The sequence below is a fragment of the Thalassophryne amazonica genome, chromosome 18 (assembly GCF_902500255.1).
Source record: "Thalassophryne amazonica chromosome 18, fThaAma1.1, whole genome shotgun sequence".
Lineage (NCBI taxonomy): Eukaryota > Metazoa > Chordata > Actinopteri > Batrachoidiformes > Batrachoididae > Thalassophryne > Thalassophryne amazonica.
The window spans coordinates 53,936,958-54,496,085 of NC_047120.1; the positions used below are offsets into that span (position 1 = coordinate 53,936,958).

General features: G+C 42.6%; 4 protein-coding genes and 1 long non-coding RNA gene across 8 annotated transcripts in view; 2 read left to right on the forward strand and 3 right to left on the reverse strand.

Annotated features, from left to right (window-relative positions):
• LOC117530933 (putative protein MSS51 homolog, mitochondrial) overlaps nt 1–483 on the reverse strand; it is a 35,762-nt gene extending 35,279 nt beyond the window's left edge. The window contains exon 1 of one of the 2 annotated variants that reach the window (XM_034193898.1): nt 398–483. The gene's annotated coding sequence lies outside the window, so the exon portion shown is untranslated. Of the gene's footprint in view, nt 1–285 lie in introns of both variants that reach the window. The other variant, XM_034193897.1, reaches the window with a different exon arrangement.
• A 2,998-nt stretch (nt 484–3,481) lies between these two features.
• On the reverse strand, nt 3,482–124,399 carry capn15 (calpain 15). 3 transcript variants are annotated; one of them, XR_004566484.1, is made up of 13 exons: nt 106,670–107,287; nt 60,044–61,712; nt 37,430–37,638; nt 34,001–34,184; nt 27,146–27,369; nt 26,449–26,574; nt 24,036–24,188; nt 17,756–17,917; nt 13,194–13,429; nt 12,929–13,098; nt 10,410–10,588; nt 7,508–8,279; nt 3,482–7,326 (listed from the first exon to the last, which is right to left on the reverse strand). XR_004566484.1 is itself a non-coding variant. In XM_034193894.1 (12 exons), exons 1-12 carry the CDS (start codon nt 106,846–106,848, stop codon nt 8,102–8,104), a joined length of 3,669 nt encoding a protein of 1,222 aa, XP_034049785.1. In that variant the 5' UTR covers nt 106,849–107,287; the 3' UTR covers nt 3,482–8,101. The 3 variants fall into 3 exon arrangements, 2 of the variants coding, with proteins under 2 accessions (XP_034049785.1, XP_034049786.1); XM_034193894.1 differs by having other exon boundaries at nt 3,482–8,279; XM_034193895.1 differs by lacking the exons at nt 3,482–7,326; nt 106,670–107,287 and adding an exon at nt 124,138–124,399 and having other exon boundaries at nt 8,102–8,279.
• A 34,447-nt stretch (nt 124,400–158,846) lies between these two features.
• LOC117530936 (ankyrin repeat and fibronectin type-III domain-containing protein 1) lies at nt 158,847–481,341 on the forward strand. The gene is made up of 24 exons (XM_034193900.1): nt 158,847–158,963; nt 165,556–165,656; nt 238,342–238,523; nt 264,072–264,307; nt 379,471–379,511; nt 415,290–415,412; nt 439,105–439,342; nt 439,580–439,787; nt 457,681–457,878; nt 458,552–458,665; nt 458,772–458,869; nt 460,950–461,040; nt 466,773–466,880; nt 470,318–470,417; nt 472,282–472,414; nt 472,706–472,825; nt 475,292–475,501; nt 476,499–476,665; nt 476,855–477,005; nt 478,614–478,782; nt 478,971–479,137; nt 479,845–480,052; nt 480,173–480,888; nt 481,000–481,341. The coding sequence occupies exons 1-24, from the start codon at nt 158,895–158,897 to the stop codon at nt 481,297–481,299; spliced, it is 4,248 nt and encodes a 1,415-aa protein (XP_034049791.1). The 5' UTR covers nt 158,847–158,894; the 3' UTR covers nt 481,300–481,341.
• On the reverse strand, nt 249,357–343,489 carry LOC117530937. The gene is made up of 3 exons (XR_004566485.1): nt 343,430–343,489; nt 269,945–269,952; nt 249,357–249,393 (listed from the first exon to the last, which is right to left on the reverse strand). It is a non-coding gene; the product is annotated as an uncharacterized LOC117530937 (long non-coding RNA).
• Nucleotides 481,342–535,235: 53,894 nt separating the features above from the next.
• On the forward strand, nt 535,236–536,821 carry nog2 (noggin 2). Its single transcript, XM_034194396.1, has one exon. It carries the CDS (start codon nt 535,496–535,498, stop codon nt 536,129–536,131), a length of 636 nt encoding a protein of 211 aa, XP_034050287.1. The 5' UTR covers nt 535,236–535,495; the 3' UTR covers nt 536,132–536,821.
• Nucleotides 536,822–559,128: the final 22,307 nt, after the last annotated feature.

The following is a 559,128-nucleotide window of genomic DNA, read 5'->3' on the forward strand; positions in this document are numbered from 1 at the left end:
TTCATACCAATTGTTGCTGAGGAATTATTCTACGTTATCATGTCTTCAGAAAAAAAATGAAAAGCTTGTGTCTAATTAATTAGTGTGTGTACAGGACACCCAGCGGGAATTTCCCTGGAGACTTTTGTTTCTCCCTTTCTCACATATCTGACCGTGACAGTGCTAACTTCACAGCAAGCAAAGGTCATTCCACCGAATACAATCACATTTCCTCACCCCCCTCAGCTGTCAGAGTAAAGATGACAACTCAAATTTGTCACAAGATAAATAATTCAGTGGTCATACCTTCAGGTCCAGAAGCAGAGAGAGAGAGAGCAGGGGAATTTTGTTTTAAAGATGTGTTTCAGGGTTTTGTAGGAGAAAGTGAGTGACAGTTCCTTATGCTGGATGTTATCACCTTATCCAGCCTGGAGAGCATCTGTGCCGGTGTCGGGAAAACTCCCACAAAGCCAAACTGGGAGGAGGGAGGTTGGGGAGGTACGGAGTGTTCCTGTCATGTGAGGTTTAAGGGGGAACTAGTGATGGGGGGCCAGGGGGTCAGAGAGGGTGCAGGATGGGGTTGGAGAGAGAGAAGCTGAAATTTGACAGCAGAGGGGAAGAAAGTGGAACACAAACAGGGAGGAGCAATAAACGTTTGGGCACAAGGAGGAGGCGTCACATGGGGGTTATCTTTCTATTTGCCCGATGTGCTCAGCCTACTTGTGCACAGATAAGGCAAGAAAATTCAGGGCGGCACAGTGGATTAGTGGTTAGCACTAGTGCCTCACAGCTAGAAGGTCGTGGGATTGATTCCCGCCCTTTCTGTGTGGAGTTTGCATGTTCTCCCTGTGTCTGCGTGGGTTTCCTCCAGGCACTCCGGTTTCCTCCCATAATCAAAAACATGCTTATTTAGGGTCTGCTTCTTTCTCCGCCCCTGACCAGGTCAGCATCTACACCTGGAGTTTGTCCCTGGGCGCTGGACTGTGGCTGCAGAGGACAACTTTTGTTGTATGTATGCATACATGTGCAATGACAATAAAGTTTCTATTCTATTCTAATAATTTATTCGGTACACAGACTCAAAATAACAAAGAAAACAATATAAGAACATACCCATGTGCCCAAAAGGGTGTAGGTAGAAGCAAAAGCTTATTCTTGAATATTGTTTTGCATTAGACATCACGTGTGTAGTATAGAAACTAAATATTTTGACAACATCCCTAGCCACACATTCTATCTGTTGTTTAATACTGGTTTTAGTTTCCAGTTCTGTTGCATATTCTTTGTAGTATTCAGTTATGCCTATCCCCATGTTTTTCCCCATCATTACTAGCCTGTTAACTGTTTGGAGCAGTGCAACGAGGACACAGAGTATCCAGTGTTCAGATGGCACAGTTCGGCCACAGCTGTTCCTAATTTACAGTCAGTTATCCAGCATCCACTAACCAACCATAACTTGTTAACTGACACTCACAGTTAATGGCAGGTGCTTCCACTAACTGTCCAGCTGGCAGCAGATGCATCTCTGGAATATTACGTAGGCAAAACAGACTTGGTATTTTGATCGATGTGGCGCATTATAAGTTCACCAAACAACCAAGCAAAAGACAGCTTGACGGTGATCTTAAAAACATTTAAACAGGAGTAATTTGAGGATCAGTGTTTGAGTTTTCAGATGACAGAGTATGTAAACTATTCTGTAACTGATATGACCTCATTAAAAAGGCACCTGAGGACTGAATATGCTGACTTAACATAAAGCAAGGCTGTATCAAAACCGCTGCTACCATGGTAACAGTGAATGAAGACAGATGAAGGCAATAATCCCACGGTTACTCAAGGATCAGATCTGGACCCCGCTAGACAAACCTTTTAACATTGAAGTAACTATACAACTAACTAACACATGCTTTTAGAAGAGCATGTTGTCATTGGATTTAGAAAAGGTTGAGGCAACTGGCAGGTTGTGTAATAGCAGTGTCATGTAGGCTAAATAGGTTCCGCCTATGGGACACAATCCTATATTTTAGCTCCGTAACTGTCAAATATTGGACAAATTCACAGGACTGGTTATCAGAAATTAAATAAATAAACCTCACCCAATTCAAGTCTTATACTGCATATTCGAGTCATGTTGTTGCCTATGTATGATTCCCTTTAGGGGAGTGCAATATTTCTTTCAGTTTGAGTTGTTGATTTGTTAAATGGCTAGGCTAGCAACGCACATCCAGGCAAATATATTTACTAAGAGATTAACTGTTTTAAAACTGTGAAAAAGGTATTGGAATGGTATCACTATCTGGAGAGAACGCTTAACTTGGGGTCGTGTGTCATACATCACACTGACAAAGTGCACCAACCTTGGGATGATCCCATGTTGTCCTTTGACCTACACATTAGAGATATTACTTTCTTCCACCTGCAAAACATAGCAAAGATTTGACCCATCCTGTCTATGGCTGTTGCACAAACTCTGATTCATGATTTCTTGCTTCTAGATTGGACTACTGCAATGCTCTATTCTCTGGTTTGCCGCAGTCCAGCATTAGGGGTCTCCAGTTGGTTCAAAATGCTGCTGCCAGAGTTTTGACAGGGAGCAGAAAGTTTGACATTACACCCATTTTGGTGTCTCTTCACTTCCTGTCCCTGTGAAGTCAAGATTTTAAGGTTCTGTTAATAACCTATTAAATTATTCATGGACTAGCACCTCCCTACTTTGCTGTACTCAAACCCTAGGTACCGGCCGGGGCTCTGCTTCTTCAGAGTGCAGGACTACTTTGTGTCCCTAGGGTAAATAAAAAGTCTGCATGCCACAGAGCTTTCTCTTAATGTGCACCTGTTTTATGTTATGTGGAGACAAAACAGTCAGATACCATAGAGACATTCAAGTCCAGACTTCAGATACATTTATTCTCCCAGTCGTATGGCTACTATACTGGCATAGTATGAAACTATGCTTCCTGTCCTTTAAAATTCATTTTTATTAGTAAAGGAACAGGTCTCGACCTCAACTTTATCTAAAGTCTGGGTCTTTTAGTGAAGCTTGGGGTTAGAGGCCAGGGATCACCTTAGTATTTTCTCTGCCTTCCTGTCGATTTACTGCTGATTAATTATATCTTAGGTGTGGTTTTTCGAGCTGACTGATTCCGCTATTTTTCTCTGTTCAAGGTACGGATGCCATCGCACAGGATTGGCGGCAGACCATGGGATGCTGGACTGACCGCGAGATGACATCCCTGAAGCTGATGCAGCAGATGTTTTGATTTCCTGTTTTCTGTTTCTTCAACTTTGTAAAAACCTTGTGACTATTAGAATGGCCTAAGCAGTGGTCACCCCTTTGAGCCTGGTCTGCTTGAGGTTTCTTCATCAATATCATCATCAGGAGTTTTTCTTTACCACTGTGTTGCCTGTGTGCTTGCTCTAGCGATTGGTAAGGTTAGCCCTTACTTATTTGGCACTATATAAATGAAAATAAATTGAAATGATAACAATGACATGTTCCACCTTTTAATTAAAAAAAATTTTATTTGGTCCATCAGAACCTGAGATTGAAAATTTAACATACACGTTTGTACATATTTGATCATACACTGTCAGAAAAGATCAATAAAATATATCATCAAATATATCATCATCCCATTCTTGTCAAGTCCTGTATAGTCTCAGCTTCAGATTTCAATTTTTAATGTTCATATTTTGATCCCTCTTTAAAAGACAAAACAAAACACGGGTCATTTGATTATTTTTTTCTGCATGTCTAAGATTTTACAGTCTGTACAATTTACAAGGAAGGACCCGGACAAAGGAAGAGAGAGAGAAAAGGCATCGTGTTGTTAGTCTGCTCCACTGAGAACGCTGAAGGCTCCTCAGCAGCAGGGGGCGCTCTGAAGCACCACCACGATTAATAACATGAGTGGGATCATCACTCACCAGCTGGAGCCAAAATGACAGTTATGACAAACAAACAAAAAGGAACATCAGACAAAACCCAATCTGGAGTAAATACGAAGTGATCCAGCAGAAATGCCGACTATCGAGGTGGCTTCACTTTGCAGGCGTTTCAGTGCAGGGTCATTTTAAGATAATCTCTTCAAATACAGGCATAAATGAGCGCGATTCTGTCTGTCTGTTAAGTATTTACACAAATACTCCAGTATACATGTACTACCATCTGGTTCACACAGGTTTGTGATACTAGCTACCATTAAACAACAGACTAGCGAATCATAAATAAGTTAAACACTAAAATCACAGCTAACCAGCTGTGACCACGCCCACACAGGGTGGAATGAAAAAGTGGTCATTTCCCAGCAAGTATCTTTGGATAACATACACACACTTAATACAGCTGTACTACACAAGTTCCGCAGTTTTATGACAAAGTGTCCTGAAGGTATCTTGAAATACAGTCTAGTAGGGAACGTAGACTAGAAGAGGTTGTGCTGAGTAAGGAAACAAGGCTGCGGGCAACGGAGGACATGTGTACCATCAATGCTGATGAGAGTCATGAGACACTGGCTGTAAGCTGACGCATGTGAAGGATCTCGCACTCACTCAGCTCGAGGTCTACAAACTTTAAAAACTGGACTGACTCATCCCACATGGAAAAAAAAGTCTGATAAAGCCCCTTAGGCCAATTGGTGCCGGTGCTTCCCAGGATATCACTGTGTGTGGCATAAGAGTCTACAGCTCCCCCTGGATGCATCACAGGTTCCTTCCCCAGCAATGGTTGATACTGGCACAAAGCAGATGAAGTGTCCCACCCAGGTCTACGTATTGGTAGCCCACCTTCCACTGAGCTACCTGCATTATTCATTGTATGAGTGCAAAGATTTTGCCGCTCAGGGTTCAAGTTTTTACCACATTTCATTACATACATACAGTGACACGTCAAGTAACTTTGGGGGGGGGGGGGGGGGGGTGTCCCCACTTTATCCTGTTGCTATAGTACCACAGTGTTTCCCCCTCTCTGTGATAAAAGGCAGATGCCGCCATGGTGAAAGATACTTAAGAAAATACCAGTAAAGGCTTTGACAATCAAGACATCCAGCACAGGACAAAGAGGAAGGAAACAAAAGTACTTTCTATGTCACGACATATCTCAGGGGTCTCTTCTAGCGCTTATGTGCACACACATAATCTGACAAAATGGTAATATATTCCATCACAAAGACTCGTGGTGTTGCCAACATGGCATCTGTGTGTTCTCACAGGGGAGGAAGGCTCAGATGCTCCCGCTGCACCTAGGAGAACAAAAACCAGTCCCTGGCCTCCCAGAGTAAACATGACAGCTCCCCTGTAGAAGATTCACTGTTCAAACAGTTTGTACCATCCCGCAGGACGCTCTGCAACTCCAGCTGACGCACTAGCAAACACATGTAGCACGCGAGAAACGGGTAAATACACACTAATTACACAGTCATAAAGAAAGATGACAGACAAACTGAAGTGATGCAGGCAGAGGAGCATTACTTTTCACAGCCTTGTGAGATGCTGCTTTTTAAAAGTGCATTCCTTCATAGTCCAGTTCCCAATAAGGAGCGACGTATGTCCTAGTTCAAGAACAAACCCTCCGCCAACTGTAGCTTCTAAATATGAGATTTAAAAAAGTGCAATGCTAGTTCACTGGCTTGCGTTTTAATAGGTTTAATCTCAGAGAGGGACAATCAGTCGGAAAATTTTGAAGCATTTGTTCAGAATCGAAGCCCCATTTACTAACGCTAATGATGTTTTCCTTGTAATAGAGACTCTGGAACAATATCTGAAACAGGTTTTGAAACCTGGTGCAATATTATGAGATAGAGTCACTAATCTGTAGTGCAGAAGAAAAGTATTGGTACCATCCCCAGCCATATGTTCTATATAGTATCTATTCTATGATTCCTGTCTCTACTTTCCAGTTCTGTTGTAATATTTCTGAATTTCCACATAGTGGGACTCATGCTTCTCCTCAGGGTTGCTAGCTTGTTAGATGAGCGGAACAGTGTGACGACCACGAGATAGACAAGCTACATGAGCTTAACCATAGCTCTACATACTTTGAGAATTTATCCAGCATCCTCAAACTATCCAGCAGGTGGCAGACACATCTCTGGGATATAACACAGGAAAAACAAAGCTACAGTTTGGTGCCTCAACGTTCACCAGATGCAATACGGGTGATGCTCGTTATATGTTCTTTTAATTTGATTCGCCATAGACGCTGGCTGGGATGGACTAACTCACTTCTCACCCACTCATCTCCTTTTTTTCTTCTTTTTGCTGTCTAAACTCTACGCCGTTACCAGTTTGGAGATGAAATATTTTCAGGCCTCACCGCAATGTTTCAGTTTTGCAACATAAAGGTGGAAACGACTGTTGGGTCAGGAATCTGAAGCGAACAGGTCTGCTGTAAACGTAACTGTGCACTTTATCTTCTGAATGAGGCCTATCAAGTGAGAGAAGAAAAATGATGGGTTTATGACCCAGGTGAGGCATGATTTCTGCACAGCTTACCTCAGACTGGAGCAAAAGCAGAATGGCTTCAGAAATGAGAAAAGACTGGCACCATTACTTTTGATGAAAGGCAAGTAGCACTTTTCTCCGTAGTTATAGCTGTAAAACATTTTGCCCTCTCTGGTTCTTCGCTGGAAACAAATCCAGGTCATAGACTTCCCCGATGAACGGTTGCTGTGCATGAACAATGATTTTATTTCTCCACTTGAGAGAAACAAAGATAACACAGAAGCCATCTGAACTATCCAGGCTGGTGGTAACCTTGAGATTTTCACAGACGTGTTGCACGTCGATAGAAGGCAGGATGGATGTGCATCCCTGAACCACCAAACCATAAACAAAAAAATGTTTCTGGATTTCTGGCCTTAGAGCTGAAGGAGTGCGCCTTTATGTGTGAATTGGTGTGCTGAGCTATGACGTGACTGTTGGACTGAACGAGAAAAGCGGGCACGCCTGGAGGTAAAACTACAAAGCTTGTCAAGCAGAGACTCACCTCCACCGCTGAGACTGTAAACAGGAACGGAATGAAAAATGACTGAGAGTAACGGAAAGGAAAAGAGGAAGTATACAAGAACAAAGTCCTACACACACCCTGAGGCTCATCAGGCTGGCGCTTATCCCCGGATACTGGAGCATTATGCGGATGAGAGTTTAAGACTCCCCCTAGATGGTACTATTGCAACGGGCAGCCAAAGCCTGCAGCTTCTACACCACATCCAGGCAGGTGTGCCATTACACAAAAGGGTTAGAAGGACTCTACCACACCACTCTCCGGAAAGTGTGTACTGTACAACTTCCAACAAACACACAAGAGGTTTACCTGGATTCTGTCTGTTGTACAAATCCACGATCCTGAGCGAGAAAGAAGGATGGGGTCAGAACAGCACGGTGTGGATGATGGCTGACGTGGTGACAAATAGAGTTGCACATAACAGAAGTAAGAGTACTCACACTTGTATTGTCTCAAAATAAAAAAAAGAAAAGAAAATGTGACTGAGTACAAGTTGTATTTGGGTTTTGGCTCTTGACGTACCATACTGGGGCTGGGTGAGGTCAACTGTGGGCCTCTGGGAGGCAGCCAGGAAGTGGGATCAGGCCATATGATTGGCTCAGAGGTTACGGACTCAGTAGTTACCTCACTGCATCCCCGACATGTGACAAACTCATGGAAAGCAGGGTTGACTCCAAGCCCACGATGGAGAGATACACGGCGTGGACATCTGTTCCACGTACAGCGCTTTTATGGAGGGAAAAAAAGTGGGTTGCTTCAACCAGTTCCTGTTTAGCTAACAGGCCAAAAAAAGAGAGAACCCATCGCCTGTAAGCACCTGATGACTCCACATGGTTCACTTCCCTCATTTTATCCCGACGTGGCACAGCCGCTTGGCGTGGAACCGAGCGCGTGTGAGCTGGATGACAACGTCGGCATTTGTAGGGGAGCATGTGAACGCTATACATTCAGGCGTGTTCATCCAAACAGACTCGTGCACACGTATCTCCGCCCACATTTTGGGATCGCACGCGCCTCACGCATGTCTCCTGGTTTTCCAGTGCACCGACAGTTCATTAGGTAAGAGTCTGTATGTGTGTGTGTGTGTGTGTGTGTGTGTGTCTTGGCGGGCGGTGGTCATAGCGGCCGGGGCCGGTGCAGGCCGTCGATGTCCGGTGTGAGCTGGGGGCTGTGGGTGGCTTTGGTGGGGGTCCAATCCCCCAGAGATGCTTGGACTGCCTTGCGGTGAGCCAGGCGGTGCGTAATGGAGAAGCCGGCGTTTCCCTCCAGCTGCGAAAGCACCACCAGCACCTGCCTGCAGGGGGAGACAGACAATTTAAATACAAAACATGGGAGCTTTATAGAAGTAGAGTTTTCAGCCTGAGCCAGAGGAGATCAGGCTTTTTTATTGATCAGTGCGAGGAGAAATAAGAGGCATCTCAGTAACTCGGACCAGATTACAGAGACTCAGAACCAAAGCAGTGAGCAGCACACTAATAATGTTTAAAACTAAATGGAATGATTCTCTCTAACATGGAGGAAAACAGCAGAGACATTTCTCACCATATCTTGATATAAAAACACAATTTTTCAATAAAGAATCCTTAAAAATGCACTACTGTCCTCATTTGTGCACTGATGTACAAAATTCAGAACAAACACAATGAGCCGTGTGAACAATATGTGTTAAAGAGAACTGCGCAGAACAGACTGTAATCCTGCAGCAGGATCCTAAAAAAAAAAAGAATATTCATGAAGCTAAATGAGCTAACTGAACTTCCTGATACTCCATGGGTTGTTGAATCTTTCTGGTGTAACATTGATGCTGCCTTTAGGGAATGATTCCTTGGATTAAGGTTTGAATCCTTGATTTTTTTTTTTTTTCTCTTTAGACAAGTCAGGTGATGGATACAGAATCACGTCAATGTCACTGACTGGAAAATCTCATTTGCTGTCCTCAAAAATTAAGGGACTGTACACAAAAGTGAGGGAAGCCAACAAGTGATCCAAGGAGTTCCAGACTCATTGTGGCTGTGACTGGAGAAACTGCACAGTGCAACTTTTGTCTGTTGTAGCACCAGTTATACAGTTTCATGGCAGAACAGAACATGGAAGTATTTTCTGAAAACAGGATGTGACTTTCAGGTAAAGTTTTCAAAAAGGTACATTGGAGACTTGACCTTCAATCTAGATCTATATTCTATGAAAATCACAATCTGTTCCATTCCAAAATAAAGCTGTGACTGGTGGCACAACAGACAGAAGTTGCACTGTGGACAGTTTATCCAGTCATGGCCACAGAACAGGGATTTTGATGGCTACCCTCACTTGAGCCATTCAGTCACTCAGTTTTTAAGAATTGCCAACTCCAGACAGATTTACCATACTGTTCGTATTTCTTAATTATTCATGCGAGTGGAGTCCAAGACAGACTCAGTGACTTGGAAATGCCCACTGTCCATCCGCTGACTTGTCGAATGAAACCTGGCTGTAAAAGTGAAGACTTGTGCTGACAAGAAATCTTATATTCAGTTTGCCCAATTCCTTATGGCCATATAGGGACTATACAAAAAAATACAATAATTCCTGTCATTTCTTAGAGATTAGTTTTCACAATGTGATTAAATGGCATAATTTTAGAAATTTTAACATAAAGAAGCCCACCTTCTTTTTTTTTTAAATATCATGATGTGTAAAAGCTCAAGTTCACAGCAGTGTCACTGCACATCAGCAGCAAAATTACCTCCAACTGTCCTTGATTGAGCCTGAACCACAAACATCTACTCAGGTCTCACGCAGTCTGGTTCCAGCTTCAGTTCTCTCTTATTCACCATTTTAACAACTCGAGGTTGTGAAAAGAACATCATAAAAGTAATGGCATATTCTTGAATATTTGACCACTCCCCAGCGAAAATATTAAGTCTTTTGTGCGATCATGATGTTGCCAGGAGTGCAGACCACAGAGATAAAAATACAACAGACAATGTGGATCATGTGTCTTGTCCAAGGACAAAGATGGGAAGCATGAACGGGATTCAAACCCAGGTCTTATTCAAAGAAGTCCAGTAAACTTTGACAACAGGTGAATCCATTACTGTTTATTCAGCTGCACCTGTTTTGCTCGAGTGCGCATGCGCACACCTGTGCGCCCCTGCATGGGTCTCTCTGCTTGTAATAACATTTTTGCAATGCAACGTTATGATGCATTTTCATCTCATAAAGACATAAACTGGTAACACTGGCACTCTCTATATAATACAATACAGCATGCGTTTCTGTATAATCCTGGCAAAATGCAGAATCGTGCTGCATCATCATGTAGCAAGTGGCTGCCATCAATGGAAGTGCATTTGCTGCACCGGGTTAAAGTCGAAAAAAGGACTCTTGGTACAGGATGATATCTCTTTCTCCTTAATGTGTCTGTGTGCAAGAAACAGAATATTACCGGTGCAATGGGGGCACGCTGTCGATGGTCTTCAGGCTGCCGCGCGTCGACACCACATTGAAGCTGTCCGTGCAGTCACAGGACACGTGGAGGTAGTACTTGGGGTGGCGGTTCTCCACCACCACTATAAGCCCCGCCCAGCCATGGGTCAGATAATAGCAGGTCATGCCCTCACGGCCCTAACAGCAAAAAGACATGTATCATAACAGACACATTTAGATTATTTTATGAGTCCTGCAGCCCGTCTTATGAAATGCAAAGTCACCAGTTTGCTACATGAAAAATAACCTTAATGAAAAGGATGGAAGGTGAGAAAACAAGCGTAATCTCTCAGGAAAAAAAAGTGCATGAAGAACAAATTTCAGCAGGAGCTTGACATTGAAAAACTGTAATCGAAGAAACAGTTCCCCTGCTGTTAGACGAGTGTTCTCCCTGTATGATTGTTGAATGTCAATTTTAAAAAGGACCGTTTATTTTAATCGCATTAAAAGTGCAAGGTGGATGTATTTCCTTGGAGGATCACAGCATACACTGACAATAACAGCGCTCTCTGCAGGTGAGACAACCTTCATTCACACTGCAGTGGTTTCCGATCTCTCTTATGGGGCCTGTAATTGTATTAAAATGAACATCTCTGCATTACTGCTGCTAAATGACTTTAGGTGCCGTAAAACCTCCAGTGGCCCAGTAACATCTTCCACTATATCCAATGCAATGGAAAAATAGAAAGTGTACTTGTATTAATATATTGTAAGATCCACCATAAAAAGGATTATGCTGTAATACAGAGCTGTAAATTCTACACCGTTCATCCAATTTGCATGTGCAGTCGGGTCCATAAGTACCTGGACAGTGACCGTTTTTTACAGTCCTGCCTAACTACATCATCACAATAAATTGAAATTATAACATTCAGATGTGCTTGTAGTGTGGGCATCAATATACAACCCCTCTTCTGCATCATTACATCTGGAGTAACAGATCAAGTAGAGAATTGCCTGTTAAAGTGAAATATGGTGCGCACCATGGCCAGTAAGGTAACCATGAAGACCCAACAGGAACCCTGAACACAAGAAGGCCTGGGATTTCCCAGCCATCGGACCAGGCTAAGGATCTGTCATGCAATGACATTCCCGTGTTAAACAAACCCATGCACAGGCGTCTCTAGAATGAGCCCGGATGTAGGTATCCCATCCGTGAAACAGTCAAGAGACAATCTCCCTCGCCACAGACGGATTGCCATGACATCTTGTCGTGCAGACATTAGATTAGATTAGACAGAACTTTTTTAAACCCTTGGGAAGACTCGCTCAGAGAGTTCCAGCAGCATTGCATAGCAGCATACATGGAAAGAAGCACACAGTATCAAAAGTGCAAGTAAAAACAATTTGCAAATATAAATATACAAATATAAATACCAGAAATATTGCTCGCTACTGGTTTACTGACTACTACTGTTCCTCTCCTTCCCATCCTCTGTCTTCCTGTTGCTCCTCCTCCCCCCGAGTGAGGAGTTGTACAGTCTGATGGCCTGAGGGACAATGGATTTTTTTTTTTTTTTTTTTACAGGAGTTTCCTGCAGATGTTAAATGACCGCAACCTTCTCAGGAAGTATAGCCTGCTCTGTCCCTTCCTGTACAGGTGGTTGGTGTGGGTTGTCTAGTCCAGTTTGCTGTCCAGCCACAGCCTGAGGTACCTGGAGGAATCCACAGCTTCGACCTCAACTCCCTCAATCAGAACTGGTCGCGATCTTGGTCTGATCTTCCTAAAGTCAATGACCAATCCCTTTGTCTTCATCTGTCAGCTTTAATTCAGTTTTAATTCAAGGGAGCATTTCTTGATGACCACAGCAGGTGGAGAAGACCACGGCAACACCTGCCCACAGCAGACAGATGGTTACTTCTGACGCAGAGATGGACTGGATGTCTGCCGGCGTGACTGCCATTCAGGCCCTGAGCATGCTCCCAGACCTGACGTGACTGAAACTTTTGACTGTTACATCACCAGTCACAGCTTCATGGTGAAGTGCAACAAAGAAGGATTTTCACAATCACAACCACAGAAGCCCATAATTTGCCTTGGTGCCTTTGTGGCTTCCCTCACAAGTCGACCTGTCAATCAATGTTTGAGAACCGCCTTTACCATACAGGACCACACTGTTTGGATTTCTTTATGACTGATGTAAATGATATCCAAGACATATTCAGTGACATGGAAATGTTCATGTATTCATCACCTTAATTTTACAAAGAAGGCGACTATAACAGTGATGACTTGTTTGGACTCTGTATATAAATGGCCATAATTCATAAATGGTCTACACTAAAAAGTCTACACTACAGGCACATCTTAAGTGTCTGAAGTCAACAACATTTTGGTGGTGTAAAGCGGCAAAATGATAACATTCGTGTCACTGTCCAAATACGTCTGGACCGGACTGTAAATTATGACTTAAAACTGAAAGTCTGTATTTATTCCTTTATGTTCTTTTAATATTTTTGGATCTGATGTTATCTCACCTCATGCCTTTCTCCTTTGTTTTCGGTCAGAAGGATGATGGCGTCGGCCATTGTAGTGGCAGTCGCCTCCACCTGTTCCACCATTACCTGTCGCGAGCTGTAAATAGCCAGGATGTACCCTGGGAAGTCCTGGCTCGGCCGCCATGCCACTCCGCTAGTGGGGCTCGAGACTGTGATGAGATGGAAATGCATTTAAAACCAAAGTAATGCGTTGCCTCGAGTGGCGTGACATAAGACCTCGCGTTTGTGGCGTCTGTCCACATACTGGGTGTGGGAGGTCCTCCTGTCCCGCTGACATTCAGCTGCCAGTGGTTGAAGGCGCAGGAGACGACAGCGTACTCTCCCGGCTCCAGCATCACGTCACAGCCGACGAACTTCTTCACCGCTCGCTTACTGTGCGCCAACAAGCGACCCAGAGTCAGTTTGTTGCCGCTGCCAAAAGACGCCCGAAACACCATGATACACAAATCCAACAAGTGGCTGTCGGCCGTGTCTGAACGTCTGCAGAGGAAGGGCAGAAATGGAGAGAAAGAAAGCAGATTTTTAAAGAGGCCAACAGAAAACGAGAAATAAAGAAAAGGAGGAGAAAGACAAACAAGGACAAAGTAAAGGAAAGTGGGGAGAGACGAAAAACAGAAGATATTTAATATAAAACCGGCTGACATTTCAATACTAAACTCATTTCTTCCAAACAGCCACAACAACCTTCAAAGTTCAAGGTTGAGCTCTGTTCTCACTTTCACTGTTGGGCATCCTGGAAGCTCACAATGTCCAAACCTCGAAAAAACTTAAGCTGGGCAGACACTGTATGATATTTTCAATCGTACTCAGCTCCAGCTCAAACTGTGCGACAAAAGTTCAGAGCGCACAATTTATGTTCTCACACTACATGGCCCGATGCTCTGATGCGATGTGACTACTCACATTGTACATTGTTGTTTCCGGAAGCAAAACGTAAACAGAAGCTTAGAAGCTTTTTTTTTTTCTTTCTTTTTTTCAAACTTTATTTATGTTTCTTATTTTTACAAAAACTCTCGATGGGAGACATCAAAGTTTTGACAACAACAACAACAAAAAATACAAGACTTTAAATGAGTTGAAGAATAATGGGGAAAAAGAAACAGAAGCTGCTCTCCCAAAGAGATGATCACTGTTTATGCTCTCTCCGGGGTTTGCACAGGCACAGTGCGAGAGACGCTTGTAGCGCTGCTTCAGCAGCGCGGAACCCTCACGATGGCCGACCAGAATATCAAACATGTTTGATTTTCATAGGACTGCGGATCGGGAGGTGGTCATGAGAGGATAAACACAGCTCGTTACTCCATGTATACTACACAATACGTGATTAAGCTGAAACTCGGCGCGATCCAAAAAATTCTCGCATGAGTGAAAAATCGGCTGAAAAAGGGCCAAAACTCGCACAGTGTAAGCCCAGCTTTAGGCGGTCCAGTAGTGTGTTAACTGGGATATCCTGCTAACACATCGTGGCCTTCTTATAACTGTGGCAGGATTTGTACAATATTCAAATATTCCTTTTACCCATCACACACACTGATACACTTTGGTGACTTTTGGTGAACTTCACACACCAGTTTGTCACTGTTATAGACCGTGACCGTTGGGGATGTATATCCATCAAAGTGAGAACGGGGCTTTACTGAATTGTGTAAAGGACAATCACGGAAGTGCCGATAGATGGACTAAGAGACCCCCTAGAGTAACACAGGCTAAACCAACATCATCATCTCTCCATTATGTCCCAGGGTAGAAATAAAGGAAACTTACACTGAGGTGTCAACAATCAAACTTACTCAAATGCCGCATTCACAGCGTGGTAGTAGAAGAACCATCATACCTTTTGTTATAGCAGGGTCAGCGTATGTAGATGATGATACAAGATGTGGCAATTTTTTTAAACACAGAAAAGAAAATACAATAGAAAGAAAAGACAATAATATACTAATTGTAAAGATACCCCATTTGACACAGTTAAAGTAAAACAGAAAGGTGCTTGTTGCTTAAAAGCTCATTTTATTGTGTGATGTCACAACTTAATTTCATACTTAAAAATACTTTTTTCCTGTTTGCCTGACAAAGCTGGGTGTCTCTGCACTCAATTATTCAAGCACAGTCTGGAAAAAGCTGAAAACGGTAAAGTTTGATGGCCCGTACTGCCACAGTGTGCAGCTTCTCCTCTCACAGGCAGCAGTAGTTGAATTTTCTGTCATCATCTCATCAAAAACAATCAAACATCCGATCTGTGACTGGCTCCTAGACTTTTTGACTGGCAGGTCCAAGGGTGTGAAGATTGGTAATATGACTTCAGCCAGCATTATCACCAATATTGGCACCCCTCAGGGATGTGTCCTCAGCACCATCCTCTACACCCTGTTCAACCACGACTCCCAGAACGACATCATCCTGAAGTTTGCGGATGACACTGCAGTGACCGGTTGCATCACTGGAGGTGACGAAGCCAACTATAGGAGGGAGGTGGCCGGTCTACTGTTATGGTGTGACGACACCAACCTCACCCTCAATGCAGACAAGACAAAGGAGATGATAGTGGACATGAGGAAGGAGACCTCATCAACTACTGTTTATCTGGGAGCTTGAAGTGGAGAGGGTGAGCAGCTTTAAATACCTGGATGCCCACATCAGCGAGGACCTCATCTGGACACGCAACACCTCACAGCTGGTTAAGAAAGCCCAACAACAGCTGTTTTTCCTGAGGAGGTTGAGGAAGTTTGGCATGTCGCCCAAGATCATCAGCAACTTCTATAGCTACTTTATTGACAGCATGTTAACCAACTGCATTACAGCATGGTACGGACCGCAGTCACCTGCAGAGGGTGGTTCAGACTGCTGAGAGGATCACCGGGACTCCACTGCACTCTCTGCAGAGCATCCACCACTGTAGAGTCCTGAGAAGAGCTACCTCCATGCTCAAAGGCCCCACCCACCCACAACACCACTGTTTACACTTCTAACCTCAGGCTGGAGGTAGAGAAGTGTGAAATGAGGAACATCAAGACTAAAAAAAACTCTGCCATCAGACTCCTGAACAGTTGACCGAGTCACATCTAGGGATGGGTATTGATAATATTTTATCGATATGGATGCCATTATCGATTCCACTTATCAATCCAATTCCTTATCGATACCTCTTGTGAATTTTCTGTGTACTAAAAGTAGGCTTTTCAGGTTTTCTATGTCAACAACATTTTATTGAGTCTTAAAGTAAATAAATATCAAATTGGTCACTCGATCCTTGATCTCTGGACATAAATAAAAATAAACAAAACCTGTAGTTTTTGTCAAAAGCATTTCCTTTCAGACATTTTGGCATGAATATCACTCCATAACTCTGAGCTGAGCTCAGCTGGCTGCTGCACGTCAGCACAGGATGTCTCATTTTGGGAAGAAAAAAACACTTTGATCGACTGCATTTTATTGTTTGTATTACAACATTTGGAACGAGGTGTCATTTGATGTAAACGGCGATTCGCTTTGAAGTTATGAATTCCGACTGGACTCTATCTTTCTAACTTGACTCAGCAGAGAGCCGCGGAGTGTTTGGAGCTGTGTGAACAGAACAGAGGACGATTCTTCTTTCTTTCTTGCAACAAGACAGGAGTCCCAGTTAATGACTTTAATCCACACAAAAGTGACTCACGATTGACATATTTTAATGGCTTTGAGAGGGGTTAAGAGGCGGAGTTGCCGCTTCGGAAAAGCATCAATGCAAAGAACCAACAAAGCAATGGGTCGGAGCACTGTTTCATTGCTTCAAAGCAGAGCCGTGCTGCAGAAACGGTTGATTACAGAGCCACTGCAGGGTCTGTAATCGACGTAGAGAAATGATAAGTTTCCAGACAAACACCCCCAAAAACAATAGCTGCTCTGAAGGACCGATAAGGGAATTGTTAAGCAAAAAAGGCTATTGGTGTCAGTGGATCGAATAATTTCTTAACGATACCCGAAAAGAACCTGTTCCTGATACCCAATCCTAGTCACAACTATGGACTACCTTGTTAAAGGTAAATTTTGTACACATTTGCATTTTGCACAAATGTGTTGCACGTCCCATTGTAGGTATCAGACACTTCGTATACATCAGATATGTTTGCTGCTTATTGTATCTTTTTTTTCATTCTATCTTTTCTATTTATGTATAACTCAGCACCAGTGTGGACAGCAAAGTAAGGATTTCATTGCACAGAGGAACTTGGTTCTTCTTGCTGTATGTGACAATAAACACTCTGAATCTTGACTCTTTACTGTCTGCTGCACACCGTCAACATGTGAATGCAGCACAACAGATTTATGGAGTAAAATGATAGAGCACATCATGGATGAAGATTTAGATTCCCTTCTTTTCCATCTCCAACAAGGATGTTGATTTTTATTTATTGTTGCTGCTGTTTGTCAGCGGAACAACAAAAAAAGGAACAAATTCAGCTTTTAAGAACTTTAGTATTTTTTTAAATTGAAGTCAATTCATTTGTTTGTTGAAAGTTCTGTTAAAACCTGGTTCAGTCATCTTGCTGATAATCCTAAAAACAGATGCAGACAAAAGGGGTTGCATGACTTCAGATGTGTCTACAGTTGTGCCATGAAAGTTTGCAAAAGCTCAGAGCAGACAAAAGCAAAACATTTTTGGCAGAGGTTAAAATAGTCAGCAAAAACAACCATTAATCTGTGATGTGAAGGCAACCTGCTTAAAGTGTACCTTGTACTTTCCACAGCGCATATTGGGATAATCTCCAGCACCATTGTGACCTTCAAACAGGATAACCAGGTATGGATAAAGGACCTGCTGCTTACCTGCTTCCTTCTTGGAAAAGAGCAAACTCCAGCGCTGTCCTCTCCAGAACGGTGAGCGCTGTGACCGTCACCGGGCCGCTGGCCTTGGTAGGGAAGCAGCCCTGCAGCCTCACCTCCTGCCAGTCCGAGTGGATCTTGCAGATATCCACGGAGTCAAAATACCTTGAAGAGAGAGCAGGAATCAGTGTCCTATTGACTGTATCCAACATCATTTCTTTCACTTTGTACACTACAATGTCACAGTTTGATGAAATGAGTCAAACGTGTCAGCAAAACTGACAAATCTGAACTAACCTGAAGAACTGGTGTAACCACAAACTGGAGATCCAATCTAAACAGCTCTTCAACTTACCCAAAACCTACTGTACATGTGCACAAAGACATCACTTGGCGCTGACACAGATTATGCCATATTTTTCCAGTTCAGCATTCAGTATTTTTAACAAATCTGACTTCTTGAATGAAATCAGAGATTTGTGCCTGTTCTTCAGCGTGTGACGTGCCAACAGCATGGGCAGTCATCCAGGTAGCAGCTCTCTATAGGTGAAGATTATTTTTCACACCCACAGATCGCACTATATGTAAAATTAGTGTCGCGGTCCAAAGGAGCCAATAAACGTTTGGCCCCGTGCCCTGTGGTCCAGGCTTTTCAGTATCAGGGGATCGTTATAACTGCAATTCCTGTTCCAGACGTGCATTTACGGGCCTGAGAGATGAGCGGTTTGACCGGCTGGTCTCATCCTGCCATGAGACGAGTCGATCTGCATTCATCACAGGATCTCTTTAACATCAGTGCTGCTGCAGAAATTCAGTTTCGCTTGCCAAAATATCAGTCCACCTCCTTCAAAGACGGCGCATGGACAGAAACACTGTCTGGTTCTTATTGTTTCCTCACTTCCTATCCTTGCTGACAACCGTCTCACATCTTGTTTTTGTCTACGTGACAATCAGGAAGAAAACTTAAGAGTAAATCGAGTGCAGACATGCTGAGACTTTTGACTGCCCCCCCCCCCCCAGACCAGCTCCAGCTTCATGTACTAATGGTGCATGTGTTTGAAATAATTGTGCAAAGCGTAACGACCCCAACATGCAACGCCTGTGCTCGTGCACATTCAGACGTCTGCTGACTGTAGCCTGTAAATTTCTAATTCATAATTTGATATGGTTGCAGATTCCTTTGTGATCCAGCAGGTGCCAGTGTTTACCAGATTGCAACTCAGTAGATCTTTCGTGGAGTCCAGAACAATGTTCACAATATAGGTGTTTCAAAGGTTTCAAAATGCTTTGAAGCAGTGTTTCGAGTTAGACTTCATTAATTTGTAGTCCAGACAAAAAGTGTGGGTAACATCCCCAGTCACCCGTAAATGTATTTATTTTTTTTAAATTCTGGTTTAACTTGACCGTTCTGCTGAATATTTTGGCCTGTATTTGCCTACGTAATGGGCATCATCATCTCAACACTGTTACTAGCTATGAGGTTAGTTGGGTGGAGTACAGCAATGAGCACACGACACGTCCAGCGTTCAGGAGGCAGACAAGTTACATGAGAGATCAACCACCGCTGCTTGGAATTTTCCAAAAATGCTATCCAACAAATGGCAGACTATGGAAAATTACATTAAAAAAACCTACATGCAAGTTCAGCCACAGCTGTTCATTATTTTTTAGAATTAATCCAGCATTCATTAAAGCAACTGTAACTTCTTAAGCCGCAGTCACACGACACTAACGAAGGACACTGAAGCCAAAACGAAACAAGAAATCTCGACATAGGTTGACTTTTGGAGACGTCATTTAACCGTCCTCCAGCTTTGTTCCTGTTATAAAATGTGAACAATTCCCGACGGCAACTTCAAATCATCCGTATTCCGTTTTGCTTTCTGTCTTGACCGTTCCTCACTGTTCGTGTAGTTCCCGTACCGTCAGCGTTCCATTTGATTGTTGTCCAACTTCATCCAACCTCTCAAGTCCGACATCATGCATAAACGTTGACGCTATCTAAACAGATCAATTAAAGATCCAACGAGCTAAACATGACTCATCCATATGTGGGATGAAAAGCAATGTTTTCATACAGAAATTCATACAGCCACAGATGGCTGGAGCGGCTCTGCGCACATTTGCATGTTTCGTTTTGATTTTGTTTAAAGTGTCAAGGTTGGCGTTCGCTTCATTTTTCTTTTGTTAGGTTTGGTTTCATTACATTCCCTTATGTGCTATTGATTTGCAGGTTTTCGGTGATGGGAGACGTGCAGACTCATTTGTCCAACTTTTCTTGACAATTTGTAACTTTTTTCCCTTCATTCAGCTATCATCGTGTGCCGTGCGACTGGGCCCTTAAATGACACTTATATGTAGGCCCGCTCCTCCACTAACCGTTCAGTAGGTGGTAGATACATGCATGGGATATTACACTGGCAAAACAAAGTTACTCTTTTGATTAATCTGGTGCATCAAAGTTCACCATATGCAGTAGGGTTCATCCTCATTATATGTTGTTTTAATATGGTGAGTGACAAGATGATAGCTTTTACTGTTTTTGAGTTATTGTCTACACAAGCTGGTGGGATGCACTAACTCACTCAGTCATCCACTCATCTTTGCTTTCTCAGCTTGGCACTGTTACCACTGCAGGAACATTAGTCAAACTCAACACCTCTTGGTTACTTTGGTAACTACAACTACAAATAAGAACCTTATAAAAATGGCCAATGAGACGGTTGCTTTTTTCTTTCTACATTAAAACAAACCCAGCAGTCATGGAACGGAAATACAAAACTCACAAAATGATTTTACAATCAGAGAAAACAATAAACCCTGAAGAGAGACAGACAAACATTCTTTCATGGTTTGTGTCAGCAATCACTGGACTTACTGCTCGTTATGTTGCTCGAAAGCAGGGGCATAAATAATAGACATGCACACATAATTAATCTTTGGTTGAACCTCGGTGGATTTTGTAACTTTAGCTACTGTGCAGTAGATAGTTTGCTGGCAGCAAATGTAAAGTAAAATGTCACACAGCTCATAAGCCAATTTTAGATGGACACTGCAGCTACATTATTATTTTTATTGTAACACGGCCCCGCATCAGCATCTTTAACATCTGTGATGTGACATATTTCTTTTTCACACTCAACTGCCTTTCAGTTAAAGCCAGCTTTATTGTAATTCAGGTACTGATAGCATAACTGAGCCCAAGCACTGAACTCAGTCGGCACAGTAATCTACCCACTAACTGAAGGGTTGTGAGTTTCAGCCCCTAGTGTGTATGAATTTCAATGTGCAGAACAACTGTTTGACCTTTGAGCCACATTGTCTCAACAGACCTGCCCAAATATGGGAAAAGGATCCAGAGAAAAGGGAAGAAGCTGTAACGGTGACATTTTTATAGAAATAAAATTTTTTGCCAACATTCACTTGTAACTGCCGGCTACTGTTGAGGACAACAAGGTGACTGAGACGTACAGTTGTTTGTATGACTGGAGGGATTATCAGATCTCAGAAACTGGATCCGATTCATTAATGTGCACAGCCTAGGCATGTAACAAACAAAATGCAGTGAGTGAATGAACAGACTCCTCCAGACTGTTAACATAACTCTAAAACAGTAAATTGTATCACCTTGTAGGTTAACAAAGTTAAAAAAGGCATGAAATGAGGATGAACTAAATCAAATTTGGGTAAGTTTGATGTGCCAGGCTGACAGCATTTTTTTCTCCATTTCTAACAATACGATAGCAGCAGATTTTTTAAAATTATATTCAGAAATATTTTATTTTAAATCAAACCCAATTCTTTTACACAACAAACTAAATGTGATTGCGCAACGTATGGTTTTGTGACGTCATGCTGTTTTGAGCAGCAAATGCTGCACAATACTCCGTGACTTCCAAAAGGTCAAAGGACTGGCTGAATAAACCCTGACCGTGCAAGACAGCTGGACGGTCAGAAAGACGGTGTTCAGTGCTTCATGCTGAGTTTAACTGAATGACAAGATTAATGTAATATGACAAAACACAATGTGTGTCATGACCGTTCTAAGCTTCTGGCAGCCAAATCCTCCACAACTAGATCAACGGCAGAAAAAAAAAAAAAAAAAGCAATCACCACCACAGACACACTATGGTTCCATCGCACAGCAGCGGGAGGAGCAGCATATGCAGCACTTGTTAACAAACAATACACCAAAAATAGTCATTTAGCTTAGTGTCAACACCAGATGGTCAGCAAATTGCACTGACACACGAGATTATGAAATTATCCATCGCTTTCAGCAAACAGTCACATCGCGACACACATTTTCTTCTCCTGTCCTCTTTGTGGTTTGTTACATTGTGCAACAAAATGAATTCCTCCTGTTTTGCCATTTACATCATCAAATATCTTTCACATAAAACAGCCTTCATTCTTCCTGTACATCTAGAATTGCACCAGGAGGGGCAGATCAGAAAAAAAAAAAAGGCAAAAGCCAAATAAATTACTATTCAACTAAAAACTCCACGAATATGCATCCAGGAAGACCAAGGTTGATAACCGTGACACATTGGTTTCTGAAGATGTCACGCCGCAGTGTGATGACATAATGTGCCACGCATACATCATGTGACGTGTGCAACAATAACCATAACACGTCCGAAGTAGGACTTCAGTGCTACCTGGGAAGTGCTTCTTGAAAAACCCCCAGGTGATGTCACACTTTGCTGTCTGCCTGGATGGTTGCCATCCAGGACCCAAGGTGGTTCCATTGTGTGGTGAATGCGGTGATGCAAGACACCCGTGCAAGTTCCAAAACCTGACGTCTGTATAACGCGAGGCATCACCAAAGTGTGTCAAAGTTTCAAGCCAAAAAATGAATTTTCGAACATCTTGAAAATCTGCCATTGGTTAAAACAAAATCACAGCACAATAACGGAATAATTAGGACATGGACTCTGTAAGGTTTTCAAAGGTATGGACAAGATTTCAAACTGTGACCTTGCAGGATGCGTAATTGTGAAAAGGAGAACGGGACTTCAGTTTTTACGTTTGGTTTTCTAAATGTGTCAAGAATTTCACATTTCAAACTCCTCAACAGAGGTATCATTGGAATTAACAAATACTGGGAAACAGCAGCATGAATATCGACAGCGACTGTGGATCAACTTCAGTTCCAATTCAATTACATTTGTTCTGCAAATCTGACTGGTTAATCATGTGAGATTTCAGACCATAAAATATCGAGTAGATGGTGGCAAAATATTTGACTGTTTCACATTTGAAACGCAGGTGTTAATAATGCTGCTGTCAGCTGAGAGCAACAGAAACTAGTGCAGTGACAATGATGCCGAAATGTGTGGATTTAATGGATTTAACTCAATGCAGCTGACGAGATGGAGAACTCTGTTGGTCTGCTCACAGAAATTCCACTTTGGCATGAAGATGCTGTTGGTACGGTAACCGACCACACCCTATCACAGTGATTCGCCGACCACATTACTTACAGAAAAATAAACTGTGCAAACGATGGAATTGGATGAGAATGGGAATAACCCTGTTGTGTCTGATGATTTGCAGACATTCATGCTGGAATTTACGGGGGAAGTCCCCTCTAATTATCAAAATGCTGGTTGCTGACAAAGACTGAATAAAAAATGTAATGTACAAACATCTCAGCAATAATCATCACTAAAGATGTCACTGTATGCAAGCTCAGTGTTAAATCTGACATTTTAATGCCTCATGATGACCACTAGAGGGCGAATAGGCTGTGTGTGAAATTAATTGTGGAGAGAGAAAAAGATTTAACAATCTGGAGTTCTTATTTTGTATTTGCAAATCATGAACTTCATTGTATTAGATAACAGCTTAATGTATGTTCATCCAAAAATATGGATTGAAGATGTATGCATGTCAAACCGTGCTGTATAAAGGTTTACACAGATGCACAGGTTAAGGTGACAAAAAATGTGTTTGAAAAATAGTTGATATCCTGTGCATAATTTAGACGTCTTTGAGAATTGAAGAATTTAGGATCAAATCAATAACAGGCATGGAACCACAAATTTAAAAGGAAAACTGACCAAAAATAAATAGTGCTGACCCAAAAAAATAAGTGACCAAAGAGTCAAAAAAAAAAAAAAAAAAAATCACGCCTGGACCAGACTGAACACAAAATTTAGACATGACCAGGTGGATCCTCACTATTCTGAATAAAGTGATGACCTCTAGCGGAAATACCATAAAAAAAAAAGAGACATGCAAACTCACTGCAGTCGCGTCTGAAAAATGCACTTCTTACTTTATAAAGTCAGTGTACTCCATCCAGAAGACGCCTTCACTGCTGCCGTGAGCCATCAGCTCGTGACGAAGATGCTGTGGCCAGTCTGCCCACTCGTCCGACCAACTGCCGTTCCACGAGAAACGACCCCACGGGTTTCGCAGCTGCAACAACCTGGGCATGGAGCGACAGGTAGGGAGGGAAATGACAGGCAGAAAGGAGGAAAGAGAAATTCCATTTAAAAGTGAAAAAAGCTTTCATCGCCGACTCCGCAGACTTACTGCTCCTCTTACAGATGACTGCGTGCTTCTGAAGAACCCATTTCGTTTTATGGCCGACTCCCTACCGTGGAAAACTCAGGAGGTGTAACAGAAAACTATATTGGAGAGTCGCACTTGCTAAAAAAAGTGCAGGTGAATCACTGTTTCTAAGCTACGTTTTGTTTTTATCTCCTCTGGCTCCAAACAGGAGGACTCCAAGTCATTCTAGATCAAGTGCTGTGGCCCAGTCTTCCACTCTGACTGCTTTATGGCAGTAAATTAAAGTGGTTCTTGGGAAAATTACATATGGCATTTATAACAACTTGCATCTCTCCTCTCACAGGTAGGAGAACAGGAGGCACCAACGTGTGGACTCGCAGTGATCTCCTGATCAATGTGATCTGATGTGCACCTGTTCACTGATGACACCAGACTGGAGAAACTAACAGGCTAATCCTTCTGTAAATACTATCATAAAAGTATGCACCTGTTTCCTCTGAGTTAAGACTGTTGATACAAAAACCTTTATGATCACTCTACAGAATCTTTACAACAGTATTCCTTGAAATAAAATAAAATGATATGACCAGTGTCTATGCTTGCTTTCAACTACTAACTCTGAGTAACATACAGCTGAAAGCAAAAATGAAAGATGTTTAGCCTGGAGATAAACGATATCTGGGGCTGCACTGTTAAATGAAGGGAGCGCTGACTGTTTGTGGGTGTTGGATCGTCTTGGTTACTGCTTGATCTCTGTCCTCAGTGCCCTGTCTGTGGTTTTGGTCACTGTGTAGGAAGAGAACAGCCTCTTTTCTGGAAACTGAAATGTGATCATTTATTCTCTGCTATAGATTCATTGCTGGAAACTGAAATCTAAGAGTTGTGGAGAGTTCCCAATTCTTGGAAATAAGTCTTCACTGTTCCACTCAGCGGCATTGTAAATCAATGGTACTGCGTCAGTAACGTGAACACTGAAGCCATAAACATATGTAATTATTTGACAAGGTATTAGGTTATTTTTGTTAATGATTTACCTTTAAATTGTAGGAAAATCCTGCTGTGAATATTCGACTGGTTGGGTAATAGGTAATCATAGTCCACTTTTATAATGTTGTTTCAACTGTATTTATTTTATTTTCTCCATTCTAAATAAACCAAGAGCAGCTCAAAAGAAAAATTAGGTGACTGGAAAGAAACAAAGCGAAGACAGATTACTCCAATTAGTGCAGCAGCTAAGAGAATATTTAGAGCAAAATCCTGCAAATGGTGATACAAGCATCAAATTTGGCATAAATACTCCTTAGACATTACTCTTTTGAAAAATTGACTAGCCACTTGAATTTTTCAATAGGTGGCCACGTATGGGTCAACTGAAGAATTACACAGGGGTCAAAACGAAAAATGCTCCAATCAAATTGAAAGCTACACCACATTATTGTCTGATCATAATGATTCCAAAAAAGTATAGTTTGAACTATCTATGACTGAATGTTCAGGAGTTATGGGGTAAAGAACAGGAAAAATCGTGACAAAGGTCAGTTTCAGTTTGTACAGGGGTCAAAAGTTAAAATTGCTCAAATTTTGATAAAAAAAAAATTATGCAAATTATTAGTTGAGTTAACAGGGTTTTAAAAAGGAATACTTTGAACCATGTATCACGCTTAGTTATCATGTTACAGGGTAACATATGTTACATGCCATAGAATCCAAAGGACGCTGACCTTGTTTGACCTTTACTTTGGTCAAATCTATTCCATTTATTAATCCTATTAGCTCAACCAATAATTTGCATCACGTTTTACCAAAATTGAAAGAACATTAACTTTTGACTCCTGTACAAACTGAAACTGACCTTTGTCACCATTCTTGCTGTTTTTACCCCATAACTCCTGAACATGCAGTCATAGACAGTCCAAACTATACCTTTTTGGAATCGTTATGATCAGACAAATAATGTAGTATAGTGTTTTCAATTTGATTGGAGCATTTTTCATTTTGACCCCTGTGTAATTTTTCAATTGACCCCTACCTGGCCACCTATTGAAAATTCAAGTGGCTAGTCGGTTTTTCAAAAGAGTAATGTCAAAGGAGTATTTGTGCTGACTTTGGTGCTTGTATCACCATTTGCAGGAATGTCTCAGTTATTTGCTGCATTAAATTTACTATCGCCATACCTGTAACCTTGGACATCTCGTACATCCAGGATAGAGTAGGCGTGGCGAGGACGCAGACCCAGAGACTCATAAACGACATCGTCTACCTTCATGTTGCCTCCTCCACAAGACGCACCCATTAAAAACCTAAAAAGGCACAAACAATGCAAAGTGAAAGCAATTGCAAAACAAGTCATGAACATAAGCAAAATATCATTCAGTAGCTCCCTTATACATGCTTTTACAGCCCCAGTTAACTTGAATTTGGAATCACTGGTTTGGTTTCTGCAGCACATGTATGACCAGCAGAGTCTGCACTGCCATAATTTTCCAAGCAGCTGCCGTTCATAAACTAATGTTGCAGGCTTCTGACACATTGCCCAGTTTGGTTAGAATTGGGCTTTCTAGAGCTCTGGTAGGTGCTGCATATTGCTTTTATAGCCCACATATCAAAGTGCTGATGACCAAACTCCTTTTACTGCAAATACATGATGCAAAAAATATCTCAAAACTCTGTTGCTTTAGAACATTTGTGTGTGTAACTGTGACTGTACTAACGTACATGTTTGCGCTGACAAACCCCAGTAGAATATTTACCATACTGAAAAGGTAGAATCTATGTTCATATTAGCAGCAAAACCAGCAAAGAGAATATAACAGTGAAACCAGGAGAAGCTCATTTCCACATCTTTCTATAATTCAGTGGTCCTGCTCTCACCCAGCCTCCTTGGAGCTAAGCATCTTGGCCCAGATGAGGTCCGTATCGATGGGCTCCTCTCGAGGATTGGTGGAGCTGACTTGCAGCATAAGTGAGTCGCAGGGAGCCCCAGTAAGCGTGGCCAGGCCCTCAATGGCGCGCCCTGCCTGCAGGGCAAAGTAGGAGCCGTGGAGTTTTGCCAGGGCCTTCTCAATCAGAGCCACCCACAACTGCTTCCTTTGAGCCTGAGATTTAAGACAGAAAACAAGAAAAATGATACATGTGGCTTTTTGAAACTGGTACATGTGACATGGGGTGCTGTGTCTGACCAGGAGGGGTTTTTTTTGATCACTTGTTGCATATGATCCAAAGGTTTACTGTGGGGTTGCTGAATTTGATTCATTATTGTTGCTTCATATTATCATCAGTGTTGCCACAGTTACTTTGAAAAAGTAATCCAATTACTGATTACTCCTTGAAAAAGTAACTTAGTTACTTTACTGATTACTCAATTGTAAAAGTAACTAAGTTAGATTACTAGTTACTTTTTTAGTTACTTTTCCCAGCTGCCGACAACAACCCTCTGCCACCTCAACATGACAATGATACCCGTTTTGCTAAAACTTACTTTATAGTCACCCTTTCTTGACTTCAATGAAAATAAATACTTGTTTTATAAAAAGTAATAAAAAGTACCTCTTTCTTGACCTCATATTTAACTGTTGACAGCACTGTAACAGTAAAACTTGCAATTTCGAACCTACATTGTTTATAAATGTAACTATTAAATTCATTCTAGCATTTTTCTAACATTTAAATTCTCTCTAAATATTTTACTTGTCGAAATTAATATTATTTTAAGTAGTATTAGTAGTTGTAGTAAAAAAAGGCTTCAAAACTGGACCTTTAATCTAGGGGTGTTGTGAGGGGGGCACATCCCTCCCCCACGCCCCCATTCCATCTGGATTCGCCCCTACTTTGGCGTTTGAGCACAAAGAATGGATAACATTTATTTATGGAGAAAACGTGACCAGATTTACAGGTAAGAAAGTTTTATTGTGTTTTCACATCATGTGGTCCTCAGAAAGAGAGTTTAGGTGCATTTAAGTGGAAAATAGTGTTAGTTGTTGACGCGTCGCGGAGGATCAGCTGTTTTAACGTGCAGATACGGAGCGGCTCAGCTCAGCTCTAAATAAAGGAGGAAAAAACGTATAAAAATGTCTTTGTAAAGCTCAGTGCAGGTGTCCTGATCACCGTGCTTTAAGAGGAGACGACGAGTCGAGCAGCTGCAAAAAACCGTGGATGAAAAGCTCACAGCTCACTTAAAGTGGGCAGTTCAGTCGAACCCCGACCTCCTGCCCACAGACCAAGTTTAATGCTGCTATCGACCCACAATGAAAAATAATAGTAACGCACAGTGACATGGAGAAGTAACTTTAATCTGATCACTGATTTGGAAAGATTAACGCGTTAGATTGCTCGTTACTAAAAAAAGTGGTCAGATTAGAGTAACGCGTTACTAAGTAACGCGTTACCGGCATCACTGATTATCATGCGCTGTTATCACTTAATTTTATAGATTTGTCCAAGAAAATGTTATGCACTCACCAACCCGGTAAAAATAAGTAATTTAATATGATTAGGCCACCATTTTTACCCGAGGCTATCAAAATATGGCCATTGGGTATTGCGAAGGCTTTGCGTTCTGTCCATCTGTCTGTCTGTGCTCAGCATAAGTCCACTCCTATTACTGGTCTTCAAATTCACATGGAACATTCTTGGAACACAGACCACAGGTCAAAGATGGTAAACCTGGATGTATTTTAAGAGGGTAAAAGTCACATTCTGTTTTGTAATTGTATGCTATGAATCATGCAAATCAGATTTTTTTTTTTTGGGGGGGGGGGTGACAGCCAATCAGAATAGAGTGCCACTGTGATGTCACTGGCATGTCTCTCTGGCTCTCCAAAACTGCTTTATGTGGAAATGTAACACGTTTCTCATATATTATGTAAAAGTTAGCAAGAAGTAACTGAAACCCCTGTTTTTGGAACCTGAAAACATGTCTAGAGCGATTTACAAGACATCTCGTGGACATTAGCATGATGATGTCATTGGCTGGTCTAGCTAGCTGCTAACTCTGCTTCGTTTATATTTGTGAACAGGTGGTTGCTGAGCACAAAGTGGTTGCATTAATTGTGGTCATTATCAAGGCATTGTATTCTGAACATGATATTAAGTAATCTGAGCGGCATCTGTTCTTCCCTTTAAACTGGAGTAAGCTATGCCCACAGTGCTGTGGTACGAAGGAACTGGACAAGTGAAAATGTTTCTGGTGAATTAACTACAACAACCTCCCAGAGCACACAGTGAAGAGTGGCCACCAAAGCTCCCTGAGGTGAAATTCTCCAACAGAATGGTGTTTTTTTTTTTTTTTTGCATTCCCTTAGAGTGTTCACTCTTATTTTGTTTATTGGCTGTTTCAATTCACTTTCACAATTCGTCTGTTTCATGCATAAAATATTACAGTTTATAATGTTTAATTTTCAATGCTGGATTTTAGAACTGGTTTTTGTTGGTATAAAGTGCAAACACTTCCTGTCAACAGATGATATCAATGTGCCGTTAGGTCAGGGTGCCCAAGTTCTGTCCTCGAGAGCTACCTTCCTGACACTCTTAGTTGTCTCCCTGTTCCAACACACCTGAATCCAATGAAAGACTCGTTAGCAGGCTTTTAATGAGCCTTTCATTGGATTCAGGTGTGTTGGAGCAGAGAGACAATTAAGAGTGTCAGGAAGGTAGATCTTGAGGACCGAACTTGGCCAACCCTGCAATAGGTCAACACAAATCACATGAGTGCAAGAAGAATTGTTACTTTGAAGAATTGGGTGCAAACTGCATTATGAAACTAGCAAAGACACTTTGTACCAGGTGTAAGATCAGAACTAAAATGTTTCATTTGGAGTCCCCCCCCCCCCCAACATCATTTTTAATGAGGCTCTCTGAAGTTTACTGTACAGATGGTATTTAGACTTTTAAAAGCATGATGCTATGCATACTTCATGTGGTCCTGATAACTAATCAGGCCTCTTGATATATAAAACTGTACTCTTCCATCTGTGCCTCAATGTCTCCACATCTGTTCATCCTTCCTGTTCTTTGCTTTCACCATTTCATCTCATTTTCCACTCCATTACTCCTTCCCTTCCTACCTCCAGCATTCCCCACATCAATCAATCAATTTCAATCAATCAATTTTTTTATATAGCGCCAAATCACAACAAACAGTTGCCCCAAGGCGCTTTATATTGTAAGGCAAGGCCATACAATAATTATGTAAAACCCCAACGGTCAAAACGACCCCCTGTGAGCAAGCACTTGGCTACAGTGGGAAGGAAAAACTCCCTTTTAACAGGAAGAAACCTCCAGCAGAACCAGGCTCAGGGAGGGGCAGTCTTCTGCTGGACTGGTTGGGGCTGAGGGAGAGAACCAAGAAAAAGACATGCTGTGGAGGGAGCAGAGATCGATCACTAATGATTAAATGCAGAGTGGTGCATACAGAGCAAAAAGAGAAAGAAACAGTGCATCATGGGAACCCCCCAGCAGTCTACATCTATAGCAGCATAACTAAGGGATGGTTCAGGGTCACCTGATCCAGCCCTAACTATAAGCTTTAGCAAAAAGGAAAGTTTTAAGCCTAATCTTAAAAGTAGAGAGGGTGTCTGTCTCCCTGATCTGAATTGGGAGCTGGTTCCACAGGAGAGGAGCCTGAAAGCTGAAGGCTCTGCCTCCCATTCTACTCTTACAAACCCTAGGAACTACAAGTAAGCCTGCAGTCTGAGAGCGAAGCGCTCTATTGGGGTGATATGGTACTACGAGGTCCCTAAGATAAGATGGGACCTGATTATTCAAAACCTTATAAGTAAGAAGAAGAATTTTAAATTCTATTCTAGAATTAACAGGAAGCCAATGAAGAGAGGCCAATATGGGTGAGATATGCTCTCTCCTTCTAGTCCCCGTCAGTACTCTAGCTGCAGCATTTTGAATTAACTGAAGGCTTTTTAGGGAACTTTTAGGACAACCTGATAATAATGAATTACAATAGTCCAGCCTAGAGGAAATAAATGCATGAATTAGTTTTTCAGCATCACTCTGAGACAAGACCTTTCTGATTTTAGAGATATTGCGTAAATGCAAAAAAGCAGTCCTACATATTTGTTTAATATGCGCTTTGAATGACATATCCTGATCAAAAATGACTCCAAGATTTCTCACAGTATTACTAGAGGTCAGGGTAATGCCATCCAGAGTAAGGATCTGGTTAGACACCATGTTTCTAAGATTTGTGGGGCCAAGTACAATAACTTCAGTTTTATCTGAGTTTAAAAGCAGGAAATTAGAGGTCATCCATGTCTTTATGTCTGTAAGACAATCCTGCAGTTTAGCTAATTGGTGTGTGTCCTCTGGCTTCATGGATAGATAAAGCTGGGTATCATCTGCGTAACAATGAAAATTTAAGCAATACCGTCTAATAATACTGCCTAAGGGAAGCATGTATAAAGTAAATAAAATTGGTCCTAGCACAGAACCTTGTGGAACTCCATAATTAACTTTAGTCTGTGAAGAAGATTCCCCATTTACATGAACAAATTGTAATCTATTAGACAAATATGATTCAAACCACCGCAGCGCAGTGCCTTTAATACCTATGGCATGCTCTAATCTCTGTAATAAAATTTTATGGTCAACAGTATCAAAAGCAGCACTGAGGTCTAACAGAACAAGCACAGAGATGAGTCCACTGTCCGAGGCCATAAGAAGATCATTTGTAACCTTCACTAATGCTGTTTCTGTACTATGATGAATTCTAAAACCTGACTGAAACTCTTCAAATAGACCATTCCTCTGCAGATGATCAGTTAGCTGTTTACAACTACCCTTTCAAGAATTTTTGAGAGAAAAGGAAGGTTGGAGATTGGCCTATAATTAACTAAGATAGCTGGGTCAAGTGATGGCTTTTTAAGTAATGGTTTAATTACTGCCACCTTAAAAGCCTGTGGTACATAGCCAACTAACAAAGATAGATTGATCATATTTAAGATCGAAGCATTAAATAATGGTAGGGCTTCCTTGAGCAGCCTGGTAGGAATGGGGTCTAATAAACATGTTGATGGTTTGGATGAAGTAACTAATGAGAATAACTCAGACAGAACAATCGGAGAGAAGAGTCTAACCAAATACCGGCATCACTGAAAGCAGCCAAGATAACGATACGTCTTTGGGATGGTTATGAGTAATTTTTTCTCTAATAGTTAAAATTTTGTTAGCAAAGAAAGTCATGAAGTCATTACTAGTTAAAGTTAATGGAATACTCAGCTCAATAGAGCTCTGACTCTTTGTCAGCCTGGCTACAGTGCTGAAAAGAAACCTGGGGTTGTTCTTATTTTCTTCAATTAGTGATGAGTAGAAAGATGTCCTAGCTTTACGGAGGGCTTTTTTATAGAGCAACAGACTCTTTTTCCAGGCTAAGTGAAGATCTTCTAAATTAGTGAGACGCCATTTCCTCTCCAACTTACGGGTTATCTGCTTTAAGCTACGAGTTTGTGAGTTATACCACGGAGTCAGACACTTCTGATTTAAAGCTCTCTTTTTCAGAGGAGCTACAGCATCCAAAGTTGTCTTCAATGAGGATGTAAAACTATTGACGAGATACTCTATCTCCCTTACAGAGTTTAGGTAGCTACTCTGCACTGTGTTGGTATATGGCATTAGAGAACATAAAGAAGGAATCATATCCTTAACCTAGTTACAGCGCTTTCTGAAAGACTTCTAGTGTAATGAAACTTATTCCCCACTGCTGGGTAGTCCATCAGAGTAAATGTAAATGTTATTAAGAAATGATCAGACAGAAGGGAGTTTTCAGGGAATACTGTTAAGTCTTCTATTTCCATACCATAAGTCAGAACAAGATCTAAGATATGATTAAAGTGGTGGGTGGACTCATTTACTTTTGAGCAAAGCCAATAGAGTCTAATAATAGATTAAATGCAGTGTTGAGGCTGTCATTCTCAGCATCTGTGTGGATGTTAAAATCGCCCACTATAATTATCTTATCTGAGCTAAGCACTAAGTCAGACAAAAGGTCTGAAAATTCACAGAGAAACTCACAGTAACGACCAGGTGGACGATAGATAATAACAAATTAAAACTGGTTTTTGGGACTTCCAATTTGGATGGACAAGACTAAGAGACAAGCTTTCAAATGAATTAAAGCTCTGTCTGGGTTTTGGATTAATTAATAAGCTGGAATGGAAGATTGATGCTAATCCTCCACCCCGGCCCGTGCTACGAGCATTCTGACAGTTAGTGTGACTCGGGGGTGTTGACTCATTTAAACTAACATATTCATCCTGCTGTAACCAGGTTTCTGTTAGGCAGAATAAATCAATATGTTGATCAATTATTATATCATTTACCAACAGGGACTTAGAAGAGAGAGACCTAATGTTTAATAGACCACATTTAACTGTTTTAGTCTGTGGTGCAGTTGAAGGTGCTATATTATTTTTTCTTTTTGAATTTTTATGCTTAAATAGATTTTTGCTGGTTATTGGTAGTCTGGGAGCAGGCACCGTCTCTACGGGGATGGGGTAATGAGGGGATGGCAGGGGGAGAGAAGCTGCAGAGAGGTGTGTAAGACTACAACTCTGCTTCCTGGTCCCAACCCTGGATAGTCACGGTTTGGAGGATTTAAGAAAATTGGCCAGATTTCTAGAAATGAGAGCTGCTCCATCCAAAGTGGGATGGATGCCGTCTCTCCTAACAAGACCAGGTTTTCCCCAGAAGCTTTGCCACATCATTCCCTCATGTCCTGACCTGGGAGAAGAGGAGGTAGCCGTAGTCATCGCAGGGCAGCATGTCGTCCACTAGCACTGTGGTCCACGTCCCATCTTTACACAACCGAATCTGATAGGCCCCCTCTGGGCAAATAGTCCTGGTGATCATCACCCTCTCCACCAGTTCTGGACGTTCTGCCAGTACCGCCAGTGCACTCAGAAACCTAGAGAGAGATGAAACCCAATGAAGCAGATAATGAATCATTGATTAGGATGCACAGATGGATGAACAGAAGAACGTAGGAGAAACAAAAGCTAAAAAAAAAAGGCAACACGCATAAAAACACACAAAATCAGCCAAGTGTGATGGACAAGTAGACAACTGCCCACTGCAGTCAGAAAGACGAGGCTGATAAATGAAACGGAGGCAAGTATGAGAAATGGTGACTGACAAGAACAGGAACAAAAACTCAGCGAAACAGCCTGACGCCACCTTAATTAATTAGCATGATAGAAAAGCCTGATAATCAAAATGGGAAAATGTAAATTATCTACAAAGTGGCTGGGGACACATGGATGTAAAAGAGACACTTTTGAAAATGAACTGTACTTCATCTGAGCCACAGAGAGTAAGACAAATTAAACTACACAATACTAAATGTTTCTAATGTCCTTGTACCTTAGTCATTGAGGAAAGAAAATGAAAATGGCATCACTGACAAGGTGTTTCTGCCACTCGGTGCGTGACACTGTTTTCATCTACAGTTGAAGTCCACCTGTCACGTGTGTGTCACTGCAGCAGCGATCTAAAAAGCTGAAACTCTTTCATGAAGGGCTGGAAAGTGTGAATGATTAAAGCGACTCTGTTCCATCTGTTCAAGTGGCAGCCGAGTGAAACTGATCTGGCCATTCAGATGAAAAACAAATCAGCTAGAAAGAAATAAAAGAAACCAATTAGCTGTGTCAGAATGTGACTAATGTCTGCTTATATTTCAGCTAAAGTCAAGGACTAAGGTGACGAGCACTTCTTTCTTCTGTTTTCGTTGGCCGGCTGGCAGCAGATGAGTTGCTCGCTTGTTTATTAGGACGAGCCTGTTTGTGAGTGAGCGATGCAGGCAGAGAGGCAGAATTTGGGTTAGATGCTGGTGAGAGTTTAGCTCTGGGGAGGGTTATTTTGATAAGCTGTATGCGCTGTTGATGAAATCAAAGTTGTGCAGGGACTACTTTGTGACTGGTTTTCTTGTGCAAGTAATCTATGTGGGAAGAAAGACGGTAGATCACAGCATGCACGTACACACACACACACACACACACACACACACACACACACACACACACACACACACACACACACACATCCAGAGGACACACAGAACAAGGGCACTAAGATAAAGCATCTGTCCAGACCCACATTCCCGTGAATAATCTGCCTGTCAGGTTCATCCATACGTCTCATTTTCTCTCTCACTCTCTGGTCGTCTTTTTCGACCTCCCCCTTTTTTCACCCCTGCTCCCTCTTACTGTTTTATTGCCCCGTTGTTTTTCTGCCACCGTCTTCATCTCCCATTTGTCAGTGGCTTCAGGCTTCAGAGTTCATCTCGCTGCAGCGACCGCAGAGACCTTATAATATTATTTCTTGACCACTTTCTATCCAACTCACTTTCACACAGAATATTACCACAGTGATCTTCAGCTAGTTTTATGACTGGACTTGAATCTAGAGTTCCATTAAGAATTGTTGAAAGCTCTGGGCTTTTGTGTCAAGGTCACAAAAGCAGACAGGAACACTGCTTTTCAATGTGGCCAGGTAAAATAACACAGGCTAGTTGGACTTATACAAAAAAAGACAAAAATTCCTTTGAATTGTGGCCAGTGACTAACAGCAAGCTGGTTTGATTGACTGCTGACCGCTGAGGTGACAGAAGTATGTTGTCTATCATCAAAACAGCTATCATCTTAGCTATTCAATAGCCAATTTTCCTGTTCTAAAAACTGATCCCTTTAGTTCAGTCAATTGTAAGTCAAGAGCCAATAAACAGATATTCACTTCAGCTGTTTACCCTCATAAGACCCAGAAAAATAAGTGTTGCAATTTGTGCAATACAGACAAGACAGTCGTCTTGTGTGAAAACAACATAATCTGTCAAACATTTTAGATATATATTTTTATGGAATGTCTTTTGCAGTGAACAACGGGCTCTATAATGCTTGTCCCTTAAAGAACACAAAAAAATACACTGCTAGGTCTCAAGAGGATATACAATAATCCTTGATGTCCATTGGTTATCCCTGCATTCCACAGAATGAAGCAGATAAGTGTCCCCAGTCCAAAGCAGGATACTTCCCCAACCAAGGCTGGTACTCATGTAAAACTGGGTGGACTGGAACAGTGCAGATTTAGTGTCTTGTCCAATTACACATACAGGTCGCGTGACCAGGTATCGAACTCCAGTGTACATGTAATCCAATGTTTTATCTCACTGATCTACCTGCTCTGGAGTTTGTCAACTTGGTTGCAAGCAAAAGTAAAATTACTTTACTATAGATCCAGTTACTGGCTATTTTATGAGGTATACTTTGCTTGTACTGCGCTGGGCCCCTTTTGCCTTCAGAACTGGCTTAATTCTTCATGACATGAATTCAACAAGGTGTTGAAGACAGTCCTCAGAGATATTGGTCCATACTGACATGATGACATCATGCAGTCGCCCATTCAACTAGTCTGTTCATTCTCCTCTGACATTAACAAGGCATTTTCATCCACACAACTGTCACTCACTGGATATCTTCTCCTTTTTGGACCACTCCCTGTAAACCCTAGAGATGGTTGGATGTGAAAATCCCAATAGATCAGCAGTTTCTGAAATACTTAGACCAGCAGTTTGGCACCAACAACCATGCCACTTAAATCCCCTTTCTTCTCCATTCTGATGCTCAGTTTGAACTTCATCTTCACCATATCTAGATGCCTACATGCACAGAGTTGCTGCCATGTGATTGGCTGAGAAGCCATTTGTGTTAACAAGCAATAGAACAGGTGTAAATATTTGTATGTGTATTCTGTTTTAATTGTTTTTCTGTCATGATTACTTTATTTTGGTATGTTGTGTGGTCTTAGTCTGTTTCTATGTTACTGGGACTACGGATGGAAATTAGCACATGTAACTCTGTTCATTAATATGCATTTTCATTTTCACTCACAGAAATGCATCAAGGAATCTCACAAATCAACATGCAGAGATCACAGTTGCTCATGAATGTGCTCTGGCACGGTCTGAGGCACTGGTTTAGTAAGCGCTGTGATGACATAACACACAGGTACTGCTGACTACTACCTTGTTTTTGTCTATTTTGACAAAAAGTGATAAATTAAATTGAAAAACTGTTGTTCTTAGTTACTTAGATTAGCTGGTATCCATAATGAACTGAAGCTACACTACGTGTCTTTGGTGCAGTTATGACAACTCACCAGCAGTTTCCAAGCAGGCCTTGCAGGATGTCAGACGGACGTGGTGTTCGGAAGACAGACCACTTGACACCTCGGTCTTTGAAGTTACTGCAGTTGATCTCATGAGGGCGGAGCCACTTTTTGATTCGCTGCTGGACGCTGTCGCCCTCGGGGAAGCCCACGGACCGTGGCCCTGGGGGAAAACTGTCATCCACAAAGTTCACAGTGTTCTGTTGGAAATTTGACAAAGACAGCGCAGGATGAAGAGGAAATGTGAAAAGAAGTAAAGTGGGCAACATGTTTAAGCTAACAGTTCAAACACGAGAGACATAATATGGTCATTAATGTGCTATCCAAAATAGATTAAAAATCAAGGCACAAATAAAAAAACTAAGTCTTGACTGTTAAGAGAAAAGACATGAATGACGGTATTTTAAACCCTGGGAAATACATTCAAATAACATTACTGAACAGGCAGAAAAGAAAGTTGCTGACTAACACCACCAACCTGCCAAACTTCACAACTCTATACCCCCCCATAGGTCAGGATTTATAAACACTGTAATTCATGTAGTCTATAGATATATATCTATATATATATAGATATATATATATATATATATATGTATATACACACACACACATACAGTAGTGTTCAGAATAATAGTAGTGCTATGTGACTAAAAAGATTAATCCAGGTTTTGAGTATATTTCTTATTGTTACATGGGAAACAAGGTACCAGTAGCTCCAGTAGATTCAGTAGATTCTCACAAATCCAACAAGAGCAAGCAGTCATGATATGCACACTCTTAAGGCTATGAAATTGGGCTATTAGTAAAAAAGTAGAAAAGGGGGTGTTCACAATAATAGTAGCATGTGCTCTTGACGCTACAAACTCAAAACTATTATGTTCAAACTGCATTTTTAGCAATCCTATGAATCACTAAACTAGTATTAGTTGTATAACCACAGTTTTTCATGATTTCTTCACATCTGTGAGGCATTAATTTTGTTGGTTTGGAACCAAGGTTTTGCTCATTTACTTGTGTGCTTGGGCATGTCCTCTTCAGCATAAGGCAACATGACCTCTTCAAGTATTTTGACATATCCAAACTGATCCATGATACCTGGTATGCGATATATAGGCCCAACACCATAGTAGGAGAAACATGCCCATATCATGATGCTTGCACCACCATGCTTCACTGTCTTCAGTTTGGGGGTGGTCTCACAAACTGTCTGCGGCCCTCAGACCCAAAAAGAACAATTTTACTCTTATCAGTCCACAAAATATTCCTCCATTTCTCTTTAGGCCAGTTGATGTGTTTGTTGGCAAATTGTAACCTCTTCTGCACGTCTTTTATTTAACAGAGGGACTTTGCGGGGGATTCTTGCAAATAAATTAGCTTCACACAGGCGTCTTCTAACTGTCACAGTACTTACAGGTAACTCCAGACTGTCTTTGATCATCCTGGAGCTGATCAATGGGTGAGCCTTTGCCATTCTGGTTATTCTTCTATCCATGATATATCCAAGATGGTGGCACGCGCAGACGCAGTGGCTTACAGCTCTCCCTATTTGTGCACCTTTTTGTGTCTTTTGTGTGTTGTTTTGGAATCTTGTACGTCGGTTACGGACTTTTACAAACAGTACGACCGGGTGGACTTAATAAACATCGGTTTTCAACAGAAAACTACCATCCGCAGCGACTTTCAGCGAACTCACAACATCCCAGACGAGATAGCGAGACCAGCGGGATCTCCGTGGATTGTTATTGGGGCCGGCAAGCGACGCAGGCGGCGTCGCGAGAGAAAGCAAAAACGGGGCTGCAGGGCTGGACTGCTGCATAACCTAAGGAAACAGCCACTCAAACCACCGCTGCCAAGCCTTTATCTCTCAAACGCCAGATCCTTGGTACACAAAACGGACGATTTGGAACTACAGCTAGCTGGGAATCGCTACATTCAAGAGTGCTGCGCACTTATAATCACAGAGACATGGCTACATGCACAAATCCCCGATGCTTTGGCGCAGCTAGCAGGCCGCACGCTACACAGATGGGACAGGAACAGCGACTCAGGGAAAAACAGAGGTGGGGGCCTCTGCATCTACATACATGAAGGTTGGTGCAATAATAGTACTGTTCTGGTCAGACACTGTTCTCCTGACTTAGAGTTTATGTCAGTAAGATGCAGACCATTCTACCTGCCTAGAGAGCTAGCTGCTGTGGTCAATACGGCAGTCTACATACCACCGGATGCTAATGTAAACATAGCTCTCTCCCTGCTGCTAAACGCCATAAACAAACAACAGAATGCCTATGCAAACGGCGTTCACATCATTGCGGGTGACTTTAATAAGGCAAATCTTAAACTGTTTTACCAAAATTTCACCAACACGTGAAATGTCCTACAAGAGGGGAAACACTCTGACCATGTTTATACTCAAAATCAAGAGAGCATACAGAGCCATACCCCTCCCCCACCTGGGCCAGTCAGATCACCTCTCCCTGTTTCTCACCCCCGCTTACACCCCCCTCAACCGACAAACAAAGCCTCAAACGGCTGACCATTAACCACCTGGCCTGATGCTGCCCTCACCCGTCTGCAGGACTGCTTTGACCAGACACAGTGGGTAGCCTTTTACCATGAAGACTTGGCTACATTCACAATAACAGTACTGTCCTACATCAAGTACTGCATTGAAATGGTTACTGTGGAAAAGAACATTCTGGTGTTTCCAAACCAAAAACCATGGATGACTAGCCAGGTCCGCACGCTCCTCCGGGACCAGGACGCAGCCTTCAGATCGGGAGACAGAGCACTATACAACACCACCCGTGCTGACCTGAGGAGAGGCATCAAGACCGCCAAAGCGGAGCATAAGAGCAGGATAGAGGACCAGCTTAACAACCCCCGACAGGTGTGGCAGGGCATGCAGTCGATCACCAATTACAGAGGTTGTGCTGCAACACCAGGGAACTCAGATCTGGCACTAGCAGAGGAACTGAACAGTTTCTATGCCCGTTTTGAGTCTCAGGCACGGCACTCAACCACAACACCCGCACGAAATCCTCCGCACGTCTTTCATTACAAAATCTCCTGTAACAGTGGAATGTGCCGCAAAAGTGCCCCACCTGCTCCTGGATCAAAGACTTCCTAGTCAACCGACCACAGCAGGTGAAGCTTGGTCCTCACTTCTCCTTCCGTACTCTCAGTACCGGCTCCCCCCAGGGCTGTGTGCTGAGCCCACTTCTCTACTCGCTCTACACATCTGACTGCACCCCCACCCAATCGGAGAACATCATCGTTAAATTTGCTGATGACACAACAGTGGTGGGGCTGATAACAGGGGGAAACAAAGCGGCCTACAGGGATGAGGTCCAAAAACTGGTCAAGTGGAGTGCAGCCAACAACTTGGCACTAAACATCACAAAGACTAAGGAACTCAACCTGGACTTCCATTGAAAGAAAACTGCCCCTGCCCCACTGTACATCAATGGCGAATGCGTGGAGCGAGTGGAGTCCTTCAAGTTCCTAGGGGTTCACATCTCTGCTGACCTCTCCTGGTCAGTCAACACCGCAGCACTGGTCAAGAAGGCCCAGCTGCGACTACACTTCTTGAGGGTGCTTAGGAAAGAGCAATTAAGCACACCCCTGCTGGTGACCTTCTATCGCTCCACTATAGAGAGCCTGCTGACCTACGCAGTGTCAGTGTGGCACTCCAGCTGCACTGAAGCTGACAGGAAGAGACTGCAGAGGGTAGCAAACACTGCCCAAAAAATCATTGGCTGTCCTCTGCCCCCATTTCCACCCATCTACAACCTCCCGCTGTCTTAGTAGGGCCAAGAACATTCTCAAGGACAATACACACCCCAGCTTTCACCTCTTCAACCTGTTGCCCTCTGGCAGGCGCTACAGGTCCATACAGGCCAGGACAAATAGACTCAGAGACAGTTTCTTCCCCAAAACCATCACCATGTTGAACAATAATCTGCTCTAAAAACGGACTATATTAGGTACTGAGTCGCACCATATCTATCTCATTTGTAGCACAGGACTTTTGCACATTGTTCAGTTGTTCCATTGTTTATTATATCGCCTATAGTTGTCATACAGTTTTACATTTCCTTTTGCACTCTCTCAATTGCTACACTGTTTACATTGTCCACATGTTACACAATTTTACTTTTCAGCAAAGGACTTCACGTTTTTCCTTATGTGATATTGTTGTTTATCAATCAATCAATCAATTAATCAATTTTTTTATATAGCGCCAAATCACAACAAACAGTTGCCCCAAGGCGCTTTATATTGTAAGGCAAGGCCATACAATAATTATGTAAAACCCCAACGGTCAAAACGACCCCCTGTGAGCAAGCACTTGGCTACAGTGGGAAGGAAAAACTCCCTTTTAACAGGAAGAAACCTCCAGCAGAACCAGGCTCAGGGAGGGGGCAGTCTTCTGCTGGGACTGGTTGGGGCTGAGGGAGAGAACCAAGAAAAAGACATGCTGTGGAGGGGAGCAGAGATCGATTCACTAATGATTAAATGCAGAGTGGTGCATACAGAGCAAAAAGAGAAAGAAACAGTGCATCATGGGAACCCCCAGCAGTCTACGTCTATAGCAGCATAAACTAAGGGATGTTCAGGGTCACCTGATCCAGCCCTAACTATAAGCTTTAGCAAAAAGGAAAGTTTTAAGCCTAATCTTAAAAGTAGAGAGGGTGTGTGTCTCCCTGATCTGAATTGGGAGCTGGTCCACAGGAGAGGAGCCTGAAAGCTGAAGGCTCTGCCTCCCATTCTACTCTTACAACCCTAGGAACTACAAGTAAGCCTGCAGTCTGAGAGCGAAGCGCTCTATTGGGGTGATATGTACTACGAGGTCCCTAAGATAAGATGGGACCTGATTATTCAAACCTTATAAGTAAGAAGAAGAATTTTAAATTCTATTCTAGAATTAACAGGAAGCCAATGAAGAGAGGCCAATATGGGTGAGATATGCTCTCTCCTTCTAGTCCCCGTCAGTACTCTAGCTGCAGCATTTTGAATTAACTGAAGGCTTTTTAGGGAACTTTTAGGACAACCTGATAATAATGAATTACAATAGTCCAGCCTAGAGGAAATAAATGCATGAATTAGTTTTCAGCATCACTCTGAGACAAGACCTTTCTGATTTTAGAGATATTGCGTAAATGCAAAAAAGCAGTCCTACATATTTGTTTAATATGCGCTTTGAATGACATATCCTGATCAAAAATGACTCCAAGATTTCTCACAGTATTACTAGAGGTCAGGGTAATGCCATCCAGAGTAAGGATCTGGTTAGACACCATGTTTCTAAGATTTGTGGGGCCAAGTACAATAACTTCAGTTTTATCTGAGTTTAAAAGCAGGAAATTAGAGGTCATCCATGTCTTTATGTCTGTAAGACAATCCTGCAGTTTAGCTAATTGGTGTGTGTCCTCTGGCTTCATGGATAGATAAAGCTGGGTATCATCTGCGTAACAATGAAAATTTAAGCAATACCGTCTAATAATACTGCCTAAGGGAAGCATGTATAAAGTAAATAAAATTGGTCCTAGCACAGAACCTTGTGGAACTCCATAATTAACTTTAGTCTGTGAAGAAGATTCCCCATTTACATGAACAAATTGTAATCTATTAGACAAATATGATTCAAACCACCGCAGCGCAGTGCCTTTATACCTATGGCATGCTCTAATCTCTGTAATAAAATTTTATGGTCAACAGTATCAAAAGCAGCACTGAGGTCTAACAGAACAAGCACAGAGATGAGTCCACTGTCCGAGGCCATAAGAAGATCATTTGTAACCTTCACTAATGCTGTTTCTGTACTATGATGAATTCTAAAACCTGACTGAAACTCTTCAAATAGACCATTCCTCTGCAGATGATCAGTTAGCTGTTTTACAACTACCCTTTCAAGAATTCTTGAGAGAAAAGGAAGGTTGGAGATTGGCCTATAATTAGCTAAGATAGCTGGGTCAAGTGATGGCTTTTTAAGTAATGGTTTAATTACTGCCACCTTAAAAGCCTGTGGTACATAGCCAACTAACAAAGATAGATTGATCATATTTAAGATCGAAGCATTAAATAATGGTAGGGCTTCCTTGAGCAGCCTGGTAGGAATGGGGTCTAATAAACATGTTGATGGTTTGGATGAAGTAACTAATGAGAATAACTCAGACAGAACAATCGGAGAGAAAGAGTCTAACCAAATACCGGCATCACTGAAAGCAGCCAAAGATAACGATACGTCTTTGGGATGGTTATGAGTAATTTTTTCTCTAATAGTTAAAAGTTTGTTAGCAAAGAAAGTCATGAAGTCATTACTAGTTAAAGTTAATGGAATACTCAGCTCAATAGAGCTCTGACTCTTTGTCAGCCTGGCTACAGTGCTGAAAAGAAACCTGGGGTTGTTCTTATTTTCTTCAATTAGTGATGAGTAGAAAGATGTCCTAGCTTTACGGAGGGCTTTTTTATAGAGCAACAGACTCTTTTTCCAGGCTAAGTGAAGATCTTCTAAATTAGTGAGACGCCATTTCCTCTCCAACTTACGGGTTATCTGCTTTAAGCTACGAGTTTGTGAGTTATACCACGGAGTCAGACACTTCTGATTTAAAGCTCTCTTTTCAGAGGAGCTACAGCATCCAAAGTTGTCTTCAATGAGGATGTAAAACTATTGATGAGATACTCTATCTCCTTACAGAGTTTAGGTAGCTACTCTGCACTGTGTTGGTATATGGCATTAGAGAACATAAAGAAGGGAATCATATCCTTAAACCTAGTTACAGCGCTTTCTGAAAGACTTCTAGTGTAATGAACTTATTCCCCACTGCTGGGTAGTCCATCAGAGTAAATGTAAATGTTATTAAGAAATGATCAGACAGAAGGGAGTTTTCAGGGAATACTGTTAAGTCTTCTATTTCCATACCATAAGTCAGAACAAGATCTAAGATATGATTAAAGTGGTGGGTGGACTCATTTACTTTTTGAGCAAAGCCAATAGAGTCTAATATAGATTAAATGCAGTGTTGAGGCTGTCATTCTCAGCATCTGTGTGGATGTTAAAATCGCCCACTATAATTATCTTATCTGAGCTAAGCACTAAGTCAGACAAAAGGTCTGAAAATTCACAGAGAAACTCACAGTAACGACCAGGTGGACGATAGATAATAACAAATAAAACTGGTTTTTGGGACTTCCAATTTGGATGGACAAGACTAAGAGACAAGCTTTCAAATGAATTAAAGCTCTGTCTGGGTTTTGGATTAATTAATAAGCTGGAATGGAGATTGCTGCTAATCCTCCACCCCGGCCCGTGCTACGAGCATTCTGACAGTTAGTGTGACTCGGGGGTGTTGACTCATTTAAACTAACATATTCATCCTGCTGTAACCAGGTTTCTGTTAGGCAGAATAAATCAATATGTTGATCAATTATTATATCATTTACCAACAGGGACTTAGAAGAGAGAGACCTAATGTTTAATAGACCACATTTACTGTTTTAGTCTGTGGTGCAGTTGAAGGTGCTATATTATTTTTTCTTTTTGAATTTTATTGCTTAAATAGATTTTTGCTGGTTATTGGAGTCTGGGAGCAGGCACCGTCTCTACGGGGATGGGGTAATGAGGGGATGGCAGGGGGAGAGAAGCTGCAGAGAGGTGTGTAAGACTACAACTCTGCTTCCTGGTCCCAACCCCTGGATAGTCACGGTTTGGAGGATTTAAGAAAATTGGCCAGATTTCTAGAAATGAGAGCTGCTCCATCCAAAGTGGGATGGATGCCGTCTCTCCTAACAAGACCAGGTTTTCCCCAGAAGCTTTGCCAATTATCTATGAAGCCCACCTCATTTGGGCTTTATTCATGTTATTCATGTTATATTGTCTGGTATTGCACTGCGTGCACTTTTTAAGGAGCAGCCCCCCTAATCTCGTTGTACTATGCAGACTGTTTGCTGTGTATAATGACAATAAAGGCTTTCTATTCTATTCTATTCTATTTTGATGGTTGTTTTCCGTTTTCTTCCACGCGTCTCGGTTTTTTGTCCATTTTAAAGCATTGGAGATCACTGTAGATTCTTCTTCTTTGTCTTTCGGCTGTTCCCATTAGGGGTCACCACAGCAGATCAATCGTTTCCATCTCACCCTGTCCTCTGTATCTTCCTCTGTCACACCAACCACCTGCATGTCCTCTCTCAGCACATCCATGAACCTCCTCTTTGGTCTCCCTCTTCTCCTCCTGCCTGGTGGCTCCATCCTCAGCATCCTTCTCCCTATATACACTGGGTCCCTCCTCTGCACATGTCCAAACCATCTCAATCTCGCCTCTCTGACTTTGTCTCCAAACCGTCCCACCTGAGCTGTCCCTCTGATATGTTCATTCCTAATCTTGTCAATTCTTGTCACTCCCAAAGAGAATCTCAAATCTTCAGCTTCTGCCACCTCCAGCTCTGCCTCCTGTCTTTTTGTTAGTGCCACTGTCTCTAAACCATACAACATAGCTGGTCTCACTACTGTTTTGTAAACTTTCCCCTTCACCCTTGCTGATATTCTTCGGTCACAATCACTCCTGCCACCTTTCTCCACCCACTCCACCCTGCTGCACTCTGTTCTTCACCTCTTTACCACACTCTCCATTACTTTGAACGTTGACCCCAAATATTTAAACTCATCTACTTTCACCACTTCTACTCCTTGTAAACTGCACTATTCCACTGGGCTCCCTCTCCTTCACACACAGTACTCAGTCTTGCTTCTACTGACTTTCATTCCCCTTCTCTCCAAAGCATATCTCCACTTCTCCAGACTAGACTCAACTTGCTCTCTACTCTCACTATAGATCACAATGTCATCTGCAAACATCATAGTCCATGGGGACTCCTGTCTGATCTCATCTGTAAACCTGTCCATCACCACTGCAAACAAGAAAGGACTCAGAGCTGATCCTTGGTGTAATCCCACCTCCACCTTGAATGAGTCTGTCATTCCGACTGCGCATCTCACCGCTGTCACACTATTCTTGTACATGTCCTGCACTACCCTAGCATACTTCTCTGCCGCTCCAGACTTCCTCATACAATACCACAACTCTTCTCTTGGCACCCTATCATAAGCTTTTTCTAAGTCCACAAACACACAATGTAACTCTTTCTGTCCTTCTCTGTACTTTTCCAACAGTATTCTCAGAGCAAACATTGCATCTGTAGTGCTCTTTCTTGGCATGAAACCATATTGCTGCTCACAGATCTTCACCTGTTTTCTAAGCCTAGCTTCTACTACTCCTTCCCATAACTTCATGCTGTGGCTGATCAGCTTTATGCCTCTGTAGTTACTGCAGCTCTGCACATCACCCTTGTTCTTGAAAATAGGAACCAGCACACTTCATCTCCACTCCTCAGGCATGCTCTCACTTTCCAAGATTTTATTAAACAATCTGGTTAGAAACTCTGCCATCTCTCCTAGACATTTCCATGCCTCCACTGGAATGTCATCTGGACCGACTGCCTTTCCACTCTTCATCCTCTTCATAGCAGCCCTCACTTCTTCCTTGCTAATCTCTTGTACTTCCTGATTTACTCTCACCACATCATCCAGCCTTTTCTCTCGCTCATTTTCTTATTCATCAACTCTGGAAAATATTCCCTCCACCTTCTAGCACACACTCCTCACTTGTCAGCACATTACCATGTGCATCTTTTACCCCTAACCTGCTGCACATCCTTTCCAGCTCTGTCCCTTTGTCTGGCCAATCGGTACAAGTCCTTTTCTCCTTCCTTACTATTACAACTTCTTGTACAGCTCGCAATATGCCTTTTCCTTTGTTTTGCCACTTCTCTTTTTGCCTTACGCCGCATCTCCTTGTACTCCTGTCTACTTTCTTCATCTCTCCGACTATCCTAAAACATTTTCGCCAACCTCTTTCTCCTTATACTTTCCTGGACCTCTTCATTCCACCACCAAGTCTCCTTGTCTTCCTTCCACTGTCCAGATGTCATAGCCAGTACTGTCCTAGCTGTCTCCCTCACCACATCTGCAGTACTTTTCCAGTTGTCCAAAATTGCTTCCCCTCCAACCAGTGCTTCTCTCACCTGCACGCTAAATTTCACACAACAGTCTTCCTCCTTCAGCTTCCACCATCTGATCCTTTGTTGAGCTCTCACTCTCTTCTTCTTCTTTACCTCTAAAGTCATCCTACAAACAACCATCCTGTGCTGTCTAGTGACACTCTCTCCTGCTACCACCTTACAGTCTGTGATTTCTTTTAGCTTGCATCTCCTATAAAGAATGTAGTCCACCTGTGTGCACCTTCCTCCACTCTTATATGTTACCCTGTGCTCCTCTTTTCTTAAAGTAGGTATTCACCACAGCCATTTCCATCCTTTTTGCAAAATCAACTACCATCTGTCCTTCCCCATTCCTATCCTTGATACCATATCTACCCATTACTTCCTCATCACCTCTGTTCCCTTCACCAACATGCCCATTGAAGTCTGTTCCTATCACCACTCTTTCATGCTTGGGCACACTCTCCACCACCTCATCTAACACACTCCAGAAATCTTCTTTCTCCATCTCACAACCAACCTGTGGGGCATATGCACTGATGATATTCATCATCACCCTTTCAATTTCCAACTTCACACTCATCACCCTGTCAGACACTAGCTTAACCTCCAACACACTTTTACCATACTCTTCCTTTAAAATGACCCCAACACCATTTCTCTTCCTGTCCTCACCATGGTACAACAACTTGTACCCACCGCCGATGCTCCTGCTCTTACTTCCCTTCCACTTGGTCTCTTGCACACACAATATGTCTACCTTTCTCCTCTCCATCATATCAGCCAGCTCTCTCCCTTTACCAGTCATACTACCACTGTAGATGAACAGCCTATAATTTTTTGCACCTGCGTATAAGTTTTCCCCTCTCCAATCAACTTTTTAATCAAACTACGTGTTATATGGCTGGGGGGCCTGGCTGCCGGTTTGTTTCTGTCTTTTGGTTTTCCTCCCAGGTGGCGTGCGTTTGGGACTGAGTGGCTGTGTTGCTGAGGCTGTCAGGACCTCACCCTGATCACCTGCGACTCGTCAGGACTCACAGCTGTGGTGCATCTGGATGGATTGGAACATGTTGGCATTTAAGACTGGAGTGCACAGTGTGTGTTGGCCAGACTCGACCTTGTGACCAGACGGGTGAGATCGTCGTCTTGGGAGCCATCTCATCAGCAGCGGATGCTGAGAACGTCCAGGTTTGATGCACAGTCTGTGAAAGAGGAGGGGGTGAGGGTCTCACGCTCGTCAGCACACTTCCTGAGGTACGTTAGATTTTGTGACTAACAGTTATACAGTCAGTAAATGTGGTGTCCCTCACACCTTATTGTATTGAGCTGTATGTTAGTCATGTATCAGCTTTCACTGCGGTGGAGTTTTGTGAACTGGATGTTCCATGCCTGCAGGTTGGGAAGCTGATCAGTAATCAAGCCAGGAAGTGTTTGCTGTTTGTACACCTTTAAGTGTTCTGTGTGTAGAGTGTGGACTCACATAATGGTTCCTTCTTTCACAGACTCGGTTGTTGCGGCCACCTGGGGGGTGTCGGCGGGGTCCTTGGGTCCGAAACAACTTCTGGCTCCGGACCGTTAGCGCTGCTGGGAGCGCACCACGCCAGGCCGCACCTTTTGTTGTTATATTATCACTGTTATGTATTAAATTCAGTTAGCCTTTGTACCGTGCTCTGCTTATTTCATACTGGGTCCTTCAAACGCTGGTCGGTTCTCCGAGCTGCGTCCGACACATAACACTACGCTGTTCTTCTGAACAATGTCTTGAACGTTCCATTTTCCTCAGGCTTTCAAAGAGAAAAGCACGTTCAACAGGTGCTGGCTTCATCCTTAAATAGGGGACATCATGAAAAACTGTGATTATACAACTAAATACTAGTTTAGTGATTCACAGGATTGCTAAAAAAGCAGTTTGAATATAATAGTTTTGAGTTTGTAGCGTCAACAGCAGATGCTACTATTATTGTGAACACCCCCTTTTCTACTTTTTTTTTTACTAATAGCCCAATTTCATAGCCTTAAGAGTGTGCATATCATGAATGCTTGGTCTTGTTGGATTTGTGACAATCTACTGAATCTACTGGTACCTTGTTTCCCATGCAACAATAAGAAATAGACTCAAAACCTGGATTAATCTTTTTAGTCACATAGCACTACTATTATTCTGAACACTACTGTATCATCAATGGAGAAATGTTCTTGGACACAGTACAGTCAGTAAAGGTCTTCAGTCATTCTGCTATCCCCCCACCCCTTCATTTGGCATTTGTCTCCATGGAAGTTCAACACACTACATTATGGATATTTGTTGGCAACACAATGGAAATTTGCAATGCACCTCTCCTAATGGTATACATTATGAGCTTAACTTGAAATCTCTTTAAAGAGTCTTTGTAAATTCATCCAGACAAATTTACAGTAATACTCAAAAAACTCATAAAGCTACAGCAAGTAGGGAGAATTACAAAACAAAAAACAAACAAACAAAAAAAACTTGCTAACCTTGGGATCTGTTCCTAAATGTTTCAAACCTGCAGTGATTAAACCATTATTTAAGAAACCTAACATTGACCCGAGTCTACTGAAAAATTATAGGCCAATATCAAATCTATCACTTTGTTCTAAAATCCTTGAAAAAAGTGGTTTCATAGCAGCTCGTGGACCACCTTACTGTGAATAATCTGTCTGAGCCACTGTTATCTGTATTTAGAACACACAATTCCAAAGAGACAGCCCTCATTAAAGTGGTAAATGATCTACTGCTTGCAGTGGATTCAGACACCACTACAGTTCTGTTGCTGTTAGATCTTACTGCTGCATTTGATACGGTGGATCACTGTAGTCTACTTGGTAGGGTGGAGACCATTTTGGGATTACTATAAGTGTCCTTGTATGATTCACATCCAACCTAACCAGCCACTCTTACTGTGTCCTATACAACAACATTACCTCTAACCTTGTTGACATGAAATATGGGTTTCCACAGGGGTCCGTCTTAGGACCCTTGCTTTTCTCCCTTCACATAGCACCCCTTTGGGCACATACTGTGGTGTTATGGGACTACTTTTCATTGCTATGCTGATACCCTCAGCTGGACATGTCGATAACTGGTGGCAATCTCATACACATAAAGACTGAAGAGGATTGCGTTGGGTCAGTGAAAAGCTGGACGTCCAGCACTTTCTTACTTTTAAACTCAGACAACACTGAAATGATGATCCTTGGTCCAGCGAGACATCAACATCAGTTTGACCAGCTAACGCTGAACCTAGGCTCGTGCCACAGTGGAACCATAGTGAGGAACCTTGGGGTGATCTTTATCCCATGCTGTCCTTTGAGCTACACATCAGAGATATCATGAGGACTGCTTTCTTTCACCTTCAAAACATTGCAAAGATTCATCCCATCCTGTCTATACCTGATACTGAGACCCTGATTCATGCTTTTGCCTCTTCCAGATTGGACTACTGAAATGTTCTACTCTATGGTTTGCCGCAGACCAGCATTGGGGACCAACAATTGGTTCAAGATGCTGCCGCCAGAGTTTTGACAAGAAGCAGGAAGTTTGGCCGCATTACAATGATTCTGCCATCTCTTCACTGGCTTCCTGTCTCTGTGAGGTTAGATTTCAAGGTTCTGTTACGAACCTATAAAATTATTCACGAACTAGCACCTCCCTACTTAGATGACCTAATTAAATCCTACATACCGGCATGGGCTCTGTGTTCACAGGACTACTTTGTGTGCCCTGGTGAATAAAAAGTCTGTGGGCCACAGAACCTTCTCTTATTGTGCCCCTGTGGAATGAACTCCCTGCAGAGATAAAACAGATTTCGTACAGACATTCAAGTCCAGACTTAAGATGCATCTATTTTCCCTCTCCTATGGCTGGCATAGTGGCATAATATGGAACGATGCTTCCTATCCTTTTAAATTCCTTTTATTAGTAATAGAACCGGTCTCAGCCTCACTTCATCTAAATTCTGGGTATGTTAATGAAGCTCAGGCGTAGCTGCCAGCGATCACCTTAGTATTCTCTCTGCTTCCCTGTCAATTTATTACTGGTGAACTCATACCTTAGCTGCATTTATTTCTGGATGACCGATTCTGCTCTTTTTCTCTCTGTCCGAGGCACTGAAGACATCACGCAAGGCTGATGGCTGCACACCACAGAGCTCTGGAGAGACCACAAAATGCCCTGGCTGAAGCTGACACAGCACAGTGCAGCCTGCTTTTAGAATGTAGTCTTCCATGGGGACAGCTTGTGCTGTAGCCCACTGACAATGTGATGGATACTGGTCCTGCACCCCAGGCCGGTGGACTCACGACGCTCTGCCTGTGGCACCAATGACTGCGTGCTCATCTCAATAATGCACTTTGATTTTGATGCTATTCTGGTTTTTCCGTTTCCTGTTTTTGTTTTCAGCTTGGTAAAACTTTGAAAAACCTTGTAACTGTTAGAATGGCTAAAGCAGTGGGTCCCCCCAAGTCTGGTCTGCTTGAGGTTTCTTCCTCAACATCATCAGAGGGAGATTTTCCTTACCACCTGTGTGCTTGCTCAAGGAGTCTGGTAAGGTTAGACCTTACTCATGTGAAGCACCTTGAGGCAGCATTGATGTGATTTGGAGTTGTATCAGTGAAATAAGGTGAAAATAAATTGAACAGGAAGACTGAAGAAAAATCACCTGTCTACTGCTTGTGATTTCATGCTAACTACTTTGAGAACCCTCATTTTCATTTCTGCCAAGAGAAACAAGACAGGATTAATCCTAGTCACCACAGGAACACACACACACACACACACACACACACACACACACACACACACACACACACACACACACACACACACACACACACACACACACACACACACACACACACACTGGCAATGACATAATGCAATCTGCAACCTCACCACTCAATGACATTAAATCCTACACACTGTAGCATTAAGCTTAAAATATGAAAAAAGTGGACAGAAAAGAATTAAAAATTCATAAAATGACACAAAACTTCGCACTGCAGCTCTCCAAGTGACACAGACTGTATGAGCCTTGTATAAAAAAATGACTCCTTAATTAGTTTTTGTAATACTGTATGGACAAAAAACAAAACAAACGTGTCTGTACATTATTGTCGTATAGAACAAATTATCTACCTCCATCCTTTTTAGTCAGGGGTGTCAGAATAATACTCTCCAAATATTCAAAGGCAACCATGAAGGACAAATGAAGCTTTAAAGACTATCCAGTAGGTTTTCAAAGATGCAGAATTCATCAGGCTACATGAGCCCTGACTAAACCCTTCTTCAGAGCCAAATTTATTCATGTGGAAGGATGAACTGCTTCCCACTGTTAATGTGGCTTCATGTGCACATCTCGAGCCATGCGCTGGCTTCTGTACTGGCTTAGGGGCCAATTTGGATTTACAACAGTGATGAAAGCTTTATCACTGCACATGTACTGGGACAGTATGACTGTTTTTAAAAGTAAATTAACAGAAGACTAGGAATAGGAAGGAAAGAATAGGAGGGAGAAGTAAGGGATTAGTGTTAGGCAGGAATCGGCCTCATTACGCGCAAATCGTATCCTGGCCATCAGTTGTTTGCAGTAATGCGTCTTGTCAGGCAGCTGTTTCTCCAGGAAGTGTTCATTTTGAATACTAAAACATGGGTAAGTGACTTACAACTTCCTCTTCATGATCTGCTACTGAAGAATAAACTCAACAAGCTGTCTTTTAATTCATTAATTCCATAGTTTTTCCTCAAGGCAGGGATGAAAACTGAAAACACGAGTGCAATTGAAAAGCATTTCAGACTGGTTTTTGTGGATTCAGAACAAGCCCAAAATTTATTTATCTAGTTTCCTTGTGGCGAATGACCACCTTTTCTATTTTAATTTGTTAAAGGTATGTGACTCTACACAGTCATATGAAATGCAGAAAGACAGTGACAAAACTATGCCCGACTGTATGAGACTATGCATAAAAGGGAATAAAACAGATGATCCAATTCAACCTTTCCTTGGATAAAGAAAATAAATTGTGCTAGCAATGTTGACAGTGAATTAAATCACACAAGGGAACATTAATAATAAAAGTAATTAATCATAAATCACGTTCCAATGCAAAAATCCATTATAATCAGGAAACCCTGTGCCCCGTGTCATACTGAAATGATTCCGGAGTGTTTTTGCCAAGTTTTCGGTCCGGGAGATGGAACACATTGGGAAGTAAGGCAGTGAGTTCTCTTGATGCATGATGTGTATTCCTTGTTGTGACTGGGGAATTATGTGCTACTATAGATTTGGGGACTTTCTCTTGATTTTATTAGCTCTGATGGTTCGATAGAGGTGTCAATCATCCAAACAGACCAATGGGTTCCCGAGATAATGCCATGCGCAACATTCATTGTGTGTTCAGAGGTATGCTGAGCATTACGCATGGGGGCGCAGAGGAGTTCTGTGTGCTGGATTTTTTTTCAAACCCCCTCCCATAAAAAAAAAACAGTTATAAATAGAATGAATAGCTTTTGTGACAGAAATGAAACAAAATGAGTAGTGTAGTTTGGTACCTGAGAAATACCAAATGGCACACATTGTGCCAAAATGGCCAATTGGGAGAGTCCTTCTAAATATTGCTCAACTCTCCAGAACTTCTCTGCTTCAGTTTTTGGCATCGGTTTTGGTGTGCCAGTAGTGGTCAGAAGTTGTAATATGATTTTCTACAGGTTTTGGGTTGCAAATGCATCATTTCAAAGCACAATTCACAAGTGTACTTTTTAAAGGCGCAAATGAAACTCTTTTTTTTTTTTTTGTTATGTGCCATCTTCATTTATTCTGACCCAGAAATACTGATTCTTACACCTCTGCAGTACTCTCATGGGTGTTACCTTGATTAAAATACCAAGCTACTACAAATAATCCTCGTAGTTTCTGAGATATACTCAATTTATTTTGGACATGTCATTTTTGAGCAGGAGTCTGGAAACAGGCATACGGTACAAAAGGTTAAAAGAAAAAAGCATTGGCAGTGATGTAGCCAGAGGTGGTCTGTGTGATACCAGCTTGCACAATTTTCCACCATTGTTAAACGTTTTAGTTGTGTTCCGTCTCATTTCAATGATTGGCTAAACTCCCCTACAATTTCCACTGGTGTCACTTTGTATTGCACACTTTCATAAATGTTGCACAATATAGTCTTGTTAAAAAAAAATCACTAACAAGAAACCAATGTACTTCAAAACAGAAAAGGGTTGAATGGTGTCCTTTCAGATGGTGGGAAATCTGGCTTGAAATAACTCACTCATGACCATAGTTATTAAATATTTTTTCTGTCAATCTAGTTGTTGTGTTCAGGAATAGATTCCTACAATGTGGGCAAACCCTCTGCCACTTTTACAGTTATACTTTATCCTAAACACTATCGGCTGTGAGCCAACAACTCGAAAAAAGATAACACTGGACAACATGCAAAGGGTCCATCTCCACCCACATAATTTTAGTGCAGCAGATAACAGAATATTTACAGAGGAATCCTTCAAATGGTGATACAAGCACCAAATTTGTCAAAAGTACACCTTAGTTATTACTCTTTTGAAAAAACCGATGAGCCACTTGAATTTTCTATAGGCAGCTACGTAGGGGTCAATTGAAGAAGTACATAGGGCACAAAATCTAAAAATGCTCCAGTCATACTGAAAATTATACCACATTATTTGTCTGATTGTAAAGATTCCAAAAAGGGTATAATTTGGACTATCTATGACTGAATTCTATAGAGTTTTGGGGTAAAAACAAGAATGGTGACAAAGTTCAGTTTCAGTTTGTACAGGGGTTAAAACAGAGTTGCTCCAATTTTGTTCAAAGGTGATGCATATTATTGGTTGAGTTAAAAGGGTTTCAAAAAGGAATACTTTGCACCATGTATTATGCTTAGTTATCACATTATGGGGTAACATATGTCACATGTCACAGAATTCAATGGACGTCAACATTATTTGACGTTTTACTTTAGAGACCAAGCGTTGAACACAGTCAATGGTGCAATGCATTTATTAATCCAAGTAGCTCAATCAATAATTTGCACCATTTTTTACTAAAACTGGAGCATCTTTAACTTTTGACCCCTGTACAAACTGAAATTAGGTTTTTACCCCATAACTCCATAACATTCAGTCATAGATAGTCCAAACTATACCTTTTTGGAGTCTTTATGTTGGGAAGGTGTCGTAGCACGGACCCACAACAGGGGGCGCAAATGAACGGACAATGAATAAGCCAAAAAGGTAACAATTTAATGTTGTGATAATACACAACGAAACGTACAGTAATTTGCACAGTCAATTTAACACCAGGTGACGTGTGGGCAGGCTCGAAGATAGAAGACCCCCGACAAGAGAGAAGCCGCGTCCCACACGGCTTCCACCACCAACGGCCTGAAGAACACCGGAGCCGCCAAGTCCCGAGTCCCCAGGTGGCCTCTGTCTTCGGCTGTACCGTGGGCCGCTGAAGAGCATTACCTCCTCTTCAGCGGCCCACACAACACTTTATAATCAGACAAATAATGCGGCATAGTTTTCAATATGACTGGAGCATTTTTACATTTTAACCCCTGTGTAATTCTTCAATTGACACCTACGTGCCGCCCATTGAAAATTCAAGTGGCCCGTCATTTTTTTCAAAAGAGCAATGTCTAAGGAGAATTTGTGCTGGATCTGGTGCTTGTATCACCATGTGAAGTATTGTTTCAGTTATTTGCTGCACTATTTGTAAAAGGGTATGCCAATAGCTGTTATTATTCTATTCAATTTGACCATCAGCGTTTTGGTGTGGCAGTGCTCAAAGTGATTGTGGTGCATCTTGTACCTTGTAAACCCCCCAGTATTCCATCAGGCTGACCTTAAATCCAGGCTGCTAGTGTTGAAAGGGTTAGTGATTAGCTCCCTATGGGGAAGTGGATTGTTCCTGCTTCTGTCCTCTCTAACTCTAAACCTAAAAATGGAACAGCCCTGTGTCCACCTTAGCAAGTGGCACACATACATGCACTCACAGGCAACCACACCTACACCGCTAGAGAACAGAGTGTGGCTTCGTCGAGAGAAGGTGGCATATCTTGAGGTATTAGCTGAAAACACGAGTGTGGGAATAGATGCGGTTGAGGGAAATCGGATAAAAAGCAGACGATGAGAAAATAAAATAAAAAATTGACAGGAGTATCTGAAAGGTGATAAATAATAAGCAAGACGCTGATGTTAAATTAGGAAATGAAGAAAGGAAGGTGTGGGTGGTAAATCTCTAATACCCTTCTTTACTACCAGACCAACTTCCCTCCCACACTCTCGGCATTGCGCCCTGCTTCTTTCAAAGAAGCCATTAATAATGCATTCCAGAGCTCACTTCACGCTATTGTAAACATGACATGATAGGCGCCGTGGCAGTGTAGTAAATGGGCACACATCACACAACCAAAAACTTCTAAGACAGGAGACTCCCTCGTAAATTACCAGATTCTAAACAGGTCTGGATTCAGCAATGCCCATGTTCCTCCTGGGGTGCAAATTAGTTCAAGAATGTCTTAATTGGCATAGGTTGTTAGCAGTCTTACATAAACCCTTCTGACAGTTCCAAGTAGCATATTAATCATGACACAATAATAAAGGCTGATCAAAAGCCTTTCAACATCACTGAGGCTCACTGAGAGTGAAGTGGTGCGATACAAACAGAGGCAACACAAAGAGGGCTTACGTCTGAAGTACAGTTGCTAGGGAAGACGCTGGTGTGTCACCAAACAGATGCAACAACGTAAATCAGACCACACCGCTTGAACTTTGGACATTATATGCTGTTGCAATGAGGTGGGTAAGTACATATTATAATATTAGGGACATGACAACAGATCAGCCAGTAATTACAAAAGTATATTCAGGATAATCTGCACAAATAAACAAATAAATCAAAATTAACATGCCTCCATCTGACATTTATAATGCTTAATGAAAACGTAATGGTTATGGAAAAAGATAACAGCACTTCGGTTTGCTATTAAAAACCACAATTCAGATGTTCATCATCGTATTAAAAAGGCAATGATTTCCCATTCAATCAGGGCTGTGAAATGAAAATTGTGAAATTTGAGGAAAATTTGTGGGGGGTCTTGGGGAGCACAGCTCCCCAGCAGCCGGGGTGTAGGGCCCGCGGGCCCCAGAAACCAAATTAATTCTGTATCTAATGATACATTTTCAGCATGTCTTGGAAGAAAAAAAAATCTCAAAAGAACTGCATATTTAAATGATCCTAGATTCAACCTTTCATTTGAACTGTCAATGGTAATGTTGAAATAACAGAATATGACATGGACGTATGACCTGTAGTGATTTTCCTTTTAATTGTAAACCAAATTATGCATTAACTCAGAACAATTAAACTACATGATATTTATGAAGACTGAAAAGAAAAGCATTTCAAAAACCATAGCTAATGCTTGTAGAATATTTTGAAAATCATCCTCTACCAGCCATTGTTAGCGTTCTGTGCTAACTGGACTGTCAATATGGCTTGCTAGCAGACACGAGCTGTCACTCAAAGCGACTAAGTCACTAATTATTAATAAGTTTATAAAATAGCTTAAAACCGATGACCTCAAATCCTCCACCCAATGTGGCTGCCATGAATGGGGGAAACTAGCTATAGGAATCAAACCCTTTTATTTATTCATTTACTTTTTACCATGTTGTACACGTTTATGTTTGTTGGGCAATTTAGCGTGGGTGTCTCCAAACTCAAGGAGCCATTCAAGGACATTTGGCACTTCTGTGCTGGCTTCATGACTCAGCAAAGGAGGTTGGGGCTTAATTTTGACGAACGAGCCACAAACAAAATTAAGAATAAACAGGGTTGAGACTCCTAACAGAAAGAAAAGACACATTGCATCCATCCAACAGAGCCGGATGCAGAATTTAATTTACCGAGTTCTATTGTAGTTTTCATATGGAAAGGAGACACTCGGTATGCGCAGCTGATTCAGTTGGATGAGATTCACCCTCTGGTTGTTTAAAAGCTCTGCTAACGAAGCGAGTGCAAACAGAGGCAGTGACAAAGCGTATTAGCATTTCTCTGAAATTAGGGAGATCGAGGGAGTTGGAATAATGCCAAAGCCATAACAGAAAGAAATTACAATGACAGAAATGTGCTTTGAAACGCTATGGGCGCTCTATGTTGCATTATGCAGTGAAATAAGAAAAGAGTGCAACAAAATGAAAAATAAATTGAGAAACATGACAGCGCATAATAAACTGTTAGATGCTGCTAAACAAACTACTTAAATCGGCTGACTGTAGATGAAAACCTTCCACATGGACAAGGCTTCCACTTGATCCACCTTCACAAGTGATGATACTCAAAAAGCATTAAAATCAAGGGTGAATTCAAACATCTCATCACAGAGATCAGGGATTTTGAAACAAAGCTATAAAAAGTGACTTTTAACGTTAAAGGCCTTGTCACAGCTTGACGATTTAGCCAGCGTAAGCTGACACTTCCGTTTCCACCGAGTGGTTCGGGTCGGAACGGTTAAGTCTGGCTTGGTTTGCGTTTCTACTGCCGGCACTTAAATATTGCAGAGCACGTTATCCAACGCGTGTACGCTGTCAGCAGTGTCTCTGCTCCACATGGAGGCAAAAGTGTGTAATTTAACATTGTTTTATTTTACTTTTGTCTTGTTGGATCACAGGATTTATTTTCATCGCGTGCAGACTGCTGATGAGTCGACTGATGGCTGTGATGAAGTCTGTGATGAATGAATGAAGCGCTGTGACTCTTTAAACTTTTAAGCCCTGGTCGCGGTCTGTTCGGCCCCCCTGTGCGGCCTGATTGGTCCGCTGTCTGACAGTCAAATGGGTGGACCGATCAGAACACATGGGGGTTCCGGTCAGACTGCAACACCGGCATCCTCAGGCTGAGAAACACACCTGGAGCAGAAAAATGCTGAGGGATTTGCTTTAAAATGCTACGTTTCCAGCCACGACAAGGAACTAAAGTATTTTCAGATGTCATTTTCCAAAATCAGAACGCTTTATGTGGATAAGATTTCATCAGGATGTGATGATGAATCCAACTGAAACAAACAGGTTTATAAGACCTTATATTTATTCCGTGTGTGAATAGTTTTACTATTTGAAACAGTCTGTTTGCATGAAGACTGCAGCTTTCAGCCAATCAATGGACAGCATTAATGGACGCATTTCGATTTATGAGTAAATCACAAGAAATGTGTGTCAACAATTGCATAACTTACCTACAACTTATGTCTTGCACGTGCGAGTCATACGCTGCCATATAATGGTAATTTTAAGCATGCCCAAAATTTTTTGAGGTGCTCGACGTACATCACGTGCTTTAACGTGCTCTTAACTTATAAAAAAAATCTTATTAGACGTACACCCGTATACCCAGCGTTTTTAATACGTTGGCTAAATCATCATTGTGTGACAGGGGTGTAAGACATGATGTGACAGTGACTGTTAGACCGTTCTGTGTTTACTCTTACCTCTCTGCAGAAGCTCACAATGTTCTCCCAAAGCTCCTTTGCTTCGCCCTCATCATTTCGTCGACGGGCTTCAACATGCATGCTCTCTCGTCTCTTCAGAGGCTTAACCACCTTGCGAAGTGTGAGGTACTGCTGAGGTGTATGGCATGCTGCACAGTTTTTGGCCTTGATGTCATTAAGCAGCGTACATGCTGGGCAGGCCCACTGTCCAACCTTCTCCTGAAGGTTCGTTGAGGTGGTGGAGGAAGAGGAACTCGAAGAAGCAGTAGCTGAAGAAGAGGAGGGAAAGCCTCGGGCCTGTTTTCGTATTTTATGGCCCGAGGATGATGAGGAAGAGGAGGACGTGCAAGAGCATGATATGGTACTAGGCCCCAAGGGAAGGCTGCAGTGTGGACAGCAATGAGGCAGGGATCCCTGTTGTTCCTGAAATCCATGCAGCTTGGATGAGCCACAAGCAGAACACTTTGGTGCGCCTGTAGGATTGCGTAGAGTACACTTAGAGCAAGCCCAAGTGCTGAAGTCTGGACTTGAGGGGCTGGCTGGTGTAAAGCGCACGGTTTCACATCCTACCAGATCAATGAGGTCAGCACCTGCACGTGATGATCGGCAAGCCTCGCACTTGGACGAGCTACCTTGATTGGGCATGGAACAGCTCGGACATTTCCAGCTGGAAACAGCTGAGGCGACAATAGAGAGATGAGGGGTTAGTGGGTGATGCTGAGAGTCTTCCTCTTCTAAGATGCTGAGGCGCTTGCTGGGGTATGAAGGTTCCTGGGGTTGTGCGTGTTTGGGTTTGGGTGGCCGCTGTGGGGCAGGTTGGGGTGGCACAATAGCCGTTGAAGGGGAAGTGGGGCTAGGAGTGTTGGTGCCTGTGCTTGGTGGTCGCCCTGGAGGAGGAACTTCTCTCCTGCTTCGTGGCACAGGGTTGTTCTGAAGGGAGGAAAAAGCTGAACACTGAGAGGTGAGAGGCTGTGTCAAACTGTGGGAAGACTCTGGAGGATCACAAGGAGGAGCTGTTGGAGAGTCATCTGTCAAATCGATAAGTATCGGGGCAGTCCCTGCTGTGTGCACAGGAAACCCTAGCACAGGTGTGCGTACCTCAGGCACCACCAATGCCTCAGGGGGGATTTTAGGCAAAGACAGTTTCCTGGGCCCACCACAAGCTGAGCAAGACAGGGCTACAGGTGTGTTGTGGAGTGTACAGCGAGGACAAGCCCATCCAGACTGCTGTTCCTCTAAAGTGCCCACCTCTCCGTTGCTCTCTGACCGTCGCACTGTGTCCTCCTTGGCCAAATATTGTCCATGAGGCTCCAACAGCACTGTGGAGTTGATAATGGGTGTTACAGGCTCAGTAGGTGGTGGAGGAAGGCCGTTGGCAGTAACGGCTATTGTGGTAGTTGGAGGTGTGTGCGTGGCAGGTGAGGGTCCGAAGCCGCAGACTGTGCAAGTCCCCGAGCCCTGAGGGTTGTTGAGGGTACAGCGGGGGCACGTCCAGCGATGTTCGTCAGTGCTGCTCAACCGCAGAATCTGGTTGAGGTCGGGTTTCTGACGTGGTGCCTCACAGATGGAACAGCGAGGTGCTGCACCAGCATTTAAGAAGGTGCAGCGTCCACAGGACCACTCATTGCCTCGCACCGCTGTAGCCATGGAGCCAGGGGAGTGAGAGTGGCTAAAAAACAGTAAAAAAAAAAAAAAAAAAAAAAGAATCAAAACAAATACATCAGTTGTACTTACAGGACATATCACACCAGCATATATTCAGCATAAAAATGTGGTTTCCAAGCAATACGACATGAAAATTCTGTAAGGTATATCTTCTATTCCACATCCCAAATCTATGGTGGAACTCTATTAGTGTATACTAAGGTACACCTAAATATCTTTATAAAAAAAAAAAGAGAAAAGAAGAGCAGAGCCACTTAGGTGCCTGGTCTTGAGAACCAGGGATGGTAGGTTTAAAAACTTTTTATCCCATGGGAACTCTCCCTACCCACCTAAGTAGCTCAAGAATATGGATAGCATGTATATAAGTGACATTTACATAAACAGGACAGTAAACAACATAAACAAGAAATGCAGCTACTACATAATATTATAGGAGTTGGCTCCTGAATCCTACGTGTTCATACAGGAGAAGATTGTAGTATACATCTACCTAGTCTGTAGACTTGATGTGAAACTAAATTATAGCTAGTAGGCTAAGGTTAGGCTAAGGCTAAGATATAAATCTGGTTATTTTATTATAGAAACAGAAGCTATGTACATCCAGGACATTGCAGTGACATGGAGAAGACGGAGCGCTAGCGCCTTCAGTCCGATCCCGCATTGAAATTGATTTTATCTGTTAGTAATGTTACTGTTATACACATCCTGGTTTCAACATCCAAAAGTAAGCTGCAATGAATGTGAGATACATCTCTGCATGCTCAGATCAGCGGCAACATCGACAGCGGGCGACGTTCTTCCTTGCTCTCACTGCCTCCGATGCGCTTACCGAGTCTGCGGGCTCTGTAATTGGGGCAGCGCCACTCACACCGCCCCTGTGTCTGCTGTGCAGCCGGCACCACCTCCCTGTCTACTGAATGGCGGTGCGGCCAACTTGGCAACAAGTCCAGAGACTACGCTCACTGCTGCCGGTGACACCTGTTGCCTGCAAGGACAGACTTCTTGCAGCAAAATCCGCAGCGCCACACGGTCTCAGTAATCAGAGCCGGAGAGCTCCGTGGCCACTGAGAGAGGTTTGTATCTTTTTAATGACTTGAATTCTTTGCAGGTCCCACATCCGTACCCCGCAACGGTAACACCGGAAGCTAAAGACATTAGATTTTCAATGCGACACCACTCAATCAAACGGGTGCATTAAAAAGTCCCCAAAAATCATTTTCAAGCAAAAATAAAATAAATGTATACTCACCAAACGTACCGCAAGACAATATGAAGTTTTAAAAAAGCTGATCCTTCCGTATAAAGGGCCTTTCACACTGCAAGCTTCAGCGTGACGCTTTAACGCCCCCTAGCGCGTCAGGCCGATGCGTTCCAATGTGTCGTGACGTCAGACGCGTCGCTTCGGAAGCGGCAAGGGGACGGAGTTTGCGGCTACGTCACACTCTGGCTGTTTCACACCCTGAAAAAAGTTCAGCGATCGCCATCTTGAATTTGGGTCACCTGAACCACAAAAAAGCTTTAAAAAAACAGCAGTAGATCGATTCTCCCATCACCCTGCTGGGAGAAGCTTTTTTTCAGCTACTTTTCAGAGTGACACCGACCGAGGGAGGACTGACGACTTGGTGGGATATTGATCGAACCGCGACAGCGGGCCGATCCGCACGGAGAAGCCGGCCTTCAGGCATCATTCCAGGGCAGACCAAGGCAGGCAGCCGGGGGGATGGAGCAGACCCGCTCAGTCCGAAATCTTCCACTTTTTGGATATACGAGGTCTGTCAATAAAGTAACGGTCCTTTGTATTTTTTTTTAAAAACTATATGGATTTCATTCATATGTTTTTACGTCAGACATGCTTGAACCGTCGTGCGCATGCGTGAGCTTTTCCACGCCTGTCGGTGACGTCATTCGCCTGTGAGCACGCCTTGGGAAGGAGTGGTCCCGCCCCCTCGTCGGATTTTCATTGTCTGGAAATGGCGGAATGATTTGGACTTTTTTTCCATCAGAATTTTTTCAGAAGCTGTTAGAGACTGGCAGCTGGAAACCATTCGAAAAATTTATCTGGCTTTCGGTGAAAATTTTACGGGCTTCACAGAGAATAAGGTCTGTTAGCACAGCTTTAAGGGCCCCTTTAAGGACGCTTTGGAAATGAGACAAAGGAACATCTCCGTTTCGGCGTGTTAGAGGACAAGTTTGGACATGTCTATCTCGGCTTTCAATGCTTACCAGTCCAGTAAGTGTCAGTGAAATTGTGGAGAGCTGGACATGTCCAAACTTGTCCTCTGACACGCCGAAACGGAGGTGTTCCTTTGTCTCACTTCCAAAGCGAATTGGTCTTTACGCGCGAAGCCTCCGTGCGGCTTTCCATTACAAAATCTCTTGTTAAAAGTGAAATCTGCCGGAAAATGGCTGATGTCCAGTTCTTGTGATAACCAGAGAAAGAGCACACGACTCGTCTCGTATGTCTCGTATCCACAGAGCCATCCGTTTAGAAATGGTCCGGCGGCTTGTGCCGCATCGTCACAGCTCGGAGCGCGGCGCGCCGAGCGTCCTTAAAGGGGTCCTTAAAGCTGTACTAACAGACCTTATTCTCTGTGAAGCCCGTAAAATTTTCACCGAAAGCCAGATAAATTTTTCGAATGGTTTCCAGGTGCCAGTCTCTAACAGCTTCTGAAAAAAGTCGGATGGAAAAAAAGTCCAAATCATTCCGCCATTTCCAGACAATGAAAATCCGACGAGGGGGCGGGACCACTCCTTCCCAAGGCGTGCTCACAGGCGAATGACGTCACCGACAGGCGTGGAAAAACTCACGCATGTACACGAGGGTTCAAGCATGTCTGACGTAAAAACATATGAATGAAATCCATATAATCTTTGAAAAAATAAAAAGGACCGTTACTTTATTGAGAGACCTCGTATGCAAAGTCCCAGTCTGCCCAACGGAGGTTAGTACTGCAGCTTTATCGAGGTGAGGATAAAATAAAAGTAAAACGTGACATTTCTGCACTGCTGTGAAGGTTTAATGATCGGCTAATATTAGCTTAGCTTTTTAGCACAGTTGATCTGAGTGAACGCTTTCATTTCTAAATGGTTCAGTCTTTTTTATTTTTACCAAATAAAGCTACATTTTTTTCAGACACCACAAAAGCTGAACTTTAAATAACATTTTTTCGGGCGTTTTTTTTTTCATCGTTTTTTTGCCGTTTTTTTTCCTTTTTTATATATAAACTGTTTACTGTTTCTTTATATTAAAAAAAATATTTTTATTTGTCCCAATCAGGAACATTTGCTGTGCAGACAACCAAACTTCCATTGATGAGTTGAACACCACGAAGTCCAGTCAAAAGAAAATATCTCTGCTCTTCAAAATAGGACAAAACTGTCTTCAGAAACACCACCAGAGTTCAAAGTTGCAGAAGAGACCTTCATCTGGTCCCAAGAATCCAGCATAACATCACCTGCTTCTAAATAAAAAGCTCTTTCAACAGCAACTATTTTATTATTTTTTAAAAAGCTGTTTCATTTTATATTTTAACAATAAATGAACAGATCATTAAAAATGTCCACAAATCAAAGTCCAAAGACATTTGCACAGGTGCTCTCCACTTATTGTGCTTAAATTCATATTTTAGAAATGACTCTGTCCTGATAACATTAAATTCAATTACATATTTTGATGAAATTACAAGTTTAAATGACTATATAAAAAAAATTCATCACGAGGTTTATGTCACAGAAATCTTACTTTACAATCACACTGCAGTCACTGTTAAATTATTTCCTGTTGCATTTATAATACACATTTGTATTTATTTACTATCTTTTTCTGGTTGAAATGAGATATACGAGGTCTGTGAGAAAATTATACCTTTTTATTTTTTTCAAAAACTATATGGATTTGATTCATGTTTTTACGTCAGCCAAGCTTGAACCTTCGTGCGCATGCGTGAGTTTTTCCACGCCTGTCGGTTGTGTCATTCGCCTGTGAGCAGACTTTGAGTAAGCACTGGTCCACTCCTCTCGTCGTCGTTTCATTGCGAGGAAATGGCGGAATGATTTGGGCTTTTTTTCCATCAGAATTTTTTCAGAAACTGTTAGAGATAGGCAGCTGGAAACCATTCGAAAAATTTATCTGGCTTTCGGTGAAAAGTTTACGGGCTTCACAGAGAATAAGGAGTGTTACTACAGCTTTAAGGACGGCCCACAATGGCACACGGCGCGCTGCGCTCTGAGCTGCCATCGAGAGACAGAAACCACCACATCATTTCTAAATGGATCTCTGTGTGAAGCCGGGACCGTCGTGTGCAATTTCTCTGGTTATCACAAGAGCTGGACATCAGCCATTTTCCGGCAGATTTCACTTTTAACAAGAGATTTTGTCATGGAAAGCCGTGCGGAGGCTTCGCGCGTCACGACCGATTCGCTGATGAAGCGAGACAAAGGAACACCTCCGTTTCGTAGTGCCAGAGGACAAGTTGGGACAAGCCCAGCTCTCCACAATTTCTCTTATACTCATTCGACTGGTAAGCACTGAAAGCCGAGATAACAGGTGGTTTTAATTTACAGATGAAAGGTTTCTAAAGAACCATTTATTGATTTATTTAGCTATTTTAATTACAAGTGTTCTAAACTTTTTTTTAACAGTAATCAGAAATTTTGAGGTAACAAACAACAAAAAAACGTTTCCAATGATTTTTCTTCAGAAAACTGCTCTATAAATGAGTAGTCCTGTGACACATTTCTGTTTTGTACAGATCAGTGGTTTCTACACCGATCCATTTTGTAGAGATCAGTGGTTACTGCCACTCGTCTTCCGTGTTCTGGCCCAACGCATCGTTCCTATTGGACAATGCGAAGGTACGTCACAGCTCAGAGTGTCGAAAGTTGGGTTGGACTGAACTTTGACCGCATCAGCCTGCCGACAAGCGGCAATGCGCGCTCCCGTCAGAAGTGTCGGTTTAGCTTGGCTTTTGACGCAACGCTTCTGACGCGTCGAAAAAGCAATGCGTCTCATTGAAAATAATGCTTTTTAGACTGATTTTTGACGCTTCTGACGCGTCTGACGTGTTCAGTGTGAAAGGCCCTTAAGACAATAAAAAGGTGCTTTTGTAAGAGATGCAAACTAACATAAATCCACAAATTACAGCTGGCGCTCGCAATGCATGCTGGGATAGGGTCTTCTCTTTGACGTCTCGGCAACGTCCCGATGTGATGACAGTTTTGCGGAGGGCTAAATTTTAGCTGTAAATTTGTCATTTTAAAAGGAAGATTTCTCCGTTGAATGACAGATCTGGGCTTGCAGATTTACTTTACTACATTCAGAAGAATCTTATGTGTAAATATAAGTCATTTTTGGTCCAAAGATCTGACTGCATTTATTTCAATGCAGGTCTACTTTAAACTTAAAAAGAAAACAGAAGGACAGCAATGGACACAACTAATAAACATAGACCACGGACAACATCTGGACAGAAATATTTCACACAAATGTTTTGCTGGATAGCCGCTAGACAGTGTTATGACCATTGTCACACAGGTTTGCTGTGTCAGTACTAATTTAACTACACTTGCATTTTTACTTGGTTTGCCAAAATGAGTCAGTGGGGAGACTAATCATAGCTAAGTATTTTTTTGGAGTTGCATGTGGGAAATTTTGAGTTGCCAAGTTCAATCAAAAGCAACATGAACTTTGAATCTTGTGCATGTGCTTTCTGTAGTCTGTAAACGCTGGCAAAATCGAATGGAGACAACTGACTATATTTGCCATGGAATTCCCCCCAAAATCAATACTTTACCAGGAAAAAAAAGTAGCTGTAATTGAGTGATATACCCCAGAACTAAATGTGTTTTAGAATTAAGGCAATACTGGTGAAAGCTAAAATTACCCCCAAACCACCACTGGGTGCACAGAGGGCAGTAAATCTGCACACAATGTCACAAGATTAGAGCAGGAGTAAAGTATAGAAAGTGGAGTCTAAAGAATGGAGAGAAGGGGAGGCTGAGACTGTTTCAGAATACTGAGTGAAACTTTCTTTGAAAGTTTCAACACTTATCGAGCAAGACCCCCCTCCAGCACACACACACACACACACACACACACACACACACACACACACACACACACACACACACACACACACACACACACACACACACACACACACACACACACACACACACACACACACACACACACACACACACACACACACACACACACACACACACACACACACACACTTCCACTTGATATCAGCACCTTGCTTTGCTGTTAGCTCGTGAATGCTAATGCTGGGTCGATGTGGGCCACTTCAGGTCACGCCAATCTCACGACCAAAACGAATTTTAAATGTGTGGCTCAATTAATTCAAGAAGCACTTATGACTTTCGCAACGTTTTAATGAAAAGGTCTGATTTTTAAGCAATTAAAAACCCCCAAGCAATCATCAACACTCATTTAACAGTTTTAAGTGTTACTGCACACGAGAGAGAGGGAAGAAGAAATACATTTTCGGAGGTTTTCATTTATCTTGCAATCTAGTCAGACCAATTACTGAACGGCTGACTCCCACACACAACAACCTAAAGTGCTCTTTTGGGTTTTATTATGTTGTATGTATCATCCACGCTGTGGGCTTCTGTCAAAATTTGTTGTCGATACTGGGTGGATGGCACAGTTGGACACCTCGAGAATAGAAGTGGGGGATGGAGTGTTTGCCCCAAGGGACAGACACTGTGACTGTCCACACAAGTCCAGAAAAGTCAGTGCCACTCAGGCTGATCGGGTGTGAACAGCAGTACCGAGGGGCAATGTGGGAATTACAAGGTGGAAAATTCTGCACTCGTCCTTACAAGGATCACCGACTCTATTTGTGGTTGTAGAACTGCATGTGCCCACTGCTCCTCTACAGCAACCTCCATTCATTTTTATTCCCTCCGCAGACATAAAGTTAATTGGGATACAGGAATCCTTCTGTACCACTTGGTTAATTCAGGCATTTCATCTGTAAAGATTTACTACAAAAGAATTATCTTTATTCTGTATTTTCCAAACTGCAAGTCACGGCTTTTTTTGTAAACTTGCTTGGCTGGGCCTGCCACTTATATTTCAAAAGAGATTGCATTATCGACGACCACAGGCTGGCACAGTTAGCTTGCCTGACAAGCTGCTACTGCAAACTGATCTGAAATGGTACCGTCTGATCCACACACTGTAGCAGAAGGTGGGGTAATGTACCATTAAGCCGGATGCCAACCAGCAGTAGTCGTAGCACATCTGAATGAAGATGTGCTTGGTCTAACACAATGAATGAAATTAATAAATCCTGTTCTGAAGCTGAAAGACCATGTGCTTTGGGGAAAAAAAACTTGGAAAAATGCACACATTTAGCTCATTCTTGTCTTTTTCATCTGTTCAGTGGTGACAAGAAACAATTTACCGGTACTCTTGAGTTATTTGTGCCTCATACAATAACATAAATTAGCTTGGTAGCTTCTGCCTACTCATGCAGTGTTTGCATTATAAATAATGCACATAAATTGATTTTGCTTATTGGTGCATAAAACAGTAACATTTCAAAAATAAGTGCTACTTATAGACAGATGGAACTTGTATATTTTTCCCTCTTCGTGACACATTCTTAGACAGACAAGACTAATATGCCTGTGCGACATATACTCCAGATACTACAGGTTGTCTGTCTATCCATCCATCAATTTTATGAACCTGCTTATTCCAGTTCAGGCTCACGGGAGGTTGGAGCTTATAGCTATACATACAGATGGACATGCAAGCAACGAGCATGGTAGAGCCATTGGGATAGGTGGGTATTGGGGTATTTGTAAAATGTTTGTGTGGGCACAGCTTTTCGTCATACCAAATGAACCTCACACTCCATGGGACTTTTCTTTTGCCAGCAATGGAGAGTACAAAAGAGTGAATGGGTGTTTGCTGGTTGGCTCGCCTAGGCACTGCAGCACCATGTGTCCTGGTTAGCTAACTGCCCTTATTTCAACTCCATTAAACCCTTTCAAATGATTGGAGTCCAGGGACCCCTAGGGAAACTCATAGGATCTCTCACTCCTAACACACTACCCTTCCAATTCTGCTCTCTCTCTTAAAGGAGAGAAGAATTACAACAGGAGAGCACTTGTGTGGATCCCTATCCCCGTGTGTGGATGCAGAAAAGTTATGAAGCCACATTCATTCGTATATACGATATACTTGACTGTTTTTTTTGTACGTGTGCATCATACGGTCTTGGTTTGTGTGTGTTGTTGGCTGCAGTGAGTTATGTAGATGTTTTTGTGCTTTATGTTATGAGCTGTTATCACCACATTCATTCTTTTGGGCTACAGTCAGCACTGCTCACTCAGAGCCTTCACTGAGGAAGAAACGAGAAAATATACGAAGTGTTTTTGTGTTGAGATGCATAAGCACTAAATCAGCACCTCCTCCACCCGCAGTTTTTGCTGAGACGTTCATCTTGCGTTATCTGCCAGGTTTGTCTGGTAGTTTTCATAAAACGTGTCCCTGATATTCAAAAAAAAAAAAAAAAAAAAAAAAAGACTTACTGGTCTTATCCCAAAACTTTCACGTAGGTTTGGAGATTAGTGTATCTTGTGGTAAAGTGGTGGATTTGAGACCAGAGGATTCTTGGCTAAAATCACTGTGAGACTGGAAAAATCAATAAGGCCATGGTTCTTAAGCCCCAAGTGGTTCCTGGTGTGCACCTGAGCATTTTATTGCAAATACCTGGCATAATATACTTTGCTGTGTGGTTAATTGTGTGTGTGGATACTACCACACAATCTAAGAAGTGGGTGCTCGGGTATTTCCGCTGAGTGAAATTTTAGCAACATTTAAATTGTATGATTGTACCGGTAGCAATTGTGAGCAGGTATCAATAGCTTAATGACGTTAGCTACACTGATGGTGCCACGGTTATTGAGGTTGTCAAGATGCTTAATAGGAGATCGTAGTCTTGTTTAAACCCTCCGTGACATTGCGGGATTTAACCACTTATGGGGACCTCCATTTAATATATACACAACATAACTTCACATGGATAAATAGTGTACGGTTTTGTTTTCGGCTGCAATCACTGAAGCAGTCGCAAAAAGTTTTTTTTTTTTTCCCGGTTTCCGGTGGAGAAGAAAAGGTGAGGAGAAAGAAGACATTGTGTCAGTAAGTGTTAGCCTACACAGCTAACCAGAGTAGCTCCGTTCTCTCGCCTGCAAAACCGCCTCGACACGTTTGTGCTCCGGATCATAAACAAAGGTGACATGTCCACTTTCCCACCACATCGTCACTTTTCTTTGCATTTTCACTTTGTTTGCACATAATTTGCCCAAAACCCCATTGAAAATGCTGTGGTTTGTATCCTGGAAGTAGAGAAATTATGTCATATTTTACCCCTTTAGCGAACACCTCAAACGAGACTGCGCTGCCCTATTGCTTCACTCAAGAACCATCACCCAGTCCACAAAAGTACGCATTAATCAAACACCCCAACCTGTATTATCTTTATTACTTAAACTGTTAGCCTTTGCTAGCTTGGTAACTTCAAGATAGTTGGGTGTGTTTGGGCTTCGTTCGTCCCATGCAAACCACAGTGGTCGAGTCCACACTTCAGTCATTTATAGGCTTGCCAGATATTAGGCAGAGTAGACACTGGCAATAAGATGACACCTGGAGCCGCCTCACTTAAGCTGCAAACCTGCTCCCCAGAAAACCTAAAGGTGACATCAAGGAGGATTTGTCCATTATAGTGTAGATACAGTCTATGGCCTCCTCCCAAAGTGTTCACATAAAAAATACCATATTTGCAGAAGGCAGTGACACTAAAACTATCCCCAACCACAAAACTGAAATACTTTAAGTGACAGACTGTTCAGGTTATCAAAATGAGATGGATGCAATTGTTTTCAGACCAATATGCAAAGAGGGCGTGCTTGACAAATCCTGCAATGTTCCATATCCGAGGTTTGACAGTTTTGATATTCCTGTGTATTTGTTTTCAATGTGTGCAGGAGACTGGGCATATTTTTGCCCTTCCAGGTACGTCTTGAACTCTATTCACACATTATAAGTGGCACAGCGGAGGAGGTAATTAGGATGGGTTAAATACAGAGGACAGGTTTCCTGGATCAATGGCATACTTTACTGTAAATCTTTGGTAAATGCACACGAGACAACTAAAAACTGATCGCACCAACAACAACATTGTTGAACCTCTCCACCCTTATCAAATATTACGATCCCACCCATGATGACTCATTCCACCCCCAAGTGTGGGAGACAGACGTACGGTGATAGATGCTTCTCCTGTCTTGTAAAATGGTTCTTGTATGAGTTGGCTCAGATGAAGCAGAGAGCTGCACGTCTCACCTCAACTGTTACTTTAGATGATTCACAGATTTCTGAAAGCCCATGATGCTCTATGCTTACAAAAACGTTACAAATCAAGTCAATAAATATTTGGACACTGACAATTTTTGTAATTTGGCTCTGAAACAATATGATCAAGATGTATTTAGTGTGGGTTTGCAGCTTTACATCAAATGGTTTACATCAAAAATATCACTGACATTTTAAGATTAAGACATTTGTATTTTAATAATGTGAGCAGGAAATGCACGAGAATAAAGAGTTGGGCTAACAATGTGAAGACCTGGGTTCCACCTCAGTCATGCTACCTTCAACAAGACACTTCAACTGCATCATCTCAGTCCAGCTCGTTGTAAATGGATACCAGCACGGTCTGGGAAAGGATCTTGTGTTGGATAGGTGGACTCATTTCATGCTACGGAATCTGCGGATAAGCACCGGCACTAATGGGCCCCAGACCAGCCAGTACAGGACGTATACATCATTCCTCCATGTTCAGAAGCCATATAGAAGTGGAAGAACTAAATACGAGGTCTATTAGAAAAGTATCCTACCTTTTTATTTAAAAAAAAAAACTATATGGATTTGATTCATATGTTTTTGCGTCAGCCAAGCTTGAACCTTCGTGCGCATGCGTGAGTTTTTCCACCCGTCGGTGACGTTATTCGCCTGTGAGCACGCCTTGTGGGAGGAGTGGTCCAGTCCCCTCGTCGGATTTTCATTGTCTGAGAAGTTGCTGAGAGACTGGCGCTGTGCTTCATCAAAATTTTTTCCAAAACTGTGAGGCACATCCGAGTGGATACCATTCGACAAATTAAGATGGTTTTCGGTGAAAATTTTAACGGCTGATGAGAGATTTTGGATTGTTTCTATCGCTGTAAGGACTTCCCACGGAGCGGGACGTCGCGCAGTGCTCCGAGGCGACGTCGTCATCCTGTTTCAAGCTGAAAACCTCCAAATTTAAGCCTCTGTTGACCCAGGACATCGTGAGAGAACAGAGAACTTTCAGAAGAGGTCGGAATCAGCAGTTTATCCGGACATTCCACTGTTAAAGCAGATTTTTTTAATGAAAGACGTGCAGACGGATTGGCGCGTCGGCTCGCAGCCGGCGCAGCGCGCCCGCCACAGGAAAAACACCTCCGTGTTGATAACCATTTGTAAAATCCAGGCGGCTTTTGGTGGCTTTCAGTTGAGTGAGTATCTGGGAAATTGTTTAACAGCAGGGCATGTTCCAACTTGTCCTTAAGGCTTCCAACGGAGGTGTTTTTCCTGTGGCGGGCGTGCTGCGCCGGCTGCGAGCCCATGGGCCAATCCATCCGCACGTCTTTCATTAAAAAAATCTCCTTTAACAGTGGAATGTCCGGATAAACTGCTGATTCCAACCTCTTCTGAAAGTTCTCTGTTCTCTCACAACGTCCTGGGTCAACAGAGGCTTAAATTTGGAGGTTTTCAGCTCGAAACAGGATGACAACGTCGCCTCGGAGCGCTGCGCGACGTCCCGCTCCGTGGGAAGTCCTTACAGCGATAGAAACAATCCAAAATCTCTCATCAGCCGTTAAAATTTTCACCGAAAACCAGCTTAATTTGTCGAATGGTGTCCACTCGAATGTGCCTCACAGTTTTGGAAAAAATTTTGATGAAGCACAGCACCAGTGTCTCAGCAACTTCTCAGACAAAGGAATTCCGATGAGGGGGCTGGACCACTCCTCCCACAAGGCGTGCTCACAGGCGAATGACATCACCGACAGGCATGAAAAAACTCTCGCATGCCCACGAGGGTTCAAGCTTGGCTGATGTAATCACACGTGATTCAAATCCATATGGTTTAAAAAAAAAAAAAAAAGGTCGGATACTTTTCTAATAGACCTCATATATGGAATACTGTTCACACAAATCATCACTTTTACAACCCATCTTCTGTAGACCAGTTAGGGAATAGATACACAAACATTTCCAAGTCACTGAGTAGATCTTGGACTTCATCTAAATAGTACATGGACTGCATCTATATAGCGCTTTTCCATCTGCATCAGATGCTCAAATCGCTTTACAGCATTGCCTCACATTCACCCCGATGTCAGGGTGCTGCCATACAAGGCACTTGCTACACACCGGGAGCAACTAGAGAATTAAGGACCTTGCCCAAGGGCCCTTAGTGATTTTCCAGTCAGGCTGGGATTTGAACCAAGGATCCTCTGGTCTCAAGCCCAATGCTTAACCACTAGAGCACCACATCAATCTACAGCAATCATTAATACAAGACAGTATGGTACATCTGTCTGGACCATGTAAGAAGGAGACTAGTGAGGGAGGCCAATAAGACACCCATGACAACTATGAATGAGTTACAGACATCTGTGGCTGTGATTGGAGAAATTATGCATTGTCCAACCTGTGCCTGTACTGTTTATACAGCTTTCTGGTACAGTAGAAGAGAAGATGTAAAATTTGAGCTGCAGTTTGCCAGAAGGTAGATGGGAGACTCGAGGGCCTCGAGCGTCCATCTTTGTTGAAATAATAAAATTACGCATACTTTGTAAAAACAACTGATTTGATACCATCCTGAGAAAAAACACTGAAAATTTCTTGTTATCAATTGTGGCAGTGTCATAAGGGTTTGCTATTAAACAGAATGCCGTGTGCAAGAATACAAAGCTACATAATACCATTAGCATACTGAGCATACTTCCCACACAGAAAGTCCTTGGTTCAAGGCCACCCATGTCCCATACTCCATGTACTTCTGGAGTTGTGTCAGGAGGAGATCCAGCAGAAAACGTATGCCAAATCAACATGCAGATCAATACTGGATCAGCTGTGGTGACCCTGAGCAACAATTGGAGCAGCCAAACGTGAACACGGATATCATGAGCATCTGTTACTGACACATCGCTGGTGTCAGTAAGGAATTCCATCAAATATATAATAATGGTACTTATGCAAATTTTACACACAACTGCACCTTTTTTGCTTACACTGCAAGCCTGCTGCAGAATAAAAACCACTACAGAGTTTTGATGCTACTTAAAAGGACACTTAATGTACGTGCTTCAATCGCTGAGATGCACAAACACACACGTACGCTGACACGATCATACCTTTTGTCCTTGGTCCTGTGTTCAGCGGAGCTGTTCTAAAAGTGCTCACTTCAGCTCGTCTGTGTCGCAGACCTGGGCAGGCAGCCAAAAGATTACAGTTGGGGCGGGGGGGCAACAAGAGAGAGCGCTCACTCATACAAAACCCATCTTCTGCAATGAGGTCCTCAGTGCAGCCGTGCTGCCCATAAAGTACCTTGTCCTCATCTAAATTCACTTTAGAAAGAGCACCAATGACTCCAAGGCCAATTTTTTCCAACGCGTCACTGAGTGTAAGACAATTATAGAACCCTTCAGCAAATGTTTACGAACACCGCCAGCTCTGACAAAGCTAACCATCAGCTAACAGCAAAAATCAGGAAGGAGGAGGTCATCAGTAGACGTAACCAGCAAATCTAACAGCTGCACATTCCAGGCCAAGGAGGACGACAAGAAGTAGATTTACTCATTTATTTTTTTTTAAATGCAATGGCTAAAGGTAAGCCCCCTGCTGTGAATATATACGCAACTTACAGCAGGTTGCTTGGATGCACTCCACATACTAAACTGCAGCATGATATGGAGTGATTCAGGCCTCGCCAGTTTCTCCCTGCATTGCCGTGAGACATTTGGCCTTTGTGTCAATCATTTGCGCCGCCTTTCCAAGGCTGGCACTGCGCCTGGGGCCTGAGGGGAAAAATGTGGTACCCTTGTTGGCCATCAGAGGCAACATGTTTTTTTTAAATCTCATTTCATGTGATAGAAATAAGATTTACAATAGAACTGTGTGTCATCACATCCACGCGGTTCATAGCTCTTTAATTTGTGACATAAATCTGCCTTGTTTAAACACTATGAACCATTTTGAAGTCAACTGCACTTTACTGGGTTACTGGAAATAATTTCTGCAAGACCAGTTATCATTTACTGTATCTTAATGCAAAGACTTGTCTTCAAAGCCACTATAATCCACCAACAAATTCATTTAATAAAGATGAATAATTAATTACAAACATGTCCTTCTTTAAAGCATTCAGGAGATCAAATGCTGTCAGATCGCACAGTTACCACAGAGAGCTTTAATGTGAAAGAGACTCAGCATCAATTACTGAAGAAAGGGCAACACACACAGACGCATCTGAGCGCAACCAACACTTCTGATGAGATAAGTAAACAAACCAAAGCAAATTACCTCCAAGCTAAACCACAAGTAAAATGGTTATGTATTTGTGCTGTATTTCCAGACTAATCTAACCTACTGTACACTAACCAACAGAGCAGCCGGTGAATGTGAAGTGGATTTTCCTCCTGGTGGGGTGCGCACATGGTTAATAATGTAGCCGGTCCATACTATCCTGGGCCAAGCCTGTCGCAGACCCTTTCATGTTTCTCTAACGGGGTATTATGTATAACGTCCGTTTGGTTTCTTGTGCAGCCGGTCAACAGCAGGGAAACAAGAAAATGTGTTTTCACAAAGACTTGAGAGGTACATGCAGGCAGCTACACCAAACAGAAAACTTAAAACGCTGGGCCTTTGATACTCGATCACAACTAAATCTAAGAAAACATAAAATTTAAGTGAGTTGCCATCATTATGATTAACTAATCGCTTCTAATTTTACAGCCGTGCAATCATTTTCTGTACTCCAATACAAATCAAAGCCTACCTATAGTTCACCCAACCCAAGGCTGTACGAGGGCTGTCAATAAAGTATAGGTCCTTTTTATTTTTTCAAAAACTATATGGGTTTCATTCATATGTTTTTACGTCAGACATGCTTGAACCCTCGTGCGCATGCGTGAGTTTTTCCACGCCTGTCGGTGACGTCATTCGCCTGTGAGCACTCCTTATGGGAGGAGTCGTCCAGCCCTCGTCGGAATTCCTTTGTCTGAGAAGTTGCTGAGAGACTGGCGCTTTGTTTGATGAAAATTTTTTCTAAACCTGTGAGGCACATCGAAGTGGACATGGTTCGAAAAATTAAGCTGGTTTTCGGTGAAAATTTTAACGGCTGATGAGAGATTTTGAGGTGATACTGTCGCTTTAAGGACTTCCCACGGAGCGGGATGTCGCGCAGCGCTCCCAGGCGCCGTCGTCAGCCTGTTTCAAGCTGAAAACCTCCACATTTCAGGCTCTATTGATCCAGGACGTCGTGAGAGAACAGAGAGGTTTCAGAAGAAGTCGGTTTCAGCATTTTATCCGGATATTCCACTGTTAAAGGAGATTTTTTTTAATGAAAGACGTGCGGACGGGTCCGCGCGTCGGGACGCAGCCGGCGCGGTGCGGCGGCACAGGAAAAACACCTCCGTGTTGATAACCATTTGTAAAATCCAGGCGGCTTTTGATGGCTTTCAGTGGAGTGAGTATCTGAGAAATTGTTTAACAGCTGGGCATGTTCCAACTTGTCCTTAAGGCTTCCAACAGAGGTGTTTTTCCTGTGGCGGAGCGTCACGGCGGCTGTGAGCCGACGCTGCAATCCGTCCGCACGTCTTTCATTAAAAAAAACTCCTTTAACAGTGGAATATCCGGATAAAATGCTGAAACCGACTTCTTCTGAAACATCTCTGTTCTCTCACGATGTCCTGGATCAATAGAGCCTGAAATGTGGAGGTTTTCAGCTTGAAACAGGCTGACGACGGCCCCTCGGAGTGCTGCGCGACGTCCCGCTCCGTGGGAAGTCCTTAAAGCGACAGTATCACCTCAAAATCTCTCATCAGCCATTAAAATTTTCACCGAAAACCAGCTTAATTTTTCGAACCGTGTCCACTTTGATGTGCCTCACAGGTTTAGAAAAAATTTTGATCAAACAAAGCGCCAGTCTCTCAGCAACTTCTCAGACAAAGGAATTCCAACGAGGGGCTGGACGACTCCTCCCACAAGGAGTGCTCACAGGCGAATGACATCACCGACAGGCGTGGAAAAACTCACACATGCGCACGAGGTTTCAAGCATGTCTGACGTAAAAACATATGAATAAAATCCATATAGTTTTTGAAAAAAAATAAAAAGGACCTATACTTTATTGACAGACCTCGTATAAACACAATATCTGCCACTTATCTGTTTTTTTTAAACATTGTATTTAGTGGTGTAATCATCAATAATTAAATAATCACAGCTCCTCTATCCTGAGTCTTCTTATTGGTGCTGCAAACAAACTTATTTCTAAGAAGAAGGCTTGAATAACAAGAACATACATCTTACAGAAAACATTTCGCAGGAAATGAGTGATTTTATTTTTCATTTATTTTCATTGAAATACAATTTCCTTCATCTATTACACTACTTTTGTGAGCAACTGACTTTGATAAACCATTTGTAGCACCAAAACAGTTCATCTACCTTTACATGAATGAAAGTATGTTTTGAATAAAGCTTTGGAGAACAATGATTGATATTTTTTACCATTTTGGACCACACCTAACTGGCTGAGGAAATAATCAACATTCATTCATTCGTTTTCCAAACCTGCTTATTCCAATCAAGGGTAATAACATCTCAATTGAATATGAAAATAATAATCATCTCCAACACGGCAATTCCACAAAGCGCCGTTCTTTCTTATTTACTAGCTAATCGGGGCATGTTTTGAAGAATTGTTGCAACTTCTTGATCCCATCTTTGTCAATCTTAAGGAAACTTGGCATACGTAGTAGTTATGGCCATCATCGGCATCAAATTTCACAAATTTCATCCCAATTCTTGAAATTGTTGATGGTATGTAGTAACATCCGGGTATTCGCAGTCTTAACAGCTTCAATCAGGCTTGAACTTCCTTAAACGGGGTATTCATAGTAACAACAGCTTGAAACTTCTTTGATCTTGCTCCATCTGAGTAAAAATTTAAAACTGAAGCAGTGCTTGTCGCTGTTTTGGCTGCGGGTGTAACTCCTTTCTTTCGTTATTGGGCAGGTTGCCAGGTCTGCACTTTACAAGCCAGCCTGTTAGGAGACAAGCCGGATTAAGCCTCTTTATCCCATTTTTGCACTTTTTTTGGATCATGTGTGATTGTAGTAGAATGGCACCCTGTGAAATAGCGCTGTAACAACATAACATTCTTGGTGTTTTTGTGAAACTGGCAACCATTATGGCAGAAATCCTACAACATGTCACATGCGTACAGGCAAAACCGGTCCACAGCTGATGCCATCTCCACCGTGGTGCATCAGGCCCTCTCTCACACAGAGAACAAGGACTCCTACGCAAGGCTGCTGTTCCTGGACTTCACTTCTACTTCCAAGCTGGCTGAACTACGAGCCCCCTCAGCACTGTGCAACTGGATCCTGGACTTCCTGACTGGGAGGCCACAGAGTGTCAGGATCAACACCACCTCATCCTCCACCATCATCCCGAACACTGGCTCACACCAGGGTTGTGTGCTTAGTCCACTGCTGTACACATTGATGACCTTCAACTGCAGAGCCCAGCACAAGAATAATCTTGTTGTTAAGTTTGCAGACGATACAGCAGTGATTGGGCTCATTAGCTAAGGGGATGAGACAGCGTACAAACGAGAAGTAGAGAACCTGACACGGTGGTGCGGAGACAACAACCTCATCCTCAACACCCAGAAGACCAAGGAGACAGTTGTTGACTTCCGCAGGTAAGCCCCCCCCTACATCAACGGAGCTGCGGTGGAGATCGTCTCCTCCATCAGGTATCTTGGAGTCTACCTCTCCAACACTCTCACCTGGCACACCAACACCACGGCTGTCATCAAGAAAGCCCACCAACGTCTCTATTTTTTGAGGAAATTGGGAAGGTCCGGACTGAACACCGAGGTCCTCATGACCTTCTACAGCTGTGCAGTGGAAAGGGTCCTGTCCTGCTGCCTCCCTGTGTGGTATGGTGGCTGCACGGTGGCAGAGAAGAAATCGCTGCAGCAGGTGGTGAAGTCTGCACAGAGGAGCATCGGATGCAGCTTACCACCCATCAGGGACATCTACATCTCCAGATGTAGAGAGAAAGCCACCTGCATCCTCTGAGACTCCACCCACCCTGTGCACAGTCTATACACACCCCTTCCCTCTGGAAGGAGGCTGTGCAGCATCCGGGCAAAAATGTCCAGACTGTAAAACAGCTTCTCCCCGAATGCTGTCAGACTGTTGAACAGTTCAACATCCACCACCAAACTGTGAACATTGCACTAAATGCACATCGTCACCTTCTTCATACTTTGACACTGCTGCTGCCGACCCTGTGCCTTGTATATATATATTCTATGTCCACAGGGGTGTGCATATTGTACATTGCAAAAGTTTATACTGCAAAAGTTTATACAATAGGTTAGGTTAAAAAAAATTGTCCCAGTTAACTACACAAAGACCTGGAGAAACTGTATTTCATTCTGCCTGTAAGGGTCAAGTGACAATAAAAGTGAGTCTGAGTCTGAGTTTGATGTCAGTTACAGAATGTAAAATCACTGATATGACATGGATAATCATTGCATGGTGCTACTGGGTTAGCAAGGTAATTGTAGTAGTACTGCAATACATTGTTAATACTGCTAGGTTCTACCATCTGTTGTGGAATTTCTGTGATGATGCCAGCATAAAATGAGACAGACAACGCAAGGATTCAGACAGACATACAATGCAGAGAGAGATAAAATTTTTGGTTGAAGCAGGCTTATGACAAATGTGGGTGTGGAATCCATTAGCTTGGCGGGGAATTTAGTGCAGAAAATCCACTATGGTGATAGTGCAGTTTATTTGCCAGGGAGGGAATTTCAACAAGTTGAGACTGTGGCCTGCTTCCGTAGTCGTGTCCTTAAAAATCATAGAGGGATATGCTTTCCAAACTTAATACCCATTACTGTAATGGATGATGTTGAAATTGAGGAAGGCCCAGTGGTTGTTCCAGCAATAGCAAAGATTTCATGTCTGCTACCTACAACGCACATGGAATGTCTCAAACCTAAACCTACTTCTAGGCATCTTATATATGCAACTCTGGAAACACCCCTAAACCCAAACACTTCAACTGTCAACCCCACTGAGGTCCTCAGACTGGGTCTCATTAACATAAGATCACTGTCTTCAAAATCATTGTTGATCAATGATCTAATTATTGATCATCACTTAGATATGATTGGGCTATGTGAAACCTGGCTTAAACCTACAGCTGTCCTCCCCTTAAATGAGGCCTGCCCACCAGCATATACACTTAGTCACGTCCCTCGTGATGCGAAGCAAGGCGGGGGTGTTGCTCTTATTTATAAATCTAGGTTTAACTTATTAGATGTTTGGGGTTACAAATATAACTCGTTTGAGCATCTGATTCTCCGCTCTGCTCAGGATATTACACATTGCCAAGGTCAGAAAAATAAAAATTAGTCGTATTACTTTGTCACTGTATATAGGCCTCCTGGCTCATATTCTGAATTCTTAGGTGAATTTGGTGCGTTCATCTCTAATTTGTCAACTAGTGCAGATAACATTCTGATCATTGGTGACTTTAACATTCATATAAATAAGCCTTCTGATCCCCTCTGCAAATAATTTATGGAAATTGTGGTTGCATTAGGATTTCGGCAATGCATTCTGGGTTCGACGCACATTAGTGGAAATACCCTGGATCTGGTTCTCGCACGTGGTATTGCTGTCACGAATATTGATATCATGCCTCTTACATCAGTGGTGTCTGATAACTCACTTATTAAGTTTACAGTTTCGCTGCCGTGTTTAGTGGAACAACAACCTTATATATCATTACGGCGATGCATCAACTCCTCAACTAAGACTGAACTTGAAGCTAGACTGCCTCATGTCTTAGCTTCACATTTGACAAATACCCAGTCAGTAGACAGACTTGTGGATAGTTTAAACTCGGTGCTCAAAACTACACTTGACATGATTTCACCACCTGTGTTAAAACTGCGCTCCCCCAAATCACAGTCACCTTGGTTCAATGATTATCTGCGTGACCTCAAGCATAAAGCAAGAGGTCTAGAACGGAAATGGCGTCGTTCAAAATTAGAAGTATTTCACCTTGCGTGGCGTGATGCTATCTTAGACTATAAGCATGCATTATTGGCTACAAAGCAGACCTACTACTATGATTTGATCAACAAAAACAAGCATAACTCAAAGTTCTTGTTCGACACGGTGGCAACACTTATGCATGGACAACCACCTGTAGTTCGCTCTCTTTTTACAGCACAAGATTTCCTGGATTACTTTGGGAAGAAAATAGAAGACATCAGGTTAAACATATCCCAGCATGCCTTAACCCAGCCACTACACCCTGCTATTGAGGTGGGTGCCACTACTGAGGTATTACCGAGATTTACAGAATTTGAGAGTATCTCTCTCGGCATGCTGACGAAACTCGTAACATCAACAAAAAGCACAACCTGTTTATTTGATCCTGTACCAACAAAACTGTTTAAGGACTTGTGGAGCACTCTTGGGCCAACTGTGCTGGAAATTATTAATCTTTCTTTAACTTCTGGATCTCTTCCTAAATTTTTCAAATCTGCAGTGATTTAAACCATTACTTAAGAAACCTAATCTTGACCCTAGTGTATTGAAAAACTATTGGCCAATATCAAATCTATAATTTTTCTCTAAAATTCTGGAAAAAGTGGTGTCAAGGCAGCTCGTAGACTATCTTACTGAGAATAATGTCTTTGAGCCACTGCAGTCTGCTTTTAGAAAATATCATTCCACAGAGATGGCTCTCACTAACATGGTGAATGATCTTCTGCTTACAATGGATACGGACACTACTACGGTTCTGTTGCTGTTAGATTTCAGTGCTGCATTTGATACAGTGGATCATCATATTCTACGTACTTGATAGGCTGGAAAATAATTTTGGGATTACTGGGAGTGCCCTTGCATGGCTGACGTCATACTTGACCAGTTGTTCTCACTGTGTTTTGTACAGTAACACTACCTCTAATCTTGGTGACATGAAATTTGGGGTTCCACAGGGGTCTGTCTTAGGCCCCCTGCTTTTCTGCCTTTATATAGCACCCCTTGGGCACATATTGCGGCATTTTGGGATTACCTTTCACTGCTATGCAGATGATACTCAGTTATACATGCAGATAACTGCTAGTAATCTCGTTCACATAAAATCCTTAAGCCCCGTTTACACATAGACGGTAAGAGCTCCCGGAAGCGTCCCAGAAGAGTTTTTGGCCGTCTTAAGGATCACACGCCGTTGTTAACGCTGGCACTAGGGGGCGTGGCTTAGTTCCGGCTTTACCGGGAATCGTCGAAAAAATTATTTAACATGTAGAATAATTCCGGGAGCGCTCCCAGAGAATTCGCGTGACGACGGAGACAACGCGAACAATGGCGTTTGATACTTTTTAATCGCCGTTTCATCCCGCCCCTTCCTGTAGTGCCGCAGTTTACACCACCGTAATTGGCAGCCAGCGTTGTATCCCTAACCAATGGCGTGTAAAACGGCGATAGAGCCCACATCGGCATCCTCAAAGGCGTTTTAACCGGCGAGAGAGGAAGACAAAACGGCGGCGCTAGCGGACAGTACGCCGTTCTAAATGCCACCTCCCGGTTAACGGTGTTCCAAACGGCCGACAGGCAGTGGTCAGTATAAAAACGCTAGCGCGCTGCATGCAGGCCTCTCACTCGCGGCCAGCTCCAGATATTTTTGCAGAGAAGTTCCAGTATGCCTCCTAAAAGAAAATTGGCAGCGGCAAGGACTTACCAAGAGGTCTGGTTCAGAAGCAGAGGATAGCCCTGTGGTGGAGACGAGCAACACGTTGAGGAGGGGAAAAGGAGAGGAAAAGAAAAGGCTGAGTATGATCTCCCTCCCCCCGCAGTGACAGCTGCTTCAGCCTATTATACTCTGGGGGCGGTGCCTATATGCAAAAGTTCCTGGAGTAACACAGGATTTGCCTGGATAAATCCAGTGGTACACAGGGCATTATCGGCGGAGGCAGAACACCGCCGTTCTCATGCGCGTCTTAACCTGCGATTGTAAAGGATAGAACTGGGTATTAACCCCCGTTGCCTGACTTGTGCCGGATGCTACGGCATCAAAACGCCGCTTTATTTGGCAGATTTAGCGGCGTTTTATCTGCGTATTTGTGGCTAGTACGGCGCTCAAAACACCGGCGAAATGCTCGGCCCCTTTCCACCGCGAGAACAGCCGGAACTACCGCGAACTTCGGTCTACGTACTGCCCGCCGACAAAACCGTCTATGTGTAACCTGGGCTTTAGAAGATTGCCTTGCAGCAGTGAGAAGTTGGATGTCTAGAAACTTCCTACTTTTAAACTCTGATAAGACTGAAATGATGGTTCTTGGTCTAGTGAGACATCGGCATCAATTTGACCAGTTAACGCTCAGCCTCGGCTCGTGTGTCATACATCACACTGACAAAGTGAGGAACCTTGGGGTAATTTTTGATCCTTCGTTGTCCTTTGGCCTCCACATTAGAAATATTACTAGGACTGCTTTCTTCCACCTGCGAACTATAGCGAAGATTAGTCCCATCCTGTCTATGGCTGATGCTGAGACCCTGATCCAAGCATTTATCTCTTCTAGATTGGACTACTGCAATGTTCTATTTTCTGGTTTACCGCAGTCTAGCATTAGAAGTCTCCAATTGGTTCAAAATGCTGCAGCCAGACTTTTAACATGAAGCAGAAAGTACAACCACATTACACCCATTTCTGCTACTAACCTATAAAATTATTCATGGACTGGCACCTCCCTACCTAGCTGACCTAATTAAACCTTACGTACCGGCCCGGGCTTTACGTTCTCAGGGTGCAGGACTACTTAGTGTCCATAAAAGGGAATAAGAAGTCTGTGGGTCACAGAGCTTTCTCTTATCATGCCCCTGTTCTGTGGAATTATCTCCCTGCGTCAATAAAACTGTCAGATTCTGTGGAGATTTTCAAGTCCAGACTTAAGACGCACTTATTTTCCCTTTCATATGGCTAGCATACTGGTACAGTTTTGTTTTACGCTTTGTACTCTTTTAATTCATTTATTAGCAATTGGAGCGGGCTGCGGCCTCAACTTTACCTAAATTCTGGGTCTTTTAGTGAAGTTTAGGGCTAGTGGCCGGTGATCACCTTGGTATTTCTCTGTTTTTCTTGTTGTTTAATTCTGGCAAATTATACAGTATTTTTTGTCTTTCTGATGCCTGATTCTGTTTTTTCTCTCTGTTTAAGGTGCAGCTCCATCCAGAGATGGGAGTTGTATTCGTGTTGGCGATCCTCCTGTCCTGTGTGCCAATAGCATTTCTTGTATATTCATCCATGAATTGTTCTGTAATTTATGTTTGTAGCATGGCCCAAGCAGAGGGTCACCCCTTTGAGTCTGGTCTGCTTGAGGTTTCTTCCTCAGAGGGAGTTTTTCCTTACCACTGTTGCTCTGGGGGTTGGTAAGGTTAGACCTTACCTGTGTGAAGCGCTTTGAGGCAACTCTGTTGTGATTTGGTGCTATATAAATGAAAATAAATTGAAATTGAAATTGAAGCAGAAAACAGGTGTACCTGGAGAAGTTCAAAAGGTACCGCATGCAAAGGTACCCATGGAGCCTTCTGGCTTTACACACTCAGAGAGCCATGTTAAGGCCCTCTGCCATAATGAAAACAAACTCATAATGCAAACACTGCCTTTGGCTACTGTGGGTCATGATCAGATGTTTGGTCATGAAATTAGAGAAACACAACGTGCTATATCAGCAAAGACAGGCAAGCAAGGGATGACCCTAGCCCGGTATGCTCTGCTCCTGCAGACATGAGGAAAACAGTCATTTTTCCTCCACAACATCAAGTGATGGAGCTCCACTGTGCAGAAATATCTTGTATGTGTAGCCATACCACATTGGATAAGCGTGTCATACATGTAGCCACAGGCCTACTTGAATTATCTAACATCTGTACCCCGCCCACCCCAGATCAGGATTCAAACCAGGCACGCTGCAGACCAAAAGGTCTGGTCTTGAAGACCATAACTTGTGATATACTACATGAGCTCCATATCCATCTGTAAAAGCCTGGGCTCTCTAAACGCCAATATGTTTTGTGAAACTGGATCACTCCCGGTATGTTGACTGTGCTGAACTTGAATTAGCACAAGATGTGGCGCCCACATAAGCACAGTCCAATAGTGAGTCATCTCGCAATAAATATTTACAGCGGAGAGATGAGAGAACTGTAAACATAGATACTGTATCTTATAAATGATTTTTGTTCAACAGTGTCTTAGTCGGTGTGCAACTGGACCTCCCTAAGAGAGATAGAGATGCAGGAAGTGAACATCAGAACCACCCTATAGTGCTGGCATTATCAGGTGTGCTTTCAACACATTTCTAACACTCAAATGTCGCGTGCAGACAGCGGGATGAACGCCAAACAAGTAATCATGTTTGTTTAATGCAGCAGGTTCCTCCCCTAAATCAAAAACTGAAAAATATCAGAGGCCAACATATTGTTGGATCACACAATTTACAAAAACTGGTTGAATACCTGAACACGAGGATTAACTCAGCACTTTTATGCATTCTTAACCACTGCTGAGAGCACAGATTGAGGATTTATGAATGCACAGTGCAACAGTAACACAAACAAAACATTTTTCCTGCTTGGAAGACGAGTGTAACCTTGTTGTTTAAAAGTCATTTCCATCAAGCGAGCACTCCTCTCTGTCCATCAGATAAATTCAGGTTCCAAGGCGTGAGGAGGAACTGAAAGGGCCTTGTTTCTCTGTGCCAGGTCTTATGCTGTGCCATGAACATGACTCATTATTACTCATCCCCAACACATGTTCAGAAGTTGTTTGTTTCTACTGAGGCTACGGAGCTGAACTACCACGCAGTTATCTGAGGCAGATTTCTAAATCTCACCCTTTGGTGGAAGATAAAGAATTTCCACTCTGACAAGTTGAGACTCTGTCACGAAAGTTAAGCTCAACAGGACACCTTTCAGTTGAAATGGCAGTTTAGAAAACAAAAGCAGACTCTCTTGGTGGCTTAGAGCTTTCAACATTGGTGCAACATAGAGTAGTAGATGAATAAATATTAGAGGTTGTTGCCTGAAACTAATATAAGTCAAAAACTAACTTTACTCACTGCAAAAACTGATATCTATGAAAGTAAAAAAAAAAAATTGTTTAAAGAAACTTTGACTTAATTTTTTGTCTAAATAGAAAAATAATTTGTAAAGCATTTTTACATAAGAAAAAACATCTTATTTTGGGAAAATGTATCTCACTTTTTCTTAATAAGTTTTTTCCAGCTAATATCAAGCTGTATTTAACCGGTAACAAGGAAATACAATGGATTTAAAATCATCCAAGCAAAGGAACAAGACCATTTTCCTTATTTTAAGACAGAGGCTAATCTTAAAATAAGAATTCTGTCTAGTTTTAAGGCACATTTTGATTATTCAGTGCCTAGACATTTTGGTAGTTTTGAGAATTCTAACAAAATAAACTTTTCTTACCCCATTGGCAGATTTTTTTTTTTTTGCTTAATACAAGACAGTTTGGCTCAATTTCAAATTATATGGCTTATTTTGAGAGGGACGGTTTTTGCAGTGTTGAATTACTGTGAAAATGGAAAAACCAGAAAGATTGTGCATAAGAACATGTGGGAAGTTTGAAATAATTCACTCCTGTTATTTTATGATGGACCTGATCCAAAAGGTAAAATGTCTCCCATTGCACCTGCCTGCATATCTATGAATATCAATAAACATACTGGCACCTGAGGTGGCCCCATGTGAAATATTTAATCCATCCCAAAAAAAAAGAAAAAGAAAAGAAAAGAAAATATGTTAGCGATTACATTTATTTGTCATTTGCCCCAGGTAGAAGACCATTTCTGTGCTGGCAGGTCAGGTCCGGTCTGGAAACCTGCTCTGGTGCCACCACATACACCAAACTGTGGGACTGCCTTGGAACCTGGATGTCCAGGTCAGACAACCGAATCATCCCAATCTCTGGAACCTGGCCATCTATCTGCTGCAGGCAGGTGAAACATCAGCGTTCCTTTGAGCATGATCCAGCAGTTGAGGATCCCAGCAACCAGAAAAAGCCAGAGTGCCACACGGCCAAACTGCTGCAACCGACGTCCCCTCATCATGCAAGTGATGCTCCTCATCTGAGTTCCTCTAAGTCACCATTCATTTATAGGGATGGGTATTGATAAGATTTTAGCAATATCAATACCATTATCGATTCCGCTTATCGAGCCGATTCCTTATCGATTCCCTTATCGATACCTCGTGTGAATTTTCTGTGTACTAAAAGTAGGCTTTACAGGTTTTCTATGTCAACAACATTTTATTGAGTCTTAAAGAAAATAAATATGAAACTGGTCACTGGATCCTTAAACTCTACATGGTGGATCCTTGATCTCTGGACATAAATAGAAATAAACAAAATCTGTAGTTACTGTCAAAAGCATTTCCTTTCAGACATTATTGGCATGAATGTCTTTCCCATACATCTGAGCTGAGCGCTTACAGCTGTGCTGCATGTCAGGATGTAATTCATAAAGAACGCAGGGTGTCTCATTTTGGGAGGAAAAATGTTTTCGTCAATTGCAGTTTATTGTCTGTATTACAGCGTTTGGAAAGAAGTGTAATTTTATTTAAAGCGGCAAATCGTTTTGAAGTTATTAATTCTGACCGGCCACACAGTGTTTGGAGCTGTGGCAACGGAATGGATGCCGATTCTCATTTCTTGGCTGCAACAAGAGTCCCAGTTAGTGACTTTAATCCCCACAAAAGTGACTCACAATTGTCATATTTTAATGGCTTTGAGAGGGGTTAAGAAGCGGATTTGAAGCAATGCTTCATTGGAGTCACGCTGCAGAAGTGGTTGATTACAGAGCCACTGCAGGGTCAGTAATCAACACAGAGAAACGATAATTTTCCCGACAAACACCCTCAAAAACAATGGCTGCTCTGAAGGACCGATAAGGGAATCATTAAGCAAAAAGGCTATTGATAATGGTGGATCGAATAATTTCTTAACGATACCCAAAAATAACCGGTTCTCGATACCCAACCCTATTCGTTTGATAGAAAGTCATTCCAGCAGCAACCAAGAATCCTCTAAAGGTACCTGGTACCAAAAAAGTATCTAAGTCTCACATCCATGCAGTAAGACAGGAAGCAGGGTGTTGTCTCAAACACAAGAAAAGGGTGTTGTATAACCAACCAATCAGCACAAATGTCACAATTCACTGGAAAAAAGTCAGAGATTCTGCCCCCAATCTGCAAAGCACTGAGAAAGCCTGTGCAGAGACTAGCTATGACACCCAGCAACTTGTTGGGACAACAAGGAAATGTTGTTTGACCATTAATATTTATCCTGAATAAGAAACAACAAACAGAAGTTGAAGAAGAATCACAAAATAAAAAGAATATATATATATATATATATATATATATATATATATATATATGAATATGAATCTTTAAATAGGGGAAACTGACTGACTGGGTTTCAGTAGATGGGCACAGCGGCGAGCAAAACAGTGAGTGAGCAGGAACCTGGCAGGAAACTTCTAAAACAGAGAGGAAGAGGTGGCAGGGGTATGAACGAAGCTGCTGCCGCTGCGTTAATCTGATGTTCCTGTAGGCGCCCAAAAACATGGAGGGCTGGAGAGCTGCTGACACAGCAACACCTTCAACCAGACAGGAACTTCTCAAACAGCACAGTGTTACCACGTGAGCAGACAAAAATCATTTGTGATGCAGTTGGGTGACTGCACTAGCTTCTATGGCATTTACAAAAACAAAGAAACAATAATAATAATAAAATAAAAAAATCTGGATATTTCTCCAGTGGTGCAATTTTCCAGCACCGTTGTTTCTTTGTGCTTGAGACAGCCACAGTGCCATGTTTGGTCTTATCCAGGCCCCAACAGAATTAGGTTACTGAACATATGCTACAGATTTCCATGGCAACAAGACTGGGGGAATCTGGAATAATGTGTTACAATGCCAATCATCGTTTTTTTTTTTTGTCTTACTGCATCAATGCAACGCTGTCCAAAAGAAAGCGACGCAGACACAAAGTGTTTGTGCCAAATGTGTTCTGTTTGATTAAAGCTTGCCCTAAAATGATGCAGGTTTCAGCAACAAAGACTGTGTTGGGGGAAAATAACACAAATAAATAAATAAACACAGCCAGCGAATGTGCCAATCAAATCCAAGTGGACCGCTTTTAATCCAATTACAGGCAGGAGAGCTGGTGGAATGGAGATGCAATCATTCATCATGCTGGGACAGTAGGAGGTAAGGATCGGCACACAGACATGCATATTCCACCACTACACACACACACACACACACACACACACACACACACACACACACACACACACACACACACACACACACACACACACACACACACACACAACTAAAATTTTTTGCAGACTGCAGACCAAGATCATATATACATTTTGTTGAAGTTCTTGTTCATATACTTTAACATCTGTTTATTTCTTTTGACTGTTTTTGCCATTTTTGCTTGGGGAACTCCACAGCAGATCCATACTGGATCTGCATGATGATTTAGCACAGGTTTTATGCCAGATGCGCTTTCTGACGTGACTCCAGATGTACAAAGAGAATGGGACAGAAGTGGCCTTGAAATAACAACCCTCTGTTTGAGAAGCGAGCACACTGCTTACGCCATACATTCAGATAAACTTGCTGCATCTATAACAGATGTTCTAAACAGGTCCTGAAGCCCATCAGGCTGGTGATTACCCCTTGATACTGTAGCATGAAGTAGATTAGTCTACATTTCCCTCTGGGTGGAGCCCAGTCCACTGGAAGTTACTTTACACCAATACAGGTAGCCCAAATAAAGTACACACTTTGAGTCGAACTCTCATCTATCCATTGGTAGTCCAACTCCTATCCCACAAAGCTACCCAGTCTGCAATGTTATCTGCTGCAGAAGGAGGCCTATATAGGCTTGAACGCCAGCTGATGCCCGTGCTTACCAATAGATACCCCTGAATTGTGAAGTGAATGAGGGCCTATGACTCCCCCTAGACAAGACACCAGTTTGACACAGGTTACCCACTGACAACTGGGTGGACTTAGACAATGCAGATGAGGTGTAAATTCAAACACAAAGACAGGTCGTATGACGAAGTATCAAACCCAAGCCCACATATTGTTACACCAAATCTTTATCCCAATGCGTAACTGCTCTACAAGAAGAAATGTCATACACAAGCCCTGAGGTCCATAGGTATTTATCCACAAATACGGTAGCATGAAGCGGATGAGAGTCTGTAACTCCTCCTGGGTAGGATGTTAGTCCACTGGAGGTTACTGCACAGCTGTGGCCATTTAACAGCTGGGTTGACTGGGACAAAGCAGAGGAAATGTCTTGTCCAAGGTCACAGTTTCTATTATTAGAACAAGACTGTAAAGCTCTATGTAAAATTCAAGGACTGCTCAACCATTATGGAGCTGTTGTTTTCTTGAGAGAGGCTTTACAGTGAAGCTACTGATTCAGGGTGCAGAAGCACTTCCCAAAGTCAACAGGTTGCTGCTGAACGAAAGCAAATTGAAATTATGCAAGAACTTGATGGTTCACACAGTGTCTAAGGGTCCCCTGACACTTGCACAACTTTGATCCATGCACTTGCATGCACATCATCGTGACAATCCCATCCACTATGTTCCCAGCTGGATGCAGCGCTTTGTTTCACTGCTGCCATGCATTGTGCGCTGGACGCTGAGTCTATAAAATAATTATTTCCTAGCGGATTAATCATTTTTTCTTCAAATTGACTGTGGAAAATGGCTCGAATCGCTTCCTGAATCACAGAGGACTGCTGCAGCGCAGCTTTTCTCACGTGCATGCTCGCTGAACGAGGGGGAGAACGCATTTGGAGATGTCTAAAAACGTAATTACTTGTCTTGTTTTGTAAGGGCTGGTAAAACAGTTGCATGTTCTTTCCTTCTTGTGTGCAGCTGTAAAAGTATGTTTATAACAGATTTAACATCTCGTTATAATCGTTCAGATGAGCTGCGCTGTGATGCGGTGCGCTGACGTAACCACTCACACTGTTCACTTCTTTTTTACTCGACTTGACGAGCTGCACGTTGTGTTGGCGAGTGGATTGCGCAACGTTAACAACCACTTCACGTTTTTTGGAAAACATTTATGCGTGAAAGATTTTTTGGAACATTTCAAAATTCTCTTAGCGCAACTGCACACGCCGGCCCCCCTCTCGCGTTCAGTCTACACCCGTTATTGACGAGTTTACTCTCCTGGATGACACAGTGCACGCATCAAAGTTGTGCAAGTGTGAGGTGACCTTAAGCTAAGAAAAACAAGGGGGGAGAAAAAGGTGTTTTATACAACAATATATCAGAGAGTACATGGCATAAGAGCGACTAAACTTTCACTGGGCTCCAAGTGTTGTGTTGTTTCTATATTTCATGCTCTGTCACAGTTCAGCAAAGCTTACCTCATGTCTGTAGGTTCACATGGCCCAGCATATGGAGTGCGTGTATGTGTCACAGGGTGTTGGGGTAGAAATGGGAACATACAAAATACCACTGCACACCATTTTAAAAACACTGAGTGTCAAAATGTTTGTCCCCCCACTGCCTTCCAGCTGTGGACCAAAATAAGTCTGTATGTGCTCAGCTGATTGATGCTGAAGTCTGACTGGTGATGGAAGCAGAGGGTTGTTGCTACAGAGATACACGTCACGCACACTGATAGTCAGAACGACACTAAGTTAGATTGATGCACGGAGCTCTGGTTGATGGAATGATGTTTAATTGCAGGCTATAACCAGCTCTTCCTACGTTTTAAAGGTCTTACATGGGTAAGCGGTGGCAGCCATGATAGCAGTTAAGTGTTAAATGTGGAGCAACTGTAAGGGAAGCACTGCGATAGCAACACGCAGGGATGAAGAAAGATGAAAACCCGACTGAAGACCGATGCTGAATAAATAATGGCATCCATTGTGGGGAAATGTGATCAGGCCTTCTGAAAAATCAATAACTAACAATCGGACCGCGATGCTCTGAGTGACTCAGCAACAACTTGAATACACTACAGGCGATCGATAACCACTGCCTGTTTTTACTCTGGGAGAAATGACCCCCTACCCCACCCCTCCAAAAAAAAAAAAAAAGCTGGGGGAAAAAAAACAAAAAAAAAAAAACTGGAAACACACTGAAACCGATTTCTCCGAGGTTGATTAAGAGGATCATCTTTCAGAAGAAAATCCCTCAATCTTTAAAGCTGCTGGACAAACTGTGCATGTAAGAAGCTCACGCTGAACGAGACCACTGACAGGCCTTTCACTTTGTTGACAGTTTGCAACAGGAGACAACAGGGGGGAATGGATTATTGCAACAGCTGTATTTGAACACGAAAAGAGCTACACTGGAGACCTCTGAACAAGCTCACAAAATATTGAGGACACCAGTGGCTGGACAAGGCCAAGCTGAGGCAGATAGATGGTTATTTTAGAGACATGAGGATGGACTTGCTCTCTGCTTGGGCAGTTGCCATTCAGAAGCCAAGACTCCCAGACTGGATGCACATCTTCATGCTTTGTGAAATTTTGGCAAAAATCTACAATTTGGAAGGACAACAACCTATGCTTGTAATAAAATACTCCAAAACAACAGAGACAACCTCCAAAAGATCTAACAGCTGCATCAAGCAGACTCTGAGCGACAGTCACAGTGAGCTGGAGAAGGTGGGCTCAGCCACCGTCACTCAACAACCCCAATTATACAGACATTTATGGCTGAAAACATCTTAAACTAAGTTAGAACATGTTGCACAACTAGTCACATAAAAAATAAAAACGCACTGCAGAATAAATTCATCCAATGCTAATGACAAGAGCTCTAATCCAATTCAAAACAGTTTCATGAAAACAGAAAGTTTACATTTACACTCTGTTTCATGGTGCTAACGTGCCTGATGCAACTCTCTGCTGCTCAGATTAAAGCTACTGTATGTATGTTTTTGAACAAGGCAGCAAATACTATATCCATTCAATTTTTTTTTTTACATTTTCAACATTATTTATGACTGACATATTTCATTATTTTGTGTTATATTTCATGTCATTTGATGTTATATAATTTGCATCATACAGTTGTATGCAAAAGTTTGGGCACCCCTGATAATTTTCATGATTTTCCTTTATAAATCATTGGTTTTCTGGATCAGAATTCAGTAAATATATCATATAGCAGATGAACACACTGATATTTGAGAAATGAAATGAAGTTTCTAGTATTTACAGAATGTGTGCAATAATTATTTAAACACAATTGGGCAGGTGCATAAATTTGGGCACCCTTGTCATTTTATTGATTTGAATACATTTAGTACTAATTACTGGAACACAAAATTGGTTTGGTAAGCTCAGTGACCCTTGACCTCCTTACACAAGTGAATCCAAATCATGAGAAAGGGTATTTAAGTTGGCCATTTGCAAATGTTTCCCGTCTTTGCATCTCTTCTAATGAGTGGCAACATGGGAGGTTCTAAACAACTCTCAAATGACCTGAAAACAAAGACTGTTCAACATTATGGTTTAGGGGAAGGATACAAAAAGCCATCTCAGAGATTTCAGCTGTCAGTTTCCACTGTGAGGAACATAGTGAGGAAATGGAAGACCACAGGCACAGTACTAGTTAAGGCCAGAAGTGGCAGGCCAAGAAAAATCTCAGATAAGCTGAAGCGAAGGATGGTGAGAACAGTCATAGTCAACGCACAGACCTGCTCCAAAGACCTACAACATGATCTTGCTGCAGATAGTGTCTCTGTATCGTTCAACTATACACCGCACTTTGCACAAATATATGCTGTATGATGCTGTAATGCAGAGGAAGCCTTTTCTGCGTACACGCCACAAACAGAGTCGCTTGAGATATGCTAAAGCACATTTGGACAAGCCAGCTTCATTTTGGAATAAGGTGCTGTGGACTGGTTAAACAAAAAATTGAGTTATTTTGACATAACAAAGGCAGTCTGCATGGCTGAAAAAGCACACAGCATTCCAAGAAAAACACTTGCTACCTACAGTAAAATGTGGAGGTGGTTCCATCATGCTGTGGGGCTGTGCGGCCAGTGCAGGTACTGGGAATCTTGTTAAAGTTGAGGGTCACATGGATTCTAGTCAATATCAGCAGATTCTTGAGAACAATTATCATGAATCAGTGACCAAGTTGAAGTTGTGCCAGGGCTAGATCTTTCAACAAGACAAAAACCCTAAACACTGCTCAAAATCTACTAACGCATTCATGCAGAGGAACAAGTACAATGTTCTGGAATGGCCATCTCAGTCCCCAGAACTGAATATTACTGAAAATCTGTGGTGTGATTTTAAGCAGGCTGTTCATGCTCAGAAACCAACAAACCTGAGATGTTTTATAAAGAAGAATTGTCCAAAATACCTTCAACCAGAATCCAGACTCTCACTGGAAGCTATAGGAAGCGTTTAGAGACTGTTATTTCTGCAAAAGGAGGATCTACTAAATATTGATGTATTTTTTCTGTTGAGGTGCCCAAATTTATGCACCTGCCTAATTTTGTTTAAAGAATTAGTGCACACTTTCGGTAAATCCTATAAACTTCATTTCACTTCATGTCACTGTGTTTCTCTGCTATATGATATATTTAACTGAAACTGCTGATCCAAACAACCAATAAAGGAAAATCATGGGGTGCCCAAACGCTTACATACAACTGTATTTAATTTGAATTTAAGGCCCAGTCACACGGCTCTTAATGAAGGGTGATGAAGCCCTGACGAAACAAGAAATCTGGACTTTTGTTGACTGTCGTTGGCAACGTTTAACCTTCACGCAGCTTCGTTCCTGCAGCTGGCGCTACGTCAGTATTTTTAAACTGTTGAAAAATTTGAACGAAGGGCAACGAAAACCTCAATTCGCCTGTGTCTCGTTTTGCTGTCGTTCTTGATGTTTTTTAATCATTTGTGTAGTTTTTGTAATGTTATTGTTTAATTTGACTTCGTTGGAGCAGCTGAGTGTTTTTACACAGTGCAGAAGCCGGTTTCTGAGCGCTGAGGCTGCTGCTGCTTCATGTACCGTTGAAACTTACAGGACAAACTCAGCCTGCTTGCTTGGATTTTTTTATATGTGTGTGGGGGGGCAGCTTCAATGGGCTCAGGCACCTTACATAGGCCAGAATTAATCTTTTGTGTGGATATAATTAATTATTTTGCCACAAGCAACTGTTGAATTTGAAACAACAAAAAAGTTGTGTAATTTCCAACGGTACTTGAATACAGCATCAGCGGCAGCAGGAGCTGCTGCGTTCGCTACTACGCTTATTATTTTGTATTAAATATAACAATCTGAGTGTAGGAATGACAATCCAGTCCTTCAATACACGTGGCAACGTGTAGATGAATCAAAATGATTATATAAAGAGCTGTCCTGGAAGGAAGAATTCACATTGTGGATCAGTGATCAGCTGGTGGAATAACCGCACATGTGAGTCAATGAGCGCGTTCACACGCACTGATTAATTTACTGCTCTGATATATTCAATCATCTTTACACTTTTTATATATTTATATTTATTCTCCCTTTTGACAGTTATAAACAATTATATATGGCTTAGAACATAATACTGTGATACAGCAGTGACCATGGTGATTTTTTTTTTTTTTTTTTTTTTTTTTTAAATTGGAGGAAGACAGAGCACGCAGTGTATTGACAGACAGTGAGGATTCCGATGATGATGGAGATGATGATCATCATCATCATCAATTCATCAATTTTATTTATATAGCGCCAAATCACAACAAACAGTTGCCCTAAGGCGCCTTATATTGTAAGGCAAGGCCATACAATAATTACGTAAAAACCCCAACGGTCAAAACGACCCCCTGTGAGCAAGCACTTGGCGACAGTGGGAAGGAAAATCTCCCTTTTAACAGGAAGAAACCTCCAGCAGAACCAGGCTCAGGGAGGGGCAGTCCTCTACTGGGACTGGTTGGGGCTGAGGGAGAGAACCAAGAAAAAGACATGCTGTGGAGGGGAGCAGAGATCAATCACTAATGATTAAATGCAGAGTGGTGCATACAGAGCAAAAAGAGAAAGAAACACTCAGTGCATCATGGGAACCCCCCAGCAGTCTAAGTCTATAGCAGCATAACTAAGGGATGGTTCAGGGTCACCTGATCCAGCCCTAACTATAAGCTTTAACAAAAAGGAAAGTTTTAAGCCTAATCTTAAAAGTAGAGAGGGTGTCTGTCTCCCTGATCCGAATTGGGAGCTGGTTCCACAGGAGAGGAGCCTGAAAGCTGAAGGCTCTGCCTCCCATTCTACTCTTACAAACCCTAGGAACTACAAGTAAGCCTGCAGTCTGAGAGTGAAGCGCTCTATTGGGGTGATATGGTACTATGAGGTCCCTAAGATAAGATGGGACCTGATTATTCAAACCTTATAAGTAAGAAGAAGAATTTTAAATTCTATTCTAGAATTAACAGGAAGCCAATGAAGAGAGGCCAATATGGGTGAGATATGCTCTCTCCTTCTAGTCCCCGTTAGTACTCTAGCTGCAGCATTTTGAATTAACTGAAGGCTTTTCAGGGAACTCTTAGGACAACCTGATAATAATGAATTACAATAGCCCAGCCTAGAGGAAATAAATGCATGAATTAGTTTTTCAGCATCACTCTGAGACAAGACCTTTCTAATTTTAGAGATATTGCGTAAATGCAAAAAAGCAGTCCTACATATTTGTTTAATATGCGCTTTGAATGACATATCCTGATCAAAAATGACTCCAAGATTGCTCACAGTATTACTAGAGGTCAGGGTAATGCCATCCAGAGTAAGGATCTGGTTAGACACCATGTTTCTAAGATTTGTGGGGCCAAGTACAATAACTTCAGTTTTATCTGAGTTTAAAAGCAGGAAATTAGAGGTCATCCATGTCTTTATGTCTGTAAGACAATCCTGCAGTTTAGCTAATTGGTGTGTGTCCTCTGGCTTCATGGATAGATAAAGCTGGGTATCATCTGCGTAAAAATGAAAATGTAAGCAATGCCGTCTAATAATACTGCCTAAGGGAAGCATGTATAAAGTGAATAAAATTGGTCCTAGCACAGAACCTTGTGGAACTCCATAATTAACCTTAGTCTGTGAAGAAGATTCCCCACTTACATGAACAAATTGTAATCTATTAGATAAATATGATTCAAACCACCGCAGCGCAGTGCCTTTAATACCTATGGCATGCTCTAATCTCTGTAATAAAATTTTATGGTCAACAGTATCAAAAGCAGCACTGAGGTCTAACAGAACAAGCACAGAGATGAGTCCACTGTCTGAGGCCATAAGAAGATCATTTGTAACCTTCACTAATGCTGTTTCTGTACTATGATGAATTCTAAAACCTGACTGAAACTCTTCAAATAGACCATTCCTCTGCAGATGATCAGTTAGCTGTTTTACAACTACCCTTTCAAGAATTTTTGAGAGAAAAGGAAGGTTGGAGATTGGCCTATAATTAGCTAAGATAGCTGGGTCAAGTGATGGCTTTTTAAGTAATGGTTTAATTACTGCCACCTTAAAAGCCTGTGGTACATAACCAACTAATAAAGATAGATTGATCATATTTAAGATCGAATCATTAAATAATGGTAGGGCTTCCTTGAGCAGCCTGGTAGGAATGGGGTCTAATAGACATGTTGATGGTTTGGATGAAGTAACTAATGAAAATAACTCAGACAGAACAATCAGAGAAAGAGTCTAACCAAATACCGGCATCACTGAAAGCAGCCAAAGATAACGATACGTCTTTGGGATGGTTATGAGTAATTTTTTCTCTAATAGTTAAAATTTTATTAGCAAAGAAAGTCCTGAAGTCATTACTAGTTAAAGTTAAAGGAATACTCGGCTCAATAGAGCTCTGACTCTTTGTCAGCCTGGCTACAGTGCTGAAAAGAAACCTGGGGTTGTTCTTATTTTCTTCAATTAGTGATGAGTAGTAAGATGTCCTAGCTTTACGGAGGGCTTTTTTATAGAGCAACAGACTCTTTTTCCAGGCTAAGTGAAGATCTTCTAAATTAGTGAGACGCCATTTCCTCTCCAACTTACGGGTTATCTGCTTTAAGCTGCGAGTTTGTGAGTTATACCACGGAGTCAGGCACTTCTGATTTAAAGCTCTCTTTTTCAGAGGAGCTACAGCATCCAAAGTTGTCTTCAATGAGGATGTAAAACTACTGACGAGAGTGTTGGCACTGTGTTGGTATATGGCATTAGAGAACATAAAGAAGGAATCATATCCTTAAACCTAGTTACAGCGCTTTCTGAAAGACTTCTAGTGTAATGAAACTTATCCCCCACTGCTGGGTAGTCCATCAGAGTAAATGTAAATGTTATTAAGAAATGATCAGACAGAAGGGAGTTTTCAGGGAATACTGTTAAGTCTTCAATTTCCATACCATAAGTCAGAACAAGATCTAAGATATGATTAAAGTGGTGGGTGGACTCATTTACATTTTGAGCAAAGCCAATTGAATCTATTAATAGATTAAATGCAGTGTTGAGGCTGTCATTCTCAGCATCTGTGTGGATGTTAAAATCGCCCACTATAATTATCTTATCTGAGCTAAGCACTAAGTCAGACAAAAGTTCTGAAAATTCACAGAGAAACTCACAGTAACGACCAGGAGGATGATAGATAACAACAAATAAAACTGGTTTTTGGGACTTCCAATTTGGATGGACAAGACTAAGAGTCAAGCTTTCAAATGAATTAAAGCTCTGTCTGGGTTTTTGATTAATTAATAAGCTGGAATGGAAGATTGCTGCTAATCCTCCGCCTCGGCCCGTGCTATGAGCGTTCTGGCAGTTAGTGTGACACGGGGGTGTTGACTCATTTAAACTAACATATTCATCCTGCTGTAACCAGGTTTCTGTAAGGCAGAATAAATCAATATGTTGATCAATTATTATATCATTTACTAACAGGGACTTAGAAGAGAGAGACCTAATGTTTAATAGACCACATTTAACTGTTTTAGTCTGTGGTGCAGTTGAAGGTGCTATATTATTTTTTCTTTTTGAATTTTTATGCTTAAATAGATTTTTGCTGGTTACTGGTGGTCTGGGAGCAGGCACCGTCTCTACGGGGATGGGGTAATGAGGGGATGGCAGGGGGAGAGAAGCAGCAGAGAGGTGTGTAAGGCTACAACTCTGCTTGATGATCCCTCTTTTGTTCTGGACGAGGAGCAGGTGGTCCACCGATGTGTGCACAGATCTCCACAGATTCTGTTTGCAGTTTCTCTCCAGGACTCAGGTGCTATGAGCTCCGTGCCAGCACCGAGTCCTGGAACTCAGAGATGCAGACACACACTGCTCCAGCTGTGGCTCCAGGCGCATTGCGTTTAAGCGTCGAGATCGTGAGCTTCAGTTTTGCTAAGTTCCTCTTTCGTCCCTTTTGCGCTCTTGCTTCGCAGACTGTTCGGTGATAAAAGCTCTTTCGTCCACCTTTTCTCATCAAATTGTGACGTTTTTTACTTTTTCCCTTCGTTCAGGAATCATGTGCCGTATGACTGGGCCATTAAATTGGTGCAAATTGTGGTTCGTACAATAGATTAAAACACAAACAAACCAAAAAAACATTACAAAGCACAAGATATTTATTTTATTTTGCTTCACTTTTGCAAATTTCCAACCAATTCTGAATGTGCAAAAAGAATAACTAGTTCCAACACCTGTTTCGTTTCCTGCGCCCCTATAGCATCATGGAAAACGAATACCTTCAGTCATAGATTTGCTTTTGTCTACATTGCCTTTTTCAAATATAAAACTACATAATCTTAGAAACACTTTGCTTTCATGGCATCATTTGCCACACCACCTTTCTTAGGACACTGGAGCACACTTTAGTTCCTGAAATTAGAAGCTCTATGTACTGAATTTAGAATCAAAGTCTGTTTTTAAGTCAAATCGTGACCCCATGAATCAAAATCAAAATGAGCCATGAGATACTGAAAGATTTACACCCGTTTATCAGAATGGCATAAATCAACAAATGTAGACTGTGTTGTATGAACTAGATTAACAAATCTTTGCCAAACTGAAGTCATGGTCAAGCAAATAGTTTGGAGAAAGATACACACATTCTGTCCTGACCTTTCACAGTAAAAGCCCTCAATATGATCTGCTCCCACTGTTGTAATTGTAGTAACAATAACAATTTTGAGAGTAATTAAGTTTTTGTGCAATTTTGGGCAACAAAAGACTGGAAAAGTTGATGAATGCTCAAAGAACACCTAACTGTAAACAGGTGAGTCATGATTGGGTATAAAAGGAGCATTCCCAAAAGGCTCAGCCGTTTACAAGCAACAATGGGGCAAAGATCACCACTTTGTGAACTCCTGCATAAAAAAAATAGTCCAACAGTATAAGAACAATGTTTCTCAATGTTCAATTGCAAGGAATTTAGGGATTCCATCATCTACAGCCCATAATATAATCAGAAGATTCAGAGAATCTGGAGAACTTTCTACACATAAGCAGCAAAGCCAAAAAACAACACTGAATGCCTGTGACCTTCGATCCCTCATCCCTAATGCGGCACTGCATTAAAAACGGACATCATTATGTAAAGGATCTTACCACGTGGGCTCAGGAACACTTCAGAAAACCATTGTCAGTTAACACAGTTCGTCGCTACATCTACAAGTGCAAGTTAAAACTCTACCATGCAAAGCGAAAACCATACATCAACAACATCCAGAAACACCGCCGCCTTCTCTGGGCCTGAGCTCATTTGAAATGGACAGACACAAAGTGGAAAAGTGTGCTGTTGTCTGATGAATCTACATTTTAAATTGCTTTTGGAAATCATGGACGTTGTGTCCTCCAGACAAAAGAGGAAAAAGACAATCCAGATTGTTACCAGCGCAAAGTTCAAAAGCCAGCATCTGTGATGGTATGGGGTGTGTTGGTGCCCATGGCATGGGCAACTTACACATCTGTGATGGCACCATCAATGCTGAAAGGTACATCCAGGTTTTGGAGCAACACATGCTGTCATCCAAGCAACGTCTTTTTCAGGGACGTCCCTGCTTATTTCAGCAAGGCAATGCCAAGCCACATTCTGTATATGTTACAACAGCGTGGCTTCATAGTAAAAGAGTGAGAGTACTAGACTGGCCTGCCTGCAGTCCAGACCTGTCGCCCATTGAAAATGTGTGACACATTATGAAGCGCAAAATATGACAACTGTTGAAAACTTAAGTCGTACATCAAGCAAGAATGGGAAAGAATTCCACCTACAAAGCTTCAACAATTAGTGTCCTCAGTTCCCAAACACTTAGAGTGTTGTTAGAAGGAAAGGTGATGTAACACAGTGGTAAACATACCACTGTCCCAGTTTTTTTGAAACGTGTTGCAGGCATCCATTTCAAAATGAGCAAATATTTGTACAAAAACAATAAACTTTATCAGTTTGTACATTAAATATCTTGTCTTTGTCGTGTATTCAATTGAATATAGGTTGAAGAGGATTTGCAAATCATTGTATTCTGTTTTATTTACATTTTACACAACATCCCAACTTCATTGGAATTGGGGTTGTATTATAAAAAGTACATTAATGACAACATTTGTTATCTTATGCATACTGCAAGTGATAATCAAACAAAAATATCTTATTGCCTCCCTGGTTTGTTTTCCTGACATAGGAAGACAAAAATAAATAAATAAAAATAAAAATGAAATAGGCATTCTCGTCTTTTTCCTCTAACCACTGCCATCTAAACTTGTTCTTCACGCCATCATCACAAGGCAGACTGTTCCCGCTTTTCAAAAATTGCGAATTATGTTTCTGATTTTTTCACCCTAAAGCTTGAGAAAGCATGTGTCCAGAAGAACCATAAAATGCCGATTTAGCAGGCTAAAGTTTGCATGGAGACAGTTTGAAGTAAATTCTTCCCAGAACGATATTCAAACATAAGATCAAAGAAGTGTTAGCTTTCCTGTATAAATGATAATTAAAAAAAAAAAAAAAAGTCGGGTCACTGTACTGGTCCTTTTGCCGGACCCAGACCCATTTTCTGATGAACTTTAAATAGTCTCGCACAGCAGAACAACATTTTATCAATTTGTTTTGTAGTTTCAGCATGGGGCGTAGTTCATGGTAAAATCTGTAACATTGTCTCTCTTTGGCTGCTGTGTAGACATGCGGTGGCACATAACATTAATCCTTCGGTCTCGGTTTCACCGCACAACAAGCCAGACTATTCCAGGTGTACTCCAAAATACTCCAAACTAGAGCACCGCGCTTGTAGAGCGCAAACGTCCTAACGGATCAGACTCCTCTGTTGTAGTAGGCATGCTGAGTGAATCTCTCGTTGGATTTAATGTCGTAATGTCGGATTTAACTTTTAGCAGCTGTCAGTAGCGTCACCCATTTGCTCCACTTAATGTATTACTGGAAAAAAAATATGCGGCTCATAACGTTTAATGTGCACAACGAAGTAAACAGCTAGGGGAACCACTGCACAGTCCACAAAAATATGATTAAATAAACACCCGAACACAGGTTAGGTGTTTCGGACTTCATAGAGAGGCGTGTTCAGGCATCTTTCGTCCCACACAGAGCCACACACGCTCCACCCCTTTATGCATTAATAAGTTCTGACTTTCTGATTGCTTGAGAAATGTACATAATGGCAGAAGTACCCACACTGCCCACAGCTTCTGACTGACTGTGCTGTGTAGTCATTGCTGCAAGATGGGCTTCTGGGAAGGCTGTCAGACTACTTTTGAAGTTTCCCGGATGTAAACAAGAAGACATCCAACATTACGCGAAGCCACACGCATGCATCAGTGAAAGGGTAAGTAATCATGATTTAGTTGAAATTTTTGCCATTCGTGTGACTTAAAACATTGTCAAATTAATACATCAGCAAGTCTTGCGTTGTTTTGCAGTGCATTTATTCGTTTGTTGTGGGACTACTTTAGGTGTAGTGATCTCTTCTTGGTGATGCGTCTAGAGCACGGATGAGCACAGAATATTAAAAATATTAACAGTGGTTCAGCCCAACCGAGAGAGACCACTGCAGCCTAAGCAGTGGCGAGCGGTAGAGGATCCAGAAGTACCCTACGAAAAAATCTTGCGGCCAGCAAAACAGAAATAACCCTTCTTCTTCTTTCGAGTTTATTGGTAACTTGCAAACCAACAGGGTGCATTACTGCCACCAACTGTTTGACGCAGAACATGAGTGGATTTTGAAGTATGTTATCAAAAATAACCCCGGAATTTCCGGAAAGCTTTCATCACTGCAATCAACATTTTAATACACCAAAGGAGCAGTGAATACCATAAATCTTAGTCTTCTGCTTTTGAATCTGGATTTGAAAGAGTATTTCTGGATTAACATGATAACATCAAACTTTATTCATCAAAAGTTACTCGTAATATGACTGGTGTACAAGTAAGGTTAGGTAAAGCTTCGGTGTCACTTGATAAAACTGTGGCGCCACGAGAAATGTGTAAGCTGTATAGTAATTTTAAAATTATATTTCAGGGTCTTTCTCATCTGAAGAACTTTCATTCACCAATTCATCTTCATTTTGAGCTTCTGTTACATCGCAAGTGAATAGACATTGTCTATCACCATCTGCAGAATGTACCACAACCAGTATTGCTGTTGTGACAAGAGCAACGCTTCAACTCATCTGAATCACAACTGCAACAAGAATTTTTAGAAGGTCATCAGGTGCAATTGGTGTGTTTGGAAGGAGCTGAATTGCAACTAACATCCTGTAGTTTAGCTCCTTCTCCCATCCATATTCAGATGGGTCAATGTCTGGAAGATCTGGAGAAACAGAAATGAGATGAACAGCCTGAACTAATGAAATTAGCCAACAAGACAGGTAGCTTGCGATGCCATTCACGCACTTGCTCACCGGCAATCCAGGATATGGTCCACAACAATAGCTACTCCATCAATGATGACAACATCTGTCTTGGGAATTGTTCTGTAAGATTTACAGCTAGCAAGCTGTTGAAGTTTAGACTTGTCTGAAGCTGATCTTCTCTCTCAGTTGGCTGTAAATAGTGAAGTAACGGTCTCTGAGAGTTCATTGGCAAACATAAGAGGGAGATCAATGTCCTGACAGCTTAACATAGGCAGTGTTCTCTTGATGGTGGCATTGAGGTTGGTGACCAGTTTTGATGAAGATTTTGAGTGAGATCCAATGTATGCCATTGTTTTGATACCTGCATTGATTGTCATGAAAGCCTGCAGGGAGATTCTTTTCATAAACCTCATGAAAACACACTTGAATAAGTAAATTTTGCCAATAAATTACTAATACAGGGACTGTTTCACAGGATATTCATGCAAAAATGTAAAAATAACCATAATTGGACTCTGCATACTCACAAACCTAGAAAGAAGGCATTACAATATTATTAATGATATTTTATTGCAAAGTCACAATATGAGAACTAATACAGCTGCCATATTGGACACCATCTTGAATACAGAGTTTTGGCCAACAGTACTCCACCGGTACTCATCAGCTTCTGAAAGTACACCATGAAAGGAGTCAAAAACAATCAAAACCTCACATAGGTCATTCACTGCAAGGTTAGGCTGATTTTTCCTACTTTGCCTCCAAACTAAAAGGTTATCAAGCCCAGTGACCACTAGTTTGGTTTTTCTACCTTCTTTAAATCTTACTGAAAGGGCTAGGTTTCTGGGCTGACAAAGGTCCGGCATGGAGAAAGCATTAACCGCAGCTCTTATGTTGTTGGGAAACCAACTACTTCAGAGCAACAAACTGTGAAATCTCATCTTGCACAGAGGTCATTCATAGGTGAAGGGTTGTTTCAAAGCTTTATGATAGGAAAACTCATATTCTAATTACCTGGGGGCTAGTTTTCATTGGAATCATGGACATCAGGTTAATCTATGTGCACAGGCAAACCCACTAAGCTCTGTCTAAAATGTAGCACATACTGTACAGCTGTGCTCAGTGGAACCAAGGGGGAGGGATTTTTGGGTTTACAAATCCAGCTTAGCCAGATTTTGGGTGCATCATAGAAAAACATGAAAAATTCTGGCTTTGATTAGATAAGCTTTCGTGAAACAGTGGATTTGATTCATTGCTCTAAGGTTATTGAATCTTCAGTCAGCTTTTCAGAAGGACTGAAACATTCAGAGCATATGTGGGGAAAATGGCACGTTTTGCCAAACAAGCAGCGCAGATGAATAGTTGACATTTTCACTTTGAATCACACATAATCTGAATGACTGAAGAAAAAGACACCTTGAGATAAAGAAAAAGCTCTAGAATGATATTCCTGACACAATTTATGCACTTGCAGCTCCAAATTAATGCATTATCATGTAATACTGACAATGAAACAATGAAACACAGCCTGTTCCCGGCCCATTCCTGCCTCTGGTTCCAGTAAGCAGGCCAAATCCTGCTCTGCCTCGTTTCCTAAGATGTGTAGGCACCTGGCAGTTTGGACAGTTTGGGTCTTACCTGCGCTCTCGGTGAGGCAGCGGGAGCTGCTGCTGGCGTGAGATGAAGGTGGTGCCCCACACAGGGCTACTGTGGCTATTCCTGAGCCAGCCCACAGGGGGTGACGAGTATGGCGTGCTGCGGAAGCCATGGTCCGACTCCGTTTCCGCTGTGAGAGACGAGGCTGAGCTCCCCATCATCACAGCCAGAGGAAAAAACACTTGCACCTTGGTGATGGAGTGGAATCTGTCCAGTTTTGTCTCTAGTTGTATTCAGTCAGATATAGTGAAATCCACAGTTCGAGATTTGAGGTAAGGGGTGGACTGAACCTCAATGGAAACCTCGATGGGTTTTTGTTAACAGGAACATCTCATTGACAGTTTTCTACTTTAAAAACGACATGATTCCCTCGTGCAGAAGATCTCTGAAGATGGCAAGGAAAAAAAAATCTGTTTATGAATGCATGCGTCCATTGAGGCAGATCAAGTTGAATTTCCCACAGTCTGCAGTGAAAGGAGGGAGGAGGTACTCAGAGCATACTGTAATGTGAAGCGTAAAGTTGTCCTAGCTAAGAAAAATCCAATCTTCTCACTGCAAAGACTCACACTGTAATCACTCTTCCGTAATGCTACTCACAGTTCCTCCTAGGTTCTTATATTTCTGCAGCATTTCCAGTCTCATGCATGGGCCCCCTTTCCTTTTGCACATGCTCAGAAGATCCCCAAAAGCAGAACCATGTCGGAACCGGATGTGTTCACGGGCAACCTGCATCTGAGCGAACAGTAGAGCTTTGGGAAACTTGAATACTCAAGACATCACACTGCTGTGAGGTCCACAAAGACAGCTGATACGGGCTGGATCTTATATCCACATGGCTATTTCCAACCTGGGCACATGAGGAAATCAATGTGGTGAGTTTCTTGAGAAGGGTGTTGGCAAATTACTATCCCAGTCTCAGCTTTCAGGCATCCAGTCTGCAGCTGTTGTGAAGAAGCAGGTTTTTCAGTCCAACACCCCAGCTGGAGTTCTCCTGCTGGATAGAACATGTTTTAAACCCTTGGGATGGGCTTTTTGAGGGATTAGACCAAGCCTGATGTTTACAGAATTTTAGATGGGGGTGGGTGGGGAGAAGAGTAAATGTAACCTGAGATTAGTTCTAATTTCAGACGCTTTAGAGACGTTTCAAAAAGAGGAGCTCTGGAATGAAAAACATGTTTCCAGCTCGTAACATCCCGCGAATGATTTGCCATGAATGCTGCATTTCAGGTTCGATCCGGGGGCCTGATCCCCAGCAGAGAAACCGGCTCCGAGAGTTCACCAAGTTGAATTTTATGCGCACACGCCGGCCTGTCACAGCAAGTCACTGCAGGCATCAGCAGCAGCAGCCATCGTTCCGGTGAAGTTGTCAAACCTCGTGTGGGTGCGCTATTTATTACCTTGTGGTTTGATTTAGACTTAAAGAAAAAAAAAATCAAGAAAGAAATTGAACAGATTAAAAATTATTGCTGAGTTGACGGCGTGCGACCGCATGGACGTATAATTCCACAGCGCGGATCACGCGTTAAGACGCATGCATGCGGATGGAGCTGCTCGGATAAAGAAGTGGGTTTTCCCCCACCCCGTGCACGCTCACGGCGGTGCGTGAGGACACAAACTCGATCGCAAACCTCAATGCACCGTGCAGTCACCTCCGTCCAGCTGTAGATGCCGAGCCTTGTCCTACAGTCGGAGACATCCCTGCTCCGCTCCCGTTCCTGCCTCGGATGGATCACCGCGCAAATGGTAAAACTGCTCCGTCCCAGAATCCCAGAATGCACCGGTTTGATTAGTTATGAATCATTTTGTCCTGTTAAACGTTTCCCCCTTCCAACCATGAGCCTGAGCGCAATAGCAGGATGAAATCTCCTCCTAACAGCGAATTAGTGGAGTGTCAGCAGAGCGCAGGCGCACTGGCCCCGACGGCCGGAGGAAAGCTGGAAGGCTGCGTTCAAGACATTTAAATATTAAACCTGAAGAGAACGAATCAACCACCGCCGACTAACGGGGGCTCAATCAACGAGGATGGATGTCAGAAACAGCTCAGCGTGTTCACAAAACGCCTGGCAACAACAGCGCGTCACTCAGTGATGAAAACAGTCATTTAATTCATTTATTTAACTACACAACATTAATATCCATAGGCGGCAGAAACGGCGGGGGAGGGGGCGCTGCCTGACCCCCCCACGTTATTTTTGAATTTCCATGAGATAACCACAAGAAGACACATATTTATGTATCACACACCACCATAATTGTTTTGTGCAGTATTTGTCCTCACTGTGCTGCATCATTTTTGGTACAATATACTGTGCACGCAGAAAGTATTCACAACACTTCACTTCCACATTATTTTTATGTTACAGCCTTATTAAAAAAATTTTTTTTTTTGTTTCCTTAAAATTCTACACACAATACCCCATAATGATAATGCAAATTTTTTCTGCATTTTTTTTTAGATTTTTGCAAATTCATACATTATATATATATATATGAAATAACATATGTACATAAGTATTCCCAGCCTTTGCCATGAAGCCCAAAGTTGAGCTCAGGTGCATCTTGTTTGCACTGATCTTCCTTGAGATGTTTGTACAGCTTAACTGGAGTCCACCTGGGGTAAATTCAGCTGATTGGATATGATTTAGAAAAGCACACACCTGTCTACATATAAGGTCCCAAAGTTGACAGTGCATGTCAGAGCACAAACCAAGCATGAATTTGTCTGTAGACCTCCGAGACAGGATTTTCTCAAGGCACAATTCTGGGGAAGGGTACAGAAACATTTCTGTTGCGTTGAAGGTCCCAATGAGCACAGTGACCTCCATCATTCCTAAATGGAAGAAGTTCGGATCCAGCAGGACTCTTCCAAGAGCTGGCCGCCTGTCTAAACTGAACAATCGAGAGAGAAGGACCTTAGTCATGGAGGTGACCAACGCACCAACGCTCCCCATCCAACCTGATGGAGCGTGAGAGGTGCTGCAAAGAGGAATGGGAAAACTGCCCAAAGATAGGTGCACCAAGCTTGTGGCATCATATTCAAGAAGCCTTGAGACTGTAATTGCTGCCAAAGGTACTGAGCAAAGGGTATGAATACTTACGTACATTGATTTTTTTTTATTTTGAATAAATTTGCAAAAAAAAAAAAAAAAAAAAAAATCTTTTTTCATGTTGTCATTAAGGGGTGTTATGAGTAGAATTTTGAGGGGAAAAATTAATTTTGTAAAATTTGTAAAATTAATTAAATGTAGAAAAAGTGAAGCCCTGTGAATACTTTCTGGATGCACTGTAAGTGGTATGGAATATTGATGTTTAGTTAGCTTTGCTTTTTATATATGCTACTCTGGAACCACCCCTAAATCCAAACTGTGCAACTATCAACCCCACTGAGGTCCTTAGTCTGGGTCTTATTAACATAAGATCACTGTCCTCAAAATCAATAATCTAATTATGGATCACCACTTAGATATGATTGAGTTATGTGATACCTGGCTTCAATCTACAGCTGTCCTCCTCTTAAATGAGGCCTGCCCACCAGCGTACACATTTAGTCACATCCCTCGTGATGCGAAGCAAGGTGGGGGTGTTGCTCTTATTTATAATTCTAGGTTTAGTTTATGAGCTGTTGGGTGTCATAAATATAATTCGTTTGAACATCTGACTCTCCGCTCTGCCCACAATGCTACGTATTGCCAAGATCACAAGAATAAAAATCAGCCGTATAACTTTGTCACTGTATATAGGCCCCCTGACCCATACTTTGAATTCTTAGATGATTTTGGTGAGTTTATCTCCAACTTGTCAACTAGTGCAGATAACATTCTGATTATTGGTAATTTTCAACATTCATATAAATAAGCCTTCTGATCCCCTCTGCAAATCATTTATGGAAATTATGGAGGTATTAGGATTCTAGCAATACATTCAGGATTCGATGCACATTAGTGGAAATACCCTGGATTTGGTTCTCGCACGTGGTATTGCTGTCACAAATATTGACATCATGCCTCTTGCATCAGTGGTTTCTGATCACTCATTAGATTTACAGTTTCGCTGCCGTGTTTACTGGAACAACAACCTTATTTATCAATGCAGCGACACATCAACTCCTCAACTACAACTGAACTCAAAGCTGGACTGCCTGATATCTTAGCTTCACATTTGGAAAATGCCCAGTCGTAGACAGTCTTGTGGACAGTTTAAACTCAGTGCTCAAAACTACACTCGACATGATTGCGCCACCTAAATTAAAACCACTCCCCCCCAAACACGGTCACGGTCTAGAACAAAAATGGCATAGTTCAAAATGAGAAGAATTCCATGTCGCATGGCACAATGCTATCTTAGACTATAAGCATGCACTACTGGCTACAAAGTGGACCAATTACTCTGATTTGATAAACAAGAACAAGCATAACTCAAAGTTCTTGTTTGACACGGTGGCAACACTTACTGATGGACAACCACCTATACGTTGCTCTCCTTTTACAGCACAAGATTTCTCGGATTACTTCGAGAAGAAAATAGATGACATCAGGTTAAACATATCCCAGCATGCCTTAACGCAGCCACTACAACCTGTTATTGGTGAAGAAACTTGTAACATCAACAAAAAGCACAACCTGCTTACTTGATTCTATACCAACAAAACTGTTTAAGGACCTGTGACCCACTCTTGGGCCGACCTCTGGATCTGTTCCTAAAATCTGCAGTGATTAAGCCATTATTTAAGAAATCTAATTTTGACCCTAGTATATTGAAAAACTATAGGTTGATATTAAAGCTATCATTTTGCTCTACAATTCTGGAAAAGGTGGTTTCACAGCAGCTTGTGGACTACCTTACCGAGAATAATCTTTTTGAGTCACTGCAGTCTGCTTTTACGAAATATACTTTCACAGAGACAGCTCTCACTAAAGTAGTGAATGATCTTCTACTTGCAATGGATTCAGACACCACTACCGTTCTGGTGCTGTTTGATCTTAGTGCTGCATTTGATACTGTGGATCATCATATTCTACTCGATAGGTTGGAGAATCATTTCAGGATTACTGGGAGTGCCCTTGCAAGGCTGACATCATACCTGACCAGCCATTCTCACTGTGTTTTGTACAGTAACACTACCTCTAACCTTAGTGACATGAAATTTGGGGTTCCACAGGGGTTTGTCTTAGTTTGTCCTACTTTTCTCCCTTTATATAGCACCCCTTGGGCACATATTGCATCATTTTGGGATTACCTTTCATTGCTATGCTGATGATACTCCGTTATACATGCTGATAACTGCTGGTAATCTCATCCACATAAAACCCTTAGAAGATTGCCTTGCATTAGTGAAAAACTGGATGTCTAGAAACGTCCTATTTTAAACTCTGACAAGACTGCAATGATGGCTCTTGGTCGAGTGAGACATCTGCATCAATTTGACCAGCTAACGCTTAGCCTAGGCTCGTGTGTCATACATCACACTGACAAAGTGAGAAACCTTGGGGAAATTTTTTGATCCTATGTTGTCCTTTGACCTCCACATTAGAGACATTATGAGGACTGCTTTCTTCCACCTGCAAAATATAGGAAGACTCGTCCCATTCTGTCTATGGCTGATGCTGAGACCCTGATTCATGCATTTGTTTCTTCTAGATTGGACTACTACTGCAATGTTCTATTTTCCAGTTTACCACAGTCCAGCATTAGGGGCCACCAATTGGTTCAAAATGCTGCTGCCAGACTTTTTACAGGAAGCAGAAGGTTTGACCACATTACACCCATTTTAGCATTTCTTCACTGGCTTCCTGTCCCTGTGAAATCAGATTTTAAGTTTCTGTTACTAATCCATAAAATTAGTCATGGACTAGCCCCTCCCTACTTAGGTGACCTACTTAAACCCTACGTACCGGCCCGGGCTCTGCATTCCCAAGGTGCAGGACTACTTTGTGTACCTAGGGTGAATAAAAAGTCTGTATTGTTGTTTTTCTGATACCTGATTCTGTTTTTCTTTCAGTTTGAGATGTGGCTCCATCCAGGGTGTGTTTTTCTGCAAGCCTCCCGTCCTGTGCACCGGCATGGATAACCAAAATTTCCTGTACATTCATTTTTGTCAACTGTGTCGGTAGCATGGCCAAAGAAGACGGTCACCCCTTTCAGTCTGGTCTGCTTGAGGTTTCTTCCTCAAATCATCAGAGGGAGTTTTTCCTTATCACTGTCGCCTGTGTGCTTGTTCTAGGGGTTGGCAGGCTTAGACCCTACTTGTGTGAAGCGCCTTGAGGCAACTTTGTTGTGATTTGGTGCTATATAAATGAAAATAAATAAATTGAAAATTAAATGTGTTTAATATAAGGCCTTTGTCAGTTTCACTGATATTCATCCAGAAGGTCATGGTTTGAAACTGTGACCTTGGAAAACCTCAGAGTCTGGAATAAAATGTCAGTGTGCCCTAGACTTACTTTAGTCATGGGCAAATTTTTAAAATGTCTTTTTGTCCCTGTTGTGACTTGGTGCAAGCTTGGTTTGTTATGTCATCAAACATGCATGCTAAACCAGTGGGTTACGTCATCAAATTATGCGCAAGATCACATTTGTGGGAAACTGTGACTGTTGCATGCCAATTTATGGGCTGAGATTTTCCAGGAGGCATATCTGTGAAAGTGAATGACTGTGAACAAAAATGGACACATTCTGATTTGTACATTTTCCCAAGGTCATGGTGTAATGTTGACTCCTCCCAGACCTGTTCCACATTGCTGATGAATTGGAAATATTCTGGCATTGGCCATGAACCATATCAAAATTCTGGTACAAAGCAAGACTGGAATTGCACAAAGCTGTGGTCCAAAAGCAGAAGTATTTTTCAAATTTCAAAATTCTTTATGTATTTCAGAAAAATTAAAACCTAAACCTGTAATCTAATCCTAACCCTAAACTATTTAAAATAAAATAATTTGGCATCTGAGACATAAAATAATAAAGACACTTTTATTCTAATAGCAATTAATCTTCCATTTCTGCTTCTCAAATGTTAAGATAAACTGCTTTTCTCTGACATAAATCGAACTAACTTGACTGTCTTTGGATTTTGGAGAACACCTTGACCTCTGGGGAATTCTTCCACCATTAAATCACATATTAATAAGGACTTAATTGATTAGCCGGCAAAATAATTGCCAGATTAAATAAATGGTTAAAGGAAATGCCACTCCTGATAAGTGGGTGTGCTAACCTAAATTTCTCACATTAATCATTTGGGTCCAAGATAAATGAGGCCAAACGAGCCTTAATGTGAAGAGCATTCAATATAACGACATTTGAGTTGGAAGTGATCACAATCTCAAGGAAGATTTTATATAAATATATATATGTTTTAAAGTTTAAATTGTTTGTGATTCCTTCATTTGACAGTCAAAGCGATCTGAGAACAGGAAGTTGTAATCAAAGCGACTATGCAAATCTCTGTGGAGCCCATGTTCCCCGAAGGGGTTGGAGCTTATCTCCAGTTTCTGTAGTGTGAACCAGATGGCAGTCCAAGACAACTCCTGGATGAGACTATGTCCTTCACAAGTGACAACCAACTGAGTGACAAGAAAATGTGTCTTGCTCAAGGGCTAAGACAAGCATCGCTGAGTGGTCACATGCCAGCAGATGAACCAGCAACCTTTTGAATCAGCAAGCCATTATCACAGATCCACCTGCTCTACAAAATCATACTAAAGGAAGCACAAAAAAAAGCAAGAAGTTGTGAAAAAGAGAGAGTTGAAATGAACTCACTGCAATTATGCCACATTTAATTTGGTCAGGAAGGAGCAACAAACAGGCTGACCTGGCAAAGAAAAGCAAAAGAGTGAAGAATATTTCATGTTGATGGGGCCAAAACAAAACAATAGCTCCGTAAATGAATAATTCAGCGGAAGCATTATCTTAGCTATAATGCCACCCTCTGGTGGCAGCACACTGGCACCTCAAAACATGAAGGTCCCCGGTTCAAAGCCACAAGAGCCCCACCCTCCTTGTACATTTAGAGTTGCACCAGGAAGAGCATCCAGTGTGGCAATCAATTGATTACTTTCTCAATGAGTTGTTAGAGCCATAAAATGGTGAAAAATGTCAATCAGTGTTACCCAAAGCCCAAAATGACACCTTCAAATGGCTTGTTTTGTCCACAGTCTAAAAATATTTAGTTTACTGCTAGGTCGGAATAAAGCACTTAGTAAAATAAACTACAAAATACTGACATTTATGAAGCTGAAATCAAACAATTTGAATTTTTAAAAAAGAGAGAGACTCAAAACGATGATTCGCTTATCAAACTTTTGTCAATGAATTTAATAGTAGATTAATAATTGCAACTCTAGCAGGTACGCACAGACAGGGCCAGTCACACAATTCACATGTTGGGTATGGACAGTAAGAATATTAACTATAGTAAAATATCTGTCAAAGCTGCTCATTTAACATTAAATACTGTTTTGTAACAAATGCCACCATAAACTTGAGTGTTTCCACTAGTTCCCAGTTTTGCAATCCATTAGGCAAAAATATTTATCATTTTTAATCCTATTACACATGAAAATGATGGAAGAGATTTCAAAATAATTTCAGTTCAATTAAAGAAAAAAAAACCCTCAATGGATTGGATTAGTACTCCATGTTGGCCGATACTGTAAATGTAAGTATCCATAGTGGGAAATGAAAATCAGATGAGTGCATCTCTTGTCTTGATGGATATTGTAAACAGAGGTAATGAAGGGGGAACCAGAGGACAGTCAGTGACTGCAACACACATCCTCGCTCAACTGTCCCTGCACATTACTGAGATAAGCCTTCAAACCTTCCTCTGTCAGCTCTATTCCACTTCATATTACTTTCTTGACCTCATTCTCCTGTTTTCAGCTCAAAGTTCACCAAAAAAACAATGTTATGCAAAGAGTCGAGTTTATCAAACCTACAGTCATACTGATAATCACACAGACACCACCAGTTTAACCACTGGTCATCAATGGGCAATGCTGTTCCACTGAAGTGCTTGTGTGAGTAGTTGTTTGTTTGAAACTCTGCTTCACCATGTTTTGGTAAGTTCACAGTACCTGGAAGGGTGTATCCTCTGTAGCACGTTTCTGTTTGGCTTTAATTTAGAGTGAAACTGGTCTTTCGAGTAAACACTGATACTGATAAAACTACCTGTAGTTCACTCTCCTTTTACAGCACAAGATTACCTGGATTACTTTGAGAAGAAAATAGAAGACATTAGGTTAAACATATCCCAGCATGCCTTAACCCAGCCACTATACCCTGCTGTTGAGGTGGGCACCATTACTGAGGTATTACCAAGATTTACAGAATTTGAGAGTATCTCTCTCGGCATGCTGATGAAACTCGTAACATCAACAAAAAGCACAACCTGTTTATTTGATCCTATACCAACCAAACTGTTTAAGGACCTGTGGCCCACTCTTGGTCTGACTGTGGTGGAAATTATTAATCTTTCTTTAACTTCTGGATCTGTTCCTAAATGTTTCAAATCTGCAGTGACTAAACCATTACTTAAGAAACCTAATCTTGACCCTAGTGTATTGAAAAACTATTGGCTGATATCAAATCTATCATTTTGCTGTAAAATTCTTGAAAAAGTGGTGTCACGGCAGCTCGTAGACTATCTTACTGAGAATAATCTCTTTGAGCCACTGCAGTCTGCTTTTAGAAAATATCATTCCACTCTCACTAAAGTGGTGAATGATCTGCTTGCAATGAATTCTGACACCACTATGGTTCGATTGCTGTTAGATCTGCTGCATTTGATACCGTGGATCATCATATTCTACTTGATAAGCTGGAAAATCATTTTGGGATTACTGGGAGTGCCCTTGCATGGTTGACGTCATACTTGACCAGTCGTTCTTACTGTGTTTTGTACAGTAACACTACCTTTAACCTTAGTGACATGAAATATGGGGTTCCACATGGGTTTGTCTTAGGCCCCCTGCTTTTCTCCCTTTATATAGCACCCCTTGGGCACATATTGCATCATTTTGGGATTACCTTTCATTGCTGTGCTGATGATACTCCGTTATACATGCTGATAACTGCTGGTAATCTCATCCACATAAAACCCTTAGAAGATTGCCTTGCATCAGTGAGAAGTGAGAAGTTGGATGTCTAGAAACGTCTTACTTTTAAACTCTGATTAAGACTGAAATGATGGTTCTTGGGATAATTTTTGATCTTACATTGTCCTTTGACATCCACTTTGGAAATATTACAAGGACTGCTTTCTTCCACCTGATGCTGAGACCTTGATCCATGCGTTTATCTCTCATTGCAGTAGATTGGACTACTGCAATGTTCTATTTTCTGGTTTACCGCAGTCCAGCATTAGGGCTCTCCAACTGGTTCAAAATGCTGCAGCCAGACTTTTGACACAAAGCAGAAAGTTCGACCACATTACACCCATTTTGGCATCCCTTCACTGGTTTCCTGTCCCAGTGAGATCAGATTTTAAGGTTCTGCTACTAGTCTATAAAATTGTTCATGGACTGGCACCTCCCTACCTAGCTTACCTAATTAAACCTTACGTACCGGCCCGGGGTTTGCATTTTCAGGGTGCAGGGCTACTTTATGTCCCTAGGGTGAATAAAAAGTCTGTGGGTCATCGAGCTTTCTCTTATCATGCCCCTGTCAATAAAACAGTCAGATTCTGTGGAGATTTTCAAGTCCAGACTTAAGATGCAGTTATTTTCCCTTTTGTATGGCTAGCATACTGGCATAGTATAGTTTTACACTTTTTACTCTTTTAATTCATTTTATTAGGAAACGGTGTGTGCCGCGGCCTCAACTTCACCTAAATTCTGGGTCTTTTAGTGAAGCTGAGGGCTAGTGGCCGGCGATCACCTTAGTATTTCCTGTTTTTCTTGTTGTTTAATGCTGGCAAATTATACTGTATTTTTGTCTTTCTGATGCCTGATTCTGTTTTTTTTTTCTCTCTGTTTAAGGTGCAGCTCCATCCAGAGATGGGTGTGGTATTTGTGCTGGAGGCCTTCCTGTCCTGTGCACAAACAGCATTTCCTGTATATTCATTTTGTGAATTGTTCTGTAATTTGTGTCTGTAGCATGGCCCAAGCTGAGGGCCACCCCTTTGAGTCTGGTCTGCTTGAGGTTTCTTCCTCAGAGCGAGCTTTTCCTTACTACTGCTGCTCTGGGGGTTAGTAAGGTTAGACCTTACTTGTGTGACGTGCCTTGAGGCAACTCTGTTGTGATTTGGTGCTATATAAATGAAAATAAATTGAAACTGAAAAAACTGAAACATGGCCTTCAATGAATTTCATGAAAACAGTAAATCTTGCAGTGTGCAGCTGTCATACTTGATACCGATCAAGCGTTAAGTTAAATGTAATATTGAGAGTTGTTCCTGGTGTGGCCAATTAGGAAGAGAGCCGATGCTTGATCCGGAAGATGCTGGAGTGATTATATATGTCATCTGGCTTGGGAAGACCCTTGGATGCTCACACAATCAACTGGAAAATGTGGCTTGCTAACACCATGAAGAGACCATTCGCTGGTGCTGTGCATTTCCCACATCCACCACACTATGGATCCATTTCAGGTCTTGGATGGCAATAACCCAGGCATACAGCAATCCAGTCCCACCTCTCAAAAGTAAGCATCAATCTCTGTCAAACAGGTGAAATGTAGGTGTCCCCTTGGCCTTCTCCAGTTGCTGTGGTCCTCAACATGCTGCATCATGCTCAGAGAAACTTGCCACCACATGCCCAAGATGTTGTTACTGACTTTCCCTCACAATGCAAGTGATACTCCTTATCAGAGTATCCCTAAGTAAACTGCTCATGTGACACAAAGTTATTCCAGTGGTAACCAAGGATCCTCTGAAGAGTTCTAGTGCCAAAGACCTCCAGCCACTGCCTTGGATATTGTCAAAAATGGAGCTGCAAGAATAGTGTCGCTACATTTAGAAAATAATTAGCTGGTCCGACACCGCTGTATGGTTTTACGCAAATGTAAGTCTGTATATGTGTGTGGGACTTCATTGTAAATCTCCTATCTAGAAATTAAAATGTGACTACAAATGATTTTTCAACTGCATTCTTTTAAATTATTCATCAAGTGTAAGTAATGACACCATTCTTATACAAGTGTTAAGAAATTTTAACAGCTCTAAATCCTAATTAACTGATTAATTTTCAGAAAATAACTGACAACCAATTTAATAATAAATTAAATTACTTTGTGAAAAAAAAATCCCATGTATTTCTTGTTCAAACTTTCAAACCTGTGTGGACTGTCAATTTCTGTTTTATTTGACAAACTAGTTCTATACCACTGTACACTAAAAACAAATGGGATTAAATTGGTTTTATATCTATTTAAATATACTGAAATGGTTTCAACCAGACCATTTCTGATTTTATACACCTATAAGCCACTGACAGCATCATATTTTAAAATTAAGTAAATTTAATTTAGAGATAAATGCTTTATCCAGTTTAACTGGTTCATCAAGGATGGGCAGGTTTAAAATGCTTCTAAATCAATTTAACCTAGCTTTTTTTGAAATAGTGTTTTAACCTTTACATCAATAAGCGAAGTGCGCATCTCGGGCCGCGCAGTGCATTATGGGTATGCTAAATTTTTTGGCTACCAATCCACATTCAAAATGGCGGAACGCAGCGAGGAGTGCTATGATTTGGACCATTTCAACCGCTGGAAAGTTGACAATTTAAAGTGTGTTTGTAAGCTCCACGGATTGTTTGTTACAACCAGGACTGCGTATGGCAGTAGAGAGAAATGGAAAGAAGAGCTGGCTGCTGTTGCGTGTGCTGCATCGGTACAGAAACTACCTCTGGTGCTGACAAAGGAGGAAGAGTGAGCTGCTGTCGAAAATGACCAGTCCTTGTTGATAGTTGGGGACAAACAAATTTCTGAGCCCTTGAAGGCAACTGACAGATGGTTAGACGAAATCCAGGATCTGAAACTGTGGATATTGCAGAATATTTGCTAAGCAGGGATGAGAAATCGCGAATCCGCCGGCTTCATAATGACTACAATGAAGGTGGGTCTCACATATAACCTCTTTGGTGTCATGTTTATTTTGATAAGTTGACAGACATACAATATGTGTATGCATGCAGTTTGTTTATAGAACATGTCAATATTACAATATTACGCGCCACGTCATTCATGGCGTGACATCAGTCATAAGCTAATGCATGAAAATGGCGCCATCAACCACATAATTCTGCATGGTTTCAGGATATTGACAAAATAAAGATGTGCAAGAAACTTACAATTTTTGTCCGTCTTTTACGTCCGTCTGGATCTTTCTTTTCTGTGGGGAAATTGTGTAGAATGAACAGAGGTTTACAACCACATTTCTTCTTCTTTCCGTCTTTGGGTAGACTCGGTGGAGCCTTGCAATTGTGTTTTTTCAGCCACCTTTCAAGCCTATAAATTCCGTTCGAGCATTTGAAAACAGCACAGTGCACACCTGTCATTATTGTATGCATCACTTAAGCCTTAAAGCGTTTGAAACAATCCCTGTAAGCCTTAACTTTCACAGTCCTCAAACGCTACCATATACTAAATTTAATGGTAGCGGTGTGTTTGGTAGCTGGAATTTTTGACCCGTTTGACCCATGCATGCGCAGATGCATTGCGCACTTCGCTTATTAAGCCAGTTAAATTTGAGATCATGTTATTTTACTGGTGGTCACAATATTTTTGGAATGATGCAGTTTGTTGATTTCTCTTTGAATTCTGAGAAAATGTGATGACCCTAAATTTCATATACTCATAGACTGCTCAATTTAGTTTAAAAATTGTTGACAGATTACTTAACAAAATGTCAGTTCCAGACGTGGAAATTATAACGTCTCACCAACTTCAGTTATAACTGTGTGACGCTGCCTGAAGGAAAACTGGGGACAGTAACAAAGCAAGAGCTCTTGTGAGGATGAGTCAATAACTCCAGTACTGATGACAACAAAGATCCACTGTATCAACTCCATGTGTTCTCAATTCACTAAATAAATAAATAAACAAGATACAACTCACTCACTCAAAAAGGGTCAGAGTTAGGGGCACAGCTGTTTCAGGGACCACCTATCCCTCTGCAAAGCAGAACCAAGAGAAACAGGAGCTGATACAAGTCAGTGTCAGAGAGAAAGCGAGAGAGAGAGCGAGAGAGATTTGATTATATTTCTATTCATCAGGGAGGCAGAGTAGAACACAGGAAAGGAGGATGAGAGGCAATTTCACACTACATTGTAAGATAGTACTTGTACACCTCTTAAAATGTTCTGCTTTTTTCCTCTCAGAAGGCAGGTAAAAAAAAAAACGTAAGTTCACTCCCAATCAACAAACATGTATCCCCACACTGAAATTTGATATTTATTTTGTAAAGTTCCTGTACAGGTGTGAATGTGTTCGTCTATATGTGGCCATGCGATAGACTGGCGTCCTGTTCAGGTTGTACCCCACCTCACGCCCTATGACTGCTGAAATAGGCTCCAGCGCCACCATGACTCTTGATTGGAGTAAATGGGCATAGAAAATGGCTGGATGGATGAAGTTCCTGTACATCCAGGACTGTAAAGTCTCCCATCAACCATATGTCAAGACTATGACAACTTTAAACTGACTGTTGGTGTAACTGAGTTTGCCTGTGTGTCAGCCCTACGACAGACTGGCAGCGTGTCCAAGGTGTACCCCATCTCCTCTCACCTATTGACTGGTGGGATTGGCTACACCCACTTAATTGCTTAATTGGAATAAGCACATTTAGAAAATGCGTGAATGTTCAGTAACCATCTACACAGATAACAGTTTCCTTGTGCATCTCTGTTCTAGGTTAAAGTTAGGATTATGGTGTCACCAACCTTCCTCTTAGGGATCACCTATCACATTTTCCATCTGTCATTGCTGTACCTACATCTGGGGTGCCTTTCCTGTACAATGACAGAAGATAGCATTGAACTTACATGGTACAATGCATCATTAAACTAAGCATTTCCCAAACTGTTGTACTTTATTCGTACCACAACACGTCCAGATGTGTTGTCATGACATTGACATAAAGTATTAATTTGTTATTTTGGCTACTCATATTGTAATCAAGTAATGTATGGTTCAAATTTTGATATGCCAAACCATCTGAAATTGCACATGGCCCCTTCCAGACTCAGAAAATGACTTTGTACACTTTTGGAAGTCATACACAGTATCAGAATTTTGACAGAGCCTTGATACTCCAGCCCCTTTTTCCTAACTCAGTCTACTAAAAAGTTGTTCTCGATCCCTTCGTGTTTCTTCTTTGTCTTTTGGCTGCTCCCGTTAGGGGTCGCCACAGCAGATCAATCGTTTCCATCTCACCCTGTCCTCTGTATCTTCCTCTGTCACACCAACCACCTGCATGTCCTCCTTCAACACATCCATAAACCTCCTCTTTGGCCTTCCTCTTCTCCTCCTGCCTGGTGGCTCCATCCTCAGCATCCTTCTCCCTATATACCCTGGGTCCCTCCTCTGCACATGTCCAAACTATCTCAATCCCAAACCGTCCCACCTGAGCTGTCCCTCTGATATGTTCATTCCTAATCTTGTCCATTCTTGTTACTCCCAAAGAGAATCTCAACATCTTCAGCTCTGCCACCTCCACCTCTGCCTCCTGTCTTTTTGTTAGTGCCACCGTCTCTAAGCCGTACAACATAGCTGGTCTCACTACTGTCTTGTAAACTTTCCCCTTCGCTCTTGCTGATATTCTTCGGTCGCAAATCACTCCTGCCACCTTTCTCCACCCACTCCACCCTGCCTGCACTCTTTTCTTCACCTCTTTACCACACTCTCCATTACTTTGAACAGTTGACCCCAAATATTTAAACTCATCTACTTTCACCACTTCTACTCCTTGTAACTGCACTATTCCACTGGGCTCCCTCCCAGTTACACACATGTACTCAGTTTGCTTCTACTGACTTTCATTCCCCCTCTCTCCAAAGCATATCTCCACCTCTCCAGACTAGACTCAACTTGCTCTCTACTCTCACTACAGATCACAATGTCATCTGCAAACATCATAGTCCATGGGGACTCCTGTCTGATCTCATCTGTCAACCTGTCCATAACCACTGCAAACAATCGATCCCTTCGTGTTTCTCAACCTAAATACAGGGCACTGATGGGCTGAGAGCTCCTACATAAATAATCATTGCAACCTAGTTGTCGTACAAGCAGGGTGATGGATGAGAAAGTAATTTTGGCCATTCATAAAGCAAGACTCTATCACAAAGGAATCATCCAATTTACAACAAAAATAACTCAAATGAATATAGCTTTTGTCAAACAACTGTGCCACATGGTACGCAAATCAAAAATATTACAGAATTGAACCTAGATCAAATTGGAATTCTTCTACTATGCAATACTTCCAGTAGTGCTAAGTCTTAGTGACAAAATTTTGTTCAAATTTTAAAACTTTTTAAAATACAATTCAGAAAAAAAAGATACCCAAGCCTTTTGGGTCCACTTCCAATATTGTGCTGAGCATATGCACCTTATTTCACCACCCACTGTGCCACTCAATGCCAGTACAATAGCACTGTGTAATATGTCTGTACCCGTTAGTGCCAGAAGAACAGCCAGTATGCATCAGCTCTGGGTCCAGACTTCTAGCAAACAGTCTTATTAACCTGTGCATCTGCGAAGTGGCAACAGGGCACTGTGTGCAATGACGTGTGTGTGTGTGGGCAAGATAAACTAAAAACAGCTGGATGGATTTCATTCAAACATGTTGGGAGTATTACTTTGATGGATATCTAGAGGTGATAAGATTTTGGAAAAGTCTGGTCAAAGGTCAAGGTGAAAAATGGTCTGAAAAAGTGTTAGTACTTGATGAGCTGCACAACTGAATGAGGTAATCATCTTGTAGCAATACAGGAAGAGATGGAAAATGTGTAGGTTAGGTGATACTTGAGGACTGGGTTGAGAACCACTGATCTAAAGCACATATTGATGAGCAAACTATTTGTGATTGATTGGTACGAATGACTTCATAATGAACTCACCAAAAGTCATATATAGTAAAAAAAAAAAAAAAAACCACCATTACGGATATGTATATTTACATTTATATTGTGGTGTGTTGAGAACACAGGGTATGAATCAGCCCTTTGATACCTTTTCATTATGTCAGTACTTTCAATTCAGTCAAGAAGATGAAAAGAAAATCATGTAAATATTGTATATATCTAGCTGAGCTTGCCCTTCGACCCACAAACTGTACAAATCCCACGTCGTTGTGTGCTGTTTGTGTAGTAAAGGTGGGACCAAAGGTAAGGTGTTCAACACAACCAGTCTGAGAACAAAATACACCCGCGTCACTGACTTTAATGTAGCCAACAGCAGGAGCACAGGACACACCGAGTAAACAAACCCACTCCAACACTGTTTCTTCTCACCTCAGACCGGCTGATGTGGAATTCCTCCCGGTTTTCAGTGATCTTCCCGTTAACTTTTCACAGCCATCGGGGGGATAAGTTGTTCCCGGGTTGTGCTTCACTCGCCTCCCCGGGCGTTCATTCAGTCTTGCGTTCTTCGCGGCATGTTTCGCGCATTAATGACAAACCCGTGTGCGTACGTGTCGTTTATTTTCCACTGTTTTCACTCGACAGTGACGCGAAAGCGTAGGTTTTACCTTAAACAGCCCAGGAAGGAAAGGGGCTCTCCAAAGAGCAAACAGAAAACGGACGTACGTCGCCGACGTACCAACGTATAGCCTCGCGCGTGCGAACGCAGGAAAACATTCGTAACGTCGGTTGAAGAATGCGACGGTACAAAACTACACTTCCCAAGTTACAGGCGGATATTTTCAAGTAGGATATCCGGGTATTAACGTCACCCTTAGTGACAACCGTTTCAATATTATTGCTGTATTGGATATGGAGAATATATATTTTTAAAATATTCATTTTCAGTTTCCCTTTCAAATCAATTAAATATAGAGTTTATTGAAATCTATGATTATTTTAACAAACATTCCCAAGTCCGGAGCGTCCAGTCAGGTCACATAATGGGACTTTACTGCCATCTACTGGACCACTTTGTGTTTCTGAACCACGGATTGCTCTGAAGCGACATCAAAATAATGTGAATTTTAAAGCACCCAAAAGTTGAAAAAGTCGTTTTTCCACTGTCATTCTATTATTAATTATTTTGTTTTATTTATGTTAATTTTTGCCATTCATTGGACCTTCTTTATCAATTAGAATTTGGATTGTGCAGCAATAAAAAGTAAACAAAATATTCAATACAATTGTAAGTATACAGTACTGTACAAAATATCAGACATCCTACAACTGGGTCCTTTTTTGTCTTCATAAGTTGCTTTCAAGAAATTCAATTTAGAAATGTCTAGGAATTCATAATTGAACAAATTAACTTTCTTTTTCAAATTTGGATTAGATCAGATAGATAGATAGATACCCGAGCCTTTTTGTGGTTGTCAGTTGCTGATAAAACTGCAATTGTATGGCGAATCCAACAGATTACAAACTATTCTAAAATATATTCATACTGTATATACAACACCTAGAAGCTTTTTCCAAATAAAGGGCTTTATGCAAACTGTTTTGATAGTAAAATGTGTTCCACATGTTCCAACTATTATGGATACCTTTTAACCAGGAGAGGAGGTAATTTTTTATTGGGAATATGTGAAATACACAGCCAGTCTGTATAATCTGGGTTAATGCCAGTGGGACCTGGTTTGTTTGAACCAGTTAACTTCAAAGAACCAAATGATTCTCAGTAATGACATCACTGGTCAAAGTCTAGAAACTCATTAAGAAGTTATTAATGTCATATGTGCAATCAGTCACAAAAACTAAGGTGGACTGTGTCTGAATCACACAGATGTGAAAAAAATCACAAGTTTTGACCGGTGAAATGTACAAATAACACACCATGTGTATAATAATAATAATAATAATAATAATAATATATATATATATATATATATATATATATATATATATATATATATATATATATAGTAGTGTTCAGAATAATAGTAGTGCTATGTGACTAAAAAGATTAATCCAGGTTTTGAGTATATTTCTTATTGTTACATGGGATACAAGGTACCAGTAGATTCAGTAGATTCTCACAAATCCAACAAGACTAAGCATTCATGATATGCACACTCTTAAGGCTATGAAATTGGGCTATTAGTAAAAAAAAAAGGTAGAAAAGGGGGTGTTCACAATAACAGTAGTGTGGCATTCAGTCAGTGAGTTCCTCAATTTTGTCGAACAAACAGGTGTGAATCAGGTGTCCCCTATGTAATGATGAAGCCAGTACCTGTTGAACATGCTTTTCTCTTTGAAAGCCTGAGGAAAATGGGACGTTCAAGAAATTGTTCAGAAGAACAGCGTAGTTTGATTAAAAAGTTGATTGGAGAGGGGAAAACTTATATGCAGGTGCAAAAAATTATAGGCTGTTCATCTACAATGATCTCCGATGCTTTAAAATGGACAAAAAACCAGAGACGCATGGAAGAAAACGGAAAACAACCATCAAAATGGATAGAAGAATAACCAGAATGGCAAAGGCTCACCCACTGATCAGCTCCAGGATGATCAAAGACAGTCTGGAGTTACCTGTAAGTGCTGTGACAGAAGACGCCTGTGTGAAACTAATTTATTTGCAAGAATCCCCTGCAAAGTCCCTCTGTTAAATAAAAGATGTGCAGAAGAGGTTACAATTTGCCAACGAACACATCAACTGGCCTAAAGAGAAATGGAGGAATATTTTGTGGACTGATGAGAGTAAAATTGTTCTTTTTGGGTCCAAGGGCCGCAAACAGTTTGTGAGACGACCCCCAAACTCTGAATTCAAGTCACAGTTCACAGTGAAGACAGTGAAGCATGGTGGTGCAAGCATCATGATATGGGCATGTTTCTCCTACTATGGTGTTGGGCCTATATATCGCATACCAGGTATCATGGATCAGTTTGGATATGTCAAAATACTTGAAGAGGTCATGTTGCCTTATGCTGAAGAGGACATGCCCTTGAAATGGCTGTTTCAACAAGACAATGACCCCAAGCACACTAGTAAATGAGCAAAGTCTTGGTTCCAAACCAACAAAATTTATGCCTCGCAGATGTGAAAAAATCATGAAAAACTGTGGTTATACAACTAAATACTAGTTTAGTGATTCACAGGATTGCTAAAAAAGCAGTTTGAACATAATAGTTTTGAGTTTGTAGCGTCAACAGCAGATGCTACTACGAACACCCCCTTTTCTACTTTTTTTACTAATAGCCCAATTTCATAGCCTTAAGAGTGTGCATATCATGAATGCTTGGTCTTGTTGGATTTGTGAGAATCTACTGAATCTACTGGTACCTTGTTTCCCATGTAACAATAAGAAATATACTCAAAACCTTGATTAAGCTTTTTAGTCACATAGCACTACTATTATTCTGAACACTACTGTATATAAACAAAAATAAATATTAATATAGCATTACTACTGATGATTAAAGTAACTATTCTAAAGTCTTTAGGTTGTATAGCATGTTGCATATAAGAATAGAAACTTAAAGTGCATTACAGACAAATGTATTTTGAACCTCTCCAATACCCCCAAAATTTTACATTTCTTATAATGTAGATTAATATCTCAAGAACTGGAATCCAATTTAATTTAATATGATCCGATTTTCTCCTTGATCTTTCTTCCTAAAATCCTCCAAAGAAAGGAAGTTGTAACTCTATAAAAGTCTCTACATTTCTGTTGTGACATCCCTACCCAGCTGCTTTAGATCACCAGAATGAGACACTTGCTCTCTGTTTAGCCAACTCGATTGGATATCTTCCTCCTGGTGCTAAGGGTGAATCAAGTACTAGGACTCCTAGTACTCGGTGCAGCCTTGGCACCAGGAACCAATGCCCTTGTCAATGTACTTACTCAAATTTAGACCTCGCTCCAGTTGAAAAATGGGCAGAACATGTAACTTGAGTCAAAACCTTGCTAGTTCAAATGAGAAAACAGTTTACAAAATAAAGAAAACAATAAGCACTGTAGTGGTGGTCTAGCGTTTAAAGTATGCTTGGTTCCAGTGCAGCAGGGTCCCCAAGGTTGCCCCTACCCATTCTCCACTTAATGTGGAGTTGTGTGAGGAAGGGCAACCAGCATAAAATTTGTGCCAAATCAATATGCAGATCCACTTCAGATCTGCTGTGGTGACCCTGAGTGAAGCAAAGGAGAAGCCGAAGGGACTTACTAGTAACATCTGTAATCTCATAATCAAGACCCAGATGCTCCATTTGAGAAACTAGGAAAACTGGAATCACATGGTGAAAACCCAGCTCCTCCACTTGAGAAACTGACATGACCTGGACTCTCATGGTCAAAACCTGGCTCTCCCAGTTAAGAAACTGACAGGACCTGTAATCTCATGGTCAAAACTTGGCTCCTCTAGTAGATAAAACAGTATGACCTGTCATTCCATGGTCAAAACTTGGGTCCCACAGTTGAGAAACTGACAGGACCTGAACATAATGGACAAAACCTGCCTTCTCCAGTTGAGAAACTGACAGGACCTGTAATCTTACAGATAAAACCTGGGCCCTTCAATTGAAAATCTGACAGGACATGCTATCTTATGGTCAGCCCCAAAGTACTGACCAATAGCTGATGCTTTTTAAACCATTAAAATAATTCTGGAATAAATACAGACTATAGGGTTTTTATTTTAGAATGATTTTTTTTATGTTTTAATGTTTTTTTTCCTCCATAATAATCAATTAATTCAACACATAGTTGCTCACTTCATTCCACAGGGTACTTGGGCTTTCAGAACTGATTTAGGGTAGTTTTGGGGTGCTAAATATGAATTTGCGCCCAGATTTCTTCCATCACATCACATTTTTTTTTTGCAATCTGCACATTCCCTATTGATAGATTGATGGACTACGCAAAAGTTGCTCATTCACTCATGAGTTTGACGCCAGTAATCATGCACAATAGCAGCTTCAAAAGCATAGTTTTTAAACCAGGTTCGTGAAATGTGATCAAGATCCGTAATATCATTTATGGTGCCGAAGAGGAGTGCGAGAAATATGAGCTAATATGGGGAGAAAAGTGAGCTAGCTTATAAACTATGGACAAAGTTAGGAACAGACAACAGGCTAACATTCCAGAACTTTCCATCAGACCCACCTTGCCTATGAAAGAACTGGGTGATATACTGTTGACCCTTTGCTTCTTTGTCCTGTCTGAGCTTTTTTTTTTTCCTTTTTTTTTGCTTCTTGAGCTCTGAGGTATCCTGACATCTGCTCCTCCACTTGCAGTCTGTGAAAAGTTTCTGCAGCTGTTGGAGGTGGTAGACTGAACCATTTTATGTCAATTCAGGGGAAGGGGTAATCGTTGAGAAATGTTTCCAAAACAAAAACTTTGTGTTACCAATACAATGTAAATAAAATACATGTGAGATTGTAAGTATATTACTGAGTGTCACATTATTTTGTCAGTATTATAGATGCATTAGGGGCATCTCGGGGACCCTGTCAATCATTCTCCTTATTCTCCCTTGTGTCACGTTCAAAACCTGGGTCCCCCAATTGAGAAACAGACAGGACATGTAATCTCATGGTCAAAACCTGCCTCATCCATCTGAGACCTGGACCTGTCATCTCATGTGCAAAATCTGGCTCATCTAGCAGAGAAAACAGTATGATCTGTAATCTCATTATCAAAACCCAGATCCTCCAAATGGGAAATGGAGAGGATATGTAATCTCATTGGCAAAATATTGCTAATCCACTTGAGAAAACTGTACACCCTTTTATCTCATGATCAAAAATTCAAAACCCAAATGCTCCATCTGAGAAACTAGCAAAAGCCGAAATCTCTACATTCTAGAGGTGGGCGATACCGGGAATTTTGGTATTGATCCGATACCAAGTAAATACAGGCACAGTATCGCAGATATCGATACTTTTTCATATTTAAGCTTCATAGACCCAAAGGATCCAAAAGACCTAGGATAGAATTTCGCCAAACATTGTATGTGACAACAAAATACTTTATTATCACAGTCAACATTTTTGTTTAAAAAATATCACTCAACACAACTTAAAACAAAATCTCCTGAGGTAGAGGGCTGACAAACCACAATACAAGGGTGCGCTGCTCCGTTATGTGTGACACAGCGCAGCGCTGCTCTTACAGAGTAGACTTTGATGAACCTGCATGCGCAGCAGTCAGTGCGTGCGGGACAGAAAAAAAGCTTGAGTATCTATCTTTTTACATGAGGATCGTTCAATAGCAATACCAGCGGTGCTATCAATATTATCGATATTAGGATCGATCCGCCCACCTCTACTACATTGAAAACCTGAAAACTTCGCGTTCAAAATCTTGGTCCTGGAGATAAGAAATTGCCAGGACCAATAATCTCGTGGTCAAAATCTGCCTCAATTAATAGGAAAGAATAAAACCACAACTTTAAGACAAGAACAATAAAACAAATGATGAGATCGGTTTGATATTTACACACTTGTAAACCGTGAGAATAGTTACCATGTGCTGCAGGCGGAGTGGATTTATCGCTGTGTGAGGCGGGGCATCCTTTGATGGACGAATCCAATCTGGGCGGAGAGAAAACAAAAAAAAAGAAAAATCCTCTGGACGATTCTCACATGTGGTTTAGTGCTGCTGTTTGTGCGCACCGTGTCCAGTCCATATGTTGAGAAAATCTTAATGACGGTGAAACAAACATAACTTCCGGAAACAGCGCAACGGACGATAACTTGGAGCTAACCAAAGTGCGACCCGAACGGGGGAGAAAAAAAAAAAAGATTTCGTTGTCGAGAAGGTACGAGAGTGTGCATCGTTTTTGTTTTTTTGTCGTCTTCAACTTTTTTTAATTAACCGGTATTTAAAAATAGAAGTAACGCTCCCCAGCCGAGAAAAGTTAACTAGCTAGCTTGGTGTAGTGAACATTTTGGTGTCCACACTGTTGTCATGACAATGCCAGGGAAACTCGGCGCGAGGCACTTTGGAGACACAAAAGACAGCAGCCGCTGGAGTTTTTTTTTTTTTTACCCCCCCCCCAAAAAAAAAAAACTCTACATAACCTCACGTAAAGTATAACGTTATCTTACTATAAATATTTTTTTGTATTTATTTTTTAATTCTTGGGGACTTGCTTGGTGTCAGTGGGAAGAGGAGCACTTTGTTGAGGTGAGCGGGTGATAACATAACTGTGAGCACAAGGTGTGTCCTGTGTTTATATGAGACACATTGTGACCCTCGCTACTCAGGAAAGGGATGCTTTTAGGCGTCTCTGCTGTTTTATGATCACCACAAATGTGGAAATGACTTTACAATAGAGTGAGTGACTTGGTGATTACTTGTGTTGAGGGGAAAAGGAAAAACGTGTGTGGTTTGTTGCATGAACAGCGGCGGAGGGAGAATTATTTGACATAGGGCGGCTGGGGGAGGTATTGTTACTTTGTAATAAATAGAGAATAAATTCTGAAGTGTAAGGACCAATAGAATTGGATTTATGTATTCAAGCATTTTAAAGTAACACAATCAAACTCACTTGCAAATGAGACCTGAGCCGGTGTCACTGACTGAACGGTCCCCCCTAAAAATCTGTCCGCCCTGCCTTCACTGTGCATGCGTCATTAGCCGCGGTTATCCGATTATCACCTTGTTTCTGCTTCAAACTGCACTCCAGTCGTCATCGATCTCAGTGACAGATATCTGAAGCTTATGTACAACAATCATTTCCACAAAAATTCAGCGATGTGACACGGCAACTACCAGTAAAAAGGCAGTGTGACGTCAGCTGGCTGCTCGCTGTAACAAAATAAACCAAGATGGTGGAAAACACTCCAAAACAGCTTACAGCTGTACAAATGTAATGTGTTTCTCACATACAGTGGTCCCTCGCTATAATGCGGTTCACCTTTCGCGGCCTCACAGTCGCCCAGAAGAAAAAAGAGCGCCAACAACTACCCATAACTGTGTTCTTCACTCAGAAAAAGACACCTGCACCGAGGTGTCACTCAGTGGACAAAGACGCGACAGCGGAGCGGCACCAGGATGAAGAGGCGCGATCAGAGGAACTGTGAAATACTGGTCAGTCACTATTAATAATTTCTTATGTGTCCAACCTCGTAGGTTGATCATTAAAATTAAATTTGTTAGTTCTAAAAGCCATCATACTTGTTTATAGGAAAACGTTCTATTTTTATTTCTCAAACAAATGTTTGGGCCTGAAAACAGGTTGGTCTTATTTTTCTACTAAGGTTTGAACTTGAGAGTGTTTACACATGAGAGAAAAGTGAGAAAATGTTAATGCCTGTTTGAGAAAAGTGTATAAAGTCTGTAGTGAGGGGTTTTACAGCCTTAAAACATCTATAACAATTGTAAAAATAACGCTGACTACTTCGCGGATTTCACCTATCGCGGGTTATTTTTAGAACGTAACTCCCGTGATAAACGAGGGAGCACTGTATTTTGTAAAAGTTAGTGAGAAATAAATGCTTCTGAATATACAACTGCTGTTTTTGCAACCACATAACACCTCTGAAGTGATTTAAAAGATCTTACAGCGATATTAGCATGCACACTAAGGGAACACCCATCAAGCAACAAAGCCAGCTGCTTGTTGCCCTCATCTGTGGGCAGTTTGATTGTTAAAAAAATATATACTGGCATCTGTGGTTGCTACAATAATTCTGTAAAAAATACAGTAAAATATGTGAATTTTTTTCAGAACAAGATGTAAGTTTTACAATATAAAGCCATTGTAAGAGACAAAAAACATTTTAAAAATACCAAATCCAACAGCACTGGCTTCCAAAACTCTGGTTATCATGCAGTTATTAAAGTAATTATTTTTGTAGTATTTAAATGCACCTTTTTACTGCACCCCATTTAATGAGATTTTGTTGCACTGCTCTTACTTTGCTCAAGACCAACACAGGAGGTCTTCCATGAAATTCACATTTTGATCTGGTTTTTCAAAGACAGCTCCAGCTGTAGAAGGCAAATGAACTTCAGGCAGCATTAAATCTGGAATACTTCACTTGAGAAACAAGCACACTTACTATTTGTGCCACTGTGCTGTGGTATAACAGGAACTACTCTGACAATATAATGAATTGTATATCACATTAACATATTCTTACTGTATTTGTACAAAGTATGTTCATATGAGGGCTTCTGAAAAAAATCATTTAAATGGTCTACATTTATATAGCACTTTTCCATCTGCATCAGAAACTCAAAGCACTTTACAATTATGCCTCACATTCACCCAATCACACATACACACTGATGTCAGGGTGCTGCCATGCAAGGCCAAGTTTTCTATCTCTTCATGGGGGATCCCCAGGCTTTCCCAGGTCAGCTGCGAAATATAGTCCCTCCTGCGTGTCCTGGGTCTCCTCTCAGTTGGACCTACCTGGACGATGGAACAAACTATCAAACAGAATTGAAAAGTAAAACCAGAATTAAAGAATCATTACAATGTATAGCTCAAGATGATACCAAAACATTTCATCTGTACTGAAGGAATTTTGTTTGAATGAATTTATTTATTCGGCACACACAGATTCAAAAATAGCCAAAAAAAGAGCTCATTGTTGGGGAAAGTGTAGTGACACGGACCCACAACAGGGGGCGCAAATGAACGGTCAATAGATGAGCCAAAAGGTAACAATTTAATGTTGTGAATGTGCACAACGATGATACAGACAATCACAGAATCTGACAGCAGTCAATACACCAAGGTGACGTGTGGGCAGGCTCGAGGATAGAAGACGTCTGTCCTGATAAGAGCCGGAACCACACGATTTCCACTGCCACAGAACCCGGAGAATACTGGAGCCACCAAGTCCCGAATTCCCAGGTGATCACCGTCCCCGACTGTCGGATCTGGTACTGCTGGCGAGGAGCACAAACAGTGAGATGTGGGTGTGTGCACACCCAGTAACAAAAACAGTCAGAAGGTGGAAAGTCACCTCCACCTCTAATCACACACACGTGCAGCTCCTGTTAACCACTTATCTGGTTGGGGGGTGAAGCGAAGCTGTCGCTGATCACACCAAACGCCAATCCCACAGATAAGGAAACACTTACAGGAAAACGGCTGCAAAGAAGTTCAGACTGTTACTCAATGTTTTCAGTTTAGCAGAGAATTTTACCTTCACAGGTAGATGATATCTCGGCAGCGAGGTGGAGATGACATCCGGCTTTTATGGAGTGATGAAATGATGGGTGACAGCTGTCATGAGTTGATGTGTGACAGCTGTCACTCCCGGTTGTGTCCGTGGCGGCAGCGCCCTCTCGTGCCTGAAGCCCGCACTTCAGGCAGGGCGCCCTCTGGTGGTGGGCCAGCAGTACCTCCTCTTCTGGCGGCCCACACAACACTCATATTGAAAATAAATTAACAACATACCCATGTGCCCGAAAGGGTGTAGGCAGAAGCAAAAGCTTAAACTGCACATGAGTTATGACAAACACAAAACAATGTGCTGCAGCATTTCAAAAGATTTGCATCACTTGTTCTGAAGTTTGTATGTGAACGTCATTGAGCAAGTTAAACAAAAGAAAACATGCCAACTTCATCCAGTCCAATACACTTTATTTATATAGCACATTTCAAAAAACATAAAAGTTTATCAAAGTGCTGCACAGTGATATACACGCACGAACAGAGGTGACACAAAAAACCCAAACAAAAAACAGAGATCACACAAGAACAGAGGTCACACACTCTGACTTCATGACCAAATAGGGTACAAAACATACAACAAAAAGTAAAAGTAAAGCTGGAATTAAAAAGAATTGAGAGGAAGGGTAGCTGGGAATTATATTCAAACTTTTTGTCAGACCTGCAAGTTAGTGATGACAAACTTGAAACACTGTTTCACAGCATATATAGAGACATTATTCCAGATTCTGCATTAAAAGAAAAATATGGTGAACGTGGGTACCTGTTGGACGGTTCATGAATGTGCATTTATAGCAACTTATTAATTTCACATTTAAAGGTTACAGTCAGCCACAGGCCTGTATGTGCATAAGTCCATATTTTGCTTATTTTAGTTTTGGAGACAAGGGTAAATGTAGCAGTAAGCTTCATCCAAATGACTATGTATGTGCAGTGCTCGGAAAAGCTTTATTGTTTACTTATTTCGGGGGGAGGATGAAACAGTCTGTCCCTGCAGCATGGGCATAAGAAGTGGCAAAAACAAGGAGGACATTTTTGTAAAAGTTTTGTTCCTGATAACATATTTTCAGAACACCTCTGCTACTGCAGCATAGACAGGAAAAATGGAACCATGCAGAGCAACAGGAAGAGCTTCTTTTGACATATTAATATAGCACATCTGATTGTACTGAGCAATGCGTACAATTGCTTGTATCTATCTGATCATTTTTATTGTGGCCATACTGTATAAGTTGTATGTGTAGATTCACTGTTTGGAATGATTCCATTCAGAATGGAACCTGTCGTGTATACAGCTACATGTGAGAATAAATCTGGGACCTATACTGAAAGATGAGTGGCATTACTTAGTAACGCATTACCGGCATCGTTGTTACCGGCTAACCATGTAACGCGTTACCGGCATGGTTAGATTAGAGTAACGCGTTACTCTAACCACTTTTTTAGTAACGAGTAATCTAACATGTTAATCTTTCCAAATCAGTAATCACATTAAAGTTACTTCTCCAAGTCACTGTGCGTTACTATTATTTTTGCATTGTGGGTCGATAGTCCGGGTTCGACTGAACTGCCCACTTTAAGCGAACTGTGAGCTATTCATCAGCGGTTTTCTGCAGCAGCTACGACTCGTCCTCACCTCTTAAAGCGTGGTGACAACAGCACACCTGCACTGAGCTTTACAACGACATTTTTCTGCTTTTTTCTCCTTTATTTAGAATTCTGAGCTGAGCTGCTCCGTATCTGCTCATTAAAAACAGCTGATCCTCCACGACGTGTCAACAACTAACACTATTTTCCACTCAAATGCACCTAAACTCTCTTTCTGAGGACCTCATGATGTGAAAACGCAATAAAACTTTCTTACCTGTAAATCTGGTTGTGTTTTTTACATAAAAAAATATTATCCATTCTTTGTGCTCAACCGCCAAAGCAGGGGCGAATCCAGTTGGAATGGGGGCGTGGGGCAAGGATGTGCTCCCCCCACGACACCCCTAGATTAAAGGCGTAGTTTTGACGCCTTTTTTTGCTACAACCTCTAATACTACTTATAATAGTAATAATTTTGACAAGTAAAATGTTTAGAGAGAATTTAAATGTTAGAAAAATGTTACAAAGAATTTAATAATTACATTTATAAACAATGTAGGTTAGAAATTGCAAGTTTTACTGTTACAGTGCTGTCAACAGTTAAATATGAGGTCAAGAAAGAGGTCTTTATTTTACTTTTTAATAAAACAAGTATTTCTTTTCATTGAAGTCAAGAAAGGGTGACTATAAAGTGAGTTTTGGCAAAACAAGTTTCATTGTCATGTTGAGGTGGCAGAGGGTTGTTGTCGGCAACTGGGGAAAGTAACTAAAAAAGTAACTAGTAATCTAATTTAGTTACTTTTACAATTGAGTAATCAGTAAGGTAACTAAGTTACTTTTTCAAGGCGTAATCAGTAATCAGTAATTGGATTACTTTTTCAAAGTAACTGTGGCAACACTGGTGGCTAATGACAAACAATGATTCATGTTTAGAGGAATCATAACAGAGTTGCCTCAAGATGCTTCACACAAGTGAGGTCTAACCTTACTAACCCCCAGAGCAGCAGTGGTAAGGAAAAAATCCCTCTGAGGAAGAAACCTCAAGCAGACCAGACTCAAAGGGGTGACCCTCTGCTTGGGCCATGCTACGGACATAAATTATAAAATGAAAATACAGGAAATGCACAGGACAGGAGGGGTCTCCAGCACAAATACCACACCCATCTCTGGATGAAGCTGCACCTTAAACAGAGAGAAAAAACAATCAGGCATCAGAAAGACAAGAAATACAGTATAATTTACTAGCATTAAACAACAAGAAAAACAGGAAATACTAAGGTGATTGCTGGCCACTAGCCCTAAGCTTCACTAAAAGACCCAGAATTTAGGTAAAGTTGAGGCCGCGGCACGCTCCGTTTCCTAATAAAATGAATTAAAAGAGTAAAAAGTGTAAAACTATACTATGCTAGTATGCTAGCCATACAAAAGGGAAAATAAGTGCGTCTTAAGTCTGGACTTGAAAGTCTTCACAGAATCTGACTGTTTTATTGATGCAGGGAGATCATTCCACAGAACAGGGGCACAATAAGAGAAAGCTCTGTGACCTACAGACTTTTTATTCACCCTAGGGACACAAAGTAGTCCTGCACCCTGAGAACACAAAGCTCGGGCCAGTACGTGGGGTTTAATTAGGTCAGCTAAGTAGGGAAGTGCCAGTTTGTGAACTATTTTATAGACTAGTAGCAGAACCTTAAAATCTGATCTCACTGGGACAGGAAGCCAGTGAAGGGATGCCAAAATGGGTGTAATGTGGTTGAACTTTCTGCTTGTGTCAAAAGTCTGGCTGCAGCATTTTGAACCATTTGGAGACCCCTAATGCTAGACTGCGGTAAACCAGAAAATAGAACATTACAGTAGTCCAATCTAGAAGAGATAAACACATGGATCAGGGTCTCAGCATCAGCCATAGACAGGATGGGACAAATCTTCGCTATATTTTGCATATGGAAGAAAGCAGTCCTCGTAATATTTCTAATGTGGAGGTCAAAGGACAGTGTAGGATCAAAAATTACCCCAAGGTTCCTCACTTTGTCAGTGTGATGTATAGGGAAGGGTATTGAGAACTGGTTCTTTTCGGGTATCGTTAAGAAATGATTTGATCCACCGACATCAATAACCTTTTTACTTAATGATTCCCTTATCGGTCCTTCAGAGTGGCTGTTGTTTTTGGGGGTGTTTGTCAGGAAAATTATAATTTTTCTACATTAATTACTGACCCTGCAGCGGGTCTGTAAACTTTTCTGCAGCGCGGCTTTGCTATGAACCTTGAACCAATCGAAGCAGTGATTCACAGATCGAAGCAGTGCTTCGGTCATTGCTTCATTGATTAATTTTTTTCTTTCGCTTTCCCCCGCTAAAACCCTAAAGAGCATATGGCTGTGAGTATTATTTAACTTTTATATGTTAAACCGACCTGTTATGGTCTTCTGAAACAGTTGATAGATGTATTTTATTATATAAAACAGGACCGATGCTAACATGTTAGCATGTCTATGGCGTTTTCAATGTTAAAGTTAGCGTTAAGCAGTTGCAGCTGTCAAGCGTTTGTTGTCGTAAGAGTCAAATGTATTACACGTGGTAACATTTTTTAAAATTTATTTTTGTTTATATATTAATAATAATAACAAGCACAACAATAATAGTAATAATAACTCATCTAATGATTATATACAATTTTAGAGAAAGAGACAAAAAGAACCTGAATAAAACACAACAGAAAATATAAAACCACTAACAATGAACATACATAAATTAAATACATACATACATACATACATACAGAACTAAATAAGTGTTTCCTGTGAACACCTAGTGACTCTTACACCTCCATTTCATCCCTGTCTTATTTAAGTTTAATGACAGTTTGTTTCGGTCAAACCATATTTTCAATGTGTTAATTTCTTCAGTGATTTCCTCCAGAACTATCTGCCAAGCTAGAAAACTGCTGTATCCTAGTAAGAGCAGAATACGCGTACTACTGGAATGAATTTGAATAAGGAAAGTTTGTTTTTTTTCTCACTAAATGGATGCTGCACTCACTCCAGTTTATTGTCTGTAATAGCCCCAGATTTCATTTCAGAGCTTCTAGAATTCAAACATTTTCGTGCACGTGGTGTTGTGGGGTAATTTTGGGTTTCAGCTTTTTTTGCTTTTCACCACTTTCATCCCTGAATATGTGAAATCGTGAGTCACTTTTGTGCAGATTAAAGTCACTAACTGTCTTGTTGCGAGAAAGAAACGAGAATCGTCCTCCATTCTTTTCACACAGCTCCAAACGTTGCGCGGCTCTCTGCAGAGTCAAGTTAGAACGATAGAATCCAGTTGGAATTAATAACTTCAAAGCGAAACACCATTTTGTTTATTTTTATTTATGTCCAGAGATCAAGGATACAGTGACCAATTTCATATTTATTTACTTTAAGACTCAATGAAATACATAGAAAACCTGTAAAGCCTACTTTTAGTACAAAATTCACAAGAGATATCGATAAGGGAATCGATAAGGAATCGGATCGATAATGGCATCGATATCGATAAAGTCTTATCAATACCCATCCCTAGTGATGTATGACACACGAACCTAGTTTAAGCGTTAACTGCTCTAATTGATGCGATGTCTCACTGGACTAAGAACCATCATTTCAGTCTTATCAGAGTTTAAAAGTACGAAGTTTCTAGACATCCAACTTATCACTGATGTAAGACAATCTTCTAAGGATTTCATGTGAATGAGATTACCAGCAGTTGTCGGCATGTACAACTGAGTATCATCAGCATAGCAGTGAAAGGTAATCCCAAAACGCCGCAATATGTGCCCAAGGGGTGCTATATAAAGGGAGAAAAGCAGGGGGCCTAAGACGAACCCCTGTGGAACCCCAAATTTCATGTCACTAAGGTTAAAGGTAGTGTTACTGTACAAAATACGGTGAGAACGACTGGTCGAGTATGACGTCAACCATGTAAGGGCACTCCCAGTAATCCCAAAATGATTTTCCAGCCTATCAAGTAGAATACGATGATCCACAGTAGCAAATGCAGCACTACCGTCTCTGTGGAATGATAATTTTGTAAAGGCAGACTGTAGTGGCTCAAAGAGATTATCCTCAGTAAGATAGTCCACAAGCTGCCGTGACACCACTTTCTACAGAATTTTAGAGCAAAATGATAGATTTGATATCGGCTGATAGTTTTTCAATACACTAGGGTCCAGATTAGGTTTCTTAAGTAATGGTTTAATCACTACAGATTTAAAACATTTAGGAACAGATCCAGAAGTTAAAGAAAGACATGGCCAAATGACATTATAAATGTCTTATAAATTACTCCAGAGGTGTTATTAAGTTCCAAAAACAGCATTTTCAGTTTTAGAAATGTTTATTTCTTGCTAGCTTTGACATAATATATGACAAAGAGGTTATATTTACACACAAACAAACAGAGTTTCCACCTAGCTAGCAATCTGTGACATCACCACGCTAACATCCGCTAAATGGTAATCCTTCCAGAGGTGTTATCAGATTACAAAAACAGTGTTTTCAGTTTTTCACTAGCTTTTACATAATATGTGAGAAACGTATATAGACACACAAAACGAAGCAGTTTTGAAGAGACCAGCGACTGATGTCACGGTGTAGCTGTACCCTGATTGGCTGTCACCCGCATCACTCCAACACAAAACGGATCAGATTGAAACAGAATGTGACTTTTTAACCTCTTAAAATACATCAAGGTTAACCGTCTTTGAACTTGTCCAAGGTCTGTGTTCCAAGAATTTTTCCTGTGAATTTCAAGAGTCTGGCAGTAATAGGACTGGACTTAATGCTGAGTATGGACAGATGGACGAAAAGCCTTCGCAATGCCCGATGGTCATATTTGATGGCCTCGGGTAAAAATGTTTAGGGGATCTAAGCCATAGATGTTATGTAGTTCAATGCTAGCAAATTTCCTTTTGTCAAGCACCCACATTTCAGTCACAGAGTGCTCGGTAATCATAATGCTCAACAAACATAATAGACCCAAGCAGTTTCCATTTTTTTCACCACATTCATTCTGTATGTGTGTGTGTGTGATTTTACATCTCATAAAGTTTTTCTAATGACTACAGTAAGTCCTCTAATTGTTCCCAAAACATATTGCGGAATTGCATTAAATGGGAACTTGCTCTCATCTGCTGCTTCAGAGGCGAGTTGCGCTGAGCTCTAAAATATCAATCAGAATATCAGAGTTCAGCAGTTGTAGAAACAATATATAATAAAAATACACAAATAAATTCTTCATATTAGGTGGAGTGGGGGGGAGAGGAAACACAAAAATACCAAATTGCAGCAAATATTTGTTTGATGCATTTTAATTTTGTAATCCATGCTTTAAGAAAAACATAGCCACATATAGGGGTATGAGGTATCATATTCATCACCGGTGTGATAATGCGTCATGACATGGATGGTGCAGTACCATTAACACAAACAGAAATCAGTTTTTAGTGGCGCTAGACTAGCCAGAATGCCCGTCAGGCCAGAAATATTTATTTTAGTGACGCCAGTGTAAAATAACTGTTGAAATAATGAAAAATAATGCCAAATATCCATTACTTTGGGAATCAATCATTTTGGGCATGCACAGTGCTCTGATCAGACCAGCATCACTGAGCCTGTGATGACTGCAGGTTTGTTTTTTCTTCTTCTTCTTCTTCTTGTTCTGCTGAGCTCCACGAGTCACAAAGCTTGATAAATACTTTTCTCACAGATGTAACTGACTAGAATGTTTTCACATGAACACATAAGTTAACAGTGATGAAATTATATAATGTTAAACTGTGGTTGTGTTGTGTGAACCAGCGGACTTTTGCACTGCTTGCTTGTTTCATCCATTTGCTGCGTTTTCAGACAAACAGGACACGTTACGAGTGTCGTTTTTCTGTCATTCATGGCACATTCCTGACATTCTTAACGTGACTTAATGCATCTGAATAAGGTTCTTAACAGTGCGTGTCAATGCGTGATATTCGCGGAGCATGTTTTTGGTTGTCAAAAAATCTTCCACGAATGTCACGCACCACCCTCATTTCGCCTCATACCGTGGAGTTTGCAACTGAAAGTGTTGATAAGTGGTGCGTGACAGCATTCGTAGTGGTTCCTGTGATGGTTCTTGGAGGCCAAACTGTCACCCGTTTTTACGATATTGACACAAAACTGTCAATGTTCTGACATGAATTGTAGCGTCCATCCATCCATTCATCCATCCATTTTCTTCCGCTTTATCCGGAGTCGGGTCGTGGGGACAGCAGCTCAAGTAAAGCCGCCCAGACCTCCCGATCCACACACACCTCCCCCAGCTCCTCCGGGGGAACCCCAAGACATTCCCAGGCCAGCCGAGAGATGTAGTCCCTCCAGCGTGTCCTGGGTCTTCCCCGGGGCCTCCTCCCAATGGGACGTGCCTGGAACACCTCTCCAGCGAGGCGTCCAGGGGGCATCCGGAAAAGATACCCGAGCCACCTCAACTGACTCCTTTCGATGTGGAGGAGCAGCGGCTCAACTCCGAGCTCCTCCCGAGTGACCGAGCTCCTCACCCTATCTCTAAGGGAGCGCCCAGCCACCCTGCGGAGGAAACTCATCTCGGCCGCTTGTACACATGATCTCGTTTTTTCGGGCATGAGCCAAATCTCATGACCATAGGTGAGGATCGGAACGTAGATCGATTGGTAAATCGAGAGCCTTGCCCCCCTACTCAGCTCTCTCTTCACCACGATGGTCCGATACAGCAACCGCATCACTGCAGATGCTGCACCGATCCGTCTATCGATCTCACGCTCCATCCGTCCCTCACTCGTGAACAAGACCCCGAGATACTTAAACTCCTCCACTTGAGGCAAGGACACTCCACCAACCTGAAGAGGGCAAAGCACCTTTTTCCGGTCGAGAACCATGGCCTCGGATTTGGAGGTGCTGATTTTCATCACGGACGCTTCACACTCGGCTGCAGACTGCCCCAGTGCACGCTGAAGGTCCTGATCTGGCGAAGCCAACAGAACCACATCGTCCGCAAACAGCAGAGACGAGATTCTGTGGTTCCCAAACCAGACCCCCTCTACACCCTGGCTGCGCCTAGAAATTCTGTTCATAAAAATAATGAACAGAACCGGTGACAAAGGGCAGCCCTGGCGGAGGCCAACGTGCACTGGAAACAGGTTTGACTTACTACGGGCAATGTGAACCAAGCTCCTGCTGCGGTCGTACAGGGACCGGATAGCCCTTAGCAAAGGACCCCGGACCCCGTACTCCCGGAGCACCCCCCACAGGGTGCCCAGAGGGACACGGTCGAACGCCTTCTCCAGATCCACAAAACACATATGGACTGGTTGGGCGAACTCCCATGAACCCTCAAGCACCCGATGGAGCGTGCAGAGCTGGTCCAGTGTGCCGCGACCAGGACGAAAACCACACTGCTCCTCCTGAATCCGAGATTCGACCATCGGTCGAATTCTCCTCTCCAGTACTCTGGAATAGACCTTATTGGGGAGGCTGAGGAGTGTGATCCCCCTATAGTTGGAACACACCCTCCGGTCCCCCTTCTTAAACAGAGGGGCCACCACCCCGGTCTGCCAATCCAGAGGCACTGTCCCCGATTGCCACGCGATGTTGCAGAGGCGTGTCAACCAAGACAGTCCCACAACATCCAGAGACTTAAGGTACTCAGGACGGATTTCATCCACCCCAGGAGCCTTGCCACCGAGGAGCTTTCTAACCACCTCGGTGACTTCGGCCTGGGTAATGGATGAGTCCGCCTCTGAGTCCCCAGTCTCTTCTTCCTCTTCAGAAGACGTGATGATGGGATTGAGGAGATACTCGAAGTATTCCTTCCACCGCCCAACAACATCCCCAGTCAGGGTCAACAGCTCCCCACCCGCACCGTAAACAGTGCTGGTGGAGAGCTGCTTCCGCCTCCTGAGGCGCCGGACGGTTTGCCAGAATCTCTTCGAGGCCGACCAATAGTTCTCCTCCATGGCCTCCCCGAACTCCTCCCAGACCCGAGTTTTTGCCTCTGCAACTGCACGGGCTGCGGCACGCTTGGCCTGCCGGTACCTGTCAGCTGCCTCCGGGGTCCCACCTACCAGCAAAGATAAGTAGGACTCCTTCTTCAGCTTGAAGGCATCCCTTACTTACGGCGTCCACCACCGGGTTCGGGGATTGCCGCCGCGACAGACACAAGAGACCTTGTGACCACAGCTACGAGCGGCCGCATAAACAATGGAGGTGGAGAATATGGTCCACTCGGACTCCATGTCTCCAACCTCCCCCGGGATCTGGGAGAAGCTCTCCCGGAGGTGGGACTTGAAGACCTCACTGACAGAGGGTTCCGCCAGTCGTTCCCAGCAGAATGACTGGCGGAATTGTGAATTGTAACGTGGCGTCACATTTCACTGTGCGCCACTACGAATCACTTCTATCACATGCGCAAAGTTAAACCATGCTGCACCGTGTTCAATGTCTTTGCTGCAATATGCCAAAGAAGGACAGTGACCCCAAGTCGGCAAAGTTTTGTTCCAATGCTCCTCAGCGCTCTTGTGCAGGTGTTCCACCTGCTGTTGTGCTTGATGTTCGGGAGAATGAGTCTTAGCCAGAGGAGAGCCATGTGCATCCAGATGTCTGGCTCTCTCCGTCTCCTCCTCTGCCTTTCTGCGCCACTCCATGGCATAGAGCCCAACTAAGCATGCAATCACAAAGTTCTTCTGCTGTGGATTCATCTGGATTTTGAGGAACAATCTGGAGCGAACTGTTCAGCAGCTGACGGTAGGAAGAATATGGGTGTGTGTGGAGACATTTCTGTTGGGAAAGTGTAGGTACACGGACCCACAACAGGGGGCGCAAATGAACGGACAATGGAGGAAGTCAAATAACAACACTTTACTGTTGTGAATGGGCACAACAACACAACAGATTACAACAATAGACAAAAAGCCAAATCACAAAAGGTGTCGTGTGGGCAGGCTCGAAGATAGAAGACGTCTGTCCAAAGCAGAAACGGAACCACACGATTTCCTCCGCCACCAGACCCCGGGAATACTGGAGCCGCCAAGTCCCGAACTCCCAGGTGGCCACTGCCTCCGCGTGTCGGACCTGGTACTGCTGGCGAGGAACAAAAAAACAATTAAATGTGGGCGCGTTTGCACCCAGCAATCCACACGGCAGAAAAACTACCTCCACCTCTCGTTGGAAAAGAGTCTGCTATATAATGCACAAAAGTCACAAAAGGTTACTGTCGAAAGATCTCACGGTCAGCTGAGAACGTTACCTTCCAGAGGTGGAGACGTCGTCCTGCTGATGTACCCCTGCTGATCAGGTGATTGGTAACAGCTGCTGCAGGTGATGCGTGACAGCTGTCACCCTGGCTGCTCCTGTGAGGCGGCTGCGCCCTCTGGTGCCTGGAGCCCGCACTCCAGACAGGGCGCCCTCTGGTGGTGGGCCAGCAGTACCTCCTCTTCTGGCGGCCCACACAACAGGACCCCCCTCAACGGGCGCCTCCTGGCGCCCGACCAGGCTTGTCCGGGTGGCGGCGGTAGAAATCGGCCAGGAGGGCCGGGTCCAGGATGAAGCGCCTCTTCACCCAGGAGCTTTCTTCGGGACCGTACCCCTCCCAGTCCACCAAATACCGGAAGCCCCGGCCCATCCTACGGACATCCAAGAGCCGGCATACAGTCCAAGCCGGCTCGCCATCGATGATCCGGGCAGGAGGCGGTGCCGGACCCGGAGTACAGAGGGGTGAGGTGTGATGCGGTTTAACACGGGACACATGAAACACAGGATGGATCCGCAGTGAGGCCGGAAGCTGAAGCCTCACTGCGGCTGGACTGATGACCTTAAGGATCTTGAATGGGCCGATATAAGGGTCCTGTAGCTTGGGGGAGTCCACTTTGAGGGGAATGTCCTTTGTGGATAACCACACCTCCTGCCCTGGCCGATACGCAGGGGCCGGGGTCCGCCGACAGTCTGCATGGGCTTTTGCCCTCGTCCGGGCCTTTAGCAAAGCAGAACGGGCGGCACGCCACACCCGACGGCACTTCCATAGGTGGGCCTGGACCGAGGGCACACCGACCTCTCCCTCAACCACCGGAAACAACGGGGGCTGATACCCCAGACACACCTCAAAAGGGGAGAGGCCGGTGGCTGAAGACACCTGGCTGTTATGGGCATACTCGATCCAGGCCAAATGGGTACTCCAGGCCGCCGGGTGCGCGGCAGTCACGCAGCGCAAGGCCTGTTCCACCTCCTGGTTTACCCGTTCTGCTTGCCCGTTGGTCTGAGGGTGGTACCCGGACGAGAGACTCACCGTGGCCCCCAGTTCCCGGCAGAAGCTCCTCCAGACTTGCGAGGAGAACTGGGGACCACGATCGGAGACGATGTCTGTTGGAATCCCATGCAGCCGGACGACGTGGTGGACCAGGAGGTCCGCTGTCTCCTGGGCTGTTGGGAGCTTCGGGAGGGCCACGAAGTGGGCCGCCATGGAGAATCAGTCCACTATCGTGAGGATGGTGGTGTTACCCTGGGACGGCGGGAGGCCCGTGACAAAATCCAGGCCGATGTGGGACCAGGGGCGATGAGGCACAGGCAGCGGCTGGAGTAGTCCTGATGCCCTGCGATGGTCAGCCTTGCCCCTGGCGCAGGTGATGCAGGCCTGGATATAATCCCGGACGTCGGCCTCTAGGGACGCCCACCAGAAGCGCTGCCGGACAACTGCCACGGTTCTTCGCACCCCTGGATGACAGGAGAGCTTGGAGCCGTGACAGAAGTCCAGGACTGCAGCCCTAGCTTCTGGTGGGACGTATAGATTGTTCTTTGGCCCAGTTCCGGGGTCCGGGCTTCGTGCCAGGGCCTCCCGGACGGTGGCCACGATAGTGGACTCCGGGATGATGGGTTCCGGTGGATCCGACAACTCCGCTTTGACTTCATCTTCATGTACCCGGGACAAGGCATCCGATCTCTGGTTTTTGGTCCCGGGACGGTAGGTGATCCGGAAGTCAAAACGGCTGAAGAACAGTGACCAGCGGGCTTGCCTGGGGTTCAGCCGCTTGGCGGTCCTGATATACTCCAGGTTCCGGTGGTCAGTGAAAACCGTGAATGGCACAGACGTTCCCTCCAACAGATGTCTCCACTCTTCAAGAGCCTCTTTCACCGCAAGGAGTTCTCGATTGCCGACGTCATAGTTCCGTTCGGCCGGGGTCAACCTGCGGGAAAAATAGGCACACGGGTGAAGGACCTTATCGGTCTTCCCGCTCTGGGAAAGCACAGCTCCTATCCCTGAGTCCGAGGCGTCCACTTCAACCACTAACTGCCGACTAGGATCGGGCTGCACCAGAACGGGTGCAGACGAGAAGCGCCGTTTCAACTCCTTGAACGCGGCATCGCAACGATCCGACCAGGTGAAGGGGACTTTTGGTGAGGTCAGGGCTGTCAGGGGGCTAACTACCTGATTGTAGCCCTTAATGAACCTCCTGTAGAAATTTGCAAAGCCGAGGAACTGTTGCAGCTTCCTACGGCTAGTGGGTTGGGGCCAGTCTCTCACCGCGGCAACCTTGGGCGGATCAGGAGCGACGGAGTTGGGGGAGATGATAAACCCCAGGAAGGACAAAGATGTGCGGTGAAACTCACACTTCTCGCCCTTCACAAACAGCCGGTTCTCCAACAACCGCTGCAGGACCTGACGTACATGCCGGACATGAGTCTCAGGATCCGGAGAAAAGATGAGTATATCGTCTAGATATACGAAGACGAATCGGTGCAGGAAATCCCGCAAGACATCATTAACTAATGCTTGGAACGTCGCGGGGGCGTTTGTGAGGCCGAACGGCATGACCAGGTACTCAAAGTGACCTAAGGGGGTGTTAAATGCCGTCTTCCACTCGTCTCCCTTCCGGATCCGAACCAGGTGATACGCATTTCTAAGATCTAGCTTAGTGAATATTTGGGCTCCATGCAGGGGCGTGAACAATGAATCCAACAGGGGCAACGGGTATCGATTACGAACCGTGATTTCGTTCAGCCCCCTATAATCAATGCATGTACGAAGTCCACCGTCTTTTTTACCCTCAAAAAAGAAACCTGCACCCATCGGGGAGGTGGAATTCCGGATCAACCCGGCGGCTAAAGAGTCCCGGATGTAGGTCTCCATCGATTCGCGCTCAGGTCGTGAGAGGTTGTACAGCCTGCTGGACGGGAACTCAACGCCTGGAACCAAATCAATGGCACAATCGTATGGACGGTGGGGGGGAAGGGTGAGCGCCAGATCCTTAATGAACACATCCACAAGGTCATGGTACTCCACCGGCACCGTCCCTAGATTGGGCGGGACTCTGACCTCCTCCTTAGCCTGGGAACCGGGAGGAACCGAGGAACCTAAACATACCCGATGGCAGGTCTCGCTCCACTGAACCACTACCCTGGACGGCCAATCGATCCGGGGATTGTGTTTTAACATCCAGGGGAACCCTAGAATCACACGGGAGGTGGCAGGAGTCACAAAAAACTCGATCTCCTCCCGGTGATTTCCTGACACCACCAGAGTTACTGGTGGTGTCTTATGTGTGATTAGAGGGAGTAGGGAGCCATCTAGTGCCCGCACCTGCACAGGCGAGGTAAGCGCCACCAGAGGGAGCCCTATCTCCCTGGCCCATCTGCTGTCTAACAGATTCCCTTCAGAGCCCGTGTCCACCAGTGCTGGGGCCTTCAGGGTTAAATCCTCATAAAGGATTGTCACTGGGAGTCGTGTGGCAATATGGGTATGTCCCACGTGAATGTTTTGGCCCACCCCTAACCCAGTGTTTAGGGGCGGGCGTTGGTGTTTTAACCGCTCGGGGCAGTCCCTCACTTGATGCTCTATTGAGCCACAAACAAAGCACGCTCCGCGGGCCAGCCTCCTCTGTCTATCTGGTGCCCTAAATGTGGCCCTGCTCGTGTCCATAGCTTCGTCAGCAGGGGGAGCTGTCACCACACGGAGCGTAGAGGCCGTGGAGCGTGGGGAGGGCGGAACTCGGTCGGAACCGGAAGGGAGAGGGACGGCGCGTGCCCGGCCACGCCCTTCGTCTCGTTCCTGACGGCGTTCTTCTAACCGATTGTCTAATCGTATAACGAGATCAATAAGCCCGTCTAAATCCTGCGGTTCGTCTTTAGCCACCAGGTGCTCCTTCAGGACCAACGATAGTCCGTTTACGAAGGCGGCGCGGAGGGCAGTGCTATTCCAGCTGGACCTCGCAGCCGCGATGCGGAAGTCGACTGCATAAGCAGCTGCGCTCCGGCGCCCCTGTCTCATTGACAGCAGCACGGCTGAAGCGGTCTCTCCTCTATTTGGGTGATCGAACACTGTTCTGAACTCCCTCACAAACCCATCATATGTCAGAAGGAGCCGTGAATTTTGCTCCCAGAGTGCTGTAGCCCAAGCGCGTGCCTCGCCGCGAAGCAGATTAATCACATAAGCTATCTTACTAGCATCAGTCGCGTACATGACGGGATGTTGTGCGAAGACGAGCGAACACTGCATAAGAAAGTCCGCGCATGTCTCCACACAACCCCTGTACGGTTCTGGAGGGCTTATGTATGCTTCAGGGGAAGGTGGGAGGGGTCGTTGAACGACCTGTGGAACGTCACTATTGCGCACAGGATCGACAGGAGGGGGAGCCGCAGCAGCGCCCTGAGGGCGCGCTTCCACCTGCGCGGCGAGAGCCTCCACCCTGCGGTTAAGGAGGACGTTCTGCTCGGTCATCAGATCCAGCCGAGCCGTAAAGCGGTGAGGATTCGCTGCAACTCACCGATCATTCCTCCTGCAGACGCCTGTGCGCCCTGCTCTTCCATTGGCCGTTCAACGGCCGGTTGACGCCCCTCGGGGTCCATGACGTTGGCCGAGATATCCTGTTGGGAAAGTGTAGGTACACAGACCCACAACAGGGGGCGCAAATGAACGGACAATGGAGGAAGTCAAATAACAACACTTTACTGTTGTGAATGGGCACAACAACACAACAGATTACAACAATAGACAAAAAGCCAAATCACAAAAGGTGTCGTGTGGGCAGGCTCGAAGATAGAAGACGTCTGTCCAAAGCAGAACCGGAACCACACGATTTCCTCCACCACCAGACCCCGGGAATACTGGAGCCGTCAAGTCCCGAACTCCCAGGTGGCCACTGCCTCCGTGTGTCGGACCTGGTACTGCTGGCGAGGAACAAAAAAACAATTAAATGTGGGCGCGTTTGCACCCAGCAATCCACACGGCAGAAAAACTACCTCCACCTCTCGTTGGAAAAGAGTCTGCTATATAATGCACAAAAGTCACAAAAGGTTACTGTCGAAAGATCTCACGGTCAGCTGAGAACGTTACCTTCCAGGTAGAACGATATCTCGGCAAAGAGGTGGAGACGTCGTCCTGCTGATGTACCCCTGCTGATCAGGTGATTGGTAACAGCTGCTGCAGGTGATGCGTGACAGCTGTCACCCTGGCTGCTCCTGTGAGGCGGCTGCGCCCTCTGGTGCCTGGAGCCTGCACTCCAGACAGGGCGCCCTCTGGTGGTGGGCCAGCAGTACCTCCTCTTCTGGCGGCCCACACAACAATTTCACCTGATTCATAATGTGACAGATGCGCAACAGCGTGCAACATTATTATTGACCGTGCGTAACGCATTCATCGTAACAGGTTGCAACAGTTCCCTAGGATGCCTAACATCTCTGCCCTGAATCAAGTTTGTGATCAGCGCCCAAGAATGTATACTTTTTGGCATTCATGACTTGTCGTCGTTATGTGTAAACGCAGCATTAATGATTGCTAGTTAAACACAGCCACAGATTTGTTAAAACTGTAAAAATCTTTGATTCATAAAGTGTTTCATCCAGCTTTTAACTTTGAAGGAGCAGATTTGAGAATGAGCATAGCCAAGGTTAAACTCTTGCTCAATAAATAAATTATTAAAGAGGTAATATAGTGCAAAATGAATTTTTATCTACCTTTTACATTTTCATGTGTTTGAGGTTGTTAAACATCTCCAAAGTTCCACAGTGTTTTCGAATACGTTCTCTTGCTATGAACATCATCTCTGGGTTTCAGTGACAGAATTGCGCAAAAGGTAAATAATTTTTTCAGAATGTCGACAAAGCACAATAGTGAAATGACAGCATTTCCATTTAATGTTGGAGTGTGACTGCTGGGCTTTGTCTTCTTGTGTTAACTGTCATTCAGATGAGGCTCTCGTGAGTATAATTAGTCTTGGTGACGGATGGATCAGTCCCACTAAATATTGCTGTGTCCTTGTTAAATTTTTTGTACCCGAGGCCAAAATATGGCCATCAGGTATTGCGAAGGCCTTGTGTCCTTCTGCACTCAGCATAAGTCCATTCCTATTACTGCCAGGGTCTTCAAGTTCACAGGAAGTATTCTTGGAACACACACCTTGGACAAGTTGCTGACCTTGACCTATTTTAAGAGGTCAAAGGTGTTGTGTGGGCCGCTGAAGAGGAGGTACTGCTGGCCCACCACCACCAGAGGGCGCCCTGCCTGGAGTGCGGGCTCCAGGCACCAGAGGGCGCTGCCGCATCATGGGAGTAATCTGGGTGACAGCTGTCACCCATCACCAAACACAGCTGTTTCCACTCAGCACCGAGGTATATCAGGAGGACGGCGTCTCCACCTCAGTGCCGAGATATCACCTAAGACCAAGGTAGTATTCTCTGCAGGTATACTTTGCATTATTAACTAAGACTGTCAAAACCGTTTTTCAGGACTGGTGACTACTAAGAACCTTATTCCTTGGATAAGTACTCACCTTCCTGCTGAACTTTGTCAAGAGGTGGAGGCGGCTTCTCCCCTCTCTGTAACTGGGTGCGTTCATCCACTCCTGTGTGTTGTTGCTCTCTCCTGCCAGCAGTACCGGATCCGACGAGCGGAGGCAGTGGCCACCTGGGAAGTCGGGACTTGGTGGTTCCAGTATTTCCAGGGTTTGGTGGCAGAGGAGATCTGGGTGGTTCCGGTTCGACTGAGACGGACGTCTCCTACCTTCGAGCCTGCCCACACGACACCAGCGGATTCGACCCTAAATTGTGTTTGTTGTATTACTCTTGCTTGTTCAGTAGTAAATCTTGTTATTTACTTTCTCCATTGTCCGTTCATTGCGCCCCCTGTTGTGGGTCCGTGTTCCAACACTTTCACAACAGGATATCTCGGCCAGCGTCATGGACCCCGAGGGGCGTCAACCGGCTGTTGAACGGCCAATGGAAGACCAAGACGCGGCGGAGGCTTCGGGAGGGGTAATCGGCGAGTTGCAGCGGATCCTCACCGCTTTCACCTCTCGGATCGATTCAATGACCGAGCAATACGTTCTCCTAAACCGCAGGGTGGAGGCTCTCGCCGCACAAGTGGAGGCGCGCCCTTCGGGCGCCGCTGCGGCTCTCCCTCCCGAGGACCCTGCGCGTGAAAGTGACGTTCCACTGGTCGTTCAACGGTCCCTTCCTTCGTCCCCAGAAGCATACATAAGCCCTCCAGAACCGTACGGAGGCTGTGTGGAGACGTGCGCGGATTTTCTGATGCAGTGTTCGCTCGTCTTCGCACAGCGTCCCGTAATGTACGCGACTGATGCTAGCAAAGTAGCTTATGTAATAAATCTGCTTCGCGGGGAGGCACGCGCTTGGGCTACAGCGCTCTGGGAGCAGAACTCACGGCTCCTTCATACGTACGTTGGGTTTGTACGGGAGCTCAGAACGGTGTTCGACCATCCCAACAGAGGAGAGTCCGCTTCAACCGCGCTACTGTCAATGAGACAGGGGCGTCGGAGCGCAGCTGCCTATGCAGTCGCCTTCCGCATCGCGGCGGCGAGATCCGGCTGGAATAGCACTGCCCTCCGTGCCGCCTTTGTAAACGGACTGTCACTGGTCCTAAAAGAGCATCTGGTGGCGAAGGACGAACCGCGGGACTTAGACGGGCTCATCGATCTAGTCATACGACTCGACAACCGGTTAGAAGAACGCCGTCGGGAACGAGGCGAAGGGCGTGGCCAGGCACGCGTCGTCCCTCTCCCTTCCGGTTCCGATCGAGCACCGCCTTCCCCACGCTCCACAGCCCCTGCGCTCCGTGGGGTCACAGCTCCCCCTACTGACGAAGCTAGGGACACGAGTAGGGCAACATTTAGGGCACCAGATGCACAGAGGAGATGGACCCACGGAGCGTGTCTTGTTTGTGGTTCAATAGAGCACCATGTGAGAGACTGCCCCGAGCGGTCAAACGCCAAATGCCCGCCCCTAGAGACTGGGCCAGGGGTGGGTCAAAACATTCACGTGGGACACACCCACATTGCTACACGACTCCCAGTCACGATCCTGTTTGAGGATTCAACCCTGAAGGCCCCAGCACTGGTGGACACGGGCTCTGAGGGGAATCTGCTTGACAGTAGATGGGCCAGGGAGATAGGGCTCCCTCTGGTGGCTCTTACCTCGCCTGTGCAGGTTCGGGCACTAGATGGCTCCCTACTCCCACCAATTACGCACAAGACACCTCCAGTAACTCTGGTGGTGTCAGGTAACCACCGGGAGGTGATCGAGTTCTTCGTGACTAAGGCCACCTCCCGTGTGGTTTTAGGGTTTCCATGGATGCTTAAACACAATCCCCGGATTGATTGGCCGTCCGGGGTAGTGGTTCAGTGGAGCGAAACCTGCCATCGGGAGTGTCTCGGTTCCTCGGTTCCTCCCGGCTCCCAAGCTAAAGAGGAGGTCCGAGTCCCGCCCAATCTGAAGGCGGTGCCAGCGGAGTACCATGACCTCGCTGACGTGTTCAGCAAGGATCTGGCTCTCACGCTTCCTCCCCACCGCCCGTATGATTGTGCCATCGATTTGGTTCCAGGCAGTGAGTTCCCGTCCAGTAGGCTGTACAACCTCTCACGGCCGGAACGCGAATCAATGGAGACCTACATCCGGGACTCATTAGCTGCCGGATTGATCCGGAATTCCACCTCACCGATGGGCGCAGGTTTCTTTTTTGTGGGTAAAAAAGATGGCGGGCTTCGTCCATGCATTGATTACAGGGGGTTGAACGAGATCACGGTTCGCAACCGATACCCGTTGCCCTTGTTGGATTCAGTGTTCACTCCCTTGCATGGAGCCAAAATGTTCACCAAGCTGGATCTTAGGAATGCGTATCATTTGGTTCGGATTCGGAAGGGAGACGAATGGAAGACGGCATTTAACACCCCCTTAGGTCATTTTGAGTACCTGGTCATGCCGTTCGGTCTCACTAACGCTCCCGCGACTTTCCAAGCGTTGGTAAACGATGTCTTGCGGGACTTCCTGCACCGGTTCGTCTTCGTATATCTGGACGATATACTCATCTTTTCCCCGGATCCTGAGACTCATGTCCGGCATGTCCGTCAGGTTCTGCAGCGGTTGTTGGAGAACCGGCTGTTTGTGAAGGGCGAGAAGTGTGAGTTCCACCGCACTTCTTTGTCCTTCCTGGGGTTTATCATCTCCTCTAACTCCGTCGCCCCGGACCCGGCCAAGGTTGCGGCGGTGAGAGATTGGCCCCAACCTACAAGCCGTAGGAAGCTGCAACAGTTCCTCGGCTTTGCAAATTTCTACAGGAGGTTCATTAAGGGCTACAGTCAGGTAGTTAGCCCCCTGACAGCCCTGACCTCTCCAAAAGTTCCCTTCACCTGGTCGGACTGGTGCGAGGCCGCGTTCAAGGAGTTGAAACGGCGCTTCTCGTCTGCACCAGTTCTGGTGCAGCCCGATCCTAGCCGCCAGTTGGTGGTTGAAGTGGATGCCTCGGACTCAGGGATAGGAGCGGTGCTCTCCCAGAGCGGGAAGACCGATAAGGTCCTTCACCCGTGTGCCTATTTTTCTCGCAGGTTGACCCCCGCTGAGCGGAATTATGACGTCGGCAATCGGGAACTCCTTGCTGTGAAAGAGGCCCTCGAAGAGTGGAGACATCTGTTGGAGGGAACAGCCGTGCCATTCACGGTTTTCACTGACCATCGGAACCTGGAGTACATCAGAACCGCCAAGCGTCTGAACCCCAGGCAAGCCCGCTGGTCACTGTTCTTTGGCCGTTTTGACTTCCGGATTACCTACCGCCCCGGGACCAAGAATCAGAGATCGGATGCATTGTCCCGGGTGCACGAAGATGAGGTCAAAACGGAACCGTCGGATCCCCCGGATCCCATCATCCCGGAGTCCGCTATCGTGGCCTCCCTCACCTGGGACGTGGAGAAGACCGTCCGGGAGGCCCTGACCCGTGTCCCGGACCCCGGAAACGGACCAAAAAACAGACTATACGTCCCACCAGAAGCTAGGGCTGCAGTCCTGGACTTCTGTCACGGTTCTAAGCTCTCCTGTCACCCAGGGGTGCGAAGGACCGTGGCAGTCGTCCGGCAACGCTTCTGGTGGGCATCCCTGGAGACCGACGTCCGGGACTACATCCAGGCCTGTACCACCTGTGCCAGGGGCAAGGCAGATCATAGAAAAACCTCAGGGCAACTACAGCCATTGCCCGTGCCTCATCGCCCCTGGTCCCACATTGGCCTGGACTTCGTCACGGGTCTCCCGCCGTCCCAGGGAAACACTGTCATCTTCACGATAGTGGACCGTTTCTCCAAGGCGGCCCACTTCGTGGCCCTCCCGAAGCTCCCTACGGCCCAGGAGACAGCGGACCTCCTGGTCCACCACGTCGTCCGTCTGCATGGCATACCATCAGACATCGTCTCCGATCGCGGTCCCCAGTTCACCTCACATGTCTGGAGGAGTTTCTGCCGGGAACTGGGGGCCACGGTCAGCCTCTCGTCTGGGTACCACCCCCAGACCAACGGGCAGGCAGAGCGGGCGAATCAAGAACTGGAGCAGACACTTCGCTGTGTGACAGCCGCGCACCCGACGGCCTGGAGTACCCATCTGGCCTGGATCGAGTACGCCCACAACAGCCAAGTGTCATCAGCCACCGGCCTCTCCCCGTTTGAGGCGTGCTTGGGGTATCAGCCCCCCTTGTTTCCGGTGGTTGAGGGAGAGGTCGGTGTGCCCTCGGTCCAGGCCCACCTACGGAAGTGCCGTCGGGTGTGGCGGGCCGCCCGCTCTGCTTTGTTGCAGGCCCAGACGAGGGCGAAGAAACATGCAGACCGGCGACGGGCCCCGGCTCCCAAGTATCGTCCTGGGCAGGAGGTCTGGTTATCCACCAAGGACATTCCCCTACAGGTTACCTCTCCTAAACTGCAAGAACGATACATCGGACCATATAAAATCCTCAAAGTCATCAACCCCGCCGCACTGAGGCTCCAGCTTCCGGCCTCACTGCGGATCCATCCAGTTTTCCATGTTTCCCGGATCAAGCCTCTTCGCACCTCACCCCTCTGCACCCCGGGTCCGGCACCGCCTCCTGCCCGGATCATCGACGGAGCACCGGCTTGGACTGTCCGCCGGCTCCTTGACGTCCGTCGGATGGGCCGGGGTTTTCAGTATCTGGTGGACTGGGAGGGGTACGGCCCCGAGGAGCGCTCCTGGGTGAAGAAGGGCTTCATCCTGGACCCGGCCCTCCTGGCCGACTTCTACCGTCGCCATCCGGATAAGCCCGGTTGTGCGCCAGGAGGCGCCCGTTGAGGGGGGGGTCCTGTTGTGTGGGCCGCTGAAGAGGAGGTACTGCTGGCCCACCACCACCAGAGGGCGCCCTGCCTGGAGTGCGGGCTCCAGGCACCAGAGGGCGCTGCCGCATCATGGGAGTAATCTGGGTGACAGCTGTCACCCATCACCAAACACAGCTGTTTCCACTCAGCACCGAGGTATATCAGGAGGACGGCGTCTCCGCCTCAGTGCCGAGATATCACCTAAGACCAAGGTAGTATTCTCTGCAGGTATACTTTGCATTATTAACTAAGACTGTCAAAACCGTTTTCAGGACTGGTGACTACTAAGAACCTTATTCCTTGGATAAGTACTCACCTTCCTGCTGAACTTTGTCAAGAGGTGGAGGCGGCTTCTCCCCTCTCTGTAACTGGGTGCGTTCATCCACTCCTGTGTGTTGTTGCTCTCTCCTGCCAGCAGTACCGGATCCGACGAGCGGAGGCAGTGGCCACCTGGGAAGTCGGGACTTGGCGGTTCCAGTATTTCCAGGGTTCGGTGGCAGAGGAGATCTGGGTGGTTCCGGTTCGACTGAGACGGACGTCTCCTACCTTCGAGCCTGCCCACACGACACCAGCGGATTCGACCCTAAATTGTGTTTGTTGTATTACTCTTGCTTGTTCAGTAGTAAATCTTGTTATTTACTTTCTCCATTGTCCGTTCATTGCGCCCCCTGTTGTGGGTCCGTGTTCCAACACTTTCACAACAAAAGGTTCACAATCTGTTTTCTATTTTTATGCACATACAGCCGCGGGTATTTTAGCATTGCGTTATATTTTTTTAATCTAGTGTTGCCATGGTGTAATGTCTTTAAGGTTTAACAAGTTTTTTGTTTCTTTCTCCGTCTACACATACAACATCATGTATTTTAGAATGTCATTTGACACTTTCTATATGTCGTGAGCTGGAATAACAACAAAAATATTTCCATTCCACCTTGGTGATATTTGGCTTTTTATACTCACCTGAAAAAACACCTCATTCGAGCATGAAATGTTTTTGCGATATTTGAGGTATTTTTAAAAAATATGTGTTTCCATTAAGGGCATTTTCAATTTGTTAATTTAAATTCTGCAATTTGAAGGAATCTGCCTATTTAGGCCTGACACTACTTGCTTGAAACTTCTGCATGTATGTTAAAGAATTACACCTCAAATGTTTTAATTTTACCTCAGATTTTGAAAAGACACCCCCCCCACCACGAGAGCACAACACTCTTCCCTGTCTCCAAATTGACATCCGTGTACTTAATATATTGTCAAAAAGTTTGATTCTAATTTACATAAAGGAACAAGACATGCTATTCATTCAAAACTGTGATATAATACTGTCACCATCATGTTGCCCACTAATAGACATAAGTACATTTAAAAAAACATGCCGGGACGGGCTCCATCACCATTGTATTTGTCAGAAGTTTCAATGTAAAAAAAAAATTTAAAAATTAATGGATGGCTGGATTTCAAATATGTAATTGGTTCCAGTGTGTAAATCCTGCACTGTAAAAAAAAAAAGTGTGTTGCAACATATTGTTGCATTGATTATTTGTCCTGCCAATCAGCTGTATTGGTTCTCCCTTGCGGTGTGTTGGGACTTGTAGCTGTATCTCTCTCATCTTACTTGCACCTGTGGGGGCCGGGAACACACCGACAAAGACATACGGACATGCAAACACACATACACGAGGAAAAGGAATAAGCTGACATCAAAGATACATCTGTTTCTTATGCATGTTTGATGGCAAAGGCAGGCAGTGGCTGGCCGCCGCTTCATCTTCCAGCACAGATTAGTATGCATGACTCGGTGGAAGCAAAGCAGTAAATGTGGATGACTTCAGTGAATGAGAGATGGTAATAACAAGGCTGAACATGAATGGATGAAAAAAGCCCGAGTGCCGTTTCATAATTAATCAGGGTTTTTTAAAAATAATAATAATTTATCATACGCTATTTTGGTTACACATAAAATAAAGTGTTTGTAGAAGTGTTTGTCTTTAATCAAATAGCCCTTGAAAAGTGTCACGTCATTCATTCATTTTCTCCTGCTTGGTTCGGGTTGCAGTTGCAGCAGACCAAGCAGCTCATCCCACACTTTGTTATCCTCGGTCAATAGGAGACCGCAGTCTCATTTGAACCCTCTGTGATATTGTGGGATTTAACCACTTATGGGGCCCTCCATTTAATATATACACAGCATTACTCCACACTGATAAATGGTGTAGTGTTTTGTTTTCCGCTGCAATCATCGAAGCAATCGCAAAAATATTTTATATTTTTTCGGTTCCCAATGGAGAAGAAAAGACGAAGCGAGTGGGAGACGTTGTGTCGGTAAGTGTTAGCCTACACAGCTGACCAGAGTAGCTCCGTTCTCTTCCCTGCAACACTGCCTCAACATCTTTGAGCTCCAGATCATGAACAAACCGCAACACGTCCACTTCACTTTGTTTGTGTGTAATTTGACCAAAAACCCACTGAAAAATGTCGTGGTTAGTACCCCGGAAGGAGAGAAATTACGTCATATTTTACCCCTTTAGCGCCCACCCCCAAACGAGACTACGGTCTCCTATTCCTCTAACTTTTCCTGGGTTATCCTGAGGTGTTCCCTCACCAACTTTGAACTATAATCCCTCCAATGTGTCCTGAGTCTGCTCCATGGCCTCTTTCCAGTTGGATGTGCCTGGAAGACCTCTCTTGGGAGACGACCAGAGGCATTCTTACCAGATGCCACCTCCGCTGGCTCCTTTCGATGCGACGAAGCACCAGCTCTGCTCTGAGTACCTCCCGGACATTCGAGCCACTCACCCTGTTCCTGAGTGTAAACCCAGATACTCGACGGAGGAATCTCATTTCTTTAGTCTCTCTTTAAAATTCCTCATTTATCTACTGCCAGTGAATCTTTATCTCACATTTGTGTGGGTTTGCTCAAGGACACCTTGACACACACACACCAAACATATGGTTAATGGACCAGTCACTCCTCAAACTGAATTATAATTGCTCCTCACCACTTTGGTTCAAAAGCAAACAAATCCTTAAAAAAAAAAAAAGTGTAAGTGGCAAAATAATAGTAATTTTATTTGACAAATGAGAAATTGGTTTTAAAAATTCTCAGTGGTTTGACAATTTATGCTACAAATATAAAATACACATGCTAGGGTTAATGAGCATCAGAGATTAGCAAATCTAAATTTCTCCCAGTGGTGTTAACAGCTATGGCAAGATCAGACCAAACAGTTTTATGCCTGATTGCTTGCAGATGGGTTTGTGAGCTTGCCAATAAAAGCAGTTTGCCACAAGAGAAAACTGATGTGTGTAATCTAATCAGAAATGCTGTCCAAGAGAGCCAGTATGTCACTTGCATGTCTTTTGTAGCATGTTTGAAGCTGTTGGTGATGTTGCCCAAGCAGCTCAGTGGCTCCAAAAAAAAAAAAAAATCTCTTTTGCTTTCTCCTGTTTTACTTGTGGTTGCCATAGCAGATATTTTATGGATCCTCTTATTGATTTGTTGAAAGTTTACACTGGATACCCTTTTGTGGGAGCTCACTCAGTGCTTTTCCACCAGAAAAAAAAAGTTATATGGATGTGGGGTCTAAGAAAGCCTAGAAAATCTATGCGTACTTCTTTTGGTCTTCTTCTTTCGACTGCTCCTGTTAGGGGTCAGATCATCTAGCTCCATCTTCATCTATCACACCAACCATCTGCATATCCTCTTTCACCATGTACCATCGACATCCTCTTTGTCTTCTCCTCCTGCCTGCTGGTTCCATCCTCAGCATCCTTCTACTTGTTACAATAGTTTGAAATTTTAAGGACTTCAACAATGATAAACATAAGTGCTGACTGCTTTTCTATCCGTTGATCAATAATTTCATCACTACCATCAACAGCCATTGTCTGCTTTGACAGGATTTTGCTCTGAAATCAAAGGCCTCTTGGGTAGGCTGCGTGCTCATTATTCCAAACCTTCAGCACCGTGGATCACTGGAATGTCTCCTAGGTTCACCTCAACAGTATGTTTCCTTTTTCACCAGATGTTCTCACTAATTATTATGCAGTCTCCAATCATCCACACAGTCTGCATATTTTCTTCCCATTAACACAAGTAATGGAAATTATGAATTAGATTGGTGTTGTAATTTGTCATGTCAGAGCACTTTTTTTAGTGAAACAAACAACACGGCAACACCCTAGTTTGTTGTTGACAAACTAGGGTGTTGAAGGTGGAGGTGGGTGGTATAAAGGGTATATGAAGTACGTGAGTATGAATTTGCTCTACGGTATGGAATTTGATGATACCGTGCTAAACGGTAGGACACACATTTCTGTTCAGAGACTTCTTGAGAGAAATGAAATGTTATTTTGTGATTGTTTCACTGCAGTTATGTAGAAACAAACAGACACACCACAGTACAGGGGCCTGTACTACGAAGTGGGGTTAACTTACTCAGATGTAACCCAGGGTTAACTTCTTAAACTGGGGTTGACAAAACCTGGTGTTCTCAAGTGGTGTTAATCGGTACTACGACGCTGATTAAGATGTTGATTTGTTGAACCTGTGTTAACCTAATTGGAGTTTGTGCGCGTTCACATAAAAGGGGCAGGTTGCAGCGCACGTCACCATTTTTCACTGATGGCGCGGTCACCTTACTTTACCGAAGAAGAATGCACAATTATTATGCGGAGCTACGAGGAATTGAAATTAACGTTAAGGGGGAAATCGAACTGCCAATAAAGCAAGACATGCTTGTTGGCAACGTATTGCTGATTGGGTAAGTGCGTAAGTACAATTCAATTGTTCTCCAAATCTGTTACAGATGATTAACCTGTGGAATGTCTGATATGTGTAAAATAATGACCTTCTTTCATTAATTACGCCCAGATGCAACATGATTCAGAAGTGGGCATGGGCCTACTAATAGATGTTAGGTTAATTTAATGTTTCCTAAATAGGCTACCTATCTAAGGATTTAAAGCCATTAATGGTCATTCTGTTAACATAGTTACATATATATCACTTTGGCATGAAGGTTATCCAACAGGACAGCCCCATGTGGGGAGAAAAAGAATGTGAAATAGGTCATTATAGTAACTGTATATTAGAATATTTAGAAAAATCACCCAAACCAAAGCAACCCTTATGTGGCTGAAACAAGTGAAAAGAAGGTGAGCTTAGAGTGGACTACACGATAATGGGTATATGACATTGGCCGAATAGAAAGGCTATACCTGCACGTTGATACTGTGAAAAGATTTGCGATTGACATAATCACCCTCATGCTCTCCCAGGGGTGCACTGATTGGGATTTGCGTGCAATCAATGGCTCCTAATACTCTTGGGAAACCTAGGAGAAATTGTCATTGATAAGCCCCACTTCGCCTAATTAATGGACATGCATTAGACCTATTTTGATATTAGTAATTACCCGCGATTGCATAAAACCCTTCTTTGATTTGCATTGCGCATAAATGGCCAGGGAAAACGACAAATGCATCCAACAGTTTAGATAGAGCAAGTACTACCTTGCGAATCATACGACATACAGTATTCTTGCTCAGATGTTCAGCATCACCGATGGAATACATAAAATTGTCCACTGGCAAAATATCTAAGTGCAAGGCACATTATCTGCTCGATCGTCAGGGCATTGCTACGATGGGTGATGTTACAGACGTCTGGCCCGATCAGCTGACAAAGATAACGAATTCACTCGGCTGAGAATCTATATCTTTCATGGAGAATATCGTTCGGGTATGTCAGCGGATTCTGGCGGTCTTTAAAAACCCTCACCCTGCGACGAGAGCCCCTCACAATTTATGCCGCATTATCAAACGGATCATCCAGGTAGGCGGCATTGTCTTCGGAGTGATTGACGGTGGATGGGCGGTACTTATAAAGGGAGTGGTTGAGCGAAAACCTCAAGCTAACCTAGAACATAACCTGCTCGGAGCAGGTTTGGCACGCAGCGTAAATTGCCATGGCAGCATACCTCGATCAAAACCTATCCACCTTTCGTAGTACGGGTTAACCGGGAAGTTACTCCACACGTCATCAACTTACTCCCGAAGTTACCCTGATAAGCCAGTAACCCCGCTTCATAGTACAGGCCCCAGGTCTCTGCCTCCCATCTTTCTGTGGCCACACAGATGTGTTTAAGCAGTGCTACCCAGTGTCTACTCACAGGCCACATTTGGACCACTGTAGCAAAACCTCTGTGGAAAAATAAATTACTGCTAAACAAATACAATAGTTTATTTTTTACTGTATGGAATTTGGAATGGCGATTTTCTATAAAATATACTACACTTAATTGCATTTTAATGGGGGATTTTCAAGTTGCGCCGCCATCTTGAAACAGAGACAACCGATCAGATGTTATGAGGTCTCACGGAGAGGCTAACCGATTAGGTGTTATGACGCCTCATGGAGAGGCTGACCGATTGAATGTTATGACGCCTCACTGAGCGGCTGACTGACCGGATGTTATGAGGCCTCATGGAGCGGCTAACCCATCAGATGTTATGAGACCTCAGAGAGCGGCTAACCGATTAGGTGTTATGACGCCTCACGGAGAGGCTGACCGATTGGATGTTATGACACCTCACTGAGCAGCTAACTGACCGGATGTTATGAGGCCTCATGGAGCGGCTAACCCATCAGATGTTATGAGGCCTCGGAGAGCAGCTAACCGATTAGGTGTTATGACGCCTCATGGAGAGGCTGACCGATTGGATGTTATGACGCCTCACTGAGCGGCTAACATAACAATTGTTATGAGGCCTCATGGAGCGGCTAACTGATCGGATGTTATGATGCCTCACGGAGCGGCTAACCGATTAGATCAGGGGTGGGCAATCATGTGCCATGAAGGGCCGAGACACTGCAGGTTTTCCTTTCAACCAATCACCTCAGCAGGTGATTTCATTCATGATCAGCAGCTCTGCAGCTGATCATGTCTCAGCAGCTGATTTCATTGACGATCAGGTGTTTGTGTTCAAGGGAGAAGCTCATCAGCAACCCCCCCCTGAGGTTATTGGTCACAAGGAAAACCTGCAGTGTCTCGGCCCTCATTGCCCACCCCTGGATTAGATGTTATTATACCTCAGGGAGCGGCTAACCAGTCGGGTGTTATGAGGCCTCACGGAGCGGCTAACCGATCGGATGTTATGAGGCCTCACGGAGCGGCTAACCGATCGGATGTTATGAGGCCTCACGGAGCGGCTAACTGATCGGATGTTATGAGGCCTCGGGGAGCGGCAAACTGATCGGATGTTATGACACCTCAGGGGTGGCTAACCGATTAGATGTTATGAGGCCTCACGGAGAGGTTGAATGATCCGATGTTATGAGGCCTCACGGAGAGGCTAACCAATCGGATGTTTTGACGCCTCACGGAGCGGCTAACTGACCGGATGTTATGAGGCCTCATGGAGCGGCTAACCCATCAGATATTATGAGGCCTCGGGGAGCGGCAAACTGATCGGATGTTATGATGCCTCAGGGAGTGGCTAACCGATTAGATGTTATGAGGCCTCACGGAGAGGCTGACCGATCGGATGTTATGAGGCCTCATGGAGAGGCTAACCAATCAGATGTTATGACGCCTTACAGAGCGGCTAACTGACCGGATGTTATGAGGCCTCACGGAGAGGCTCAGATATTATGAGGCCTCGGGGAGCGGCAAACTGATCGGATGTTATGACGCCTCAGGGAGCGGCAAACTGATCGGATGTTATGATGCCTCATGGAGCGGCTAACCGATTAGATGTTTTGACGCCTCATGGAGCGGCTAACCGATTAGATGTTATGAGGCCTCACGGAGAGGCTGACCGATCGGATGTTATGAGGCCTCATGGAGAGGCTAACTGACCGGATGTTATGACGCCTCACAGAGAGGCTCAGATATTATGAGGCCTCGGGGAGCGGCAAACTGATTGGATGTTATGACGCCTCAGGGAGTGGCTAACTGATCGGATGTTATGAGACCTCATGGAGCTGCTAACCGATCGGATGTTATGAGGCCTCACGGAGTGGCTAAACAGTCGGATGTTATGAGGCCTCATGGAGCTGCTAACCGATCGGATGTTATGAGGCCTCATGGAGCGGCTAACCGATTAGATGTTTTGACGCCTCATAGAGCGGCTAACCGATTAGATGTTATGAGGCCTCATGGAGCGGCTAACCGATTAGATGTTTTTACGCCTCATGGAGTGGCTAACCGATTAGATGTTATGAGGCCTCACGGAGAGGCTGACCGTTCAGTTGTTATGACGCCTCACGGAGAGGCTGACCAATTGGATGTTATGAGGCCTTACGGAACGGCTAACCGATTGGATGTTATGAGGCCTCACGGAGAGGCAAACTGATCGGATGTTATGAGGCTTCATGGAGCGGCTAACCGATTAGATGTTTTGACGCCTCATGGAGCGGCTAACCGATTAGATGTTATGAGGCCTCATGGAGCGGCTAACCGATTAGATGTTATGAGGCCTCACGGAGAGGCTAACTGTTCAGTTATGACGCCTCACGGAGAGGCTGACCAATTGGATGTTATGAGGCCTTACGGAACGGCTAACCGATCGGATGTTATGAGGCCTCACGGAGCGGCAAACTGATCGGATGTTATGATGCCTCATGGAGAGGCTGACCAATCGAAGCTGGACGCTGGTTAAATGATGTCTCCGGAAGTCAACTTAAGTTCAAATTTCTTGTTTCAACGACCAATATACCAACATTCTGGGCGCAATGATCATGTTTTCATTATTATTTGATTTCTTTGTGTGACTGACATCATTATTCAAGCATTCAAATGGCTATTCCCACCTCCACACAACTCCAAACAGTGATGAGAAAGTTTCTTGACAGTTCTTGAACAAAACCGCGTCTCAATAAACGCACAGAGTTGTGATGTCATCACGCATGCGCGTTGGCACTACTTTATCGCAACTTGAAAATCCCTCATTACGTGTCTAATTCACATCCAGATTAATTTATGGCCCTAGAAACAAATACATTCCAGTTCATAAGTGGGGAAAAAGGCGTACACATGGTTTTTGTGCACAGTTTTCTATTCACTGAAGCTTTTGGGGATCAAGGATGTTCTCTCATGTGTCAGTCACAGTCACAGTTCCTGGGTTGATACTTTAAATACACATTGCTGGCTGAATCGACCTTCAGCAGACCTTTGAGGCCTCTGCAGTGCTTTGACTTACGTGTGTATGTATGCCCGTGAGACAGCATGCAAATAAGTTTTCTCCTGTGTGTTTCCAGGGAAGTCACTGGCTTCTCATATGTAAAGATAGGAGGAATAGGATCACACACACATTCCTCTGCTTAGTCAGCAATGTCCTCCACCTTGCTTGGCTACGTAAACTGCCGCTTGGCTAACGTATATACTGTATGTCTCCAGGTTAAAAAAACAGGCAGCATACAGTGTAACAGAGGGGACTTCCAGCACAATCCTGGGGAGCCACCAGAACCCCGAGGAGCTGGAATGGAGCAACTCATAGGGTAAGAGAAATGGTGGTGTGGCATGTGTTTTATTGTGTTTACTAAATGGACTTCCTGCCTCTATTTTTGGTGTTTCCTGGAGCTGTTGTTGCCACATGCTTCAGTGGAGTGGTACTGGGTTTGGAGAAGCCTTTCAACTGTTGTGTGTGCGGCACCTCCAGGCAAAGCCATTTACAAAGCCTTTTAAGATGTGTTTAAACCACATTGGTTGGAGCATTTGCAATTAGTTAAATTCAGTTGGAGTGAAGCTGTTTTAGATGGAGCTTGAATATCCTAACAAACGACTGCTCTGTCTGTTGGAAAAAAAACTAAACATCTTGACAGGAATTGAAGTCAAGCCTGGTGTCACATTGTTCTTTATGGACACGTCATCATTTTTTTGGCAGCTGGTGATCGCAAAACAGATGCTGTGTGTTCTCCAACTTGTCTGTCTGTCACTGTTTTAGCGAGATAGGTTGATTGGTTGCACTTGAAGGTTTACAGCGCAGCATGTCTGGGCATATGGAAAGCTTGTTATTTTCTATTTTTAGCCAAACAGCATTCATATCATATGTAGTTTGATGTGATGAAAGGGTTTTTCTGTATTTAACAGGCAGATGCACAGTCTTAGAAAAATTCAGGGGAAGAAAAATCCCGTAAGTAGCAGAGCTCTCCCCAAACAATGGAACAATGGTGCTGTGCAGTTCAATTCAGTTTATTTGTATAGTGCCAGATCACAACATCAGTTGCGCCAAGGCGCTTCACATAGGTAAGGTCTAACCTCACCTCTGACTAGGGATGGGTATTGATAAGATTTTATTGATATCGATACCATTATCAATTCCACTTATCGATCCGATTCCTTATCGATTCCCTTATCAATACCCCTTGTGAATTTTCTGTGTACTAAAAGTAGACTTTACAGGTTTTCTATGGCAGCAACATTTTACTGAGTCTTAAAGTAAATAAATATAAACTTGGCTACTGGATCCTTGAACTCTGGACATAATAAACTCTACATGGTGGATCCTTGATCTCTGGACATTTAATAGTAATAAACAAAATCTGTAGTTTTTGTCTAAAGCATTTCCTTTCAGACATTATTGGCATGAATATTTTTCCATACATCTGAGTTAAGCTCTTGCAGCTGCTGTGCTGCACGTCAGGATGTAATTCTTAAAGAATGCAGGATGTTTCATTTTGGGAGGGAAAAAACATTTTTTTTTTCCAGTATTTTATTAAATTTTCTTGCAAAGATATAACAATATGAATAATTGACAATATGAACATGTCAATATACAAGAAGAACAGTACATTTCACACACACACACACATACACATCCATACTTGTGCACATATAAACCTTACATTGCGCAATTTATCACAATCCACTCAAATATCACTATTCAGCAGTAACAAAAAGGAAAATGCATAATAATAATAATGTAGAGATGAGTTCTGTATTTCCTATTTCATAGATATAATATTCAAATATGGTTCCCACAATTTAACAAAATCTTTTCGTTTACCCTTGACTATATATGTCAGTCTTTCAAGACCTATACATTCTGAAAGTTCCTTAATCCACTGTCTTAGGGAAGGGGCTTCAATATTCTTCCAATTCAGAGCAATAACTCTTCTAGCTTGTAAAAGTCCAAAATCCAATAGTTTCACTTGGTTTTTTTCAATAGGCCATCAGGATATATTCCCAATATACATAATTTTGCACAAAGTGGAATGTTTATATTAAATATTTCCATTAAGCATTGAATTACATTTTTCCAAAAAAGTTGAATTGTCGCGCATTCCCAAAGACAGTGTACAAGAGTTCCTTTAAAGTTACCACATTTATTACAAGTGTCGGGAATATTATTAGAGATATGGTGAAGTATTTCAGGAGTTATATATGTCCTTGTTAGCCATTTGTATTGAAGTAGTTTAAGTCTTGTATTTATTGTTTGTTTCTGTGCTCTTAAACATGCTTCGTTCCATTCAGTTTCACTTATATCTTCATGCAAGTCATTCCTCCAAGCATTCAATTTATCTAGTGTTGAATCTTTAGAATGGACCATGAGCAGGTTGTAAAATTTTGATAATAGACCTTTCCCTTTCTGGTGTTTTATAGTAATTTCTTCAATTGTTGATAGACAGGGGATATTTGTACTTTCTCTATATTTTGATGATATGAAATTTCTTATTTGTAAATATTTTAAAAAGTTCTTTTTGGGGATTTGAAATTTTTCACACAATTCATTGAATGTAAGCAGTTTTCCATCTACATATAGGTCCTTGATTGTCTGAATGCCTTTGTCTTTCCATAATTTGAATCCTCCATCCATCCTACCTGGTATGAACTGGTTATTGTTATATATCCATATAGGTGAGAAACGAGATATTGTTATAGGGTTTTTGACAAGTTTATGGGCATTGTACCATACAGTTATTGTGTTTTTTAGAAATGGATTTTTTGTTTGATTTTTAAGTAGTTTTATATCAGATGAATATAGATAGTTGTTTATTGGTAAATTTGGGATTGATTGTTGCTCGATGGATACCCAAGCTGGAGGAGTGCCTGTACTGAAATAGTGCAATGCTGATGTTAATTGTGCTGCCATATAATACCACTGAAGGTTTGGAAATTGAAGGCCCCCTCTTTCATAAGGTAAATAAAGTAGCTTGAACCGAAGTCTTGCTTTCCTCTTGTTCCATATGAATTCACTGAATATTTTGTTCAATTTATCAAAAAATGATCGAGGTAGTGGCAAAGGAAGTGTTTGAAAATAATATAAAAATTTTGGTAAAATTGACGTCTTTATTATATTAATGCGTCCTATCATAGAAATAGGTAAACTTGACCAGCGACCAAGTGTTTCTGTGACCTCATCTACCAAGGGATCGTAATTTATAGTGACAATTTTATCTATATCTGGGGTGATTTGGACTCCCAGATACTTGAACCCATCTGTAGTGATAGTGAATTTGGTTTTTATTGGAGGGGATTTCCTGTCCTCATCATTAAGAAACAGTAGTACTGATTTACTATTATTGATTTTATATCCGGAAAATTCGCCAAATTTCTCAAGCAGGTTCATCAGGTTAGGAATAGTGTTCTTTAAGTCTGTTAAAAAGAATATGTCATCTGCAAATAAGGATATCAAATGATTTCTACCACCAATGTTGACTCCCGAGAGTCCTACCTGAGCTCTCACCGCTATAGCCAGGGGTTCCATAGCTAGTATGAAAAGAATTGGTGACAGGGGGCACCCTTGTCTAGTGGAACGTTGTAAATGAAATGGTCTGGAAAGGTTATTGTTAGTTAAAACTTGGGCAGTGGGGTTTGTATATAACAATTTAATCCATTTGATGAAGTTTTCCCCCATTCCATATCTTTGGAGTAGTTTCAACAGATAGTGCCATTCTATCCTATCAAACGCTTGACGTGCATCTACTGACAATATTGCTGTATCACGAGCATTATGTTTCTCATATAATACATTTAACCACACGTCTGATATTATGATAGCCTTGTCTCGTTGAACGAATCCTTGTTGATCATCCAATATCAATTTGGGTACACACCTTTCTAGTCTTTTGGAGAGCACTTTGCACAATATTTTCAAATCGCATCCCATGAGACTTATTCCCCTATATGATGCACAGTCTGTTTGTGGTTTGTTAGGTTTTAAAATGAGGATGATAGTTGCTAATCTTAGGGTGTCTGGGAGGGTCCCAATTTTGTATGATTCTTTAAACATGTCTAAGAGTGGCTGGGCTACTTTATCTTTGAACATCTTATAGAATTCTACCGGTAGTCCATCTGGCCCCGGTGCTCTGCCGCTGTTCAAACTTCCTATTACTTCTTTTATATCAGTAATTGTCAATGTCCTGTCCAATATTTCATTATCTTCCTCTGACAGTTTTGGAAATTGTAATTTATCCAGGAAGTTGTTTTGGATTTCTTCGTTCACGTTACATTCTGATTTATACAAATGTTCATAAAATGTCCTAAAGCTATCGTTTATTTCTAGAGGGTCACAAGTTAGATCATCCAAGTTTGTTTTTATACTAAGAATTGCTCTGTCTGATTGCATTTTTTTTTATCCTCCAGGCTAACAGTTTACTTGCTTTTTCTCCCTGGTCGTAATATGCTTGCTTCGTCCACATTAAACTTTTTGCTACTTTTTCAGTTGTTAGTTTATCATATTTAGTTCTCATAATTCTTAAATTTTGCAGTTTGTCTAGGTCATTAGTGTTATAAAATTCATTTTCTAAAGTTTTAATTTGTTGTTCCATTAATTTAATCTCCATGTTATATTTTTTATTTCTAGTCCCTATGAAACTTATTATTTCACCTCGTATATAGGCTTTAAAAGCTTCCCATCTAATACTAGCGGATGTTTCTTGTTTATTACAGTCAAAATAATTATCTATACATTTTTCTACAAATTTTACGAATACTTCATCTTGTAACAAGAAGGTCTGTAATCTCCATCTTTTTGGACTATACACTATTTTACCCAATTGTATCTTAACAGAAACCGGCGCGTGATCACTCAGTACAATGCTATTATACCAACACTCTTTCACTTGTGGCTCCAAATCTACAGATGTTAAAAAATAATCAATGCGCGAGTGGCTTTTACAGCTGCCTGAAAAACAGGAATATTGAATACTATTTGGATTTCTAATCCTCCATATATCATGTAGTTTTAGATCTTTCATATAGTTATGAAGTATCTTCCTGGTTTTCATATGTGTGCTATCACTTTGGGATGAACGGTCTAAGACTGGGTTGAGAGTGCAATTAAAGTCTCCCCCCATGATACACATTCCATCTGAAGTGGAAATATTAAGAAAAAGATTTTCAAAAAAGGATGGGGAGTCATAGTTGGGGCCATAAATATTTATAACGTTCATCTTTTGAGAGAATATATATAGTACCTTGTAATATAATATATCTTCCTCCTGGATCAATAATGACCTTGGATTTCTGAAATGGTATTGATTTATGGATCAAAATTAAAACCCCTCTGGCATGACTAGTGAAGCACGCATGAAACACTTGGCCAGGCCATCTTTTGGTTAGTATTTTGATATCTTGCATAGTCAGGTGTGATTCTTGTAGGTAAATAATTTTAGATTTTAACAACTTTATTCTATTCAATATTTTTTTCACTTTAATTAATTTTCTCATTCCCCTGACATTCCAGCTTGTAATAAGAGCATCAATATATTATTTTTTTACTTTCCATTTAGTGATTTATGATAAACAAGATTAGGACCAAAAATCACCATACCTCTTTCCTTGATAAAGTGCACATTTACACAGTCATACTCATTCATGCACATATATACACACACATTGAACCCAGAACATATTTTAAACTTCCCCTTACCCACCCCTGGTATTCCATCCAGTGGAATGAGAACCCCACCCCTTTCAATCAATCAGTCAATCAATTTTTTTTATATAGCGCCAAATCACAACAGTTGCCCCAAGGCGCTTTATATTGTAAGGCAAGGCCATACAATAATTATGTAAAACCCCAACGGTCAAAACGACCCCCTGTGAGCAAGCACTTGGCTACAGTGGGAAGGAAAAACTCCCTTTTAACAGGAAGAAACCTCCAGCAGAACCAGGCTCAGGGAGGGGCAGTCTTCTGCTGGGACTGGTTGGGGCTGAGGGAGAGAACCAGGAAAAAGACATGCTGTGGAGGGGAGCAGAGATCGATCACTAATGATTAAATGCAGAGTGGTGCATACAGAGCAAAAAGAGAAAGAAACAGTGCATCATGGGAACCCCCCAGCAGTCTACGTCTATAGCAGCATAACTAAGGGATGGTTCAGGGTCACCTGATCCAGCCCTAACTATAAGCTTTAGCAAAAAGGAAAGTTTTAAGCCTAATCTTAAAAGTAGAGAGGGTGTCTGTCTCCCTGATCTGAATTGGGAGCTGGTTCACAGGAGAGGAGCCTGAAAGCTGAAGGCTCTGCCTCCCATTCTACTCTTAAACCCTAGGAACTACAAGTAAGCCTGCAGTCTGAGAGCGAAGCGCTCTATTGGGGTGATATGGTACTACGAGGTCCCTAAGATAAGATGGGACCTGATTATTCAAAACCTTATAAGTAAGAAGAAGAATTTTAAATTCTATTCTAGAATTAACAGGAAGCCAATGAAGACGAGGCCAATATGGGGGAGATATGCTCTCTCCTTCTAGTCCCCGTCAGTACTCTAGCTGCAGCATTTTGAATTAACTGAAGGCTTTTTAGGGAACTTTTAGGACAACCTGATAATAATGAATTACAATAGTCCAGCCTAGAGGAAATAAATGCATGAATTAGTTTTTCAGCATCACTCTGAGACAAGACCTTTCTGATTTTAGAGATATTGCGTAAATGCAAAAAAAGCAGTCCTACATATTTGTTTAATATGCACTTTGAATGACAATATCCTGATCAAAAATGACTCCAAGATTTCTCACAGTATTACTAGAGGTCAGGGTAATGCCATTCCACCCCTTTGAACACTGAAGTTCCCCAGGATGCCGATCCACAATACTGGGGAGAAGCTAACCAACATGACCTTTCTCCCTTGTTCCAACATCGGACACCCCAACACCATGTTAGTTCTAATGTCTCTTAACCCCCTTGAAATAAGTATAACAATGGAAGACGTAAAAATAACAGTATACTGTATATATTGCTATTGATATCCAAATTATAACTGCCAACTATAACCTTGAGTTACTGAAGCTTAGCTTAGTAAATAAACAAAAATATTTTAAATGAAATATAGACATAAGAAAAACAAAACAAAAACACACCCTGTATTTATCAGGTATCACCTGCTTAGAAATGTTTGTTTTATATCAGGAAATTCTTGATCCACATATTACCACGTTTCAGTTCAAACGCCACCGGTGATCTCCGTGGAACCTTGAAGTCGCCTGTAGAATTCCTCTGCTTCCTTAGGTGTGGAAAAAAGGTGGATCTTACTGTCATGGAGAATTCTAATCCTGCATGGATTGTATTGAAACCCACGGAAAGCGTTAATGTCGATGAAGTTCTTGATGACGGGTTGAAAGTTCTTTCTTGTCCGGGCTGTTCGGCCGAGAAGTCTTGTGCAAACGTGATCCTCTGGCCATCGTGCAGATTTGTTGTTTTCTTGCTTCTCAGTAAACAAACTCTCTCTCTTGTAAGTTTAGAAACCGGATCAGAACGGCTCTGTTCTGGCCTGGTCTGGCTGTTGCTGGTGTGCGGTGGGCTCGTTCCAATGTAAATGAACGGTGCGTCAGGCCCAGCCATTTCGGTAGCATCTCAGTAATATAGTCGATAAGTCTACTATTCCCCTCGACTCCATTCACGTATTCCAAACACACAGAGATTTTTACGTCTTCCACGATTTTCCACGTCCTCCAATTTAGCCTCCAGGGAAGCAATGCGCTTAAGAGCAGTTTGTAGAGTTGTGTCGGCTTCCTCCTGTTTAGTTTCGGATGTGGCTATGCGGGCTTCGGCCTGTTCAATGCGAGTCGTGTTTGCAGAGACGTCTTGTGTTGTCTGTGTTAGGTTACTGTCTAATGTTGTGAGGGCGGATGACATATTGCTCAATTTTTGTCAATACCACCGAGTCTTCTTCCAAAGTCTGAGCGCATTGACTTTAGTTCTGACAGTACATCTTCGATGCTAGCCATATTAGCACACTCCGTGTTAGTAGTAGCATTAGCATCCGTGCTATCCAGCAGATTTGTCGGGGTTGTTCTGGTACTCGTTTTGCATCCGCGGGTGAAAAGATCGCACTATTTCATGGACGTTGTCTTTGACATGACCCCCACGCAGCGTGTAAAGTGAAAGTTGGCAGTTAAGGGTTTTGTTCATAAAAACAAGAACACGGTGTCGGAGCCACAGCGCTAAGTCGCCATCTTGGTCATGTGGTTCCCGGGTAAAAAAAAACATTTTAGTTGATTGTAGTTTATTGTCTGTATTACAGCTTTGGAAAGAGGTGTCATTTCATTTAAAGCGGCAGTTTCCTTTTGAAGTTATTAATTCCAACCGGACTCTGTCTCGGCAGAGAGCTGCGCAACATTTGGAGCTGTGCCAACGGAACGGAGGACGATTCTCGTTTCTTGACTGCAACAAAATAAGAGTCCCAGTTAGTGACTTTAATCCACACAACAGTGACTCATGATTGACATATTTTAATGGCTTTGAGAGGGGTTAAGAAGCGGACTTGCCTCTTCTGAAGAGCAGCAAATCAAAGAACCAACAAGCCAGCGGATCGAAGCATTGCTTCATTGGTTCATGTTTCAAAGTGGAGTCACGCTACAGAAACGTAGAGAAATGATCATTTTCATGACAAACACCCTCAAAAACAACGGCCGCTCTGAAGGACCGATAAGGGAATCGTTAAACAAAAAGACTATTAATAATGGTGGATCGAATCATTTCTTAACGATACCCGAAAAGAACCGGTTCTCGATACCCAACCCTACCCCTGATGGTGGAAAGGAAAACCTCCCACTGGTGAATTTTTGTTGTTTTTTTTTTTTTTTTTTGAGGAAGAAACCTTAACGAGACCAGACTTAGAAGGGTCACCCACTGCTTAGGTCATTGTAACAATAACAGGGATCAGATAAAATACAACAAAGTTCACAACCATATAAAACACAATACAGTTCCCCATCAACCCTAATGTCCATTTTGGCAAGAGTCATTGGTGAGTATTATATCCTGTCCTTCAGCCAGAGGTCTAGCAGGCAGTGTTGGACTTTGTAATAGTAGTAGTTGTAGTCACAGCACCTCAAACAGAGAGAAGGAGAACATAATCAATTGGCCGTTACTAACAGTATATAAGGCATTAAATCCCATTAGTGACCCAATAGAGTAGCACAGGGATTACTAATGTGGTTACCAGCAGCTAGCCCTTTGCGTCACTAAACAGACCCAGAATTTAAATATAATTAGCTTGAGACATGATCCATTGTTAATGACAACAATTTATAAGAAGAGGAAACTGTATTATCATCATATCATTAGCGCCATCATGCTGGTTTTCAAAATTAGTTTCTTTCTTCCCTGTTTTCACTTGTGGCCTGGGGTTAGTTGGGTGTGGTGGTGTGGATTTTGTGCCAGGGGGCTTCTGACCATTGAACTGGGGATTGTGTGTTATATGTCAGTCTTGTGCTACACATTCCCATTCCCAGCTTGGTCATTCCCCCTTTGCATCACTATATGATGAATTAGGTAGCCCCTTTGTGGGTGACATGCTTTTTTTGTTACAGTAGCATCAATTTTCTTTGATAACAGACAAGAACTATATGCTTGACTTCCGCATCATCAGAGAACATCCATCTATGTTTGGCTTATGGTTCTGACATAGTTAAGCTTAGGGTTAGGGATAACGTCTCCCCGTGTGTCACATCGTGATGCAAAGGGGCTACCTAACTTGTGATGTATTTGCGTTCAGTCAAAACAAATCTTTTGTGTCAAAATTTCATGAGTTAGCAGTGAGAATGTTATTTTTTTGTACAGTCTCACTCTTGGTTGCTGACTGGTTGGGTGGCTAGTCTGTGATGCATGTATCACATGTACCAGCTGGTACCACATGTACCGTGAGCTTGCAGCTATAAGAACAAACCACCCCCCCCATCTTCAACCGCTTAGTCCAATTAAGGGTTGCGGGGGGCTGGAGCCTATCCCAGCAGTCATAGAGACGCGAGGCAGGGTACACACAGACAGGACACCAGTCTGTCACAGGGCCACAAACAAACACATCCACACCCACTCGCACACCTACAGACAATTTAAAGGATTCCAGTCCACCTAACCCACATGTCTTTGGACGTGGGAGGAAACCGGAGCACCCGGAGGAAACCCACGCAAACATGGGGAGAACATGCAAACGCCACACAGAAAGGCCACAGGAATTGAACCTATGACCTTCTAGCTGTGAGGCAACAGTGCTTCCCACTAAGCCACCATGCTGCCAAGAACAAACCAATGAAGGTTTTTTCTTACATGTTCATCGTCATGGCAGAGCTTGCAAAAAAAGAAAAAAAGAAATAAAACCCGCTGTCTGAAGAGAAAAAGAGCACGTGACAGAGCAAGAGGTCACACGGGGGTCAACCTGGTGTTGGCTTTCTTGGAATAGCAAGCGTTAAAAGATAAAGACGCATGCAAAAACGGATGCAGACCTGGCATTCTTGCTGCTAGCACTTGTATTGAGATAAACTGTCTGTTCTCAATGTAATTCTGTGTATTGTTGCCCACAGATTGCGTTCGTTGGCTCCATTGAAGACAAATGCACATGGAGAGCAGGGGAATGGGGAGGTGGTGTCCGTGTGTTTTTAATCACAGTTTTGTGACATATGTACTCTCGAGTTGTGGGATGAGCTTCGTAGAGAAGAATGCAAAAAAAAAAAAAAAGAATAGAGGAAACGGCAAAAAAACTAACCAGAGTTGCATAGTTCCTCTTTAAGTTATCTGAAACATGGCATATTTTTTATGAATACTGCAGCTATCCCCATGAGGACCTCATTTATTAAGCATGGTTTATGTTTTGTTTAGCTTATTTCCCCTCTCACCATCTTTGTTACTGTCATTGTCGACACAGACACTGTTTCTCTGTTTTGTTGTTATTTATTTGTCATTGTCATGTCTGTTTAATGTATTTTTGTGTTACTTCTTTAATTCATAAAATAATAAGATGACACGCACATCACAATCCGTATTGGCGTGCAGGATCAAAAAATAGCACAAAAAACAAGAGAGAGATCCGCACAGCCAGTTAGCTCCCAAACAAACCTTTAATGAGCACCAAAGTGACGTTTTGGGCCTTGCCCTTCATCAGACAGGTGGATGTCTGATCTGCGGATCTCTCGTTTGTTTTTGTACTTCTTTAATTCATAAAAAAAGGGGGGCCGCTAATTATTGCTTCAGTATTATAATCGTATGTATCCATGGTGTGAGTCAGCGAAAAAAATAATAATTTCATTAAAATGAGCTGGACATTATAGTTACCTTTTGATGTTGTTCAGTTCGAATCTTTTAATAATGCTTGTTTTTATTGGTGTTTTTGTTATTGTTGTTCTAGCGGTCACTGTTTTTGTCATTAATCCTTTATGATTTATTCACTGGTTTGTTATTATGTTATGTATGTTATGTATCTATGTAACTTCATCACAACTCTAAAGTATCCCACACTAACATCGAACTGTGCCAGCGTTATACCTTCTCTGGACCTGTGTTTTGGCTCTTTGGTGCACGGTTGGACCTGGGATCAACAGGCCTGTTACAGTAAAACTATTTTTATTGGACACCATTTTAGCATACAATTCATTTTGATAAACAATATGCAGTTGTATGGAACTGCTAATGCAAGCATGCCACAACTCAGTTGCATTTAAATAACAAAGTGGCTTTAAACTGTCATCATACCAGCTCATTCATGTTAATGAGTGGCGTTTTCTCATTCGCTTAGTCAAAAAATGTTCCGCAGCAGTGGAGGTGTGGTGTGTGTCTCTGAGACCAGGTTTCTTGGACGTACTCTTTGAATTTTTTTGGTTGCAATTATGCAGTCATCGAGGAAAAACACCTGTTAGCATGGAGTAACAAGTTATCTTCACTGCACCTGCTTCACTGTGGCTCTGTATGTGTGTGAACTGTTGGGACCTCCAGCACCAGCTGTGTCTTGTCCAAGGACACACACAGGTAGCATGATCAAGAACCCATAGAACCCAGGTCTACAATTTGGTAGCCCAACTCCCACTAAGGACTAGATGCTATGAAAAAAATGATCAGGCCACGCCATGGTAGTCAAAACCATTCTTTTTTTGTGGTATCATGTTAATGACATTCTTATGTAAACAGACGTGTGTAAACATAAAGGACAATATCGAGGTTAGAAAAATGGTTGAGGTCATGTTCACATGCTGTGCAATAAATCAGTATAGTTATTTTTGTGTGATAGGCTGAGCAATCATTGCAGTGCTGGAGGCCAGTTCCTGTTTGTTATGGGTGGGTCAGGGGTGTGGTGTCGTGGGCTGACATAGATTTAAAGCTCTCACAACGTACACACACATAAACACTTGAATGCACATACACTCACGTATACTCATTGTATTTTGTAATTGTAAAAACTGCAAACTGCATAATCCTGTGGCTATCATCATGATCACCTTTCTTCAATAAGTACTGGTGTACTATCTATCTATCTATCTATCTATCTATCTATCTATCTATCTATCTATGCTATCTATCTATCTATCGATCTATCTATCTATCTATCTATCTATCTATCTATCTATCTAGCTATCTATCTATCTATCTATCTATCATGCTCAGCTTTATTACTGTGTTTCTTCCCTGTTGAGTGCTGCCTAACGCCTCGCTTCCTTCCTTTAACACATCATAGTTCCTTTGCAAATATTCTTTCCCGTCTTTGTCAGCACTGCTGCTGTGAGATAAGAGCCATGCCAGATTTGTATCTTCTTGGTTTTCTTCCCTTCTCCTCCACGCCTTCTCGCATTCTGTAGATAACACACTGACACTGTGTCTCTGAGGGAGTGTGTGTGTGTTATCTACAGTCTATCAGGGATAGCCAAATTGTTTTCCTAACAGGTCCTCATATGAATATTTTTTTTGTCAGGTCAGAGGCCCATAACAATACCAGCAAAATGCCCCGTTTTATCCAAATCAGAGTTGCTTAGCTGTTTGTGATGACTCAGAAGTGATCAGCAGACACTTAGTGTAATTAAGGCCAATTATAGGCCAATCTCCAACCTTCCTTTTCTCTCAAAAATTCTTGAAAGGGTAGTTGTAAAACAGCTAACTGATCATCTGCAGAGGAATGGTCTATTTGAAGAGTTTCAGTCAGATTTTAGAATTCATCATAGTACAGAAACAGCATTAGTGAAGGTTACAAATGATCTTCTTATGGCCTCAGACATTGGACTCATCTCTGTGCTTGTTCTGTTAGACCTCAGTGCTGCTTTTGATACTGTTGACCATAAAATTTTATTACAGAGATTAGAGCATGCCATAGGTATTAAAGGCACTGCGCTGCAGTGGTTTGAATCATATTTATCTAATAGATTACAATTTGTTCATGTAAATGGGGAATCTTCTTCACAGACTAAGGTTAATTATGGAGTTCCACAAGGTTCTGTGCTAGGACCAATCTTACTCACTTTATACATGTTTCTAGGCAGTATTATTAGACGGCATTGCTTAAATTTTCATTGTTACGCAGATGATACCCAGCTTTATCTATCCATGAAGCCAGAGGACACACACCAATTAGCTAAACTGCAGGATTGTCTTACAGACATAAAGACATGGATGACCTCTAATTTCCTGCTTTTAAACTCAGATAAAACTGAAGTTATTGTACTTGGCCCCACAAATCTTAGAAACATGGTGTCTAACCAGATCCTTACTCTGGATGGCATTACCCTGACCTCTAGTAATACTGTGAGAAATCTTGGAGTCATTTTTGATCAGGATATGTCATTCAATGCGCATATTAAACAAATATGTAGGACTGCTTTTTTGCATTTACGCAATATCTCTAAAATTAGAAAGGTCTTGTCTCAGAGTGATGCTGAAAAACGAATTCATGCATTTATTTCCTCTAGGCTGGACTATTGTAATTCATTATTATCAGGTTGTCCTAAAAGTTCCCTGAAAAGCCCTCAGTTAATTCAAAATGCTGCAGCTAGAGTACTGACAGGGACTAGAAGGAGAGAGCATATCTCACCCATATTGGCCTCTCTTCATTGGCTTCCTGTTAATTCTAGAATAGAATTTAAAATTCTTCTAACTAAGGGATGGTTCAGGGTCACCTGAACCATCCCTTAGTTATGCTGCTATAGACTTAGACTGCTGGGGGGTTCCCATGATACACTGAGTGTTTCTTTCTCTTTTTGCTCTGTATGCACCACTCTGCATTTAATCATTAGTGATTGATCTCTGCTCCCCTCCACAGCATGTCTTTTTCCTGGTTCTCTCCCTCAGCCCCAACCAGTCCCAGCAGAAGACTGCCCCTCCCTGAGCCTGGTTCTGCTGGAGGTTTCTTCCTGTTAAAAGGGAGTTTTTCCTTCCCACTGTTGCCAAGTGCTTGCTCACAGGGGGTCGTTTTGACCGTTGGGGGTTTTCCGTAATTATTGTATGGCCTTGCCTTACAATATAAAGCGCCTTGGGGCAACTGTTTGTTGTGATTTGGCGCTATATAAATAAAATTGATTTGATTTGATTTGATTAACAGTTACAAACAAGTGGCTTGACTGAGAGGGAAATGCTGTGTCTCTGTATTGACACTCAAACAGCCTCACCGACCTTGTCCATAAACACTCCTTAAAGCATTCTGCATTAGAGAGAAAGCTTTCAATGCTCACACTCTGAGGCTTCAAGCTACTTGCCCAAGTGTATGATGTGTCATAGCAGAAAAGTCTTTTTAATCTTCTCCTTTGCCCTTATAACCTGAAGTCTGGACCTACATGTGTGCAGTTTCCCCGCTTGTCCTTTAGGATGTGAAATAGCTTTGTGGAGAAGAATAAAAAAACAAACAAACAAAAAAACAAGCTAAACTGATAAAATCCATAAACAACCACAAAGTTTTCAACTGATTAAGCTCTAGAGCTCTGATGCTTTGATTAGCCTCCTACTGGTACAGTATATGTATGTTTCAAGGATTCACCATGAAGAGTTGTTGTCATTTGTAACAGGCGTCTCACCATGTCGGAGCTGTTAACAACGTGTACAAATTAGTCATAACCCTGATACTGATCCTGTCAACTTGCAAGTACTTAAATGCATGATCAAATGTTGTAACAGTTGTTATGATGACTTGAGTTTTTCTGTAAGCCTCTTTAGATCCTTGTCATTTGACTGGTGGTTTGTATGTCACGTGACATGGATTTTTCGTACTGTTTGCCATTGTGTTCCATTTACCATGCAATAGTGCTGCTCCTCCACATCGAAAGGAGCCAGCTGAGGTGGCTCGGGCATCTTTTCCGGATCTAAGCACGATGGAAAATTCCAATTCCACTGACTGTGAGCACAGTAACCGCACATCACGACTGCATTTGCCATGAAATTTAAACATTTTCAACTTTTAAAACTGTCCTTAGCGAGTAGGACAAGGAGAGATGGACTATTTAAGTAGAGAGACACTCTGCAGCATCAATGTCCTCTGGACGTTGCTGTTCTAAATCACATTGTTGTGTCCACCGTGTCAGTGCAAACCAGATCGATGAAGTCACATTTTATGCTGAATTTCAGGGGAACGAATGTGCGTGGTCAGCTTTTTTGTCTTTGCTACCTATGAGAGTGATATCTCATTGTCAGAATTAGCATATCATGTCATATACCGTCCATACTCATTTTTGCGTGAAGGTCGTTGCACTTTTTGCAGTCTCACTATCTCCTCTGCACATCATGTACTGTTCACATGTGTGCACTAATGAATATATGGGCTGCTTGATTCACATGTTATTTCAAAACAGAGAATAAAACTATGGAGTCTGACTTATTTGCAGTTTTGGAAGTTTACAAAGCCCCGAGGTGTATACTGAGTTTATTTGCCTATGATTCAGACTCCTCGTCATTTCACTGTGCCTATTTCTTATCCCGAGTAAATGCTGCATGTATAATTCATAGCCGTGACTAGGAAGGGACGCGCACCTACATGTATATCTACCTACCTGCTACACCTCAACCTGTCACGTGAAACCATTCATTTACAGTACAGTGAAGCCAGCTCCTCCCCCCCCCCACCTTATTTCTCATATTGACAGTGACACATCCATAATTGTTGACTCACTCTCCTCATTATCCAACATCCTTCTGGCTCTCCTGACGTCATCATGATTAGATTACGCCACCTGCCTGCCGCTGCACACCAGCGGTTTCATGACATGCGCAAGCCTGCATGCCGCTGTTACTCACGGCTGAGTCACATCATCAGCAAAAGGGGCTGTGAATACCCCCGTACGTGTATACTGATCCACACACACAAACACACATCTTTATCCTCCCTCTGGTCCTCATGCACACACCCCATCATTCATAATAATTATACATTATTGAGTTTGCTTCTTTTAAATACAGACCAGAGAACAAAACCGGTTATTGTTTGACACTTGGTGTATTGGAATTTACTGTTTTATTGACTCAGCTTTAATAACTAACAGTCCTACAGCCGTTGATTCTGCTAGGGTACTCGGCCACTAGAGGGAGACAAAAGCATTCATTTCTGAGGTCAGAGTGGATCATATGAACATCACAACAGAATGCCAGTTCACCGTGGAGGTGATGTTTTTTCAAAGCTGAAAGTTTGCCTCTTCAGAAATTAATTCATAGGAATTTGATCATAGCAAAAACAAAACGAAACACTGCAACCTTCTGATGTAACATTTCCATTTTAATAATGACTAGATGGTTTGATTACAGATGTTTATTCCTTCAGTTTGTGTTAGCAACATCAAAAGTAATGTGGCTAACAATTAGACTAAACTTTTTAATATCCTCTGGCCCAGCCTGTTACGGTGGTGAGTGAGGAAGGTTGTCTTTTGTTCAGTTCCCAGATGGGATAGTGGATGTTAAGAAAATCTGCATCCAGGGTACATCCAGAGATGCCTGTGCGTGGGTTTGTTTAATGTGGGAATGGCAAAACCTAGACAGTCAGGGTATGAGGACCTGCAGCAGCCTTCATAGCTTTTGGGTTACAAGCCATCACCTCCTCCGCCTGATCTGCCATTGAGGACTTGTCTTTTAACCAGAGCCCCATCGGCTGTCTCGTATTCAAGGTTCCTGTTGGGTCTTCATGGTTTCTGTATCGACCACGGGGCACATAAGGTCATTCCCGTGTATCACCCCAACAGGCAATACCTACTTGAGCCATTATCCAGGGGTGTCATGACTTGGATGAGAAGTTGGATTTTGATACTGTTCCAGGATCACAGTGCAGTTAAAACTATGATGTATCATGAGGTCAAGTATCAAAACTGACATGTTTGAGGGGGAAATAACACTCACTCCTTAAGAATATTTAAATTGCAATATTAACAAGCCTCGAATGAAGATACCCTGTAAGTTGTGGGGGTTTTGGGGGGTGGGGGAGGGGATTTGCTAGTTTGGCAGGTCCTATAATTTATACACCAGTGTGACTTACTGGTATATGTTAAAAATACACAATGCACTCGTCTTTTTCTTGCTGTGTTCCCACACAAGAGACTTCGATGTCCAGGAGGCTGAGCATATCATCTGTCTCCATCTGACCCTGTCCTCTGTCCAGATGAGCCCAAAACACACCTAATCTGTTGTCATTATTTTTAGTATATGATGAACCATAGTGTTTCTTGTAAAATATGTTTTTATACTCTGGTACGCCATAAACTCTAGAAAACCTCCAGAGAAACTGTTTTGGCTTGTTACTGTACTGTTGTATCACAATCCAGTACAGGGCTGTCGACACATCTGTGAATATTCGTAGTTTGCACATCAGCAACCAGGTATATTTGTGAGGCAGCCATTGTGAGGTACTAACAGTATACTGCACAACAGCTGTGTTGTGATGCCATGTCAGCATTATGATAAACTCCCACCACGTCAGGGCCAGATATGTCCAGCAACATGATATTTGCAATTTTGATAAATGACTGCAATCCCATCTGCACATTACCCCGGCTTTATAGCACACTTTGTGCACTGTTATTTATGTACCTTGAAATGACAACGCTCTCTGTTCACACTATACACTCTATGGGTAACACTATAGATTACCCGCGGCGGGCACATCAGCATGATATGAGCGTAGAAATCTTTGTACTGCTGGAGCATCACAACAGGTGTTGGAAGAGAAAATCCAGCAGTTTGTGTAACTTCTCACTATTTAGTGATTGTTCCTTGTATAATGTTCTGGGCAACACAATAATTGTTTAAATGCAGTGGACAAGCTGAATAAAAGATTTGTTCCTGATGAGGCAATACTAATGTATACTAATCCAGTTACATTTCAGACTGTATAATATCGGGGTAACGGTGGCAAAATATTCGACACGCTTCACATTTGGATGTATTACTCCGCGCCCTGACCGGTGTTCAGCCAAATGTCATTCCTGTCCGCCACGCAGCTGCACATGTATGCGCAATATAGTTGGGACATGGAACTATTGATTATCCGACGAGAGGCACAATTCAACAGAACCCGGCTACGCATGCTGCTAGCTGTTAGCGCTGTTAGCTGAGAGCGAGAGAAAGTCGCGTACCAACGCAGCCGCTGAAATGGGTGAAGTTAAGCTACCATAACGAAAGTATTGATGTGGATTCTGACACAGATTACTGTTTCACATTTGATGGATTTTCGCGTTTGATGGATTACTTCCGCGCGCTGCTCAACTGTAAGCCTCGCTGACCGAATTACCCACAGAAAACTAAACCTGCATACTATGGGATTGAATAAGAATGGGAATAACCCCTTTGTGTCTGATGATTTGTGGACGTTCATGCTGTTATACGGTCGCAAATGGTAAAGCTCTGTTTGTGACCGTATAACCAGCATGAACAACCACAATCAGACACAACAGGGTTATTCCCTAAATATACAAATTTTTAGCAGTACTGTTTCCGTTTTGCTGAACACATGCTTGACAGATTCTGTAGAGGCCTACAGCTGGACTCTTCAGCCACTGAGTGAAAGATTTGCTTTCATCCAATCAGTGGTGGCTCAGCAACTATTGATAAACACTTAAAAAAGTCTAAACACATGGCTTAATGTCCTCAAGCGTACAGGGGCCACATCTATTCATTAGAAATGCAATGCACACAAACACACATCACACACACCAGGACACATTTAGCCAGAGTGCTGATCTGTGCTGCTATGAAATCAACTAACGACTGGAATAATTGACGAGTGAGCACGATTGAGTTCCAACATAAATAACCTACAAATAGAATGCCACTGAATGAAATAATGACACCTCTCAGCAGTGTTGCTGACGTTGTTTTAATGAGCAAAAGTTTTCAGCTGCAGACATGGAGTTTCGTTGATTGTCCACTTACACTCAAGAGCTCTGACTATGTCACAGGCCAAAGAAGTCCCGCCCAGTCAATAGAAATAGCAACGGTTAATTGTTCTTTTTCACGTGTTGTGCTTGTGACCTGAATCAAATATTCTGGTTGCTTTGCGTTGGCTTAAGCCCCACAGCAGCAGCGGCCTTTCTTTGAGAGCGCGGCTGTTCTTTACAGCGCCAGCCTAATCAATCTCCACAGAATGATGACATGACGAATGAGACAGGGCAGGATTAAATTCATCAGATCTGCTGCAAATGAATCATGGACCGGAGGCGGTTGGACATCACACATAAGCAAAAACACAAACATTGGTCAGCTTCATCAAAACAAGGTGTGGGTTTAAGGTCACCGGGGGGATGTAAATTTATCCTCAGAGATGCGAATGTGAGAGAAAAACAAAGACAGCAGTGAGTAAATTTAGTGCCTGCGGTACGTGCCAGTGTCTTGATTGAAGGAGAGAGACTCTTGCACAGAAAGGGAGAGAGGAAGACTGAGGGTGCTTACACATGGATAAGCAGTGGGGCTGAGCCGAATCCACCGTTATTGTTTATTGGGAACAGAGCGATGGATCCTCAAATCATGCAGCATCACTTAACAGCTCAGATTCAGCTGTTGCCGTCTTCCATGTGTGCAATCAAAGATGGAACCACGAGTTTAAAAAAAATGAACACCACCCAGACAGGGATTGAGGTTTTACATATGAATATATGATGTGATTATCAAAGAATGACTTTGGTTTGCATCACATGGCTGTTCTCCATGTGGTGATCAGGCATCAAAAAAAAAAAGAGAAAAAAGAAGTTATTTATGACTAAGCCTGGTTCACACAGCAGGATATTAGGCCGATATCGACCCCGATCTTCCCCTTCCGCAATCTTAAGGACGCCCTGATAATCGCGATGATGCTAAAGATAATCGTATCAGATATTCCTGCCATGTGTGGTGTGTTAAGAGCGCTCTGAGCTGCTCGGAAGGACGTCAGGGGCGCTCCTATCGCAAAACCGGGGATATTCAACATGTTGGATTGTCTTGGCCCATATCGCATACTTATATCTGTGTGGTGTCCTCCGACCACAAACGAGCATGCAGCGTGCTGATGTTGACATGCAACCAATCAGAAAGCGATGTGACGGACGGACGGAGCGGGAAATAAAGTCAAAACAGCTGTTCTGACTTACCAGAAAGTCCGGTGGTCGCGCTGTCTCCACTCCTTTAAAGAACATCTTTTCTTTTTCTTTTTGTATCTTTTTTTCCCCTCTGTTGTAAATAGTCCACAAAGTATCTCCGTTTGTTTACTCTGAAGTCACGTTTAATCTCAAGAGATTTTGCGAGATTTCCTGTCTGAGCTGGGAATGTTCGTGTGTAAAATCTGTTGGTGTGTGGTGTTGTTGTCCTTACCGTGTGGCTGAACACCACACACTGTACGACCAACACTGTTAGATCTATGATTTTTTTATCTTCACGTGTGTGGTCTCTCCAGTTTTGGAAACCTAAAGATAATTCTAAAATCCTGTCGTGTGAACCAGGCTTAAGTAGCCTGAGAGAGGTGTATGTTCCATTGAATCCGTGGTAGATCAGAGGAAATTTTATTGGCAGTTTCAGCGTGAAGGTAGTTCACCAAATACACAATGACAGTGTGATAAATGATCTGCACATACAGAAGAGAATGTGCAATAATATAACAGGGGGTGCTTTTCTGTGGTGCACAATAACATCATGCATAGGCAGCACTGTTGATATTTCCTGGCAGTGAAATGTTCTTTGCACATCTGTTTGGGAGTTTCAAACTAACACAAGGATGCGTTATCACAGTGCCGAATTTTGGTCATCTGTCATTTGGAAAAGTTCCAATTTTCATCAGGCTGGGGTAGAGAGATGCTACTCTCAAGAGGTGGGGATAGACCTGTTGTCCTGCCTGTATTTTTGCCATCCATGACCCAAGGCGGTTCCGTAGCGTGGTGGATGAGGCAATGCGCAGGGATCAGCACATGTTTTAATACATTGCCTAAAAAAAATTGAAAGCCATGTCTGGAGATGAGCAAAGCAAGTTATTTGTATTTTGGCCAAATTAGGATGAAGATGTTTCATTGAACCTAAAACTCCCACTTCTTTAACAAAGTCACACTCTTGATAAAGTATGGATTTTTTGACTAAGTACTGACCTGATATTGGAACCAATATTGTGATAGGTTGGGTCATCATGATGTGGGTAGTGGGCTTTGTTAGCTTTGTTAGCATGCATGCAGCAGCTTTACAAAAGAATGCAGACTCACAGAGTATCACTCACCTGTAATTTGTTCCAAGGTATTCAGCTGGCTTAGTGTTGGTTTGGATCACTTTGGTAGATAAATTAGGAAATATCCTTTGAAAAAGGTTTGTATTTGGAAATAAAAATTGCTGCACTAGTCACGGTACCACAATGAGATTTGTATAAATGTTATATTGATAGCTCTGCTTTCAAAATTTAAATTTGGATCAGTTATAATTTATGTAGACTAACTATTTGTTTATATGTGTGTGGGTGTAACCACAGAAAGTGTTTTAGATCATGACTTCAAAAGGTAATTTTGGCCCTACGTACACATAGAAAACAAGTAAAGGTGCATACATCATCATGATGGGACTTACATTGACCAATCAGAAGCATTACGTATGATAGAATTTTGTATATTTAATATGGCTATGTATTGTTAGTCACTGCCAATAAATGACAGTAATCGATATACTGTTCAGTAAAGTAGGTGATCCTTAGAGGGTGTTGCTGAAATGTAATCATGCTCAAATTAAAGCTATTCCGAGATGCACTCATTTGGGACATCCAGTTTAAATTTGGTGCAAATCTGATACATTTTTTTGAAGTTATCAGGAGCACAAAAACATTGAATGTGTTCAGTAAAGTGGGCAGTCCTTAGAGCATTGGTGTCAAACTGATTCCAGAAAAGGCCAAGAGGGTGCAGGTTTTCTTTGTAACCACCAACTTCAGCAGGTGATTTCACTGATGAACTCTTCCATCTGCTCAAAGTGATGTTCGTCAGTGTGACTGATGTATTGATGGAATGCATTTCTAGTTCCCCTTCCTGGTTTTATGTCCAACAGGAGATAAAAATGTCATCACATCCAACAGGAGAATTCTCAGCATTTTGAACAGTTGATCTTCACAATAGAGGTCAGCAGGATGACCGTGTTATCTTCTTTACATTGTGCCGCTTGTAGCTATTTTGTCTGCTAATTGTATGTTTCTTTCATAACCAGGAACTTGTGTCTGTTCTGTGTTCACTACAGCATAGAGAAGCACACAGACCTCAGTTTATATGGAATGTACACTGAACTCTGTACTTTATGAAATATCTTACGAGCTGTGTTCGAGGGCATTTTTTATTGGTCTGGTTGCCTTGTATGAATCATGATGAGCCATTTAGCTTTCTGGATTTAGGGGCTTTCTGGGTTTAGTTTCTGGAATAAAATCTGAAAAAGACAGCTGGTGAGAAAAGACTTCCAGCTTTCAGTGAGAAGATGGAGCATGAAAAAGAGCATTTTCAAGCACATATACCAGATGCTACCCAAAATACCAAAATGGTGGGCTGAGCCTGATAAAGGATACTGTGTCCTATTTATTGCACCATTTTGTGGCCATGATGCGTGTGTGTTGTGTGTGGTGTGTGGTGTGTGGGTGTGTGTGTGTGTGTGTGTGTGTGTGTGTGTGTGTGTGTGTGTGTGTGTGGTTTGTGTGTGTGTGTACGTGTGCGTAAGTGTTTACACCTAAAGGGCTCCCTAAGGACAACAATTAGTTCTGTAATCACTGGGGATTAATGCAAAAAAAAAAAAAAGACCACAGAAACCTTCCAGGGCGTGATGGGAAAAGTTAATTGAAAAATGGATCCTTGGGAATAAGCTACATGCATATTTGTGCTTGCATTGACACATAGCTATAATTAACAAAACAGAATAATCTTCTTTTTTTAGAGCTTGAAGAAAACCCCTTTCCATTCACTCCTCTGTTTTCAGGTACAGGGGATAGTGCAGCAGATAAGAGAATATTTACAGAGGAATCCTTCAAATGGTGAGGCAGCAGCAAATTTGGCACAAATACTCCTCAAACATTACTTTTTTGGAAAAAGCAGTGTCCCCTTGGTTTTCAAAAGGTGGCCAGGTAGGGGACATTTGAAGATTTACACAGGGGGGTCAAAATTTAAAAATGCGGATGTGAAATTTAAAATTTGTCTGATCTTAAGGTATCAAAAATGTATAGATTTGGACTATCTATGACTGAATTCTATGGACTTATGGGGTAAACAAAGGGCAAAAATGGTGAGAACATCCAATTTTAGTTTGTCCAGGGGGTCAGAAGTTAAAGTTGCTCCAACTTTGGTAAAATGTGATGCAAATTATTAGTTGAGCTAATAGGATTAATAAATGGAATGATTTTGACTGTGTTGAGAGCTTGGTCTGCAAAGTAAAGGTTAAACAATGTCAACGTCCATTGGATTCTATGACATGCAACATAGTTACCTCTCTAACATGATACTAAGTATGACACATGATGCGACTATTCCTTTAAAAACCCTGTTAACCAATAATTTGCATATTTTTTTCCAAAATTAGAGCAACTTTAACTTTTGACTCCTGTACAAACTGAGATTGACCTTTGTCACCATTCTTGCTGTTTTTACCTCATAACTCCATAACATTCAGTCACAGATAGTCCAAAATATCTCTGTGATCAGACAAATAATGTGGTATAGTTTTCAATATGATTGGAGCATCTTTAATTTTGACCCCAGTGTAATTCTTCAATTGACGCCTACCTGACTGCCTATTGAATATTCAAGTGGACACGCTGCCTTTCAAATGAGTAATATCTAAGGTGTATTTGTGCCAAATTTAGTACTTGCATCACCATTTGAAAGATTTCTTTCAGTTATCTGCTGCACTGTGACTGCAATCTGATTTTAAGTTGGACCGAAATATGACATTACACCTGTTTTTGATTTTCCCCCTAGAATGATGACCAATAAGTAATTGAACAAACAAAATATGGTTGTTTATTTAATTCAAACCATCACTTTTGTAGCCAGCTGTCTGTCATTTTGTGAAGAAATACAAGCATTGCTTGTATTTGGGTTACTGTATACTATGTACACTGTACTACTATACTACACTGTACTACTGTATACTATGTGTACTGTATGCTATGTACACGTACATAGCACATGGCAGCGCGTGCACACGCAGCGGCTCTAGCTCCCGGCTATTATGTTTGTTTCAAGTGTTTTTCGCATTTTTGTTTGTGTTTTCAACCCCACCTCGAGGCCTTGATACAGTACGGAAGGTCTGAATTGTCGGAATTGGGGAAAAATTACGGACTTTTTGCATCTCCAAAACTTTATTCCATTCCACCTGAACTGCAGCGGACCACGGAGGCTCTCACCATCCCTCCTCTGTGGCCTAGGAGACGGAGGAGACACCGTAAACAAAAGCGGGGCAAGCGGAGTGGGCTGCGTGCTAGGCTACGCGCTAACCCACACAGACCGGCTTTGCCCAGTCTCCTCCTCGCCAACATCAGGCCACTCGTCAACAAACTGGATGAAATTAGACTGAGGATCGTCTCACGTAAGACCGACAGCTGTGTGACGATCTTCACGGAGACCTGGTTGGATAACAACATCCCCGACGCAGCGGTGGAATTAGCGGGGCGCTCCTTGTTCCGGGCCGACAGGACTGCAGCCTCAGACAAGACCAGAGGTGGAGGTTTGGCACTGTACATCCACAACTCGTGTTGTACAGCTGCTAACCTAATTGGAACCTTCTGCTCCCCCGACCTGGAATATTTGGCAGTGAAGTGCCGACCGTTCAAACTGGTTAGAGAACTCAGCTCTGTCATGATCATAGCAGTCTATACCACCGTGAGCTAACGCTAAGTTAGCGCTGGAGGAGCTGTACGGCCTGATCAGCGGCCAAATGAACGCGAATCCAGAGGCGGCTGTGATCATGGCTGGGGACTTTAACCACGTGGAACTGAAAGCTGTTCTCCTCAGATTCCACAAATCCATAAACTTCCGACCAGAGACAACAACACACTGGACCAGGTATACTGTAACATACCAGGAACATACAAGACTGCAGCAGCTCCTCACCTTGGTATGTCAGACCATATATCTGTGAAACTGTTACCCGCCTACAGACCTCTGATCTGCCGTACCAAACCCACCACTAGAACCGTTCAGGTTTGGACCGAGGAGACTTCCTCAGCCCTTCAGGACTGCTTTGAGTACACAGACTGGGGAGTATTCAAAGAGGACGCAGACCTGGAGGAATACACGTCAGCTGTGTTGTCCTACATCCACTTCTGCACTGATGCTGTCCTCCCTACAAAAACAATCATGGTTTTTCCTAATCAGAAGCCATGGGTGGACGGCACAGTGCGGGCCCTGCTAAAAGCCAGAGATGCAGTCTACAGAGCCGGAGACAAACTGGACTATAGCAGGGCCCGCAAAGAACTAAAAAAGGGCATCCAGCTGGCGAAGCACAGATACAAGCAACGCATCGAGGACCACTTCAAGGACAATAACACACGCAACATGTGGAAAGGCATCCAGACCATCACGGACTACAAGCGCCGTGACCAGCAGGTCAGCCATGACCCCACTCTGCCTGACACCTTAAACAACTTCTTTGCATGCTTTGACTCTCCAAGCAGCAGAGGGGCTGTGCACCTTCCTCAGCCAGAGGTGCAGCATCAGCCTCTCACCCTGCAGCTGCACCAGGTGACCTCCACCCTGAGGAGAATTAACATCAACAAGGCTGCAGGCCCAGATAAGGTGTCAGTTCGGACCCTGAAGTCGTATGCGGACCAACTGGCAGAGGTTTTCCTGGACATCTTCAACCTGTCGCTGCAGCTTTCCATGGTCCCTGTCTGTCTGAAGTCCTCCATCATCGTGCCTGTGCCCAAAACAACAACCATCACCTGCCTCAATGACTACCGTCCTGTTGCCCTGACCCCAGTCATCATGAAGTGCTTCGAGTGGATCCTCCTGAAATACATCAAGGACGCTATCCCTGCAGGCCTGGACAGCCTGCAGTTCGCCTACAGGGAGAACCGTTCGACGGAGGATGCTGTCTCGTTAGCACTTCACACAGCCCTGACTCACCTGCAGCATCGGAACACCTACGTCAGGATGCTGTTTGTGGACTTCAGTTCTGCTTTCAACACTGTTCTTCCAGATGTGTTGGCCCTGAAGCTCCACAACCTGGGTCTGTCACCATCGCTCTGCTACTGGATCAGTGACCTTCCTCACCAACAGGCCCCAGGTGGTGAGGATAGGGAAGTCCACCTCTGCACCACTGATCCTCAACACCGGAATGCCACAGGGTTGTGTGCTCAGCCCTGCCCTCTTCACCCAGGACTGCTCTGCCACTCACCCTTCAAACATGGTCGTGAAGTTCGCAGATGACACCACTGTGGTGGGTCTCATAATCTAACAACGATGAGACCCCTACAGAGAAGAGGTCCAGAACATCACACAATGGTGTTCCTGGAATAACCTCATCCTGAACACCAGCAAGACAAAGGAGGTCATCGTGGACTACAGGAGGTCCAGGAAGACTGAGCACGCTCCTCTCTGCATACACGGAGAGGCAGTGGAGCGTGTAGACAGCACTAAGTTCCTGGGCATCCACATCTCCTCTGACCTCACGTGGACTGTGAACACTTCACACCTGGTAAAGAAGGCCCAACAACGGCTCTTCTTCCTCAGGAAGCTGAAGCGGTCTGGACTCTCCTCTCAGGTGTTAGTGAACTTTTACAGAGCCACCATTGAGAGCATCCTGTGTCTCAGTGTGACGGTGTGGTATGGTAGCTGCAGGTCACAAAACAAAAAGGACTTAGCCCTGGTGGTGAGAACAGCACAGGGGATTGTGGGCCGCCGTCTACCAGATCTAGACTCCGTTTACATCGCCCGAGTCCAGAAGAGGGCCAGACGTATGGCTGCCGATCCCACCCACCCGGGCAATGCACTGTTTGTACCACTTCCATCAGGGAAGCGGTACAGGAACATCAAAGCCACCACGAAAAGACTCAAGCCTCAGTCCCACCGAGTGAAGAAGGAGTGAAGAAGGAGCCCAACCACCCTGTTTTTTTGTTTCGTGAGCTATCGTGGCATTATAGTGGCTCTTAGAGGCATTATTTTCAGTTAACGAGGCTCCTCTCTGAGCGTGGCGCTAATTTCAAGATGTTCAAAATTTAGCAACAACAGCTTAGAGGCATTTGCGTGGTGCTTACGAGTCTGCAAAAAGTCCATTATCCATGCGGCTGGGCACCTTCACAGACCTGAGAGGCTATTTTTGGAGCGGCTCCTCCTCTTGCGCACACAATTGCACCTGCTCTGTGCGCTGGACTCTATATATTTTGTAGTGGATTAATCATTTTCTGCCAAACCTTGGATGTTGAAAACACTTCTAATCACTTCTAGCATCACAGAGGACTGTTTCATCTGGACACTTTTTTTCCCTCTCTTTCCTGCTCCATGTGGGATGTATTTGAACAGCTTACGGTAATTATTTTAATGTTTTTTACAGCTTGATAAAACAGTTCCTTGCTATAAAAGTATGTCTGTATGTTGATGTCTGTTGTATGTAAAAGTATGTTGATTTAATATCTTGTTAATGGATCACTGTGTGTGCGCACTGAGGCAAGACCTGAGAGGCTATTTATTGGAGCAGGGTCTCCTCTTGCGCACCAAAATTCCACCTGCTCTGTGCACTGGACTCTATATAAAATAATTATTTGTAGCGGATTAATCATTTTCTGTCAAACCTTGGATGCCGAAAATACCTGTAATCACTTCTGAAATTAATGTATCACATGAGCTCCGCTGTGTGTGCACACTGAGGCAGTAGTGACTCCTCATCACGCTTCAACGAGCATTTAGGCAGAGTGCCAGCTCACAAAAAAGAGTGATATGTTCAGTCAATATTGGACGAACACAAAGTTAAAATTTGAGTGACTGCGTGAAAGTGGATGTGTATTTAAAGAGCCATGGAAGATAATAACCAGTGGAGCATACTAAGAGCAGGGAGCTGTGCGGCAAACACAGGTGGAGAGCGTGCAAAAGACCGATTTTGGAGACACAACACAAAGTTAAAGTTGTATCATGATAACTTGTAAGCTGCGGAAGAAATAAGAAATATATATATATTGAAAATGATCCACAGGTGTATATATAAAACGGCCACCTCATTCTGTATGCAGAACTGCACCGCGCAAAAGAGGCGCTTTCAGAAATAAACAGACGAACACAAGTCAAAAGTGGAATCACATGTAAAAATGATTGTGCTTAAAGCCAGGGAAAATAAAGCCAGTAGCCACGGATGGAAAGGAAGCCAGAAGAGAAGAGAGGTGGCATTCCATGAAAGGACAACAGCGCGCGCAGCGCAAAAGAGCGATTTTGCAGAAATAAACCGACAAACATAAAGTTTTGTGTGTTTAAAGCCGCAAAAAAAAAAAAAAAAAAAAAAAAGCCAGAGAGCCGCGTAGCCAGCGAGGAGCACAGAGGGCGCTCTCCAGGAACCCGTGTTCGGGTCTAGCTGGTCTGGTGTGGACAGGTGGACTTCAGCCTGGCGCACAGCCCACAACTGCGGAACTGTGATGGAGTGTCTATTTTTGGACTGCGCTTAAAAAAAAAAGAAGGGACATCTTTAAATGCTGCTGTGATCTGTGAATTGAAAACCCACACTTTAAAAGGGACCAGGTGTGGGAGGGCTTGAGGTTTGGACCAAACTCATGCCTAAACGTGTGCCAACATGGCGTTATCATGGCAACTATCAATGGCGCTATCATGGCACTACGTGGCTTAGTGTGGCTGATGCGAGCCATTCAAGGCTGTAATGACAGGTCGGGTCGTGGCTCACTCGAGGCTGCTACGCGGCACATGCGGGGTACAGAGAGGCACATAGTGGCACCTTCATAGTGGATACGTGTTAAGATGAAAACGTGGGTCATTCTTCAAATAATCACCCCACACCCATGCGTGGCTCCTTCTTCAGCCTTCATTATTCGGTGGGACCGAGGCTTCAGGGACAGCTTCTTCCCTAGGGCTGTGAAAGTCATAGCCCCCCTGCAGTGAACCACTGCATCCCACCCCCCTACAGAACTGTCAACATGAACCCTCCCCCCTTAAACACCACACCTACCCCTATCACACACAGACTTACACCTCCATGTCTACCACGAACACACACACACCACACACACACACACACACACACACACACACACACCACACACACCACACACACACACACATAACAATCAAACTCAATCAAGGACTCGCACTAAGCTGCACTTTATCTTTTTATCTTTTCATCTCCTCATTGTCACCTCCTCTCTCCCCTGTACACTCATTCTCATGTAGATACATACACACACCACCTGTAAATATTTTCTTTATTTAAGTGTGTTTCTTTACCTTTATTTTTTTTTCTTTACCGTTATTATTTAGTGTTTATTTATGTGTTGTGCTGATTTATTTATTATGTGCCTTGCCGGGAGTGTGCAAAATTTCTTTATGCCTGCATAATGACAATAAAGATCTTGATTGATTGATTGAAACTGCAAAGTGCAACATTTGTCTGTAGTATCACTTTTTATACAGCATTTCCCTGCTGTAACATGGTTAAATGTCTGTCGTGAAAAAAGGCGGATGTGAAATTGTTAATGTCCAAAGCACAATATTTACAATTTGATTCCATGTGGTAAATGATTGACTTTCCCCTAGCTTCCCCCAAACAGTAGGCAACATGAATTATGTAGTACTTAGCTCTTGTTTGTTCCTCTCAATTACCTTTGAGCTGAATGCATAGTAGTGTATACACATTGAAAGACATGCACACCTGTTTGTTTGTATATTGTAACTCTTTTTTTTCTTCAAATACTGATTTACATTCACAGCTGAATGCAAACAAGTAGCCCCAAAACAAGTCATCAGATTGGACCTATAATAAAATATGATGGTAAAATATGCGTAAAGGTGTGTGAGAAGAAGCACGAGAAAGTGCCTCGAAGAAATTATGTTCTACTCTGTGTGCTTGTACCATGCAGTCATTGTCATATGTGGTGATATCACTGTGTTTGAACTGTGTCAAAAAACTCAGATTAGGTTTTTCAGAAGGAAAGATTTGGTAGCAAGTGGCAGCTCTCTTTGGTTTCTTTGTTTTTTGCACGATCATAAAATAATAAAAGCTCAGCGAGTCTCTTGTAATGACGTCTTGTCAAACTGTAGATTAGACTTTAATATAAGCTTTGAGAACATTCATGTCAAATATGTGCATCAAACCAAAAAATTTGTTAGACCTTTTTATTTGTTTGTTACTAGCTTTTGTTCGTGACATGAGCGTTGTGTGTCAGATGCCAACTGGTGATGATCAAAGAAAGCCTTTTCAAAGAGAGGAGGAATGCATCTTGTAATCATTCCTTGATTCACTTTGCTTCTTCCAGTCATACCCGGAAAGTGACATGATTAAAAAGACTGCGCAGAACCTAAAAAAAACAACAATGCAACCATTATTAATGTTCTTCATGACCTTTTTCTTACATGACATTTCAATATATTGGCTTCAATCTGTGAAAAAGCTTTTGCTGATGTTCTTAAAGGCTCTGCATATCCATTGTACACCCTGGGTGCTTTTTGAAGCTCTTGCTCCGTCATTCTTTCCATCCCGTTCCTCATGTGTCATGGAAATCAATCAGGTCCTCTATAATGAAGAACATTTCTTTTATCTTCATTGCGCTCAAAGGATTGAGATGTAAGGAGGGAAAAGATTTCCCTGTGGAGACGTAACTGAGGAAACACATTTTCGACAGAAATCTTATAATTGACCAGCATTCTCATTTACGGGGAATCTGCTGATCAAGTTGCGCTGCCGTCATGTTGTGTCAGATAATGTCTGTGAGGAAAGGATGTCTCATTTTCCACCATTGTTCCCTTCAACCATTCCTTCCTTCCTTCTTTCCCTTGTCTTTTGTGAGCAATTTAAATCATAAGGAAAATAAGTAAGTGTGGGAAGCATGGCTGTGAGTCAGAATAGAAATGACACAACATCACAACACACTTAATTTTTTTTAGATTTTTGGCAAATTTATTAAAATTAAAAAAAACAAAGACATCACATCTACATAAGTATTGGCAGCTTTTGCCATGAAGCTCAAAATTGCTCAAAAGCTCTATGTATAAGGTCCCATAGTTTGACAGTGTAATATCAGAGCACAAACCCAGCATGAAGTCAAGGAATTGTCTGTAGACCTCTGGAACAGGATTGTGTCCGAGGCACAAATCTGGGGAAGGGTACAATTCAATTAACTAAATTCCATTCAAACTTATATTCCAGACGGCGTAGTCCATTTTAAAAAGACAGACAAAACAGAGAAGAAACAATAATTATTCACAGTTTCAAAAGACAGCCATACCAGTGTTTCCACATGCTTGACTGATCGTATGGAGCTGAATTGCATATTTGTGAGTGCCACTATGATTTCATTGCCTGACTTGTTGAGTCTACAAATAAAACTGTACATCAAAGTCCTTAGTACAGCCTGTAAGGTGTTCACTCGTGTAGAGACAAACATCTCTGTAACACTAGTCCATCGTGGCTTGCACACGCAAGGCATCATTGTAGGCCACCTGCAACCTTTGCAGACTGGCTTTTCTATAGTTAGTCCAGAGGTGAGCCGTATACAGTACGATTTAAACAATGTCAGCTTTACCTCATCAGTACAGGAGCCAAACTTACGCATGAGTGTACGTATTTGCCTGAACATACAAGAAACAGAAACATTTCTGCTGCTTTGAAGGTCCCAATGAGCACAGTGGCCTCCATCATTTGTAAAGGGAAGATGTTCTGGTCCACCAGGACTCTTCCTAGAGCTGGCTGCCCATCTAAACTGAGTATAGTAAAAGGCACATGGCAGCCCACCTGGAGTTTGCCAAAAGGCACCTGAAGGACTCTCAAACCATGAGAAACAAAATTCTCTCGATTCTCTCTCTCTCTGATGAGATAAAGATTGAACTCTGGTGTGAATGCCAGGCATGACATGTCTTGTAAATAAGTTCAGAGGCGTGATTAGGTTCCAAAAACAGCATTTTACATGTAGAAGTGTTTGTTTCTCACTAAGGTTTACATAATATATGAGAAACATGCATATAAACACACAGAACAAAGTGATTTTAGAGAGACCAGCCACAGACGTCACAGTGTAGCTCTACTCTGATTGGCTGTCACCTCCGCCACTCAAAACAAAAATGGAACAGATTGAAACAGAATGTGACATTTTAACATCTTAAAATACCTCATAAAATAGGTCAAGGTTAGCCATCTTTGAACTTGTCCAAGGTCTGTGTCACAAGAATGTTCCCTGTGAATTTGAAGACTCTGGAAGTAATAGGACGGGACTTATGCTGAGCATGGACAGATGGACGGGTGCAAAGCCTTCGCAATACCCGAGCAGACACGTCACCTGTCAAAAGTCAAATATAGTTGTCTTTTTCCAGAGGTCAGTGGACTTTCAGTCACTCCCAGTCCTCAGCACAGGATGGCATGAAGAAGATGGCGCGTGATGTCTGATCTGAATATTATCAGAGCACACATTCCTTCCTCTGCTACTGATATTTTAAAGAGATTCTTTCCTTGCTTGGACCCTGGTGTGCATAGAGTCCCAGGCTTCCTTGAGCAGAGCACAAGGTGTCCTCCGCACGTCTGTTTCAATGTGCGGAAAAAGTGCTGATGTCCATGTCTTTTCACAATTCCTGTGCTAGTCAGACGACGTCCCGGATAAAACACAGCGTCCAGTTTGGAAATGAACGGCACATTCCACTGTTACAGGAGTTTTTGTCATGGAAAGAGGAGCGGAGGCTTCGCGTGTCGCGGCGGTGCCGCATGGCGCATGGCAACGCCGTGATGAAGCCTCACGGGACATGTTCTTCCATGTCCAGGCACATCCACAATTTCTCGGATAATCACTCAATGGAAAAACCACCGACAGCTGTCTGAATGCCATCTCAAAGCCATCCTGTGAGACCAAAATGGAGGTGGTTTTGTCTCGCTCCAGTAGCGAATCCATCGTGACGCGCGAAGCCTCCGCTCGGCTTTCCATGACAAAATCTCTTGTTAAAAGTGAAATCTGCTGGAAAATGGTTGATGTCCAGCTCTTGTGATAACCAGAGAAATGGCACATGATGGTCACGGATCCAGACAGCCATCCGTTTAGAAATGAAATGGTCGTTCAGCCTGTCGATGGCGGCTTCGGAGCACGGCGCGCCCCACAGCCGCTGGGGGCCGTCCTTAAAGCGACAGTAACACTCCTTATTCTCTACCAAGCCCGTAACATTTTCACTGAAAGCCAGATAAATTTTTATAATGGTTTCCAGCTGCCAGTCTCTAACAGTTTCTGAAAAAATTCTGATGGAAAAAAAGCCCAAATCATTCCGCCATTTCCTGACAGTGAAAATCCGCCGAGGGGGTGGACCACTCCTCACTCAAAGCCTGCTCACAGGCGAATGACGCAACCGACAGGCGTGGAAAAACTCACGCATGCGCACGAGGGTTCAAGCTTGTCTGACGCAATCACACGTGATTCAAATCCATATGGTTTTTGAAAAAAATAATAAGGTCGGATACTTTTGTAATAGACCTCGTACTTTTCGGAGTGACGCCGACCGAGGGAGGACTGACGATTTGGTGGGATATCGATCGAACCGCGACAGCGGGCTGACTTGCACGGAGAAGCTGGCCTTCAGGCCTCATCACTGGGCAGAGCGAGGCAGGCAGCCGGGGTTATGGAGCAAACCCACTCAGTCTGAAATCTCCCACTTTTTGGATATATGCGAAGTCCCAGTTTGCCCAACGGAGTTTAGTTCTGCAGCTTTATCGAGGTGAGAATAATGTAAAAAAAAATAAAACATGACGTTTACTGAACTGTGAAGGTTTAATGATTGGCTAACGTTAGCTTAGCCTTTTAGCACAGTTGATCTGAGTGAACACTTTAATTTCTAAATGGTTCAGTCTTTTTTATTTTTACCAAATAAAGCTACAGCTTTTTTCAGACACCACAAAAGCTCAACTTTAAATAATTTATTTTTTTGGGCGTTTTTTCCATCATTTTTTCCCCCTTTTTTATATATAAAAAGTTTAGTGTTTCTTTATATTTAAAGAAATATTTTTATTTGTCCCAATCAGGAACATTTGCTGTGCAGACAACCAAACTTCCATTGATGAGCTGAACACCACGAAGTCCAGTTGAAAGAAAACATCTCTGCTTTTCAGCAAAACCACCACAGTTCAAAGCTGCAGAAGAGACCTTCATCTGGTCCTGAGAATCCAGCAGAACATCACCTGCTTCTAAATAAAAGGCTCTTTAAACAGCAACTATTTTATTATTTTTAAAAAAGCTGTTCGATTTGATATTTTAACAATAAATGAACAGATCATTAAAAATTGTTGCAGTCATTGTTAAATTATTTCCTGTTGCATTTATAATAAACATTTGTATTTATTTAGTGTCTGTTTTCTGGTTGAAATGAGATATAAATAATCTACCAGACTTAAAAAATGTACAAATTTCCATGTTATTTTGTCTAAAAATAAATGTCAGAGGTTCCTTATGTTAAACAAGAAATTAATCTGAAATAACAGGTGGTTTTAATTTACAGATGAAAGGTTTCTAAAAAAAACTATTTATTGATTTATTTAGCTATTTTAATTACAAGTGTTCTAAACTTTTTTTAACAGTAATCAGAAATTCTGAGGTAACAACAACAAAAAAACATTTTGAAGGATTTTTCTTCAGAAAACTGCTCCACAAATGAGCAGTCCTGTGACATGTATGTTTTGCACAGATCAGTGGTTTCCATGGATCCATTTTCTAGAGATCATTGGTTTCTGCCACCCGTCTTCCGTGTTTTGGCCCGACGCGTCGTTCCTATTGGACAACGCAAAGGTACGTCGCAGCTCAGCAGGTCGGAAGTTGGATTGGACTGAACTTTGACTCCGTCAGCCTGCTGACAAGCGGCAATGTGCGCTCCTGTCAGATGCGTCGGTTTAGCTCGGCTTTTGACGCGACGCATCTGACGCATCTAAAACGCAACGCATCTCATTGAAAATAATGCTTTTTAGACCGATTTTTGACGCAATTGACGCATCTGACGGATTCAGTGTGAAAGGCCCATGACACCTCCCCTCAGATCAGATCAGATCATAATGGTATTTATCCACGTGCACTGAGGGGTGTGTCCACACCTGAACGGATGTAGCAGCTCCTGTAGGAAGAGTTGCAGGAACAAGGCGCTTAACTGCTTTATGTCGGGGAGCGATTGTGACTGCTCCTGTAGATGATCGGCTGAATAGAACATGTCTTCCACTTGAGCTGTTCATCTAAATATCAGTGGCATTTCCAAGCGCACACCGCTCGACCATGCAGTGAGAGATGAGAATCTGATTGGGTTAATTCCTGTTACATCCAAAGCACACCCATGGTTAATTGGGCAGCACAGTAAATGGGTAAAATATGATGCATGACATAATTTCTCTGTTTCCGGGGACAGAAACACGGCACTTTCCCTGAGTTTTTGGGCAAATTACACACAAAGTGAAAATACAAAGTAAAAGTGATGATGCTGTGGGAAAGTGGACATGTTATGACCCGGAGCTCAAACGTGTCGAGGCGGTTGTGCAGGTGAGAGAACGCAGCTACTCTGGCTAGCTGTGTAGGCTAACACAACCTCTCCCATTTGCGTTGTTTTCCCTTCTCCATTTCTTTTTCTTTGTCTTTTGGCTGTTCCCGTTAGGGGTCGCCACAGCACATCAGTCGTTTCCATCTCACCCTGTCCTCTGTATCTTCCTCTGTCACACCAACCACCTGCATGTCCTCCTTCAGCACATTCATAAACCTCCTCTTTGGCCTCCCTCTTCTCCTCCTGCCTGGTGGCTCCATCCTCAGCATCCTTCACCCTATATACCCTGGATCCTTCCTCTGCACATGTCCAAACCATCTCAATCGCGCCTCTCTGACTTTGTCTCCAAACTGTCCCACCTGAGCTGTCTCTCTGATATGTTCATTCCTAATCTTGTCCATTCTTGTTACTCCCAAAGAGAATCTCAACATCTTTAGCTCTGCCACCTCCAGCTCTGCCTCCTGTCTTTTTGTTAGTGCCACCGTCTCTAACCTGTACAACATAGCTGGTCTCACTACTGTCTTGTAAACTTTCCCCTTCACTCTTGCTGATATTCTTCGGTCGCAAATCCCTCCTGCCACCTTTCTCCACCCACTCCACCCTGCCTGCACTCTCTTCTTCACCTCTTTACCACACTCTCCATTACTTTGAACAGTTGACCCCAAATATTTAAACTCATCTACTTTCACCACTTCTACTCCTTGTAACTGCACTATTCCGCTGGGCTCCCTCCCATTCACACACATGTACTCAGTCTTGCTTCTACTGACTTTCATTCCCCTTCTCTCCAAAGCATATCTCCACCTCTCCAGACTAGACTCAACTTGCTCTCTACCCTCACTACAGATCACAATGTCATCTGCAAACATCATAGTCCATGGGGACTCCTGTCTGATCTCATCTGTCAACCTGTCCATAACCACTGCAAACAAGAAAGGACTCAGAGCTGATCCTTGGTGTAATCCCACCTCCACCTTGAATGAGTCTGTCATTCCGACTGAGCAGCTCACCGCTGTCACACTATTCTTGTACATGTCCTGCACTACCCTAACACACTTCTCTGCCACTCCAGACGTCCTCATACAATACCACAGCTCTTCTCTTGGCACCCTGTCATAAGCTTTTTCTAAGTCCACAAACACACAATGTAACTCTTTCTGGCCTTCTCTGTACTTCTCCAACAGTATTCTCAGAGCAAACATTGCATCTGTAGTGCTCTTTCTCGGCATGAAACCATATTGCTACTCACAGATCTTCACCTGTTTTCTAAGCCTAGCTTCTACTACTCTTTCCCATAACTTCATGCTGTGGCTGATCAACTTTATGCCTGTGTAGTTACTGCAGCTCTGCACATCACCCTTGTTCTTGAAAATAGGAACCAGCACACTTTGTCTCCACTCCTCAGGCATCCTCTCACTTTCCAAGATTTTATTGAACAATCTGGTTAGAAACTCTTCTGCCATCTCTCCTGGACATTTCCATGCCTCCACTGGAATGTCATCTGGACCAACTGCCTTTCCACTCTTCATCCTCTACTGGTGGTTGGCTCTCACTGCGGTATTGTATCACTTCCTGTTCCGGAGCACAGCGGTGTTTTGCTGTATCTGTTAGCTGTTTAATCTGCACAGTTAGATTGATATAGTTACCTAGATAACGATTTGTTTCACAGTGTAATCTTCACGTGCCTTAACTAAAGCACTCCCTCTGCTGAATCACCTCTAAATTATTTACACGTTATTCACTTTGCGTGTTTTTAGGAATCCGCTAGCTTAGCGCAGCTACTAGCTCTTAGCCGGTTTAGCATGGCGGCTTCTCCTGTCTCTCCCGCACTTTTCTGCTCTGGGTGTGAAATGTTTAGTTATTCCTCGGTCTCCTTTAGTAGTAATGGTACTTGTAATAAGTGTAGCTTATTCGTAGCTTTGGAGGCCAGGCTGGGCGAATTGGAGACTCGGCTCCACACCTTGGAAAATTCTACAGCTAGCCAGGCCCCTGTAGTCGGTGCGGACCAAGGTAGCTTAGCCGCCGTTAGTTTCCCTCTGGCAGATCCCGAACAGCCGGGAAAGCAGGCCGACTGGGTTACTGTGAGGAGGAAGCGTAGCCCTAAACAGAAGCCCCGTGTACACCGCCAACCTGTTCACATTTCTAACCGTTTTTCTCCACTCGGCGACACACCCGCCGAGGATCAAACTCTGGTTATTGGTGACTCTGTTTTGAGAAATGTGAAGTTAGCGACACCAGCAACCATAGTCAGTTGTCTTCCGGGGGCCAGAGCAGGCGACATTGAAGGAAATTTGAAACTGCTGGCTAAGGCTAAGCGTAAATTTGGTAAGATTGTAATTCACGTCTGCAGTAATGACACCCGGTTACGCCAATCGGAGGTCACTAAAATTAACATTGAATCGGTGTGTAACTTTGCAAAAACAATGTCGGACTCTGTAGTTTTCTCTGGGCCCCTCCCCAATCGGACCGGGAGTGACATGTTTAGCCGCATGTTCTCCTTGAATTGCTGGCTGTCTGAGTGGTGTCCAAAAAATGAGGTGGGCTTCATAGATAATTGGCAAAGCTTCTGGGGAAAACCTGGTCTTGTTAGGAGAGACGGCATCCATTCCACTTTGGATGGAGCAGCTCTCATTTCTAGAAATCTGGCTAATTTTCTTAAATCCTCCAAACCGTGACTATCCAGGGTTGGGACCACGAAGCAGAGTTGTAGTCTTACACACCTCTCTGCAGCTTCTCTCCCCTGCCATCTCCTCATTACCCCATCCCCGTAGAGACGGTGCCTGCTCCCAGACCACCAATAACCAGCAAAAATCTATTTAAGCATAAAATTCAAAAAGAAAAAATAATATAGCACCTTCAACTGCACCGCAGACTAAAACAGTTAAATGTGGTCTATTAAACATTAGGTCTCTCTCTTCTAAGTCCCTGTTAGTAAATGATATAATAATTGATCAACATATTGATTTATTCTGCCTTACAGAAACCTGGTTACAGCAGGATGAATATGTTAGTTTAAATGAGTCAACACCCCCGAGTCACACTAACTGCCAGAACGCTCGTAGCACGGGCCGAGGCGGAGGATTAGCAGCAATCTTCCATTCCAGCTTATTAATTAATCAAAAACCCAGACAGAGCTTTAATTCATTTGAAAGCTTGACTCTTAGTCTTGTCCATCCAAATTGGAAGTCCCAAAAACCAGTTTTATTTGTTGTTATCTATCGTCCTCCTGGTCATTACTGTGAGTTTCTCTGTGAATTTTCAGAACTTTTGTCTGACTTAGTGCTTAGCTCAGATAAGATAATTATAGTGGGCGATTTTAACATCCACACAGATTCTGAGAATGACAGCCTCAACACTGCATTTAATCTATTATTAGACTCAATTGGCTTTGCTCAAAATGTAAATGAGTCCACCTACCACTTTAATCATATCTTAGATCTTGTTCTGACTTATGGTATGGAAATTGAAGACTTAACAGTATTCCCTGAAAACTCCCTTCTGTCTGATCATTTCTTAATAACATTTACATTTACTCTGATGGACTACCCAGCAGTGGGGAATAAGTTTCATTACACTAGAAGTCTTTCAGAAAGCGCTGTAACTAGGTTTAAGGATATGTTTCCTTCTTTATGTTCCCTAATGCCATATACCAACACAGTGCAGAGTAGCTACCTAAACTCTGTAAGTGAGATAGAGTATCTCGTCAATAGTTTTACATCCTCATTGAAGACAACTTTGGATGCTGTAGCTCCTCTGAAAAAGAGAGCTTTAAATCAGAAGTGCCTGACTCCGTGGTATAATTCACAAACTCGCAGCTTAAAGCAGATAACCCGTAAGTTGGAGAGGAAATGGCGTCTCACTAATTTAGAAGATCTTCACTTAGCCTGGAAAAAGAGTCTGTTGCTCTATAAAAAAGCCCTCCGTAAAGCTAGGACATCTTACTACTCATCACTAATTGAAGAAATAAGAACAACCCCAGGTTTCTTTTCAGCACTGTAGCCAGGCTGACAAAGAGTCAGAGCTCTATTGAGCCGAGTATTCCTTTAACTTTAACTAGTAATGACTTCATGACTTTCTTTGCTAATAAAATTTTAACTATTAGAGAAAAAATTACTCATAACCATCCCAAAGACGTATCATTATCTTTGGCTGCTTTCAGTGATGCCGGTATTTGGTTAGACTCTTTCTCTCAGATTGTTCTGTCTGAGTTATTTCATTAGTTACTTCATCCAAACCATCAACATGTCTATTGGACCCCATTCCTACCAGGCTGCTCAAGGAAGCCCTACCATTATTTAATGCTTCGATCTTAAATATGATCAATCTATCTTTATTAGTTGGCTGTGTACCACAGGCTTTTAAGGTGGCAGTAATTAAACCATTACTTAAAAAGCCATCACTTGACCCAGCTATCTTAGCTAATTATAGGCCAATCTCCAACCTTCCTTTTCTCTAAAAATTCTTGAAAGGGTTGTTGTAAAACAGCTAACTGATCATCTGTAGAGGAATGGTCTATTTGAAGAGTTTCAGTCAGGTTTTAGAATTCATCATAGTACAGAAACAGCATTAGTGAAGGTTACAAATGATCTTCTTATGGCCTCAGACAGTGAACTCATCTCTGTGCTTGTTCTGTTAGACCTCAGTGCTGCTTTTGATACTGTTGACCATAAAATTTTATTACAGAGATTAGAGCGTGCCATAGGTATTAAAGGCACTGCGCTGCGGTGGTTTGAATCATATTTATCTAATAGATTACAATTTGTTCATGTAAATGGGGAATCTTCTTCACAGACTAGGTTAATATGGAGTTTCCACAAGGTTCTGTGCTAGGACCAATTTTATTCACTTTATACATGCTTCCCTTAGGCAGTATTATTAGATGGCATTGCTTAAATTTTCATTGTTACGCAGATGATACCCAGCTTTATCTATCCATGAAGCCAGAGGACACACACCAATTAGCTAAACTGCAGGATTGTCTTACAGACATAAGGACATGGATGACCTCTAATTTCCTGCTTTTAAACTCAGATAAAACTGAAGTTATTGTACTTGACCCCACAAATCTTAGAAACATGGTGTCTAACCAGATCCTTACTCTGGATGGCATTACCCTGACCTCTAGTAATACTGTGAGAAATCTTGGAGTAATTTTTTATCAGGATATGTCATTCAAAGCGCATATTAAACAAATATGTAAGACTGCTTTTTTGCATTTACGCAATATCTCTAAAATTAGAAAGGTCTTGTCTCAGAGTGATGCTGAAAAACTAATTCATGCATTTATTTCCTCTAGGCTGGACTATTGTAATTCATTATTATCAGGTTGTCCTAAAAGTTCCCTGAAAAGCCTTCAGTTAATTCAAAATGCTGCAGCTAGAGTACTGACGGGGACTAGAAGGAGAGAACATATCTCACCCATATTGGCCTCTCTTCATTGGCTTCCTGTTAATTCTAGAATAGAATTTAGACTGCAGGCTTACTTGTAGTTCCTAGGGTTTGTAAGAGTAGAATGGGAGGCAGAGCCTTCAGCTTTCAGGCTCCTCTCCTGTGGAACGAGCTCCCAATTCGGATCAGGGAGACAGACACCATCTCTACTTTTAAGATTAGGCTTAAAACTTTCCTTTTTGCTAAAGCTTATAGTTAGGGCTGGATCAGGTGACCCTGAACCATCCCTTAGTTATGCTGCTATAGACTTAGACTGCTGGGGGGTTCCCATAATGCACTGAGTGTTTCTTTCTCTTTTTGCTCTGTATGCACCACTCTGCATTTAATCATTAATGATTGATCTCTGCTCCCCTCCACAGCATGTCTTTTTCCTGGTTCTCTCCCTCAGCCCCAACCAGTCCAGCAGAAGACTGCCCCTCCCTGAGCCTGGTTCTGCTGGAGGTTTCTTCCTGTTAAAAGGGAGTTTTTCCTTCCCACTGTCGCCAAGTGCTTGCTCACAGGGGGTCATTTTGACCTTTGGGGTTTTTACTTAATTATTGTATGGCCTTGCCTTACAATATAAAGCGCCTTGGGGCAACTGTTTGTTGTGATTTTGCGCTATATAAATAAAATTGAATTGAACTGAATTGAATCCTCTTCATAGCAGCCCTCACTTCTTCCTTACTAATGTCTTGTACTTCCTGATTTACTCTCACCACATCATCCAGCCTTTTCGCTCATTTTCTTCATTCATCTATGCAGACTAAGAATCGAATTTCCTTCTCCACTACGAACCCCCCCCCCCAAAAAAAAACACTTATCGCTTCGGTGATTGCAGCCGAAAATTACTTTCCTGTTAGAATTGACGCTGTTTGTGGGAAGAAATCCCCAGGAGGAGTGTGGGCGTGTCAGCACAAACCATTTGGAGGATGGGGGTTTCAGCGGAAACCATCTTAAACTGGCAGGTCAGCTAGGTGACAGCGAGTATGCCTTGAAGTTTACTGAGCCGGGCTGAATAGTTTGTGCTGAAACTCCCACACTCTGCCCAGGGATTCTCTGCTGTGTTCGTGCTGGCTGTCCCCAGATGTGGTGAAATCCTGCGATATCACATAGGGGTTCAAACTAGACTGCGCTGCCCTATTGACTCAACACAGCCCACTTTGTGCCTCAGCCCTTACATTGTGCTCAGATTACACACTGTGTAAATGGCACAGTGGAGCTGACCCCATCCCATATGTGCATAGGCCCTAAGTGTATTTGCTCAGTGGCCTAAGAGTCAGTCATTTCTAAATTTACTTGGCCAGATCAGAATTACTGGCCTTACCGTTGACGTTCATGAACGCAGTGTGAATATGCATATGCATCCATACAATTGAATTTAAGGAGACCATAATCCTGTAACTGGAGGTTTGAGAAATATAATCGACATGGTTATAACTTGGGAAATGACTGCCCCCTTCGCTGTTGTTGACAGCCTGATGTTTCCAGAAAACCGTGCTGCTTAAATTTTCAAATAGTTTCAAAGCAGCCAGACTCTACAAACCAGCCTTTTTCTAAAGGCTACCAACTTTGGTCAGAAACAAATGTGCATTGTGTACTTTCCCCAGCAACTGCACCGCTGGGAAAGTCAAATCCTAGATGTGAAGGTTTTGTAATGTCATAGGCTATTTTTGCATGATAAAACTTGAGTATGTGCCAGATTGCTCTCATGGTCAGTTGGGCCAATGAAATATAGCAAGTGGTGTCCACAGCCTCTTTGTAATTAATGCTAACACATATGTCACAATTAAAAAACACCTAAGGGCAAGAAAACCCCAAAGGTTTAAGCATGCATATTGTGTTCCCCATATGATGGAAAAAAAAAATGGCAATGTAGACTGGTACTTAAATTAAGCTACTTGAAAATTGTCTTAGGTCCCTGTCACACCATGACGATTTAGCCAGCGTATATTGACAGCCCCGTTTCCACTGAGTGGTCCGGGTCGATACTGCACGGTATGGTACGGGTTGGAACAGTCTGGCTTAGTTTCCACCGCCGGCAGAACTCTTTTGTTTGGCAGGCGGAACACGTAGATATATTGACATGCACGTCATCGAGCACGTGTACGCTGTTGCGCAGCCTGTCGCTCCACACGGAGGCCAAACAGAGTAATTTAATATTCTTTAAATTTAATTTAATTTTTATCTGGATTATGGGATTTATTTTCATCGCATGCGGGATGCTGAAGAATTGACTGATGCCTGTGGTAAACGCTGACGTGAATGAATGAGGTGCTGTGACTCTTTCAGCTTTTAACATAAGTTAATTGTCTTGTTGCGGCACAAAGCGTCAGTAGGACTTCTTTAAAAAGTCTATGTTTCCTCAGCCATAACAAGGAATTAAAGTATTTTCAGACATTGTTTTCCAAAATTAGGACGCTTTATGTGGATACATTTTCGTCAGGCTGTGATGATGAATCCGACTGAAACAAACAGGTCAGATTAAGACTTTATAATTACTCTGTGTGTGAATGGTTTTAATATTTGTAACAGTCTGAGATATTCGCATGAGGACTGCAGCTTTCAGTTGTTGAGCCAGTTAATGCACAGCATAATTAGAGTATTTCGACTTATGAGTAACTTACAAGAAATGTATGTCAACAGTCACGTAACTTGCCTACAACTTTTGCCCATGTATGGGGGATGTATGAGACACACGCCAGCGTACGTCAAAACTATTGTGTACTTGCTGTATTACGATATACATCAGCGTGCTTCAAAGTACTCTTAACTTATACAAAACTTATCCATAACTTATTAGACGTACAACAGCATTTTTAATACAGTTGACATACGCTGGCTAAGTCGTCAAGGTGTGACACGGGTGTTAGGAACATAAATGTCACACAGAGAATAAATTGACAAAACAAGACTTATAGCTTAATTAATCATTCCCCGTTGCAAACCGTGCTAACTGTGTGAATTGATTGACAGACAATAGACGTGCAGTTTTGATGAGGCGCGGTTGAGGAATGCAGAGGCTTTGCAGTTATAAATATTTAAGTGGTTTGCCTAATTTATGTCTCTCTGTTTCTGTTATTTATGTCTCTTGCTCGCTCTCATCGGCTGTCTTGCTTGGAAATGTAGAAAATATGACTATGCCTCCTGGGCAATGTATTCAGACATGTTGCTTCTCAGATCATTGGGCAGGCAGGGGAGTGGTAGCACAAAACATCACGGAACGACAGAAAGAAGGAAATTTTCATTAAGATGGAGGAAGACCCAGATCGGTAGGGTAAACTGACAGGGATGCATGGCACTCACACAATCCACACCTTTTTTTTTATTTCCTTTATGTAGTGCCAAATCACAACAGAGTTGCCTCAAGGCACTTCACACAGGTAAGGTCTAACCTTACCAACCCCCAGAGCAACAGTGGTAAGAAAAACCTCCCTCTGAGGAAGAAACCTCAAGCAGACCAGACTCAAAGGGGTGACCCTCTGCTTGGGCCATGCTACAAACATAAATTACAGAAATAATTCACAGAACAATTCATGGCCGAATATACAAGAATTGCTGTTGGTGCACAGAACAGGAGGGTCACCAACACAAACACAACTCCCATCTCTGGATGGAGGTGCACCTTAAACAGAGAAAAACCAGAATCAGGCATCAGAAAGACAAAAAAATACTGTATAATTTGCCAGCATTAATCGACAAGAAAAACAGAAGAAATACTAAGGTGATCGCCGGCAGCTAGCCCTAAACTTCGCTAAAAGACCCAGAATTTAGGTGAAGTTGAGGCTGCGGCCCGCTCCAATTACTAATAACATGAATTAAAAGAGTAAAAAGCGTAAAACAAAACTGTACCAGTATGCTATCCATATGAAAGGGAAAATAAGTGCATCTTAAGTCTGGACTTGAAAGTCTCCACAGAATCTGATTGTTTCATTGACGCAGGGAGACCATTCCACAGAACAGGGGCACGATAAGAGAAAGCTCTGTATACCCGCAGACTTCTTATTCACCTTAGGGACACAAAGTAGTCCTGCACCCTGAGAACATAAAGCCCGGGCCGGTACGTAAGGTTTAATTAGGTCAGCTAGGTAGGGAGGTGCCAGTCCATGAATAATTTTATAGGTTAGTAGCAGAACCTTAAAATCTGACCTCACTGGGACAGGAAGCCAGTGAAGAGACGCCAAAATAGGTGTAATGTGGTCAAACGTTCTGCTTCGTGTCAAAAGTCTGGCTGCAGCATTCTGAACCAATTGGAGAGCCCTAATGCTAGACTGCGGTAAACCAGAAAATAGAACATTGCAGTAGTCCAATCTAGAAGAGATGAACGCATGGATCAGGGTCTCAACATCAGCCATTGAAAGGATGGGACGAATCTTCGCTATATTTCGCAGGTGGAAGAAAGCAGTCCTAGTAATATTTCTAATATGGAGGCAAAAGGACAACGAAGGATCAAAAATTACCCCAAGGTTCCTCACTTTGTCAGTGTGATATGACACACGAGCCTAGGCTGAGTGTTAACTGGTCAAATTGATGCAGATGTCTCACTGGACCAAGAAACATCATTTCAGTCTTTTCAGAGTTTAAAAGTAGGAAGTTTCTAGACATCCAACTTCTCACTGCTGCAAGGCAATCTTCTAAGGCTTTTATGTGAACGAGATTACCAGCAGTTATCGGCATATATAACTGAGTATCATCTGCATAGCAGTGAAAGGTAATCCCAAAACACCGCAATATGTGCCCAAGGGGTGCTATATAAAGGGAGAAAAGCAGGGGGCCTAAGACAGACCCCTGCGGAACCCCAAATTTCATGTCACTAAGGTTAGAGGTAGTGTTACTGTACAAAACACAGTGAGAACGACTGGTCAAGTATGACGTCAGCCATGTAAGGGCACTCCCAGTAATCCCAAAATGATTTTCCAGCCTATCAAGTAGAATATGATGAGCAACTGTATCAAATGCAGCACTGAGATCTAACAGCAGCAGAACCGTAGTGGTGTCTGAATCCATTGTAAGCAGAAGATCATTCACCACTTTAGTGAGAGCCATCTCTGTGGAATGATATTTTCTAAAAGCAGACTGCAGTGGTTATTATTCTCAGTAAGATAGTCTATGAGCTGCCGTGATACCACTTTTTCCAGAATTTTAGAGCAAAATTATAGATTTGATATCGGCCTATAGTTTTTCAATACACTAGGGTCAAGATTAGGTTTCTTAAGTAATGGTTTAATCACTGCAGATTTGAAATGTTTAGGAACAGATCCAGAAGTTAAAGAAAGATTAATAATTTCCAGCACAGTCGGCCCAAGAGTGGGCCACAGGTCCTTAAACAGTTTTGTTGGTATAGGATCAAATAAACAGGTTGTGCTTTTTGTTGACGTCACGAGTTTCGTCAGCATGTCTAGAGAGATACTATCAAATTCTGTAAATCTAGGTAATACCTCAGTAGTGGCGCCCACCTCAATAGCAGGGTATAGTGGCTGGGTTAAGGCATGCTGGGATATGTTCAACCTAATGTCATCTCTTTTCTTCACAAAGTAATCTAGGAAATCTTGTGCTGCAAAAGGAGAGTGAGTTACTGGTGGTTGTCCATGAATAAGTGTTGCCACTGTGTCGAACAAGAACTTTGAGTTATGCTTGTTTTTGTTGATCAAATCAGAGTAATAGGTCCGCTTTGTACCCAATAATGCATGCTTATAGTCTAAGATAGCATCACGCCACGCAAGGTGAAATACTTCTAATTTTGAACAACGCCATTTCCGTTCTAGACCTCTTGCTTTATGCTTGAGGTCACGCAGGTAATCATTGAACCAAGGTGACTGCGATTTGGGGGAGCGCGGTTTCAACACAGGTGGTGCAATCATGTCAAGTGTCGTTTTGAGCACTGAGGTTAAACTATCCACAAGTCTGTCTACTGACTGGGTATTTGTCAAAAGTGAGGCTAAGACATCAGGCAGTCTAGCTTCTAGTTCAGTCTTTAGTTGAGGAGTTGATGCATCGCTGCAGTGATAAATAAGGTTGTTCCACTAAACACAGCAGCTTAACTGCAAACTTAATAAGTAAGTGATCAGACACCACTGATGTAAGAGGCATGATGTCAATATTCGTGACAGCAATACCATGTGCGAGAACCAGATCCAGTGTACGAGGGCTGTCCGTAAAGTATAGGTCCTTTTTATTTTTTTCAAAAACTATATGGATTTCATTCATATGTTTTTTACGTCAGACATGCTTGAACCCTCGTGCGCATGCGTGAGTTTTTCCACGCCTGTCGGTGACGTCATTCGCCTGTGAGCACTCCTTGTGGGAGGAGTCGTCCAGCCCCTCATCGGAATTCCTTTGTCTGAGAAGTTGCTGAGAGACTGGCGCTTTGTTTGATCAAAATTTTTTCTAAACCTGTGAGACACATCGAAGTGGACATGGTTCGAAAAATTAAGCTGGTCTTCAGTGAAAATTTTAACAGCTGATGAGAGATTTTGAGGTGATTCTGTCGCTTTAAGGACTTTCACGGTGCGAGACGTCGCACAGCGCTCTCAGGCGGCGTCATCAGCCTGTTTCAAGCTTAAAACCTCCACATTTCAGGCTCTATTGATCCAGGACGTCGTGAGAGAACAGAGAAGTTTCAGAAGAAGTCGGTTTCAGCATTTTATCCGTATATTCCACTGTTAAAGGAGATTTTTTTAATGAAAGACGTGCGGGCGGATTGCAGCGTCGGCTCGCAGCCGCCGCGACGCTCCGCCACAGGAAAAACACCTCTGTTGGAAGCCTTGAGGACAAGTTGGAACATCTCCAGCTGATAAACATTTCTCATATACTCACTCCACTGAAAGCCATCAAAAGCCGCCTGGATTTTACAAATGGTTATCAACACGGAGGTGTTTTTCCTGTGCCGCCGCGCCGCGTCGGCTGCGTCCCGACGCGCGGACCCGTCCGCACGTCTTTCATTAAAAAAATCTCCTTTAACAGTGGAATATCCGGATAAAATGCTGAAACCGACTTCTTCTGAAACTTCTCTGTTCTCTCACGACGTCCTGGATCAATAGAGCCTGAAATGTGGAGGTTTTAAGCTTGAAACAGGCTGACGACGCTGCCTGAGAGCGCTGAGCGACGTCTCGCACCGTGAAAAGTCCTTAAAGCGACAGAATCACCTCAAAATCTCTCATCAGCTGTTAAAATTTTCACTGAAAACCAGCTTAATTTTTCGAACCATGTCCACTTCGATGTGTCTCACAGGTTTAGAAAAAATTTTGATCAAACAAAGCGCCAGTCTCTCAGCAACTTCTCAGACAAAGGAAATTCCGACGAGGGGCTGGACGACTCCTCCCACAAGGAGTGCTCACAGGCGAATGACGTCCCGACAGGCATGGAAAAACTCACGCATGCACACGAGGGTGCAAGCAGGTCTGACGTAAAAACATATGAATGAAATCCATATAGTTTTTGAAAAAAATAAAAAGGACCTATACTTTACGGACAGCCCTCGTATTTCCACTAATGTGCATCGACTCCTGAATGCATTGCCGAAATCCTAATGCATCCACAATTTCCATAAATGATTTGCAGAGGGGATCAGAAGGATTATTTATATGAACGTTAAAGTCACCAATGATCAGAATGTTATCTGCTCTAGTTGACAAGTTAGAGATGAACGCACCAAATTCATATAAGAATTCAGAATATGGGCCAGGAGGCCTATATACAGTGACAAAGTAATACGGCTGATTTTTACGCTTTCACACTATGTTAAGGGTATTGTGGATTCACGGTACTATGCAGAAGAAACAAACTGTTGATGCAATACCTCAGTCAGTGTAGTCATTACATATTTCTAATTTTTAGATTTAAACTTTAAAGACTTAGTGTCTTGATCAACAGGTCTGAGTAACAAGTGAATTGTTTAAGGCAACAGTGTGTAGAAATTGAGTACAGCACTCTTACCCATCATTATTACATTGTTTGGCGCATGCACACTGAGTACTCTGCAAGTCACTCATGAAGAACGCCATGGCATCAGATGTATGTAACTTGCCCAAAGAAAGGTGGACAAAGTCCATTAAACATGTCCCAGATGTGACAATCAGAACAATAAGACGATATTTAATAGATAACATTGGCGCCGTCAGCTGTAATCCTTTATGCATTGTACACACATTTTTGTCACAGCTTTATTTGTAAAAATCATTCAGTATTACAACTGTAAAAATAGCGTGTGTGAAACTTCAATTAATAATGTTTGGGATGAAAGCCAGAAAATCTTGACTATCCATCAGGAAGCGTTGTCAGGGAGATTGCAGAATGCTATAAAAACCTAACATTCCATTCATTAATCAAAAACATTAAAGTGTCCTGTTCTAGTTGTCATGAAAAGAAAACAGCAACTAAATATTTTCAAGCATTTAGAAACAGTAAAACGCGCTCTGACAGCAGCTGAACCTCTGACCGAGGGCACACTTTACTTTTGTTTTGAGCCGGATTGCCAGGTCTGCACTTTATAAACGGCAAACCGGATTAAACCATTTCATTCTGTTTTGGCACTTTTTTTGGATCATGAGTGATCATAGTACAACAGTGCCCAGTGGAGTAAGCTGCGAGACCCACTACTTGTACGTGTTTTGGACAAATAGACAATTCAGACCTCCCATGTCAACAGCAGAGGAATATAACAATGGTCTATTCTTCATATCTACATGAGAGCAGGCCTCCTCACGGAGACCGCCATGTTGTGCTGCCATGTTGACACAGTAGCTCCAAAGTGACATACGTAATCTGTCTTTCACATTTTGCAGTGTAATCATTAGGCAGAAAAAAAAGAAGAGGAATCAGTAATTGCTCCTCTGTGCATCATCTAGTTGTTGCTAATGCAGGCTAACAAGTTTAAGAACCCCCATTTTTGTGAAATGGAAGATTATACATATAGCTTATAGGTGAGGAGCATGAGTCCCAGTCACCAAAGATGCAAAATTGTAAAGGGAAACAATATCATCAGTGATGGTGTCATGCAATCTGCAACCTCACCACAAGATGACAATAAATCCTCCGTACTGTGGCTTTAAATTTTTGCTAAATGTGCTGCTGTTCTCTTTTTAAGTGTTAGTTGAATGTTTGCGATTTGAAGATGTCACTTTTAACACGTGGATTGGACATTTTCCACCTTTATGTTTTATTTGATAGGTTTTACAGATAATTATAAAGGTCCATTCCAGTCATTTTGATGTTTTGTGTCTTGAAGTTTATTAGCAACAGGACGTCTTGTTTGTCTTTGAGATATTTCACACTCATCCCAGGGACTTCATCAGTTTTAAAAAAATACGGTAACATGGTGTGCTGTAAAACAAATAGGTCATTTCTTTCAAAAGAGATTGTTATACGTGTTTCTTGAGAGTCATCTTGTCTCCAGAGGACTGTTGGGGACACTGTGATCTCGTTTATGGATGTGTGAAGTATTCTCCGTGTGCTTTAGACCTCCCCCCCATTTGAGGGAACGCTTTTTAACTTTTGAAAAAGTATGGCTTCTTTTACACGTATGTCTACAAGTATCTGTCCTCTGTCCAAATTTTGCACCATGTCGTCCCACAACAGTGACAAGTGTTTCTCTTTAGATGAAGGTAAACTGCAGAGCCCCGACCCGCAGTGTTGCGCCTCCTGTGCCTGGCTGTTTGGTTTATCCACTTGCTCACGGCGCCAAGAGAATAAAGAGCATTACACTTCTTGTGATGTGGAGTCTAATCCTTAGGGTGTCTCAGAATGTGTCGCAGTGTGCTAAGAGTTCCAAGAAAATGGATACATTGTGGTTTTTGAAAAATTCTCTTGAGTTTCTTGTCAAACACTTCAGCCAGATTCGGTCTCCAGTCTTGAAAACTGTTCCGTCTATTCTTGCTTTGCTGGATCTAGATGCTGACATTGGCAAAGGCGCTGTTTGGTTATCCACAAGAACCTTTTCAACCCTGTGGCATAGATTCCTGGTCACAAGATGCTACAGCTACAAAGTGCGTCTTAGCTTTGTCATTCAAGCCTTCATTATTTGTAGGTAACTGCCTGGAGAAGGCTGCTTGGCAGTTCAATTTCATTTTTTTTATTTTTCAATTTATTTTCATTTATATAGTGCCAAATCACAACAAGGTTGCCTCAAGGCGCTTCACACAAGTAAGGTCTAACCTTACCAACCCCCAGAGCAACAGTGGTAAGAAAACTTCCTCTGAGGAAGAAACCTCAAGCAGACCAGACTCAAAGGCATGACCGTCTGCTTGGGCCATGCTACAGACACAAATTACAAAACAGTTCACAAAACAAACATACAGGAAATGTTGCCGGAGCACAGGATGGTTTCTGGAACAGATACCACACCCATCTCTGGATGAAGCTGCACTTCAGACAGAGAGAAAAGAAAAAAAAGCAGAATCAAGCATCAGAAACACAACAAATACAGTGTAATTTGTCAGCATTAAGCAACAAGAAAAACAAGAATACTAAGGTGATCGCCGGCCACTAGCCCTAAGCTTCACTAAAAGACACAGAATTTAGATCAAGTTGAGGCCACGGCACGCTCCATTTCCTAATAAAATGTTTTAAAAGAGTAAAAAGCATAGAAACATACTATGCCAGTATGCTAGCCATACAAAAGGGAAAATAAGTGCATCTTAAGTTTGGACTTAAAAGTCTCTACAGACCTGACTGTTTTATTGATGCAGGGAGATCATTCCACAGAACAGGGGCACGATAAGAGAAAGCTCTGACAGGTAGCATGAACAGGAATCCAACACAGGTCTACATATTGGTAGTCCAGCTTCTTACCCCGCTAAGATACCTGCTCAAAGCAAGCACCCACTACATTTTAGAGTAATTCAGATTTTTTTTTTTTTTTTGCTTTCTTTAATATTGTGTTCTTGTTTGTTTATTTATTTATTTGTTTGTTTTTACTAATAAATGCAGGTATAGTTTCTATCTATAGCCTTTTTCCCTGCATTCTAAGGCAGTCTGTGAGGCTAAATACTGACTCTCCTCGTCATAGTTTTAAAATCCACAGTTTTTATTTTAAAATCCTCTGGGGTCGACTCCGTCATATATGACGGTGGAATACAACTTTTATTTAATGATACATAACTTTTTCATGTTATTAGATAGAAAGTTACTTTTTTTGCAAAAAAGTACGCTCCGCAGACTTTTGAACCAGCCCTCTGCCATGCTTGTAGTCCTCATAGAGCTGTGTGATGTCGTGCGCATGTGAGGTCCAATCAGGATTTGTTCACCGTCACATGGTTTTCAAATGTCCACTCGTGGGGGCAGAGCAATCTCACGTGGTGCACCAAAGAGTGTCATTAGAAGAGATGCGTTACTACTTGGCCAGTGAATGTTGTTGAAATAATCCATCTCTCGCTCCAATGCATAAAGCACCGTTACGCATATGAATGGAAGTGATCAGATTAAGAGGGCCTCATACAGTTTCGTGTGGTGCACCAAAGAGTGTGAGTAGAAGAGATGCTTCACTACTTGGCCTGTGAATGTTGTTGAATAAGCCTATGGCAAGCTCTCTCGCTCCAACCATTGACGCATAAAGCACCGTTTATGCATATGAATGGAAGGAGGGGGAGGGGACCTCAAAGTGTGAGGAGAGGTTGTTTTCAGTGCAGGAAAACACTCCAAAAAGAACAGTCAACTCCGTGAAAGTGCAAAGTTTGGGATGTGGCCTTTTGTGTAATAGCAGACAGAAATTACGCTAAGATGCAGCATGAAGACCAACAAAATGCATAGACCATTTTGTATATATTGTTCAAAATGTGCATTTGTGTTTATTGTTAGAACCTTTATTTTGTACATTCTTTTGTACAAGATCCCAAACGACCTTTATAAAGTATCAAAATAGTTGGTTATTATAGCTTGCTGTGTGTTTTGAATAAATGTGTGTGAAAATTATTTTCCGCTTTATTTTTTCCTTTCTTATTTCTGATTGTAAACCTTTATTACACTTATAAAACACCACTGTAGCATATATATTCTGAAAGTAAAGGTTGTCCTGAAAAAAAAAACAGACACACTACTTGATTGTGGGATGCAGGGTGAGTTTTTAACAGCAATGATAAAACATTTATGCCAGACGATTGAACTGCCCAAAAACTGCCCTTGGACCCCAGAGGGTATTGTGGAAGTCTTCTGAGTATGGTTATTTATGAAAAATGAGCTGAGCTTTGAACTGCAGTAATTCATTCTACATGCAGCTGACATTCATCAATAGCCTTTCTGCAAGACCATTCCGATTTTTTTGTCACACCTTTGGTCAGCCTAGTGGGGATGGGCATTCAGTCAGTTTAAAGTAACAGACAAGGCTACATATGCATTCAGTCCCATTCAAAATAATGTGTGGATCAACCTGAATTCACACTCTAATGCCGCGTTCACACCGCACGCCACGCGACGCCACAAATTCGCATCGCTCGTCTGGCGATGGATGCACCACCATCGCCGGTGTTTCGCTCTGCTTGAGCCGCGTTCACACTGGACGCCAGGCAAAGCCACAAATTCATCATTTGCTGCAGGAGCTGCGTCTGGATGACGGCCACTTTCAGCTGAACTTGCGCCTCTCCAGGAACCCAGTTTGAGGACCTCCTATCCCGTTCACGCGCGCACATGTGAACAAAGAGAAAAAACTGTCTGCCACTGTGGTTCCTCTCTCTCCCCTCAAACTCTGTCATCATTGTGTTATAAACCAGTCACCATTTGTTTTATTATACATCTGTGTAGTTAATAAAATTATCTTCACGGGCGATTTGTTCGCGCGCGCACATGTAAACAGAGAAAAAAAAAAAGACTGGCTGTCGCTGCGGTTCCTCGCTCTCTCTCCCCTCAGACTCTGTCATAATTGTGTTATAAACCAGGCAGCATTTGTTTTATTATACATCTGTGTAGTTAATAAATAAAATAATCTTCATGGACAATTTATTAGCGCGCGCACGCAAAAAAAATGGCTGCTTCTGCTCACTCTCCCCTCAAATTATGTCATAATTGTGAAATAAAGGACAAAAGGGACATAAGTCCTGCTCACAGGCTGGCTGCCAGAGACAGGACATGTCCACATCAAGTATAAACTCCAGACATCTCCACATCACTACATATTCAGTCCCTGATTGGTCATCGCGATGCGACAAGATGAAAAATTCAGATTTTTCAACTTGGGGAGGAGGGCAACGCGACGCGATATTGTGCCACAAACATGCCAATGGCTCAAAATCGCTTCATTCACGTCGCTTCATTCGCGTCCATTGCGTGGCTTGAACGTTTGTGGCGCCACAACGCGTCCTTCCATAGGGATTACTTGGCAAACTGTCGCCGCCGTCGCTGGCGTGTCATCCGGTGTGAACGCGGCATACTAGCGTTATTTAACATTATGACAGAGCAAAGGTACCTTCACACTTGCACAAATTTGAGACCGCACTGCCACATAATCTTGCATTGTAAACTGCGTGTGAGCTGTGCGCGGCTACGTGAAATTGCGCAAAGAAAATTTTGAAATGTTCAAAATCTCTGGCAGGCATTAATTTTGTGAACTAGACATGAACATTGCGCAGTCTATTCAAAAACACTGTCACTGCGAGTCAATGCGCCTCACTGCCACAACGCAACACATCTGAATGATTATGACGAGATGTTACAGCCACAATAAACATAATTTTATAGATACGTTATCAAACTCATAAGAAGGAATGACGATGCAACTGTTTTACAAAGACATTACAATATAAATATTAAGATGTCAACACTACTCCGAGTGTTAAAAATGAAGTCAGTGGTCCACGGCCACGTGGGCAAATATGTGTCAAATTGTCACACCATTCGGTCGCAAAAATAAAGTACATACTGCCGCTGCATCCTTATCCAAAGCAAACAGCATATAGGCTGCAGCCAAACCCAGAGTCAGAGATGTTGATCTGTCACAAATGTAAAGCTGCTGTGGGAGGGCATGTTATTGCTAAAGATGTGGTTCATTGCTGCTTCAAAATGCATGCTGCAACTTTTTTCTGGCACACACATTTTCACTTTGATGTGTACTTTCTCAAGACAGCTTGATACGCGCGTCAGATAATTTAGAAGCTAGCCTCTGGCTTTTTTGAATGGAGGGGAAATGAGGGAGGGCACGAGGATGGGAGATGTGGAGAAGAGGCATGTGAAACATGGAGCGGGATGGATGGAGGGAGGGAGAACGGGAGGAGAAGGCAGCTCCAAACAGAGATCGCGTCCAAGAGATTTTGTCAGTGAATGCACCGAAAGACAGAAGCAGGGGGAAAAGGAGAAGACATAGTCACCCATCCGGAAATAAGTAAATAAAAGAGGAGAAGGACAGGGTGAACATCCAAAGGAATGCCTGTATGTGTGATGTCGGCTCGTGGTGAGAGACGTGTGCTCTCGCATTAATGAGCTCTTCATCACCTTACCCTCCTCTGTATGCTTTTCTTTCTGTCTCTTGCACCCTTCACGCAACCATCCTGTCATCATCCTTGTTATTTAGAGTGGAGTTCATCGACAGAGAGAGAGAGAGAGAGAGAGAGAGAGATGGACAGGGAGAGAGGAGAGAGATGGACAGGGCCACTAGGCCGGTCGTTCTGGTCAAACCTCTCTGTTTGGTTTTCAATTATTATGAAAATAAAGTTAAAGGTAAGTCATCTCTCGCTCTCTCACACTACACTCATCCTGCACTGTGTGTGAATGTGATGTGAGAGAGCGCAATGAGGGAGAGAAACGAAAGAGAGATAGAGCCAGATAGAAGTCAACCGTCCCTCGCGCAGAGTGATCGAAGGCTACCTTTGCTTACAAGTGTTAAATGATTGCGTGAAAGAATGTGTGGATGGAGGAGAGATTAGCCTGTACGTGCTGGGGGGGTTCTAGGAGGGTGGAGAGGGATGAGGCAGGCATCATAGCAGCTCATATTCTCCCACCCACTCTGCTTTTTTTCCAGCGCACAAGAGAAACCTCCCCCCCATGATCACCACCGCTCCCATTTTCCCCATCTCCTCTTCTGTCTCTCCTCCTTCTTGCTTGCTTTCCAAAGGAGGGGAGTGGGGGGGCACTGCTCCTGCTGTGTCGATTGGTAGGCAGTTACAAACGTTACTATTTTGAGAGAGACTCAGTGGATGTGCTCTTGCTCTCAGTAGCAAACGATCACAAGAGGAGGGTGAGAGAGAGAGAGTCAGAGCGAGACATCAAGCGAGCGACTCTCCTGCCCATTAAACGCAACACACCAAAGGATGACGGAGGACAGAGAGGCTGGGACCTGCGGCTGATGCCGAGCCGTACCAGTAAACCCAGGTGGAAAGTGGAGGAGCAAGTGAGCAGCGCACGCGCCAAAGGAGATTTGCAAAACAGAATCAACTCTACATATTTTTCTTTCTGACAAGTGTCATAGTAAAAGGAGAAAAAGGATAGAGGGAGGCGAAGGTCAGCGGAGAGGAAAGATGGCGAGTTTTGGGAAACTCACAGATTACTTTAACCGTCGCAAGTCGCGAGAGGAGCTGCGAGTGGGAAGGAACTCACGGCGCAGTGGCAGTTATTGCTGCACCGTGGCCGAAGCCAGGTAAACAGCGTGCGTGTGTGTCTCTGTGATGGAAGGCACCGTGGGGGTGCGCGTAACGCTAAGTATCTGTCCCCGTGTTGATAAAAAACTCAAATAACTCATCTACATCCTTCACACGATCGTGTCAACCGTGTGTTTGTCTGGGTGCAGCAACATCACATCCTGTCTGCTGCTGATCGGGGCTTCACTATTCAGCATGCATCACCGTCTGTCTGCTGTTCAGGTTCAAAAGGGTGAAATGAACCTGTTCGATGTCTGTGAGCAGAATTAAATCAGATCGGTTACTCAGTCAGAACAATTAGGGAAAAGCTGAATGAAGGTCTTTGTCCTTAAATCGTGTCATATGTGGAAGGTCAGTCTGTGGCTGGAGGTATGTGTCTGCACTTACAGCTGACTGACACAAATCAAACCAGTCTCTGATAACTGACGACTCTTTCATGAACCCAAAACTCCAATCAGACTCTGCTCCTATCTTTTTTAAAATGTGTCATCTCGCTTTGATTCATTGTAAATCAAATGCGTGTTTATGCGAATGTGTGTTTGAGGATTAGACTGTCAGTCAAACAAAATAACTCATTTAAAGACGTGCTATGGGCAGAAATTCTGTTAGCGTTTTTCATCATTCTCTCAAATTTAGTCGACCCAAAACAAATAACTGATTAAATGTCAGATTGTTCGGTTGCACAACCAGTCAATAGTTTCAGCATCAACAAACATGCAGATATCTGTGCGTCCATATGTTTGCACATGGATGTATGTGCATATTTGTGGATGTGTGCAAATACTGTGTTATGTAAGTGTGGAGGTGCATTGGATATATGCTGTCAGGTATAGTGTTGGATTCATCCCTCTGACACGGTTGAATATTGAGAGTTTTCTATTCATAGAAATAGGACAGAGTCAATATGCTGTATGTAGAAGCACAAAAAACAGAAAGATGCTTTTCCTGAGACAGCTGATTGATTGATTGATTGATTAGACAATTTTTTAATATCATCCTGCCTTATTTCCTGTCACACAGCATCCACAAATAATGTTTTCTGTTGACGCTATTTTCCTCTCAGTGCAAACACACACACACACACACACCTGGAGGTTTTTAAACCTGTGCAAGATTAATTTCTGCCTTCATGAAATTACATGGAAATTTCAGTTAATTTGTTAGGATATTGAGACGTGAGTGCAGACACACATTATGTTTGGTTTGTTTATTTCACATTGTTGTGATTACTGCTGATGTGAACAGAGATACAAACCATACAGACAGCACTGATGGGCTGCAATCAGAGCCTACGCTGCATGTGCCATCATCAGACTTGCTTTCTGTGTGAAGAAACAAAACATTTGCCTACTTCATCCGGCTTCATTTCATGCTGAATGTCAGTTACTTCATCTGACCACTTCACCTGCCTGTAGATTATTATTTTCGATCTCATTAATGAAAATGTATGCTGTAAACACTGCACGCGGTGGTTTGCTAGCGGGAAGGTTAGAGTGATTATATTGGATGTTATCAGATGTACAAAACGAGATTTTGTAGTGGTGTCCCTATAGCCCCCACAGGTTATTCCCATGCAGACGTCTGCCAAGGAGATTCTTCACAAGATTTGTAAAACGATTGTAATCAATGGTGCAGGGCCTCTTCTGAGGATCACTGGATACTGCTGAAATGACTTTCTGTCAAAGAAGTGGTTACTTCAGGAGACTGAGAGGAGAAGTACTTTTTTGTAACAATTTGAGGCAGCATGTCGTGATATGGTGCTGTATAAATCAACTGAATTGATCTGTACCTTGTATGGAGGCACCTGCATGCTGGGTCATGCCCAGGAAAATTCCCTTCAACATGCATCTGAGTCTCCCTGAGTATTACGAATGAGCATGAGTACAGTCGAATTAGGAAAATTGTAAAAAATAAATAAATAAACAGAATCTGTGCCACATCTGGGAGGGAATAGGAATTGCGGAGGACAGCCGTCCGAACACCCACCCCTACTGAGCGTGAGCATCCGAACATAGTACAAATGTACGTGGAAGACAGTAAGAGTACCTGGACAGCTGCCAGATTGCAGTAAGAACAATAAGAATGCACTTACAAGCTGTACGATTGCAGTTAAGCAGAATATAATCTAGCAGCGCTCAATGTGCACTTGTGGTGTGTTGAGGCACATTTGCGTCATTTGGCCACCATTCGACGGGGGGGTGTTTTCCGGCGCCGCCAGGCTGCTCCCCTGTTGGCTCGTCGTACTGCCCCGGTGGCTCTGGGGGCTGCCCTTCCTGGCCCCTGTGTCCTTCCGCTGCCCTTTTTCTCCTGGTTTTTCCAGGGGCCCTGCATCCTGGACGCATTTCTGTCGTTGCTTGCGGTCGGCCGTATGGCTTCTGACATACTGGAGTGGTCCATGTCATATGGTAAGGTTCTGTACTTTTGTCTTGGCCCAACACACCAGCCACTGTAGTGACCGGATATTTAGCTGGGATCTGGGTCTCTGTATGTGGATGGCAGTGTGTTTGTGGCCCTCACCACAATTCAGTTTTGGGTGCTCTCAAGGGGATCAGGACTGTGGTGTCCTAGATTAGGGTATGGATGCTCACTAATTAGACAACAGACTGTTCATTTGTGGTTGTTTGTCCTGGTATGTTGTATGGTTTGTTGCCCCGTCTCCTCAGTGTCTCACTTCAGAGTTATTGTCTTCACCACTTGTCTTTCATTTTTGTCTGTCTTTGTGTTGTTTTGGTGATCAGCTCTTCCTGATAGAAGTGGTCAGTCGGCTTTGAGTAGAATCTTGTAGGGTGATCGAGAAGGGCAGATGGGGGTCACACACGCACACCACATTCACTCACGCACTACATACCTTCTGTCTTGCAAGAATAAATTGCATATATGTGTATTAATGTTCATAAATGGTTCTGCCAGTGTGACATTTACCATTACTATATATGCAGATGGGGAAAAAAAAATCGACGTGGCGGAAACATGCTGAACGTCCCCCCGAACGTCCCCCCGTCCGTCCCCCCTATGAATTAAAATGCCACGAATGCCGTTTTCAATGTGGTCAGAATGTGGTCAGACTGCGGTCAGACGGCACTTTGACTGCGTTCAATAGTGGTTCCACCTCAGTTGCGCCATGACTGTTTTATACGTGTAAAACATTCGAGGAGGCCACACGATTGTACCTGACTGTGCCCGACTGTTTTGCCTGCTCTGAGAATGCTGTCGGACATTTTCCAGTGCACCTCAACACTGCCCGAATGTGGGTCGAATTTTAAGGACACGATTTGGGCTCTAGTGTGATGGGGGTATAACTGTTTGTTTGACACACAGTCAATCCAGTGGTACCCAGTGATCCACAGAAGAGCCCCTGCACCACTGACACCCAGTCTTTGCCTTTGGTCACTGGTTAGTAGGGGTGTTGGAAAAAAAAAAACTGATTTACATCAGAATTGCAATTCTTCTCCTTAATGATCCACAATCGATTCAAAACCTTCAAAAATTTATGTTTACATTAATCTTGTCTCTGTTTTAATTCAGCTTCTCTTCACTGCCATAAATTTAGAGTTGCAGTTGGTTTCCATAGAACGGTTCACACCTTGTTATCAGGTTAGTTTGGCTCATAAGCGTGAAGATGCAACAAATTCAATCCACTCTGTCGACGTTAAAAGCGAGCGTTTGTGTGCACTTTGGATTCTATAATATCCTGGTTAAGAAGCACCTTCATGTGATCAATTCAATATTCAGGCTGTGCAAAATGAATGTTAAGCATTTTGGAAACACAACAAATGCTTGGGTGCATTTATCACGGCATCACCCCGAGGTGAAAGAAGTCGAACAGCCTCAGTGGCAGGAGTCGACCGGTGCAACACTGCATCACTTTAACAAACTTCCAGCCATTTGTAAACGTGTAAAAAGAATAACTAAATCCATCACCTGTTTCATTTCCAAAGACCTGCACCCTTACAGTGCCATGGAAAACGAATACCTTTATTCATAGATTTGCTTTTGTTTACATTGCCTTATTCAAATGTAAAACTACTTAATCACACACACTTTGCTTTCATGGCATCATTTGCCACACCACCTTTTTTAGCACACTGCGACACACTTAATACTGAAGGATTCACAGACTTACTCTCTTGACTCCATAAGCTCTTTCTAGGCACCTTTTGACCTCAAAGGCTGAGGACCCATATACATGAATGTCACTGCTGAGATAAGTGAATGTTCAACACTTTCAACAAATACAGATACACATCTGATAACTGAATTCAGGAAGTCATTAAAGGCTGGATTTTAGGCTGACATGGACAATCGCAAACCTCTCAAGTGCTGCACGATATCCATTGATTCCACAAAGGTCATGGTCAAGGAAAACATGGTCTGAAAACACCTTTTTTGGTATACTTCAACAATCAAACTTGGTGGGAATATTTCTTGAGTAGATATCTAGAGGTGAGTAGGTTTTGGAGTAGTATGGTCAAAGGTCAGGGATCAAAGATCAAGGAAAACATGGTCTGAAAAGCACCTTTTTTTTTCTATATCTTGTATAACCAAGAAGCCTAGATGGATGATATGAAGCATATGTTGATCATCAAAATATTTTTGATGAATTGGTATGAATGACTTCATACTGAAGTCACACAGAAGTCATGCGATGACATCATGAATAGTCAAAAACACCATTACAGACATGTATATTTAATTGTAAGTTTGTACTGTCGTGTCTAGAGTGCGCAAGACATGCATCATCCCACTGATGCCTTTCAGATTGAAGTGTGTTGCAGTGTGTAATTACATTTAAAAATGGGTGGTGAGAAACTGCAAGAGAGATTATTGTCCCCTAATGGCTCAAGAATGGTGAGCTGGAATCCATTTGCCAGCCTTTATAATCACTGTGAAACAGTCAAACAGCATTTCAGTATTCACCAATACGAGCCCGTGACACACGCCACTTTCCGCTGAGACAGATTAATGACCCTCCCTCTAAATTTAGATTTCCAGAGAGCTGTCATTTTGTGGTTGCTCGCATCAGCCATTGAAGCTGTCAGATATCCACACATGCCAACATTGATGTGAAATCTTTCTGACGTTTTATGAAGAAAGTAAGTCATATACAGACCCTGAGGTCCATGGAGCTGGTGCATATCCCCGGATACCTTAGTGTGAAGCAGATTAGAGTCAAAAATTCCCCTTTCAAGAGATGCCACTCTGTTGCAGGTTACTTTGTCAGTCATAGATGGCACCCAATAGTTACCTCTGTCTAGACTCAGGGGAAGTGTCTCACCCAATGACACAGACGGGTATCTAGAAGTGCACACCTGGAATGGAACTTGCATCTTGGTAGTCCAACTCCTATCTCACAGGGTCACTTGCTCTGTGATAAATTCCTGTCCCTGACTTAATTATTATACAAATCACAAAGCTGTTGCTGTGGGGATCATTTCACCCTCTGGGGATACTCAGGGGCCAGGTTAGGTGAGCTTGGGTGCAGTAGACTTGGCGATATAGTTGCAGATGTTCATACAGACGGTTGATTCTCTCCACTATATCCGCCACCAATAGTTTGCTCGGGCGGGCAGAAGATAATAAAGCTAATTTGGGTTTGTGAATGAGTACCCATATTCTCATTAACTGACTTCAGAAAAAAAGAATGAATTAGTTCATTGTACTAATAAATGGAACATTGGCAGTCATCATTGTACCCGCAGCAGAATGTTTGAGAATTGATTTTAGAAAAGGCAGCAGTAATTATCACTCATCATTTCATTTAGATCCCAAAATAGTTAAAACAAAAACAAAACAGAATTGAGAGTTCTCCCTCATGTGCTGCAGAAACTTTAATAAAAATTTGTAGTTTCATATAGGACTGAGGACATGTAGTGTGTTCATTGAACTGTGTGCCAGAAGTTGATTCAGGACCTTGGACAGCAACCGCTGCATTTATAAACCAGCCTCATTCACTAAACTGGAGAACTGATCAAATCTGGCCTTGTATAATGTGATCATTTTTAACTTGAATTCAGGTTATGAAAAATGAAAGCAGCTTTACTTGATTGATGCAACTGTTCAGAATTAGGTTTTAGTGTCAGGTTTGGAAACACTTCATGAGTAGCATTTTCACAGTGCATAGCTGAGAAGAGTCAGCCTGTTCCATATTTCACATAAAAATAGGGCAGTAAAATAAACTGCTGTAGATCTGAGGCTTTTTTTAGTCTGCAGCAAGAATGAGAAAAAGAAGGGTGGAAAGTGTTCATTCACATTGTAGGCTGAAGTGGTCACATGTTTAATGGTTGTTCCTAAAGGCAAAACTGATCTTATCAGGGAACTGTTATTGAACATTAAGCCATGTAATGTGAAAGTAGTGGAATAATCTTCTGAGCTCAGTCATTTAGAATAAAAAAAAAAATGTAACAATGCAAATCAAATTAAATATGGATAAATCAATATTACAACACATGTACAACACAACAGTATATTGTTAAATGATTGCATATAAATCGTGCAGCAACTTTGCACCTTTAAAAATGTGCAGTGTCTTTTTGGTTGTCTCCTGCCAAGTAAAAAAGAAAGGGTTGTATTTAATCAGGTTTTTTATTATTGCGCAGTCTTCAGTAACACTTGGAACAATAAAGTTTTTTTTTAATTTGCAGGTTTGAAACTTGCTAATTAGTTTCCTTAATAAAAACGTCACACTTAATTATTAAAATATTGTTGGATGTTCCTTTTGCAAATGATGGAAGAAATATAGATATCCATTTGGCAGTTTAAAGCTTATACTCATTTACCAATTTAAATCCATTAATTTACAATGGGTCTAGAGCCAGTCATTCAGAAAATGCCTAAGATTCAGTATCAACCCATTCAAAGCTAATTTTATGCATTTTAATGTTTTTGTGCTTTTTGGTGTAGAACACTGTAACACCAGAATGTTACCAATTCACACATATTAAATGCGTTTTAAACTGGTTTACTATTGGTAACTGGGTAATTTGAAAATACTTACAATATGTGATGTGGTTTTAAAGCAGTGTATAGCTCATGTTTCTTGGAGGATAACAGTGTGAAATTTGTCAAAACTGTAAAAACTACAAAAAGTCAAAATGTAAAAATGGCATGCTGCTGGCTAATGAATTGATCAATAAACAAATCATTTTGTATTCTTTAAGTTTTCTGGACTGTTAAGTATGTGGTCTGTCCTTTCCTGCGTCACACCAATACATCACGTCACATCATTTTGCCCTACATTTGTCCTACAACTAACTCTCTTACACAAAAATGATGCACAGAGACACAAATTCAGAAAGCCTTTCTGTCACTAAAGAATGACAGATAGTAAATTTGGCAGAAAAAGATGTGCACACTTCACTTTTATAACTCGGCAAGACTTTTTTGTGGGAATGCATATTTCTCTCCATCTTATTTTGTAGAGAGAGTCGCTTAGCAACAGGTCTGTAGGATGAGTGAGGCCCAAATTGTCAGGGTGGCCTGACTCGGCTGTTTAGCCCCATGTGTTTTCATTATGATGTACTGCTGGGAGGCTAACCGCTGCGTCTTTGTGCACCTGTGTGTGGTTTTGAATTCTTTTATCCTATGCGCACTCTGAGGAGACGGTGTTCTTCAGGCGCATGCTTTATTCATGCAAGTCAGTACAGACTGCTGAGGCGTGACAGACGGGCCTGTTTCTATTATTGTCAAAGTATCTGTAGGTGTGTCGTGCTTAAAAGTGTTGGCTCTCCTTCCAGCGTACACTGACAGAAAATCATTAATAAGACCATCAGGCTATCCCAGGCCCTCCTTATTCTTCTTTCCACTCATCCTGTGATCAACAGCGTTCACCTCTTCACATGTACCTCCTCTGGGACTGGCAGGGGAGTAGTTAATCTACTGGCAGAGGGGAGATGTCGATGTTTTTCATCCCTGCAAATATGCTGACTTTTAACTGCCAGTTTAGATAATAGTTCCCCATTGAGAGAAATAATCCAAAGTCTGCAGATACAATATTGGCCTTGACATAGAAGGCATCTCAAAGAGAAATAAAGTACTGCACTTCAGTATAGGCGTATTTAGAATTTGAATCACAAACATGTAAAATGATGTGTTATGAACTATTCTCATCTTTAACCTACCGTGTGTAGGATTTAGTGGCAGCTCGTGGTGAGGTTGCAGATTGCACTGTTTTGTTACTGGTCACGATTCGTGTTTTCGCTTCTTTGGTGATGGGGATCCATGCTTCCTTGTAGAGCTGAAACAACTAATCGAGTTAATCGATTAAAAACGATTATTAAGATAGTTGTCAACTAATTTAGTCATCGATTAGTTGCTAAATAATTTTGTTTTACCGCAAATGTTTCGTTTCTTCCATATAATCAACCGAGCTTTGCTTTGAATCTTGAACCAATGAAGGAGTGCTTCGAGCTGCTGCTTCGTTGGTTTCATTTGTTGTATTTCTCTTTATCTTAATTTTTCCCCACTAAAACCCCAAAGAGCATATGTCTGTGAGGAATATTTACCTTTTTTATGTTAAACTGACCTGTTATGGTCTTCTGAAACAGTTGATAGATGTATTTTATGCTAACGCAGATGCTAACACGTTAGCATGTCTATAGCGTTTTCAATGTTAAAGTTAGCATTAAGCTGCTGGCAATTCAGCATGTTTGTGCATTTGTTTTCTGTATAATAATTAATGGCTCAGCGTTTGTTGTCATAAAAGAGTCAAATGTATTACAAATTATAATATTTTTAATTTATTTTTATTTAGATATTAATAATAATTCAACAGTAATAATAGTAATAATAACTAATAATGCTACAATACAATTTTAGAGAAAGAGACATGAGTCACATGTGTCATTGTGAAATTACCACATAGTTTACAAGTTATACAGAGAATGTTGCACATATAATGAGTCAGGCTACAGTTTTTGATTTAGGTTTTATGGTTAACTGTTTATGCTAAGTGCTCATTTGCAGCAACAAAAAATACCTCTTTTTTCACCATATTTTATAACATTTATATGTTTCAGTGTTGTTTTATGGCAACTCAGCACTTTGATAAAGCAGTGCCATTTGAAATAATTATTTTTGTTCTTTATTATAAACTGTTTTATTCTTTATTATTTTATATTTCAACAGCCAAGGGACATTTAATGATTTGTTGATTTTCAAGTATTTTAAGTTTTCAAATAATATTCTGTTGTTAAATAAAGTGATGGAAGGAGAGAAAAATTGTTTCCCTGGCACATTTTTTAAAAATTCCCCGCTAATCCGATTAATCGATTAATCGTGTCGAAACCCCATCAGATTCATCGATGATCCAAATAATCGTTTGTTGCAGCCTACTCCCTTGCTCCCTTCTCTTGTGATAAGCAATATTTGTGAGGCTCCTACTCCTTTCTCTTTCGGCTGCTCCCATTAGGGGGCACCACAGCAGATCAGTCGTTTCCATCTCATCCTGTCCTCTGTATCTTTTGTCCCACCAACCACCTGCACATTCTCTCTCACCACATCCATAAGCCTCCGCTTTGGCCTCCCTCTTCTCCTGCCTGGTGGCTCTCTCTTCAGTATCCTTCTCCCTATATACCCTGGGTTCCTTTTCTGCCCATGTCCAAACCATCTCAATCTCGCCTCTCTTCCTTTGTCTCCAAACTGTCCCCCGAAGATGTCCCTCTGATATGTTCATTCCTAATCCTGTCCATTCTCATCACTTCCAAAGAGAAACGTCAGCTCTGCCTCCTGTCTTTTTGTCAGCACCACGTCTCTAAACTGTACAACATAACTGGTCTCACTACTGTCTCATAGACTTTCCACTTCACTCTTGCACATTTGGTCACAAATCACTCCTGCCACCTTTCTCCACCCACTCCACCCTGCCTGCACTCTTTGTTTCACCTCTCTACCACACTCTCCATTACTTTGGAGAGTTGACCCCACCTATTTAAACTCATCTACTTTCACCACCTCTACTTCTTGTAACCACATTATTCCACTGGGCTCCCTCTCATTCACACACATGGAGTTTTGTTAGTTTTGTTCCAACTAACTTTCATTCCCCTGCTCTCCAGAGCATATCTCCTCCTCTCCAGGCTAGACTCAACCTGCTCTCTACTCTCACAACAGATCACAATGTCTGTGAAGTTAAACCGGGCATTCTATGGAAAGCTGTAGGTTATAGAAATGGAGCAAAGTATCCTTTGTTGAGCTCTGACTCTCTTCCTGTTCTTCACCTCTAAAGTCATCCTACAAACCACCATCCTATGCTGTCTAGCTGCACGCTCTCCTGCCACCACCTTACAGTTTCCAATTTCTTTTAGCTTGCATCTCTTCCAAAAAAATGTAGTATGTAGTACAATGTAATCTTTGTGAGCCTCCATTTCACAAAAATGAGGGTTCTAAAACTTGTTAGCATGCACTACCAACATGTAGGTAGGTGTTGGGGAGCAACCACTGACTTCTAGTCATGTTATAAACATAGACTGTATCTATACTGGACAAAGCCTGCGTAACGGCACCCACTGGTTTTCTGTAGAGACCCGGAACAGCCGAAACAACCCCCTTTTCTGGGAGTCGCCATATTGAGAGCACCACCCGCACTGATTATGCTGAACTCATTAATGCTTAAAGGGGCGGAGTGTGGGTGACTCCATGTGTGATGGAAAAAAACCTGAACCTACTTCTGAGGCCGAACCACCACCTCACACGCTACCCTCTGTTAGGGTGTTTATTAATTCACATTTTTGGGGACTGCGCTGTGGTTCTCCTAATGGTTTGTGTTGGTGTGGACAGCAAAAGTTGTGTGCAGTGTATTTCCTCAGCAGTCATGCATTAAGTGGACCTACCGACAGCTGCTAAAAGTTTTAACACTGTTAGCACACAACATTAAATATCACCAGTTTGACTCAGCATCAATATTGCAACAGGGACGTCTTAGATGACATCAGTTATGAGGAGTCGCCGCTGAACTCATCCGTTGTCACTCAACGCAGCCACGCCCCACAATTATACAGAACTTTATTGTTAAAACATTGTAAACTGAAACGTTGCGGGGGGGGGGGGGGGGGGATCACCCTGTATAGTTGTCATGCAGGCAGGTTTCTCTAGAGACCAAAACCATTGTTTGTACCAGGCTTTGTTTATTTCTGCTCTAAAGTTGAACATTTTAACATGGAGTTCTATGGGAAAGTCCTCTGTTTTGGAGCCAGCCTCAAGCAGCCAGTCAAGAAACTGCAAGAAAAATGACTTCTGCTTTAGGGCAAAAATTCAGGCTCGAGTGTTGCCGCTTGGTTGCAACATGCAAATGACGGCACGAGTATGCACCTTTTGGGCATACATACTGTATCAAGATGATGATGTAACATGGCGTCCTCCATAAGGGGGCCCGCTCCCATGTAGATATGAAGGACCTCTAAATTCATAAAAACAGATCAATACACTAATGGTTAGAAATGGCATGTTCCATTTTTTCTAATAAACATCCTAAATTCTACACACTGTAGCTTTAAGTACAGCAATCAATATATTCTTTTCAGTTTTTGCTAAAACATTATATATGCTTTACTATATTAAATCAGAGGTTCTCTGTCTTTTTCCTTGGACACCCCCCCCCCCCACACACACACACACACATATATATACAGTAGTGTTCAGAATAATAGTAGTGCTATGTGACTAAAAAGATTAATCCAGATTTTGAGTATATTTCTTATTGTTACATGGGAAACAAGGTACCAGTAGATTTAGTAGATTCTCACAAATCCAACAAGACCAAGCATTCATGATATGCACACTCTTAAGGCTATGAAATTGGGCTATTAGTAAAAAAAAAAAGTAGAAAAGGGGGTGTTCACAATAATAGTAGTGTGGCATTCAGTCAGTGAGTTCATCAGTTTTGTGGAACAAACAGGTGTGAATCAGGTGTCCCCTATTTAAGGATGAAGCCAGCACCTGTTGAACATGCTTTTCTCTTTGAAAGCCTGAGGAAAATGGGACGTTCAAGACATTGTTCAGAAGAACAGCATAGTTTGATTAAAACGTTGATTGGAGAGGGAAAAACTTATACGCAGGGGCAAAAAAAGGCTGTTCCAAACCAACAAAATTAATGCCTCACAGATGTGAAGAAATCATGAAAAACTGTCGTTATACAACTAAATACTAGTTTAGTGATTCACAGGATTGCTAAAAAAGCAGTTTGAACATAGTTTTGAGTTTGTAGCGTCAACAGCAGATGCTACTATTATTGTGAATACCCCCTTTTCTACTTTTTTTTACTAATAGCCCAATTTCATAGCCTTAAGAGTGTGCATATCATGAATGCTTGGTCTTGTTGGATTTGTGAGAATCTACTGAATCTACTGGTACCTTGTTTCCCATGTAACAATAAGAAATACACTCAAAACCTGGATTAATCTTTTTAGTCACATAGCACTACTATTATTCTGAACACTACTGTACATACATGCACATTTTGTCTTTGGCTCATAAAACACTTTTTTCTATTCTTATTATTTTATTATTTTGTCCAGTAAGTGTGTTTTTATGATTTTACTTAACATGGGCACTTCTGATTTTCACAGCTTCAGAACAGAAAAAACCTTTCTCGCTCTCTCTCCTTCTCTCCTGTGATCTGAGGCTAAGATAAGCTGCTGGTGTTATTTTAAACATATCGGCTAATGACTGAAATATCTATTGTACAGTTACACAGTAAAATCACCAGTGTTAAATTAACACTGACAGTGAACATATGGCCCCACTCTGACTAGAGTAGGACCATATGTACACTGGCAGTGCTAATTCAACACTGTGAGTGTTAGTTTTACACTGGTGATTTTACGGTGTACCTGTACTGTAGCGACCTGTATTCTGTTTTGAGTCATTTGTATGCAGTCGGAGCCTTTGTCATGCATTCAGTTGAATTCTAACACAGTAGCCATGAAATTTATATCAGCCCACTCCATTTATTTTCAAATCTCAGTTCAGTGTAACGAAACTGCAGACTAAATCCATTTAGACAAAAAAAAAAGAGAGAGAAAGAAACAGCAAAAAACAAAGATACAGGAGCCTGGGGACCTTGGAAACAGAAACATTCCAGCGGTTATTTAGTGTGTATCAGGACAGGAAGTAAAATGTGTTATCCTAGTGCTTTTGGAAGTAACAGTGGAGGAAAACAAAGATTTGGCTGCATTTCTTTAAAAAATTCACTGACATACAAAAGCCATTTAAAAACAAACTAAGGAACGAGTTGAGTAACTAAGTATGTACCACCCATTATTGATATTCATCATCACTAATTTGCTGTTCAGATAACCTTGAGTGTCGATTGATGTGTCTGTGGGGGACAGTGTTTGTCTGTGCTGTCAGCTTCTGTCAAAGCATGCAATTATTATTACAGGTTGTTTTCCAAATGGCCTTCAGCTTGATTATGCTGAGGTCTAAGTAACTTCACTGTTGATGAGTACAGCTGATCATTAGGGTTGGTATCGGGAACCGGTACTTTTCGAGAATCGTTAAGAAATGATTCGATCCATCGACATCAATGACCTTTTTGCTTAACGATTCCCTTATCGATCCTTCAGAGTGGCCATTGTTTTTGAGAGTGTTTGTCGGGAAAATGATCATTTCTCTACATTGATTGCAGACCCTGCAGCAGGTCTGAAATCAACCATTTCTGCAGCGCAGCTCTGCTTTGAAGCGTGAAGCAATGAAGCAGTGCTTCGACCAGCTGCTTCACTGGTTCTTTGCTTCGTTGATTTTCAGAAGCAGCAAATTCACTTCTTAACCCCTCTCAACGCCATTAAAATATGTAAATCATGACTCACTTTTGTGTGGATTGAAGTCACTAACTCCTGTCTCCTGACTCGTCTTGTTGCGAGAAAGAAATGAGAATCGTTCTCCATTCCATTTGCACAGCTCCAAACGCTGCGTGGCTCTCTGCTGAGTCAGTTTAGAGTCCGGTCGGAATTAATAACTTCAAAGCGAATCACCATTTTTAATCAAATGACACCTCCTTCCAAACATAATACAAACAATAAACTGCAATCAATGAAAATATTTTTTTCCCTCCCAAAATGAGACGTCCTGCGCTGACGTGCAGCAGCCGGCTGACTTCAGCTCAGAGGTATGGAGTGACATTCATGCCAAAATGTCTGAAAGGAAATGCTTTTGACAAAAACTGCAGATTTTGTTTATTTCTATTCCACCATGTTGATTTTATTTAAGTCCAGAGATCAAGGATCCAGTGACCAATTTCATATTTATTTACTTTAAGACTCAATAAAATGTTGTTGACATAGAAAACCTGTAAAGTCTACTTTTAGTACACAGAAAATTTCCCAGAGGTATCGATAAAGGGAATCAATAAAGAATCGAATTGATAAGTGGAATCGATATTGATAAAATCTTATCAATACCCATCATTAACAATAAACTTTGTGACTGCTTGCGTGTCTGGGTGAATATTTGTATTTTATCATCTCAGTGATGACATTATGTACTTTCTGTTCTGTGATTTAGCAAGTTACTTTTGGCACATGCAGGGTTGTAGTTATATAAACCAGGGGCCTCATGTACAAAGGCTGCGTACGCACAACAACGTGGCATATGTCCGTTTCCACACTATCGTTCAGATGTGTTGAGATTTGTACTGAGTTGCTGAAGTCTCTGGATGTTGTTGGACTGTCATGGCTGACACGCTTATACAATGTTGCATGGAAGTCGGGGACAGTACCTCTGGATTGGCAAACTTGGGTGGTGGTCCCCATCTTTAAAAATGGGTCCCGGAATGTGTGTTCCAGTTATAGAGGAATTACATTTCTCAGGCTCCCTGGGAAGCCAGGGAAGCCCCTTGTCACCAATCCTCTTCTTGATATTCATGGATGAGATTTCAAGGTGCAGTCAGGGACCAAGAGTGTCCAGTTTGGTGACCTCAGATTTGTATCTCTGCTTTTTGCAGATTATGTGGTTCTGTTGGCTTCATCAGGTGGTCACTTCCAACGGGATGCAAATCAGCACCTCCAAATCACGTAAATTATAAGATCACAGATACAAGCAGCAGAAATTTGATTCTTCTGTCGAGCATCTGGGCTTACACTCCTGGACAGAGTGAGAAGCTCGACTATCCGAGAGAGTCTTTGAGTAGAGCTACCGCTTCTTTGCATCGAAAGGAGCCTATTGAGGTGCTTCGGGCATCTGGTGAGGATGCTCCCTGGTTGTCTCCCAGGCATGTCCAACCAGGAGGAAGCCTCGCGGAAGACCTATGACATGCTGGAGAGCTGGCTTGGTTACATCTTGAGCTCTCCCGGGAAGAGGTACAGGACTTGGCCAAGGATAGGGAAGTGTGAGATGAGCTGCTTGCTCTACATCCACCTCGACCCAGATTCAGAAACGTGGTTTAAAATAATGAATGAATGAAACAGTTTTGCACATCCACCGTAAGCATTATTCAAATTTTCTAGGACTGGGAAGTTGTATTTAATGCACGTAAATGGAAATATTGTAGATATTTAACAGACATAAGATAAACACATGGAGAATTTCTTATTTGTGTTCAGATTCTAGAAGGTTAAATTCATCCATGAATACTGAACACTTTATTTCCTCTCCCTAGAATGGCAAATTTAATTCTGACATAACTGGTACCAGAAAATAGGACAACCATTGTTCAGGTGGTAGAGCAGGTTGTCTATGACCTGAAAGGCCATTGGCTCTGTTTCTGACAAGCCCTGACAAAGTCTCCATTAGCAAGACATTAAACCTAAAAAAATAATAATAGCAAAAAATAGTGCCAGAAAAGACTTCAAGCTACAAAACCCTTTGCCTGAAGCACATTAAATCCATGTAGAAATGGCAAAAAAAATATGTTTCCCAGGAACATTTTTAATACATGACAGCTGAGTGTAATATCGAACCCATGTCAACCCAGTTACAATATTTAATGATTTTGTGCTCTCCAACCAGGTCACTGGAGAGGAAGCTGCAGAGACCCCTACTGGCAAAGTCCCGTACTTTGCCCAGTATTCCACAGTCCCCCACTGTCTCCAGAGTTCACCCCTCTGATCTGATTGGAGGGAGCCCTCCTCGAAGGAAAAACCCGCCTGCTGCCACCACCAACCCCACGGCCTGCACACTGCCATCTGCAGGTAACAACAGAAATCTGGTAACAAAATTCTGAGAATGATGGGCAGAAAAGAGCAGTGATTTGTTACGTTTCAGAGCAGTCACACTGGACTGTACAAAGCGAGATTCTGTGTCTGTTATGTTCCATATTTGTTGTGGAGCCACAGCTGATGTACTGTCCACAAGAGATGTATTCAAATTGGCATGTCAGCACCAAGACTTTATATTATTCAAATCAGTTTGATTCAGCATCTCCTTGTGTCTGCATATAGTGCCCCATGCTCACTGCCTCTCCTTCACTCACCATATTTGATGGCCATCGGGTATTGCAGAGACTTTGCCTCCATCCATCCATCTGTCTGTGCTCAACATAAGTCCAGTCTTATTACTGCTAGAGTCTTCAAATTCACAGGGAGCATTCTTGTGACACAGACCTTGGACAAGTTCAGAGATTGCTCACCTTGACCTATTTTAAGAAGTTAAAAAGTCACATTCTGTTTCAATCTGTTCAGTTTTGTTTTTGAGTGGTGGGCGTGGCAGCCAACCAGAGTAGAGCTGCACCATGATGTCAGTGGCTGGTTTAGCTAGCTGCAAACTCTGTTTCGCTTATGTGTAAATATAACATCTTTGTCATATATTATGTAAAAGCTTGTGAGAAATAAACACTTCTACAACTGAAAATGCTGTCTTTGGAACCTGATAACACCTCTGGAGTGATTTACAAGACATTTCGTGGATGTTACCATGGTGACGTCACAGGCTGGTCTAACTAGCTACAACCTCCATTTTGTTTGTGTGTAAATAAAACCGCTTTGTCATATATTATGTAAAAGCTAGCAAAAAATAAACACTTCTAAAACTGAAATGTTTTTGTAACCTGATAACACCTCTGGAGTGATTTACAAGACTTTTTGTGGGTGTCAGCAGGCACGCTAACTTCCACTAACCCAAAGCTAACTTCTGTTCTTGTCAAAAGTCATTCGCTGTTTCACAGTTGTGAATCTTGCGCCGTCTTGCGGTCCATGACTAATGTGAGAGGTTGGTTTCAGCAGAGTTCTGGTTTAGGGCACAATGTAAACACACCTCTTTAGTGCAGCAGATAAGTGAATATTTACTGAGGGATCCTTCAAATGGTGATGCAAGCACCAAATTTGGCACTCGTACTCCTTAGACATTACTCTTTTAACAATGCCGGGTACCCACGTGAACTTTCAATAGGCGGCCAAGAAGGGGTCAATTGAAGTATTACACAGGGGTCAAAATTTAAAAATGCTCCAATCATATTGAAAGGTATTCCATATTATTTGTCTGATCATAAAGATTCCAAAAAGGTATAGTTTGGACTATCTGTGAATGAATGTTCCGGAGTTATGGGGTAAAAACAGCAAGAACAGTGACAAAGGTCAATTTCAATTTGTACAGGGGTTAAAAGTTAAAGTTGCTCCATCCATCCATCCATTCATCCATTTTCTTCCGCTTTATCCGGAGTCGGGTCGCGGACACACAGGACTCACAGGACAAGTCTCACAGCACAAGTTGTGACATGCCCAGCTGTTACACAATTTCTCGGATACTCACTCGACTGAAAAGCCACCGAAAGCCGTCTGAATCTTCTGAATGGTTTCCAACACGGACGTGCTTTTTGTTGTGTGCCACTGCGGCTCTGTCCCAACGCGCAAATTCCTCTGCACGTCTTTCATTACAAAATCTCCTGTAACAGTGGAATGTGCCGCAAAAGTGTTGATGTACACCTCTTCTGCAATTTCTCTGGTAGTCAGACGACGTCCCGGATCAACACAGCATTCACTTTGGAAATGATCTGGTCGTTTCAGCCTGTCGATGGCCGCTCGGAGCGCGGTGCGCCCTCCGCCGCTGTGGGCCGTCTTTAATCCGGTTGTAATGCTCCTTAATCTGTGTGACGCCTAGAGTATCCTCACCGAAAGCCGTCTGAATCTTCTGAATGGTTTCCACCTGGCTGTCTCTCACAGTTTCTGGAAAAATTTGATTCAGCGCTGCTCCAATCGCTCAGCCATTTCCCTGACAATGAAAATCCGACGAGGGTGAGTCGTCGGATTTTCGGAGTGAGTTTGAGTGCTCACTCAAAGCCTGCCCACAGGCGAATGATGCAACCGACAGGCGTGAAAAAACTCATGCATGCGCACGAAGGTTCAAGCTTGGCTGATGCAAGCGCACATGATTCAAATCCATATAGTTTAAAAAAAAAAAATTAAAACAGGTGCTGTTTTTGAATATTAATGATAATAAATAAATGCATCTGAATAGAATAAAAAATGCATGTGTACTTCAAGCCAACATTCTTCTCCAGCAGCATTAGAACAGTCATGTAAAAATAGCAGAGGCGAAATGAGGTGTCACTTGAATCAGATGTGAGTTTTTTAGCTCTCTGTGCCAGTATGCACAGAACCATTGGCTCAAACAGCTGCTGATCAACTATGACAGTAGGAACATAATTTTCCACATTCAAGATTTAACACCTAAAAACCTTTATGAATCTAATTTTTGACTACTTACATTTGAAGCCTGAACTCTCTTCCATTGGCCCACAGCATCAAATTCAACATTAGCGCTCCTGATATTTGTTGGGGAAGCAAAATGAAGCATTTGGTCAAATCAGCAGGCAAACCTCATCTGCCAAACCAAAGGTGTCTCAGTGTGAGTGCTGCAATCTTCATGCCGTTGACAGTGACTGCCAACTCAGTGAGCCTTGCTCAGCTTTGAGGTGATGACCAATGATGTAAATATAATGCTTCCGAAGCATGGGCACAAAAGATTTTATGCAAAAATTATTGAGAAAAATTTAAGGTCAGTTAGCCTCCGCTAATGTAGCTTTAAATTAAATAACTCTGGGTGATGTCATTATCGTCTATACACTGGTTTATTCATTGACTGTAGCACCATCAGGTGGTGGGTGCGTTGAATTTTAAAATGAGTGAGAATGGGCTTCCAGGCCTCTGGCATCATGTGTCATTTAGTTGTTGTGTCTGTCTGACAAATGGCCTGGATTTTGGGAGCCCTCTTTCATGATCTTCCCTAACGTTTCCAGGTATTTCAGTGAGAGGCTTTACTAGTATCGTGAGTTCCTTGAGCTGCTCCCTTGTTTTCACAGCAGCATGTTGATTTGGTGAAAGTTTTACACCAGTTACCCTTCCTGACACAACTGTATATTACATGGCAGGGGTGGGGTTTGTACTGTGAACCCTCTGCATTGGAAACAGGTGTACTTAACTGCTTGGCCACCACCCCTGTCAGAGAGAGGTATCACTTGTATGCAGACCTGCAATCTTCTAAAGTTCTGTCCTTAAATGTGTGGTTCTCACTGGAGTTTGCCATTTGTGAAATGTGACGTGTGCTGTAATTGTGTGCAATTTTCTGTTTCAGTCAGTGTTTATGTAAGTGGCCAGTAAATTGATTGCATTTCTGTTGTCTTTTTCCATCCAATACAAAAACTGCTTTATAGTGATGGGTCACAGAGGAGCTCAACTGCACACCAGGAGCAACTTGAGGATTAAGGGCTTTGCTCAAGGGATCTTAGTGATTTTCTTGTTTGGTAGGGTATCAAATCGAGAATCCTCTAAGCCCTAGACATCACCTTCCCTTCCCCAGTCAAAACTATGGAAGAGAGGGGTGTAACAAACCACAAAACTCAGTAATCGGATCAGATTACGGTTCTTACAGTTGTTGTGTTGATAGGTCGCTAATTCTATGTTGTGGAGCGACGTCCATCGTAGTTGGCTTTGGCATCCTCGTCTATTTCTTGCGATATCTCAAAAACTGTGTGTAATATGGGTCATTGACATTGTTCCTGTCTAAAAATCATATTCATAATTTTGTTTGTTTGGAAATGGCGGACGTTTTTATGCCGAACATACCCATTTTGAGCACTTCAAGGCAATTTTCTCAAAAACCGTGGAATATGGGTCATTGACACATTTCACATCAAAAAATTAGTCATAGATTTGTTCATTTGGAAATGGAAATTTGAGTCCAAATTTGGGTATTTGAACTCAATTTTTTCAAAACAAGGGCACAATATCGGTCATTGACATTGTTTCTGTCCCAAAATTATTTGCGTAGATTTGTTCATTTGGAAATGGTGGCCTTTTTTTTTTTTGCCAAAAATGACCATTTTTGAGCACTTAAAGGTAATTTTCTCAAAAACTGTCTGATAAATTATTTTCTGTCAAGGTTGTGATATGTTGTTGACATATTTCACATAAAAAATTATAGTCATTGTGTCTGAGATCTGACAAGATCAGGTTCACGCAGAGCAAACTGGCTGCACAGATCTTACTCAAAGAAATTTTATTTCTGCTATCCTTTCAGGATATGTACATTACACCTCATGATCCAGAGCACACACCACTCTGTAAAAAAGTTCATTGTTATAATCTATGTTGAACTTTTTTGCTGAAAAGGACACATCCATGGATTGCTCATTATGCACAGGTTTACTGTATCTTAAAGAAACACTGTTGGGCACATGCTTTTGAACCAACATGATTCAATTGCAAGGACTGTACAAAAAAAAAGCATTTGTATGGAAGATTAGCCTTTGATATAAAAGGTGTCACCCTTATCGAAAAATATAACCACAACAGAATTGATATTGTGGCATTATTGATTTGTAGTTCAGTGTAAAAATGCGTGCTTCTATTTTTTTTTAAATAAAATTGCTGCTTATGAGACAGGTGTTCCAGGTTGACAAAATCCGGGAAGTGTATATGACTTTTAGTTAAAAAAAAAAACTTGAGTTATGATGTGAGATGCAGCTTTTCTTTTTTCCTTTTGAAATATCCTCAGATTTGTTGCTTCATTATCAAGAGGCCTGTGCAAGAAAGATACATGCTGCCTCTCCCCCTGTCTCTCTTTTTCTGTCCTTTGCTTGTAGTTCTGATGCTTTATGTGAGAGGAAAAATTGTCACGGAGCATTCTGAAGATGTACGTGGCTGCCAAAGACACAGCCTTAATGTGAAGGATGGATGTGGTCTTTTGTTCAGACAGAAGCACTTATAGGTAGTGATGATTTATATGAGGTGCAAACCCTCTGTATGCTGTACAGGTATTTGACCTATGGGCAGGACATAACTCATAGGGTTTTTTTTTGTTTCTTGCTTTTTTTTTGTAATAGATAATGTGCAGGTGATGCCACGGATCACGTGATATGTGCTTTTGCAGCCATATTGAGTAGTGCAGTCTCATTTGAGGGCAGGTGCTAAAGGGGTAAAATATGATGCAATTTCTTTACTTCTGGGGACGAAAACACAGTACATTCTCTGAGATTTTGGGCAAATTACATGCAAACAAAGTGAAAATACAAAGAAAAAGTGATGATGTGGTGGAAAGTGGATATGTGTTGCAATTTGTTTATGACCCGGAGCTCAAATGTGTTGAGGCAAAAACTGCACTTTTCATGACTGCTTCAGTGATTGCAGCCAAAAACAAAATAGTACACAATTTTTCCGTGTGAAGTTATGCTGTGTATATATTGCGCAATTGGGCCAGCTGCCCCAGAAGTGGTCAAATCTCGCAATATCACGCAGGATTCAAAGGAGACTGTGCTGCCCTATTGGACGGCAACTTCCACGTTGCATGAACGGCAAATGTTTGAACCTTATATTTAGCAGGTGTGATCTTTTGCTTTATTTATGACTGTCTACACAAATTATAAAAATAAACGCCTGCCTTAAGTAACCGGTGGCCATTATGTGAATTAAAAAGATTACATTTGGTTGAGTCACTCTTTTTCTAAGTCTGTTGCGGAGTGGTACCTTAAAATCCTAAAGCGTGACTTATGCTTCTGCAACTCTGTGCCATGCAATGGCGTCAACATGTGTGACAGTTTTAAACTTCTCTGTTGTGTCTTTATGCAATTTTTCTGGATTAAATTGTCCCTCAATGAGCTCTTCTTTCTACAATCATCAACCTTCAGATCAAAAGGTAAGGGCCCTGTCCCACTGACGTTTAGGAGGATTTGCGCATGAAATGAGGAGACAAAAGCTGAGCGTCCGCAACGAAGGTGGGCGGAAATGATAAATGTCCCGGGGTGGATCAGCGAATACATGAGGAAGAAAAGCGGATATAACAGGGAACAGAAGCGAAGGCGACCGCGGAGGCGCCCCCATGAGGGGCACAGCGGCCGTGATGCACTCGCTTCATCCGTGCCCACTCTGTCTGCATGCGCGACATACCATTTGCGACCGTGATGTGGCCGTGCTGGGCACGCGTCATATCTGTTTTGCACACTGTCCCGGTCCGCCCCCAAGCCGCGCCAGCCCTTCGGTTGCGGATATCAGCAGATGACAGGGGATATGTGGCGCGTTGGTTGTGTATGTCCTGCGTATGTCTGCAGTATGTGTTCAGGCAGTGATGCGGATCTCATCCACAGCAGGATTTTTGAGCCGCTCAAAAATCCTGGCTGCGGACATGCGTGCCTCTGCGGATGATCACGGACGTGTTTGGATGGCGGCCGACTCATACAGGAATGTTACATGGTCATTGCGGTGGTTTGGCGGATGTGGGCCACTTTTGTGTGCATTCCATCCGCAAATCCTCCTAAACGCCAGTGGGACAGGGCCCTAAGGTGTACAATTTCCTTCCATGAATTGTAGGAGCATTTGAGCATCTTTTTCCGACTCTGTTTTGTAAAGTTGGTCATATTTGTTGACTTTTCTGCCAAATGTATTTGATCCATGATTGAAATGTAATAGGAGGGTGCACTGCAAAAACTTTCAAATATGACTGTAGAGGAAGGAGTGAAAATGTAAAAGTGACAAATCACAGCCGTTTGTGGTGTCCATAGTTTAGCACGTGCACGTTAGGCTGTGGAGAGCCAGGCCAAAGCCTCTGATCTAAAGCGGTTTGGTTTGTCACACCCAGGGATATGTATGAACCTTAAGACCATATTACAGTGCAGGCAGCAAGCAGCATTTTGTTAATGTTCGCCAGCCTTGAATTACGTTTTCACTCTTGCCTCTCCTTGAATTAGGGAAGGCCATAATTCAAGGAGAGGAAAGAGTGAAAACGTAGAAGTAACAAATCACAGCCAGTCGATTTAACAGGTGCATATCAGATGGTGGGTCCTGAGCACGGTTTGAAAAAAAATAAATGCCCGGGCTTTTAATCACAGAAATAAGGTACCCACTTATTTCTGTGTAAGTGCTGAACTTTAATTTTGTACCTCTGTTACTGGGCACGTCCAGGCTGCTCTGTCTGGTAAATGTGAGGGGTTTTTAATGGATATGCATTGCAATTGAACAGGATGTTTTGTCTGAAGTGAGTGAAAATCCATTATACAAAATCTGTTATATACGGTGTTTGTTACATGGAAAGCCATACAAAAGCATTGGGAAGTTTGTTTTGTCCGGTGAGTGTGAATATCGGGTTTATATGATGACTCTTTAAGGGAGTTTTACTGTACTTACTTGAGCTTTTATTACCGAGATATCATCAGTAACCCGACTGATGACCACATTCTGCACCCATCCAGCCACGAAGAAGCTGTAGGCATCCAAACTTTTATGTGTCTTCAGAGCTTCTCCTGTATGAGGTGCTGGAGTGTTGATAAGGTAGTTGAAAATGTCTGGATGCTGCACATCTGGCTTCCACTCAAAAATCAATAATCCTGGTGAACTTCTCAAGGGCAATATTGTAGGGATCCACATTGATTCTCTGTATTTTCTCTAAATACCTCTTCTGATGTTCAGGATTGAGTGCTTTTGCTACAACCCCTGGCAAAAATTATGGAATCACCGGCCTCGGAGGATGTTCATTCAGTTGTTTAATTTTGTAGAAAAAAAGCAGGTCACAGACATGACACAAAACTAAAGTCATTTCAAATGGCAACTTTCTGGTTTTAAGAAACACTATAAGAAATCAAGAAAAAAATTGTGGCAGTCAGTAACGGTTACTTTTTTAGACCAAGCAGAGGGAAAAAAGTATGGAATCACTCAATTCTGAGGAAAAAATTATGGAATCATGAAAAACAAAAGAACGCTCCAACACATCACTAGTATTTTGTTGCACCACCTCTGGCTTTTATAACAGCTTGCAGTCTCTGAGGCATGGACTTAATGAGTGACAAACAGTACTCAATCTGGCTCCAACTTTCTCTGATTGCTGTTGCCAGATCAGCTTTGCAGGTTGGAGCCTTGTCATGGACCATTTTCTTCAACTTCCACCAAAGATTTTCAATTGGATTAAAATCCAGACTATTTGCAGGCCATGACATTGACCCTGTGTGTCTTTTTGTAAGGAATGTTTTCACAGTTTTTGCTCTATGGCAAGATGCATTATCATCTTGAAAAATGATTTCATCATCCCCAAAACATCCTTTCAATTGATGGGATAAGAAAAGTGTCCAAAATATCAACGTAAACTTGTGCATTTATCGATGATGTAATGACAGCCATCTCGCCAGTGCCTTTACCTGACATGCAGCCCCATATCAGTGACTGTGGAAATTTACATGTTCTCTTCAGGCAGTCATCTTTATAATCTCATTGGAATGGCACCAAACAAAAGTTCCAGCATCATCACCTTGCCCAATGCAGATTCGAGATTCATCACTGAATATGACTTTCATCCAGTCATCCACAGTCCACGATTGCTTTTCCTTAGCCCATTGTAACCTTGTTTTTTTCTGTTTAGGTGTTAATGATGGCTTTCGTTTAGCTTTTCTGTATGTAAATCCCATTTCCTTTAGGCAGTTTCTTACAGTTCGGTCACAGACGTTGACTCCAGTTTCCTTCCACTTCGTTCCTCATTTGTTTTATTGTGCATTTTCGATTTTTGAGACATACTGCTTTAAGTTTTCTGTCTTGACGCTTTGATGTCTTCCTTGGTCTACCAGTATGTTTGCCTTTAACAACCTTCCCATGTTGTTTGTATTTGGTCCAGAGTTTAGACACAGCTGACTGTGAACAACCAACATCTTTTGCAACACTGCATGATGATTTACCCTCTTTTAAGAGTTTGATAATCCTCTCCTTTGTTTCAATGGACATCTTACGTGTTGGAGCCATGATTCATGTCAGTCCACTTGGTGCAACAGCTCTCCAAGGTGTGATCACTCCTTTTTAGATGCAGACTAACGAGCACATCTGATTTGATGCAGGTGTTAGTTTTGGGGATGAAAATTTACAGGGTGATTCCATAATTTATTCCTCAGAATTGAGTGAGTCCATCATTTTTGCCAGGGGTTGTATATCGGACAAATTAGCTTGGCCGTCCACCAACGATTCAGCATTGGCCATGCTGTTGTGTACACAGAGCTTGCCGTCCAATATGGCTGTGTACTCAGAAATGCGTGTGACGTTAGTGCACATTGTCTACAGGAACGGTTGATTTCCATGAGTCCCAAAGGTCCAGATCAGGTCTGGAAACATGCACTGGGACTGCATGTCCACATTACAGAATCACCTTGGGTCCTGGATGACAGCCACTGAGGCAGACAACCGGTTTATCTCCACTGATTGAAAGTAAACCTGCAACTAGCTTAAATATGGGTGACCCCTTGACCTTCTGCAGTTTCTTTGGTCCTTAGCACTGAGGCATCTGCATGCTGGATCACCAGCAGAGAAACATATCATATGTCCAAAACATCATAGCCTTCTTTCCCTCATGACATAAGTGATACACAAAGTCATTCTACTGGTACCCAGGGATCCCCCAAAGAGATCTAGTATTGAACATAGAGTTGTTGCCTTAGGTCGGTGGTTGCCATCCAAGTCTCACAGCCACATGGTAAGGCAGATGAACAGGGGATTAATCTACATAAGTGGTTTGAAGTTTTTTGTATGTTTTTTTTTTTTACAGATTCTCTGGTTAGATGGGTGCAGGTATGTTAGACGCAGGGATGGCAAGTTCGTATCATCAGAAAACATTTGCACCATGGACCACCAAAAAACTGAAATCCAGTCTTTAAATAAATAGTCAGCTGCAAATGGATAGTGTACATACTGTGCACAAGGATGCACACTTATCCATCCTTGTACATGAGGGTTAAACAGGGAGGTTTAGAATAGGATTAACCCCGAATATATATGCATTAGTTGATTAAAAGAAATGTGTACTTGACCCTTCTTTAAAACACCCTCAAACCTAATCTGTAATATGTTACATACTTTATTCTCCTAAAGCTTCAGCTATAGATGCGTTCTCTTTCAGTTTGGGTCATCTGTAAAACAGTCTGCTTTAAAAAATCAATCCTACACCCATGACACATGAGATCACCACACCTGTCAGGCAACCTTCAGCCCTCACATACAGTAGTAGCCACAGTTGTAGAGTCATAGCAGGATCTGCCTCACGTTAATCACCTTTGCACCATCTCCTCATTCACACACCCACAGGATCGGGAAGAGGGTGCATTATCGTCCTTATTTGTTATGTTTAATTCAGGAGGAGCATAAACTCCCTGTACCCTGTACTTTCTGAGAACTACTCTCTGTACTACCTTTGCTTTTGAGATGAAGAAAATGTGCAGCTAAATAGCGCAAGAGATAACGTTTGAAGTTAGTTGGAGCCCGCACTTGATTCACTCCGACTGGCAGATACACATATCTCTCATGAGCACACAAAGTACCAATTTGAAAGCAACTCAAACAAGCAAAAAATTTCAATCATATAATGTCAAAGTTGTCATTATGATATAACTTAATATCGAAACTGTTTTATGTAGGCTGTTGTACAAACAGTTTTGCTGTTGGAATGCTGATGAGTCATTATTTTCTTTTTCTCTACCTTTCTTTTTCTGCAAACTCGTGTTTGCTGTGAAAGCTGGTGCATAATGTCAAAGGTAGAATTTCATGGGTGTCTTGGTGGCTTCCCTCACTAGTCTCTTTACACAGTCACTGTTTTTGAGAAGTGCCTACTCTACAAAGATTTGCCAAACACTACAATAGTTTGTTTTTCTTAATCACTGGTGTAAGTATTTAACAAGACATAATGTTCATGTATCATCACTTGTCTAAGGGTCCCTTCACACATAGTGCAAAGTTTGTTCGAAGTGCACACTTAGTGCACATGACACAGGAATCGTGCAAACCGTGTAATGTCGTCCCTGCCTCCAACGCCTCGTACGCCTGTTGCTACAACCATTTGCGCACACAAGCGCCTGAAAGACAAAGTGCGCTGTGCAAACTCATCGCACCTTCTCGCTGCAGGTGCCGGCCAAATTCCAGGTGACACGCATGAACATCTAACACCGCTCACGTAGCACTTATAGAAAATGTGTGGCCAGTCGCGCTCTTGGCACGACAACAGACTGCACACAATCACTTTCCTACTTGCAGAGAAATTTGTCTAAGTCCCACACGAGTGTGGCTTTGGTCTGTGCGCTGAGAACTTGCCTCGTACATTTTTTGCAATTGAATTATTTGAGTTACTCGACTAATCATTTCAGCCCTACAGCACAGTCAATATTATTCCATTTATTAATCCTATTACAGGGGTTAAAGCTGTCCATTGCTACGACGGATTTATGTCAATTGGGCTGCCAAAAGGCAGGGCTCGCACTGACGCCGTTCTGATGCAAAATCAAGGCTGGACACAAGATGCGCACCGTGTTCAAAATGTTAAAAAATAGATTTTTTGGAATAGCGTCTCTGTTTTTGTTTGTTTGTTTGTTTGTTTGTTTGTTTCTCGCAGTGAGTCCCAGTGTCTGTTCCTCTGTGTCCTGTCTGCACTCTGCAGGGGGAGGGACAGGGCGGCTGTGTGTTTGAGTGTCTCATAGTGCTGTTAGACACACCAAACAAAGAGCAGAGTTTTACAAACATAATGTTTAACTTTTCTTTTAAAGTCTGCTCTGAGTGTCTTTGTGAGTGTCCTTGCTGTGGTTAAACTTAAAACACAGATGTAGACTCACTACTCATTACCAATAAACACTAACACTTCTTTTTTTACCCAAAATACACTGAAAATCTCTTTCTAAGTATGGTATGTTGTAAAATGCTTGTATAAAACCTTCCTACCTCTCAAGCAAGTCATGCTCTCCACGTAAGTACACAAAGACATTTTTCATTCTGCTACGTATAAAAATTTTAACAAGTAAAATGTTGAAATCAGTATTACGCTGGGCCTAACTTTTACTATAGTTCTAGACTAAGTTTAATTGATGAGCAACTTAAAAATAAATTTACTGTATTTAACTTTTCTGCAGAACTAAAGTGGGATGTGAAGCAGTATCTTTTTTTAATGCAATGTTTATGCTCAGGCACTAGTGGGCCTGTTTGAGGTTCTAGCTTTAAAATCATCTTAGTTAGGATGAGAGAAGCCAAAAATATGAAAATGATTTCATTAAAAGAAGGTGAAAATGTGCAAAAGAAAATTGAAATACAGCACACATTAAGCAGTACAACTAAATTAGGGGGGGATCGGAGTGAGAAAATAGTAATCAAAAAACCTACATAATGCATCCCCGGACATCAAAAATTCAAAATTTTCTGATGGCGGCTCAAGACCCCCAGACCTCCATGCCAACAAATGTCCTCTTTCACCAAAAAAGACCTTCCCACCATTTCAGATCCTGTTTTACGGGCCTGAGATTTTAATTGGTATTGAATTATGTAGAATCTCTGAAAAAGCTGTCCCCTTAAAATGTGTTTATCCTGAAGTGTTTAAATAATGTGTAGGTTAAACTCTTTCTATAATACCACATGATGGCTGCATTAGAAAAGAGCAGCAATGGTTAGTGAATGAAATATAAACATGGACAGTTTGCTGTTTTTTTAGCTGTCTCCACCTTGTTTTACCTTAAATGCTAGGACGCGACCGCAAAAGGCTTTCGAGAGATGGTGAACATCTTATTGATCTGATTTGGCCACGAAAAAAAAGGTAATTATTATTATTTATTTATTTTTGCTTTAATCCCTGCTATTAGCTCAACCAATAATTGGCATCACTTTTTACCAAAATCATATCAACTTTAACTTTTGACCACAGTACAAACTGAAATTGACATTTATCAACATTTTTTTTTTTGTGCTGTTTTTACAGCATAACTTTACAACATTCAATCATACACAATCCAAACTGTACCTTTTGGAATCTTTATGCTCAAACAAGATCAGGCAACGTGATTGGAGAATTGTTGAATGTTGGCCCCTATGTAATCCTTCAATGACTTTAAAGCTCCTTTCACACTGGGGCTGCTCCCAGTTGCTTCCTGTGGTGTCATGACGACGCAGGAATATCTGCGTCAGGTGCGCGCAGCAGGGGGCAGAGAGGAGGTGAGAATGGAGCCTGCAGGTTCTCTGCACAGAGAAGTCAGAGTGCACAGTTTGGCTGCAGACAGACTGTGCACTCTGACTTCTCTTCTACTTTATATTTGTTCTTGTGCAGCGCTCTAGGGCTGCGCTCTGAGTTCTATAGTTTATTTTTCCTCCTTTGACCGCGAGATGTGCGCTCGCGCGCAAACAAACCGTCCGCAAGCAAATGTGGAGATATCTGGAGTTCTACTCGATGTTGACATGTCCTGTCTCTGGCAATCAGTCTGTGAGGAGGACTTATGTCATTTTTGTCCTTTTTTTAACTGTGATGTGAGAGTTTGAGCAGAGAACAAGGAACTGATGCCTGCAGTCACAGTTTTTTTTCTTTTAATTGTTCACATGTGCACGCGTGAACGAACGTCCATGAGTGGACTAGAGATGTCCAGACTTACTGGATATTTCTGGCAATCAGTCTGTGAGCAGGACTTTTATGGATTTTATTTAAACACATTTGTGAGACAAGAAGCACAGGACGCCAAAAAAAATTAAACAGGTTTAATTTTTCGGCACCTGACTTGCTTCCTCCTTTGCGCCCCTCGCGCTGTTGTGGTGCCGAGCTGCATCGTCTCGGCACTGAGTTGCTTCCATGTGGCGTCGTCATAATGACGCACGGCGCAACTGGGAGCAACCGAGAGCACCCCCGGTGTGAAAGGGACTTAACCTGGCTATAGCTGTCACCCTGGTGGTTTGGGTGCATTTGTAGGTGAGGGAAAGCTCATTGATCATGCTGTGTTTGTTTTTTTTTTGTTTCTTCCACTACTTTCACAAATGCCCCTCTTAAGTGTAGCTTCTTTGTCTGCTGTTTGAATAAGGACTTAACAGCCCAATACGTAAACTTGTTTTTCCCATGCTGTAGAATTACTTGTTTTACAGATATTTAACTGAAGTACATTAATAATTTAACCAAGTAAATAAACGTTCTCTTCTTGTGTTTGTGTGCACTCACATTCTCACCTCAGAGTACCAAATAAAGAATTTAATTGTACCTTTTTTATGATTAAACATTACTGACATACCAAAAACAGCATGAGGTGTTGGAAGTCAAAAGAATAAAAGGTCCATGCCTGTGACTCACACAATAGCACAAACTTCATTGTGACGATCCCACCCGCTGTGTTCACAGCTGGACGCCATTCTTTGTTCTGCCGGCTGCCACGTGCTCTGCGCTGGATGCTGCGTATATAAAATAATTATTTTGTGGCAGATTAATCTTGGCTGTTGAAAACAGCTGTAATTGCATCCTGAATCACAGAGGAGGCTGCAGCTGGAGCCATTTGCACGCGCGCGCACGTACGAGGTCTGTTAGAAAAGTATCTGACCTTTTTATTTTTTTTTCAAAAACCTGATGGATTTAAATCACATGTGCTTGCATGAGCCAACCTTGAACCTTCGTGCGCATGCGGGAGTTTTTTCACGCCTGTTGATTGCGTCATTTGCTTGTAAGCAGCCTTGGTGTGAGGATGGGTGGAGTCTCGTCGTTTTTTTGTTTTTTTTTTGCAACTAAATGGCGGAACGACTGGGACAGCGCAACTGTATCAAATTTTGCCAGAAACTGGGCGACAGCCAGGTGGAAACCATTCGGATTATTCAGACGGCTTTCGGTGACGATCCTCTGGGAATCACACAGATTAAGGAGCGGTACAACCGGTTTAAAGACGTCCGCACAGCGGTGCAGAGTGAGCCACGCTCCGGGCGGCCATCAACATGCTGAAATGACCAGATCATTTCCAAAGTGAACGCTGTGGTGATGTGGGACCGCCGTGTGACTATCCAAAAGCGCCATTGTGTTGAAGCCTCACAGGACATGTTGTGACATGCCCAGCTCATCCACCATTCGCAAGATTCAGACGGCTTTCAGTGGCTTTTCAGTCGTGTGACTATCCAAGAAATTGTGGCAATTTCTCGGATAGTCACACGACGGTCCCACATCACCACAGCGTTCACTTTGGAAATGATCCGGTCATTTCAGCATGTTGATGGCCGCTCTGGAGCGCGGCGCGCTCTCCACCGTTGTGCAGACGTCTTTAAACCGGTTGTACCGCTCCTTAATCTGTGATGCCCAGAGGATCGTCACCGAAAGCCGTCTGAATAATCCGAATAGTTTCCACCTGGCTGTCGCCCAGTTTCTGGCAAAATTTGATGCAGTCGTGCTGCTCCAGTCATTCCGCCATTTCCTTGCAAAGAAAAAATGACGAGAGACTCCACCCATCCTCACACAAAGACTGCTTACAAGCAAATGACGCAATCGACAGGCGTGAAAAAACTCACGCATGTGCACGAAGGTTCAAGGCTGGCTCATGCAAGCACACATGATTTAAATCCATCAGGTTTTTGAAAAAAAATAAAAAGGTCGGATACTTTTCTAACAGACCTTGTAACTATCTGCAGAAAGCATTTTGAGCCCTCTAAAAAGGTAATTTGTCATTTTTACATTGTCATGGCTTGATAAAACAGTCGCGTGTTCTTTCCTTTTTGTGTGCAGCTGTTAAAGTATGTTTATGAGAGATTTAACTTCTTGTTATAATCCTTCAGACGAGCTGCGCTCTGATGCGATCTGCTGATGTCACCACTTGCTCTGTTCACTTCTTCTTTACTCCACTTGATGAGCTACACGTAGTGTTGGAGATTAGATCACGCCACATAGCATGACATTTGTGTGTGAAAGTTTTTTTGAACATTTCAAAATTCTCTGTGCACAATAGCACGCACCGGCGCCCTCTGGCGTCCTGTCTGCATGTCTGACCAGTTAAAGATGAGTTTACTCTCCAGCATGACACAGGTCGTGCTGTTGTTTGAGTCAAAGGCATGCTCGTGTCAGTGGGCCTCAAGAGTAAAAATAGGAACTGGATTTCCTCTGGATATTTTCTATCGACTGTCTTCATCTCACCCTTCGCTTTAACAGCTCTATAACAGTCTCATACAACCTCATCCATCCAGTCCAGTAGATCTTCACTTACTCGGACGACTTTGAGTACATACGGATTTAACATATATTTTCTTTAGTATAAGTTCTTCCATGTTATGTCCCTGAGATTCTTTCGCTCTTGCTCAGCCACTCTCTGACTCTCCCTCCCCCTGATTGCCTTTTCCCTTGTCCTGCTGCCGCTCTTGCAAATAACAAATTGAGAAAGACTTCAGTCTCACATGGACTTGTGTTACCAAGCAACCACTCTCTTCAACCATGATGCGGCTGTGTCCCCCCTCATTTATCCAGTGGTGCTTAGACAACTTTATAAATCCAAGTTGTTTAATGTCCCAGCTACGCTTCATTCACAGTTTTAAGCAGCATCTTATTTTGCACAAATATGCCTCAGAGCACGCTTTGGGAGTTGCTCCCCAGTCAGTTTGTTGCAATATTGTTTTCTTTGGTGTGGAAGCCAGATGTATTCTGGCTGCTGCTTAGGCAGTGGAACTGATACGGTAATGTTGCTCACCCTATCACTTGTGAGCATGCATAATTTCAATTAGGCTCTTCTGAGATAACTATTTCTGTAATGAAGGCGATTGAAAATGACGACTGCTTACTGAATGTTTGGACGAACATTTCACCGTTTATCCTCAGAATGAAAGAGTGTTTTCCAATTCAAGTTCTTGAATTTGGCTTGCAGCTATCATATACAGGTATTGTCTGTAATGTTATGTGTCCTTGGTGCTGCAGCAAATGGAAAGGTTTTAACTTTCAACGGCTCGTACCGTCACAGTGTGCGGTTGCCACTCTCACAGCCAGCACTGGTAGAATTTCCCTTTCATTGAGTGCATTGGCTCATCCAGTTACTGTCTGCCGTATAACACTAAGATGTGAATACAGTATCAGTATCAACCATATTGTTTGGGGAATTTCATTGAAAGGACCAGACCATGCATGGAAAGTACTAATCCTGTTGGGAAGGTGTCGTAGCACGGACCCACAACAGGGGGCGCAAAGGAACGGACAATGAGTAAGCCAAAAGGTAACAATTTAATGTTGTGACAATACACAACTAAATACACAAAATCTGCAAAGTCAATTAACACCAGGTGTCGTGTGGGCAGGCTCGAAGATAGGAGACCCCGATGAGAGAGAGGCCGCGTCCCACACGGCTTCCACCACCAACGGCCTGAAGAACACCGGAGCCGCCAAGTCCCGAATCCCCAGGTGACCTCTGTCTTCGCCTGTCGACCCTGGTACTGCTGGCAAAAAGCAGAAACAAGATGAATGAGTGTAAGTCTTTACACTCAGTGGTTCTCGGTCTGTACACCGTTAGGAGGGGGAACCTCCACCTCCGAATCACACACTCGTGCAACGCCTGTTTAACCACTTATCTGTCCAGAGACTAAGGCGCAGTCGTCGTCGTTAATCTCCGAAGTCCCAGATAAGGCTCCGTCCACAGGAATAGGGCTGCAAATAACACAGCGTGTCAGTCAGCAGAGAAATTACCTCACGGTAGTCGATTTCTCGGCGGGGAGGTGGAGTTGCAGTCCGGCTTAAGTAGTGATGTAGATGAGTGACAGCTGGTGTGATGAGTGACACCTGTCACTTCCTCTGGATCTGGCGCCCTCTCGTGCTTGGAGCCCGCACTCCAAGCAGGGCGCCCTCTGGTGGCAGTGGGCCAGCAGTACCTCCTCTTCAGCGGCCCACACAACAGGACCCCCCCTCAACGGGCGCCTCCTGGCGCCCGACCTGGCTTGTCCGGGTGTCTTCTGTAGAACTCGGCCAGGAGGGCCGGGTCCAGGATGAAGCTCCTCTTCACCCAGGAGCGTTCTTCAGGTCCATACCCTTCCCAGTCCACCAGATATTGGAACCCCCGGCCCTTACGACGGACATCCAGGAGCCTGCGTACTGTCCAAGCAGGCTCCCCGTTGATGAGCCGGGCAGGAGGCGGCGCGGGTCCAGGTGTACAGAGGGGCGAGGTGTGGTGAGGCTTGATACGGGACACATGGAAGACAGGGTGGATCCGCAGTGAAGCCGGGAGTCGGAGCTTCACTGCGGCCGGGTTGATGATCTTGAGGATGGGGAATGGTCCGATGTATCTGTCCTTTAACATGGGGGAGTCCACACAGAGGGGGATGTCCTTTGTTGACAGCCACACCTCCTGCCCGGGCTGGTACGTGGGGGACCCGGCGGTCCGCATGGGTCTTGGCCCTCGTCCGGGCCTTCAACAGGGCAGAGCGGGCAGTCCGCCACACCCGGCGGCATCTCCTGAGGTGGGCCTGGACCGAGGGCACACCGACCTCTCCCTCCACCAGCGGGAACAATGGGGGCTGGTACCCCAAACACACCTCAAAAGGGGAGAGGCCGGTAGCAGACGAAACTTGGCTGTTGTGGGCATACTCGATCCAGGCCAGATGGTGACTCCAGGCCGTCGGATGTGCGGAGGTGACACACCGCAGGGCCTGCTCCAACTCCTGGTTGGCCCGCTCTGCCTGGCCATTGGTCTGGGGGTGGTACCCGGACGAGAGACTCACGGTGGCCCCCAGCTCCTTGCAGAAACTCTTCCACACCTGTGAAGAGAACTGGTGACCACGATCTGATACAATGTCCGATGGTATCCCATGCAGCCGCATGACGTGGTGGACCAGGAGGTCTGCTGTCTCCTGGGCCGTCGGGAGCTTCGGGAGGGCCACGAAGTGGGCCGCCTTGGAGAACCGGTCCACTATCGTGAGAACGATGGTGTTGCCCTGGGACGGCGGGAGGCCCGTGATGAAATCCAGGCCGATGTGAGACCAGGGGCGATGAGGCACTGGCAGGGGTTGGAGGAGGCCCGTCGTCCTCCGACGGTCTGCCTTGCCCCTGGCGCAGATGGTACAGGCCTGGATGTAGTCCCGGACTTCGGTTTCCAGGGACGCCCACCAGAAGCGCTGCTGGACTACTGCCACGGTCCTACGCACTCCGGGATGACAGGAGAGCTTGGACCCGTGACAGAAGTCCAATACGGCAGCTCTAGCCTCTGGTGGGACGTACAGTCTGTTCTTGGGGCCAGTCCCCGGGTCCGGGCTCCTGGTCAGGGCCTCCCGGACGGTCTTCTCCACGTCCCAGGTAAGGGTGGCCATGACAGTGGACTCGGGGATGATGGTCTCGGTGGGGTTCGACAGCCCCACTTTGGCTTCTTCTTCATGCACCCGGGACAATGCATCTGATTTTTGGTTCCTGGTCCCGGGGTGATACGTGATCCGGAAGTCAAAGCGCCCGAAGAACAGAGACCAGCGGGCTTGCCTGGGGTTCAGCCGCTTGGCGGTCCGGATGTACTCCAGGTTCCGATGGTCCGTGAAAAGGCAACGACGCCCCCTCCAGCAGGTGTCTCCACTCTTCAAGAGCCTCCTTCACTGCAAGAAGTTCCCGATTGCCGACGTCATAGTTCCGTTCAGCTGGGGTCAACCTGCGGGAATAAAAGGCACAAGGATGGAGTACTTTATCAGCCTCCACACTCTGGGACAGCACGGCTCCTATCCCTGAGTCAGAGGCGTCCACTTCTACTATGTACTGGCGATCAGGATCAGGCTGCACCAGAACTGGTGCAGTCGAGAACCGGCGTTTCAACTCCTGGAACGCGGCTTCGCACCGATCCGACCAGGCGAAGGGGACCTTGGTGGAGGTCAGGGCAGTCAGGGGGCTAACTACCTGACTGTAACCTTTTATGAACCTCCTGTAAAAATTTGCAAAGCCGAGGAACTGCTGTAGTTTCCTGCGGCTTGTTGGTTGGGGCCAGTCTCTCACCGCCGCAACCTTAGCCGGATCAGGGGCGACGGAGTTGGAGGAGATGATGAACCCCAGGAAGGACAAAGAAGTGCGGTGGAACTCACACTTCTCGCCCTTCACAAACAGCCGGTTCTCCAATAACCGCTGTAGGACCTGACGTACATGTTGGACATGGGTCTCAGGGTCCGGGGAAAAGATGAGTATATCGTCCAGATATACGAAGACGAACCAATGCAGGAAGTCCCGCAAGACGTCATTTACCAAAGCTTGGAACGTCGCGGGGGCATTAGTGAGGCCGAACGGCATGACCAGGTACTCAAAATGACCTAACGGGGTGTTGAATGCCGTCTTCCATTCGTCTCCCTTCCGGATCCGAACCAGGTGGTACGCATTTCTAAGGTCCAATTTAGTGAAAATTTGGGCTCCATGCAGGGGCGTGAACACTGAATCCAACAGAGGTAACGGGTATCGGTTGCGAACCGTGATCTCGTTCAGCCCTCTGTAATCAATGCATGGACGGAGTCCGCCGTCTTTTTTACCCACAAAAAAGAAACCAGCACCCATCGGGGAGGTGGAGTTCCGGATCAGCCCGGCAGCTAAGGAGTCCCGGATGTAGGTCTCCATTGATTCGCGTTCCGGACGTGAGAGGTTGTACAACCTACTGGACGGGTACTCAGCGCCCGGGACCAAATCGATGGCACAATCATACGGTCGGTGCGGAGGAAGAGTGAGCGCCAGATCTTTGCTGAAAACGTCAGCAAGATCGTGGTACTCCTCTGGCACCGCCGATAGATTGGGGGGGACTTTGACCTCCTCATTAGCTGTAGTGCCGGGGGGAACCGAGGATCCTAAACACTCCCAGTGGCAGGTTTCGCTCCATTGCGTCACAACCCTGGACGGCCAATCTATCCGGGGATTGTGCTTCACCATCCATGGAAAACCCAGAATCACTCGGGAGGTAGATGGTGTTACATGGAACACTATCTCCTCCCTGTGATTCCCAGACACCACCAAAGTCACTGGTTGTGTCTGATGTGTGATTAATGGAAGCAGGGTGCCATCCAGTGCTCGCACCTGCAGTAGTGCCGGCAGGGCCACCAGGGGGAGCCCTACTTCCTTTGCCCATCTGCTGTCCAGCAGATTCCCTTCTGACCCCGTGTCTACCAGTGCTGGGGCATGAAGGGTTAAATCCCCACAAAGGATTGTTACTGGGATTCGTGCTGATCTGCGGGGTCTTTCCGCGTGTGTGTTATGGCCCACCCTTAGCCCAGTTTCTAAGGACGGGCGTTGTAGTTTGACCGTTCAGGGCAGTCCTTCTGCATGTGCTCACAAGAGCCGCAGACAAAACACTCCCCGCGAGCCAGCCTCCTTTGTCTGACGTTCGATTGTACTTTAGCCCTGCTCGTGTCCATAGCCTCCTCAGCAGGGGGAGCTGTAGCCACACGGGGCTCCCTGGCAGTGAAGCGTGGGGACGACGTCACCTTGTCGGAACCGGAAGGGGGAGGGACGGCACGTGCCTGGTCACGCCCCCCCGGCCTGCTCCCGACGATGCTCGTTTAAACGGTTGTCTAAGCGTATAACCAAATCGACAAGCCCGTCAAAATCCCGCGGTTCCTCCTTAGCCAGTAGGTGCTCCTTGAGGACCGGGGACAGTCCATTTACAAAGGCGGCTCGGAGCGCAACGTTATTCCAGCCGGACCTCGCTGCCGCGATGCGGAAGTCGACTGCATACTCGGCTGCGCTACGGCGCCCCTGTCTCATCGACAGCAACACGTTCGAAGCGGTCTCGCCTCTGTTGGGATGATCAAACACTTGTTTGAACTCCCGTACAAACCCAGTATAAGACGTTAGGAGCCGTGAGTTCTGCTCCCAAAGCGCCGTAGCCCATGCGCGTGCCTCTCCTCGAAGCAGATTAATAACATAAGCTACCCGGCTAGCATCTGATGCGTACATGACAGGGCGCTGTGAAAAAACGAGCGAACACTGCATGAGGAAGTCTGCGCACGTCTCAACACAGCCCCCGTACGGTTCCGGAGGGCTTATGTATGCTTCAGGGGACGGTGGGGGGGTTCGTTGAACGACCAGTGGAACGTCTGATACAGGCCCAGGATCAGCCAGAGGAGGAGCTGCAGCAGCGCCCTGATCGCGCGCTTCCACCCTGGTGGCGAGAGCCTCCACTCTCCGATTAAGGAGGACATTCTGCTCGGTCACTAAATCCAACCGAGCCGTGAAGGCGGTTAAGATCTGCTGCAGTTCACTCAACACGCCTCCTGCTGACGCCTGCGCTCCTGGCTCTTCCATTGGCCGTTCACGCTCGAGCTGACGCCCCTCGGAATCCATGACGATGGCCGAGAAATCCTGTTGGGAAGGTGTCGTAGCACGGACCCACAACAGGGGGCGCAAAGGAACGGACAATGAGTAAGCCAAAAGGTAACAATTTAATGTTGTGACAATACACAACTAAATACACAAAATCTGCAAAGTCAATTAACACCAGGTGTCGTGTGGGCAGGCTCGAAGTTAGGAGACCCCGATGAGAGAGAGGCCGCGTCCCACACGGCTTCCACCACCAACGGCCTGAAGAACACCGGAGCCGCCAAGTCCCGAATCCCCAGGTGACCTCTGTCTTCGCCTGTCGACCCTGGTACTGCTGGCAAAAAGCAGAAACAAGATGAATGAGTGTAAGTCTTTACACTCAGTGGTTCTCGGTCTGTACACCGTTAGGAGGGGGAACCTCCACCTCCGAATCACACACTCGTGCAACGCCTGTGTAACCACTTATCTGTCCAGAGAGTAAGGCGCAGTCGTCGTCGTTAATCTCCGAAGTCCCAGATAAGGCTCCGTCCACAGGAATAGGGCTGCAAATAACACAACGTGTCAGTCAGCAGAGAAATTACCTCACGGTAGTCGATTTCTCGGCGGGGAGGTGGAGTTGCAGTCCGGCTTAAGTAGTGATGTAGATGAGTGACAGCTGGTGTGATGAGTGACACCTGTCACTTCCTCTGGATCTGGCGCCCTCTCGTGCTTGGAGCCCGCACTCCAAGCAGGGCGCCCTCTGGTGGTAGTGGGCCAGCAGTACCTCCTCTTCAGCGGCCCACACAACAAATCCAACTGGCTAAGTCAGGCAATTATGATGAAATGCCTGAGGAATTTTAAAACATATATATATATTTCAGCAGGATAATACCACTACTCAATAATCATTCATTACTACACTGTAAAACTCAGTTGAACTCAAACCATTTGAGGAAACCGATTGCCTTAAACCATTTGAGTTTGCCAACTTAAATAAAATAATTTTCAAAAATTTAATTGTTAAAGTTTTAGTAACTTAACAATTTATAGTTAATTCAACTTATATAAATCTAGTTTATGTTTTTCAATAAAAAAGTGACAAATAAATTTCTGCCTAAAACATTTGCATTACATTTTGGATGAGATTTTTTGATGCATTCTTTGGTTTACTTGTTGACTCTGCGTTGTGTTGTTATGACTCTGCCCATTTGCTCCCCTCGGGCCGCGAACTCAGAATCTCCGGCATGGAAGTCGGACTCTCTAACCAGAAGGCTAAAACCCGGGGCTCTGGCCTTGTGACCAGAGAATTCTTTTGAGCTGTTGGGAGTGAGGTTTACTAACTACTTATGCACAGTGACACCTGCTGGTCTGCGTTACATAAACTCAATTAAAAAACCAAAAACCTATGACAACAATTCATTTTTGAGTAATTTTAATTTAATGGAAATGAGTGACTATAACATTTTTTCAAAGTTTGAGTTATATCAGCTTAATTATTGTATTGAAATGGAGTGTTCGGTTTAACAGTGTATAACTGTGCTTGAATGTGGCCATAGTAAGTAAGTCCCTTCAGTTGCTCTGTTTTCACTTGGGGTCATCACAGAACATCCAAGGTGGAGCTGCATGTTGAACTGGCATGGTTTTGTTTTTTTTTTGTTTGTTTTTTTTAGGCTGGATGCCCTTCCTGATGCAACTCTACATTACATGGAGAGGATGGGGTGGGATTTGAACCAGTAACCTTCCGTACTGAAATGATTTTGTACCCGTGTACCTGCATCTGCTCACAAATGAGATGAATACTCAGTTGGCGGAAAGCATTGTTCAGATGATAATGATGTCATATCCACGGTTGAAAATTTTATTTATTTATTTAAAAATAAGGTGAATGAGTTTGGACCATTTAGAATTATCTTTAACAAATAAGAATGACATCATAGTTTGACTCAAAACTGTCAATTGTAAAACCCCAGAGTATAATTTCTTCCTTGTTTTTTTCCTGCTTTAGTAGTCCCCCACCCCTTCTTTTCCGATAACTAACAACAACAAAATAAATAACAACGTCCCTATCCAGAGGCAGAGATTGGTATCTGGCCCATTCGATACATATTTCAACTCATCGGACCTCCACTGCGCATGCGTTATTTTGGAGTGTTAACAGGGATTAACAGATTATCATCTTGTTTCTGCTTAAAACTGACTTTAGAATGATTTAAGAGGTTTTACTTTGTCATCTGATGGTTAATAATCACATTATTTATTCCCTTTGGTCGGTTTGGGTGTAGAGAGTCAGACTCAGAGAGTCAGACTCAGATGCACTGGTGTCCCGCTCTGATCGGTCCCCCGTCTTTTATTATGAAATAATGCTGAATTTATGTTGAAATGTTTGTTGTACAAAAGCTTCAGATATCTGTCGCTGAGGTAGATGATGACTTTAGTGCAGTTTTAAGCAGAAACGAGGCGATAATCAGTGAATCGCTGATGACGCTCCGAAACAACGCTTGCACAGTGAAGGCAAGGGGATGATCTGTAGGAGGGAACGTTCAGTCTGCGAGACCAAATTAAATGCAGCTCGAGCCCGATTGACACCTCCAGTCTGAATGGGGCTTTAATGTACTGTGAAGTTGTTGTTGTATCAAGCACATACTGTACGTTGGATTGGCTTTAATTTGCTGGAATGGGACTCAGTTTCAGCACATACTCAATGTTAAATATTTCAGATCGGCATCAAGGGCAAAAATCTTAATCAGGTTATTCCTAATATTAACATTGTTGTTTGAATTTGGCGAATGACGTAATGTAATCTTGACATGATGGACAATTACCACACATGCCATTGGCTCTGTAAGTGTCACTGCAGCTGTTTTAGGGGACTGATAGTCAGGCGGTGGACACTGACAGGACGTCTCACGGCTGTCAAATGTAAATGTTGAAAGTCTGCTGTGAATAGTGCAGACGTGCTGGAATGTGACAGCACATATCCATCTCTGTTGTGTGACTGTAAACCCGTCACAGAGGGAGGAAAATAAATGATTTCCTGCTCTTCATGATAGGGGGCCATCATCACTTGTGCCCAGTGCATGAATTATACTTAAGGGAATAAAGTTGCAGATAGTCAGTAATGTTTGCGTTTAATATAATTCACATTAAGGAGATGCTCATTACATTCAGGAAATGTTGCATGAAATCCATCGGGGACTAACAAAGGATGAAATGATGATTAGTGTAAACAGAAATTCATCATCTGACCTGTTTGTCTTCCTGCACTCTCATCTCACCATTCGTCATTTCCATTACTCCTTTCACCTCTTCTCCAGGAGAGCTGTGGCGTTTGGAAGACGACATGGAGAATGAGAATGAGCCTGAGAACGGCGGACGCACAGAGGCTCGGCCACGCTCGCAGTCACCCTTTTCTCACCTTCGTGCACGATCCGCCTACCTGCGTAAGAGCGTCTCTGCCGATGACAACCTCGACATGGGCTCGGACTACAGTTCAGCCACCACTGTCGAAGAAACGGCAACACGCGGCAAGAGCAAGCTGAAGAGGAAGTTTGTGAGTTGGATCTTACATTTAAAAAACATCAGGATAAAGTTTTTATAATAATAATAATTTATGAATTTATATAGCGCCAAATCATGACTAATCGCCTCAAGGCGCTTCACAAACATCATTTAAAAGCAGAATAAAATGAAATAAGATTAAAACACAATAAAAAAAAATTTAACCATAAAAAGGTAAAAGAAGTAAAATAAATAAAAGGAATTAAAAAAAGACACACAATCATATAAAATACTAAGGATAAAACAGGGAGAACAAATGTGTTTTCAGCCTGGCTTTAAAAGTCTCCACAGAGTCCGACTGTCGTATCTGCGCAGGCAGATCATTCCACAGAGCTGAGGCACGGTGATAGAAAGCTCTGTAACCCGCTGACTTTTTCTTCACCCTCGGGACACACAGTAGTCCTGCACCCTGTGAATGCAGAGCCCTAGCCAGCACATAGGACTCAACCAGGCCAGCCAGATAGGGGGGTGCCAGTCCATGAACAGTTTTATAGGCCAATAGTAATATTTTAAAATCCGATCTCAAAGAGACCGAAAGCCAGTGAAGGGATGCCAGAACCGGCGTAATATGGTCAAACCTTCTGCTTTGTGTCAGAAGTCTGGCAGCAGCATTTTGAATCAGTTGAAGACCCCTGATGCTGGACTGTGGTAAATCAGAAAACAAAGCATTACAGTAGTCCAATCTAGAAGAAACAAAAGCATGAATCAGAGTCTCAGCATCAGCCACAGACAAGATGGGACGAATCTTTGCTATATTTCTTAGATGGAAGAAAGCAGTCCTCGTAATGTCCCTAATGTGGAGGTCAAAAGACAACGTAGGATCAAAAGTTACCCCAAGGTTCCTCACTTTGTCAGTATGATGTATAACACATGAACCTAGGCTAAGCGCTAGCTGATCAAATTGATGCCGATGTCTTGCTGGACCAAGAACCATCATTTCAGTCTTATCAGAGTTCAAAAGTAGAAAGTTGCTAGACATCCCACTTCTCACTGCTGCAAGACAGTCCTGTAAGATTTTATGTGGACAGGATTTCCAGCAGCTCTCGGCATATACAACTGAGTGTTATCAGCATAGCAATGAAAAGCAACCCCAAAATGCCGCAAAATGTTCCCAAGGGGTGCCATATATAGGGAAAAAAGCAGGGGACCCAGAACGGATCCCTGCGGAACCCCGAACTTCATGCCCCTAAAATCAGAGGTAGTGTCATTGCACAAAACCCAGTGGGAACGACCAGACAGGTAAGATGTCAACCACGCAAGAGCAGTTCCAGTAATCCCGAAGCAGTTTTCTAGCCTACCAAATACAATATGATGATCAGCAGTGTCAAACGCAGCACTGAGATCCAGCAACATCAATACTGTAGTAGTATCCGAGTCCATTGCTTGCAGAAGATCATTAACTACTTTAATAAGTGCTGTTTCTGTGGAGTGATGTTTTCTAAAAGCAGACTGCAGTGGCTCAGAAAGGTCATTCTCAGTAAGATAGTCCACAAGCTGCCGTGAAACCACCTTTTCCAGAATTTTAGAGCAGAATGATAGATTTGATATCGGCCTATAATTTTTCAATACACCAGGATCACGATTGGATTTCTTGAGTAGTGGTTTAACCACTGCAGATTTAAAACAATTTGGAACAGATCCAGAGTTTAGTGAAAGGTTAACAATTTACAGCACAGTCGGCCAAAGAATGGGCCAAAGATCCTTAAACAATTTTGTTGGTATAGGATCAAATAAACAAGTTGTGCTTTTAGTAGACATCACGGGTTTTGTCATCACACCTAGTGAAATACTATTAAATTCCGTGAATCTAGGTAGCACCTCAGCGGTAGTCCCCAGCTCAGTAACTGGATACAATGACTGGACCAAATTATGCTGAGATGTGCTCAACCTAAAATCTTCTATTTTCTTTTCAAAGTAGTCCAGAAAGTCCTCTGTTGAAAAGGGAGAATGACCAACAGGTGGCTGTCCACGAATAAGAAATGCCACCGTATCAAACAAAAACTTTGAGTTATGCTTGTTTTTGTTCATCAATTCAGAGTAATAGGCCTGCTTCATAGCCAATAAAGCATGCTTATAATCTAAAATAGCTTCACACCATGCAAGGTGGAACACCTCTAGTTTGGAACTACGCCATTTCCTTTCCAACCCTCTAGCCTTCTGCCTAAGGTCATGCAAGTAACTGTTGAACCAAGGTGTCTGTGCCTTGGGAAGGCTTATCAAGTGTGGTTTTTAGCACCAAATTCAGACTATCCACAAGACTGTCTACCAACCGAAAATTCATCAAGCTTGAAGTTAAGATTTCTGGTAGTCTTGCTTCGAGTTCAGTCAAAGTTGAAGGTTTAATACGTCACCGCAATGATAGGCAAGGTTGTTGTTCCACTAAACGCGGCAGTGTAATTGTAAACCTAATAAGCGAGTGGTCAGAGACCGCTGATGTAAGAGGCAGAATGTCGATATTTGTGACAGCAAGGCCACGTGCAAGAACCAAATCCAGAGTATTACCACTGATATGCGTTGTATCATGAATGAACTGCTGAAATTCTAATACATCCATGATTTCCATAAATGATTTACCAAAGGGATCAGAGGGCTTATTTATATGAATGTTAAAGTCACCAATAATCAAAATGTTGTCTGCACTAGTTGAAAGACTAGAGATGAACGCGCCAAATTCATCTAAAAAATCAGAATATGGGCCAGGAGGCCTATAGACAGTGACAATATAACATAGCTGATTTCCAGTTTTATGACCTTGACAGTACGAGGTCTATTAGAAAAGTATCCGACCTTATTATTTTTTTCAAAAACCATATGGATTTGAATCACGTGTGATTGCGTCAGACAAGCTTGAACCCTCGTGCGCATGCGTGAGTTTTTCCACGCCTGTCGGTTGCGTCATTCGCCTGTGAGCAGGCTTTGAGTGAGGAGTGGTCCAGCCCCTCGTCGGCGATGCACGAAGCCTCTGCTCCTCTTTCCATGACAAAAACTCCTGTAACAGTGGAATGTGCCGTTCATTTCCAAACTGGACGCTGTGTTTTATCCGGGACGTCGTCTGACTAGCACAGGAATTGTGAAAAGACGTGGACATCAGCACTTTTTCGGCACATTGAGACAGACGTGCGGAGGAATTCCACGCATCGTGGCGGTGCCGCATTGCGCACAGCAGCGCCGTGATGAAGCCTCACGGGACATGTTCTGGCACGTCCAGGCACATCCACAATTTCTCGGATAATCACTCGAGGACAGCTGTTTGAACGCCATCTCAAAGCCTTGCTGTGAGACCAAAACGGAGGTGGTTTTGTCTCGCTCCAGTAGCGAATCCATCGTGACGCGCGAAGCCTCCGCTCAGCTTTCCATGACAAAATCTCTTGTTAAAAGTGAAATCTGCCGGAAAATGGTTGATGTCCAGCTCTTGTGATAACCAGAGAAATGGCACACGATGGTCACGGATCCAGACAGCCATCCGTTTAGAAATGAATGGTCGTTCAGCCTGTCGATGACGGCTTCGGAGCGCGGCACGCCCCACAGCCACTGGAGGCCGTCCTTAAAGCGACAGTAACACTCCTTATTCTCTTCCAAACCCGTAACATTTTCACTGAAAGCCAGATAAATTTTTCTAATGGTTTCCAGCTGCCAGTCTCTAACAGTTTCTGAAAAAATTCTGATGGAAAAAAAGCCCAAATCATTCCGCCATTTCCTGACAATGAAATCCGACGAGGGGCTGGACCACTCCTCACTCAAAGCCTGCTCACAGGCGAATGATGCAACTGACAGGCGTGGAAAAACTCACGCATGCGCACGAGGGTTCAAGCTTGTCTGACGCAATCACACGTGATTCAAATCTATATGGTATTTGGAAAAAATAATAAGGTTGGATACTTTTCTAATAGACCTCGTACTTAGCATCATGGGCATAACAGAGAATCAGATGCTCAAATGAAATATATTTATGACCCCCCACAGTTAATAAAGTAAACCTGGATTTATAAATAAAAGCAACACCCCCGCCTTTCCTCACATCACGTGAAACGTGACTAAAAGTGTACGCCGGTGGGCAGGCCTTATTCAGAGAAAGGACAGCTGTGGATTTAACCCAGGTTTCACATAACCCAGTCATATCCAGACGATGATCCACAATTAAGTCATTCACCAGCAATGACTTAAGAGACAATGATCTGATGTTAATGAGACCCAAAATAAGGATCTCGGTGGGTTCAACAGATTTTAATGAAGTCATGTGGAAGTTCAGCTCCTCAGCAGCCAGTGACGCAGCGTGTTTCAGCGGCCGGAGGAGCTCAGGTGAGACACCGCGTTTGCGAGCCCGCAGACGACAGCACCGGCGTAAAAACTCTGCAGCCCGGTGAGAGGCAGCAACAGGAAGCTGCAGCAAAAACGGGTACAGTTTTAGCGGAGCCGGTCCAGTGATCAGAGAGGACAGTCCAGGAACAACAGGACGAATCCAGCAGCTTCTCGTGCGCAGCGCACACTCCCACGCCCAAAAATATCGTCCATCCCAGAGGAGGCGAGGATCAGACCCTCTAGTGAAGGCTGCCAGGTAGAAATTAAATTTCACCAATGCACCTCTCTGCTTTCCGTGCCTTCTAAAGCGCCTCCTCCGGAGAGGAGCGCAAGGAAAACGGAGCAGGTGCAGCGGGACCTCCGCGAGCACAGGTGGCAGAGCAGGGCGGGGCCAGCAGCGGCTCATAAAGAGCATTAATGTCCAAGAGAGACTGACGATTATACACAACCAAGGCAGAGATGTCCCGGCAGAACACACAGAGCAAAAAAAAAAAAAAAAACAGCTGCAAATAACAAAAAACTCGACAAGCGGTAAAGACAGGGCTGACGGCATGCCAAACACACAGGCGCCATCTTGCCACTCCCTCCCATAGTTTTCCATAGTTTATACAAATACGTCGAACTACACAATCACTGTCTGAGTCATTTATGTACATTTTGAAATAAAATAAATTAATTCTGACCACACGCGAGTATACACACACACACACACACACACCACATCTGTGAACTTGCACAACATTGAATTCAAGTAGATACGATCTGAATTCAGATGAAAGAAATTCAGATTTTAACCACACTGCTATGACTCTTTATATAATGGCTGAGTGGATCCTTGTCATTTGATTGGTGCTTTGTATGTCACATGACATGGATTATTCGTCCCATTTGTGTTGCATTGCATTTAGAGTGCAGCTTGTTTCCATTTAGAGTGCAAATTTGGTTCCATTCGTTTGGTACTATTGCACTCTGCATACATGTGCACACACACAAACACACACGTGCGCACATCCACACATGCATGCGTGCACACAAACGTGCACGCACGCACACACAAAACAAATCCACTGCGCTGTCTGGAGGCTGTTGGCAGGAAGTTGGAATGAAAAGCTGGACTAATTTCTTTGTTCACTGCACCGAGGATGTACACAGTCAATTTTTTTTTGGTAGTACACACACGCACAAGCGCCGACCCGGTTGCATGTGTGCTCGCGCGTGGGACAACAACTTTACCAAGACGATTTGATTGAGCTAACTGATGCTGCCAATTCTTGTAACACACACACATACAAAATCCATTCTGACATGATTTTTGGCTGGACTGAGGAACTACACAGTCTTTTTTTTTTCTTTTTTCTTATGCAAGTCTGAAGTCAGTGCACAGCATCACTGGACTACTACACGTCGCAATTTGTACTTTAGCAGCAGTGGAACACCAAAATGTAAGTCCCTTTTCTGTTGTTTATAAATTAATGAAATATAAAATGACAAGGATCTATTTTAGCTGTTATATAAAACAAATAATGAATGTTTTACATTCTTTCAATGGTACAAAATGAGGCAAAGCCTCGTTGAATGGTATCTTCCAGCTTTCACCTAATGAAATATTTGTGCCATTGATCTCATAAACATTCATTATTTGTATAATGACTGGCTTTTAGTATGTGTAGTCACAGTGAGAGTGTGAAATTACTGTGATTTTTACATGAGGCTAAAATATGGTCATCGGGTATTGCAAAGACTTTGTGTCTGTCTGGCTGTGCTCAGCATAACTGTATTCCTATTGCAGCCAAGGTCTTCAAATTCACAGGGAACATTCTTGGGACACAGACCTTGGACAAGTTCATAGTGGCTAACCTTGACCTGTTTTAAGTGGTCAAAAGGTCACATTCTGTTTCCTATTTTTGTGCTCATACGGCCGATGGTATTTTAGCATTGCGTTATATTTATTAATTGCTTTCATTTGTGCATTTTGGTCTCTACCACTGTCAGTGGATCTCTTAGTCTTTTAATTCCATATATATATATATATATATATATATATATATATGGCACTGTGCAAAAGTTTTAGGCATCAAAACTTTTATTTATTTCTTAATTTTTGACAGATTTTCATACTTTTTAAAGGTTTTATGATGCGTTAAACGTGCCTAAAACATTTGCACAGTACTGTATATGTTTTAGATTGGCCTTAATTTGTCTCCATGACAACTTATTGCCCCTTATCTGAGCCTAGGTCATTAACATAAAAAGTAGGATTATTCTGCTAAAGACAGGCTCTGTCTTTATGATTATTTTCTAAAATCACACCGGGCTGGTATCAAACCAATAACACGACAGCTCTGCCAGCTCTGGCTAGCTGCAAACCATTTATCAGCGATGAAAGGTTTCCATATTTTCCCACATATCTGTTTTTGGCTGATGTGATATACTCTAGTAGACAGATGTAGCTGTGGTTATTTTCTTAGTTTTCTGAGGATGGTGTGCTCAAGCGACAGATGGCCCGACATGAAATTCACTCAGTTCGATAGGAAATCTGTCTGGGACTGTACTGTTTGCTATATATCTGTGGAATAAAAATCTCCCTGACCTGGTATCAGGACATTTGTGTTCCATTATAGAGTTTGGACTATTTAACAAAACTGGAGTCTTTGTGTCACATCAGCTAAGCTAATCTTGTAGCTACTGTATATTGCATCAAAGAGCTGTGACAACATTTTTTTGCAATTTTATCAAGTGTTTTATCAGTATCCATTACTTTTCATTATTATCAGCTTAACACCAAACAGATAATGTTCCTGCAGAAGTTATCATAGCTAAGCTTGCATGATGTTAGCACTGTCTTCTGGTAACTTTAATGCTGGTTATCAAACGTGAGTACATTCAGGGTGAATACTCAGTACAGGTGGGCAATACTCGTTAGTGTTAATTATATAGGTTTTAAACATTTTATTTTTAAGTTATATTGTGTCTGTTTATTTGTTTGTATCTCAAGTGTCTCTTAAACAGCACTGAAATGAGAGGCTCTACCTCAAATTTGTTGTCGTTTTGCACAATGACAATTAAAGATATTCTGATTACCGCCACCAACTGGACAGGCATGTGCAGCAGCAGACTGACAAACAAGTAAAATTCCTGTATTGAAAATACGATTTAAGTAAAACAACAAAAGTACAACACTCAAAATATTCTTAAAATACAAAATGTAAAAGTACTCATTATGTTGATTGCCCCAATTCAAAATATATTATACTAGAGCTCTTGGTGAAACTATTGCCCCCACTTTAATGGTAAGATAGGTGAAGATATTGCTCCATTTTAAGAATCTTGATATAGGTTGCTGTGGGACACTGCCAACAATGACCAACCAGTTGCTTATATTAGTAGATTATTGGATTTTATTTCAGATTGTTCAGTGACACTGAAATGTATATACCTTTCTAATAAATCTAATAATGCTTAATATGGATCACTTTTGGTATATTTTCAAACCTTTTGTATTTTACTAATAGTTTGCAACATAATGCACCACAGACTATACAGAAATGCAAAATTTCCTGGCCTGGGGGAGTTCGTCCTGATCCCTTGTTGCTTTGGCTCTTTTAATTGTGGCCATCCTTATGGTCTTCCATACTCATCACAAACATTTAGGTTTTTTCCTGATCTCACTTTCTTCACTGATTCATACAGATCTTTCTTGCTACATTTGATCTAATCTGACAGGGTTGTCTGTTTAAATTGAATTATTTCTCAGGAATATTCATAAATGTCATTTTTTGGAGTGGTCTGTGCTATGGTGCTGAATTTTATACAGGGTCATGAGGGTCAGGATTCCACATATGGGTGGTGAACTTGTCAAGTGTTCATTAAAGATAGAAGACCTCTGTATTGTGCTTTGACCATTGGATCAAGTAACTAGAGACCTCATTACCAGACCTAACTTTGTAATAGATTCTCCTCTGTCAAGGGTGCAACAGAACACCAGCTCGGTTGGAGAATAATCTGGAGTCTATAGGTAGAGTTAATAGCGTCCTTCTCTTTAGTACACTAGAGACAGTTTGACTTGCTTGTGCTCTTTTTAAGATTCCTTGGACGTCGCCAAAACTTGAAAGGAGATATTAACTTGATGACACCTTTTTGACTGAAAACTGGAGCGGGGGAATTCATTTTTCTTTGATGATCTTCAGATATTCTACTTCACTGGCAATTGAGAAATGTCTAGCCCTAGCAGAACTTGTGACAAAATTGGAGTTATTCTTGGCTACTCTCGTGCATGCATGAGCCAGACTGATTTGGAATCCAAAATCGAGCCTGGAGATGCATCACTGATATGAAAGCTTGCAGCTCTGTCATCTTCACTTGAAAAGCTAACTACATCTATCAAAGCATACTGGGAAGAGCAATGGATCTGATGACCTGCCGCTTGTGTTTTGGGGTGAGATTTAATGCAGTCTTTTATCTAATATAATACCAACCAGCATTATATGTGCTGATTACATCATTCTTTTGCCTCAGTAAACATTCAGGCAAGTTTTACACAATTTCATACATTAACCTGATGCTTTTCCCCCCCACTGTCTCTTTGTGTGTCTTTTAGAAATGCGACCCCACAGGGGCTGTAGTTCTGCCAACCAGACTAAAAAACATAATAAAAGCTCATCACACAACAGGTTATATAAGCAGTTTGAACATTTAGCAAAATGCTGTTTTTTTTGTTTGTTTGTTTATTTCCACTTACAAAAACAAAAGTATTTTTTCAAAACTTGGAGGGAAGTTTTTGTTTTTTTAATTTTTATAATAAAAATTATGTCTCCCACATAACTTATTCATACTCCCTGTCTCTTCTCTTATCTCCTGTTTGCACTGTGTTCTTTCCTTCTGTTTTTGCTTTCTAGCCAAGCTGCCGTGTTGGCATGTTTGGAACGGATGGAAGGAGAATATGTTTACGATGGCTCATTGTTGCTCGTGACTTATATGCTTTTGGAGAGTCAATTACTTCATGAAAATTACACGGACAAAAACAACAACAGATCAGCCCGCTGGCTCGCTCAAACAGCACTTAAGCTGCATTGAACTGTTTTACTCCGGAGAGATGCAGCACTGTCAGTTCATGAAAGCAGCTGTGCGTCAGTATCAGGACAGTGATGCAGTGTATTAAAGGACTGTGTAGCCGTTTGTGCCGGTGGGACGCAAAGAAAAGAGGATTAGACAGTAGTTTCACTTCAAGGTGCATATTTATTGAATCCTTGAGACGTGGTGATAAAGAGAGGATGTGTGTGTGATTGCACATTAATTTTGTAAGTGATCTGTGTGAACATACGAGTGAAGGAGTGTAATTTATTTATCCATTTATTCATAGGACCTGCTGCTAAGAGACCTAAGAGCTGCTAAGAGCGGGTCCTATGTTCCACCTAGCACAAAGTAGTGCCAGTGGTGGTTTTCATGTTCTTTAAATTGCAGGTCTACATGCACTCAGTTGTGTGCCCATGGGTGTGTTGGTTTAAAAATGGGTGTGGTGAGGTGCGTTGCTCTCGGGTATTATCAAAAAGGGATTGTGCTATGGACCAGCAAAATCCTGGTCTCAAGTTCAAATAAAAATACAAACTTTAATAACTCCGGTTTGTACCATATTTTTATGTTGGTCTTCTTCCTCCTTGGGTTGGCTGATGGGCATATCTGAGATGAAGCTGGTCACCTCATGGATTGTCCTGATAACAGATGGAAAAATGGTGATATGGGCAGGGGGGTGATAATCCATTTTCATAGGTATTCCATAATTTAAACATGGATTGAAACAAAAAATGTAGACTGCAACAATCGGTATTTGTGAGTAAGGTCTCTCAGAAAGGCCAGCTGAACCAGCTGTGCTTTCCTTGGATGGTGCTTGGACTGACAGTGATCAGTGAAGACATTTTTGCTTGTGAGTGGTTGAGCCTTTTGCAGATGCTCCTTTTATACCCAATCGTGACACTCACCTGTTTCCAATTAGGTGTTCTTTGAGCATTTGTCAACTTTCCCAGTCTTTTGTTGCCCCATCCCAACTTTTTTGAAATGTGTTGCAGGCAACCATTTCAAAATGAGCAAATATTTGCACAAAAAGTGTATCAGTTTGAACATTAAATATTTTGTGTTTCTGGTGTATTCAGTTGAATATAGGTTGAAGAGGATATGCAAATCATTGTATTCTGTTTTTATTTACATTTTACACAACATCCCACCTTCATTGGAATTGAAAGTACAACCCCTTCACCCACGGTGCTCAGATTCCATGCTACAGAAACAGCTATGTTGATTTGAAAATGCTGCAAATGCATTTGCACAGTGTTGTTTTGACTGTGCGGCATGGATTATCAAGATAGGGCCCAGAGTGGTGGTTGCTTTTTGTACGTTTCTAAGTGATAACAAGAGCAGGTAGGAGTTAGGAGAGACAAATACAGATGTGTTTGCAAGTTTGTTCACCTACATTGTGGTGAAAGTTAATTACCTACTGTAAGAGTATCATCACATCTCCAGCAACCTTCTGTAATCTATCACACTCAGAGTCCAACATGTTTCATCCCCAAGGTCACATTTCCATTTCATAGGCACAGAACTCCGTGCAAAATCAAGTTTTTTTATATTTCAGGTTAAAATTGCAAGCATTGAAAAAGAAACAGCGCATGACTATCTAAGGGGTCTAATCTAATCTTTAATCTGTCCCCAGCGCACGTTCACTGTAGTGCACCATAAATAGATGCGAGTGTCCATGATTACTTATTATTATTAGCTTTATCTGGCCAGCACTGCATTGTGCAGTGATACTGGAGAAATAATGGTTGCCTCCAGCACAACCTGAATTTGTCACCTGATAACATCACTCAGTGCAACTCCTGTTCCACCTCATTCTTCATGCCATTCTACAATATTGCGGTGAGTTCTGAGCACACTTCTAAAGTCACCTTCATGCCCCTGGAAGTGTTGTGACGCTTTTTTTTTTAAAGAGACATACCTGAAAGATGTAACCCTTTAGAAAAAGAATAATGTCTGCTACTGCGGTACCAAATCTTCATTTCATAGGTCACATGACCTTTCACCTTGAAAGGTTAAACTCGATGTCATAACTGTTGGACTGAAACAGTTCCTCTGTGAAAGGGTTGTGTGTTAGTCAAGGATAAAGTGGTTCAATTTTGGACAGAACATGACCTGAGATGACACAGGGAGGAAATAGAATTTTCTGCACTTTTGACAAACAGGAAAACTAAACATATCGCAAAAAAAAGCTGCTTTATGTGTCTGTCTGTTTTTATGGGTGTGATGATGAAGAAGTGGGACGAAGTGTTTACCGCTGTCTGTTTGTGTGCACGCGCCTCTGGGAGCTTTATTTAGGCGCTGCTGGGTTTGATTGTGTGTGACGGTGTGATTGCACTCAACATAATAGACGCGAACTGAGGAGCAAGCTAACTACATAATCACCGCGATTATTATTTCACATCAGATCCATTCTGCTGATTGAATAGCCGTAAGTGTGTAATGCTTTGTCCGCATTTATTTTGCAGTACTTTGGTCTGTGTGTTATTTATTTATTAAATGGCACAAGGGGAGTCTATTTCACTTCAGTTTATTCATGGAACAGGGAATGGAAATTTCCTGAAGAAATGCTGTGAATCAGCGGCGGCTGATGATGAAACCCGACTGGAAACGCCACATGATAAATTGCAAAAAGACCATGTGCATTTATTTTCACGTACATGGAGAATTCTGTAAGCAGGGTTCCGGCCGTGAACTCAGTGGTGTTTGTTTGGCCTCAATGAGAGAATGATATTCAGCCTGTTGGCTGTCTGTTCTCTCTATGTCACTCTTTCCGCTGCTCCTTCACCATCAGAAAACAGACACAGAGTGGGCTCATTCTTAAATTATTCATGAATGGACTTCGCACAGACGAAAGCTAGCCAGAGAACATCTTTTCATAAATACAGATTTTGCATAGTGAAATAGCATTGGCTGGATTTTAATAGAGAGCTTAGATGGCTCAGACGTGGCGCCGTCAGTTCACGCTGACCTGATCGCCTTGTTAAGCACCATTTTCCCCTGATGTAAGGACGTGGCATACCTATTCAAAGGTTTCCATCAATACATCATTTAAAAAGGATCAGAATCAACACAGTCTGAGAACATGTTCACAAAATAGTTATGTGTCTGAAATTCATGAATACCAGATCTTTTCCTGTCTTGCTTGGAGAGAAAGAATTGTCTTTCCGCTTGGCACCATCCACACACATTTGATTTTGAAACAGTTCTGAGCCACAGACAATCTTTGCTTATAATTCTCACTACTGCATACGTATAGTCACATCTTGGACACCATAGAGAACCGGTATTATTTGTCTTATTTTTAAGAGATTTACAGTCAGCCGTTCTTAAGTTTGCACTCTAACTGGCACAGCCAGCATTAAAAAAAAATAAATAAATAAAAAAAATACATCCAATAAGTGCAAACCAGACTGGACAAATAAGGAGCAAATAATAAATATATACCTTGCAACACAACAGCAAACCACAGAGTTTACTTCTTAAGCGGCACAGAGCAGTCACGGAGTATATTATCCTGCTGTCCAACGCTGCTTCGGGCTTCACAGGGCCTTTTTTATGCTTTGGTATTTCAAAGTTCCACATTACAGTCATTAATCATCTGATTGCTGTTGTTATCTTTGTTTCTTTTGGTTCTTTCATTTGTCCATCCACAGTCAGTAAGCCTGTAACCACAGACATCACTAACCAACTAACTAGGTAGCTGTGCGAACTGTTTCAAAGTCCTGTGTTCACACCACAGCTGTCCTTTTGAGATCCTGATCCTGCCGGCGCTTTCTCTCCAAGTCTTCATGGTCACACTCTTGAAAAATTGGATTCATTTGCACAGCAAATAAAATGCATGGACGTCAAGTATTATTAACAATCATGACTGGAAAAATAAACCAAATGTTGACAAAGCAATGCATTTTCCTATATGCAGTAGGGGGAATTGTTATGTCTTTCAGAGACTTGTGGGTGGTCCTGATTTTCGGCACTAAGTGACTCTTTGATGCATTGTCAAGCCAAGTCAGGTCTGTGAACATGCCCCGGTGTGTCAAAGGTCAGCTGCAGCCATGTGAAATATGGGCATCACCTCGGCTTTCTCCAGATGCTTGACTTCTCAACATTGAAGCACCTACTCACTGGATGAGAAAAATGTCTCATGTGGCTAAAATGTCACAGTTGATGCTGCTCATCAAGTAGGTGATACTCCTCATCTGAGTAACCATTAATTTGACGCAAAGACATTTAAGTGGGACTCAAAGATACTTCAAAGGATGTAGTATTAAAGACATCCATTTTATATATGCAGCATCTAGTGTAGCATGCGTGGCAGGCGGTGGAACAAAGCAGGGCATTCAGCTGAGAACACAGCGGGTGGGATCATCACGACGACGTGTGTGCAAATGCATGAATCAAAGTCATGCACATGTGTGTCACTGCACCTTATGCCGCTGAGCTCCACAACCCTAAGTACCCAGTCCAAGCAAGCATTGAAGTCTTAATGTGGTATTATTAAATACTGTATATATACTGGACAAACCCTCCATGACGTCATCCATAGGTTTTCTATAGATACCTGGAAGTGCCTTTTTGCTTAACTTATTCCATAAACTGGTAAGGAGGTGTGATGTAGGCAAGACCCTGCTTGACCAGGGCGGGATGAATGAAGCCCAAACATTCCCCCATCTGGTAGTTACCAAACAAGATAAAACTTACAGGCTCGTCTTGGTTTAGATGTGTATTCAATCATATTTTTGGGGTCTGGCCGTTGGTTTTCATAATGCGTAGCCTTGGTGTGGACATTAAAAATTATGACCTGCTTATTTTCTCAGTAATCATGGATTAACTGAACCTTCAGGCTGCTAAATGTCCTGCAAGTTTAAGCAACATGAAAATTTAAAATCAAGGACAAGTAACCACACAACAAGCCCTATAATTACAGATATTTCCAGTAAAATGTTTAGAAATGACAGACACGATCTTCCACAACACATTTGTCAAGATGTACTAATTCATGACAGAATATGGGGAAATTTATTGCATATTGAATTGTTTACAACAGAAATGTGCTGTATTTTTTTAGAAAATGCAGATGCAAATGTTTTACATTTTGTTGAGTAATAATGGAGTGTTAGTGCATAATGTGTTGTTGCGTGTTCTGTGTACACGTATGGTGGGATGACCTATGAAGTATTAGCATGAAAACATGGTGCTTTCATATGCACAAACGCTGGCAGGATGGCACACACAGATTGACAATTTGGCTGTGCTCCTCAGCTGTCTAATTTCCAGTAGCTTCGATAGAAACAGGATACAAGGTGCAGCCTCCAGGCCTTTATGGCATTAGCACAGTAATTACTGGGGGTGATGATTTGGTTCATGAATAGCCAAGGGACACCAGGGTGATTAGAAGTGCTGTAAGGTGTTCCTGTTGCACCTGGAATGTGTTTGTGGTGCCTCTCTTTTGCTTTTTCTATATTACATTCAATTTGGGTGATAATGACACATGGAATCAGAATGTTGGGTTGTTTCAAAACTCCGTGGTTACTTTGGTCATGACGTCTAATTGTCATAATTATGCCTAATCGTACTCCATAGTAGGTGGGTTCACATTACCCTCCAAATTGCACAAACCAAGGTGGCGTACTGAAAATAGGCTTATTGGAAACGTGTATTCTGGGACAAAAACAAAACTGAAAATTGCAAAAAGGTTTTTAGGTGTGGATGAAGTAAGAGATGGAGAGCTTGTCAAAGATTATAAGAGATAAGGTTACAGCAATACTGAATTTAAAAATGTAATGTCAATATTTACTGACTTACTGATGTGTCACCATGACATTCGAAATTACATTTCTCGCGAGAGCCTCGCACGAAAGACCGTTATCATGAGATGAGATTCAAACACTCGATGGAAATGCTGTTATTTCGCAACTGTTTTGTGTGTGTGTGTGTGTGTGTGTGTGTGTGTGTGTGTGTGTATGTGTGTGTGTGTGTGCATTTTGAAAATATCACTCAGCCTTTATGCAAATCTGTACTGGAAACCCAGCTAGTGTTTGATTAAGCTACATATCTAGCTACAGCCTTGTCTATAAGTATTCAGACAGTGACAATTTTTGTAATTTTTCCCTCTGTACACCAACACAATGACATTGAAATAAAACCATCAAGATGTGCTTGCAGTGTGACTTTTAGCTTTAATTCAAGGGGTTTATGAAAATACCACATGAAAAAACACATCACTTTTACAGTCACTTTTCTTTAGACGAGGGTGGTCCTGATTAAGGTCATAGCTACAGCGCCAGGTAGACCAGTCATTCACCTTGACACCGCTGAAGACTGATACACTAAATATGTCTTGTGCTTCATTAACAGCAGTCATTAAGAGATACAAACAGTACGGTGCCCTATGGTAAATCTGTCTTGAAAACCGAGTGATTGTGCCTAAAGGAGACAAGTGAGGGAAGCCACCAAGACACTCATGACACCAACGGGTTATGGGCTTCTGTGGCTGTAATTGGAGTTTGTCTGTTGTATTACCGATTATAACACTGTATGATGACGTAGAATAAAGAAGGATTTTGTTTTAAAAAATATATATAAAAAATAGACACTTTCAGCTACTACTTGCCAAAAGGCACATGGCGACTCAAGCCTGTATTTGAAATTTCTTGTGTGAAAATCCTTCTTTGTGCTGCTCCACCATTCACTGACACGGCAGTTAGGTCTATGGACTGCTGAAAGTACGGTCTGTTTCTTGTGCGGCATTTGTGCCATATTGGCACGTCTCCATCGGAGCACTTTCTTTGATACTCCACGCTGGCTTCCTCTTACTGTGCTCTGTACAGTCTGTTATTTATAGCACATTCAGGGGGAAGTTTTAATTTGTATTCATTTTACTGCATACCGACTACTTCTCAGCTCCATTACACCATAACACATCTCAGCTCTGGCTCGAACCAGCTGTGCAGTATTGAGCTTTTTTGAGTGTTGGACTTTATTATTTATAAATTAAATTTGATAGTGTGTTTTTTTAATAATGAAAGCAAGTATCATAGTAATGCACCAGCTCACATAGCAGCAGCAATTAAAAAATTAGTCCTTTATTCCTGGTAGTTCATATTAAATTTCTTTCAATATTATGAAATATTTGCTGCTGCTCGCACCTGTGATTGTTGTGCATTCTATTGCTGGCCACATGGTGGCAGCAGAGTGCTACACGAGAAATTATACATTTTAGAACCTGGGCTTGCTCATCTGCTCTGTGTGTGTGTGTGTGTGTGTGTGTGTGTGTGTGTGTGTGTGTGTGTGTGTGTGTGTGTGTGTGTGTGTGTGTGTGTGTGTGTGTGTGTGTGTGTGTGTGTGTGTGTGTGTGTGTGGTTGAACTGTTACCTGGGTGGTGCTTGAGGTTTTTTTTTTTTTTTTCCTGGTGACTCATTCATCCTGAGATGACTAACACATAGACACCAGAGCTTACGGTCATAACCGCCACCGGAGCCAGGGTTTGGCTGCCGACGGCCTTTGAACATTCATTATCTACGGAGTCTTTTATTGGAATGCACAGCAGCAGGCAACCAAAAAAAAAAGGAGAGAAACAAGCAAGACCCATGGGTACTTTGTGAAAAACAACACATTGGTGTTTTTGTTTGTTTAGCATTCCAAAGCAGAACACAAGTTGACAATCATCGCTGCAAAGACTGAAATCACAGCTCTGAGTCAGCTTCATAAGCTTCTCTCACTCTTCTGTCACTTTCTCCTGTGATGATGATGAAAATAAGTCTGTCCAAATGATTAGTAGAATACACAAAGACAGCAACAATAACGTGTGATTTTTCTCAGTTGATGACAGACTTCGACAAACGAACATCATGGCCTTAAAATGCACATATAATTATATTTTTTTGGTGGGGGGGGGGGGTGTGTCTGTGAGAATAACCACAATATGGGGCTATAACAATTTACTGTTAAGACTCAGTAATCAATTTTAAAGTAATTAATGTGACTCTATTGGTACAAGGACTCCTGAATCGGTCCAAATGCACTGTGAAATAGGTTGATGGCTCAATATTAAAGTTATGAATTAGTTGAGTTAATCTTGTCTCACTCCTAAAAGTTTCCAAAGTTGACACTAGGATTTTGCAAGACTCATCACAGGAAGGTTTAATTGAACAATAGCTTTCAGTTCACAGTTTGTGAATGCATTCAAACTGGTTCAGAACAGTAAAGTAGCTATGTATGGCAGTGTATATTCAATGTTTATGTTTACTAGTGCAGTGCTGTAAGAAGATTTTTTTAATCATATGTGTGTGTGTGGGGGGGGGGGGGGGTGTGCAAATATCACTTGCTCTGCAAAATAATAAAGAGCATGACTGATTCAGTTTGGTGTTGGCATATCAAATGAAAAATGATGACCAACAAAGAAAGATATCAGTTAATACATTTGGTTGCTGTCATTTGATGATTAACTTCACACTGTTCAAGGTGGTTATCATTAGCTGTCTAACTTGGCAGTAGTTGGTGATAGAGTAAGGTAGCGTTCCTAGCCACAAACTAATTCCATGCTTTCTTAAATTCAAATGAGAGACAACATTAGTTATTTAATTAAGTGTTGAAGCTTGAAGTAGAATAGTGCAAGGATACAGGATAGTGCAAGGATTATTAGTGCGTGTGTGTTGGGGGATGGTCCCAAAAAAAACTTCTTCAAACTAAAGGTTTTGAAAATAAATCCCCAAAAACATTATAAAAGATTGTGTTGATAATAAGCATAGTTTATGTCATTCGGGTCTAGGTTTTGATTGATATGTTATATTGTATTATTATTTGAATATTGTTTTTTATATTGTTTTAAGAAATCTGTTTTTATTATCAATTATATGTAAATAAAAGGATTCCTATTAAACAGATTATTGGAAGAGACTTGGACAAAATTAAACAGAACATTTAGAATATTTGAAACTAGTCCACCTCCTGACCACAGTTTATTTAAACTTGAACTCACAGCAAATATAAGCTTTTATTCAGTTTATGTACTTACTGAAATGTTGTACAAATAGTGGGAAATTTGTCAGTGTTAGCAAAATGTCTTCTCAGTGTTGTCAAGTTAAACTCAGTCGCAAGGAACACTGATAGCATGCCTTTCACAGTATTTGCTAGGGTGCTGGCATTAAACGTTTTATTGTGAAATGGTGCAAGCAACACAAACTATCTGATGTTGTTTAACTTTGCTACCAGTAACATCAGTGAGTCATGCCATCTTGGAAGTACAAATGTCAAGATAAAGGTTTCAAAATAAAGGTTTTGAAAATTAATTCTCAACATTTTCATAATAAAGGAGGCACATCATCGTACTATGCACAAGCTATATCCGAGAGCTGAGTGCGATCTGACAGATAGAGAGATATGCTTATTGCTTTACAGATAGATGGTAATGCGTATTTCTCCATATTCACTCCAAGCGGGGTATGAGAGAGCTACCTTTTTTGTTGTTTTTTTTTTTGTATGTACGAGGTCTGTGAGAAAAGTATCCGACCTTTTTATTTTTTTCAAAAACTATATGGATTTGAATCATGTGCGCTTGCATAAGACAAGCTTGAACATTCGTGCGCATGCGTGAGTTTTTTCACGCCTGTCGGTTGTGTCATTCACCTGTGGGCAGGCTTTGAATGAGCACTGGTCCACCCCCCTCGTCGGATTTTTATTGTTTAGGAATGGCGGAGCGACTGCCGCTTTGTTCCATGAAAATTTTTTCAGAAACTCTGCCAGACAGCCAGATGGAAACCATTTGGAAGATTCAGATGGCTTTCGGTGAAGATTCTATTGGTATCACACAGATTAAGGACCATTAAAACTGGATTAAAAACGGCCCACAGCGGCAGAGGGCGCACCACACCCCGAGCGGCCATCGACAGGCTGGAACGAGCAGATCACTTCCAAATTTAAGGCTCTGTTGATGCAGGACGTCGTGTGACTAGCAGAGAAGTTTCAGAAGAGGTCGGGATCAGCACTTTATCGGCACATTCCACTGTTAAAGGAGATTTTGTAATGAAAGACGTGCGGACGGATTCGCGCGTCGGGACGCAGCCGCTCATGGCGCGGGACAAACAACACCTCCGTGTTGGAAGTCTCACAGGACAAGTTGGAACATGCCCAGCTGTTAAACAATTTCTCGGATACTCACTCGACTGAAAAGCCACCGAAAGCCATCTGAATCTTACGAATGGTTTCCAACACGGAGGTGTTGTTTGTCCCGTGCCATGAGCGGCTGCGTCCCGACGCGCGAATCCGTCCGCACGTCTTTCATTACAAAATCTCCTTTAACAGTGGAATGTGCCGATAAAGTGCTGATCCCGACCTCTTCTGAAACTTCTCTGCTAGTCACACGACGGCCTGCATCAACAGAGACTTAAATTTGGAAGTGATCTGCTCGTTCCAGCCTGTCGATGGCCGCTCGGGGCGCGGGGCGCCCTCCGCTGTGGGCCGTTTTTAATCCAGTTTTAATGGTCCTTAATCCGTGTGATACCGATAGAATCTTCACTGAAAGCCATCTGAATCTTCCAAATGGTTTCCATCTGGCTGTCTGGCAGAGTTTCTGAAAAGATTTTCATGGAACAAAGCGGCAGTCGCTCCGCCATTCCTAAACAATAAAAATCCGACGAGGGGGGTGGACCAGTGCTCACTCAAAGCCTGCCCACAGGCGAATGAAGCAACCGACAGGCGTGAAAAAACTCACGTATGCGCACAAAGGTTCAAGCTTGTCTGATGCAAGCGCACATGATTCAAGTCCATATAGTTTTTGAAAAAAAATAAAAAGGTCGGATACTTTTCTCACAGACCTCGTAAGTCACACCAGAGTATAAGTCGCATGACCTCCCACATTTACCGCAACTTATACTCTGGAAAACAAAGTTTAACCGTGGGAAACGATGGATGTGGTTTAGATACAATGCAGAAAAACAAAATGACACTTAACATTGGAAAGAACATTATGCTACTAAACTAAAAGAAAATGAAAAATTTGAAAAAAAAATGTAAGTAGTTGAACAGTGGCTTGACCTGTGCAATTATATACATTTTATCAAACTATAAGAAGATTTTGCCAAGTCTAACACGATTTATTTTGTTGTTGGTTTTTATTAATTTTTCATATGATATTTGTAATGAGATGCTATGCTAACAACAGCTGGCTTATTTTTCTGGGCTTCTTCTATGTGCTTTCTGTTACTGTATATGTGATGCTCCCTCCCAGTGGTGAACAAAAGGAAAGCAGAGGGAACGCCAACATGCTGCATATCATAGTCCATCTATCTTAATACGTATCGTGTTGTTTTGTAATAAAGAATTACAAATCCACGATCACAATACACGTTCATGTGCTACGTTTCCCTATACTTTTTTTTTCCTCAAAACCTGCCTTCAAGACTGTTTCTCCTCTGCGTTTGTAAAAGAATGTTGCTCCTGTTTAATGGATATGAGTCTGGACAAAGAGGAGAACAACAATATGGTTAGTTTACATGAAAACAGGGAGAAAAATACCACTCATTTGAATGTGCTCATTCAGTCAGGCCTCTCTCTGACACATGTGCACACTCACCCAGAACAAACCAATAATGGCATGGGAATGTTTTCTGAAGCCACTTTTGTTGCCCATGGTAACTGGTGAAACAGTGCTCCTTAACTATGTAGATGCAGAATTGCTCTTCGCCTTCGCTACTTCTCTTTCGAGCACTCCTTTACTCTGTCACGTCTCTCCTCCCCCTCTGCCTGTTGCCACTTTTCCCTCTATGCAGTTGGGCCTGGAGTCTACTTTTGCTCCTTTGACACAGCCTGATCAAGGTGGGAATGTTGTGCTGTCATTCCGCCTCATCGTTTGATAGTAAATAGACCAACATGGAATGGGGGCATTAGTGGAGGTAGTCACAGAGCCGAATAAGTGTCTGCAGAAAAGTGAGAGCTGGCATAGTGGGACCCATCGGCAACCTCTGGTGCTGAATAATGAGGCCAATGTGGAACTGCCGTCTTCCAATTCCTTCAGGTGGCGCTAGAACTGTCTTCAAAAGACACCCATGTTAAAATCGCTCAGTGTTACAGCAGAAATAAACATTTGCAGCCTGTTAAAAAAAAACCAAATAGATTTTGATCGAAATAGCTGGTTTTGCCTGTTCATGACAACTGTACAGGGGGAGAATTGTTATATAATTCATCTGTTTATGCCATAAATTTATGAATAATTAGGGGGCGTGATCACTTTGAGTGACAGCCAGTTTGTGCCCAGCAAATCCAGAGCACAGCTAGCAGTGGCCACAAGGGCAATAGCAGGCGGCAGCTAAGTGCTATGGACTTCGTTTTTTCCTTTTTGAGCATTTATTAGAAATGTCTCAGTTAATACAGCTTACTATGTTGGTCATTGTACTCATGGACATGTAAAGGTTTGTGCTCCAAAATATCTGTTCTGTGAAGTTTAGTATTATTCAATATGTACAGTTAGGCACTGTTAACAGTGATTAGCAGCTGTTACTCACATTTACTATGGAGTATATGCATCTGTTGGGTCAGTAAGCTGCCTCTATTCTCCTTCTAGTATGGCAAGCATACTGGCGTAGTATGGTATTATACTTCTTATCCCTTTAACTTATCTTATTAGCAGTGGAACAGGCCTTGGCCTCACTTCATCTAAATTGGGGGGTCTGTTAGTGAAACTTAGGGCTAGTGGCCGTGAACACGTTATATTTTTTTTTTTTGCTTCCCTGTCTATTTATTGCTGGTGAACTATACCTTAGGCAGTTTTCTGGCTGACTGATTCTGCTCTTTTTCTTTCTGTCCGAGGCACTGATGACATCAACAAGGTTGACAGCTGCACACCACAGGGTGCCTGGACTAACCACGAGACACCATGGCTGAAGCTGACGCAGCACACTGCAGTCTGTTTTGAAATGTATTTTACCAGGAGGATGGGCCCACTGATGATGTGATGGATGGACCCTGGCTCTTCATCCCAGGGTGCTAGATGACCCACTGCCCGTGGCACAATTGCGTGTGTGGTCATCTCAATAATGCACTTTGTGTTTGATGTTACTCTGGTTGTCTGTTTCCTGTTTCTTCAGTTTTGTAAAAACTTTTTTAAAACCTTGTAACTGTTAAAGTGGCCTAAGCAGTAGGTCACCCCTCTGAGTCTGGTCTGCTTGAGGTTTCTTCCTCAGTCTCATCAGAGGGAGTTTTTCCTTATCACTGTCGCCTGTGTGCTTGCTCTAGGGGATGGTAAGGCTAGACCTTATTTTTGTGAAGCACCTTGAGGTAGCTTTGTTGTGATTTGGCACTACGTAAATGAAATTAATTGAATAAACTGAAATTACTGTGGCGATATGCTGACCATAATTTCTAATACCTGCACCCAAGCCACCCATTATGAAAACCACTGCCCAGTCTGCAAAAACAGTATGCATTAATTAAATACACCCAAGAAGATCAGCCTGTTTGGTAAGTATTAGATGGGGGTCGTTTTTGGGCTTCATTTGTCTTGCCGGTCTTGCCCATGCTCCGTTATTACCTGTTTATGAGCCAGCTGGGAGTTTGACACTGCCAAGATGGCAATACTTGGAACCACCCAGTTTTAGCTTCAAATGAGCTTCATCAGAAAGCTGAGAGGTGATGTCACAGAGAGTATGTCCATTATATATATAGTACGTGAGTGAGACAGGGGTGTGACATTTTGATGTTATGTGTGTGACCTGTCACCAGTGGAATTCTGAGAAATAGAGCATCTAACCTATAGACTCGCTCCCGGTCTGCGAGATGTTGTCCGCAGGATTCAGACACCACAGACTGGTGACATGCATGGCCTTCATTTGTGACCATCAGAGGGCGCTGTGATTTTCTAGAAACTGTGACACAGTTGTTGCTCGGCTAAAACATTTATGCTGTTTTTGTTTTAATTCAAGTGGTGCTTGGTGATGAAGTGTTGCTTTTTGAAAGCTCAAATAATTTCCTCCTCTAGTGGTGTTTTGTTTGTCCTAAAATGAGAATGTGATGATGATGTCGCACAGTCTCAACTAATTAATGCCTGATGTCCAAGTTAAGAAATCAGTATCTCTTTCGCTGCCTCCTCATAATCAATAAATGTGCTTGAATCTTGACCCTCTTTTTCAAGGGTTGAGTTAGAAAGAGCTGCAGGATTCAATAACAATCGAGATTAGGGATTTAGAAGAAAAAGCAGCTAACCTACAAGAACTAAGACTCTGCTTTCCCATACATCACAGTAAATAACAATACTTTCCACGGCACACCGGTTTGCTATCTAAAAATCACATACTGCTGCTGCCTTTGTCTGGCTCAGTATAAACAAGCAGAGCTGACATAATGAGGTCTTCTTAAGAGCAGTGTAGCTGGACCTCTGTTCTCAAAGAGCTTTTTACTGATATTAGAGCTTTTTGTAGAGGATTAGCGTGGAGTCAGTAGTTCACTAATCATGTCTAATAATCTCCCTTCTTTTCCTCATTTATTTTCTTCTTCTGTCCTCATATCTCTCATCTACCCACTTTTGGTCTCCACTAGTTCAGTCATTTTAACCATCTCAAATCAGAACACAAAGTTCATAACCACAGGACATATTTGGGGCTTTGGAATTGCACTCTGTGCTCAGTAGCTTTTAATTTTCTTGATGTTTTGCCCTGGATTTGGTCCTACAGGTTTGACTGTTCCCTGCTGTTTGAGCCGAAATCAAAAATTTACACATATCTTTCTGATGATCCAGGATGTCTCAAATGTAGCTCAGCGACAAAATGGTTGCATTGATTATCACGATAAATATACTTGAATGTTTCCAATACTGAACTCTTACATTTGCAGCAAAACTACAGCATGGATAACTATATGTATTTACTGGAGTTTTTGGCAAAACTCTATTGTACCTGCATTAATGTTAAATCTCCACCAGGTGGAGATATTGCTCCATCTCAAGAACCTTGAGTATAGGCTGCGGTGGGACACCACAACCAATCTGTTGCTTATATTAGTAGATGTAAGTGTTGTGTTGTACAGGTGGAACTCAATATAGATTGCACCCACACATACAAACGGGCACTCCTACATGCACAAACATGGTATTTATGTATAGCATACTTTTTGGGAAATCTCAGACAAAAAAAAAAATCATGATTTTGCATGTGCAGTTCTGTTATATTGATGGCAAAAGCTTCTCAACTGTCTTGTGTACCTATATCAGTTGCATGCTGGTAATTGCCTTTTTAAAGTAGATGTAGGCTGCACACTTTTTTATTGGCGCCACTGCCAGACGTGCACGCTTGCCTTGGTCTCTGTGTAACTGTTTGTATAAGTCTTTGAATGTTAGATTAGATTAGATTAAGATAATAATGTTAGATTAAGATAATAATGCCTCATACATAAGATGTTAAATTCTCTGTTATTGTTGAAGCATTACATTAGATGGTATCACTGAATAATTGTGTGTTAATTTATATGCATTTTCTGAAAATTTGCACATGAGCTTTTTAAATGATGCTTGTTTATTAAAGGACATGTCCCACAGAAATCATAACTTACATTTAGGCTGTTAGTGGCCATCTGATGATACACCAGGATTACTTTGTGCACATCCGTGACTGGTCTCAAAGTATATGGCATTCGCAACAAACAGCTACGGAGACTGCCAAAAACAGATTACTCGTGAGTAGGGATGGGTATTGATAAGATTTTATCGATATCAATTAGGGGTGTCGGAAAAAATCAATTCACAACCGAATCGCGATTCTTATTTATTACGATTCTGAATTGATCCAAAATGTCCAAGAATCGATTTTTAAAAAGCATTTTTTTTAAACATTTTCTTGCTTACTCACTGCGTGTACTGTTTGTCAGGCAACGGTTTCTGTACTACAGCGTCCCCGCAAGGGGGGGGTTCCGGCATGCTTCAAACACTCATGAACTGCAGAGTTCAGTGGCTGTAGCTTAGCATGGGGGACAAAGAGCTAATTCAGCCAGCACCGTCTTTGCTGAAGGCAAATGTTTGGGCGCATTTTGGATTTTATTATTTGCTGCGTAAGAAGGAGCTTGACATGACTTATGCAGTGTGCAAAATCTGCAAAATGAAAGTCAAATACTTCGGAAACACTTAAAATCCGCAAGCCCACATGCTACGTCATCACCCGGAGCTAAAAGAGGGGAGCAGCGTTATCTGCCGACTACTGACCAGCGCTTCGCTAAACTGCCAACCAACTCCGAACGAGCAAAGCAGATAAGTAAATTTACATCTAGAATCACTTGATTAACCTTGTAAAGCTGCATTTTCTTAAACATAAACATTTTTAAGTAATATAACTATTTCTCAGAGCTCTCTGAACCGAAAATCGATTCTGAATCGAATCGTCACCCCAAGAATCGGAATCGAATTGAATCGTGAGTTGTTGAACGATTCACATCCCTAATATCGATGCCATTATCGATTCTGCTTATCGATTCCCTTATCGATACCTCTTGTGAATTTTGTACTAAAAGTAGGCTTTACAGGTTTTCTATGTATTTCATTGAGTCTTAAAGTACAACCCCTGGCAAAAATTATGGAATCACCGCCTCGGAGGATGTTCATTCAGGTGTTTAATTTTGTAGAAAAAAAGCAGATCACAGACATGACACAAAAATAAAGTAATTTCAAATGGCAACTTTCTGGCTTTAAGAAACAGTATAAGAAATCAAGAAAAAAAAATTGTGACAGTCAGTAACAGTTACTTTTTTAGACCAAGCAGAGGGAAAAAAATATGGACTCACTCAATTCTGAGGAATAAATTATGGAATCAACCTGTAAATTTTCATCCACAAAACTAACACCTGCATCAAATCAGATCTGCTCGTTAGTCTGCATCTTAAAAGGAGGGATCACACCTTGGAGAGCTGTTGCACCAAGTGGACTGACATGAATCATGGCTCCAACACGAGAGATGTCAATTGAAACAAAGGAGAGGATTATCAAATTCTTAAAAGAGGGTAAATCATCATGCAATGTTGCAAAAGATGTTGGTTGTTCACAGTCAGCTGTGTCTAAACTCTGGACCAAATACAAACAACATGGGAAGGTTGTTAAAGGCAAACATACTGGTAGACCAAGGAAGACAAAGCATCAAGACAGAAAACTTAAAGCAATATGTGTCAAAAATCGAAAATGCACAACAAAACAAATGAGGAACGAATGGGAGGAAACTGGAGTCAACGTCTGTGACCGAACTGTAAGAAACCGCCTAAAGGAAATGGGATTTACATACAGAAATGCTAAACAAAAGCCATCATTAACACCTAAACAAAAAAAAACAAGGTTACAATGGGCTAAGGAAAAGCAATCGTGGACTGTGGATGACTGGATGAAAGTCATATTCAGTGATGAATCTTGAATCTGCATTGGGCAAGGTGATGATGCTGGAAGTTTTGTTTGGTGCCGTTCCAATGAGATTTATAAAGATGACTGCCTGAAGACAACATTCCACAGTCATTGATGATATGGGGCTGCATGTCAGGTAAAGGCGCTGGGGAGATGGCTGTCATTACATCATCAATAAATGCACAAGTTTACGTTGATATTTTGGACACTTCTTATCCCATCAATTGAAAGGATGTTTGGGGATGATGAAATCATTTTTCAAGATGATAATGCATCTTGCCATAGAACAAAAACTGTGAAAACATTCCTTGCAAAAAGACACATAGGGTCAATGTCATGGCCTGCAAATAGTCCAGATCTTGATCCAATTGAAAATCTTTGGTGGAAGTTGAAGAAAATGGTCCATGACAAGGCTCCAACCTGCAAAGCTGATCTGGTTGGAGCCAGATTGATGAAGAGTATTGTTTGTCACTCATCAAGTCCATGCCTCAGAGACTGCAAGCTGTTAAAAAAGCCAGAGGTGGTGCAACAAAATACTAGTGATGTGTTGGAGCGTTCTTTTGTTTTTCATGATTCCATAATTTTTTCCTCAGAATTGAGTGAGTCCATATTTTTTTCCCTCTGCTTGGTCTAAAAAAGTAACCGTTACTGACTGCCACAATTTTTTTTCCTGATTTCTTATAGTGTTTCTTAAAGCCAAAAAAGTTGCCATTTGAAATGACTTTAGTTGTGTGTCATGTCTGTGATCTGCTTTTTTCTACAAAATTAAACAACTGAATGGACATCCTCCGAGGCCGGTGATTCCATAATTTTTGCCAGGGGTTGTAAATAAATATGAAATTGGTCACGGTATCCTTGATCTCTGGGCATAAATAAAAATAAACAAAACGGTGTTTCGCTTTGAAGTTATTAATTCTGACTGGATTCTATCGTTCTAACTTGACTGCAGAGAGCCGGGCAGTGTTTGGAGCTGGGTGAACAGAACGGAGGACGATTCTCGTTTCTTACTCGCAACAAGACAGGAGTCACAGTTAGTAACTTTAATCCGCACAAAAGTGACTCACAATTTCACATATTCAGGGATGAAAGTGGTGAAAAACAAAAAAAGCTGAAACCCAAAATTACCCCCCAACACCCGTGCATGAAAATGTTTGAATTCTAGAAGCTTTGAAATGCAATCTGGGGCTATTCCAGACAATAAACTGCAGTGAGTGCAGCACCCATTTAGTGAGAAAAAACCCAACTTTCCTTATTCAGATTCATTCCAGTAGTATTCTGCTCTTACTAGGATGCAGCAGTTTTCTAGTTTGGCAGATAGTTCTGGAGGAAATCACTGAAGAAATTAGCACATTGAAAATATGGTTTGACCGAAACAAACTGTCATTAAACTTAAATAAAACAGGGATGAAATGGAGGTGTAAGAGTCACTAGGTGTTCACAGGAAACACTTAATTCTGTATGTATGTATGTATTTATTTATTTATTTATGTTCATTGTTAGTTGGTTTTATATTTTCTGTTGTTTTTATTCAGGTTCTTTTTGTCTCTTTCTCTAAAATTGTATATAATCATTAGATTAGTTATTATTACTATTATTGTTGTGCTTGCTATTATTATTAATATATAAACAAAAATAAATTTAAAAAATATTACAATTTGTAATACATTTGACTCTTTACGACAACAAACGCTTGACAGCTGAAACTGTTTACTGCTAACATTAACATTGAAAATGCCATAGACATGCTAACGTGTTAGCATCGGTCCCATTTTTAAGTTATAAAATACATCTATCAACTGTTTCAAAAGACCATAACAGGTCGGTTTAACATAAAAAAAGGTAAATAATACTCACAGCCATATACTTTTTAGGGTTTTAGCCGGGGAAAGCGAAAGAAAAAAATTAATCAACGAAGCAATGATCGACGCACTGCTTCAATCTGCGAATCACTGCTTTGATTGGTTCAAGGTTCAAAGCAAAGCCGCGCTGCAGAAAAGTTGATTACTTACCCACTGCAGGGTCTGTAATCAGTGTAGAGAAATTATAATTTTGGTTATTCTTCTATCCATTTTGATGGTTGTTTTCCATTTTCGTCCATGCATCTCTGGTTTTTATGTCCATTTTAAAGCATTGGAGATCGTAGATGAACAGCCTATAATTTTTTGCACCTGCGTATAGGTTTTCCCCTCTCCAATCAACTTTTTAATCATACTACGCTGTTCTTCTGAACAATGTCTTGAACGTCCCATTTTCCTCAGGCTTTCGAAGAGAAAAGCATATTCAACAGGTGCTGGCTTCATCCTTAAATAGGGGACACCTGATTCACACCTGTTTGTTCCACAAAATTGACGGACTCACTGACTGAATGCCACACTATATTGTGAACACCCCCTTTTCTACTTTTTTTTTACTAATAGCCCAATTTCATAGCCTTACACGAGAGCCTTAATTATGCGAGAATGAAGTGTTGTTTTATGCTGTTGTTTGTACCTGAGAACACTGGATGTCGCTTTTATGTCCCGGACCATTCTGTTTAAGTTCTCTCAGGCTGTGCTGAGGTGTCCGTGGAGAAAATGCTGCATTTGTGTCATTGTGGTCAGTATTTTGCACAAAGCCCTTCTCAGACACTTTCTGTGCAGCTGTTTGTCTGTCATGGTGATGGGGCTCACGACAAGCCCTTTTCCAAACCGAGGCTCACACGTTGGCTATATGAAGACATTTCACATGCCGATGAGCCAACAGGCTTATACCTCTGGAGCCATTTAAGTACTCTCCACTCGCAGAATGCAGCTTTGTACGTTCCATTCTGTGTTTGCTTGTTTGTTCCACACAATGTACACCCCCCCCCCCTCCGCCAATGGTCTCAATCATCCTGTGTTATAGTTGTTGGTCTGCAAAGTTTATTTCAAAGAAAGACTTTGCTCTGTTGGTATTTAAAAAAAAGTGGAGGAATGCTTTAGTGGTCCCAGAAGAAGACAAACGTACGCGTACTGCTATGGCAGGATTTTAAAACGTAACTCGGCGAACACTGTCACTTTTTTGTGGGGGGGGGGGGGGGGAGTACCTCTATTGTTACTTTAAAATTGCTGGTTGCCCACATTTGGGTGCTATAAACAGATGCAGCTGTATGAGGATCAGCTCCGATGTTGCTCGAGGGCATCGCCTGATTCAATCAACTGGCTGTTCCGTACAAAATGTATTTCTTTTTTTACACCATGCACAGTACCATATGTATTGTTTTTGATCTTGTGTGTCTGCTCTTGTGTGAACAAAACACTTTCAGCAAGTTTGGATGGCCATGCTTCAGCCTGGCTATAGCAGATAGATCGCTACATTCGAAAGGTGGGGATGGACCAGTTGTCTGCCTTAGTGGTTGCCATCCAGACCTGACCTGACCTGAAAGGTGGTTCAATTTGGAACATACATGATCAAAGCCACACAGAGCCTTATATCATGGTATCAGTAAATCAAAGAATTAATTTGCATTAATCTGTGTCAAACATCAAGAGCAAAAGCTCATGTGGCCCATGTTCTTATCATGCTGCTTTAACTTCCTGGTGCAGGTATCTTTTTTTCTCCCCAGCCTGATATACTTACGGGGAGGGCTTGAATTGTAAGGTGCCTTGTGCTGATAAAATGTGAGACACTCAGAAATACAAAAGTGAAGGTTAAGTGATGTGCTCATTATTTTGGAAATCCTGCCATGGTTGTATAAAATGTGATCATTGATCAAAAACACACTCCTGCATTTTATCACTTTTACCAGTGAGCGGGTATATCGCATCGAAAAGTCACATGACCATATTCAAAAATATGCAAGACAAGATCACCCAGTTTCAGCATCACTAACCTAATTGCTGCCAGCTGCATAGGTGGAAACAGTATATTTGTGTATGTCAGATTTGTTGAACTTGTTTATGGTCAGAAACCGCCACTATTTTCTTGCAAGTTTGACCCCAGATCCCCTTCAGAATCTTGTGTGTGAGGGGAAAGCCCTATTCAAAGCTCTGTGGATATGCCAAAATGAATGACATCCTAATTAAATAACACTTGGCATTGTTAAAAAAAAAAAATTCTGGCCTGGCAGGGGTTCTTGTTGGCCTGGCAGTCTGCCAGGCCTGTAATACTGTAGGGAAACGCTGAATGTCATACGTTGATGATTTATTTGTCTGTTACTGCTGTTTCCTCACTGTTTGCTTTAGTATCAACTATGTTTTTGAATTAACATGCACAAAAACGTTTCCTGGTCATGACCCTTGACAGGAGTGAGTGGGCTCAGAAAAAGATTGGGGGAAGAGTGGGGGAAAAAAAAAACCCTCTTCATATTTTTGTTCATACAATGTACATTACCCTCTCCTTTATATTTCTTTTGTCATATCTAACAAAGATCTGTCTGGCCTTCCTTTCTCATGCACTCTCATCTCTTCCTCTATCTTCCAGGACTCCTCTTTCTCCCTTTTGCTGATCTGCTCTTAATCCATCACTGCCCATAACTGGTCTACTGGAACTGCACCTCTAGCATCCAGCCAGCTGTCAAAGTGATCCCTGCCTGTTGAGGTTAACCTTAAGTGGAACTGAGTTGGGGCCAGAGCTTGGTTTTTGAGTGGTTCTCATGGTCTAGGGCCCTCAGGCACAAAAGGAGGGCCAAAAGCATTTCTTTGAGAGCACCAAATCTCCTCTCTCTTCCCCTTTTTCTGGGCCTCCTTAACTCTATCCCAACCTCCCCTCTCTCCCTCCATCCCTCCTTCACTTCCCTCTGCCCCCTCCAGACTCTCTGTCTGCGTTGACACCGCCTTTAATAACGGGGAGAGGGGTGCACTGTTTATTTGTGTGGTGCGAGGTTAAAAACTTCCCCCTTAATTGACATTCCGGTAACACTTTCCAATAATGGGGCGAGCAATTTCCTTGAAATTGATGTGTGTCCACCGCAAGGAAAAACACAACATCTAGCTTTCATTCACCCATGGATGACCTATGCTTAGGCCGCGTTTTTGTCTCTGTGTCAAGTAAGAAATTGCATAAGTGGTCTTTCATATAATATAATATATATATATATATGTGTGTGTGTGTGTGTGTGTGTGTGTGTTTTAACGAACTCTGTTAGCCTTTTTTTTAATGGAGGACAACATAACATTGTCTAACAAGTTGGTGTTTTTGTGGCACTGAAAACCACTTTGCCCATCTGTTGTAGAGTTTGGTGCCAGCACAGAGAGCATAAAGTGCATTAGTGAGATGAGGTGTTTCCAAATGTAGAAGTGTCATTCAAAAATGGCAGCGCAAAGCGAGTTGACCATATGTTAATCTATTGCTTTTATCAATGCCGCCATGGTTTTCTAACTGTTCGGTGTTGGAAAAACGTGTGTCGTGAAGTCCGACGTAACATCACGACATCAAACTCTGCATCAACCAACAAGGAAAATGGCTGCATTGACACTGAAAACCTGTGTAGATCTACAGTTTCCCCCAGACAGAAAATTGATCAGCAATCAATAAATAATCAGGTTGATAATCAGAATTGATGACGGCATCAACATTGAACAATTCTACTCAATTCCCATCTCTAGGACTGCATATTTTACAGAGACCCAAGATTTCCTTATAGCAAGTTGTGTGGCAAAATTGTCAAGACAGAAAGACAGAACAAAACCAACAGAGACAGACAGAGGTGTTTGGAGATGATGATACCTTCACAGGAAAACAATGGTACAAATCTTTGGGCTTCTGGTGCTTTCTGTCTCACTGTATTTTGTGAAACGTAGATGCTAAACAGTTACCTAAGGGGTGACTACGTGTCTTTAGTACTAGGTCTCTTCAGAGGATCCTTCGGTACAGGTGGAATGACTGTTTAAAATGAGTAGTTACTTAGACTCAGATGAGGAGTATCACTGGCATTGTGAGGGATCATAACCTATGCCATTTTTGGTCATGTGGTGCATTTCTCTGGGCGTGATCGAGCACGCTGGTGCCTCACTGCTGGAGAAGGCTAAGGGGATGCCAACGGTTTATCTGCCTTTGGAGAATTGGGGCTGGACAAGTTATGTGCCTAGGTGGTTGCCCTCTAGGACCCAAGACGGTTCCGTGATGTGGTTAACGCAAAGATGAGCGGCACCAGCACATGCTCCCAGAGCCTGACCTGATCTGGATTGTGTTGAATTTTTTCAATATCTACACAAACAGCTTTTCAAAGACCATCTCTCTTTAGACAGATTTTTCGTATAGTGTATTCCAGTCTGTTACTCTGTAAAACACCAGAATAATTACACCCTCTGACTACAATGATCCATATAAAAAAAGTTGAATTTGTTTAATTTCTTTTAAAATAACTAACTAAATTAAAAAATATATACGAGGTCTGTCCAGAAAGTAACGGACCTTTTCATTTTTTTCAAAAACTATATGGATTTGAATCACGTGTGATTGCATCAGCCAAGCTTGAACCTTCGTGCGCATGCGTGAGTTTTTTCACACCTGTCGGTTGCATCATTCGCCTGTGGGCAGGCTTTGAGTGAGCACTGGTCCACCCCCCTCTTCGGATTTCTTTTGTCTGGGAACTGGCTGAGGGACTGCCGCTTTGCTCCATGAAATTTTTTTCAGAAACTGTTAGAGACAGCCAGTTGGAAACCATTCGAAAGATTCAGATGGATATCGGTGAAGATTCTGTTGGCGTCACGCGGATTAAGGACTGTTAAAACCTTTTTAAAGACGGCCCACAATGGCGGAGAGCGCGCGGCACACCGAGCGGCCATCGACAGGCTGGAACGACCAGATCATTTCTAAACTAAATGCTGTGTTGATCCGGGACATCGTGTGACTACCACAGAAATGGCAAGAGAGCTGGACATAGCACTTTTGCGGCACATTCCACTGTTACAGGAGATTTTATAATGAAAGACGTGCGGAGGATTTCGCGCATCAGCACGGAGCCTCTCATGGCGCGCAACAAAAAAACACCTCCGTGTTGGAAGTCTCACAGGACATGTGGCATGTCCAGCTGTTACACAGTTTCTCGGATACGCACTCGACTGAAAGCCATCGAAAGCCGTCTGAATCTTCTGAATGGTTTCCAACACGGAGGTGTTTTTTTTTTTTTGTTGCGCGCCATGAGCGGCTCCGTGCCGACGAGCGAATTCTTCCGCACGTCTTTCATTACAAAATCTCCTGTAACAGTGGAATGTGCCGCAAAAGTGCTATGTCCAGCTCTCTTGCCATTTCTGTGGTAGTCACACGATGTCCCGGATCAACACAGCGTTCAGTTTAGAAATGATCTGGTCGATCCAGCCTGTCGATGGCCGCTCGGTGCGCCGCGCGCCCCCCGCTGTTGTGGGCCGTCTTTAAAAAGGTTTTAACAGTCCTTAATCCGCGTGACGCCAACAGAATCTTCACCGATATCCATCTGAATCTTTCGAATGGTTTCCTACTGGCTGTCTCTAACAGTTTCTGAAAAAAATTTCATGGAGCAAAGCGGCAGTCTCTCAGCCAGTTCCCAGACAAAAGAAATCCGATGAGGGGGGTGGACCAGTGCTCACTCAAAGCCTGCCCACAGGCGAATGACGCAACCGACAGGCGTGAAAAAAACTCACGCATGTGCACGAAGGTTCAAGCTTGGCTGATGCAATCACACGTGATTCAAATCCATATAGTTTTGAAAAAAAATAAAAAAGGTCCGTTACTTTTTGGACAGACCTCGTATTAAGAAGCAGTTTGGATTGTCAGTAGACAAACTCAAAATGAATCATGATTCCATAAATTGAGTTACATTATGTATTGTATTTTACACTGTAGCTATTTGCTCAGATTTCAGAGGTGGCAAGTGCGTTATGCAGGAAAATCAAAGTGCTGGATCGGGACTCTGTACCGATAGATACTCAATATTAAATGACTGGGATCCAAATAGGGCAAAAAACACAACAAAAACCCTAAAAGCCTGATTTTGACATTCCTAAATGTGTCTATGTCTTTGTAGTTTAAAGTGTGAATATGTGTGCCTGTACCTTTCAAGTAAAATGTTTGCTGCTGATATATATGTTCTATATTTCTTTATCCAGTGAGAGAAAGAATATTTAAATTTTCATTCATCCCGCACATCCGTGAGTGACAGCTGCACCACGTCAAAAATTCTAAGACAAATCCGCACGAGAAACCGACACTATTTCGCCCAATGCTAAGTCAATGTCTTGTCTGTGAGAAAGTATGCAAACATAAACATCTCCCTGTGCTTCAGACTGCATCCTTGGCTTAAATGGTGACCGCTGGAGATGGTTTGTGGTGCAGCGACGGTTGGTGTTAACCGTGTGTGTGTGTGTGAGGAGGAGAGAAAAGACAGAGCAAGCGAGACTGTGTGTCATCAGTCACTGATGTACAGTAAGTGCAGATAAATGAGTATGAATGTGTGCATGTGTGTGGCTGCAGGCAGACGCTGGCTGGTTCCAGACCTTGTCATTCTGTCTCCCACACGCTCTCTGATGTGGTTAGAGACTGCGGCTTTCACTATGGATGGGGATAGCCGCCACACACACTCAGTGTTCTCACATGTCTGTGGAAACACACATCGCACGCTGGTATGCAGTCACACAGTCACACTCTCAGAAATGCACACGAGCCCACACTGAACAAACACAAACATGCTCGCACACCCTCAGTGATATGACAACACAGCAGTGACTCGCCAAAGCGTCTGAACGAATGCTGAAATGCGCTCATAGAATAACACGCGCACAGCACTAGACGCCATCCATGGTGCTGGTGGGCCGCCACAATGAGCAGTTAGTTAAATAATATCAAAGACAGATGTTGGCTGTGGTCCCATCATGCTTTGTGGGTGAGAGATTAAAAAAAGAGGAGCATAGTGATACGTAGATCCTTGAATATAGCCAGTAGTATTTGAATTAAATTATGTGATTGGATATGCATGGAACAATTAAAAAATGAAATTAATTATCCATAAGGGCAAGGGACACAACTGTAAGTTGATTTTTGACTGTCAGCTCATGTTATTTTTCACAAAAGTTAATATTTCAAATGAATAAACAATCGAGACCTTGCTGCACATTTGAGCAACATTTGTCGCCATCTAGTGGGCGATGTGAGCATTTCAGAGCATCTGTCACTTTTCCTACTTCAAACCCAAAATTCAGTAAACAGGGCATTTAGTGGTGGGGCCAAGTGGTTAGTGCACTTGGTTTCAGTGCAGAAGGTTCACAGTTCAAGCCCCCTCTCTGCCACATTTCTCCATGTAATGTGGAGTTTCGTCAGGAAGGACATCCGGCATAAAACTTGTGCCAATTCAACATGCAGATACACCTCAGATTTGCTGTTGCGACGCCAAGTGTAAACAAGGAAGCAGCCGAAGGGACTTACTATAAATGTCAGAAATGTGTGTTGTTGTTTTTTTTTTTTTGGCAGGCAGGCAGGCAGGCAGGCAAAGCTTTGACCTCCCAGTATGAATGTATAAAACTTTAGATTTTCAGAGTTTTATGGTTCTTGAGTTTTAGGACGTTCAAGGTTTTGCTGTACGGATGGATGGAAAGACAATAATTTGTCTTCAGAAGCACAGTTGTGAATATATGTACTAAGAGGGGAAAAAAAATCTGTCTTAAACAGCTTCAGTTCAGTGTTGGCAGAAAGATGTGATTTTAATGTTAAATGTTTGAGAAAATAAGTAAAACGTGAGTTTGACATGATGATATGTATGGATGTCATAATTAGGGTGGTGACTTGAAAATACTACATTGTCATCAAAATTTGATGGTGCATGTAGACTTGCATTTTAGGAAATATTAAGCAGCTAAGTGATTTAAAATAAAGTTAAATCATAAGATGTAAGGCATTGGCTCCCAAATGGTTGGATAGGGCCACAATGGGGGGGGGGGGCGCTAAACCACAGAGGTAAAAAGTGATTAACACAGATCACAAAACCCATGGTTCAGATTGGATCACGGTATTTAGTCAGTGATTGGATCATTTTTTGGCTCAGCAACAAAAAAAAATGTGGAGGGGACAGAGGAATATCACTTTGCCATGAATTTTTAAAAAGAATTTTAAGAACAAGAAAAACAAAAAAAACTGCAGCTGAGTGACGACAATATATCCAAAGTTTAAAAAATATTTAAAAAATAAAATGCTAAATTGTTATATTGGGTGGTCTGGTACACAGGTGGTCAGTGCACTTGCTTCCAAAACCAGTCGTGGGCACAGCTAACAAAAGGTTAGCTTTGATAACCCCTAATCAGCTAACTGAAAAGTTAACTATTATAACACAAAACCACTAAAAAAATATAGCAGAAGCTACAGCTAACCGTTAACTTTCAGTGTTCTATGCATTTTGACCCATCTACTGGATGGCAGGGTGAATGGCGCTGTTATATTACATGGTTGTTGAGCTGAAACACAATTTAAACAGAATTTTCAGTTTTTCAAATGCCTTTTTTTAAACAAAAAAAAAAAACATTTTACAAATACATATTTATTGTAAAACCAACGCACACATTACAGTAACTTCTGTGTTGGTTTTTACATATAATAAATGAACCAATCAGTGATGAGTGGAGGCTCAGTTTACCCATAATACCTTTTGGCATCGGTGTGTGTTAATTTTCAAACATTCAGAATTAGTGCATTATTTTAAAATTAAAAGATATGTGTTATATTTTCACTTTGTAAAATTGACAGAGTTGCCATTAATTTGGTTTATAAATCAAAACCATAAGTTAAACCTGCTTTCCTTTTCATGACTTCCACCTCACATCTGGACCACTGTATGCTGTGAATGTAAATGACTTTTGTTCTTTTCTTTTTGCAGCAGCCTGGCAGCCAGGTCTTCTGCTGGGTTAGAGTTGAGCTCAGCTCCTCTTAGCTGCCTGACTGCTGCAAAATACATAGCAGACAGGAACCAGCATGTATGATTAGGGTTTACAAATGTTTTTCACTGTTACTAACTATGCAAAAAAAACGTTAGCAGACTAAATTAGCGGAACTAAATTTAGTGGAAGCAAATTGGTCCGCTGACGGTATTTGAAATTAGCTCAAAAGCTAATCTGCTAACAAAAAAGTTAGCTTCACTAATTAGTGGTTAGCGGAACTGTGCCCACCACTGTCCAAAACAGATGGTTCCCGTTTAAAGAACACCTGCACCCTTTCTCAGAGTAATGTGGAGTTGCGTCAGGAAGGGCATCTGGTATAAAACCTGTGCAAAATGAACATACAGATCCAATAAAGGAGAACCTGAAAGAAAAATTTAATTACAGTACAAACATTACATATCTAGAGAACAAACATTTTTCATCTGTATCTAACAAACTGATGTCAGATTCATGTAGTGATATGAGGAAAACACACCTCAGCCAATGTCTTCACGGGGTGAGTTATTCAAGTATTGAGGGTCTTGCTGAAAGATGCTTACACACTTCGCAGTGGATCCAACTGAGGTCGATTTAATTTGTTCTGATGCGGTTATTAAGATGAAGATATGCAACTTTTTAGGGAAATGCATATACTGAGATGTAAGACGCGGGGTAAAAATGAACATAATACATATAAAACCCAGTTGGGCTGTTCTCACCAAGGTCGGACTGCCAGACTTATGGAATTTAGCAATACACATGAAAGCATTTATAGTGAAGCAGCAATAAAATTAAACAGCTTGTATCTGTTGTGTTGGATGGGTTTCAACTCATTTAGACATTTAAAATTTTGCTGCCATGTTCATCAAACGTCACAACTGGAATTGAGTGGCCTAAATGACACACATCAAAACCATAGACATACAGTGCATTCATGCACACACGCTGTAAAAATACCACAGTCTCTCATGTACACAAACCACTTTGCTCACACACACACACGCTTACCTGCAACAGTCAACCTTAGCAGAAATACTCTGTTTTACTTTCCCCTTGGTTACCTGAGGTATTACATTTTATGCAACATTTTTATACAATCTATATACTAAGCGTGGAGGTCCCATTTTTTGTCCTCAATGTTCTCTGGATCTGCTCGCCTCACACATCATCTCTACGCTCTCGATCTTCCCATATCCTCTGTAGTTGCGGATGCACATCATGTCTCTTTCATAAATCCCCTTAATTGCCCACATTTTGCATTTAATTAGAATCACCAATCTGTGATATACCGCCAATGTCCACCAGATGGCATTTTTGCCTAGCGAGTATGAATCTGTCCAGCTTCCATGTATGACATTCAATACATTGTCACTGAGCACTGCTTTTTTTCTCCCCCGTCCGTATTTCATCAAGGTGGGTCATTGAAAATTATCTGAAGATGTTTACTAGGGCAAATGCATCCACAGATTCCAAATCTGCCGTCACATTTGCACCAGCTATTATGGTTTGGGCACTATTGGCCCTGTTTTGACGCCGAAAGTAGCGCTCGGGCAGCCCCCCCCCGCCCCAAAAAAGCAGAAAAGCAGTATATTTTTGTGAAAGTGTTGCTTCTTAATGCTGCCTTTACACATAATGATGGCAAGTCATGAATGCCACGAAGTACACATTCTTGGTCACTGATCACGAATGTGATGATTCGGGGCAGACGCATCAGGTGTCCTCTGGAACTGCTGCAACCTGTTACCACGCGTTACGATTAATGACACGTGTTGCTGGAGAATTATCAGGAACTATTACGCACGGTCAAGAATAATGTTCCGCGTTGTTGTGCGTAACAGCGCATCGTTAAGTTCTGTCACGTTGTGAATGAGGCGCATTGTCTCCACGCACACCCCCATATTCATCCTACCATCAGTTACTAAACAATTCAGATCGCTCCAGTTTGCTCCTCGAAATCCACAGCAGAAGAACTTTGTGACTGCATGCTTAGTTGGGCTCTGTGCCATGGAGTGGTGCAGAAAGGGGGAGGAGACTGAGAGCCAGATGTATGGCTTCACGCGGCTGTCATCTCACTTATTTTCCCAAATATCAAGCACATGCAGCAGGTGGAACACCTGCAGGAGCGCGCTGAGGAGCACTGGAATGAGGCTTTTAGCCAACTTGGCATCACTGTCCTTCTTCAGCATACTGCAGCATTGAAACTGAATGAGGTGCAGCAGGGTTTAATTGTGTGCAGGTCAGAGAAGAACACTGTCACGCTGTATTAAGGATCACCACTAATCAAGATGGATCAACATGCTCAGTTGCGACCTCCATGACATGAGGTGAAATGAGGGTGGTGCGTGACATTCATGGAAGATTTTTTGACAGCCAAAAACATGCTCCAGAAAAATCACGAATATCACACACCATTAAAAAACCTATTCAGATGTGTCAAGTCACGTTAAGAATGCCACGAATGACGCAAATATGACATTTGTAACACATCTTGCCCATGTGTAAACGCAGCATAATTACTGCAAACAAAAGGCAGCATGTTTTTATTTACACTTTCTTTCCAGTCTTACCTTCAATTTTCTCATAATTTATTATAATCTGTCATTCCCATCATACTTCAGTATACACGAGGTGGTGCAGTTACTGCTGCAAATGTCTTTTACTGTCACCTGGTGTTGTGATAGATAGATAAATTTTCTTGACAACTTCATAACATAATCAGAAAAAAAATTAAAAGTTACATCTATTTTGATTACACTCCAGAGTCGGTCATTTCGTAATTATTAGGACTTAAAAAAGATGAAGTTTAACCTTCTTAAATATGGGCTCAATGCGTCTGTTATAGCTGCTACTTCAAAATGCTTTGAAAGCCTTCTTTTGGAAGCTAATATGTTGTCTCAGTATACTACTGCACACTTTCCCGGGTCAGTGACTAACGATTAGTACACTCTTTCTTCGCCCTCCGAAGGACGGGTGCTAGTCTTTCATAAATATCTACTCTAATGAGATCCTAAAGAGTCCAAATACCCTACCAGTGAAATCTGATATTTACCATGAAAACAGGTAGGGCTGGATGAGGAGCCGGAGGAGACCCTGCAGCACGGCAGAAAAGACTTTTTGATTTGACAGGCATGTTCATAAAGACAAGCAAGAGATATTGCAAATCTTGCCCATTTCCACTAATCATCCATCCTTCTGTCAGTCAGTCTGCTAATTATTAATCTTTAGGGACACATACACCTGCAAACACCAATGAATTCATTTCTAGTTTTTGTTCCTCCCTTGTTCTTCATCTCTGTCGATTACAGGTTGCTGATATGTTGATTTGAAGAGAGAATATTTTACAGATAGATAGATAAAATACTGCAAACTTTTGAGCTTTTACACATTTTATTTATTTCATAAAATTTTGAAATTGAGTTTCTTTATGTTACAGTTTCTAAATTTTATTCACAGTGAATACATATTTCTACCACATAATGTCAATTAAATAAAAATATCAAAGCCAATACATTGGGGTGCATGTGTGTGTGCTGCTAATAAAACAACTCAATCATCACTTTTACAGCCAGTTTTCTTCAGGCAAGCCAGTGAATGAAACACGAACATGTCCAAGTCATTGAATATGTCTGGACTTTGTGATGATGTCATTTGTTTTGTATGGATTCTGAAACAGTGTCCGAAACACTGATGTCTCTGAATTGAATTTTCCAGAATCGGTGCAGCATCTGTGAACCATCCAGCAGGTGGCAGGCATGTCTATGGGATATTTCACAAGCAAAACTAATTTGCTTTTTTGTTTTCATTCACCATGAATGAACCAGTTCATCTTCATTGTGTTTTTTTTTCCCCTCTATGTTTTGCAGTTGTCATTTCAAACATCTGCTGGATGCTTGTGAGTTCAATCCAGCAACCTGCATTTTTGCCAAATATTTTGGGCACCATTGTGCTGGCCAGCTCATCCTGTGTGTTTGTTCACTTCTGAGGACAAACACCACTCGTTTAATTTCAGCTTGCATTGTTTCAAAGGGGCTTTAGGGAGACAAATTTTCCTGCACCTGTTGGCGATGGGAAGCAAGACGTGAAAATACAGTCACTCACCCGTCACTCATCTTCAACTGCTTACTTCAATTAAGGGTCACGGGGGCGCTGGACCCTATCCCAGTAGTCACAGGGCGTGAGGCGGGTAAACCCTGGATTGGACGTCAGTCTGTCGTAGGGCCACATATAGACAAATACATTCACACCCGCACCTATGGACAACTTAAAGTTTCCAAGCCACCTATCCTGTATGGATGTGGGAGGAAGCCGGAGCACCTGAAGGGAACCCACGCAGACATGGGGAGAACATGCAAACTACAAAGGTGGGAATCAATCCCATGACCTTCTTGCTGTGAGGCAACAGTGCTAGCCACTAGTTGAAAATACACTCATTATTGCCCAAGGCCATATGGGTATAGGGTATTGCGAAGGCTTTGCATCTGTTCATCTGTCTGTGCTCAGCGTAACTCCAGTCCTGTTACTGCCAGGGTCTTCAAATTCACAGGGAACATTCTTGGGGCACAGTCTTTGGATAAGTGCAAAGATGGCTAACCTTGACCTATTCTAAGGGGTCAAAAGGTCACATTCTTTCTTCAAAATCTCTCATTGATTACATGGTATCTTAGCATTATATTTTTTAAATTAATAAACTAATTGTTATGCTTATAACAACAAATTGCATCTTTTATATAAAAATTACTACATTATTCATTATATTATTTTCCCTGTTTTCTTAAATTACAAATAAATGTAGGTAAAATAACAGTAATATTATTGAATTTGTATCTCGTGATGTAAATGTTTAATCCCCCCCCCCCCCAGAATAATTTTAAGGTTTCTGAACTTTTATTGCCATAGCTTTAATGAAGGTGTTTAATCACAATAATTTCAAGAAAATGTTTTTAAAAAAATACTGTTTATGTGTAAAACTTAAAGAAAATTTGTACGTTTTCACTTCTTTAGAATTGGGATATAGTAGTATCATTTTAATGTTTTTGTTTGGCAGCCTATGATGGCAGTTGTTCTTTTTTTTAAATTAAGAAGGTTATTTTGGCTGTGGGAAAAGCAAGAATCCGTGTCAGTTTCAGCCATATTTATTGACAGGCAATAAATGGGCAAGAGATTTTCAGCTTATGCAGCTTCGAGATGTGAGGATGAACTTACCTTGACCTCCCACCTCAATACTGCTAGAGTGCAGGTCTTGTGCAAAATGGGCATTGTGGCTTCTGTATGTGACATATTTAAGGAGAGATGAAGTTGTGCAGGGGATGAGGAAAAGTCCTGCATTAGCCTGAGCACCCCGAGACACAGTGGTTTCCAACAAGTCTGCCTCAGTCCATGCATGTCAGTGTAATGATGCATGTGTCCCTGGTGACAGGCACTCGTAGCGACTAAAGGTATGTGTGTTATGAGAGTGTATAGGAGATGGGAGGCGAAGGGGGAAGAGACCCTTCTAAATATGCATCTTAATGCCTGCTCTGTTCCCACTATTCACACTCTCCTCTGTGATGGGGAGGGAGAGAGGATCGAGGGACAGAGGATGACGACAAGTGGTACTGCGTGTTTTCAAGTGGGCAGCCAAGACGGGGAACGCAGGCAGACGAGTTGAAACGAAAGAACAGCGCAGGCAAACGTCAACAAGAGACAAGCTATGTAAGGAGCCACCATACCTGACTCCTTCAACCATGGCCCCAATCCACAGCAACACACACATACACAGAGTCTTCAGCAGCCGTGGTATTGAGGAGCAGAGTGGAGAACTAGCCTCCTCAGCCAGTAGCTGTTTGTCGCTAAATGAAGGCCGGCATTCTTTGGTTTCCCAGGGAGCTGGGTGCCTGCCAGTCCCCCGGCCACTGAGTGCCATTTTATTAAGGACAAAATGGAGCCCCTATGAAAGGAGACCAGCACTGAGCCTGCACAGGTCTCGCTGAGCCTCGGCATAAACAAACACCACCTTAAAGAGACAGGCTTGCAGAAAATGAGAGACGGCAGGTCTCCTCAAGAGCGCTGTAAGAGATACAAAATACTTTGGAAATGGCCAGGTTGTCCTGACTGGGCTTTTCTTACACCCATTACAAATTAGGCTCTTTTGTACTTATTCCGAGTATTTGCAATGCAGTGTCTGACCCAATAATTGTTTTGAAATCTACTTTATATAATGTGAAAGATTTCAATGGCATTTCCATAAATGTTTGGGGCGCCAAAAACCTTTGTGGAGTAAATGCAAAAAAGAAAGTTTTGTTGTTGATGATGTTTGTCTCTATTATTGTGTTCAACTGTACACACAGAACCCTCTCAGACTATGCATGGTTATTTTCATACAGGAGCGACTTGGTACTCTTCAAAGAAATTAAGGGAAAAAAAGAGACCACTGTTTATTTCAAGGTATCTGTTGTATGGCTGGGGGGGCCTGGCTGCCTTTTTGTTTCTGTCTTTTGTTTTTCCTTCCAGGTGGCTTGCATTTGGGACTGAGTGGCTGTGTAGCTGAGTTTATCAGGACCTCACCCTGATCACCTGAGGCTGATCACCTGCGGCTCGTCAGGACTCACAGCTGTGGTGCATCTACATGGATTGGAACATGGTGGCATTTAAGACTGGAGTACACAGTGTGTATTTGCCAGAGACTCGACCTTGTGACCAGACGGGTGAGATCGTCGTCTCGGGAGCCATCTCATCATCAGTGGATGCAGAGAACGTCCAGGTTTGATGCATGGTCTGTGAAAGAGGAGAGGGTGAGGTCTCACGCTCGTCAGCACACTTCCTGAGGTACGTTAGATTTTGTGACTAACATTTATACAGTCAGTAAATGTGGTGTCCCTCACACCTTATTATATTGAGCTGTATGTTGGTCGTTTAAATCAGCTTCCACTGCAGTGGAGTTTTGTGAACTGGATGTTCCATGCCTGCAGGGTGGGAAGCTGATTAGTAATTAAGCCAGGAAGTGTTTGCTGTTTGTGCACCTTTGAGCGTTCTCTCTGTGTGTTGAGTGTGGACTCACATAATGATTCCTTCTTTCACAGACTCGGTTTGTCGTGGCCACCTGGGGGGTGTCGGCGGGGTCCTTGGGTCCGAACCAGTTCTGGCTCCGGACCGTTAGCGCTGCTGGGAGCGCACCGCAATCCACCACACCAGACCGCGCATTTTTATATTTTTCACAGCACTGTTATGTTCATTAAACTCTGTTATCCTTTGTACCGTGCTCTGCTTATTTTATACTGGGTCCTTCAAACGCTGGTCGGTTCTCCGGGCTGCGTCCGACACATAACAGTAGTCTCTGGCCAAACATCGCGGACCCAGCGGTAGCAGAGACGGTAACGCGCCAGGGAAGGTGGCAGCAGACGTTCAGAAGTTATCCGGATCAGTTGCGGGTGCTCTCTGCCCGGATGGTGCGCGTTGGAGACCCCATTACTGAATACTGATTTGAGCACTCGTGCAGCCGTGTTCCTGTGTTTGTGCCTTATCCGAGGGTCGTGGTGGAGTGTGACTGGCGACGGCTTCGCGTCACGCTCCGACCGGATAAGAGGTTTAAACGGGAGCTGCAAGAGTGTGTCTGTAATGGGTGCACGCGCACGGCGGAGCTCTGTGGCACGGGTCGCTGTGCTTCCCGTGTGACAGTTGTAGCCCCGTTTCCCCGGATGAAGATAACTACTGCGTCTGTTGTGTCAGCTCCGGTGTTATTTAGTTAAATCACATTTTTGGTTGTGTGTTACACAGAGCTGCGCACAGAAAGGCAGCATGAGTTTGTTTTCTCAGTTACCAAAGGGGTTTTTTCATTTTTAGCACTTTGGCTCCCTCTTTTGGTGACTGAGTCACATTACCGTCAAGCTCTTAAGTTGGAACACGTGTGTTCCATTTGTTTGAGCTTGACGGTATAAATCACTTATTAGTTTTGTGTGTGTTTATTTTGTGTGGGTGTTTTTTGAGTTGGTTTTTGTGTGGGGTTTTTATTTGTACACTATTTAGTGTCTGGGGTCGTGACCCTGCAGTTCTGTCTGGAAAAAAAAAAAATAAAGGACCCAAGCAACTTTATGTTAGTCTGTTAGTCTTTCTTTTTATTTCTTTCAGTGTCACCTCCCAGGGTTTGATGGGACGGTCCCCTGGGGGGTCATGGGGGGGTAATTGGGTTGTTTTTTCTTTTTTCTTTTTTTTTTTGTTTTTTGTTATGCCCTCTCTTCTCCTCTGACTCCAGCCGGGTGAGCCGTACAGTCGGCGTTGCTGGAGTGGTGCAGTTTGGTTATACTGGGCGTTTCCCAGGTAACCTCTGCACCCGGGAGGGGAGGGGGGGGTTTGGGGTATTTTCTTTTTGTTCCCTCTCTTCTCCTCTGGCTCCAGCCGTGTGAGCCGTAGAGTCGGCGTTGCTGGAGTGGTGCAGTTTGGTTATGCTGGGCATTTCCCAGGTAACCTCTGCACCCGGGAGGGGAGGGGGGGGGTTTGGGGTATTTTCTTTTTGTTCCCTCTCTTCTCCTCTGGCTCCAGCCGTGTGAGCCGTAGTGTCGGCGTTGCTGGAGTGGTGCAGTTTGGTTATGCTGGGTGTTTCCCAGGTAACCTCTGCACCTGGGGGGGGGGGGGGGGGTTTGTTTGTTGATTCCCTGTTCCACCTCCGGCTTCAGCGCGCCTTTGAGCCGTCTGCCATCGGCGTGGCTGAGGTTTGGGGCAGTGGGATATACCCGCAGCTGGTGGCTGGTTTGGAAGTCGGAGGAGTGGCGCCGTTTTGTGCCGTCTGCCATAACCGCTGTTCCACTCCTCCCGGTTGGCTTCTGGGGTATAGTCACGGTTGGTGACACTGGACGTGCTTCCAGTTTCCACTGCGCCAAGGGGGTGGGGTTGGGGTTGTTTTGTTTGTATGTTTTTTTTTTTTCTCCTTTTGTTTTCCCCCCAGTTTCCGCCCTCAGGGTTTGACTGTGGTGTCCTCTGGGGGGGAAAGGGCTGTGGGTCCATCTAGCCATAGACGGCCGGGGCTGGGTCCGTTGGTCATGAGGAGAGGCGTCTCCTGGGGTTGATGGAATGGTCCTCTGGGAGGCGCTGGGAGTCCCCGTGGGTGACATTGAATCCCAGAGGGACCTCGGCTGTGGTTATTACTCCTGGAGCTGGCGGGATGTCCTCTGGGGGGTGTTGGTCCCTACATGTCGTTGGGGGGGGGGGGGGGGGGGGGTTAGTGTTTTTATTTGCTAGCTTAAGTTTGGGTTTTTCTTTTCTCCCCTTCCCGGGGTTTGGTGGAACGGTCCTCTGGGGAGGGGGGGGGGTGTTAGCATTTTTATTTGTAAGCTTAAGTTTGGGTTGTGTTTTTCTTTTCTCCTCTTCCCGGGGTTTGATGGGACGGTCCCCTGGGGAGGGGGGGGGGGTTTGGTTGTTTGTGTTTGTCTTTTTTGTTTTATGACTAACCAGACTGTGAACATGGTTGGACAAAGGCTGACCGCACAGGTTTAAGAACTCCTGGCCACACCTGTGCTAAGTGACTGACAGAAACAAAGGCAAAGATGCAGCCAGAGGAGAAGACATCAACCGTTCTGTTAGATGAAGATTCTGTTGGAAGATGAATGCGGATACGGTTTCCAGCCATGGTCCCTGGAGGGGGGTGTTTCTCCTGGGCCAGGTTTGTGTGGTCGCCGGGAGGCTTCCCGTGAGGGTGGGGTACTGTTGTATGGCTGGGGGGGCCTGGCTGCCTTTTTGTTTCTGTCTTTTGTTTTTCCTTCCAGGTGGCATGCATTTGGGACTGAGTGGCTGTGTAGCTGAGTTTATCAGGACCTCACCCTGATCACCTGAGGCTGATCACCTGCGGCTCGTGAGGACTCACAGTTGTGGTGCATCTACATGGATTGGAACATGGTGGCATTTAAGACTGGAGTACACAGTGTGTATTTGCCAGAGACTCGACCTTGTGACCAGACGGGTGAGATCGTCGTCTCGGGAGCCATCTCATCATCAGTGGATGCAGAGAACGTCCAGGTTTGATGCATGATCTGTGAAAGAGGAGAGGGTGAGGTCTCACGCTCGTCAGCACACTTCCTGAGGTACATTAGATTTTGTGACTAACATTTATACAGTCAGTAAATGTGGTGTCCCTCACACCTTATTATATTGAGCTGTATGTTGGTCGTTTTAAATCAGCTTCCACTGCAGTGGAGCTTTGTGAACTGGATGTTCCATGCCTGCAGGGTGGAAGCTGATTAGTAATTAAGCCAGGAAGTGTTTGCTGTTTGTGCACCTTTGAGCGTTCTCTCTGTGTGTTGAGTGTGGACTCACATAATGATTCCTTCTTTCACAGACTCGGTTTTGTCCGCGGCCACCGGGGGGTGTCGGCGGGGTCCTTGGGTCCGAACCAGTTCTGGCTCCGGACCGTTAGCGCTGCTGGGAGCGCACCGCAATCCACCACGCCAGACCACTTTTATATTTTTCACAGCACTGTTATGTTCATTAAACTCTGTTATCCTTTGTACCATGCTCTGATTATTTTATACTGGGTCCTTCAAACGCTGGTCGGTTCTCCGGGCTGCGTCCGACACATAACAGTATCAGCCCAATGATTTGTAAATTATCAGAATATTAAATATTGTCAAAAATTCAATACTGTGCATTCATTCAAATAAATACAGGTATGACACGGTACGAGCTCTTTGAGGAGGAGGACAGCAGCAGCAGCAGCCTGGTGAAGATGACTTTGTGGGGTTCATTTATGTAAATTTGTTGTTCTGCCTCTTCACGTGTGGTGCAAGCTGGGCCCACGAGATCGAAACCTTTACTCCCAGTATCAGATATTGAAATGATCTCCATTGGTGCTCTCTCCTCATTTTCACTGGATGTATTAAGAATCTCCATGCCCACCCACCCCAAATAACATTGGTACACAGGAATATGTGCATTAACTAAGCATGGTAGAGTGAGGGTTGTGATATTTTTTATTGCAAAGACTTTGCATCTGTCCATCCATCTGTCTGTGCTCAACATAAGTCCAGTCCTGTTACTGCCAGGGCCTTCTAATTCAAAGGGAACATTCTTGGGACACAGACCTTAGACAAGTTGAGGTCAAAAGTCACATTCTTGCTACAAACTCTTCCATTGATTACATGCTTATATGGCCAAGGGTATTTAGCATTGCATTATATTTCAGTCTGTTCTTATGAAAAAAAAAAAAGTAAAGTGTACAAAAAAACTGTTGCGCAAAAATTCATACGTATTAGCACAATTTTTTGTGTATCCCATGTATGTTCCGCTATATGACAGTGATGACATCATTCAGGTGAAATAAAATAAAATACGTAGAAAGTGGCATTTTTTTTTTTTTTTACTTATTATTATAGTTATTCTTATCTCAATGTAATCTCAACCTCATGCAAAAGGTAAACGTGCAGTTCAGAAAAATTTTAGTTTCAAAAGTTCTGCATATACAGGAATATGCATGAACTCAGGCACTTAACTTTTCATATCATACGATGGTGAGATGTTAGATTGCTTGCGCTTACTCACAGAATGTCATTTGTGACAGAAAGTAACCAGAAAAATTGCATTTACATTTATTCTTGTGAAGTAGTGGTCTGAAGGAAGAGCGAGTGTCCGAACGTGGATTCTTACACAGTTTATATGACAACCAAATCTTTCGCTCTTCTTTTTTTTCTTTTTTTTTGGGCCAGTTTGAACATATAAGTAAATACAGTCAAGTTTTCATCCTGCAGTGCACGCGGTCTCGGTGAATGATTATGAATGCCAGTGAAAGCCACGTTAATCCATTTTTTATAACATCAAGCTGACATGCATTGTTCCAACACCATAAAACAATCACTCATTTTTAACACCATGTGTCAGCTTGTTAGTTGCTGCTGTTAACTTGTCCTCTGACACGCCGAAACAGAGGCGTTCTTTGTCTCACTCATCAAGCGAATCGGTCGTGACGCGCGAAGCCTCCGTGCAGCGTTCCATGACAAAATCTCTGGTTAAAAGTGAAATCTGCCAGAAAATGGCTGATGTCCAGCTCTTGTGATTACCGGAGAAAGAGCACACGACGTCTCGTATCCACAGAGCCATCCGTTTAGAAATGATACTGTGTTTTGTGCCACGTTGTTGCAGCTCGGAGCGCGGTGCGCCAAGCATCCTTAAAGGGGTCCTTAAAGCGACAGTTAACAGTCCTTATTCTCTGTGAAGCCCGCAAAATTTTCACCAAAAGCCAGATAAATTTTTCTAATGGTTTCTAGGTGCCAGTTTCTAACAGCTTCTGAAAAAAATCTGATGGAAAAAAAGTCCTTTTCATTCCGCCATTTCCAGACAATGAAATTCCGACGAGGGGGCGGGACCACTCCTTCCCAAGGCGTGCTCACAGGCGAATGACGTCACCGACAGGCGTGGAAAAACTCACGCATGCGCACGAGGGTTCAAACTTGCCTGACGTAAAAACATATGAATGAAATCCATATAGTTTAAAAAAAAAATAAAAAGGACCGATACTTTACGGACAGCCCACGTATCTGTGTATTTCATTTCATTCTGAACTTTGGTTTCTTTGTAATACATGTGTATATCTTGAAATTCTTATGTATTTCACACTGAAAGTGCAAGTTATTTTGTTTATTTCATGATTTACCACCACTTTAATCATATCTTAGATCTTGTTCTGACTTATGGTATGGAAATAGAAGACTTAACAGTATTCCCTGAAACTCCCTTCTGTCTGATCATTTCTTAATAACATTTACATTTACTCTGATGGACTACCCAGCAGTGGGGAATAAGTTTCATTACACTAGAAGTCTTTCAGAAAGCGCTGTAACTAGGTTTAAGGATATGATTCCTTCTTTATGTTCTCTAATGCCATATACCAACACAGTGCAGAGTAGCTACCTAAACTCTGTAAGTGAGATAGAGTATCTCGTTAATAGTTTTACATCCTCATTGAAGACAACTTTGGATGCTGTAGCTCCTCTGAAAAAGAGAGCTTTAATCAGAAGTGCCTGACTCCGTGGTATAACTCACAAACTCGTAGCTTAAAGCAGATAACCCGTAAGTTGGAGAGGAAATGGCGTCTCACTAATTTAGAAGATCTTCACTTAGCCTGGAAAAAGAGTCTGTTGCTCTATAAAAAAAAGCCCTCCGTAAAGCTAGGACATCTTTCTACTCATCACTAATTGAAGAAAATAAGAACAACCCCAGGTTTCTTTTCAGCACTGTAGCCAGGCTGACAAAGAGTCAGAGCTCTATTGAGCTGAGTATTCCATTAACTTTAACTAGTAATGACTTCATGACTTTCTTTGCTAACAAAATTTTAACTATTAGAGAAAAAATTACTCATAACCATCCCAAAGACGTATCGTTATCTTTGGCTGCTTTCAGTGATGCCGGTATTTGGTTAGACTCTTTTCTCTCCGATTGTTCTGTCTGAGTTATTTTCATTAGTTACTTCATCCAAACCATCAACATGTTTATTAGACCCCATTCCTACCAGTCTGCTCAAGGAAGCCCTACCATTATTTAATGCTTCGATCTTAAATATGATCAATCTATCTTTGTTAGTTGGCTATGTACCACAGGCTTTTAAGGTGGCAGTAATTAAACCATTACTTAAAAAGCCATCACTTGACCCAGCTATCTTAGCTAATTATAGGCCAATCTCCAACCTTCCTTTTCTCTCAAAAATTCTTGAAAGGGTAGCTGTAAAACAGCTAACTGATCATCTGCAGAGGAATGGTCTATTTGAAGAGTTTCAGTCAGGTTTTAGAATTCATCATAGTACAGAAACAGCATTAGTGAAGGTTACAAATGATCTTCTTATGGCCTCGGACAGTGGACTCATCTCTGTGCTTGTTCTGTTAGACCTCAGTGCTGCTTTTGATACTGTTGACCATAAAATTTTATTACAGAGATTAGAGCATGCCATAGGCATTAAAGGCACTGCACTGCGGTGGTTTGAATCATATTTGTCTAATAGATTACAATTTGTTCATGTAAATGGGGAATCTTCTTCACAGACTAAAGTTAATTATGGAGTTCCACAAGGTTCTGTGCTAGGACCAATTTTATTCACTTTATACATGCTTCCTTTAGGTAGTATTATTAGACGGTATTGCTTAAATTTTCATTGTTACGCAGATGATACCCAGCTTTATCTATCCATGAAGCCAGAGGACACACACCAATTAGCTAAACTGCAGGATTGTCTTACAGACATAAAGACATGGATGACCTCTAATTTCCTGCTTTTAAACTCAGATAAAACTGAAGTTATTGTACTTGGCCCCACAAATCTTAGAAACATGGTGTCTAACCAGATCCTTACTCTGGATGGCATTACCCTGACCTCTAGTAATACTGTGAGAAATCTTGGAGTCATTTTTGATCAGGATATGTCATTCAAAGCGCATATTAAACAAATATGTAGGACTGCTTTTTTGCATTTACGCAATATCTCTAAAATCAGAAAGGTCTTGTCTCAGAGTGATGCTGAAAAACTAATTCATGCATTTATTTCCTCTAGGCTGGACTATTGTAATTCATTATTATCAGGTTGTCCTAAAAGTTCCCTAAAAAGCCTTCAGTTAATTCAAATGCTGCAGCTAGAGTACTGACGGGGACTAGAAGGAGAGAGCATATCTCACCCATATTGGCCTCTCTTCATTGGCTTCCTGTTAATTCTAGAATAGAATTTAAAATTCTTCTTCTTACTTATAAGGTTTTGAATAATCAGGTCCCATCTTATCTTAGGGACCTCGTAGTACCATATCACCCCTAGGGTTTGTAAGAGTAGAATGGGAGGCAGAACCTTCAGCTTTCAGGCTCCTCTCCTGTGAAACCAGCTCCCAGTTCAGATCAGGGAGACAGACACCCTCTCTACTTTTAAGATTAGGCTTAAAACTTTCCTTTTTGCTAAAGCTTATAGTTAGGGCTGGATCAGGTGACCCTGAACCATCCCTTAGTTATGCTGCTATAGACGTAGACTGCTGGGGGGTTCCCATGATGCACTGTTTCTTTCTCTTTTTGCTCTGTATGCACCACTCTGCATTTAATCATTAGTGATCGATCTCTGCTCCCCTCCACAGCATGTCTTTTTCCTGGTTCTCTCCCTCAGCCCCAACCAGTCCCAGCAGAAGACTGCCCCTCCCTGAGCCTGGTTCTGCTGGAGGTTTCTTCCTGTTAAAAGGGAGTTTTTTCCTTCCCACTGTAGCCAAGTGCTTGCTCACAGGGGGTCATTTTGACCGTTGGGGTTTTACATAATTATTGTATGGCCTTGCCTTACAATATAAAGCGCCTTGGGGCAACTGTTTGTTGTGATTTGGCGCTATATAAAAAAAATTGATTGATTGATTTTACTTAATATTTTTAATTTAATTTTGATTTTAAATGAGGCGATCTGTGAAACTGTTTTGTTTTGGAAAACATGGCAACAGAAACTGGTGATCATGGAATCCTTTTACAGGATGAAGACATGAGCATAATGGGCCTTTCACTGAATGCGTCAAATGCGGCAAAAATCGGTCTGAAAAGCATTATTTTCAATGAGACGTGTTGCGTTTCAGATGCGTCAGATGCGTCACGTCAAAAGCTGAGCTAAACCGACGCATCTGACGGGAGCGCGCATTGCCGCTTGTCAGCAGGCTGATGGAGTCAAAGTTCAATCCAATCCAACTTCCAACTTGCTGAGCTGTGACGTACCTTTGCGTTGTCCAATAGGAACGACGCGTTGGGCCAAAACACGGAAGACGGGTGGCAGAAACCACTGATCTGTGCAAAATGGGCGGTGCAGAAACCACTGATCTGTGCAAAACATACGTGTCACAGGACTCCTCATTTATGGAGCAGTTTTCTGAAGAAAAATCCTTCAAAATGTTTTTTGTTGTTACCTCATTATTTCTGATTACTGTTAAAAAAAGTTTATAACACTTGTAATTAAAATAGCTAAATAAATCAATAAATGGTTCATTAGAAACCTTTCGTCTGTAAATTAAAACCACCTGTTATTTCAGATTATTTCATTTCTTGTTTAACATAAGGAACCTCGGATATTTATTTTTAGACAAAATAACATGGAAATTTTAAGTCTGGTAGATTATTTATATCTCATTTTAACCAGAGAAACAGACACTGTAAATAAATACTAATGTTTAGTATAAATGCAGCAGGAAATAATTTAACAATAACTGCAGTGTGATTGTAAAGTAGGATTTCTGTGACATAAACCTCATGATGATTTTTTTATATATATGTAGTCATTTCAACTTGTAATTTCGCCAAAATATGTAATTGTCTTTAATGTTGCTATCAGGACAGTCATTTCTAAAATAGGAATTTGAGCACAATAAGTGGAGAGTTTCTACCTGTGCAAATGTCTTTTGACTTTGATTTCGTGGATATTTTTAATGATCTGTTCATTTATTGTTAAAATATAAAATGAAACAGCTTTTTAAAAAATAATAAAATAGTTGCTGTTCAAAGAGCCTTTTATTTAGAAGCAGGTGATGTTCTGCTGGATTCTCTGGACCAGATGAAGGTCTCTTCTGCAGCTTTGAACTCTGGTGGTTTTGCTGAAAAGCAGAGATGTTTTCTTTCGACTGGACTTCGTGGTGTTCAGCTCATCAATGGAAGTTTGGTTGTCTGCACAGCAAATGTTCCTGATTGGGACAAATAAAAATATTTCTTTAAATATAAAGAAACACTAAACAGTTTATATATTAAAAAAAGGGGGAAAAAACGCCCGAAAAAATAAGTTATTTAAAGTTGAGCTTTTGTGGTGTCTGATAAAAGCTGTAGCTTTATTTGATAAAAAATAAAAAGACTGAACCATTTAGAAATTAAAGCGTTCACTCAGATCAACTGTGCTAAAAGGCTACGCTAACGTTACCCGATCATTAAACCTTCAAAGCAGTTCAGTAAACGTCACGTTTTATTTTTACATTATTCTCACCTTGATAAAGCTGCAGAACTAAACTCCGTTGGGCAAACTGTGACTTCACATATATCCAAAAAGTGGGAGATTTCGGACTGAGTGGGTTTGCTCCATCCCCCCGGCTGCCTGCCTCGGTCTGCCCAGTTATGATGCCTGAAGGCCGGCTTTTCCGTGCGGGTCGGACCGCTGTCGCGGTTCGATCGATATCCCACCAAGTCGTCGGTCCTCCCTCGGCGTCACTCCGAAAAGTAGCTGAAAAAAAAAAAAAGCTTCTCCCAGCAGGGTGATGGGAGAATCGTTCTACTGCTGTTTTTTAAAGCTTTTTTTGTGGTTCAGGTGACCCAAATTCAAGATGGCGATCGCTGAACTTTTTCAGATTGTGGAAACAGCCAGAGTGTGACGTGGCAAACTCAGCCCCCCACCTTTTTTTTTTTTTTTGCCGCTTCCAAAGCGATGCGTCTGACGTCATGCGTCCGATCCGTCGGATGCATTTTCCAACGGATCCGACGGATTCCCATGCGTTGACGGATTGGCCTGACGGATTCAATGTGAAAGGCCCATAACCAGTTCACTGAATAGCCATTAAATCGGGCCAAATAAATTTTTCATAACTGCCTTTGGCTGATGACTGTACTCAGGAGACTTTTTTTTTAATCCATCGGCAGTCACATCTGTGAAATGATGCTAGGGCTCCCCCTTGTGTCAGTGTGCAGGAACATGGTTTCCAGAAAGACTTTTTGAAACATTGGGAAATGCAACAACTGGATGTAACTTTACCTCGCAATGAGATTCCAGTTTGTAGCAGTATTAATAAATTGTTTTATTATATGGCTGTGACGCTACGTGCACTCTGATTGGCTGATTACCAGTCAGATATTTTCCCTTATCGGACCTGTTACCATGATAGTTGGTCAGCAATGCGTATTTTCGTTACAAACCAGGAAGCTAAAAGACACAAAAACCAAGTTGGACATGAACGTACTCTATAAATATCTGAACAGCATCGGAAAAAAACACACATATTGAAACTTACCAGCTAACGACTGGACCATCTGTTAGCAAGTTCTTCATGAAGGTGAAGAAAGTGAATGAGCCCAACACCGTCAGCAGCATATTCGGGTGATACTATATATATATATATATATATATATATACACACACACACACACACATATATATAATAGTGGGCACAGCTAACCAAAAAGTTAGTTTCAATAACAGATAATGAGCTAACTGAAAAGTTGTCTTTTATAAAGCTAAACCGATAAACTACCAAAACATTTGTCAGAAGCTACAGCTAACTAATAAATTCCAGTATTGTTTGTCTCCGGTAGACTTCCAACTACTAACAAGCTCATTTTGAGTTTTAACAGCACGATTGCTTCTGGTAGCATCAAAGGCGATCACAGACCTAAACAATGAGTCAGCATTTCTGTGTTTGACATGGAGCTGTATATAAGAACTAGAGAGCGCAGTCCCATTGCTGCACACTACACATGAACCTCCCTTCATGGACAGCGACATGTCTCCTAACCGGGCAAAATATTGATGAAGTACCCGGATGTTAACGTATTTTCAATGGAGATTCGCGACTGAACACACTCAGAAAAATGCTCGCAAAATACGTGTTAAAATGCCATTTTGACCTGGATATCGAGCCAGTAAAATTAAATTACATTAAATTATGTCTGGAAAGTATTAAACTTACTCTGACACTCACATATTCCCAAATATTAGTGTTGAAAGTTACACGGATCTGCGCTGTTAAGCTACGCTGCTAGGCTGAGCTGCTGCGGTGTTCAACGCAGCACGGCTCCTAAAACCATTACAACACATAAAATAAAGCAGTGCTGACTTATGGTTTGGTTTATAAATAAAATTAATACTGATAGAATAACTCCATTAATGTCAATTCTGTCATTTGTACAAAGTTAAAATGTAACATATATCTTTTAATTCTGAATAATGCACTAATTCTGAGGTTTTGTAACAAACACAGACAGACGCCAAAGGGATTATGGGTAAGATGTGCCTCCGCTAACACTGATTGGTTGACTCATTCATTCTATGTAAAAACCAACATGTTAATGTGAAGTGTGTGCGTGCGTGCGTGTGTGTGTGTTGGTGTTACATATAAATGTGCTTTTGTAAAATATGCCATTTTTTATTTGTAAAAAAACCAAAGGCATTTTCAAAAAAAAAGTCAAGTTGTAATTAGATAACCATCTGATATAACCAGTGTCAAAATAAAGAGAACACATCTACTGGTGCCCAGATGCTCAGTACTTAAGCTGGGCTTACACTGTGCAAGTTTTGGCCCTTTTCAGCAGATTTTTCACTCTAGCGAAATAATTTTTTGGATCGCGCCAAGTTTCAGCTTAATCACACATCCTGCATCGTGTAGTATACACGGAGTAACCAGCTGCGTTTAACCTCTCACGACCACCTCCTGATCGGCAGTCGTATGGTTGGATGAAAATCAAACCTGTTTGAGATTCTGGTCGGCCGTCGAGAGGGTATCCTGCTGCTGAAGTGCGACAAGCGTCCAACCTCTCGCACTGTGCCTGTTCAAACACTGGAGAGAGCATAAGCAGTGATCATCTCTTTGGGAGAGCAACTTCTGTTTCCCCCCCTTCTTCAACTCATGTAGTCTTGTATTGTTTTTGTTTAGTTTTTTGTTAAAACTTTGATGTCTCCCCTTGAGAGTTTTTGTAAAAATAAGAAATGTAAATAAAGTTTGAAAAAAAAGCTTCCGTTTACATTTTTGCTTCTGGAAACAAGAGTACGACGTGTGGTTTCTGAGCGTACAGTGTGAGTAGTGAGATTGCATTGTGCGCTCTGAATGTTTACACCGTGCGGTTTTGTCATACAGTTTGAGCTGGAGCCGATTGAAAATATTGTACAGTCTCTTCCCAGCTTTAGGGAGAATACTACCATGAACACTACTGGCCAGTAGATGGCAGTAGAGACCGTGAAAACTTGCCTTAACAAAAATTCCAGATAATCCGTGTCTGCTATGTTTAAGCTGCGTGGAATTTAATAAATGGAAACTGAATTTCAGACATCTTATATATATATATATATATATATATATATATATATATATATATATATATATATATATATATATTACTCTGGAACAAAGATGGCAGACAGTGTTTGACATAAGCAGGACTCTAAATAGCAAACAGGGATCAATTACAGTTATTCCAATTCAAAATTGAGAAGCAGCCTGAGCTTCTTCTGGCATTTTTACATAAAACAAACACAATAACAATGTCTATAAACCCAGAGAATATATTCACAAGAGTTTTAGCACAATATACAGAGTTTAATGCTGTTGTCCGTGTGGAGCCTGATCAGAGCGTCTCAAATGCATTTCTTCTGTCGTGAATGTACTGATATTACCCATAATGCCTCCGGAGACAGCATATCCACACTAAAACCTTCAAAATTAGTGCATTACTTTAAAACTAAAACATATATCTGATATTTTTACTTTATAAAACTTTAGATGTGATGTTAATTTAAATACTTGTCCAAAATTTGTTTGGTTAAAATTTTAACCATACGTTAAAACTGTATGCCTCTGGATGACTTGGGTAATATTGCCAGTGTATTAGCTTGGGGTCAAAAGAAATTAGCATTTTTCTTTTCTGTGATCAGTTTTCCTTTGTCTGCAGAGGATAGAGCAGTTTATTCTACAACCAGCTCTCCTCTGTTTAGAGGATAGAACTGTGCATCTCCTACACAACATTTAACAGGTAGGTACTCAACTGATTCTAGATTTATAAATGCTTGTAACTAGGATCCCAGCTTGACCGGAAAATCACTAAAGGCCCTTGGGCAATGTCCTTAGTGCTCTAGTTGCTACCAGTGTGTAGTGGGTGCCTTGCATGGCAGCAGCCTCACATCAGGGTGAGTGTGTAAAGCGCTTTGAGCGTCTGATGCAGATGGAAAAGCGCTATATAAATGCAGTCCATTTACCATTCTAAGCATTCTCACATCAAAATGTATAAGCTCTCACATTTTGCAACATATTTACCTTTCTACGTTTTAGTGTGAAAGTAGTTCACAGAGTGTTATTGCCTGAAACAAGAGTTGCTCCCCCCCACCCCCCGGTGTTGTGCATAAGGTTGCAAAACACTTGTTTAGATGATGGATTGGCTGATAAAACCTGTTTCCCCTGATGACTTTGTGAAATGTTGAATTCCTTTGTTTTATTGGAGATTTTAGCAGGGATGAAAAGCTTTTGAAGCTGCGCTAATGACCTAACAGGCAAACACATACCCGTATGCTGGACACTGGCTTAAGAACATAAATACACAAGTGTATGCACACACACACACACACACACACACCTGTGTTTACTTATGCATGTGCACATGATGCACTCTCACAAAACATGGCCTCGTTATGGTTTTCTTCACACTAGCGTGTCGATGCACTTCCCCATCAAAGCAGTTCCCACATATCAATACATGATGCCCACAAAAACCTACTCTCTCTTTTCCCTTTATTACCTGAGGGAAACATATGGCCATCAGGTATTGCGAAGATCTGCCGTCCGTCTATCCGTGTACAACATAAGTCCAGTTCTATTACTGCGACAGTCTACAAATTCACAGGGAACATTCTTGGGACACAGACATTGGACAAGTTCGAAGATGGCTAACCTTTACATATTTTAAGAGGTTAAAAAGTCACATTCTGTACCTAATTTTATGGCATGATCTCACGGACGTTAACATGGTAACATCACTTGCTGCTAGCTAGGTGGAAACTGTTTCGTTTGTGTGTAAATATAACCTCTTTGTCATATATTATGTAAAAGCTAGTAAGAAATAAACACTTCTAAAACTGAAAACACTGTTTTTAGAACCTAATAATACCTCTGAAGTGATTTAAAAGACATTTAGCAGATGTTAGCATTCAGCTTAGTTTTTGAGTGACAGCCAATCAGAGTAGAGCTGCACCCTGATGTCAGTCTGGTTGCTCGGTGCAAACTCAGTTTTTGGAACCTAATAATAACTTAAACAACTGCAAATTATGCAGAACACAATGATCATATGACTGAGGGCATTTTAGCATTGCGTTATTTTATATTTGGCTGAGGGCTTTTAACAAAGACCACACGACCAGCAGATACCTGCATCCCTTAGTTCTTTGCAGTCAGTCAACATTTGTATCAAGGACAGCAAGCAAGGGGACATGCTTGTCACTCAGGGGCAGCCTAAGGGAGAGTCACTTCCGTTTTGACAGATATCTCCTCTCTAAGATCTCCCAAGAGATGCCTCTTACTCAGTTAGTGACTGTTGCACAGAGGGGGAGACTTGTACATGCGGTGTGAATCTGGGAGGGATTCAGAATTGTGGAGGACAGCCATCCACATACCCAGGCTGCAGTCCGGCCTGTCCTGCCTGATTCGTGCACATCCCATGTGCATGAGCCTCCGAACGCAGTACAAATGTAGGTGGAAAACTGTAAGGGTACCTGGACATCTGCCAGACTGCAGTAAGAACAATAAGAATGCACTTTCAAGCTATATGATGGCAGTTCGGCAGAATATATTCCAGCAGCAATCAAGGTGTGTTCATGCACATTTAGGACATTTGGCCCGGGTTTGATGTGGTGGAAACATACCGAATGTCCCTTTAATGTAATCAGAATGTCCCGAATTCTGTTTTCACGCCGTCCGATTGTTTAGAATGCAGTCAGACGGCACTTCGACTGTGCCTGTATGTTTTGAACATGAGCAAAACATTCGGGGCAGCCGCACGACTGTGCCCAACTGTTTGGACCGTGAATGTATCTTGACACCTCCTGAACGTGGGTCGAATTTTCATTCGGCCTCTAGTGTGATGGGGTATAAAAGGACAGCAACATTTACACCAGAACCAACCTCAACCCATACCAGACTTGTAAATTCCTGGACCTCTGATTGAACTCCATCTATTTCTAGTACAGTGGGGTGTTCTACAGACAGAAACATGGATTCACCATGGACTCACCAATATCCCTCATTGTGGCCAACCTCTACATGGAAGAGGTGGAAACCAAGGCTCTGTGCTCCTTCAGAGGAACTACACCAAGCCACTGGTTCAGATATGAGAACACGTGGATGAAATTCAAAACCCAGGACGTTCACGTTTCAATAAACACATCAACCCTCTGGATAACAGCATCAAGTTCACACAAGAGGATATAAAAAATAACAGCTTACATTTTCTGGAATGCGATGTTCACAAATACGGATAGGAACTTACACATTATAGTCTACAGCAGTGGTTTTCAAACTGTGAGGTGTACCAGGGGGTGCCAAAAAAATACCTGAGACTAGATGAGATACTAAATATGTCTAAAAGTTGAATTAATATTATTTATGTTAAAATGTGTTAGTTATTCCAAGGACATTTAAACTCTCAGTGCAGGCGCTGCAGATTTGTAACAGCTAAATATCAGATTTTTCCTGTTACTAAAAATGAATTTGAGCCTGAGAGGGTTAAAAACACAGAGATGTTTAAATGTTTTTTAAACAATGTTTAAAATATGACAAAAGATCAAAACAGAAGAATAGAGTAAGTTCTTTAAAAACATGATTAAAAGGCTGTAAAATGTGTAAATGCATATACAGTGATCCCTCGTTTATCGCGGGAGTTACGTTCTAAAAATAACCCGCGATAGGCAAAATCCGCAAAGTAGTCAGCGTTTTTTTACAATTATTATAGATGTTTTAAGGCTGTAAAACCCCTCACTACACACTTTATACACTTTTCTCAAACAGGCATTAACATTTTCTCACTTTTCTCTCGTGTGTAAACACTCTCAAAGTTCAAACCTTAGTAGAAAAATAAGACCAACCTGTTTTCAGGCCCAAACATTTGTTTGAGAAATAAAAATAGAACGTTTTCCTATAAATAATTATGATGGCTTTTGGAACTAACAAATTTAATTTTAACGATCAACCTAGTGACTCACCAGTATTTCACAGTTCCTCTGATCGCGCCTCTTCGTCCTGGCGCCGCTCCGCTGTTGCGTCTTTTTCCACTGTGTGTCACCTCAGTGCAGGTGTCTTTTTCCGAGTGAAGAACACAGTTATGGGTAGTTGTTGGCGCTCTTTTTTCTTCTGGGCGAGAAGATTTTTATAAACAGACACGCAGAACACAATGTGCGTGCTGTCCCTTCGCGGTGCCACGACCGGCCTGCTTGATAAGGACGCAGAACACAATGCGATGTAAAAAAAAATGAAATTAAAAAAAGCATGCAAAATTGGACTAAAAAAAATTGTGCGTATGTCTGTTGGGGGGGGGGGGGGGGGCAGTACTGTTCATTTGTACTCTAATTGGGGGCTCTGGTCTACAGGAATCACAGACCAGTACCTACTTTTTGATTCCCAGCAGATATTGGAACGCAAGATGGGAGTTCCCAGATCCATGCCGACCGGGCTGATGTTATGGTGTGGTACTGAGTGGCAAATGTGCCTGGAGGAGGCAGTTCTTAAAAACTGAGTGACTGTCCAAGAAGGAGAATTGTGAAGGAAGTCACCAAGACACCCATGGCACCTCTGAAGGAGCTAAAGAAGTTACAGAGTGTGATGGTGGAGTGGCACCAGACAAGGATTAAAAAAAAAAGAGACATCACATGGGAGATTCAAACTGACATTTGATCCATGTCACAGCTGTGACATAGTCCAAAGTATGGCAATTTTTAAATTTGTCTTGTAGCTCTGTGTCACAAAACACAAACCAAAACCCCTTAATTATATTTTTTCTGCCTACACAACAGGTCACGCCAATCTGAGCAAACAGAATTCTCCGGCCCCTGAGCTCTAATTGATTGCCTGACTGCTAAAAGACAACACTGTCTCTTTAATGTGGTGAGAGTCAAAGGTCACTGTATTGCATTTGTAAGGTCAGCGGTTTAGGTCACACTCAGCTCTGGGCCTTCCTGCTGCAGACAGCTGGGTCATGCCACCTACATAGAGCACAATTATCCCTGCTGGCTAATAACCGAGCAGTACATGCACAAAATTCACTTTTAATGAACAAACTTAAAAAACAAAACAAAACCGACCCTTGAACATGAACAGCAGATTTCACTGTTTTTGGATAAAAAATTGCAAAACCATTTTAGCAGTTGAATAATACTGTAAATCCACTAAAGTGTAACATTATTACTGTAGTACTTATTTCATCTATAGAATAGTTCACTCAGGTGTTACAGGCTATTTATGTTGACTGTTTTAAGCAGGTCTTCTTGTACATTCCAAAGAAAGGTTGTTTCTGGTGGGAAGGACTTGTAATTCAACCCATAAAAGTCAGATGTTCTAGCACCATAATTGGATTTTGTGCCCCTGCACAAATTATACGAAGTCTATTAGAAAAGTATCCGACCTTATTATTTTTTTCAAAAACCATATGGATTTGAATCACGTGTGATTACATCAGACATGCTTGAACCCTCGTGGGCATGCGAGAGTTTTTTCACGCCTGTCGGTTACGTCATTCGCCTGTGGGCAGTCTTTGAGTGAGGAGTCGTCCACCCGCTCGTCGATTTTTTTCATTGTTTAGGAATGGCTCAGAGACTGTTGCTTTGTTTGATAAAAATTTTTTCAAAACTGTAAGGCACAACTGAGTGGACACCATTCAATAAATTCAGCTGGTTTTCGGTAAAAATTTTAACGGCTGATGAGAGATTTTGGTCTGGTAGTGTCGCTTTAAGGACGGTCCACGGCGCCTGACGGCGATCTGCGCTTCGAGGCGGCAGCGTCTCGCCGTTTCAAGTTGAAAACTTCCACATTTCAGGCTCTGTTGACGCAGTAAGTCGTCAGAGAACAGAGAACTTTCAGAAGAAGTCGGCATGAGGAGTTTATTCGGACATTCCATTGTTAACGGTCATTTTGTAATGAAAGAACGTGCGGGCAGAGTCGCATGTCGGGCTGGACCCGACCGCGGGGGGGTCGCGGCAGGAAAAACACCTCCGTTGGAAATCTTAACGGGCAAGTTGGAACATGCCCAAGCTGTTAAACAATTTCTCAGTTACTCACTGTTGAAAGCCATTAAAAGCCGCCTGAATTCTACAAATGGTTTTCAACACGGAGGTGTTTTTCCTGTCGCGGCGCACACAGATTTGCCGAGTCGTCACGGAAACGACTCGGCGAATTTGCGCGTACGTCTTTCATTAAAAAAATGTCCTTAAACAGTGGAATGTCCGCATAAATTCCTCATGCCGGCCTCTTCTGAATCTTCTCTGTTCTCTCACGATGTCCTGGGTGAATTAAGCCTTAAATTAGGATGTTTTCAGCTCGAAACAGGCCAACGACAGCGCCTGGAAGCGCTGCAGGACGTCCCGCTCCGTGGGAAGTCCTTACACCGACAGAAACACCCCATAATCTCTCATCAGCTGTTAAACTTTTCACAGAAAACCATCTTAATTTCTCGAATAGTGTCCACTCGGATATTCCTCACAGGTCCAGAAAAATTTTTGATAAAGCAACGCGCGCCGTCTCGAGCAGCGTGTGAAACAAAGGAATTCAGCCGAGAGGGCGGGACCACATCTCACTCAAGGCCTGCCCACAGGGAAATGACGTCACCGACACGCGTGAAAAAACTCACGCATGCGCACGAGGGTTCAAGCATGATTGGTGTAATCGCATGTCATTCAAATCCATATAGTTAAAAAAAAAAATAAAAGGGTCGGTTTATTATCTAAGAGACCTCGTATATATATATATATATATATATATATATATATATATATATATATATATATATATATATATATATATATAAACAAACACACACTAAAAAGAAAAAAAAAATCACACTTTTGACAATAAAAATAACAATAATACTGTGATGGTCAAGTGGATAAAGCAATGGCATGCTAAATCCTGAGGATCCTTGGTTATTGTTTTCTCTCTCTCTCTTTGTGTACCATTTTTGTTCTGTTGTGTTGAGATATTTTAGTTTACTGATTAATCTATATTGTCTTTGCTTGTTTTTGGGTGGTTTTTTTTGTATTTGTTGTTATATATATATATATATATATATATATATATATATATATATATATATATATATACACACACACACACACACAATTCCAATGAAGTTGGGATGTTGTGTAAAATGTAAATAAAAACAAAATACAATGATTTGCAAATCCTCTTCAACCTATATTAGATTGAATAAACAACAAAGACAAGATATTTAATGTTCAAACTGATAAACTTTATTGTTTTTGTGCAAATATTTGCTCATTTTGAAATGGATGCCTGCAACAAGTTTCAAAATACCTGGGACAGTGGTATCACCTTCTAACAACACTCAAGCATTTGGGAACTGAGGACACTAATTGTTGAAGCTTTGTAGGTGGAATTCTTTCCCATTCTAGCTTGATGTACGGCTTCAGTTGTTCAACAGTCCGGGGTCTCCATTGTCGTATTTTGCGCTTCATAATGTGCCACACATTTTCAATGGGTGACTGGTTTGGACTGCAGGCAGGCCAGTCTAGTACCCGCACTCTTTTACTGTGAAGCCACGCTGTTGTAACATGTGCAGAATGTGCATGGCATTGTCTTGCTGAAATAAAGAGGGACGTCCCTGAAAAAGACGTTCTTTGGATGGCAGCATGTGTTGCTCCAAAACCTGGATGTACCTTTCAGCATTGATGGTGCCATCACAGATGAGTAAGTTGCCTACGTCATGGGCAACAACACACCCCCACACCATCACAGATGCTGGCTTTTGAATTTTGTGCTGCTAACAATCTGGATGGTCTTATTCCTCTTTTGTCCGGAGGACACGACGTGCATGATTTCCAAAAACAATTTGAAATGTGGACTCATCAGACCACAGCACACTTTTAAATTTTGCATCTGTCCATTTCAAATGAGCTTGGGCCCAGAGAGGACGGCGGCGTTTCTGGATGTTCTTGATGTATGGCTTTTGCTTTGCATGGTAGAGTTTTAACTTGCACTTGTAGATGTAGCAATGAACTGTGTTAACTGACAATGGTTTTCTGAAGTGTTCCACGCCGTAAGATCCTTTACACAATGATGACAGTTTTTAATGCAGTACTGCCTGAAGGATCGAAGGTCACGCGCATTCAGTGTTGGTTTTCGGTCTTGCCGCTTACGTGTAGAAAGTTCTCCAGATTCTCTGAATCTTCTGGTTATATTATGGACTGTAGATGATGGAATCCCTAAATTCCTTGCAATTGAATGTTGAAAAAATTGTTCTTAAACTGTTGGACTATTTTTTCACGAGGCTGTTCACAAAGTGGTGATCCTCTTCCCATCTTTGCTTGTGAACGGCTGAGGCTTTTGGGGATGCTCCTTTTATACCCAATCATGACACTCACCTGTTTCGAGTTAACCTGTTCACCCGTGGAATGTTCCAAACAAGTGTTCTTTGAGCATTCATCAACTTTCCCAGTCTTTTGTTGCCCCTGTCCCAGCATTTTTTTAAATGTGTTGCAGGCATACATTTCAAAATGAGCAAATATTTTCACAAAAACAAAAAAGTCTCAGTTTGAACATTAAATATCTTGTCTTTGTGGTGTATTCAGTTGAATACAGCTTGAAGAGGATTTGCAAATCATTGTATTCTGTTTCTATTTACATTTCACATAAGGTCCCAACTTCATTGGAATCGGGGTTGTATATATTTATATTAAATGGTAAATGGGGTGGGTGTTTATAAGCTTTTGCTTCTGTCTACACCCTTTGGGCTGCACAAAACTGGGAAATTGTTGAGATTTTTTCTGTGCCGAATAAATTCATTCATTCAAATCCTAGACAGACCAGAAAATTAGTAAGAGCCCTTGGGAAAGATCCTTAATCCCCAAGTTGCTCTCGGTGTGCAGTTGAGGACCTTGCATGGTAGCACTCTGACATGGATGTGGTGTATGGGTGAATGTGAGGCATCATTGTAAAGTACTTTGAGCTTCTGTTTCAGATGGAAAAGTGGTATATAAATGCAGTCCATTTAATAATATTAATAAACCAATAATGAATATTTATGAGTTCAGTGGCACGAATATTTCATGAGAGAATGTAAAAACAGTCATTATTTGTTTTATATAGTGGCTAAAATAGATCCTTGTCATTTGATATTTTATTAATTTCTAAACAACAGAAAAGGGACTTAGATTTTGGTGTTCCACTGCTGCTAAAAAGTCCAACACAAACTTTAAATAGGAGATGTGTAGTCTGGTGATGCTGTGCACTGATTTCGTACCCCCCCCCAAAAAAAAGAGTCGGTGTTGTTCCAGCGAAAATTCACATCAGCTTCTCATCTGAACAGCTCTTCATTGCATCCAGACTGCTTACAGCGGAGTGGATTTGTGTGTGTGTGTGTTGGAAGAACTAGCACTATCAGTTAGCTCAATCAAATCGTCGTTGTCCCGTGTGCACCTGGTGCGCTCACACAAAAGGGATGCACTTGTGCGTGAGTGTACTACCAAAAAAAGGACTGTATTTCCTCGGGGGGGGGGGGGGGGGGGGGGGGGGGGTCAGTGAAATTTGTCCAGCTTGTCATTCTAACTTCCTGCTAACAGCTTCCAGACGGCTTACAGTGCAGTGGATTTGTTTTGTGTGTGTGTGTGTGTGTGCGCGCGTGCGTTGTTTGTGCATAGGTGTGTGTGCGCAGAGTGCAATGGTACCAAACATATGGAACCAAATTGCACTCTAAATGCAATTTGGTTCCATACGTTTGGTACCATTGCACTCTAAATGCAATGCAACACAAATGAGACGAATAATTCATGTCATGTGACATGCAAAGCACCAATCAGATGATAAGGATCCACTCAGCCGTTATATAATTATTTATATTGGACTTTGCCAGGAGTTAAAGCAATAAAATAAATTCTGACAATAAAAGAATAGTGCAAAATAAATCAAATCAACAATTAAAGATCTGATAATCCAGAAGAACAGTGTAATTTATACTCTGGAAAATGTGGGACGCAATGAAGTTTACAGTATGTAAGAAAAAAAACAATACAGACTGCAGGAAAGACAGAAGACATGAGTGTAGAGATATTTTGAGGTGTATCCTGGGTGTCTGGTCCTGGCTAATGCCCTCTTCAGTGAGGTGGAATGGAACATAATCTCCCATTAATACAGGAATGAGTTGAATTTAGCTCTGTCTGCCTGCACGGCTGGCTTGGCCAGCCCCCCGGCTTTCCATGAAGTGTGGCACACAACACTTACTGAAAAGCTCTGTGCCGTGCTCCGGCATGCCACACCCTCCCGACACCCCCAGCGCTCTCCTTTGTTCTCTAACTATAGCTACAGCCATGCCAAGGCCTCCTGACTTAAATATTCCACTATAAAACAAGTGATAGTGAACATGAAAAGCGCCGAGCACTGGTAGTTGACTGAGCCGCTAAGCACATGCAGCAGTGTGCACACACGCAAGCAGCGTTACATGCATGTGCACACGAAGAGATACGTCAAGGTATAAGCACACACACACACGTGAGCCACAGGTGCGCCCGTTTACACAGACAAACATGCACACAATGCGCACACCAAATCTTCCGCCATTCTGCATAAACATACCAACTGTAGAATAAAAAAGGAAAGTGCAGACAGAAAGGGATGAGAGGCGTAGAGACGTGGGAGTGGAAAAATGATTGATCCGTTTTAAGGGTCCCATAAATCCAGCAGCTGATGTCGGTGTAAAAGGGGGCATGCCTGTCTTTCCTACCTGGCAACCCGTCTAGCCATCACAACAGTGATATTTATACTGCCCCTCTTACCGTAAGACCTTGACAAACCCTTCACATGTCCGGAATGGCCATAGGAGTGACCAAACATTACTGATTTCGAGCGTCCGTAGCCACAGTTTCGCTCCTGTGCGTTGATAGTTGAATGGAGTGGGTTTACAACATGAACGCGCTGATTTGTGAATGTAGGTATTATTGTCTGCGTGCTCGAGTGTGAGTATGGCTATTGATGAATGGTGAGGGCTTTTACAGTAAACTGCACGTAACCAACTGTGTAGTGCCTGTACTGGGGGTGGGGGTGGGGGGGTGTCTATGTAAAGCTTGCCTGTCTCTGGAGCTCCCCGGAGTGCCCAGGCAGCCACGCACCTTTGACCAGGACTAGGCCCCCTCCGGCCTTCTCGCACACAGATCTGTGCGGGCACCCCCCCCCCCCCCAACTCTCCCTGGGGTGACATGAGCCCACCAAGGCAACTACTGACACTCTAGTTCTCCCCGTCTCTTGTACCATCCACTCCACACAGATGTGGCCAAAAGCCAGGGGACGCCACTGTCAGGACCTGGGTGTGGGGAGGGTGGTGGAAGATGTGTGTGAGTGCGCACATGTCTGTATATGGTGGTGGGGAGGGGGTGTATCCCCAGACACAAGTTGCTCAGTTTTTTAGAAAGTCTGTAGCCCACCCAAGAGGAAAAAGTAGGAGGAGGTGGTGATGGGGGTGTGGGGGGGAATCGAGGCCTTGGGGAGAACAAAGCCTTATTTCAAACTTGCCGAAAACAGGGGTCTTTATGCTGTGATGCCTGGGCCCCCCTCCTATGTAGAGAGATGTTATCGCAAAGATGCAGTGTCCACCTCGCCATAGGGCCGAGGGGGGCGGGTGCATAGGCCTCCAGTGTTACACTAAGTACCCTGGGGCACTGACCTCACTAATGAAATCTCTCTTGGCTGCCGCTGCCCACTACTGTACCCTCCTTTGTCTGGCACACACTGATCTCTCACTCTATTTGTCTGTCGGCCTTTCTGTAAGCCTGGCTGTCTGGCTGCTAGCATCAGTCGCGTGTATGGCAATCATATGTTGTCTGTTTTGACAGCGTGCGTGTGTGTTTTGCTTATTGTTAGTCCATTCCCACATTGTAATGCTTTCATATTTTATCTCCAGCCTTTGTCTCTGTGATCCAGCTCTTAGAGTCTGAGTGTCGCTCTCTGACATTTATGTATATATGCACAGCTGCCTCCTTAGCTCACTTTGAAGTGTCTTCCTAATGTACTGTCCGGCTGTCTCTTATAGAGTTGTTGACTTTGAAGATTTCAGCTATCTCAGCAGGGAAGCGTCTTCTTTTAAGCTCATTGTGGCTTTTATACGTGACCTTGAGTTGCATTTTAAAGATGTTACGAACAATATGTTCAAGGAGAAGTGGGAATTTGATTTTGTGAGAAGGAGATCGGGAGAAATGGCACAATTAAAGTAGATGCCCCACATTCCTGCGTGGAGCCGGTGGCCTGGGGATAGGATTTTCTGTTTTCCTGACAGCTTGGAAATCGCACCACTCTCATGCTTGATCCTCGTCTCAACTTCCAGCTTCTTCCCAAAACCAAAATTTTAAGGATGAAAGTGATATTGATTTAGTGGAAAGACTAGGCGTAACCTACTGACAGAGTCATGAAATGAATTTAAAGTCTCTTTGCCATAACATAATAAATGTGTACTGTATTTTCTGGAGTATAAGTCGCACCTGTCAAAAAAAAAAAAAAAAAAGCCTCTTGATGAGGAAGAAATTATATATAAGCCGCACCGGAGCATAACTTTTTTCTGTATATGGAATACACTTTTTAACCCAAGGTTTCTTTGGGGGAGACTTAAATTCTAAAAATAAGTAAGCTCGACAAATAAATGAGTGATGGACTACATGTTGGGTGTTATTTGATGTAGACTGAACAATGAAAAGTTTAGATGAATACAAGACGCAAAACAGAACAGCTGATTTTTGCAAGGAGCCCTCAGCTTGTGGTGTGCCATATGCAGTCTTTTATATTGCAAAAATAATCCAGATCGACAAGCAAACATGCGATTTACAACATGTTTGAATAACAGAAGACATCAAATGGACTCGGGTTGCTGATCCACAGCTTTGGAAACACTACAATAAAAACATGAGTCAGTTTTTAAAAATCAGCTCTTGAATTTAAGATTTTTGTGCATTTTGTGTACTTTTATTGTTGGAATTTCTTTTATTTTGTGGGTTGATTCTTGGGAAAGCCCTATATTAATTCAGTCATTTTCTATACCCGCTCACTCCAAATCGAGGGTCACGGGGAGCTGGAGCCTATCCCAAGAGTCATAGGACGTGCGACGGAAACACCCTGGACAGGACGCCAATCTGTCACAGGGCCATATAGACAAACACAGTCTCTCTCTCTCTCACACACACACACACACATATTGTCAATTTAGATCTGTATTCACCAATTCATCTAACCTGCATGTCTTTGGAAGTGAGAGGAAGCCTAAGAACCCAGAGGGAACCCAGGCCAACACGGGGAGAACATACATACTCCCCACAGAAAGGCCCAGGTGGGAAACAAACCCATGACCTTGTGTGAAGCAACAGTGTTAACAACTAATCCACTATGCTGCCCAAGCCCTAAATTAATGGATATTAACAAATGCACGATTTTTCAGTATATAAGTCACAGGACCTCCCAAACAAACAAACAAACTCTGTGACTTATACTCCTAACACAATATCTAAATGTAATATTATTGTCTACGTCCTAGCATAACATTTAGTAGCTAGCTCTGTGATCCTGTTGAGCTTTATACAGTCATCATATAGGCCAGATCCTCCAGCCTCCAGTTGATGCTGCTAAGCAGTCACTGGTCTTTTAACCCACCGGTCAGTCAAGGGGTGTGGCGTCCCTTTGAGGCACGAAGCGTAGCAAGCACAATTCCACAATGCCCACCCCCTAGAGAGCCAATGTGGAAAGTTTGCTTTAGCACCCTGTGGGTTAGAAGATGAAAGAGCTTTGGGATGACATGGGTCTATGATTGGGGGACGGGGGGAGCTTAGAGTACGGGGGCTTATATCTCTTTATCCTGTCTGGCATGCTGTGGCTGGGCCCGACCCACATCAGCTGTCCACTGTCCTCCGGCTGCCAGTCCAAAGCTGGCCTGTCTGCTGATGGATTACCTGGTCGACCAAGTGGACCTCTTCATCTCCCTTTGCTTTGCTTTATTCTTCTTTGCGCCCCTCACCTGAGCACCCCTGCATGACCCCAAGGTGCAGTTATAAAAAGACAAAGGCTTCTGAAGCCTGGGCGATGCACAGTGGGGCGGTATTTGGGTATTGGCAGGGCCTTGTGGGGAACTGCTGTAGCGGTGTTTAAAGGGGCTAGCCAGGCTTAGCTGGCGGCTGGTGGTTATTGATTCAATTTGAGATGCTCTTATATCCGCAATCCGCCTAAGGCCGGTGCACATGCTAGCTTCCTCCACTGGGCCCTAATCCCTGCTGGTTATAAAAGGAATATGCCTTTGGTGGTTGAGGAGATGCTCTGAATGCCTGCACTGCAGCAGAGGAGGCATCTGTCATGTGTATGTTTGGTTGCGTCGGCACCGGGATCAGAGGGGCTCGGCATGCTGGCTGCAGGTTTTAGCTGGTGCTGAGAGCTAGAATAGAAAACAAGCCGACGTACTTTTGGTATGTACTCACAATTTGCGCTGCTGTTGGTATTCACATTTCCTGTTTTAACATGCATGGATAATACGGTTTAACGGTCAACTAAGAAAAGCCAACTGGCACATTTGAGCCACCCAGTTGTGTAATCATACGTTCTCTAATTGGATGAATTTCACGGAAAAAAACAAACAAAAAAGTTGATGTCAGCTGCTGAAAGCGTGCAGTCAGACGGGAGAATAAATATGACAATATGTACGTTTCACACTTGTTGGCGTTCTTGCAAATGGACACGTCCACCTTCTTGTCTACAGGAGAGTGATTTAAAGAATATGAGTGACAGGCACCAGAAGAGAGTGAGGAGCAAAGTTTAGAGGTTAATAAGAAGACCAACAGAGGCTGATGGATGATGAAAGAGTGATTCAGCTCTTTTTTTTACCCCCCCCCTTCCCCTCCCTCACTTTGTGTGTTTATTCTGAGATTGTAATTTGTCAGTGGCGGAGAGCCACTCTCTCGACAGCGATGGCCAGCTCCGTGCGCAGACAGATGGAGCAGCGGCCCAAAAAGACACAAATAGAGATGAGATGGAGGGGAAGGTGGTGATGGTGGGTGGGTGGGTGTGGGGCGGGGGACCGCTAGGTCCAGCATCCCACGTTTGATGTCGTTCCCCTGGGCCTCATCCGCCCTGTAACCTCCCTGGATGGTGCTGACAGATGGAACTTTGAGTCACAAAGCCACTGGGGACAGTGACATAAAAGTGAAACAGAAGGAGGGACAAGTGTGAAAGATGAATGGAAGGTGATACATGAAACATCATGAATAGCCAAACCACGCTGCCAGTTCATTCATTTATAAAGGCACAGCTCAAGTTTGATCTACATTGCTTTGAATACTGGTCAGCTTACTAGATATTAATTCAGTATTTAATATCGTAAAGGCAGCAGGGCTGCAGAGTTTGAGAGGAATTTGATCTGATCACTACATTAGATTTGTGCACGAGTACAACTGGTAGTTGAGGAGCTCCTGCAGCATAAATTGTGATGCAGTGGTTTGCTAGAACCTCAGACGGCCACTAGAGGTTGACAAACTGCTGTGACCGACCGCAGCCTCATGCAGCCACCAGCCACACTGTGTTACAATGCCATAGTAGGCAAACAGGTGCGACTTTGAAAAGAAAACCAAATTATTTTAAAATCGCAAGCTATTAAAAAAAAATCCCAGCTGTAATAGTCAGAGCTCTATGGGGACAGTGTACAAAGTAATCCCATAAAATTAATAATCCTTCATTATCCATAATCAAGGTAAAGGTTTTGTAATTGTTATTTTGGATTTTGAGTCATATCACCCAGTTCTTGCCCTTCTCTGTGCAGCTACTTAAATCCAGAGTTGGATTTGATCTACTTTCATGCATTCTAAATACTTTTGTGTGCCCAAACATCTTTTATTGCCACAGTTACACAAAATTGTTTCACGTGATTTTTATTAAGTTGTGTATTTTTGTTTTCTTTGCATGCTTTGTTCAATAAAACACCATCAATTAAGCGTTCAGTACTGCCCATTTACTTTTTATGTCACAGTTTCAATAAATCTGCTCTCATGTCTCTAAACTTTATTTCTGTCCACTTTGCTGCTCTCTTGTTCCTTCACTCATTTTGCTGATATGAAGCACCTGCACAATTACCCAAGCTGTAACCAATCCTCTTGATGAAGGACTCCATATATATTTGTCCATTTCAACCAGCTGGGGTTTTGTTGTTTTTGTTTTTTTTTTGGAGGGGGTGTGGGCTCCTCTTTTTAGCTATGTTTCTGAAGTTGCATCTGAATGTATGGGTCTTTTTTAATTCAGTTGAGTGCCATTTATTGTTTGTTGTACCCTTGCAGTATTTTTTTTTTTATCTGTTTTGGTTAAACTGTGCCTTCCCATCACTCTTGTGCCTTTGAGACCAGTCCTGAAACTGTATGATAATGTTTGACCTATGATCTTTTTGTATTTAACATCCAGGGATGTGAAATTGAATATTTGTCATTTGTCAGCGACCTCTGTTTTTATAATCATAAATGAAGGAACACACCATTAGACAAACAACAATAACTGATAAATGGACTACATTTATATAGCGCTTTTCCATCTGCATCAGACTCTCAAAGCGCTTTACAATAATGCCTCACATTCCCCCTGATGTCAGGCTGCGGCCATGCAAGGCACTAGGGGATTAAGGACCTTGCCCAAGGGCCCTTAGTGATTTTCCAGTCAGGCTGGGATTTGAACCGAGGATTCTTTGGTCTCAAGCCCAGTGCGTAACCACTAGACCATCACCTCCTCAAACACTGATTGGTGACAAATAGTGCCTAGAAGAACAAAGACTGTGAGGAAACATTGATTTTTATTTATTTATTTTTAGGAAGAGGAACATGTTTAATCCAGGAGGTGCCCATGAAGACAACAACCATCATAAAGAATGTGCAAAAATTACCACGAGTTACAAGGTGTATTGCATGAATGAGAGTTAGCTGTATGTGTTTACAGATCATTTTTGCTGCTTCCTACCCATATGGTGGAAACCAGGATGCCCAGCAGCTGTGTTTCAACTTCAGGCCAAGGGGCAGGTCAAGTTTAGCTTCCCCGGCATTCACAGCCTACAGTCCATTTAGCCCCCTGTATTATACTGTATTTGTTTGGCCTTTCTGATTGCTGCTGCAAGCCCCGTGGAATTCAGAACACTTATGCACAGTTGTCATTGCAGACTCGTTCCACAGCTTGCACTTAGTAGGGACATGTAGGGGTGCGTGTGTGTGTGTGTGTGTGTGTCTCCGTTGTTCTTATCACTGGATGAGAGCTTGTGTCAGTGAGTTCAAGTATTCCTTACAAGTTGAAGTCAAAGAGCAGCTGTTTGTTTTTGGTTACATACAGTCCTCTTGCTCTCTCTGTGTGACGTATCTGTACAGTCTCCAACATCTCTCACTTTCTGCCACCATTCAAGCTCTTCTCCTTGTCTGCAGATTAGAGAGCTGTACTGAACCAAGAAATAAACTAAAACCTACAACAGCGTTGCCTAGCTGATTTAATTAAACCCTACGTACCGGCCCGGGCTTAGCGCTCACATGATGCAGGACTACTTTGTGTTCCAAGGGTGAAGAAAAGTCTGTGGATCAAAGAGCCTTCTCCTGCCTCGCCACTGTCTTATGGAATGGTCTCCCAGCATCGATAAGACGAGACTTAAGACATTTCTTTTCTCACCCCTGTGGTTAGCATATTGTGTTAGCATCCTTTTTAACTCTTTTCATTTTTACTCCTTTATTTTACTTTTTTGATCTTTTAATTGTGTTTATTTAATATTTTGTTTTTAAATTGTTTTTGAATTGTATATAATTAATGCAGTAGTGTTCAGAATAATAGTAGTGCTATGTGACTAACAAGATTAATCTGGGTTTTGAGTATATTTCTTATTGATACATGGGAAACAAGGTACCAGTAGATTCAGTAGATTCTCACAATTCCAACAAGACAAATCATTCATGATATGCACACTCTTTAGGCTATGAAATTGGGCTATTAGTAAAAAAAAGTAGAAAAGGGGGTGTTCACAATAATAGTAGTGTGGCATTCAGTCAGTGAGTTCATCAGTTTTGTGGAACAAACAGGTGTGAATCAGGTGTCCCCTATTTAAGGATGAAGCCAGCACCTGTTGAACATGCTTTTCTCTTTGAAAGCCTGAGGAAAATGGGACGTTCAAGACATTGTTCAGAAGAACAGCGTAAATTGATTAAAAAGTTGATTGGAGAGGGGAAAACCTATACGCAGGTGCAAAAAATTATAGGCTGTCCATCTACAGTGATCTCCAATGCTTTAAATTGGACAAAAAAAACAGAGACACGTGGAAGAAAACAGAAAACAACCATCAAAATGGATAGAAGAATAACCAGAATGGCAAAGGCTCATCCACTGATCAGCTCCAGGATGATCAAAGACAGTCTGGAGTTACCTGTAAGTGCTGTGACAGTTAGAAGACCCCTGTGTGAAGCTAATTTATTTGCAAGAATCCCCCGCAAAGTCCCTCTGTTAAATAAAAGACATGTGCAGAAGAGGTTACAATTTGCCAAAGAACACATCAACTGGCCTAAAGAGAAATGGAGGACTGATGAGAGTAAAAATGTTCTTTTTTGGGTCCAAGGGCCACAGACAGTTTGTGAGACAACCCCCAAACTCTGAATTCAAGCCACAGTTCACAGTGAAGACAGTGAAGCATGGTGGTGCAAGCAAGCATCATGATATGGGCATGTTTCTCCTACTATGGTGTTGGGCCTATATATCGCATACCAGGTATCATGGATCAGTTTGGATATGTCAAAATACTTGAAGAGGTCATGTTGCCTTATGCTGAAGAGGACATGCCCTTGAATTGGGTGTTTCAACAAGACAATGACCCCAAAGCACACTAGTAAACATGCAAAATCTTGGTTCCAAACCAACAAAATTAATGCCTTGCAGATGTGAAGAAATCATGAAAAACTGTGGTTATACAACTAAATACTAGTTTAGTGATTCACAGGATTGCTAAAAAAGCAGTTTGAACATAATAGTTTTGAGTGTGTAGCGTCAACAGCAGATGCTACTATTATTGTAAACACCCCCTTTTCTACTTTTTTTTTTTTTTTTTTACTAATAGCCTAATTTCATAGCCTTAAGAGTGCATATCATGAATGTTTGGTCTTGTTGGATTTGTGAGAATCTACTGAATCTACTGGTACCTTGTTTCCCATGTAACAATAAGAAATATATTCAAAACCTGGATTAATCTTTTCGTCACATAGCACTACTATTATTCTGAACACTACTGGTAATTGCCTGTGGCATTTTAAGAACATTCGAAGATAAAAACTATAGTGGGCAGGGTTGGTGGCCAAGCGGTTAACGGTGCTGGTTTCCAGTGCAGCAGGTCCTCAATTCAAGGCCACCCCTGGTCATTCTCTATGTAATGTGGAGTTCTGCCAGAAAGGGCATCCGGCTTAAAACATATCATACAGATTTGGCACTACCTTGGATCTGCTGTGGTGACCTTGAGTGAAAACAGTGGAGAAGCTGAAGGGACTTTACATACAAAGATAAAAATGGCAGTAAACAAGCTATGATCTATTAAAGACATGTAGGCTAGAAAATTGCAAATGTGCTGTATATTCAGTGTCTGAACTGAGGTAGACTACAGTTGCATAAACTAAGATTATTGGCCAGTTGTACCACACGGTAATGTACTAAGAAGACTTACATTTTCTCTCATTTTGGAATTTGTCAAAGGCCTGAATAAACAAAGCACCCACTTTCCATGTTCATCAAGACCCTTGTCCCATTGACTAACCTTGTTTTGGAAGTCAGGGAGCCATGGTAATTGCTAAGGATGGCAACATCTTGGAAAAAAATAATACTCACATGGAAAAGTGGTGGCCCTAAAGCTATAAAAGCCGGTTTGTTGCCAGAGGACCATAGGTTCAAATCCCACATTAGACAAGAAAATCGCTAGGATCCTCAAAGTCTTGCCCAAACTGCTCTCATTGGTATTTGAGCACCTTAATATCACTTTGAATCTGAGCATTCTGAGCATCTGATTCATATTGGGGGGAAAAAGTGCTACATAAATTAAATTATTTCTTCATCTTTATCACATTTTCTTCATGCACTAGCTCTAAGTAGTATGTAGTACTCCCAATGATGATGCAACAGCAGGCTTGGATACCCTGTTTCCCCACCCTTTTCTTGCCTTCTTCAAATCCCGCCCGCCTGAACTGACATGGCACCCACAAGGCCAGAAACCAGGCAGGGGATTCTGAGGTGGCGCCCAGACTCGGATTATTTACAAGAGCAGTAGCACTGCAGAGACTGTGGTATTTCTTCTTTTAAATGCCTGGGATGGAAAGGCATGTTATAGTGTCCACAGAATCCCCCAAGGCTCAGCACTCTCTCTTACTGTTTCTGATTCTGTGTGTGTATGTGCGTGTTGTTTCTGGGTTCTGTGTTTTTGGCTTCTTTTATCTCAGTACCTCACAAATATTTGTCACAATGGGGCACTGGCTTTCAGACAACTTTCTTTCATCTTCTACACACTTACTGACACAAAATCCACAAGTTTCAAAGATGGACTGTGTTTTCTGCTAATTAATTTCTTTGAAATACATTCCAGGCTGTAATGAAACAGTTTAGCCCGATGGTTACCTTTGTTGACTACCAGTAGTCGAACTTACTTAGCCTTTAGTGACAAAGCAAAAAGTGTTAGTACTAAGACAGAGGAGCCTCCCTGCATGAATGCTGATGGGAAACAGAGTATGGAAGTGGGGTGTAATCACATGGATCTGATCCGGCATTGATGCAATGTTCCACATGCCCAGAATAGCCAGCCGTTCACGGATATCTCAGGATGCACAAACACTGTAAATTAGAGGCCTGCAGGTGGTAAAGAGGGATTTGGAGTGAGCTGTGTGTGTGTGTGTGTGTGTGTGTGTAAGGGGTGTTCTGGCCAGTGTGGAGTCAGCAAGGGTCAGATTTGCTGTCTTGAGTATCAGCATCCGGACACTGACGCCAAGCTTGTGAAACAACTTGTCGTTAGCAACAGTGGTGCGATGGAAAAGTCCCCGGTGTGGGTCACACTTTTTGCAGCTACTGTAGCACCTTGGAGAGGAGAGGAGATGGCAAAAGATTAAAGGAAACTGGGTTGGAGAATGAGGGAGCACAGTGGAAGGAGAAGGCTGTACCTCCAAGCTTGGAGAGGGATATGATATGACATGAAAATCCCAGACTATTTGTTTGTCATGCCAACCTGCGTGGTTCTCTGAGCAGCAGTCCAGCTTGGCTGCCTCCTACCTGGTGACTATTGGATTCAGGATACCAAGAATGAACCTGGCACTGACTCCTCTACGTAAATAAACCAAATACTGTGGGAGAGGCGAGGTGTGAAGCAGAGAGTGTTCCTGTCTCCTTCTCTCCTCTGCCCCTGCTCATCAACCACATCAGTGAGAAATCAAATGTCATCCCCTTCTTTTAGTGAACGTTTATCATCCTGAAAACTCCGCACTGATTTGTTTACCACATGAAACTAAAATTACAGGACAGTTAGTGAAAGCGAAATCTCAAAAGCAACACTTCGTGATTGCACAAAAAAAATTCCACTCCTCATAGGTAACACTGAATGTGGTTATCGTGCCTCAGTCATTGTGACCTATTGCCTAATTTTATGCAGGTCTCACTTTTGCCACCAAAATGGCATGGACTCCACTAGACCTCTAAAGGTGTGCTGTGGTATCTAGTACCAAGACATTAGCAGCGGATCCCTTTAAAATCCTGAAAGTTGCAAGATGGTGCCTGCAAGGATCAGTCTTTACACCTGATCTTGTTTCCGGTTCACCAGTTTTCCTTCATTGGGCCACTTTTGTTTGGTACTGATCACTACAGACCAGGAACATCCCACACAAGCTGCAGTTTTGGAGATGCTCCAGCTTAATCGTCCAGCCATCACATTTTGGCACTTGACAGAGTCACTCAAATCTTTATGCATCCCCATTTTTCCTACTTTCAGCACATCAGCCTCTAGAATACATTAACTTAATGCTGAATATATTCGATCCACAGGTGCTATTGTAATGAGATAATTGATGTTGATCACTTCATGTGTTGGATGTCACAGTTCTACAACAATGGAAAAAGTCTGTTGTGAAACTGCCTTATGGTGTCCACATGCTTTGCACACAAAGGGCCGAACATCGCAATAAGCAGGAAGCAATGCAGCACGCATACTTTTTTGACCTTTTGGACAGAAATTGTCCAAACCTTCCCATGGCCAACCCAGTCATGGAACCCACCCTCGATGTTCTTCCCAGTTTTGGATGTCTTTTTCTCCCTCCTTCTCATTCTCTCAGACGGTCTCACAAACACAGCCGGTCATTTTTAATAAATGCAAGAAACTAAGTCTGCTTTTTTTTTTGTCTGGGAGGTTCTAGGAGTGACTAAGCAATGGCGAGTTGCAATGATTTTCTGAAGAGGCCGGGTGAGGGAATGGACTTGGAAGGAGGAGCTGGCCCCCGAGACGCCTGCAAGCCGTCAGGATACACACTGAATTGGCCACAAAAATGAGCCTCTGGCCAGTGCTGGCTGCCCCTCTGGCTGTATATAAATATACTCTTACTCACTCTCACACACACATACACCAGTGGAAAAGTGTGCCCATAGGTGGCCGAGGACCACGTAGAGAGGAAGAAAAATGATGGGAGAAATTTGGAAAAGAAGGTAGAAGTGGAGGGTTGGGAAGTAGTAAATTCATTCATATTTCTTCCTCTCGTTATATTTGTGAGCCAAACCTCACTGGGTGAATCAGTGTTCGTAAACAAGCCGCAATCACACAATGGCGCCTCAAAATCTGCAGAGAGAAATGGGTGCATTGAAGAAGCAAGAGAGATGGAGTGCCAAGAAGGATTCACGCCAGTGTCTTGAATTCCTGGTTAGCATTCGCCAGCGAAACAAAAACAAACAAAAGCATAGATGACATCTGGAGGTGGAATTTGAACTACCCTCATCGTTTTGGCATCAAATTGCAATGCGTGCAAACTTAATATAAAAGAATAAATCATGAATACTGTGCAGTGTTTTCCTTCTGTTTACCAATGTCTATACACTTATCAAAAAATTTACTATGAATATCCAGCCTCCACTGTCTGCTGGGATACACTGCACCTCCTGTGACTTTACATAGGTAGGTGGGTGTGGATGAATATGTGGGATCTTAAGCTAATTGTAAATTAATAAGACCGGTTAGTTCTAAAAATGACTAAGTGGTCCCACATTTACTCTGACATACAGTGTAAATTTAGTCACATATGAGTAAATACACTAATCTTTAAAGGACATGTTGCACCAAAATCATAACAATTTAGATTTAGGCTGTTAGTGACCATCCGATGATACACCGAGATTACTTTGTGCACTTCCGTGACCGGTCTCGACATATACAGCATTCGCAACAAACAGCTGTGGAGACTACCATAAACAAAGTACTCATTTTTCCAAGTGTTTCCCCACAGTGTTTGCGTAGCTTTGAGGAAATGTTCCAGCACAAGGTTGAATGAAATGTAGCTGCTAACGTTAAGACCGGAGCCGCAGATTTATTTCAAAGTTCACGTAAGTGTGATGTCATGTTATGATGACTCATTTTTAAGTGATAACTGTTAAGTTTTGATGCAGTCACTGTAAAAGCAGCAGCTGCTCTCCACTGTGAGAAGACTGTGCACGGCCATTAGTCATGAATGCAGCCCGTTTAAAGCAGTCTGTGCTGGAGGATCAGCTTTGTGCACGCTTATAAATATTATCAATATGACTGTGAAAAATTTAAGAAATACATCTGTGTGATCAGACAGCCTGGAAAAACAGTGGAGAGGTCCATGCACATTAAATAGCATTCTGCTCTGTACACATCAAGATCCAAAGTCTGACAGACTCACAGACTCAAATAAAAATAAAGCCTACCAGCGCCTCTGAGAACAAAATACAAAAGGGGAAAAAGTAAACAGGACACTCACCCACTTGTAGAATGAAGTAAAGTCCACTCCGCCAAAGAAGTCCTCACACAATGATTGCATGTCATTGCCAGCCGGAGAACAATGTGCAGGTCCACTATAAGGCCTCATGCACGGATTATGCAAAATCACCGAACGGAGAATAATGTCTCACAGCAGCTCCTCAAGTTCTCTGACAATTCTGGCATGTTAGATAGAAGGTCCATTTTCTCTTAAAAATAACATATTGTAGACTTTTTCCCAATGTAAGGAATACATCTGCATGTTCAGGCAGCCTGTGCTCATCACACGTCATGGAGACGTTCCACATGTGCATTCCTTGTGGCAGTAAAATAGTGCCATGTGACACAAACAGCAGCGTCACCAAAAATTAGGATCCAAAATCTGACAGACTCTGAAAAAGTTAAGCGTTTCTGGGTGAAGTGTGTTATCTCCTCTCACATCCTCTGTAAATCTGAGCCATCACTTTCAAATGAAGCTCAGAAGCTTCATTATCAGACGTAACACTGTGCGTCTCGCTCTGTCGGCCATCGGATTGTGTCTGATTTTCCTAAGATGCATGTCACATGCCGTGTAAGATGTTTTCTGGAAATGCACCTACCAACTCTCTGACCGAGAGGAATAATTAGCAATAAAATACATCAGTGGCTGCTAATTATTACCACATGTGCACGGATCGACTTAGTCATGAATAATTTGATGTTGTGTTGCTAACTGGAATGTTAAATAATGTGTGACATGTCCTTTTAATAGTTTTTGGTATTTTGCCAAGTCTGGGATGATGCTCTGGTACTGCACATTGCTGCATGCACAGTGTTCTGGAACAATGTTGGGTCTGTGTTGTCAAACAGACAAGCACTCTATCCCCACCTCTTGAAAGTAGCCACTTGCCTGCCACAGGCAGGTGATATCTTATGCATTTCTTTGGCCTTCTACAGTTGCTGGGGTCCTCAAAACTGAGGCACTTGTACGCTTGATCATGTTCTGGGAAATGCATCATATAGCTGCAATGTCATGTCATTCCATTACAATGCAAGTAGTACAGCTCATCTGAGTCTTCCTAAAGATGCACTGACACATGCAAGATTTTGATTCACGCACTTGCACGCATGCTGTTGTGACGTTCCCACCCACTGTGTTACCAGCTGGATGCCGTGCTTTGTTTCACCACCTGCCACGCGCGCTACGCTGGACACTGCGTATATAAAATAATTATTTTGTAGCCGATTAATCATTTTCTATGCAAGTTATCTTTTGAAAACGGCTCTAATCACTTCCTGAATCATAGAAGACCGCTCCAGCGGCATTGAATGAGCTGGAGAAACCATTTGGAGCCATCTTAAAAAGGTAATTATTTGTCATGTTTACATTGTCATGGCTTGTTAAAACAGCTGCATTTTCTTTCCTTCTTGTCTACAGCTGTTAAAGTATGATTGACAGATTTAACATCTCGTTATAATCCTTCAGACGAGCTGCGCTCTGATGCAATCCGCTGACGCAACCACTCACTCTGTTCACTTATTCTTTACTCCACTTGACGAGCTGCATGTCACGCCACGTAGCACGACATTTATGTATGAAGGATTTTTTGAACATTTCAAAATTCTCTTTGTGCAATTGCATGCGCCGGCGCCCCTCTCACATTCAGTCTACACCCGTTAAAGACGGGCTTATTCTCCTGCATGACACAGGTTGTGCAAGTGCGTGAATCAGTCATGCATGTGTCAGTGCACCCTAAGTAACTGTACATTTGATAAGTCGCAGAGACCGTGTAGCAAAGACATCTTGTCGTTATCTTGAGGGAGGTGTTGGTCTAGTGGTTAAGCATTGGGCTTGACACCAGAGAATCCTCAGTTTAAACCCCAGCCTGACCGGAAAATCACTAAGGGCCCTTGGGCAATGTCCTTAATCCCCATGTTGCTCCCAGTGTGTAGTGAGCGCCTTGCATGGCAGCACCCTCACATCTGTGTATGAGTGTGTTTTGGTGAATGTGAGGCATAATTGTAAACGCTTTGAGCATCTAATGCAGATGGAAAGGCGCTATATAAACGCAGTCCATTTACCTTAGTCACTGGTTTGTGTCCAGGTCTCACAACCTCACAGTAACAGTTGAAGCCATTCTCTTGCAAAGGTATTGCCTTCAACCAAACACATCTCTCCAGTGACCTGATGACGCCATAACCTTTTTCCAGGTGTCTCACAATCTCAAAGGCCAGTGTCCACAGACATGAATATTACTGCTGAGATAAGTGACTCCGGGAATTCATTGAAACCAAGTCTTAATCCATGACAGTCGCAAACCATCCTACTTTAACTCCTCACCAACCTTCTCATGTGCATCAGATTCTATATCTGCTTATTCCAAAAAGGTCATGAGGGCTGGAACCTATCCCATTGGTCATTGCGTGAGAGGCAGGGTACACCCTGGAGGGGTTGCCAATCTATCGCGGGCCACATGTAAACAGACACACATTCACGCTCTCACCCATGGTCAATCTAGAGTTTCCAAATCACTTAATCTGCATTTCTTTGAAAGTGGGAGGAAGCTGGAGCATCTGGAGGGAACACACTGAAACACAGGGAGTACATGCAAACTCTGTACAAAAGGCCAGGTGACAAGTGATCCCAGCACCTTCTTACTGTGAGCCAATAGTGCAAACCACTAATCCACCATGTCATGCACATCAGGGCATTGAGTGATTTAAATAACTCTGCATTATCCACAGAGTCAAGGGCTGCCTCCTCACCAACAAAGGCACCCAGGTTGCTGAACTCCACAACACTTTGTCCATGCAAATGTTGAACAGAGTAGGATTCCATAACACATCTGTGATGTACACCAGAATTCACAGGGGAAAATAAAACTCACTCTGTCTCCACTTTACACATGCCTTTGTATAGACCAGAGATGATGTGAAAATTAATGGGCTGCAGTAAAGCACAGTGGTTGACTTCTTGGGTGTGAAGCCATACTGCTCTGGTTGCTGGGACAGAATCCTGTTGAGAGTGACCTTTTGCAGGTACCTTTCCAGCATAAAGAGAAGTGTAATATCCCTATGGCTGTTGCAATCCAATTGATTACCTGTACCTTTCCAGAGAGGTACAAGTACTTTCTTCTAGTCTTTTGAGACGATGCATGTCTCCCAGATGGAAGCAAAAATTGCTTGCAACACAGAGATCAACAATTCAACATACCTGAAGGATTTCCTATTGCTGTTGCTTTAATTACCCTGAGGTCTTTTACCATCTTTGCAATCTCAGGATTTTTGGTTGTAACTGACTGCTGATCAGGAACCCTGGCACCAGAGATGTCCTACATCCTGGCAGGGGTGGTCAGTCTAAATATATTAGAAGCTAAACAAATTTTTTTTTTAATTACAGCTAACTTCAAGGTTAAAATACAGTGTTAAGATGACATTCTAGGCCTTTTTGACTCATTTCCTACTTGCAGGATTAGTCAAAATGGCTGAAGTGATTTTTACTCCACTCAGTGCCAGGGTGGGCATAGACCAAAGAAGAAATATTACATGTTGGAGCCAGTCAGAATAGTGGATCTAGGAATTGTTTGACTAATGCTGAGTTTTTCAAAAATTCATGAGAGGTAAAGTTTAGAGAGGTACGTATTTGGTCAGTGAGGAATTGGTTGGATTTTGTGTTGGGAAGGTGTCGTGACACGGACCCACAACAGGGGGCGTTAATGAACGGACAATGGATAAGCCAAAAAGTAACAATTTAATGTTGTGAATCGCACAACGAAGTACAGACAATAACAATATTGTGGAATGCTAATTATACACAAGGTGTCGTGTGGGCAGGCTCGAAGATAGAAGACGTCTGGCGAGAGAAGAGCCGGATCCCACACAGCTTCCACCACCAACGGATCTGAAGAACACCGGAGCCGCCAAGCCCTGCGCCCCAGGTGGCCACTGTCTTCAGCAGTCAGACCCGGTACTGCTGGCAGAGAACAGAAACAGTATTGATGAGTGTGAGTTCGCACACTCAGTAATCCCACAGTCTGTTCTTTTGGGAGGGAGCACCTCCACCTCCAGTCACACACTCGTGCAGCTCCTGTCTAATCACTTATCTGGTTGGGGTGTGAAGCGAAGCCGTCGCTGATCACACCAAACGCCAATCCCACAGATAAGGAAACACCACAGGAAAATGGCTGCAAAGAAGTTCAGACTATTAGTCAGCGTTAAGTGTAGCAGAGAAATTACCTGAATGGTAGCTGATTTCTCGGCGGGGAGGTGGAGTTGCAGTCCGGCTTTTATGGAGGTTGACGTAGATGAGTGACAGCTGGTGTTGATGATGTGACAGCTGTCACTCCACTGGTTTCGGCGTCCTCTCGTGCTTGAAGCCCGCACTCCAAGCAGGGCGCCATCTGGTGGTGGTGGGCCAGCAGTACCTCCTCTTCAGCGGCCCACACAACAGAACCCCCCCCTCAACGGGCACCTCCTGGCGCCCGACCTGGCTTGTCCGGGTGACGGTTGTAGAAATCGGCCAGGAGGGCCGGGTCCGGGATGAAGCTCCTCTTCACCCAGGAGCGTTCTTCGGGTCCATACCCCTCCCAGTCCGCCAGATACTGGAACCTCCGACCCTTACGACGGACAACCAGGAGCCGACGCACGGTCCAGGCCGGCTCCCCGTCGATGATCTGGGCAGGAGGCGGTGCAGGTCCAGGGGTGCAGAGTGGTGAGGTGTGATGGGGTTTGAGACATGACACGTGGAACACCGGGTGGATCCGCAGTGAAGCTGACAGCTTTAGCTTCACTGCGGCCGGACTGAGGACTTTGAGGATGGGAAACGGTCTGATAAACCTGTCTTTGAATTTCTGTGATTCCACTTGCAGCGGGATGTCCTTGGTCGATAACCACACCTCCTGCCCGGGCTGGTATGCAGGGGCCGGGGAACGCCGGCGGTCTGCATGGGCCTTGGCCCTCGTCCGGGCCTTCAACAGGGCAGAACGGGCGGTCCGCCACACCCGGCGGCACCTCCTGAGGTGGGCCTGGACCGAGGGCACACCGACCTCTCCCTCCACAAGTGGGAACAATGGGGGCTGGTACCCCAAACACACCTCAAACGGAGAGAGGCCGGTGGCTGACGACACTTGGCTGTTGTGGGCGTACTCGATCCAGGCCAGATGGGCGCTCCAGGCCGTCGGGTGCGCGGAGGTTACGCAGCGGAGGGCCTGCTCCAGCTCCTGGTTAGCCCGCTCTGCCTGTCTGTTTGTCTGAGGGTGATACCCGGACGAGAGACTCACGGTGGCCCCCAGTTCCCTGCAGAAGCTTCTCCAAACCTGGGAGGAGAACTGAGGACCACGATCCGAGACGATGTCCGCTGGTATCCCATGCAGACGCACGACGTGGTGGACCAGGAGGTCTGCTGTCTCCTGGGCTGTAGGGAGCTTCGGGAGGGCCACGAAGTGGGCCGCCTTGGAGAACTGGTCCACTATCGTGAGGATGGTGGTGTTGCCCTGGGACGGCGGGAGGCCCGTGACAAAGTCCAGGCCGATGTGGGACCAGGGGCTGTGAGGTACCGGTAGGGGCTGGAGGAGTCCCGAAGTCCTCTTATGGTCAGCCTTGCCCCTGGCACAAGTGGTACAGGCCTGGACGTAGTCCCGGACGTCGGCCTCCATAGACGCCCATCAGAAGCGCTGCTGGACCACTACCATGGTTCTGCGCACCCCGGGATGACAGGAGAGCTTGGAACCATGACAGAAGTCCAAAACTGCAGCTCTGGCCTCTGGTGGGACGTACAGTTTGTTCTTCGGGCCGGTTCCCGGGTCCAGGTTCTGTGTCAGGGCCTCCCGGACGGTCTTCTCCACGTCCCAGGTGAGAGTGGCCACGACAGTGGACTCAGGGATGATGGTCTCTGTGGGGTCTGACAACTCGTCCTTGGCCTCCTCTTCATGCACCCGGGACAGGGCATCCAATCGTTGGTTCTTGGTCCCGGGGCGGTATGTAATCTGGAAGTCAAAGCGCCCGAAGAACAGTGACCAGCGGGCTTGCCTGGGGTTCAGCCGCTTGGCGGTCCGGATGTACTCCAGGTTCCGATGGTCCGTGAAAACCGTGAAGGGCACCGTCGCTCCCTCCAACAGGTGTCTCCACTCTTCAAGAGCCTTCTTCACCGCCAGGAGTTCCCGATTGCCGACGTCATAGTTCCTCTCAGCCGGGGTCAACCTACGGGAAAAATAGGCACAAGGGTGGAGAACCTTATCGGACTCCCCGCTCTGGGACAGCACGGTTCCTATCCCTGAGTCAGAGGCATCCACTTCCACTGTGAACTGGCGATTAGGATCAGGCTGCACCAGAACTGGTGCAGACGAGAACCTGCGTTTCAGCTCCCTAAACGCGGCTTCGCACCGATCCGACCAGGTGAAGGGGACCTTAGTGGAGGTCAGGGCTGTCAGGGGGCTAACTACCTGACTGTAGCCCTTAATGAACCTCCTGTAGAAATTTGCAAAGCCGAGGAACTGTTGCAGCTTCCTACGGCTTGTTGGTTGGGGCCAATCTCTCACCGCCGCAACCTTGGCCGGATCAGGGGCGACGGAGTTGGAGGAGATGATGAACCCCAGGAAGGACAAAGAAGCGCGGTGGAACTCGCACTTCTCACCCTTCACAAACAGCCGGTTCTCCAACAACCGCTGTAGGACCTGATGTACATGCTGGACATGAGTCTCAGGGTCCGGAGAAAAGATGAGTATGTCGTCTAGATATACGAAGACAAACCGATGCAGGAAGTCCCGCAAGACGTCATTACCAACGCTTGGAACGTCGCGGGGGCGTTTGTGAGGCCGAACGGCATGACCAGGTACTCAAAGTGACCTAAGGGGGTGTTAAATGCCGTCTTCCACTCGTCTCCCTTCTGGATCCGAACCAAGTGGTACGCATTCCTAAGATCGAGTTTGGTGAATATTTGGGCTCCATGCAGGGGCGTGAACACCGAATCCAACAGAGGTAATGGGTATCGATTGCGAACCGTAATCTCGTTCAGCCCTCTGTAATCGATGCATGGACGGAGTCCGCTGTCCTTCTTACCCACAAAAAAGAAACCCGCGCTCATCGGGAGATGGAGTTCCGGATCAACGCGGCAGCTAAGGAGTCCCGGATGTAGGTCTCCATTGATTTCGCGTTCCGGACGTGAGAGGTTGTACAGCCTGCTGGACGGATACTCAGCGCCCGGGATCAAATCGATGGCGCAATCATACGGTCGGTGCGGGGGAAGGGCGAGTGCCAGATCTTTGCTGAAGACGTCAGCAAGATCGTGGTACTCCTCCGGTACCGCCGTCAGATTGGGGGGGACTTTGACCTCTTTAGCTGTCACACCGGGTGGAATCGAGGATCCTAAACACGCCCAGTGGCAGGTTTCGCTCCACTGCGTCACAACCCCAGACGGTCAATCAATCCGGGGATTGTGTTTCAACACCCATGGAAAACCCAAAATCACTCGGGAGGTAGAAGGTGTTACATAAAACACAATCTCCTCCCTGTGATTCCCAGACACAACCAATGTCACTGGCTGTGTCTGGTGTGTGATTAATGGAAGAAGGGTGCCATCTAGTGCCCGTACCTTCAAAGGTGAAGGCAGAGCCACCAGAGGGAGCCCTACTTCCTTGCCCATCTGCTGTCCAGCAGATTCCCTTCCGACCCCGTGTCTATGAGTGCTGGGGCGTGAAGGGTTAACTCCTCACTAAGGATCGTGACTGGGATTTGTGCGGATCTACGGGGCTTCCCCGCGTGCATGTTATGGCCCAGAGTATGACGTTAGGAGCCATGAGTTCTGCTCCCAGAGCGCCGTAGCCCAGGCGCGTGCCTATCCTCGAAGCAGATTAATAACATAAGCCACCCTGCTACCGTCTGACGCGTACATGACGGGACGCTGTGCAAAGACGAGCGAACACTGCATCAGGAAGTCCGCGCACGTCTCGACACAACCTCCGTACGGCTCCGGAGGGCTTATGTATGCTTCAGGGGACGGTGGGGGGGGTCGTTGAACGACCAGTGGAACGTCTGTGTCTGACATGGGACCAGCAGGAAGAGGTGCTGCAGCAGCGCTTTGATCGCGCGCCTCCACCTGGGCGGTGAGAGCCTCCATCCTCCGACTGAGAATAACGTTCTGCTCGTTTACCAAATCCAACCGAGCAGTGAAAGCGGTTAGAATTTGCTGCAGCTCACCTAACACGCCTCCTGCTGGCGCCTGTGCACTTCGCTCTTCCATTGGCTGTTCAAGCGATGGTTGACGCCCCTCGGGATCCATGACGCTGGCTGAGAAATCCTGTTGGGAAGGTGTCGTGACACGGACCCACAACAGGGGGCGTTAATGAACGGACAATGGATAAGCCAAAAAGTAACAATTTAATGTTGTGAATCGCACAACGAAGTACAGACAATAACAATATTGTGGAATGTCAATTATACACAAGGTGACGTGTGGGCAGGCTCGAAGATAGAAGACGTCTGGCGAGAGAAGAGCCGGATCCCACACAGCTTCCACCACCAACGGATCTGAAGAACACCGGAGCCGCCAAGCCCTGCGCCCCAGGTGGCCACTGTCTTCAGCAGTCAGACCCGGTACTGCTGGCAGAGAACAGAAACAGTATTGATGAGTGTGAGTTCGCACACTCAGTAATCCCACAGTCTGTGTTCTTTTGGTAGGGAGCACCTCCACCTCCAATCACACACTCATGCAGCTCCTGTCTAATCACTTATCTGGTTGGGGTGTGAAGCGAAGCCGTCGCTGATCACACCAAACGCCAATCCCACAGATAAGGAAACACCACAGGAAAATGGCTGCAAAGAAGTTCAGACTATTAGTCAGCGTTAAGTGTAGCAGAGAAATTACCTGAATGGTAGCTGATTTCTCGGCGGGGAGGTGGAGTTGCAGTCCGGCTTTTATGGAGGTTGACGTAGATGAGTGACAGCTGGTGTTGATGATGTGACAGCTGTCACTCCACTGGTTTCGGCGCCCTCTCATGCTTGAAGCCCGCACTCCAAGCAGGGCGCCATCTGGTGGTGGTGGGCCAGCAGTACCTCCTCTTCAGCGGCCCACACAACATTTTGAGCCAGAAACAGATTCAGATTTGGGTGTTAAATATGTTTTGAAACTTACTAGGAAATTATTTCTACAGTTTAAAAAAAAATGGATATTTGATTACCTTTCAGAATGCATATATGATATGGTATGGGCTGATAGCTCTGGGAATCAGTAATATATGTATATAGATATATATATATATATATGTATATATATATATATATATATATATATATATATATATATATATATATATACAGATGGTTGGATTCTGTAGATAATTGATGCATTCATAAAATTATCCAAATTTAAAACATTAAACTATACAATACAGTGGAATTGTCTTGTATTTAAATATGATGTAGTTTTTGAGCTAAAACTCTGTCAATGTTTGCATAGAATCATACTTCCTTGAAACTGTCTCAGTTTAGTCTTCAAAGCTCTGTGCACACAAAAGCAACAGGATCCTCTTGGGACTAATGTATTCTGATTACAGGCAATTATGGTTTATTACTATTTTATGGTGGAAGCAGAACTCGCTTGCAGTATTTGCTCAGTGAATGTCTTAGCAGGAGGGGAAGGGTGTGTTGTGCTTCTTAAAGGGCATTTATACGAGCATGCCTTTGCTTCACGACACATCACGACCTGTGTCGTGTTGAAGAGTAAACTCATCTTTAAGTGGTGCAGACAGGACGCCAGAGGGGTGCCATTGCGCACAGAGAATTTTGAAATGTTCAAAAAAAATCTTTCACGCACAAATGTCGTGCTGTGTGGCGCAATCTAATCTCCAAAACGACGTGCAGCTCGTCAAGTGGAGTAAACAAGAAGTGAACAGGGCGAATGGTGACGTCAAAGGATTGCATCAGAGCGCAGCTCATCTGAAGGATTATAACATGAAGTTAAATCTGTTATAAACATACTTTAACAGGTGCAGACAAGAAGGAAAAACATGCAACTGTTTTATCAAGTCATGACAGTGTAAACAAGACAATTACCTTTTTAGACGGCTCAAAATGCTTTCTGCAGATTGTTAGGCACGTGCGTGCACGAACGGCTCCGGCTGCAGCCTCCTGTGATTCAGGAAGTGATTAGAGCCGTTTTCAATGGCCAATTTGCAGAAAAAAATGATTAATCTGCCACAAAATAATTACTTTATATACGCAGCATCCAGCGCAGAGCGCGTGGCAGCCGGTAGAACAAAGAACGGCATCCAGCGGTGATCACAGCGGGTGGGATTGTCACGACACAGGTCGTGCTGTTGCGTGAAGCAAAGGCATGCTTGTGTAAATGGGCCTTTAAGGTGCCCTGACACTTGCACAACTTTGATCATCATTGATGTGCTTGCAAGTGTGCGGATCAAAGTTGTGCAAGTGTCAGGGCACCTTAAAGGCCCATTTACACAAGCATGCCTTTGCTTCACGCAACAGCACGACCTGTGTCGTGACAATCCCACCCGCTGTGATCACAGCTGGATGCCATTCTTTGTTCTACCGGCTGCCACGTGTTTTGCGCTGGACGCTGCATTTATAAATAATTGTTTTGTAGCGGATTAATTTTCTGTCTGAATTAGCTGTTGAAAACTCCTTTTATCGCTTCCAGAATCACAGGAGTACTCCAGCTGCTGCTTTTCGCTCGCGTGCTGAATGAGGTGGAGAAAGCATTTGGAGCCATCCAAAAAGGTAATTATTTGTCATGTTTATTTTGTAATGGCTTGGTAAAACAGTTGCATGTTCTTTCCTTCTTGTGTGCAGCTGTAAAAGTACGTTTGTGATAGATTTAACATCTCGTTATAATCGTTCAGATGAGCTGTGCTGTGATACAGTGCGCTGACGCAACCACACACTGTTCACTTCTTTACTCGACTTGATGAGCTGCACGTAGTGTTGGCGAGTAGATCACGCAACATTCACTACCATTTCACGTTTGCTGCACGACTTTGATACGCGAGAGATTTTTTTGAGCATTTCCTGCATGACACAGTGCGTGCCTCAAAGTTGTGCAAGTGTCAGGGGGTCTTTAGTGTGCAAGCTGTGACATTAACAGCAGCGTAACAGATATTTATGACTGATTTCCTCATCTGAGAGACAAAAAGCTAATGTGGCTGCATAACTGCCAGTAGTCCACATAAATTGGTTTTGAATTCAACGTGTGATCTTGATGCGCTTCGGAGGAACAGATATAGAAAACCAAACCACGCAACCCTGCTCTGCAGTGCTCATTTTCTGTTATTTGAGTTTCTTGGTAGTTGTACTATTGTTCTGACATTGCCAGCAAGGGCAAACTTTTGAAACATGAGCACTACTCCAATGTTTTTTGTCACATTTCTTTGGCACAACTTGCATTCTTTTTGTTGTTGCTGTAATTAAACACACTGATGTGAGATCTTTTACTACTTGGACTTTGGTGTTTGATTGTTCTCTGTTTTTAATGTTGTGTTGATCTAAATCAGGAAAGTACCATATTTTCTGGAGTACTTTGGGAGGTCCTGCATCTTGTACTCTGGTGCAACTTAAATCCCAAAACATAACACATTCGTTATTAATAATAATGATTATGATGGCTATTTATAATAGGACTTTCCCAGGAATCAAAGCACTCAACAAAATAAACTCTAATAATTATGAAAGAATAAATGCCAATGCAACAATGTTCAAAAACCCCAAATAAAAAGGCTAATAAAACGGAAAAAAGTGTAACTTGTATACGGGTTTGTCGTCTTCTGGATGCACTTATACTCTGAAAAATATGCAAAGAGCTGGGGGATGATTGGTGTGATGAGTGGTGGTGCTAAAAGACAGCATGCAAATTCTTAGGACCCCGTCAAGTAGGTCTTCCAGTGTGTTGAGGCAGTTTGTACGAGAAATTTTCATCTCAGACATTAACGTCCAGTGATTACAACAAGCAAACTGTTATATCAGATATATTAGCAGTATCACCCTCAGTCCTCTATCATCTATTTACTGTATATAAAATTCATCATTTGTCATATGGCTACCAAAATAGTGTGTTCTTTTTGGTTAATGATAGAACCTATAATATGTCATCTTGAATAACTGCTCTTCCAGATGCTGTTTGACCTGGGATTATTTTGTGTATAGTAGTTTTGTATACGTCAGTGCCAGGCCAGAAACACAATTATATATAGGTAAAACACACACTGTTCAAAACTTGCCAGACTTTTCCTTTATTTCTACCATTGTCACATTTAAAAGTAAAACAACAAGAAAATAGTGTTGAAAAAGACTTTTTTTACTATTTAAAAAGTTTGATCGTGTTAGCATTTATTTTATAGAAACTTGCAATGTGTCATATTTAAATAACAGTGTGTTTCTCTTTTAGTATAATCAATGCAAGCATTAACTAAGAAACATTTCAATATTGAGTTTTATTTTGAATCAAAATACATTCAAACTGTGTGTGTGTGTGTGTGTGTGTGTGTGTGTGTGTGTGTGTGTGTGTGTGTGTGTGTGTGTGTGTGTGTGTGTGTGTGTGTGTGTGTGTGTGTGTGTGTGTGTGTGAAACCTGCTGCAGTGGATTTTCTCTTTACCGTATTTTGAGTACAATATAGAATGGAGATTGGTCCATTCCTCAGATTTTCTTGTAACGTTTTGCTGTCACAACTCACACTGTAGCAGAAATTTCCTCCAGTGACTTTTTTTTAATGAATTTGTTTTTTAATCAATATTCATGAGAGGCTTTGTTTCAAAGCCATAAAGAGCTTGGTGTGGGTTTTTTTTTTTTTTATAGATGGTCTAAGTCCTGATATGGCCATGTTTAATATCACACTTGTTTGCCAGTGCTGGCTGACATGCTGAAAAACTGCCAAATGACAGTCACTTGCTGGATAATAGCCCACGCTGTCAAACCCACCATCCAACCAGTGAAATCTTGTGCTGCACCAAATGAAGCTATGAATGGTTGCTGTGTAACCGTGTCGCTCTGGACCATTTCTGTTGCTGTGTAATAGTCTGTGGATTTATATTTAGGTGTATGGTTTGGGACAGGAAGACGGGAAGCACTGAGGTTATTTGATTGCTTCATTATGGTCATATATACGGCCATATATTTATGTATACTTTGTTATGTATGTCATTACATGTACACCAGTGAGTGTTTGTTTGTTTGCGCGAATGTGCTTGTGTGTGTGTGTGTGTGTGTGTGTGTGTGTGTGTGTGTGTGTGTGTGTGTGTGTGTGTGTGTGTGTGTGTGTGTGTGTGTGTGTGTGTGTGAGTAGAGAGGGCTCAGTGTTTGGACCACCCTGCGCGCTGGGCTGAGTGACAGCACGGGCCTCAGGACTCTTTCAGTGTGTGCACGCGCGCACACACACACACACACACACGTCAGCAAGCTCATTTTTCAACATGTTTTCTACTCTATTAATGTCTCATGACCAAATACATATCATGCTCCAAAGCAAACATGCTGTATTGAAATGGAATAAATCACTCTGGGATGTGGAGAGAACACATAGTGTCTGGTAGAGCGACATACCACCCAGTAGTATCGCAGCGAATGTACCTGCCGTTTCACCCACAATCCTGTACCTCATCCTTCTCAACAACTGCGCTGAAAACTCTTGGCTTGCAACTGATATCATAAAGGTGCTTTAGAAACAATATTTTCTCTCTACATAATCCTGAGTAACGGGGTCAGCGTGGCGATGACAGAGCTAAATTGAAGTGAATGGTTACTAATACGCAAACCATTTTGACTGTAATTTCCCATTAGTCAACAGTTGGTCCCATAAATTACGACCGTTTGCTTGTAATGAATAGAGGCGCGAGTCCAGCTGCACACCAAAATGAAGTGCTAGCCTCGCTAACAGTGTATATTAACTTCGCCACTCGGAGAAACTCAAAACATTTCAGAATGCGATGATGTAATTTATATCAAATGCTTATTTTTCTTACTGCGGTATCGGCCTCATTCAGCTGTAACACAATGTCTGTGGTCTAGCCTCCTGCTAACAGTCCTCTCGCACGCCTCATCCATCTTTTTCAGGACTCTCATTGACCTCGTGCACTGTGGAGCCCCTAATCCTGGAACATTATGCATTTATATTCATTTAAAAGTTTCACATGGGTTGTAATTGCCTGGTTCCAATAATGGCTACATATCATATCTGTAGCACTCAGGTGATAGAGAAATAAGTGAGAGACCCTGCCGTACTCCTGCTTCTTTCCACCAGTGTGCTTTAGGTACTGCTATTGAACACAACTGAGGCATAACGAATTATTGCGCTAAAAAGCAAACATCAGGTGTATAAATACTTTTGCCAGCTGACGGAGTCGGGATGCTTTTGCCTTCAAGACCTCTGTGATGTCAGAAATGAAGAATGTTGAAAAAAGAGATTAATGGGATTCCAATGTCATGATGTTGGCAAAACAAATCAACAATTTTCATGCAGATCTGGAGCACTAAAATGTACAGTTCTCTGAACCAGGAATCATGTCTTCACAAAATTCTGCTGAAATCTGTCCACTTCAGTTGTTTTGCTTTCAAACAAATCATCACGGGTGCTCGCAAAACCCCCACCCCGTCTCTGTCGAGTGGCTGATGTAAGAGCAGGACATGTGCCTGCAGGAATGGAATAAAAAAAGTTTAAAAACATTAACTCCATCTGACAAAGTATATAAGTCTTTAAAGTGCGCTTTAGACCCACTCGCTTATTATCCTGCATGTCAGCGAAGAGGAGATAGAAGGGTACACACATGCGCACACGTATGTGTGTGTGTGTGTGTGTTTACTTGAGACGTGGTGGTAATATTATTTGGATAGATATCTATACAAGATAAGATTTTGGAGTAGTTTGGTCAAAGAAAACGCAGTCCAAAAACACCTTTTTTTGTGTTTCTCAACAACCAAGAAGCCTAAATGGATGATCTAAAGCATATATTGACCAGCACAATATTTGTGAGTGATTGGTATAAATGAGCTCATAATGAAGTCACACAGAATTCATATGCATAGTCAAAAACACCATTACATATATGCATATTTATTTTTATATAACGGCTGAATAGATCCTTGTCATTTGATTGGTGGTTTGTATGTCACGTGACATAGATCATTCGTCCCATTTGTCATTGTGTACTCCATGTAGCGTGCAAATTTGGTTCCATATAATCTGCGCTCGTGCACACTAGCGGCTATGATGTGTAGCAGCGTAGTGACGCTGCTCGTGCTTTTAACACAAAACAACAAATCCACTGCGCTGTAAGCCGTCTGGATAATAAATAAAAAAAATAAATAAATGGTAAATGGACTGCATTTATATAGTGCTTTTCCATCTGCATCAGACGCTCAAAGAGCTTTACAATTATGCCTCACATTCACCCCGATGTCAGGGTGCTGCCATACAAGGAGCTCACTACACACCGGGAGCAAATAGGAGATTAAAGGCCTTGCCCAAGGGCCCTTAGTGATTTTCCAGTCAGGCGGGGATTTGAACCCATGACCTTCTGGATTCAAGCCCAACACCTTAACCACTAGACCAGCAATATTCGCTGGGACATCTCTAGGTGAAGTCTAACCACTGTCGGATGAGGAGCTCAACAAATTTCTGTTGCGAATTTTTGCTGGACTGAGAAAAGCAGACGGCAGTGTACAGGAAGAAGGCAGTGCACAGCATCAGCTATGGGCTACATTGTCAGGATGTATCAGCCCTCTGATGCCTTTCACATTGTCATTGTAGCATTTGAATAGGATTCTGAAAAGTTCACACTAAACACATCTGAAGTCTCTCTCCCTTGTTAGAATTTATATTTCACTCTGTGCCATTAGACTGCTAGCAGACCTTTTAAATTGGGGCGGAATGGGCATCTGTCTGCAGTAGCAGAGTTGGAAGGGCGTAGAAGCGCTGGTGGTTGGCTGACTGACTCCCTATAGGGACATCAACATAGATGTAGCCAGATCTGAGCTGAGCTTTCCAATGATGTAAATGTAGAAAGCTTGCTGACGTCTGGATGCAACATTTAAAACTAATGGGGGAAAATAAATAGAACCACAACCACTGGTATGTCTCAGTGGCATATATGTTCTGTACAGTATCAGTCTGAAGCCTGGTTCAGGCTTTGCATGGTGGCGGACTAATGAATACATTAGAGGTGAGACAACAGCAGTGATTATCCACATTTATTCTCTTCTTTCATGGCATCGTGTTTTTTTTCTGTCTATATCTCTCAAGCTTATTCGAAAACCCTCAAACAAGAAAGTATACAAGGAAGAAAAACCACTTTCTGGAGAACCAACTTCCTCAAAACCATCATTGTCTGACCAATCAATCAAAGTGCATTTATGTCACCATGGCAGTTCCTTGAGATGCATCTAAGCAAGCAGCCTTCACATATTCTGGTTATTTACAGCTTTTTTGGTCCCAGTAGTTCTTGCACTTTGCTATGTACTTCTTGGAAGCGTATCCAGGCAACTCAGTCTATTGGAAAAAAAGCCTTGCAGATGTCTTGTTTGGTATGATGAATTACTGATCTTGAGAACCTATCAAGTTTCATTTATAAGTTAATTTTAAATAAGTTTCATTTAGTAAAAGAATCAGAAAAAAAAAAATCATTAGATTTTTGTTGTACCATGGATATTTTGACATTAAAATTTTATTTTCTGTTGACCCACTGAAGAAAAGACATTGTACGCTCAAATTTATTTTTTTTTTTAATCAAAATTGTAGGACCGGGATGATGGCATTCAATATTATAATTACCCTGTGTGTCTGCAAAATAGTGATAGCAGCCGTGTATGTGCCTCACCAGTGATAGTTCAGTGGTGAAAAGAAGCAGATTCCTCATGTTTTGTGCTTCATATAATAGCATGAATTGGCTCGTTAGCTTCTAATCGCTAATGTGGTAATATAACGTGCTGATTTAAATTCACCATTTAAACCATTTGGGGTTTATTTTTAGAATAGAGTGCACTGACTACTTGGACACCATACTGCCCTTTTTGGTTTCAAGAATGATTTTATCTTTCATTTAATCATTCAATTTCAGCCGGTTATCCGGGTTGTGGTATGGTTGTATTAATGTAGTGTATGTTTAAATTGCACAGTTTTGGCTAAACGTGTCCTGACATTTGCACGACTTTGATGCGCGCACTTGCACGCACATCGTCATGATGTTCCCAGCTGGACGCCGTGCTTTGTTCCACTGGCTGCCACGTGTTGTGTGCTGGACGTTGCATATATAAAATAATTATTTCGTTGTGGATTAATCATGTTCTCTGGGAGTTGGCTGTTGAACACACCTCTAATCGCTTCCGGAATCACAGAGTGAAGTTCCAGCTGCAACTTTCCTCTCTTGCGCGCACGGGCACTTAATGAGGTGAAGGAAGCATTTGGAACTGTCTAAAAAGGTAATTGTCATGTTTATATTGTTATAGCTTGGTAAAACAGTTGCATGTTCATCCCTTCTTGTGTGCAACTGTAGAAGTACATTTATGATAGACTTATAGGGGAAGTGTGTGCCACTTCCATTTCCCAGTTTAGAAAAACCTATGTGTGTGTATATATATATATATATATATATATATATATATATATAATGTGTGCGTGTGTGTGTGTGTATCAATTGCCATCACATTGACATCAGATTTGATTCACTGAGTTTCTGAGTGTATGTTTGCCTGTAGGCCCTGAGGGCTGCAGCCAGGAGCCATTTGATTTTATCAAATGAGTCACGTTCCTCTTGATCAGTTCTGATCTTGTGACACAGACTAAATGTACATGCGCACAAAGCGAGGCAGAATGCATTGACGTGTTCACATCGATTTTGAAAAACTGTGCTGATTCTGGTCTGATTCATCAAAGGTGAACGTCTTTTGCTGTAAATTGTGTGCATCGTGAATGACATCACTGGATGGATTGCAAGTAGTCGTGACCACCTACATTACCATTTCAGGAATGGATCTGAAAGTTGAGAATCACATGTTGAGCTTTTATGTGCTTCAGTATTTAACCACCATATCTTTACTTGCTTTCTCATTTCAAAACTTGTACTTGTCTTATGTTGCTCCTTTTTCTCGCTTTGGTCATCATCATCATCTTTTCCATGTTCAAAGCACAACTAAAGGCAGCGAATATACAGATCCAGCAACAACCCATAGTTTTCTTTGTTGATCATCCAAGTGCTTGGCTGGATGATGGTAGAAAAAGCCAAACCATCTTAACGGGTTCCAGGCTTTGCACAATGTGACTTTTTTTATATATATATTTACAAGTTGTATTTCAAGTCATACTTGTTATTTCTCAATTCACTGCTCTTCCAAGATCTAATGGGCAAATTATCTGTGGAGGAGAAGTTAATGGGTGTCCCATTTCACAAAGTCTCCAGTTATTTATGTCAATGAGCGCTATTGTGTGGATAAGTGGCAGGCTCGTGCTAACCGCTCGACTTGTTTAGATTTTTCTGTGGAATCCTACACCCATTGTAAGTCAGCACTAACCACAAGACTAATGTGTGTGTGTGTGTGTGTGCGTGTGTGTGTGCACGCGTGCATGTTGTAATGTGTGTAAAGTCCAATGTAAAAGTATGTGTTTATAATAGCATGTTTGTAAGAATGTAGCATGTGCATGAATGCAGAGACACGATTCAAGAATTTAGTGATCAACAAATATACAGTCATGTACACACGAGTCCATATAAACACACACCACAGATACTTACACAGACCGACGAGCCATAGATCTACTGCCACATACTCAGACACTCACTGCGCACACATATGAGGGACCCACACTTGCACATAAGCACAGAACCAGAGAGCCACCACCAACATCAACACCCACAGTCTCAGCCGTGGTGACATCATGGCTTGGATGACAGCACGTCTTCCAGCCTTATTACGCTGATTGTAGGTGGCTCCACTGCAGTGATTTATGGCTAAATATCCATATCCCTCTATTCAGTGTTGATTTATGAGCTATGTTTTGGTCCCTTTGGTCCCTCCACCACAAGATTTGGGAGGAGGAATCCTGAGCAAATAATGGCATTGTAAAACTGGGGACAATGACACAGAAGGAGAAAAGACCCGCCTTTACACGCTGCCATCACCCAGTGCTGTTGACAGGTTTTAGTTTGTCAGTGAAATCAGGAAGTAGGGCATGTTATGCAAATTAAAATCTTTGTTTCCAGAGCATCTTAAACAGACACGTACGACACAAATGTAAAACCATTTAGCGTGTAGAGTTGTAGTACCGAGGATCCAGACCTCCAGTGTGCATGTGATATCCCCTCATTCCAACCACAGCGCTGCCTCAGCAGTCACTCCGCTTCTGGCTTTCACAGTTGATTTTCGACAGTTACAATGCTGGTGTCTAATTTTCAGGTTTGTGGATTAATCCCTGTAAACACTCCGTTATTTGTTTGTTGTTGGATCAACATGACCAAACAGTGGAAGGGCTGCACTTGTGTGGACCCCAGTAATCTGTTGTTAATCAGAATGATACATAATCTGGATAAAAATATTTCATGCACCTCTCCAATATCAATGAAATGGGCGGCTTTGATCAGAAATCTGATAAATGGTGGCTGAGTCTTTTTGCATGCACAGAATGTTACACCTGTGGAGAACAGTCTGATCATCACTTGTGTTGTGACACCAAATTTTGAGTCTAGAATTTTCAATCTAGAAAGGGGACATGGCTGGAGGACAAAGATTATACATGGGGCAAGATAGTGAAGAAGGGAGTGCACAAAATGGAGTAATGTAAGACACAGATGCATGAACAGGTGCCAAGAGCGTGAGTGAATGAGAACACAAAGCAGGCAGAAACAAAGTGAGAGACAAAGACACAATGGCAGGTGCAGTGATGTGGAGTGAGAACATAATCAGATGGGTGTGAGGGAAACAGTGGACAAAGGTCAAACGGAAATGGAGGACTATGAGTCGAGCATGAACATGAGAACAAAAAGCAAACCATCAGAAAATAAACATAGAAGAAAAATTACATAAGAACTGAATAGGAAAATAAACACTAAGACAAAACAAAACTGGAAGAACTGAAGAATACAACCAGATGACAAAAAAAGACTAATAATTAACAAAACAAAACTCGATACTACAGCATAACTTATAACACAAATGAGATGAACAAAAATAAACAAGTGATAAACTAATGATCAAAAACACAAACCGGCTGAACAAAAACAGAACAGAACTGAACAATGGTTAAAGTATGAAAAGTAACAAAGAAGCAAAGTGGCAACGTAAAACATAAGAGAATAAACACATGATGAATATAAACAACTAATAAAACAAAGCTGGGGCAGATTATGAGCAAAAGAAAGGAGGAAAAATGGAATCAAAGCCCTGATCAGAGCCAAATCGTGACCAATTTAAATCTGATTTTCTGATCAAGGGATGATCCAATTAACTGTAATATTTAAAAAAAAAGGTTTGACTGTTTAAATGGCCAGAAACAAAGGGACTAAGGAGTTGTTCCATAATGTGCATGAACTACCACCCTCAGTTCTCCCAGTTGAGAGGAAGAGGCACAATGATGTGTGATTTTGCTGTTCTCTTTATTCACAGAAAAGCTGTCCAGATGCAGTGGAAATGTGGGTCCTATAAATGCAGCTATTCATAACTCTATTCCAGGAGCTTCTAAGCACCTGAAGCAGTTTTGGATTTTTGATTTTGTGTCTTAACTTGCAGACAGGATAAACCACAGAACAATTTGGGTAATTGATAAGCCATTATTGCAACTGAGCTACAGTAGCCTCTGTAATGATTAGTAGGCGCATTATGATCACTGTTTTTGTTGGCTGATATATTGTCTCAAATAATTTCAGTAAGCAGTTACACCATCATTTTAATGGAAGTAGTGCACCATTTCAAAGAATAATTAATTCACTTCACCTGCTTCTCTGCTGCTCTGTGTGTGTGGTGATGTCCTGAGCCTTAGCAGAGGGGAGACAACAGCAGGACTGCAGCTAAAAATGACAGAAAAACATGTCAACATTAGTTTTTTTTTCTGTTCATTGATTGACCTAAGAACATCCCATTTTAAGTAACTCATCCGGAGTGGTAGCTAGAACCACCTACCAATATGCAAATATTAAACACTACCTATTTACGTAGTATATATTTTATAATATTTGTTGTGAAATTTGGTTATATATACTGTTTCATTGTGTGAATGTGTGTATTTGTGCTGTGTGCATGAAATATAATAATAGAACTTCTCCTGACTGACAGGGGCTGGGACAACCTGCTGTGGCCCCTCAGAGATGCATGCTGGGTGCTTACAGTCACGACACCGTAAATTGCCAGGTGTATTATATTTGTGAAGAAAGCGAAGGTGGGAGGAGGGATTCATGTGTAGATGTAATGCTGAAAGGATTAAAAAAAGAAAGTATGACAATATTCCTGCCTGTCATTTCAGAGCAGTGCCAGCATGTTTGACATTTCCATCAGGTCTGAGTAATTTTTGCCTGCAGCAGTCAGCGCTCTCACTGCACAGTGCAGATTCATTGGGCGTTGAGGTAGCAGATACTTGTTATGTGTCGGACGCAGCTCGGAGAACCGACCAGCGTTTGAAGGACCCAGTATGAAATAAGCAGAGCACGGTACAAAGGCTAACTGAATTTAATACATAACAGTGATACAAAATACAACAAAAGAAAGTGCGGTCTGGCTTTGTGCGCTCCCAGCAGCGCTAACGGTCCGGAGCCAGAAGCTGTTCGGACCCAAGGACCCCGCCGACACCCCCCAGGTGGCCGCAACAAACCGAGTCTGTGAAAGAAGGAACCATTATGTGAGTCCACACTCTACACACAGAGAGAACACTTAAAGGTGTACAAACAGCAAACACTTCCTGGCTTGATTACTAATCAGCTTCCCAACCTGCAGGCATGGAACATCCAGTTCACAAAACTCCACTGCAGTGGAAGCCGATACATGACTAACATACAGCTCAATATAAAAAGGTGTGAGGGACACCACTTTTACTGACTGTATAAATGTTAGTCACAAAATCTAACGTACCTCAGGAAGTGTGCTGACGAGCGTGAGACCTCACCCCCTCCTCTTTCACAGACCGTGCATCAAACCCTGGACGTTCTCTGCATCCACTGATAATGAGATGGCTCCCGAGACGACGATCTCACCCGTCTGGTCACAAGGTCGAGTCTCTGGCGTATACACACTGTATACTCCAGTCTTAAATGCCACCATGTTCCAATCCATATAGATGCACCTCAGCTGTGAGTCCTGACGAGCCGCAGGTGATCAGGGTGAGGTCCTGATAACCTCAGCAACACAGCCACTCAGTCCCAAATGCAAACCACCTGGAAGGAGAAACAAAGGACAGAAACAAAAAGGCAGCCAGGCCCCCCCAGCCATATATCAATACTTACATGTTTTTTTTTTTCATATACTCCAAATGTAGTCAACATTAACTCTGCTAAGACCTTTGTTGCAACTGTTATTGTAAAACCTGTGACTATTGCCTTACCTATGAACATAAGTATTGTCTATAGCTTGTAATTTATTATTACAGTGAAGTTTTCCTGTGCAGTATATTGTAATAATTGTTACTGTCATGCAATTTTGCCTGCTAGCGTAATAATTATTAGGAAAGTAATTATCTGACTTAGAACATGTAGTCTTAGTCTTTTATTCATTGATTAAAGACAGTAGTGGCATTATCACTTTGTACAATAGTGGTTGATTGAGTTGCACTTTTACACTTACCATTATAATTACTGCATGAGACAAGTGGTTAAAGCGTTGGACTGGAGACCAGAGGATCCTCGGTTCAAATCCCAGCCTGACTGGAAAATCACTAAGGACACTTGGGCAAGGTCCTTAATCCCCTAGTTGCTCCCGGTGTGTAGTGAGCACCTTGTATGGCAGCACCCTCACATTGGGGTGAATCTGAGGCATTATTTCCGTGAGCAAAGAGAGTGAAGCATTTTAACAGACCTATTTTGAACTTTTCTTTCAAAGTCTGCTCTGAGTGCCTCTGCGAGTGTCCTTGCTGTGGTTAAACTAAAAACACAGCTGCATACCTGCAACGCATTAACAACAAATGCTAACGTTACCCCCTCCCCAAATAGCCCTAAAATCTCTTGTTGAGGATGGTATGACTTTAAAAATGTGCTCATAAAACCTTCTTATATCTCAGTCAGGTCACGCTTTCCACATAAATACACAAATTCTTGATTGTTTCTGCTCAGACTGCAAACCAGGGCAAATCCAGATGGAAAGAGGGTATTGTGTGTGTGTGTGGGGGGGGGGGGGGGTGCCGGGGGGGGGTGCCCTCCACAACACCCTTTAATTAAAGATCCAATTAAAGGCATTTTTTATACTTCTACAAATAATAATTTTAACAACTAAATGTTTAAGTCAGCATTACTCTGGATTCAAATTTAATGGACCTGTCATACCTTGACAATTAAGCCAGTGTATGCCAACTTTTGAAAAATCTGGTGAATATGCTGGCTACATCAAATAAGTTATGCAGCTGTCACACCTTGACAGTTTATCCAGTGTATGCCAACAGCCCTGTTTCCATAGAGTGATCCGGATCGGAACGGTTAACTCTAGCTAGGCTTGCTTTCTGCCACCAGCAATGCCTTTTGTTTGGTAGATATTTGCATGCACGTCATCAAGTGCCTGTGCGCTGTCGCATGGTGTCGCCCCTCCACACGGAAGCCAAACAGAATATTTTAACATTTTTATAAATTTTATTAAATTTTTGTCTTGGTGGATCATGGGATTTACTTTTATCACATGCAGAAAGCTGAAGAGTTGACTCATGGCTGGTAAACATTGACGTAACTGGTTGAGTTGATAGAAAGAACAATTATAATATTGTATTGTCCTACAGAGGACTGTAGGACAATGGTAAGTGCTGACCTGGATCTTGGAGTTCCAGTACTCTGCAGAAAGTGTAAGAGGCTGACAGAAAGGATTCTAACATGACTACAGGAATAGAGAAGTATTCCTGTGATTTCAGTTACTTGAAGGTTAAGAAGAAAGATGTGGAAAATCAAAAAGAGACAGAAATTCATAATCTAGGTACTCACCCTTTCAGCCTGGATCTATGGTAGCATAACATAGCAGTGAGGTTTAAAAAGAAAGCGAAGGTCGAGAACTTCCAAAAATAATTTTTAGTTCATGTGGAAAAGTCTGGTGGTATTTTTTATTTATTTATTTATTTTATTTATTTATTTTTTTATGTGACGACAGGAAAATACTTCGTGCTCACAGTATTTATTTAAAATATCCATCAAGTGTGTTGTTGCTGTCATCCAACTACCCCACATTGCACCATATGATTCCAGTAAATGATGAGTAAAATCAATCCGCTGCCTGTGGAGTGAAAACGACTTTTTCCTCCATCCGTCCATATCGCTTCACTTTTATCTTCCCCACTGGTAAACCTTCTCCCTCCCTCCCGCAATTATTCCCTTCAGGCTACAGAAGCTATAACCAGCATCTCCAAGCACACCCCCACCACCCACTACCTATTCTCTCACTTTCTCCCCCCTCCTCTCCTGTCCTCCCCTTTTCGCTGTGTGCAGAATTGGAGAAGCTTATCGCCTAGCAACCACAATTAACATACAACAAGTCAGTGGTGGTAGCAGCTACCATCGGAGCAGCTTCACTAACCTGCTGGTGACCAACAGCTCCTGAGAGTGAGATGGACACCAAAACGAGAAACTAGGGGACGTCTGGACAGGGCGGGAGGGGAGGGGGGACAAAGAGAGTTATACAGGTGAACTGCAATTGGAGCTGCCACTAATAGGTTGCGGTAAGGACTTTCGGTTTTGGAAGAAAAGGGAGAGCGAAGTAGTGTTCCGTGACGAGATTGAATCGGTGACTCAACAGGTAAGCGCGCGTGCTGTAGTTAATAGAAGTAATGGTTTGAAGAATGCTTGAGTGGTTGTATTTGTACATACGTTTTTTGAGGCATAATGGTATTGCTGTGATGGTATGCCAGGCTGCTTTGATACCTGCTGTAAAGGTATGCTTGACATCCTTTTTTCCTCACACGCAAGCTTATGCTGATTATTTGTAATTAATATTGTAGCCCTATAATCCCTTTAGTTGTGAACACAGATGTCACTCTTTTTATATTTCAACATTTGTGCCATTTTTCCCTGCTTATGAATATTTAACTTCTTATTGAATGCTGCTGTCTGAAAGCTCTCACCTGCCACAGCTAATAGTCCTCATGTTATGTTCTAGTGGCAGGGCTATTACAAATACCTTTATTTGCTTGTAAAAAAAAAAAAAAATCATCTTTTGATGTGTTTGTTTGTGCTCTGTTTGGTGTATGGAGCAGGAATAAGGTTTAGTCTAATTACAGGTAACGTCTACAGTCTTGCCCTCTTGACTCTTTGAAGAGCGGATGAGTTTGCACAGCAGCCTTTACTGCCTTTTTCAGTTTTGCTTGTTACTTGTCAGTAACCTGTTCGGTGCAGGTTCCACATTGCGTGCACGCTGAGCTGCTGGTGTGCATGCAGATAGAGTTGATTTATAGTGATGAGTGATCAGGTTCATTTGGACTGATAACGATGGCACAAAAACAGCATTTTAATGCACATTTGACAGTTGGAGAGTAATGATGCTATTAAAAAGTCAGATTTGTCGCATTGAATTTTTTTTACCATATGGAAATGGTAATGATGTAAAAATAATTTATTTTGTCATCTCCCATTCTACTTGTAGTTGCCACAGCAGATCTCATTTGGAACCGCATATTGATTTGGCACAAGTTTTACCCCTTAATCATGCAACTCCAGGTGTATATGGAGAATGGTGGCATGAGTGGTCTTGGAACCTTCTGGTGTGGAAACAAGCCCACTTACGACCTGGAAACAATAAATTTGTATCAAGTTGTCATTTTCAGCATTTTGGAGTTGTCTTATCAGGTTAATGCGCTTGGTTTCAGTTCAGATCCCACCCCTGCCACATTTCTCCATAATGTGGAGTTGCGTCAGGAAAGGCATCCAGCGTAAAACTTGTGCCAATTCAACATGCAGATCCACCTTGGAATTGCTGTGGCGACCCTGAGTGCAAACAAGGGAGCAGCTGAAGGGACTTACTTACTACTTTTTACTAACCTGCCAAAAAACTTAAATTCATATACCTCATGTACAACTTCAGTCTTTTTGTCTGTTTCACACATTTTTCTGTTATTGCACATTTTATTTTACTTTCACAATTCTTTTGCACATTTTTCTTACTGTGAATTATTCAGTGTTTAGTGTATATTTATACATGGTGTACAGAGTGCAGCTCAATCCAATTTCAAATTCCTTGTATTCTGTTGTAATCTGTGGATACTTGGAGAATAAAGGCTATTCTGATTATGATATTGGTGATGCATTATTTACTGCAAATGTGCAGTTTTGTTGAAAGAAAATGTTGCACATTTTTCATCTGTTCCTTTGCACATTTAAATGGAAAATAACTCAGCTTAATCTTTGTAATGTTATGAAAATTTGAGCAAAGGAACATTGTTAAAAATTAATCTGATAATACCTTCAATCTCACATCCTCATTGACTCATTCAGTCCTTCCTCATGCTACATGATGTCATTGGGGAACTTAATCAATATGAAAATCATAGTGTCTGGGATTCTGGGGGGGTGGTGGTCTAGTGATTAAGGTGTTGGGCTTGAGACCAGAAGATCCTTGGTTCAAATCCCCGCCTGACTGGAAAATCACTAAGGGCCCTTGGGCAAGGTCCTTAATCCCCTATTGCTCCCGGTGTGTAGTGAGCGCCTTGTATGGCAGCACCCTGACATCGGGGTGAATGTGAGGCATTATTGTAAAGCGCTTTGAGCGTCTGATGCAGATGGAAAAGCGCTATATCAATACAGTCCATTTATCATTCTGATGTCTTGAGTAATTTCTAGACATTTTAAATTGATAAAGTCATGTTTTCATGTGGTCAATATTTCAGCCTGAAGGGTGGCTCTAAAATAGTGCTGCTTCAGCCCCTCATAGATCCTGCATTTCAAATGTCAGACACCCACCTGTCCTCGTCCTTCCTGGTAAAGTGGCACTACCTGAGGCCAAGGGAGGGCTGAGAGGTGAAAGATCAATCTCTCTTTGTAGCATATGCTGTGCACAGTTGGAAGATGAAATGCATCACTCCTAAAAGATGAGTATACGTCATAAATGTATACACTCAGAGAGGTCACTCGGTGAAAATGTCACTGCTCTGCCCACATAAAAGCCCACTCACAACACACAAACTCAAAGGCAGGGTTCTGTCTGATCTTCAGCTTGACATTCAAAGGGAAGGGATTTTTTTTTTAGTTTACAGTACCACTTAAATGCTTCCATCCATCCATCCATTTTCTTCCGCTTTATCCGGAGTCGGGTTGTGGGGGCAGCAGCTCAAGCAAAGCCGCCCAGACCTCCTGATCCACACACACCTCCCCCAGCTCCTCCGGGGGAACCCCAAGGCGTTCCCAAGCCAGCCGAGAGATGTAGTCCCTCCAGCGTGTCCTGGGTCTTCCCCGGGGCCTCCTCCCAATGGGACGTGCCCGGAACACCTCTCCAGCAAGGCGTCCAGGGGGCATCCGGAAAAGATGCCCGAGCCACCTCAACTGACTCCTTTGACGTGTAGGAGCAGCGGCTCGACTCCGAGCTCCTCCCGAGTGACCGAGCTCCTCACCCTATCTCTAAGGGAGCGCCCAGCCACCCTGCGGATGAAACTCATCTCAGCCGCTTGTACTCGCAATCTCGTTCTTTCGGTCATGAGCCAAATCTCATGACCATAGGTGAGGATCGGAACGTAGATCGATCGATAAATCAAGAGCTTTGCCCCCCTACTCAGCTCTCTCTTCACCACGATGGTCCGATACAGCGACCACATCACTGCAGATGCTGCACCGATCCGTCTATTGATCTCACGCTCCATCCGTCCCTCGCTTGTGAACAAGACCCCGAGATACTTAAACTCCTCCACTTGAGGCAAGGACACTCCACCGACCTGAAGAGGGCAAAGCACCTTTTTCCGGTCGAGAACCATGGCCTCGGATTTGGAGTTGCTGATTTTCATCCCGGATGCTTCACACTCGGCTGCAAACCGCCCCAGTGCATGCTGAAGGTCCTGATTTGACGAAGCCAACAGAACCACATCGTCCGCAAACAGCAGAGACGAGATTCTGTGGTTCCCAAACCAGATCCCCTCTACACCCTGGCTGCGCCTAGAAATTCTGTCCATAAAAATAAGGAACAGAACCGGTGACAAAGGGCAGCCCTGGCGGAGGCCATCGTGCACTGGAAACAGGTTTGACTTACTACCGGCAATACGAACCAAGCTCCTGCTGCGGTCATACAAGGACCGGATAGCCCTTAGCAGAGGACCCTGGACCCCGTACTCCCGGAACACTCCCCACAGGGTGCTCTGAGGGACACGGTAGAACGCCTTCTCCAGATCCACAAAACACATGTGGACTGGTTGGGCGAACTCCCATGAACCCTCGAGCACCCGATGGAGCGTGTAGAGCTGGTCCAGTGTGCTGCGACCAGGACGAAAACCACACTGCTCCTCCTGAATCTGAGGTTCACCCATCGGTCGAATTCTCCTCTCCAGTACTCTGGAATAGACCTTACCAGGGAGGCTGAGGAGTGTGATCCCCCTATAGTTGGAACACACCCTCCGGTCCTCCTTCTTAAACAGAGGGACCACCACCCCGGTCTGCCAATCCAGAGGCACTGTCCCCGATTGCCACACCATTTGTGCGATCCATTGTGCTGTTAAAATTCCTCTGTAACTCTGGTGTCACACCAGACAGCTGCACTGATGAAGACAGTGTCATTTAAAAAAGATATCCATCTTTGTATCTATGTGATGGATAGTTGGACAGCTACTAAATTGGCCACTGTACAGCATCTTAATTTGCAGCCAGCGGGCTGTTTATCCCAGACTGTATTTGTTTTGAAATGCTTCAATGGGCGTGGGGGAGTTCAAAGAAAATATTGAGTGACTGTAGGGATTCTGACAATAAGTATGCACAGTAAATTTTGCTTATACTCAAATATATTGTTTGTATCCATGCAGTTTGCAGCAATGAGGTCGGTGAGTTTAGATACAGTACATTGAAGACTGACATAGCTTATGGCCCCTTCACACATACTGTGAAGTTTGAACAAAAACGGCGAAACAGTACGAAATTAGCACACGAAACATCTCTCCGACGGGCAGGTGTGTATGAACCTGGTGCAAGAGGTCATGCACGCGCCGGTGTCTTTCGAGCAGGAACAGTGCCAGGTGCAGCACATGGTGCCGCTTATGTGATATAAATAAAAACCAGCCAGTACCTGTGGGACCACATCACGTTGCTTATGTGGCATAAATAAAAAAATGAAAACCAGCCGGTACATGCGGGACCACATCGAGTCGCTTATGTGCAATAATTTTTTTGAAAAAAGAGAAAAACACACCACCCACTGGCGGCAAACTCATACCTTTGAAAAGCTCTGATTCCCAGTCAGAGACTTTACCACTGAGCTACAGAGCTGTTCTTTGAAAGCTGTGTGAATCTGCCTCATATTAGGAAGGACATGGAAATATTACAAAACAATTAAAATCACACACCATATAAAAACACTGCATTTATCAAACGAGCAATACAGACATGATCCGTTTTGTTCCTCTGTTCCTCTGTATGTCTGTGACCATGGGTCACAGACATACAGTCATGAAATGACATGAATGAGAAGCAGTTCACTCGTCTCATTCATGTCCACATCTGCGTGGCGCGTCTGCACCTGGCCATGCGCAAGTGTCTTATGGACGACTTGCCGCAGAACACTGCGTCATGTGGCACAGAGCTCACGTGGGTGACGTGACGGTGAGATCACCTGCAGCGTGTTCTGATTCGACGGTCCGTTTCAACCTGGGAGCAGCCTGTCCATGTTCGCGTGCTCACTCACTGCAGCACGTCACCACAGTGATATATGTTTTTATTTATTTCCACTTGATAACAGCAAACAAACACACGCTCATCACAGTGGGCAGTTGTTTGTCCATGTCTATCCAAACACAGTACGTGGGGTCTAGCTGCAATGTCCATATCCACAGATTTCCACACCCACTTCAGTGGGAGGCCACACCTCTTGTCATCTCAGCGCACACACCAAAGCCACACTCGTGTGGGACTTAAACAAATTTCTCTGTGAGTACGAAGGTGATTGTCTGCAGTCTGTTATTGTGCCAAGAGTGTGACTGGCCACACATTTTCTAAGTGCCATGCGAGCGGTGTTTGATGTTCGTGCACGTCACCTGGAATTTGGCTGGCACCTGCCGCGAGAAGGTGCGATGGGTTCCCACAGCGCACTTTGTCTTTCAGGTGCTTGTGTGTGCAAATAGTTGTAGCAACAGGTGTACGAGGCGTTGGAGGCAGGGACGACATTTCACGGTTTGCACACAATTCCTGCGTCATGTGCACTAAGTGTGCACTTAGTCCAAACTTCGCACTATGTGTGAAGGGACCCTTACTTAGGGTACAGATGCTCATTTTAGTCCCAATATGCTACAGGCAAGGGGTGAAACTGACTTTTAGAAACACTGCTGCACCTCATTCAGTGAATGAGGCTGATTTGCCTCTTGGCCAAACAAAACATTGTAAAACAGCAACGCAATTTCACACCAAAAGTGAGCCCAGTCCGAAGTGACAGCATGCTTACACGAGTACACATCTGTGGAACCACGTCAGAAAAGCCTCTGTCTGTTTACTACTATTGACTGCCTGCACAACTCTGTACCTTTCTTTTTGATGTGATCCAGTTTTCCTTTTTCAGCCTAAAAAAAACAACAATCCACTGTGCTGATGCCACTTCACAGCTGATCAGTCACTTGGCTGATGAAATGTCAGGCATTACCCCCACCCCTTCAGTGTCAGAACAAGGGCTTTGGGTTGTTTTTGACATTGCGCTCTTGCTGTCAAATTCTGCCATTGCCTGAAGGTTAGATTGTTTTTGATCCATGTGTGTGTATGTGTTGCCTCTGTACACATCTTGTGTGTGTGCTGTGTGTCTGTTACTGCATATATCACCTCTGAGCTGTGTAGACCTCCTGAAGATGTGGCAGCAACGCACAATATGTGTAATGTGCATGTTTGCCTAATACAACCCCTGGCAATAATTATGGAATCACCGGCCTCAGAGGATGTTCATTCAGTTGTTTAATTTTATAGAAAAAAAGCAGATCACAGACATGACACAAAACTAAAGTCATTTCAAATGGCAACTTTCTGGCTTTAAGAAACATTATAAGAAATCAGGAAAAATAATTGTGGCAGTCAGTAACGGTTACTTTTTTAGAGCAAGCAGAGGAGAAAAAAATATGGACTCACTCAATTCTGAGGAATAAATTATGGAATCACCCTGTAAATTTTCATCCCCAAAATTAACACCTGCATCAAATCAGATCTGCTCTTTAGTCTGCATCTAAAAAGGAGTGATCACACCTTGGAGAGCTGTTGCACCAAGTGGACTGACATGAATCATGGCTCCAACACGAGAGATGTTAATTGAAACAAAGGAGAGGATTATCAAACTCTTAAAAGAGGGTAAATCATCACGCAATGTTGCAAAAGATGTTGGTTGTTCACAGTCAGCTGTGTCTAAACTCTGGACCAAATACAAACAACATGGGAAGGTTGTTAAAGGCAAACATACTGGTAGACCAAGGAAGACATCAAAGCGACAGAAAACTTAAAGCAATATGTCTCAAAAATCGAAAATGCACAACAAAACAAATGAGGAACAAATGGGAGGAAACTGGAGTCAACGTCTGTGACCGAACTGTAAGAAACCGCCTAAAGGAAATGGGATTTATATACAGAAAAGCTAAACGAAAGCCATCATTAACACCTAAACAGAAAAAAACAAGGTTACAATGGGCTAAGGAAAAGCAATCGTGGAATGTGGATGACTGGATGAAAGTCCTATTCAGTGATGAATCTTGAATCTGCATTGGGCAAGGTGATGATGCTGGAACTTTTATTTGGTGCCATTCCAATGAGATTTATGAAGATGACTGCCTGAAGAGAACATGTAAATTTCCACAGTCATTGATGATATGGGGTTGCATGTCAGGTAAAGGCACTGGGGAGATGGCTGTCATTACATCATCAATAAATGCTCAAGTTTACGTTGATATTTTGGACAATTTTCTTATCCCATCAATTGAAAGGATGTTTGGGGATGATGAAATCATTTTTCAAGATGATAATGCATTTTGCCATAGAGCAAAAACTGTGAAAACGTTCCTTGCAAAAAGACACATAGGGTCAATGTCATGGCCTGCAAATAGTCCGGATCTTAATCCAATTGAAAATCTTTGGTGGAAGTTGAAGAAAATGGTCCCTGACAAGGCTCCAACCTGCAAAGCTGATCTGGCAACAGCAATCAGAGAAAGTTGGAGCCAGATTGATGAAGAGTACTGTTTGTCACTCATTAAGTCCATGCCTCAGAGACTGCAAGCTGTTTTAAAAGCCAGAGGTGGTGCAACAAAATACTAGTGATGTGTTGGAGCGTTCTTTTGTTTTTCATGATTCCATAATTTTTTCCTCAGAATTGAGTGATTCCATATTTTTTTTCCTCTGCTTGGTCTAAAAAAGTAACCGTTACTGACTGCCACAATTTTTTTTTCCTGATTTCTTATAGTGTTTCTTAAAGCCAGAAACTTGCAATTTGAAATTACTTTAGTTTTGTGTCATGTCTGTGATGTGCTTTTTTTCTACAAAATTAAACAACTGAATGAACATCCTCTGAGGCCGGTGATTCCATAATTTTTGCCAGGGGTTGTAGAGAGATATCCAAATGCTCCAACTTGAAGATTTTATATGAAATATTTAGCTTATATTCAGGTAAACTTGATAATTTGGGAAATGCCTTTTGATTTTTTTTTTTCCTCATTCAGTTGTTTGCGCCTCATTTTTTTAAATTCAATTTATAAAAGCGCCAAATCACGACAACATTGCTCCAAGGCGCTTTACACAAAACACAAAATAGTTCAAAATCAATTTAAAATGAGTTTAAAAAACAACAAATTAAAAACACAATAAAGCAAAAAATTTAAAGAATAAAATTTAAAAAATAAAATACAACACACTGTATTAACCGTAGCACTGATGGAAAAAACTTCTTTAGTCTTGACTTGAAGGTCTCCACAGTATCGGACTGTCTTATCGACACTGAGAGACCATTCCACAATACTCTTACACTTTCCTAAATTATTAATCTGTGCACAATACATTCAGTAGAATATGGTAGCTACTTGGATAATTATTTTTTATTGCAGACACACTGTATAATTTAGTATTTTCGGGGGCAGGATTGATCAGTTACTTTGAGGTTTAATGTTCACATTAATGGGAGGACTGTGAGTTACTGAAGCCCACTTAGATTCTAATGATCTAAACTTTATTAAGACATAACACGGCATACTGTATGTGGTTTACTAGAGCTGGATTATGTTTCAGATCTGCACCATTTCTTTGACTTCTAATCTCCACTGACAGTACTTCAATGCTCATATGATGTTCTTATACATTTTTCAGGAAGTATTTGTCCTTGCATTAGCTCATCACCAAATATGAATTGTTCCATACATATGTACGCTTGTAGCTTCACAGTATAATCACACAAGCATATCTGAGGAATAAGAATTTGACCATATCTTAATTGTAGTGTCTGTGTTTTCTTTTATCTAGAGTCTGGGCTCTGCTGACAGGAAGGACAATCAGCAGAAGAAGTAAGTTCCATCTGTACATTCTTGTATTTCTTTCTTTATACTACTCGTGGTTGTCACACAGACAGGTTGCTTTGAATCGCAAATCTCAATTGAAGCAGGAAAACTACAAAATACACCAGTGGTGGGTCAGGTTCCAAATTCCAGTCAGTACTTTCCAGCAAAAAGCCTGTACACAGTAAAATCCATTGAGCGAGTAAATTGATTAATCATCTATATAGAATAAATAATATCACCTCCATTTTGTATACACCATAACTCAAATATGCATACTACATAAAAAGGCAAACAGCAGTATCTCACACTGTGTAAGGTATCTGAATCACTAGGCATTTAGTCATAGTTGAATGATATCCAAAGTTGTTTACAGCAATTTTCTCTGCATTATCAGCTCTTAAATTAGGATGTGCATTACTGTAGTGTACTTTATATTATTGGAGTTTATAAAGTTTTAAATAATTTCCTTTGGGATAAATCAAGTTGATCTTAGTCTTATTTTGTTGAGTGCCTTGATTCCTGGGAAAGCCCTATATTAGTAGTGCTGGTGGTAGTAGTATTATTTGTAGTAGTAGTTGTAGTTGTTGTTGTTGACAAATGTGTGATTTTCGGTATATACGTTGCACCAGTGTATAAGCTACAGGACTAGAAGCTAGTTAAAGTGACTTATACCCCACAATTCAGTTCAATCAATTTTTTTATATAGCGCCAAATCACAACAAACAGTTGCCCCAAGGCGCTTTATATTGTAAGGCAAGGCCATACAATAATTATGTAAAACCCCAACGGTCAAAACGACCCCCTGTGAGCAAGCACTTGGCTACAGTGGGAAGGAAAAACTCCCTTTTAACAGGAAGAAACCTCCAGCAGAACCAGGCTCAGGGAGGGGCAGTCTTCTGCTGGGACTGGTTGGGGCTGAGGGAGAGAACCAGGAAAAAGACATGCTGTGGAGGGGAGCAGAGATCGATCACTAATGATTAAATGCAGAGTGGTGCATACAGAGCAAAAAGAGAAAGAAACAGTGCATCATGGGAACCCCCCAGCAGTCTACGTCTATAGCAGCATAACTAAGGGATGGTTTAGGGTCACCTGATCCAGCCCTAACTATAAGCTTTAGCAAAAAGGAAAGTTTTAAGCCTAATCTTAAAAGTAGAGAGGGTGTCTGTCTCCCTGATCTGAATTGGGAGCTGGTTCCACAGGAGAGGAGCCTGAAAGCTGAAGGCTCTGCCTCCCATTCTACTCTTACAAACCCTAGGAACTACAAGTAAGCCTGCAGTCTGAGAGCGAAGCGCTCTATTGGGGTGATATGGTACTACGAGGTCCCTAAGATAAGATGGGACCTGATTATTCAAAACCTTATAAGTAAGAAGAAGAATTTTAAATTCTATTCTAGAATTAACAGGAAGCCAATGAAGAGAGGCCAATATGGGTGAGATATGCTCTCTCCTTCTAGTCCCCGTCAGTACTCTAGCTGCAAAATATGGTACTTTGATCAATGCAATATGCACATTTGTTTTTGCTTATATAATATACCACTGACCTGTCTGCCCCCTCCTGGACGTGTATGGGCTTGTTTCAGGAAATAAAATCACCATCACATCCATGATAGACATTAAGAGCTCTTACTTTACAGTGAAGCTTCCATGAGTTTTACATGTACTTGCTTTTCTTCAGGTCTATCTCACCTGTTTAAAACAAACAGGTATCCAAAAAGAACTGACTGTTTCCTGTCGTCAAAGGCAGAGTATCAGCTGTGCAGTTGTGTATTTCAACTGTTTGTGCTCACATGGTGTCATAGCAACAGGCGTTTCCTAACTAAGTATGGGGTCTGGTGCTTGTTGCTTTGTGTTGTTTCTTCTGTTTGTGTGACATGCATTTTACTTGGCACCATAATAAACTTCATATAAATTAGAAATGCCAATAAGAGCATATAATGAGGACAAACCCATTAAGGACTGATGACCTTAGATGTGTTATATCAATCCAAAAAGAATGTCTGGAGAATAACATACTAAATCAGAGAAGTAAACAGACCATGCTTGCAGCATGGTAACCACACAGGGCCACATGCATGTTATTTGGTGGTCACAAACTAACATTGATAGTACAAATCCTTAATGTGCTTCCAGCCATGTTGTGTTTCGTTCTGCTGTGTTTCATGAGTTGCGTGATTCCATTCTCCATCTTGGAAATGTAGTCCTCCACCTCACGTAGCCTGTCCTGAATCGTATTCGATACATTTTTCAATTTGGTCGTTGTCTTCATGAACATTGATGAATCGACTGCAACTTTGTTTGGAGTTGTATTATCCATGCAAGTGATTTCTGTCAGTACTTTCTATGCCAGAGTTTCCAGTATGGAAAGTTAACAATGGGCTGTTTTTCAGAGAAAGATTTGCTGTCAGTCTTTGGTTTTGCCTCAAGTTCATGTGAGTGGTAGCATCTTTGAAAACATTGACATTGCTGTAGTCATATATTCACAAAAAAAAACAAACAAATGCTGCAATCAACCTTAACAGATTGGTGAACAGGACAGATAATGGCAGAGTTAAACTGAAGATACCAATGACAGTTGATGGTATCATCATACCACAGCCCTCTAATGTGCTGTCATCTCACTCTCTTATCCAACATAACTAAATATTGACAGATTTTTTTTTTTTTTAGTTCACGACCATCAGCTTGTCTGTCACTGTGTTCTAAATAATATGATTAATTCTGAGTCCGCTTTGCTTTATAGATCAAAAGTAATAAAACATCTTCTGCACTGTACAGTGAGTGTAGAATTTCTTGTCATCTTGGAACTGTCTGTGCCCAGTGTGCTGGCGCAGTGATAAGTCCAAAATGTGAAACATCTGTTGCCAGATGATGAGCAGCATTTCAAAGACCAGTAAAGCTGTTGTGGATGTTAACAAAGGGTGTTTTTTTTTTTTTTTTTTTTTTGAAAATGGCCTAGTCCAGATAGTAAAAAGTTTGTGGAGGAACTGGAACTTATACTCTTGGAAATTGGATAAGTTCTTTACAGGTCCTGAGTCCCATCAAGCTCATACCTATAGCATGCAGTAGATAAGAGTCTGACTCCACCTGGACAGGACATCAGAACATTGCAGGTATTCCCCAGCTGAGACCCTATTTTGAGCTGGGTGGACTAGAACAATGCAGATGAATGTGGTAGACTGGAACCAATCCCTGTGTATTGGTTGTTAGTCCAACTCCTACACCACAGGGTCATGTGCTCTACATATCAAAGGAGTGCTGATGCAATGCAACAGAGTAAATGTTATACAAGTAATGAATGTTCATGAGTTCAATATGAATATTTCATGAGGTGAAAGATGGAATGTTCCATTCAACGAGGAGAGTACAAAATAGGGCAGCGCAGTCTTGTTTGGGGTGGGCGCTAATGTCTCTACGTCCGGGGTACAAACCAAGGCATTTTCAATGGGTTTTTGGGCAAATTACATGCAAACAAAGTAAAAATGCAAAGAAAAAGGGACAATGCGGTGGGAAGGTGGACATGTGTTGTGATTTGTTTATGATCCGGAGCACAAATGTGTTGAGGCGGTTTTGCAGGCGAGAGAACGGTGATACTCTGGTTAGCTGTGTAGGCTAACACTTACCGATACAACATCTCCCCCTTTTTTTATCCACTGGGAACCAAAAAAAAAAACTTTTCGCAACTGCTTTGGTGATTGCAGTCAAAAACAAAACCGTACACCATTTATCCGTATGATGTTATGCTGTGTATATATTAAATGGAGGTCCCCGTAAGTGGTCAAATCCTGTGATATCAGGGAGGGTTCAAATGAACCTACGGTCTCCTATTGCGATGCGACAATGTAGTCCATGATGCTGTGCACTGTGTCCGTGTACTTCCAAAAAAAGACTTTGTGTAGTTCCTCTGTCCATCAAAAAATCACATCAGAAATTTGTCCAGCTTTCCATCCTAACAGCTCTTTATACCTCCAGATGGCTTACAGCGTGGTGGATTTGTTTTGTGTGTGTGTGTGTGTGTGTGTGTGTGTGTGTGTGTGTGTGTGTGTGTGTGTGTGTGTGTGTGTGTGTGTTTTAGAAGAATTAACAGTGTCAATTAGCTCCTTCAAATTGTTGTCCACCAGCAAAATAAACTCCGCTATGTTTAGCTAAAAGTCACCCCCAGTAGTGTGACCGCACGGGATGGTCGGGCGTGCAATAGCACATTTCATATAGCACCAAAATTGCACTCTAAAAAAGAACTATTGCACGGTCAATGAAACACAACTCTTCTTTACTGCTGCAGTGCAGGGAGCAGTAGGCAGCTAGAATATGACAGCCGGCGGACAAACCCCACATCTAGACGCAGCCACTTTGACCAGTGGCTGCTGAAAGAGCATTTTACCTAATGTACACGTTTTGGTTGCATGAGGAAACCACAGTTCCAAAAGAAAACGAGCATGCGTGGACACATGCACCTGCCCACCCACACACATGCATGCACACGCAACATCCACACAGAAAGGAACTGGGTATCATGACTCATGAAAGAATGGGGTACTCTGAGTTTCTTAGAGGGTGGAGAATCCTTTGCTGTTTTCTCGATAGTGAGGGACGAATGTCAGGCGAGAGAGACCATGATTGACTCATTTATTCACAAGCGCAAGCCATGTAATTGTCATATGGGACGAAATAAATGCATTTGTGTGGATTTAAGTCTATTAGATGAAATGAAAGACACAGTATTTGTGCACCAGAAATCTGGCTGATTCAATGTTTTGCTTGGACAATAAACTCCAAAACTGTAAATACAGTGTAACTCCGTTTTTTGCTACTACTGTGCAACCGAATATCAAGCGTTTGTTATTAATACCAATTTAAAGAGAGCTTTCCTTTGAATCAGTGCACAAACCAAAATAACCCGCAATAATAAACAAATAAGCACAAATAATAAAAGTACACTCCAACAGTGCACAAGTGCCAGAGCCGATTAAACATAAAATCAAATGTACTTGTCTTTTTATTGTAGTGTATCCGATGCTGTAGTAAAATATGTTCATCTGCATCAGAGAACATCCAGTATGTTGTCCAACACACATTTAGTACTCCATCGTGCTTGTTTTTGGAATTTAAAAGTTCTTGTGTTAAGTAACAGCACACACTGCCTGTGTTCCAATTCAGTGGCTGCACATTTATATGGCGGTAATCGTCAGCCGTTTACATAAAAAAGGCTGTCCCATGACCTGTGCACTCCCCCCCAAACAATCACTTGAGTAATTCCTGCAATTTTTTTTTTTGTTAAGACAAAACTGTTGGTACAAAAAAGAAAGAGAGAAAAGGACACTTTTAGGCTCCGTGTGTACAACTGTAAATAAGCAAAAGCATAAATAAATACTGAAAAATGTTTACTAAACTATGGGTTGGGCCTACTATGCTAGCTTGGTGTGTGCAGCTGTCAAGGTTGCTAGGCAACAGGAGGTAGGGCAAGGAAACTTAATGACACAACAGCAAAACACTCCATGGGCTAAACACTCATTTCAGAACAGTTTGTTCCAGACTACGCTGTGTCTGAAGGGCTGACGTCTGAAGAGTTTCATGGCGCACAGCTCTGAGAAGGGTGCAGACCCTGAATTGGGACACAGCCACTGTGGTGTGCACATGTCCTACTGAGTTTCTGTCTGTTGTTAAACCTGCCCCACGGGGAAATGCTGTGTTTGGAAGTGAGTTCCGCATACAGAAAAAATGTGTAATTTGGACTTATACTTGGGACATGCAATAGAACATCTCACGCAATCTGTGGCAAATTCCATCCAGTTAAAGACGGATTGAACAGTTATTAACTTAAGAAGTACTACAGACAGTGAGCCTCAGCACTTTCACTTGTTCAGGAATTTCTGTATGAGGTCCATCTCAAAGACCAACTGAAATGGTGGATTATGTTCAGAGCCATGTATAGTCATCAGTGAACACGTTTTATGGCCCCTTCACACATGGTGCGAAGTTTAGACGAAAACGGCAAAACAGCGCGAAACGGTTCAAAATTAGCACACGAAATGTCGTGCCGACGGGCAGGGGTGCACAAACCCGGTGCAAGAGTTTGTGCACGCACCGGTGTCTTTCGAGCAGGAACAGTGCCAGGTGCAGCACATGGTGCTGCTTATGTAGAAGAAATAAAAAAATAAAAACCAGTCGGTGCCTGTGGAACCACATTGCGCCGCTTATGTGGAATAATAATAAAAAAAAAGCGAAAAACACACCACCCACTGGACCCAAACTGGCACCTTTCAAAAGCTCTGATTACCAGTCAGCGACTTTACCACTGAGCTACGGAGCTGTTCTTTGAAAGCTGCGGGAATCTGCCTCATATCACGAAGGACATGAAAGTATTCCAAAAAAAAAAAACAATTACACACCATAAAAAAAACACCGTGTTTATCAAGTGAGCAATACAAATCAGATCTGTTCTGTTCCTCTGTAAATGATCCTTGGTCACTGACATACAGTAATGAAATGCCATGAATGAGAAGCAGTTCACTCATCTCATTCATGTCCACATCTGCTGGCGTGTCTCCAACCATCAGCGTGCGGGCGCATGTCTTGTGGACGAAGTGCCGCAGGACACCGCGTCATGTGGAACAGAGCTCATGTGGGTGATGTGACAGTTAGATCACCTGTTGCGTTTTCTGATCCGACAGTCTGTTTCAACCTGGGAGCAGCCTGTCCATGTGCGTGCGCTCACTCGCTGCAGCACGTCGCCACAGTGATATGTTTTTATTTATGTCCACTTGATAACAGCAATCAGACACACGCGCATCACAGTGGGCAGTTGTTTGTCCATGTCTGTCCAAACACAGTACATGGTGTCCAGCTGGACTGTCCAGATCCATAGATTTCCACAGCCGCTTCAGTGGGAGGACACACCTCCTGTCATCTCAGCGCACAGACCAAAGCCACCCTCGTCTGGGACTTAGACAAATTTCTCTGCGAGTACGAAGGTGATTGTCTGCAGTCTGTTATCATACCAAGAATGCGACTGGCCACACATTTTCTAAGTGCCATGCAAGCGGTGTTAGATGTTCGTGCGTGTCACCTGGAATTTGGCCGGCACTTGCCGCGAGAAGGTGCGATGTATTCTCACAGCGCACACTTTGTCTTTCAGGTTCTTGTGTGTGCATATAGTTGTAGCAACAGGTGTACAAGGCGTTGGAGGCAGGGATGACATTACACGGTTTGCACACGATTCCTGAGTCCTACACACAAAGTGTGCACTTCGTCCAAACTTCGCACTATGTGTGAAGGGGCCCTTACACATAGCAGATTCATCAGGTCATAAAGGGTGCAACATTAATATACACACTAATCCAATCCAAATGTCCCTTTAGATCAAACATTCCCAATTCTAAGAGCGCTGAGGCCCACTTTGAAATCTCAAAATCTTTGGGGGCCCCACTCGGATCACAGTTGCGATTGACACAAGAGACAAAGTATTTTCATGGATGCATTATGTTAAAGTAGGTCAGATAAGTGGGGGAAAATAACAATTTAAATCCCATGGCTTTTTAGATCACTTTTTGGGTTATTTTTACATTTTAAAATCAAAAATCAGACATTTAATGACCTCGTGCCCCATCTGGAGTACTGTCATGACACAACAGGGTGCTGTGACCCACACTTTGGGAATCCAGTGCTTTTTTTTTTCACGTTTATTTATAACTTTTTCAACTTTACAAAACATACAAAACAGAGCGACAACCAACAACAGAAAACAGCTCTCATCAAATTAACAATATCACTCCACCCAAACAAAGATATTGAGATACACACAAATACCCAAAAGCAAAAAGAATACACCAAATCAAATCAAGAGAGACAATATATTATAAATATCTACAGATATTCTACATTCGTACCTCCTCCCTTCAAATGTGAGCAGCCCTGATCATGGTACACATGCGGAAACAAAAAAATCCACAGAAAGAAAAAAAAAAGGAAAAAAAAAAGGTAAAATAAATAAAGAATGTTGATAAATTGTATGGAGTACTGCATTACATTACACAAGAGTCCACTGGTATATCATACGACAACAAGAAAAACTTTGTTGTAGGGGTTAGCTATATCTTTAAATGCTCCAAGACTGGTTTCCATACATTATAAAACTTTTGAGGACAACCTGATACATCATATCTCATTCTTTCTATGTGCAACGCTCCTATTAATTCTCTGAGCCAAGATTCAAACTGAGGCGATGTGTCAGATTTCCATAATTTTAAAATACATCTTTTAGCTATCACCATGCCATAGGTGACCACTGACGTCACATTGTGACCCAATGACTGGAGAGTGTCAGAGAAACCAAGAAGAGCGGTTTCGGGGTCAGGAACAATTTTGTTTTTGAGTCCACAGGAGTACCAATTAAATATTGAGCACCAAAAACCTTGGATCTTTGGTCAAAGCCAAAATTGGTGCCCCATCTGGAGTACCGTCATGACACAACAGGGTGCTGTGACCCACACTTTGGGAATCCAGTGCTTGAGAGACCATGCCCCAAAGGAATTTGTACTATACCATCAAGATGGGGTCTATGAAGAAGCACCGCATCACTGGTCAGAGCGAAAAATTTCAAACCAGTTTGGTGTCTTCATTTCATTTCCATTCGGGTTGTCACGACAGCAGTTTTTGTTTTTTCTTGTGCTTGATTCATGTGCTCCAGGTCATGTGTGAAGCTGCTGTTGATATAAACTGTCAACTATCACAGTGTACTTAACTGTTCCCATTTTCTCACTTCCAAGTCACTGCATGGCAGATCCCACTACTTTGCTGCCATACTCTCCATATTTCAGGGTCTTTTGCTCTGCTTTTTGTAAATCAGTGGGATACTTCATCCAGCAGTCTATTCACATTGAGAAAAGCAGTTCAAAGCCTTCATTTCTTTGCCGAAGTGATAGCTGGGAGTTAAAATAAAACTGTAACTTTTTGACTCTGACACTTGGAGGGACTTGCTTGTGAGCAGTCGTGGCAGCAGACATATTTCTGTCATAATGTAACTTTACTTTTTTGTTTTATGTGAATTTATTCAAGACAGGAATAACAAAGGAAAAAATAATCATAACAGTGTGAGCATGTGTGGCTCAGCCTGTGGTAAGTATTAACAGCTTACAGAGCAATTTTAAGGTTTAAAAATGCAAATGCTTTCAGTAACCTTGATATTTGATCTTCTGAAAATTCATGCCAAAAATGGAGCCACCTTGAAAAATGGCAACCATTTTGTATTTTTCTCTTGGCTGATGTTGTCTTATGAAGAAGCACCCTTTGTTGGATATATGTGCCAACTTTGGTGTTTGTGTGACAAATTGAAGGATCCTTGCGATATTCAGTTATTGCCCCACTACAAGTAAGGCTGCACAGATGCTGTTGTATGAAACATTCCAGAAAAATTTTAAGGGAAAACATTAGGGGAAACCGGGGCACAGTGGATCAGAAATATTGTTTTGTGGCAGCATAAACACATTATGTATAGGTTTAGGTTATTCTATTGTGGATTTAATACAGCGTTATTGTTTATAAGGCTGTGTTATTTATTTACAGGTGTTTAAAATCGATTTTAAAATTTTTGATTCACTGTCCGCTGGACACTAATTCACGGGGCACAGTGAATCAGTGTCCAGAGCACAGTGAATCAACGTATAATGAAAAACACGATTATAAAGATTTCTTCAAAATTATTAAATATATACTGATGCATATACAAACTATAATCCAGCAAACCAGCTATGTAATGTGTGAGTGTCTTATATAGTGATATAAGTCCTTTAGAAACTATTATAAATACAGCTGTTAATAATTTCTGTTTAAACGTGAAAACAGTTGTTTATATACACAAATTATATAAACAATTCATGGAAAAATAAATGTATAAGCTTCAACAAGTAATATTGGTCATCCACGTGATACTGGGGCTTCGTAAATCACTTTTTAGACTGATTCACTGTGCCCCAGGTGCATGTGACACACCTGAGTCATGTTATCAAATAACTGATAGTCTGGAGAAGACATAACACATGCTCATCAGTTGGATGGGATAGTCTTCTAACTAATAACAATTTTTTGGACCACCTTTCTTCTATTGTGAGAAATAAATACAAAGACACTAGGGATGTGAATCATACAACAACTCACGATTCAATTTGATTCTGATTCTTGGGATGCCTATTCGATTCAGAATCGATTTTCGATTCAAAGAGCTCTGAGAAATAGTTATATTACCTAAAAAATGTTTGTTTAAGAAAATGCAGCTTTGCAAGGTTAATCAAGTGATTCTAGATGTAAATTTACTTATCTGCTTTGCTCGTTTTGAGTTAGCTGGCAGTTTAGCGAAGCGAAGCGCTGGTCAGTAGTCGGCAGATACCGCTGCTCCCCTCTTTTAGCTTTTAGCATGTGGGCTTGCAGATTTAAAGTGTTTCCGAAGTACTTGACATTCATTTTGCAGATTTTGCACACTGCGTAAGTCATGTCAAGCTCCTTCTTACGCAGCAAATAATAAAATCTAAAATGCGTCCAAACATTTGCCTTTAGCAAAGACGGTGCTGGCTGAATTAGCTCTTCGTCCGCCATGCTAAGCTGCAGCTCACGAGTGTTTGAAGCACACCGGACACCCCCCCCCCCCCCCCCTCGCGGGGACGCTGTAGTACGGAAGCCGTTGCCTGACAAACAGTACACGCAGCGAGTAAGCAAGAAAATGTTTTAAAAAATGCTTTTTAAAAATCGATTCTTGGATTCAGAATCGTAATAAATAAGAATCGCGATTCGGACGTGAATCGATTTTTTTTTTTTTTTACGACACCTCTAAAAGACACTGACATCCACAAAATTGACCTTTGACAGAAAAAAACTGACTTCACTTGCCACTTAGTTTACCTTTAATGTATCCAAAAACAAAACGCTAATTTATAAGGGGGATGTATTTATGCATAAAAATATAGCATAATTGCCGCAAATATGTATGTAGTTTTGCAGATACAGCTACTGAATCACCGTGCCCCGGTTTCCCCTACCTCTGTAAACTTAAAATGCAAAAACACTGAAACCCAAATTTATGTTCTCTTGCCACATGATTTTAATATTTAATTTCCATTCAAATCAATTTGAAAACATTTACTCAAGAAACTAGTTTAATGTATTGTAGCTGTCTTCTTCTGGTCCTGTTATAAGTGAGAGAAGCAAATAAAGAGAGCCAGGGCCCACAAAATCACCCTGTATCAATGCCTACTGGAATAATTAAAAGGTAAATTGTAGCAGAAGGCTCGTAGGGACTGAGGCTTCCCCCTGTCTGAGCGGTGTGAAACTCATTCCTTTACTTTTCCATTTTTTTCTTCTAAACTCTTTTTTCCAGCATACTGAAATCCCAGTGTAAATACATATTGAACTATTTACAGTAGTGGTAATGGTGGTGGGAGAGGAACCTAACTCAGCGCACTGGAGGAGACATCGACACTGACTGGTTATATGCATTAAAGTGTGCAGCAATCTGTTGAGTTGTTTTAGGGTGCATGTGATAGAGCAGCAGAATATATGTGTATTATCATGTGTATGTGATTTTGGTTGTTTGAGAACTTCCCGAGAAAAGACTGCCAGCTCAAATGGCAGGCAGAGACAGACATTGTCTTGGTAGACAGAGAAAGAAAAAAGTTGTTCTCTAAAGCCTTTTCCATTATGGCTTCAAGTACAAAAAAAAAAAAATGTGCACAGACACATAACAACATAACATACAAACTCACCATCTTCACAACCACATTAGCTCAGGGAGTTTTTAGGGAAAATGTTCCTTGAAACAAGTTGCACAACAAGTCAAAGCCTTTACCAGATCTCTCTGTCTTCAGTTTACAACCGCAGATTAAACTGGAATCAGCTTTTCCAAAAACATCTCAGCACTTTGAATCCCTGTATATTGCTGGCTTACAATAGTACAAATGTGATTTCAGGATTAAACTGCTTTTGGAATGCTCAGGTCAACTCAGCATTTTAACCACAATCACCATTTTAAGGTCACTCTGAGATATTTTGAATTCCAGTTTGCTATTTGTTCTGACCATATAACTTGTGTTGGGAAAGTGTAGGAACACGGACCCACAACAGGGGGCGCAAATGAACGGACAATGGAGGAAGTCAAATAACAAAGCTTTACTGTTGTGAAACACGCACAACAAACACAACTGATTACAATGTCGAAATAAGCCAAATGTCAACGGTGTCTTGTGGGCACGCTCGAAGATAGGAGACGTCTGTCCAAGTCGAACCGGAACCACCCGATTTCCTCCACCACCGAACCCCGGGAATACTGGAGCCGCCAAGTCCCGAACTCCCAGGTGGCCACTGCCTCCGCTCGTCGGATCCAGTACTGCTGGTGAGGAACAGAAACAGTCAGGTGTGGGTGCGGCAGCACCCAGCAACACGTAGGGTGGAAACACCACCTCCACCTCTCGTCAGAAAAATACTGTAGTGTAAGAATGTGAGTACTTATCCAAAAACGTCCAATACAGTCTCCAGCTGTACTACTCACTGTCTACACACAAGCAACAAAGTATTACTGTTAGGAAGACAATAGAATCGGCTGAGAACGTTACCTCTTTGGTAGAGCGATATCTCGGCAATGAGGTGGAGATGCCGTCCTGCTGATATACCCCTGCAGATCCGATGATTGGTGACAGCTGTCGCAGGTGATGGGTGACAGCTGTCACTCTGGCTGCTCCTGCAAGGCGGCAGCGCCCCCTAGTGCCTGGAGCCCGCACTCCAGACAGGGCGCCCTCTGGTGGTGGTGGGCCAGCAGTACCTCCTCTTCAGCGACCCACACAACAACTTGTCAATGATTAAATGATTCTCCAAAGTAGTGCCTTCATCTAAACTGAAAGGTTTCTTGATCATTATTTCATAAATGTCAATTTCATAAACTATTTAAAATATCTGCTTCTTTATTCAAAACTCTCTGAAAATAGAGAAGAATTTTAAGTTTTTTGAAAATGGTTTCATTATTAAATTGTTGTTTAAAAAAAATCTTTAAATTTCTGCTGCCACTGCTTTGTCCAAATGTGCACTAAAATATGAGGTTTTTCTTCAAGGATAGTCCAGACATTTTGGTGCAGCCTTTTCGAGTACTCTGAGCGAAGAGCCCAGTCACACCTGGGGTTATGACCGCCCTGCCACAGATTCAAGACAGTGTCACAGTTGTGCGCGCCACTTTCTCTCGACTGCAGCAGAAAAAATGATGTTGCATGGTGTTGAAAATCAGTTGCCGAGCATATCCTGAACATTTTCAAAATGCACCCCGAGACTCCTGCTACTCTAACATGTGGTGATTGGTTTTATAAAAGTGCACCACAGATTTTATGGCATACACGCAACTTGGTCATGACAGTCTGACCACAGTTATGTGATTTTCTAAAAAGAAAGAATACAGTGTAATAAATTCATGCCACATACACGCAACCGTCCTGCAACATTGTTGCCACCATCACACATACATTGTGCCACAGTGCCTTTGCAACCATCTCAAAACAGTCTTTTATATGTAACTGAAAGTTTAGGTTTTCCTAAAACATCAGTGGCCGTATTTTTGAGGGGGCTGCAACGGAGACTGTCAGTGGCTCTCCCAGATCACCAACAGTCTTATCTCAGTGTGACTGGGGCATAGGCAAAGCATCAGAAGTTTGATCTTAGTTACTGGTATCTTGGTGTGAAAGTGTCCTTGAGCATGACCATCAAGTCCTCAGTCTGTCCTGGTTTGCAAATGGTCCCTGGCCTGTATAAAGTTCACCAAGGTTTTTGACTGGTGTGGTGTTTTGGTGTCATCCTACTAGGATGTAGCTATGTGCAGCTACAGCACATACTCTTCAACCTCCAACATTCTCATGACGAATGTATATATTAAAAGCCAAGTGTTCTCTGTGTACATGTATGCTTGTGTGCATGCGTATGGATTAGATAACGGAGAAACTGGGGAGAACTGACATTTGCTATTAGTCTTATGTATTTTTGGTCAAGGATTAACATCACAAAATGGAAAGTTGATAGGGCTAATATTTTTGGAGAAATTAGGGATATTAGGTAACAGTGAACAATGTACATTGATAATTAAATTTTGGAATCACACGCCATTCCAGCAGGGGGCGGTAAATCATCTATATGTTAAAAGCCAAGTGGCCTCTGTGTGCATGTGTGTAACTTCAGTCACGGAGAAACTGGGGAGAGCTGACATTTGCCATTTGGTGTGCTTATGTTTTTTGGGTCAATCTAGAACCTGTGGATCCCTGCGGGCAACACACTAGTTTCATATACGTATCATATGAAACATAAAGCACGATATATTGTATGTATGGGTGTATATAAGCTTTTGCTTCTGCTTACACCCTTTCGGCCACATGTGCTACTGTAAAATCTTTTCTTTTTTTCGATAAGGAGTTGTGTGTGTTGAATAAATCATTTGTTCATTTGAAATCCTAAGAATTTGCGTATTTATGCTTTAGTTAAGATTAAAATAAGTATGAGACAGGGAGGGCTGGAAAATCTTCTTTTCTTTAACTTCATCGCCACCTGCTGGCTGGTGAGTATGTGGGAGATTCAATTTTGTGCATTATTTCTCGCATGTTTTACTACAAATTTTTCGTGAGGTTAATCTGCAACCTGACACGATCACCAAGCTAGCACACGTGGATGGAAACACAATTTTTCATCCACAGATTTAAATAAAGGTTTGTGGTGTTCAACAGTTGAAGTTCATATGTCCTGCAGTTCTCAAATTACCATTTCAATTTGCTTATTTTATACAAAGCTGTGATTCTAATCACTTGCTCATTACTCATTTGCATTGGTTTTGCTACTGTGCCACATTGAAACAAGCAGTTTGTTAGATTTAATGTTAATGGGTGTGAACAAAGCCAATGCAATTCTTCAAAGTACAGTCCCTAGATCTGCAGTGGAACATCTCTCATCAAGAGGCAACTTTGGACAGACTGGAGGCTTTCTCCCAAAGTGAATGATCAATAGAAAATTAACCATGTTTTTATTTCCATAACAAATATTCCATTCAGGACTTTGTCAAATCAGGAAATAAGTTATGTGCTTGTCACCATAGTGAATAAATGACACTACGAAGGCAGCTACTTAACTGTAAGATTGACTCATAAAGCAAGGGTGAGAAAACACTTGCTTTGCAGGATTTTCCTGAAACGTCTCACATTGTGTGGTCACAGAGTCCTCACAAGTACAGAAAAATCAAAAAAGCATGCACATTCCCTCTCCGTCTCTCCTCGAGGTTCCCGTCTCCTTTCCAGCAATAATAATCCTCTCAGTCTGCTGGCTCAACCCTGATTGGAATCTCGACGCCGCGCTCAATTGCGGGTTGATGGGGGAGAAGTGGGGTGCCCAGTGTGTGTGTGTGTGTGTGTGTGTGTGTGTGTGTCTCTTTATTTAAAGTTGTGTCAAAGCAATAAGAGGAGTGTCCATCTCCATCAGGCCGTGGCTTTGAAAATCCTCCACTTAGAACTACACGAAATATGCTGATCTACAACTGCTGGTCCACATAAACTGTACAGGCACATGCACTTAAATAATTGCTTCAGATTACAAAAATAGTCACTCTTGAGACTATAGAGATACATGCTGACTTACTTGCCATTCATTCAGCCTCAACCCAGCCAAGCAGACGGCCTTTAGCCCTATGCTTAAAGCTAATAAGGGGGTGTAATAATGGAGTCAGGCTGCTCCACAAGGTTTTGCCGTCTTTTCTGTAGCCTAGAGGAGGTCATTGGGAGTCTAATCATGACTTTCAGTGGACAACTATAAGATTCGATTCCACAGTATTATTAGTAGTTATAATGTGATGTGTTTTATGGAGACAGTTATTTTTAAATGTAATATTAAAGTTTCTGCTGTTGACAGCATTGGTAAAGCTTACTTTATCAGATAACATTTCTGTCATACACTAAAAAAAAGACCATTGTTGGACCAACATAAAATAACATTTCTGTCATACACAAAAAAAGACCATTGTTGGACCAACATAAAATAACATTTCTGTCATACACTAAAAAAAAGTCTTATTTGACCAACAGGACTTTCAGGGTGATGGTTAATGACTTCTCCTCCTCCACAGTTCCTCTGACCACTGGTGTGCCCCAGGGCAGTATCCTCGGACCGCTCTTGTTCTCTTTGTACATGCTTCCACTGAGTTCGGTCATCACCAAACACAATCTTCAGTTTCATTTTTATGTCCGATGACCTCCAGATTTATATGCCAGTTGTGCCTAATAATACAAGTGCTTTGGACTCCATACATAACTTTTTTAAGGATATTAAGGACTGGCTGGCTCAGACTTTTCTGCACCTTAATGAAGCCAAAACAGAGTGCATTCTGTTAAAACTAACTCTGATCCAGATCTTGGCTCCCTGGCTCCTTATCGTAGGGCTGTGGTAAGGAACCTTGGTGTGCTGTTTGACGACTGTTTAAAATTTGAGAAACAAATTGACAGTGTGGTAAGAGCCAGTTTTTTCCAGCTGAGACTCCTGGCAAAAGTCAAACCCTTTCTAAGCCAAAAGGACCTTGAAAAGGCTATGCATGCTTTTATCAGCTCCCGGATTGACTATTGCAATGCACTTTATGTTGGTATCACTCAAGGCTCTCTAAACCGACTCCAACTCCAACTGGTCCAGAATGCTGCTGCTCGCCTGTTGACCAACACCAGGAAGCACAGCCACATCACTCCTGTACTTTACTCCCTGCACTGGCTTCCAGTCCATTTTAGAGTTGATTTTAAACTGTTAATGTTTGTTTTTAAAGCTGTAAATGGCATTGCACCTTCTTATTTATGTGACCTGTTAAAAACACACAACCCTGTCAGAGCACTTCGGTCTGCTGACCAAAACTTTCTGGAGGTTCCCAGGTCCAGGTCCAAACAATGGGGTGACCGTTCTTTTTCAGTAGCAGGTCCTAAGTTGTGGAATGCATTACCTCCTGAACTGAGGTCCATTAATAGCTTGCCTCTGTTTAAAGATAAGTTAAAAACATACTTGTTCAGGGCAGCTTTTTGCGCATAATTGCTTTTTTGTCTATTTTTATTCTATTTTGGATGCTCTTATTGTGTTTTATTGTGTTTTTTGTACTGTTCTTTTTATTTTATCTCTAGCTGGTGGTGCTATTGGAAAGCACTTTGGTTCAGTGAAAACTGTTGTAAAGTGCTATAGAAATAAAACTTGATTAATTGATTAAAAGACGTGCAGAAGAGGTTACAATTTGCCAAAGAACACATCAACTGGCCTAAAGAGAAATGGAGGAATATTTTGTGGACTGGTGAGAGTAAAATTGTTCTTTTTGGGTCCAATGGCTGCAGACAGTTTGTGAGACGACCCCCAAAGTACTACTCAAAATACTTGAAGAGGTCATGTTGCCTTATGCTGAAGAGGACATGCCCTTGAAATGGGTGTTTCAACAAGACAATGACCCCAAGCACACTAGTAAACGAGCAAAATCTTGGTTCCAAACCAACAAAATTAATGCCTCACAGATGTGAAGAAATCATGAAACTGTGGTTATACAACTAAATACTAGTTTAGTGATTCACAGGATTGCTAAAAAAGCAGTTTGAACATAATAGTTTTGAGTTTGTAGCGTCAACAGCAGATGCTACTATTATTGTGAATACCCCCTTTTCTACTTTTTTTTACTAATAGCCCAATTTCATAGCCTTAAGAGTGTGCATATCATGAATGCTTGGTCTTGTTGGATTTTTGAGAATCTACTGAATCTACTGGTACCTTGTTTCCCATGTAACAGTAAGAAATATACTCAAAACCTGGATTAAACTTTTTAGTCACGTAGCGCTACTATTATTCTGAACACTACTGTACACTAAAAAAAAAGACCATTGTTGGACCAACATAAAATACTTAAGATGGTAGCAGTCAAATCAATTAAGTTGATACAAATTGACTTAATAATTATGCCAACTTTTTAATGTAATTTAGACAAATTTGATTCATTTATGTGTCACCAGTTGAAGCAATTTTTTTTTCATTGTGGATAACCAGTCTCTCTGATAACCAGTCGACACACTCTTCTGTATCTCCACAACAAGATAGTTAGTTATTAAATTGCCCCAGATCATTTTCCTTGAAATCATATTCACGATATTATTCCACATGCAGAGAGTGGAAAGAGAAATCTCCCTGTGGTGTAGCTTGCTTCGTGGTACTCAAGCTGCAGTCTGTAATAGTTTGGTGGGTTCCATGTGCTTGTCAGTTCAGTTCAAGGGGAATTTGAGTGCAGAGCCGTTATTAGTATCTCACTGTGTCGAGTCAGCCGTGTGCCGCACAACACCACGCGCAATGGCATTAAATACATCAACACAAGGAGCCAACCCAAGTTAAAACTGGGCGCTGAATTCTTCTCTTATTTTTGTCTCCCTGACAACTTCTGTATCTGTCAACTCCACGGAAAACTGGAGAGAAGTAATAAATGGGCAAAGTATTAAAAAAAGATGGATGAAGGGAGTGTGGCACAGAGATGAGTGAATGCAGGGATTGTGGGAAGGGAGCATAGATGAAAATATCTGTGTTGTAGAGTGGGCGGATGGGAAATATATGAGAATATGTGTACAGTGTGATAACGAAGTGCTTTTGGCATGTGGTGTTGTGATTAGATCATTGGCACTTGAAATTGAGGTGGTTATTATCAAATTTAATTGTCGAGGCAGTGGGCCAGACCCATGTGGGTGCTTGAAGATTTAGCTTTGTTTTCAAAGTTTGTTTTTTTTTTTTACTTTGTTTTGCATGATTTTAATGTCATATATAAAAATAAATAGTGAGCCCAATTGATTCTAATTCGAGGTGTTTGGCAGTTGCTAATATCTGTGGAAGTCGAAGACTTTCAGGTCCTGATGCTTTTTGTCTTGCTCTGATTGTGAGACTTGGATACTAAGTATTGACCTAAGGTTACTAGGTGACTTGGGTACTTGGTCTCTTTGGAGGATCCTTGGGTTCTGCTGGAATGACTTTATGTGAAACGAGCAGTAACTTTTGGAGTCTTAGATGAGTGTCATTTACATTGTCAGAAAATGTCAGCTATAAGATTTTGGACATTTGGCACTTTTCTCTGTGCATGATCCAGCACAGAGGTGCCTCAGTGTGGAGGACCCTAGTGGTTTGGGAAGCCCTTAAGGATTCTCATGTTTCACCTGGTTACATCAGATGGACATTACTTTCCAGTGGCTGGGATGGATTGGTTGCCTGCCTGGGCAACACTTTCACACACCCAACTCATCACATTTTGATGAAAACTCTTGTGGTGACCAAATGTCACTGTGACAAGTTGGGTACCCACCTTCACATCATTTAGTGATGCAGGGAGAAACTCTAAACCTAACCCAAACTTGGATGAATGTTCCCTGCTGTGTCAAGGGATTACATGACAGTCGAGCAGATAGTCTTGTATGTTAACAGAGAGAGGTTAGCCTGTTATATGTTAACATGTTACCCTGTGCATCACTATATGACACCAAGCGGGTACCCATGTCATCATATATTGAGACTAAGGGGAATTGATCAAGCATAAATATGTTTTTGATTGTAGGGCGCAGCCTTCCCACCACCTTAGATCTCTCCTCATCACAGTGCAGAGGAAGGGCTCTCCGCATTCTGCGGTACTCCTCCCATCCCACACACAGTCTGTTTCAGCCCCTTCCCTCAGGCAGGTGGCTCAGGAGCATTCAGAGTAGAACTACCAGGCTCAGAAACAGCTTCTTCCCTGAGGCTGTCAGACTGTTGAACTTGAACCGTGCTCCATAGAACTTACACCATCACATACAGACTGCACTAAACCACTTTAATTGCCCATGTGCAATAACCTCCCGTGTGCAATATGTGAGGATTAAACAACTCGAAGCCGTGCATTATACGGTTTGAATGCATGATGCAGAGTCTAAAACACCACGACGTGAAGCATCCAAACCGTATAATGCACGACTTCGAGTTGTTTAATCTGCTTATACCATGGTCCCACACAGTAAGCTAACACACAAATATTTATTTAAGTTAACAGAACTTGATAAAAATTTGTGAGTATTTGGGACTATTTTATGCCAGTGTCAAGATATTTTGTCTCCGATGCGCTTACTGAGACTGTGGACTCGCACCGCAGCGGGCCACTCACACCGCCCCCCTCTCTGCTGTGTGGAGCTGCGGCCAACTCTGGCAACAGGTCCAGAAACTACGCTGGCTTTTTTGATGCGGAGCGCTCGGCAGCCCGCAAGGATAGAACCGTACTCTTCTTCTTTCCCATCTTCAATCTTGTCCAGTTCGTCTGATGTTAAACCTTTACGCCGTTGCTTTTGCTGTTCTTCTTGTTTGCTCTCCTCCTCTTTCCATTCCTCAAATGTTTTATTTTGGCCAAAAATATTAAAATTCACTTGGAAATCCATGTTTTATCGCGTTTCTGTCATTCACCTGTCAAAACACAGCTGATCTGCGCCAACTGATTTGCGCGTTGTTATAGTGATGACCAAAGCGCAGTGATTATAACAGTGACTTAACTCGCCGAACTACGTGTGTGTATACACGAAAATAATGCACGCCAGTTAGACATGGAATTCTCACTGACCATGGTATAAATGTGCAGTATTGTTTTTCACTTAATTCCCAGTGCAATATTATAGCGTACTTGCTGTTCACACTTATATTTGGTATTAAATATGGCTAATTTTGGCTTTTATTTTATTTTAATAGGTTATATTTATAGGTTTTTTTTGTTTTGTTTTGTTTTTTTTGCTTGTTTTTTTAACCGGGACCTAAGTACTAATTTCGTACCACTAACTTGGAAATGTGAGTTGGCATGACAGATAAAGTTCCTTGAATTACTGATCTATCTTGTAATTGTTGTTGTATCAAATGTTCGAAATAAACAGTTTTTTCATTCATTCAATCCTAACAAGTTAGGAGGAAGAATGAGTAGGTCTGGGTGGTTGTCATCCAGAACCTGGGACTGTTCCGTGGCAGTGGATGCGACAACACCAGCGCATGATTGATCCAGTTGATTCAACTCCACAGTGCTGCCAGTTTTGCACCATGGACTACAGCGGTATTAATCCTCACTTACTGACTCCGCTGCTGTCTGTTGGCTGTCTGTTTCTTTGAACTGCCAAAATATTATAATCATATCACGAGTGAAGCAACAGCTTGTTAGCTTGTAGAAATATCAGTGTGGTTTATTGGCACCACCTCTGTCCAAGTGAAATAAAAGCAGCCTCCAGCAGGCAGAGAGGCGTACATGCAGACATTGGTTTGGACAGAGATGGCGAGTGGAAAACAAGGCTTTCTTTGAGCACATTTTAATTAGCAATGTTCATAGCTTGGCTGTGTTCTTTTATGATTGGCCCACTGAAAGCCTTTTTGTTTGCCTAATGAAACACATTGAGGGGTATGTTCCTAAATTGGACCGTTTGTGTGTGTTTGTCCGTGTCCAATGGATGCAAGCATGCGTGTTTGCATCCTTTTGCAAACACATGTATCTGTTGCGTGGATGATTGCCCACATTCTTTTTGGTGTATTAGAGAACCACTGGCAGGGAAAAGAAGCTACAGCAGCAGACTGAGATGAAAGAAATCCTCGTGCTTTGTTTTTCCTTTCTTTGCAAAATAGTTGTTTTAGGTAAGAGGCCATTGCCCACAATTGGTGAAACAGAGTCAGGTATTTGTCTGTGCTGCTTCTGATTTACTGCAGTGTCTGTTCCTTAGCAATTTGAAATAAGAAATGTGGTTAGAGGCATCCCAACCTCAGACAGACCACAAAGATTGTGTAATATATCGTAATCGGCTGGTTTCAGTGGGATTCTTCTATAAACACATCTCGCACACAAACCTCTGAAGTATGATCAGAGAAGCTGCATGGAGCGTGCTTGTCATTATCTCCCAGTAAGCGAGAATGCAACTGCAACGCAAGGCATCATTCATTAAGACCAGATTGGTAGCCCTTTTAATTGATAATCTCTTCAAACTTTTACTATAATTCAGTGTCAGTCCACTGGGACAAGTCCTTCCGTTGCAGTGATTTTTGCTGGAATTCCACACCGTCTTAAATCTGTTCTCAAGTAGCAGTGGGCTACTGGGGCTATGAGCAGGGTCAAAGTGCACAGTCGACAGCTTTGTGTACTCAGACCGAGTACAATCTGTTCTTTAACAGAGCTTTTTCTGCACACGAATAACTCTGAACAGTTAATTGCTACTATGGCAACAGAACAGAGAGGGAAAGTGACATTAGGTGAGTTGTTCGCTAGAAAATGATCTTTCGCGGCGACAGCGTGTGAGGCTTTAAGGGTGCATGTGTGCGAAGGTCAACATTTTCTCCCAATCACCACACAAGCCATTCAGTGCTGACAAAGGCGCTCCTGTGCTCAAGGTTTGGTGAAACTTACTGATGGTGGCAAGATGAAACGGTGTGCGAAGAGGGACATTATACTGAAACAACACATCGAATGCAAAATGTGAGGCTGCGACAAAGAAGTTAATAAATGAGAACTAGAGTCAGCCTGCTAAACGTGAACGTCCCTTCATGGACAACGACATGACACCTCCTATCCGGGCAAAATATTAAAGTTCGCGGATGTTGATGCATTTTCAATGCGGATTTGCGACTGAACACACTCAGAAAAACACTCGCAAAATACGTGTTAAAATGCTACTCTGACCTGGATATCAAGCCAGTAAAATCAATTTGCATTAAATTATGTCTGGAAAGTATTAAACTTACTCTGACACCCACACATTCCCAAATATTAGTGTTGAAAGTTACACGGATCTGATGTGTTCAAGCTGTGCTGCTGATCGAGCTGCTGCAGTGTTCAGCGCAGTGCAGCTCCTAAAACCATTACAGTACATTTATAAATATATATATTTATTACATTTTTACACAATTATCCTTTAATTCATGAAGTCACTGGTGTGGGTGCACATCTCTGTGAGGCTCTAACTGTGAGCGGCACAGCGCCGGTCATTCAATTCAATTTCAATTTAATTAGCTTAGAATGCGCCAAATCACAGCAAAAGCCATCTCAAGGCGCCTTACATGGAACAATTCACCATAATACATAATTAAAAACAAATTAAAAGAATAAAATGGATAAAAAAAAAATAAAAACTTCATAAGAAAGAGAATAAAAATGGGTTTTCAGTCTTGACTTAAAAATGTCCACGGACTCTGACTGCCTCACGGTCGCAGGAAGACTGTTCCACAGGGTGGGTGCACGATGAGAAAAGGCACTTTGACCTGCTGACTTTTTCACCCTGGGAACACAGAGAAGTCCCGCATCCTGCGATCGCAAAGCCTGGGCCGGCACGTAATGTTCCACCGGATCAGCCAGATAAGATGGCGCCAGTCCATGAAGAACTTTATAAGTCAATAACAAAACCTTAAAATCTGCTCTCACAGACACACGGAGCCAGTGTAAAGATGCCAAAGACGTCATTATAATCTCCGAGCAGAGGCTCGGTTATTTAAGCTGCAATTTAAAAAAATGGTGGTCTTGTCGAACAATTTTAATCACTAACAACAAGTATTTTAACTAGACATTGGTCTAACAGGGGAAAATATCAACTAGACATAAGTGAAGAGTTAATGGTCTGTGTCCTGACACAGGAATGTCAGGCAACATACACCTGTTTATCGACCAAATGTCACACACAAAGTGACAAGAATAACCAAAATCACTTACTTATGGAAGGAAATATTGTCTCCCTTCTTCATACGTTTTGTGGCTTTGCCAACATGCCCAGCTTTCCGACATATTCCACCTGTTTTTTGACGAGACTAATTGAGCGTCTATGCACGCTTCTCACTAAGATCCCCAGAATTAAAATGGTGACCACACCTCCTTGCCCGGACACAGCTCAGTGCAACTGCTGCCTCTAGTTCTCATTTATCAGAATCAGAAGAAGTTTATTGCCATTGCCAATGAACAGGATTCACAGACTAGGAATTTGCTTCGATATAATGGTGCAACATTAAACAGAGAGCAATATAAAATGCTAAGATAAAATATACAATATGTGCCAAAATAAGACAAAATATAAGATAAAAAAATGAAATATGAAAGGCTGTGTGCAACAGAAAACAGAAAGAGGAACAGAAAAAAAAACAGTACAGTGGGAGGAGTGCAATTAAAACCAAAGTACATTGTCTAAAGTGACCCGTGATAAAATGATAAAGTGACAGAGTTAAGGTTAAGGTGACTGAGTTATGAGGAGTTCATGAGTCTAACGGCAGAGGGGAAGAAACTGTTCTTATGGCGGGAGGTTCTGGTCCGGATGGACCGTAGCCTCCTGCCCGAGGGGAGTGGTTTGAATAGACTGTGTGCAGGGTGAGAAGGGTCGGCTGTGATCCGACCTGCTCGGCCCAGAGTCCTGGAGACGTGCAGGTCGTGGAGAGACGGAAGGCTACAGCCGATCACCTTCTCAGCAGAGGCCACAATGCGCTGCAGTCTGTGTCTGTCCCTGGCTGTGGCCCCTGCAGGTGGAGTCGGGCATGTGGAGCAGAGAAAGCTTGTCCTGGAGCAAAGCCGGAAGGATGGTGTTGAATGCAGAGCTGAAGTCCACAAACAGGATCCTAGCGTAGGTTCCTGGGGAGTCCAGGTGCTGCAGAATGGAGTGCAGGGCCAGGTTTATGGCGTCGTCTACAGACCTGTTGGCTCTGTAGGCAAACTGCAGGGGGTCCAGGAGGGGGTCGGTGATGGACTTCAGGTGGGATAAAACCAGGCGTTCGAAGATCTTCATGACTACAGACGTGAGAGCCACAGGCCTGTAGTCATTAAGTCCAGTGATGCGTGGTTTCTTGGGGACTGGAACTATAATGGAGGACTTGAAGCAGACTGGAACATGGCATGACTCCAGGGAGGTGTTGAAGATCCCCGTGAACACTGGGGCCAGCTCATCAGCACAGTGTCTTAGGGTGGCAGGAGAGACACAGTCTGGGCCCGGGGCCTTACGTGGATTCAGCCTTTTGAAATGTCTTCTCATGTCCTCCTCTTGGACGGAGAGGGCAACGGGGGGAGGGGGGAGGGCAGCGGTGAGAGGGGGGAGGTCCATGGTGTTTGAATATCCAGTTGTGTGGGGGGTGGGGAGGTGTGAGTCCTTGTCTTGTCTTTATGAACCTCTTTGGGATGCAGCTTTCAACAAGTCAGTTCTGGATCTGTCTAAGACACAGAATTCCAACATAAAATGTTCCAGATCAAAGACACTATCCGTCTGCTCACCAAATTTAATCAACATCCTCTCACTAACTAGAGTTAAATGTTACTATGTACCAAACATTCTTCTGGATCTCAGTTCGAGAATATATTCCAGATCACTTCCAAAACTGAATTACTAATTTACTAGAAGATTATCTATCTGCTCACCAGATTTCATTGAAATCCATTTTACTTTTTGTGTTATTCTGCTCACAAACAAACAGAAAAACAGTGATGAAAGCATTACATCCTGTGTGGAGATAATTAAACACACAAAGTACCAAAACAACACTTCACAATGCAGAATTTAACAGAAGTACATCCTGCACAGACCTGAGTCCCATCGGGCTGGTGTTTTACCTCTAGATTAGGGCTGAAACGATTAGTTGAATAATTCGATTACAAAAAAGTTCGAGTTAAATTCTGTGCCCCGAAGCTTTGTTTAACGTTGTAGTACATGTGCCAGGCCTGTGTGTGGCACTGCAACATCCCCTGAAAAAAAAAAAAACAGAAGAAGACTAGAGCAGTGATTTTCAACCTTTTTTGAGTCGCGGCACCCTTTTTATATTTACAAAATCCTGCGGCACACCACCAACCAAAATAATATTATAATGTTATTACCTCTGGTTTTGCGCAAAACCCAATTATCGCAATAGAAAATCGATACAGAAAACACCGCATTTCGAAAATCCTCAAGCATTTTGCACTCTGATCTCAAGTAGGGCTGTCACGATTAGGAATTTCTGGATACGATTAATTGTCAGACAAATAATTGCGATTGACGAATATATCGTCTATTTTTTTTTTCTTTTTTCCCCTTCTTTATATTCTACTATTGTGGTATAATTACACAACTTTGGAAGAACGTTTGGCTTCTGTGAGTGGAGAAACTGGGAATGGTGCAACATTTTTATTTTTATCTTCATTTTACATACAGTCCCAACTTTTTCTGATTTGTGGTTGTTTCTGTTGCATTTCTGAAATTGTTTCTCCTCATCAGTCACGTTTTGTGCTTAAACACTGCATTAAGGTCAAGATTGAACAAATAAATACCTTTGGAAAATAACAGCTGTTAAAGTTCAGAGTTCTCACCTGCTTTTTGTGATCTCTGCGTCTGAACATTGTTTTTTTTTTTTTTTTGTGGCTCAGTTCATTCATACGAGGGCTGTCCATAAAGTATAGGTCCTTTTTATTTTTTTCAAAAACTATATGGATTTCATTCATATGTTTTTACATCAGACATGCATGAACCCTCGTGCGCATGCGTGAGTTTTTCCACGCCTGTCGGTGACGTCATTCGCCTGTGAGCACTCCTTGTGGGAGGAGTCGTCCAGCCCCTCGTCGGAATTCCTTTGTCTGAGAAGTTGCTGAGAGACTGGCGCTTTGTTTGATCAAAATTTTTTTTAAACCTGTGAGACACATCGAAGTGGACATGGTTCGAAAAATTAAGCTGGTTTTCAGTGAAAATTTTAATGGCTGATGAGAGATTTTGAGGTGACACTGTCGCTTTAAGGACTTCCCACGGTGCGAGACGTCGCGCTGCGCTCTCAGGCGGCGTCATCAGCCTGTTTCAAGCTGAAAACCTCCACATTTCAGGCTTTATTGATCCAGGACATCGTGAGAGAACAGAGAAGTTTCAGAAGAAGTCGGTTTCAGCATTTTATCCGGATATTCCACTGTTAAAGGAGATTTTTTTAATGAAAGACGTGCGGACGGGTCTGCGCGTCGGGACGCAGCCGGCGCGGAGCAGCGGCACAGGAAAAACACCTCCGTGTTGATAACCATTTGTAAAATCCAGGCGGCTTTTGATGGCTTTCAGTGGAGTGAGTATATGAGAAATTGTTTAACAGCTGGACATGTTCCAACTTGTCCTTAAGGCTTACAACAGAGGTGTTTTTCCTGTGGCGGAGCGTCGCGGCGGCTGCGAGCCGACGCGCGGACCCGTCCGCACGTCTTTCATTAAAAAAATCTCCTTTAACAGTGGAATATCCGGATAAAATGCTGAAACTGACTTCTTCTGAAACTTCTCTGTTCTCTCACGACGTCCTGGATCAATAGAGCCTGAAATGTGGAGGTTTTCAGCTTGAAACAGGCTGATGACGCCGCCTGAGAGCGCTGTGCGACGTCTCGCACTGTGGGAAGTCCTTAAAGCGACAGTGTCACCTCAAAATCTCTCATCAGCCATTAAAATTTTCACTGAAAACCAGCTTAATTTTTCGAACCATGTCCACTTCGATGTGTCTCACAGGTTTAGAAAAAATTTTGATCAAACAAAGCGCCAGTCTCTCAGCAACTTCTCAGACAAAGGAATTCCGACGAGGGGCTGGACGACTCCTCCCACAAGGAGTGCTCACAGGCGAATGACGTCACCGACAGGCGTGGAAAAACTCACGCATGCGCACGAGGGTTCAAGCATGTCTGACGTAAAAACATATGAATGAAATCCATATAGTTTTTGAAAAAATAAAAAGGACCTATACTTTATGGACAGACCTCGTATATTCTCATATTTTAAATATGTTTTTAAAGATATTTGACCATTTATTTCATCTCATGATCTCATAAATTCAGCATACGACGCGCACATGGTGTGAACAGGACGGTAACGGCAGAATCACACCTTTTGAGAAAGTTCAGAGAGAAGTAAAAGCAGCTTCACGTTTTCGTTAACATGTTTACTCGGGTTAAAATCCTCTCTCTGCTCGCTGCGCACTGAACGTGTCGCGCCTGCATTCAGGAATCTCCCCCTCCCCCCCTCCCTCGCAGTCTGCAGCCTGTTAACTCCGCGCACGCGCGCACACACACACACACACACACACACACAGCTCCGCATTTTAGACGGCTTTTGAAGGAGACGGCACTGTTTTAATCGGCCGTCAGCCTCCTTGTTATTGTCCCGCCTTAAGACGAGAGCGAGGCTGCAGCACGTTTGACATCAGATTCTGAGTCGTTTTATGCTTTATGGATAAAATAAATAATTCACGGTAATCGCGAATATGAAAAATAATCGCGAATATGAAAAATACCCACGGCACCCCTGACGATCGATCACGGCACCCTAGGGCGCCGCGGCACCCCGGTTGAGAATCACTGGACTAGAGCATAACAGCTAACCAAATTAGCAACGATAGCTACAGCTTTCCAACGTGACATACAGAGTAAAATAAAGCCTTTTAAGAAAAAGAGGGTCCAAGTTGATCATCTGAAATAGACTTACTGCGCATTTAAAGCAAAGCAGTGTGTTTGTCTGTTTTCAGAAAACACACAGTCCACTCGATGTGGGGAGTGATTATTGACCCAGTGGCCGGCTGCTGTCTGTCTCTGCTCGGTGCAAGTCACAACTCCATCCCAGGCTACACTGACAAATGGCAGAAGTCCAGTCTTTCTTCTGTACTTCGCTTTTTAATTTTTGCTTTTTTGGGGCAACACGCAACACTTCAAAAACACGGTAAGTTAAATAAAATAATTTAAAAAACTGACTGCAAGGCTTGCATGTTCAGCATCCATCTGAAATGCATCTGCTGAATCGCAGAGAAAGAGGGATTTTAAAAAAATCACGCAGGGACCCAGTCCACCAACCTTTATTAAAACAACAACAACAAAAAACTTAAAAATGGTTAAATTTCACAAGTTGGAGAAAACAAAACAGCCACATCCCATTGCCATTTCAGCAAAATGTCAACACTTTGGCACAGCAATATTGGACAATTGTTTGGGGAGACCCCTGGACTATTGATGTTGTTTAAAAACGCAAAAGTATTTTTCATCTGATTACTCAGTTAATCACCAGCATAATCGATAGAGTACTCAATTACTAAAATAATCGATAGCTGCAGCCCTACTCTAGATGCTGCAGCTCTGAAGTAGATAAGTCTGTGCTCCGATGACATTCCAGTCCATCACAGTTTGCTCCGACAGCCAAAGTTAGTACCCACTTGCAGCTCGGTAGGCTGGGTCGATGGCGTGTTTTATCCAAGGACCTGATGCACACATCTTCATTACATTTGTCATAGTTTCCTACGCCAATGATAGTGTTAACTCTGTTGTTCTCTGGGATTTCAGACAACCTGTAGGGTACTGTCTATTTGTGACAGCTGTTATGTTTTAATCAAACAAAAAGAATGTGGAAATGTACTGATGGCACATACACGATCCCTCTAAAAAAACACCAAAATCAAGCCTGGGATTGATGATTGAGGCAACATTCTCAAAATTTTTCCTTAATTTCACATCTGGAAAATGTGAAGGTTCTCAAGTCAATTTTGTCAAATGATCACAAGTGAAAATTCAAGTTTATACACGTTTACATACAAATGGACTGTAGGATTTGAACATAGTCATGTCTCAGGCTGAAACAGACACACACCAACAAGTACACAGAAGACATATACCCTGGGGTCTTTTAGTCAAGTATGAGGCTGGATCATGTGGAGAGTTTTTTTGTTCTTCTTGGAAACATTTTTCAGCTTTGCCAATACAGATATTTGTCACAATGTAAATCACTGTGGTATTGTGTGTTTTAACAATACATTTTAATATTATGTAAATGCAGAGCACAAACAAAAAATAACCAGTAATCATACAAATCGCAAACAATCCAAAATTAATTTAAATTAATGAAATAATTCAAAATATTAAAGGAATTCCATTATCTTGTTGACATAAATATGTTGCCAATAGTCTACTCTATAGCCCGCACGCATTAACAGAAAAAAAAACCCTCTTTGAACGTTATGTACTTGTAACATTTTAGTTCTAAATGTCATAGCTTGCATGTTGATTACAAAAAATTAAACTAACATTTCAACCTTGTATATACCCATTAGCATGAACACATCCGCAAGAACATATAAATGAGAATAAAACATAATTTCAAATCAAATAAATCATCTGTCATGCTTGGGTAGTATCTGTGGTGCAAGGGTCTATGGTGCAAGGGTGCAAGGGGGAGGTGATGGTCTAGTGGTTAAGGTGTTGGGCTTGAGTCCAGAAGATCATGGGTTCAAATCCCCACCTGACTGGAAAACCACAAATAATCCCCTATTGCTCCCGGTGTGTAGTGAGCACCTTGTATGGCAGCACCCTGACATCGGGGTGAATGTGAGGTATAATTGTAAAGTGCTTTGAGCGTGTGATGCAGATGGAAAAGCGCTATATAAAATGCAGTCCATTTACCATTTAAGAGTCTTACTGTCTTCAACATCCTTTTGTTAGCCTTAGGTTGTTGTGAAAACAAATATTTCTAAACACCAGTGTATTTCTGAAGAGGATTCCGGACTGGTTATTCCAAAGCATACAGACTTCCAAGAGGATTGCATCATTGGTTTGCCCCATGTGGTGATGTTATCGTGAACAGCTGCAAGTGGTGGAGCCAGTGATGGGGCTCTTGGGGAGCCAAGGGTCAGCCAGTTGCCACAAATCCCCTTCCCTGAGACCCACCTGCTTCATGTGTCCAGTTTTCTCTTAAACCCTACAAAGGGATTCCCTTAGTCCCCGTCTGTGTCCACTTGCTCCATGTCTTTGAAGTGGTGATCCTGTGTATTTTCATGACATTGAAGTTACGAGCCTATTGTTGTGTTGTGTCATGTGTTTGAGCCAACGGTTTGTTTGAAGTTTTACAAGAACACTTAATGTTACTATTGCGCAAAGGTCAAATAGTATAGGTATACATTAATCAAGACACTCTTAATTAACTGTGTTCAACCAAACCAATCATAATATATCTGAATTTCTCAGACCACAGGGACATTTGTGTTTGAAATTACGGGACATCAACAGCAATGGTTTGCAGTAGCTGGCAAGCACAGTGCAGTGGGACTAATTTAATTAAAAGCCATTGAAGAGGAGGAGGCCCAGCCTGGCTTAATACCATCAATTAGAGGTTGTTCTGCCATCTGAGTAAAATCCCACACCCCACTCGTGTGATTCATACAGGAAAATATGCCTCTTTGTCTTCGAGGTCAACCAGCATTTTGGAAAAGCTGGAGGAGGGTCAGGAAACACGAGTTGAGGGTGTAGGTGTGGGAAAGAAGAGAGCTAGTCTCAGGATTACTGTAGTAGATAAGCAATAGCATGAGGTCACTTTGCAAAGAGGATTATTCATTACTATCTCAGTTTATGGTCACATCTTTGAAGCTAAACAGCTGGTAAGCTGTTGCAGAACATGACACAATATCTTGGGTTTCCTTTTCAAATGTACTTTTTGGGAGAAAATACTTAAGTTGGATAAGCATCAGTGTTCCCCTACAGTAGGGCAGGGCTGGCAGCCCACCAGGGCCACAAGAAACCGTGCCAGGCCAGATATTTTCTAATTACTCAAACATAAAATAACACCCAACAAAATGATGCCAAATATCCACCAGTAATCAGTAGAACTCACTAATCATTTTGGTGCATCTGTATCACTGTGATCAAAGTACCGGTACCTGTTAACTGCTTTTCTTTAAAGTGATTTTCACATGAAGACAAAACAGTCATGGAAATGTGGTCTACAATGTGATTCTGCTGAGCAGCAGGCATTTTATGCCGCACACATATTTAAATCATAATGTTTATTAATTAAAGAGAACCATGCATTTATTCAAAGTAAAAAAAAAAAATCTTTGATTTATGTTTTTCATCCAGGTTTTAACTTTCAAAGAGCAGATTTAAAAATGAAAATACTCTTGATCAAACATGTTAATTGTTGAAGGGGTCATATAGTGCACCATTTTTCCCCTACCTTTTACATTTTTATGCATTTGAGGTTAAATGTTAAACATCTCCAAAGTCCCACAGTTCTGAGTGTTTTCACATGCATTCTACATAAATGCTATATAAAGAGAATTCAGACCCCCACCCCACACTCAGTGAGTTTGGATTACCACCCTGTTCCAAACCTTGATATTCAAAGTCAAAATTGCAACATTGTACAGCAGTTCCACCTTAACTGAGATGATAAAAATGTTACAGTACACTTTATAGTGCAGCAATGAATCATGTTCACAATTTTCATGATGTTCCATTTTTGCATGATGTTCATACATTACCCATTTGATATGTCGTAAAATATTTCGGCAGTTGTTTTCAATGAAAGTGAATTATTTTTCATGCTGTCTTTGTGGTTCTGAATGCATCGAAATGTCCTACTCTGTGTCTCACAATCTGAGTTTTTAGGGATATAGCATAAATTCTCAAACGTTGAACATGTATGATCTTTCCTCAGAAATGTTGCTGATAAACAATGATTATATTGTAGTGTTTTTTATTTATTTATTAATTTATTTGAACTTGAATTGAAATACTGTTTAATATGGGGCTGATTTATGGTGCGTGTCAAGATGTAGATTAATTTCTTTCTTTTTTTAAGAACAGAATGCTCAATTGACTTGCAACTTAAACATTAAAATGGAAAATAAGAAAAGGAATTCCCTTTAATTTTAGGGCGCAGGAGACATAGTCACCCCAGTGGGAATGTTTCCCAGGCCATGATGTCAGAAAGGTCTTGATCCAGTTTCAGTTTTTCAAGTAGTCAACAGATCTCATCAGTCTTGTGGAAACATTAGACTTGACAGGACACTCTCAGACCCTCTGTCTTCTCTACGGAGTGAAGCAGTGTCCTGGATAAGACCTTGCGAATTACTCAGTCATGATCCCGTCAGACTTCTGCATGATGATGCCAAAAAAAATGAGCATGTGACATGATGCCAATTGAATTAAGTGCAACTGGATGCATCACCGCTCTGTCATTCATCCATGTTACCGTTGAGTAATCAGAGGAATGCCATAAACTGTTGTAAACGTTTTCATCAGTGCGGTTTAGACCAAAACCATATGTGAATCATGATTTCTGCAGAATATCACATGAATAAGCGACATTAATGACAGGTACAAACTTTGCGTCTGAGTGCAAATGGTGCACCACAAAACTCTGTGCTATCCTCAATCACACTGTCCCTGCAGTTTGTCTTCACCAGAGGTCAACATGGAGACTAAAACACTTTTTGGCTCCAGTTGAGACGTCTATGTATACACAGTAGTATGTATGAGTCATCATTAGATTGTTGTTTTTTTTTTTTTATCATTTTAAATTGAAATGGAAATAATGTAAAATTTCACTTACTTGGAAGTTCTCCACTGATTTCTATTGAGACAATCCTTTTTTTTTTTTTTTTAGTGTCCAGAAGTCTGCAAACAGCATTTGCAAACACTTCTGAGGAAAGCAATGTTTCTCTCTCTCTCTCTCTCTCTCTCTCTCTCTCTCTCTCTTTCTCTCTCTCTCTCTCTCTCTCTCTCTCTCTCTCTCTCTCTCTCTCTCTCTCTCTCTCTCTCTCCTGCGGTTCTAGCCTCATAAATAAGATATTATTACCTTTTGATTAGTCCCCACTGTTACCACGGCAATATTGCAGTACTGCCACTCATCAAATGTCTTCTGGCCTGAAATGGAAGAAATATTACTTTTCCTGTTTTTAATTTTGAGTAAAAATTTGAACTGGGACATTGGCAACCCGATAGAGGAGACTGAACATGTGTGTGACTTCACTTTTTTTTTTCTGTGAAAGAGATTTTGAGAAAATTAGGCAGTCATTATGTGGCTTTGCCTGAAACCTAATGTTTCCTCTGAGAATTTCAGCATTGTTTCACTGTTTATCAAATTCATGCACTACATTCCCATTGAGTATTGAGATTTCTGTGAGTTTTGATTTGGCGTCAGCGTGGTTCATTGTGCTAAGACATTTGTGGTCTTTGCAGCAATATTGGTAATTGCCAAAACATTGTGACATACTGGCAGAGAAACACCAGTTCTCTACTCAACAATAATATAAACCTGTGCAAAAGACATCTTTTTTTGGGGTGGGTATGTATGTGTGTGTGTGTGTGTGTGTGTGTGTGTGTGTGCGTGTGTGTGTGTGTGTGTGTGTGTGTGTGTGTGTGTGTGTGTGTGTGTGTGTGTGTGTGTGTGTGTATGTATGTATGGGGGGTGTTTGTTTGTTTATTTGTTGTTGCCTTGTGTTAAATGTTAATAGGGCTTGAAATCTTATTCAGGTTACTGTTGTTGACCATGGTATTGCATTCCTTTTTGTTGTGGTGTAGATTTTGTCATGTTATTGTTGTCGAAACATCTTGGTACTGTGACAACTTTAACTGCTTAAACATGTACTGCAGTGAAATATTGTTTGTGGTTAGCAGTATAACCCAGTTAATACACTCAACAAAAATATGAACGCAACACTTTTGGTTTTGCTCCCATTTTGTATGAGATGAACTCAAAGATCTAAAACTTTTTCCACATACACAATATCACCATTTCCCTCAAATATTGTTCACAAACCAGTCTAAATCTGTGATAGTGAGCACTTCTCCTTTGCTGAGATAATCCATCCCACCTCACAGGTTTGCCATATCAAGATGCTGATTAGACACCATGATTAGTGCATAGGTGTGCCTTAGACTGCCCACAATAAAAGGCCACTCTGAAAGGTGCAGTTTTGTTTTATTGGGGGGGGGGGGATACCAGTCAGTATCTGGTGTGACCACCATTTGCCTCATGCAGTGCAACACATCTCCTTCGCATAGAGTTGATCAGGTTGTCAATTGTGGCCTGTGGAATGTTGGTCCACTCCTCTTCAATGGCTGTGCGAAGTTGCGACGACGAACTGGAGTCAGTTCGAGACCCCGATGAGGACACCGAGCATGCAAATGAGCTTCCCTGAGACGGTTTCTGACAGTTTGTGCAGAAATTCTTTGGTTATGCAAACCGATTGTTTCAGCAGCTGTCCGAGTGGCTGGTCTCAGACGATCTTGGAGGTGAACATGCTGGATGTGGAGGTCCTGGATTGGTGTGGTTACACATGGTCTGCGGTTGTGAGGCTAGTTGGATGTACTGCCAAATTCTCTGAAACACCTTTGGAGACGGCTTATGGTAGAGAAATGAACATTCAATACACGAGCAACAGCTCTGGTTGACATTCCTGCTGTCAGCATGCCAATTGCACGCTCCCTCAAATCTTGCGACGTCTGTGACATTGTGCTGTGTGATAAAACTGCACCTTTCAGAGTGGCCTTTTATTGTGGGCAGTCTAAGGCACACGTGCACTAATCATGGTGTCTAATCAGCATCTTGATATGGCACACCTGTGAGGTGGGATGGATTATCTCAGCAAAGGAGAAGTGCTCACTATCACAGATTTAGACTGGTTTGTGAACAATATTTGAGGGAAATGGTGATATTGTGTATGTGGAAAAAGTTTTAGATCTTTGAGTTCATCTCATACAAAATGGGAGCAAAACCAAAAGTGCTGCGTTTATATTTTTGTTGAGTGTAGAAACTCAGTGGTGGCTCAAAAGGGGGTTGGAACCCCCAGTCCCAAGCGCTGCTGCATGCAGAATTAGATTCACAGTGTTTAAAATCAAAATTTTGATTTAAAAACAATAAGAGTCAGCATTTAGGTTTTCGTGTTGCCCTCAAATGCAGGCTAAAGGCTGTAGATTTAAAACCTTTTCTAGGTGCATGCCCCCTTCATCTGAAGCTAGATCCACCCCTGATAATCCATTGGTTTTTGTTCTGTCTCCTAGGTTAGAATCCGGAATTTCTAAGTTTACCCATCGTCTCTCCTTGAAGGAGCGCTCCACCAAAGTAGACAAGGCTACTTTGAACAGACCTACGTCCTACAGGAGGCGATCTCTTAGTGTGGACTGGTAAGACCAAATGCCACCTTTCTCCACTCAATCCCTTTATTTCAGATTTGATTAAACAGTTGTTTTGATCATTTATGTGGTAAATGCTAATTTCCCTACACATCATAGAAAATGACAGAAACGGCCAACCCCTACACATTGGTGTTTGAAACTGGACAACTGAGGGATTTGTGACTTTGCCTTAACATTTACCACGTTTCAACAAGTAGCTCGTCAATGGGTTTGACATAAAAGACCAGTACAACGAGCCTTGTTATGATTTGTTTTTGTTCAGAGGTTGATGGGGATTGGGGATTGGCAGATGGGGCAGAGACTGGGGTATAGTGGTGATAGGGTCGTACTCCGTCTCTGTATCTGATTTTCGTTGAAGAGCGCCAAGCAGCTCCAGTGGCGCCGGCTCATCTTGCTCTTGTAAAGCTGCAGTCCTCAGGCAGCTGATGCAAAGTAGTTTGAAAGCTTTCCATCACAAGGCTGTCTTCCTGTCCCCACCCGTTGGACTCCTTCCCAGTCTCCCCTTTTCTTGCTTGGCCTCCCCTCATTTATCTAGCCATCCATCCTGCCGTCTGTCCATCTGGCATCCCCCTTGAGCTTCCTGCTATGTATTTTTGGCTCTTCACTGATACTGCTCTCACCATCGGGAAAACAGCTCTGGGTAAAAAGCGGATCTTGCACTTCCTTTTCACTTCATTTTCTGAACGAAATATGTCCAGGGACTCACGGGTCTAAACACTTGCTGTGGTTCTAATTGCTGCGTGGGGACTACAGTAGCTAATCAGTGGAGTTCCTTTGCAGTTACAGGTGTGGGAATCTCCAAGGTCCAATCGAGCTGTGCTCAAGCCTGGTGTGAGGTCTTACAAGGTCTTTTGTCAGTCTTACGAGACCTACTGTGTGGTCTTGGACTGAGGTTGCAATGTGTGGTCAGCCTTGCAGAAATGTGGTGTTAACTGTGTGAGCGTTGGATTGTAGGTGCAGTGTGAGGTCCTTTACTTTAACAGCTCTATGTTTTTCTACCATGTTGTTGGAGAAGGGACCTGGCCTTTAAAGTTCAGGCCCTGATTGATGTGGTCTGGTTTTAATGAAACCCAGTGGTTAGATTGGACATGCTCATTTATGAGAGGGGGTTGGGTGAAGTGGAAGGGGGTGTTGTGGAAGGTGTCAGTTACATCTGGATTCTGACTTTCTCCAAGCCTTCGTTATAGGGGAGTGACTGGCCTTTTGTGACATCATAAAAAGCGACCCCAGAAGGAGACGCTCAAGTCTCAAAGCTGAGTCATGCTACTGAGGTGAAACAAGGTCAGTTCAGCTTCTGTCAAAACCAGCCCAGATCCTCTGGAATGCACATTCATCAACAGAAAACACGTGTGCTCCCAGCATCTATTGAAAACATCCCAGAATCAGTCAGTGTCTCTTCTGGTTTTGGCTGCTCTTTGAGAATGTTCACCTGCAGATAGTCATATCTTTAAATACTGAGTGGTGAAAATCTACTCTTGAAAACAAAATATTTTTTATAATAGAACAAATAATTATATAAAATTCCAAACTGGGAACCAACTGTAGCAAACAAAAAAGCAACCCCAGGTGGCTTTTAACACTGTACTGTCTATATAATCAGACATGCACATAACTGGTACTCATGGTGCGTGTGCGTGCTAAACACAAGGAAAGTGCTTCATAAGAGGAAAGCAATGACAGATTGTAGGAAAAGTGTTTACCTCTGCTGTGCATCAATGATGTTCAGCACAGACGAGCACCATGAGTACCAGTTATGTGCACCCCTGTATATAATGTGCTATTGCTGTTCATGTCGATATGAGGCAGATACACAATCTGTGGTCATAAAAGGTGTGAGTCAAGGTTGAAACAGGTGCTATTTTGTTGCTTTATCAGAGTCTGTGGGAGCTGGCCGGGTCTTGGGAAAATGTGATAATAAAAGCTAATGGCATCATTATTGTTATTGGTAATCAGAGTAAATGTGTTCCAGGGATATGGTGAAGAAAAGATTAGAAGCATGGAAGAAGAGGGAGTGTTAGAAGGAAAATTAAGTCAGCTGCCTGTAAAGATTGCTGAAAAAATATTGCAATGGATTATTTTCCAGGAAGCCATCAGTCATGATGTTTTTACTTCTGGAGGTTTGAAGCTCATTTGGAGACAACAGTTTGATTTTTTTTTTTTCCTTCATTGGTCAAAGCATTGTACTACAGCAGATCTGGAGTCACATTACTATTTGGTTTAGTGTACAACCCCTGGCAAAAATTATGGAATCACCGGCCTCGGAGGATGTTCATTCAGTTGTTTAATTTTGTAGAAAAAAAGCAGATCACAGACATGACACAAAACTAAAGTCATTTCAAATGGCAACTTTCTGGCTTTAAGAAACACTATAAGAAATCAGGAAAAAAATTGTGGCAGTCAGTAACGGTTACTTTTTTAGACCAAGCAGAGGGAAAAAAAAATATGGAATCACTCAATTCTGAGGAAAAAATTATGGAATCATGAAAAACAAAAGAACGCTCCAACACATCACTAGTATTTTGTTGCACCACCTCTGGCTTTTATAACAGCTTGCAGTCTCTGAGGCATGGACTTAATGAGTGACAAACAGTACTCTTCATCAATCTGGCTCCAACTTTCTCTGATTGCTGTTGCCAGATCAGCTTTGCAGGTTGAAGCCTTGTCATGGACCATTTTCTTCAACTTCCACCAAAGATTTTCAATTGGATTAAGATCCGGACTATTTGCAGGCCATGACATTGACCCTATGTGTCTTTTTGCAAGGAATGTTTTCACAGTTTTTGTTCTATGGGGTTAGATGCATTATCATCATCCCCAAACATCCTTTCAATTGATGGGATAAGAAAAGTGTCCAAAATATCAACGTAAACTTGTGCATTTATTGATGATGTAATGACAGCCATCTCCCCAGTGCCTTTACCTGACATCCAGCCCCATATCATCATTGATTGTGGAAATTTACATGTTCTCTTCAGGCAGTCATCTTTATAAATCTCATTGGAACGGCACCAAACAAAAGTTCCAGCATCATCACCTTGCCCAATGCAGATTCGAGATTCATCAATGAATATGACTTTCATTCAGTCATCCACAGTCCACGATTGCTTTTTCTTAGCCCATTGTAACCTTGTTTTTTTCTGTTTAGGTGTTAATGATAGCTTTCGTTTAGCTTTTCTGTATGTAAATCCCATTTCCTTTAGGCAGTTTCTTACAGTTCGGTCACAGACGTTGACTCCAGTTTCCTCCCATATGTTCCTCATTTGTTTTGTTGTGCATTTTCGATTTTTGAGACATATTGCTTTAAGTTTTCTGTCTTGACGCTTTGATGTCTTCCTTGGTCTACCAGTATGTTTGCCTTTAACAACCTTCCCATGTTGTTTGTATTTGGTCCAGAGTTTAGACACAGCTGACTGTGAACAACCAACATCTTTTGCAACATTGCGTGATGATTTACCCTCTTTTAAGAGTTTGATAATCCTCTCCTTTGTTTCAATTGACATCTCTCGTGTTGGAGCCATATTCATGTCAGTCCACTTGGTGCAACAGCTCTCCAAGGTGTGATCACTCCTTTTTAGATGCAGACTAACGAGCAGATCTGATTTGATGCAGGTGTTAGTTTTGGGGATGAAAATTTACAGGGTGATTCCATAATTTATTCCTCAGAATTGAGTGAGTCCATATTTTTTTCTCCTCTGCTTGGTCTAAAAAAGTAACCGTTACTGACTGCCACAATTATTTTTCCTGATTTCTTATAGTGTTTCTTAAAGCCAGAAAGTTGCCATTTCAAATGACTTTAGTTTTGTGTCATGTCTGTGATCTGCTTTTTTCTACAAAATTAAACAACTGAATGAACATCCTCCGAGGCCAGTTTTCCGAGCTGAAATGGTGGAACATCACTCTGTCAGAAACTCGCTCTGCCATCTGATTATCCATCATTCTTTTCTCTGTGCCCAGCCAATAGAAGCTGTAACAAGGAGCAGCACACACTGTAAACAAATGAGAAAAAAAAATCCATTGTTTTTCTGGAAAAAACAAAGCCAAAAATGTAAGCTGCAGTTGCCAAAATAATTCTGTAAAAATGTGCCAATACCGTTCCAGAGCAGCCTGTAAATTTTACAGGACAAAGCTGTTGTCATTTACAAAAAGAAATAAATTAAATTACAGATTAAATCAATGATAAATCATTTTTTGTTGCTAAAATAACATGCTGTTTTTCCATCTATCCATTTTCTATACCCACCTACTCCATTTAAGGTTCACGGGGGGCTGGAGCCTATCCCAGCAGTCATTGAGTATAAGGGAGAACATGCACACTCCACACAGAAAGGCCCAAGGTAGCAAGCGACCCGTGACCTTTTGCTGTGAGGCAGCAGTGCTAACCACTAAGCCACCATGCTGCTATCATGTAGTTTTGAAACTAATCATTTCTATAGAATTTAAATATAGATTTTTGTACTGCTCCTATTTTGCTCAGGGCCACCACAGGACCTGGTATCCACATGTTGATCTGGTTTTTCTAACCTTCTCCAACAATTTTTTTTTATTTATTTGTTGTTTTTTTTTTTTTTTACAGTGCTGTTGTGAAATGTCAGTTAAGGCCTGAGAGCACCACAGGACTAGGGATGGGTATCGATAAGATTTTATCTATCGATTTCGCGTATCAGTCTGATTCCTTATCGATACCTCTTGTGAATTTTTTGTGTACTAAAAGTAGGCTTTGCAGGTTTTCTATGTCAGTGGGTCAAAAAGCTTTTCTTATCGTGCACCCGCTCTGTGGAACGGTCTTCCTGCCACTGTGAGGCAGTCGGAGTCCGTAGACATTTTTAAGTCAAGACTTAAAGCCTATTTTTTATTCTCTTTCTTATGAATAGTTTTTATTTTTTAATCTGTTTTATTCTTTTACTTCTGTTTTTAATTATGTATTTGAATTTTTGAATTTTTTATGTTGAACTGTTCTGTGTGAGGCGCCTTGAGATGGCTTTTGTTGTGATTTGGCATTTTTATAAGCTGATTAGATTGAAATTAAATTGAAATTGAACAACATTTTATTGAGTCTTGAAGTAAATAAATATGAAATTGGTTACTGGATCCTTAAACTCTGGACGTAATAAACTCTACATGGTGGATCCTTGATCTCTGGACATAAATAGAAATAAAAATCTGTAGTGTTTGTCAAAAGCATTTCCTTTCAGACATTACAGGCATTAATATCTTTCCATACATCTGAGCTGAGCTCTTGCAGCCGGCTGTGCTTCACGTCAGGATGTAATTCATAAAGAATGCAGGAAGTCTCATTTTGGGAAGAAAAAAAACATTTTAGTTGATTGTATTTTGTCTGTATTACAGCTTAGGAAAGAGGTGTTATTTTATTTAAAGCGGCAATTCGTTTTGAAGTTATTAATTCCGACTGGACTCTGTCTCGGCAGAGAGCCGCGCAGCATTTCGAGCTGTGCAAACAGAACGGAGGACGATTCTTGTTTCTTGACTACAAGACTAGAGTCCCAGTTAATGACTTTAATCCACACAAAAGTGACTCACGATATTTCAATGGCTTTGAGAGGGGTTAAGAAGTGGACTTGCCATTTCTGAAGAGCAGAAAATCAAAGAAACAACAAGCCAGTGGATCGAAGCACTGCTTCATTGGTTCACGCTTCAAAGTGGAGTTGTGCTGCGGAAACGGTTGATTACAGAGCCGCTACAGTGTCTGTAATCAATGTAGAGAAATGATCATTTTCCTGACAAACACCCTCAAAAACAGCCGCTCTGAAGGACGATAAGGGAATCGTTAAGCAAAAAGACTATTGACATCGGTGGATCAAATCATTTCTTAACGATACTCAAAAAGAACCGGTTCTCGATACCCAACCTTACACAGGACCCTGTTGGATACTGGTTGGCAACAGCCATGCATACAACTTCTTGAAAGCAACCATCTGTATCTGCCACAGCCAGGTGAAACCTGGGTGTCCCCTTGGCCAGCTGCTGGTATCCAACAACACTGAGGCCTGAATAGTGGATGATGTCCATGTGCCCACATCACCTCAGCTGACATTCCCTCACTTTAGCAGCAGTGAAAACTGGCCTTAATTGTGTTTATTGAAGGATCTGCAGTGATTCAGAACCCAGTCTCTTTCCCAGGTCCTCACATTGTGACACTTTGTCAGGTCCATCTTGGCATCGGTACTGTATACCCAGAAGGAAAGTGCCCCTTTGGCTTCTGTATAGCAACATGCACGAAAATGAGCTTTCCACATTTAAAGACTTGCTTGTCAAAGTTTTTGAGCCTGTCACTGAAAACCAGCCCTAAATTTAACCCTCACCATAATAGCAGCTAAAGACGTACATCATTTTACAGCGGGTCTCGCTGTTGAAGCAGCAAAGTTCACTCTATGTGCACATACCTACAAGGACTTATTTTCATATTATCTCAAGGTAAGTATTCTGCAGTTACGCTACAAGCAAAGTCAAAAAACTTCGCTGACTGGTGCCACCCTGTCTTCAGGGACAGCATGAAGTTAACAGTCTTCTAAGATGACATCTTTGCTTTGATGTCGGTGCACAAACTGGCTGCAGTTTCTGTCTCACACATACCCACACAAGGTCAGACGCTCATGTCTGCGCGCTGATTTTCTCCTCAATAATCATATTCGCACACATGCGTGAGCATTGGTGTAGTTATCACTGCGTAAAGTGGAGTGTGTGTCGATTGAAGAATGGGGGTTACAGAGTGCTAATCCCAACGAATTGCACACAAAGACAAATGGAGAATGGCTTGTGTTTTTTAAAAAGAAAAAAAATAAATCACCAGTCTTTATGGAAAAAGAAGGCCAATACTCAAGGGGCTGGGGTGTAAAATGCTTTTGGATGGAGTGATACTGAACTCATTTGGTTTTAATATTTCCCACTCTTTCGTCTTCATGCTCTTGTTTTTCTTTTGCCTGCTTTCTCCTACAGATGAGAGCTGTCACTTCAAATGAGAGGCACCATTAAGGAGATTATTCTGTTTAATAGAAGCCAGCTATTTTTCTCTTCAGAAGTTCTGATTCAAACAGAAGTGATGCTTGTGTGAGGGCATGCTCGATTATGGCGTAAAATCATAATCATGATTATTTTGGCAAAATTTGTAAACAATTTAACGGGATTACCCACTTATTCTTGAAGCATCCCGCCTTTATTGAACTTTACATCTTAGCAATAGGTTTTCTTTAAAAATAGCTTCAATTTAAATATCAATGAACTGAAACAGAAGTACAAAATCTACCTCCAAACTAAACCATAATTGGTTAAAGAGGTGGCACATGAGCAAGATTGGCGTGAACTAAGTGGGACAAATGAAGCCTTAGCACGTACACCCCTTCTCATGGTTAACAAGCTAGCTAAGGCTAACAGGCTAACAATGATACGAGTGTTTAACGAATGCGTATTTTTGCAGACTGAGTGATGGTTTTCATAACTGGTAGATTTGTTGTGGGTATTACAACAACCATGGCACCCTCAGCCAGCTCTGGATACCTACGGTGCTAAGGCACTCACTCATCTTCAACCGCTTACTCCAATTAAGGGTCTTGGGGGGTTGGAGTTTCTCCCAGCGGTTACAGGGTGTGAGGCGGGGTGCACCCTGGACAGGACATCAGCCTGTTTGTCTATATGTGGCCTTGTGACAAACACATTCACACCCACACGCACACCTACGGACAGTTTAAAGTTTCCAGTCCACCTAACCTCAGTGTCTTTGGATGTGGAGGAAGCCGGAGCACCCGGAAGGGAACCCACGCAAACACGGGGAGAAGACTACAGGTGAGAATTGATCTCATGACCTTCTCGCTGTGAGGCAACGGTGCTAACCACTAAGCCACCGTGCTAACCTAATTGTGCTAACATGCAAATTAAATAATACTAAAATTTCACTAAGCGGAAATTAAAAAAAAAAAAAAAGCAAAAATGCTTGTTTCCATTGTGGCCCAATGGGGGGTGGGGGGGTGTCACAGTTAAACCATTTTTTTTTTCTTTTTTGTTTGACAGATCTTGAGGAAAATGTGACACATTGGCAGTTATGTTATATTTTCACTCTGCTGCTTTTTAGTCTGCAATATTAATCTGTTTGGCTGTTGGCAAGTTGAGGGTCCACAGAGTCCAGTCGGCATGTGGGAGCTGAATTTCTGCTAACTCCTTTATTTTTGGTTCCATTAACACACAAATTGCTGTGTACATGCGAAAGAACACGCACAGCCTCAGAGACACATGCCTCAGTTGACAAATACATTTGAAAAATGTGTGTACACGTGCGTGCGCTGTGCTCTTCACTGCACTGTGGATGGTGTGGGCTGCAGTAAGGCAGATTTATGAGGCTGGCTCCCTCTTGTCCTGTTTGTCTCCGACTTGATACTCTGGTTTCCACTTAACCTCATCTCAGCACAAGAGTAGAAGGACAGAGGGAGGGAGACTGAAAAGGAGAAGTGGGGTGTTGGGAACTGGACCTAAGAGGAAAAAAATGGGATGATAGGTAAGACTGTTCTATTGGACATGTTGAAGTTGTAACAGTCTGATGGACAGGCAGAGTTAGATTACAGATAATGCAATATCCCTTTATTAAGAACAAAGGCTTCATAACTGCAAAGGCATACATCCCCCAATAAAATGACTTCCTTCTCTTTAAAATTAAAGCTTTAATAAATATTACACTCGTTTACAGGTGCCCAGTGGGCCCTTTGGCAACAATAGATGGGGTTTAATTGAGTAAGTTGGGAAACAACTAGGTTATAGGCTCGGTGTAATTCCTTAGTTTGTGTTGTGTGTGTGTGTAACCTGATAAAACATAAGAGGCACCATGCGGATCAACACCCCTCTGGTGTGCTTGCATGTGTTCGGGCTGTTTCAGCGTCGGAGTCGGAAAGAAAATCAGCTGAAGACCCACGAGACTTTTAGATTGAAGCTAGTCTGGGAAAACGGTTTACAGCCTGAGATAGAAAACTCAGGTAGTGCAGACCGCGACACCCACTCACTGCACTTTACAGTGGAAAGAAAGAATCAGGAAAGTGTTTTTCTAACTTAATCATTTTATCATTTGCAGTCAGAGGCTAAAATGCTGTGTGTGGTGTTTGTTTTGCAGCCATTCCTCTGAGTATTCTGACGCAGGAGCATTTAGAGCGCTACACAGTTGTCATCTAATTGCATGCAAACATGCACACATATCACATGACTGTGTGCTTGCTACACACCTGCAACACACCTTCTGTGTGAATACCTTCAAATATAACAATTAGAGGCGTTGGTTATCTTCATGGGTCCAATGCAGGAGAACCAATTCTGACCCACAACTTTAATTATAGCTAAACAACTATTTTAACACCCTTTGCTGGCAAAGGGTGGTTATATGCTCAGTCACATTGTCACTATGTCAGGTCACATGACTGTGACCTGGATGTCTGCCTTGGTTAATGCCATCATGAGGCTTCAGATGAACAGAGTGGAGCTACGTAGAGTAGTAATGTAAGCATTAACGTAAAAAAAAACTCTTAGTTGCACTTTACATTGATAGTCAAGGTATTACACATTTATAAAAAAAACAGACATAAGGAGGAAAATGTGATTAAAAAGAACATAATTTGTTGGAAAATCATCCACACACAGTAATAAAGTTTTACTAAAGGTTTAAGGCACCCTACAGTTTGAGTGATTGATTGCCTGAAAAGGCGCTGCAGTGACATCATAGCGCTATTATGAAATAGTTGAATGTGCAGTCTGTGATTTTCAGCTTAAATCACAAAAAGAAAATGGAGCGCTTTTGGAAGAAATATGCCAGATATGGTGTTTTTTAATTATTATTTTATTTTATTTTTTGAGTCGGCCTTCTCATTTTAAGCAACTGGAAAAAAGATGCTGTTGAGAAAAAAGCACTCTATAGATACAGGGCCTATGCTGACATCAAATTGAGAGAGTGACATACAGCTGTATGTCATCTGCATAAGAATGACAAGATATACTGTTTCTTTTAGGTGCCAGATTGACACATATATACACAAAAGATAAATATGTAATTAGGTCCTTGTATTATAGTGATGATGTTCTGTTCTATTTTAGGTTGCCTTTGACTGTCTTTGTGTATTTGTGTAGGTTTTCAGTGGGCCTGTTTCAGATGAGGTCCAAAATTTGCTGTGTGGGTGCATGTGTTTGTGTGTTTGTGCATGAGAATATACACATTATTGCTTTCATGAACCAGTAAAGAGAATATACTAATGTACCCCCCCCCCCCCCCCACCATCACCTCCACCCCATCCTGCGTATCCCAAATAAATAGCCGTGGGACTTTAAACATGGCGCCCGGCTGGCGTGTGACTGAGAGAATGGGCCAACTGGTGGCTTCAGTGGCCAGGGGTCGGCCTGCAACCCCACCTCACCCTCCGCTTCTCCCCTTGGCTGGGTGGGTGGCATATGGCAGCCTAGGCAGGGACCCCTTTGGTGTGACACACACTGAGAGACACACAGAAGGCCTGGAGCCACCCAGGCTGGACCCACGATCGCCGTGGGAGACGTGGTGTCACCAAGCCCCTGACAGAGGAGGGGTTGTATATATGTATGTATGTGTGTGTGTGTGTGTGTGTGTGTGTGTGTGTGTGTGTGTGTGTGTGTGTGTGTGTGTGTGTGTGTGTGTGTGTGTGTGTGTGTGTGTTTGAGATCCCACCTTGGAAGCACCCCTCCCTCTCCTGTGAACATCAACTGCTGCCTGCTACCACATCCCCATGGTGACTGCACTGTTGTCTCATCAAAATGAGAGAGATTTACCTCTGTGTGCACGCACAGCACCAACAGGTGGCAGGCCTTGCTCGGCACAGCGGGTCCACTTCAAAGGTTAAACATACAGCCGATCACCCATTTCCCCCGAGGGAGAGAGAGCGAGTGAGACGAAAAAAAGGAAAAAAAAAAAACAGAATCAAAGAGCCATAAAGGGCAGGGTGAGAATGTGTATGTGACAGTGTGTGTGTGTGTGTGTGTGTGTGTGTGTGTGTGTGTGTGTGTGTGTGTGTGTGTGTGTGTGTGTGTGTGTGTGTGTGTGTGTGTGTGTGTGTGTGTGTGTGTGTGTGATATGATATTCTAGATGTGTCTAGAAAACACTGTCAGTATACACAGTGTGGTTTGAATCAGCAGCTCCGAAGTCAAAATTCATCACATGCAATTAAAACGGCTTTGAAGTGGTTTTTGTAGGAATATGTTCAATACAATCATAGCTAATTTTTTTTGTTTTGTTTTTGTTTTGATGGATATTGGATCCTCGTCATCAAAAACACTCGTGGGTGTTTTCTCAACTGTGCAATGTGCATTATGGATGAGATAACTTCAGTCCCTTATAAAAATCCACTGTGCCTCCAAGTTATCGTTTGATTGTTTCGTGCTACAACGAATGTGTTCTCAAAGAAACCAAGAGATTGAAAGGATGACTGGATGAATACTACACCAGAAAGTGGTGTGTTGTTTTCATCTGCACTTCTTATGAACATTATCATGTGCTTGGAATCATTGCGGGAAGGGTAGAGGATCAGCAGCGACTGGATGCATAAAAGTGCCGAACAGAAGTCACCATATTGTTTTCTGGCATGTTAGCTTATAGACATCTGAAGTAACTGGGTGGGTTTCCATTACCCTCCAAATTGTGCAAAATGCACTTGTATTAAAAAACAAATCCTCAAATATCACAAAAAAGTTTGTATGCTTGCATGAAGTAGTTTATCAGGAGAATCCCAAAAGGATTATTTTGCAAAACTGCAAAGGAAACACTTTTTCCGCTATAACAGGTCATGACATACAGAAAGAGTCACACGACATTCTAAAATACACAACGTGGTATGTGTGAACAGAGGAAGAGACATCATATAAGACATGGTGTTATGGTATTATTGGATTTGCAAAACCAAAAACGACAACAAAATGGCAGTACTTAGCAGGACTTACTCGTTTGTTGCCATGACGATTGGAATTATACTTCTTCCAAGAGCCTTGCTGGATTGAGAGGACAAAACTCAGCAGTCGCATTACATCACTCAGTGGAAATGCTGTCGTTTTGCAGTTGTGTTTTGTCAACATTATGAAAATATTGCTTCGCTTTTGCCCAATTCTGTAATGGAAACCCAGTTACTATCAACACAAGGTGAAGACATTAGTGGCAAAACATGCACTTTTTTTTCTCCTAGTTTTTGCCTCTGTACGTACACAATGAAGTTGAAATAAAACAATCAAAATGTGATTCTAGTGCAGACGTCCAGCTTTTAGAAACTGGTGATTGTGCCATTCATCCATGTGTCTGGTGTTGTTGCACTGTGCCAGTTTTTCTTAAAAACAGGACTTAAAATTTGCCTGTTTGAAATTTGCCAGAAGGCACATGAGAGACTCTTATATTGCTTCTGTTATAATCCTCCTCCACTCCACTCCACTCCACTCCACCATGAAACAGGATATCTGGTGGGGCAACAGATTATTCTATCATAGCCAAAGCCTGTAACTCCTAGAGATGACGTGGGCATCTTGGTGGGTTCCCTTGCTAATTTCCTTCACTCAGTTTTTGAGACCTTCCTACTTCAGACAGACTGACCTTGCAGTATCATACTGTTTGTATTTCCTAATGATTGATGTAAATGAAGTCTATGACACTTTCAGTGACTTGGTCATTTTTACATATCTGTCCCCTGACTTATCCAAGAAACCCTGGTTGTAAAAGTGAATATTTGCTTGAACAGTAATCTTTATATTTAATTAACCAATTGCTTCTGGGTTCTGGAAATTGAGGGCTATGTATAAAATGGCTGTAATTCCTAAATGGTTAATGCAATATTCATGTTATCCTCTTGAAAGCTGAAAATGCACACTGCAGTTGCATCTTCTTTCATTCCAACTTCATTCAGGTTGTGTATACAGGAAAATTAACAAAAAAATTGTCATTGTCCAAGTACTTGTGGACCTGACTGTATAGATGCTTCCCACCTGTGGGCAGTTTGTGGAGTAGCAGCATATCACAACCTGATTTTGATACAGAAAGCACTGAGTTATAGTTGGTCACATGGTCAACTGATGATGGGCAAACATTATTTTCTTGTGAATGAACGTTCAGTGTTAGTTGTCAAAACGGATGATTCAGACTCTGCTGATCGTTGTCCAAGGAAATCTGGCGACACAAGGTTGCAACAGCAGTGGCGGATCTAGAGGGGAGTAGAGGGACAAACCCCCCCCACCACCACCACCCCTGAGCCACTGACCAAACGTGATAAAATATGGGAAAGGTTTTGCATAAACAGACTGATTGATGAATGCTGTTTCACGCAGAATTAGCTATTGCAGTGCTCAGCTTAGCTTTCCCATATTTAAAATAAAAATCTTTATTAAAACAATGACTAGGGCCCGGTTTCATAAAGCAGTCTGATCTTGTCTAGTCAACTAAACTCACTTAATTGACTCATTTCAAGACGTTAGTCATTGCACTAAGCGCATAGTCAGCTAATGTTTCACATTACCCGACTAAAGTTTTTAGCCTGGTACAGAGAAGGCTGTTATTTTAGTCAACAAAACGTCCGTGTCTTACCTCAAAACATGGCGACTGTCATGTACCACCGCTTAATGGAACACTCAAGAGCACCCCTACGTCACTCGTATTCTTCCATAAGGAGAGCTTCTTGTGCTTTTCACCGCGGTTGCAGCAGACGACGACTGTCATAATGTGTTTGTTACAGTTCTCACGTTAGCCACCGGGTGTCGCTGTTATGCTGAGCAGTGTTGTGTGCACAAAAAAAGGCTTGATGGAAGTGTAGAAGAAGAACTGCTTGGCTAAGCGCTAAGCATGTTGTTCTGCAGTTTGTATGTCCATAAATCTCAATAAAGCCAGTTAACGAAGCAAAGGCTGCATAGTTCATGACAATGACCAACCCGGACGTAAACAAAACTGTCATGCATTGAAGGTGTTCCTTGGCTACGGCACTAGCGAGGCTGTTATGCCCATGAAAATCGTTGACTAGCATAAAACCACTAATCTACAAGTTTAGCCATCGATGTGAAACAGTGATTAGATGGATAATGTTGAGTGTCTAACTGTAGTTGACTAAGTTTAATAGACTAAAAGATTAGAGTGCTGTATGAAACCAGGCCTAGATGGTCTGTAGATTTTTAGCATACACCCGCCCCGCCCACCTGATGCTCAGTAAGATTTTCCAGCCACTTCTCGCTCTGCTGGTCAAACATGGTTTAACAACAGATTGATGTTTGAACCTGACAGTTCTTCATTTGTTCTATTGTCACAAGTGACAGCCAGTTTTAAACATTAAAATCAAGCAGTCAACCAGTTCATAGTGCGTTCAGATCCATTCAGAGGGCTGTGTGTCAACGCAGTCGTATTTCCGATTTGTTAATTGTTACCTTTACTGCCAGCATATCACTACGTTATCAGGGATATTGCTGATCGGATCCCAACTCTACAGCTGTTATCTGGTAGAACTGTATCAGTATTTCATTGTCAGCACACAGTGGATGACAAACTGGTGTTTGTAGAAAGCGTAGCACTGAATAAATAATTCATCACACAGACACACCGACTGCACCTCTGTAGAAGAAAACTGGATCCTGAAAAGTCACTCTGAGTGCTGTTTTGTCAGGAAAATGCTGCTCGAGCATTGTTTTAATATGTGAGTGTGATGTCCAAGCCGCTGTGACAGGGGTTGCACATCACGCTGCCTCAGTCTCACGTTGCTTATCAGCTGATAAGAGCAAAACGCGGGGTTACAACAAAATGAACCCCCACCCTACTCTGTACTCTCTCTCTTGCTGTCCAGCAGCTCGCCTGCTTCCAGCCTGTCTAGTGCCAAGACTCAGATTTCAGAATTTCCTTCTACAAACTACATTTAGAGCAGCTAACGTACTCTATGTGTTTGTGACAAAGAGAGAAGGGGCAGGAGAGCGAGACTTTTTGCAACTCTCTCTGTCACCTCTCACAGAATTTTCAGTCAATGCTGTCCTTCTGATTAATTAATGTAGTTTTTCATTTCTCTGACCATCTCTGTGTTTATCCGTCCACTGCCCTCCAGTTTATTTTCTTGGATTTAACTTACATAGACAACTAAAATAACACCTGTCAACTGATATGAATCATCATTTGCCAGTTTGTAATAAACACAGTTAGGCACATTCACACGCACAAAAATGGAGCCGGCACGTCATCATGCTACTCACCTTCAAGAACGGACGTCACAGCGAGGAAGGGCGGTGAAGGTGGTACGGAAAGGATGGAAAGAAGGACGAGGGAGGAAGGCATACCAAAATGAAGACAGTCAAGCTAAAATGCTTATTTGAAGGAGATAGTACAGCAGATAACTGTAAGAAACGTTCATATCCGGTTACAAGCACCAAAGTTTGACTGTGTATACCTTTTGGTACATATTTTAGAAAAATAATGTTAGCATTTGAATTTTCAATAGGGGACCAAGTAGGGGTCAATTAAAGAACTGCATAGGGGTCAAAAATGTTCCAATCATATTGAAAGCTATACCACATTATGTGTCTGATCACAAAGATTACAAAATGGTATAGGTTGGACTACCTGTGACGGAATGTTCTGGAGTTATGGGGTAAAAACAGCAAGAACGGTGACAAAGGTCAATTTCAGTTTGTACAGGGGTCAAAAGTTAAAGTTGCTCCAGTTTTGGTAAAACGTGGTGCAAATTATTGGTTGAACTAATAGGATTAACAAATGGAATAGTTCTGACTGTGTTGAATGTTTGGTCTCCAAAGTAAAGGTCAAACAACGTCGACGTCCATTGAATTCTATGACATTTGACATATGTTACCCTGTAACATGATAACTAAGCATGACACATGGTGCAAACTATTCCTTTTTAAAATCCTACTAACTCAACCAATAATTTGCATCATGTTTTACCATAATTGGAGCAACTTTAACTTTTGACCCCTGTACAAACTGAAAGTGACCTTTGTCGCCATGCTTGCTGTTTTTACTCCATAACTCCAGAACATTCAGTCACAGGTAGTCCAACCTATACCTTTTTGTAATCTTTGTGATCAGACACATAATGTGGTATAGCTTTCAATATGATTGGAACATTTTTTGACGCCTATGCAGTTCTTTAATTGACCCCTACTTGGTCCCCTATTGAAAATTCAAATGGCTAACGTTATTTTTCTAAAATATGTACCAAAAGGTATACACAGTCAAACTTTGGTGCTTGTAACCAGATTTAAAAGATTCCTCTGCAAATATTCTGTTATCTGCTGCACTAAGAGTGCATGTACAGAACTCGCACCTCTACCAAGGACCAACTGCAGAATATCTATAGAGCTTTGAAACACCGTAGACCGTATGATGTTTCAAAGAACTTGAGTGAAGTGGTATCTTGTCAAGACACTCTAAATGTTAAGTGTAAAAAGTCAACAAACTGGACAAAAAATAAATAAATTTGTGCGTTTGCTTGCTGTAACAAGGAATGTTCCATTCACCGGCACAGTGACACACAGGTGCTGTGAAAAATGTTTACCAAAAACATCTAATATCTCAAATGAGGCTAAATTGTGTCATGTGGTATCTTCTGGCCCTGGAACGCCAAGCAGACATTACAGGTACAACTGCAGTTTGTTGGAATTTGCAATGAACGTGACATTCCACCTATGGGTGACACCATGGGACAAACCCTCCATGGTGTCACCCACAGGTTTTCTGGATCGTGCGTTTGAAGCTCAAACAGTGCGGCTCTGGGTGTGTTTACTCTGCCTCAGCCCCAGCCAACCCATAATTGTAAAGACCTGGAGTGTGGGCCCATTAATGTGTGATCTGAGCGGGATGAATGACGCCCAACACCCCCACCCCGCAGCCCTTCTCAGAGTTAGAGAACAAGCTAACAAGAACAGGCTAATCTTGGTTTGAGAGTGTTATTAAAGCGTAATTTATTTATTTATTTTTGTGGATTCGGTGGTGGTTTTTATGGCCAGTGGCTTGGTTGTTGGTATTAAAACTTAATACCAGCTTGCCACCTTAGATTAACGGGACCTAACTTCACCAAGCTACCAATAGCTTCTAGCGGTGCTAACATAACAAATTAAATAACATGAAAATTTCACTCGAGAATTACTTTAGCACTAACATCTATGATAGTTCATTAAGATAATTAACCACACAACAAGTCATATTATTGCAGATAATGGTGGCACGGTGGTTAGCACTGTTGCCTCACAGCAAGAAAGTCCTGGGATTGGTTCCCACCTGTTCTGTTCTGTGTGGAGTTTGTGTGCTCTCTCCATGTCTGGGTTTACTCTTGGCACTTTGGTTTCCTACTGCGATCAAAAACATGCTCATTTAGGGTCTTGCCCTTTCTCTGCCCTTGACTAAGATTGCATCATTGCACCTGCAGCCAGACTGCGGCTGCCTGCTGCTCCTAGTGGTTGGATTTTGTCTAACTATAATTAGGATGGATTAAACAGAGGACAATTTTTTTTTTTTTTTTGTGCATGTAGTCATTAGACATGTTGAGATTAATCGATACGAATCGGTATCTAGATACAAACGTGCGAGATGAGAGTGCATTGATTCATTTAGTGTGCATTGATTCAATTGATGGTTTGAATCAAGGATCCAATCATCATGTACAGATTTTATTCATTTTTATTTATGTCCTGAGATCAAGGATCCAGTGAGTAGTTTCATATTTATTTACTTTAAGACTCAAGAAAATGTTGTTGACATAGAAAACATATAAAGCCTACTTTTAGTAGAAAGAAAATTCAGAAGAGGTATTGATAAGAGAATCGATAAAGAATCGGATCGCTAAGCGGAATCAATAATGGCATCGATATCGATAAAATTGTATTAACACCCATCATTAATCGTATCGCATTGTGAGGAATTGAATTGCTATCAAATCGCATTGAATCGGGAACAGGAGTGAATCGTATCGCATTGCATCGTATTGATGGTAGTGTATCGAGGTGCTTATCGAATCGTTGTCAGTGATGAGATTCACATGCCTAGTAGTCATGTATGAACACACGCATTTTATTTCATTTCAGATTTTTGTCATAAACTGCTCAGAAAGGACAGATACAGTCTGTCAACGGCAGCTAGCAGCTGCTGTAAAGTTGGACATTTTAACATGAACTTCTATGGGAAGTAGTTCCCTTTTTTTAACCAGCCTCAAGAGACCATTCAAGCAACTGCAAGAGTATCCACTGCTGGGTTAGCTTCATTTCAGATGGCTGGAGGCTGGGGTTGGGTTTGGTTTTAACCTGTTCTATATCACAATGCAAAAAGAAGAAATACAAGGAAAAACCTCTCTCACAGTGATAAAGAAACACATTAAGTGAAAAATACAGCCCTGTTTTGGGGTCCAAGTGAGATGAGGCGATACCAAAAGGTGATTGTGAAAACACTGCAGATTACCCATCAGTCGGAGAGAATCTTCACTATCGCGGAGTCGTCAGTGTACACGATGGGAGACAAAAAAGGAAAAACAGAATTCCATTGAGATCGAAACCTCTTTTTTACAAGGATGACCTGGTCAAGAAATGCAGCAGCACACATCATAATGGACAGGTTAGCATCAACATGAGAAAATAAAATAAATACAGTAAAATACACAGCTTCAAATGTGTTTTGAAGCTGTGAGCAGATCCGTTACCTTGAGCCCACTTTGTAAACAGCAGTGCACTCAGTTTCAGAAAGCGGATGGCAGATCACAATGTGAATGTCTTATTCTATGCCCAAAAGAAACCCATAACTTTGCGTGAGCCTCTCTAAAAGGACCTGACTTTTCCGCTATGTTGTATCAAAAGCCAAACTCCTACATGTGGCTGTTCAGCTTCTACGTGATTCACAGGTCTTTCCCTTTTATTAAAACTACAAATAAATTATTTGACACTACGTTATATGCAGACTTCTTTGTGTGCATATGACTCACTGTCTGAAGGAAGGCGCTTGCTTTTTTTTAAAGGGTTATATGCCTAATAATGTAGATGTTGTATATATGTGTGTGTATTTGATGTGGGATGATAAGAAGCCAGAAATGGAGACGGGCTTATGGTAAAGTGTTTTGTTTCCCAAAACAACTACATCTGATTTTTAAAACCTGTTAAATCTGCAGGAAAGACTGTGAAATTGTGCGTGTGCACGTACACGCATTGCATACCTCATCCATCCAAGCAAACCCGTGCAAAAACTGTTGAAACAGGTTGGAAAAGCAAATGTGTCTATTCTTTTTCCTATGCTGCTTGTAGTGGGGTGTAGGCCGAAACAGCATGTTGTCATGGAAAGTGTCCTTTTTATATGAGAATCCTTGTGTAAAGGTTGGTAATTTTATTGTCACTGTAATCCATTTCTTGTTATTGTGGTTATCTTATTTGCATCCTCTGGAGAAACCTTGTGACTAAAGTTCAAGTGAAACCTAGAAGAAACCAAATAATGCCACTTCATATCATCTCAAATAAAACACGACTGGTATGTATGCCTGTCAAAATGTTGGCATCCAAAAGTCTTGAGATTCGTGAGTTACAACACAGAGAATGTTTTTTATTATTATTTATTTATTCACATAAAACTGCACATATGAGATGTTCTGAATCCAATGCACCAGTTAAAGTTGTACTGCCAGCAAATTTTGAAATCCCAGAAGTTATAACATTTAGCGTTGAATTGAGAAAGTTGTCAAAACTTCACCTCAAGCCTAAAAGTTCCAACATGCACAATATTTTTTTTTTGTTTGTTTGTTTAAAAAGCACTGTAAAATAAGGCTTGTCATGTCATTTTGAGATGTTCTGAATCCACCCCATCAATTAAAAGCAAATTCAGCGCATGTCCACCTTTTAATCACCATTGGTTGGACAGCATATCAAGACTGTGCCATTATTGTCTTAACTTTATAGTATGGGCAAATGGATTGTTGCAAGAATTCATTGAAGTTGTCTGTGTGGTATAGGTTTATTTTTATTTATTTTTTTTTTTTTTTGCACGAATTGTAATTTTTCTGTAGTCAATTGTGAATCTGTCTTTCGCAGCACACACAAGCATCCCCCCCCCCCCCCCAAAAAAAGAAAAATACAAAAAGAAACAAAGAAAATCGTATCATGTCACATAGTCCCTAATGTCATCAGAGTGATGGGGCACCATCCTGCCGACAGAAAAAAAAAGTCGCCTGTTCCATCTCAGGCAAATAACAATAAGCCTGGGGCTGGATTCCAATGGGCTTTCTCTTTGAAATAGGATACTGGCACACGCTTTACAAATATATCTCTTGTTTTATCTTCCAGGCCAGGCCCTCGGAAAAATTATTCCAAATACCTGCCGTGCTTTATCTGGAACCCCGGAATAGGTTAGGCCCAGTCAGGAACACGAGGATGTCTAAAATAAGGTCCCTATTACGGGATGGAGTGGAGATGGATGGGATGGAGCGGGAAAGGATGGGGATCGGGGGTATTTTAGGTGTATCAGCCCTGGGAAAAAGGGCTTGTTGCGGGGGGTGTGGAGCTGCTTTAAAGTGTACAATGGGGGCCGCTGTCAGCTGTGGTATAAACTACATAAGATGGGGGAGGGTTTGTACGTGTGTGTGCATTCTCCTGTGGGCTTACGCTTCCATAGCGGAACATGAGTATAAATATAATTTTTCCTACAGATGTTCTCACCTTGCCAATCTGTTCTTGGCCTGTGAGATACTTTTCTCAACATATGGAATTGGTGGTGATCCATTGGTGCATTTACTACTTCTGGTGTAGATGTGAAATATCAGAGCATTCATGAGTTTCTGACACAATCATTTATTATAATCGTAGTGTATTCAATTGAGATTTCAGAGTTCGGTCTGGAAAAGAAAGTGGGAGATGAGCGAAGAGAAAGCACAGTCATTAAGGAAGGTAGGATGGAAAAACCAGAAGGCCAAAGAGCAGAAAGGCTGGGAGGTGTGCTGGGGACAAGCTGTTAGGAGAGAAAGGCAAGAACTGAAGGAGAAGAAGCTGATGACAGCACATCCTTGAGGAATTCCTTTATCTTCCGCCCTGTTTGGTGGAACCGGCTACAGAATCTGTCACCATCGCCTGTAGAGTCTTGTTGACATTTCCTTCAGCAGTTGAGGGTGTTTGAACACTACTGAGCAGACACACTCTGGAGAAACGCTGCCATTTACATAGTTCCCATGGCTGGATGGAGAGAACAGCATAGTCTTAATACCAGTGATACCAAAACACCAGTGGCTGGGCATGCTGGTCTACATGAAAGTTAGTTGAAGAAAGCTTTGTATCACTGTCAAATGGACTGACAGGCTGGAAGTTCCAAATCCGTGATGACTCACAGAACTCAGAATGCCAACATGGTGCCCATCTGGCAGAACAGTGTTACTTATCACTATGCCATTAGTTAGTGATTGACAGCAACTGAGCTTGCTCAGTCTCTCTGTAAAGAGAGCGATTTATAAACCAATAGGTCGTTTATGAATATTCCAAATATATGTACTTCAGGATGCAATAAATCTTCCTGACACCCAGGGGCAACAATATACCTTTGGGGGGTTGTGGATATATATGAACAGCTTAGGGTGTTTTTATGTCTTTCTATTAACTTTTTGTCAGGTGACTTTGTGGGACAGGAGTTAGACTACCAGTATACGGACTGGAGTGTGATTCTGGGTGTGTGCTTGTCAGTGTCCTTGGACGAGACACTTCAGTTAAATCGTTCCAGTCCAGTCCACCCAACTGTAAATGGGTGCCAGCCTTGGCTGTGGAAATAACCTGTGATGGACTGGTGTCCCATCAAGGAGAAGTAGTGGTCTTCCATGGTAGCCCCAGACCAGCACCTGTCAGATAGGCCTCACAGCCTGTGTAGCACTTACATAGCTCATAGGTTCCAACTGACCCTTACTGGAAAGAGATTAAATGAGAACAGATGAGAAGTCCCACAAAATTTTGCCATTCTTTCAAGATTTCACATTATTACTGCAAATAAGCGACAGATATCCACCCTGTGCTCTCTTGATTAAGTTGGTGAACATATTTGTTTAACTGTGTATCGCCCTCATAACTAACTTGTTTGGTTTGGTTAATATCGTCACACATTTGTTCTTTTGAGGTGCCGTCCTGTAGCTGTCCTCTGACTCCTTCAGGGAGCTAAAAAAGGTTTCTCAGAGTGAAGCAGGAGCTTATGCCCCAGTTGGCAAATTGCAGTAAACCAAATGACATGACTGCAGAGGCCAGCATTAGTCGTGCCGCTGGTTTAATCAGCACTGTATGGTTTCTCCTGTTGTTATATAAGATCCTTCAGGCAGCAATTTGGTGTATTTTGTTGGGTCACTGATATTTTGTTCACACTGTCTTATGTTGTCAGTTTCTTTTGTTGGCTTTCTCTTAAGGGCCCGCATAACTTTTTTTTTTTCATCCGATTTGTTTGTAGAAACTTTTACCATTTTGGGTAAAATACTGTATGCAGCTGTCACAACTCATTTTGCCACCAAAAATTTTATCCAGTTTCGCTTTTGTGTTTCTTGTATGAAAAATGTAAAGCAATATGTAAAGTCTTCAAAGAGGACAGATCTGGACACTAATGTCAAAAACCAAGTATTACATAAAAAACTAAAGTTACATTTTGCAGGTCTTTATCTTGGAGTCAGTTTGGTGGCATTGAGCAGAAGTGTCTGGACTGTATTTTCTGGACTATAAGTCAGTTTATTTTTTTACTAGTTTGGGAGGTCCTGTGACTTATACTCCAGTGTGACTTCTATACTGAAAAATCATGTGCTCGTTAATAATGATAACTAGAGCGTTTGGCGAAATTCAATTGTACCTGCATTAAATATCCACCAGGTGGAAATATTGCTCCATTTCAATAACTGGGGACACAACAAACTTGTTGCTTATATAGGGCTGTTTTAGGAATCAGCACTGTATAATTGCCGCTGATAAAAGTACACGACAACAATACAGAAAAATTGCGAATTTAAGATTTGATTACAAAAAGAAAAAAAATTAAATATTCTTGCATTTTTGTTGTAGTGTTTCCAACACTGTGGACTAGCAATCCATCTTCATCTACGTCAGATAACATCTAATATACTGTCTCACGGATGTTTATTTTTGGAATTTTTAAAATTCCTTTTGGTACTCTCCACAGGCTGCGGGCTTCCTGCAAAGATCCACAGTTCACATTTCCATCCATGTCCATCTTGCGATTCCTTTTGTTGAAATAGCATTAAACATCCAGTATGTTATCCAGCAAATTTTTATTTGTCCATCTTGATTATTTTTGGAATTTAAAAGTCCTTATGTGAAATAACAGCATACTCTGTGGTGTGCACATATGCTTTTGAGTTCCTGTCCATTGTTAAACTTGCCCCAGGATAATGTAAAAAAAAAACAGTAAGTTATCGTCCAGTACGATATGGACTCCAGGGTGACATATCTTTTGTTCCTGTTCAATTGGCGCCTTATACTCTGGTATGACTTATGGTAAAATATGGTAATCTTGTCCTCTTTGTATTTGACTTGAGGTCCTCTTGAACCTTAGCATTTGTTAACTGGTGTATGGATCTTTCCTAAAAATATAAAATTTTGAAATTGATTTGAAGTGATCTAACTTCTCAGGATGAATTTGAAGCGTGCCTTTAAAAAAAAAAAAAAATACTGCACTCCCTTCTTTTATCTTTCAATCAACTTGTCTTTCCTTCAGGGCTGAAACTGCCAAGATGACCCAACCAATGAGGGGGGACCAGGCTCACCAGCCAGCCCCAGTACGGAAGACAGTAAGCCTGTCCTCACCAAGTGCAGCTCGCCGTCTGTACCGCAACTTGTCTGGAAAGTTCCGCGTGGGTACCAACCCCCCTGCACTGGAGGACACTGTGGTGTCAGGTCGGGGAGGAGACAAAGAACGGCTGCGCAAAACCACTATAGTAAGCCAGAGCGAGAGAGTGAAGGAAAACATAATGAGCCCAAGAATGTCGTAGTCCAAAAATAGTCTGGGAGATGTATAGACTTGGATAGCCAGAGACGTTTTGGTAGTAAGAGCACACTCCCACTCATCTATCATCATGAAGTCTATACTGTGTGTACGGGAGATGAGTTGCACATATGTAAAAGCACAATTGAAACCTTTTCTGTTCGCATTCTGATCTATTTTACCTCTGTTAATTTTCTACGTGTCATAGTTTCAGAGTAATGAAGCCCTCTTTGAGGCAGTGGAGCACCAGGAGCTGGATCTGGTCCAGCTGCTTCTCTCCCAGTACAGTCTGGAAGAACTGGACCTCAACACCCCAAACAGTGAGGGCCTACTACCCCTCGACATCGCCATCATGACCAACAACGTGCCCATGGCCAAACTGTTGCTGCGAGCGGGTGCCAAAGAGAGTCCCCACTGTGAGTCAACGAACACGCTCACCCTTTCAGGGATAAAGATAAAATCTTTAAAGGTAGTTTTCGTCCTTTTAAAGATAAATTTTGTCTTTATTTCTCTGGTGGTATGGTCTTGTAGGACCTGTCTTCTAGTTATTTAGTTTTTTATGCAAGGGTAGGCACTCTCTGATACAGGCATCAATACTTAGAGCTTAGAGAACAATCAGAATGCAATGCAATAATATGTGGTTCAAAGAAAACATCAAATTCCAGATGATGTGGCACAAAATGAAACATTCTTTCAGTGTGAGGGTGAAAATAAATGTTCTCAGTAATTGAACTGGCTCTGATAAAAAAAAAAAAAACACTATAGATATTACTTCCTCTAAATTTATTTGAAATGTGAAAACAGCAAAGAAATTGTTATGGGAAATGTAGAATCATGGCTCCTGGATATCCCTACTGCTTTACTTTCTAAAGCCCTCTGTCGAGGAGGTCAGGTTTTCATTGGCTTTTGTTTCTTTGTTTGTTTGCTTGTTTTGTCAGGAGGATAACTCAAAACCTCATGAAGGGATTTCAATTAAATTTCATGGTGAGGTAGGCCTTGGGTCATGGAAGGTTAGATGAGGATCTTGGATCACTTTTAATGCCTCCTACCATCTGTATAAAAATGCACCATGGAGAGGAAAAAACATATGTGGCACTGGTCTACAAGTCACTTTAATTTTAAAATGTGGCGCTATAAGTCATGCAGCAACAACAAAAAAATTAATTTAATCGGCACATAATTTATAATGCTACTGTTTGTAATGTTATACGAGGCCTCATCAGTAAACTGCTTTTTATGGCCACTGAACACATGATCATAGATGAGCTAAATGTGCAATATAATTAAACACTTGAATACTCTGTACATTATTTATTTATAACAAACTACCATGTTAGTGAACATAAGCTAACAGGCTAATTTACGTTATTTTATCAGGCAGAAAACTGCTTCAGTGGCTCTATTAAATGTGATTAAACATTTTTAAAACTCTTTTGTAGAATATTTGTAAAACATAATTACCTTACCTTAGCCTAGCTGACTTATTATTGTTGTTATTGATAATTTCTCACACAGTCCAAACACGTTTTGTGCTGAGTAGTACGAAGGACATTTTCTCTTGTTAGTCAAGCTTGTGGTCTTTCAGTTTGAGAGCATTATTTGTTTAATTCACTGGTTCTCTAAGACAGAGAACAGCTTTCATGTTCAGAGCTTCTTCTTCTTGTTGTATTGGCATCCAGCTTATTGGTGCATTACTACCACCTTTTCCTCTGGAGTGTAAATCACAGTACTTCAATCATTATACAGGACCAGCTTGACACCCATGTCGATGGTGCCATCTTGTGGCCATAGTGTTGTTTTTCATATAAGTTGCTTCAGAATATAAGTTACAAGACCTCTAATACTAGTTTAAAAAGTGGCTTAAGTCCAGAAAGTACAATAATCACAAGGCATCCAGACTTCAAACATGCTTTGAAACAGAAGCATACACTGACATCATTAAGATGTGTAACAACCCATACTTTGATACAAAACACCATTAAAAACACTAATTACACATTAAACTCACTAACTCCATTTGTCACGGCACACAGAGTGCACCACAGCACACTTCAAGTGACAGTCAGACTGAACAGTTTTTATCTTACCTTAAAAAGTACTGCAAAAAAAAAAAAAACTGTCTTGGTACTTCCATCCATTCAGGGATTTGTGTGTGTGTGGGGTGGGGGGGGGCATGCATTGTGGGTCACTAAACACTATTTACACATAGCAGATGCAGCAAGTAATCCAACTATCATAGTTAGTCACTACTCTTCCAGAATTACATCTCTTTTGCTTGCTGATTCCACATATATGCTCTCTGTACAAGTGGATCCATCTCCTTGCTAGAAAACTACTCACTTCTGAGTGTGCCATCTCAGTAACAGTGCTGCAAGCACTTGACACATTTGTGTTTGAAGGCAGTAGCAGGTGCCACTCTGACTGGTTTATTTTATTTTATGCCCACAGTACACCCATATATGCATGACTAATTCCACCCCCTTTGCACCTGCTGTCCTTGTTTACACTAAGATTTTGCACTGTTTAAATAGCAAAAAAAGAGTTTAATATACCCCAACAACACTTGCACCAGGCTTGATAGACCATGCGCTTCAGATCACCAAGATAGGGCCCTTATCAGCAAGGTGTCTGTCAGTGAGTTTTGTTTTTTAATTTCTTTTCTTTTCGGCTGTCATCTTATAGATACATGGGAGACAAAATAGATGTTGACCCTGACAGCACAACACAATAAAAATGGGTGCTTGTCTTTTTTTCTTTCACAAGACTACTAAAGGTGCTGCCGTTTCCTGTTCCTTTCACTGTAATATAATTTTGTAGTTTAGTCATTTTCATTTATCTACAATTTGGTAAAGAAAGTAACACCTCAAACATGAGAGCTATTTTCCCAATGTCACTGGGAATGAATGGCTTTTTAATAACAGTTACAGTGTCCATGAGATGAGTTTCATTTCAAAACAATTCATAAATTTAATGAAAACACTACAGCAAGTAACTTGTGAACAGGAGCATTGTGATCACAGACATACCATTTGAACTTGGTGTCCTTACACCAAGGTGTCCTAGTCCTTTCCTTCAGTGTTAAGATAGTACGAAGATCATCTTTTATTGTGAAATTCCAAAAGCCATCTGCAGAAACACCATCATCTGTGCAGCGTTTGTCATTTTGCCAGTAGCTGAATCACGCCGAGTGAAGCCTCCATTGTGTGCCTATTTTTGTCCACCGACCTTCACCGCCAACTTCAACTCACTTACTTTGCCGGCGCGTACTGTGGGCAGGCATTCCTCTGAGTTTTGAGTGATTTGGTGTGTGGTTTATGTTCCAAGTTGCCCACAGAATATGGCGGTCAACCTGCTGATTATCTCCAATGTGGAGCCAAGTATTTACAAGATTTATCCACGACAGAGCACCAGTTGATTTTTTTTTAACGAGAAACACAGTTGATGCTTACAGTGTAAAATAAAAATAAAAAAAAATTGGGAAACTTAAAAACTGAAGGCAAACTGGCTGCAGCATTTTTGTTTTGAGCTTACATAACTTACATAAGTAGGTATTGTGTTTATACATAATTTGAGTAAACTCAGAAAGGTCTGTGCAGCCGGATGCCTTGAGTTGTTGTGTTTTTGTTGTTGTTACTACAAGGATGACTTGCAACGTGATAAAGAACTGTTGATCGCAGTCCATAGCCTGGCAACCTCTGCATTCCAACAAGGCCTAAAACTCATTCATTTTAATCTTTATCATAGCTCCGATTTCTTACTCGGGTAACTCGGTCTTGGCTTTGCCAGTCGTTCTGTTAGAAGTGACAATTGTCTTTGTGGGAGCCAAACGGCTGTCACCGCGAGTACATCGGCTGCTATCAGAGTGACCACAGGTGCTGCCCAAAGCAACCACGCACAGTGAGTCTTAACACAAGCTTTCCGTCATGCACCAAAAGTAATATATACATTTTATATGCTTTAAACAAAACACACGGTATAGCGTTTATTATTTTTCTTCTTCTGGCAGTGAAAGCACAGTAAGGTTAATGAAGGAGTGGTAATCATGACACTATTAGTCATCTTTGTAAGCGGCTTTTGCTGTCTGTGATCTACCGAGGCTCCGCTCCTTTCTTCTGTTAATGATTAGAACAAACCACTAAGACTCCTTGGCTGTTTGTTTTTGTACTTGTACTCTCACACAGTCAAGAGCTGAGCCAGACATCTTATAAAGGTATCATTAAATTGAAAACACTTGAATGGAAAGTGGTGTTTAGTGAAGTTTGCTCTTTGATTGTGCTGTTTCTCCAGACCCCAAATAGCTTTTGTCGTGTACGTGCGCACGATAGACTGAAACTGGAAAAACATCGAGAGCAAGTAAAAGCTTTCGTATTTTTATAAGCACAGTGTTGTTGTTGTTGTTGTTGTTGTTGTTTTTTGTTTTGTTTTTTTGTCTCAGCCAGAGACATAAAAGGTTTGACTCGGAATTTTAATTCAAGACCGCTCAAGACCATAGCAATGGGAATATATAATCTTTTTTTTTTTTTGATCCTACGTTGTCCTTTGACCTCCACTTTAGAGATATTTCGAGGACTGCTTTCTTCCACCTGCGAAATATAGTGCAGATTCATCCCATCCTGTCTATGGCTGATGCTGCGACCCTGATTCATGCGTTTGTTTCTTCTAGATTGGACAGTTGCAATGTTCTATTTTCTGGTTTACCACAGTCCAGCATTAGCAGTCTCCAATTGGTTTAAAATGATGCTGTCAGGCTCTTGACATGAAGCAGAAAGTTTGACCACCTTACACCCATTTTGGCATCTCTTCACTGGCTTCCTGTCCCTGTGAGATCAGATTTTAAGGTTCTGTTACTAACCTATAAAATTGTTCATGTACTGGCACCTCCCTACTTAGCTGACCTAATTAAACCCTACGTACCGACCCGGGCTCTGCGTTCTCAGGGTGCAGGACTACTTTGTGTCCCTAGGGTAAATAAAACATCCGTGGGTCACAGAGCTTTCTCTTATCATGCACCTGCTTTGTGGAATGATCTCCCTGCATCAATAAAACAGTCAGATTCTATAGAGACTTTCAAGTCCAGATTTAAGACACACTTATTTTCCCTTTTGTATGCTTAGCATACTGGCATAGTATGTTACTATGCTTTGTATCTTTTAAATCCATTTATTACTAAAGAGAGCAGGCCGCAGCCTCAACTTTATCTGAATTCTGGGTCTTTTCATGAAGCTTAGGGCTACTGGCCGGCAATCACCTATTTCTTCTGTTTTTCTTGTTGCTTAATGCTGACAAATTATACTGTATTTGTTGCCTTTCTCCCACCTGATTCTGTTTTTTTTCTCTCTCTCTCTCTCTCTCTCTCTCTCTCTCTCTCTCTCTCTCTGAGGTGCGGCTCCATCCAGACATGGGAGTGAGTGTCTTCTTCTGCAGTGCTCCTGTCCTGTGCACCAGCATGGACTCCCAAAAACTTCCCAAAATTTCCCCTATATTTGTATTGTCAATAGTGTTGGTAACATGGCCCAAGCAGGTGGTCACCCCTTTGGATCTGGTCTGCTTGAGGTTTCTTCTTCAAATCATCAGAGGGCATTTTTCCTTACCATTGTTGCCTGTGTGCTTGCTCTAGGGGTTGGTAAGGTTAGACCTTACTTGTGTGAAACACCTTGAGGCAACTTTGTTGTGATTTGGTGCTATATAAATGAGATAAATAACATAATCTGTTCAACATAGAAAAACCCTTTACACCCTGGATGATCATTCCTGTCTCTTTCTTTAAAAAAGATTATATATATAACTTTTAATATTATTTTTCTACTTGCTGAAAAAGTCCACAAGTCCACTGTATCTCAGTTATTTGCAGGCTGTTCTATTTTCTGGATTTAGCTACATCATCATGGCATTATGTCCCGAACAAAGATTACGAAGGTAGTGGTCTGTGTTGACTGCAGGTGCACTCGTGGTTGGCAAAGTCGATTTGGGACAGACAGGTCCGGTTGCATCAGCTGCAGACAAAGGCCTGGTCAAGATTCTTATTGGAGCGTCTCCCTTCGTCCTTCTGCATCTTTTGTCCTTAAGGGTGGCTCTGCAGGAGTCATCGAAGGAGGGAACAGTGTGGTTGATGGTGTGACATCAGGCAATGTGGTTCACAGCTAGGATGGACTATTGGGAATGGTCGATGTGAAAAGCACCAAGGAAGTTCTTAAAATAGTCCTTTTCCATGTATTTCACTACATATGTATGTCACAAATTGTACATATTTATACATGGTTTGATTTTTTTTTAACTCTGTTGTTGAAGAAAAGACAGATAAATCTTCACTATTGAATATTTGGTTTAATACATTTTGTACTTAATGACGACTTCTGGGTAAGAGTCATTCAAAATTCAATTTTTGCGCACAAAATTGTATAGTTTGGCGATTGGTAGTTGGCATATTTCACATTTTATTGTAAATGTGTCATGCAGTGTAGGACTCCATGGTCCAGTCCTGTTGTTGACTCAGTCTCACAAAGCCAATTTCAGTTCAGTTTATTTACCTAGTACCAGATTACAACATAAGTCACCCCAAGGTGCTTCACAAGGGTAAAGTCTAGCAGTACCCATTTTGGTCTTAACTTCTAAAAGTCTTGTCTTGGTGTCAATACCCTGTGGTCTTGGTCAAGACTTGGTCTTGGTTTAGGTGGTTTTGGCAACAACAACGCTGAATGGAAAATTGTGTTGATGGGGCAATTTATTCAGATTTTTATTGATATTGCCATGGTAGATTTAGCGATGGCTAATCCAATCATTTTCTAAAGTATCTTATTTTCCAATTCAGAGTAACTCATTTGTTTTCAATGGGACAGAGTAAATGGGCTGTGAGCAGTTCACATTTTGTATTTTGTGAAGCTCCTCAGTTGTACTCCAGACTGATTAAGCTTTAAAACTCAACACTGAGCTTTGTATTATTACCTTTTGTAAAGATTCCAAAATGCCTTTATATCGTCACATAAATGACTAAGGAGAATAACCAAGCTGACACCTATGAGACACACTGATTCAAAGAGAAGCTCGCAGCCACTGCGGAGACACCAAGAGCCGCAGATTTAAACACCCAGATGGACATTTTGACACAGTGCTTTAAACTTACTGTCAACAGTGGAATCTAACGCTCAACAGTGGAATCTGCAATGAACAAACACAGACCACACAGACTAAACACAGACACACACAAGTCCCAAACACTCCAAGAAGGACCAGCCACCAAAGAAGAACTACAGTGCATTACTGTCCTTTGTGACCTGAACCGCTTTGTATTACCTGTTAGTTTTATTCACCATCACAATCCGCCGCTGTCACTAACCACCATGCAATAATTCAAGTATTTGTAGTGGATGGAACATCTCATCTAGTGTATAGCTCTATTTTTATTCCTCACTACACCCTGTGGACAGCAAGAAGATATAGACAGTGTTCCAGTTTCTGTAGGTATTAATGATTTCAGTTCAGTTTGTTTTGGTATGTGCGTTAAAAATTATGAGCTGCTTATTTCCTCAGTGATTGTGCATTAACAGTTCAAGGTACTGAAAGCTGCTAAAAGTGCTAACACCATTAGCATACAACATTAAATAAAATGTGGATTTCACTCAGCATGAATAATTGCAACAGGGACGTCTTAGATGATTCATCACACTACAAGCCATATTATTCAAGGTATTTGTTGTAGGAGTGGCCTCTGAGGGAGAAATGCTATGATGCTGTGAGCGTTGAAAGTGCTTAGCTCTGCCACTATCAGGCAAAGTGACCACACATTACTTTATGGCTTAAACCATATTAAACTAAAAAGTAACAAAAAAAATTTGGAGAGTGAGACTATCTGTCGAGACCAAACCTTTTTTTGTGTGTTGTACCTGGCAGTAAACATGTTTATTTCTGCTCTAAATTTGGACATTTTATCATGGACTTGAATGGGAACCTGCTCGCTTTCTTAGCCAGCCTCAAGCGGCCAGTCAAGGAACTACAACTTTTTCTTTTTCGGGATGGACTTGTTCTGAGCCCATCGAGGCTTACTGCTTCATTTTTGTTAGCAGATTAGCTAACTTTGGAAAACATTAGCAGACTAATTTCATTCCACTAAATTTAGTTCCACTAATTTTTAAATCAAATGATATTTTTTGAATACAGTTTAATGGTAAAAGCTTTTGTAAACCATAAAAATCACTCTTTTGTCCCTGTTGGAGCTTATACAGTAATCCACAGAGGTGGGACGAAGTCACCATCAAGTCACTCTCAAGTCATGAATCAGCAAGTCTCAAGTAATAATGACCACCAGTTGGTTGCAAAGCTGACTTGAGACTTGACTTGGGACTTGCAGATTGATGACTTGACAGTGACTTTGTCCCACCACTGGCAATCCAACAAGTGAAATCAACACATTATGTAAAGGCAACAAGTATCACCTCGAGGAGATGGAGGAGCAGAAGGTCAAGCCAGAATAAATACTTAAATTAGATGATTAAAATAATTTTCCATATATAAGTTTGTGTTTAATACTTCTTAATACTTTATGTACTGTGAATAAACAGTATGTTGAATGAAAACTACTGTTAATTTGTTTATTTAATTATGCGTGTACATCTTGATGTCTTGCAGTGCTAAACCCTTTTGGGGAAGCTCCAAGCTTTTTAAATCTTTTTTTTTTTTTTTTACAAGGTTTTCAATCCAAATTCATATAAAGTAGGTGAGCTTTGCCCACCACTGTTTTTTGTTTGTTTGTTTGTTGTTGTTTTTTTCAGAGCAGAAGAACATTTATGCATATGAAGTCATATATTACTCTTCCTCAACAATGGTTCCACCATAAACTGGTAGAAATGCAGCCTGGTTTGCTCGGTGATGGCAAAGCCAGGTCATTTTTGGCAGAAAATAATGTTATCTCGGCTGTCATGATTAAAAACCATTTGATATAATTAAGTTTAAAAAAATTACACAGGTTGGAGTGTCACATTGGCTTCTTGTCCCACCAACATTTGGACCCTGTTTCTCTCTTCTTTGTTTTTTGGCAATTTGTCAACTGGCACCAATGCCAAAAGTTTCCATTCAAAGTGCCAGTGTGCATCACCAGGAGCATTTATCTTTTAAAAGCATGCTGGGATTACAGTGGTAGCATGGAATATCGGCCAGTAACCCAAGATGCATGCTCAATCTATACATTTGGCTCAAATATACAAAATGGTTCGCCTCGTCTTTTAATGTCAGAACTGATATGCAAGTTGGCAGGACTTAGCAAGCATGTATTAGCGCAGTAATTCAAAGCTACGTACCATCCTGGTTTGAACTGGGGAGGATTAACATTACTCTTCTCCACCCACACCTACTTCACCAGACACCAAGTCAAGAGAATTCTGGGAGCATGCACTCGTGTCGCACGTAGCCACATCCACGACACCACAGAGGTCCTTGTGTCCTGGATGGCATCAAATTTGCAAATTCTTTGTTTGAGTGACATTTATTACAATTAAATTCCATTAGGATTCAAAAATATAAATGATTTTTTTAACATACGAGGGTAGGCTGAAAAGTTCTAAGGCTCCCCATGAAGGAGTAATGCATTAACTGCATTATAGTGAGCCTTAGAACTTTTCAGCCTACCCTCGTATGTCAGACATACAAACATTTCTAAACACAAACCTAGGAAATAATAATAAGAAAAGAATTCCAATGACATCATCTGAAGCTTCTGGTATATGTATAACTACTGTATAATTGTGATACACCAGTTTTCCACAGGTTGTCCAGGAAATTCAGTGTACAATTTAAATGATGCCTATGCACTCGTGTGTTCCCATCATTTTGTGTTCCGTTATAACTTCTTGCGACCAACACTCCTCCCTCTCACTTTCATTGCCCCATTTTCTGTCATTTTCTAGGTGATGTCATCTCTAAAGTGAGACTGGCTGGTTAAAAGCAGTTTATTGGGGAATCTGCTACAGGATTTGGTAAACAAAGACATTAAAGAGTGGTCTGCTAAAACCAGCTCCCAAGCTGTGGGATTTTGCTGTATCAGGTCTATATCCTCTTGCACTGAGGCATGCTGTTAAAGTAAAGAAGGCAGCATGCTTGATGTGATGGATTCAGATTGTTGAAAAATGTCCAAAGGCCTCTCGTTGACAATGAAAAGAGAGAGGGGAAGTGCCTGACAAATCTAGCAACTTTCAGATTCTGACACTTCATCAGTGAGTATTGATTGGCCAGCTGTGCGGCGTTGTCAGTAGCCTGGTGCATTATTTTTCTTCCACGCCTGTATTGAAGGTTATTAACACTTCCTTTCACGGATACACATAACACAACAACATTGAATAACAGATCACAGCAGCGATAACACGGCTGAACTTGCGCACCAGGATCAGCATACATATGATTCCATCCCTGTTGGCATTTCGCTTCATCCCTGCCCAGGCTGTCGAAAGATCTGGTCAGACCATGTGCAAACATACAGTGTGCTGCCACCTTAAGACCAATGTGTTAGTTCTCAGGTGGTCAGATTTGTGAAGAAAACTTTGTCTTGAAATGTTTTAAGAGAAGTTAAAGCTCGATGTGACTGCATTGTGTGTAGCAATGCTTGTTACTGTTTTTCCATCTCTATACACTTTTAGTGTTTGTTTTGGTCCGCCCTGCCTTCACTGCGTATATGCCATTTTGGACCACAGCAACACATCTGAGACGGACTCTCTACATCCAAAGCGAACAAAGGGAATAATGTGATTAACCATCAGATGACAAAGTAAAACATCTTAAATCATTCTAAAGTCAGTTTTAAGCAAAAAGGAGGCGATAATTAGTGAATCACTGTTGACGCTCAGAAATTATGCTGCTAAGCTGCGAAATGACGCAGGCGGACTGATTTTTAGGGGTGACCATTCAGTCGGTGACACTGGTATCTATTTGCATCTGGGTGAACTAAGATACTGCAAATAGTTTCTTGTCCTACGTCACAGGCAGGTAGCATCAATCAAACGCAGAGCTACATATGGGTAGCCCAACTCTTCCCACTGAGGTACTTACCCTACAATATATGTAGTTTTATTTCCTCACCTAGAACATCACAACACAACATCCCAGTAAATGGTAAATGGACGACATTTATATAGCGCTTTTTCATCTGCATCAGACGGTCAAAACGCTTTACAATTATGCCTCACATTCACACTAGCACACTCGCACACTGATGTCAGGGTGCTGCCATGCAACATGCTCACAACACACTGGGAGCAACTTGGGGATTAAGGACCTTGCCCAATGGCCCTTAGTGATTTTCTGGTCAGGCTGGGGTTTGAACTGAGGATCCTCTGATCTCAAGCCCAACACTTAACCACTCGACCATCACCTCCCCCTCTTCCCTCACAGGTATATGAGGGAAGAGGGAATATGTCACTATGTGCTCATAGTGACATCTGTAAGGGCTCCTTCACACATAACACGACACAGGGCGAAAGAAGCAGAAACCGGAAGAGAATACACAAACAAAAAGCGAAATGGGGATCCGCGAAACATTCCACCTGCTGTCAGGAGGGACACGGTTGGACAGGCGTTCATGACAGCGGCGACTGTTTCGTGCACGCTCATGCGAACACAGTGCCAGCAGCTGGAATGTGTGGCACCACATCTCGCTGCTGTAGAGAAAACAAATAAAAACCACACACCATAAAGAACACCGTGATTTCTAATAATAATCCCTCTTATCTAGCAGACAGTATGATCCTTCTGTTCCTCTATATGTGACCCATGGTTATAGACGTACAGTCATGAATGACATGAATGAAGCAGTGCACGCGTATGTCCACATCTGCTGGCCCAGCGTGTGTCCAGCGAGCGGCGTGCCAAAGAATAGACATCGCATCATGTGGACCATAGCTCACGTGGGTGACGTGACATTCAGATCCCCAGCTGAGTGTACACATGATCAGATGGTCCTTTTCACATGGAGCAGCCTGCCGATGTGCATGCAGACACAGTCATTCCAGCCCGTGGCAAAGGTGATATGGTTTTATGTATTTCCATGTGAGAACAGCAGGCACACGCACACGCCACATGGTGTAGACTTGTAACATGGTGTCCGTCATAACACCGTATGTGTTCTTCAAATCGCGGGTCCAGAGATCTCAACATCTGCTGCGTGTGCGGCCACACCCACCTGTTTGTTCAGCACACAGGTCAAAGTGTCACTCTCTGTTTCTGTGTTCTGTGATTTTTTTTTTTTTTTTTCATTTCAGTTATTTGATATGTAATTGTGTATGTAGTTATTGTAGTAATTATTTATATACTTGTCCTGGCTGTGGTCTCTGTGTTTTTAATTTAACACGTTGTGTGCACTGAGCCGTCATTTCCAGCTCCGAAAATCAGCTGAGAGGAGTCTTGCTGTGCTGTGTGCACTCAGACATGGTTGGCCGGTTCCCATGTGATCTTGTCTGTACAAAATTAACAGCATATCTTGCAAGTGCCCCCCCATGCCACATGTGTTGGGGGAGTGCGACACGCGCCACATGTTGGGGGGAGTTCCACACAGCCACACCCATGTGTGTTGCTTGGTGACACCACACTCGTGGGGCACTTAAACAGTTTTCACAAACAGCTCAGATGTGGTCACCTGCTCTCTAGTCTCGTGCTGGGAGTGCAAATAGCCCCGCCTTTTTTAAGTGTCCAGCGAGCGGTGTTGGATGTTCGTGTGTGACACCTGGAATTTGGCCGACACCTGCCGAGAGAGAGGTCGAATGGGCACTCGCAGTCTTTCGGCCGCTGGTGTGCGCGACCGGTTGTAGTGACAGCTGTACAAGGCATTTGAGGCAAGTGGCAATTGACTCCTCCTTCATGCACCATTCTGCCTCAGTCGTGTTATGTGTGAAGGGGCCCTAAACTGGGCACTGTGAGACCTTAGAAGTGCCAGAATTCCGAGGGTTGGCTCCCAGAGCATGCAACAACAATCTCCCATGAGACAACTGAAGATTAATCTGGATTCATGCTCAGTACTCTCCTCAGTAGGTGCAAATCTTAGACAACTGACTACCTTTTGTACTACAATGGTCTTCTGAGACAACGAAAAACTGCCAAAGTTCAACAGTGTACCTTACCTAGTTATTCATATGGATATTCCAAAGAGTATTTATGGCCCAAATTGTATTTGTGGTCAGCTGTGCAACATACTGTTCACCAGCTTCCAGGCCATTTGGCCAATTTCCACCACTCCTTTTTCACTCCAAATTGCTGGCACACATGTTCTAGTTGCCTTAAGGAACTCAACTGCTGGGGCCAAGGTCATGTTGGCCTCTCTGGCTACTACTTTGCTGATTTCTACCAAGTTTGGTATGTCAATGAAGACTGACCCAAAAATCTTAATTAATTCCAGCCAAAGGTCAAAGAATTTGATTTTCAGCCTGAATTGGAACAAATGTGGCACACACACTTAGATCAGTGACAGAATTGCCAAGTAATCAGTCCTTTGGGTGAGAATCAAAGTCATTGATGTCAAATATCAGATGACTGCAGTCACGTCTACATGTACAATAGCCTAAACCTTCTCAAAATATGTTTATTGGGATATTTTTTTATGTTTAACAGAGACTAGTAGACACCCCTAACTTGTAGTGTTTAAGAAAAGTGATACTTTATTTTCTCTTCTGTCCCATCACTAAACTGTGTCTTGGACTGGTGGTTGGCTCTCACTGCGGTATTGTATCACTTCCTGTTCCGGAGCACAGCGGTGTTTTTCTGTATCTGTTAGCTGTTTACTCTGCGCAGTTAGATTGATCTAGTTATCTAGATTACGATTTGTTTCCCAGTGTAATCTTTATGTGCCTTAACTAAAGCACTCCTTCTGCTGAATCACCTATAAATTATTTACACATTATTCACTTTGCGTGTTTTTAGGAATCCGCTAGCTTAGCGTAGCTACTAGCTCTTAGCCGATTTAGCATGGCGGCTTCTCCTGTCTCTCCCGCACTTTTCTGCTCTGGGTGTGAAATGTTTAGTTATTCCTCGGCCTCCTTTAGCAGTAACGGTACTTGTAATAAGTGTAGCTTATTCGTAGCTTTGGAGGCCAGGCTGGGCGAATTGGAGACTCGGCTCCGCACCGTGGAAAATTCTACAGTTAGCCAGGCCCCTGTAGTCGGTGCAGACCAAGGTAGCTTAACCGCCGTTAGTTCCCCCCTGGCAGATCCCGAGCAGCCGGGAAAGCAGGCTGACTGGGTGACTGTGAGGAGGAAGCGTAGCCCTAAACAGAAGCCCCGTGTACACCGTCAACCCGTTCACATCTCTAACCGTTTTTCCCCACTCGACGACACACCCGCCGAGGATCAAACTCTGGTTATTGGCGACTCTGTTTTGAGAAATGTGAAGTTAGCGACACCAGCAACCATAGTCAATTGTCTTCTGGGGGCCAGAGCAGGCGACATTGAAGGAAATTTGAAACTGCTGGCTAAGGCTAAGCGTAAATTTGGTAAGATTGTAATTCACGTCGGCAGTAATGACACCCGGTTACGCCAATCGGAGGTCACTAAAATTAACATTAAATCGGTGTGTAACTTTGCAAAAACAATGTCGGACTCTGTAGTTTTCTCTGGGCCCCTCCCCAATCGGACCGGGAGTGACATGTTTAGCCGCATGTTCTCCTTGAATTGCTGGCTGTCTGAGTGGTGTCCAAAAAATGAGGTGGGCTTCATAGATAATTGGCAAAGCTTCTGGGGAAAACCTGGTCTTGTTAGGAGAGACGGCATCCATCCCACTTGGATGGAGCAGCTCTCATTTCTAGAAATCTGGCCAATTTTCTTAAATCCTCCAAACCGTGACTATCCAGGGTTGGGACCACGAAGCAGAGTTGTAGTCTTACACACCTCTCTGCAGCTTCTCTCCCCCTGCCATCCCCTCATTACCCCATCCCCGTAGAGACGGTGCCTGCTCCCAGACTACCAATAACCAGCAAAAATCTATTTAATCATAAAAATTCAAAAAGAAAAAATAATATAGCACCTTCAACTGCACCACAGACTAAAACAGTTAAATGTGGTCTATTAAACATTAGGTCTCTCTCTTCTAAGTCCCTGTTGGTAAATGATATAATAATTGATCAACATATTGATTTATTCTGCCTAACAGAAACCTGGTTACAGCAGGATGAATATGTTAGTTTAAATGAGTCAACACCCCCGAGTCACACTAACTGTCAGAATGCTCGTAGCACGGGCCGGGGCGGAGGATTAGCAGCAATCTTCCATTCCAGCTTATTAATTAATCAAAAACCCAGACAGAGCTTTAATTCATTTGAAAGCTTGTCTCTTAGTCTTGTCCATCCAAATTGGAAGTCCCAAAAACCAGTTTTATTTGTTATTATCTATCGTCCACCTGGTCGTTACTGTGAGTTTCTCTGTGAATTTTCAGACCTTTTGTCTGACTTAGTGCTTAGCTCAGATAAGATAATTATAGTGGGCGATTTTAACATCCACACAGATGCTGAGAATGACAGCCTCAACACTGCATTTAATCTATTATTAGACTCTATTGGCTTTGCTCAAAAAGTAAATGAGTCCACCCACCACTTTAATCATATCTTAGATCTTGTTCTGACTTATGGTATGGAAATAGAAGACTTAACAGTATTCCCTGAAAACTCCCTTCTGCCTGATCATTTCTTAATAACATTTACATTTACTCTGATGGACTACCCAGCAGTAGGGAATAAGTTTCATTACACTAGAAGTCTTTCAGAAAGCGCTGTAACTAGGTTTAAGGATATGATTCCTTCTTTATGTTCTCTAATGCCATATAACAACACAGTGCAGAGTAGCTACCTAAACTCTGTAAGGGAGATAGAGTATCTCGTCAATAGTTTTACATCCTCATTGAAGACAACTTTGGATGCTGTAGCTCCTCTGAAAAAGAGAGCTTTAAATCAGAAGTGTCTGACTCCGTGGTATAACTCACAAACTCGTAGCTTAAAGCAGATAACCCGTAAGTTGGAGAGGAAATGGCGTCTCACTAATTTAGAAGATCTTCACTTAGCCTGGAAAAAGAGTCTGTTGCTCTATAAAAAAGCCCTCCGTAAAGCTAGGACATCTTTCTACTCATCACTAATTGAAGAAAATAAGAACAACCCCAGGTTTCTTTTCAGCACTGTAGCCAGGCTGACAAAGAGTCAGAGCTCTATTGAGCTGAGTATTCCATTAACTTTAACTAGTAATGACTTCATGACTTTCTTTGCTAACAAAATTTTAACTATTAGAGAAAAAATTACTCATAACCATCCCAAAGACGTATCGTTATCTTGGCTGCTTTCAGTGATGCCGGTATTTGGTTAGACTCTTTCTCTCCGATTGTTCTGTCTGAGTTATTTTCATTAGTTACTTCATCCAAACCATCAACATGTTTATTAGACCCCATTCCTACCAGGCTGCTCAAGGAAGCCCTACCATTATTTAATGCTTCGATCTTAAATATGATCAATCTATCTTTGTTAGTTGGCTATGTACCACAGGCTTTTAAGGTGGCAGTAATTAAACCATTACTTAAAAAGCCATCACTTGACCCAGCTATCTTAGCTAATTATAGGCCAATCTCCAACCTTCCTTTTCTCTCAAAAATTCTTGAAAGGGTAGTTGTAAAACAGCTAACTGATCATCTGCAGAGGAATGGTCTATTTGAAGAGTTTCAGTCAGGTTTTAGAATTCATCATAGTACAGAAACAGCATTAGTGAAGGTTACAAATGATCTTCTTATGGCCTTGGACAGTGGACTCATCTCTGTGCTTGTTCTGTTAGACCTCAGTGCTGCTTTGATACTGTTGACCATAAAATTTTATTACAGAGATTAGAGCATGCCATAGGTATTAAAGGCACTGCGCTGCGGTGGTTTGAATCATATTTGTCTAATAGATTACAATTTGTTCATGTAAATGGGGAATCTTCTTCACAGACTAAAGTTAATTATGGAGTTCCACAAGGTTCTGTGCTAGGACCAATTTTATTCACTTTATATATGCTTCCCTTAGGCAGTATTATTAGACGGTATTGCTTAAATTTTCATTGTTACGCAGATGATACCCAGCTTTATCTATCCATGAAGCCAGAGGACACACACCAATTAGCTAAACTGCAGGATTGTCTTACAGACATAAAGACATGGATGACCTCTAATTTCCTGCTTTTAAACTCAGATAAAACTGAAGTTATTGTACTTGGCCCCACAAATCTTAGAAACATGGTGTCTAACCAGATCCTTACTCTGGATGGCATTACCCTGACCTCTAGTAATACTGTGAGAAATCTTGGAGTCATTTTTGATCAGGATATGTCATTCAAAGCGCATATTAAACAAATATGTAGGACTGCTTTTTTGCATTTACGCAATATCTCTAAAATCAGAAAGGTCTTGTCTCAGAGTGATGCTGAAAAACTAATTCATGCATTTATTTCCTCTAGGCTGGACTATTGTAATTCATTATTATCAGGTTGTCCTAAAAGTTCCCTAAAAAGCCTTCAGTTAATTCAAAATGCTGCAGCTAGAGTACTGACGGGGACTAGAAGGAGAGAGCATATCTCACCTATATTGGCCTCTCTTCATTGGCTTCCTGTTAATTCTAGAATAGGTCCCATCTTATCTTAGGGACCTCGTAGTACCATATCACCCCAATAGAGCGCTTCGCTCTCAGACTGCAGGCTTACTTGTAGTTCCTAGGGTTTGTAAGAGTAGAATGGGAGGCAGAGCCTTCAGCTTTCAGGCTCCTCTCCTGTGGAACCAGCTCCCAATTCAGATCAGGGAGACAGACACCCTCTCTACTTTTAAGATTAGGCTTAAAACTTTCCTTTTTGCTAAAGCTTATAGTTAGGGCTGGATCAGGTGACCCTGAACCATCCCTTAGTTATGCTGCTATAGGCGTAGACTGCTGGGGGGTTCCCATGATGCACTGTTTCTTTCTCTTTTTGCTCTGTATGCACCACTCTGCATTTAATCATTAGTGATCGATCTCTGCTCCCCTCCACAGCATGTCTTTTTCCTGGTTCTCTCCCTCAGCCCCAACCAGTCCCAGCAGAAGACTGCCCCTCCCTGAGCCTGGTTCTGCTGAAGGTTTCTTCCTGTTAAAAGGGAGTTTTTCCTTCCCACTGTAGCCAAGTGCTTGCTCACAGGGGGTCGTTTTGACCGTTGGGGTTTTACATAATTATTGTATGGCCTTGCCTTACAATATAAAGCGCCTTGGGGCAACTGTTTGTTGTGATTTGGCGCTATATAAAAAAAATTGATTGATTGATTGATTGATTGGAAATGTACTGAGTTTAATCTCATTCTTTTACTTCTTAGTTTTCAGTTTGGAGGGCCGAGCAGTGCATTTGGCCACCTTGGTGCAGGAGGCTGAGCAGCGGGTGTCCGAGCTTCAGACCCAGGTTCACGGCGAGGGCCCCGCCGAGCGCGAGGGATCGGACCGTGAGCGGCAGCTGAAGGCCTGGGAGGGGAGGCTGCAGCTCTTTCGGCGCATGCAGACGGGGTTCCAGCACACAAGTAAGAGGACTTTGATGTGTGTCACTTTTCATGGGCAGCGCCACTGAAGAAAGATCACGGCTCAGATCTTTTCAGCAGTTGGCTTTAAAATGCTGAACCCTTTTTCTCTGCTGGCATGCTGTCTGAGCTGCGTTAATAGCTTCCACACTGGCACATGACTCTCTCTGTCTCTCTGTGTGTGTGTGTGTGTGTGCGGTTTAATTTTTTTTATGGGAATTTCAAGAAACGCTTAACGGTAGGACAGACAGCCCCCCACTCCCCCCCCCCTCCCCAAAAAAAGGCACTCCTCCTGTTCTGCCCAAATCCATCTGCTGTTTCAACCAAAAACAAATCTTTTCCCACTTCATTGTTCCATGTGCTCATGTAAGTGCGTGAGTGTGGATGGAAATTATTCACCACATGTAAAAACTGTGTTTAAGTAGTTAAAATCACAATGGCGGCCTCACAATTTTCTTGGTTGATTGACTTGACATTTGATGGAGGATTACAAATGTGACATCAGCTGTAAATTGCTTCAATTATACAAGCATCCACCACATGATACTTCTGAAACTCTTCCTTGATATTAAAGAGCACCAGAAAGACAGAATCATGCCAGTTGTATGAGTCGCTCTGTTAGAAGGCTTATAATGTGTTCTTTCGACTTTCTTCTGCTCCTTTGTCTGCTTCCCAGACCCTCCAGAGGCTCCCACTGCAGTTCATCTGTCAGTCAGCAGCAGCACTAGTCTCAGGGTGGACTTCCAGGAGCCGCTTTCTGTCAACTCTGCTGTGGTAACAAAATACAAAGGTCAGCCCTCGTGTCCCGTCTGCTGGGCTACACCAATGACAAAACCAGGGCTTTTTGAAAGATTCAGTGCAAACATTTGATGTTCTTAATGTCTGTGTTTTTGCAGTGAGTTGGAGCTGTTCTCCCTCCTTCAGCCCTTTGCTTGGGGAGACGATGGTGGAGGACATCACTCTACTGCAGTGCAACATTACTGGACTCACTTCTGTAAGTTTTATACGGATTTCACCAGTTTTGTCACCTTTTAGTCCTCCAGTGTCTGGATTTTTACAGTTAAAGTGTTAAAAACAGGATCAATCTTATCCAAAATAACAGAGAATGACGCCAATATGTGCATTTTCACCCACTGGTTTTCTGAAGAGTGGGTTTGAAGCTCAAATGGGATGTTTTTAGATTTAGCCATCTTAGCAGTGCCTGGCTCTGCCTAAATACCAACCAGCCCATAAATGGGTAAAGGGGTGGAGCATGGGCAAGACCAGCATGACCTGGGCTGAACATTAGATTAGATTAGATAGGACTTTATTGATCCCTTGTGAAGAGTCCCTCAGGGAAATTGACGTTCCAGCAGCATTATATAGCAGCACACAGGGTAAGAAGCACACAGAGAACATGCCCCCCAATCTTGTAGTTATCAAGCTAACTTAGGCTAATAGGTTGTGTAACTTGGTCTGGTTGATTAATGTATGCTTCAAAATGGTAAAATGGTAAATGGACTGCATTTATATAGCTCTTTTCCATCTGCATCAGACGCTCAAAGCACTTTACAATTATGCCTCAAATTCACCCCGATGTCAGGGTGCTGCCATACAAGGTGCTCACTACACATCGGGAGCAATAGGGGATTAAAGGCCTTGCCCAAGGGCCCTTAGTGATTTTCCAGTCAGGTGGAGAACCCGTTATCTTCTGGACTCAAGCCCAACACCTTAACCACTAGACCATCACCTCCCCTCTAGTGGTGTAGTGTGCAGTGTCGCCACAATTACTTTGAAAAGTCACTTTTTTAGCTACTTTATATAGTTACTTTATTAGCAGCTGCCGACAATTTGCAACTAGTAATCTAACTTGGTTAATCTTAAGATTGAGTACTCAGCAAAGTAACTATTAATTACTTTGCTGAGTACTCAATCTTAAAAATAACCAAGTTAGATTACTAGTTACTTTATTAGTTACATTCAGCAGACAAGTTGCCCGCAGCTGCTAATGATGTAACTGTAAAAAGTAACAAATACAGTAACTTCTCAAAATAACTGTGGCAACACTGCTAGTGAGTGGGTTTTGGTTTTTATAACTGGTGGTTTGGGTGTGGGTATTAAAAAATATGGCAGACGTATTGCTTCCTAAACTTTGTCTGCATCGGTGTGGTGTAGTTAAAGTCATCCAGTTGACGTAATCCGTATGTGCTAATGGTGTTAGCATACAAATTAAATTATACTAAAATTTCACTCAACACAAATACTGGAACACAGATTTACATAGTCTGTTATTACAATTACTCACACAGCACGCTTCCCGCTTGGTTTCCACATAAACAAAATCCCTCTGAAGATTTTGAGAACTGCCCAATAAAAAGGGTATGATTGGATTTTAACAGTTCGTTTGTGACAAAGCTACACAATGAGCTACCAAGCTCCAGCTCGTCCAGCTGCTGGTTTTGACTGATGAACCGTTTAGAAGACTTCTCCCACATGAGGGCCCTTCATACCCTTTACACATAAACCTGAGACTTTATAAAGTGAATTTCCCAAGTGACCTTTCTTGATATGTACAGCAAGTCCCACATACAAGTGATGGACTTGCAGGAAATCACAGTTAATTTTTTGAAGTGTTCATACAGCAGCTTGGGAGCTTGTCACCTGATTTATGTTTGGCATTTTTACACGGGCATGTAGACAAATGGACGCTGCGCTGCTTGTTTGTTATCGTGTGAGAGAAAACCCTTCGCCTCCTCTAAGAACCCTGCTGCCAGCCAGTGCTCCACTCATGTCACATGACAGGGGTCAAGGCAAGGTCAGGAAGTGTCGGCAGCCGGCTTGATTGATCTGGCTGAGAAAGGAGAGACAGAGGCCTGCTGTCTGCACACTGAGCACAGACAGAGACAGAGGATTTAGATACATACACAAATTAAGATTGACAGGGACATAGAAAGAGGCAAATCCAACCACACACACACACACGTATACATATTTACATGTGCATACACACATGCGCTGTTGCACTGTTTGTAGCTTTGTGTGAGCAAATGTTGCCTTGACTAATAACTGTCATGTCATGTGTCCCGTCCTTCCAGGGGACCTATTATTACGTTCAGGTGTCCGCCTACAACATGAAGGGTTGGGGGCCTCCGCTAGTCTCCACGCCTGCCTGTGCTGCACCCTCCAGTGAGTATGAATGTGTGCCTTTTCATTCCTGGTTTTTTTTTTTTTTTTTAAATACATAAAACACAACACTTAGACCCCAGTTAACAACACTTCCAAACAAGAACCTCTGATGGGTTTTGGCTGCCCTTGCTAACTTAACACCATTGCAAAACAGTTTTCACACAGCTAAACTGCATAGTTCTGTGTGTTGTGGTTAAATTACATTAAGTACTTTATTTTCCTGTAAAGTTCTCTTCCAGTCTCAATCCCAATACGTCCTTTACATTGGCTCAGATTTTTTTTTTAGAAAATATCCACTAGAGGGCACTGCAGTTTCTCTTGAACGCTTGCGACAGCATCAAACATGGCAACTGTCGAAAAAGTCATACTGATTTTACTACAAAAGAAAGAGTAGGAAGTAGTGTGCATGGTGGTGGTCTGTGTAGCTATTAAGTACTTCACGACAAGGTTATGGATTTGTCTCAGTTCATGGATGCATCCTCTGTCCTATGAAGATCTAGCCTTCCAAAACTAACCGCTCTGAAAAGAGACCGTCTAGCCCGCAGAGCATTTTGTGATTGTACCATTAGCTTATCCTAGCCCGACCCCTTGTCAGCAACCTTGACAGCTGCACGCAACAAGCGAGCAGAGTGAGCATAACCTGCAGTTTGGCAAAAATTTGAATACATATTAACATTATTTTTAGATAATTGTACATATGGAGCCTGAAACTGTCCTTTTTGTTTTGTTTTTTTTTGTTTTGTTTATTTACGAACCATTAAATCGAACAATGACTCTGAGAATTAGTTGGGCTGTGAAGGATTCACCTGTTGTATCGCTTGTTTTCAGGGAAAGAGGGCTGCATTCGTTGCCTGCTTTCCAACGAGCCTTCAAAATAAAACAGTCTCATAACGCCACTGTGACATATGAGGTTGAAGAATGCAGCCCCAGAACTGGGACACACAGCCTATGCATATATAAATAACTCTTGTCAAAATATTCGGCCATTGCTAATGGTCTTCTTGTTGAACTTTTGCTTTAAGGTTTTGTCTCGTTGAAATCATGGGGGCATGATTACTGCGCCATTTCTTCTATATGAGCAAGATTTCAGAAAGTATAAAATCAACATTTTCCAGGATGTCTCCACAGTCAGTAGGAGACTTCCTGGACATTGATTGTTTTGATATATTTTTTAAATGTCCAAATTTTCTTATTTTACCTTGTTAAATGTGAGCACTTTCTGGTTTCTTTATTCCTGTCTGACAGTAACCCTAACTGAATATGTTTGGTTTGTGGACAAAATAAGACATTTGAGAGTATCTTGGGTTTGGGATTTTGGGAAGATTTTTCACCATTTTCTGCCATTTCATAGACCAAATAACTAATCAGTTAATTGAGAAGATAATCAATAAATTAATCAACACTGCAAATGTGCATCCATGCTACTCTGTGCACACCTAACCCCGTCAGCTCTCATACATTAAGCTGAGTAAGTCCTGATTAGCACTTGGATGGGAGACTGTCCAGGAAGTGCACACACATTTGTCCACATAGGACTGGGGTTGCCTCAGGGAGTGCATGCAGCATAAAACATGTGCAAAATTCTAGTGCAGCTCTCTACCAGAGCCACTGTGGTGTATACATTACTTAAAAAATTAGCAAATAATAAAAATAAAATAGTTACAAAAAGATGTGGTATTACTGCTGACTTCTGTGAATGTTTTGTCTGCTGTCTCACACCCCTGGAGAGGATTTGCACTGATGTCGCAGGTGTAGAACTCGTACCTAAATTTCAGCGTCATGTCAATCAAGCGTTTGGCGACTAAATGTTCCACTTGGTGTTCAAATTGCTAAAACAGGACATTTCATTTTGTTGCATTCCAAAGGATTAAAGGCAGTCGGGGTGGGGGTGGGGGGTGGGGGGGGAACCAGGTGGAAACCATTCAGAAGATTCAGATGGCTTTTGGTGGCTTTTCAGTCGTGTGACTATCCGAGAAATTGTGGAAGAGCTGGGCATGTCACAACATGTCCTGTGAGGCTTCAACACGAAGGCACTTTTGCTGCGTCATCAGCTTCGTGCCGATGAATTTCGCTGCAACTCTTTTCATGGCAGACTATCCGAGAAATTGTGGAAGAGCTGGGCATGTCACAACATGTCCTGTGAGGCTTCAACGTGAAGGCGCTTTTGCTGCGCCATCAGCTTCGTGCCGATGAATTTCGCTGCAACTCTTTTCATGGCAAAATCTTCTGTCACAGTGGAATGTGCCGAAAAAGTGCTGATGTCCACCTCTTCCACAATTTCTCGGATAGTCACATAACGGTCCCACATCACCACAGCGTTCACTTTGGAATGATCCGGTCATTTCTGCACGGCGGCGCGCTCTCCACCGTTGTGCGGCCGTCTTTAAACCGGTTGTACCGCTCCTTAATCTGTGTGATACCCATAGGATCGTCACCGAAAGCCGTCTGAATAATCCGAATGGTTTCCAGTTTCTGGCTAAATTTGATGCAGTCGCGCTGCTCCAGTTGTTCCGCCATTTCCTTGCAAAGAAAAAACGACGAGAGACTACACCCATCCTCACACAAAGGCTGCTTACAAGCAAATGACGCAACCAACAGGCGTGAAAAAATTCATGCATGCGCACAAAGGTTCAAGGTTGGCTCATGCAAGCACATGTGATTCAAATCCATCAGGTTTTTGAAAAAAAAATAAAAAGGTTGGATACTTTTCTAACAGACCTCATATTCTGCGTCAAAAAATGTTACTCATAGATTTGTTCGTTTGAAAATGGTGGCCATTTTTATACCGAAAACAGCCAGTTTGGGTATTTGGACCCAATTTTCTCAAAAACTGTCAGATAACTTTTCTTTTGATTTAAGAAGGGCACAATGTTGATCATTGACACTATTCTCATTCCAAAATGCATCTGTACATTCGTTAGCGGTTTTGCCTTGAGCTTTAATTGAGCTGGTAACCCACAGGGCCTTTACCTCTTTAGTTTTTTATATCCTTTATAATGACAGCAGAGCAATCTCTTGTGGCAACATAATATCACTTCTTCGTTTCTGCAGCAGAATATGTCACAGACATTATTAATGATGGTTGTGTTGCAACATTATTAATCCAACCAGCCATTTAATCACAATAATGAACATACTGCACACCCAAACGGTCAATTGCAGGTTGAAAATCATTTCATAACCACCTTGTTGAATTCTGTGTTTCAGTGTGGCTGCAACGTGACCTTGCCTCATTTATGTGCGAGCACGATTATCTTTATCCATTAGCCTGGCTGATTAGTGGGACCACTCGTTGCAGATGTGAGTGTAATCACAGCCATGCGGTGGTGTTTGGGGCTGGCTGGTAAAAAGCATTGCCTCAGGTTCAGCCAAGGATCATCTACAACAGCTGAGGTGCTGATTCATCACTGTAGTACTGATCTTCTTTCTCCTTTTCTTATAAAACTCTTTGCCGTATCTGTGATTATGATTGTACTGGAGCAGTCGCAACACATCTGGGGAACTCTTGAACATGTTTGTCTTCGTCAGCACACCCTGTTTTTCAGCAAGTGCGAATGTGTCTTCATTTTAAGAGTCTGGGCTTTCCCTCTTTATTTTTTTTTTCAGCTGGCTACCTCCTTCCCTCTCTCAGAGCTAATTTCAATGTCGCGTGTTTGTGTTTTCCATTTGGGCCCACCACTGGAAATATTTGCATGTCTGTGCTGTAGCGCGCAGCGCAAAACCAACAGTGGGGTCCTTATACGGGATCGTGGACGCCCATTAAAGGGCCCGCTTGTCTTGTCGGGACAGGCACCTTTCTGGGAATAGAGCTCACCGTGTTTCAGCCTGTCGTGCTGCCCGGGGGGCTCCGGGAGAGGGAGTTGGGGTGGATGAGGGGGTTATTGCAGACACATCTTCCAGTGAGCAGGCAAAGGTGGTGGCTAGATAACACAGAAGGTGGAGGTGTGTGTAGATCAGCCAGTAGTAGTGGTGCTCAGGGAGTCTGTCAGCCAACCACAGCTTTCTCACACTGGGGTGGGTGTTTTCGTTAATACACACTGGTCCTGTTTAAGAAGAAGGCTGTCTCACACACCTCACGTCGCTAGTCTTACGATCAGTGGCTGCCCCCAAATATTTTGGGGTCCCAAGTCACATTTCATTAAAACCCTGCCTCCCCCCGACTCTCTTAGCTTGGAACTACACTGACATAAGCACCAGCATTATATGATTAAAAAATACTGTAAGTGTAATTTATGTATTTGACTATACTGATGTTTTTAGCTATTGAAACTACAAATAAAACTGAGAGTGGACACCTCTGCCAGTAGAGTAATAACAGCCAACTCCATTATTACCTCCTGCTGCCAGCAATGGAGAGTGGTCAAATTTTATTTTACTTTATTTCCCCATCCAGCCTTTCCACACTTTTTAGAAAGCCCATATTTCAACAAAGTTGAACTCTTGGGGTAGTTTATATTCAGCCAGCATGTGGCAGATCCCACCGCCACTGTAGTCTCCATTCTTTCAGGATCATGTCTGAACACCACCTATGAAGAAATACATATGGAAATTATAGATATGCCATCAGGCTGGTTCTTCAAGATTGTTAAAGAGACAGAAAAGGAAAATCTGTCAAAGAAGTCTTCTCTGACCCAAGGACCATCTTGGGCCAAAGTATGTTTCTTCCAAAGGATAGATCAGGACATGTCTGTCAATAATAATTACATCAATTATTTGACTATTTACATCAGTGGTTATGGAAGAAGGATTTCTTGGAAACTGCGCTGCTGTTTGTGCTAGCTTAACCAGTGATGAGCAGTCTGCAGAGAGAACTAATCTCCCGTGTGACTGACACTCAAACCTTGTTTTTAGTGGAATCGGCGACAGAAAAAGCTTTGCACACAAGAAAGAGGTGTGTGCGTTTCTTTGAGAGGGAGCTGGAACTGGTATTTTAAACAGGAAACACTGAGAATTCTGAACATTTAACATGCACATCTGGATGAATGTGATTGTACACTATGTTGTCAATCAGCCGAAGCCTTGCTGTTAATATGAGTCAATTACAGGTAAGTATGAGTAAAGTATCTTACTTGCCAGTGAAGCAATTCAGTGGTCCTGCCCAAACTAATTTACTTCATTCACACTTTATTTCTTTTAAAAGTCCTGCTTAAATTTCCATTGGGGACCACTGGAAGATCATCCATACATCACACCACAATGTCTCATTTTCCTTCACAGATCTTCCTTTAAGCATATGTTGGATAAAAAAAAACAAAAAAAAAAAAACAGACAAACAAGCAAACTGTCAAACAAACTCTATAGTGTTTTTTTAATGGCAACAAGATAACATAATGTTCAGGATGTTGTCCGTCCATCTTGCCTGTTTTTTGGAAAAAGTTATTATGGCACACACCAAGCTGTGAACTTCCTGCAGAAATCCACTGCTCACCTCTGCATCTGCATCCATCTTTTGTCTGATGTCCACACGGCATCAAGTCACATCCGATATGTTGTCCATCACACATTTATTTGCTTGTATTGCTTATTTTAAGTCCTTATGTTAAGTAGCAGCACATACTATGGTGTCCGTTGTTAAACACCCCCAGGGAATCGGTGTGTTAAGGTGACTTCCACATACAGAAAAAAATGTAACTTATACTCTGGAAAATATGGTATGTGCAGATATAGCTTGTTGAATGCAGAACATTCTGTGGTAATTCCATGAATATTTATTTTGCTGTCAATTTTTGCAGGTTGGAGGGAAATTGATGGTTGTACGCCACGTCTGAAAGGCCAGAAGGAGGCACTCGACCAACTTCTTGACCAGATTAAACAAGCTCATCGCCAGTGTGTCTGCCATGGTATGCACAATGGAATGTTTGGTGGCCACTTTTACTTGAAAGACTTTAGAGCTTTAATGATTTGTGTTCATTTGTTAACACATACTGTCAAATGCTCCTTGAACAGTGACACAGTACAAATGACTACATAGCCACTTAATAGATTGTTGTTTCTGAAATATCCCTGTACTTTGTCGTAATGTAATTGATGGACAATTACATGTTAAAGTTTAACTGATCTTACCACCTAAAGCGTTGTCTTTCACTTTGACAAACACTACAATTATACGTAAGACAATTGCTTTAGGGCTAAACACCTGACAACTTGATGCAACATCCAAAATAAAACGTTTGCTATGGTCCAGAAAATATTGGACCATACTTAGAACTGGGTGAGACACAATTCAGTATAATTGCCAGGATTGAGTTGCTTCTATGTTCTTCAGACAGCGACTGCTTGAGTCTGAGGTTTCAAGCATGGTAGCAGAGATTTGCATGTCGTAGGGTCATGTTTGTTGTTCCTGTAAGAGTCGAATCCTGGACTAGAGTCAGGGGAGGGCATAAATTAACACTGACTACTGCTGCCTTGCCCAACACCGTAAAAGCCCCCCCCCCAGTCTTTCTGTCTACTCACCATACATATATACACACTAAGCTAGACAGGCGCATACATACATCCACATGTACACAAATGGACCTGGACGTGCACAAATATTCAAGTACATGCTCTCTAATTCAAGTGTCAACCTCTCATATGTCCACATACGCACCCTCATTGCAGCTTGGTTTATTGCCTACGCCACCTTCTCCGGCTTGTCCAAACACTATTAATTAAACTGTGAAAGAGGCCTTGACGAATTCAGGCACCCCAGCATTCAGCTCTAATTGCCCATCTTACTCTGTCAGACTGTGAGACCAGGAGCGCTGGAGCTGAGTAAGGACAGAAAAACTTGTGGAGGTGAGAGGTGTCAAGGGGTTCTGTTTTTAATTCTTTTTTTTTTTTACGTTAGTCCAACTCAACTCATCCACCTGAAGAGAAAATTTGTTCTTTTAGCTACTGAATGGGGGGGGGGATTTGTTGACTTTAAGTGGTTTGGGGCTTGGGTCAGATCACCTGGGAGGGGAGGGAATCTGTGAAGGGTTTGGGGACTCAGGGTTTCTAATGAGTTAGGAGGCACGTTATCTTACTAACAGGCACCCACACAAACACACTTACATACATATATACACACACCTCCCTCTCTTGCCTCTAACCCCCTCTGGGCTCACTAAAAATAAACATGTCCCCACAGACTTAACTGACTCTGCTGTTAGGGAGTGGCAAAGGGTAAAGAGGCGCACACGCACACATGCACGCACAAATCCTTGGCTTCATTCGATTGCTCTTGCTGAAGATATGTTGTGTTCCAGCAGCTATAGTATCCTCATGTACCTTATGCACATAATTAGTGTCCTTCTGGGCCTCAAGACCCATCGTCTGCGATTGGAGCCCATGAAATGTCGAAAAACATTCTGCCCTAATCGTGTCGTTGGATGTTTCGGCTGTCAGTGTCAAGACAGTAGCATTTATTTGCTGCTGGAAAGAGCCATTCAGAGTCATGCCACAATTTCTCAAAATTGTCCTGGGATAAAGTAGTTTAATGGGTAGAAAAGACATTTCAGCCCAGTCAGAGACGGAATCTTTAATAAGTCATTGCTTGGGAACCAGATAGCAGAGACGATGACAGTCACCTTCCATTTTGAGCTTGAAGATATTATTCAGGTCTATCTAGTTGTGAAATTTATTGAGGATATCTGAAAGGAATTATTAATTACTGTGTTCACAAAATTGGCGTCACACAGTCCCATCTGCTACTATAAAGCATAAATATAAGCAAAAGCGTTAAGTTTAGGATTCCAAAGATATGGAGTGCAATCAGGAGACGGTTAGAGTGCCAAAGGAGCTCAACTGGAAAGCAGAGCTCTGAATTAATCATATCAGTTGGTTTCCATTCCAACCCTCACCTGTCTTCATGAACTCTGGCACAGATGCAAGCATCCAAAATGTGTTTCCTTCGCAGACCGGGTTCAACTGTAAACCTTTTCAGACAGCGAGACTGTCAGAAGGTGCTGAGGTGTGAACCACTGTTAGCTTGACTTGTAAGGAGCCAAATGATGTGGTGCTGGCATTGGATTCAGATGTCTTTTGGATGTTTCTCTGTGGAGGCTTCTGCAACTTGGAAGATGCCCCAGGGTTGACTCAGAACAACAAATTAAGTCAGAACTGGGAGCATACGCTGATGTTGAGCTTTGCCGCATCTACAACACCTTGAAACCACCTTGTGTCCTGAATGGCCTCCAGCCAGGCAGACAAATGGTCCATGCCCACCTCTTGAAAGTAGCCATTTTTTCTGCTGCAGCCAGGTGAAGCTTAACCATCCCCGTGGTTTTCACCAACCATTAGGGTCCTCAACATTCAGGCACTTGGGTGCTGGATCATGCATAAGCTGACACTCCCTCACAATGCAAGTGATACTCTTCATCAGAGTCTACATAAGCAAGGGTTTATTTGACACAGAGTGATTATAGTGTATATTCTGACCTGGGAATGCCTTGGGATTTTTCAGAAAGGACTCATAGATGGAGCCAGGGAGTGTGCTGTCCATCTAAAGCCGGGTTCACACGGCAGGATAATTAGGCCGATATCGGCCCCTTCCGACAATCGTAAGGGCGCCCCGACAATCGTGATGACATCAAAGATAATCTTATCAGATATTCCTGTCGTGTGTGGTGGGTTAAGAGTGCTCTGATCTGCTCGGAAGGGCGTCAGGAGCGCTCCGATCGCAAATCGGGGATATTCAACATGTTGGGTTTTTTTGGCCCGATATCGCAGCGTGTGTTGTGTCCTCCGACCACAAACGAGCTCACAGCCTGCTGAATGTGACGTGCAACCAATCAGAAAGCGAGGTGACGGACGTACGGAGCGGAAAATAAAATCAAAACAGCTGTTCTGACTTACCAGAAAGTCCGGTGGTCGCGCTGTCTCCACTTCTTTAAAGAACGCCTTTCCTTTTCCTTTTTTTATCGTTTTTCCCTCTGTTTTACATAGTCCACAAAGTACCTCTGTTTGTTTACTCTGAAGTCATGTTTAATCTCGAGAGATTTTGGCGAGATTTCCTGTCTGAACTGTAAATGTTCGTGTGTTAAATCTGTTCGTGTGTGGTGTTGTTGTTATTACCGTGTGACTGAACACCACACACTGTACGACCAAATCTGTTAGATCCATGATTTTTTATCTTCACGTGTGTGGTCTCTCAGGTTTTGGAAACCTAAAGATAATTTTAAAATCCTGTCATGTGAACCAGGCTTTAGTCTGCTGCCATTATAACCTGGACATAATTAGGAAAGGGAATGGAATGGAGGGATGTTATATTACGACAGATTCGTTTCAATTTTGTGTTTCTGTCACGTCTATACAGAACAGTGCAAAGCTCCAGCGCAAGGCAGGAAGCACTCGGTATCAAAAAGCCTGCGCCACCTTTTCCAAACCAACAGCAAATTTGTTAAAAGCTTGAAAAGGTAAATGCTCTTTCTGACTGTCTTTCATCCATGATGTGGAATAGTTATGATTATCATTGCAACAATTTGTTTGTTTGATACATTAGTAATTTTCAAAATGCTGAAGACAGTTTGACACAACAGTGTTGCAGTTGGAAATGTTACTGTTGTTTGTCAAGATTTGCTTTAACATTTGACCTACACAGCGAAGTGTGTATATATATATATATATACGCAAGACTTTTGGTTTTGCTCCCATTTTGTATGAGATGAACTCAAAAATCTAAAACTTTTTCCACATACACAATATCACCATTTCCCTCAAATATTGTTCACAAACCAGTCTAAATCTGTGATAGTGAGCACTTCTTCTTTGCTGAGATAATCCATCCCACCTCACAGGTGTGCCATATCAAGATGCTGATTAGACACCATGATTAGTGCACAGGTGTGCCTTAGACTGTCTACAATAAAAGGCCACTCTGAATGGTGGTTTTGTTTTAATGGGGGGGATACCAGTCAGTATCTGGTGTGACCACCAATTGCCACATGCAGTGCAACACATCTCCTTCGCATAGAGTTGATCAGGTTGTCAATTGTGGCCTGTGGAATGTTGGTCCACTCCTCTTCAATGGCTGTGCGAAGTTGCTGGATATTGGCAGGAACTGGTACACGCTGTCGTATACGCCAGTCCAGAGCATCCCAAACATGCTCAATGGGTGACATGTCCGGTGAGTATGCCAGCCATGCAAGAACTGGGACATTTTCAGCTCCCAAGAATTGTGTACAGATCCTTGCAACATGGGGCCGTGCATTATCCTGCTGCAACATGAGGTGATGTTCTTGGATGTATGGCACAACAATGGGCATCAGGATCTTGTCATGGTATCTCTGTGCATTCAAAATGCCATCAATAAAATGCGCCTGTGTTCTTCGTCCATAACAGACACCTGTCCATACCATAACCCCACCGCCACCATGGGCCACTTGATCCACAACATTGACATCAGAAAACCGCTCACCCACGCGATGCCACACACGCTGTCTGCCATCTGCCCTGAACAGTGTGAACCGGGATTCATCCGTGAAGAGCACACCTCTCCAACGTGCCAAACACCAGCGAATGTGAGCATTTCCCCACTCAAGTCGGTTACGATGACGAACTGGAGTCAGGTCGAGACCCCGATGAGGACGACGAGCATGCAGATGAGCTTCCCTGAGATGGTTTCTGACAGTTTGTGCAGAAATTCTTTGGTTATGCAAACCGATTGTTTCAGCAGCTGTCTCAGACAGCAGTGGCTGGTCTCAGACGATCTTGGAGGTGAACATGCTGGATGTTGAGGTCCTGGGCTGGTGTGGTTACACGTGGTCTGCGGTTGTGAGGCTGGTTGGATGTACTGCCAAATTCTCTGAAACGCCTTTGGAGACGGCTTATGGTAGAGAAATGAACATTCAATACACGAGCAACAGCTCTGGTTGACATTCCTGCTGTCAGCATGCCAATTGCACGCTCCCTCAAATCTTGCGACATCTGTGGCATTGTGCTGTGTGATAAAACTGCACCTTTCAGAGTGACCTTTTATTGTGGGCAGTCTAAGGCACACCTGTGCACTAATCATGGTGTCTAATCAGCATCTTGATATGGCACAACTGTGAGGTGGGATGGATTATCTCAGCAAAGGAGAAGTGCTCACTATCACAGATTTAGACTGGTTTGTGAACAATATTTGAGGGAAATGGTGATATTGTGTATGTGGAAAAAGTTTTAGATCTTTGGGTTCATCTCATACGAAATGGGAGCAAAACCAAAAGTGTTGCGTTTATATTTTTGTTGAGTGTATATATATAAAATTTTGTAACACTTGTGTTCTGTGTTACTGTCCAGGGGCCTCTATTTAACATCCATATTCTACAGAGATGACAATGTGTTGGTCACTCCAGAGGATCAAATTCCTATTGTGGAAGTTGAGGATTCCTACTCGAGTTCCCTCATGCAGGACTTCCTCTGGTTCACAAAGGTAAACAAACAGAAACAAACAACAAATCAACAATCAATGAATAAATTGATTTCAAAATGAATCAGCGAAAAATAGGCAATTCGAAAGAGTTGGTTACATTTCTCAGATATTTATTGAGCTACTGTCTGTATTAAATGGAAGTCAAAATCAAACCAGTTGGATTACCAGAACACACCATTGGATAATGTCATGGCATCTTCTGATGAAATGTAATTGCAGCTCATTCCCAGTAGATATTTGTAATATTCTTTATTCTTGCTTGACATTTGTACGTTACTCTTCTGGCTTCAGGTATCCTACTTATGGGAGGAGATTCCTTGGCTTCAGCAGTGTCTAAATCCCTCCCAGTCATCCTGTTCCTGTATTCTGCAAACACGCTTAAAAATGCTGCAGGCTGTCTCCCAACTACAGGTAACGGTTCTTTGTAGAACCATGAGACCCATTACTTTCATTATCACAAACTATGGTTTTTAATTTGAAGCCGTGATTCAACTGCGGCTATAGTATGCATCATATTAGATATGTCTTTGTGAGCGCCACCTGCTCCAAGCCATATGAGGTCTGTTAGAAAAGTATCCGACCTTTTTATTTTTTTCAAAACCATATGGATTTGAATCACGTGTGATTGCATCAGCCACGCTTGCACCTTTGTGCGCATGCGTGAGTTTTTTCACACCTGTCGGTTGCGTTATTCGCCTGTGAGCAGGCTTTGTGTGAGCAGTGGTCCACCCCTGTCGTCGGATTTTTATTGCAAATAAATGTCTGAACGATTTGGAGCTTTGCTGCATCAATTTTTTCCAGAAACTGTGAGAGACCTCCAGGTGGTAACCATTCGGAAAATTCAAATGGTTTTGAGGGACGATTTTATGGGGATTACACAGATTAAGGAGTGCTCCAGCCAGTTTAAAGACCGCCCACAGCTGCTGAGAGCACGCCGCGCTCCGAGCGCCGATCGACAGGCTGAAACAACCAGATAATTTCCAACGTGAAGGCTTTGTTGATCCGGGACGTTGTCAGACTTACACAAAAATGGCAGGAGACGTGGACATCAGTACTTTTTCGGCACATTCCACTGTTACAGGAGTTTTTTTTCATGGAAAGAAAAGCGGACGGATGCGCCACCGTGCCGTTCATGGCGCGGGACAAAACCACCTCCGTGTTGGTCTCACAGGACGGCTTTCAGATGGCTTTCAGATGGCTGTCGGAGGGTTTTCAGTCGTGTGACTAACCGAGAAATTGTGGATGAGCCTGGACATGCCAGGACATGTCCTGTGAGGCTTCATCACGGCGTTGCTTTGCGCCATGCGGTTCCACCGCGACGCGCGGAATTCCTCCGCACGTCTGTCTCAATGTGCCGAAAAAGTGCTGATGTCCACGTCTTCCGCAATTCCTGTGCTAGTCAGAGGACGTCCCAGATAAAACACAGCGTCCAGTTTGGAAATGAACGGCACATTCCACTGTTACAGGAGTTTTTGTCATGGAAAGAGGAATGACTGAATTTATTCACACGACTGAAAAGCCAGTGACAGCCGTCTGAAAGCCATCTCAAAGCTGATCCTTGATGCAATTCAACCTCTACCTTGAAATCATGTCATTCCTACTGCGCATCTCAATACTGTCGTGCAGTCCTTGAACATGTCCTGCACCCACCCTACCACAGACGTCCTCATGCAATACCGCATCTCTTCTGTTGGTACCCTGTCATAAGCTTTTACTAAATCCACAAACATACAATGCAACTCCTTCTGGTCTAGTCTATACTTCTCCAACAGCACTATCAATGCAAACATTTTTTAGTGCTCTTCTTCCTCTGCGTAAATCATACTGCTATTCACATATCTTCATGTCTTTTCTAAGCCTGCTTTCCGGTACTCTTTCCTTTAACATTCATGCTGTGGCTGATCACTTTTATGCCTCTGTAGTTGCTGCAACTCTGCAAATCACCCTTATTCCTAAAAATTGAAACCAGTATCCATTTTCTCTTCTCCTCAGACATCCTCTCACTTTCCAAGATTTTACTGAACAATCTGGCTAGTAACACCACTGCCATCTCTCCTAAACATTCCCATGCCTTCATTGGTATGTCATCTGGACCAACTGCTTTTCCACTGTTCATCCTCTTCATAGCTGTCCTCACTTCATCCTTACTAATCCGTTGCACTTCCTGATTTACTCTCTCCACATCATGCAGGCACATCTCTCTCTCTCATTTTCTTCATTCATCAGCTTCTCAAAATACTCCCTCCACCTTCTCAACACACTCTCCTCACTTGTCAGCACATTTCCATCTGCACAACTCACTCTCAGGTATCTGTATGACTGGGTCAAGGAGCCAAGATGAAGCAAAAATGAGTGATTCATATCTGCTGAGCTAATCAGAATTACTCAAATTGGGGTTTATTATGTCATGACCAGTCCTCCATACAAACTCCATTTGGACTATCAGGTGTGATTACAGGTGTGGCCATTACCTGTCTGTGCCCTTGGACAAGGCACTTCATCTGTAGTGTCCACGTCCACCCAGCTGTAAATGGATACTGGTTTTGGCTGGGGAAGTAACCTGTGATGGGCGGGCATCCCATTCAGGGGGAGTCATAGGCTCTTATCTGCTTCGCACCACTCTATCCGCAGCAACACCCCCCGATGGGCCTCATGGCTTAGGACTCATTTACTTCTTCTCTTTCAGTAGCATCCAAATTGGATGGGACATTGCCACCCAATCATCTTGAAGTTTACTTACTCAAAACTTGCAATACAAAGAATTAACAGTTGACAATTGGAACTTTCTCTGAAACATTTTGTCCTCTGTAGACAAATATTGTTCCTACAACATTTGGGTCAGTCAACTCACTGCAGTTATCTGATGCCTTTCCTCAGGGAATGCTGGGAACTCAGGACTTGGGCCAGGTGTATTTTGAACCAATCAAAGACAAGCATGGTAATGCCCTCCTGGTGCTTTTGAAGGACATGAATGCCTGTACAAACCTAGATGGAGTGCGCTGGACACAGCTTTGCAAACTCCAACGCAAGTCAATCTCATTGCCTGAAGAGCCCACCTCCTTGGACATGCTTCTGATGACACTCCACGTGAGTCAAAGAAACAGGCTTATTTAAAAACATCAATTTTGGAAACCCTGATGTCTTTGTGTTGGAGAGCATAAGAACCTGCAAGGTTTTACTCAACAGTGGTGGTGGCTTTTAACAGATGTGTTCTTTACACATTTGTCCTTGACAATGGCAAAATTTAAGAGTGCAGCAACAACAAAATATCCCCATAAGAAATGAAAGCATTTCTTTGTTGGAACTGACATACTGCTATTTATGCTGCCATTCGCAGAAAAGAAAAGAGACAAACATGAGGCTGCACTCATGAAACAATTGGACCATAAATTGAAATGTGGTTTCCATTAGGAGTGCTGTTTGTGTGCAGACGCTCTTCATTTAAACAAATATTAATCATCACAGTGCTCTTCTTACAAGTGTCACCTTCTTTTTAAGGGCTGAGGACTGATTTATTTATACTACTGCAAGATAAAACCTGGTTCAGCATTTATCACTCCACAGTCTATGTACTTTAGAAGCCATTAATTCAGGCAAAGTGTAATTAATCTTTTAACACACTAAGCTTGATTATAGCCTTGCTAATTGTTTGTGGGTTATTTTTTTTAAACTATTGCTTTGCACATGGAGTTGTTTTGTTGAAAAAAATCACAATATGGAAAGAAACCATGAGTTGATTTTTCTCTGTGGGGCCCAGTGCACTTGATAGCATTGTTGTAGCACTGGTTTGTCTCCACTGTGAGTTAGTTTATACTTGTGGTTCCAATACAATGGTGATACGGCCTTTGGCAAAACCACATTTCACAGAAGTATTTTTTTTGTGGTCAGTTGTGGACAAATTGTATGATTAAATACTTAGAAATGTGCCAAAGCACTATTGTGTTTTGGTGACGAACACATCAACAAAACATGAAAACACAGCGGGCCAAAATGTCAGAATGCCATTGGAGACTGAAATCAGATATAATTAGGTCATTTTAATGTTTCTAGTGTTGCTTTATGTCCTTCTGTGTACTGTTCCCAGGAGAAGTTGGCGTACCACAGGCGGAGCAGGAAGTTGTTGTCTCCAGGCTTATATCTGGGCTACCTGAAGTTGTGTACTTCAGTGGAGCAGATCAGAGCTCTGGTGCCTCAGAAACTACCCAATGTCCTCTGTCACACCAAGATTCGAGACAACAGCCACGTGTCCAGGTTGGGAGCACTTAACGTGACTCTGCGTGAGTGGATTTGGGATGGTTGAGCTGTGCTATGGATTGGTTGAAAATGATACCAAATGGTTTTGTTTCCATGCGGGTGATTATGTGGTTTGTTGTGCTTTAAAAAATTGGAATTTGATTGGACATCAAAATTAATAAACAAATGTCTGTGTGATGGGTTTAGAGAGGAGTGGCAGTGGCTGCAGGCCCTCACCTCTTTGGAGGAGTCACTGGAAATGGACAGTGATGTACATAGTGGTCCACATCGCCTCCTTCAGGACCTCCGCAGTGCCATCAAGGACCTGATGGCCCACATTAATGTGCCAGGAAATCAGGTAAAAAAAAAGTGACATTACAGTAAAACTTGCATATAATGGATTTAGTTGGATCAACAAATTTTGTCTGTTATAATTGAAATCTGCTGTATGTACAAAACAGACAAAATACGTTATATGTATGTAACGGATTACATAGTTTCAATCAGGAGGCACCAAACGATCTACAGAGAATCCCCAACACCAATTAGGCTTACGCATTTCCTTGATTAAACGCCTGATCTTGAATAGGGACCTGCCTCATTTAATGGCTGGGTCAAAACATCGTCTGAAAAAATAAACACCTGCCATAAATTATGCGCATTAAAAAGTTTATGTTTGGTTGAGTCACTCTTTTTTCTAAGTCCACTGCAGAGTGGTACCTTAAAATCTTAAGCCTGATTCATGCTTCTATAACTCCATAACTCCGTGGCCATGCAATGACGTCGACATGCGCATCACCCTTTTGACGTTTTCTGTGTTATTGCAATTTATTGTAGGAACAGTGGCTTTTTCTGAATCAATTTGTCCCTCAAAGAGCTCCACTTCTTTATACAATCAACCTCCAAACCAACGGTATGGTACGTGCGGTTTCCTCCATGAATTGCGCGTCATTTGAGTGTCTTTTTCCAACTCCATGTTGTAAAGTTGGTAATATTTGCGGATTTTTTTGGCAAACATATTTAATCCATGATCAAAATATAATCACCATGTGCACTGCAAAAGCTTTTAAAAATGACAGGAGAGGAATGAGTGAAACTGGAAAAGTGACCAATCACAGCCTTTGCAGTCGCCGTCATTTAGCAGGTGCACGTCAAGCTACAGAGAGGGTTCACAGCCACGCAGGGGGCTCTGATCTAAAGCGGTTGTCTTGGTTCGTTACACCCGGGATATGTGTGAAACTTGACCATATTACAGTGCAGGCAGCATTTTGTTAATAATTACTGGCCTTGAATCAAGTCCTGCCTCATTTAGGTGCCGCGTCTGAGCACGGTTTGAAAAAAAAAAAACGCCCCGGCTTTTAATCAAGGAAATATGGTATCCACTTTCCTCAAATCGGCGAGATTCAGTGCTGAACTTCATTTCGTACCTCTGTTACTGGGCACGTCCAGACTGCTCTGTCCATTACACATGAGGGGTTTTTAATGGAAATACATTGCGACGGGATGGGAATTTTATCCAACGTTAGCAAAAATCATTATACAAAATCTGGTATATACTGTGTTTATTACATGGAAAACCATACAAAAGTACTGCGACTTTTGCTTTTGTCTGGTGAGTGCGAGTATCCGGTTTATATGATGACGGTTTAGGCGAGTTTTACTGTACATCTAAAATGATCTGATGTAGCAAATTCCTTTCTTTGTACTCTTACAATTAATTTGGAACTTTAAGTAAAACATCAAAAGAAAACTGGTCAGCACAATGTCTAGAGGCCTAGCAATCTGTGATTATACTTCATAGCTGGGCTACCCCAGTAAATGCCAGAAACCTTTTAACATGCCCACTCCCCCTCTGCTTTCTGTACAGATTTTAATAAAATAATAAAATAATTATTTTGCTGCTGTTAAGGGAAATGTAACGTCCTACTGCTCCTTGCCCACTGAGATCTTCTGTCTGTTTGTCCAGGCACAAGATTTCCGTATCTACAGCCAGGAAGTCTTGGAGTTTGGGGAGAAAGTGTCTTTCCTGCTCCTCCTGCCACCATCAGATGAGGTTTGCACAGCCCCTGGTCAGAATAACCCTTACTCCCCCCGCTCTGGCTTCCTCACCCTGCCTCTGCAGATCTTTGAACTTGGTTAGTGTGTAAATTATGACAAAGATAATCTGTGTTAAATAATTTAACCATTTGCAGTAAACTGTTTCCACATATGCTTGCACTATGATACTTTACAACAAATTGTAGATTATATTTTCACCTGTAATTGCAGCTACACCACAAGTTCCTCAAACTTATTATCACCTGATTCCCTTTGTCCTTTCCAGTCCACTTTCACACTTACTGTCCCAGTTTCATCGGCCAGTATTGCAGGGTGTCGGCCCTGCTCGAGCTGGAGTCCTTCATGTCCCAGCAGGCACTGAGGGAGGCCTTCTCCGAAGAAGAGCTTCTCGCTGCGAAGAAGAAGCACCAACAGATTCAGGAACACATGCAGGTAAGGGAGCAAAAGCCAGAACTTGCTGACCCTGCCTGTAAGTCCATACGGGTCAAATATGAGGGGATTTTTGATAACCCTATTTTCCAGATTACAAGTTGTAGGATTTTTACTTGTTTGGGAGGTGTGACTTATATACTGAAAAATCACTTATCATTATTATTATTATTATTATTATTATAGTAATTATTTATTTCTATTGGATTTTCCCCAGAATCAGTGCACTAAACAAAAGAAACTGATATTAAAGTTTCACTACAACAGTGCACAAAAATCCCAAATTAAAGAGCTGATTTAAAAAAAAGCCAAATTTGCTCATGATTTTATTGTAGTGTTTCCAAAACTGTGGGTCAGCAATCAGTGTTAAATATTGTCCATTCGCTGTTTATCTGTCCGTCCTCCGTACAGCATATGCTATGGGGTGCACATATTAAGCTCTCCCTCTGGGAAATGCTGTTAATAAGTGAGTTCTGCATACAGAAAAAAAAGACTTTGTACTACAATTCAACTTGTACGTTTTTTTTGTTTTGTTCTGTTTTTTTTTTTTGACAGGTGCAACTTATATTCCAGTGTAATTTATATTCTGGAAAATATGATAATTGTTGGGATTTCATGCATTTTTTGGACAGAAATGTTGATCTAAAGTTAGGCTGTGGTTGAGACTGTCACAGAACTAAGATGTTATGTTCTCATTAACTGCACAACAGCAAATGGAGGAGGTGTGGCGCGACGCAAGGTGGATAATGGATGCCTTGCAATATGCCCGCTACAAGCAGCCAACAGGAGGCATTTCCATCAGCTGGATAATCGACTTCTCCAAGGATGTGATGCCTGACAAATCTCCTTCCACCTCCTCCCAGCCGGATTTCATGCCCTCGCCCATTCCTTCACCCGAAATCTGCCACAAACATTCAGGTCAGGCAAGAATCTGCAGAACCGACAGAGATATGGCTGTTCAGATACATTAATCCAATATTCTAGTATTATTTTGCTTGAAAATACGCTTATCTTTATTCTTTGGCTTCCAAACTGTAGATTTTGCTGGACTGTCAGATGAAGAGGGCTCCTCAGAGGTCTTCCTCACTACTGACAGTGACTACGACTCCAGCCGTGCCCAGAGCCCCCGTGAGCTGGACTTGCTGCCTCATTCGCCCCTCTCATCTTGTCCACCTCTGGAGCCTCGTGCTTTCCTGCGAAGCGATGGGAGCACCACCAGTGGAGGGATGGGTGTCGGGGGAATTGGATGTGGTGGTGGTGCTCTGAGGGATTCCACTCCGGACGTCCTCCAAGCGTCAGAGCCGCAGCTCGGGAGAGAAGGTGAAAGGTGCGGAGGGGTTCGCTGCGGAAGGGAAAAACGGAGGGGGCCCCCCGAGCTTTTTGACAGTGACTTCATCCTGCCGAGCAGGCAGATCGAGCTGTTGCACATCACGGAGAAGAGACAAGCCTTGTGCGTAAGAACCAGTAGCCTAGAGTTCCCGTCGACCACATCAGCCCACCATCAGCCTTACTCCCAACTACGTACTTGCACCTCACCCGCCTCTTCCCCTCAGCAGCGATGGCACAGACCGTCGTCAGTGGATCGCTGTTGCTCGGCTGAGCGCTGCGTACAACGGCTTCCGCCCAGTCGCACCTTGTCAGAAGACAGCGGCACCCAAAGGCTCTCCTCCCCATCCTCCGTTGCCCCCAAGAAAGCCACGCTCAGAGTGTACCCACAGTACCGCACCGGTCTGCCCAAGGAGACCAGTGTTAAGGTACAGAGCAAAGTAACATTTTGACTTGTTAAAGGAAAACCCCGTAAAACTAGCAGTGTTTCTGACGTGCTGATGGTGGTATTGATTGCTCCTCCCACTCCTCTGTTTCAGCTATGTGTTACTCCGGTTACGTCAGCGAAGGAGATGGTCCAACTCGTGGTGCAGGAGGTGAATGTTGTGTGCCGTCGTATTTTTGGTGGCAGCGGCGAACAGGAGCAGTGTGTCTACTACAGCGCAGAGCAGTTAAAGCACTTTGGCCTGGTGTTGGTTGTGGATAACAGAGAAAAGTGGCTCCAGGATGATTTCTGTCCCCTGGAGCTCCAGAACCCCTGGCAGAGGGGAAAACTTTGCGTTCGCATTAAGGAGTACTCTCCCCTCGCGCTCAAATACAGCCGAGCCACCACAGTCTGACCTTTGCAGGAGAGACTAAAGACTCATGTCAGAGTTCGTTGCCATGTGCACATTCTTTCCCAATAAACGTGTGTTGAATTTGTGTAACTGTCACCTGAGTCTGAAGTGAAGCTTTGGACAAACCATCCACAGATTCCACTTTAACATCCTGCTACGTTGAGAAAATGGTTCATATTTTCTCTTGCGTTCTTATTCATCTTGGAATCTGTTTCTATGAAATGTGCTCTCCCTTCATAAAGGACTTTTTTTATAAACATCTCAGACCCTCATATGGACACCAAATGAACAAATACAACACAGAACAAAGGGAAAACATTTTGTGTGCTTTCAGAAATCATCTGACAGAGAGGAAAATTAATAGTCTTTGTCACTTGTGGCATGATTGACGCCAGCACATTGGGTGATGCACGTTGCCAAAACGGCATGGGCAGCGTCGCCGGCTCCCCGGCCGCACGTGGACGAGACTTTTCCTGTGAACTCTCTTTGTGTGTTTCCCAAAGAGCTGTCGGCTGCAGCCACCCAGCCCCGTGTTCCCAGGATGTGGGCTCTGGATCAGGCCCAGAGGGCACAAAAGGTGAAGTACAGAGGGGGGCCGGCGTCTCTACTGAAGGACGTAATCGGCTCGACGATTTGGCCCGTCAACCTGTCACTCAACTGCTGTTGGCCACTCATGCCTGCAAGCAAAGCAGCCGAGCAAAATAAAGATGGAGTGAGTGAGGAAGGAGGGTGGAGGCAGCATCTTTTGAGGAACCTGGCAATGACTCCGGTGCTTGTTCTCCCCCCCTTTTTTTTTTTTTTTTTGCAGGAACAAATCCGCTGTAAAGTCAGCTCAGTAGCTAACTAACAGTCATCCTCTCCTGAAGTAACACAAACTAAAACCAGCTAATTTGGATTTATAGCACAAAGATGAGCAATATGTGTGTGTTTTTTTTTCTCTAATCAAGTGAAAGTGCAAAACATTCAGGACTCTACTGAATACATCCAATGTACTGTAGCCACCCTACGCTAACAGGTAACCAGTTCAGTGTTATGTTGTGTTCAGGTCTGATGCGTCAGAAAACGGTGCCTGTCAGTCTAAAGCAGGAATCCCAAACGGATGACAAGATGCCCACTTTTAGTAAGTAAAACACCTCTATTACACTAACCATGTGCTGGTACTGAGGCCCAGTATATAACCAGCTCACATTTCCAGCAAGAATGATGCAACGATGTCAGCTGAACAGACTATTCCCAAAACAAAAAATCTATAAAATGATTCTGTCTGTTTTGCATATTTCACCAGCATTCTCAAGATGAACTAACTTTAGTGCGGAAATGACCCAGTTTGTCAGTCGATCTGGAATGAATCCACTGTTCGGATAGTCAGTTCTCATCGTGTGTAATTTATCAGGGAAAAACACCAAAATTTTAACACGTTGCAACTTTGTAATGTAAGGATGTGCTTGTATCTTTGATTTATTTGAGACAAACTGGTTTTGATTGGTCTGACACTGTTATACACGAGGACATTAGAAGGATTTAAATGGCTTGAATCATGTTTTCAACTTTAAGACGGATGTTGATTTTCTTCCACTAGTAAAATGACGAGGTAATCAGATTCTATGATTATTAATAACAAAATGCTGTGAATGAGGAAGAATAAAATTCACAACAAGAAAAAAAACAACTGATGAACACACTGAAACATTGTCTTTATCCCAGGATCACTGTTATTGAGCCACTAAATATTAATGATGGTAGCCTATGGTGTTGCAGACATTTATCTTTTATGTCTATTTTTTCATGACCTGGAATAACTTTGGGTGCACAGACTTAGTTTTCAAAGTGATCAATCAATCAATCAATTTTTTATATAGCGCCAAATCACAACAAACAGTTGCCCAAGGCGCTTTATATTGTAAGGCAAGGCCATACAATAATTATGTAAAACCCCAACGGTCAAAACGACCCCCTGTGAGCAAGCACTTGGCTACAGTGGGAAGGAAAAACTCCCTTTTAACAGGAAGAAACCTCCAGCAGAATCAGGCTCAGGGAGGGGCAGTCTTCTGCTGGGACTGGTTGGGGCTGAGGGAGAGAACCAGGAAAAAGACATGCTGTGGAGGGGAGCAGAGATCGATCACTAATGATTAAATGCAGAGTTGTGCATACAGAGCAAAAAGAGAAAGAAACAGTGCATCATGGGAACCCCCCAGCAGTCTACGTCTATAGCAGCATAACTAAGGGATGGTTCAGGGTCACCTGATCCAGCTCTAACTATAAGCTTTAGCAAAAAGGAAAGTTTTAAGCCTAATCTTAAAAGTAGAGAGGGTGTCTGTCTCCCTGATCTGAATTGGGAGCTGGTTCCACAGGAGAGGAGCCTGAAAGCTGAAGGCTCTGCCTCCCATTCTACTCTTACAAACCCTAGGAACTACAAGTAAGCCTGCAGTCTGAGAGCGAAGCGCTCTATTGGGGTGATATGGTACTACGAGGTCCCTAAGATAAGATGGGACCTGATTATTCAAAACCTTATAAGTAAGAAGAAGAATTTTAAATTCTATTCTAGAATTAACAGGAAGCCAATGAAGAGAGGCCAATATGGGTGAGATATGCTCTCTCCTTCTAGTCCCGTCAGTACTCTAGCTGCAGCATTTTGAATTAACTGAAGGCTTTTTAGGGAACTTTTAGGACAACCTGATAATAATGAATTACAATAGTCCAGCCTAGAGGAAAGAAATGCATGAATTAGTTTTTCAGCATCACTCTGAGACAAGACCTTTCTGATTCTAGAGATATTGCGTAAATGCAAAAAAGCAGTCCTACATATTGTTTAATATGCGCTTTGAATGACATATCCTGATCAAAAATGACTCCAAGATTTCTCACAGTATTACTAGAGTTCAGGGTAATGCCATCCAGAGTAAGGATCTGGTTAGACACCATGTTTCTAAGATTTGTGGGGCCAAGTACAATAACTTCAGTTTTATTCTGAGTTTAAAAGCAGGAAATTAGAGGTCATCCATGTCTTTATGTCTGTAAGACAATCTTGCAGTTTAGCTAATTGGTGTGTGTCCTCTGGCTTCATGGATAGATAAAGCTGGGTATCATCTGCGTAACAATGAAAGTTTAAGCAATACCGTCTAATAATACTGCCTAAGGGAAGCATGTATAAAGTGAATAAAATTGGTCCTAGCACAGAACCTTGTGGAACTCCATAATTAACTTTAGTCTGTGAAGAAGATTCCCCATTAACATGAACAAATTGTAATCTATTAGACAAATATGATTCAAACCACCGCAGCGCAGTGCCTTTAATACCTATGGCATGCTCTAATCTCTGTAATAAAATTTTTTGGTCAACAGTATCAAAAGCAGCACTGAGGTCTAACAGAACAAGCACAGAGATGAGTCCACTGTCCGAGGCCATAAGAAGATCATTTGTAACCTTCACTAATGCTGTTTTCTGTACTATGATGAATTCTAAAACCTGACTGAAACTCTTCAAATAGACCATTCCTCTGCAGATGATCAGTTAGCTGTTTTACAGCTACCCTTTCAAGAATTTTTGAGAGAAAAGGAAGGTTGGAGATTGGCCTATAATTAGCTAAGATAGCTGGGTCAAGTGATGGCTTTTTAAGTAATGGTTTATTACTGCCACCTTAAAAGCCTGTGGTACATAGCCAACTAACAAAGATAGATTGATCATATTTAAGATCGAAGCATTAAATAATGGTAGGGCTTCCTTGAGCAGCCTGGTAGGAATGGGGTCTAATAAACATGTTGATGGTTTGGATGAAGTAACTAATGAAAATAACTCAGACAGAACAATCGGAGAGAAAGAGTCTAACCAAATACCGGCATCACTGAAAGCAGCCAAAGATAACGATACGTCTTTGGGATGGTTATGAGTAATTTTTTCTCTAATAGTTAAAATTTTGTTAGCAAAGAAAGTCATGAAGTCATATACTAGTTAAAGTTAATGGAATACTCAGCTCAATAGAGCTCTGACTCTTTGTCAGCCTGGCTACAGTGCTGAAAAGAAACCTGGGGTTGTTCTTATTTCTTCAATTAGTGATGAGTAGAAAGATGTCCTAGCTTTACGGAGGGCTTTTTATAGAGCAACAGACTCTTTTTCCAGGCTAAGTGAAGATCTTCTAAATTAGTGAGACGCCATTTCCTCTCCAACTTACGGGTTATCTGCTTTAAGCTACGAGTTGTGAGTTATACCACGGAGTCAGGCACTTCTGATTTAAAGCTCTCTTTTTAGAGGAGCTACAGCATCCAAAGTTGTCTTCAATGAGGATGTAAAACTATTGACGAGATACTCTATCTCACTTACAGAGTTTAGGTAGCTACTCTGCACTGTGTTGGTATATGGCATTAGAGAACATAAAGAAGGAATCATATCCTTAAACCTAGTTACAGCGCTTTCTGAAAGACTTCTAGTGTAATGAAACTTATTCCCCACTGCTGGGTAGTCCATCAGAGTAAATGTAAATGTTATTAAGAAATGATCAGACAGAAGGGAGTTTTCAGGGAATACTGTTAAGTCTTCTATTTCCATACCATAAGTCAGAACAAGATCTAAGATATGATTAAAGTGGTGGGTGGACTCATTTACTTTTTGAGCAAAGCCAATAGAGTCTAATAATAGATTAAATGCAGTGTTGAGGCTGGTCATTCTCAGCATCTGTGTGGATGTTAAAATCGCCCACTATAATTATCTTATCTGAGCTAAGCACTAAGTCAGACAAAAGGTCTGAACAATTCACAGAGAAACTCACAGTAACGACCAGGTGGACGATAGATAATAACAAATAAAACTGTTTTTTGGGACTTCCAATTTGGATGGACAAGACTAAGAGTCAAGCTTCAAATGAATTAAAGCTCTGTCTGGGTTTTTGATTAATTAATAAGCTGGAATGGAAGATTGCTGCTAATCCTCCGCCCCGGCCCGTGCTACGAGCATCGGACAGTTAGTGTGACTCGGGGGTGTTGACTCATTTAAACTAACATATTCATCCTGCTGTAACCAGGTTTCTGTAAGGCAGAATAAATCAATATGTTGATCAATTATTATATCATTTACCAACAGGGACTTAGAAGAGAGAGACCTAATGTTTAATAGACCACATTTAACTGTTTTAGTCTGTGGTGCAGTTGAAGGTGCTATATTATTTTTCTTTTTGAATTTTTATGCTTAAATAGATTTTGCTGGTTATTGGTAGTCTGGGAGCAGGCACCGTCTCTACGGGGATGGGGGTAATGAGGGGATGGCAGGGGGAGAGAAGCTGCAGAGAGGTGTGTAAGACTACAACTCTGCTTCCTGGTCCCAACCCTGGATAGTCACGGTTTGGGAGGATGTAAGAAAATTGGCCAGATTTCTAGAATGAGAGCTGCTCCATCCAAAGTGGGATGGATGCCGTCTCTCCTAACAAGACCAGGTTTCCCCAGAAGCTTTGCCAATTATCTATGAAGCCCACCTCATTTTTGGACACCACTCAGACAGCCAGCAATTCAAGGAGAACTGCGGCTAAACATGTCACTCCCGGTCCGATTGGGGAGGGGCCCAGAGAAAACTACAGAGTCCGACATTGTTTTTGCAAAGTTACACACCGATTTAATGTTAATTTTAGTGACCTCCGATTGGGCGTAACCGGGTGTCATTACTGCCGACGTGAATTACATCTTACCAAATTTACGCTTAGCCTTAGCCAGCAGTTTCAAATTTCTTTCAATGTCGCCTGCTCTGGCCCCCGGAAGACAATTGACTATGGTTGCTGGTGTCGCTAACTTCACATTCGCAAAACAGAGTCGCCAATAACCAGAGTTTGATCCTCGGCGGGTGTGTCGTCGAGTGGGGAAAAACGGTTAGAGATGTGAACGGGTTGGCGGTGTACACGGGGCTTCTGTTTAGGGCTACGCTTCCTCCTCACAGTCACCCAGTCAGCCTACTTTCCCGGCTGCTCGGGATCTGCCAGGGGGTAACTAACGGCGGCTAAGCTACCTTGGTCCGCACCGACTACATGGGCCTGGCTAGCTGTAGAATTTTCCACGGTGCGGAGCCGAGTCTCCAATTCGCCCAGCCTGGCCTCCAAAGCTACGAATAAGCTACACTTATTACAAGTACCGTTACTGCTAAAGGAGGCCGAGGAATAACTAAACATTTCACACCCAGAGCAGAAAAGTGCGGGAGAGACAGGAGAAGCCACCATGCTAAATCGGCTAAGAGCTAGTAGCTACGCTAAGCTAGCGGATTCCTAAAAACACGCAAAGTGAATAATGTGTAAATAATTTATAGGTGATTCAGCAGAAGGAGTGCTTTAGTTAAGGCACGTAAAGATTACACTGGGAAACAAATCGTAATCTAGATAACTAGATCAATCTAACTGCGCAGATTAAACAGCTTAAACAGCTGTGCTCCGGAACAGGAAGTGATACAATACCGCAGTGAGAGCCAACCACCAGTAGAGGCAGGATGTTCAGCTTCTTTCAATGGAATGAGGTACCATGTGTTCCAGAGCATAAATCGCAGGACCTCCCAAACTAGAGAGAAAAAAAAACAAAAACCCACGACTTTTACTCCAGAAAATACGGTCGTTAACCCTGACCAGCTGAGCACCATTTATTTTAGCAATGAACGCACCCCGATTTTACCAGCCCAGTCTTGCGCTATTAGATTGTGATACCGTCTTGAAATGTAGTAAATTCTTGTGATGGGGTTGTCTAACCATAACAACAACCATAATCATAACTCAGATGCCACACGGTGAGTCCACAACCCTCTCATGCGTGATCTATTATTTTGTGATACCATCATGAAATTAGTGAGTGATGGAACCATAGTGTAAAATCCAACCATGTCTTACGGCATTTTGTGAAACCATCACAAAAATCGACCAAATTTTGTGACAATATCACTAATAGATTAAATCACATTTCATGATGGCATCACGAAATGCCATGAAGTATGGTTGGATTTTACACTGTGGTTCCATCACTCAGTAAGGTTGTGACACCAAACCGGATGTTCCAACAGCTCCAAAATGGGAAGCTACAGTTTTATAAGTAGAAGCATGTAATCAGACAATGTTTTAAAAGTACTTGGTTACTGCTGGGAGTAGTATCTAACAAATGCTAACAGTTTATCTCCAATAAAGTAAGACCCTTCAGCTGCTCCCTCGTTTTCGCCACAGCAGATCTGCATGTTGATTTGGCACAAGTTTTACACCGGATGCCCTTCCTGATGCAACTCCATATTACATGGAGAAATGTGCCAGGGGAGGGATTTGAACCAGGAACCTTTCACACTGAAACCAAGAGCACTAACCACTTTACCACCACCCCTGGGACAAGTTATCTCCAATACCTACAGAAAAATCCTTTTTTTTTTACGTGGCGGTTTGATGACAAACTCTACAGTAAATAATACATCTTTAATACGTAAAGCTTCCTTGTAAAGGGGTCATATGTCAGTTTTATCTTTTACTATTGGTTTCATTTTAAACATCCTCAGAGTTTGACAATTCTCTGGCTCCCATGTTGGACTTGCCCCGCTACGAGCAGAATGGTTCATTTTATACTTGAGCGAATTATGCCACAGAGGTCCATATCTGTAGACCTGCTTGTCCTGACAGCGTACTGAGCTAGTTTGCAGTCTGTGTGACACGCCCACACGGTCTGCTCCTGCTCCCCCTCCCTTTGGATAGGGGGCGTGGCAAGCAGCAGCTCCTTTTCATTTAAAGCAGCAACCACAGAAGTGGAATGTTTTGTTTGAGATGTGTTACCTCGGCATCTGTTTCTTGTTTTTGGGGGGTTTTTTCTCGGTGATGAAATTTTTCTGGGAATTACCAGCTTTAGAATGCATGTCTACTTACACTGGACATTATTATATGGTATGGGATTTTGCCAACTTCTGATTGGCCCATTCGCCACTTTCTGAGCTGTACCACATGCTGGGTTGACTGCTAGTGGAGCTGAGTAGACCGCGCGTGCGAAACGAGTACACCTCGCATGCAGCATAGCGCTAGCTAATCGAGCGACGCCTTCTATCGATAACCAGATAACACGATACAATGCCTACTTTGGCTGTCAGTTTGTTGACAAGATGGCAGAAGACAGGTTTGCGTCTGTTAGCGACGCTGACTTAAAACGAATTTTACACAAAAAAGATGCGAAGAACACCGGCAGAAATACACAGTCAGCAGCCAACCTGTTTCGCAAGTACGTCACTCAAAAGGGACATGCGCCCAACTTTGAAACTTACGACAGACGGATGCTTGACGGAGTACTCGGTCGATGTTACGCGGAAGCTAGACAGGCGAATGGCGAACTTTAGAAGAAAACAAGCCTGATGACTCTTCGTCATGGATTTAACAGGCATCTCCAGTCGATCGATGGGATGTTGGTGCAGTATGACAGTAATAATAAAGAGTTGAAACTTGAGATTGATTTTCCAGTTTTAGTATGTTTGACAAACTCCCAATTTTCTTGTTTACCATATAATAAAGCAGTTATAGACTTTTGATTTCGGTGTACCCGTGATTATGCGGACCTGGGCAGGATGGGGTTCGCGTAATCACGGGTACACCGAAGTCAAAAGTCTGTAAGGGGATGTACTCATTCATTCATTTATTTATCCATTCATTCAATCACTGCATTTTACAGGGTGCATGCCTAAGCTTTTGCCGAAGCCTAAGAACATGGCCCACTTGACTATTCAGCAGGACAATGACCCCAATGGTTAACCCTGTAGAAAACACAAACTGCAGTGACCATGAACTGCATTCCCACATGCACAATTTTGATCATGACTGTCCACGACTACACCACGTTGGGTGAATCATCATGGTGATTCTTAACCATGTCCTGCCAGCTCACAGGACTTCTGTATCCCAAAACCATGACCTTATTACAACAGATGATTCACCACTGTTAAACCAGGAACTACTGTGATAGACTACTTTGTGGTTTAGTCCTTTATGGTCTTGCTGCACGACTTAACATGAATATCCAAGAATGCCCGGGATTGCCTTCAAGATGGCAACAAGAGGTTTTGTAAAACTGTCATGACTGCATCTTGTACCATCAAGATTCACTAAGACTATACCCAGGACCTACTACATTTTGATGATCATGGTTATGTCGTTGTCAAACATCATGTGTGTGTGTGTGTGTGTGTAGAAACAGGGATTTCATTAACGTGATCATGTATGCTAATGCATATGCTGATTGAGGTCAGCATTTCCTTAAAGATGGCCCGTCATTAGTCAAGTGAGCCATGTCAAAGTACCAACATCCGGTATAAATAGAGGTTATTTCCTGAAAACTTTCATCACTGGTTTTGAGGCACCTGGTGACCTGTGTTTCCTTACTGAAAAGGAATAAGGTACTTTTGGGAACCCGTGCCTAATTTTTGCTTTTGGTCCATGAATCATTTTTCAGTGAACTCCACATATCAGCCACAACTTTCTGTCATCATATGAAAATGCTTCCTCTGCACTGCAAGAAGCCAACCAGGCTCAGTTCATCATAATAATATACCGCAGTGTTTCCAAATGCAAGGAGGTCAGTGCCTGTGTTATTATTTTGCAGGCATTTCAGAAATGTAGCAGCATAAAAGTCCAAAAGAGGAAAGTTTGTTGAGTCGGTCGTCTTCGATTTTACACCCCAGTAATTGTAGCATTCCAGGCTGGCGGAATGATGTCGAAGCTGTCAAACAGAACCTGATATGAGTGTTTACAGTTTCCGCACACCTTCCAAAAATGTGTTTACGTGTAACTACTGTATAAAAATGCCTTTGAGAAAAACTGTTCTAAGTTGTAATTGTTTATATTGATGGATTGAACTTTTGTGTTAGCATTTAGACATCTTCTTTATTCATTGTTTAAAATGGGTTTTTATGAAGCCGACTGGAAAAAAAAAGCTTAATTAGACATTGAATTTTGTACATAGATGAGTGAGACCAGAAGATGAATGTAATGCATCTGCTCTAAATGTGAACACGAGTAAATATGGGGTTGTCACCACCACACAGGCCAAAGGTCGCTGAGGTTACGGGCAGGAGTCTCCAAACTGGGCAGAACAGGAAGGTATATAAAGTCGGTTTTCAGTCAGGAAAAAAACAAACTAAAGCCCCATGTTTACAAGGAGCTGTTGGCAGATGGATCAGACAAAATCATGAAGGAGACATCACGTCACTTTTTTAAAATCTATTTTTATTGAACAATAAACGAATATTACAAAATAAAAGCCTTGGCTGTTTATGTGGGTTTCTTCTGTTAATGGGTCACCGCACATGACTGGAGGAAGTTCCTGACCTTCATGTGCGTCCCGCTAACAAGGAATAACAAGATTACGACGCCACGAGTGACAGCTCACTTATGGTCATTGGTACCACAGCGTGGTTTTTAGGTCGGCTTTATTCTTTTAGTTTGGAGTGCCTTTAAACCTCCTCACGGGCCTGACGTGGGTGCGAGTTGCTGACAAATAGACACTTGTTCCTCCAGATGCTTTATTGTTATGACCTCATCAGCTTCTCACTTGATGAAAACGCGATGGTGGGCAGCTGCATAGAGACTCCCGACATATAAGCGGTGGGCACAGCTCCATGAAGCCTGCATGGATGAATGCTGACGTTATTATTGCCTTTTTAGGAAGTGTTTTAACTGTCAACGACCATCGTGGAGCATGTTGGAGTGAAAAGAGCTGAAATGACAGCTCGTCCAGCAGTTTTCAGCCTTTCATGACATCAGCTTTACAGATGCATGTTTAGAAAAGCACACACGCGTTTTTGAAGAGACGAAAGAGGAATAAAACAGCTCATTTAGCTGGAGCCAGAAGGGCACTCAAGAATGCCTACCTCAGCCAAATCCATTTTGAATGATGTCTGCGTCTGAAACGCTGAAGTTTTCACGTTCCCACTTTCTTCTCGTTTGTTGCATCTCTTTGAAATCAAGCAAACTACTTTCCCATCATTCCGTTGACCTCTTCCATAGAGCTTCACCACAACAAATGTACAGCTAACAGTATACACTTACACCAAAAGATACTGCATCTCGTTTAAGTAGTTCCACTAATATATCAACAACAGAAGGAGACAAAATCATAACCTTGGTGTGAATAGGAAAATAAGAGATTTAATACAAAAGCTAGATGGACATTCAAAGAGCAGAAATCTCCACCAAGGTCCATCAGTCCTAATGTATATTTGAATTCATTCATTCATTCATTTTCTAAACCCACTTACCCCAGTTAAGGGTCATCCTGATTGCTGGCCTTTGATCCTTTTAACTCACCTTTCATCTTCACCATAGATACTGATTGCTGGAATTTGATCATGATCTTCGAACCTGATCATAGTTCACTGAACCTTGCCAACACAATGACATTTTCATTGCTGTTTGTCAGTCTGTCTGCGAGGGTTTGGCAGTTGGATTAATCTATCATCCATTGCTAATGGCTGGCCAACATCACAGTGGTGGTTCTACATCACGATGCCGCACCCCCACCCTGCAACACACAAGCATTAATTCCATCATCTCTGTTAAACCATTATACCTTAATGTATTTGTTCATGCTGAGGATAAGGTAAGTAGTGTCAGCCAGATGATGCAAAAGTAAAGGATGCCGGTGAGCCTTTTTTTTTGTTTTGTTTTTTTTTTTTGTATATGAATCAGATGAGATGTGCCATGAGTACACCTGGCTGTCACAAACCATATGCGGGTGGTCCAAGGTGGAGTGTCCTGGGGAGAAGTTGTGCTGCTAAGCTCAAGAGTGTCCCGGTGGCACAACTCGGCCTCCGTTTTTCTATATCGAGAGATATCAAGAAGAGTTCATCTACCTGGAGATCCTTGGAAATCTGAATAAAAGACCTTTCACAATTTTTGCCGATGGATTTGGCTAGGCAGCTAGGCAACAACTGCTTGGGAAAATCAGATGAGCTGCGTTGCTGCTCTGTTTGCTGTAGTAAATTAGTAAACAAATATTGTAAAAAATAAAGTATGCACAAAATGCACATACTAATGTCATCATCCATCTGTTTTACTGTCAATATTGTGGTTTTCCAATTACATAAACTCACAAACTAAAGAAAACATACTTCCACAAAATAAAATGGCTAATACTAAATTTGTCTTTGTTCAATAGTTAAATTTTTGGAAAATATCCAGCAGACAAACAAACTGTTGATGGCACAGTATACTCGAGCAGCACAAAGAAATATTTTATAAACTGAAACCTGTCAGTGTGCAGCAGAAAGTCTATATTTATGCAAATAAATAACAGCATATCCTCCATTAACTCTGTTATTATGTTAAAATATTTGGTTGAATCTTGATCCAAAGCTTGAACTCTGGCCAGCCAGGCGGCTTTCAGCGGCCGCGTATCGCAACGCTCCTTTGCCTCACGCTATATGTGTTTTCAGCTCTTGAGCAAATAAAACGCCACATGCTTTCCTGTCAACAGATCTGACAAACACTCATACGGTGTCATACACAGACTCTCGCTGGCACAAACAAGTGGCACGCACACAGGAGTCTCGATAAACAGATGTGTAAATGCACACATATACAACGTATGAGGTTTACACTTTATGCCACGCTTTAAACGCGCCTGGTGCATCCTTGCCAACGCGGTACTCCTTTAAGAGAAGAAGCCCTTTACTGTTTATTAACAGTAACTTTAGAATTGTACTGGAATTCTAACACCTCCTAATTTTAAACCATCTGACTCTAGGAGGACACGAGTTAAATATAACCGCTGGCATACATCTGAAGAAAGAAAACATTCCAAAAATGCCCTGAATAGTGACTATTCACGCTCATAAAAGAGATTCAAAGTGGAGCTCTCTTAGCAACTCGTGACTCATCAAAATATCTGCAGAGAGAAAGAGAGACGTGAATGCGTGAGAGACATCTGATACGGGAATTTGTCAGCACTTAAGCAAGATGAGGAGGATTCAGATCCTGTTAAGCCTCATACTAGAACATGAAGAGTCCAAACTTCTATTTTCATGCTCCGCTTTGCGTCTGCACGCACCAACCAATCTGCCTGCAAATCAGCAGTCTTTGCTTCTTGAAAGTGAGCACGTTTCACGAGTTAATCTCCTCTACCCTGCCTCCGCATCCTCCGAATTGACCCTTTAGTAAGGTCGCTGAGGACTAGCAGCCAGAGGGTTGGTCCACACCTTGACCAGATAACTTTGGATGTGCACACAACTTTCTAGCTCAGACACTTAACACTCGTCAGGAGAAATAGCCATATGTAACAGGGCAAGAGTACCTTTATGGTCCAAACTCATAACACTGCCTCAGTAAGCCAAAATATGACAAAAAAAAAGAAACTGTAAAAAGGGGGACAGAAGCGGATTCCTCCATGATGGCTGAATGTGCAACAGGCACAGCAAGTGCAGATAAAAAGTAGAAATACAAAATGTGAAAATCCAGTGAATACCCAGGATGATGCCAACACTGATCATGTGTCCATAATGCTGGAGCTGACATTCCTTCACAATACAAGTGATACATTTTGACACAAACTAATTCCAGTGGTACCAGTGTTACCCTGTTTGTGTTAACATCTTGCAATACAGTGCATTAAGACTGGAAGAACCAGGACCCCAACATCAGACCTTCGTCCTTCCAGAAAGATATCGGCATTGCCAAACACCTCTGCCCAAGAACATCATGACTTCATAACTCATGCCATGTATAAGAACTGTTGTTTTCAGCTTCCAGGAATTGTGTACAGATCCTTGTAACATGGGGTGCAAGAAAAAAACATGGATGAGTAGCACAACAAAAGGCCTCAGGATCTCATCACGGTATCTCTGGATTCAAAATGCCATCAATAAAATGCACCTGTGTTCATTGTCCATAACATGCACCTGCCGATACCATAGCTCCACCGCCACCATGGGGCATTCGATCCATGACGTTGACATCAGCAAACCGCTCACCCACATGACACCACACACACTGTCTGCCATCTGCCCTGAAAAGTGAAAAACGGTATTCATCCTTGAAGAGAACACCTCTCCAACATGCCAGACACCATCGAATGTGAGCATTTGCCCACACAAGTCGGTTACGATGACGAACTGCAGTCAGGTCGAGACCCCAATGAGGACAACGCACATGCAGATGAGCTTCCCTGAGATGGCTTCTTGACAGTTTGTGCAGAAATTCTTTGGTTCTGCAAACCGATTGTTGCAGCAGCTGTCTGGGTGGCTGGTCTCAGATGATCTTGGAGGTGAACATGCCGGATGAGGTTCTGGGCTGGTGTGGTTACACTTGGTCTGCGGTTGTGAGGCCGGGGTAGATGTACTGCCAAATTCTCTGAAACCCCTTTGGAGACACCTTATGGTAGAGAAATGAACATTGCGTTCACGGGCAACAGCTCTGGTGAACATTCCTGCAGTCAGCATGCCAATTGCACGCTCCCTCAAAACATGCGACATCTGTGGCATTGTGCTGTGTGATAAAATTGAACATTTCACAGTGGCCTTTTATTGTGGCCAGCCTAAGGCACACCTGTGCAATAATCATGCTGTGTAGTCAACATCTTGATATGCCACACCTGTGACGTGGGATGGATTATCTCAGCAAAGGAGAAGTGCTCACTAACAGATTTAACAGTATTTGAGAGAAATAGGCCTTTTGTGTATATAGAAAATGTTTTAGATCTTTGAGTTCAGCTCATGAAAAATAGGAGGAAAAACAAAAGTGTTGCATTAATGTTTTTGTTGAGTGTGAGAGCATTATCTGGATCTAGATCAGAATTTACCCATGGATAGATACGTAGATGTGGGAACCTGAACACTCACCTTTAATTGTGTTCAACCTTAAGTCTGATCACTTACATCTGGATTGCTGTCCTACAATCCAGGTCTTTGTTCATGATCATCTTTCATCCTCACCTTTTAACAAACACCTTTGATCCTTATCACTCATTTTTGATCATGTTCCTGACCTGTGAGCTTGATTGCTAAACTTGGGTCCTGTTAGATGAGCTTTCATCCTGAGCTTTGATTCAGATTTCTCAATTTAGGTTCTGATTGCATTGATGCTGTCATAAAATTCGGAGGCAGGAACACAGATCAAAGGCAGTATCTCTCTCTTGATCTGGATACAGACTTATATTTAATGGGTTCTTCCTTGACCCAAGTCGTGTCTCTTCATCAAATTTCATTGAGCTCTGTTTCACTTTTGAGATATCCTGCTCAAAGTCAGATAGCGAGACAGCAATGATAACATAATCATGGAACAAGAGCAGAAGCTAAGTTGAACTGGGTTCTAAATTCTGTCATTGAAACTGTGATGTCCGCAGTGAGTAATGCTGATCTGTAACAGGATACTGAGAAAATACAACTTTTACAGTCACATTTAAAGGGAAGACCCTGTTGTATGTGCAGCAGGTGGATTACTCTGAGGAAAAGTTGGATTTCTTTTTCTCCTGTGAAGAAGAGAGCAGGCTTGCATTTTGAGAACGGAGAGCGTGAGACATTCGATTGTAAAAGATCTTCCAAACAACAAGGGGCCCAATTAGTGTTTTATATGTTAATAACTACACCGTAAAGTCTGATCTGACATGAATGAGAAGCCAGTGAAGTGGAACTAACGTTTGGGGCTAAAATGGTCACATTTTGCTGAAAGTCTAGCAGCGGCTTTCTGATACCGCAGTGGTATTATCCCTCCACACCTGCACTGACCAATCACCTGTTTCCTCATCACCTCTCATGCTCTCGAACCCCTTGCTCGTCCTTGCGCAGCTGGCTTCAGCCTGGTACTCAGCGTCGGATTAACAGCGGCACATGTGTATGATGGCATGTGTATGTTTCTGTATGTCTGCATGCACATGGGTGGGAAAAATGAAGCCTGCCTCACGACTAAGACTGCATCACTCATTTCTCTCGCTCTCCCTCCCCGGGGCCCATAAACCTTTAAAGCACCTATAAAACACTTGGCGAGGCCTTTTTGAAGTTTTTATGAAGATCTGGCTTTATTGTTCCCAAGAGATGAGCCCAGCTCCGCTGGCGCCTCAGAGCTTTCTGGAAGTGCCAGTGAATTCGGCAGGGGGGTGGAGCAGTAGCAGAGGAGGGAGTCCCAGGAAAAAAAAAGGGAGGGGGTGGCTGGAATGGGGGTGGGCATGCGGAGCCTGGGTTTTTATGCCCCCTGTGCATGTGTGTAGCATGTGGGTGTGTGTGCACACATGTCACTTCAAACCATAGACTCAGTGTTAACAGTAACATTGACAACTTTATCTTCTGGTGTTAATTTTACACCATAGCAGTCAATCCGCTGCCACAATAGATCCATAAAGTTCTGAAGAAACGCGTCTGTATGTGCTGGCGAGCATGTGCATGGCTCCGTACGGGCTCACAGACGGCGGAGCCAGCAGGTTGAGTCCTTGTTGTTTGAAGTGAAGCTCTGTTGTTCTCATAGAGCTAAATGAATGGTGCCGGACCCCCTCCTCCATCTGTCTGATCCAGCGCCACCAACCCTCCCTCCCAAATCCCGGCTCCGATGCCCATCGCACCGGCCCCCTCAAAGGAACAGTTGGCAAACGGGCGGCCCATTAAACAGGCGAGGGCTATGAGTCTTCACCTCCGAGCAGAGAGGAGGAGAGGGGAAACAAAAGCGAGAGTGTGTGCGAGGGGCGCGGACGTGCATGTTCCTCAAGTCAAGCAATCTGAAAGCATCTTAACACTGATGGTAGAGCAGGTAGTTCAATAGGATAAGGAGTTAGATGAGCAGTGTGTAGACCTGGGTTTGATTCCTGGGCACGCTGTCTGTCCTTTGACAAGACACTTCATCCGTGTTGTACTGTCTTCTCAACTGTACATATATGCTTCACACTGTGGAATCCAGGGATAAGTCCTGGCTCCACAAGGCCTGTATAGGACTTGTCTATCCCCCAAATTGACCTCAGTTTGGTCAGATCCGAATCCTATTAGAGTCCATTGAATTTCTGATCAGTTTACAGCCGTTAGTGCCTACTGCTGCAAGACACATGTTGGGACAAACTGAATGTTTGTTTGTTGGACACTCGTGTGGATTTCCAGCAATATTTTGCCTGACTACTGAGCCAAAATATTGAGTTTGTTTGTTCTACGAGCTGCCGTAACATCCACAAACTATATTGCTAAATGCGGGTCAGTCTAGAACAGCACAAAACTTGACTTTTTTTCCGTACAGTGAAGCCAGCGTTTTAGATGTTACTATGTGCAGTGAGTCAGTCAGTCAATCAGTGAGTCACTCATTCATTCAGACAGTCAGTGAGTAACTCAGTCAGTCAGCAAGACAGTCAGTCACTCAGTCAGTTAGTGATTCAGTCATGCAACATTTCAATTGTGAGTGACATTACTTCTGTTGTACTGGCCTGATTCTCACCAAACATATATACAGTGGTGGGTACAGTTCCGCTAATCAGTTAACCACTAATTAGTGAAGCTAAACTGTTTCATTAGCGGATTAGCTTTTCAGCTAACTTTGAAAACCATCAGCAGACCAATTAGCATCTGCTAAATTTAGTTCCGCTAACGTTTAGTCCGCTAACATTTTTTTGCTCGCATAGTTAGTAAAGCTGAAGAATCAAAAACTTTTGTAAACCCTAAAATCATACATGTTAGTTCCTGTCTGTTATGTGTTTTGTAGCAGTCAGGCAGCTGTGATGAGCTGAGCTCGACCCTACGCCAGCAGAAGGGGCATGGCTGCCAGACTGCTACAAAAAAGTAATTTACATTCAACATACAGTGCCCTAGACATGTGGCAGAAGACATCAAAAGCAAAGCAGTTTTGACTTATGGTTTAATTTAAAAACAAAACTAATTCTGCACAGTTTATCAACATTAATGTCAACTCTGTCATTTTTCAAAGTGAAAATATTGCACATATCTTTTAGGCTTAAAGTAATGCACTAATTCTGAAGGTTTGAACATTAGCACACACAGATGCCAAAAGGCATCCACATTCTCATCAAGCCTCCTCTGAAACACTCCGACTTCTTAAAGTGTGAAAACATGACCAAAGAACAGTGTTATTATTTTATAGTATTGCACTCATTTTCAGATCATCACTGCTGCACGCTGGTTTATCAAAAGTGACATTTGAAGATAACTGCATATACATGTGCCTTTATTGTTGCCACTGGGGGCAGCATTACATGCCAATACAATAAAGTGTAGTAGAAGAAGCCTGGAGTAGATCATAGTGGAGAAATTATGTTTACACTCCAGTTACCTCAGACAGCAATGAGTCCACAATTATTGTTTACCGTAATAATGGCACACATCAGAATGAAAGACAGCACATACACATTTGACATTGTTTATCAATCAATCAATCAATCAATCAATCAATTTTTTTATATAGCGCCAAATCACAACAAACAGTTGCCCCAAGGCGCTTTATATTGTAAGGCAAGGCCATACAATAATTATGTAAAACGCCAACAGTCAAAACGACCCCCTGTGAGCAAGCACTTGGCTACAGTGGGAAGGAAAAACTCCCTTTGAAGAACTCCGTTATCCGAATTGAGGCAAGTGGGCGAAGGTCACACAGCAACCCTAAGATGCGCCACCGTCAGTTTGGGGGGAGGAACGGGGATCAGCTGCAGCTAAAACTGCACTGCCGCCACAGAAGGGGGAAGGAATGATGTGAGCAGAAGCCGGGGTAGGAGGGGGTGGCGGTGGGGGGGGGATTGGAGCATGCTTCAGTCCTATGAAAACAATTTATTGTCTTTGTGAGTTGAGATAAGAAACAGCCAAATGTTCCCCAGGCCGAAGACATTCCTCTGGAGGAAAACAGTCGGGCAATTTGTCCTTCAGGCTTGATAAGCCTGCAGTGTTGTGGTTTGAGCAGTGAAAAACACTTTTAACAGTTCCACTTGAACAACCAAATCCAAATTATGAACTAAGAATATTCACCGGCCCCGAAATCTTCAACTTCAACTGCACGGCACGCATGTGCTCTAAGATGTCATCCAATTTGCGTTAAGAGTCATTGCAGTCTGAGAATGCACTGCCTTGCCAACCTCGTTAATCATGACGGACAAGCGAGGGGCCGTGGTTCTTGATGCCGCCGTCTTGCCAATTTTCCAGTAGATCAGGGCAGCACATAAACCAGAAAGTACCAGCCCTGCTACCATAAGACCAAAAATGAATAAATCCTTGACGTCCTCAACAGAGAAAGGCGCCAAGGATGCAATACGCCAAGAACCCCAGGAGTCGAGAACATAGCCCGCAGGATACGTTCCATCTGGGCAGGTAGGATCCCCCAGTCCTGACCTTATTGTAGAAAAAATGGTGTCAATAGCATTCAGAGACCAGCTGATCAATTCCATGGTTAATCCAATAGTAGGCCAATAGATCCAGTATCCAATATAATTTGAGGAATTCACAGTCTGGTGAAGTAGGGACTTGAAGGTTAAAGCAGAGAGCAGAGATAAGGGAGAGTGGAGGAGACGCGACCGCCCTCATCGGAGTCCCAAGCTGAAAGCCTTGGGACTCTAACGAGGGCGGAGTGTTTGTGTGTGTGTATATATACACACGAGGTCTGTTAGAAAACTATCCGACCTTTTTATTTTTTTTAAAAACTATATGGATTTGAATCATGTGCGCTTGCATCAGCCAAGCTTGAACCTTTGTGCGCATGCGTGAGTTTTTTCACGCCTGTCGGTTGCGTCATTCGCCTGTGGGCAGGCTTTGAGTGAGCACTGGTCCACCCCCCTCGTCGGATTTTTATTGTCAGGGAAATGGCTGAACGATTGGAGCAGCGCTGAATCAAATTTTTCCAGAAACTGTGAGAGACAGCCAGGTGGAAACCATTCGGAAGATTCAGACGGCTTTCGGTGAGGATATTCTGTGCATCACACAGATTAAGTAGCGTTACAACCGGATTAAAGACGGCCCACAGCGGCGGAGGGTGCTCCGTGCTCCGAGTGGCCATCGACAGGCTGAAACAACCAGATCATTTCCAAAGTGAAGGCTGTGTTGATCCGGGACGTCTTGTGACTACCAGAGAAATTGGAGAGGAGTTGGACATCAGCACTTTTGTGGCACATTCCACTGTTACAGGAGATTTTGTAATGAAAGACGTGCGGAGGAATTTGCGCGTCGGGACGGAGCCGCAATGACGTGCAACAAAAAGCACATCCGTGATGGAAGTCTCACAGGACAAGTTGTGACATGCCCAGCTGTTACACAATTTCTCAGATACTCACTCGACTGAAAAGCCACCGAAAGCCGTCTGAATCTTCTGAATGGTTTCCACCTGGCTGTCTCTCACAGTTTCTGGAAAAATTTGATTCAGCGCTGCTCCAATCGCTCAGCCATTTCCCTGACAATAAAAATCCGGGGGGTGGACCAGTGCTCACTCAAAGCCTGCCCACAGGCGAATGACGCAACCGACAGGCGTGAAAAAACTCACGCATGCGCACGAAGGTTCAAGCTTGGCTGATGCAAGCGCACATGATTCAAATCCATATAGTTTTTTAAAAGAATAAAAAGGTCGGATAGTTTTCTAACAGACCTCGTGTGTATATATATATATATATATATATATATATATATATATATATATATATATATATGTGTGTGTGTGTGTGTGTGTGTGTGTGCGTATATAGTGAAATGAAGTTTATAGGATTTACAGAAAGTGTGCAGTAATTCTTTAAACAAAATTAGGCAGGTGCATAAATTTGGGCATCCCAACAGAAAAAACACATCAATATTAATCAGATCCTCTTTTTGCAGAAATAACAGCCTCAAAACGCTTCCTTTAGCTTCCAATGAGAGTCTGGATTCTGGTTGAAGGTATTTTGGACCATTCTTCTTTACAAAACATCTCAGGTTTGTTGGTTTCTGAGCATGAACAGACCGCTTAAAATCACACCACAGATTTTCAATAATATTCATGTCTGGGCCATTCCAGAACGTTGTACTTGTTTCTCTGCATGAATGCCTTAGTAGATTTTGAGCAGTGTTTAGGGTTGTTGTCTTGTTGAAAGATCCAGCCCCGGCACAACTTCAAATTTGTCACTGATTCTTGAACATTGTTCTCAAGAATCTGCTGATATTGACTGGAATCCATGTGGCCCTCAACTTTAACAAGGTTCCCAGTACCTGCACTGGCCACACAACCCCACAGCATGATGAAACCACCTCCAAATTTTACTGTAGGTAGCAAGTGTTTTTTCTTGGAATGTTGTGTTCTTTTTCAGCCATGCATACCACCCATTGTTTTGTCCAAATAACTCAATTTTATTCTCATCAGTCCACAGCACCTTATTCCAAAATGAAGCTGGCTTGTCCAAATGTGCTTTATTATACTTCAAGTGACTCTGTTTGTGGCGTGTACGCTGGAAAGGCTTCCTCTGCACTACAGCATCATACAGCATCTCCTTGTGCAAAGGGTGCTGTATAGTTGAGCAATACACAGAGACACTATCTGCAGTAAGATCATGTTGTAGGTCTTTGGAGCAGGTCTGTGGGTTGACTATGACTGTTCTCACCATCTTTCGCTTCAGCTTATCTGAGATTTTTCTTGGCCTGCCACTTCAGGTCTTAACTAGTAATGGAAGTGTGGCCTTCCATTTCCTCACTATGTTCCTCACAGTGGAAACTGACAGCTGAAATCTGAGATAGCTTTCTGTATCCTTCCCCTACACCATGATGTTAAACAATTTTTGTTTTCAGGTCATTTGAGAGTTGTTTAGAGGCTCCCATGTTGCCACTCATTAGAAGAGATACAAAGTGGAGAAACATTTGCAAATGGCCACCTCAAATACCCTTTCTCATGATTGGATTCACCTGTGTAAGGAGGTCAAGGGTCTATGAGCTTACCAAACCAATTTTTTTGTTCCAATAATTAGTGCTTAATGTATTCAAATCAATAAAATGACAAGGGTGCCCAAATTTGTGCACCTGCCTGATTTTGTTTAAATAATTATTGCACACTTTCTGTAAATATTAGAAACTTAATTTCACTTCTCAAATATCATTGTGTTTGTCTGCTATATGATTATATTTAACTGAAATTGCTGATCCAAACAACCATTGATTTATATAGGAAAATCATGGAAATCATCAGGGGTGCCCAAACTTTTACATACCACTGTGTGTGTAATATATACAAGGTCTATTAGATAATAAACTGACACTTTTATTTTATTTTTTAACTATATGGATTTGAATGACATGCGATTACACCAATCATGCTTGAACCCTCGTGCGCATGCGTGAGTTTTTTCACGCGTGTCGGTGACGTCATTTCCCTGTGGGCAGGCCTTGAGTGAGATGTGGTCCCGCCCTCTCGTCTGAATTCCTTTGTTTCACACGCTGCTCGAGACGGCGCGCGTTGCTTTATCAAACTTTTTTCTGGACCTGTGAGGAATATCCGAGTGGACACTATTCGAGAAATTAAGCTGGTTTTCGGTGAAAAGTTTAACGGCTGATGAGAGATTATGGGGTGTTTCTGTCGCTGTAAGGACTTCCCATGGATGGGGACGTCGCGCAGCGCTTCCAGGCGCCATCGTCGGCCTGTTTCGACCTGAAAACATCCTAATTTAAGGCTTAATTCACCCAGGACGTCGTGAGAGAACAGAGAAGATTCAGAAGAGGCCGGCATGAGGACTTTATATGGACATTCCACTGTTTAAGGACATTTTTTAATGAAAGATGTGTGCGTAAATTCGCCGAGTCGTTTCCGTGACGACTCGGTGAATCTGTGTGCGCTGCGACAGGAAAAACACCTCCGTGTTGAAAACCATTTGTAAAATTCAGGCGGCTTTTGATGGCTTTCAACAAGTGAGTAACTGAGAAATTGTTTAACAGCTTGGGCATGTTCCAACTTGCCCATTAAGGTTTCCAACACGGAGGTGTTTTTCCGGTCGCGACCCCCCGCGGTTGGGTCCGGCCCGACATGCGACTCTGCCCGCACGTTCTTTCATTACAAAATGACCGTTAACAATGGAATGTCCGAATAAACTCCTCATGCCAACTTCTTCTGAAAGTTCTCTGTTCTCTGACGACTTACTGGGTCAACAGAGCCTGAAATGTGGAAGTTTTCAATTTGAAATGGCAAGACGCTGCCGCTTTGAAGCGCAGATCGCCGTCAGGCACCGTGGGCCGTCCTTACGGCGACACTACCAGACCAAAATCTCTCATCAGCCGTTAAAATTTTTACCGAAAACCAGCTGAATTTATCGAATGGTGTCCACTCAGTTGTGCCTTACAGTTTTTGAAAAAATTTTGATCAAACAAAACAGCAGGCTCTGAGCCATTCCTAAACAATGAAAAAACGACGAGAGGGTGGGCGACTCCTCACTCAAAGACTGCCCACAGGCGAATGACGTAACCGACAGGCGTGAAAAAACTCTCGCATACCCACGAGGGTTCAAGCATGTCTGATGTAATCACACGTGATTCAAATTCATATGGTTTTTGAAAAAAATAATAAGGTCGGATACTTTTCTAATAGACCTCGTATATATACTCAACAAAAATATAAACGCAACACTTTTGGTTTTGCTCCCATTTTGTATGAGATGAACTCAAAGATCTAAAACTTTTTCCACATACACAATATCACCATTTCCCTCAAATATTGTTCACAAACCAGTCTAAATCTGTGATAGTGAGCACTTCTCCTTTGCTGAGATAATCCATCCCACCTCACAGGTGTGCCATATCAAGATGCTGATTAGACACCATGATTAGTGCACAGGTGTGCCTTAGACTGTCCACAATAAAAGGCCACTCTGAAAGGTGCAGTTTTATCACACAGCACAATGCCACAGATGTCGCAAGATTTGAGGGAGCGTGCAATTCGCATGCTGACAGCAGAAATGTCAACCAGAGCTGTTGCTCGTGTATTGAATGTTCATTTCTCTACCATAAGCCGTCTCCAAAGGCGTTTCAGAGAATTTGGCAGTACATCCAACCAGCCTCACAACCGCAGACCACGTGTAACCACACCAGCCCAGGACCTCTCACTAATCATGGTGTCTAATCAGCATCTTGGTATGGCACACCTGTGAGGTGGGATGGATTATCTCAGCAAAGGAGAAGTGCTCACTATCACAGATTTAGACTGGTTTGTGAACAATATTTGAGGGAAATGGTGATATTGTGTATGTGGAAAAAGTTTTAGATCTTTGAGTTCATCTCATACAAAATGGGAGCAAAACCAAAAGTGTTGCATTTATATTTTTGTTGAGTGTATATATATATATATATATATATATATATTGATAAGCTATATTTTTGAGCTGCACAAAATTTTGCCTGCAGATGACATCTGCCTTACATACTCCATACATACTCAATACATACACTATACATAATCTATGCGCTGTATATTTGCCGTCATCTGCTGATATCTGCAACTGACAGGGATTTGCGGCTTGGGGCAGTGTGTAAAATGGATATTTTGCAAATCCATCATGTCCACATCACGAACTAAAATAGGTTGTAGTGACTGCATACAGATCATATAGATTGCCCACGAATAAAGCGTTTTTATTACGTCTGCTTTGCATCTGATTTGCGGCGGATGCAAATCAGATGCGCTGTGTTCACAGCTGGACGCCGTTCTTTGTTCTACCGGCTGCCACATGCTCTGCACTGAATGCTGCCTATATAAAATAATTATTTTGTGGCGGATTAATCATTTTATTCTGCAAATTGGCTGTTGAAAACGGCTCTAATCACCTCCTGAATCACACAGGAAGCTGCAGCTGGGCCATTCGCGCACGTGTGCACACAGCTAACAAGCTGCAGAAAGCATTTTGAGCCGTCTAAAAAGGTAATTATTTGACTTGTCAAGGCTTGATAAAACAGTTGCGTGTTTTTTCCTTTTTGTCTGCAGCTGTTACAGTATTTATTCCTATGTTTATAACAGATTTAACTTCTTGTTATAATCGTTCAGAGGAGCTGCGCTCTGATGCGATCTGCTGACATCACCACTTGCTCTGTTCACTGCTTGTTTACTCCAATCAACTTGTCCAAGTCCAGCAAATGCTCCAGAGGCTGTATTGTTGGTGTGAATAGTGATGCTGAAAGGCCCGAGTGCGCTTCTTTTATGACCGCAATGCAGATGCCATGCACACGCAACATGTGCGCAATGCATTCATAATACACCCGTAATACTGCCGTGATAATCACAATGCGTCAGATCCGTTTCCTCACTACATGCCTTATACAACCGTGATTGTTCATCATATATTCATATATATATATATATATATATATATATATATATATATATATATATATATATATATATATATATATATGAATATATATTATTATACTATATATTATTAATATATCCGTAATTCATACTGGGACATTTGTCATTTTGGCCATTTTTGTTGCAGACAGCAACGAACACCTTTGTGTACTCAATTCGTGCGCAATTAATTTTCTCCCCAGTGGGACAGGGCCCTAAAACAAACAAACAACAAAGGAACAACAAAAAACAAAGGAAATAAATCACATAGCTAATCATGGCAGACAGAAATTAACTGGAAAAAAAAGAAGGAATTGAGAGAATCAGCTCGGTTATTACTCGGAATTATTGACATTCCAATAAGTCGTCTATGTGCGGTCCACATAACTTGCGAGTGGTAAGATGACCGTCCGTTTGCTTCATCGGTTTGTTCAGACCGCGTGGACCAATGAGCTATCCAGTGTTATATACAGATCAGTGGATTTTCACAGTAGCTATCTCACCGGGAAGAATAATTTATCAATAAAGGAAGCCTCTTCCTTTGTTCTGAAGTGTCTACTTTATTATTTTTTAAATATTTTTTATTTTTTTGTCATTTTGATCAAGATCCTCCATTTGACCCATTAATTTGTTATGGCTCAAACAATTCTCCTGACAACAGAGGTCAATTCAACCAAATCATTTTCTTAGCTATGTCGCAATGTTAAGAGTTCCCAGAGAAACACATTTACACTTTTTAAAGCTTCTGTGCCATTTAATTACACCCATAATTCTCTCTACCATGGATGTGTACCAAATGGGGAGGGTCCACTTGTCCTAACCTCTTTATATTATTTGATGGTGTATATTACAACCCCAAACTGATTTTAATGTTCACAAATAAATGTAATACTTTCAAATAGCTAACAACACTTTTGTTCAATTTCCAAGAAATAAAACCTATGATTCTGTTGACATACACCATTAATCACCTTTAATTGTACCGTTGTCTATAAATCTCTTGAATTGAAAATCAACAAATAATGTTATTTCACCATAATAATTTTTTATTTTCTAATTGTCTCACTTTTGTAACATTACTTATCCTACTTTAGTGCATCATTGTGGCCTCAAATTTATCTAAAGTGTGGGTCTTTTAGTGAAGCTATACTTTATTTATTGTCTCTCTGATGCCTGATTCTGTATTTTTCTCTCTGTTTGAAGTGCGCCTCCACCCGGACATGGGTGTGGTGTCTGTTTCTGCAACCCTCCTGTCCTGTGCACTGGCAAAATGTCCTGTATATTCGTTTTGTAAATTGTTTCGGTAGCATGGCCCAAGCAGAGGGTCACTCCTTTGAGTCTGGTCTGCTTGAGGTTTCTTCCTCAGAGGGAGTTTTTCCTTACCACTGTCACCTGTGTGCTTGCTCTGGAGGTTGGTAAGGTTAGACCTTATTTGTGTGCAGTGCCTTGAGGCAACTTTGTTGTGATTTGGCGCTATATAAATGAAAATAAATTGAAATTATATAGCCTACCATAAATGCAAAAACAATTTCAACATGCTCTTCTTAGCAAAAACAACTTCAACGTGCTCTTCTTAATACTAGGACAAGCACTAGTGGGATTGTTGTGTGTTGGGGGGTGTGGCTGGATGTTTTGGTGTTCTTTTCTTTTCTTTGCTCTCCAGGTGGCATGAGAACTGATTTGTCTGTGGAGAAGGTGCTGGCTGAAGAATCCTTCACCCTCATCAACATCATGTGTAGCACCTGTGAATGGTGCTCACATGCAACCTTAAAGACTTTCAGCTGAAGCAGATAATTGGATGGCGTTCTGCATTTAAGTCATGTGTGATTCGAGCAGAACTGCCGGGAACTCGACCTTGTGATGTTCGTTTGTGAGACGCTGAGGACCGCGCCTGGGTTTGACACATTGAGCCCGTGAAGCAAGGAAGGGTGAGGGACACATGCTGTCAGCACACATCAAAGGTGATTAAGTGTTTGACTAATTGTTGATAGTAACTTGGTATTTTGTTACGCAGTAAACTTGAATTGTGATGAGGATTGTGCAGCTCGCTTCTCACTGCTGTGGCATGCGGACAAGTGGTCCTCCACCTGTTGTGAAAAGCTGCTTATTTGCATAAAGCTTAAAATACAGACCTGTGTGTGTTGCTGATAGTGTGTGTCTTTTGAAGGATATTAGTTGTAACTGCTAACTTACCTCACCTTTTCTATGCTTCGCAGAGAGTCGGTTTGTCGTGTCCACCTGGGGGGTGTTTGGCGGTGGTAGTGGGTCCAGGAGCGCCAGGCTTCGATCCTTTTGGGCGCTGGAGAGCGTGCCAGCCTTCACTCCACCAGAAGGACGCTATTTCAGTTTTACACTTTATTATGCACCAGCGGGTGAAATAAATTGTTTTTGTTATTGGAACCGCTTTCTGGTTATTTTTAGCGCTGGGTTCCGTCTGATGCAGGTCCGCTCCTCAACCCGCGTCGACACATAACAGGGATGTTACCATACCAGATATCACTCAGGATGGCATTCATTCTGGAATATAAAGTAAACGAATTACCATATTTCCCAGAGTATAAATTATATAAGTCTCACCAGATTATGTAGCTGTTTGTTTTGTTTTTTCCTGAATGTGGAATTAAATTTTAACAGAGTTTCCTGGATGGTGAGTTTAACAATGGACAGGAGCTCAGTGTGGCACATGTGGACAACACAGCGCAGACAAATGCTCATACCCTTAATGGAAAAAGAGACAAATGCTAACAACTAAATTATTTCATCTGAAGATTACAAATATTGTTTAACTTATTCTAATATATTAACATCATATAAGAAAACAGGGATGTACACTGAGGAGACTTTTATTTTCTACTCTAACACCAAACACTGAGGAAACTCTGTTACAAGTGGATTTAGCAACAGACAAGAATAATACAATACAGTTAAATGTGTACAATATACAAGTGCATTTAGTCCAAGCAGTGCCCCACTGTATGTGAAAAAAGACACAAAGGATTAACAGCTTTAAGCTTTGAGTTGTTTTGAACAAAGATGTTACTCAAGAGGGGTGATAGCTGGGAACTAAAATTTGTCATGTGTAAGTAATATGAAAAAAGAAACAAAGGATTAACAGCTGTAAGCTTTAATATGATAAGCTCAACTTTATTCGTCCAAAAGGAAATTATGTTGCCAGAGTACAGAAACAGTGAACATTTTTTAATTTTTATTTTTTTACAATAAGCACAACAAATTTATGGAAATGACTGGATGACATTTGCACAAGATGTTCATTAATATTGTTCATTATGTATTCAACCTGTAGGAGGGGGAGGAATTATACAGTCTGATTACTATGGGTAAGAAGCGTTCTGTGGTGCACCTCGCTGGTCTCAGTCTATGGCTGAAGGTGCTCTGACAGGACGTCAGTGTAGCATGCAGCGGGTGGGAGGCGTTGTCCAAGATGCAGAGCAGTTTCCTCAGCATCCTCCTCTCTGACACCTCCACCACAACGTGACATGTTTTTCTAATCTATGGGCGTGAATCACAAAATTCATTGAAATATGAATATCATGTTTCTCAGTAAATACATTAAGTACTAAGTCATTAAGTACTATGAAAACGATACATTAAAACAAAATGCACATTGTAAAAAAATATTGACGTGTGAGCATTCCATGAAGAGTGTGAGCATTTGTCTTGTGATCATTTGTTGTGGAATTGGACAGCACAGTGTATGCTGTTCTTTAACATAAGGATGTTTAAATTCCAAAAATAACCAAGATAGACAAATCAATGTGTTGGAGAACATTTTGGATGTTATTTCATGATGTTTGATCAAAAGATCATCAGATGGACTGGGATCATGAAGTGAACAGTGGATTTTTGCAAGAAGCCCTCAGCTTGTGGTGTGTGACAAAAAGACTTTTAAATTCCAAAAATAAGCAAGATGGGCAAATAAACTTGCATCAGACAACATATTGGATATTATTTGATGTCGATGGATATGGATTGCTGGCCCACAGTTTTAAAACTTGACAATAAAAAAATGTTTAGTGTGTTGATTCCTGGGAAATATCAACAAAGTCACTCTCAAGTCAGCAATTTACAAGTCCCAAGTCAAGTTTCAAGTCATCTTGCAAACAAATGGTGGTCATTTTGACTTGGGACTTGCTGATTCATGACTTGAGAGAGACTTGATGGTGACTTCCTCCCTCCTCTGCCAGAAAATACGAAACTTCAGACTGTTCACTTCTCCCTGTACAATCCAAATGTGATAAATTGTTCAACTGTGTGGGATGAGAGAGTCTCTATTCGTGTGCACATAGTGATGCACTGTGGCTCTGAAGATTCACATTTTTACCCTTTGGAAATGAGACTCAAATAAACTATTGTATCTCCAGATGTCCGTGTGGAATCTGTCTGCAGACATTGATGTTTCATGCATGTACAGTTCTGAAACGTTGCAACGTTTTGGAGCTGAACAGGTTTGGCAAAAGCTTTGTGGATCAAATCAAAATGAGCCAAACATAAAAGGGTCTGAAAATTATAGGGAAAGAAAATCTGAGCTTGATGCTTGAGGACTCGTGCACTACAGGAGAGAGCGTTTGGAGTTGAAATCAAGAGGAGAAAAAAAAAAGACAAATCCTGCTTTAATGTCAAATGCATTGACTGATGGGAAGGCGTCGTCCACACGCACACAACCATATTACCCCTGCCTCCAGCCCCTTTTGTGCAGTGGATGATGTCATGCCTTCTGAAAACATGTGGGGGGCAGCATCGGGGGAGTTAAGGGGGGATTCCTTTAGTCCTTTTAAGTTTGCATGGGGAGACTTGGGTCGTGGCGAGGTAGACAGTACGAGGGCCGGAGCCTCAACGCTGCCACCCCCCCAACCCCAGCAAGCAGTCAGATTAGGCACGCTCTGGCCGCGCCATCAAAGGCCCGGCTCACAGCACACACCAACTTAGATGTACACAAGTGCAGGTTTGGGCAAATGAGATAAAACAAACCCGTGCCTAAAAATAACGGGACACATGCGTTTAGACACAAAAGATTTGGAGGCAGACGCATTCATTCACCGGCATTCCAACAGATCAAGCAAACACACACACACTTCAATCATCTACACCCCCCCCCCCCCCCCCCGGCTGTGTTATTGTTTTGAAAATATGATTGCAGTGACGGATGGGGCGGGGAGAACAGGCGGCTCCGGTGGGGGGGCAAGTGGCGGGCCCCTCTATTGTCCAGACCAGTGTGAGTCTGTGTCCATAGCTATAGAAACTGGGGCCACACTGGGAAGGCATGCTTTCATCTCCACCACAGGCTCACCGCTGGCAATAAGGGGTCAAATAAATCCCCCAGGATGCATTGGGGGTGTGTGTGTGGGGGGGGGGGGGTGCACATACACATGCAGAAGTGCACATGCACACTGTGTACCTGAACTATCTCGTTGCAATTATACAGATACTAGTACATAGAAGCAAATTAATGCACCCATGTCAGTTTTGCCGCCTCTCGGTGTTTGTGTTGACAATAACAGGTCGTTTCATCAAACATCACACTGAAGTTTGCCACGGTACAACAATAAAAAGGTACTGTGATGCAGTAATGTGCGTTTTAAAAGCCAATGTGGTTGATTTAAAATTTGCTTGCCGTTTTATGCAAATATTGCAATCAGACGGATGAATCATGTCAGCCTGCTTTTGTACACAGGTGCGCACACACAAACACACACACATGATCTGAATCACGCTACTATATATGGAATCACCCTGGGTCCTGGTTGTCCACCACCCAGGCAGACCAAAAGGTTCACCTCCACCTTTCAGAAGTAGCCATTGATTTGTCAAAACCATTTCCTACATAGGGCTTAAATGTTCAATACCCTCAGAACAAATGCCACAATTATACAACTTTGCACACAGAAGCTACAATGCTAAAAAGCAAAATTTAACCCTGAAACGACTCGTTTAAACTTCTGTGATGTAAGTCACAATACCACCACATCTGGACTTTTTGAGACACGCCCACTAAGTTACATGTTCTCTGTGACATGCCCACACAGAGTGAAAGAAGGGGCGTGGTGTTGAAATAGGTTGTTTTCTGTTTTTTTTTTTGTTTTGTTTTTTTTATCAGAATGCATCACCGCATTGTTTGAAATCAGTCTCCCATTGCTGATTTTTGATACCCGATTCTGCATGTTAATATGGTTTAAAAATATAACGCAATGCTAAAATACACTGGCCTGTATGAGCATTGTCATACTGTCTTACTTACAATTTGGACATGTTCAATAAAGCCCCTCTATCAGTTATAAACAATATTTATGTTTATGAGCTTTTGACAAGAGCGGAGGTTAGTTTTGAGTTAGTGGAAGTTAGCGTGCACGCTGATGTCTTTGAAATGTCTTGTAAATCCTTCCAGACGTGTTATGAGGTTACAAAAACAGCGTTTTCAGTTTTAGAAGTTTTTATTTTTTGCTAGCTTTTACATAATATATAATAAAAAGGTTATATTTACACACAAAACGGTTTGCAGCTAGCCTGTGACATCATCATGCTAAAGTGCGCAAACTGTCTTGTAAAATACTTCAGAGGTGTTAGGTTCCAAAAACAGCGTTTTCAGTTTTAGAAGTGTTTATTTATCGCTAGCTTTTACAGAATATATGAGAAATATGATATGTATATATATATATATATATATATATATATATATATATATATATATATATATATAAACACATAAATGAAGCGGTTTTACAGAGACCTGCCAGTGATGTCACGGTGCCGCTCTACTCTGATTGGCTGTCAGCCCTGCCACTCAAAAAAGGAACAGAATGAAACAGAATGTGGCTTTTTAACCACTTAAAATACCTCTTAAAATAGGTCAAGGTTAGCCATTTTTGAACTTGTCTAATGTTTGTGTCCCAAGAATGTTCCCTCTGAATTTGAAGACCGGCAGTAATTGGAGTGAATTTATGCTGTGCACAGATAGATGGATAGACGGACGGACAGATAGACGGATGGATGCAAATTCTTCACAATACCCGATGGCCATATTTGATGGCCTCGGGTAAGAACAAAACACAATACCCAATCGGGACCTGAAATTGTTGGTAAAAGTAGCGTTGAAGAACACTGAGCAATTCTGAAAATTTTAAGCATGTTTTGAAAAATTTGTGACTTCGAGATGAATTTGTGATCCACACAATGTGAATAATCCTATTGAATTATGCAGATTGGGGGGTACTCTTCTGTAAAAGTATGAAAGTGGAGAATTGGGTACAACATGCAATAACCTCCTTCTTATCTCCTCTACAATAAGAAACCCATGGAAAACATGTTGCACTCTTCAACAGAAGAAAGTTTTGAAATGTTAACGGACACATTTTAGCTTTTTGGAAAAGTGTAGGGGAAACATAAAAGTAGCGTTTTGCATATGTGTGAAAAACAAGCCTGTAATGGGAATTGTGGATATTCAGGTGTATTCAGCAATAATTAGTTCTGCTCAGATGTACGTCGATATAAAATAGTGTGTATTATGAATTTTGCCTACTATTTAAAAAAATGACCGTGATTTCCTCAATTTAGAAATTGGGACAGAAATTGGGGCCAAAAATTGGCAGTGCCGCTGCCCTAAGAGGTGTTTTTGGCGGCAACCTTTAAAAGGGAGTTTTGATTTTATTCATCATTTACGAGGTTTTGGGGTTCAAAAATGCCACGAGAAGTGTCTGTCAGCATGGAGAGGATCCTGGCAGAGGTAAACGTATGCATCTTGACCCCCATAAATGTCCTATGACCTTGGTCACCTTAAGCATGAAATCTTTAGCTGCATTTTCTTGCATTCAGTACAACACAAGACGTCTCCTTCTCTTTGTTTAAACATGCTCAGCACATGTAAGACAGAAACGTGGATCGTCAGGATTCCCAGCTTCTTGAAACATTCCAGAGCGGCTGATGGCTAAAACAGACACACTGTATACACAGTTTGACGAGCTGTTGTTTGCAGCTCTCACACACATGCAGATCAATAAGCACTCACTCAAATGCACAAACCACAGGTTCGTGCAGAATGCGAATTTGACTGAAAGCCGTGTATTTCCTCGGGGGGATTACATGACTCATACTGACCAAATTGTCAGATCAACCTGCCGCCTTCCTCTGTTTTTCTTCTCTGGCGTTGTTTCACATCTCTGCTTCATCTCCAGTGGCCCTGAACTCTGCCCTGCTGAGGACCAAAACCCTTCTGCATTAATGTCTGAATCACTTATTACAATGCTCTGTGGGTGCACGCACAGCCTGGCGAATATATATATATATACACACACACACACATTATATACAGTAAAACATGCCTAAACCATCATATAAACCGGATATTTGCGCTCACCGGACAGAAGCAAAAGTCCCAATGCTTTTGTATGGTTTTCCGTATAATAAACACCGTATATAATGGATTTTGTGTAACGGATTTTCGCTCACATCGGACAAATCATCCCGCCACATCATAATGTATTTCATTAAAAACCCCATGTACGAGACATAGCAGTCTGGACATGTCGAGTAACAGAGGTTTGAAATAAAGTTCAGCACCGATTTGGGGAAAGTTGGTACTGTACAAGTATTTCCGTGACTATTTTTTTTTTCAAAAAGTACTAAGACATGGGACATAAACGAGTCAGGGTGTAATACAAGGCCGGTGATTATTGACAAAATTCTGCTTGGTGCCAGCACTGTAATATGGTGTTACGTTTCACACATATCCCTGGGTGTGATGAACCAAACCGCTTTAGATCAGAGCCCTGTGCGTGGCTGCGAACCCTCTCCATAGCCTGGTCAAAACAACCAAGACCACAGAGGCTGTGATTTCTCACTTTTCCAGTTTCACTCCTTCCTGTCCTGTTATATTTTAAATGTTTTTGCAGTGCACACGCCGATTACATTTTAATCTTGTATCAAATACATTTGACAGAAAAGTCCGCAAATATGACCAACTTCACAACACGGACTTGGAAAAAGACGCTCAAATGATCTGCAGTTCATGGAGGAAATTGTACGTACCATATCGTTGGCTTAGAGGCTGATGATTGTATAAAGAAGTTGAGCTTGTTGAGGGACAAATTAATCCAGAAAAAAAACACTGTTGTAAATTGCATAAAGACACAACGGAGAAGTTTAACAGGGTCGTGTGCATGTTGACGTCATTGCAGTGGCCACAGAGCTGGAGAAGCAGAAAAATGAGGCTTTAGGATTTTAAGGTACCTCTCCACAGCAGATTTGACCAAATGTAATTCTGTCAATGCACATAATGCCCGGCACTTATTTAAGGAAGGTGTTTTTTTTGTTTTTTTTTTCCAGATTAAGTTTTTGACCCAGTCATTAAATGAGGTAGGTCCTGATTCAAGGTCAGGCATTTAAACAAGGAAATACGTAAGCCTAATTGGTGCTGAGGATTCCATGTAGATTGTTCAGGGCCTCCTGACTGTAACTAACTGTTACATACAAATAATGGACTTGGTCTGTTTTATACTTGTAACAGATTTTGTCCATTTTATACATGTAGCGGATTTTGTCCATTATACACTTATAACGGATCTTGAGTATAATGGACAAAATTCACTGGTCCACTTGAATCCATTGTATGAGTTTTTCTGTATATATACACAGCCCAGTTTCAATTTCTAATCCTACCCCAGCATTAGACTGGGCTGTAAGTGTCTCCCTTCCCCTAAACCATAACCCCCCTAGACTCCCCCCTACCCCCCACATGTCACCCGTCATTTCGCTCTCCCATCATGAAAAGCACCCCATTTTCATGACGGTATCACAAACCATAGATTAATTTACTTTTCATAATGCCATCACGAAATTGCTGTGAGATTGGATATACTATACACTAGCACGTTGCCTAAATTATGCAAAGTTTATGTAATGATTTTTACGGAAAGTGAAGGAAATTAAAATGAAAAAAATTATGTGAATAATAGTATTTATTATTTGGCACATTTAGTTGATGTCATATTTTACAACTGGCAAGGTTGATATATTACCTTTGTTCAGAGCTTGTCTGGTTACCACGGACTGATTAATGGTGATGTCAATGTCCATTGTTCACTGTTGTTACCTAATATCCCTATTTCTCCTAAAGGTATTACTCCTATCAGCTTTCCATTTTCTCTGTGTTCATCCTTGACCCAAATACTAAGCGTACCAAACGGCAAATGTCAGTTTTCCCCAGTTTCTCTGTGATTGAAGTTACGCACACTGGCATGTATACACGTACACAGAGGCCACTTCGCTTTGTGTGTGTGTGTGTGTGTGTGTGTATATATATATATATATATATATATATATATATATATATATATATATATATATATCAAATCAAAATCAAATCAATTTTATTTATATAGCGCCAAGTAGTATATAGTAGTATAGTATATAGTAGTATATAAAATAAATGTGCCCAATTTCAACTTTACACTGGGCTCACAAATTGTTCATAATGTCAAACCAGTTGCCGTTGTATGTAATGCTGCCCCCAGTGGTGACCAAAAGAGGAGCAGAGGCAGCACCAATTCCTGCAGCACAGCAGTAAGAACCTTAACAAAGACCCTTCTTTTTCACAAAATATGCATTTGAAGGTAATTGATGCTACTTTTGGTTTAGTCTAATTTATCAGTTGTATCAGTTTGCATTATATTGTTTCATAATTTAAAAAAAATACATTGTTCTCGAACAGTATCAAAGTCCATGTATCAGCTTGCTTCAGTGCAGTACTGAGGAACAGTATATTCAGAGATGATGACAATAACCATTGTTTCCACCCCTAAAATGACAGCACCCATGGCCAGTATTTACAGTCGTTTTCATAAAATTAATTCTCTGACTAAAGTAACAATAAATTTCCCATAAGGGAAAGGGACACAACTGTAAGTTGATTTTTGGCTGTAAGCCCATCTTACTGTCACCAAAAGTTAACTTCTCAAATGAAAAATTAGTCGAGACCTTGCTGCACATTTGAGCAATTTTTATCGCCATCTAGTGGGTGATGTGAGCATTTTAAGGCTTGTGGTATACTTCCTACTTAAAACCCAAAATTCAGTAAAACAAAACAAAAAAAAAGGATTGGCAGGCAGAGCTTTGACCACCCAGCATTATTGTATAAAGATGTCAGTATTGAGAGTTTTGCAGCCGATTGTGATGCATCCGGGATGAAAATCAGCAACTCCAAATCCAAGGCCATGGTTCTCGACCGGAAAAAGGAGCTTTGCCCTCTTCAGGTCGGTGGAGTGTCCTTGCCTCAAGTGGAGGAGTTTAAGTATCTCGGGGTCTTGTTCACGATGTGAGGGACAGATGGAGCGTGAGATCGATAGATGGATCGTGCAGCATCTGCAGTGATGCAGTCACTGTATCGGACCGTCGTGGTGAAGAGAGAGCTGAGTAGGGGGGCAAAGCTCTCGATTTACCGATCGATCTACATTCCGATCCTCACCTATGGTCATGAGATTTGGCTCATGACTGAAAGAACGAGATCGCGAGTACAAGCGGCCGAGATGAGTTTCCTCTGCAGGGTGGCTGGGCGCTCCCTTAGAGATAGGGTGAGGAGCTCTGTCACTCGGGAGGAGCTCAGAGTCGAGCCGCTGCTCCTCCACATCGAAAGGAGTCAGTTGAGGTGGCTCGGGCATCTTTTCCGGATGCCCCCTGGACGCCTCGCTGGAGAGGTGTTCCGGGCACGTCCCATTGGGAGGAGGCCGAGAGTATTGCAGTTCTTGCGTTTTAGGGTGCTGTATGGACGGACTTACAGTTGTGAATATAATCAGTGGATTTGTTTTTTTTAATATATATTTTGTGTTATACATTCTAACCAGTGGGTTTTTCTGCTAGTTTGTAATCAATAACAAAGATCACAGCTAACCTGCAGAGGTTGAACAATCCCCTATATTTTATTATTTACAGCTATAACTTTAACATAATTGAAATAAATTACTTTTGCAATTAATTTGTGCTTCCAGAAAACTGCATTTTCACAATTTCAAAACAACAAAAATTTCTCCCGAAGCAAACAACCCTGATGAAAAGTGACCCAAAATGAATTTGTAAGATGTTTATTGTTGTTGTTGTTGTTGTTATTATTAAATTTTTTGAGCTGAATTTCCATTTAGAGCAGAATGAAAATAGAAAAAGTTTTACTTAAACCTCAACTCAGATAAAACATGTAGAGTACATGGTGTCGGGTGTTTTGGTTTCTCTTTGGACCGTCTATAGACAAACGAGCCAACTTACAGCTAAAAACATTTAAATCGCTCATAGTTTAAAAGTAAATGTTAAATGTAGTTGCTTGTTTCCTGTCATGAGGCTGATGTTTTCATCACATCTGATGAAAATCTTAAAATTTTGAGAGTCGTCTCACAAGTAACAGACAATCCAACAAACATTAAAAAGAAGGAAAAAATGCACACAGAGTTGATGCTCACAGGGGAATCCACTTGAAGTGACGCACAAAGTGAGCAGCCATGCGGTTTCACCTGCATGTGAGTGAGAGTCACAACCTGACGAGAGCGAGGAGGTCAGCAGCAGCGCCACATGCCACAGACAGGCTGACGATGCTTCGGCTGGGCTTCTCGCCGGGAACGTGGCTGTAATTACACACACAAACGTGCACGCCTGCGATCATGCACACACTGTTACCAGACAGACTGGGAGAGGAGCCCGGCTTTTCAGCACCACTTTGAAAATCCATCCACGCAGCATCCTCGTCATTCCTGAACAGGCAGCATGGTCCAAAAAATACATTTAGAAAATTACATTTATAATAATAATAATAATATTTAAATTACCAAAAGAAAAAATAAAATAAGCACAGCAACAAGAAATGCACTCTGAGCAAACTCCTCTGCCATGCATAAACAATGCATTAGGAACATTATAAGGACAACAGTCACAATCAAAGTACAGTGGTCAGGATCAAAGGTCAAAAGGTCAGCAATTATTAAAAGGACAACGGTTACAATCAAAAGACAGTGATCAGGTCGGTGATCAAGATCAAAAATCAGGAATCAGGTTAAAAGGACAGAGATCAAGACCAAAGGTCAGTAATCAAGATCAAAAGGACAACAGTCACAATCAAAAAGATAGCAATCAGGATAAAAGGACAGAGATCAAGATCAAAGGTCAACAATCAGGATCAAAGGTCAATAATCAAAATCAAAAGGACAACAGTCACAATCAAAATACAACAACCAGGATAAAATATCAGCAATCAAGATCAAAAGGACAACTGTCACAATCAAAAGACAGCAATCAGGATCAAAGGTCAGCAATAAGGATCAAAGGTCAATATTCAAGATCAAGGGGGCAACTGACACAATCAAAAATCCACAATCAAAAGACAGCAATCAGGAGCAAAGGTCAGCAATCAACATCAACAGGACAATGGTCACAATCAAAAGACAGCAATCAGGACAAAAGCTAAATGGATAAAAGCTGTGATCAGGATCCAAGGTCAAATTGCAATGGTCAGACTTAAAGGTCAGGTCACAATCAACAGACAGTTATCAGAATCAAAGAACAGCTTTCCAAATTAAAGGTCAGTAGTCAGGATCAAAGGGCAGCAGTTACAGAGGTCACAATCAGGAGCAAAGGTCAGCTGTCAGCATCAAAATGCAGATATTAGGATTAAAGGTCAGCAATAACAATCAGAGGTCACTGTTCAAAGTCAAAACTCAGTAATGAGGAATAAATGTGCAGGGATACACACTAGTTTGTGCAGTTGTCCTTTTGCTCATTCATTATCCAGATCTAGGCAAAATTTCACTGACTGATTTTCTGTCAAGAGATTTCAGGATTGACAGGTTTCATCAGGATTGTTAGATTAGTTTATGAGAAATCGATCAACATATCAAAAATGCATCATCTTCAATGTGAAAGAAAGTGGGTAAAATGAGGGGGATTCTACACATTTCACAACTAACCACCAACACTTCACAACACATTCTACCAAACAGAAATCATGGAAATCTGAAAATGTTTTGAGCAATAATTCTGATTAACAAACTAGGCAGTGTGCACGAAACAATAGTGTGTTTGGTGGCAGTAACTGCAATAACACCTATGAGAGTGCGTTCACTGCAGATATACGAAATGACCAAAATAAGTAATCTTGTTGAAATAATAATAATAAAAAAAAAATAGAAATATTTCACAATGATTTATTTATTTATGTTCCTGTTCTGCATAAACATTTAACCAGATCAGGTGTGACCATTTAAGGAAAGTTTGAATAAATTCTAAAACTTCCAACTGCACCTTTTTATCCTGATTTGCCCTAAATTTAATGAAACCTGGATCAGTCCAACCTTCTCACCCAGTCCAGTGGAAACTGGTACATTCTGTTTTGGGTGAACCTGTGGGTGAAAATGAATTCTATCTTTTTCTTCCTACCTTATGACATGATTAAGATCCATATGTCCGTACACAGCATACACAGGAGTTCAACATCTTGCTCGAGAACACTTCAACACACAGACCAACCCTTTGCTTCGTTCGTAGACAATCCCATCCCATCCCTTTCGTTCTGTTGGTAGTTACCTGAACAAAAAGAAAATGATTGCCATACTTTCTGGAATATATGCAAGTTTGTGTGTATATGTGTTTATGTGAGTGTGTGTGTGTGTGTGTTTTAAACTAATTTAGGTGGACATGTGACTTGCATTCCAAAATGACTTTTAGGGAAAAAAAAATACTGCACTATTGTCTGTGCATGACGTGGTACTTCTGTATACTAAATGAATTAATCTGATTCCAACCATCACAAAACAAGAACAAGAAGATATGAAGGAGAAAGATGTTCTATGTCTTTGACAATGAGTAAATTTAAGAATTCATGCTCTCAAACTGAAAGACTACAGTCTTAAATAAGAAAGAGGGAATATAACTTTCATAATACTCAGCACTACGCTTGGTTGGACTGTGTGAGAAGAACAGTGATGGAAGGACAACAAGCCAAATCTAAGGTAAAGCTAAAAGAATTTTCAAACAATTATATTGCACGTTTACCTCACCTACAGTTGTCTGTTCAGTGGCCAAATGAAGCAGTTTATTCAACTTTTATGCCTCATACAATAACATTAATTAGCCCATTTGCTTCTGCTCATTAATGCAGTGTTTACATTCTAAATGTGGTGACTTTTCAAACGTTTAATTACATTGCATGTTTACCTCATCTATAATTGTCTGTTCAGTGGCAAAAAGACGCAGTTTATTCAACTTTTGTACCTCATACAATAACATTAATCACCTCATTAACTTCTGCTCACAAGCACGTTTGCATTATAAATTTATGCCCTGATTAAATTAATTTTTGCGTCTTGTTGCTTGAAGCTGTAACACCACTTTTCAAAAATAAATTTAACTTATAGACTGATGTAACTTATATATGTTTCTCTCTCTCTTTTCATGATGCACTTTTAGACAAATGCGACTAATACGCTGGAGCAATTTATAGTCCAGAAAACATGGTGCTTACATTCACATCAGGTCTACAGAGCACACATCAACACAACGTTCCACTGTGCTCCAGCACAAATGTGGATTTCCCAGTTTTCTTTGTGAATGGACACTTGTAGTCTGAGCTCTCAAACTGGCCAAATCCAAGGTTAAATAAGGTCAACAAGGTTAGTTGCACAAACCACAGTTGTGATCTTGTTTGGCTCTCAGACTGACACCGGCACAGATCTCTGGTATCAATAGCTCCTTGTTGATCCGCCGTGCCTGGCGTCTCCTCTCTCTCCCTCTCTCTCGCTCTCTCTCTTTCTCTGCAGGTCGTCTAAGTTGTGAAAGTTATTGGAGTGTAAATGTGTTTAATAGCTTCTGTCTGCTGCAGAGCGCTATATGTTGTCTGTGTACGCTGCATGCCGGTTGGCTGAATAATACATTGATGACATTAACTCGTAATTAAATAACCGCATGCGGCAGAACAGCTGGAGATGCTCCAGCGGTGTTTGCATTTTGCTGTCGCTTTGAATCCATTTCCGTACCTGTCACACCTTTTGGCAGTTCAATCAAGAGAAATTAATCTTTATCAATTTTTTAATTAAACGATCCAGCTTTGTGTGAAGTTGTCAGTCATTATAATTGTGCCGTCTGTGGCCACACCCTCTCTAATATTTATTTTATTTCACCGGGTGGTCAATTAAGAGAGATTCTTATTTACAGTGACAGTTTGGGGGTGGGTGGGGGTGCGTGTTCCCTGCTCCTGCTGTGTTCCAAGTGTTAAATAAAACACATTAAATCCCTGATTGAGACATGAGCAATGTGAGCTCTGGCCCTTTTCTTCTTCCTCAACAGTCGCACTCACAGTTCTCCTCATGACTTTGTCACTTCATTACTCTCTTTCAGTTTTCATATGTGCGCCCGCCCCCGCCTCCTTCACCATTTCCCCGTGGTGACAGAGAAAGGCAGACGATCCTGTTTGCTCATGGCTCCGGGGGCTTGCGGCTCTCGATTAGCAAACCGGTGTGAGTCAACATCTGGTACATCCTTTTGGACAAACTGCCTCTCTGAGCGTACACTCGGCCCGTTGTCGGACCCCTGTCCCTTTCTGCTTGGTTTCCAAGCGGTGCAGGCACCCCCTGGGCGGCGGTGCTCGCTTGCACACCGGTGAGACATTTGCCAAATCCTTCAGTCCTCCTGGCATCCCGGCAGGCCGTCACCTTCTTGCCCTTCTGCGTGCTCCACAAACATACCAGAGGACCAAAGGGCTCCCGGGGGCAGAGCCTGTCTGTTTGCCGACATGCTGATCGGGATTGGAGGGGGCTCGTTCGGGTCGTGACACTGATATGTTTGATATAATTTGACTGTAGCCCATGTGGTACAGCGTCACTCTGAATACCTTCAAAAAGCAAAGGAGATGCCGCGGTAGACTCTGCCGCTCGGTGTTTTTCTTGCACGGTGCCAGTCTGTGAAAGTGTCTTGGCTCTAGTCTCAACAGAACACACATGCTGAGGAGACTGTCAAGCAAGGGAACATCTGTTGTGGTCAGTGGCTGTGGGCAAACTGTTTCATTTTGACAAAATGGCCTGTGGCAACACAATGGCTTAGCGGTTGAGAGAACGACCAAATTGCTGGTGCTTGTGGTCAGAGTTTACCTAAGTTGGATGAAGCTTCTGAAAGACGCGGTCACGTTTGACATCAAATTACTCTTTAATTAGTGATATAAAAGTGTCTAATGACATTGTCTTGACAGAGTTAATGGTTTAAAAATAGTTTCTTTTAACTGCCATAACGCAGCCCAAAGTGTCTCGTTCCAAACTGAAGTGAAAGTTCTTTTTTTTTTGGTGGTCTGAACTCTTTATTCCATTACTTACGGTTACTTTTCCGTTCCTCCGTCTGTATAAACCAAATTATTTCATAACAACAAGCGTCGAGTGTGATCGATAAGCCGCGCCAGCAATGATTTCACTGATGAGAACGTAGATTAGAGAAGGACGGCTTGAATCTTACTGTCTTGAGGAGTCATGAGTCATGAAAAGACATGACTTAATTGTGCAAATAAACGGATGTGTTGTGCGTTACGCTGTCAGGGCTCTGATATCTCTGTCGTGGCATTGATTCAAACCCTGCTCGTCTGTGCGCAGGAATGTAGAGCTCAGAAGAAATCGTCTGTGGGCAAAGCACGGGCCATTAGGTCTTCACATTGCTGGCATCTTTTTCTGTTTTCCTTTCTTTCTCTATCTTTCCACCCTGCACCCCCTCCCCTCCACCCCCCAGTTCTTGCTCTCCCATTTTTTTCCTCTTTTTTTGGCTGTTGTGCCATCGTGAAGAAGGCAACAGTGACCCTATTGTGAGCGGTGGGAATTGGGCAGCAGGCCAATGATGTCATCCTGCCACAGGGAAGACCAGGAGGAACGCCTTCCTGGCGTTCGGAATGCTTTTTTTTTCCTGTTGTTTTCCAGAAACAAACAGAGTAGAAAAAAGATGGGGTGTCATGCTCTTCCAAAACGGGGTGAGACGTGAACAAACTAAAATGAAAAGGTGACAAGAAGAAGAGAAGGGAGCAACTCAAGCTCCTAAGCTCCTTTTTCATTTTAATTTTGTAAGATGTGAATAAGGGTAATCACGCTGGAATGCTGTGAAATCACACTAGCCTCCCCATATTAAAAGTCGCAAGGCATTATTACACAAGCAGCGATTCGTGAAAGAACGGAGTGGTGGTTTACGGAAATGAAAAGTCTTAAGTCTGAGTAACTCCATTGACCCAAAACATTCATTCTAAGTAGATACAGTTGTCACATGTAGTTACGGTAAAGAAGACCTTTTGTACTATTGTTTCTACATAATCTCGCTCCCAGCCCATCACATTTTGATGCTTTGGCAGTTCACCTTTATGACACGATGTGACAAGTAAGGTAGCCCCTTGGCATCATTTAGTGACATGCAGGGAAACATTTTTTTCTTTTTTCTTTTTTTTTTTGCAGTCACGTTATTTCTACCAGAAAGACTCTGGAGGCAAGTTAAAGTTGATAATTGTAACAAAACAAGACAATGTACAGAATGTTATCATCTTTAGTGGAGTAGATTTGATGCTGGTCCCCATCATGGCAGAGGGTAGAGTTGAAATTATCCCAAATGCTACTGTTAGAAAAGGCAGGGACGGAGCCGATCCCCATATGCAGTGGACAGTAACCAACTGGTGGCAGTGGGGTGGAGGAGGAGATGCCTTGTTGGTGATCTGTAAGCAGAGAGAGGTGAGTGAAATCATTGACCTTTTAAGGAATGTGTGCAGTTCCTATGGGTTGAGAGCTGATGACCAAATGGAAACACCTGTTTTGCAGAGAGAATAAAGTTCATGACAGTTAACTGATTCTGAGTGACTATTGAAAGATCTGAGTGTTCTGGTTGAATTTACGCTGCACTGCATTTCTCTCTAATAACAGAACTGTCTGCTTGGCTTTGGCATCACTGGGGAATATCCATCTATGTTTGGTTTAGGGTTTCTGTCACTAAATGACACAAAGGGGCTACTCAACTCATCAAGTATGGGTCTCTGAGAAAAAAAAAGGTTTTGTGTCAAAATGTGACACGTTGGGAATAAGAATGTGTTGCTTATTTTGGTTGTTGTACAAATATAATCATTGCTTGTCTATGTAAATTTGTTGCTATGGTGACATTTTATGTTCATCATGTTGATTGTGACAGCTGTATTCCTTTGATTCTGATTGCTGTCACTTGGTCCTATTAATGGTGCATCCAGAAAGTATTCACAGCGCTTCACTTTTTCCACATTATGTTGTGACTGCCTTATTGCAAAATGGAGTAAATTATTTTTCCCCTTAAAATTCGACTCACAACACCCCATAATGGCAACATTAATTTTTTGATTTTTTTTTTTTTTTTGCAAATTTATTATAAATTTTTTTAAAAAACTAAGAAATCACATGTACAGTGAGGCAAATAACTATTTGATCCACTGTCAGTTTTGCACGTTTTCTCACCTACAAAGAATGTAGAGGTCTGTAAGTATTATTGTAGGTACATGCCAACTGTGAGAGACAGAATCTAAAAAAAATATCAGAAAATCACACTGTATGATTTTTAAATAATTAATTTGCATTTTATTCCATGAAATCAGTATTTGATCACCTACCAACCAGCAAGAATTCTGGCTCTCACAGACCTGTTATTTTTTTTTTTTTAAGAAGCCCTCCTCTTCTGCACTCGTTACCTGTATTAATTGCACCTGTTTGAACTTGTTACCTGTATAAAAGACACCTGTCCACACACTCAGTGAATCACACTCCAACCTATCCACCATGTCCAAGACTAAAGAGCTGTCTAAGGACACCAAGGACAAAATTGTAGACCTGCACAAGGCTGGGATGGGCTACAGGACATGTATAATCAACTGAATTTACCCCAGGTGGACTCTAATTAAGCTGTAGAAACATCTCAAGGATGATCAGTGGAAACAGGATGCACCTGAGCTCAATTCTGAGCTTCATGGCAAAGGCTGTGAATATTTATGTGTATGTGATTTCTTAGTTGTTGTTCACATGGTCATTATGGGGTATTGTGTGTGGAATTTTCCCTCAAAATTCCACACACAATACCCCATAATGACCATGTGAAAGTTTTTTGTTTTAATATAACTTTGCAAAAATCTAAAAAAAAAAAAAAAAATTCCACATGGTCATTATGGGGTATTGTGTGTGGAATTTTGAGGGAAAAATTTAATTTCATCCATTGTGGAATAAGCCTGTAACATAACAAAATGTGGAAGAAATTAAGTGCTGTGAATACTTCCCGGATGCAGTACATCTTTAATTCTGATCTGTGACCCTAATAACTCACCTTTGATCATGGTCCAGATGTATGATCCTGATCACTTACTATTGATCAAACATTTTGTTCCTGATTGTTCAGCTTTGTCCCTGATCACTGAAATTAGATCTTAATTGCTAATGGCTTGAAACAGGATCGAAGGAGATCCTGATTCCAGATTATATTAACAGAGCAGGAAGTTCAGTGGTATAAGGAGTTGGGCTGCCAATATGTAGACCTGAGCTAGATTCCCAGTCACAGCTTCTGTGTCCTTGTAAAAAACATTAGATATCCATTGTCTTACTCTCCCTGATCCTTCTGAGATGGCCTGCTGCTAGAGAAGGGAGGTCATGGGCTCAAACTCTTTGTGGGCACGAGTACCTTCTATGTACTCCCACTTTTGGTCTGAGTGATTTTCATTATGTGTTTGAATATGAGAGCCACGGTTGAAAGACAAGGACCCAAGGAGATGTTCCAAGGTAATGGCCAAAGGCAGAACTTGCTGCTGAGTCTAAGAACCACAGCATACAGGATGAAAACTGAGAGGACACTAAAGCCCGGTGATACTGTGAGCCAAGTGCTGTTCTTTAAATATTGATATTTCACACTGTTTAACACAGAGAACAGAGAAGGTCTCGGGCTTGAACTTGACCATATTCTCCATGTTTCCATGACTTATTTCAGAGTAGCCCATTTTCTCTTGGAGTCTTTTTCACTGTGTTTAAGCGCGAATGCTGCAAATGATGAAAATCATTGAGTCCTTTTCACTATGTGTTTGAATGCAAGTACCACAGGTGACAGTCCAAGATGAAATCCCAAAGAAAACCCAACGTAATGGCCCAAAGCAGAAGCTAAAGCATGACTTTAGACTTTCTCTTGCTGAGCCTGTGAAGGACACAATACAGGTATAACTTTTCCAAATTTAGAGAAGATTAAAAACACCTCAACGTTTTGACTACTGCTCTCAATTGTTCTGCCATGCCCAGGTTGAACTCCCAAAGAATGTCCAAAGAAGATCACGGATTCAGATCTGACCATATTTTCCTTGTGCCTATATGGGTTCTTTCCGAGTGCAGGTTCAAAACTCCCTGGGACTGTGGCTCATACTGTATTTGTTATTCCTGTGATAATGATGATGATGAAGGTGTGCCTCAGTGATGCTTCTGCATCTTTGCTTGAGTTTATTGGTCCGTGAGTTCAAAGTCAATAAGCCAGTCACAACACAATCAATCACGACTTGTGATCAAGCATCTAGTGGCTTTTTTTTCCTTCGTCATAACTGGAACGTCAAAACAGAAACAAGACTTGCAGGCCCATTGTTAGATTGACTTCAGATTGCACATTGGTGTGGAATGGCATTCGTTCAACAAAACAAGGCCAAGTGATACGGTCAGTGCTGTTTTGCTTTTCATCTGCTTGTCATCAGAGGAGGCAGGGGTATTACTTTGATGCTGTTTACTGGCTATTTTGCAAAAATAACTTTATGATGAATTTTAGGGGAGAGGATAAAAAAAATGTAGAGACGGCTTCAAACGTAGCGTTAACGGGAGACAGATTTCTGACATGCTTCCCGAGCCATCTGCTTTGGGTTAAGGCTCAGAGACAGAATTGAATATGGGTAAGAGCGAGAAGGGGGGAGTCAGACTGGAAAAGATGGTGAAGGCGGCAGGGAAGCCAGTATTGACAGGCAACGGTGAAAAACTATTTATTTGGGTTGCTTTCTGTTTCTGTTTTGAATTGTTGTAGTAGGGGGTGAGAACGATAACTGCATTGCCAAGAACAAAAAGATTAAAAGACAAGAATATTCAAGTGGGCCGTGATACTGGATTTTGCAAAAACAACAAATTTGGGGTACAGTTTCAGACTAATTGAGAATATTGAGTTACAATTGTGCAATTTTACCATGTCTATAAATCTGTTAAGTTGTTTGTGGTTGGATCTGAAACCTGTCAGTCTGCCAAAGATCCAGCACAGACTGTTTTCCTGGAGACACTACACCACAATTAGGAGACGCTCTTGAGGCAATTGTTGGAAAGAAAGTAACAAGAAGAAAAGTAACAGTATAAAGCCACATTCCAACATCTACGACTTTGACCGTGACTGTCCGCGAATACACCACGCCAAGGTTGTCGTGGTGAATCCAGACCATGTCTTTTATACTCACAACATTTCTCAGCCACAACACCATGACCTATAATGACGTAGAACATGATTCATTACAACTGAACCAAGACTGAAGAAGAACCGTGATTTCACGACACCATCAAGACGCTTATCGTGGTACAGTCCTGAATGCCCAGGATTACCTTCAAGATAGCAGCAAGACTGTCGCACAAAAGAATTTCAGCTCGAAACCTGAACCACGGGGGCTACTAAATGTTCCTTTGGTATTTCCTAATACTTACTTTTTTCCTTGGAAATTTGGATATAGTTTTTCCCTGTTAATTTGTAGTTGTGTTGAGTTTAGAAAGGTGAAGTGAGAGGGTGGTCAGTGTTGCACTTTCACCGAACACTGTTTCTAAACAGCTGCAGAGCTAAGGCTATACCAGTTAGTATAACCTCCCTTGTCTTTTGACATAAACTCAAGGAAACAAAAAGATGTGAAAAGCTAAAAGTGTTGATTTTGTAAGGCCGCCTATGGTTGGTCATGGTTTTTGGTTTTCTCTCAAAAAATGCTTCCCCTCTCTGCTGTCCAAGTGATCCATCTCCTTACACCCCCCTGTGCTATTCTACCCTTCACCAATGGGCACCGTCAGCCAGTTTGGCCAGACCTGCCCTGTACTGGATAAGCTCCATCCTGGACTTTGTGTAGATCTGTAGGGTGTCAGTGTGTGTACGTGTCTGTGTGTGTAATGTGTATGACATTCACAACAGGCAGGGTGAAGGGGGACCTATCGGTGCCTAAGGGCTGCCCCCCAATGCACCCTCACCGTGCGCCCTATTGAGACCTAAGGGAGCGTGAACAATCACTGCAAAACCAAAGAGCTAAGTCCCCTTGTTATACAAGCCCAATTTTCAGCGCCGGCCCCGCCTCTTTGCTCCTTAGTGCATCCCACCCCCATCACAGCTCTCCAAGCCCTGCTCGTCAGAGGTTGACGGGCTTCGTTAAAGCGAGCCGGGGTCCTTTTATGGCATTATTTAATTAGCCATTCCACAGCTAACTGCCATCAGGCATCAACCCCCCACACCCCCACCACCACCCACCCATTCTTTTTACTTTGCTGGACTGGCGGCCTGCATCGCCGCCACATCTCTCTCGACTTTAGTCAACATCATCAGCGTCACCCCTCCCCGCTGTGCTCACTGGTCCCCTCCTCTGCCCTGTCTTTATCTCCAGTAATTAGCCAGGGGATGACTCATTGCTGGGTTGCTGAACGGTGTTAGAGCTGATGATGAAGGGAAGCGTCTCTCCCTTCATGGGGTTTTGTCTCCGTGCATCCACCACAACAACGCCACTGGAAGAAGACAATGGACATGGCCACTTATGCAGTAACCAGCTCAGCCTCACTGTCCCCGCTGCCCACTGAGCCGTGTCTACGCCGACACACTGATCATTAACCAGATAATGCGGGAGAACTGCTTCAAAAATGGGGATGGGGACAGTTGCGACCGGTGGGGACAAGTACATCTGTATGTTTGTTGGAGATAAATTAACATGGAAATAACTGTCAAAAATAATAGCATAAGGGAGCACTAATCCTAAGGACCCAGCACTTCCATATCGCCCCATTTTTTGTGAGCCCCTATATATATATATATATATATATATATATATATATATATATATATATATATATATATATATATATATGATTGAACATCTCTGGAGAGATCTGAAAATGGCTGTGCAGATGCTCCCCATCCAACGTGACGGAGCTTGAGAGGTGCTGTAAAAAATGAATGGGCAAAACTGCCCAAAGATAGGTGCACCAAGTTTGTGGCATCATATTCAAGAAGACTTGAGGCTGCAATTGCTGCTAAAAATACATCAAGTTTTGAGCAAAGGGTGTGAATACTTATGTACATGTGATTTCTTAGTTTTTTTTAATTTTTAATAAATTTGCAAAAAAAAAAAAAGAAAAACTTTTTTATGTTGTCATTATGGGGTGATGTGAGTACAATTTTGAGGGACAAATTTATTTACTCCATTTTGGAATAAAACTGGAACATGACTAAATGTGGAAAAAGTGAAGCGCTGTGAACACTTTCCGGATACACCGTATGAAGGCGGTGATTATGTTTTATTGAATCTCTTCTTGACCTTTTTGTAAAGTTTGACTCATAAAACAAACGTATCTGGTGGTGCTCGTAATTAAATGGAGTACTAAAACCTGAGACTGGATTATTTTTTTTGGATGACACCTTCAGATTTTAAATTCTTATGTGATGTTTATTTGATTTCATCATGAACAAATATTACTGAAATGATGGATATAACTTATAATGTAAAAAGAACTCGTGCCAGTGCATTATTTCTTCACTTATGGATTATCCAACTCTAATTGACAAGGTCATAAAACCTCAGAATTCATTCATCCATTGCCTTGGTATTTGCCAAGATTTACTTTTTGCAATCAAAAAGGCTTCAGTTAGAATCGTGTGCAGAATTTTGTGAACATGGATTATTTTTCTTGATACGGAAACTGCAAAGCTCCATGAACTGAAAATGTAACTACTTCTTCCAGAATAGAGTGTATTTCTTGAATGTGCAGCATTTTGTTTTTCTACTGAAAAGTTGTGGGAATGTGTGATAGGCTTCATGTATGGGCAGACAGATGGACACAAAGCCTTCACAATACCCGATGCCTGTATTGTAGCTTCGGGTAAAAACTATGATCAACATACAGGATCTATAACTGTTGCATTATCATTGTTGCGAACGGTATCCAGTTATTGATACCTGCTAATTAGTGCTAATGGCGCTAACATACAAATTAAATAATACAACAATTTTACTCAATAAAATACAGGTGGACAGTCTTCTTAGATGGTCCATCGGTGCAATTAGCCACACAGCAAGCCAGATTATTGCATATTTGTACTAAAATGCCGAGAAATAAACTGGCACCCTACTAACGTCTGGCTGCTCGCGCTGTGCTATCGGCTGGCCACCTGGACGTCGCTGTCAGTCAAACTGACCACACCCCAGTTATGAATAACTTTGTGGCTTAAATCCACTTAAACTAATGGGTTATTTAAGAATTAATCTCCTGTTGTCATTACGAATGAGGAAAAGTAACCATCAAAACCAAAACCATGTTTTGTACCAGGCTGTAATGTTAAATCTATGTGGATTAACTTGCTTTTGGAGACAGCCTCAAGTGGCCATTCAAGGAACTGCAGGTTTTGGCACTTCAGCATTGGCTTTACTTTTTCGTTTTTGTTTTTTGGCATTGAAAGTTGCTGCTTGGTTGTGTCCATGTACCACACATGCTGGATCCATTCTGTACATTCGCTCTGTTGAGGTTTGAATTCTCGCAGAAATCGCGCGGAAATCTCAGAACGGTGGCAGCACCACGAGAAGTCAACAACATGGTGAACTGGTACAAGACGCTCAGATAACACTGCAATTTAACCGCTACACGCGGACAATGTCATCAACATTGCAAGATAAAACTCTTTGTCTGCTGTGCCTAGAACTCCTGTGAATATATTATCTAGGTGTTTTAGATGTTACTATTGTTTTTGTATTATGTAAACACGCAAGAATCTCAAGTGATTTCACTGTTATTTAAAATGGGAATTGCCGTGATCCGCGATCACTTCCTGGTCTTGTCATTGTGGGGGGGGGGGGGGGGGGGGGGGGAGTGAAGTTTGCTCTCTTCACTCCCAGATTATTGTCCTTTACAACACTGGTTGTGCTGTATGTGTATATATATATATATATATATAAGATGTCTGAAATTCAGTTTGGTTTTATGAAGTTCCACGTGGGTTGAAGGTAGCAGACAGGGAATACTTGGAATATTTCTTTTAGCAAGTGTTCAGGGGTCTCGTGCATGCAGTATCTTCTAAATGGTTTGAAAGGCTTAAAATTTTACATTTTGGTCATATAATGTTCATTTGCAATTGTCCGTATGTGGTTTCTCCATCTTGTTTTGATTGCAGCACCTCTCCGGTGTGCAAGGGATTATGGGATACATCAGTATTGTGAATGCAGGAAACATTTGACATCCAACTGGAGCAACTTTACAGTGAGAGTCCATTTTGTTAAGAAACATGAATTAAGACAACCTTGCAGTACTTATTGCCATTCCAAAAACTGTCTGCGCATGTGCAGATGTGCACCAGAATGAGTCTGGTCTGCTTGTGGTTTCTTCCTCAAATCATCAGAGGGAGTTTTTCCTTACCACTGTCGCCTGTGTTCTTGCTCTAGGGGTTGGTAAGGTTAGACCTTACTTGTGTGAAGCTCCTTGAGGCAACTTTGTTGTGATGTGGCGTTGTATAAACAAAATAAATTGAATAGAAATTGAATTGATCGGGTCTTGAACAAGTACCCGTTTCTTCATCTGCTTGCATTTGGAGGTGAATTTTACAACAGTGCTGCACTACAGCGCCCCTCACAGTTATGGTTCTGAAGTGCAGTCTTTGCAACAGAACCTATATGTCTCGGACACACGTGCTCAGCACCACAGAGCCCGCCAAAATGGTGTGAGCGTGAAGTCAGAGCCAGACATTAACGTGTGAGGCAGGAATTTACTCACGAGTCTTTTCATGTGGTTTGAAACAGTTAGCTTTGCTTCATGAGCAGCTCTCTTATTGGTGGCAGACAGTCACATTCGCGGCTTTTGGGATTAAAGCTCTTCCATCCTTCAGCACCAAATTTGTTTTTATATTATACTCACACTGGGGATAATTAAGGTTAATTACTTTATTTTGGCGGATTGTGCTCACTTTTTTCTTTTTCTTTTTCTTTCTTTCTTTTTTTTTTTGGATCATAAAACTGATGTGGATTTTTGCTTGAGCAGGAGCAGCATGAGAGTGAGTGACTGAGTGATTGAGTGCACATTCTTTCCAAACATGTAGAACTTCACTCACTGCTGGATCGTTGCCCTCTAGTGGCCATTCCACGCAGCAACCACATGCACAATAAAAGCGCAGCCACCTGCCTTTTAATGTGCATCTTTTTCCATGTATCCTTGGAAATATAATCGGTATTTCAGAATAAGGGACATAATGTTTTAGATTTGCTCACATTTTTATTCATTGATGAACTGGTTAGGCTATTAAAATAAAATTAGCCTCGTGTTTCATTTGCACAAACATGAGTAATATGGTTGAAGTAATCCTTATTTTTTAAACTAGTGTCCTAATTCCTGCTTAGCATGGGAACCTATCTGTGGCCATTTATAGGTCTTAATTAGGGGCCTATTTTGTGACCCATGAGTTCACAGGGCCAATTCCTGTGCAGACCCCAAATCCTGATGAACAAAGGTGGAATGCGATGCCCCCTTTTCCGCAGACAGGCCCACTAAATGTTTCCCATCAATTTAAAGTTTTAAACAGCCTGGGCTGAAAACCCAGCCATTAATGCAGCAGCAGAGGAGCTTTATGTTTGATATTTATAGATGCGGGTGTTGGATGTGCAGCACGTGCGCAGCGGCTGTTAAACTGTGCGCAAGAGATCTAAAGTGCAACAGGGATAAAAGTGTGCGCCTTTAGGACCCAGCCGATGATTGTAGCTGATATTTTCCACGTTGTGTGGGGAGGGTGGGGTGGGGGTGTTGGACGAGGAGGGGTTGCTGTCAATCACGGTGAAAGTGGCCGGGGTGGGCTGGCCCCTCTGACACTTTGTACCGTCGGAGGGGGATATTTAACTTGGGACTGAGCTCCACTCGCGTCACAGACGCACTCACTGTGCTCCAAGCGCCAAAGCCTGTCAGACTCCTGAAGCAGGAGCTCCTGTACGCGTATCAAAGGAGGAGGAGGAGGAGGAGGAGGAGGAGAGGCGCTCCCGGAGAAACTGGCTGTTTGCTCCAGAAAATTTTTGGGGGGGACTCTGTGTCGTCATGCACCCGCGGTGGGAGCCGCATCCGCGGACATAACTCCGTGCTTCCGTGCGGGAATGTCACGCCTTCACTGAGGTTGGTGCGAGTGGAACATCTTCAGGAAACACGCGTGGCTGTTGGTTTACAGCTCCGCATCCGTTTTCCCTGAAGCTTCTCCTTTTGGACATTTTTTTTTTCTCCCCTCACTTGGAATACCGCAGAGGGACCGCGCACGCCGGTTCACAGTGCGTGGCGCTGTGCGCGCTGGGACCTTGTCAAACTCTAAAGCTTCAGCCGTCGTGCGTAAAAATAACACACGCCGCGGCGCGTGACAGTTCAAACTTTTGACCGGATCTATTCTGCTTGTTTTAGGGGGGGGAGAAAAAGAAGAAGCTTCATTCCATGCAGCTCTCTGTCATCCGGCGCAGACAGTTCGTCGTGGGTAACCATGACAACGCAAAGAAACTCAAAGTGAATCCAAAGGAGCGGTGAAGAGTTTTTTTTTTTTTTTTGGCAAACTTTATTTCTTGCTGCTGGGTGGCATCAGTACTCCATGTCACCCAAACCCAACGTGGTCTATTAAAAGTAGCGTCTGTGCTGTGGTTCTGCTTCCACTATTTATGAAGCCCGCCGCTTGTCATTACAGAGAACGCGCTGTCAAGAACTGAGTCGTATTTTACGCGTGCGTAAAAACCAGAGGTGAACATGGGCCTCTCGCAAACGCTGCTCGTTTACGCGCTGGTGTGCGTCCACATCGGAGTTTCCCAGCATTACCTTCGCCTCCGTCCCTCGCCCAGCGATCACCTCCCTGTGCCCGACCTGAAGGAGGATCCCGACCCGGAGTACGACCCCCGGGAGCAGGACCTGGCCGAGAGGACTCTGCGGAAAAAACTCGGCAGCAACTTCGACCCAAACTTTATGTCCATCAGCTCGCCCACGCTGGTGAACCTCTCCGCGCCAGACACCCAAGTGAAGCTGCAGGGGCCCATGCCCAACGAGATTAAAAAACTCGAGCTCACCGAGACCCCCTACGGAAAGCGGGTCAAAGTGGGCAAGAAAGCCCGCAGGAAATTCCTGCAGTGGCTGTGGACCTACACGCACTGCCCGGTGGTGTACACCTGGAAGGATTTGGGCGTGCGATTCTGGCCACGGTACATCAAGGAGGGAAACTGTTTTTCTGAGCGCTCGTGTTCGTTCCCGGAGGGGATGTCTTGCAAACCGGTCAAGTCAATCAACAAGATTTTCCTGCGGTGGTACTGCCAGGGCTTTCTAAGACAGAAATACTGCACGTGGATACAGGTGCAATACCCAATCATCTCAGAGTGCAAGTGCTCGTGCTGATTTTCTCTCGTGGTTGGTGGGAGTGGACTGGAAATACGGTTTCTATTGCACTGTTAACTCTCTACAGAGGTGGGCACCATAGCAAATCTATTTTTTTATATAGCATTTTAAGTGAAATACCAACATTGTACATATTTAATAAAAAAAATGCAGCTATTTTTTCTAATTGAACCATGCAGGACCATATTTTATTCTCAACCCTGAAATGTTTTTTGGGGGAAACGCAGCACTTCATACGGAAGAGCTTTTTTTTTTCTTTGATATTTTAATAAGACATTGACGATGGAATGCATATACTACACTTCTCCAAGAGGTGATTTTTTTTCTTTTCTTTTCAACGGAATTCTGATGCTGATGTTATGTCACTGCAATGCTGCCTAGAGTTTTTGTATAATATTAATATCAATAATAATTAAATTGAAGAAAAAGTTGAGGTTAAAGTTATATATAAAGGCGTGAACTCAGCTTTTTTTTGGAACACATAGTATTGTAGAAATAAATCTGTACGTTTTATTTATTATTTTAACGATTGTGAGTATAGAGCATAAGGACAGAGAATAGTATACCAGAAAAAAAAATATGGGAGATGTCTACTTGAATATTTCTAAAAAATAATAATAATAAAAAAGCAAACATAGTGTACATTTTATAGTTACACGTTTTAGCAATAAAGTCTATCCTTTCATCATGTATTAGTGTCAAGCCGTTCTATATATGTGTAGGGGGCGTGTACACTGTAAAATATCCATCATTTTCAAACTCTGCTGTTTTTTTTTAAGAGATCAGACAGAAATAACAAATAATAACACGATCTGATTCAATAAAATGTTTAAAGTTGGTTGGTTTTAATGAGATTTGTATTATGAGTTGTGAAACTGGTGTTTAAGTAATAATCACCCCCACCCCCCTTCCGCAGGAGTTGTTGCAGAGTCGACACCAAAACATCAGCGGTTCGCAGCACCTTGGGGAAGAAAAAAAATCTGGCTGCAGCGTAAATGCGCAGCGCGAGCGCCTCCACAGAAATGGTATTCATTCATTCCAAGTTTGCGCACATGCTCCTTTAAGGCCTCCATGGTGTTAACATAATGGCTAAAATATGATTCTGACGTTTTCAAACGGTGTCACACGCGCCGAGCGTTTGTTTTTTTTTTTTGCGCGCGCGCGGGCACGCACGCACGGCGCGCCGGCTGTCTGGGGTCTGGAAGCTCCACACACAAGTTCCACTGAGGAATTTGTGCAGAGGTGGACCGGAGCAGACCGGCGCCTATTTAAAATCTCACCGTCCAGAAGAGGGGAGGGGAAAACAAAGCCTTCCATAAAACAATGCGCGACTGTTCGTGACGTCAGCACACCGTTAATTGGCGGTACGCGGCGCACCGACTGCAATTTCAGGAGATTCTGCGCACTTCAGCGCGCATTCGCGAAGTCAAATAGTTTGTGTTTACATAATCCGTTTTTTTTTTCTTTAAACACAAACAACAAATCAAACGGAGCCCAGACACAAAGTGAAAGTTCAAAACAGCTTCTATCGCGCGCGTCTCCCGTGCGTAAAAGTGATTTGCGTGTTTGCGGCCGGAGTTGGATTTGACACTTGCCGTCCGGTTATTGTGACAGAACCGCTGAGGGGATTTTGGTAAGCAGAGGAGAGGGGCGGCTGTGCGCCAGCGGAGGAGGAGCAGGAGGAGTTGGGGGGGGGGGGGGGGCTGCTTTCCTTACTGTCAGCTTCTTTCTTGATGATGTCTCGGGGTTTTTAGAAACTGCGTCTCTGACTCGGCGGCGCCACTCAGCCGCCCCCTCTCGACTGCGCAGAATGAGGCACTTTGGGAAACAGTAACCCTTTCAGGCTCTGCCCGGAGAGTATTTTAGAAGCGTGTGAAAGGCAATACGCCGCCCTTGGCTCCAGCCAGTTAGGTGCGCACCTTTTAGAAACAGATCGCGCCATGCAGACGGTTTGATCGGGGCTGCTCAAAGTGGGTTCCGGGACCCTGCAGACGGTCCTTGTAGGGAGTCGCATCAAACTAACAGTTAAACCATCCAATACGCAGACGTTGCACACATGCATCACTTAAATCCCAGCCACATTGTGCACAACCGAAGCAAATGATCCATCATGTGCCCCTAATGTTTGTTCCTGTGTCTTTAAAGTGTTGTGATTCCTGGTTTAATTTTGCATCACTATCACGGTTGTGTTGCCAGATCAGATTGCTCCCAATCCAGCTCCAGAACTGTCCACTAAATGAACCCTGTCCTGGAAATAGACTAACCTTTTGCATAACCAGTGGTGGCTCCAGTGGATTTTTCATGGGGGAGGGGGAATTTGTAGTAAATGTGCAAATATACATTTTAAAGTATTTCTTGTGCCTGCAACATGCATGTTGATAAACAGTGAGTGGACTTTACAGCATATAGATTATAATGGTTGTTAATAAATGCTAATCACCCTTCTGACATGATACAAATGGAAAATTAAAAAATTTGGGAAAATGTGCAAGCAGAAGAACTGAAAAATTGCTCTCAGCAAACAAAAGTCGGCATAGATGCTGCCTTTCTTTAGTCTGGGTTATTGTTCTTTTTTTTGTGAATCTTTGACTGTCATCTTCCTGTTTCTCGATTTACACCAGGTTGTGGTTCCTGGACACAGTTGTTTAATAAAGAAGCCATTTTTAAAAATCATGTTAGCATACCAAACCAAACAGCAAACAGAATAATTTTAAAAATATGGCTTTATACAAGTATTGTGAGCTTAGCTACCATAGAGTATCACACAATATCTCAGTGGCGCTATAGAACTTGGGGGGTGCTATAGGGCCGGATCAGTCAGAGAATAGTGGTAAAACTGAAGCTGAAAACTACTTATTGAGTGACAAATGTCATTTTTTATGGGATTATGGTGGGTTTTAAATGTTGTGAGGGTCGGGGGGATGTATAGCCTCTTCAGTGCCCCCCTCCCCTCATACCACCTATGTGAATAAGCTAAATGTGGACACTGAACATTGAAATAAGTGCAAACTTCCTGTCGCTGTCACATACCAATCGGAAACACGATCTTTTTAATGAATCCACATTCCTTGATGTGTTACCACAAAAGGATCCTTTTGTTGACAAGTTATGACGGGGGAAATTAGATGGGTGAGATGGGGTTGGGGGGGGGGGGGGGTTGACTTTCAGTTAATATTGCAACAGACGCACGTGTGCAGTGTTGGCGAGCCGGCGGACACACACAGACACACAGCAGCCTTCCATAAAAAGTGTTGCGCACCGTGTGGCCTTTTACTCAGACGCTGGGCATCATTATTGTCTCCACACTAAACCCACTGGGAGCGCGGACAGCCCCATAGTAAACACGGCGTGATCCGCAGCTTGGTGTTTTTGGCAGTTTCATATTTCTTTACAAATATATGGTGAAACTCCACCCACCCATCCACCCACTCAGCAAGAGGCCTGGAGACAATTAGGATGGCAGTGATGGGGAAGGGGGGGGCACAGCGGTGAAGATGATGAGGCTCTGTCTCCTGATTAGTCAATTATTCTGATGGATTATGGTCTGATTGGGAATGATTGGGGCGCCTCTACGGGCAGGGGATGAGGGTACGCGTCCGTACCTGCGTGGACACGCATCCACACCGTGGGTACATCGTGTGTGTGCACTACGGCTTCTGGCTGACAAGCAGGCGGACGGAGACGAGGGTCTGTGGCTGAGGCATGAACCCCACGGTTGTAAAAGCCGGCGAGTCAGCAGTGCTGAGGTTATTGATGATGACAGAGTATTAGATGGAGCAACGAGGAGAGGGACATGTGGAGTCACCACAGATGATACCCAGCATTTCGTCAGACCACCAACCCCGGCTCGTGGTGTCTGGAGGCGTGAGTGTTCACGTGCAACTGAGAGAAGTGTCAGTCTTCTACACTGGTGAGCAACAGATTAGATGTTAATAAAAACAATTGCAGCCCATTAGTTTTGCCCAGACCATAGAGCAGAGAACATTTTCATCCAACATATCAAATCTAGTCTCAAATCCCTCATCTGTTTTCTGGAAATCTATAACTGAAATTTCTTTTTCAGGACCACTCCCAACATGAAACTGTATAACTGTTGAACTATCCCAAGTTTTGCCAATTACATCCATGTAAACCTATAACTCTTAACACTGTTGTCACTGGTGTCTTGTTGGCTTCCCTCACCAGTCTCCTGGCACAGTCACTTTGACATGTGTGTACTAGGATTATCAATATACTAGAATATCAAACTCAATACAGATTACCCTGGAACATACTTAATGCCACTTTCCATACCATGAGGGGGAAAATTGTAAAAAAAAAGGCGCACAAAATTAAGAGGTATATAAGAGATACAGTGAAAGCTTATATCCAACACCACTCCTTGACTTTTTTCTTTGGCCATCTTTCTTTTTTATTGTCAATGGAGGAGGTGAAGATGGCACCATTGGTATTGATATTGTTGATACAAAAGAGTATCTAATCCAATACTAACTTTAAGAGTTGATTAATATTCATTAGCATCTGAGTATCGATTACCCCCCCCCCAATCCTAGTGCCTACTACAGACAGTATTCCCCTGCAGTACCATGGTGTTTGTACATCGTAGTGATTGATGCAGCTGAAGTCACTTGCAGCCAGTCCTAATACCAACACTTTGCTGTACTGCATAGGGTAGAGCATGGCATTTCTTTTGGGGATTGAGGGATAGTGATAGTCAAACACTCCACAGAGAGCATTTTTGGATGTAGGATCCAAATAGATGGGGAGAACAACATACCCAGAATGCTTTGGAAATGTATGCACTTCAGGAATAAATATGCCAGATTGTCTGCATTTATATAGCACATTTTCATCTGCATCACACGCTCAAAGTGCTGTACAATTATGCCTCACATTCACCCATGCAGACTCACACACCAATGCCAGGGTGCGGCCATGCAAGGCACGCACTACACACCAGGAGCAACTAGGGGATTAAGGACCTTTCCCAAGGGCCCTTAGCAACTTTCCAGTCTGACTGGGCTTTGAACTGAGGATCCTTTAGTCTGAAGCCCAACGCTTAACCACGATACCATCACCTCTCCAAGATGGCGGCTAGTGCAGGGCTATAAGCCCATAAATACAGTATACATCTTTGTAAACAGATATGCAAACATTTTAAAATCCATCCAGTTATCTTAATTTAATACATGTGCAACGGAATGTGTTACTGATTTGTTATAACATGAATTTGAAAAAAAAAAGACACAATACACAATATCAGCAGACCCTCTTGTGAATGACAATGATAGACCCATGTATGGATACTGAAAAGAAAATTTAGCAACAAAATAATGTTCTGCACTTCCTTAATTCTGGGCAGCATGGTGGCTTGGTGGTTAGCACTGTTTCCTCACAGCAAGAAGGTCATGGGTTCAATTCCGTGGAGTTTGCATGTTCTCTGTGTTTGTGTGGGTTCTCTCTGGGTGCTCCAACTTTCTCCCACATCCAAAGACATGCAGGTTAGGTGAATTGGAAACTTTAAATTGCCCACAGGTATGTGTGTGTGTGTTTGTTTGTCTATATGTGGCCATGCCACAGACTGGTGTCTTCTCCAGGCTGTACTCTGTATGACTGCTGGGATAGGATCCAGTCTCCAACCCCCCCCCCCCCCCCCCCCCCCCCCACGGGTATAGAAAATGGATGGATGGACTTCCTTAATTTGACTTCCTTAAGACAAAAAAGAAGACTAAGAACAAGGCAACAATGAAGAAGAAGGCCAAGATGAAGAAGAAGAAGAAGATCAAGAAGAAGTCCTGCTTGTCCATGGATACCATGGCATGAAGCGGTTGAGAGTCTACGACTTCCTCTGGATGGGATGCCTGTCTGACACTGGTTACTTCTCCACCCTAGGCTGGTACCCATTTACTCCTGGGCAGCCAGAGACAATTCAGAAGTCTCATCCAAAAACAAAGACAGGCAGCGTGATCAGAAATGCTACCCAGGTCTGCATGTTGGTAGCCTTCTCCCACTGGGATACCGACTTTAAAATAGGCATGGAAAAATTTGCTGAAATAGCCGGTGTCAACATGCGTCTTCACTATTGGAAAACTACAGCCTCGTCACTGGCGTGTGATGTAGGTGCTCTTGTCGGCTACTGGCAAAGTATTGAGTGGCATTCTATTTTGAAGGTGAAGAGTTCAACCCCGACCCCTTGTGACTCTGTCGCAAAGCAGCACTGACCAGTGGAGGGCATTCCAAATGTAGTGGTGATGCAAAGGGAAGAGAAGTGAAATTTGGCCATGGAGATATTTGCATATATCTATCCTCTGACTTGCCTACAGAGAAGAGGTTCTAAAAGTGATCACTGACTACAACAACAACAACAATCCTTTGATATACTTTGTTCAATGACTTAACGCTGTAAATAAATAAATAAATCAAGGACTGTGCACAAAAGTGGCTGTAATTCCTAATTGTTAATGCAATATTTTTGTGGAACCCTTTGAATTAAAGCTGAAAGTTGATGCAATAAGCACATTTTGATTGTTTCAGTTCATCTCCATGACAGTGGCCAAATAGTAAAGAAAAGAAGAAGAAGAAGGAAAAAATGCCCTAAAATCAAAGTCCAATTACTTTTGGCCCAGACCCCAGTTCCTGCTCAAGGCAGTTTTAGCCCATCTTCTTTATTGATCTCATTCATCTTTTTCCGTTAATTTGTATTAACATATAATTAAACTTGTGATCATTGGTGAAATTAAGACTGTTGCTGAGGTTTGGAGGCGTTTGTGTCCTTGCAGTTGGAAACTCTGCCTTAAGAACCTTGTTGTCCTCGCCGTTCTTATGTCAGTCACATTTTGGCTGATTAACTCTTTGTAGATGTAACAGATATTATAAGACCAAAACAAGGTCTAAAATTAGTGCAGGCTTGGCATGAGCACGGTGGCCAATAGTGAATATTCTGAGCTCTGTTTCCATGGTTACTCACTTTGACAGCACTGGTCTCAAATTCAGAAAATCGACCCTTTTCATCCTTCGTTGTGTTTTTAGCAATTGCTTTGATGACATCTCCTCTTTTACCAGTCAGGAAAGGATAACATTTGTGGAGCATGTTTCATATGAAGCTGTGTCAAAGACTGCAATGTAATGGTGTTAGCATTGAGGCTAACAATTATCTCCAGGTGGAGGGATTCATTTTTGAGTTTAAAATCTTCCTAATATACAATACACATAGTGATGAGAGAACAAATTTTTTAAAACCTTCAACCAAATTCACATTTAGTGTAGAAAATGATTTGCTGTGTTGAAATGTTCAAAACACAAAATGAAACAACTGCTTCAGACAATAAAACAATGTTTAAAAATCACAAACATAAATGAATAATTTGCTTCAGACAAGGATACAGTGTTATAACTGTTTGAATCATGCAAGGAAGCCACTGTTGCACTGATACATTGCTGTGAAACACTCAAAACAGTAAATGAACCAATTGCTTCAGACAAGGATACATTCTTATCACTGATGAAAGCACCTGTTAAAATGAGACATTCTTTTGAAGCACTCAAAACCAGTGATGCCGGTAATGCGTTACTCTAATCTAACCACTTTTTTCATTAACGAGTAATCTAACGTGTTAATCTTTCCAAATCAGTAATCCGATTAAAGTTACTTCTCCAAGTCACTGTGCGTTACTATTATTTTTGCATTGTGGGTTGATAGCAGCATTAAACTTGGTCCGTGGGCAGGGGGTCGGTGTTCAACTGAACTGCCCACTTTAAGGGAGCTGTGAGCTTTTCATCCGCTGTTTTCTGCAGCAGCTACGACTCGTCCTCACCTCTTAAAGCGCGGTGACAACAGCACACCTGCACTGAGTTTTACTAAGACATTTTTATGCTTTTTTCTCCTTTATTTAGAATTCTGAGCTGAGCTGCTCCGTATCTGTGCACTAAAAACAGCTGATCCTCCACAATGCATGAACAACTAACACTATTTTCCACTCAAATGCACCTAAACTCTCTTTCTGAGGAGCATATGATGTGAAAATGCAATAAAACTTTCTTACCTGTAAATCTGGTCATGTTTTCTGCATAAATAAATATTATCCATTCTTTGTGCTCAAACGCCAAAGCAGGGGCGAATCCAGATGGAATGGGGGCGTGGGGCAAGGATGTGCCCCCACCACCACCACAACACCCCTAAATTAAAGGTCCAGTTTTGAATCCTTTTTTTACTACAACTACTAATACTACTTATAATAATAATAATAATTTTGACAAGTAAAATGTTTAGATTGAATTTAAATGTTAGAAAAATGTTTGAAAGAATTTAATAGTTACATTTATAAACAATGTAGGTTACAAATTGCAAGTTTTAAATGGTAAATGGACTGCATTTATATAGCGCTTTTCCATTTGCATCAGACGCTCAAAGCGCTTTACAATTATGCCTCACATTCACCCCAGTGTCAAGGTTCTGCCATACAAGGTGCTCACTACACACCGGGAGCAAGAGGGGATTAAAGGCCTTGCCCAAGGGCCCTTAGTGATTTTCCAGTGAGGTGGGGATTTGAACCCATGCTCTTCTGGACTCAAGCCCAACACCTTAACCACTAGACCATCACCTCCCCTATGTTTTACTGTTACAGTGCTGTCAACAGTGAAATATGAGATCAAGAATGAGGTCTTTATTTTACTTTTTATAAAACAAGTATTTATTTTCATTGAAGTCAAGAAAGGGTGACTATAAAGTGAGTTTTGGCAAAACAAGTATCATTGTCATGTTGAGGTGGCAGAGGGTTGTTGTCGACAGCTGGGGAAAGTAACTAAAAAAGTAACTAGTAATCTAACTTAGTTACTTTTACAATTGAGTAATCAGTAAAGTAACTAAGTTACTTTTTCAAGGAGTAATCAGTAATCAGTAATTGGATTACTTTTTCAAAGTAACTGTGGCAACACTGCTCAAAACAGTAAATGAACAAATTTGCTCCAGAAAAGGATACATTTGTTATAAATAGTTGAATCACTCAAGGAAGCAACTGTTACAATTATACATTGTTGTGAAACACTCAAAACAGTAAATGAACCAATTGTTTCAGACAAGGATACATTCTTATAACTGCTTGAATCACTCAAGGAAGCAATTGCTTCTCAGAACAATACATTTTGTTTCTCTCGCTCTCTCGGCATCCGTCCGTCTCGAGAGACGATGGTGTAGACCCTAGTTGGTTCCTCTGCACTTTCTGGAGTGGCTGTGAAGTCCGATCCTTGAATGGCAGTCTCTGCCGCACCTGGCGCAAACGAAGTGAGTGGGTTTCTGGGGCTCGTGTTGGCGCTCTTTCCGCTTTGCTCTCTTGTTGATGGCGATTGATTTCCATGTTGCCTCCAAGGCTTTTGTGACCTGTTTGATAGAAAGACACCAAGTGGGGCGGTTGTCTGCACAGCTCTCCCATGTCTGGACATCGATGTTGCAGTTTTTCATGTCTCTCTTGCAGATGTCCTTGTAGCGCAGTTTTGGGCGCCCTGTCGTCCTAGAGCCTTCTGCCAGCTCGCCGTAGAGGAGGTCTTTGGGGATGCGGCCTGTGTCCATCCGCCTGACGTGGCCGAGCCAACAGAGCCGTCTCTCGCAAAGCATGGAGTGCATGCTGTCCATGCTGGCATGTTCCAGCACCACGGTGTTGGGGATCATGTCTTGCCACTTGATCTGGAGGATGCATCGCAGGCACCTCATGTGGAAGCTGTTTAGTTTCCGCTCATGCCTTGCATAGGTGGTCCATGACTTGCTGCCATAGAGGAGAGTGCTGAGCACGCAGGCCCAGTAGACTCGCATCTTGGTCTTCTCAGTGAGGTTGGAATTGTTCCACACTCGCTGGTTCAGTTTGGCCATCACTGATGCTGCCTTGGCAATCCTGCTGTTGATTTCTGCATCAATGGACAGTGTGCTAGAGATGATAGATCCAAGGTAGATGAAGTTGTCGACCACTTCCAGGATGTACCCGTCAATGGTGATTGCTGGTGGGAGCTGGGCACCCTGTGCCATGACGTTGGCTTTCTTGAGGCTGATGGTCAGACCAAACTCCTTGCAGGTGAGAGAGAGGCGGCTGACAAGCTGCTGGAGGCCGTCTACTGTGTGTGATGCCAAGGCTGCATCGTCAGAAAACAACATCTCACGAATGAGAACTGTAATGACCTTGGTCTTAGCACGGAGTCGGGCGATGTTAAAGAGCTTGCCGTCGGACCTGGTATGGATGTAGACACCCTCGCTGCAGTCTTGGAAGGCAAACTGGAGCAGCATGGAGAAAAAGATGCCGAACAGTGTCGGTGCGAGGACACAGCCTTGTTTCACTCCGCTGCTGACTGGAAATGCCTTGGACGTTGCACCGTTGTAGCAGACCGTGCTGTGCATGTTCTCGTGGAATGACATTACCACTGCAAGCAGGTGTAGGGGGCAGCCAATCTTCCGAAGCAGGTTGAAGAGTCCGCTGCGTCTGACCAGATCAGATGCCTTTGTTAGATCAATAAAGGCGATGTAAAGTGGCATCTGCTGCTCCTGACACTTCTCCTGCAGCTGGCGTAGCAAAAAGATCATGTCCACTGTTGATTGACCGGCCCTGAAGCCACACTGGGACTCGGGGAAGACGCGGGCAGCGAGAGGTTGCAGGCGCGCCAGCGCAACACGGGCAAATGCTTTGCCAACAATGCTGAGGAGGGAGATGCCCCGGTAATTGTTGCAGTCGCTGCGGTCTCCTTTGTTCTTATACAGGGTGACGATGTTCGCGTCCCGCATATCCTGGGGGATGTAGCCCTGTTCCCAGCAGAGGCAAAGTAGGTCGTGCAGTGGCTGAAGTAGTGCAGGTTTCCCGCTCTTGAGGACCTCTGGTGGTATGCCATCGCTTCCAGGGGCCTTCCCACAAGCAAGGCAGTCTATGGCTTTGCTTAGCTCTTCCACAGTGGGTAGGGTGTTTAGCTTCTCCAAAACCGGCATGTCTGGGATGGCGTTAAGAGCAGTGTCTGTAACGACGTTCTGTGTTGCATACAGTTCCAGGTAGTGCTCGGTCCACCGCTGCATCTGCTTCTCCTGGTCGATGATGACTTCGCCTGTCTTGGACTTAAGGGGGGCTGTCTTGGTGGGTGCTGGGCCCGTTGCCTTCTTTATGCCCTCGTACATCCCTCTCGCGTTCCCTGTGTCAGCGGCGGATTGAATGCTGCTGCAGAGGTTCAGCCAGTAGGTGTTACATTTTGTTTAAAACACCACAAAATTAAGCTATTAATCCACAGAATGCAATGCTGGAAACACAAAATTAATCAGTTGCTTCATGCAATAATACAGTGACACATTGTGCTGAACAATCCTGAAACAAGGAAATGTCTCATAGCTGGAGTCTCAGTTCAAGGGGTGCAAACTTTGAAGGCTGCATTCTATAAAAATTTGGCTTTTTGAGACCACGTAGGCTGAACCAACTATTTTGAAGTGAGATGGTCTAGCTAGCCCATGGAGCATTTTGTGACTTTGTCGTCAGCTTCTCTTTGTCCTACCACTGTTGCCTAGCAACCGTCAAAGCTACAAGCTAGTGTAGTTGCCATAATCTGCATTTTCATAATTGTTTTTCACTACTTATTTAAACTTCAATCATAAGCATTGCTTATTTATAATTGTACATATGTCAGCTGAAATTGTCCTCTTACTTAAAAAAGAAAAAAAAAAGACCAACCATTTTGTCTCAGAAACAAAACAAAAATAAAATCAGGCAATGACTCTGGAAAATCAAAGGACACAACAGGTGCATCCTTTGTTTTCAGTTGATAGAAGGCTGCATTCCAAGAAACCTTTTGAAATGAGACAACAACACACACACACACACACACACACACACACACACACACACACACACACACACACACACACACACACACACACACACACACACACACACACACACACACACACACCACTTCACCACCTTCACTTCTTCAGACTGAAATCGGCACGACGTGTCGTTTGGGACACAGAATCGAGTCTGTTTTGGAAAACAACCCTCAGATGAGCCTGTTGACCCCTGAGGCGAAGCGAGTACAAACCGACTGCGCACAAACACACACAGACTTTGTCTCTGCACCTCTCAGGACAGACATTACTGTTAGGTAGCACTCATCGACAGGCATACAAACTCCAGGTGTTCCCATCTGATATGCCATCGCTCCGTGCCTGGAATAACGGCACGCGCAGGTAAAACATAAACTCTCTCAGTTGTTTATTTGACTACTCAACCTGATCAAGATCGCACTGGCCAGACTGAACACACAGACACTTGAGTTCACCCCCAAATTAAAATCTATATTTTCCATATCCGTGTCCTCTCGGCTCCCTGATTGCTCCTGCTCTCCTCCCCCGTGCAGCCCGTCGGCCGGCCGTCTCCCAGTGCCCCTCTGTGCGCCTGGATGGCATGCTGGGAATGTTTACTTTCACCACAGTGTGTATTTACAGAGCCTAATAGTTTTTTAGGCCGCAATGGCGCCTCGCTCTGTAACATGTGTACACCCCACCTACTCCCTCAGACTCCTGCGGACACACACACACACACACACAGACATGTGCACAGCCCTACGAAACAGCGAATCAAACCTCGGCTGTTTGAGGTTTGGCACAAGTGTGAGCTTGAAGGCGGCCAAGTGACGTGACGTCACAAAGTGATGGATCTCCCCGGAGTGAACGCATTAACGCAAGCTACAACTGTGAATAAATTGGTGTGTGTGATATGTGTGAATGTGCGTGAGATGGTGAAACATTATTTGAAAGATACGGGTCATTAAGCAGGGACAGTGATTTGTTTTAGAATTTTTATTTATTTCTTTATTTAGCAGTGTATTGATCATTTATTTGCTTGGGATTATTACTTGGATAGATATCTAGAGGGGATTAGATTTTGGCGCAGTTTGGTTAAAGGTAAAAAAAAAAAGACACGGTCCGAATATCCTTTTTTGTATATCTAAATAACTAAGAAGCCTAGCTGGATGATCTGAAGCATATATTGATTTTTGAACTATTTGGAATTGATTGGTATCGATTTCAGAATGAAGTCATACAGAAGCCATGTGATGAAGTCATACAATCAAAAACACCACTACATACAGATGTATATTTATTTGTACATTTATATTGTGGTGTGTGGAGGGTATACAACACCCCTCTGATGCCTTTCATTTTCTTTTGGGCTGATTTTTTTTTTTTTACACAGCTCAAGTCAACTAACTGAGCTATCAAGTGGAAATACAAAGTAAAAAGTCCCATAATATGACTTCTGCATCTTTATTTATGTTGTACAGTTTTCTTTCAGGTTTAGATAAAAGGTCAAACCTGTAAACTGACCTCTTAAAAATGTTAAAATGAACATTTTTAAGCTGCAACAGAGTGACAAATGTAACTGCATTTCATTAAAGAAAAAAATAAACACAAAATATTCAATGGAAACTCATCTGCAACATTTTATGCTGGACTTTTTTCCTTTCTTTTTTCTTTCAAAAGGTCAAACTTTCAAATTGACCTCAATTAGCCTCAAATTAGTGCTTGTGGGCCATAACAAGGTGGATAATTAAACTACTTTTCAAATAAAACCCAAAATATCCACCAGAAAGTCATCTATCTATCTATCTATCTATCTATCTATCTATCTATCTATCTATCTATCTATCTATCTATCTATCTATCTATCTATCTATCTATCTATCTATCTATCTATCTATCTATCTATCTATCTATCTATCTATCTATCTATCTATCTATAACCCTAATTTCTCTTAGATTAATTAATGTAAAGGTCAAATTTGAGGTAAACGGTTGTCTGTCATGGTTTTAGGAGCAAAACTGCAAAAACCATACAAACTTTGCACAAAACGTGTCCAAAAAGCACTGATTAAAAAAAAAAAATGTAAAAATCCATATTCTAGCTGGGCTGTCTGGATGAAAAGCATGTTCAACTGTTATACTTTATTTCCACTTTAATCCTTAAACATTGCAAAATTTCCATTTTATTTTGAACAAAATCTTTCAAGAGAAACAAGAGAAATCTGAGATTTCTGACATCCACCAATCTGGATCTGGATCACCTCCAAAATTTAGTGGAGTCTTCCACGCCGTAATATCTATCTGTGGTGCAAATTTGGTGAGAATCCGTGAAGCAGTTTTGACATAATCCTACAAATCCCACATAAAGTGAAATTTTGATCCAGAATCTGGATCCGGATCTGGATCACCTCCATAATTCCGTGGTGTAAATTTGGTGAGAATCCGTGAAGTAGCTTTTTTTTTTTTTTTTTAACATAATCCTTCAAAGCCTATATGAAGAGAAATCTTGATCCAGAATCCAGATCCGGTGTTGTGTGGGCCGCTGAAGAGGAGGTACTGCTGGCCCACCACCACCAGAGGGCGCCCTGCCTGGAGTGCGGGCTCCAGGCACCAGAGGGCGCCGCCGCCCCACAGGAGCTGCCTCGGTAACAGCTGTCACCCATCACCTGAGACAGCTGACGGCAATTATCACTGGGGTATATCAGCAGGACGGCATCTCCACCTCATCGCCGAGATATCGTTCTACCTGGAAGGTAATAATCTCAGCTGACTGCTTGACAGTAACCTTTGTGATTTTTGTGAGTGATTGCAGACTTTTTTTCTCCAACGAGAGGTGGAGGTAGCTTCCCTGCCGTGCAGGTTGCTGGGTGCAAACGCGCCCACGTTTAATTGTGTTCTTGTTCCTCGCCAGCAGTACCAGGTCCGACACGCGGAGGCAGTGGCCACCTGGGAGTTCGGAACTTGGCGGCTCCAGTATTCCCGGGGTCCTGTGGCGGAGGAAACCGTGTGGTTCCGGTTCTACTTTGGAGAGGCGTCTCCTATCGTCGAGCCTGCCCACACGACACCTTTGTGAATTGAACTTTGTCCATTGTTGTAATTTGTTGTTTTTGTTGTGCACATTCGCAACAGTAAAGTGTTGTTATTTGACCTATTCCATTGTCCGTTCATTTGCGCCCCCTGTTGTGGGTCCGTGTTCCTACACTTTCTCAACAGGATATCTCGGCCAGCGTCATGGATCCCGAGGGGCGTCAACCGGCTGTTGAACGGCCAATGGAAGAACAAGGCGCACAGGCGTCCGCAGGAGGGGTAATCGGTGAGTTGCAGCGGATCCTCACCGCTTTCACGACTCGGTTAGACTTGATGGCCGAGCAGAACGCCCTCCTGAACCGCAGGGTGGAGGCTCTCGCCGCGCAGGTGGAAGCGCGCCCTCCGGGCGCCGCTGCGGCTCTCCCTCCCGTAGACCCTGTGCGTGACAGCGACGTTCCACTGGTTGTCCAACGACCCCCCCCCACCGTCCCCTGAAGCATACATAAGCCCCCCAGAGCCGTACGGAGGCTGTGTGGAGACGTGCGCGGATTTCCTTATGCAGTGTTCGCTCGTCTTCGCACAGCGTCCCGTCATGTACGCGACCGACGCTAGCAAAGTAGCTTATGTGATAAATCTGCTTCGTGGTGAGGCACGCGCTTGGGCTGCAGCGCTCTGGGAGCAAAGTTCACGGCTCCTTCTGACATATGATGGGTTTGTGAGGGAGCTCAGAACAGTGTTCGATCACCCTAATAGAGGAGAGACCGCTTCAGCCGTGCTGCTGTCAATGAGACAGGGGCGCCGGAGCGCAGCTGCCTATGCAGTCGACTTCCGCATCGCGGCTGCGAGGTCCAACCGCGTTCCGCCCTCCCCACGCTCCACGGCCCCTGCGCTCCGTGCGATCACAGCTCCCCCTGCTGACGAAGCTATGGACACGAGTAGGGCAACATTTAGGGCACCGGTCACACAAAGGAGGCTGGCCCGCGGAGCGTGTTTTGTTTGTGGCTCGATTGAGCATCAGGTAAGAGACTGCCCCGAGCGGTTAAACACCAACGCCCGCCCCTAGACACTGGGCTAGGGGGGGGCCGAGACGTTCACGTGGGACACACCCACATCGCCACACGACTCCCAGTTACAATCCTTTATGAGGATTTAACCCTGAAGGCCCCAGCACTGGTGGACACGGGCTCAGAAGGGAATTTGCTTGATAGCAAATGGGCCAGGGAGATAGGGTTCCCTCTGGTGGCGCTTACCTCGCCTGTGCAGGTACGGGCACTAGATGGCTCCCTACTCCCTCCAATCACCCACAAGACACCACCAGTAACTCTGGTGGTGTCGGGGAATCACCGGGAGGAGATCAAGTTTTTTGTAACTCCGGCCACCTCCCGTGTGATTTTAGGTTTTCCCTGGATGTTGAAACACAATCCCCGGATCGATTGGCCGTCCGGGGTAGTGGTCCAGTGGAGCGAGACCTGCCATCGGGTATGTTTAGGTTCCTCGGTTCCTCCCGGTTCCCAGGCCAGGGAGGAGGTCAGAGCCCCGCCCAATCTAGGGACGGTGCCGGTGCAGTACCATGACCTTGCGGAGGTGTTCAGCAAGGATCTAGCACTCACCCTTCCCCCGCACCGCCCGTATGATTGTGCCATTGATTTGGTTCCAGGCGTTGAGTTCCCGTCCAGCAGGCTGTACAACCTCTCACGACCTGAACGCGAATCAATGGAGACCTACATCCGGGACTCTTTGGCTGCCGGGTTGATCCGGAATTCCACCTCCCCGATGGGTGCGGGTTTCTTTTTTGTGGGGAAAAAGGATGGCGGATTACAACCATGCATTGATTACAGGGGGCTGAACGAAATCACGGTTCGTAACCGATACCCCTTACCCTTGTTGGATTCGGTGTTCACGCCCCTGCATGGAGCCAAGATATTCACCAAGCTTGATCTTAGGAATGCGTATCACCTGGTTCGGATCCGGAAGGGAGACGAGTGGAAGACGGCATTTAACACCCCGTTAGGTCATTTTGAGTACCTGGTCATGCCGTTCGGTCTTACAAATGCTCCCGCGACGTTCCAAGCATTGGTAATGATGTCTTGCGGGACTTCCTGCACCGATTCGTCTTCGTATATTTAGACGACATACTCATCTTTTCTCCGGATCCTGAGACCCATGTCCGACATGTACGTCAGGTCCTGCAGCGGTTATTGGAGAACCGGCTGTTTGTTAAGGGCGAGAAGTGTGAGTTTCACCGCACCTCTTTGTCCTTCCTGGGGTTCATCATCTCCCCCAACTCCGTCGCTCCTGATCCGGCCAAGGTTGCAGCGGTGAGAGACTGGCCCCAACCCACAAGCCGTAGGAAGCTGCAACAGTTCCTCGGCTTTGCGAATTTCTACAGGAGGTTCATTAAGGGCTACAGCCAGGTTGCTAGCCCCCTGACAGCCCTGACCTCACCAAAAGTCCCCTTCACCTGGTCGGATCGTTGCGATGCCGCGTTCAAGGAGTTGAAACGGCGCTTCTCGTCTGCACCCGTTCTGGTGCAGCCCGATCCTAGTCGCCAGTTAGTGGTTGAAGTGGATGCCTCGGACTCAGGGATAGGAGCTGTGCTGTCCCAGAGTGGGAAGACCGATAAGGTCCTTCATCCGTGTGCCTATTTTTCCCGCAGGTTGACCCCGGCTGAACGGAACTATGACGTCGGCAACCGAGAACTCCTTGCGGTGAAAGAGGCTCTTGAAGAGTGGAGACACCTGTTGGAGGGAACGTCCGTGCCATTCACGGTTTTCACTGACCACCGGAACCTGGAATATATCAGGACCGCCAAGCGGCTGAATCCCAGGCAAGCCCGCTGGTCACTGTTCTTCGGCCGTTTTGACTTCCGCATCACCTACCGGCCCGGGACCAAGAACCAGAAGTCGGATGCCTTGTCCCGGGTACACGAAGACGAGGTCAAAGCGGAGTTGTCGGATCCACCGGAACCCATCATCCCGGAGTCCACTATCGTGGCCACCCTCACCTGGGACGTAGAGAGAACCGTCCGGGAGGCCCTGGCACGAAGCCCGGGCCCCGGGACTGGACCACAGAACAGACTTTACGTCCCACCAGAGGCAAGGGCTGCAGTCCTGGACTTCTGTCACGGCTCTAAGCTCTCCTGTCACCCAGGGGTGCGAAGAACCGTGGCAGTTGTCCGGCAGCGCTTCTGGTGGGCGTCCCTGGAGGCCGACGTCCGGGACTATATCCAGGCCTGTACCACCTGTGCCAGGGGCAAGGCCGACCATCGCAAGGCTCCGGGACTGCTACAGCCGCTGCCCGTGCCTCATCGCCCCTGGTCCCACATCGGCCTGGATTTTGTCACGGGCCTCCCGCCGTCCCAGGGAAACACCGTGATCCTCACGATAGTGGACCGATTCTCCAAGGCGGCCCACTTCGTGGCCCTCCCAAAGCTCCCTACGGCCCAGGAGACAGCGGACCTCCTGGTCCACCACGTCGTCCGCCTGCATGGGATACCATCAGACATCGTCTCCGATCGCGGTCCCCAGTTCTCCTCGCATGTCTGGAGGAGCTTTTGCCGGGAACTGGGGGCCACGGTCAGTCTCTCGTCCGGGTATCACCCCCAGACCAACGGGCAAGCAGAGCGGGCCAATCAAGAAATGGAGCAAACACTGCGTTGTGTGACAGCCGCGCACCCGGCGGCCTGGAGTACTCATCTGGCCTGGATCGAGTACGCCCACAACAGTCAAGTGTCATCAGCCACCGGCCTCTCCCCCTTTGAGGTGTGTTTGGGGTATCAGCCCCCGTTGTTCCCGGTGGTTGAGGGGGAGGTCGGTGTGCCCTCGGTCTAGGCCCACCTGCGGAAGTGCCGTCGGGTGTGGCGCGCCGCCCGTTCTGCTTTGTTGAAGGCCCGGATGAGGGCGAAGACCCATGCAGACCGGCGGCGGACCCCGGCCCCTACGTATCGCCCCGGGCAGGAAGTGTGGTTGTCCACAAAGGACATCCCACTACAAGTGGCCTCCCCTAAACTACAGGACAGGTACATAGGACCGTTTAAAATCCTCAAGGTCATCAATCCCGCCGCAGTGAGGCTTCAGCTTCCAGCCTCACTGCGGATCCATCCTGTGTTTCATGTGTCGAAGCTTAAGCCCCATCACACCTCGCCCCTCTGTACACCCGGTCCGGCACCACCTCCTGCCCGGATCATCGATGGCGAGCCGGCTTGGACAGTGCGCCGGTTGTTGGACGTCCGTCGGATGGGCCGGGGCTTTCAATATCTGGTGGACTGGGAGGGGTATGGTCCCGAAGAACGCTCCTGGGTGAAGAAGAGCTTCATCCTGGACCCGGCCCTCCTGGCCGACTTCTACCGTCGCCACCCGGACAAGCCCGGTCGGGCGCCAGGAGGCGCCCGTTGAGGGGGGGGTCCTGTTGTGTGGGCCACTGAAGAGGAGGTACTGCTGGCCCACCACCACCAGAGGGCGCCCTGCCTGGAGTGCGGGCTCCAGGCACCAGAGGGCGCCGCCGCCCCACAGGAGCTGCCTCGGTAACAGCTGTCACCCATCACCTGAGACAGCTGACGGCAATTATCACTGGGGTATATCAGCAGGACGGCATCTCCACCTCATCGCCGAGATATCGTTCTACCTGGAAGGTAATAATCTCAGCTGACTGCTTGACAGTAACCTTTGTGATTTTTGTGAGTGATTGCAGACTTTTTTTCTCCAACGAGAGGTGGAGGTAGCTTCCCTGCCGTGCAGGTTGCTGGGTGCAAACGCGCCCACGTTTAATTGTGTTCTTGTTCCTCGCCAGCAGTACCAGGTCCGACACGCGGAGGCAGTGGCCACCTGGGAGTTCGGAACTTAGCGGCTCCAGTATTCCCGGGGTCCTGTGGCGGAGGAAACCGTGTGGTTCCGGTTCTACTTTGGAGAGGCGTCTCCTATCTTCGAGCCTGCCCACACGACACCTTTGTGAATTGAACTTTGTCCATTGTTGTAATTTGTTGTTTTTGTTGTGCACGTTCGCAACAGTAAAGTGTTGTTATTTGACCTATTCCATTGTCCGTTCATTTGCGCCCCCTGTTGTGGGTCCGTGTTCCTACACTTTCCCAATATCCGGATCCAGATCACCTCCAAAATTTAATGGAGTCTTCCATGGCCTAATATCTATCTGTGATAAAACTTTTGTCAAAATCCGTGCAGTAGTTTTGATGTAATCCTGCTAAAAGACAGACAGACAACTAAATAAAAGCCAATGATTTTACTATGTCATTGGCAGATGTAACTAAGCAGAGACAGAGAGACTGTTTCAGTATAGAAAGTTACTAAATCAAATAAATAAATAGTTATTTTGTGATCGTTTCCCAGCAGTTTCATCCTCAAACTCAAATAACCAGCCCAGTCTCATGAGTTTATTTTGTGCTCCCGTCACGAAATGAGTCAAATTTTCATGATGTTTTTTTAAATCTTACTATTACTAACCCTAGCCTTCCCCGTTACACTAACCATAACCATAACCTAACCTAACCATACCCCCCCCCCCCCCCCCCGCATCACTTTTCATTTCATGCACCCGTCACAGAATGTATTTGAATAAACTTGTGATTCCATTATGAAAATTTGGCACTTTTCGTGACGATATGACAAACCAATAGATTAATGTATATTTCGTAACGCTGAATCACAACATGCTGTGAGATGTGGTAGACGGGGACAAGTCCACACAATCCTGCAGAAAGGATTTTATAAAAATGTAGCCAAAGTAGGCACTTCTTCCTTGTCTCTGTCTCTTTCAGCATAAGTGTGATTTTGAAGTTCCACGCTGCTTGAAATGAGCCAGTTTCCAAAGCCTTGTTCTGGTGGCCACCTGGGCCACCGCTGTTTGGTTTATAGTCACTTACTTCCCGAGACATGTGGCTACTTGTTCCGGGAAATGAAAACTTCCCCCTTTTCCAAGGAGATTTTCTTGAAATATAACCCTTTTCCATAGATATGTGTGTATATCAGCGATTGCGGTTCCCAGAAGTCAGGGATTCTGAGTAGACACACCACCCAGTGTGCGCACAGCAGGAAGCTGTAGTGGAATATTAGGTCTAAATTAAACACCCTTTCTCATTATTATTGCTGAGGTACTCTAGAAATATTCCCCGTTACACTGTAAAACTCAATGAGTTAGTTGAACTCAAACCATTTGAGGAAACCGATTGCCTTAAACAATCTGAGCTTGCCAACTTAAATAAATAATTTTAAAAAATTTAATTGTTAAAGTCTTAATAACATAATTTCTAGTTAATTAAACTTATGTAAATCTAGTTTATGTTTTTCAATAAAAAAAGTGACAAATTTCTGCCTAAAAAAATTTGCATTACATTTGGGATTAGATTTTTTGATGCATTCTTTGGTTTACTTGTTGACTCTACGTTGTGTTGTTATGACTCCGCCCATTCGCTCCCCTCGGGATGCGAACTCACGATCTCCGACATGGAAGTCGGACTCTCTAACCAGAAGGCTAAAACCCAGGGCTCTGACCTTTTGAGCTGTTGGGAGTGAGGTTTACTAACTACATCTGCACAGCAACACCTGCTGGCCTCCGTTACAGAAACTCAATTAAAATGAGTGAATGGAATGCACTGAAAATACATCACCAACACTTAAATGCCCCAAAACTTTAAATGCACTTAAAGGAACTGAGTTGTTATGACAACAATTCATTTTTGAGTTAGTTTAATCCTTGGAAATGAGTGACTATAACTTTTTTCAAAGTTTGAGTTACATTAACTTAATTATTGTATTAAAATGGAGTGTTCGGTTTAACAGTGTATTCCATTTCATGAACCTGTGAAATCCCTATGAGAAGCAGCCGTTTCTCTGTGAAAATCAGAACACAGATGCCTAATTTCAATAATTTAATAATTTCATGTGAATTTCTGGGTTTAGGGTGCAGCTCCGGTGCAAAAAATGTACAGGTGAAGGCAAAAAAAAAAACACTTGGGCCATTGTTTTGTTTCTTTGCCAGTGGACAGATGGAGAGGGACGGACAGGTGAAAATAACTGTGTGTTTTCTCTCCACTGTGCCGCCATGCACGACAGGCTGCTGAGCCCGATGTCTTGACGCCTGTCTGTCTGCCGTATTCAGTGGAGGTGGTCTATTCACAGAGAGGGACCAGGGGACACGCAGCACAGAATGCTTGGTGATGGGTTACCAAAAACAGAGCACCAGGGGACAATGGGTCCCAGGACATTCCTAACATAACCCCAACACACCGGGGAGGAAGTGGAAGAGGGGGAATTTATTGGTGTCAACGGCCCCTCGCCCCGAGAGGAGGGACGGGTGCCTCTTTTGTCCCCTCTGGCGTTGGAGATGGACTGAATCACGACGCCGCGCACAGAGACGACGCCTCTAAACACATACACACATAATCACCCCTTTGTAAGAAGAACCACCAATTAGGGTATACGCCTATAGAGGGGTAGTGAAAGACGCCAGGTTTGTGTGGTGCTGCAGGCCGGTCTGCGTGCACCCGTCAATAGGATCTGAATGTAAAGGGAGCACCAAACGGGATGCTTTTCAGCTCAAAGTGCACATGGCTCGACCCCATGGGAACACGGCTATGAACCTGTTTGAATCACAGGCCACTTAGTCTCATTTAGGGCAGCTTCACGTTACACTGAAAGAGACCACAAAGTGAAAGACAATGTAATACGCTGCTAATTGGTCGCACAATTGCAAAGTGACATTTTCATAGTGTTACCAAAAACTGCCCCCTCTCTCGGGGTGTGAAAATAAAGCCAGTCATATTTTCCGTCATCATTTTATTCCTTCAAACACAGCGGGGCCAATGTTTATGAATGTTAAAGGTGCTGTTATAAGAGAACTTCAGATTTCTCCCAGAAAAAAGCAAAGGGGGAGTGCTGGTTTAGAATTGCATTGTAATTACAGAGCCTCCTCACACACACACACACACACACACACACACACACACACACACACACACACACCATATTAAAAGTAAACACTCTTTGTGAACGGAAATGACTACAGAAATCTCAACACTGCCTTTGACAACAGAATGCTTTTTTCTGCACAGATACCTGAGAATGAAACCATAAAAAAAAAAAACTTCAGCACAACACTGACTGGAGACAATATTTTGGATAATGATTCAATTTGAAAAAAA

Excerpts from the sequence above, each read along its gene's own strand:
- nog2 (XM_034194396.1), top strand. The coding sequence starts at position 535,496 with ATGGGCCTCTCGCAAACGCTGCTCGTTTACGCGCTGGTGTGCGTCCAC.
- capn15 (XM_034193894.1), bottom strand. The coding sequence starts at position 106,848 with ATGATGGGGAGCTCAGCCTCGTCTCTCACAGCGGAAACGGAGTCGGAC. Across the intron at positions 37,639-60,043 it reads TTGTGAGCTTCTGCAGAGAG|AACACTGTGAACTTTGTGGA; the intron begins GTAAGAGTAAAC and ends AATTTCCAACAG. Across the intron at positions 27,370-34,000 it reads GCTACCTCCTCTTCTCCCAG|GCTCAAAGGAAGCAGTTGTG; the intron begins GTCAGGACATGA and ends CTTAAATCTCAG.
- LOC117530936 (XM_034193900.1), top strand. The coding sequence starts at position 158,895 with ATGCGACGAAGCACCAGCTCTGCTCTGAGTACCTCCCGGACATTCGAG. Across the intron at positions 470,418-472,281 it reads TTTGTTAAAAGCTTGAAAAG|GGGCCTCTATTTAACATCCA; the intron begins GTAAATGCTCTT and ends GTTACTGTCCAG. Across the intron at positions 472,415-472,705 it reads ACTTCCTCTGGTTCACAAAG|GTATCCTACTTATGGGAGGA; the intron begins GTAAACAAACAG and ends TTCTGGCTTCAG.